General features: G+C 46.0%; 1 protein-coding gene across 1 annotated transcript; it reads left to right on the top strand.

Moving 5' to 3' along the window:
• The first annotated feature begins 238,510 nt into the window (after positions 1–238,510).
• Positions 238,511–516,477, top strand: LOC140733778 (glutathione hydrolase 1 proenzyme-like). Its single transcript, XM_073057535.1, has 10 exons — positions 238,511–238,665; positions 261,401–261,556; positions 410,462–410,595; positions 426,054–426,146; positions 427,171–427,363; positions 436,003–436,163; positions 444,839–444,988; positions 449,637–449,773; positions 500,188–500,375; positions 516,252–516,477. The coding sequence occupies exons 2-10, from the start codon at positions 261,402–261,404 to the stop codon at positions 516,475–516,477; spliced, it is 1,437 nt and encodes a 478-aa protein (XP_072913636.1). The 5' UTR covers positions 238,511–238,665; position 261,401.
• The last annotated feature ends 60,239 nt before the right edge of the window (positions 516,478–576,716 follow it).

The raw sequence follows: 576,716 nt of genomic DNA, 5'->3' as shown, positions 1-576,716 counted from the left end.
CATTACACAGTGTGCAGTGGTTGCATACTGTCGTCATACAGATCTAATCATTTCACAGTGTGCAGTGGTTGCATACTGTCGTCATTCAGAACTAATCATTACACAGTGTGCAGTGGTTGCATACTGTCAACATACAGATCGAATCATTACACAGTGTGCAGTGGTTGCATACTGTCAACATACAGATCGAATCATTACACAGTGTGCAGTGGTTGCATACTGTCGTCATACAGATCGAATCATTACACAGTGTGCAGTGGTTGCATACTGTCGTCATACAGATCGAATCATTACACAGTTTGCAGTGGTTGCATACTGTCGTCATACAGATCGAATCATTACACAGTGTGCAGTCGTTGCATACTGTTGTTATACAGATCTAATCCTTACACAGTGTGCAGTGGTTGCATACTGTCGTCATACAGATCGAATCATTACACAGTGTGCAGTGGTTTCATACTGTCGTCATACAGATCTGATCATTACACAGTGTGCAGTGGTTGCATACTGTCGTCATACAGATCTAATCATTACACAGTGTGCAGTGGTTTCATACTGTCGTCATACAGATCTAATCATTACACAGTGTGCAGTGGTTGCATACTGTCGTCATACAGATCTAATCATTACACAGTGTGCAGTGGTTGCATACTGTCGTCATACAGATCTAATCGTTACACAGTGTGCAGTGGTTTCGTACTGTTGTCATACAGATCTAATCATTACACAGTGTGCAGTGGTTTCATACTGTCGTCATACAGATCTAATCATTTCACAGTGTGCAGTGGTTGCATACTGTCGTCATACAGATCGAATCATTACACAGTGTGCAGTGGTTGCATACTTTCGTCATACAGATCGAATCATTACACAGTGTGCAGTGGTTGCATACTGTCGTCATACAGATCGAATCATTACACAGTTTGCAGTGGTTGCATACTGTCGTCATACAGATCGAATCATTACACAGTGTGCAGTGGTTGCATACTGTCGTTATACAGAATTAATCCTGACACAGTGTGCAGTGGTTGCATACTGTCGTCATACAGATCGAATCATTACACAGTGTGCAGTGGTTTCATACTGTCGTCATACAGTTCTAATCATTATACAGTGTGCAGTGGTTGCATACTGTCGTCATACAGATCTAATCATTACACAGTGTGCAGTGGTTGCATACTGTCGTCATACAGATCTAATCATTACACAGTGTGCAGTGGTTGCATACTGTCGTCATACAGATCTAATCATTACACAGAGTGCAGTGGTTGCATACTGTCGTCATACAGATCTGATCATTACACAGTGTGCAGTGGTTGCATACTGTCGTCATACAGATCTAATCATTACACAGAGTGCAGTGGTTGCATACTGTCGTCATACAGATCTAATCATTTCACAGTGTGCAGTGGTTGCATACTGTCGTCATGCAGATCTAATCATTTCACAGTGTGCAGTGGTTTCATACTGTCGTCATACAGAACTAATCATTACACAGTGTGCAGTGGTTGCATACTGTCGTCATACAGATCTAATCATTACACAGTGTGCAGTGGTTGCATACTGTCGTCATACAGATCTAATCGTTACACAGTGTGCAGTGGTTTCATACTGTCGTTATACAGATTTAATCCTGACACAGTGTGCAGTGGTTGCATACTGTCGTCATACAGATCGAATCATTACACAGAGTGCAGTGGTTTCATACTGTCGTCATACAGTTCTAATCATTATACAGTGTGCAGTGGTTGCATACTGTCGTCATACAGATCTAATCATTACACAGTGTGCAGTGGTTGCATACTGTCGTCATACAGATCTAATCATTACACAGTGTGCAGTGGTTGCATACTGTCGTCATACAGATCTAATCATTTCACAGTGTGCAGTGGTTTCATACTGTCGTCATACAGAACTAATCATTACACAGTGTGCAGTGGTTGCATACTGTCGTCATACAGATCTAATCATTACACAGTGTGCAGTGGTTGCATACTGTCGTCATACAGATCTAATCGTTACACAGTGTGCAGTGGTTTCATACTGTCGTCATACAGATCGAATCATTACACAGTGTGCAGTGCTTGCAAACTGTCGTCATACAGATCTAATCATTACACAGTCTGCAGTGGTTGCATACTGTCGTCATACAGATCTAATCGTTACACAGTGTGCAGTGGTTTCATACTGTCGTCATACAGATCTAATCATTACACAGTGTGCAGTGGTTGCAAACTGTCGTCATACAGATCTAATCATTACACAGTGTGCAGTGGTTGCATACTGTCGTCATACAGATCTAATCATTTCACAGTGTGCAGTGGTTGCATACTGTCGTCATTCAGAACTAATCATTACACAGTGTGCAGTGGTTGCATACTGTCAACATACAGATCGAATCATTACACAGTGTGCAGTGGTTGCATACTGTCAACATACAGATCGAATCATTACACAGTGTGCAGTGGTTGCATACTGTCGTCATACAGATCGAATCATTACACAGTGTGCAGTGGTTGCATACTGTCGTCATACAGATCGAATCATTACACAGTTTGCAGTGGTTGCATACTGTCGTCATACAGATCGAATCATTACACAGTGTGCAGTCGTTGCATACTGTTGTTATACAGATCTAATCCTTACACAGTGTGCAGTGGTTGCATACTGTCGTCATACAGATCGAATCATTACACAGTGTGCAGTGGTTTCATACTGTCGTCATACAGATCTGATCATTACACAGTGTGCAGTGGTTGCATACTGTCGTCATACAGATCTAATCATTACACAGTGTGCAGTGGTTTCATACTGTCGTCATACAGATCTAATCATTACACAGTGTGCAGTGGTTGCATACTGTCGTCATACAGATCTAATCATTACACAGTGTGCAGTGGTTGCATACTGTCGTCATACAGATCTAATCGTTACACAGTGTGCAGTGGTTTCGTACTGTTGTCATACAGATCTAATCATTACACAGTGTGCAGTGGTTTCATACTGTCGTCATACAGATCTAATCATTTCACAGTGTGCAGTGGTTGCATACTGTCGTCATACAGATCGAATCATTACACAGTGTGCAGTGGTTGCATACTTTCGTCATACAGATCGAATCATTACACAGTGTGCAGTGGTTGCATACTGTCGTCATACAGATCGAATCATTACACAGTTTGCAGTGGTTGCATACTGTCGTCATACAGATCGAATCATTACACAGTGTGCAGTGGTTGCATACTGTCGTTATACAGAATTAATCCTGACACAGTGTGCAGTGGTTGCATACTGTCGTCATACAGATCGAATCATTACACAGTGTGCAGTGGTTTCATACTGTCGTCATACAGTTCTAATCATTATACAGTGTGCAGTGGTTGCATACTGTCGTCATACAGATCTAATCATTACACAGTGTGCAGTGGTTGCATACTGTCGTCATACAGATCTAATCATTACACAGTGTGCAGTGGTTGCATACTGTCGTCATACAGATCTAATCATTACACAGAGTGCAGTGGTTGCATACTGTCGTCATACAGATCTGATCATTACACAGTGTGCAGTGGTTGCATACTGTCGTCATACAGATCTAATCATTACACAGAGTGCAGTGGTTGCATACTGTCGTCATACAGATCTAATCATTTCACAGTGTGCAGTGGTTGCATACTGTCGTCATGCAGATCTAATCATTTCACAGTGTGCAGTGGTTTCATACTGTCGTCATACAGAACTAATCATTACACAGTGTGCAGTGGTTGCATACTGTCGTCATACAGATCTAATCATTACACAGTGTGCAGTGGTTGCATACTGTCGTCATACAGATCTAATCGTTACACAGTGTGCAGTGGTTTCATACTGTCGTCATACAGATCGAATCATTACACAGTGTGCAGTGCTTGCAAACTGTCGTCATACAGATCTAATCATTACACAGTCTGCAGTGGTTGCATACTGTCGTCATACAGATCTAATCGTTACACAGTGTGCAGTGGTTTCATACTGTCGTCATACAGATCTAATCATTACACAGTGTGCAGTGGTTGCAAACTGTCGTCATACAGATCTAATCATTACACAGTGTGCAGTGGTTGCATACTGTCGTCATACAGATCTAATCATTTCACAGTGTGCAGTGGTTGCATACTGTCGTCATTCAGAACTAATCATTACACAGTGTGCAGTGGTTGCATACTGTCAACATACAGATCGAATCATTACACAGTGTGCAGTGGTTGCATACTGTCAACATACAGATCGAATCATTACACAGTGTGCAGTGGTTGCATACTGTCGTCATACAGATCGAATCATTACACAGTGTGCAGTGGTTGCATACTGTCGTCATACAGATCGAATCATTACACAGTTTGCAGTGGTTGCATACTGTCGTCATACAGATCGAATCATTACACAGTGTGCAGTCGTTGCATACTGTTGATATACAGATCTAATCCTTACACAGTGTGCAGTGGTTGCATACTGTCGTCATACAGATCGAATCATTACACAGTGTGCAGTGGTTTCATACTGTCGTCATACAGATCTGATCATTACACAGTGTGCAGTGGTTGCATACTGTCGTCATACAGATCTAATCATTACACAGTGTGCAGTGGTTTCATACTGTCGTCATACAGATCTAATCATTACACAGTGTGCAGTGGTTGCATACTGTCGTCATACAGATCTAATCATTACACAGTGTGCAGTGGTTGCATACTGTCGTCATACAGATCTAATCGTTACACAGTGTGCAGTGGTTTCGTACTGTTGTCATACAGATCTAATCATTACACTGTGTGCAGTGGTTTCATACTGTCGTCATACAGATCTAATCATTACACAGTGTGCAGTGGTTTCATACTGTCGTCATACAGATCTAATCATTACACAGTGTGCAGTGGTTGCATACTGTCGTCATACAGATCGAATCATTACACAGTGTGCAGTGGTTGCATACTGTCGTCATACAGATCGAATCATTACACAGTGTGCAGTGGTTGCATACTGTCGTCATACAGATCGAATCATTACACAGTTTGCAGTGGTTGCATACTGTCGTCATACAGATCGAATCATTACACAGTGTGCAGTGGTTGCATACTGTCGTTATACAGATTTAATCCTGACACAGTGTGCAGTGGTTGCATACTGTCGTCATACAGATCGAATCATTACACAGTGTGCAGTGGTTTCATACTGTCGTCATACAGTTCTAATCATTATACAGTGTGCAGTGGTTGCATACTGTCGTCATACAGATCTAATCATTACACAGTGTGCAGTGGTTGCATACTGTCGTCATACAGATCTAATCATTACACAGTGTGCAGTGGTTGCATACTGTCGTCATACAGATCTAATCATTACACAGAGTGCAGTGGTTGCATACTGTCGTCATACAAATCTGATCATTACACAGTGTGCAGTGGTTGCATACTGTCGTCATACAGATCTAATCCTTACACAGTGTGCAGTGGTTGCATACTGTCGTCATACAGATCGAATCATTACACAGTGTGCAGTGGTTTCATACTGTCGTCATACAGATCTGATCATTACACAGTGTGCAGTGGTTGCATACTGTCGTCATACAGATCTAATCATTACACAGTGTGCAGTGGTTTCATACTGTCGTCATACAGATCTAATCATTACACAGTGTGCAGTGGTTGCATACTGTCGTCATACAGATCTAATCATTACACAGTGTGCAGTGGTTGCATACTGTCGTCATACAGATCTAATCGTTACACAGTGTGCAGTGGTTTCGTACTGTTGTCATACAGATCTAATCATTACACTGTGTGCAGTGGTTTCATACTGTCGTCATACAGATCTAATCATTACACAGTGTGCAGTGGTTTCATACTGTCGTCATACAGATCTAATCATTTCACAGTGTGCAGTGGTTGCATACTGTCGTCATACAGATCGAATCATTACACAGTGTGCAGTGGTTGCATACTGTCGTCATACAGATCGAATCATTACACAGTGTGCAGTGGTTGCATACTGTCGTCATACAGATCGAATCATTACACAGTTTGCAGTGGTTGCATACTGTCGTCATACAGATCGAATCATTACACAGTGTGCAGTGGTTGCATACTGTCGTTATACAGATTTAATCCTGACACAGTGTGCAGTGGTTGCATACTGTCGTCATACAGATCGAATCATTACACAGAGTGCAGTGGTTTCATACTGTCGTCATACAGTTCTAATCATTATACAGTGTGCAGTGGTTGCATACTGTCGTCATACAGATCTAATCATTACACAGTGTGCAGTGGTTGCATACTGTCGTCATACAGATCTAATCATTACACAGTGTGCAGTGGTTGCATACTGTCGTCATACAGATCTAATCATTACACAGAGTGCAGTGGTTGCATACTGTCGTCATACAGATCTGATCATTACACAGTGTGCAGTGGTTGCATACTGTCGTCATACAGATCTAATCATTACACAGAGTGCAGTGGTTGCATACTGTCGTCATACAGATCTAATCATTTCACAGTGTGCAGTGTTTGCATACTGTCGTCATGCAGATCTAATCATTTCACAGTGTGCAGTGGTTTCATACTGTCGTCATACAGAACTAATCATTACACAGTGTGCAGTGGTTGCATACTGTCGTCATACAGATCTAATCATTACACAGTGTGCAGTGGTTGCATACTTTCGTCATACAGATCTAATCGTTACACAGTGTGCAGTGGTTTCATACTGTCGTCATACAGATCGAATCATTACACAGTGTGCAGTGCTTGCAAACTGTCGTCATACAGATCTAATCATTACACAGTCTGCAGTGGTTGCATACTGTCGTCATACAGATCTAATCGTTACACAGTGTGCAGTGGTTTCATACTGTCGTCATACAGATCTAATCATTACACAGTGTGCAGTGGTTGCAAACTGTCGTCATACAGATCTAATCATTACACAGTGTGCAGTGGTTGCATACTGTCGTCATACAGATCTAATCATTTCACAGTGTGCAGTGGTTGCATACTGTCGTCATTCAGAACTAATCATTACACAGTGTGCAGTGGTTGCATACTGTCAACATACAGATCGAATCATTACACAGTGTGCAGTGGTTGCATACTGTCGTCATACAGATCGAATCATTACACAGTGTGCAGTGGTTGCATACTGTCGTCATACAGATCGAATCATTACACAGTTTGCAGTGGTTGCATACTGTCGTCATACAGATCGAATCATTACACAGTGTGCAGTCGTTGCATACTGTTGTTATACAGATCTAATCCTTACACAGTGTGCAGTGGTTGCATACTGTCGTCATACAGATCGAATCATTACACAGTGTGCAGTGGTTTCATACTGTCGTCATACAGATCTGATCATTACACAGTGTGCAGTGGTTGCATACTGTCGTCATACAGATCTAATCATTACACAGTGTGCAGTGGTTTCATACTGTCGTCATACAGATCTAATCATTACACAGTGTGCAGTGGTTGCATACTGTCGTCATACAGATCTAATCATTACACAGTGTGCAGTGGTTGCATACTGTCGTCATACAGATCTAATCGTTACACAGTGTGCAGTGGTTTCGTACTGTTGTCATACAGATCTAATCATTACACAGTGTGCAGTGGTTTCATACTGTCGTCATACAGATCTAATCATTTCACAGTGTGCAGTGGTTGCATACTGTCGTCATACAGATCGAATCATTACACAGTGTGCAGTGGTTGCATACTGTCGTCATACAGATCGAATCATTACACAGTGTGCAGTGGTTGCATACTGTCGTCATACAGATCGAATCATTACACAGTTTGCAGTGGTTGCATACTGTCGTCATACAGATCGAATCATTACACAGTGTGCAGTGGTTGCATACTGTCGTTATACAGAATTAATCCTGACACAGTGTGCAGTGGTTGCATACTGTCGTCATACAGATCGAATCATTACACAGTGTGCAGTGGTTTCATACTGTCGTCATACAGTTCTAATCATTATACAGTGTGCAGTGGTTGCATACTCTCGTCATACAGATCTAATCATTACACAGTGTGCAGTGGTTGCATACTGTCGTCATACAGATCTAATCATTACACAGTGTGCAGTGGTTGCATACTGTCGTCATACAGATCTAATCATTACACAGAGTGCAGTGGTTGCATACTGTCTTCATACAGATCTGATCATTACACAGTGTGCAGTGGTTGCATACTGTCGTCATACAGATCTAATCATTACACAGAGTGCAGTGGTTGCATACTGTCGTCATACAGATCTAATCATTTCACAGTGTGCAGTGGTTGCATACTGTCGTCATGCAGATCTAATCATTTCACAGTGTGCAGTGGTTTCATACTGTCGTCATACAGAACTAATCATTACACAGTGTGCAGTGGTTGCATACTGTCGTCATACAGATCTAAACATTACACAGTGTGCAGTGGTTGCATACTGTCGTCATACAGATCTAATCGTTACACAGTGTGCAGTGGTTTCATACTGTCGTCATACAGATCGAATCATTACACAGTGTGCAGTGCTTGCAAACTGTCGTCATACAGATCTAATCATTACACAGTCTGCAGTGGTTGCATACTGTCGTCATACAGATCTAATCGTTACACAGTGTGCAGTGGTTTCATACTGTCGTCATACAGATCTAATCATTACACAGTGTGCAGTGGTTGCAAACTGTCGTCATACAGATCTAATCATTACACAGTGTGCAGTGGTTGCATACTGTCGTCATACAGATCTAATCATTTCACAGTGTGCAGTGGTTGCATACTGTCGTCATTCAGAACTAATCATTACACAGTGTGCAGTGGTTGCATACTGTCGACATACAGATCGAATCATTACACAGTGTGCAGTGGTTGCATACTGTCAACATACAGATCGAATCATTACACAGTGTGCAGTGGTTGCATACTGTCGTCATACAGATCGAATCATTACACAGTGTGCAGTGGTTGCATACTGTCGTCATACAGATCGAATCATTACACAGTTTGCAGTGGTTGCATACTGTCGTCATACAGATCGAATCATTACACAGTGTGCAGTCGTTGCATACTGTTGTTATACAGATCTAATCCTTACACAGTGTGCAGTGGTTGCATACTGTCGTCATACAGATCGAATCATTACACAGTGTGCAGTGGTTTCATACTGTCGTCATACAGATCTGATCATTACACAGTGTGCAGTGGTTGCATACTGTCGTCATACAGATCTAATCGTTACACAGTGTGCAGTGGTTTCGTACTGTTGTCATACAGATCTAATCATTACACAGTGTGCAGTGGTTTCATACTGTCGTCATACAGATCTAATCATTACACAGTGTGCAGTGGTTTCATACTGTCGTCATACAGATCGAATCATTACACAGTGTGCAGTGGTTGCATACTGTCGTCATACAGATCGAATCATTACACAGTTTGCAGTGGTTGCATACTGTCGTCATACAGATCGAATCATTACACAGTGTGCAGTGGTTGCATACTGTCGTTATACAGATTTAATCCTGACACAGTGTGCAGTGGTTGCATACTGTCGTCATACAGATCGAATCATTACACAGTGTGCAGTGGTTTCATACTGTCGTCATACAGTTCTAATCATTATACAGTGTGCAGTGGTTGCATACTGTCGTCATACAGATCTAATCATTACACAGTGTGCAGTGGTTGCATACTGTCGTCATACAGATCTAATCATTACACAGTGTGCAGTGGTTGCATACTGTCGTCATACAGATCTAATCATTACACAGAGTGCAGTGGTTGCATACTGTCGTCATACAAATCTGATCATTACACAGTGTGCAGTGGTTGCATACTGTCGTCATACAGATCTAATCATTACACAGAGTGCAGTGGTTGCATACTGTCGTCATACAGATCTAATCATTTCACAGTGTGCAGTGGTTGCATACTGTCGTCATACGGATCTAATCATTTCACAGTGTGCAGTGGTTTCATACTGTCGTCATACAGATCTAATCGTTACACAGTGTGCAGTGGTTTCATACTGTCGTCATACAGATCGAATCATTACACAGTGTGCAGTGCTTGCAAACTGTCGTCATACAGATCTAATCATTACACAGTGTGCAGTGGTTGCATACTGTCGTCATACAGATCTAATCATTACACAGTGTGCAGTGGTTTCATACTGTCGTCATACAGATCTAATCATTACACAGTGTGCAGTGGTTTCATACTGTCGTCATACAGATCGAATCATTACACAGTGTGCAGTGGTTGCATACTGTCGTCATACAGATCGAATCATTACACAGTGTGCAGTGGTTGCATACTGTCGTCATACAGATCGAATCATTACACAGTTTGCAGTGGTTGCATACTGTCGTCATACAGATCGAATCATTACACAGTGTGCAGTGGTTGGATACTGTCGTTATACAGATCTAATCCTGACACAGTGTGCAGTGGTTGCATACTGTCGTCATACAGATCGAATCATTACACAGTGTGCAGTGGTTTCATACTGTCGTCATACAGTTCTAATCATTACACAGGGTGCAGTGGTTGCATACTGTCGTCATACAGATCTAATCATTACACAGTGTGCAGTGGTTGCATACTGTCGTCATACAGATCTAATCATTACACAGTGTGCAGTGGTTGCATACTGTCGTCATACAGATCTAATCATTACACAGAGTGCAGTGGTTGCATACTGTCGTCATACAGATCTGATCATTACACAGTGTGCAGTGGTTGCATACTGTCGTCATACAGATCTAATCATTACACAGTGTGCAGTGGTTGCATACTGTCGTCATACAGATCTAATCATTTCACAGTGTGCAGTGGTTGCATACTGTCGTCATACAGATCTAATCATTACACAGTGTGCAGTGGTTTCATACTGTCGTCATACAGATCGAATCATTACAGTGTGCAGTGGTTGCATACTGTCGTTATACAGATCTAATCATTACACAGTGTGCAGTGGTTGCATACTGTCGTCATACAGATCTAATCCTTACACAGTGTGCAGTGGTTTCTTACTGTCGTCATACAGATCTAATCATTACACAGTGTACAGAGGTTGCATACTGTCGTTATACAGATCGAATCATTACACTGTGTGCAGTGGTTGCATACTGTCGTCATACAGATCTAATCATTACACTGTGCAGTGGTTGCATACTGTCGTCATACAGATCTAATCATTTCACAGTGTGCAGTGGTTGCATACTGTCATCATACAGATCGAATCATTACACAGTGTGCAGTGGTTGCATACTGTCGTCATACAGATCGAATCATTACACAGTGTGCAGTGGTTGCATACTGTCGTCATACAGATCGAATCATTACACAGTGTGCAGTGGTTGCATACTGTCGTCATACAGATCGAATCATTACACAGTTTGCAGTGGTTGCATACTGTCGTCATACAGATCGAATCATTACACAGTGTGCAGTGGTTGCATACTGTTGTTATACAGATCTAATCCTTACACAGTGTGCAGTGGTTGCATACTGTCGTCATACAGATCAAATCATTACACAGTGTGCAGTGGTTTCATACTGTCGTCATACAGTTCTAATCATTACACAGTGTGCAGTGGTTGCATACTGTCGTCATACAGATCTAATCATTACACAGTGTGCAGTGGTTGCATACTGTCGTCATACAGATCTAATCATTACACAGTGTGCAGTGGTTATATACTGTCGTCATACAGATCTAATCATTACACAGTGTGCAGTGGTTGCATACTGTCGTCATACAGATCTAATCATTTTACAGTGTGCAGTGGTTGCATACTGTCGTCATACAGATCTGATCATTACACAGTGTGCAGTGGTTGCATACTGTCGTCATACAGATCGAATCATTACACAGTGTGCAGTGGTTTCATACTGTCGTCATACAGAACTAATCATTACACAGTGTGCAGTGGTTGCATACAGTCGTCATACAGATCTAATCATTACACAGTGTGCAGTGGTTGCATACTGTCGTCATACAGATCTAATCGTTACACAGTGTGCAGTGGTTTCATACTGTCGTCATACAGATCTAATCATTACACAGTGTGCAGTGGTTGCAAACTGTCGTCATACAGATCTAATCATTACACAGTGTGCAGTGGTTTCATACTGTCGTCATACAGATCGAATCATTACACAGTGTGCAGTGCTTGCAAACTGTCGTCATACAGATCTAATCATTACACAGTGTGCAGTGGTTGCATACTGTCGTCATACAGATCTAATCATTACACAGTGTGCAGTGGTTTCATACTGTCGTCATACAGATCTAATCATTACACAGTGTGCAGTGGTTTCATACTGTCGTCATACAGATCGAATCATTACACAGTGTGCAGTGGTTGCATACTGTCGTCATACAGATCGAATCATTACACAGTGTGCAGTGGTTGCATACTGTCGTCATACAGATCGAATCATTACACAGTTTGCAGTGGTTGCATACTGTCGTCATACAGATCGAATCATTACACAGTGTGCAGTGGTTGGATACTGTCGTTATACAGATCTAATCCTGACACAGTGTGCAGTGGTTGCATACTGTCGTCATACAGATCGAATCATTACACAGTGTGCAGTGGTTTCATACTGTCGTCATACAGTTCTAATCATTACACAGGGTGCAGTGGTTGCATACTGTCGTCATACAGATCTAATCATTACACAGTGTGCAGTGGTTGCATACTGTCGTCATACAGATCTAATCATTACACAGTGTGCAGTGGTTGCATACTGTCGTCATACAGATCTAATCATTACACAGAGTGCAGTGGTTGCATACTGTCGTCATACAGATCTGATCATTACACAGTGTGCAGTGGTTGCATACTGTCGTCATACAGATCTAATCATTACACAGTGTGCAGTGGTTGCATACTGTCGTCATACAGATCTAATCATTTCACAGTGTGCAGTGGTTGCATACTGTCGTCATACAGATCTAATCATTACACAGTGTGCAGTGGTTTCATACTGTCGTCATACAGATCGAATCATTACAGTGTGCAGTGGTTGCATACTGTCGTTATACAGATCTAATCATTACACAGTGTGCAGTGGTTGCATACTGTCGTCATACAGATCTAATCCTTACACAGTGTGCAGTGGTTTCTTACTGTCGTCATACAGATCTAATCATTACACAGTGTACAGAGGTTGCATACTGTCGTTATACAGATCGAATCATTACACTGTGTGCAGTGGTTGCATACTGTCGTCATACAGATCTAATCATTACACAGTGTGCAGTGGTTGCATACTGTCGTCATACAGATCTAATCATTTCACAGTGTGCAGTGGTTGCATACTGTCATCATACAGATCGAATCATTACACAGTGTGCAGTGGTTGCATACTGTCGTCATACAGATCGAATCATTACACAGTGTGCAGTGGTTGCATACTGTCGTCATACAGATCGAATCATTACACAGTGTGCAGTGGTTGCATACTGTCGTCATACAGATCGAATCATTACACAGTTTGCAGTGGTTGCATACTGTCGTCATACAGATCGAATCATTACACAGTGTGCAGTGGTTGCATACTGTTGTTATACAGATCTAATCCTTACACAGTGTGCAGTGGTTGCATACTGTCGTCATACAGATCAAATCATTACACAGTGTGCAGTGGTTTCATACTGTCGTCATACAGTTCTAATCATTACACAGTGTGCAGTGGTTGCATACTGTCGTCATAATGATCTAATCATTACACAGTGTGCAGTGGTTGCATACTGTCGTCATACAGATCTAATCATTACACAGTGTGCAGTGGTTATATACTGTCGTCATACAGATCTAATCATTACACAGTGTGCAGTGGTTGCATACTGTCGTCATACAGATCTAATCATTTTACAGTGTGCAGTGGTTGCATACTGTCGTCATACAGATCTGAACATTACACAGTGTGCAGTGGTTGCATACTGTCGTCATACAGATCGAATCATTACACAGTGTGCAGTGGTTTCATACTGTCGTCATACAGAACTAATCATTACACAGTGTGCAGTGGTTGCATACAGTCGTCATACAGATCTAATCATTACACAGTGTGCAGTGGTTGCATACTGTCGTCATACAGATCTAATCGTTACACAGTGTGCAGTGGTTTCATACTGTCGTCATACAGATCTAATCATTACACAGTGTGCAGTGGTTGCAAACTGTCGTCATACAGATCTAATCATTACACAGTGTGCAGTGGTTGCATACTGTCGTCATACAGATCTAATCATTTCACAGTGTGCAGTGGTTGCATACTGTCGTCATACAGATCTAATCATTACACAGTGTGCAGTGGTTGCATACTGTCAACATACAGATCGAATCATTACACAGTGTGCAGTGGTTGCATACTGTCGTCATACAGATTGAATCATTACACAGTGTGCAGTGGTTGCATACTGTCGTCATACAGATCGAATCATTACACTGTGTGCAGTGGTTGCATACTGTCGTCATACAGATCTAATCATTACACAGTGTGCAGTGGTTGCATACTGTCGTCATACAGATCTAATCATTTCACAGTGTGCAGTGGTTGCATACTGTCATCATACAGATCGAATCATTACACAGTGTGCAGTGGTTGCATACTGTCGTCATACAGATCGAATCATTACACAGTGTGCAGTGGTTGCATACTGTCGTCATACAGATCGAATCATTACACAGTGTGCAGTGGTTGCATACTGTCGTCATACAGATCGAATCATTACACAGTTTGCAGTGGTTGCATACTGTCGTCATACAGATCGAATCATTACACAGTGTGCAGTGGTTGCATACTGTTGTTATACAGATCTAATCCTTACACAGTGTGCAGTGGTTGCATACTGTCGTCATACAGATCAAATAATTACACAGTGTGCAGTGGTTTCATACTGTCGTCATACAGTTCTAATCATTACACAGTGTGCAGTGGTTGCATACTGTCGTCATACAGATCTAATCATTACACAGTGTGCAGTGGTTGCATACTGTCGTCATACAGATCTAATCATTACACAGTGTGCAGTGGTTATATACTGTCGTCATACAGATCTAATCATTACACAGTGTGCAGTGGTTGCATACTGTCGTCATACAGATCTAATCATTTTACAGTGTGCAGTGGTTGCATACTGTCGTCATACAGATCTGATCATTACACAGTGTGCAGTGGTTGCATACTGTCGTCATACAGATCGAATCATTACACAGTGTGCAGTGGTTTCATACTGTCGTCATACAGAACTAATCATTACACAGTGTGCAGTGGTTGCATACTGTCGTCATACAGATCTAATCATTACACAGTGTGCAGTGGTTGCATACTGTCGTCATACAGATCTAATCGTTACACAGTGTGCAGTGGTTTCATACTGTCGTCATACAGATCTAATCATTACACAGTGTGCAGTGGTTGCAAACTGTCGTCATACAGATCTAATCATTACACAGTGTGCAGTGGTTGCATACTGTCGTCATACAGATCTAATCATTTCACAGTGTGCAGTGGTTGCATACTGTCGTCATACAGATCTAATCATTACACAGTGTGCAGTGGTTGCATACTGTCGTCATACAGATCGAATCATTACACAGTGTGCAGTGGTTGCATACTGTCGTCATACAGATCGAATCATTACACAGTTTGCAGTGGTTGCATACTGTCGTCATACAGATCTAATCATTACACAGTGTGCAGTGGTTGCATACTGTTGTTATACAGATCTAATCCTTACACAGTGTGCAGTGGTTGCATACTGTCGTCATACAGATCGAATCATTACACAGTGTGCAGTGGTTTCATACTGTCGTCATACAGTTCTAATCATTACACAGTGTGCAGTGGTTGCATACTGTCGTCATACAGATCTAATCATTACACAGTGTGCAGTGGTTGCATACTGTCGTCATACAGATCTAATCATTACACAGTGTGCAGTGGTTGCATACTGTCGTCATACAGATCTAATCATTACACAGTGTGCAGTGGTTGCATACTGTCGTCATACAGATCTAATCATTTCACAGTGTGCAGTGGTTGCATACTGTCGTCATACAGATCTGATCATTACACAGTGTGCAGTGGTTGCATACTGTCGTCATACAGATCTAATCATTACACAGTGTGCAGTGGTTTCATACTGTCGTCATACAGATCTAATCATTACACAGTGTGCAGTGGTTGCATACTGTCGTCATACAGATCTAATCATTACACAGTGTGCAGTGGTTGCATACTGTCGTCATACAGATCTAATCGTTACACAGTGTGCAGTGGTTTCGTACTGTTGTCATACAGATCTAATCCTTACACAGTGTGCAGTGGTTTCATACTGTCGTCATACAGATCTAATCATTACACAGTGTGCAGTGGTTTCATACTGTCGTCATACAGATCTAATCATTTCACAGTGTGCAGTGGTTGCATACTGTCGTCATACAGATCGAATCATTACACAGTGTGCAGTGGTTGCATACTGTCGTCATACAGATCGAATCATTACACAGTGTGCAGTGGTTGCATACTGTCGTTATACAGATTTAATCCTGACACAGTGTGCAGTGGTTGCATACTGTCGTCATACAGATCGAATCATTACACAGTGTGCAGTGGTTTCATACTGTCGTCATACAGTTCTAATCATTATACAGTGTGCAGTGGTTGCATACTGTCGTCATACAGATCTAATCATTACACAGTGTGCAGTGGTTGCATACTGTCGTCATACAGATCTAATCATTACACAGTGTGCAGTGGTTGCATACTGTCGTCATACAGATCTAATCATTACACAGAGTGCAGTGGTTGCATACTGTCGTCATACAGATCTGATCATTACACAGTGTGCAGTGGTTGCATACTGTCGTCATACAGATCTAATCATTACACAGAGAGCAGTGGTTGCATACTGTCGTCATACAGATCTAATCATTTCACAGTGTGCAGTGGTTGCATACTGTCGTCATACAGATCTAATCATTTCACAGTGTGCAGTGGTTTCATACTGTCGTCATACAGAACTAATCATTACACAGTGTGCAGTGGTTGCATACTGTCGTCATACAGATCTAATCATTACACAGTGTGCAGTGGTTGCATACTGTCGTCATACAGATCTAATCGTTACACAGTGTGCAGTGGTTTCATACTGTCGTCATACAGATCTAATCATTACACAGTGTGCAGTGGTTGCAAACTGTCGTCATACAGATCTAATCATTACACAGTGTGCAGTGGTTGCATACTGTCGTCATACAGATCTAATCATTTCACAGTGTGCAGTGGTTGCATACTGTCGTCATACAGAACTAATCATTACACAGTGTGCAGTGGTTGCATACTGTCAACATACAGATCGAATCATTACACAGTGTGCAGTGGTCGCATACTGTCGTCATACAGATCGAATCATTACAGTGTGCAGTGGTTGCATACTGTCGTCATACTGATCGAATCATTACACAGTTTGCAGTGGTTGCATACTGTCGTCATACAGATCGAATCATTACACAGTGTGCAGTGGTTGCATACTGCTGTTATACAGATCTAATCCTTACACAGTGTGCAGTGGTTGCATACTGTCGTCATACAGATCGAATCATTACACAGTGTGCAGTGGTTTCATACTGTCGTCATACAGATCTGATCATTACACAGTGTGCAGTGGTTGCATACTGTCGTCATACAGATCTAATCATTACACAGTGTGCAGTGGTTTCATACTGTCGTCATACAGATCTAATCATTACACAGTGTGCAGTGGTTGCATACTGTCGTCATACAGATCTAATCATTACACAGTGTGCAGTGGTTGCATACTGTCGTCATACAGATCTAATCGTTACACAGTGTGCAGTGGTTTCGTACTGTTGTCATACAGATCTAATCATTACACAGTGTGCAGTGGTTTCATACTGTCGTCATACAGATCTAATCATTACACAGTGTGCAGTGGTTTCATACTGTCGTCATACAGATCTAATCATTTCACAGTGTGCAGTGGTTGCATACTGTCGTCATACAGATCGAATCATTACACAGTGTGCAGTGGTTGCATACTGTCGTCATACAGATTTAATCCTGACACAGTGTGCAGTGGTTGCATACTGTCGTCATACAGATCGAATCATTACACAGTGTGCAGTGGTTTCATACTGTCGTCATACAGTTCTAATCATTATACAGTGTGCAGTGGTTGCATACTGTCGTCATACAGATCTAATCATTACACAGTGTGCAGTGGTTGCATACTGTCGTCATACAGATCTAATCATTACACAGTGTGCAGTGGTTGCATACTGTCGTCATACAGATCTAATCATTACACAGAGTGCAGTGGTTGCATACTGTCGTCATACAGATCTGATCATTACACAGTGTGCAGTGGTTGCATACTGTCGTCATACAGATCTAATCATTACACAGAGTGCAGTGGTTGCATACTGTCGTCATACAGATCTAATCATTTCACAGTGTGCAGTGGTTGCATACTGTCGTCATACAGATCTAATCATTTCACAGTGTGCAGTGGTTTCATACTGTCGTCATACAGAACTAATCATTACACAGTGTGCAGTGGTTGCGTACTGTCGTCATACAGATCTAATCATTACACAGTGTGCAGTGGTTGCATACTGTCGTCATACAGATCTAATCGTTACACAGTGTGCAGTGGTTTCATACTGTCGTCATACAGATCTAATCATTACACAGTGTGCAGTGGTTGCAAACTGTCGTCATACAGATCTAATCATTACACAGTGTGCAGTGGTTGCATACTGTCGTCATACAGATCTAATCATTTCACAGTGTGCAGTGGTTGCATACTGTCGTCATACAGAACTAATCATTACACAGTGTGCAGTGGTTGCATACTGTCAACATACAGATCGAATCATTACACAGTGTGCAGTGGTTGCATACTGTCGTCATACAGATCGAATCATTACACAGTGTGCAGTGGTTGCATACTGTCGTCATACAGATCGAATCATTACACAGTTTGGAGTGGTTGCATACTGTCGTCATACAGTTCTAATCATTACACAGTGTGCAGTGGTTGCATACTGTCGTCATACAGATCTAATCATTACACAGTGTGCAGTGGTTGCATACTGTCGTCATACAGATCTAATCATTACACAGTGTGCAGTGGTTGCATACTGTCGTCATACAGATCTAATCATTACACAGTGTGCAGTGGTTGCATACTGTCGTCATACAGATCTGATCATTTCACAGTGTGAAGTGGTTGCATACTGTCGTCATACAGATCTGATCATTACACAGTGTGCAGTGGTTGCATACTGTCATCATACAGATCTAATCATTACACAGTGTGCAGTGGTTGCATACTGTCGTCATACAGATCTAATCATTACACAGAGTGCAGTGGTTGCATACTGTCGTCATACAGATCTGATCATTACACAGTGTGCAGTGGTTGCATACTGTCGTCATACAGATCTAATCATTACACAGAGTGCAGTGGTTGCATACTGTCGTCATACAGATCTAATCATTTCACAGTGTGCAGTGGTTGCATACTGTCGTCATACAGATCTAATCATTTCACAGTGTGCAGTGGTTGCATACTGTCGTCATACAGATCTAATCATTACACAGTGTGCAGTGGTTGCATACTGTCGTCATACAGATCTGATCATTACACAGTGTGCAGTGGTTGCATACTGTCGTCATACTGATCTAATCATTACACAGTGTGCAGTGGTTTCATACTGTCGTCATACAGATCTAATCATTACACAGTGTGCAGTGGTTGCATACTGTCGTCATACAGATCTAATCGTTACACAGTGTGCAGTGGTTGCATACTGTCGTCATACAGATCTAATCGTTACACAGTGTGCAGTGGTTTCGTACTGTTGTCATACAGATCTAATCATTACACAGTGTGCAGTGGTTTCATACTGTCGTCATACAGATCTAATCATTACACAGTGTGCAGTGGTTTCATACTGTCGTCATACAGATCTAATCATTTCACAGTGTGCAGTGGTTGCATACTGTCGTCATACAGATCGAATCATTACACAGTGTGCAGTGGTTGCATACTGTCGTCATACAGATCGAATCATTACACAGTGTGCAGTGGTTGCATACTGTCGTCATACAGATCGAATCATTACACAGTTTGCAGTGGTTGCATACTGTCGTCATACAGATCGAATCATTACACAGTGTGCAGTGGTTGCATACTGTCGTTATACAGATCTAATCCTGACACAGTGTGCAGTGGTTGCATACTGTCGTCATACAGATCGAATCATTACACAGTGTGCAGTGGTTTCATACTGTCGTCATACAGTTCTAATCATTACACAGTGTGCAGTGGTTGCATACTGTCGTCATACAGATCTAATCATTACACAGTGTGCAGTGGTTGCATACTGTCGTCATACAGATCTAATCATTACACAGTGTGCAGTGGTTGCATACTGTCGTCATACAGATCTAATCATTACACAGAGTGCAGTGGTTGCATACTGTCGTCATACAGATCTGATCATTACACAGTGTGCAGTGGTTGCATACTGTCGTCATACAGATCTAATCATTACACAGAGTGCAGTGGTTGCATACTGTCGTCATACAGATCTAATCATTTCACAGTGTGCAGTGGTTGCATACTGTCGTCATACAGATCTAATCATTTCACAGTGTGCAGTGGTTGCATACTGTTGTCATACAGATCTGATCATTACACAGTGTGCAGTGGTTGCATACTGTTGTCATACAGATCTAATCGTTACACAGTGTGCAGTGGTTGCATACTGTCGTCATACAGATCTAATCGTTACACAGTGTGCAGTGGTTTCATACTGTCGTCATACAGATCTAATCATTACACAGTGTGCAGTGGTTGCATACTGTCGTCATACAGATCGAATCCTTACACAGTGTGCAGTGGTTGCATACTGTCGTCATACAGATCGAATCATTACACAGTTTGCAGTGGTTGCATACTGTCGTCATACAGATCGAATCATTACACAGTGTGCAGTGGTTGCATACTGTTGTTATACAGATCTAATCCTTACACAGTGTGCAGTGCTTGCATACTGTCGTCATACAGATCGAATCATTACACAGTGTGCAGTGGTTTCATACTGTCGTCATACAGTTCTAATCATTACACAGTGTGCAGTGGTTGCATACTGTCGTCATACAGATCTAATCATTACACAGTGTGCAGTGGTTGCATACTGTCGTCATACAGATCTAATCATTACACAGTGTGCAGTGGTTGCATACTGTCGTCATACAGATCTAATCATTACACAGTGTGCAGTGGTTGCATACTGTCGTCATACAGATCTAATCATTTCACAGTGTGCAGTGGTTGCATACTGTCGTCATACAGATCTGATCATTACACAGTGTGCAGTGGTTGCATACTGTCGTCATACAGATCTAATCATTACACAGTGTGCAGTGGTTTCATACTGTCGTCATACAGATCTAATCATTACACAGTGTGCAGTGGTTGCATACTGTCGTCATACAGATCTAATCATTACACAGTGTGCAGTGGTTGCATACTGTCGTCATACAGATCTAATCATTACACAGTGTGCAGTGGTTGCATACTGTCGTCATACAGATCTAATCATTACACAGAGTGCAGTGGTTGCATCCTGTCGTCATACAGATCTGATCATTACACAGTGTGCAGTGGTTGCATACTGTCGTCATACAGATCTAATCATTACACAGAGTGCAGTGGTTGCATACTGTCGTCATACAGATCTAATCATTTCACAGTGTGCAGTGGTTGCATACTGTCGTCATACAGATCTAATCATTTCACAGTGTGCAGTGGTTGCATACTGTCGTCATACAGATCTAATCATTACACAGTGTGCAGTGGTTGCATACTGTCGTCCTACAGATCTGATCATTACACAGTGTGCAGTGGTTGCATACTGTCGTCATACTGATCTAATCATTACACAGTGTGCAGTGGTTTCATACTGTCATCATACAGATCTAATCATTACACAGTGTGCAGTGGTTGCATACTGTCGTCATACAGATCTAATCGTTACACAGTGTGCAGTGGTTGCATACTGTCGTCATACAGATCTAATCGTTACACAGTGTGCAGTGGTTTCGTACTGTTTTCATACAGATCTAATCATTACACAGTGTGCAGTGGTTTCATACTGTCGTCATACAGATCTAATCATTACACAGTGTGCAGTGGTTTCATACTGTCGTCATACAGATCTAATCATTTCACAGTGTGCAGTGGTTGCATACTGTCGTCATACAGATCGAATCATTACACAGTGTGCAGTGGTTGCATACTGTCGTCATACAGATCGAATCATTACACAGTGTGCAGTGGTTGCATACTGTCGTCATACAGATCGAATCATTACACAGTTTGCAGTGGTTGCATACTGTCGTCATACATATCGAATCATTACACAGTGTGCAGTGGTTGCATACTGTCGTTATACAGATCTAATCCTGACACAGTGTGCAGTGGTTGCATACTGTCGTCATACAGATCGAATCATTACACAGTGTGCAGTGGTTTCATACTGTCGTCATACAGTTCTAATCATTACACAGTGTGCAGTGGTTGCATACTGTCGTCATACAGATCTAATCATTACACAGTGTGCAGTGGTTGCATACTGTCGTCATACAGATCTAATCATTACACAGTGTGCAGTGGTTGCATACTGTCGTCATACAGATCTAATCATTACACAGAGTGCAGTGGTTGCATACTGTCGTCATACAGATCTGATCATTACACAGTGTGCAGTGGTTGCATACTGTCGTCATACAGATCTAATCATTACACAGAGTGCAGTGGTTGCATACTGTCGTCATACAGATCTAATCATTTCACAGTGTGCAGTGGTTGCATACTGTCGTCATACAGATCTAATCATTTCACAGTGTGCAGTGGTTGCATACTGTTGTCATACAGATCTGATCATTACACAGTGTGCAGTGGTTGCATACTGTTGTCATACAGATCTAATCGTTACACAGTGTGCAGTGGTTGCATACTGTCGTCATACAGATCTAATCGTTACACAGTGTGCAGTGGTTTCATACTGTCGTCATACAGATCTAATCATTACACAGTGTGCAGTGGTTGCATACTGTCGTCATACAGATCGAATCCTTACACAGTGTGCAGTGGTTGCATACTGTCGTCATACAGATCGAATCATTACACAGTTTGCAGTGGTTGCATACTGTCGTCATACAGATCGAATCATTACACAGTGTGCAGTGGTTGCATACTGTTGTTATACAGATCTAATCCTTACACAGTGTGCAGTGCTTGCATACTGTCGTCATACAGATCGAATCATTACACAGTGTGCAGTGGTTTCATACTGTCGTCATACAGTTCTAATCATTACACAGTGTGCAGTGGTTGCATACTGTCGTCATACAGATCTAATCATTACACAGTGTGCAGTGGTTGCATACTGTCGTCATACAGATCTAATCATTACACAGTGTGCAGTGGTTGCATACTGTCGTCATACAGATCTATTCATTACACAGTGTGCAGTGGTTGCATACTGTCGTCATACAGATCTAATCATTTCACAGTGTGCAGTGGTTGCATACTGTCGTCATACAGATCTGATCATTACACAGTGTGCAGTGGTTGCATACTGTCGTCATACAGATCTAATCATTACACAGTGTGCAGTGGTTTCATACTGTCGTCATACAGATCTAATCATTACACAGTGTGCAGTGGTTGCATACTGTCGTCATACAGATCTAATCATTACACAGTGTGCAGTGGTTGCATACTGTTGTTATACAGATCTAATCCTTACACAGTGTGCAGTGGTTGCATACTGTCGTCATACAGATCGAATCATTACACAGTGTGCAGTGGTTTCATACTGTCGTCATACAGATCTGATCATTACACAGTGTGCAGTGGTTGCATACTGTCGTCATACAGATCTAATCATTACACAGTGTGCAGTGGTTTCATACTGTCGTCATACAGATCTAATCATTACACAGTGTGCAGTGGTTGCATACTGTCGTCATACAGATCGAATCATTACACAGTGTGCAGTGGTTGCATACTGTCGTCATACAGATCGAATCATTACACAGTTTGCAGTGGTTGCATACTGTCGTCATACAGATCGAATCATTACACAGTGTGCAGTGGTTGCATACTGTCGTCATACAGATCTAATCGTTACACAGTGTGCAGTGGTTTCGTACTGTTGTCATACAGATCTAATCATTACACAGTGTGCAGTGGTTTCATACTGTCGTCATACAGATCTAATCATTACACAGTGTGCAGTGGTTTCATACTGTCGTCATACAGATCTAATCATTTCACAGTGTGCAGTGGTTGCATACTGTCGTCATACAGATCGAATCATTACACAGTGTGCAGTGGTTGCATACTGTCGTCATACAGATTTAATCCTGACACAGTGTGCAGTGGTTGCATACTGTCGTCATACAGATCGAATCATTACACAGTGTGCAGTGGTTTCATACTGTCGTCATACAGTTCTAATCATTATACAGTGTGCAGTGGTTGCATACTGTCGTCATACAGATCTAATCATTACACAGTGTGCAGTGGTTGCATACTGTCGTCATACAGATCTAATCATTACACAGTGTGCAGTGGTTGCATACTGTCGTCATACAGATCTAATCATTACACAGAGTGCAGTGGTTGCATACTGTCGTCATACAGATCTGATCATTACACAGTGTGCAGTGGTTGCATACTGTCGTCATACAGATCTAATCATTACACAGAGTGCAGTGGTTGCATACTGTCGTCATACAGATCTAATCATTTCACAGTGTGCAGTGGTTGCATACTGTCGTCATACAGATCTAATCATTTCACAGTGTGCAGTGGTTTCATACTGTCGTCATACAGAACTAATCATTACACAGTGTGCAGTGGTTGCGTACTGTCGTCATACAGATCTAATCATTACACAGTGTGCAGTGGTTGCATACTGTCGTCATACAGATCTAATCGTTACACAGTGTGCAGTGGTTTCATACTGTCGTCATACAGATCTAATCATTACACAGTGTGCAGTGGTTGCAAACTGTCGTCATACAGATCTAATCATTACACAGTGTGCAGTGGTTGCATACTGTCGTCATACAGATCTAATCATTTCACAGTGTGCAGTGGTTGCATACTGTCGTCATACAGAACTAATCATTACACAGTGTGCAGTGGTTGCATACTGTCAACATACAGATCGAATCATTACACAGTGTGCAGTGGTTGCATACTGTCGTCATACAGATCGAATCATTACACAGTGTGCAGTGGTTGCATACTGTCGTCATACAGATCGAATCATTACACAGTTTGGAGTGGTTGCATACTGTCGTCATACAGTTCTAATCATTACACAGTGTGCAGTGGTTGCATACTGTCGTCATACAGATCTAATCATTACACAGTGTGCAGTGGTTGCATACTGTCGTCATACAGATCTAATCATTACACAGTGTGCAGTGGTTGCATACTGTCGTCATACAGATCTAATCATTACACAGTGTGCAGTGGTTGCATACTGTCGTCATACAGATCTGATCATTTCACAGTGTGAAGTGGTTGCATACTGTCGTCATACAGATCTGATCATTACACAGTGTGCAGTGGTTGCATACTGTCGTCATACAGATCTAATCATTACACAGTGTGCAGTGGTTGCATACTGTCGTCATACAGATCTAATCATTACACAGAGTGCAGTGGTTGCATACTGTCGTCATACAGATCTGATCATTACACAGTGTGCAGTGGTTGCATACTGTCGTCATACAGATCTAATCATTACACAGAGTGCAGTGGTTGCATACTGTCGTCATACAGATCTAATCATTTCACAGTGTGCAGTGGTTGCATACTGTCGTCATACAGATCTAATCATTTCACAGTGTGCAGTGGTTGCATACTGTCGTCATACAGATCTAATCATTACACAGTGTGCAGTGGTTGCATACTGTCGTCATACAGATCTGATCATTACACAGTGTGCAGTGGTTGCATACTGTCGTCATACTGATCTAATCATTACACAGTGTGCAGTGGTTTCATACTGTCGTCATACAGATCTAATCATTACACAGTGTGCAGTGGTTGCATACTGTCGTCATACAGATCTAATCGTTACACAGTGTGCAGTGGTTGCATACTGTCGTCATACAGATCTAATCGTTACACAGTGTGCAGTGGTTTCGTACTGTTGTCATACAGATCTAATCATTACACAGTGTGCAGTGGTTTCATACTGTCGTCATACAGATCTAATCATTACACAGTGTGCAGTGGTTTCATACTGTCGTCATACAGATCTAATCATTTCACAGTGTGCAGTGGTTGCATACTGTCGTCATACAGATCGAATCATTACACAGTGTGCAGTGGTTGCATACTGTCGTCATACAGATCGAATCATTACACAGTGTGCAGTGGTTGCATACTGTCGTCATACAGATCGAATCATTACACAGTTTGCAGTGGTTGCATACTGTCGTCATACAGATCGAATCATTACACAGTGTGCAGTGGTTGCATACTGTCGTTATACAGATCTAATCCTGACACAGTGTGCAGTGGTTGCATACTGTCGTCATACAGATCGAATCATTACACAGTGTGCAGTGGTTTCATACTGTCGTCATACAGTTCTAATCATTACACAGTGTGCAGTGGTTGCATACTGTCGTCATACAGATCTAATCATTACACAGTGTGCAGTGGTTGCATACTGTCGTCATACAGATCTAATCATTACACAGTGTGCAGTGGTTGCATACTGTCGTCATACAGATCTAATCATTACACAGAGTGCAGTGGTTGCATACTGTCGTCATACAGATCTGATCATTACACAGTGTGCAGTGGTTGCATACTGTCGTCATACAGATCTAATCATTACACAGAGTGCAGTGGTTGCATACTGTCGTCATACAGATCTAATCATTTCACAGTGTGCAGTGGTTGCATACTGTCGTCATACAGATCTAATCATTTCACAGTGTGCAGTGGTTGCATACTGTTGTCATACAGATCTGATCATTACACAGTGTGCAGTGGTTGCATACTGTTGTCATACAGATCTAATCGTTACACAGTGTGCAGTGGTTGCATACTGTCGTCATACAGATCTAATCGTTACACAGTGTGCAGTGGTTTCATACTGTCGTCATACAGATCTAATCATTACACAGTGTGCAGTGGTTGCATACTGTCGTCATACAGATCGAATCCTTACACAGTGTGCAGTGGTTGCATACTGTCGTCATACAGATCGAATCATTACACAGTTTGCAGTGGTTGCATACTGTCGTCATACAGATCGAATCATTACACAGTGTGCAGTGGTTGCATACTGTTGTTATACAGATCTAATCCTTACACAGTGTGCAGTGCTTGCATACTGTCGTCATACAGATCGAATCATTACACAGTGTGCAGTGGTTTCATACTGTCGTCATACAGTTCTAATCATTACACAGTGTGCAGTGGTTGCATACTGTCGTCATACAGATCTAATCATTACACAGTGTGCAGTGGTTGCATACTGTCGTCATACAGATCTAATCATTACACAGTGTGCAGTGGTTGCATACTGTCGTCATACAGATCTAATCATTACACAGTGTGCAGTGGTTGCATACTGTCGTCATACAGATCTAATCATTTCACAGTGTGCAGTGGTTGCATACTGTCGTCATACAGATCTGATCATTACACAGTGTGCAGTGGTTGCATACTGTCGTCATACAGATCTAATCATTACACAGTGTGCAGTGGTTTCATACTGTCGTCATACAGATCTAATCATTACACAGTGTGCAGTGGTTGCATACTGTCGTCATACAGATCTAATCATTACACAGTGTGCAGTGGTTGCATACTGTCGTCATACAGATCTAATCATTACACAGTGTGCAGTGGTTGCATACTGTCGTCATACAGATCTAATCATTACACAGAGTGCAGTGGTTGCATCCTGTCGTCATACAGATCTGATCATTACACAGTGTGCAGTGGTTGCATACTGTCGTCATACAGATCTAATCATTACACAGAGTGCAGTGGTTGCATACTGTCGTCATACAGATCTAATCATTTCACAGTGTGCAGTGGTTGCATACTGTCGTCATACAGATCTAATCATTTCACAGTGTGCAGTGGTTGCATACTGTCGTCATACAGATCTAATCATTACACAGTGTGCAGTGGTTGCATACTGTCGTCCTACAGATCTGATCATTACACAGTGTGCAGTGGTTGCATACTGTCGTCATACTGATCTAATCATTACACAGTGTGCAGTGGTTTCATACTGTCATCATACAGATCTAATCATTACACAGTGTGCAGTGGTTGCATACTGTCGTCATACAGATCTAATCGTTACACAGTGTGCAGTGGTTGCATACTGTCGTCATACAGATCTAATCGTTACACAGTGTGCAGTGGTTTCGTACTGTTTTCATACAGATCTAATCATTACACAGTGTGCAGTGGTTTCATACTGTCGTCATACAGATCTAATCATTACACAGTGTGCAGTGGTTTCATACTGTCGTCATACAGATCTAATCATTTCACAGTGTGCAGTGGTTGCATACTGTCGTCATACAGATCGAATCATTACACAGTGTGCAGTGGTTGCATACTGTCGTCATACAGATCGAATCATTACACAGTGTGCAGTGGTTGCATACTGTCGTCATACAGATCGAATCATTACACAGTTTGCAGTGGTTGCATACTGTCGTCATACATATCGAATCATTACACAGTGTGCAGTGGTTGCATACTGTCGTTATACAGATCTAATCCTGACACAGTGTGCAGTGGTTGCATACTGTCGTCATACAGATCGAATCATTACACAGTGTGCAGTGGTTTCATACTGTCGTCATACAGTTCTAATCATTACACAGTGTGCAGTGGTTGCATACTGTCGTCATACAGATCTAATCATTACACAGTGTGCAGTGGTTGCATACTGTCGTCATACAGATCTAATCATTACACAGTGTGCAGTGGTTGCATACTGTCGTCATACAGATCTAATCATTACACAGAGTGCAGTGGTTGCATACTGTCGTCATACAGATCTGATCATTACACAGTGTGCAGTGGTTGCATACTGTCGTCATACAGATCTAATCATTACACAGAGTGCAGTGGTTGCATACTGTCGTCATACAGATCTAATCATTTCACAGTGTGCAGTGGTTGCATACTGTCGTCATACAGATCTAATCATTTCACAGTGTGCAGTGGTTGCATACTGTTGTCATACAGATCTGATCATTACACAGTGTGCAGTGGTTGCATACTGTTGTCATACAGATCTAATCGTTACACAGTGTGCAGTGGTTGCATACTGTCGTCATACAGATCTAATCGTTACACAGTGTGCAGTGGTTTCATACTGTCGTCATACAGATCTAATCATTACACAGTGTGCAGTGGTTGCATACTGTCGTCATACAGATCGAATCCTTACACAGTGTGCAGTGGTTGCATACTGTCGTCATACAGATCGAATCATTACACAGTTTGCAGTGGTTGCATACTGTCGTCATACAGATCGAATCATTACACAGTGTGCAGTGGTTGCATACTGTTGTTATACAGATCTAATCCTTACACAGTGTGCAGTGCTTGCATACTGTCGTCATACAGATCGAATCATTACACAGTGTGCAGTGGTTTCATACTGTCGTCATACAGTTCTAATCATTACACAGTGTGCAGTGGTTGCATACTGTCGTCATACAGATCTAATCATTACACAGTGTGCAGTGGTTGCATACTGTCGTCATACAGATCTAATCATTACACAGTGTGCAGTGGTTGCATACTGTCGTCATACAGATCTATTCATTACACAGTGTGCAGTGGTTGCATACTGTCGTCATACAGATCTAATCATTTCACAGTGTGCAGTGGTTGCATACTGTCGTCATACAGATCTGATCATTACACAGTGTGCAGTGGTTGCATACTGTCGTCATACAGATCTGATCATTACACAGTGTGCAGTGGTTTCATACTGTCGTCATACAGATCTAATCATTACACAGTGTGCAGTGGTTGCATACTGTCGTCATACAGATCTAATCATTACACAGTGTGCAGTGGTTGCATACTGTTGTTATACAGATCTAATCCTTACACAGTGTGCAGTGGTTGCATACTGTCGTCATACAGATCGAATCATTACACAGTGTGCAGTGGTTTCATACTGTCGTCATACAGATCTGATCATTACACAGTGTGCAGTGGTTGCATACTGTCGTCATACAGATCTAATCATTACACAGTGTGCAGTGGTTTCATACTGTCGTCATACAGATCTAATCATTACACAGTGTGCAGTGGTTGCATACTGTCGTCATACAGATCGAATCATTACACAGTGTGCAGTGGTTGCATACTGTCGTCATACAGATCGAATCATTACACAGTTTGCAGTGGTTGCATACTGTCGTCATACAGATCGAATCATTACACAGTGTGCAGTGGTTGCATACTGTCGTTATACAGATTTAATCCTGACACAGTGTGCAGTGGTTGCATACTGTCTTCATACAGATCGAATCATTACACAGTGTGCAGTGGTTTCATACTGTCGTCATACAGTTCTAATCATTATACAGTGTGCAGTGGTTGCATACTGTCGTCATACAGATCTAATCATTACACAGTGTGCAGTGGTTGCATACTGTCGTCATACAGATCTAATCATTACACAGTGTGCAGTGGTTGCATACTGTCGTCATACAGATCTAATCATTACACAGAGTGCAGTGGTTGCATACTGTCGTCATACAGATCTGATCATTACACAGTGTGCAGTGGTTGCATACTGTCGTCATACAGATCTAATCATTACACAGAGTGCAGTGGTTGCATACTGTCGTCATACAGATCTAATCATTTCACAGTGTGCAGTGGTTGCATACTGTCGTCATACAGATCTAATCATTTCACAGTGTGCAGTGGTTTCATACTGTCGTCATACAGAACTAATCATTACACAGTGTGCAGTGGTTGCATACTGTCGTCATACAGATCTAATCATTACACAGTGTGCAGTGGTTGCATACTGTCGTCATACAGATCTAATCGTTACACAGTGTGCAGTGGTTTCATACTGTCGTCATACAGATCTAATCATTACACAGTGTGCAGTGGTTGCAAACTGTCGTCATACAGATCTAATCATTACACAGTGTGCAGTGGTTGCATACTGTCGTCATACAGATCTAATCATTTCACAGTGTGCAGTGGTTGCATACTGTCGTCATACAGAACTAATCATTACACAGTGTGCAGTGGTTGCATACTGTCAACATACAGATCGAATCATTACACAGTGTGCAGTGGTTGCATACTGTCGTCATACAGATCGAATCATTACACAGTGTGCAGTGGTTGCATACTGTCGTCATACAGATCGAATCATTACACAGTTTGGAGTGGTTGCATACTGTCGTCATACAGTTCTAATCATTACACAGTGTGCAGTGGTTGCATACTGTCGTCATACAGATCTAATCATTACACAGTGTGCAGTGGTTGCATACTGTCGTCATACAGATCTAATCATTACACAGTGTGCAGTGGTTGCATACTGTCGTCATACAGATCTAATCATTACACAGTGTGCAGTGGTTGCATACTGTCGTCATACAGATCTGATCATTTCACAGTGTGCAGTGGTTGCATACTGTCGTCATACAGATCTGATCATTACACAGTGTGCAGTGGTTGCATACTGTCGTCATACAGATCTAATCATTACACAGTGTGCAGTGGTTTCATACTGTCGTCATACAGATCTAATCATTACACAGTGTGCAGTGGTTGCATACTGTCGTCATACAGATCTAATCGTTACACAGTGTGCAGTGGTTGCATACTGTCGTCATACAGATCTAATCGTTACACAGTGTGCAGTGGTTTCGTACTGTTGTCATACAGATCTAATCATTACACAGTGTGCAGTGGTTTCATACTGTCGTCATACAGATCTAATCATTACACAGTGTGCAGTGGTTTCATACTGTCGTCATACAGATCTAATCATTTCACAGTGTGCAGTGGTTGCATACTGTCGTCATACAGATCGAATCATTACACAGTGTGCAGTGGTTGCATACTGTCATCATACAGATCGAATCATTACACAGTGTGCAGTGGTTGCATACTGTCGTCATACAGATCGAATCATTACACAGTTTGCAGTGGTTGCATACTGTCGTCATACAGATCGAATCATTACACAGAGTGCAGTGGTTGCATACTGTCGTTATACAGATCTAATCCTGACACAGTGTGCAGTGGTTGCATACCGTCGTCATACAGATCGAATCATTACACAGTGTGCAGTGGTTTCATACTGTCGTCATACAGTTCTAATCATTACACAGTGTGCAGTGGTTGCATACTGTCGTCATACAGATCTAATCATTACACAGTGTGCAGTGGTTGCATACTGTCGTCATACAGATCTAATCATTACACAGTGTGCAGTGGTTGCATACTGTCGTCATACAGATCTAATCATTACACAGAGTGCAGTGGTTGCATACTGTCGTCATACAGATCTGATCATTACACAGTGTGCAGTGGTTGCATACTGTCGTCATACAGATCTAATCATTACACAGAGTGCAGTGGTTGCATACTGTCGTCATACAGATCTAATCATTTCACAGTGTGCAGTGGTTGCATACTGTCGTCATACAGATCTAATCATTTCACAGTGTGCAGTGGTTGCATACTGTTGTCATACAGATCTGATCATTACACAGTGTGCAGTGGTTGCATACTGTTGTCATACAGATCTAATCGTTACACAGTGTGCAGTGGTTTCATACTGTCGTCATACAGATCTAATCGTTACACAGTGTGCAGTGGTTTCATACTGTCGTCATACAGATCTAATCCTTACACAGTGTGCAGTGGTTGCATACTGTCGTCATACAGATCGAATCCTTACACAGTGTGCAGTGGTTGCATACTGTCGTCATACAGATCGAATCATTACACAGTGTGCAGTGGTTGCATACTGTCGTCATACAGATCTAATCGTTACACAGTGTGCAGTGGTTTCGTACTGTTTTCATACAGATCTAATCATTACACAGTGTGCAGTGGTTGCATACTGTCGTCATACAGATCTAATCATTACACAGTGTGCAGTGGTTGCATACTGTCGTCATACAGATCTAATCATTACACAGTGTGCAGTGGTTGCATACTGTCGTCATACAGATCGAATCATTACACAGAGTGCAGTGGTTGCATACTGTCGTCATACAGATCTGATCATTACACAGTGTGCAGTGGTTGCATACTGTCGTCATACAGATCTAATCATTACACAGAGTGCAGTGGTTGCATACTGTCGTCATACAGATCTAATCATTACACAGTGTGCAGTGGTTGCATACTGTCGTCATACAGATCTAATCATTTCACAGTCTGCAGTGGTTTCATACTGTCGTCATACAGAACTAATCATTACACAGTGTGCAGTGGTTGCATACTGTCGTCATACAGATCTAATCATTACACAGTGTGCAGTGGTTGCATACTGTCGTCATACAGATCTAATCGTTACACAGTGTGCAGTGGTTTCATACTGTCGTCATACAGATCTAATCATTACACAGTGTGCAGTGGTTGCAAACTGTCGTCATACAGATCTAATCATTACACAGTGTGCAGTGGTTGCATACTGTCGTCATACAGATCTAATCATTTCACAGTGTGCAGTGGTTGCATACTGTCGTCATACAGAACTAATCATTACACAGTGTGCAGTGGTTGCATACTGTCAACATACAGATCGAATCATTACACAGTGTGCAGTGGTTGCATACTGTCGTCATACAGATCGAATCATTACACAGTGTGCAGTGGTTGCATACTGTCGTCATACAGATCGAATCATTACACAGTTTGGAGTGGTTGCATACTGTCGTCATACAGTTCTAATCATTACACAGTGTGCAGTGGTTGCATACTGTCGTCATACAGATCTAATCATTACACAGTGTGCAGTGGTTGCATACTGTCGTCATACAGATCTAATCATTACACAGTGTGCAGTGGTTGCATACTGTCGTCATACAGATCTAATCATTACACAGTGTGCAGTGGTTGCATACTGTCGTCATACAGATCTGATCATTTCACAGTGTGCAGTGGTTGCATACTGTCGTCATACAGATCTGATCATTACACAGTGTGCAGTGGTTGCATACTGTCGTCATACAGATCTAATCATTACACAGTGTGCAGTGGTTTCATACTGTCGTCATACAGATCTAATCATTACACAGTGTGCAGTGGTTGCATACTGTCGTCATACAGATCTAATCGTTACACAGTGTGCAGTGGTTGCATACTGTCGTCATACAGATCTAATCGTTACACAGTGTGCAGTGGTTTCGTACTGTTGTCATACAGATCTAATCATTACACAGTGTGCAGTGGTTTCATACTGTCGTCATACAGATCTAATCATTACACAGTGTGCAGTGGTTTCATACTGTCGTCATACAGATCTAATCATTTCACAGTGTGCAGTGGTTGCATACTGTCGTCATACAGATCGAATCATTACACAGTGTGCAGTGGTTGCATACTGTCATCATACAGATCGAATCATTACACAGTGTGCAGTGGTTGCATACTGTCGTCATACAGATCGAATCATTACACAGTTTGCAGTGGTTGCATACTGTCGTCATACAGATCGAATCATTACACAGAGTGCAGTGGTTGCATACTGTCGTTATACAGATCTAATCCTGACACAGTGTGCAGTGGTTGCATACCGTCGTCATACAGATCGAATCATTACACAGTGTGCAGTGGTTTCATACTGTCGTCATACAGTTCTAATCATTACACAGTGTGCAGTGGTTGCATACTGTCGTCATACAGATCTAATCATTACACAGTGTGCAGTGGTTGCATACTGTCGTCATACAGATCTAATCATTACACAGTGTGCAGTGGTTGCATACTGTCGTCATACAGATCTAATCATTACACAGAGTGCAGTGGTTGCATACTGTCGTCATACAGATCTGATCATTACACAGTGTGCAGTGGTTGCATACTGTCGTCATACAGATCTAATCATTACACAGAGTGCAGTGGTTGCATACTGTCGTCATACAGATCTAATCATTTCACAGTGTGCAGTGGTTGCATACTGTCGTCATACAGATCTAATCATTTCACAGTGTGCAGTGGTTGCATACTGTTGTCATACAGATCTGATCATTACACAGTGTGCAGTGGTTGCATACTGTTGTCATACAGATCTAATCGTTACACAGTGTGCAGTGGTTGCATACTGTCGTCATACAGATCTAATCGTTACACAGTGTGCAGTGGTTTCATACTGTCGTCATACAGATCTAATCCTTACACAGTGTGCAGTGGTTGCATACTGTCGTCATACAGATCGAATCCTTACACAGTGTGCAGTGGTTGCATACTGTCGTCATACAGATCGAATCATTACACAGTTTGCAGTGGTTGCATACTGTCGTCATACAGATCGAATCATTACACAGTGTGCAGTGGTTGCATACTGTTGTTATACAGATCTAATCCTTACACAGTGTGCAGTGGTTGCATACTGTCGTCATACAGATCGAATCATTACACAGTGTGCAGTGGTTTCATACTGTCGTCATACAGTTCTAATCATTACACAGTGTGCAGTGGTTGCATACTGTCGTCATACAGATCTAATCATTACACAGTGTGCAGTGGTTGCATACTGTCGTCATACAGATCTAATCATTACACAGTGTGCAGTGGTTGCATACTGTCGTCATACAGATCTAATCATTTCACAGTGTGCAGTGGTTGCATACTGTCGTCATACAGATCTGATCATTACACAGTGTGCAGTGGTTGCATACTGTCGTCATACAGATCTAATCATTACACAGTGTGCAGTGGTTTCATACTGTCGTCATACAGATCTAATCATTACACAGTGTGCAGTGGTTGCATACTGTCGTCATACAGATCTAATCATTACACAGTGTGCAGTGGTTGCATACTGTCGTCATACAGATCTAATCGTTACACAGTGTGCAGTGGTTTCGTCCTGTCGTCATACAGATCTAATCATTACACAGTGTGCAGTGGTTTCATACTGTCGTCATACAGATCTAATCATTACACAGTGTGCAGTGGTTTCATACTGTCGTCATACAGATCTAATCATTTCACAGTGTGCAGTGGTTGCATACTGTCGTCATACAGATCGAATCATTACACAGTGTGCAGTGGTTGCATACTGTCGTCATACAGATCGAATCATTACACAGTGTGCAGTGGTTGCATACTGTCGTCATACAGATCGAATCATTACACAGTTTGCAGTGGTTGCATACTGTCGTCATACAGATCGAATCATTACACAGTGTGCAGTGGTTGCATACTGTCGTTATACAGATCTAATCCTGACACAGTGTGCAGTGGTTGCATACTGTGGTCATACACATCGAATCATTACACAGTTTGCAGTGGTTTCATACTGTCGTCATACAGTTCTAATCATTACACAGTGTTCAGTGGTTGCATACTGTCGTCATACAGATCTAATCATTACACAGTGTGCAGTGGTTGCATACTGTCGTCATACAGATCTAATCATTACACAGTGTGCAGTGGTTGCATACTGTCGTCATACAGATCTAATCATTACACAGAGTGCAGTGGTTGCATACTGTCGTCATACAGATCTGATCATTACACAGTGTTCAGTGGTTGCATACTGTCGTCATACAGATCTAATCATTACACAGAGTGCAGTGGTTGCATACTGTCGTCATACAGATCTAATCATTTCACAGTGTGCAGTGGTTGCATACTGTCGTCATACAGATCTAATCATTTCACAGTGTGCAGTGGTTGCATACTGTCGTCATACAGATCTGATCATTACACAGTGTGCAGTGGTTGCATACTGTCGTCATACAGATCTAATCGTTACACAGTGTGCAGTGGTTGCATACTGTCGTCATACAGATCTAATCGTTACACAGTGTGCAGTGGTTTCATACTGTCGTCATAAAGATCTAATCATTACACAGTGTGCAGTGGTTGCATACTGTCGTCATACAGATCTAATCATTAAACAGTGTGCAGTGGTTGCATACTGTCGTCATACAGATTTAATCATTTCACAGTGTGCAGTGGTTGCATACTGTCGTCATACAGATCGAATCATTACACAGTGTGCAGTGGTTGCATACTGTCGTCATACAGATCGAATCATTACACAGTGTGCAGTGGTTGCATACTGTCGTCATACAGATCGAATCATTACACAGTGTGCAGTGGTTGCATACTGTCGTCATAGAGATCGAATCATTACACACTTTGCAGTGGTTGCATACTGTCGTCATACAGATCAAATCATTACACAGTGTGCAGTGGTTGCATACTGTTGTTATACAGATCTAATCCTTACACAGTGTGCAGTGGTTGCATACTGTCGTCATACAGATCTGATCATTACACAGTGTGCAGTGGTTGCATACTGTCGTCATACAGATCTAATCGTTACACAGTGTGCAGTGGTTGCATACTGTCGTCATACAGATCTAATCGTTACACAGTGAGCAGTGGTTTCATACTGTCGTCATACAGATCTAATCATTACACAGTGTGCAGTGGTTGCATACTGTCGTCATACAGATCTAATCATTTCACAGTGTGCAGTGGTTGCATACTGTCGTCATACAGATCTAATCATTACACAGTGTGCAGTGGTTTCATACTGTCGTCATACAGATCAAATCATTACACAGTGTGCAGTGGTTTCATACTGTCGTCATACAGATCTAATCATTACACAGTGTGCAGTGGTTGCATACTGTCGTCATACAGATCTAATCATTACACAGTGTGCAGTGGTTATATACTGTCGTCATACAGATCTAATCATTACACAGTGTGCAGTGGTTGCATACTGTCGTCATACAGATCTAATCATTACACAGTGTGCAGTGGTTGCATACTGTCGTCATACAGATCTAATCATTACAAAGTGTGCAGTGGTTGCATACTGTCGTCATACAGATCTAATCATTTCACAGTGTGCAGTGGTTGCATACTGTCGTCATACAGATCTGATCATTACACAGTGTGCAGTGGTTGCATACTGTCGTCATACAGATCTAATCATTACACAGTGTGCAGTGGTTTCATACTGTCGTCATACAGATCTAATCATTACACAGTGTGCAGTGGTTGCATACTGTCGTCATACAGATCTAATCATTACACAGTGTGCAGTGGTTGCATACTGTCGTCATACAGATCTAATCGTTACACAGTGTGCAGTGGTTTCGTACTGTTGTCATACAGATCTAATCATTACACAGTGTGCAGTGGTTTCATACTGTCGTCATACAGATCTAATCATTACACAGTGTGCAGTGGTTTCATACTGTCGTCATACAGATCTAATCATTTCACAGTGTGCAGTGGTTGCATACTGTCGTCATACAGATCGAATCATTACACAGTGTGCAGTGGTTGCATACTGTTGTCATACAGATCGAATCATTACACAGTGTGCAGTGGTTGCATACTGTCGTCATACAGATCGAATCATTACACAGTTTGCAGTGGTTGCATACTGTCGTCATACAGATCGAATCATTACACAGTGTGCAGTGGTTGCATACTGTCGTTATACAGATCTAATCCTGACACAGTGTGCAGTGGTTGCATACTGTCGTCATACAGATCGAATCATTACACAGTGTGCAGTGGTTTCATACTGTCGTCATACAGTTCTAATCATTACACAGTGTGCAGTGGTTGCATACTGTCGTCATACAGATGGAATCATTACACAGTGTGCAGTGGTTGCATACTGTCGTCATACAGATCTAATCATTACACAGTGTGCAGTGGTTGCATACTGTCGTCATACAGATCTAATCATTACACAGAGTGCAGTGGTTGCATACTGTCGTCATACAGATCTGATCATTACACAGTGTTCAGTGGTTGCATACTGTCGTCATACAGATCTAATCATTACACAGAGTGCAGTGGTTGCATACTGTCGTCATACAGATCTAATCATTTCACAGTGTGCAGTGGTTGCATACTGTCGTCATACAGATCTAATCATTTCACAGTGTGCAGTGGTTGCATACTGTCGTCATACAGATCTGATGATTACACAGTGTGCAGTGGTTGCATACTGTCGTCATACAGATCTAATCGTTACACAGTGTGCAGTGGTTGCATACTGTCGTCATACAGATCTAATCGTTACACAGTGTGCAGTGGTTTCATACTGTCGTCATACAGATCTAATCATTACACAGTGTGCAGTGGTTGCATACTGTCGTCATACAGATCTAATCATTACACAGTGTGCAGTGGTTGCATACTGTCGTCATACAGATCTAATCATTTCACAGTGTGCAGTGGTTGCATACTGTCGTCATACAGATCGAATCATTACACAGTGTGCAGTGGTTGCATACTGTCGTCATACAGATCGAATCATTACACAGCGTGCAGTGGTTGCATACTGTCGTCATACAGATCGAATCATTACACAGTGTGCAGTGGTTGCATACTGTCGTCATACAGATCGAATCATTACACAGTGTGCAGTGGTTGCATACTGTCGTCATACAGATCTAATCATTACACAGTGTGCAGTGGTTATATACTGTCGTCATACAGATCTAATCATTACACAGTGTGCAGTGGTTGCATACTGTCGTCATACAGATCTAATCATTTTACAGTGTGCAGTGGTTGCATACTGTCGTCATACAGATCTGATCATTACACAGTGTGCAGTGGTTGCATACTGTCGTCATACAGATCGAATCATTACACAGTGTGCAGTGGTTTCATACTGTCGTCATACAGAACTAATCATTACACAGTGTGCAGTGGTTGCATACTGTCGTCATACAGATCTAATCGTTACACAGTGTGCAGTGGTTTCATACTGTCGTCATACAGATCTAATCATTACACAGTGTGCAGTGGTTGCAAACTGTCGTCATACAGATCTAATCATTACACAGTGTGCAGTGGTTGCATACTGTCGTCATACAGATCTAATCATTTCACAGTGTGCAGTGGTTGCATACTGTCGTCATACAGATCTAATCATTACACAGTGTGCAGTGGTTGCATACTGTCAACATACAGATCGAATCATTACACAGTGTGCAGTGGTTGCATACTGTCGTCATACAGATCGAATCATTACACAGTGTGCAGTGGTTGCATACTGTCGTCATACAGATCGAATCATTACACAGTTTGCAGTGGTTGCATACTGTCGTCATACAGATCTAATCATTACACAGTGTGCAGTGGTTGCATACTGTTGTTATACAGATCTAATCCTTACACAGTGTGCAGTGGTTGCATACTGTCGTCATACAGATCGAATCATTACACAGTGTGCAGTGGTTTCATACTGTCGTCATACAGTTCTAATCATTACACAGTGTGCAGTGGTTGCATACTGTCGTCATACAGATCTAATCATTACACAGTGTGCAGTGGTTGCATACTGTCGTCATACAGATCTAATCATTACACAGTGTGCAGTGGTTGCATACTGTCGTCATACAGATCTAATCATTACACAGTGTGCAGTGGTTGCATACTGTCGTCATACAGATCTAATCATTTCACAGTGTGCAGTGGTTGCATACTGTCATCATACAGATCTGATCATTACACAGTGTGCAGTGGTTGCATACTGTCGTCATACAGATCTAATCATTACACAGTGTGCAGTGGTTTCATACTGTCGTCATACAGATCTAATCATTACACAGTGTGCAGTGGTTGCATACTGTCGTCATACAGATCTAATCATTACACAGTGTGCAGTGGTTGCATACTGTCGTCATACAGATCTAATCGTTACACAGTGTGCAGTGGTTTCGTACTGTTGTCATACAGATCTAATCATTACACAGTGTGCAGTGGTTTCATACTGTCGTCATACAGATCTAATCATTACACAGTGTGCAGTGGTTTCATACTGTCGTCATACAGATCTAATCATTTCACAGTGTGCAGTGGTTGCATACTGTCGTCATACAGATCGAATCATTACACAGTGTGCAGTGGTTGCATACTGTCGTCATACAGATCGAATCATTACACAGTGTGCAGTGGTTGCATACTGTCGTCATACAGATCGAATCATTACACAGTTTGCAGTGGTTGCATACTGTCGTCATACAGATCGAATCATTACACAGTGTGCAGTGGTTGCATACTGTCGTTATACAGATTTAATCCTGACACAGTGTGCAGTGGTTGCATACTGTCGTCATACAGATCGAATCATTACACAGTGTGCAGTGGTTTCATACTGTCGTCATACAGTTCTAATCATTATACAGTGTGCAGTGGTTGCATACTGTCGTCATACAGATCTAATCATTACACAGTGTGCAGTGGTTGCATACTGTCGTCATACAGATCTAATCATTACACAGTGTGCAGTGGTTGCATACTGTCGTCATACAGATCTGATCATTACACAGTGTGCAGTGGTTGCATACTGTCGTCATACAGATCTAATCATTACACAGAGTGCAGTGGTTGCATACTGTCGTCATACAGATCGAATCATTACACAGTGTGCAGTGGTTGCATACTGTCGTTATACAGATTTAATCCTGACACAGTGTGCAGTGGTTGCATACTGTCGTCATACAGATCGAATCATTACACAGTGTGCAGTGGTTTCATACTGTCGTCATACAGTTCTAATCATTATACAGTGTGCAGTGGTTGCATACTGTCGTCATACAGATCTAATCATTACACAGTGTGCAGTGGTTGCATACTGTCGTCATACAGATCTAATCATTACACAGTGTGCAGTGGTTGCATACTGTCGTCATACAGATCTGATCATTACACAGTGTGCAGTGGTTGCATACTGTCGTCATACAGATCTAATCATTACACAGAGTGCAGTGGTTGCATACTGTCGTCATACAGATCTAATCGTTACACAGTGTGCAGTGGTTGCATACTGTCGTCATACAGATCTAATCGTTACACAGTGTGCAGTGGTTTCATACTGTCGTCATACAGATCTAATCATTACACAGTGTGCAGTGGTTGCATACTGTCGTCATACAGAGCTAATCATTACACAGTGTGCAGTGGTTGCATACTGTCGTCATACAGATCTAATCATTTCACAGTGTGCAGTGGTTGCATACTGTCGTCATACAGATCGAATCATTACACAGTGTGCAGTGGTTGCATACTGTCGTCATACAGATCGAATCATTACACAGCGTGCAGTGGTTGCATACTGTCGTCATACAGATCGAATCATTACACAGTGTGCAGTGGTTGCATACTGTCGTCATACAGATCGAATCATTACACACTTTGCAGTGGTTGCATACTGTCGTCATACAGATCGAATCATTACACAGTGTGCAGTGGTTGCATACTGTTGTTATACAGATCTAATCCTTACACAGTGTGCAGTGGTTGCATACTGTCGTCATACAGATCTGATCATTACACAGTGTGCAGTGGTTGCATACTGTCGTCATACAGATCTAATCGTTACACAGTGTGCAGTGGTTGCATACTGTCGTCATACAGATCTAATCGTTACACAGTGTGCAGTGGTTTCATACTGTCGTCATACAGATCTAATCATTACACAGTGTGCAGTGGTTGCATACTGTCGTCATACAGATCTAATCATTTCACAGTGTGCAGTGGTTGCATACTGTCGTCATACAGATCTAATCATTACACAGTGTGCAGTGGTTTCATACTGTCGTCATACAGATCGAATCATTACAGTGTGCAGTGGTTGCATACTGTCGTTATACAGATCTAATCATTACACAGTGTGCAGTGGTTGCATACTGTTGTTATACAGATCTAATCCTTACACAGTGTGCAGTGGTTGCATACTGTCGTCATACAGATCAAATCATTACACAGTGTGCAGTGGTTTCATACTGTCATCATACAGTTCTAATCATTACACAGTGTGCAGTGGTTGCATACTGTCGTCATACAGATCTAATCATTACACAGTGTGCAGTGGTTGCATACTGTCGTCATACAGATCTAATCATTACACAGTGTGCAGTGGTTATATACTGTCGTCAAACAGATCTAATCATTACACAGTGTGCAGTGGTTGCATACTGTCGTCATACAGATCTAATCATTTTACAGTGTGCAGTGGTTGCATACTGTCGTCATACAGATCTGATCATTACACAGTGTGCAGTGGTTGCATACTGTCGTCATACAGATCGAATCATTACACAGTGTGCAGTGGTTTCATACTGTCGTCATACAGAACTAATCATTACACAGTGTGCAGTGGTTGCATACTGTCGTCATACAGATCTAATCGTTACACAGTGTGCAGTGGTTTCATACTGTCGTCATACAGATCTAATCATTACACAGTGTGCAGTGGTTGCAAACTGTCGTCATACAGATCTAATCATTACACAGTGTGCAGTGGTTGCATACTGTCGTCATACAGATCTAATCATTTCACAGTGTGCAGTGGTTGCATACTGTCGTCATACAGATCTAATCATTACACAGTGTGCAGTGGTTGCATACTGTCAACATACAGATCGAATCATTACACAGTGTGCAGTGGTTGCATACTGTCGTCATACAGATCGAATCATTACACAGTGTGCAGTGGTTGCATACTGTCGTCATACAGATCGAATCATTACACAGTTTGCAGTGGTTGCATACTGTCGTCATACAGATCTAATCATTACACAGTGTGCACTGGTTGGATACTGTTGTTATACAGATCTAATCCTTACACAGTGTGCAGTGGTTGCATACTGTCGTCATACAGATCGAATCATTACACAGTGTGCAGTGGTTTCATACTGTCGTCATACAGTTCTAATCATTACACAGTGTGCAGTGGTTGCATACTGTCGTCATACAGATCTAATCATTACACAGTGTTGAGTGGTTGCATACTTTCGTCATACAGATCTAATCATTACACAGTGTGCAGTGGTTGCATACTGTCGTCATACAGATCTAATCATTACACAGTGTGCAGTGGTTGCATACTGTCGTCATACAGATCTAATCATTTCACAGTGTGCAGTGGTTGCATACTGTCGTCATACAGATCTGATCATTACACAGTGTGCAGTGGTTGCATACTGTCGTCATACAGATCTAATCATTACACAGTGTGCAGTGGTTTCATACTGTCGTCATACAGATCTAATCATTACACAGTGTGCAGTGGTTGCATACTGTCGTCATACAGATCTAATCATTACACAGTGTGCAGTGGTTGCATACTGTCGTCATACAGATCTAATCGTTACACAGTGTGCAGTGGTTTCGTACTGTTGTCATACAGATCTAATCATTACACAGTGTGCAGTGGTTTCATACTGTCGTCATACAGATCTAATCATTACACAGTGTGCAGTGGTTTCATACTGTCGTCATACAGATCTAATCATTTCACAGTGTGCAGTGGTTGCATACTGTCGTCATACAGATCGAATCATTACACAGTGTGCAGTGGTTGCATACTGTCGTCATACAGATCGAATCATTACACAGTGTGCAGTGGTTGCATACTGTCGTCATACAGATCGAATCATTACACAGTTTGCAGTGGTTGCATACTGTCGTCATACAGATCGAATCATTACACAGTGTGCAGTGGTTGCATACTGTCGTTATACAGATTTAATCCTGACACAGTGTGCAGTGGTTGCATACTGTCGTCATACAGATCGAATCATTACACAGTGTGCAGTGGTTTCATACTGTCGTCATACAGTTCTAATCATTATACAGTGTGCAGTGGTTGCATACTGTCGTCATACAGATCTAATCATTACACAGTGTGCAGTGGTTGCATACTGTCGTCATACAGATCTAATCATTACACAGTGTGCAGTGGTTGCATACTGTCGTCATACAGATCTGATCATTACACAGTGTGCAGTGGTTGCATACTGTCGTCATACAGATCTAATCATTACACAGAGTGCAGTGGTTGCATACTGTCATCATACAGATCTAATCATTACACAGAGTGCAGTGGTTGCATACTGTCGTCATACAGATCTGATCATTACACAGTGTGCAGTGGTTGCATACTGTCGTCATACAGATCTAATCATTACACAGAGTGCAGTGGTTGCATACTGTCGTCATACAGATCTAATCATTTCACAGTGTGCAGTGGTTGCATACTGTCGTCATACAGATCTAATCATTTCACAGTGTGCAGTGGTTTCATACTGTCGTCATACAGAACTAATCATTACACAGTTTGCAGTGGTTGCATACTGTCGTCATACAGATCTAATCATTACACAGTGTGCAGTGGTTGCATACTGTCGTCATACAGATCTAATCGTTACACAGTGTGCAGTGGTTTCATACTGTCGTCATACAGATCTAATCTTGACACAGTGTGCAGTGGTTGCAAACTGTCGTCATACAGATCTAATCATTACACAGTGTGCAGTGGTTGCATACTGTCGTCATACAGATCTAATCATTTCACAGTGTGCAGTGGTTGCATACTGTCGTCATACAGAACTAATCATTACACAGTGTGCAGTGGTTGCATACTGTCAACATACAGATCGAATCATTACACAGTGTGCAGTGGTTGCATACTGTCGTCATACAGATCGAATCATTACACAGTGTGCAGTGGTTGCATACTGTCGTCATACAGATCGAATCATTACACAGTTTGCAGTGGTTGCATACTGTCGTCATACAGATCGAATCATTACACAGTGTGCAGTGGTTGCATACTGTTGTTATACAGATCTAATCCTTACACAGTGTGCAGTGGTTGCATACTGTCGTCATACAGATCGAATCATTACACAGTGTGCAGTGGTTTCATACTGTCGTCATACAGTTCTAATCATTACACAGTGTGCAGTGGTTGCATACTGTCGTCATACAGATCTAATCATTACACAGTGTGCAGTGGTTGCATACTGTCGTCATACAGATCTAATCGTTACACAGTGTGCAGTGGTTTCGTACTGTTGTCATACAGATCTAATCATTACACAGTGTGCAGTGGTTTCATACTGTCGTCATACAGATCTAATCATTACACAGTGTGCAGTGGTTTCATACTGTCGTCATACAGATCTAATCATTTCACAGTGTGCAGTGGTTGCATACTGTCGTCATACAGATCGAATCATTACACAGTGTGCAGTGGTTGCATACTGTCGTCATACAGATCGAATCATTACACAGTGTGCAGTGGTTGCATACTGTCGTCATACAGATCGAATCATAACACAGTTTGCAGTGGTTGCATACTGTCGTCATACAGATCGAATCATTACACAGTGTGCAGTGGTTGCATACTGTCGTTATACAGATCTAATCCTGACACAGTGTGCAGTGGTTGCATACTGTCGTCATACAGATCGAATCATTACACAGTGTGCAGTGGTTTCATACTGTCGTCATACAGTTCTAATCATTACACAGTGTGCAGTGGTTGCATACTGTCGTCATACAGATCTAATCATTACACAGTGTGCAGTGGTTGCATACTGTCGTCATACAGATCTAATCATTACACAGTGTGCAGTGGTTGCATACTGTCGTCATACAGATCTAATCATTACACAGAGTGCAGTGGTTGCATACTGTCGTCATACAGATCTGATCATTATACAGTGTGCAGTGGTTGCATACTGTCGTCATACAGATCTAATCATTACACAGAGTGCAGTGGTTGCATACTGTCGTCATACAGATCTAATCATTTCACAGTGTGCAGTGGTTGCATACTGTCGTCATACAGATCTAATCATTTCACAGTGTGCAGTGGTTGCATACTGTCGTCATACAGATCTGATCATTACACAGTGTGCAGTGGTTGCATACTGTCGTCATACAGATCTAATCGTTACACAGTGTGCAGTGGTTGCATACTGTCGTCATACAGATCTAATCGTTACACATTGTGCAGTGGTTTCATACTGTCGTCATACAGATCTAATCATTACACAGTGTGCAGTGGTTGCATACTGTCGTCATACAGATCTAATCATTACACAGTGTGCAGTGGTTGCATACTGTCGTCATACAGATCTAATCATTTCACAGTGTGCAGTGGTTGCATACTGTCGTCATACAGATCGAATCATTACACAGTGTGCAGTGGTTGCATACTGTCGTCATACAGATCGAATCATTACACAGTGTGCAGTGGTTGCATACTGTTGTCATACAGATCGAATCATTACACACTTTGCAGTGGTTGCATACTGTCGTCATACAGATCGAATCATTACACAGTGTGCAGTGGTTGCATACTGTCGTCATACAGATCTAATCGTTACACAGTGTGCAGTGGTTGCATACTGTCGTCATACAGATCTAATCGTTACACAGTGTGCAGTGGTTTCATACTGTCGTCATACAGATCTAATCATTACACAGTGTGCAGTGGTTGCATACTGTCGTCATACAGATCTAATCATTTCACAGTGTGCAGTGGTTGCATACTGTCGTCATACAGATCTAATCATTACACAGTGTGCAGTGGTTTCATACTGTCGTCATACAGATCGAATCATTACAGTGTGCAGTGGTTGCATACTGTCGTTATACAGATCTAATCATTACACAGTGTGCAGTGGTTGCATACTGTCGTCATACAGATCTAATCCTTACACAGTGTGCAGTGGTTTCATACTGTCGTCATACAGATCTAATCATTACACAGTGTGCAGAGGTTGCATACTGTCGTTATACAGATCGAATCATTACACTGTGTGCAGTGGTTGCATACTGTCGTCATACAGATCTAATCATTACACAGTGTGCAGTGTTTGCATACTGTCGTCATACAGATCTAATCATTTCACAGTGTGCAGTGGTTGCATACTGTCGTCATACAGATCGAATCATTACACAGTGTGCAGTGGTTGCATACTGTCGTCATACAGATCGAATCATTACACAGTGTGCAGTGGTTGCACACTGTCGTCATACAGATCGAATCATTACACAGTGTGCAGTGGTTGCATACTGTCGTCATACAGATCGAATCATTACACAGTTTGCAGTGGTTGCATACTGTCGTCATACAGATCGAATCATTACACAGTGTGCAGTGGTTGCATACTGTTGTTATACAGATCTAATCCTTACACAGTGTGCAGTGGTTGCATACTGTCGTCATACAGATCTAATCATTTCACAGTGTGCAGTGGTTGCATACTGTCGTCATACAGATCTGATCATTACACAGTGTGCAGTGGTTGCATACTGTCTTCATACAGATCTAATCATTACACAGTGTGCAGTGGTTGCATACTGTCGTCATACAGATCTAATCATTACACAGTGTGCAGTGGTTGCATACTGTCGTCATACAGATCTAATCATTACACAGAGTGCAGTGGTTGCATACTGTCGTCATACAGATCTGATCATTATACAGTGTGCAGTGGTTGCATACTGTCGTCATACAGATCTAATCATTACACAGAGTGCAGTGGTTGCATACTGTCGTCATACAGATCTAATCATTTCACAGTGTGCAGTGGTTGCATACTGTCGTCATACAGATTTAATCATTTCACAGTGTGCAGTGGTTGCATACTGTCGTCATACAGATCTGATCATTACACAGTGTGCAGTGGTTGCATACTGTCGTCATACAGATCTAATCATTACACAGTGTGCAGTGGTTTCATACTGTCGTCATACAGATCTAATCATTACACAGTGTGCAGTGGTTGCATACTGTCGTCATACAGATCTAATCATTACACAGTGTGCAGTGGTTGCATACTGTCGTCATACAGATCTAATCGTTACAAAGTGTGCAGTGGTTTCGTACTGTTGTCATACAGATCTAATCATTACACAGTGTGCAGTGGTTTCATACTGTCGTCATACAGATCTAATCATTACACAGTGTGCAGTGGTTTCATACTGTCGTCATACAGATCTAATCATTTCACAGTGTGCAGTGGTTGCATACTGTCGTCATACAGATCGAATCATTACACAGTGTGCAGTGGTTGCATACTGTCGTCATACAGATCGAATCATTACACAGTGTGCAGTGGTTGCATACTGTCGTCATACAGATCGAATCATTACACAGTTTGCAGTGGTTGCATACTGTCGTCATACAGATCGAATCATTACACAGTGTGCAGTGGTTGCATACTGTCGTTATACAGATTTAATCCTGACACAGTGTGCAGTGGTTGCATACTGTCGTCATACAGATCGAATCATTACACAGTGTGCAGTGGTTTCATACTGTCGTCATACAGTTCTAATCATTATACAGTGTGCAGTGGTTGCATACTGTCGTCATACAGATCTAATCATTACACAGTGTGCAGTGGTTGCATACTGTCGTCATACAGATCTAATCATTACACAGTGTGCAGTGGTTGCATACTGTCGTCATACAGATCTGATCATTACACAGTGTGCAGTGGTTGCATACTGTCGTCATACAGATCTAATCATTACACAGAGTGCAGTGGTTGCATACTGTCGTCATACAGATCTAATCATTACACAGAGTGCAGTGGTTGCATACTGTCGTCATACAGATCTGATCATTACACAGTGTGCAGTGGTTGCATACTGTCGTCATACAGATCTAATCATTTCACAGTGTGCAGTGGTTGCATACTGTCGTCATACAGTTAGAATCATTTCACAGTGTGCAGTGGTTTCATACTGTCGTCATACAGAACTAATCATTACACAGTTTGCAGTGGTTGCATACTGTCGTCATACAGATCTAATCATTACACAGTGTGCAGTGGTTGCATACTGTCGTCATACAGATCTAATCGTTACACAGTGTGCAGTGGTTTCATACTGTCGTCATACAGATCTAATCTTGACACAGTGTGCAGTGGTTGCAAACTGTCGTCATACAGATCTAATCATTACACAGTGTGCAGTGGTTGCATACTGTCGTCATACAGATCTAATCATTTCACAGTGTGCAGTGGTTGCATACTGTCGTCATACAGAACTAATCATTACACAGTGTGCAGTGGTTGCATACTGTCAACATACAGATCGAATCATTACACAGTGTGCAGTGGTTGCATACTGTCGTCATACAGATCGAATCATTACACAGTGTGCAGTGGTTGCATACTGTCGTCATACAGATCGAATCATTACACAGTTTGCAGTGGTTGCATACTGTCGTCATACAGATCGAATCATTACACAGTGTGCAGTGGTTGCATACTGTTGTTATGCAGATCTAATCCTTACACAGTGTGCAGTGGTTGCATACTGTCGTCATACAGATCGAATCATTACACAGTGTGCAGTGGTTTCATACTGTCGTCATACAGTTCTAATCATTACACAGTGTGCAGTGGTTGCATACTGTCGTCATACAGATCTAATCATTACACAGTGTGCAGTGGTTGCATACTGTCGTCATACAGATCTAATCGTTACACAGTGTGCAGTGGTTTCGTACTGTTGTCATACAGATCTAATCATTACACAGTGTGCAGTGGTTTCATACTGTCGTCATACAGATCTAATCATTACACAGTGTGCAGTGGTTTCATACTGTCGTCATACAGATCTAATCATTTCACAGTGTGCAGTGGTTGCATACTGTCGTCATACAGATCGAATCATTACACAGTGTGCAGTGGTTGCATACTGTCGTCATACAGATCGAATCATTACACAGTGTGCAGTGGTTGCATACTGTCGTCATACAGATCGAATCATTACACAGTTTGCAGTGGTTGCATACTGTCGTCATACAGATCGAATCATTACACAGTGTGCAGTGGTTGCATACTGTCGTTATACAGATCTAATCCTGACACAGTGTGCAGTGGTTGCATACTGTCGTCATACAGATCGAATCATTACACAGTGTGCAGTGGTTTCATACTGTCGTCATACAGTTCTAATCATTACACAGTGTGCAGTGGTTGCATACTGTCGTCATACAGATCTAATCATTACACAGTGTGCAGTGGTTGCATACTGTCGTCATACAGATCTAATCATTACACAGAGTGCAGTGGTTGCATACTGTCGTCATACAGATCTAATCATTTCACAGTGTGCAGTGGTTGCATACTGTCGTCATACAGATCTAATCATTTCACAGTGTGCAGTGGTTGCATACTGTCGTCATACAGATCTGATCATTACACAGTGTGCAGTGGTTGCATACTGTCGTCATACAGATCTAATCGTTACACAGTGTGCAGTGGTTGCATACTGTCGTCATACAGATCTAATCGTTACACATTGTGCAGTGGTTTCATACTGTCGTCATACAGATCTAATCATTACACAGTGTGCAGTGGTTGCATACTGTCGTCATACAGATCTAATCATTACACAGTGTGCAGTGGTTGCATACTGTCGTCATACAGATCTAATCATTTCACAGTGTGCAGTGGTTGCATACTGTCGTCATACAGATCGAATCATTACACAGTGTGCAGTGGTTGCATACTGTCGTCATACAGATCGAATCATTACACAGTGTGCAGTGGTTGCATACTGTCGTCATACAGATCGAATCATTACACAGTGTGCAGTGGTTGCATACTGTTGTCATACAGATCGAATCATTACACACTTAGCAGTGGTTGCATACTGTCGTCATACAGATCGAATCATTACACAGTGTGCAGTGGTTGCATACTGTCGTCATACAGATCTAATCGTTACACAGTGTGCAGTGGTTGCATACTGTCGTCATACAGATCTAATCATTTCACAGTGTGCAGTGGTTGCATACTGTCGTCATACAGATCTAATCATTACACAGTGTGCAGTGGTTTCATACTGTCGTCATACAGATCGAATCATTACAGTGTGCAGTGGTTGCATACTGTCGTTATACAGATCTAATCATTACACAGTGTGCAGTGGTTGCATACTGTCGTCATACAGATCTAATCCTTACACAGTGTGCAGTGGTTTCATACTGTCGTCATACAGATCTAATCATTACACAGTGTGCAGAGGTTGCATACTGTCGTTATACAGATCGAATCATTACACTGTGTGCAGTGGTTGCATACTGTCGTCATACAGATCTAATCGTTACACAGTGTGCAGTGGTTTCATACTGTCGTCATACAGATCTAATCATTACACAGTGTGCAGTGGTTTCATACTGTCGTCATACAGATCTAATCATTACACAGTGTGCAGTGGTTTCATACTGTCGTCTTACAGATCTAATCATTTCACAGTGTGCAGTGGTTGCATACTGTCGTCATACAGATCGAATCATTACACAGTGTGCAGTGGTTGCATACTGTCGTCATACAGATCGAATCATTACACAGTGTGCAGTGGTTGCATACTGTCGTCATACAGATCGAATCATTACACAGTTTGCAGTGGTTGCATACTGTCGTCATACAGATCGAATCATTACACAGTGTGCAGTGGTTTCATACTGTCGTCATACAGTTCTAATCATTACACAGTGTGCAGTGGTTGCATACTGTCGTCATACAGATCTAATCATTACACAGTGTGCAGTGGTTGCATACTGTCGTCATACAGATCTAATCATTACACAGTGTGCAGTGGTTGCATACTGTCGTCATACAGATCTAATCATTACACAGAGTGCAGTGGTTGCATACTGTCGTCATACAGATCTGATCATTACACAGTGTGCAGTGGTTGCATACTGTCGTCATACAGATCTAATCATTAAACAGTGTACAGTGGTTGCATACTGTCGTCATACAGATCTAATGATTACACAGAGTGCAGTGGTTGCATACTGTCGTCATACAGAACTAATCATTTCACAGTGTGCAGTGGTTGCATACTGTCGTCATACAGATCTAATCATTTCACAGTGTGCAGTGGTTGCATACTGTCGTCATACAGATCTAATCATTACACAGTGTGCAGTGGTTGCATACTGTCGTCATACAGATCTAATCGTTACACAGTGTGTTGTGGTTGCATACTGTCGTCATACAGATCTAATCGTTACACAGTGTGCAGTGGTTTCATACTGTCGTCATACAGATCTAATCATTACACAGTGTGCAGTGGTTGCATACTGTCGTCATACAGATCGAATCATTACACAGTGTGCAGTGGTTGCATACTGTCGTCATACAGATCGAATCATTACACAGTGTGCAGTGGTTGCATACTGTCGTCATACAGATCGAATCATTACACAGTGTGCAGTGGTTGCATACTGTCGTCATACAGATCGAATCATTACACAGTTTGCAGTGGTTGCATACTGTCGTTATACAGATCTAATCCTTACACAGTGTGCAGTGGTTGCATACTGTTGTCATACAGATCGAATCATTACACAGTGTGCAGTGGTTTCATACTGTCGTCATACAGTTCTAATCATTACACAGTGTGCAGTGGTTGCATACTGTCGTCATACAGATCTAATCATTACACAGTGTGCAGTGGTTGCATACTGTCGTCATACAGATCTAATCATTACACAGTGTGCAGTGGTTGCATACTGTCGTCATACAGATCTAATCATTACACAGTGTGCAGTGGTTGCATACTGTCGTCATACAGATCGAATCATTTCACAGTGTGCAGTGGTTGCATACTGTCGTCATACAGATCTGATCATTACACAGTGTGCCGTGGTTGCATACTGTCGTCATACAGATCTAATCATTACACAGTGTGCAGTGGTTTCATACTGTCGTCATACAGATCTAATCATTACACAGTGTGCAGTGGTTTCATACTGTCGTCATACAGATCTAATCATTACACAGTGTGCAGTGGTTTCATACTGTCGTCATACAGATCTAATCATTTCACGGTGTGCAGTGGTTGCATACTGTCGTCATACAGATCGAATCATTACACAGTGTGCAGTGGTTGCATACTGTCGTCATACAGATCGAATCATTACACAGTGTGCAGTGGTTGCATACTGTCGTCATACAGATCGAATCATTACACAGTTTGCAGTGGTTGCATACTGTCGTCATACAGATCGAATCATTACACAGTGTGCAGTGGTTGCATACTGTCGTTATACAGATCTAATCCTGACACAGTGTGCAGTGGTTGCATACTGTCGTCATACAGATCGAATCATTACACAGTGTGCAGTGGTTTCATACTGTCGTCATACAGTTCTAATCATTACACAGTGTGCAGTGGTTGCATACTGTCGTCATACAGATCTAATCATTACACAGTGTGCAGTGGTTGCATACTGTCGTCATACAGATCTAATCATTACACAGTGTGCAGTGGTTGCATACTGTCGTCATACAGATCTAATCATTACACAGAGTGCAGTGGTTGCATACTGTCGTCATACAGATCTGATCATTACACAGTGTGCAGTGGTTGCATACTGTCGTCATACAGATCTAATCATTACACAGAGTGCAGTGGTTGCATACTGTCGTCATACAGATCTAATCATTTCACAGTGTGCAGTGGTTGCATACTGTCGTCATACAGATCTGATCATTACACAGTGTGCAGTGGTTGCATACTGTCGTCATACAGATCTAATCATTACACAGTGTGCAGTGGTTTCATACTGTCGTCATACAGATCTAATCATTACACTGTGTGCAGTGGTTGCATACTGTCGTCATACAGATCTAATCATTACACAGTGTGCAGTGGTTGCATACTGTCGTCATACAGATCTAATCGTTACACAGTGTGCAGTGGTTTCATACTGTCGTCATACAGATCTAATCATTACACAGTGTGCAGTGGTTTCATACTGTCGTCATACAGATCTAATCATTACACAGTGTGCAGTGGTTTCATACTGTCGTCATACAGATCTAATCATTTCACAGTGTGCAGTGGTTGCATACTGTCGTCATACAGATTGAATCATTACACAGTGTGCAGTGGTTGCATACTGTTGTCATACAGATCGAATCATTAAACAGTGTGCAGTGGTTGCATACTGTCGTCATACAGATCGAATCATTACACAGTTTGCAGTGGTTGCATACTGTCGTCATACAGATCGAATCATTACACAGTGTGCAGTGGTTGCATACTGTCGTTATACAGATCTAATCCTGACACAGTGTGCAGTGGTTGCATACTGTCGTCATACAGATCGAATCATTACACAGTGTGCAGTGGTTTCATACTGTCGTCATACAGTTCTAATCATTACACAGTGTGCAGTGGTTGCATACTGTCGTCATACAGATCTAATCATTACACAGTGTGCAATGGTTGCATACTGTCGTCATACAGATCTAATCATTACACAGTGTGCAGTGGTTGCATACTGTCGTCATACAGATCTAATCATTACACAGAGTGCAGTGGTTGCATACTGTCGTCATACAGATCTGATCATTACACAGTGTGCAGTGGTTGCATACTGTCGTCATACAGATCTAATCATTACACAGAGTGCAGTGGTTGCATACTGTCGTCATACAGATCTAATCATTTCACAGTGTGCAGTGGTTGCATACTGTCGTCATACAGATCTAATCATTTCACAGTGTGCAGTGGTTGCATACTGTCGTCATACAGATCTGATCATTACACAGTGTGCAGTGGTTGCATACTGTCGTCATACAGATCTAATCATTACACAGTGTGCAGTGGTTTCATACTGTCGTCATACCGATCTAATCATTACACTGTGTGCAGTGGTTGCATACTGTCGTCATACAGATCTAATCATTACACAGAGTGCAGTGGTTGCATACTGTCGTCATACAGATCTAATCATTTCACAGTGTGCAGTGGTTGCATACTGTCGTCATACAGATCTAATCATTTCTCAGTGTGCAGTGGTTGCATACTGTCGTCATACAGATCTGATCATTACACAGTGTGCAGTGGTTGCATACTGTCGTCATACAGATCTAATCGTTACACAGTGTGCAGTGGTTGCATACTGTCGTCATACAGATCTAATCGTTACACAGTGTGCAGTGGTTTCATACTGTCGTCATACAGATCTAATCATTACACAGTGTGCAGTGGTTGCATACTGTCGTCATACAGATCGAATCATTACACAGTGTGCAGTGGTTGCATACTGTCGTCATACAGATCGAATCATTACACAGTGTGCAGTGGTTGCATACTGTCGTCATACAGATCGAATCATTACACAGTGTGCAGTGGTTGCATACTGTCGTCATACAGATCGAATCATTACACAGTTTGCAGTGGTTGCATTCTGTCGTTATACAGATCTAATCCTTACACAGTGTGCAGTGGTTGCATACTGTCGTCATACAGATCGAATCATTACACAGTGTGCAGTGGTTTCATACTGTCGTCATACAGTTCTAATCATTACACAGTGTGCAGTGGTTGCATACTGTCGTCATACAGATCTAATCATTACACAGTGTGCAGTGATTGCATACTGTCGTCATACAGATCTAATCATTACCCAGTGTGCAGTGGTTGCATACTGTCGTCATACAGATCTAATCATTACACAGTGTGCAGTGGTTGCATACTGTCGTCATACAGATCTAATCATTTCACAGTGTGCAGTGGTTGCATACTGTCGTCATACAGATCTGATCATTACACAGTGTGCAGTGGTTGCATACTGTCGTCATACAGATCTAATCATTACACAGTGTGCAGTGGTTTCATACTGTCGTCATACAGATCTAATCATTACACAGTGTGCAGTGGTTGCATACTGTCGTCATACAGATCTAATCATTACACAGTGTGCAGTGGTTGCATACTGTCGTCATACAGATCTAATCGTTACACAGTGTGCAGTGGTTGCATACTGTCGTCATACAGATCTGATCATTACACAGTGTGCATTGGTTGCATACTGTCGTCATACAGATCTAATCATTACACAGTGTGCAGTGGTTTCATACTGTCGTCATACAGATCTAATCATTACACAGTGTGCAGTGGTTTCATACTGTCGTCATACAGATCTAATCATTTCACAGTGTGCAGTGGTTCCATACTGTCGTCATACAGAACGAATCATTACACAGTGTGCAGTGGTTGCATACTGTCGTCATACAGATCGAATCATTACACAGTGTGCAGTGGTTTCATACTGTCGTCATACCGATCTAATCATTACACTGTGTGCAGTGGTTGCATACTGTCGTCATACAGATCTAATCATTACACAGAGTGCAGTGGTTGCATACTGTCGTCATACAGATCTAATCATTTCACAGTGTGCAGTGGTTGCATACTGTCGTCATACAGATCTAATCATTTCTCAGTGTGCAGTGGTTGCATACTGTCGTCATACAGATCTGATCATTACACAGTGTGCAGTGGTTGCATACTGTCGTCATACAGATCTAATCGTTACACAGTGTGCAGTGGTTGCATACTGTCGTCATACAGATCTAATCGTTACACAGTGTGCAGTGGTTTCATACTGTCGTCATACAGATCTAATCATTACACAGTGTGCAGTGGTTGCATACTGTCGTCATACAGATCGAATCATTACACAGTGTGCAGTGGTTGCATACTGTCGTCATACAGATCGAATCATTACACAGTGTGCAGTGGTTGCATACTGTCGTCATACAGATCGAATCATTACACAGTGTGCAGTGGTTGCATACTGTCGTCATACAGATCGAATCATTACACAGTTTGCAGTGGTTGCATTCTGTCGTTATACAGATCTAATCCTTACACAGTGTGCAGTGGTTGCATACTGTCGTCATACAGATCGAATCATTACACAGTGTGCAGTGGTTTCATACTGTCGTCATACAGTTCTAATCATTACACAGTGTGCAGTGGTTGCATACTGTCGTCATACAGATCTAATCATTACACAGTGTGCAGTGGTTGCATACTGTCGTCATACAGATCTAATCATTACCCAGTGTGCAGTGGTTGCATACTGTCGTCATACAGATCTAATCATTACACAGTGTGCAGTGGTTGCATACTGTCGTCATACAGATCTAATCATTTCACAGTGTGCAGTGGTTGCATACTGTCGTCATACAGATCTGATCATTACACAGTGTGCAGTGGTTGCATACTGTCGTCATACAGATCTAATCATTACACAGTGTGCAGTGGTTTCATACTGTCGTCATACAGATCTAATCATTACACAGTGTGCAGTGGTTGCATACTGTCGTCATACAGATCTAATCATTACACAGTGTGCAGTGGTTGCATACTGTCGTCATACAGATCTAATCGTTACACAGTGTGCAGTGGTTGCATACTGTCGTCATACAGATCTGATCATTACACAGTGTGCATTGGTTGCATACTGTCGTCATACAGATCTAATCATTACACAGTGTGCAGTGGTTTCATACTGTCGTCATACAGATCTAATCATTACACAGTGTGCAGTGGTTTCATACTGTCGTCATACAGATCTAATCATTTCACAGTGTGCAGTGGTTCCATACTGTCGTCATACAGAACGAATCATTACACAGTGTGCAGTGGTTGCATACTGTCGTCATACAGATCGAATCATTACACAGTGTGCAGTGGTTGCATACTGTCGTCATACAGATCGAATCATTACACAGTTTGCAGTGGTTGCATACTGTCGTCATACAGATCGAATCATTACACAGTGTGCAGTGGTTGCATACTGTCGTTATACAGATCTAATCCTGACACAGTGTGCAGTGGTTGCATACTGTCGTCATACAGATCGAATCATTACACAGTGTGCAGTGGTTTCATACTGTCGTCATACAGTTCTAATCATTACACAGTGTGCAGTGGTTGCATACTGTCGTCATACAGATCTAATCATTACACAGTGTGCAGTGGTTGCATACTGTCGTCATACAGATCTAATCATTACACAGTGTGCAGTGGTTGCATACTGTCGTCATACAGATCTAATCATTACACAGTGTGCAGTGGTTGCATACTGTCGTCATACAGATCTAATCATTTCACAGTGTGCAGTGGTTGCATACTGTCGTCATACAGATCTGATCATTACACAGTGTGCAGTGGTTGCATACTGTCGTCATACAGATCTAATCATTACACAATGTGCAGTGGTTTCATACTGTCGTCATACAGATCTAATCATTACACAGTGTGCAGTGGTTGCATACTGTCGTCATACAGATCTAATCATTACACAGTGTGCAGTGGTTGCATACTGTCGTCATACAGATCTAATCGTTACACAGTGTGCAGTGGTTTCATACTGTCGTCATACAGATCTAATCATTACACAGTGTGCAGTGGTTTCATACTGTCGTCATACAGATCTAATCATTACACAGTGTGCAGTGGTTGCATACTGTCGTCATACAGATCTAATCATTTCACAGTGTGCAGTGGTTGCATACTGTCGTCATACAGAACTAATCATTACACAGTGTGCAGTGGTTGCATACTGTCATCATACAGATCGAATCATTACACAGTGTGCAGTGGTTGCATACTGTCGTCATACAGATCGAATCATTACACAGTTTGCAGTGGTTGCATACTGTCGTCATACAGATCGAATCATTACACAGTGTGCAGTGGTTGCATACTGTTGTTATACAGATCTAATCCTTACACAGTGTGCAGTGGTTGCATACTGTCGTCATACAGATCGAATCATTACACAGTGTGCAGTGGTTTCATACTGTCGTCATACAGTTCTAATCATTACACAGTGTGCAGTGGTTGCATACTGTCGTCATACAGATCTAATCATTACACAGTGTGCAGTGGTTGCATACTGTCGTCATACAGATCTAATCATTACACAGTGTGCAGTGGTTGCATACTGTCGTCATACAGATCTAATCATTACACAGTGTGCAGTGGTTGCATACTGTCGTCATACAGATCTAATCATTTCACAGTGTGCAGTGGTTGCATACTGTCGTCATACAGATCTGATCATTACACAGTGTGCAGTGGTTGCATACTGTCGTCATACAGATCTAATCATTACACAGTGTGCAGTGGTTTCATACTGTCGTCATACAGATCTAATCATTACACAGTGTGCAGTGGTTGCATAGTGTCGTCATACAGATCGAATCATTACACAGTGTGCAGTGGTTGCATACTGTCGTCATACAGATCTAATCATTACACAGTGTGCAGTGGTTGCATACTGTCGTCATACAGATCTAATCATTACACAGTGTGCAGTGGTTGCATACTGTCGTCATACAGATCTAATCATTACACAGTGTGCAGTGGTTGCATACTGTCGTCATACAGATCTAATCATTTCACAGTGTGCAGTGGTTGCATACTGTCGTCATACAGATCTGATCATTACACAGTGTGCAGTGGTTGCATACTGTCGTCATACAGATCTAATCATTACACAGTGTGCAGTGGTTTCATACTGTCGTCATACAGATCTAATCATTACACAGTGTGCAGTGGTTGCATAGTGTCGTCATACAGATCGAATCATTACACAGTGTGCAGTGGTTGCATACTGTCGTTATACAGATCTAATCCTGACACAGTGTGCAGTGGTTGCATACTGTCGTCATACAGATCGAATCATTACACAGTGTGCAGTGGTTTCATACTGTCGTCATACAGTTCTAATCATTACACAGTGTGCAGTGGTTGCATACTGTCGTCATACAGATCTAATCATTACACAGTGTGCAGTGGTTGCATACTGTCGTCATACAGATCTAATCATTACACAGTGTGCAGTGGTTGCATACTGTCGTCATACAGATCTAATCATTACACAGTGTGCAGTGGTTGCATACTGTCGTCATACAGATCTAATCATTTCACAGTGTGCAGTGGTTGCATACTGTCGTCATACAGATCTGATCATTACACAGTGTGCAGTGGTTGCATACTGTCGTCATACAGATCTAATCATTACACAATGTGCAGTGGTTTCATACTGTCGTCATACAGATCTAATCATTACACAGTGTGCAGTGGTTGCATACTGTCGTCATACAGATCTAATCATTACACAGTGTGCAGTGGTTGCATACTGTCGTCATACAGATCTAATCGTTACACAGTGTGCAGTGGTTTCATACTGTCGTCATACAGATCTAATCATTACACAGTGTGCAGTGGTTTCATACTGTCGTCATACAGATCTAATCATTACACAGTGTGCAGTGGTTGCATACTGTCGTCATACAGATCTAATCATTTCACAGTGTGCAGTGGTTGCATACTGTCGTCATACAGAACTAATCATTACACAGTGTGCAGTGGTTGCATACTGTCATCATACAGATCGAATCATTACACAGTGTGCAGTGGTTGCATACTGTCGTCATACAGAACGAATCATTACACAGTGTGCAGTGGTTGCATACTGTCGTCATACAGATCGAATCATTACACAGTGTGCAGTGGTTGCATACTGTCGTCATACAGATCGAATCATTACACAGTTTGCAGTGGTTGCATACTGTCGTCATACAGATCGAATCATTACACAGTGTGCAGTGGTTGCATACTGTCGTTATACAGATCTAATCCTGACACAGTGTGCAGTGGTTGCATACTGTCGTCATACAGATCGAATCATTACACAGTGTGCAGTGGTTTCATACTGTCGTCATACAGTTCTAATCATTACACAGTGTGCAGTGGTTGCATACTGTCGTCATACAGATCTAATCATTACACAGTGTGCAGTGGTTGCATACTGTCGTCATACAGATCTAATCATTACACAGTGTGCAGTGGTTGCATACTGTCGTCATACAGATCTAATCATTACACAGTGTGCAGTGGTTGCATACTGTCGTCATACAGATCTAATCATTTCACAGTGTGCAGTGGTTGCATACTGTCGTCATACAGATCTGATCATTACACAGTGTGCAGTGGTTGCATACTGTCGTCATACAGATCTAATCATTACACAATGTGCAGTGGTTTCATACTGTCGTCATACAGATCTAATCATTACACAGTGTGCAGTGGTTGCATACTGTCGTCATACAGATCTAATCATTACACAGTGTGCAGTGGTTGCATACTGTCGTCATACAGATCTAATCGTTACACAGTGTGCAGTGGTTTCATACTGTCGTCATACAGATCTAATCATTACACAGTGTGCAGTGGTTTCATATTGTCGTCATACAGATCTAATCATTACACAGTGTGCAGTGGTTGCATACTGTCGTCATACAGATCTAATCATTTCACAGTGTGCAGTGGTTGCATACTGTCGTCATACAGAACTAATCATTACACAGTGTGCAGTGGTTGCATACTGTCATCATACAGATCGAATCATTACACAGTGTGCAGTGGTTGCATACTGTCGTCATACAGATCGAATCATTACACAGTTTGCAGTGGTTGCATACTGTCGTCATACAGATCGAATCATTACAGAGTGTGCAGTGGTTGCATACTGTTGTTATACAGATCTAATCCTTACACAGTGTGCAGTGGTTGCATACTGTCGTCATACAGATCGAATCATTACACAGTGTGCAGTGGTTTCATACTGTCGTCATACAGTTCTAATCATTACACAGTGTGCAGTGGTTGCATACTGTCGTCATACAGATCTAATCATTACACAGTGTGCAGTGGTTGCATACTGTCGTCATACAGATCTAATCATTACACAGTGTGCAGTGGTTGCATACTGTCGTCATACAGATCTAATCATTACACAGTGTGCAGTGGTTGCATACTGTCGTCATACAGATCTAATCATTTCACAGTGTGCAGTGGTTGCATACTGTCGTCATACAGATCTGATCATTACACAGTGTGCAGTGGTTGCATACTGTCGTCATACAGATCTAATCATTACACAGTGTGCAGTGGTTTCATACTGTCGTCATACAGATCTAATCATTACACAGTGTGCAGTGGTTGCATAGTGTCGTCATACAGATCTAATCATTACACAGTGTGCAGTGGTTGCATACTGTCGTCATACAGATCTAATCGTTACACAGTGTGCAGTGGTTTCATACTGTCGTCATACAGATCTAATCGTTACACAGTGTGCAGTGGTTTCATACTGTCGTCATACAGATCTAATCATTACACAGTGTGCAGTGGTTTCATACTGTCGTCATACAGATCTAATCATTTCACAGTGTGCAGTGGTTGCATACTGTCGTCATACAGATCGAATCATTACACAGTGTGCAGTGGTTGCATACTGTCGTCATACAGATCGAATCATTACACAGTGTGCAGTGGTTGCATACTGTCGTCATACAGATCGAATCATTACACAGTTTGCAGTGGTTGCATACTGTCGTCATACAGATCGAATCATTACACAGTGTGCAGTGGTTGCATACTGTCGTTATACAGATCTAATCCTGACACAGTGTGCAGTGGTTGCATACTGTCGTCATACAGATCGAATCATTACACAGTGTGCAGTGGTTTCATACTGTCGTCATACAGTTCTAATCATTACACAGTGTGCAGTGGTTGCATACTGTCGTCATACAGATCTAATCATTACACAGTGTGCAGTGGTTGCATACTGTCGTCATACAGATCTAATCATTACACAGTGTGCAGTGGTTGCATACTGTCGTCATACAGATCTAATCATTACACAGTGTGCAGTGGTTGCATACTGTCGTCATACAGATCTAATCATTTCACAGTGTGCAGTGGTTGCATACTGTCGTCATACAGATCTGATCATTACACAGTGTGCAGTGGTTGCATACTGTCGTCATACAGATCTAATCATTACACAATGTGCAGTGGTTTCATACTGTCGTCATACAGATCTAATCATTACACAGTGTGCAGTGGTTGCATACTGTCGTCATACAGATCTAAACATTACACAGTGTGCAGTGGTTGCATACTGTCGTCATACAGATCTAATCGTTACACAGTGTGCAGTGGTTTCATACTGTCGTCATACAGATCTAATCATTACACAGTGTGCAGTGGTTTCATACTGTCGTCATACAGATCTAATCATTACACAGTGTGCAGTGGTTGCATACTGTCGTCATACAGATCTAATCATTTCACAGTGTGCAGTGGTTGCATACTGTCGTCATACAGAACTAATCATTACACAGTGTGCAGTGGTTGCATACTGTCATCATACAGATCGAATCATTACACAGTGTGCAGTGGTTGCATACTGTCGTCATACAGATCGAATCATTACACAGTTTGCAGTGGTTGCATACTGTCGTCATACAGATCGAATCATTACACAGTGTGCAGTGTTTGCATACTGTTGTTATACAGATCTAATCCTTACACAGTGTGCAGTGGTTGCATACTGTCGTCATACAGATCGAATCATTACACAGTGTGCAGTGGTTTCATACTGTCGTCATACAGTTCTAATCATTACACAGTGTGCAGTGGTTGCATACTGTCGTCATACAGATCTAATCATTACACAGTGTGCAGTGGTTGCATACTGTCGTCATACAGATCTAATCATTACACAGTGTGCAGTGGTTGCATACTGTCGTCATACAGATCTAATCATTACACAGTGTGCAGTGGTTGCATACTGTCGTCATACAGATCTAATCATTTCACAGTGTGCAGTGGTTGCATACTGTCGTCATACAGATCTGATCATTACACAGTGTGCAGTGGTTGCATACTGTCGTCATACAGATCTAATCATTACACAGTGTGCAGTGGTTTCATACTGTCGTCATACAGATCTAATCATTACACAGTGTGCAGTGGTTGCATACTGTCGTCATACAGATCTAATCGTTACACAGTGTGCAGTGGTTGCATACTGTCGTCATACAGATCTAATCGTTACACAGTGTGCAGTGGTTTCATACTGTCGTCATACAGATCTAATCGTTACACAGTGTGCAGTGGTTTCATACTGTCGTCATACAGATCTAATCATTACACAGTGTGCAGTGGTTTCATACTGTCGTCATACAGATCTAATCATTTCACAGTGTGCAGTGGTTGCATACTGTCGTCATACAGATCGAATCATTACACAGTGTGCAGTGGTTGCATACTGTCGTCATACAGATCGAATCATTACACAGTGTGCAGTGGTTGCATACTGTCGTCATACAGATCGAATCATTACACAGTTTGCAGTGGTTGCATACTGTCGTCATACAGATCGAATCATTACACAGTGTGCAGTGGTTGCATACTGTCGTTATACAGATCTAATCCTGACACAGTGTGCAGTGGTTGCATACTGTCGTCATACAGATCGAATCATTACACAGTGTGCAGTGGTTTCATACTGTCGTCATACAGTTCTAATCATTACACAGTGTGCAGTGGTTGCATACTGTCGTCATACAGATCAAATCATTACACAGTGTGCAGTGGTTGCATACTGTCGTCATACAGATCTAATCATTACACAGTGTGCAGTGGTTGCATACTGTCGTCATACAGATCTAATCATTACACAGAGTGCAGTGGTTGCATACTGTCGTCATACAGATCTGATCATTACACAGTGTGCAGTGGTTGCATACTGTCGTCATACAGATCTAATCATTAAACAGTGTACAGTGGTTGCATACTGTCGTCATACAGATCTAATGATTACACAGAGTGCAGTGGTTGCATACTGTCGTCATACAGAACTAATCATTTCACAGTGTGCAGTGGTTGCATACTGTCGTCATACAGATCTAATCATTTCACAGTGTGCAGTGGTTGCATACTGTCGTCATACAGATCTAATCGTTACACAGTGTGTTGTGGTTGCATACTGTCGTCATACAGATCTAATCGTTACACAGTGTGCAGTGGTTTCATACTGTCGTCATACAGATCTAATCATTACACAGTGTGCAGTGGTTGCATACTGTCGTCATACGGATCGAATCATTACACAGTGTGCAGTGGTTGCATACTGTCGTCATACAGATCGAATCATTACACAGTGTGCAGTGGTTGCATACTGTCGTCATACAGATCGAATCATTACACAGTGTGCAGTGGTTGCATACTGTCGTCATACAGATCGAATCATTACACAGTTTGCAGTGGTTGCATACTGTCGTTATACAGATCTAATCCTTACACAGTGTGCAGTGGTTGCATACTGTTGTCATACAGATCGAATCATTACACAGTGTGCAGTGGTTTCATACTGTCGTCATACAGTTCTAATCATTACACAGTGTGCAGTGGTTGCATACTGTCGTCATACAGATCTAATCATTACACAGTGTGCAGTGGTTGCATACTGTCGTCATACAGATCTAATCATTACACAGTGTGCAGTGGTTGCATACTGTCGTCATACAGATCTAATCATTACACAGTGTGCAGTGGTTGCATACTGTCGTCATACAGATCTAATCATTTCACAGTGTGCAGTGGTTGCATACTGTCGTCATACAGATCTGATCATTACACAGTGTGCCGTGGTTGCATACTGTCGTCATACAGATCTAATCATTACACAGTGTGCAGTGGTTTCATACTGTCGTCATACAGATCTAATCATTACACAGTGTGCAGTGGTTTCATACTGTCGTCATACAGATCTAATCATTACACAGTGTGCAGTGGTTTCATACTGTCGTCATACAGATCTAATCATTTCACAGTGTGCAGTGGTTGCATACTGTCGTCATACAGATCGAATCATTACACAGTGTGCAGTGGTTGCATACTGTCGTCATACAGATCGAATCATTACACAGTGTGCAGTGGTTGCATACTGTCGTCATACAGATCGAATCATTACACAGTTTGCAGTGGTTGCATACTGTCGTCATACAGATCGAATCATTACACAGTGTGCAGTGGTTGCATACTGTCGTTATACAGATCTAATCCTGACACAGTGTGCAGTGGTTGCATACTGTCGTCAAACAGATCGAATCATTACACAGTGTGCAGTGGTTTCATACTGTCGTCATACAGTTCTAATCATTACACAGTGTGCAGTGGTTGCATACTGTCTTCATACAGATCTAATCATTACACAGTGTGCAGTGGTTGCATACTGTCGTCATACAGATCTAATCATTACACAGTGTGCAGTGGTTGCATACTGTCGTCATACAGATCTAATCATTACACAGTGTGCAGTGGTTGCATACTGTCGTCATACAGATCTAATCATTACACAGAGTGCAGTGGTTGCATACTGTCGTCATACAGATCTGATCATTACACAGTGTGCAGTGGTTGCATACTGTCGTCATACAGATCTAATCATTACACAGAGTGCAGTGGTTGCATACTGTCGTCATACAGATCTAATCATTTCACAGTGTGCAGTGGTTGCATACTGTCGTCATACAGATCTAATCATTTCACAGTGTGCAGTGGTTGCATACTGTCGTCATACAGATCTGATCATTACACAGTGTGCAGTGGTTGCATACTGTCGTCATACAGATTTAATCATTACACAGTGTGCAGTGGTTTCATACTGTCGTCATACCGATCTAATCATTACACTGTGTGCAGTGGTTGCATACTGTCGTCATACAGATCTAATCATTACACAGAGTGCAGTGGTTGCATACTGTCGTCATACAGATCTAATCATTTCACAGTGTGCAGTGGTTGCATACTGTCGTCATACAGATCTAATCATTTCACAGTGTGCAGTGGTTGCATACTGTCGTCATACAGATCTGATCATTACACAGTGTGCAGTGGTTGCATACTGTCGTCATACAGATCTAATCGTTACACAGTGTGCAGTGGTTGCATACTGTCGTCATACAGATCTAATCGTTACACAGTGTGCAGTGGTTTCATACTGTCGTCATACAGATCTAATCATTACACAGTGTGCAGTGGTTGCATACTGTCGTCATACAGATCGAATCATTACACAGTGTGCAGTGGTTGCATACTGTCGTCATACAGATCGAATCATTACACAGTGTGCAGTGGTTGCATACTGTCGTCATACAGATCGAATCATTACACAGTGTGCAGTGGTTGCATACTGTCGTCATACAGATCGAATCATTACACAGTTTGCAGTGGTTGCATACTGTCGTTATACAGATCTAATCCTTACACAGTGTGCAGTGGTTGCATACTGTCGTCATACAGATCGAATCATTACACGGTGTGCAGTGGTTTCATACTGTCATCATACAGTTCTAATCATTACACAGTGTGCAGTGGTTGCATACTGTCGTCATACAGATCTAATCATTACACAGTGTGCAGTGGTTGCATACTGTCGTCATACAGATCTAATCATTACACAGTGTGCAGTGGTTGCATACTGTCGTCATACAGATCTAATCATTACACAGTGTGCAGTGGTTGCATACTGTCGTCATACAGATCTAATCATTTCACAGTGTGCAGTGGTTGCATACTGTCGTCATACAGATCTGATCATTACACAGTGTGCAGTGGTTGCATACTGTCGTCATACAGATCTAATCATTACACAGTGTGCAGTGGTTTCATACTGTCGTCATACAGATCTAATCATTACACAGTGTGCAGTGGTTGCATACTGTCGTCATACAGATCTAATCATTACACAGTGTGCAGTGGTTGCATACTGTCGTCATACAGATCTAATCGTTACACAGTGTGCAGTGGTTGCATACTGTCGTCATACAGATCTGATCATTACACAGTGTGCAGTGGTTGCATACTGTCGTCATACAGATCTAATCATTACACAGTGTGCAGTGGTTTCATACTGTCGTCATACAGATCTAATCATTACACAGTGTGCAGTGGTTTCATACTGTCGTCATACAGATCTAATCATTACACAGTGTGCAGTGGTTTCATACTGTCGTCATACAGATCTAATCATTTCACAGTGTGCAGTGGTTGCATACTGTCGTCATACAGAACGAATCATTACACAGTGTGCAGTGGTTGCATACTGTCGTCATACAGATCGAATCATTACACAGTGTGCAGTGGTTGCATACTGTCGTCATACAGATCGAATCATTACACAGTTTGCAGTGGTTGCATACTGTCGTCATACAGATCGAATCATTACACAGTGTGCAGTGGTTGCATACTGTCGTTATACAGATCTAATCCTGACACAGTGTGCAGTGGTTGCATACTGTCGTCATACAGATCGAATCATTACACAGTGTGCAGTGGTTTCATACTGTCGTCATACAGTTCTAATCATTAAACAGTGTGCAGTGGTTGCATACTGTCGTCATACAGATCTAATCATTACACAGTGTGCAGTGGTTGCATACTGTCGTCATACAGATCTAATCATTACACAGTGTGCAGTGGTTGCATACTGTCGTCATACAGATCTAATCATTACACAGTGTGCAGTGGTTGCATACTGTCGTCATACAGATCTAATCATTTCACAGTGAGCAGTGGTTGCATACTGTCGTCATACAGATCTGATCATTACACAGTGTGCAGTGGTTGCATACTGTCGTCATACAGATCTAATCATTACACAATGTGCAGTGGTTTCATACTGTCGTCATACAGATCTAATCATTACACAGTGTGCAGTGGTTGCATACTGTCGTCATACAGATCTAATCATTACACAGTGTGCAGTGGTTGCATACTGTCGTCATACAGATCTAATCGTTACACAGTGTGCAGTGGTTTCATACTGTCGTCATACAGATCTAATCATTACACAGTGTGCAGTGGTTTCATACTGTCGTCATACAGATCTAATCATTACACAGTGTGCAGTGGTTTCATACTGTCGTCATACAGATCTAATAATTTCACAGTGTGCAGTGGTTGCATACTGTCGTCATACAGATCGAATCATTACACAGTGTGCAGTGGTTGCATACTGTCGTCATACAGATCGAATCATTACACAGTGTGCAGTGGTTGCATACTGTCGTCATACAGATCGAATCATTACACAGTTTGCAGTGGTTGCATACTGTCGTCATACAGATCGAATCATTACACAGTCTGCAGTGGTTGCATACTGTCATTATACAGATCTAATCCTGACACAGTGTGCAGTGGTTGCATACTGTCGTCATACAGATCGAATCATTACACAGTGTGCAGTGGTTTCATACTGTCGTCATACAGTTCTAATCATTACACAGTGTGCAGTGGTTGCATACTGTCGTCATACAGATCTAATCATTACACAGTGTGCAGTGGTTGCATACTGTCGTCATACAGATCTAATCATTACACAGTGTGCAGTGGTTGCATACTGTCGTCATACAGATCTAATCATTACACAGAGTGCAGTGGTTGCATACTGTCGTCATACAGATCTGATCATTACACAGTGTGCAGTGGTTGCATACTGTCGTCATACAGATCTAATCATTACACAGTGTACAGTGGTTGCATACTGTCGTCATACAGATCTAATCATTACACAGAGTGCAGTGGTTGCATACTGTCGTCATACAGATCTAATCATTTCACAGTGTGCAGTGGTTGCATACTGTCGTCATACAGATCTAATCATTTCACAGTGTGCAGTGGTTGCATACTGTCGTCATACAGATCTGATCATTACACAGTGTGCAGTGGTTGCATACTGTCGTCATACAGATCTAATCGTTACACAGTGTGCAGTGGTTGCATACTGTCGTCATACAGATCTAATCGTTACACAGTGTGCAGTGGTTTCATACTGTCGTCATACAGATCTAATCATTACACAGTGTGCAGTGGTTGCATACTGTCGTCATACAGATCGAATCATTACACAGTGTGCAGTGGTTGCATACTGTCGTCATACAGATCGAATCATTACACAGTGTGCAGTGGTTGCATACTGTCGTCATACAGATCGAATCATTACACAGTGTGCAGTGGTTGCATACTGTCGTCATACAGATCGAATCATTACACAGTTTGCAGTGGTTGCATACTGTCGTTATACAGATCTAATCCTTACACAGTGTGCAGTGGTTGCATACTGTCGTCATACAGATCGAATCATTACACAGTGTGCAGTGGTTTCATACTGTCGTCATACAGTTCTAATCATTAGACAGTGTGCAGTGGTTGCATACTGTCGTCATACAGATCTAATCATTACACAGTGTGCAGTGGTTGCATACTGTCGTCATACAGATCTAATCATTACACAGTGTGCAGTGGTTGCATACTGTCGTCATACAGATCTAATCATTACACAGTGTGCAGTGGTTGCATACTGTCGTCATACAGATCTAATCATTTCACAGTGTGCAGTGGTTGCATACTGTCGTCATACAGATCTGATCATTACACAGTGTGCAGTGGTTGCATACTGTCGTCATACAGATCTAATCATTACACAGTGTGCAGTGGTTTCATACTGTCGTCATACAGATCTAATCATTACACAGTGTGCAGTGGTTTCATACTGTCGTCATACAGATCTAATCATTACACAGTGTGCAGTGGTTTCATACTGTCGTCATACAGATCTAATCATTTCACAGTGTGCAGTGGTTGCATACTGTCGTCATACAGATCGAATCATTACACAGTGTGCAGTGGTTGCATACTGTCGTCATACAGATCGAATCATTACACAGTGTGCAGTGGTTGCATACTGTCGTCATACAGATCGAATCATTACACAGTTTGCAGTGGTTGCATACTGTCGTCATACAGATCGAATCATTACACAGTGTGCAGTGGTTGCATACTGTCGTTATACAGATCTAATCCTGACACAGTGTGCAGTGGTTGCATACTGTCGTCATACAGATCGAATCATTACACAGTGTGCAGTGGTTTCATACTGTCGTCATACAGTTCTAATCATTACACAGTGTGCAGTGGTTGCATACTGTCGTCATACAGATCTAATCATTACACAGTGTGCAGTGGTTGCATACTGTCGTCATACAGATCTAATCATTACACAGTGTGCAGTGGTTGCATACTGTCGTCATACAGATCTAATCATTACACAGAGTGCAGTGGTTGCATACTGTCGTCATACAGATCTGATCATTACACAGTGTGCAGTGGTTGCATACTGTCGTCATACAGATCTAATCATTACACAGAGTGCAGTGGTTGCATACTGTCGTCATACAGATCTAATCATTTCACAGTGTGCAGTGGTTGCATACTGTCGTCATACAGATCTGATCATTACACAGTGTGCAGTGGTTGCATACTGTCGTCATACAGATCTAATCATTACACAGTGTGCAGTGGTTTCATACTGTCGTCATACAGATCTAATCATTACACAGTGTGCAGTGGTTGCATACTGTCGTCATACAGATCTAATCATTACACAGTGTGCAGTGGTTGTATACTGTCGTCATACAGATCTAATCGTTACACAGTGTGCAGTGGTTTCATACTGTCGTCATACAGATCTAATCATTACACAGTGTGCAGTGGTTTCATACTGTCGTCATACAGATCTAATCATTACACAGAGTGCAGTGGTTTCATACTGTCGTCATACAGATCTAATCATTTCACAGTGTGCAGTGGTTGCATACTGTCGTCATACAGATCAAATCATTACACAGTGTGCAGTGGTTGCATACTGTCGTCATACAGATCGAATCATTACACAGTGTGCAGTGGTTGCATACTGTCGTCATACAGATCGAATCATTACACAGTTTGCAGTGGTTGCATACTGTCGTCATACAGATCGAATCATTACACAGTGTGCAGTGGTTGCATACTGTCGTTATACAGATCTAATCCTGACACAGTGTGCAGTGGTTGCATACTGTCGTCATACAGATTGAATCATTACACAGTGTGCAGTGGTTTCATACTGTCGTCATACAGTTCTAATCATTACACAGTGTGCAGTGGTTGCATACTGTCGTCATACAGATCTAATCATTACACAGTGTGCAGTGGTTGCATACTGTCGTCATACAGATCTAATCATTACACAGTGTGCAGTGGTTGCATACTGTCGTCATACAGATCTGATCATTACACAGTGTGCAGTGGTTGCATACTGTCGTCATACAGATCTAATCATTACACAGAGTGCAGTGGTTGCATACTGTCGTCATACAGATCTAATCATTTCACAGTGTGCAGTGGATGCATACTGTCGTCATACAGATCTAATCATTTCACAGTGTGCAGTGGTTGCATACTGTCGTCATACAGATCTGATCATTACACAGTGTGCAGTGGTTGCATACTGTCGTCATACAGATCTAATCATTACACAGTGTGCAGTGGTTTCATACTGTCGTCATACCGATCTAATCGTTACACTGTGTGCAGTGGTTGCATACTGTCGTCATACAGATCTAATCATTACACAGTGTGCAGTGGTTGCATACTGTTGTCATACAGATCTAATCATTACACAGTGTGCAGTGGTTTCATACTGTCGTCATACAGATCTAATCATTACACAGTGTGCAGTGGTTGCATACTGTCGTCATACAGATCGAATCATTTCACAGTGTGCAGTGGTTGCATACTGTCGTCATACAGATCTAATCATTACACAGTGTGCAGTGGTTGCATACTGTCGTCATACGGATCGAATCATTTCACAGTGTGCAGTGGTTGCATACTGTCGTCATACAGATCTAATCATTACACAGTGTGCAGTGGTTGCATACTGTCGTTATACAGATCGAATCATTACACCGTGTTCAGAGGTTTCATACTGTCATAGTTCAGATCAAATCATTACACAGTGTGCAGTGGTTGCATACTGTCGTCATACAGATCGAATCATTTCACAGTGTGCAGTGGTTGCATACTGTCGTCATACAGATCTAATCATTACACAGTGTGCAGTGGTTGCATACTGTCGTTATACAGATCGAATCATTACACCGTGTTCAGAGGTTTCATACTGTCATAGTTCAGATCAAATCATTACACAGCGTACAGAGTTTGCATACTGTTGTTATACAGATCGCATCAGTACACTGTGTGCAGAGGTTGCATACTCTCGTTATACAGATCTAATCCTGACACAGTGTGCAGTGGTTGCATACTGTCGTCATACAGATCGAATCATTACACAGTGTGCAGTGGTTTCATACTGTCGTCATACAGTTCTAATCATTACACAGTGTGCAGTGGTTGCATACTGTCGTCATACAGATCTAATCATTACACAGTGTGCAGTGGTTGCATACTGTCGTCATACAGATCTAATCATTACACAGTGTGCAGTGGTTGCATACTGTCGTCATACAGATCTAATCATTACACAGAGTGCAGTGGTTGCATACTGTCGTCATACAGATCTGATCATTACACAGTGTGCAGTGGTTGCATACTGTCGTCATACAGATCTAATCATTTCACAGTGTGCAGTGGTGGCATACTGTCGTCATACAGATCTGATCATTACACAGTGTGCAGTGGTTGCATACTGTCGTCATACAGATCTAATCATTACACAGTGTGCAGTGGTTTCATACTGTCGTCATACAGATCTAATCATTACACAGTGTGCAGTGGTTGCATACTGTCGTCATACAGATCTAATCATTACACAGTGTGCAGTGGTTGTATACTGTCGTCATACAGATCTAATCGTTACACAGTGTGCAGTGGTTTCATACTGTCGTCATACAGATCTAATCATTACACAGTGTGCAGTGGTTTCATACTGTCGTCATACAGATCTAATCATTACACAGAGTGCAGTGGTTTCATACTGTCGTCATACAGATCTAATCATTTCACAGTGTGCAGTGGTTGCATACTGTCGTCATACAGATCAAATCATTACACAGTGTGCAGTGGTTGCATACTGTCGTCATACAGATCGAATCATTACACAGTGTGCAGTGGTTGCATACTGTCGTCATACAGATCGAATCATTACACAGTTTGCAGTGGTTGCATACTGTCGTCATACAGATCGAATCATTACACAGTGTGCAGTGGTTGCATACTGTCGTTATACAGATCTAATCCTGACACAGTGTGCAGTGGTTGCATACTGTCGTCATACAGATCGAATCATTACACAGTGTGCAGTGGTTTCATACTGTCGTCATACAGTTCTAATCATTACACAGTGTGCAGTGGTTGCATACTGTCGTCATACAGATCTAATCATTACACAGTGTGCAGTGGTTGCATACTGTCGTCATACAGATCTAATCATTACACAGTGTGCAGTGGTTGCATACTGTCGTCATACAGATCTGATCATTACACAGTGTGCAGTGGTTGCATACTGTCGTCATACAGATCTAATCATTACACAGAGTGCAGTGGTTGCATACTGTCGTCATACAGATCTAATCATTTCACAGTGTGCAGTGGATGCATACTGTCGTCATACAGATCTAATCATTTCACAGTGTGCAGTGGTTGCATACTGTCGTCATACAGATCTGATCATTACACAGTGTGCAGTGGTTGCATACTGTCGTCATACAGATCTAATCATTACACAGTGTGCAGTGGTTTCATACTGTCGTCATACCGATCTAATCATTACACTGTGTGCAGTGGTTGCATACTGTCGTCATACAGATCTAATCATTACACAGTGTGCAGTGGTTGCATACTGTTGTCATACAGATCTAATCATTACACAGTGTGCAGTGGTTTCATACTGTCGTCATACAGATCTAATCATTACACAGTGTGCAGTGGTTGCATACTGTCGTCATACAGATCGAATCATTTCACAGTGTGCAGTGGTTGCATACTGTCGTCATACAGATCTAATCATTACACAGTGTGCAGTGGTTGCATACTGTCGTCATACGGATCGAATCATTTCACAGTGTGCAGTGGTTGCATACTGTCGTCATACAGATCTAATCATTACACAGTGTGCAGTGGTTGCATACTGTCGTTATACAGATCGAATCATTACACCGTGTTCAGAGGTTTCATACTGTCATAGTTCAGATCAAATCATTACACAGTGTGCAGTGGTTGCATACTGTCGTCATACAGATCGAATCATTTCACAGTGTGCAGTGGTTGCATACTGTCGTCATACAGATCTAATCATTACACAGTGTGCAGTGGTTGCATACTGTCGTTATACAGATCGAATCATTACACCGTGTTCAGAGGTTTCATACTGTCATAGTTCAGATCAAATCATTACACAGCGTACAGAGTTTGCATACTGTTGTTATACAGATCGCATCAGTACACTGTGTGCAGAGGTTGCATACTCTCGTTATACAGATCTAATCCTGACACAGTGTGCAGTGGTTGCATACTGTCGTCATACAGATCGAATCATTACACAGTGTGCAGTGGTTTCGTACTGTCGTCATACAGTTCTAATCATTACACAGTGTGCAGTGGTTGCATACTGTCGTCATACAGATCTAATCATTACACAGTGTGCAGTGGTTGCATACTGTCGTCATACAGATCTAATCATTACACAGTGTGCAGTGGTTGCATACTGTCGTCATACAGATCTAATCATTACACAGAGTGCAGTGGTTGCATACTGTCGTCATACAGATCTGATCATTACACAGTGTGCAGTGGTTGCATACTGTCGTCATACAGATCTAATCATTACACAGTGTACAGTGGTTGCATACTGTCGTCATACAGATCTAATCATTACACAGAGTGCAGTGGTTGCATACTGTCGTCATACAGATCTAATCATTTCACAGTGTGCAGTGGTTGCATACTGTCGTCATACAGATCTATTCATTTCACAGTGTGCAGTGGTTGCATACTGTCGTCATACAGATCTGATCATTACACAGTGTGCAGTGGTTGCATACTGTCGTCATACAGATCTAATTGTTACACAGTGTGCAGTGGTTGCATACTGTCGTCATACAGATCTAATCGTTACACAGTGTGCAGTGGTTTCATACTGTCGTCATACAGATCTAATCATTACACAGTGTGCAGTGGTTGCATACTGTCGTCATACAGATCGAATCATTACACAGTGTGCAGTGGTTGCATACTGTCGTCATACAGATCGAATCATTACACAGTGTGCAGTGGTTGCATACTGTCGTCATACAGATCGAATCATTACACAGTGTGCAGTGGTTGCATACTGTCGTCATACAGATCGAATCATTACACAGTTTGCAGTGGTTGCATACTGTCGTTATACAGATCTAATCCTTACACAGTGTGCAGTGGTTGCATACTGTCGTCATACAGATCGAATCATTACACAGTGTGCAGTGGTTTCATACTGTCGTCATACAGTTCTAATCATTACACAGTGTGCAGTGGTTGCATACTGTCGTCATACAGATCTAATCATTACACAGTGTGCAGTGGTTGCATACTGTCGTCATACAGATCTAATCATTACACAGTGTGCAGTGGTTGCATACTGTCGTCATACAGATCTAATCATTACACAGTGTGCAGTGGTTGCATACTGTCGTCATACAGATCTAATCATTTCACAGTGTGCAGTGGTTGCATACTTTCGTCATACAGATCTGATCATTACACAGTGTGCAGTGGTTGCATACTGTCGTCATACAGATCTAATCATTACACAGTGTGCAGTGGTTTCATACTGTCGTCATACAGATCTAATCATTACACAGTGAGCAGTGGTTTCATACTGTCGTCATACAGATCTAATCATTACACAGTGTGCAGTGGTTTCATACTGTCGTCATACAGATCTAATCATTTCACAGTGTGCAGTGGTTGCATACTGTCGTCATACAGATCGAATCATTACACAGTGTGCAGTGGTTGCATACTGTCGTCATACAGATCGAATCATTACACAGTGTGCAGTGGTTGCATACTGTCGTCATACAGATCGAATCATTACACAGTTTGCAGTGGTTGCATACTGTCGTCATACAGATCGAATCATTACACAGTGTGCAGTGGTTGCATACTGTCGTTATACAGATCTAATCCTGACACAGTGTGCAGTGGTTGCATACTGTCGTCATACAGATCGAATCATTACACAGTGTGCAGTGGTTTCATACTGTCGTCATACAGTTCTAATCATTACACAGTGTGCAGTGGTTGCATACTGTCGTCATACAGATCTAATCATTACACAGTGTGCAGTGGTTGCATACTGTCGTTATACAGATCGAATCATTACACCGTGTTCAGAGGTTTCATACTGTCATAGTTCAGATCAAATCATTACACAGCGTACAGAGTTTGCATACTGTTGTTATACAGATCGCATCAGTACACTGTGTGCAGACGTTGCATACTCTCGTTATACAGATCTAATCCTGACACAGTGTGCAGTGGTTGCATACTGTCGTCATACAGATCGAATCATTACACAGTGTGCAGTGGTTTCATACTGTCGTCATACAGTTCTAATCATTACACAGTGTGCAGTGGTTGCATACTGTCGTCATACAGATCTAATCATTACACAGTGTGCAGTGGTTGCATACTGTCGTCATACAGATCTAATCATTACACAGTGTGCAGTGGTTGCATACTGTCGTCATACAGATCTAATCATTACACAGAGTGCAGTGGTTGCATACTGTCGTCATACAGATCTGATCATTACACAGTGTGCAGTGGTTGCATACTGTCGTCATACAGATCTAATCATTACACAGTGTACAGTGGTTGCATACTGTCGTCATACAGATCTAATCATTACACAGAGTGCAGTGGTTGCATACTGTCGTCATACAGATCTAATCATTTCACAGTGTGCAGTGGTTGCATACTGTCGTCATACAGATCTAATCATTTCACAGTGTGCAGTGGTTGCATACTGTCGTCATACAGATCTGATCATTACACAGTGTGCAGTGGTTGCATACTGTCGTCATACAGATCTAATTGTTACACAGTGTGCAGTGGTTGCATACTGTCGTCATACAGATCTAATCATTACACAGTGTGCAGTGGTTTCATACTGTCGTCATACAGATCTAATCATTACACAGTGTGCAGTGGTTGCATACTGTCGTCATACAGATCGAATCATTACACAGTGTGCAGTGGTTGCATACTGTCGTCATACAGATCGAATCATTACACAGTGTGCAGTGGTTGCATACTGTCGTCATACAGATCGAATCATTACACAGTGTGCAGTGGTTGCATACTGTCGTCATACAGATCGAATCATTACACAGTTTGCAGTGGTTGCATACTGTCGTTATACAGATCTAATCCTTACACAGTGTGCAGTGGTTGCATACTGTCGTCATACAGATCGAATCATTACACAGTGTGCAGTGGTTTCATACTGTCGTCATACAGTTCTAATCATTACACAGTGTGCAGTGGTTGCATACTGTCGTCATACAGATCTAATCATTACACAGTGTGCAGTGGTTGCATACTGTCGTCATACAGATCTAATCATTACACAGTGTGCAGTGGTTGCATACTGTCGTCATACAGATCTAATCATTACACTGTGTGCAGTGGTTGCATACTGTCGTCATACAGATCTAATCATTTCACAGTGTGCAGTGGTTGCATACTGTCGTCATACAGATCTGATCATTACACAGTGTGCAGTGGTTGCATACTGTCGTCATACAGATCTAATCATTACACAGTGTGCAGTGGTTTCATACTGTCGTCATACAGATCTAATCATTACACAGTGTGCAGTGGTTTCATACTGTCGTCATACAGATCTAATCATTACACAGTGTGCAGTGGTTTCATACTGTCGTCATACAGATCTAATCATTTCACAGTGTGCAGTGGTTGCATACTGTCGTCATACAGATCGAATCATTACACAGTGTGCAGTGGTTGCATACTGTCGTCATACAGATCGAATCATTACACAGTGTGCAGTGGTTGCATACTGTCGTCATACAGATCGAATCATTACACAGTTTGCAGTGGTTGCATACTGTCGTCATACAGATCGAATCATTACACAGTGTGCAGTGGTTGCATACTGTCGTTATACAGATCTAATCCTGACACAGTGTGCAGTGGTTGCATACTGTCGTCATACAGATCGAATCATTACACAGTGTGCAGTGGTTTCATACTGTCGTCATACAGTTCTAATCATTACACAGTGTGCAGTGGTTGCATACTGTCGTCATACAGATCTAATCATTACACAGTGTGCAGTGGTTGCATACTGTCGTCATACAGATCTAATCATTACACAGTGTGCAGTGGTTGCATACTGTCGTCATACAGATCTAATCATTACACAGAGTGCAGTGGTTGCATACTGTCGTCATACAGATCTGATCATTACACAGTGTGCAGTGGTTGCATACTGTCGTCATACAGATCTAATCATTACACAGAGTGCAGTGGTTGCATACTGTCGTCATACAGATCTAATCATTTCACAGTGTGCAGTGGTTGCATACTGTCGTCATACAGATCTGATCATTACACAGTGTGCAGTGGTTGCATACTGTCGTCATACAGATCTAATCATTACACAGTGTGCAGTGGTTTCATACTGTCGTCATACAGATCTAATCATTACACAGTGTGCAGTGGTTGCATACTGTCGTCATACAGATCTAATCATTACACAGTGTGCAGTGGTTGCATACTGTCGTCATACAGATCTAATCGTTACACAGTGTGCAGTGGTTTCATACTGTCGTCATACAGATCTAATCATTACACAGTGTGCAGTGGTTTCATACTGTCGTCATACAGATCTAATCATTACACAGTGTGCAGTGGTTTCATACTGTCGTCATAGAGATCTAATCATTTCACAGTGTGCAGTGGTTGCATACTGTCGTCATACAGATCGAATCATTACACAGTGTGCAGTGGTTGCATACTGTCGTCATACAGATCGAATCATTACACAGTGTGCAGTGGTTGCATACTGTCGTCATACAGATCGAATCATTACACAGTTTGCAGTGGTTGCATACTGTCGTCATACAGATCGAATCATTACACAGTGTGCAGTGGTTGCATACTGTCGTTATACAGATCTAATCCTGACACAGTGTGCAGTGGTTGCATACTGTCGTCATACAGATCGAATCATTACACAGTGTGCAGTGGTTTCATACTGTCGTCATACAGTTCTAATCATTACACAGTGTGCAGTGGTTGCATACTGTCGTCATACAGATCTAATCATTACACAGAGTGCAGTGGTTGCATACTGTCGTCATACAGATCTAATCATTACACAGTGTGCAGTGGTTGCATACTGTCGTCATACAGATCTAATCATTACACAGAGTGCAGTGGTTGCATACTGTCGTCATACAGATCTGATCATTACACAGTGTGCAGTGGTTGCATACTGTCGTCATACAGATCTAATCATTACACAGAGTGCAGTGGTTGCATACTGTCGTCATACAGATCTAATCATTTCACAGTGTGCAGTGGTTGCATACTGTCGTCATACAGATCTAATCATTTCACAGTGTGCAGTGGTTGCATACTGTCGTCATACAGATCTGATCTTTACACAGTGTGCAGTGCTTGCATACTGTCGTCATACAGATCTAATCATTACACAGTGTGCAGTGGTTTCATACTGTCGTCATACCGATCTAATCATTACACTGTGTGCAGTGGTTGCATACTGTCGTCATACAGATCTAATCATTACACAGTGTGCAGTGGTTGCATACTGTCGTCATACAGATCTAATCATTACACAGTGTGCAGTGGTTTCATACTGTCGTCATACAGATCTAATCATTACACAGTGTGCAGTGGTTGCATACTGTCGTCATACAGATCGAATCATTTCACAGTGTGCAGTGGTTGCATACTGTCGTCATACAGATCTAATCATTACACAGTGTGCAGTGGTTGCATACTGTCGTTATACAGATCGAATCATTACACCGTGTTCAGAGGTTTCATACTGTCATAGTTCAGATCAAATCATTACACAGTGTGCAGTGGTTGCATACTGTCGTCATACAGATCGAATCATTTCACAGTGTGCAGTGGTTGCATACTGTCGTCATACAGATCTAATCATTACACAGTGTGCAGTGGTTGCATACTGTCGTTATACAGATCGAATCATTACACCGTGTTCAGAGGTTTCATACTGTCATAGTTCAGATCAAATCATTACACAGCGTACAGAGTTTGCATACTGTTGTTATACAGATCGCATCAGTACACTGTGTGCAGAGGTTGCATACTGTCCTTATACAGATCTAATCATTTCACAGTGTGCAGTGGTTGCATACTGTCGTCATACAGATCGAATCATTACACAGTTTGCAGTGGTTGCATACTGTCGTCATACAGATCGAATCATTACACAGTGTGCAGTGGTTGCATACTGTCGTTATACAGATCTAATCCTGACACAGTGTGCAGTGGTTGCATACTGTCGTCATACAGATCGAATCATTACACAGTGTGCAGTGGTTTCATACTGTCGTCATACAGTTCTAATCATTACACAGTGTGCAGTGGTTGCATACTGTCGTCATACAGATCTAATCATTACACAGTGTTCAGTGGTTGCATACTGTCGTCATACAGATCTAATCATTACACAGTGTGCAGTGGTTGCATACTGTCGTCATACAGATCTAATCATTACACAGAGTGCAGTGGTTGCATACTGTCGTCATACAGATCTAATCATTTCACAGTGTGCAGTGGTTGCATACTGTCGTCATACAGATCTGATCATTACACAGTGTGCAGTGGTTGCATACTGTCGTCATACAGATCTAATCATTACACAGTGTGCAGTGGTTTCATACTGTCGTCATACAGATCTAATCATTACACAGTGTGCAGTGGTTGCATACTGTCGTCATACAGAGCTAATCATTACACAGTGTGCAGTGGTTGCATACTGTCGTCATACAGATCTAATCGTTACACAGTGTGCAGTGGTTTCATACTGTCGTCATACAGATCTAATCATTACACAGTGTGCAGTGGTTTCATACTGTCGTCATACAGATCTAATCATTACACAGTGTGCAGTGGTTTCATACTGTCGTCATACAGATCTAATCATTTCACAGTGTGCAGTGGTTGCATACTGTCGTCATACAGATCGAATCATTACACAGTGTGCAGTGGTTGCATACTGTCGTCATACAGATCGAATCATTACACAGTGTGCAGTGGTTGCATACTGTCGTCATACAGATCGAATCATTACACAGTTTGCAGTGGTTGCATACTGTCGTCATACAGATCAAATCATTACACAGTGTGCAGTGGTTGCATACTGTCGTTATACAGATCTAATCCTGAAACAGTGTGCAGTGGTTGCATACTGTCGTCATACAGATCGAATCATTACACAGTGTGCAGTGGTTTCATACTGTCGTCATACAGTTCTAATCATTACACAGTGTGCAGTGGTTGCATACTGTCGTCATACAGATCTAATCATTACACAGTGTGCAGTGGTTGCATACTGTCGTCATACAGATCTAATCATTACACAGTGTGCAGTGGTTGCATACTGTCGTCATACAGATCTAATCATTACACAGAGTGCAGTGGTTGCATACTGTCGTCATACAGATCTGATCATTACACAGTGTGCAGTGGTTGCATACTGTCGTCATACAGATCTAATCATTACACAGAGTGCAGTGGTTGCATACTGTCGTCATACAGATCTAATCATTACACAGTGTGCAGTGGTTGCATACTGTCGTCATACAGATCTAATCATTACACAGTGTGCAGTGGTTGCATACTGTCGTCATACAGATCTAATCATTTCACAGTGTGCAGTGGTTGCATACTGTCGTCATACAGATCTGATCATTACACAGTGTGCAGTGGTTGCATACTGTCGTCATACAGATCTAATCATTACACAGTGTGCAGTGGTTTCATACTGTCGTCATACAGATCTAATCATTACACAGTGAGCAGTGGTTTCATACTGTCGTCATACAGATCTAATCATTACACAGTGTGCAGTGGTTTCATACTGTCGTCATACAGATCTAATCATTTCACAGTGTGCAGTGGTTGCATACTGTCGTCATACAGATCGAATCATTACACAGTGTGCAGTGGTTGCATACTGTCGTCATACAGATCGAATCATTACACAGTGTGCAGTGGTTGCATACTGTCGTCATACAGATCGAATCATTACACAGTTTGCAGTGGTTGCATACTGTCGTCATACAGATCGAATCATTACACAGTGTGCAGTGGTTGCATACTGTCGTTATACAGATCTAATCCTGACACAGTGTGCAGTGGTTGCATACTGTCGTCATACAGATCGAATCATTACACAGTGTGCAGTGGTTTCATACTGTCGTCATACAGTTCTAATCATTACACAGTGTGCAGTGGTTGCATACTGTCGTCATACAGATCTAATCATTACACAGTGTGCAGTGGTTGCATACTGTCGTTATACAGATCGAATCATTACACCGTGTTCAGAGGTTTCATACTGTCATAGTTCAGATCAAATCATTACACAGCGTACAGAGTTTGCATACTGTTGTTATACAGATCGCATCAGTACACTGTGTGCAGAGGTTGCATACTCTCGTTATACAGATCTAATCCTGACACAGTGTGCAGTGGTTGCATACTGTCGTCATACAGATCGAATCATTACACAGTGTGCAGTGGTTTCATACTGTCGTCATACAGTTCTAATCATTACACAGTGTGCAGTGGTTGCATACTGTCGTCATACAGATCTAATCATTACACAGTGTGCAGTGGTTGCATACTGTCGTCATACAGATCTAATCATTACACAGTGTGCAGTGGTTGCATACTGTCGTCATACAGATCTAATCATTACACAGAGTGCAGTGGTTGCATACTGTCGTCATACAGATCTGATCATTACACAGTGTGCAGTGGTTGCATACTGTCGTCATACAGATCTAATCATTACACAGTGTACAGTGGTTGCATACTGTCGTCATACAGATCTAATCATTACACAGAGTGCAGTGGTTGCATACTGTCGTCATACAGATCTAATCATTTCACAGTGTGCAGTGGTTGCATACTGTCGTCATACAGATCTAATCATTTCACAGTGTGCAGTGGTTGCATACTGTCGTCATACAGATCTGATCATTACACAGTGTGCAGTGGTTGCATACTGTCGTCATACAGATCTAATTGTTACACAGTGTGCAGTGGTTGCATACTGTCGTCATACAGATCTAATCATTACACAGTGTGCAGTGGTTTCATACTGTCGTCATACAGATCTAATCATTACACAGTGTGCAGTGGTTGCATACTGTCGTCATACAGATCGAATCATTACACAGTGTGCAGTGGTTGCATACTGTCGTCATACAGATCGAATCATTACACAGTGTGCAGTGGTTGCATACTGTCGTCATACAGATCGAATCATTACACAGTGTGCAGTGGTTGCATACTGTCGTCATACAGATCGAATCATTACGCAGTTTGCAGTGGTTGCATACTGTCGTTATACAGATCTAATCCTTACACAGTGTGCAGTGGTTGCATACTGTCGTCATACAGATCGAATCATTACACAGTGTGCAGTGGTTTCATACTGTCGTCATACAGTTCTAATCATTACACAGTGTGCAGTGGTTGCATACTGTCGTCATACAGATCTAATCATTACACAGTGTGCAGTGGTTGCATACTGTCGTCATACAGATCTAATCATTACACAGTGTGCAGTGGTTGCATACTGTCGTCATACAGATCTAATCATTACACTGTGTGCAGTGGTTGCATACTGTCGTCATACAGATCTAATCATTTCACAGTGTGCAGTGGTTGCATACTGTCGTCATACAGATCTGATCATTACACAGTGTGCAGTGGTTGCATACTGTCGTCATACAGATCTAATCATTACACAGTGTGCAGTGGTTTCATACTGTCGTCATACAGATCTAATCATTACACAGTGTGCAGTGGTTTCATACTGTCGTCATACAGATCTAATCATTACACAGTGTGCAGTGGTTTCATACTGTCGTCATACAGATCTAATCATTTCACAGTGTGCAGTGGTTGCATACTGTCGTCATACAGATCGAATCATTACACAGTGTGCAGTGGTTGCATACTGTCGTCATACCGATCTAATCATTACACTGTGTGCAGTGGTTGCATACTGTCGTCATACAGATCTAATCATTAAACAGTGTGCAGTGGTTGCATACTGTCGTCATACAGATCTAATCATTACACAGTGTGCAGTGGTTTCATACTGTCGTCATACAGATCTAATCATTACACAGTGTGCAGTGGTTGCATACTGTCGTCATACAGATCGAATCATTTCACAGTGTGCAGTGGTTGCATACTGTCGTCATACAGATCTAATCATTACACAGTGTGCAGTGGTTGCATACTGTCGTTATACAGATCGAATCATTACACCGTGTTCAGAGGTTTCATACTGTCATAGTTCAGATCAAATCATTACACAGTGTGCAGTGGTTGCATACTGTCGTCATACAGATCGAATCATTTCACAGTGTGCAGTGGTTGCATACTGTCGTCATACAGATCTAATCATTACACAGTGTGCAGTGGTTGCATACTGTCGTTATACAGATCGAATCATTACACCGTGTTCAGAGGTTTCATACTGTCATAGTTCAGATCAAATCATTACACAGCGTACAGAGTTTGCATACTGTTGTTATACAGATCGCATCAGTACACTGTGTGCAGAGGTTGCATACTGTCCTTATACAGATCTAATCATTTCACAGTGTGCAGTGGTTGCATACTGTCGTCATACAGATCGAATCATTACACAGTGTGCAGTGGTTGCATACTGTCGTCATACAGATCGAATCATTACACAGTGTGCAGTGGTTGCATACTGTCGTCATACAGATCGAATCATTACACAGTTTGCAGTGGTTGCATACTGTCGTCATACAGATCGAATCATTACACAGTGTGCAGTGGTTGCATACTGTCGTTATACAGATCTAATCCTGACACAGTGTGCAGTGGTTGCATACTGTCGTCATACAGATCGAATCATTACACAGTGTGCAGTGGTTTCATACTGTCGTCATACAGTTCTAATCATTACACAGTGTGCAGTGGTTGCATACTGTCGTCATACAGATCTAATCATTACACAGTGTTCAGTGGTTGCATACTGTCGTCATACAGATCTAATCATTACACAGTGTGCAGTGGTTGCATACTGTCGTCATACAGATCTAATCATTACACAGAGTGCAGTGGTTGCATACTGTCGTCATACAGATCTAATCATTTCACAGTGTGCAGTGGTTGCATACTGTCGTCATACAGATCTGATCATTACACAGTGTGCAGTGGTTGCATACTGTCGTCATACAGATCTAATCATTACACAGTGTGCAGTGGTTTCATACTGTCGTCATACAGATCTAATCATTACACAGTGTGCAGTGGTTGCACACTGTCGTCATACAGAGCTAATCATTACACAGTGTGCAGTGGTTGCATACTGTCGTCATACAGATCTAATCGTTACACAGTGTGCAGTGGTTTCATACTGTCGTCATACAGATCTAATCATTACACAGTGTGCAGTGGTTTCATACTGTCGTCATACAGATCTAATCATTACACAGTGTGCAGTGGTTTCATACTGTCGTCATACAGATCTAATCATTTCACAGTGTGCAGTGGTTGCATACTGTCGTCATACAGATCGAATCATTACACAGTGTGCAGTGGTTGCATACTGTCGTCATACAGATCGAATCATTACACAGTGTGCAGTGGTTGCATACTGTCGTCATACAGATCGAATCATTACACAGTTTGCAGTGGTTGCATACTGTCGTCATACAGATCGAATCATTACACAGTGTGCAGTGGTTGCATACTGTCGTTATACAGATCTAATCCTGAAACAGTGTGCAGTGGTTGCATACTGTCGTCATTCAGATCGAATCATTACACAGTGTGCAGTGGTTTCATACTGTCGTCATACAGTTCTAATCATTACACAGTGTGCAGTGGTTGCATACTGTCGTCATACAGATCTAATCATTACACAGTGTGCAGTGGTTGCATACTGTCGTCATACAGATCTAATCATTACACAGTGTGCAGTGGTTGCATACTGTCGTCATACAGATCTAATCATTACACAGAGTGCAGTGGTTGCATACTGTCGTCATACAGATCTGATCATTACACAGTGTGCAGTGGTTGCATACTGTCGTCATACAGATCTAATCATTACACAGAGTGCAGTGGTTGCATACTGTCGTCATACAGATCTAATCATTTCACAGTGTGCAGTGGTTGCATACTGTCATCATACAGATCTAATCATTTCACAGTGTGCAGTGGTTGCATACTGTCGTCATACAGATCTGATCATTACACAGTGTGCAGTGGTTGCATACTGTCGTCATACAGATCTAATCATTACACAGTGTGCAGTGGTTTCATACTGTCGTCATACCGATCTAATCATTACACTGTGTGCAGTGGTTGCATACTGTCGTCATACAGATCTAATCATTACACAGTGTGCATTGGTTGCATACTGTCGTCATACAGATCTAATCATTACACAGTGTGCAGTGTTTTCATACTGTCGTCATACAGATCTAATCATTACACAGTGTGCAGTGGTTGCATACTGTCGTCATACAGATCGAATCATTTCACAGTGTGCAGTGGTTGCATACTGTCGTCATACAGATCTAATCATTACACAGTGTGCAGTGGTTGCATACTGTCGTCATACGGATCGAATCATTTCACAGTGTGCAGTGGTTGCATACTGTCGTCATACAGATCTAATCATTACACAGTGTGCAGTGGTTGCATACTGTCGTTATACAGATCGAATCATTACACCGTGTTCAGAGGTTTCATACTGTCATAGTTCAGATCAAATCATTACACAGTGTGCAGTGGTTGCATACTGTCGTCATACAGATCGAATCATTTCACAGTGTGCAGTGGTTGCATACTGTCGTCATACAGATCTAATCATTACACAGTGTGCAGTGGTTGCATACTGTCGTTATACAGATCGAATCATTACACCGTGTTCAGAGGTTTCATACTGTCATAGTTCAGATCAAATCATTACACAGCGTACAGAGTTTGCATACTGTTGTTATACAGATCGCATCAGTACACTGTGTGCAGAGGTTGCATACTGTCCTTATACAGATCTAATCATTTCACAGCGTGCAGTGGTTGCATACTGTCGTCATACAGATCGAATCATTACACAGTGTGCAGTGGTTGCATACTGTCGTCATACAGATCGAATCATTACACAGTGTGCATTGGTTGCATACTGTCGTCATACAGATCGAATCATTACACAGTTTGCAGTGGTTGCATACTGTCGTCATACAGATCGAATCATTACACAGTGTGCAGTGGTTGCATACTGTCGTTATACAGATCTAATCCTGACACAGTGTGCAGTGGTTGCATACTGTCGTCATACAGATCGAATCATTACACAGTGTGCAGTGGTTTCATACTGTCGTCATACAGTTCTAATCATTACACAGTGTGCAGTGGTTGCATACTGTCGTCATACAGATCTAATCATTACACAGTGTGCAGTGGTTGCATACTGTCGTCATACAGATCTAATCATTACACAGTGTGCATTGGTTGCATACTGTCGTCATACAGATCTAATCATTACACAGAGTGCAGTGGTTGCATACTGTCGTCATACAGATCTGATCATTACACAGTGTGCAGTGGTTGCATACTGTCGTCATACAGATCTAATCATTACACAGAGTGCAGTGGTTGCATACTGTCGTCATACAGATCTAATCATTTCACAGTGTGCAGTGGTTGCATACTGTCGTCATACAGATCTAATCATTTCACAGTGTGCAGTGGTTGCATACTGTCGTCATACAGATCTGATCATTACACAGTGTGCAGTGCTTGCATACTGTCGTCATACAGATCTAATCGTTACACAGTGTGCAGTGGTTGCATACTGTCGTCATACAGATCTAATCGTTACACAGTGTGCAGTGGTTTCATACTGTCGTCATACAGATCTAATCATTACACAGTGTGCAGTGGTTGCATACTGTCGTCATACAGATCGAATCATTACACAGTGTGCAGTGCTTGCATACTGTCGTCATACAGATCGAATCATTACACAGTGTGCAGTGGTTGCATACTGTCGTCATACAGATCGAATCATTACTCAGTGTGCAGTGGTTGCATACTGTCGTCATACAGATCGAATCATTACACAGTTTGCAGTGGTTGCATACTGTCGTTATACAGATCTAATCCTTACACAGTGTGCAGTGGTTGCATACTGTCGTCATACAGATCGAATCATTACACAGTGTGCAGTGGTTTCATACTGTCGTCATACAGTTCTAATCATTACACAGTGTGCAGTGGTTGCATACTGTCGTCATACAGATCTAATCATTACACAGTGTGCTGTGGTTGCATACTGTCGTCATACAGATCTAATCATTACACAGTGTGCAGTGGTTGCATACTGTCGTCATACAGATCTAATCATTACACAGTGTGCAGTGGTTGCATACTGTCGTCATACAGATCTAATCATTTCACAGTGTGCAGTGGTTGCATACTGTCGTCATACAGATCTGATCATTACACAGTGTGCAGTGGTTGCATACTGTCGTCATACAGATCTAATCATTACACAGTGTGCAGTGGTTTCATACTGTCGTCATACAGATCTAATCATTACACAGTGTGCAGTGGTTGCATACTGTCGTCATACAGATCTAATCATTACACAGTGTGCAGTGGTTGCATACTGTCGTCATACAGATCTAATCGTTACACAGTGTGCAGTGGTTTCATACTGTCGTCATACAGATCTAATCATTACACAGTGTGCAGTGGTTTCATACTGTCGTCATACAGATCTAATCATTACACAGTGTGCAGTGGTTTCATACTGTCGTCATACAGATCTAATCATTTCACAGTGTGCAGTGGTTGCATACTGTTGTCATACAGATCGAATCATTACACAGTGTGCAGTGGTTGCATACTGTCGTCATACAGATCGAATCATTACACAGTGTGCAGTGGTTGCATACTGTCGTCATACAGATCGAATCATTACACAGTTTGCAGTGGTTGCATACTGTCGTCATACAGATCGAATCATTACACAGTGTGCAGTGGTTGCATACTGTCGTTATACAGATCTAATCCTGACACAGTGTGCAGTGGTTGCATACTGTCGTCATACAGATCGAATCATTACACAGTGTGCAGTGGTTTCATACTGTCGTCATACAGTTCTAATCATTACACAGTGTGCAGTGGTTGCATACTGTCGTCATACAGATCTAATCATTACACAGTGTGCAGTGGTTGCATACTGTCGTCATACAGATCTAATCATTACACAGTGTGCAGTGGTTGCATACTGTCGTCATACAGATCTAATCATTACACAGAGTGCAGTGGTTGCATACTGTCGTCATACAGATCTGATCATTACACAGTGTGCAGTGGTTGCATACTGTCGTCATACAGATCTAATCATTACACAGAGTGCAGTGGTTGCATACTGTCGTCATACAGATCTAATCATTTCACAGTGTGCAGTGGTTGCATACTGTCGTCATACAGATCTAATCATTTCACACTGTGCAGTGGTTGCATACTGTCGTCATACAGATCTGATCATTACACAGTGTGCAGTGGTTGCATACTGTCGTCATACAGATCTAATCATTACACAGTGTGCAGTGGTTTCATACTGTCGTCATACCGATCTAATCATTACACTGTGTGCAGTGGTTGCATACTGTCGTCATACAGATCTAATCATTACACAGTGTGCAGTGGTTGCATACTGTCGTCATACAGATCTAATCATTACACAGTGTGCAGTGGTTTCATACTGTCGTCATACAGATCTAATCATTACAAAGTGTGCAGTGGTTGCATACTGTCGTCATACAGATCGAATCATTTCACAGTGTGCAGTGGTTGCATACTGTCGTCATACAGATCTAATCATTACACAGTGTGCAGTGGTTGCATACTGTCGTCATACGGATCGAATCATTTCACAGTGTGCAGTGGTTGCATACTGTCGTCATACAGATCTAATCATTACACAGTGTGCAGTGGTTGCATACTGTCGTTATACAGATCGTATCATTACACCGTGTTCAGAGGTTTCATACTGTCATAGTTCAGATCAAATCATTACACAGTGTGCAGTGGTTGCATACTGTCGTCATACAGATCGAATCATTTCACAGTGTGCAGTGGTTGCATACTGTCGTCATACAGATCTAATCATTACACAGTGTGCAGTGGTTGCATACTGTCGTTATACAGATCGAATCATTACACCGTGTTCAGAGGTTTCATACTGTCATAGTTCAGATCAAATCATTACACAGCGTACAGAGTTTGCATACTGTTGTTATACAGATCGCATCAGTACACTGTGTGCAGAGGTTGCATACTGTCCTTATACAGAACAAATCATTTCACAGTGTAGAGGTTGCATACAATTGTTATACAGATCAAATTATTACACAGTTTGCAGAGGCTGCATACTGTCATTATACAGAATGAATCTTTACACAGTGTGCAGAGGTTATGTACCATCGTTATACTTATCAAATCATTACACAGTGTGTAGTGGTTGCATACTGTCCTTATGCAGAGGACAAATCGTTACACATTTGGCAGTTTCCATACTGTCGTTTTACAGAGATCGAATCATTACACAGTGTGCAGAGGTTGCACACTGTCATTATGCATAGATCGAATCGTTACACTGTTTGCAGACGATTGCCAAAGTTGTTATACAGAGATTGTATCGTTACACAGTGTGAGAAGGTTGCATACCGTGATTATACAGATCGAATTGTCACACAGTGTGCAGAGGTTGTATACTGTCATTATACAGATCGAATTGTCCCACAATATGGAGAGGTTGCATACTGTCATCATACATATCGAATCATTACAGCGTGTGCAGAATTTGCATACTGTTGTTATACAGATAAACTTGTTACACAATGTGTGGAGTTTACATACAGCCGATCAAATCATTGCATAGTGTGCAGAGTCTGTAAACTGTCGCTATACCGATCAAATCATTACACAGTGTGCAGAAGTTGCATATAGTCGTTATACCTATCAAATTATTTTACAGTGTGCAGAAGTTCCATACAGTCATTATACAGATCGAATCATTGCACTGTGTGCAGAGGCTGTAAACTGTCGTTATACAGATAGAATCATTACACACTGTGCAGAGGTTGCATACTGTCATTATGCACAGATTGAATCATAACAGTTTGCAGAGTATTGCTTCAGTCATTATACAGAGATCGATGGGTCTGTTTCTGTGTCGTTTGACTGTCTAATTAAATCGTAAGTCCCGTTTCTTAGCTGTTTGACTGTCTAATTAAATCGTAAGTCCCGTTTCTTAGCTGTTTGACTGTCTGATTCAGTCTAAGGGCCTGTTTTTGTTCTGTTTGACTGTCTAATTGGATTGACGAGCCGGTTTCTGTGCTGCTGTGCTGTTTAGTTGGATCAGAAGGTCAGTTTCTGTGCTGTTAGATTGTCTAATTGGAATGACGGCCCTGTTTCCGTGCTGTTGTAGTGTCTAATTAAGTCTGAGGGCCGGTTTCTGTTCTGTTTGACAGTCTAAGTGGATCGGAGGGCCTGTTTCTGTTCTGTTTGACTGTGTAATTGGATCAAAGTGCTTGTTTCTGTTTTGTTTCACTGTGTAATTGGATCGAAGTGCTTGTTTCTGTTCTGTTTGACTGTGTAATTGGATCGAAGTGCTTGTTTCTGTTTTGTTTCACTGTGTAATTGGATCGAAGTGCTTGTTTCTGTTCTGTTTGACTGTCTAATTCGATCGAAGTGCTTGTTTCTGTTCTGTTTGACTGTGTAATTGGATCGAAGTGCTTGTTTCTGTTCTGTTTGACTGTGTAATTGGATCGATGTGCTTGTTTCTGTTCTGTTTGACTGTGTAATTGGATCGAAGTGCTTGTTTCTGTTCTGTTTGACTGTGTAATTGGATCGAAGTGCTTGTTTCTGTTCTGTTTGACTGTGTAATTGGATCGAAGTGCTTGTTTCTGTTCTGTTTGACTGTCTAACTGGATCGAAGTGCTTGTTTCTGTTCTGTTTGACTGTGTAATTGGATCGAAGTGCTGGTTTCTGTTCTGTTTGACTGTAATTGGATTGAAGTGCTTGTTTCTGTTCTGTTTGACTGTGTAATTGGATCGAAGGGCTTGTTTCTGTTCTGTTTGACTGTGTAATTGGATCGAAGTGCTTGTTTCTGTTTTGTTTGACTGTGTAATTGGATCGAAGTGCTTGTTTCTGTTCTGTTTGACTGTGTAATTGGATCGAAGTGCTTGTTTCTGTTTTGTTTGACTGTGTAATTGGATCGAAGTGCTTGTTTCTGTTCTGTTTGACTGTGTAATTGGATCGAAGTGCTTGTTTCTGTTCTGTTTGACTGTCTAATTGGATCGAAGTGCTTGTTTCTGTTCTGTTTGACTGTGTAATTGGATCGAAGTGCTTGTTTCTGTTCTGTTTGACTGTGTAATTGGATCGAAGTGCTTGTTTCTGTTCTGTTTGACTGTGTAATTGGATCGAAGTGCTTGTTTCTGTTCTGTTTGACTGTGTAATTGGATCGATGTGATTGTTTCTGTTCTGTTTGACTGTGTAATTGGATCGAAGTGCTTGTTTCTGTTCTGTTTGACTGTGTAATTGGATCGAAGTGCTTGTTTCTGTTCTGTTTGACTGTGTAATTGGATCGAAGTGGTTGGTTCTGTTCGGCTTGACTGTCTAATTGGATCAAAGTGCTTGTTTCTGTTCTGTTTGACTGTCTAATTGGATCGAAGTGCTTGTTTCTGTTCTGTTTGACTGTCTAATTGGATCAAAGTGCTTGTTTCTGTTCTGTTTGACTGTCTAATTGGATCGAAGTGCTTGTTTCTTTTCTGTTTGACTGTCTAATTGGATCGAAGTTCTTCTTTCTGTTCTGTTTGACTGTCTAATTGGATCGAAGTGCTTGTTTCTGTTCTGTTTGACTGTGTAATTGCATTGAAGTGCTTGTTTCTGTTCTGTTTGACTGTGTAATTGGATCGAAGTGCTTGTTTCTGTTCTGTTTGACAGTCTAACTGGATCGAAGTGCTTGTTTCTGTTCTGTTTGACTGTGTAATTGGATCGAAGTGCTGGTTTCTGTTCTGTTTGACTGTAATTGGATTGAAGTGCTTGTTTCTGTTCTGTTTGACTGTGTAATTGGATTGAAGTGCTTGTTTCTGTTCTGTTTGACTGTCTAATTGGATCGAAGTGCTTGTTTCTGTTCTGTTTGACTGTGTAATTGGATCGAAGTGCTTGTTTCTGTTCTGTTTGACTGTGTAATTGGATCGAAGTGCTGGTTTCTGTTCTGTTTGACTGTAATTGGATTGAAGTGCTTGTTTCTGTTCTGTTTGACTGTGTAATTGGATTGAAGTGCTGGTTTCTGTTCTGTTTGACTGTCTAATTGGATCGAAGTGCTTGTTTCTGTTCTGTTTGACTGTGTAATTGGATTGGAGGGCCTGTTTCTGTTCTGTTTGACTGTGTAATTGGATCGAAGTGCTTGTTTCTGTTCTGTTTGACTGTGTAATTGGATCGAAGTGCATGTTTCTGTTCTGTTTGACTGTGTAATTGGATCGAAGTGCTTGTTTCTGTTCTGTTTGACTGTGTAATTGGATTGAAGTGCTTGTTTCTGGTCTGCTTGACTGTGTAATTGGATCGAAGGGCCTGCTTCTGTTCTGTTTGACTGTGTAATTGGATCGAAGTGCTTGTTTCTGTTCTGTTTGACTGTGTAATTGGATCAAAGTGCTTGTTTCAGTTCTGTTTGACTGTGTAATTGGATCGAAGTGCTTGTTTCTGTTCTGTTTGACTGTGTAATTGGATCGAAGTGCTTGTTTCTGTTCTGTTTGACTGTGTAATTGGATTGAAGTGCTTGGTTCTGTTCGGCTTGACTGTCTAATTGGATCGAAGTGCTTGTTTCTGTTCTGTTTGACTGTCTAATTGGATCGAAGTGCTTGTTTCTGTTCTGTTTGACTGTCTAATTGGATCGAAGTGCTTGTTTCTGTTCTGTTTGACTGTCTAATTGGATCGAAGTGCTTGTTTCTTTTCTGTTTGACTGTGTAATTGGATCGAAGTGCTTGTTTCTGTTCTGTTTGACTGTCTAATTGATTCGAAGTGCTTGTTTCTGTTCTGTTTGACTGTGTAATTGCATTGAAGTGCTTGTTTCTGTTCTGTTTGACTGTGTAATTGGATCGAAGTGCTTGTTTCTGTTCTGTTTGACTGTCTAACTGGATCGAAGTGCTTGTTTCTGTTCTGTTTGACTGTGTAATTGGATCGAAGTGCTGGTTTCTGTTCTGTTTGACTGTAATTGGATTGAAGTGCTTGTTTCTGTTCTGTTTGACTGTGTAATTGGATCGAAGTGCTTGTTTCTGTTCTGTTTGACTGTGTAATTGGATCGAAGTGCTTGTTTCTGTTCTGTTTGTCTGTCTAATTGGATCGAAGTGCATGTTTCTGTTCTGTTTGACTGTGTAATTGGATCGAAGTGCTTGTTTCTGTTGTGTTTGACTGTCTAATTGGATCGAAGTGCTTGTTTCTGTTGTGTTTGACTGTGTAATTGGATCGAAGTCTTGTTTCTGTTTTGTTTGACTGTGTAATTGGATCGAAGTGCTTGTTTCTGTTCTGTTTGTGTAATTGGATCGAAGTGCTGGTTTCTGTTCTGTTTGACTGTAATTGGATTGAAGTGCTTGTTTCTGTTCTGTTTGACTGTGTAATTGGATCGAAGGGCTTGTTTCTGTTCTGTTTGACTGTCTAATTGGATCGAAGTGCTTGTTTCTGTTCTGTTTGACTATGTAATTGGATCGAAGTGCTTGTTTCTGTTCTGTTTGACTGTGTAATTGGATCGAAGTGCTGGTTTCTGTTCTGTTTGACTGTAATTGGATTGAAGTGCTTGTTTCTGTTCTGTTTGACTGTGTAATTGGATTGAAGTGCTTGTTTCTGTTCTGTTTGACTGTCTAATTGGATCGGAAGGCCTGTTTCTGTTCTGTTTGACTGTGTAATTGGATCGAAGTGCTTGTTTCTGTTCTGTTTGACTGTGTAATTGGATCGAAGTGCTTGTTTCTGTTCTGTTTGACTGTGTAATTGGATCGAAGTGCTTGTTTCAGTTCTGTTTGACTGTGTAATTGGATCGAAGTGCTTGTTTCTGTTCTGTTTGACTGTCTAATTGGATCGAAGTGCTTGTTTCTGTTCTGTATGACTGTGTAATTGGATCGAAGTGCTTGTTTCTGTTCTGTTTGACTGTGTAATTGGATCGAAGTGCTTGTTTCTGTTCTGTTTGACTGTCTAATTGGATCGAAGTGCTTGTTTCTGTTCTGTTTGACTGTGTAATTGGATCGAAGTGCTTGTTTCTGTTCTGTTTGACTGTGTAATTGGATCGATGTGCTTGTTTCTGTTCTGTTTGACTGTGTAATTGGATCGAAGTGCTTGTTTCTGTTCTGATTGACTGTGTAATTGGATCAAAGTGCTTGTTTCTGTTCTGTTTGACTGTGTAATTGGATCGAAGTGCTTGTTTCTGTTCTGTTTGACTGTGTAATTGGATCGAAGTGCTTGGTTCTGTTCGGCTTGACTGTCTAATTGGATCGAAGTGCTTGTTTCTGTTCTGTTTGACTGTCTAATTGGATCGAAGTGCTTGTTTCTGTTCTGTTTGACTGTCTAATTGGATCGAAGTGCTTGTTTCTTTTCTGTTTGACTGTCTAATTGGATTGAAGTGCTTGTTTCTGTTCTGTTTGACTGTCTAATTGGATCGAAGTGCTTGTTTCTGTTCTGTTTGACTGTGTAATTGCATTGAAGTGCTTGTTTCTGTTCTGTTTGACTGTGTAATTGGATCGAAGTGCTTGTTTCTGTTCTGTTTGACTGTCTAACTGGATCGAAGTGCTTGTTTCTGTTCTGTTTGACTGTGTAATTGGATCGAAGTGCTGGTTTCTGTTCTGTTTGACTGTAATTGGTTTGAAGTGCTTGTTTCTGTTCTGTTTGACTGTGTAATTGGATCGAAGTGCTTGTTTCTGTTCAGCTTGACTGTGTAATTGGATCGAAGTGCTTGTTTCTGTTCTGTTTGTCTGTCTAATTGGATCGAAGTGCATGTTTCTGTTCTGTTTGACTGTGTAATTGGATCGAAGTGCTTGTTTCTGTTCTGTTTGACTGTCTAATTGGATCGAAGTGCTTGTTTCTGTTGTGTTTGACTGTGTAATTGGATCGAAGTCTTGTTTCTGTTTTGTTTGACTGTGTAATTGGATCGAAGTGCTTGTTTCTGTTCTGTTTGACTGTGTAATTGGATCGAAGTGCTTGTTTCTGTTCTGTTTGACTGTCTAATTGGATCGAAGTGCTTGTTTCTGTTGTGTTTGACTGTGTAATTGGATCGAAGTGCTTGTTTCTGTTTTGTTTGACTGTGTAATTGGATTGAAGTGCTTGTTTCTGTTCTGTTTGACTGTGTAATTGGATCGAAGTGCTTGTTTCTGTTCTGTTTGACTGTGTAATTGGATCGAAGTGCTTGTTTCTGTTCTGTTTGACTGTGTAATTGGATCGAAGTGCTTGTTTCTGTTCTGTTTGACTGTGTAATTGGATCGAAGTGCTTGTTTCTGTTCTGTATGACTGTGTAATTGGATCGAAGTGCTTGTTTCTGTTCTGTTTGACTGTGTAATTGGATCGAAGTGCTTGTTTCTGTTCTGTTTGACTGTGTAATTGGATCGAAGTGGTTGGTTCTGTTCGGCTTGACTGTCTAATTGGATCGAAGTGCTTGTTTCTGTTCTGTTTGACTGTCTAATTGGATCGAAGTGCTTGTTTCTGTTCTGTTTGACTGTTTAATTGGATCAAAGTGCTTGTTTCTGTTCTGTTTGACTGTCTAATTGGATCGAAGTTCTTGTTTCTTTTCTGTTTGACTGTCTAATTGGATCGAAGTTCTTCTTTCTGTTCTGTTTGACTGTCTAATTGGATCGAAGTGCTTGTTTCTGTTCTGTTTGACTGTGTAATTGCATTGAAGTGCTTGTTTCTGTTCTGTTTAACTGTGTAATTGGATCGAAGTGCTTGTTTCTGTTCTGTTTGACTGTCTAACTGGATCGAAGTGCTTGTTTCTGTTCTGTTTGACTGTGTAATTGGATCGAAGTGCTGGTTTCTGTTCTGTTTGACTGTAATTGGATTGAAGTGCTTGTTTCTGTTCTGTTTGACTGTGTAATTGGATTGAAGTGCTTGTTTCTGTTCTGCTTGACTGTCTAATTGGATCGAAGTGCTTGTTTCTGTTCTGTTTGACTGTGTAATTGGATCGAAGTGCTTGTTTCTGTTCTGTTTGACTGTGTAATTGGATCGAAGTGCTGGTTTCTGTTCTGTTTGACTGTAATTGGATTGAAGTGCTTGTTTCTGTTCTGTTTGACTGTAATTGGATTGAAGTGCTTGTTTCTGTTCTGTTTGACTGTGTAATTGGATTGAAGTGCTTGTTTCTGTTCTGTTTGACTGTGTAATTGGATCGAAGTGCTTGTTTCTGTTCTGTTTGACTGTGTAATTGGATTGGAGGGCCTGTTTCTGTTCTGTTTGACTGTGTAATTGGATCGAAGTGCTTGTTTCTGTTCTGTTTGACTGTGTAATTGGATCGAAGTGCATGTTTCTGTTCTGTTTGACTGTGTAATTGGATCGAAGTGCTTGTTTCTGTTCTGTTTGACTGTGTAATTGGATCAAAGTGCTTGTTTCAGTTCTGTTTGACTGTAATTGGATCGAAGTGCTTGTTTCTGTTCTGTTTGACTGTGTAATTGGATCGAAGTTCATGTTTCTGTTCTGTTTGACTGTGTAATTGGATCGAAGTGCTTGTTTCTGTTCTGTTTGACTGTGTAATTGGATTGAAGTGCTTGTTTCTGTTCTGCTTGACTGTGTAATTGGATCGAAGGGCCTGCTTCTGTTCTGTTTGACTGTGTAATTGGATCGAAGTGCTTGTTTCTGTTCTGTTTGACTGTGTAATTGGATCAAAGTGCTTGTTTCAGTTCTGTTTGACAGTAATTGGATCGAAGTGCTTGTTTCTGTTCTGTTTGACTGTGTAATTGGATCGAACTTCATGTTTCTGTTCTGTTTCACTGTGTAATTGGATCGAAGTGCTTGTTTCTGTTCTGTTTGACTGTGTAATTGGATCGAAGTGCTTGTTTCTGTTCTGTTTGACTGTGTAATTGGATCGAAGTGCTTGTTTCTGTTCTGTTTGACTGTGTAATTGGATCGAAGTGCTTGTTTCTGTTCTGTTTGACTGTGTAATTGGATCGAAGTGCTTGTTTCTGTTCTGTTTGACTGTGTAATTGGATCGAAGTGCTTGTTTCTGTTCTGTTTGACTGTCTAATTGGATCGAAGTGCTTGTTTCTGTTCTGTTTGACTGTGTAATTGGATCGAAGTGCTTGTTTCTGTTCTGTTTGACTGTGTAATTGGATCGATGTGCTTGTTTCTGTTCTGTTTGACTGTGTAATTGGATCGAAGTGCTTGTTTCTGTTCTGTTTGACTGTGTAATTGGATCGAAGTGCTTGTTTCTGTTCTGTTTGACTGTGTAATTGGATCGAAGTGCTTGTTTCTGTTCTGTTTGACTGTGTAATTGGATCGAAGTGCTTGGTTCTGTTCGGCTTGACTGTCTAATTGGATCGAAGTGCTTGTTTCTGTTCTGTTTGACTGTCTAATTGGATCGAAGTGCTTGTTTCTGTTCTGTTTGACTGTCTAATTGGATCGAAGTGCTTGTTTCTGTTCTGTTTGACTGTCTAATTGGATCGAAGTGCTTGTTTCTTTTCTGTTTGACTGTCTAATTGGATTGAAGTGCTTGTTTCTGTTCTGTTTGACTGTCTAATTGGATCGAAGTGCTTGTTTCTGTTCTGTTTGACTGTGTAATTGCATTGAAGTGCTTGTTTCTGTTCTGTTTGACTGTGTAATTGGATCGAAGTGCTTGTTTCTGTTCTGTTTGACTGTCTAACTGGATCGAAGTGCTTGTTTCTGTTCTGTTTGACTGTGTAATTGGATCGAAGTGCTGGTTTCTGTTCTGTTTGACTGTAATTGGATTGAAGTGCTTGTTTCTGTTCTGTTTGACTGTGTAATTGGATCGAAGTGCTTGTTTCTGTTCTGTTTGACTGTGTAATTGGATCGAAGTGCTTGTTTCTGTTCTGTTTGTCTGTCTAATTGGATCGAAGTGCATGTTTCTGTTCTGTTTGACTGTGTAATTGGATCGAAGTGCTTGTTTCTGTTCTGTTTGACTGTCTAATTGGATCGAAGTGCTTGTTTCTGTTGTGTTTGACTGTGTAATTGTATCGAAGTCTTGTTTCTGTTTTGTTTGACTGTGTAATTGGATCGAAGTGCTTGTTTCTGTTCTGTTTGACTGTGTAATTGGATCGAAGTGCTTGTTTCTGTTCTGTTTGACTGTCTAATTGGATCGAAGTGCTTGTTTCTGTTGTGTTTGACTGTGTAATTGGATCGAAGTGCTTGTTTCTGTTTTGTTTGACTGTGTAATTGGATCGAAGTGCTTGATTCTGTTCTGTTTGACTGTGTAATTGGATCGAAGTGCTTGTTTCTGTTCTGTTTGACTGTGTAATTGGATCGAAGTGGTTGGTTCTGTTCGGCTTGACTGTCTAATTGGATCGAAGTGCTTGTTTCTGTTCTGTTTGACTGTCTAATTGGATCGAAGTGCTTGTTTCTGTTCTGTTTGACTGTCTAATTGGATCAAAGTGCTTGTTTCTGTTCTGTTTGACTGTCTAATTGGATCGAAGTTCTTGTTTCTTTTCTGTTTGACTGTCTAATTGGATCGAAGTTCTTCTTTCTGTTCTGTTTGACTGTCTAATTGGATCGAAGTGCTTGTTTCTGTTCTGTTTGACTGTGTAATTGCATTGAAGTGCTTGTTTCTGTTCTGTTTGACTGTCTAATTGGATCGAAGTGCTTGTTTCTGTTCTGTTTGACTGTTTAATTGGATCAAAGTGCTTGTTTCTGTTCTGTTTGACTGTCTAATTGGATCGAAGTTCTTGTTTCTTTTCTGTTTGACTGTCTAATTGGATCGAAGTTCTTCTTTCTGTTCTGTTTGACTGTCTAATTGGATCGAAGTGCTTGTTTCTGTTCTGTTTGACTGTGTAATTGCATTGAAGTGCTTGTTTCTGTTCTGTTTAACTGTGTAATTGGATCGAAGTGCTTGTTTCTGTTCTGTTTGACTGTCTAACTGGATCGAAGTGCTTGTTTCTGTTCTGTTTGACTGTGTAATTGGATCGAAGTGCTGGTTTCTGTTCTGTTTGACTGTAATTGGATTGAAGTGCTTGTTTCTGTTCTGTTTGACTGTGTAATTGGATTGAAGTGCTTGTTTCTGTTCTGCTTGACTGTCTAATTGGATCGAAGTGCTTGTTTCTGTTCTGTTTGACTGTGTAATTGGATCGAAGTGCTTGTTTCTGTTCTGTTTGACTGTGTAATTTCATCGAAGTGCTGGTTTCTGTTCTGTTTGACTGTAATTGGATTGAAGTGCTTGTTTCTGTTCTGTTTGACTGTGTAATTGGATTGAAGTGCTTGTTTCTGTTCTGTTTGACTGTCTAATTGGATCGAAGTGCTTGTTTCTGTTCTGTTTGACTGTGTAATTGGATTGGAGGGCCTGTTTCTGTTCTGTTTGACTGTGTAATTGGATCGAAGTGCTTGTTTCTGTTCTGTTTGACTGTGTAATTGGATCGAAGTGCATGTTTCTGTTCTGTTTGACTGTGTAATTGGATCGAAGTGCTTGTTTCTGTTCTGTTTGACTGTGTAATTGGATCAAAGTGCTTGTTTCAGTTCTGTTTGACTGTAATTGGATCGAAGTGCTTGTTTCTGTTCTGTTTGACTGTGTAATTGGATTGAAGTGCTTGTTTCTGTTCTGCTTGACTGTGTAATTGGATCGAAGGGCCTGCTTCTGTTCTGTTTGACTGTGTAATTGGATCGAAGTGCTTGTTTCTGTTCTGTTTGACTGTGTAATTGGATCAAAGTGCTTGTTTCAGTTCTGTTTGACAGTAATTGGATCGAAGTGCTTGTTTCTGTTCTGTTTGACTGTGTAATTGGATCGAACTTCATGTTTCTGTTCTGTTTCACTGTGTAATTGGATCGAAGTGCTTGTTTCTGTTCTGTTTGACTGTGTAATTGGATCGAAGTGCTTGTTTCTGTTCTGTTTGACTGTGTAATTGGATCGAAGTGCTTGTTTCTGTTCTGTTTGACTGTGTAATTGGATCGAAGTGCTTGTTTCTGTTCTGTTTGACTGTGTAATTGGATCGAAGTGCTTGTTTCTGTTCTGTTTGACTGTGTAATTGGATCGAAGTGCTTGTTTCTGTTCTGTTTGACTGTGTAATTGGATCGAAGTGCTTGTTTCTGTTCTGTTTGACTGTGTAATTGGATCGATGTGCTTGTTTCTGTTCTGTTTGACTGTCTAATTGGATCGAAGTGCTTGTTTCTGTTCTGTTTGACTGTGTAATTGGATCGAAGTGCTTGTTTCTGTTCTGTTTGACTGTGTAATTGGATCGAAGTGCTGGTTTCTGTTCTGTTTGACTGTAATTGGATTGAAGTGCTTGTTTCTGTTCTGTTTGACTGTCTAATTGGATTGAAGTGCTTGTTTCTGTTCTGTTTGACTGTCTAATTGGATCGAAGTGCTTGTTTCTTTTCTGTTTGACTGTCTAATTGGATCGAAGTTCTTCTTTCTGTTCTGTTTGACTGTCTAATTGGATCGAAGTGCTTGTTTCTGTTCTGTTTGACTGTGTAATTGCATTGAAGTGCTTGTTTCTGTTCTGTTTGACTGTCTAATTGGATCGAAGTGCTTGTTTCTGTTCTGTTTGACTGTTTAATTGGATCAAAGTGCTTGTTTCTGTTCTGTTTGACTGTCTAATTGGATCGAAGTTCTTGTTTCTTTTCTGTTTGACTGTCTAATTGGATCGAAGTTCTTCTTTCTGTTCTGTTTGACTGTCTAATTGGATCGAAGTGCTTGTTTCTGTTCTGTTTGACTGTGTAATTGCATTGAAGTGCTTGTTTCTGTTCTGTTTAACTGTGTAATTGGATCGAAGTGCTTGTTTCTGTTCTGTTTGACTGTCTAACTGGATCGAAGTGCTTGTTTCTGTTCTGTTTGACTGTGTAATTGGATCGAAGTGCTGGTTTCTGTTCTGTTTGACTGTAATTGGATTGAAGTGCTTGTTTCTGTTCTGTTTGACTGTGTAATTGGATTGAAGTGCTTGTTTCTGTTCTGCTTGACTGTCTAATTGGATCGAAGTGCTTGTTTCTGTTCTGTTTGACTGTGTAATTGGATCGAAGTGCTTGTTTCTGTTCTGTTTGACTGTGTAATTTAATCGAAGTGCTGGTTTCTGTTCTGTTTGACTGTAATTGGATTGAAGTGCTTGTTTCTGTTCTGTTTGACTGTGTAATTGGATTGAAGTGCTTGTTTCTGTTCTGTTTGACTGTCTAATTGGATCGAAGTGCTTGTTTCTGTTCTGTTTGACTGTGTAATTGGATTGGAGGGCCTTTTTCTGTTCTGTTTGACTGTGTAATTGGATCGAAGTGTTTGTTTCTGTTCTGTTTGACTGTGTAATTGGATCGAAGTGCATGTTTCTGTTCTGTTTGACTGTGTAATTGGATCGAAGTGCTTGTTTCTGTTCTGTTTGACTGTGTAATTGGATCAAAGTGCTTGTTTCAGTTCTGTTTGACTGTAATTGGATCGAAGTGCTTGTTTCTGTTCTGTTTGACTGTGTAATTGGATTGAAGTGCTTGTTTCTGTTCTGCTTGACTGTGTAATTGGATCGAAGGGCCTGCTTCTGTTCTGTTTGACTGTGTAATTGGATCGAAGTGCTTGTTTCTGTTCTGTTTGACTGTGTAATTGGATCAAAGTGCTTGTTTCAGTTCTGTTTGACAGTAATTGGATCGAAGTGCTTGTTTCTGTTCTGTTTGACTGTGTAATTGGATCGAACTTCATGTTTCTGTTCTGTTTCACTGTGTAATTGGATCGAAGTGCTTGTTTCTGTTCTGTTTGACTGTGTAATTGGATCGAAGTGCTTGTTTCTGTTCTGTTTGACTGTGTAATTGGATCGAAGTGCTTGTTTCTGTTCTGTTTGACTGTGTAATTGGATCGAAGTGCTTGTTTCTGTTCTGTTTGACTGTGTAATTGGATCGAAGTGCTTGTTTCTGTTCTGTTTGACTGTGTAATTGGATCGATGTGCTTGTTTCTGTTCTGTTTGACTGTCTAATTGGATCGAAGTGCTTGTTTCTGTTCTGTTTGACTGTGTAATTGGATCGAAGTGCTTGTTTCTGTTCTGTTTGACTGTGTAATTGGATCGAAGTGCTGGTTTCTGTTCTGTTTGACTGTAATTGGATTGAAGTGCTTGTTTCTGTTCTGTTTGACTGTGTAATTGGATTGAAGTGCTTGTTTCTGTTCTGTTTGACTGTCTAATTGGATCGAAGTGCTTGTTTCTGTTCTGTTTGACTGTGTAATTGGATCAAAGTGCTTGTTTCTGTTCTGTTTGACTGTGTAATTGAATCGAAGTGCTTGTTTCTGTTCTGTTTGACTGTGTAATTGGATCAAAGTGCTTGTTTCAGTTCTGTTTGACTGTAATTGGATCGAAGTGCTTGTTTCTGTTCTGTTTGACTGTGTAATTGCATTGAAGTGCTTGTTTCTGTTCTGTTTGACTGTCTAATTGGATCGAAGTGCTTGTTTCTGTTCTGTTTGACTGTTTAATTGGATCAAAGTGCTTGTTTCTGTTCTGTTTGACTGTCTAATTGGATCGAAGTTCTTGTTTCTTTTCTGTTTGACTGTCTAATTGGATCGAAGTTCTTCTTTCTGTTCTGTTTGACTGTCTAATTGGATCGAAGTGCTTGTTTCTGTTCTGTTTGACTGTGTAATTGCATTGAAGTGCTTGTTTCTGTTCTGTTTAACTGTGTAATTGGATCGAAGTGCTTGTTTCTGTTCTGTTTGACTGTCTAACTGGATCGAAGTGCTTGTTTCTGTTCTGTTTGACTGTGTAATTGGATCGAAGTGCTGGTTTCTGTTCTGTTTGACTGTAATTGGATTGAAGTGCTTGTTTCTGTTCTGTTTGACTGTGTAATTGGATTGAAGTGCTTGTTTCTGTTCTGCTTGACTGTCTAATTGGATCGAAGTGCTTGTTTCTGTTCTGTTTGACTGTGTAATTGGATCGAAGTGCTTGTTTCTGTTCTGTTTGACTGTGTAATTGGATCGAAGTGCTGGTTTCTGTTCTGTTTGACTGTAATTGGATTGAAGTGCTTGTTTCTGTTCTGTTTGACTGTGTAATTGGATTGAAGTGCTTGTTTCTGTTCTGTTTGACTGTCTAATTGGATCGAAGTGCTTGTTTCTGTTCTGTTTGACTGTGTAATTGGATTGGAGGGCCTGTTTCTGTTCTGTTTGACTGTGTAATTGGATCGAAGTGCTTGTTTCTGTTCTGTTTGACTGTGTAATTGGATCGAAGTGCATGTTTCTGTTCTGTTTGACTGTGTAATTGGATCGAAGTGCTTGTTTCTGTTCTGTTTGACTGTGTAATTGGATCAAAGTGCTTGTTTCAGTTCTGTTTGACTGTAATTGGATCGAAGTGCTTGTTTCTGTTCTGTTTGACTGTGTAATTGGATTGAAGTGCTTGTTTCTGTTCTGCTTGACTGTGTAATTGGATCGAAGGGCCTGCTTCTGTTCTGTTTGACTGTGTAATTGGATCGAAGTGCTTGTTTCTGTTCTGTTTGACTGTGTAATTGGATCAAAGTGCTTGTTTCAGTTCTGTTTGACAGTAATTGGATCGAAGTGCTTGTTTCTGTTCTGTTTGACTGTGTAATTGGATCGAACTTCATGTTTCTGTTCTGTTTCACTGTGTAATTGGATCGAAGTGCTTGTTTCTGTTCTGTTTGACTGTGTAATTGGATCGAAGTGCTTGTTTCTGTTCTGTTTGACTGTGTAATTGGATCGAAGTGCTTGTTTCTGTTCTGTTTGACTGTGTAATTGGATCGAAGTGCTTGTTTCTGTTCTGTTTGACTGTGTAATTGGATCGAAGTGCTTGTTTCTGTTCTGTTTGACTGTGTAATTGGATCGAAGTGCTTGTTTCTGTTCTGTTTGACTGTCTAATTGGATCGAAGTGCTTGTTTCTGTTCTGTTTGACTGTGTAATTGGATCGAAGTGCTTGTTTCTGTTCTGTTTGACTGTGTAATTGGATCGAAGTGCTGGTTTCTGTTCTGTTTGACTGTAATTGGATTGAAGTGCTTGTTTCTGTTCTGTTTGACTGTGTAATTGGATTGAAGTGCTTGTTTCTGTTCTGTTTGACTGTCTAATTGGATCGAAGTGCTTGTTTCTGTTCTGTTTGACTGTGTAATTGGATCAAAGTGCTTGTTTCAGTTCTGTTTGACAGTAATTGGATCGAAGTGCTTGTTTCTGTTCTGTTTGACTGTGTAATTGGATCGAACTTCATGTTTCTGTTCTGTTTCACTGTGTAATTGGATCGAAGTGCTTGTTTCTGTTCTGTTTGACTGTGTAATTGGATCGAAGTGCTTGTTTCTGTTCTGTTTGACTGTGTAATTGGATCGAAGTGCTTGTTTCTGTTCTGTTTGACTGTGTAATTGGATCGAAGTGCTTGTTTCTGTTCTGTTTGACTGTGTAATTGGATCGAAGTGCTTGTTTCTGTTCTGTTTGACTGTGTAATTGGATCGAAGTGCTTGTTTCTGTTCTGTTTGACTGTCTAATTGGATCGAAGTGCTTGTTTCTGTTCTGTTTGACTGTGTAATTGGATCGAAGTGCTTGTTTCTGTTCTGTTTGACTGTGTAATTGGATCGATGTGCTTGTTTCTGTTCTGTTTGACTGTGTAATTGGATCGAAGTGCTTGTTTCTGTTCTGTTTGACTGTGTAATTGGATCGAAGTGCTTGTTTCTGTTCTGTTTGACTGTGTAATTGGATCGAAGTGCTTGTTTCTGTTCTGTTTGACTGTGTAATTGGATCGAAGTGCTTGGTTCTGTTCGGCTTGACTGTCTAATTGGATCGAAGTGCTTGTTTCTGTTCTGTTTGACTGTCTAATTGGATCGAAGTGCTTGTTTCTGTTCTGTTTGACTGTCTAATTGGATCGAAGTGCTTGTTTCTGTTCTGTTTGACTGTCTAATTGGATCGAAGTGCTTGTTTCTTTTCTGTTTGACTGTCTAATTGAATTGAAGTGCTTGTTTCTGTTCTGTTTGACTGTCTAATTGGATCGAAGTGCTTGTTTCTGTTCTGTTTGACTGTGTAATTGCATTGAAGTGCTTGTTTCTGTTCTGTTTGACTGTGTAATTGGATCGAAGTGCTTGTTTCTGTTCTGTTTGACTGTCTAACTGGATCGAAGTGCTTGTTTCTGTTCTGTTTGACTGTGTAATTGGATCGAAGTGCTGGTTTCTGTTCTGTTTGACTGTAATTGGATTGAAGTGCTTGTTTCTGTTCTGTTTCACTGTGTAATTGGATCGAAGTGCTTGTTTCTGTTCTGTTTGACTGTGTAATTGGATCGAAGTGCTTGTTTCTGTTCTGTTTGTCTGTCTAATTGGATCGAAGTGCATGTTTCTGTTCTGTTTGACTGTGTAATTGGATCGAAGTGCTTGTTTCTGTTCTGTTTGACTGTCTAATTGGATCGAAGTGCTTGTTTCTGTTGTGTTTGACTGTGTAATTGGATCGAAGTCTTGTTTCTGTTTTGTTTGACTGTGTAATTGGATCGAAGTGCTTGTTTCTGTTCTGTTTGACTGTGTAATTGGATCGAAGTGCTTGTTTCTGTTCTGTTTGACTGTCTAATTGGATCGAAGTGCTTGTTTCTGTTCTGTTTGACTGTGTAATTGGATCGAAGTGCTTGTTTCTGTTTTGTTTGACTGTGTAATTGGATCGAAGTGCTTGTTTCTGTTCTGTTTGACTGTGTAATTGGATCGAAGTGTTTGTTTCTGTTCTGTTTGACTGTGTAATTGGATCGAAGTGCTTGTTTCTGTTCTGTTTGACTGTGTAATTGGATCGAAGTGCTTGTTTCTGTTCTGTTTGACTGTGTAATTGGATCGAAGTGCTTGTTTCTGTTCTGTATGACTGTGTAATTGGATCGAAGTGCTTGTTTCTGTTCTGTTTGACTGTGTAATTGGATCGAAGTGCTTGTTTCTGTTCTGTTTGACTGTGTAATTGGATCGAAGTGGTTGGTTCTGTTCGGCTTGACTGTCTAATTGGATCGAAGTGCTTGTTTCTGTTCTGTTTGACTGTCTAATTGGATCGAAGTGCTTGTTTCTGTTCTGTTTGACTGTCTAATTGGATCAAAGTGCTTGTTTCTGTTCTGTTTGACTGTCTAATTGGATCGAAGTTCTTGTTTCTTTTCTGTTTGACTGTCTAATTGGATCGAAGTTCTTCTTTCTGTTCTGTTTGACTGTCTAATTGGATCGAAGTGCTTGTTTCTGTTCTGTTTGACTGTGTAATTGCATTGAAGTGCTTGTTTCTGTTCTGTTTGACTGTGTAATTGGATCGAAGTGCTTGTTTCTGTTCTGTTTGACTGTCTAACTGGATCGAAGTGCTTGTTTCTGTTCTGTTTGACTGTGTAATTGGATCGAAGTGCTTGTTTCTGTTCTGTTTGACTGTGTAATTGGATCGAAGTGCTTGTTTCTGTTCTGTTTGACTATGTAATTGGATCGAAGTGCTTGTTTCTGTTCTGTTTGACTGTGTAATTGGATCGAAGTGCTTGTTTCTGTTCTGTTTGACTGTCTAATTGGATCGAAGTGCTTGTTTCTGTTCTGTTTGACTGTGTAATTGGATCGAAGTGCTTGTTTCTGTTCTGTTTGACTGTGTAATTGGATCGATGTGCTTGTTTCTGTTCTGTTTGACTGTGTAATTGGATCGAAGTGCTTGTTTCTGTTCTGTTTCACTGTGTAATTGGATCGAAGTGATTGTTTCTGTTCTGTTTGACTGTGTAATTGGATCGAAGTGCTTGTTTCTGTTCTGTTTGACTGTGTAATTGGATCGAAGTGCTTGGTTCTGTTCGGCTTGACTGTCTAATTGGATCGAAGTGCTTGTTTCTGTTCTGTTTGACTGTGTAATTGGATCGAAGTGCTTGTTTCTGTTCTGTTTGACTGTCTAATTGGATCGAAGTGCTTGTTTCTGTTCTGTTTGACTGTCTAATTGGATCGAAGTGCTTGTTGCTTTTCTGTTTGACTGTCTAATTGGATCGAAGTGCTTGTTTCTGTTCTGTTTGACTGTCTAATTGGATCGAAGTGCTTGTTTCTGTTCTGTTTGACTGTGTAATTGCATTGAAGTGCTTGATTCTGTTCTGTTTGACTGTGTAATTGGATCGAAGTGCTTGTTTCTGTTCTGTTTGACTGTCTAACTGGATCGAAGTGCTTGTTTCTGTTCTGTTTGACTGTGTAATTGGATCGAAGTGCTGGTTTCTGTTCTGTTTGACTGTAATTGGATTGAAGTGCTTGTTTCTGTTCTGTTTGACTGTGTAATTAAATCGAAGTGCTTGTTTCTGTTCTGTTTGACTGTCTAATTGGATCGAAGTGCTTGTTTCTGTTCTGTTTGACTGTGTAATTGGATCGAAGTGCTTGTTTCTGTTCTGTTTGACTGTGTAATTGGATCGAAGTGTTGTTTCTGTTCTGTTTGACTGTGTAATTGGATCGAAGTGCTTGTTTCTGTTCTGTTTGACTGTGTAATTGGATCGAAGTGCTTGTTTCTGTTCTGTTTGACTGTCTAATTGGATCGAAGTGCTTGTTTCTGTTCTGTTTGACTGTGTAATTGGATCGAAGTGCTTGTTTCTGTTCTGTTTGACTGTGTAATTGGATCGATGTGCTTGTTTCTGTTCTGTTTGACTGTGTAATTGGATCGAAGTGCTTGTTTCTGTTCTGTTTCACTGTGTAATTGGATCGAAGTGATTGTTTCTGTTCTGTTTGACTGTGTAATTGGATCGAAGTGCTTGTTTCTGTTCTGTTTGACTGTGTAATTGGATCGAAGTGCTTGGTTCTGTTCGGCTTGACTGTCTAATTGGATCGAAGTGCTTGTTTCTGTTCTGTTTGACTGTGTAATTGGATCGAAGTGCTTGTTTCTGTTCTGTTTGACTGTCTAATTGGATCGAAGTGCTTGTTTCTGTTCTGTTTGACTGTCTAATTGGATCGAAGTGCTTGTTGCTTTTCTGTTTGACTGTCTAATTGGATCGAAGTGCTTGTTTCTGTTCTGTTTGACTGTCTAATTGGATCGAAGTGCTTGTTTCTGTTCTGTTTGACTGTGTAATTGCATTGAAGTGCTTGATTCTGTTCTGTTTGACTGTGTAATTGGATCGAAGTGCTTGTTTCTGTTCTGTTTGACTGTCTAACTGGATCGAAGTGCTTGTTTCTGTTCTGTTTGACTGTGTAATTGGATCGAAGTGCTGGTTTCTGTTCTGTTTGACTGTAATTGGATTGAAGTGCTTGTTTCTGTTCTGTTTGACTGTGTAATTAAATCGAAGTGCTTGTTTCTGTTCTGTTTGACTGTCTAATTGGATCGAAGTGCTTGTTTCTGTTCTGTTTGACTGTGTAATTGGATCGAAGTGCTTGTTTCTGTTCTGTTTGACTGTGTAATTGGATCGAAGTGCTGGTTTCTGTTCTGTTTGACTGTAATTGGATTGAAGTGCTTGTTTCTGTTCTGTTTGACTGTGTAATTGGATTGAAGTGCTTGTTTCTGTTCTGTTTGACTGTGTAATTGGATCGGAGGGCCTGTTTCTGTTCTGTTTGACTGTGTAATTGCATCGAAGTGCTTGTTTCTGTTCTGTTTGACTGTGTAATTGGATTGAAGTGCATGTTTCTGTTCTGTTTGACTGTGTAATTGGATCGAAGTGCTTGTTTCTGTTCTGTTTGACTGTGTAATTGGATTGAAGTGCTTGTTTCTGTTCTGCTTGTCTGTGTAATTGGATCGAAGGGCCTGCTTCTGTTCTGTTTGACTGTGTAATTGGATCGAAGTGCTTGTTTCTGTTCTGTTTGACTGTGTAATTGGATCAAAGTGCTTGTTTCAGTTCTGTTTGACTGTAATTGGATCGAAGTGCTTGTTTCTGTTCTGTTTGACTGTGTAATTGGATCGAAGTTCATGTTTCTGTTCTGTTTCACTGTGTAATTGGATCGAAGTGCTTGTTTCTGTTCTGTTTGACTGTGTAATTGTATCGAAGTGCTTGTTTCTGTTCTGTTTGACTGTGTAATTGGATCGAAGTGCTTGTTTCTGTTCTGTTTGACTGTGTAATTGGTTCGAAGTGCTTGTTTCTGTTCTGTTTGACTGTGTAATTGGATCGAAGTGCTTGTTTCTGTTCTGTTTGACTGTGTAATTGGATCGAAGTGCTTGTTTCTGTTCTGTTTGACTGTGTAATTGGATCGAAGTGCATGTTTCTGTTCTGTTTGACTGTGTAATTGGATCGAAGTGCTTGTTTCTGTTCTGTTTGACTGTGTAATTGGATCAAAGTGCTTGTTTCTGTTCTGTTTGACTGTGTAATTGGATCGAAGTGCATGTTTCTGTTCTGTTTGACTGTGTAATTGGATCGAAGTGCTTGTTTCTGTTCTGTTTGACTGTGTAATTGGATCGAAGTGCATGTTTCTGTTCTGTTTGACTGTGTAATTGGATCGAAGTGCTTGTTTCTGTTCTGTTTGACTGTGTAATTGGATCGAAGTGCTTGTTTCTGTTCGGCTTGACTGTGTAATTGGATCGAAGTGCTTGTTTCTGTTCTGTTTGACTGTGTAATTGGATCGAAGTGCTTGTTTCTGTTCTGTTTGACTGTCTAATTGGATCGAAGTGCTTGTTTCTGTTCTGTTTGACTGTGTAATTGGATCGAAGTGCTTGTTTCTGTTCTGTTTGACTGTCTAATTGGATCAAAGTGCTTGTTTCTGTTCTGTTTGACTGTCTAATTGGATCGAAGTTCTTGTTTCTTTTCTGTTTGACCGTCTAATTGGATCGAAGTTCTTCTTTCTGTTCTGTTTGACTGTCTAATTGGATCGAAGTGCTTGTTTCTGTTCTGTTTGACTGTGTAATTGCATTGAAGTGCTTGTTTCTGTTCTGTTTGACTGTGTAATTGGATCGAAGTGCTGGTTTCTGTTCTGTTTGACTGTAATTGGATTGAAGTGCGTGTTTCTGTTCTGTTTGACTGTGTAATTGGATTGAAGTGCTTGTTTCTGTTCTGCTTGACTGTCTAATTGGATCGAAGTGCTTGTTTCTGTTCTGTTTGACTGTGTAATTGGATCGAAGTGCTTGTTTCTGTTCTGTTTGACTGTGTAATTGGATCGAAGTGCTGGTTTCTGTTCTGTTTGACTGTAATTGGATTGCAGTGCTTGTTTCTGTTCTGTTTGACTGTGTAATTGGATTGAAGTGCTTGTTTCTGTTCTGTTTGACTGTCTAATTGGATCGAAGTGCTTGTTTCTGTTCTGTTTGACTGTGTAATTGGATTGGAGGGCCTGTTTCTGTTCTGTTTGACTGTGTAATTGGATCGAAGTGCTTGTTTCTGTTCTGTTTGACTGTGTAATTGGATCGAAGTGCATGTTTCTGTTCTGTTTGACTGTGTAATTGAATCGAAGTGCTTGTTTCTGTTCTGTTTGACTGTGTAATTGGATCAAAGTGCTTGTTTCAGTTCTGTTTGACTGTAATTGGATCGAAGTGCTTGTTTCTGTTCTGTTTGACTGTGTAATTGGATCGAAGTGCTTGTTTCTGTTCTGTTTGACTGTCTAATTGGATCGAAGTGCTTGTTTCTGTTGTGTTTGACTGTGTAATTGGATCAAAGTCTTGTTTCTGTTTTGTTTGACTGTGTAATTGGATCGAAGTGCTTGTTTCTGTTCTGTTTGACTGTGTAATTGGATCGAAGTGCTTGTTTCTGTTCTGTTTGACTGTCTAATTGGATCGAAGTGCTTGTTTCTGTTGTGTTTGACTGTGTAATTGGATCGAAGTGCTTGTTTCTGTTTTGTTTGACTGTGTAATTGGATCGAAGTGCTTGTTTCTGTTCTGTTTGACTGTGTAATTGGATCGAAGTGCTTGTTTCTGTTCTGTTTGACTGTGTAATTGGATCGAAGTGCTTGTTTCTGTTCTGTTTGACTGTGTAATTGGATCGAAGTGCTTGTTTCTGTTCTGTTTGACTGTGTAATTGGATCGAAGTGCTTGTTTCTGTTCTGTATGACTGTGTAATTGGATCGAAGTGCTTGTTTCTGTTCTGTTTGACTGTGTAATTGGATCGAAGTGCTTGTTTCTGTTCTGTTTGACTGTCTAATTGGATCGAAGTGCTTGTTTCTGTTCTGTTTGACTGTGTAATTGGATCGAAGTGCTTGTTTCTGTTCTGTTTGACTGTCTAATTGGATCAAAGTGCTTGTTTCTGTTCTGTTTGACTGTCTAATTGGATCGAAGTTCTTGTTTCTTTTCTGTTTGACTGTCTAATTGGATCGAAGTTCTTCTTTCTGTTCTGTTTGACTGTGTAATTGGATCGAAGTGCTTGTTTCTGTTCTGTTTGACTGTGTAATTGGATCGAAGTGCTTGTTTCTGTTCTGTTTGACTGTCTAATTGGATCAAAGTGCTTGTTTCTGTTCTGTTTGACTGTCTAATTGGATCGAAGTTCTTGTTTCTTTTCTGTTTGACTGTCTAATTGGATCGAAGTTCTTCTTTCTGTTCTGTTTGACTGTCTAATTGGATCGAAGTGCTTGTTTCTGTTCTGTTTGACTGTGTAATTGCATTGAAGTGCTTGTTTCTGTTCTGTTTGACTGTGTAATTGGATCGAAGTGCTTGCTTCTGTTCTGTTTGACTGTCTAACTGGATCGAAGTGCTTGTTTCTGTTCTGTTTGACTGTGTAATTGGATCGAAGTGCTGGTTTCTGTTCTGTTTGACTGTAATTGGATTGAAGTGCTTGTTTCTGTTCTGTTTGACTGTGTAATTGGATTGAAGTGCTTGTTTCTGTTCTGCTTGACTGTCTAATTGGATCGAAGTGCTTGTTTCTGTTCTGTTTGACTGTGTAATTGGATCGAAGTGCTTGTTTCTGTTCTGTTTGACTGTGTAATTGGATCGAAGTGCTGGTTTCTGTTCTGTTTGACTGTAATTGGATTGCAGTGCTTGTTTCTGTTCTGTTTGACTGTGTAATTGGATTGAAGTGCTTGTTTCTGTTCTGTTTGACTGTCTAATTGGATCGAAGTGCTTGTTTCTGTTCTGTTTGACTGTGTAATTGGATTGGAGGGCCTGTTTCTGTTCTGTTTGACTGTGTAATTGGATCGAAGTGCTTGTTTCTGTTCTGTTTGACTGTGTAATTGGATCGAAGTGCATGTTTCTGTTCTGTTTGACTGTGTAATTGAATCGAAGTGCTTGTTTCTGTTCTGTTTGACTGTGTAATTGGATCAAAGTGCTTGTTTCAGTTCTGTTTGACTGTAATTGGATCGAAGTGCTTGTTTCTGTTCTGTTTGACTGTGTAATTGGATCGAAGTGCTTGTTTCTGTTCTGTTTGACTGTCTAATTGGATCGAAGTGCTTGTTTCTGTTGTGTTTGACTGTGTAATTGGATCGAAGTCTTGTTTCTGTTTTGTTTGACTGTGTAATTGGATCGAAGTGCTTGTTTCTGTTCTGTTTGACTGTGTAATTGGATCGAAGTGCTTGTTTCTGTTCTGTTTGACTGTCTAATTGGATCGAAGTGCTTGTTTCTGTTGTGTTTGACTGTGTAATTGGATCGAAGTGCTTGTTTCTGTTTTGTTTGACTGTGTAATTGGATCGAAGTGCTTGTTTCTGTTCTGTTTGACTGTGTAATTGGATCGAAGTGCATGTTTCTGTTCTGTTTGACTGTGTAATTGGATCGAAGTGCTTGTTTCTGTTCTGTTTGACTGTGTAATTGGATCGAAGTGCTTGTTTCTGTTCTGTTTGACTGTGTAATTGGATCGAAGTGCTTGTTTCTGTTCTGTATGACTGTGTAATTGGATCGAAGTGCTTGTTTCTGTTCTGTTTGACTGTGTAATTGGATCGAAGTGCTTGTTTCTGTTCTGTTTGACTGTGTAATTGGATCGAAGTGGTTGGTTCTGTTCGGCTTGACTGTCTAATTGGATCGAAGTGCTTGTTTCTGTTCTGTTTGACTGTCTAATTGGATCGAAGTGCTTGTTTCTGTTCTGTTTGACTGTCTAATTGGATCAAAGTGATTGTTTCTGTTCTGTTTGACTGTCTAATTGGATCGAAGTTCTTGTTTCTTTTCTGTTTGACTGTCTAATTGGATCGAAGTTCTTCTTTCTGTTCTGTTTGACTGTCTAATTGGATCGAAGTGCTTGTTTCTGTTCTGTTTGACTGTGTAATTGCATTGAAGTGCTTGTTTCTGTTCTGTTTGACTGTGTAATTGGATCGAAGTGCTTGTTTCTGTTCTGTTTGACTGTCTAACTGGATCGAAGTGCTTGTTTCTGTTCTGTTTGACTGTGTAATTGGATCGAAGTGCTGGTTTCTGTTCTGTTTGACTGTAATTGGATTGAAGTGCTTGTTTCTGTTCTGTTTGACTGTGTAATTGGATTGAAGTGCTTGTTTCTGTTCTGCTTGACTGTCTAATTGGATCGAAGTGCTTGTTTCTGTTCTGTTTGACTGTGTAATTGGATCGAAGTGCTTGTTTCTGTTCTGTTTGACTGTGTAATTGGATCGAAGTGCTGGTTTCTGTTCTGTTTGACTGTAATTGGATTGAAGTGCTTGTTTCTGTTCTGTTTGACTGTGTAATTGGATTGAAGTGCTTGTTTCTGTTCTGTTTGACTGTCTAATTGGATCGAAGTGCTTGTTTCTGTTCTGTTTGACTGTGTAATTGGATTGGAGGGCCTGTTTCTGTTCTGTTTGACTGTGTAATTGGATCGAAGTGCTTGTTTCTGTTCTGTTTGACTGTGTAATTGGATCGAAGTGCATGTTTCTGTTCTGTTTGACTGTGTAATTGGATCGAAGTGCTTGTTTCTGTTCTGTTTGACTGTGTAATTGGATCAAAGTGCTTGTTTCAGTTCTGTTTGACTGTAATTGGATCGAAGTGCTTGTTTCTGTTCTGTTTGACTGTGTAATTGGATCGAAGTGCTGGTTTCTGTTCTGTTTGACTGTAATTGGATTGAAGTGCTTGTTTCTGTTCTGTTTGACTGTGTAATTGGATTGAAGTGCTTGTTTCTGTTCTGCTTGACTGTCTAATTGGATCGAAGTGCTTGTTTCTGTTCTGTTTGACTGTGTAATTGGATCGAAGTGCTTGTTTCTGTTCTGTTTGACTGTGTAATTGGATCGAAGTGCTGGTTTCTGTTCTGTTTGACTGTAATTGGATTGAAGTGCTTGTTTCTGTTCTGTTTGACTGTGTAATTGGATTGAAGTGCTTGTTTCTGTTCTGTTTGACTGTGTAATTGGATTGGAGGGCCTGTTTCTGTTCTGTTTGACTGTGTAATTGGATCGAAGTGCTTGTTTCTGTTCTGTTTGACTGTGTAATTGGATCGAAGTGCATGTTTCTGTTCTGTTTGACTGTGTAATTGGATCGAAGTGCTTGTTTCTGTTCTGTTTGACTGTGTAATTGGATCAAAGTGCTTGTTTCAGTTCTGTTTGACTGTAATTGGATCGAAGTGCTTGTTTCTGTTCTGTTTGACTGTGTAATTGGATCGAAGTTCATGTTTCTGTTCTGTTTCACTGTGTAATTGGATCGAAGTGCTTGTTTCTGTTCTGTTTGACTGTGTAATTGGATCGAAGTGTTGTTTCTGTTCTGTTTGACTGTGTAATTGGATCGAAGTGCTTGTTTCTGTTCTGTTTGACTGTGTAATTGGATCGAAGTGCTTGTTTCTGTTCTGTTTGACTATGTAATTGGATCGAAGTGCTTGTTTCTGTTCTGTTTGACTGTGTAATTGGATCGAAGTGCTTGTTTCTGTTCTGTTTGACTGTCTAATTGGATCGAAGTGCTTGTTTCTGTTCTGTTTGACTGTGTAATTGGATCGAAGTGCTTGTTTCTGTTCTGTTTGACTGTGTAATTGGATCGATGTGCTTGTTTCTGTTCTGTTTGACTGTGTAATTGGATCGAAGTGCTTGTTTCAGTTCTGTTTGACTGTAATTGGATCGAAGTGCTTGTTTCTGTTCTGTTTGACTGTGTAATTGGATCGAAGTTCATGTTTCTGTTCTGTTTCACTGTGTAATTGGATCGAAGTGCTTGTTTCTGTTCTGTTTGACTGTGTAATTGGATCGAAGTGCATGTTTCTGTTCTGTTTGACTGTGTAATTGGATCGAAGTGCTTGTTTCTGTTCTGTTTGACTGTGTAATTGGATCAAAGTGCTTGTTTCTGTTCTGTTTGACTGTGTAATTGGATCGAAGTGCATGTTTCTGTTCTGTTTGACTGTGTAATTGGATCGAAGTGCTTGTTTCTGTTCTGTTTGACTGTGTAATTGGATCGAAGTGCATGTTTCTGTTCTGTTTGACTGTGTAATTGGATCGAAGTGCTTGTTTCTGTTCTGTTTGACTGTGTAATTGGATCGAAGTGCTTGTTTCTGTTCGGCTTGACTGTGTAATTGGATCGAAGTGCTTGTTTCTGTTCTGTTTGACTGTGTAATTGGATCGAAGTGCTTGTTTCTGTTCTGTTTGACTGTCTAATTGGATCGAAGTGCTTGTTTCTGTTCTGTTTGACTGTGTAATTGGATCGAAGTGCTTGTTTCTGTTCTGTTTGACTGTCTAATTGGATCAAAGTGCTTGTTTCTGTTCTGTTTGACTGTCTAATTGGATCGAAGTTCTTGTTTCTTTTCTGTTTGACTGTCTAATTGGATCGAAGTTCTTCTTTCTGTTCTGTTTGACTGTCTAATTGGATCGAAGTGCTTGTTTCTGTTCTGTTTGACTGTGTAATTGCATTGAAGTGCTTGTTTCTGTTCTGTTTGACTGTGTAATTGGATCGAAGTGCTTGTTTCTGTTCTGTTTGACTGTCTAATTGGATTGAAGTGCTTGTTTCTGTTCTGTTTGACTGTGTAATTGGATTGAAGTGCTTGTTTCTGTTCTGTTTGACTGTGTAATTGGATTGGAGGGCCTGTTTCTGTTCTGTTTGACTGTGTAATTGGATCGAAGTGCTTGTTTCTGTTCTGTTTGACTGTGTAATTGGATCGAAGTGCATGTTTCTGTTCTGTTTGACTGTGTAATTGGATCGAAGTGCTTGTTTCTGTTCTGTTTGACTGTGTAATTGGATCGAAGTGCTTGTTTCTGTTCGGCTTGACTGTGTAATTGGATCGAAGTGCTTGTTTCTGTTCTGTTTGACTGTGTAATTGGATCGAAGTGCTTGTTTCTGTTCTGTTTGACTGTCTAATTGGATCGAAGTGCTTGTTTCTGTTCTGTTTGACTGTGTAATTGGATCGAAGTGCTTGTTTCTGTTCTGTTTGACTGTCTAATTGGATCAAAGTGCTTGTTTCTGTTCTGTTTGACTGTCTAATTGGATCGAAGTTCTTGTTTCTTTTCTGTTTGACTGTCTAATTGGATCGAAGTTCTTCTTTCTGTTCTGTTTGACTGTCTAATTGGATCGAAGTGCTTGTTTCTGTTCTGTTTGACTGTGTAATTGCATTGAAGTGCTTGTTTCTGTTCTGTTTGACTGTGTAATTGGATCGAAGTGCTTGTTTCTGTTCTGTTTGACTGTCTAATTGGATTGAAGTGCTTGTTTCTGTTCTGTTTGACTGTGTAATTGGATTGAAGTGCTTGTTTCTGTTCTGTTTGACTGTGTAATTGGATCGAAGTGCATGTTTCTGTTCTGTTTGACTGTGTAATTGGATCGAAGTGCTTGTTTCTGTTCTGTTTGACTGTGTAATTGGATCAAAGTGCTTGTTTCAGTTCTGTTTGACTGTAATTGGATCGAAGTGCTTGTTTCTGTTCTGTTTGACTGTGTAATTGGATCGAAGTGCTGGTTTCTGTTCTGTTTGACTGTAATTGGATTGAAGTGCTTGTTTCTGTTCTGTTTGACTGTGTAATTGGATTGAAGTGCTTGTTTCTGTTCTGCTTGACTGTCTAATTGGATCGAAGTGCTTGTTTCTGTTCTGTTTGACTGTGTAATTGGATCGAAGTGCTTGTTTCTGTTCTGTTGGACTGTGTAATTGGATCGAAGTGCTGGTTTCTGTTCTGTTTGACTGTAATTGGATTGAAGTGCTTGTTTCTGTTCTGTTTGACTGTGTAATTGGATTGAAGTGCTTGTTTCTGTTCTGTTTGACTGTGTAATTGGATTGGAGGGCCTGTTTCTGTTCTGTTTGACTGTGTAATTGGATCGAAGTGCTTGTTTCTGTTCTGTTTGACTGTGTAATTGGATCGAAGTGCATGTTTCTGTTCTGTTTGACTGTGTAATTGGATCGAAGTGCTTGTTTCTGTTCTGTTTGACTGTGTAATTGGATCAAAGTGCTTGTTTCAGTTCTGTTTGACTGTAATTGGATCGAAGTGCTTGTTTCTGTTCTGTTTGACTGTGTAATTGGATCGAAGTTCATGTTTCTGTTCTGTTTCACTGTGTAATTGGATCGAAGTGCTTGTTTCTGTTCTGTTTGACTGTGTAATTGGATCGAAGTGTTGTTTCTGTTCTGTTTGACTGTGTAATTGGATCGAAGTGCTTGTTTCTGTTCTGTTTGACTGTGTAATTGGATCGAAGTGCTTGTTTCTGTTCTGTTTGACTATGTAATTGGATCGAAGTGCTTGTTTCTGTTCTGTTTGACTGTGTAATTGGATCGAAGTGCTTGTTTCTGTTCTGTTTGACTGTCTAATTGGATCGAAGTGCTTGTTTCTGTTCTGTTTGACTGTGTAATTGGATCGAAGTGCTTGTTTCTGTTCTGTTTGACTGTGTAATTGGATCGATGTGCTTGTTTCTGTTCTGTTTGACTGTGTAATTGGATCGAAGTGCTTGTTTCAGTTCTGTTTGACTGTAATTGGATCGAAGTGCTTGTTTCTGTTCTGTTTGACTGTGTAATTGGATCGAAGTGCTGGTTTCTGTTCTGTTTGACTGTAATTGGATTGAAGTGCTTGTTTCTGTTCTGTTTGACTGTGTAATTGGATTGAAGTGCTTGTTTCTGTTCTGCTTGACTGTCTAATTGGATCGAAGTGCTTGTTTCTGTTCTGTTTTGACTGTGTAATTGGATCGAAGTGCTTGTTTCTGTTCTGTTTGACTGTGTAATTGGATCGAAGTGCTGGTTTCTGTTCTGTTTGACTGTAATTGGATTGAAGTGCTTGTTTCTGTTCTGTTTGACTGTGTAATTGGATTGAAGTGCTTGTTTCTGTTCTGTTTGACTGTGTAATTGGATTGGAGGGCCTGTTTCTGTTCTGTTTGACTGTGTAATTGAATTGAAGTGCATGTTTCTGTTCTGTTTGACTGTGTAATTGGATCGAAGTGCTTGTTTCTGTTCTGTTTGACTGTGTAATTGGATCGAAGTGCATGTTTCTGTTCTGTTTGACTGTGTAATTGGATCGAAGTGCTTGTTTCTGTTCTGTTTGACTGTGTAATTGGATCGAAGTGCTTGTTTCTGTTCGGCTTGACTGTGTAATTGGATCGAAGTGCTTGTTTCTGTTCTGTTTGACTGTGTAATTGGATCGAAGTGCTTGTTTCTGTTCTGTTTGACTGTCTAATTGGATCGAAGTGCTTGTTTCTGTTCTGTTTGACTGTTGTAATTGGATCAAAGTGCTTGTTTCTGTTCTGTTTGACTGTCTAATTGGATCAAAGTGCTTGTTTCTGTTCTGTTTGACTGTCTAATTGGATCGAAGTTCTTGTTTCTTTTCTGTTTGACTGTCTAATTGGATCGAAGTTCTTCTTTCTGTTCTGTTTGACTGTCTAATTGGATCGAAGTGCTTGTTTCTGTTCTGTTTGACTGTGTAATTGCATTGAAGTGCTTGTTTCTGTTCTGTTTGACTGTGTAATTGGATCGAAGTGCTTGTTTCTGTTCTGTTTGACTGTCTAACTGGATCGAAGTGCTTGTTTCTGTTCTGTTTGACTGTGTAATTGGATCGAAGTGCTGGTTTCTGTTCTGTTTGACTGTAATTGGATTGAAAGTGCGTGTTTCTGTTCTGTTTGACTGTGTAATTGGATTGAAGTGCTTGTTTCTGTTCTGCTTGACTGTCTAATTGGATCGAAGTGCTTGTTTCTGTTCTGTTTGACTGTGTAATTGGATCGAAGTGCTTGTTTCTGTTCTGTTTGACTGTGTAATTGGATCGAAGTGCTGGTTTCTGTTCTGTTTGACTGTAATTGGATTGCAGTGCTTGTTTCTGTTCTGTTTGACTGTGTAATTGGATCGAAGTGCTTGTTTCTGTTCTGTTTGACTGTGTAATTGGATCGAAGTGCTGGTTTCTGTTCTGTTTGACTGTAATTGGATTGCAGTGCTTGTTTCTGTTCTGTTTGACTGTGTAATTGGATTGGAGGGCCTGTTTCTGTTCTGTTTGACTGTGTAATTGGATCGAAGTGCTTGTTTCTGTTCTGTTTGACTGTGTAATTGAATCGAAGTGCTTGTTTCTGTTCTGTTTGACTGTGTAATTGGATCAAAGTGCTTGTTTCAGTTCTGTTTGACGTAATTGGATCGAAGTGCTTGTTTCTGTTCTGTTTGACTGTGTAATTGGATCGAAGTGCTTGTTTCTGTTCTGTTTGACTGTCTAATTGGATCGAAGTGCTTGTTTCTGTTGTGTTTGACTGTGTAATTGGATCGAAGTCTTGTTTCTGTTTTGTTTGACTGTGTAATTGGAATCGAAGTGCTTGTTTCTGTTGTGTTTGACTGTGTAATTGGATCGAAGTGCTTGTTTCTGTTCTGTTTGACTGTCTAATTGGATCGAAGTGCTTGTTTCTGTTGTGTTTGACTGTGTAATTGGATCGAAGTGCTTGTTTCTGTTTTGTTTGACTGTGTAATTGGATCGAAGTGCTTGTTTCTGTTCTGTTTGACTGTGTAATTGGATCGAAGTGCTTGTTTCTGTTCTGTTTGACTGTGTAATTGGATCGAAGTGCTTGTTTCTGTTCTGTTTGACTGTGTAATTGGATCGAAGTGCTTGTTTCTGTTCTGTTTGACTGTGTAATTGGATCGAAGTGCTTGTTTCTGTTCTGTATGACTGTGTAATTGGATCGAAGTGCTTGTTTCTGTTCTGTTTGACTGTGTAATTGGATCGAGAGTGCTTGTTTCTGTTCTGTTTGACTGTCTAATTGGATCGAAGTGCTTGTTTCTGTTCTGTTTGACTGTGTAATTGGAACGAAGTGCTTGTTTCTGTTCTGTTTGACTGTCTAATTGGATCAAAGTGCTTGTTTCTGTTCTGTTTGACTGTCTAATTGGATCGAAGTTCTTGTTTCTTTTCTGTTTGACTGTCTAATTGGATCGAAGTTCTTCTTTCTGTTCTGTTTGACTGTCTAATTGGATCGAAGTGCTTGTTTCTGTTCTGTTTGACTGTGTAATTGCATTGAAGTGCTTGTTTCTGTTCTGTTTGACTGTGTAATTGGATCGAAGTGCTTGTTTCTGTTCTGTTTGACTGTCTAATTGGATTGAAGTGCTTGTTTCTGTTCTGTTTGACTGTGTAATTGGATTGAAGTGCTTGTTTCTGTTCTGTTTGACTGTGTAATTGGATTGGAGGGCCTGTTTCTGTTCTGTTTGACTGTGTAATTGGATCGAAGTGCTTGTTTCTGTTCTGTTGACTGTGTAATTGGATCGAAGTGCATGTTTCTGTTCTGTTTGACTGTGTAATTGGATCGAAGTGCTTGTTTCTGTTCTGTTTGACTGTGTAATTGGATCGAAGTGCTTGTTTCTGTTCGGCTTGACTGTGTAATTGGATCGAAGTGCTTGTTTCTGTTCTGTTTGACTGTGTAATTGGATCGAAGTGCTTGTTTCTGTTCTGTTTGACTGTCTAATTGGATCGAAGTGCTTGTTTCTGTTCTGTTTGACTGTGTAATTGGATCGAAGTGCTTGTTTCTGTTCTGTTTGACTGTCTAATTGGATCAAAGTGCTTGTTTCTGTTCTGTTTGACTGTCTAATTGGATCGAAGTTCTTGTTTCTTTTCTGTTTGACTGTCTAATTGGATCGAAGTTCTTCTTTCTGTTCTGTTTGACTGTCTAATTGGATCGAAGTGCTTGTTTCTGTTCTGTTTGACTGTGTAATTGCATTGAAGTGCTTGTTTCTGTTCTGTTTGACTGTGTAATTGGATCGAAGTGCTTGTTTCTGTTCTGTTTGACTGTCTAATTGGATTGAAGTGCTTGTTTCTGTTCTGTTTGACTGTGTAATTGGATTGAAGTGCTTGTTTCTGTTCTGTTTGACTGTGTAATTGGATCGAAGTGCATGTTTCTGTTCTGTTTGACTGTGTAATTGGATCGAAGTGCTTGTTTCTGTTCTGTTTGACTGTGTAATTGGATCAAAGTGCTTGTTTCAGTCTGTTTGACTGTAATTGGATCGAAGTGCTTGTTTCTGTTCTGTTTGACTGTGTAATTGGATCGAAGTGCTGGTTTCTGTTCTGTTTGACTGTAATTGGATTGAAGTGCTTGTTTCTGTTCTGTTTGACTGTGTAATTGGATTGAAGTGCTTGTTTCTGTTCTGCTTGACTGTCTAATTGGATCGAAGTGCTTGTTTCTGTTCTGTTTGACTGTGTAATTGGATCGAAGTGCTTGTTTCTGTTCTGTTTGACTGTGTAATTGGATCGAAGTGCTGGTTTCTGTTCTGTTTGACTGTAATTGGATTGAAGTGCTTGTTTCTGTTCTGTTTGACTGTGTAATTGGATTGAAGTGCTTGTTTCTGTTCTGTTTGACTGTGTAATTGGATTGGAGGGCCTGTTTCTGTTCTGTTTGACTGTGTAATTGGATCGAAGTGCTTGTTTCTGTTCTGTTTGACTGTGTAATTGGATCGAAGTGCATGTTTCTGTTCTGTTTGACTGTGTAATTGGATTGAAGTGCTTGTTTCTGTTCTGTTTGACTGTGTAATTGGATCGAAGTGCATGTTTCTGTTCTGTTTGACTGTGTAATTGGATCGAAGTGCTTGTTTCTGTTCTGTTTGACTGTGTAATTGGATCAAAGTGCTTGTTTCAGTTCTGTTTGACTGTAATTGGATCGAAGTGCTTGTTTCTGTTCTGTTTGACTGTGTAATTGGATCGAAGTGCTGGTTTCTGTTCTGTTTGACTGTAATTGGATTGAAGTGCTTGTTTCTGTTCTGTTTGACTGTGTAATTGGATTGAAGTGCTTGTTTCTGTTCTGCTTGACTGTCTAATTGGATCGAAGTGCTTGTTTCTGTTCTGTTTGACTGTGTAATTGGATCGAAGTGCTTGTTTCTGTTCTGTTGGACTGTGTAATTGGATCGAAGTGCTGGTTTCTGTTCTGTTTGACTGTAATTGGATTGCGTTGATGTGCTTGTTTCTGTTCTGTTTGACTGTGTAATTGGATTGAAGTGCTTGTTTCTGTTCTGTTTGACTGTGTAATTGGATTGGAGGGCCTGTTTCTGTTCTGTTTGACTGTGTAATTGGATCGAAGTGCTTGTTTTCTGTTCTGTTTGACTGTGTAATTGGATCGAAGTGCATGTTTCTGTTCTGTTTGACTGTGTAATTGGATCGAAGTGCTTGTTTCTGTTCTGTTTGACTGTGTAATTGGATCAAAGTGCTTGTTTCAGTTCTGTTTGACTGTAATTGGATCGAAGTGCTTGTTTCTGTTCTGTTTGACTGTGTAATTGGATCGAAGTTCATGTTTCTGTTCTGTTTCACTGTGTAATTGGATCGAAGTGCTTGTTTCTGTTCTGTTTGACTGTGTAATTGGATCGAAGTGTTGTTTCTGTTCTGTTTGACTGTGTAATTGGATCGAAGTGCTTGTTTCTGTTCTGTTTGACTGTGTAATTGGATCGAAGTGCTTGTTTCTGTTCTGTTTGACTATGTAATTGGATCGAAGTGCTTGTTTCTGTTCTGTTTGACTGTGTAATTGGATCGAAGTGCTTGTTTCTGTTCTGTTTGACTGTCTAATTGGATCGAAGTGCTTGTTTCTGTTCTGTTGACTGTGTAATTGGATCGAAGTGCTTGTTTCTGTTCTGTTTGACTGTGTAATTGGATCGATGTGCTTGTTTCTGTTCTGTTTGACTGTGTAATTGGATCGAAGTGCTTGTTTCAGTTCTGTTTGACTGTAATTGGATCGAAGTGCTTGTTTCTGTTCTGTTTGACTGTGTAATTGGATCGAAGTGCTGGTTTCTGTTCTGTTTGACTGTAATTGGATTGAAGTGCTTGTTTCTGTTCTGTTTGACTGTGTAATTGGATTGAAGTGCTTGTTTCTGTTCTGCTTGACTGTCTAATTGGATCGAAGTGCTTGTTTCTGTTCTGTTTGACTGTGTAATTGGATCGAAGTGCTTGTTTCTGTTCTGTTTGACTGTGTAATTGGATCGAAGTGCTGGTTTCTGTTCTGTTTGACTGTAATTGGATTGAAGTGCTTGTTTCTGTTCTGTTTGACTGTGTAATTGGATTGAAGTGCTTGTTTCTGTTCTGTTTGACTGTGTAATTGGATTGGAGGGCCTGTTTCTGTTCTGTTTGACTGTGTAATTGAATTGAAGTGCATGTTTCTGTTCTGTTTGACTGTGTAATTGGATCGAAGTGCTTGTTTCTGTTCTGTTTGACTGTGTAATTGGATCGAAGTGCATGTTTCTGTTCTGTTTGACTGTGTAATTGGATCGAAGTGCTTGTTTCTGTTCTGTTTGACTGTGTAATTGGATCGAAGTGCTTGTTTCTGTTCGGCTTGACTGTGTAATTGGATCGAAGTGCTTGTTTCTGTTCTGTTTGACTGTGTAATTGGATCGAAGTGCTTGTTTCTGTTCTGTTTGACTGTCTAATTGGATCGAAGTGCTTGTTTCTGTTCTGTTTGACTGTGTAATTGGATCAAAGTGCTTGTTTCTGTTCTGTTTGACTGTCTAATTGGATCAAAGTGCTTGTTTCTGTTCTGTTTGACTGTCTAATTGGATCGAAGTTCTTGTTTCTTTTCTGTTTGACTGTCTAATTGGATCGAAGTTCTTCTTTCTGTTCTGTTTGACTGTCTAATTGGATCGAAGTGCTTGTTTCTGTTCTGTTTGACTGTGTAATTGCATTGAAGTGCTTGTTTCTGTTCTGTTTGACTGTGTAATTGGATCGAAGTGCTTGTTTCTGTTCTGTTTGACTGTCTAACTGGATCGAAGTGCTTGTTTCTGTTCTGTTTGACTGTGTAATTGGATCGAAGTGCTGGTTTCTGTTCTGTTTGACTGTAATTGGATTGAAGTGCGTGTTTCTGTTCTGTTTGACTGTGTAATTGATTGAAGTGCTTGTTTCTGTTCTGCTTGACTGTCTAATTGGATCGAAGTGCTTGTTTCTGTTCTGTTTGACTGTGTAATTGGATCGAAGTGCTTGTTTCTGTTCTGTTTGACTGTGTAATTGGATCGAAGTGCTGGTTTCTGTTCTGTTTGACTGTAATTGGATTGCAGTGCTTGTTTCTGTTCTGTTTGACTGTGTAATTGGATCGAAGTGCTTGTTTCTGTTCTGTTTGACTGTGTAATTGGATCGAAGTGCTGGTTTCTGTTCTGTTTGACTGTAATTGGATTGCAGTGCTTGTTTCTGTTCTGTTTGACTGTGTAATTGGATTGGGAGGGCCTGTTTCTGTTCTGTTTGACTGTGTAATTGGATCGAAGTGCTTGTTTCTGTTCTGTTTGACTGTGTAATTGAATCGAAGTGCTTGTTTCTGTTCTGTTTGACTGTGTAATTGGATCAAAGTGCTTGTTTCAGTTCTGTTTGACTGTAATTGGATCGAAGTGCTTGTTTCTGTTCTGTTTGACTGTGTAATTGGATCGAAGTGCTTGTTTCTGTTCTGTTTGACTGTCTAATTGGATCGAAGTGCTTGTTTCTGTTGTGTTTGACTGTGTAATTGGATCGAAGTCTTGTTTCTGTTTTGTTTGACTGTGTAATTGGATCGAAGTGCTTGTTTCTGTTGTGTTTGACTGTGTAATTGGATCGAAGTGCTTGTTTCTGTTCTGTTTGACTGTCTAATTGGATCGAAGTGCTTGTTTCTGTTGTGTTTTGACTGTGTAATTGGATCGAAGTGCTTGTTTCTGTTTTGTTTGACTGTGTAATTGGATCGAAGTGCTTGTTTCTGTTCTGTTTGACTGTGTAATTGGATCGAAGTGCTTGTTTCTGTTCTGTTTGACTGTGTAATTGGATCGAAGTGCTTGTTTCTGTTCTGTTTGACTGTGTAATTGGATCGAAGTGCTTGTTTCTGTTCTGTTTGACTGTGTAATTGGATCGAAGTGCTTGTTTCTGTTCTGTATGACTGTGTAATTGGATCGAAGTGCTTGTTTCTGTTCTGTTTGACTGTGTAATTGGATCGAAGTGCTTGTTTCTGTTCTGTTTGACTGTCTAATTGGATCGAAGTGCTTGTTTCTGTTCTGTTTGACTGTGTAATTGGAACGAAGTGCTTGTTTCTGTTCTGTTTGACTGTCTAATTGGATCAAAGTGCTTGTTTCTGTTCTGTTTGACTGTCTAATTGGATCGAAGTTCTTGTTTCTTTTCTGTTTGACTGTCTAATTGGATCGAAGTTCTTCTTTCTGTTCTGTTTGACTGTCTAATTGGATCGAAGTGCTTGTTTCTGTTCTGTTTGACTGTGTAATTGCATTGAAGTGCTTGTTTCTGTTCTGTTTGACTGTGTAATTGGATCGAAGTGCTTGTTTCTGTTCTGTTTGACTGTCTAATTGGATTGAAGTGCTTGTTTCTGTTCTGTTTGACTGTGTAATTGGATTGAAGTGCTTGTTTCTGTTCTGTTTGACTGTGTAATTGGATTGGAGGGCCTGTTTCTGTTCTGTTTGACTGTGTAATTGGATCGAAGTGCTTGTTTCTGTTCTGTTTGACTGTGTAATTGGATCGAAGTGCATGTTTCTGTTCTGTTTGACTGTGTAATTGGATCGAAGTGCTTGTTTCTGTTCTGTTTGACTGTGTAATTGGATCGAAGTGCTTGTTTCTGTTCGGCTTGACTGTGTAATTGGATCGAAGTGCTTGTTTCTGTTCTGTTTGACTGTGTAATTGGATCGAAGTGCTTGTTTCTGTTCTGTTTGACTGTCTAATTGGATCGAAGTGCTTGTTTCTGTTCTGTTTGACTGTGTAATTGGATCGAAGTGCTTGTTTCTGTTCTGTTTGACTGTCTAATTGGATCAAAGTGCTTGTTTCTGTTCTGTTTGACTGTCTAATTGGATCGAAGTTCTTGTTTCTTTTCTGTTTGACTGTCTAATTGGATCGAAGTTCTTCTTCTGTTCTGTTTGACTGTCTAATTGGATCGAAGTGCTTGTTTCTGTTCTGTTTGACTGTGTAATTGCATTGAAGTGCTTGTTTCTGTTCTGTTTGACTGTGTAATTGGATCGAAGTGCTTGTTTCTGTTCTGTTTGACTGTCTAATTGGATTGAAGTGCTTGTTTCTGTTCTGTTTGACTGTGTAATTGGATTGAAGTGCTTGTTTCTGTTCTGTTTGACTGTGTAATTGGATCGAAGTGCATGTTTCTGTTCTGTTTGACTGTGTAATTGGATCGAAGTGCTTGTTTCTGTTCTGTTTGACTGTGTAATTGGATCAAAGTGCTTGTTTCAGTTCTGTTTGACTGTAATTGGATCGAAGTGCTTGTTTCTGTTCTGTTTGACTGTGTAATTGGATCGAAGTGCTGGTTTCTGTTCTGTTTGACTGTAATTGGATTGAAGTGCTTGTTTCTGTTCTGTTTGACTGTGTAATTGGATTGAAGTGCTTGTTTCTGTTCTGCTTGACTGTCTAATTGGATCGAAGTGCTTGTTTCTGTTCTGTTTGACTGTGTAATTGGATCGAAGTGCTTGTTTCTGTTCTGTTTGACTGTGTAATTGGATCGAAGTGCTGGTTTCTGTTCTGTTTGACTGTAATTGGATTGAAGTGCTTGTTTCTGTTCTGTTTGACTGTGTAATTGGATTGAAGTGCTTGTTTCTGTTCTGTTTGACTGTGTAATTGGATTGGAGGGCCTGTTTCTGTTCTGTTTGACTGTGTAATTGGATCGAAGTGCTTGTTTCTGTTCTGTTTGACTGTGTAATTGGATCGAAGTGCATGTTTCTGTTCTGTTTGACTGTGTAATTGGATCGAAGTGCTTGTTTCTGTTCTGTTTGACTGTGTAATTGGATCAAAGTGCTTGTTTCAGTTCTGTTTGACTGTAATTGGATCGAAGTGCTTGTTTCTGTTCTGTTTGACTGTGTAATTGGATCGAAGTTCATGTTTCTGTTCTGTTTCACTGTGTAATTGGATCGAAGTGCTTGTTTCTGTTCTGTTTGACTGTGTAATTGGATCGAAGTGTTGTTTCTGTTCTGTTTGACTGTGTAATTGGATCGAAGTGCTTGTTTCTGTTCTGTTTGACTGTGTAATTGGATCGAAGTGCTTGTTTCTGTTCTGTTTGACTATGTAATTGGATCGAAGTGCTTGTTTCTGTTCTGTTTGACTGTGTAATTGGATCGAAGTGCTTGTTTCTGTTCTGTTTGACTGTCTAATTGGATCGAAGTGCTTGTTTCTGTTCTGTTTGACTGTGTAATTGGATCGAAGTGCTTGTTTCTGTTCTGTTTGACTGTGTAATTGGATCGATGTGCTTGTTTCTGTTCTGTTTGACTGTGTAATTGGATCGAAGTGCTTGTTTCAGTTCTGTTTGACTGTAATTGGATCGAAGTGCTTGTTTCTGTTCTGTTTGACTGTGTAATTGGATCGAAGTGCTGGTTTCTGTTCTGTTTGACTGTAATTGGATTGAAGTGCTTGTTTCTGTTCTGTTTGACTGTGTAATTGGATTGAAGTGCTTGTTTCTGTTCTGCTTGACTGTCTAATTGGATCGAAGTGCTTGTTTCTGTTCTGTTTGACTGTGTAATTGGATCGAAGTGCTTGTTTCTGTTCTGTTTGACTGTGTAATTGGATCGAAGTGCTGGTTTCTGTTCTGTTTGACTGTAATTGGATTGAAGTGCTTGTTTCTGTTCTGTTTGACTGTGTAATTGGATTGAAGTGCTTGTTTCTGTTCTGTTTGACTGTGTAATTGGATTGGAGGGCCTGTTTCTGTTCTGTTTGACTGTGTAATTGGATCGAAGTGCATGTTTCTGTTCTGTTTGACTGTGTAATTGGATCGAAGTGCTTGTTTCTGTTCTGTTTGACTGTGTAATTGGATCGAAGTGCATGTTTCTGTTCTGTTTGACTGTGTAATTGGATCGAAGTGCTTGTTTCTGTTCTGTTTGACTGTGTAATTGGATCGAAGTGCTTGTTTCTGTTCGGCTTGACTGTGTAATTGGATCGAAGTGCTTGTTTCTGTTCTGTTTGACTGTGTAATTGGATCGAAGTGCTTGTTTCTGTTCTGTTTGACTGTCTAATTGGATCGAAGTGCTTGTTTCTGTTCTGTTTGACTGTGTAATTGGATCAAAGTGCTTGTTTCTGTTCTGTTTGACTGTCTAATTGGATCAAAGTGCTTGTTTCTGTTCTGTTTGACTGTCTAATTGGATCGAAGTTCTTGTTTCTTTTCTGTTTGACTGTCTAATTGGATCGAAGTTCTTCTTTCTGTTCTGTTTGACTGTCTAATTGGATCGAAGTGCTTGTTTCTGTTCTGTTTGACTGTGTAATTGCATTGAAGTGCTTGTTTCTGTTCTGTTTGACTGTGTAATTGGATCGAAGTGCTTGTTTCTGTTCTGTTTGACTGTCTAACTGGATCGAAGTGCTTGTTTCTGTTCTGTTTGACTGTGTAATTGGATCGAAGTGCTGGTTTCTGTTCTGTTTGACTGTAATTGGATTGAAGTGCGTGTTTCTGTTCTGTTTGACTGTGTAATTGGATTGAAGTGCTTGTTTCTGTTCTGCTTGACTGTCTAATTGGATCGAAGTGCTTGTTTCTGTTCTGTTTGACTGTGTAATTGGATCGAAGTGCTTGTTTCTGTTCTGTTTGACTGTGTAATTGGATCGAAGTGCTGGTTTCTGTTCTGTTTGACTGTAATTGGATTGCAGTGCTTGTTTCTGTTCTGTTTGACTGTGTAATTGGATCGAAGTGCTTGTTTCTGTTCTGTTTGACTGTGTAATTGGATCGAAGTGCTGGTTTCTGTTCTGTTTGACTGTAATTGGATTGCAGTGCTTGTTTCTGTTCTGTTTGACTGTGTAATTGGATTGGAGGGCCTGTTTCTGTTCTGTTTGACTGTGTAATTGGATCGAAGTGCTTGTTTCTGTTCTTCTGTTTGACTGTGTAATTGAATCGAAGTGCTTGTTTCTGTTCTGTTTGACTGTGTAATTGGATCAAAGTGCTTGTTTCAGTTCTGTTTGACTGTAATTGGATCGAAGTGCTTGTTTCTGTTCTGTTTGACTGTGTAATTGGATCGAAGTGCTTGTTTCTGTTCTGTTTGACTGTCTAATTGGATCGAAGTGCTTGTTTCTGTTGTGTTTGACTGTGTAATTGGATCGAAGTCTTGTTTCTGTTTTGTTTGACTGTGTAATTGGATCGAAGTGCTTGTTTCTGTTCTGTTTGACTGTGTAATTGGATCGAAGTGCTTGTTTCTGTTCTGTTTGACTGTCTAATTGGATCGAAGTGCTTGTTTCTGTTGTGTTTGACTGTGTAATTGGATCGAAGTGCTTGTTTCTGTTTTGTTTGACTGTGTAATTGGATCGAAGTGCTTGTTTCTGTTCTGTTTGACTGTGTAATTGGATCGAAGTGCTTGTTTCTGTTCTGTTTGACTGTGTAATTGGATCGAAGTGCTTGTTTCTGTTCTGTTTGACTGTGTAATTGGATCGAAGTGCTTGTTTCTGTTCTGTTTGACTGTGTAATTGGATCGAAGTGCTTGTTTCTGTTCTGTATGACTGTGTAATTGGATCGAAGTGCTTGTTTCTGTTCTGTTTGACTGTGTAATTGGATCGAAGTGCTTGTTTCTGTTCTGTTTGACTGTCTAATTGGATCGAAGTGCTTGTTTCTGTTCTGTTTGACTGTGTAATTGGAACGAAGTGCTTGTTTCTGTTCTGTTTGACTGTCTAATTGGATCAAAGTGCTTGTTTCTGTTCTGTTTGACTGTCTAATTGGATCGAAGTTCTTGTTTCTTTTCTGTTTGACTGTCTAATTGGATCGAAGTTCTTCTTTCTGTTCTGTTTGACTGTGTAATTGGATCGAAGTGCTTGTTTCTGTTCTGTTTGACTGTCTAATTGGATCGAAGTGCTTGTTTCTGTTCTGTTTGACTGTGTAATTGGATCGAAGTGCTTGTTTCTGTTCTGTTTGACTGTCTAATTGGATCAATGTGCTTGTTTCTGTTCTGTTTGACTGTCTAATTGGATCGAAGTTCTTGTATCTTTTCTGTTTGACTGTCTAATTGGATCGAAGTTCTTCTTTCTGTTCTGTTTGACTGTCTAATTGGATCGAAGTGCTTGTTTCTGTTCTGTTTGACTGTGTAATTGCATTGAAGTGCTTGTTTCTGTTCTGTTTGACTGTGTAATTGGATCGAAGTGCTTGTTTCTGTTCTGTTTGACTGTCTAACTGGATCGAAGTGCTTGTTTCTGTTCTGTTTGACTGTGTAATTGGATCGAAGTGCTGGTTTCTGTTCTGTTTGACTGTAATTGGATTGAAGTGCGTGTTTCTGTTCTGTTTGACTGTGTAATTGGATTGAAGTGCTTGTTTCTGTTCTGCTTGACTGTCTAATTGGATCGAAGTGCTTGTTTCTGTTCTGTTTGACTGTGTAATTGGATCGAAGTGCTTATTTCTGTTCTGTTTGACTGTGTAATTGGATCGAAGTGCTGGTTTCTGTTCTGTTTGACTGTAATTGGATTGCAGTGCTTGTTTCCGTTCTGTTTGACTGTGTAATTGGATTGAAGTGCTTGTTTCTGTTCTGTTTGACTGTCTAATTGGATCGAAGTGCTTGTTTCTGTTCTGTTTGACTGTGTAATTGGATGGGAGGGCCTGTTTCTGTTCTGTTTGACTGTGTAATTGGATCGAAGTGCTTGTTTCTGTTCTGTTTGACTGTGTAATTGGATCGAAGTGCATGTTTCTGTTCTGTTTGACTGTCTAATTGGATCGAAGTGCCTGTTTCTGTTCTGTTTGACTGTGTAATTGGATCGAAGTGCTTGTTTCTGTTCTGTTTGACTGTGTAATTGGATCGAAGTGCATGTTTCTGTTCTGTTTGACTGTGTAATTGGATCGAAGTGCTTGTTTCTGTTCTGTTTGACTGTGTAATTGGATCGAAGTGCTTGTTTCTGTTCGGCTTGACTGTGTAATTGGATCGAAGTGCTTGTTTCTGTTCTGTTTGACTGTGTAATTGGATCGAAGTGCTTGTTTCTGTTCTGTTTGACTGTCTAATTGGATCGAAGTGCTTGTTTCTGTTCTGTTTGACTGTGTAATTGGATCGAAGTGCTTGTTTCTGTTCTGTTTGACTGTCTAATTGGATCAAAGTGCTTGTTTCTGTTCTGTTTGACTGTCTAATTGGATCGAAGTTCTTGTTTCTTTTCTGTTTGACTGTCTAATTGGATCGAAGTTCTTCTTTCTGTTCTGTTTGACTGTCTAATTGGATCGAAGTGCTTGTTTCTGTTCTGTTTGACTGTGTAATTGCATTGAAGTGCTTGTTTCTGTTCTGTTTGACTGTGTAATTGGATCGAAGTGCTTGTTTCTGTTCTGTTTGACTGTCTAATTGGATTGAAGTGCTTGTTTCTGTTCTGTTTGACTGTGTAATTGGATTGAAGTGCTTGTTTCTGTTCTGTTTGACTGTGTAATTGGATCGAAGTGCATGTTTCTGTTCTGTTTGACTGTGTAATTGGATCGAAGTGCTTGTTTCTGTTCTGTTTGACTGTGTAATTGGATCAAAGTGCTTGTTTCAGTTCTGTTTGACTGTAATTGGATCGAAGTGCTTGTTTCTGTTCTGTTTGACTGTGTAATTGGATCGAAGTGCTGGTTTCTGTTCTGTTTGACTGTAATTGGATTGAAGTGCTTGTTTCTGTTCTGTTTGACTGTGTAATTGGATTGAAGTGCTTGTTTCTGTTCTGCTTGACTGTCTAATTGGATCGAAGTGCTTGTTTCTGTTCTGTTTGACTGTGTAATTGGATCGAAGTGCTTGTTTCTGTTCTGTTTGACTGTGTAATTGGATCGAAGTGCTGGTTTCTGTTCTGTTTGACTGTAATTGGATTGAAGTGCTTGTTTCTGTTCTGTTTGACTGTGTAATTGGATTGAAGTGCTTGTTTCTGTTCTGTTTGACTGTGTAATTGGATTGGAGGGCCTGTTTCTGTTCTGTTTGACTGTGTAATTGGATCGAAGTGCTTGTTTCTGTTCTGTTTGACTGTGTAATTGGATCGAAGTGCATGTTTCTGTTCTGTTTGACTGTGTAATTGGATCGAAGTGCTTGTTTCTGTTCTGTTTGACTGTGTAATTGGATCAAAGTGCTTGTTTCAGTTCTGTTTGACTGTAATTGGATCGAAGTGCTTGTTTCTGTTCTGTTTGACTGTGTAATTGGATCGAAGTTCATGTTTCTGTTCTGTTTCACTGTGTAATTGGATCGAAGTGCTTGTTTCTGTTCTGTTTGACTGTGTAATTGGATCGAAGTGTTGTTTCTGTTCTGTTTGACTGTGTAATTGGATCGAAGTGCTTGTTTCTGTTCTGTTTGACTGTGTAATTGGATCGAAGTGCTTGTTTCTGTTCTGTTTGACTATGTAATTGGATCGAAGTGCTTGTTTCTGTTCTGTTTGACTGTGTAATTGGATCGAAGTGCTTGTTTCTGTTCTGTTTGACTGTCTAATTGGATCGAAGTGCTTGTTTCTGTTCTGTTTGACTGTGTAATTGGATCGAAGTGCTTGTTTCTGTTCTGTTTGACTGTGTAATTGGATCGATGTGCTTGTTTCTGTTCTGTTTGACTGTGTAATTGGATCGAAGTGCTTGTTTCAGTTCTGTTTGACTGTAATTGGATCGAAGTGCTTGTTTCTGTTCTGTTTGACTGTGTAATTGGATCGAAGTGCTGGTTTCTGTTCTGTTTGACTGTAATTGGATTGAAGTGCTTGTTTCTGTTCTGTTTGACTGTGTAATTGGATTGAAGTGCTTGTTTCTGTTCTGCTTGACTGTCTAATTGGATCGAAGTGCTTGTTTCTGTTCTGTTTGACTGTGTAATTGGATCGAAGTGCTTGTTTCTGTTCTGTTTGACTGTGTAATTGGATCGAAGTGCTGGTTTCTGTTCTGTTTGACTGTAATTGGATTGAAGTGCTTGTTTCTGTTCTGTTTGACTGTGTAATTGGATTGAAGTGCTTGTTTCAGTTCTGTTTGACTGTGTAATTGGATTGGAGGGCCTGTTTCTGTTCTGTTTGACTGTGTAATTGGATCGAAGTGCATGTTTCTGTTCTGTTTGACTGTGTAATTGGATCGAAGTGCTTGTTTCTGTTCTGTTTGACTGTGTAATTGGATCGAAGTGCATGTTTCTGTTCTGTTTGACTGTGTAATTGGATCGAAGTGCTTGTTTCTGTTCTGTTTGACTGTGTAATTGGATCGAAGTGCTTGTTTCTGTTCGGCTTGACTGTGTAATTGGATCGAAGTGCTTGTTTCTGTTCTGTTTGACTGTGTAATTGGATCGAAGTGCTTGTTTCTGTTCTGTTTGACTGTCTAATTGGATCGAAGTGCTTGTTTCTGTTCTGTTTGACTGTGTAATTGGATCAAAGTGCTTGTTTCTGTTCTGTTTGACTGTCTAATTGGATCAAAGTGCTTGTTTCTGTTCTGTTTGACTGTCTAATTGGATCGAAGTTCTTGTTTCTTTTCTGTTTGACTGTCTAATTGGATCGAAGTTCTTCTTTCTGTTCTGTTTGACTGTCTAATTGGATCGAAGTGCTTGTTTCTGTTCTGTTTGACTGTGTAATTGCATTGAAGTGCTTGTTTCTGTTCTGTTTGACTGTGTAATTGGATCGAAGTGCTTGTTTCTGTTCTGTTTGACTGTCTAACTGGATCGAAGTGCTTGTTTCTGTTCTGTTTGACTGTGTAATTGGATCGAAGTGCTGGTTTCTGTTCTGTTTGACTGTAATTGGATTGAAGTGCGTGTTTCTGTTCTGTTTGACTGTGTAATTGGATTGAAGTGCTTGTTTCTGTTCTGCTTGACTGTCTAATTGGATCGAAGTGCTTGTTTCTGTTCTGTTTGACTGTGTAATTGGATCGAAGTGCTTGTTTCTGTTCTGTTTGACTGTGTAATTGGATCGAAGTGCTGGTTTCTGTTCTGTTTGACTGTAATTGGATTGCAGTGCTTGTTTCTGTTCTGTTTGACTGTGTAATTGGATCGAAGTGCTTGTTTCTGTTCTGTTTGACTGTGTAATTGGATCGAAGTGCTGGTTTCTGTTCTGTTTGACTGTAATTGGATTGCAGTGCTTGTTTCTGTTCTGTTTGACTGTGTAATTGGATTGGAGGGCCTGTTTCTGTTCTGTTTGACTGTGTAATTGGATCGAAGTGCTTGTTTCTGTTCTGTTTGACTGTGTAATTGAATCGAAGTGCTTGTTTCTGTTCTGTTTGACTGTGTAATTGGATCAAAGTGCTTGTTTCAGTTCTGTTTGACTGTAATTGGATCGAAGTGCTTGTTTCTGTTCTGTTTGACTGTGTAATTGGATCGAAGTGCTTGTTTCTGTTCTGTTTGACTGTCTAATTGGATCGAAGTGCTTGTTTCTGTTGTGTTTGACTGTGTAATTGGATCGAAGTCTTGTTTCTGTTTTGTTTGACTGTGTAATTGGATCGAAGTGCTTGTTTCTGTTCTGTTTGACTGTGTAATTGGATCGAAGTGCTTGTTTCTGTTCTGTTTGACTGTCTAATTGGATCGAAGTGCTTGTTTCTGTTGTGTTTGACTGTGTAATTGGATCGAAGTGCTTGTTTCTGTTTTGTTTGACTGTGTAATTGGATCGAAGTGCTTGTTTCTGTTCTGTTTGACTGTGTAATTGGATCGAAGTGCTTGTTTCTGTTCTGTTTGACTGTGTAATTGGATCGAAGTGCTTGTTTCTGTTCTGTTTGACTGTGTAATTGGATCGAAGTGCTTGTTTCTGTTCTGTTTGACTGTGTAATTGGATCGAAGTGCTTGTTTCTGTTCTGTATGACTGTGTAATTGGATCGAAGTGCTTGTTTCTGTTCTGTTTGACTGTGTAATTGGATCGAAGTGCTTGTTTCTGTTCTGTTTGACTGTCTAATTGGATCGAAGTGCTTGTTTCTGTTCTGTTTGACTGTGTAATTGGAACGAAGTGCTTGTTTCTGTTCTGTTTGACTGTCTAATTGGATCAAAGTGCTTGTTTCTGTTCTGTTTGACTGTCTAATTGGATCGAAGTTCTTGTTTCTTTTCTGTTTGACTGTCTAATTGGATCGAAGTTCTTCTTTCTGTTCTGTTTGACTGTGTAATTGGATCGAAGTGCTTGTTTCTGTTCTGTTTGACTGTCTAATTGGATCGAAGTGCTTGTTTCTGTTCTGTTTGACTGTGTAATTGGATCGAAGTGCTTGTTTCTGTTCTGTTTGACTGTCTAATTGGATCAATGTGCTTGTTTCTGTTCTGTTTGACTGTCTAATTGGATCGAAGTTCTTGTATCTTTTCTGTTTGACTGTCTAATTGGATCGAAGTTCTTCTTTCTGTTCTGTTTGACTGTCTAATTGGATCGAAGTGCTTGTTTCTGTTCTGTTTGACTGTGTAATTGCATTGAAGTGCTTGTTTCTGTTCTGTTTGACTGTGTAATTGGATCGAAGTGCTTGTTTCTGTTCTGTTTGACTGTCTAACTGGATCGAAGTGCTTGTTTCTGTTCTGTTTGACTGTGTAATTGGATCGAAGTGCTGGTTTCTGTTCTGTTTGACTGTAATTGGATTGAAGTGCGTGTTTCTGTTCTGTTTGACTGTGTAATTGGATTGAAGTGCTTGTTTCTGTTCTGCTTGACTGTCTAATTGGATCGAAGTGCTTGTTTCTGTTCTGTTTGACTGTGTAATTGGATCGAAGTGCTTATTTCTGTTCTGTTTGACTGTGTAATTGGATCGAAGTGCTGGTTTCTGTTCTGTTTGACTGTAATTGGATTGCAGTGCTTGTTTCCGTTCTGTTTGACTGTGTAATTGGATTGAAGTGCTTGTTTCTGTTCTGTTTGACTGTCTAATTGGATCGAAGTGCTTGTTTCTGTTCTGTTTGACTGTGTAATTGGATGGGAGGGCCTGTTTCTGTTCTGTTTGACTGTGTAATTGGATCGAAGTGCTTGTTTCTGTTCTGTTTGACTGTGTAATTGGATCGAAGTGCATGTTTCTGTTCTGTTTGACTGTGTAATTGAATCGAAGTGCTTGTTTCTGTTCTGTTTGACTGTGTAATTGGATCAAAGTGCTTGTTTCAGTTCTGTTTGACTGTAATTGGATCGAAGTGCTTGTTTCTGTTCTGTTTGACTGTGTAATTGGATCGAAGTGCTTGTTTCTGTTCTGTTTGACTGTCTAATTGGATCAAAGTGCTTGTTTCTGTTCTGTTTGACTGTCTAATTGGATCGAAGTGCTTGTTTCTGTTCTGTTTGACTGTGTAATTGGATCGAAGTGCTTGTTTCTGTTCTGTTTGACTGTGTAATTGGATGGGAGGGCCTGTTTCTGTTCTGTTTGACTGTGTAATTGGATCGAAGTGCTGGTTTCTGTTCTGTTTGACTGTAATTGGATTGCAGTGCTTGTTTCCGTTCTGTTTGACTGTGTAATTGGATTGAAGTGCTTGTTTCTGTTCTGTTTGACTGTCTAATTGGATCGATGTGCTTGTTTCTGTTCTGTTTGACTGTGTAATTGGATCGAAGTGCTGGTTTCTGTTCTGTTTGACTGTAATTGGATTGCAGTGCTTGTTTCCGTTCTGTTTGACTGTGTAATTGGATTGAAGTGCTTGTTTCTGTTCTGTTTGACTGTCTAATTGGATCGATGTGCTTGTTTCTGTTCTGTTTGACTGTGTAATTGGATGGGAGGGCCTGTTTCTGTTCTGTTTGACTGTGTAATTGGATCGAAGTGCTTGTTTCTGTTCTGTTTGACTGTGTAATTGGATCGAAGTGCATGTTTCTGTTCTGTTTGACTGTGTAATTGAATCGAAGTGCTTGTTTCTGTTCTGTTTGACTGTGTAATTGGATCAAAGTGCTTGTTTCAGTTCTGTTTGACTGTAATTGGATCGAAGTGCTTGTTTCTGTTCTGTTTGACTGTGTAATTGGATCGAAGTGCTTGTTTCTGTTCTGTTTGACTGTCTAATTGGATCGAAGTGCTTGTTTCTGTTGTGTTTGACTGTGTAATTGGATCGAAGTCTTGTTTCTGTTTTGTTTGACTGTGTAATTGGATCGAAGTGCTTGTTTCTGTTCTGTTTGACTGTGTAATTGGATCGAAGTGCTTGTTTCTGTTCTGTTTGACTGTCTAATTGGATCGAAGTGCTTGTTTCTGTTGTGTTTGACTGTGTAATTGGATCGAAGTGCTTGTTTCTGTTTTGTTTGACTGTGTAATTGGATCGAAGTGCTTGTTTCTGTTCTGTTTGACTGTGTAATTGGATCGAAGTGCTTGTTTCTGTTCTGTTTGACTGTAATTGGATCGAAGTGCTTGTTTCTGTTCTGTTTGACTGTGTAATTGGATCGAAGTGCTTGTTTCTGTTCTGTTTGACTGTGTAATTGGATCGAAGTGCTTGTTTCTGTTCTGTATGACTGTGTAATTGGATCGAAGTGCTTGTTTCTGTTCTGTTTGACTGTGTAATTGGATCGAAGTGCTTTTTTCTGTTCTGTTTGACTGTGTAATTGGATCGAAGTGGTTGGTTCTGTTCGGCTTGACTGTCTAATTGGATCGAAGTGCTTGTTTCTGTTCTGTTTGACTGTCTAATTGGATCGAAGTGCTTGTTTCTGTTCTGTTTGACTGTCTAATTGGATCAAAGTGCTTGTTTCTGTTCTGTTTGACTGTCTAATTGGATCGAAGTTCTTGTTTCTTTTCTGTTTGACTGTCTAATTGGATCGAAGTTCTTCTTTCTGTTCTGTTTGACTGTCTAATTGGATCGAAGTGCTTGTTTCTGTTCTGTTTGACTGTGTAATTGCATTGAAGTGCTTGTTTCTGTTCTGTTTGACTGTGTAATTGGATCGAAGTGCTTGTTTCTGTTCTGTTTGACTGTCTAACTGGATCGAAGTGCTTGTTTCTGTTCTGTTTGACTGTGTAATTGGATCGAAGTGCTGGTTTCTGTTCTGTTTGACTGTAATTGGATTGAAGTGCTTGTTTCTGTTCTGTTTGACTGTGTAATTGGATTGAAGTGCTTGTTTCTGTTCTGCTTGACTGTCTAATTGGATCGAAGTGCTTGTTTCTGTTCTGTTTGACTGTGTAATTGGATCGAAGTGCTTGTTTCTGTTCTGTTTGACTGGGTAATTGGATCGAAGTGCTGGTTTCTGTTCTGTTTGACTGTAATTGGATTGAAGTGCTTGTTTCTGTTCTGTTTGACTGTGTAATTGGATTGAAGTGCTTGTTTCTGTTCTGTTTGACTGTCTAATTGGATCGAAGTGCTTGTTTCTGTTCTGTTTGACTGTGTAATTGGATTGGAAGGCCTGTTTCTGTTCTGTTTGACTGTGTAATTGGATCGAAGTGCTTGTTTCTGTTCTGTTTGACTGTGTAATTGGATCGAAGTGCATGTTTCTGTTCTGTTTGACTGTGTAATTGGATCGAAGTGCTTGTTTCTGTTCTGTTTGACTGTGTAATTGGATCAAAGTGCTTGTTTCAGTTCTGTTTGACTGTAATTGGATCGAAGTGCTTGTTTCTGTTCTGTTTGACTGTGTAATTGGATCGAAGTTCATGTTTCTGTTCTGTTTCACTGTGTAATTGGATCGAAGTGCTTGTTTCTGTTCTGTTTGACTGTGTAATTGGATCGAAGTGTTGTTTCTGTTCTGTTTGACTGTGTAATTGGATCGAAGTGCTTGTTTCTGTTCTGTTTGACTGTGTAATTGGATCGAAGTGCTTGTTTCTGTTCTGTTTGACTATGTAATTGGATCGAAGTGCTTGTTTCTGTTCTGTTTGACTGTGTAATTGGATCGAAGTGCTTGTTTCTGTTCTGTTTGACTGTCTAATTGGATCGAAGTGCTTGTTTCTGTTCTGTTTGACTGTGTAATTGGATCGAAGTGCTTGTTTCTGTTCTGTTTGACTGTGTAATTGGATCGATGTGCTTGTTTCTGTTCTGTTTGACTGTGTAATTGGATCGAAGTGCTTGTTTCCGTTCTGTTTCACTGTGTAATTGGATCGAAGTGCTTGTTTCTGTTCTGTTTGACTGTGTAATTGGATCGAAGTGCTTGTTTCTGTTCTGTTTGACTGTGTAATTGGATCGAAGTGCTTGGTTCTGTTCGGCTTGACTGTCTAATTGGATCGAAGTGCTTGTTTCTGTTCTGTTTGACTGTCTAATTGGATCGAAGTGCTTGTTTCTGTTCTGTTTGACTGTCTAATTGGATCGAAGTGCTTGTTTCTGTTCTGTTTGACTGTCTAATTGGATCGAAGTGCTTGTTGCTTTTCTGTTTGACTGTCTAATTGGATCGAAGTGCTTGTTTCTGTTCTGTTTGACTGTCTAATGGGATCGAAGTGCTTGTTTCTGTTCTGTTTGACTGTGTAATTGGATCGAAGTGCTTGTTTCTGTTCTGTTTGACTGTCTAATTGGATCGAAGTGCTTGTTTCTGTTCTGTTTGACTGTGTAATTGGATCGAAGTGCTTGTTTCTGTTCTGTTTGACTGTGTAATTGGATCGAAGTGCTGGTTTCTGTTCTGTTTGACTGTAATTGGATTGAAGTGCTTGTTTCTGTTCTGTTTGACTGTGTAATTGGATTGAAGTGCTTGTTTCTGTTCTGTTTGACTGTGTAATTGGATCGGAGGGCCTGTTTCTGTTCTGTTTGACTGTGTAATTGCATCGAAGTGCTTGTTTCTGTTCTGTTTGACTGTGTAATTGGATTGAAGTGCATGTTTCTGTTCTGTTTGACTGTGTAATTGGATCGAAGTGCTTGTTTCTGTTCTGTTTGACTGTGTAATTGGATTGAAGTGCTTGTTTCTGTTCTGCTTGTCTGTGTAATTGGATCGAAGGGCCTGCTTCTGTTCTGTTTGACTGTGTAATTGGATCGAAGTGCTTGTTTCTGTTCTGTTTGACTGTGTAATTGGATCAAAGTGCTTGTTTCAGTTCTGTTTGACTGTAATTGGATCGAAGTGCTTGTTTCTGTTCTGTTTGACTGTGTAATTGGATCGAAGTTCATGTTTCTGTTCTGTTTCACTGTGTAATTGGATAGAAGTGCTTGTTTCTGTTCTGTTTGACTGTGTAATTGTATCGAAGTGCTTGTTTCTGTTCTGTTTGACTGTGTAATTGGATCGAAGTGCTTGTTTCTGTTCTGTTTGACTGTGTAATTGGATCGAAGTGCTTGTTTCTGTTCTGTTTGACTGTGTAATTGGATCGAAGTGCTTGTTTCTGTTCTGTTTGACTGTGTAATTGGATCGAAGTGCTTGTTTCTGTTCTGTTTGACTGTGTAATTGGATCGAAGTGCATGTTTCTGTTCTGTTTGACTGTGTAATTGGATCGAAGTGCTTGTTTCTGTTCTGTTTGACTGTGTAATTGGATCAAAGTGCTTGTTTCTGTTCTGTTTGACTGTGTAATTGGATCGAAGTGCATGTTTCTGTTCTGTTTGACTGTGTAATTGGATCGAAGTGCTTGTTTCTGTTCTGTTTGACTGTGTAATTGGATCGAAGTGCATGTTTCTGTTCTGTTTGACTGTGTAATTGGATCGAAGTGCTTGTTTCTGTTCTGTTTGACTGTGTAATTGGATCGAAGTGCTTGTTTCTGTTCGGCTTGACTGTGTAATTGGATCGAAGTGCTTGTTTCTGTTCTGTTTGACTGTGTAATTGGATCGAAGTGCTTGTTTCTGTTCTGTTTGACTGTCTAATTGGATCGAAGTGCTTGTTTCTGTTCTGTTTGACTGTGTAATTGGATCGAAGTGCTTGTTTCTGTTCTGTTTGACTGTCTAATTGGATCAAAGTGCTTGTTTCTGTTCTGTTTGACTGTCTAATTGGATCGAAGTTCTTGTTTCTTTTCTGTTTGACTGTCTAATTGGATCGAAGTTCTTCTTTCTGTTCTGTTTGACTGTCTAATTGGATCGAAGTGCTTGTTTCTGTTCTGTTTGACTGTGTAATTGCATTGAAGTGCTTGTTTCTGTTCTGTTTGACTGTGTAATTGGATCGAAGTGCTTGTTTCTGTTCTGTTTGACTGTCTAACTGGATCGAAGTGCTTGTTTCTGTTCTGTTTGACTGTGTAATTGGATCGAAGTGCTGGTTTCTGTTCTGTTTGACTGTAATTGGATTGAAGTGCGTGTTTCTGTTCTGTTTGACTGTGTAATTGGATCGAAGTGCATGTTTCTGTTCTGTTTGACTGTGTAATTGGATCGAAGTGCTTGTTTCTGTTCTGTTTGACTGTGTAATTGGATCGAAGTGCATGTTTCTGTTCTGTTTGACTGTGTAATTGGATCGAAGTGCTTGTTTCTGTTCTGTTTGACTGTGTAATTGGATCGAAGTGCTTGTTTCTGTTCGGCTTGACTGTGTAATTGGATCGAAGTGCTTGTTTCTGTTCTGTTTGACTGTGTAATTGGATCGAAGTGCTTGTTTCTGTTCTGTTTGACTGTCTAATTGGATCGAAGTGCTTGTTTCTGTTCTGTTTGACTGTGTAATTGGATCGAAGTGCTTGTTTCTGTTCTGTTTGACTGTCTAATTGGATCAAAGTGCTTGTTTCTGTTCTGTTTGACTGTCTAATTGGATCGAAGTTCTTGTTTCTTTTCTGTTTGACTGTCTAATTGGATCGAAGTTCTTCTTTCTGTTCTGTTTGACTGTCTAATTGGATCGAAGTGCTTGTTTCTGTTCTGTTTGACTGTGTAATTGCATTGAAGTGCTTGTTTCTGTTCTGTTTGACTGTGTAATTGGATCGAAGTGCTTGTTTCTGTTCTGTTTGACTGTCTAACTGGATCGAAGTGCTTGTTTCTGTTCTGTTTGACTGTGTAATTGGATCGAAGTGCTGGTTTCTGTTCTGCTTGACTGTCTAATTGGATCGAAGTGCTTGTTTCTGTTCTGTTTGACTGTGTAATTGGATCGAAGTGCTTGTTTCTGTTCTGTTTGACTGTGTAATTGGATCGAAGTGCTGGTTTCTGTTCTGTTTGACTGTAATTGGATTGCAGTGCTTGTTTCTGTTCTGTTTGACTGTGTAATTGGATTGAAGTGCTTGTTTCTGTTCTGTTTGACTGTCTAATTGGATCGAAGTGCTTGTTTCTGTTCTGTTTGACTGCGTAATTGGATTGGAGGGCCTGTTTCTGTTCTGTTTGACTGTGTAATTGGATCGAAGTGCTTGTTTCTGTTCTGTTTGACTGTGTAATTGGATCGAAGTGCATGTTTCTGTTCTGTTTGACTGTGTAATTGAATCGAAGTGCTTGTTTCTGTTCTGTTTGACTGTGTAATTGGATCAAAGTGCTTGTTTCAGTTCTGTTTGACTGTAATTGGATCGAAGTGCTTGTTTCTGTTCTGTTTGACTGTGTAATTGGATCGAAGATCATGTTTCTGTTCTGTTTCAATGTGTAATTGGATCGAAGTGCTTGTTTCTGTTCTGTTTGACTGTGTAATTGGATCGAAGTGTTGTTTCTGTTCTGTTTGACTGTGTAATTGGATCGAAGTGCTTGTTTCTGTTCTGTTTGACTGTGTAATTGGATCGAAGTGCTTGTTTCTGATCTGTTTGACTGTGTAATTGGATCGAAGTGCTTGTTTCTGTTCTGTTTGACTGTAATTGGATTGAAGTGCGTGTTTCTGTTCTGTTTGACTGAGTAATTGGATTGATGTGCTTGTTTCTGTTCTGCTTGACTGTCTAATTGGATCGAAGTGCTTGTTTCTGTTCTGTTTGACTGTGTAATTGGATCGAAGTGCTTGTTTCTGTTCTGTTTGACTGTGTAATTGGATCGAAGTACTGGTTTCTGTTCTGTTTGACTGTAATTGGATTGCAGTGCTTGTTTCTGTTCTGTTTGACTGTGTAATTGGATTGAAGTGCTTGTTTCTGTTCTGTTTGACTGTCTAATTGGATCGAAGTGCTTGTTTCTGTTCTGTTTGACTGTGTAATTGGATTGGAGGGCCTGTTTCTGTTCTGTTTGACTGTGTAATTGGATCGAAGTGCTTGTTTCTGTTCTGTTTGACTGTGTAATTGGATCGAAGTGCATGTTTCTGTTCTGTTTGACTGTGTAATTGGATCGAAGTGCTTGTTTCTGTTCTGTTTGACTGTGTAATTGGATCAAAGTGCTTGTTTCAGTTCTGTTTGACTGTAATTGGATCGAAGATCATGTTTCTGTTCTGTTTCAATGTGTAATTGGATCGAAGTGCTTGTTTCTGTTCTGTTTGACTGTGTAATTGGATCGAAGTGTTGTTTCTGTTCTGTTTGACTGTGTAATTGGATCGAAGTGCTTGTTTCTGTTCTGTTTGACTGTGTAATTGGATCGAAGTGCTTGTTTCTGTTCTGTTTGACTGTGTAATTGGATCGAAGTGCTTGTTTCTGTTCTGTTTGACTGTGTAATTGGATCGAAGTGCTTGTTTCTGTTCTGTTTGACTGTCTAATTGGATCGAAGTGCTTGTTTCTGTTCTGTTTGACTGTGTAATTGGATCGAAGTGCTTGTTTCAGTTCTGTTTGACTGTGTAATTGGATCGATGTGCTTGTTTCTGTTCTGTTTGACTGTGTAATTGGATCGAAGTGCTTGTTTCTGTTCTGTTTGACTGTGTAATTGGATCGAAGTGCTTGTTTCTGTTCTGTTTGACTGTGTAATTGGATCGAAGTGCTTGTTTCTGTTCTGTTTGACTGTGTAATTGGATCGAAGTGCTTGGTTCTGTTCGGCTTGACTGTCTAATTGGATCGAAGTGCTTGTTTCTGTTCTGTTTGACTGTCTAATTGGATCGAAGTGCTTGTTTCTGTTCTGTTTGACTGTCTAATTGGATCGAAGTGCTTGTTTCTGTTCTGTTTGACTGTCTAATTGGATCGAAGTGCTTGTTGCTTTTCTGTTTGACTGTCTAATTGGATCGAAGTGCTTGTTTCTGTTCTGTTTGACTGTCTAATTGGATCGAAGTGCTTGTTTCTGTTCTGTTTGACTGTGTAATTGCATTGAAGTGCTTGTTTCTGTTCTGTTTGACAGTGTAATTGGATCGAAGTGCTTGTTTCTGTTCTGTTTGACTGTCTAACTGGATCGAAGTGCTTGTTTCTGTTCTGTTTGACTGTGTAATTGGATCGAAGTGCTGGTTTCTGTTCTGTTTGACTGTCTAATTGGATCGAAGTGCTTGTTTCTGTTCTGTTTGACTCTGTAATTGGATCGAAGTGCTTGTTTCTGTTCTGTTTGACTGTGTAATTGGATCGAAGTGCTGGTTTCTGTTCTGTTTGACTGTAATTGGATTGAAGTGCTTGTTTCTGTTCTGTTTGACTGTGTAATTGGATTGAAGTGCTTGTTTCTGTTCTGTTTGACTGTGTAATTGGATCGGAGGGCCTGTTTCTGTTCTGTTTGACTGTGTAATTGCATCGAAGTGCTTGTTTCTGTTCTGTTTGACTGTGTAATTGGATTGAAGTGCATGTTTCTGTTCTGTTTGACTGTGTAATTGGATCGAAGTGCTTGTTTCTGTTCTGTTTGACTGTGTAATTGGATCGAAGTGCTTGTTTCTGTTCTGCTTGTCTGTGTAATTGGATCGAAGGGCCTGCTTCTGTTCTGTTTGACTGTCTAACTGGATCGAAGTGCTTGTTTCTGTTCTGTTTGACTGTGTAATTGGATCGAAGTGCTGGTTTCTGTTCTGTTTGACTGTAATTGGATTGAAGTGCTTGTTTCTGTTCTGTTTGACTGTGTAATTGGATTGAAGTGCTTGTTTCTGTTCTGCTTGACTGTCTAATTGGATCGAAGTGCTTGTTTCTGTTCTGTTTGACTGTGTAATTGGATCGAAGTGCTTGTTTCTGTTCTGTTTGACTGTGTAATTGGATCGAAGTGCTGGTTTCTGTTCTGTTTGACTGTAATTGGATTGAAGTGCTTGTTTCTGTTCTGTTTGACTGTGTAATTGGATTGAAGTGCTTGTTTCTGTTCTGTTTGACTGTCTAATTGGATCGAAGTGCTTGTTTCTGTTCTGTTTGACTGTGTAATTGGATTGGAGGGCCTGTTTCTGTTCTGTTTGACTGTGTAATTGGATCGAAGTGCTTGTTTCTGTTCTGTTTGACTGTGTAATTGGATCGAAGTGCATGTTTCTGTTCTGTTTGACTGTGTAATTGGATCGAAGTGCTTGTTTCTGTTCTGTTTGACTGTGTAATTGGATCAAAGTGCTTGTTTCAGTTCTGTTTGACTGTAATTGGATCGAAGTGCTTGTTTCTGTTCTGTTTGACTGTGTAATTGGATCGAAGTTCATGTTTCTGTTCTGTTTCACTGTGTAATTGGATCGAAGTGCTTGTTTCTGTTCTGTTTGACTGTGTAATTGGATCGAAGTGTTGTTTCTGTTCTGTTTGACTGTGTAATTGGATCGAAGTGCTTGTTTCTGTTCTGTTTGACTGTGTAATTGGATCGAAGTGCTTGTTTCTGTTCTGTTTGACTATGTAATTGGATTGAAGTGCTTGTTTCTGTTCTGTTTGACTGTGTAATTGGATCGAAGTGCTTGTTTCTGTTCTGTTTGACTGTCTAATTGGATCGAAGTGCTTGTTTCTGTTCTGTTTCACTGTGTAATTGGATCGAAGTGCTTGTTTCTGTTCTGTTTGACTGTGTAATTGGATCGAAGTGCTTGTTTCTGTTCTGTTTGACTGTGTAATTGGATCGAAGTGCTTGTTTCTGTTCTGTTTGACTGTGTAATTGGATCGAAGTGCTTGTTTCTGTTCTGTTTGACTGTGTAATTGGATCGAAGTGCATGTTTCTGTTCTGTTTGACTGTGTAATTGGATCGAAGTGCTTGTTTCTGTTCTGTTTGACTGTGTAATTGGATCAAAGTGCTTGTTTCTGTTCTGTTTGACTGTGTAATTGGATCGAAGTGCATGTTTCTGTTCCGTTTGACTGTGTAATTGGATCGAAGTGCTTGTTTCTGTTCTGTTTGACTGTGTAATTGGATCGAAGTGCATGTTTCTGTTCTGTTTGACTGTGTAATTGGATCGAAGTGCTTGTTTCTGTTCTGTTTGACTGTGTAATTGGATCGAAGTGCTTGTTTCTGTTCGGCTTGACTGTAATTGGATCGAAGTGCTTGTTTCTGTTCTGTTTGACTGTGTAATTGGATCGAAGTGCTTGTTTCTGTTCTGTTTGACTGTCTAATTGGATCGAAGTTCTTGTTTCTGTTCTGTTTGACTGTGTAATTGGATCGAAGTGCTTGTTTCTGTTCTGTTTGACTGTGTAATTGGATCAAAGTGCTTGTTTCTGTTCTGTTTGACTGTCTAATTGGATCGAAGTTCTTGTTTCTTTTCTGTTTGACTGTCTAATTGGATCGAAGTTCTTCTTTCTGTTCTGTTTGACTGTCTAATTGGATCGAAGTGCTTGTTTCTGTGCTGTTTGACTGTCTAATTGGATCGAAGTGCTTGTTTCTGTTCTGTTTGACTGTCTAATTGGATCGAAGTGCTTGTTGCTTTTCTGTTTGACTGTCTAATTGGATCGAAGTGCTTGTTTCTGTTCTGTTTGACTGTGTAATTGGATCGAAGTGCTTGTTTCTGTTCTGTTTGACTGTGTAATTGGATCGAAGTGCTGGTTTCTGTTCTGTTTGACTGTGTAATTGGATCGAAGTGCTTGTTTCTGTTCTGTTTGACTGTCTAACTGGATCGAAGTGCTTGTTTCTGTTCTGTTTGACTGTGTAATTGGATTGAAGTGCTTGTTTCTGTTCTGCTTGTCTGTGTAATTGGATCGAAGGGCTTGCTTCTGTTCTGTTTGACTGTGTAATTGGATCGAAGTGCTTGTTTCTGTTCTGTTTGACTGTGTAATTGGATCAAAGTGCTTGTTTCAGTTCTGTTTGACTGTAATTGGATCGAAGTGCTTGTTTCTGTTCTGTTTGACTGTGTAATTGGATCGAAGTTCATGTTTCTGTTCTGTTTCACTGTGTAATTGGATCGAAGTGCTTGTTTCTGTTCTGATGACTGTGTAATTGGATCGGTGCTTGTTTCTGTTCTGTTTGACTGTGTAATTGGATCAAAGTGCTTATTTCTGTTCTGTTTGACTGTGTAATTGGATCGAAGTGCTTGTTTCTGTTCTGTTTGACTGTGTAATTGGATCGAAGTGCTTGTTTCTGTTCTATTTGACTGTGTAATTGGATCGAAGTGCTTGTTTCTGTTCTGTTTGACTGTCTAATTGGATCGAAGTGCTTGTTTCTGTTCTGTTTGACTGTGTAATTGGATCGAAGTGCTTGTTTCTGTTCTGTTTGACTGTGTAATTGGATCGATGTGCTTGTTTCTGTTCTGTTTGACTGTGTAATTGGATCGAAGTGCTTGTTTCTGTTCTGTTTGACTGTGTAATTGGATCGAAGTGCTTGTTTCTGTTCTGTTTGACTGTGTAATTGGATCGAAGTGCTTGTTTCTGTTCTGTTTGACTGTGTAATTGGATCGAAGTGCTTGGTTCTGTTCGGCTTGACTGTGTAATTGGATCGAAGTGCTTGTTTCTGTTCTGTTTGACTGTCTAATTGGATCGAAGTGCTTGTTTCTGTTCTGTTTGACTGTCTAATTGGATCGAAGTGCTTGTTTCTGTTCTGTTTGACTGTCTAATTGGATCGAAGTGCTTGTTGCTTTTCTGTTTGACTGTCTAATTGGATCGAAGTGCTTGTTTCTGTTCTGTTTGACTGTCTAATTGGATCGAAGTGCTTGTTTCTGTTCTGTTTGACTGTGTAATTGCATTGAAGTGCTTGTTTCTGTTCTGTTTGACTGTGTAATTGGATCGAAGTGCTTGTTTCTGTTCTGTTTGACTGTCTAACTGGATCGAAGTGCTTGTTTCTGTTCCGTTTGACTGTGTAATTGGATCGAAGTGCTGGTTTCTGTTCTGTTTGACTGTAATTGGATTGAAGTGCTTGTTTCTGTTCTGTTTGACTGTGTAATTGGATCGAAGTGCTGGTTTCTGTTCTGTTTGACTGTAATTGGATTGAAGTGCTTGTTTCTGTTCTGTTTGACTGTGTAATTGGATTGAAGTGCTTGTTTCTGTTCTGTTTGACTGTGTAATTGGATCGGAGGGCCTGTTTCTGTTCTGTTTGACTGTGTAATTGCATCGAAGTGCTTGTTTCTGTTCTGTTTGACTGTGTAATTGGATTGAAGTGCATGTTTCTGTTCTGTTTGACTGTGTAATTGGATCGAAGTGCTTGTTTCTGTTCTGTTTGACTGTGTAATTGGATTGAAGTGCTTGTTTCTGTTCTGCTTGTCTGTGTAATTGGATCGAAGGGCCTGCTTCTGTTCTGTTTGACTGTGTAATTGGATCGAAGTGCTTGTTTCTGTTCTGTTTGACTGTGTAATTGGATCAAAGTGCTTGTTTCAGTTCTGTTTGACTGTAATTGGATCGAAGTGCTTGTTTCTGTTCTGTTTGACTGTGTAATTGGATCGAAGTTCATGTTTCTGTTCTGTTTCACTGTGTAATTGGATCGAAGTGCTTGTTTCTGTTCTGATGACTGTGTAATTGGATCGAAGTGCTTGTTTCTGTTCTGTTTGACTGTGTAATTGGATCGAAGTGCTTGTTTCTGTTCTGTTTGACTGTGTAATTGGATCGAAGTGCTTGTTTCTGTTCTGTTTGACTGTGAAATTGGATCGAAGTGCTTGTTTCTGTTCTGTTTGACTGTGTAATTGGATCGAAGTGCATGTTTCTGTTCTGTTTGACTGTGTAATTGGATCGAAGTGCTTGTTTCAGTTCTGTTTGACTGTGTAATTGGATTGAAGTGCTTGTTTCTGTTCTGTTTGACTGTGTAATTGGATCGAAGTGCATGTTTCTGTTCTGTTTGACTGTGTAATTGGATCGAAGTGCTTGTTTCTGTTCTGTTTGACTGTGTAATTGGATCGAAGTGCATGTTTCTGTTCTGTTTGACTGTGTAATTGGATCGAAGTGCTTGTTTATGTTCGGCTTGACTGTGTAATTGGATCGAAGTGCTTGTTTCTGTTCTGTTTGACTGTGTAATTGGATCGAAGTGCTTGTTTCTGTTCTGTTTGATTGTCTAATTGGATCGAAGTGCTTGTTTCTGTTCTGTTTGACTGTGTAATTGGATCGAAGTGCTTGTTTCTGTTCTGTTTGACTGTGTAATAGGATTGAAGTGCTTGTTTCTGTTCTGTTTGACTGTGTAATTTCATCGAAGTGCTTGTTTCTGTTCTGTTTGACTGTGTAATTGGATTGAAGTGCATGTTTCTGTTCTTTTTGACTGTGTAATTGGATCGAAGTGCTTGTTTCTGTTCTGTTTGACTGTGTAATTGGATTGAAGTGCTTGTTTCTGTTCTGCTTGTCTGTGTAATTGGATCGAAGGGCCTGCTTCTGTTCTGTTTGACTGTGTAATTGGATCGAAGTGCTTGTTTCTGTTCTGTTTGACTGTGTAATTGGATCAAAGTGCTTGTTTCAGTTCTGTTTGACTGTAATTGGATCGAAGTGCTTGTTTCTATTCTGTTTGACTGTGTAATTGGATCGAAGTTCATGTTTCTGTTCTGTTTCACTGTGTAATTGGATCGAAGTGCTTGTTTCTGTTCTGTTTGACTGTGTAATTGGATCGAAGTGCTTGTTTCTGTTCTGTTTGACTGTGTAATTGGATCGAAGTGCTTGTTTCTGTTCTGTTTGACTGTGTAATTGGATCGAAGTGCTTGTTTCTGTTCTGTTTGACTGTGTAATTGGATCAAAGTGCTTGTTTCTGTTCTGTTTGACTGTGTAATTGGATCGAAGTGCATGTTTCTGTTCTGTTTGACTGTGTAATTGGATCGAAGTGCTTGTTTCTGTTCTGTTTGACTGTGTAATTGGATCGAAGTGCTTGTTTCTGTTCTGTTTGACTGTGTAATTGGATCGAAGTGCTTGTTTCTGTTCTGTTTGACTGTGTAATTGGATCGAAGTGCATGTTTCTGTTCTGTTTGACTGTGTAATTGGATCGAAGTGCTTGTTTCTGTTCTGTTTGACTGTGTAATTGGATTGAAGTGCTTGTTTCTGTTCTGTTTGTCTGTGTAATTGGATTGAAGTGCTTGTTTCTGTTCTGTTTGACTGTCTAATTGGATCGAAGTGCTTGTTTCTGTTCTGTTTGACTGTGTAATTGGATCGAAGTGCTTGTTTCTGTTCTGTTTGACTGTGTAATTGGATCGAAGTGCTTGTTTCTGTTCTGTTTGACTGTGTAATTGGATCGAAGTGCTTGTTTCTGTTCTGTTTGACTGTAATTGGATTGAAGTGCTTGTTTCTGTTCTGTTTGACTGTGTAATTGGATTGAAGTGCTTGTTTCTGTTCTGTTTGACTGTGTAATTGGATCGAAGTGCTTGTTTATGTTCGGCTTGACTGTGTAATTGGATCGAAGTGCTTGTTTCTGTTCTGTTTGACTGTGTAATTGGATCGAAGTGCTTGTTTCTGTTCTGTTTGACTGTGTAATAGGATTGAAGTGCTTGTTTCTGTTCTGTTTGTCTGTGTAATTGGATTGAAGTGCTTGTTTCTGTTCTATTTGACTGTCTAATTGGATCGAAGTGCTTGTTTCTGTTCTGTTTGACTGTGTAATTGGATCGAAGTGCTTGTTTCTGTTCTGTTTGACTGTGTAATTGGATCGAAGTGCTTGTTTCTGTTCTGTTTGACTGTCTAACTGGATCAAAGTGCTTGTTTCTGTTCTGTTTGACTGTGTAATTGGATCGAAGTGCTGGTTTCTTTCTGTTTGACTGTGTAATTGGATTGAAGTGCTTGTTTCTGTTCTGTTTGTCTGTGTAATTGGATTGAAGTGCTTGTTTCTGTTCTGTTTGACTGTCTAATTGGATCGAAGTGCTTGTTTCTGTTCTGTTTGACTGTGTAATTGGATCGAAGTGCTTGTTTCTGTTCTGTTTGACTGTGTAATTGGATCGAAGTGCTTGTTTCTGTTCTGTTTGACTGTGTAATTGGATCGAAGTGCTTGTTTCTGTTCTGTTTGACTGTGTAATTGGATCGAAGTGCTTGTTTCTGTTCTGTTTGACTGTGTAATTGGATCGAAGTGCTTGTTTCTGTTCTGTTTGACTGTGTAATTGGATCGAAGTGCTTGTTTCTGTTCTGTTTGACTGTGAAATTGGATCGAAGTGCTTGGTTCTGTTCTGTTTGTCTGTGTAATTGGATCGAAGTGCTTGTTTCTGTTCTGTTTGACTGTGTAATTGCATCGAAGTGCTTAGTTCTGTTCTGTTTGACTGTGTAATTGGATCGAAGTGCTTGTTTCTGTTCTGTTTGACTGTGAAATTGGATCGAAGTTCTTGTTTCTGTTCTGTTTGACTGTAATTGGATCGAAGTGCTGGTTTCTGTTCTGTTTGACTGTGTAATTGGATTGAAGTGCTTGTTTCTGTTCTGTTTGACTGTGTAATTGGATCAAAGTGCTTGTTTCAGTTCTGTTTGACTGTAATTGGATCAAAGTGCTTGTTTCTGTTCTGTTTGACTGTGTAATTGGATCGAAGTGCTTGTTTCTGTTCTGTTTGACTGTGTAATTGGATCGAAGTGCTTGTTTCTGTTCTGTTTGACTGTGAAATTGGATCGAAGTTCTTGTTTCTGTTCTGTTTGACTGTGTAATTGGATCGAAGTGCTTATTTCTGTTCTGTTTGACTGTGTAATTGGATCGAAGTGCATGTTTCTGTTCTGTTTGACTGTGTAATTGGATCGAAGTGCTTGTTTCTGTTCTGTTTGACTGTGTAATTGGATCAAAGTGCTTGTTTCAGTTCTGTTTGACTGTAATTGGATCGAAGTGCTTGTTTCTGTTCTGTTTGACTGTGTAATTGGATCGAAGTTCATGTTTCTGTTCTGTTTCACTGTGTAATTGGATCGAAGTGCTTGTTTCTGTTCTGTTTGACTGTCTAACTGGATCAAAGTGCTTGTTTCTGTTCTGTTTGACTGTGTAATTGGATCGAAGTGCTGGTTTCTTTCTGTTTGACTGTGTAATTGGATTGAAGTGCTTGTTTCTGTTCTGTTTGACTGTGTAATTGGATTGAAGTGCTTGTTTCTGTTCTGTTTGACTGTCTAATTGGATCGAAGTGCTTGTTTCTGTTCTGTTTGACTGTGTAATTGGATCGAAGTGCATGTTTCTGTTCTGTTTGACTGTGTAATTGGATCGAAGTGCTTGTTTCTGTTCTGTTTGACTGTGTAATTGGATCAAAGTGCTTGTTTCAGTTCTGTTTGACTGTAATTGGATCGAAGTGCTTGTTTCTGTTCTGTTTGACTGTGTAATTGGATCGAAGTTCATGTTTCTGTTCTGTTTCACTGTGTAATTGGATCGAAGTGCTTGTTTCTGTTCTGTTTTGACTGTGTAATTGGATCGAAGTGTTGTTTCTGTTCTGTTTGACTGTGTAATTGGATCGAAGTGCTTGTTTCTGTTCTGTTTGACTGTGTAATTGGATCGAAGTGCTTGTTTCTGTTCTGTTTGACTGTGTAATTGGATCGAAGTGCTTGTTTCTGTTCTGTTTGACTGTGTAATTGGATCGAAGTGCTTGTTCTGTTCTGTTTGACTGTCTAATTGGATCGAAGTGCTTGTTTCTGTTCTGTTTGACTGTGTAATTGGATCGAAGTGCTTGTTTCTGTTCTGTTTGACTGTGTAATTGGATCGATGTGCTTGGTTTCTGTTCTGTTTGACTGTGTAATTGGATCGAAGTGCTTGTTTCTGTTCTGTTTGACTGTGTAATTGGATCGAAGTGCTTGTTTCTGTTCTGTTTGACTGTGTAATTGGATCGAAGTGCTTGTTTCTGTTCTGTTTGACTGTGTAATTGGATCGAAGTGCTTGTTTCTGTTCTGTTTGATTGTCTAATTGGATCGAAGTGCTTGTTCTGTTCTGTTTGACTGTGTAATAGGATTGAAGTGCTTGTTCTCTGTTCTGTTTGTCTGTGTAATTGGATTGAAGTGCTTGTTTCTGTTCTGTTTGACTGTCTAATTGGATCGAAGTGCTTGTTTCTGTTCTGTTTGACTGTGTAATTGGATCGAAGTGCTTGTTTCTGTTCTGTTTGACTGTGTAATTGGATCGAAGTGCTTGTTTCTGTTCTGTTTGACTGTCTAACTGGATCAAAGTGCTTGTTTCTGTTCTGTTTGACTGTGTAATTGGATCGAAGTGCTGGTTTCTTTCTGTTTGACTGTGTAATTGGATTGAAGTGCTTGTTTCTGTTCTGTTTGTCTGTGTAATTGGATTGAAGTGCTTGTTTCTGTTCTGTTTGACTGTCTAATTGGATCGAAGTGCTTGTTTCTGTTCTGTTTGACTGTGTAATTGGATCGAAGTGCTTGTTTCTGTTCTGTTTGACTGTGTAATTGGATCGAAGTGCTTGTTTCTGTTCTGTTTGACTGTGTAATGGATCGAAGTGCTTGTTTCTGTTCTGTTTGACTGTGTAATTGGATCGAAGTGCTTGTTTCTGTTCTGTTTGACTGTGTAATTGGATCGAAGTGCTTATTTCTGTTCTGTTTGACTGTGTAATTGGATCGAAGTGCTTGTTTCTGTTCTGTTTGACTGTGAAATTGGATCGAAGTGCTTGGTTCTGTTCTGTTTGTCTGTGTAATTGGATCGAAGTGCTTGTTTCTGTTCTGTTTGACTGTGTAATTGGATCGAAGTGCTTAGTTCTGTTCTGTTTGACTGTGTAATTGGATCGAAGTGCTTGTTTCTGTTCTGTTTGACTGTGAAATTGGATCGAAGTTCTTGTTTCTGTTCTGTTTGACTGTAATTGGATCGAAGTGCTGGTTTCTGTTCTGTTTGACTGTGTAATTGGATTGAAGTGCTTGTTTCTGTTCTGTTTGACTGTGTAATTGGATCAAAGTGCTTGTTTCAGTTCTGTTTGACTGTAATTGGATCAAAGTGCTTGTTTCTGTTCTGTTTGACTGTGTAATTGGATCGAAGTGCTTGTTTCTGTTCTGTTTGACTGTGTAATTGGATCGAAGTGCTTGTTTCTGTTCTGTTTGACTGTGAAATTGGATCGAAGTTCTTGTTTCTGTTCTGTTTGACTGTGTAATTGGATCGAAGTGCTTATTTCTGTTCTGTTTGACTGTGTAATTGGATCGAAGTGCATGTTTCTGTTCTGTTTGACTGTGTAATTGGATCGAAGTGCTTGTTTCTGTTCTGTTTGACTGTGTAATTGGATCAAAGTGCTTGTTTCAGTTCTGTTTGACTGTAATTGGATCGAAGTGCTTGTTTCTGTTCTGTTTGACTGTGTAATTGGATCGAAGTTCATGTTTCTGTTCTGTTTCACTGTGTAATTGGATCGAAGTGCTTGTTTCTGTTCTGTTTGACTGTCTAACTGGATCAAAGTGCTTGTTTCTGTTCTGTTTGACTGAGTAATTGGATCGAAGTGCTGGTTTCTTTCTGTTTGACTGTGTAATTGGATTGAAGTGCTTGTTTCTGTTCTGTTTGACTGTGTAATTGGATTGAAGTGCTTGTTTCTGTTCTGTTTGACTGTCTAATTGGATCGAAGTGCTTGTTTCTGTTCTGTTTGACTGTGTAATTGGATCGAAGTGCATGTTTCTGTTCTGTTTGACTGTGTAATTGGATCGAAGTGCTTGTTTCTGTTCTGTTTGACTGTGTAATTGGATCAAAGTGCTTGTTTCAGTTCTGTTTGACTGTAATTGGATCGAAGTGCTTGTTTCTGTTCTGTTTGACTGTGTAATTGGATCGAAGTTCATGTTTCTGTTCTGTTTCACTGTGTAATTGGATCGAAGTGCTTGTTTCTGTTCTGTTTGACTGTGTAATTGGATCGAAGTGTTGTTTCTGTTCTGTTTGACTGTGTAATTGGATCGAAGTGCTTATTTCTGTTCTGTTTGACTGTGTAATGGGATCGAAGTGCTTGTTTCTGTTCTGTTTGACTGTGTAATTGGATCGAAGTGCTTGTTTCTGTTCTGTTTGACTGTGTAATTGGATCGAAGTGCTTGTTTCTGTTCTGTTTGACTGTCTAATTGGATCGAAGTGCTTGTTTCTGTTCTGTTTGACTGTGTAATTGGATCGAAGTGCTTGTTTCTGTTCTGTTTGACTGTGTAATTGGATCGATGTGCTTGTTTCTGTTCTGTTTGACTGTGTAATTGGATCGAAGTGCTTGTTTCTGTTCTGTTTGACTGTGTAATTGGATCGAAGTGCTTGTTTCTGTTCTGTTTGACTGTGTAATTGGATCGAAGTGCTTGTTTCTGTTCTGTTTGACTGTGTAATTGGATCGAAGTGCTTGGTTCTGTTCGGCTTGACTGTGTAATTGGATCGAAGTGCTTGTTTCTGTTCTGTTTGACTGTCTAATTGGATCGAAGTGCTTGTTTCTGTTCTGTTTGACTGTCTAATTGGATCGAAGTGCTTGTTTCTGTTCTGTTTGACTGTCTAATTGGATCGAAGTGCTTGTTGCTTTTCTGTTTGACTGTCTAATTGGATCGAAGTGCTTGTTTCTGTTCTGTTTGACTGTCTAATTGGATCGAAGTGCTTGTTTCTGTTCTGTTTGACTGTGTAATTGCATTGAAGTGCTTGTTTCTGTTCTGTTTGACTGTGTAATTGGATCGAAGTGCTTGTTTCTGTTCTGTTTGACTGTGTAATTGGATCGAAGTGCTTGTTTCTGTTCTGTTTGACTGTGTAATTGGATCGAAGTGCTTGGTTCTGTTCGGCTTGACTGTGTAATTGGATCGAAGTGCTTGTTTCTGTTCTGTTTGACTGTCTAATTGGATCGAAGTGCTTGTTTCTGTTCTGTTTGACTGTCTAATTGGATCGAAGTGCTTGTTTCTGTTCTGTTTGACTGTCTAATTGGATCGAAGTGCTTGTTGCTTTTCTGTTTGACTGTCTAATTGGATCGAAGTGCTTGTTTCTGTTCTGTTTGACTGTCTAATTGGATCGAAGTGCTTGTTTCTGTTCTGTTTGACTGTGTAATTGCATTGAAGTGCTTGTTTCTGTTCTGTTTGACTGTGTAATTGGATCGAAGTGCTTGTTTCTGTTCTGTTTGACTGTCTAACTGGATCGAAGTGCTTGTTTCTGTTCTGTTTGACTGTGTAATTGGATCGAAGTGCTGGTTTCTGTTCTGTTTGACTGTAATTGGATTGAAGTGCTTGTTTCTGTTCTGTTTGACTGTGTAATTGGATCGAAGTGCTGGTTTCTGTTCTGTTTGACTGTAATTGGATTGAAGTGCTTGTTTCTGTTCTGTTTGACTGTGTAATTGGATTGAAGTGCTTGTTTCTGTTCTGTTTGACTGTGTAATTGGATCGGAGGGCCTGTTTCTGTTCTGTTTGACTGTGTAATTGCATCGAAGTGCTTGTTTCTGTTCTGTTTGACTGTGTAATTGGATTGAAGTGCATGTTTCTGTTCTGTTTGACTGTGTAATTGGATCGAAGTGCTTGTTTCTGTTCTGTTTGACTGTGTAATTGGATTGAAGTGCTTGTTTCTGTTCTGCTTGTCTGTGTAATTGGATCGAAGGGCCTGCTTCTGTTCTGTTTGACTGTGTAATTGGATTGAAGTGCTTGTTTCTGTTCTGTTTGACTGTGTAATTGGATTGAAGTGCTTGTTTCTGTTCTGTTTGACTGTGTAATTGGATCGAAGTGCTTGTTTCTGTTCTGTTTGACTGTGTAATTGGATCGAAGTTCATGTTTCTGTTCTGTTTCACTGTGTAATTGGATCGAAGTGCTTGTTTCTGTTCTGTTTGACTGTGTAATTGGATCGAAGTGTTGTTTCTGTTCTGTTTGACTGTGTAATTGGATCGAAGTGCTTGTTTCTGTTCTGTTTGACTGTGTAATTGGATCGAAGTGCTTGTTTCTGTTCTGTTTGACTGTGTAATTGGATCGAAGTGCTTGTTTCTGTTCTGTTTGACTGTGTAATTGGATCAAAGTGCTTGTTTCAGTTCTGTTTGACTGTAATTGGATCGAAGTGCTTGTTTCTGTTCTGTTTGACTGTGTAATTGGATCGAAGTGCTTGTTTCTGTTCTGTTTGACTGTCTAATTGGATCGAAGTGCTTGTTTCTGTTCTGTTTGACTGTGTAATTGGATCGAAGTGCTTGTTTCTGTTCTGTTTGACTGTGTAATTGGATCGATGTGCTTGTTTCTGTTCTGTTTGACTGTGTAATTGGATCGAAGTGCTTGTTTCTGTTCTGTTTGACTGTGTAATTGGATCGAAGTGCTTGTTTCTGTTCTGTTTGACTGTGTAATTGGATCGAAGTGCTTGTTTCTGTTCTGTTTGACTGTGTAATTGGATCGAAGTGCTTGTTTCTGTTCTGTTTGATTGTCTAATTGGATCGAAGTGCTTGTTTCTGTTCTGTTTGACTGTGTAATAGGATTGAAGTGCTTGTTTCTGTTCTGTTTGTCTGTGTAATTGGATTGAAGTGCTTGTTTCTGTTCTGTTTGACTGTCTAATTGGATCGAAGTGCTTGTTTCTGTTCTGTTTGACTGTGTAATTGGATCGAAGTGCTTGTTTCTGTTCTGTTTGACTGTGTAATTGGATCGAAGTGCTTGTTTCTGTTCTGTTTGACTGTCTAACTGGATCAAAGTGCTTGTTTCTGTTCTGTTTGACTGTGTAATTGGATCGAAGTGCTGGTTTCTTTCTGTTTGACTGTGTAATTGGATTGAAGTGCTTGTTTCTGTTCTGTTTGTCTGTGTAATTGGATTGAAGTGCTTGTTTCTGTTCTGTTTGACTGTCTAATTGGATCGAAGTGCTTGTTTCTGTTCTGTTTGACTGTGTAATTGGATCGAAGTGCTTGTTTCTGTTCTGTTTGACTGTGTAATTGGATCGAAGTGCTTGTTTCTGTTCTGTTTGACTGTGTAATTGGATCGAAGTGCTTGTTTCTGTTCTGTTTGACTGTGTAATTGGATCGAAGTGCTTGTTTCTGTTCTGTTTGACTGTGTAATTGGATCGAAGTGCTTATTTCTGTTCTGTTTGACTGTGTAATTGGATCGAAGTGCTTGTTTCTGTTCTGTTTGACTGTGAAATTGGATCGAAGTGCTTGGTTCTGTTCTGTTTGTCTGTGTAATTGGATCGAAGTGCTTGTTTCTGTTCTGTTTGACTGTGTAATTGGATCGAAGTGCTTAGTTCTGTTCTGTTTGACTGTGTAATTGGATCGAAGTGCTTGTTTCTGTTCTGTTTGACTGTGAAATTGGATCGAAGTTCTTGTTTCTGTTCTGTTTGACTGTAATTGGATCGAAGTGCTGGTTTCTGTTCTGTTTGACTGTGTAATTGGATTGAAGTGCTTGTTTCTGTTCTGTTTGACTGTGTAATTGGATCAAAGTGCTTGTTTCAGTTCTGTTTGACTGTAATTGGATCAAAGTGCTTGTTTCTGTTCTGTTTGACTGTGTAATTGGATCGAAGTGCTTGTTTCTGTTCTGTTTGACTGTGTAATTGGATCGAAGTGCTTGTTTCTGTTCTGTTTGACTGTGAAATTGGATCGAAGTTCTTGTTTCTGTTCTGTTTGACTGTGTAATTGGATCGAAGTGCTTATTTCTGTTCTGTTTGACTGTGTAATTGGATCGAAGTGCATGTTTCTGTTCTGTTTGACTGTGTAATTGGATCGAAGTGCTTGTTTCTGTTCTGTTTGACTGTGTAATTGGATCAAAGTGCTTGTTTCAGTTCTGTTTGACTGTAATTGGATCGAAGTGCTTGTTTCTGTTCTGTTTGACTGTGTAATTGGATCGAAGTTCATGTTTCTGTTCTGTTTCACTGTGTAATTGGATCGAAGTGCTTGTTTCTGTTCTGTTTGACTGTCTAACTGGATCAAAGTGCTTGTTTCTGTTCTGTTTGACTGAGTAATTGGATCGAAGTGCTGGTTTCTTTCTGTTTGACTGTGTAATTGGATTGAAGTGCTTGTTTCTGTTCTGTTTGACTGTGTAATTGGATTGAAGTGCTTGTTTCTGTTCTGTTTGACTGTCTAATTGGATCGAAGTGCTTGTTTCTGTTCTGTTTGACTGTGTAATTGGATCGAAGTGCATGTTTCTGTTCTGTTTGACTGTGTAATTGGATCGAAGTGCTTGTTTCTGTTCTGTTTGACTGTGTAATTGGATCAAAGTGCTTGTTTCAGTTCTGTTTGACTGTAATTGGATCGAAGTGCTTGTTTCTGTTCTGTTTGACTGTGTAATTGGATCGAAGTTCATGTTTCTGTTCTGTTTCACTGTGTAATTGGATCGAAGTGCTTGTTTCTGTTCTGTTTGACTGTGTAATTGGATCGAAGTGTTGTTTCTGTTCTGTTTGACTGTGTAATTGGATCGAAGTGCTTATTTCTGTTCTGTTTGACTGTGTAATGGGATCGAAGTGCTTGTTTCTGTTCTGTTTGACTGTGTAATTGGATCGAAGTGCTTGTTTCTGTTCTGTTTGACTGTGTAATTGGATCGAAGTGCTTGTTTCTGTTCTGTTTGACTGTCTAATTGGATCGAAGTGCTTGTTTCTGTTCTGTTTGACTGTGTAATTGGATCGAAGTGCTTGTTTCTGTTCTGTTTGACTGTGTAATTGGATCGATGTGCTTGTTTCTGTTCTGTTTGACTGTGTAATTGGATCGAAGTGCTTGTTTCTGTTCTGTTTGACTGTGTAATTGGATCGAAGTGCTTGTTTCTGTTCTGTTTGACTGTGTAATTGGATCGAAGTGCTTGTTTCTGTTCTGTTTGACTGTGTAATTGGATCGAAGTGCTTGGTTCTGTTCGGCTTGACTGTGTAATTGGATCGAAGTGCTTGTTTCTGTTCTGTTTGACTGTCTAATTGGATCGAAGTGCTTGTTTCTGTTCTGTTTGACTGTCTAATTGGATCGAAGTGCTTGTTTCTGTTCTGTTTGACTGTCTAATTGGATCGAAGTGCTTGTTGCTTTTCTGTTTGACTGTCTAATTGGATCGAAGTGCTTGTTTCTGTTCTGTTTGACTGTCTAATTGGATCGAAGTGCTTGTTTCTGTTCTGTTTGACTGTGTAATTGCATTGAAGTGCTTGTTTCTGTTCTGTTTGACTGTGTAATTGGATCGAAGTGCTTGTTTCTGTTCTGTTTGACTGTGTAATTGGATCGAAGTGCTTGTTTCTGTTCTGTTTGACTGTGTAATTGGATCGAAGTGCTTGGTTCTGTTCGGCTTGACTGTGTAATTGGATCGAAGTGCTTGTTTCTGTTCTGTTTGACTGTCTAATTGGATCGAAGTGCTTGTTTCTGTTCTGTTTGACTGTCTAATTGGATCGAAGTGCTTGTTTCTGTTCTGTTTGACTGTCTAATTGGATCGAAGTGCTTGTTGCTTTTCTGTTTGACTGTCTAATTGGATCGAAGTGCTTGTTTCTGTTCTGTTTGACTGTCTAATTGGATCGAAGTGCTTGTTTCTGTTCTGTTTGACTGTGTAATTGCATTGAAGTGCTTGTTTCTGTTCTGTTTGACTGTGTAATTGGATCGAAGTGCTTGTTTCTGTTCTGTTTGACTGTCTAACTGGATCGAAGTGCTTGTTTCTGTTCTGTTTGACTGTGTAATTGGATCGAAGTGCTGGTTTCTGTTCTGTTTGACTGTAATTGGATTGAAGTGCTTGTTTCTGTTCTGTTTGACTGTGTAATTGGATCGAAGTGCTGGTTTCTGTTCTGTTTGACTGTAATTGGATTGAAGTGCTTGTTTCTGTTCTGTTTGACTGTGTAATTGGATTGAAGTGCTTGTTTCTGTTCTGTTTGACTGTGTAATTGGATCGGAGGGCCTGTTTCTGTTCTGTTTGACTGTGTAATTGCATCGAAGTGCTTGTTTCTGTTCTGTTTGACTGTGTAATTGGATTGAAGTGCATGTTTCTGTTCTGTTTGACTGTGTAATTGGATCGAAGTGCTTGTTTCTGTTCTGTTTGACTGTGTAATTGGATTGAAGTGCTTGTTTCTGTTCTGCTTGTCTGTGTAATTGGATCGAAGGGCCTGCTTCTGTTCTGTTTGACTGTGTAATTGGATTGAAGTGCTTGTTTCTGTTCTGTTTGACTGTGTAATTGGATTGAAGTGCTTGTTTCTGTTCTGTTTGACTGTGTAATTGGATCGAAGTGCTTGTTTCTGTTCTGTTTGACTGTGTAATTGGATCGAAGTTCATGTTTCTGTTCTGTTTCACTGTGTAATTGGATCGAAGTGCTTGTTTCTGTTCTGTTTGACTGTGTAATTGGATCGAAGTGTTGTTTCTGTTCTGTTTGACTGTGTAATTGGATCGAAGTGCTTGTTTCTGTTCTGTTTGACTGTGTAATTGGATCGAAGTGCTTGTTTCTGTTCTGTTTGACTGTGTAATTGGATCGAAGTGCTTGTTTCTGTTCTGTTTGACTGTGTAATTGGATCGAAGTGCTTGTTTCTGTTCTGTTTGACTGTCTAATTGGATCGAAGTGCTTGTTTCTGTTCTGTTTGACTGTGTAATTGGATCGAAGTGCTTGTTTCTGTTCTGTTTGACTGTGTAATTGGATCGATGTGCTTGTTTCTGTTCTGTTTGACTGTGTAATTGGATCGAAGTGCTTGTTTCTGTTCTGTTTGACTGTGTAATTGGATCGAAGTGCTTGTTTCTGTTCTGTTTGACTGTGTAATTGGATCGAAGTGCTTGTTTCTGTTCTGTTTGACTGTGTAATTGGATCGAAGTGCTTGTTTCTGTTCTGTTTGATTGTCTAATTGGATCGAAGTGCTTGTTTCTGTTCTGTTTGACTGTGTAATAGGATTGAAGTGCTTGTTTCTGTTCTGTTTGTCTGTGTAATTGGATTGAAGTGCTTGTTTCTGTTCTGTTTGACTGTCTAATTGGATCGAAGTGCTTGTTTCTGTTCTGTTTGACTGTGTAATTGGATCGAAGTGCTTGTTTCTGTTCTGTTTGACTGTGTAATTGGATCGAAGTGCTTGTTTCTGTTCTGTTTGACTGTCTAACTGGATCAAAGTGCTTGTTTCTGTTCTGTTTGACTGTGTAATTGGATCGAAGTGCTGGTTTCTTTCTGTTTGACTGTGTAATTGGATTGAAGTGCTTGTTTCTGTTCTGTTTGTCTGTGTAATTGGATTGAAGTGCTTGTTTCTGTTCTGTTTGACTGTCTAATTGGATCGAAGTGCTTGTTTCTGTTCTGTTTGACTGTGTAATTGGATCGAAGTGCTTGTTTCTGTTCTGTTTGACTGTGTAATTGGATCGAAGTGCTTGTTTCTGTTCTGTTTGACTGTGTAATTGGATCGAAGTGCTTGTTTCTGTTCTGTTTGACTGTGTAATTGGATCGAAGTGCTTGTTTCTGTTCTGTTTGACTGTGTAATTGGATCGAAGTGCTTGTTTCTGTTCTGTTTGACTGTGTAATTGGATCGAAGTGCTTGTTTCTGTTCTGTTTGACTGTGAAATTGGATCGAAGTGCTTGGTTCTGTTCTGTTTGTCTGTGTAATTGGATCGAAGTGCTTGTTTCTGTTCTGTTTGACTGTGTAATTGGATCGAAGTGCTTAGTTCTGTTCTGTTTGACTGTGTAATTGGATCGAAGTGCTTGTTTCTGTTCTGTTTGACTGTGAAATTGGATCGAAGTTCTTGTTTCTGTTCTGTTTGACTGTAATTGGATCGAAGTGCTGGTTTCTGTTCTGTTTGACTGTGTAATTGGATTGAAGTGCTTGTTTCTGTTCTGTTTGACTGTGTAATTGGATCAAAGTGCTTGTTTCAGTTCTGTTTGACTGTAATTGGATCAAAGTGCTTGTTTCTGTTCTGTTTGACTGTGTAATTGGATCGAAGTGCTTGTTTCTGTTCTGTTTGACTGTGTAATTGGATCGAAGTGCTTGTTTCTGTTCTGTTTGACTGTGAAATTGGATCGAAGTTCTTGTTTCTGTTCTGTTTGACTGTGTAATTGGATCGAAGTGCTTATTTCTGTTCTGTTTGACTGTGTAATTGGATCGAAGTGCATGTTTCTGTTCTGTTTGACTGTGTAATTGGATCGAAGTGCTTGTTTCTGTTCTGTTTGACTGTGTAATTGGATCAAAGTGCTTGTTTCAGTTCTGTTTGACTGTAATTGGATCGAAGTGCTTGTTTCTGTTCTGTTTGACTGTGTAATTGGATCGAAGTTCATGTTTCTGTTCTGTTTCACTGTGTAATTGGATCGAAGTGCTTGTTTCTGTTCTGTTTGACTGTCTAACTGGATCAAAGTGCTTGTTTCTGTTCTGTTTGACTGAGTAATTGGATCGAAGTGCTGGTTTCTTTCTGTTTGACTGTGTAATTGGATTGAAGTGCTTGTTTCTGTTCTGTTTGACTGTGTAATTGGATTGAAGTGCTTGTTTCTGTTCTGTTTGACTGTCTAATTGGATCGAAGTGCTTGTTTCTGTTCTGTTTGACTGTGTAATTGGATCGAAGTGCATGTTTCTGTTCTGTTTGACTGTGTAATTGGATCGAAGTGCTTGTTTCTGTTCTGTTTGACTGTGTAATTGGATCAAAGTGCTTGTTTCAGTTCTGTTTGACTGTAATTGGATCGAAGTGCTTGTTTCTGTTCTGTTTGACTGTGTAATTGGATCGAAGTTCATGTTTCTGTTCTGTTTCACTGTGTAATTGGATCGAAGTGCTTGTTTCTGTTCTGTTTGACTGTGTAATTGGATCGAAGTGTTGTTTCTGTTCTGTTTGACTGTGTAATTGGATCGAAGTGCTTATTTCTGTTCTGTTTGACTGTGTAATGGGATCGAAGTGCTTGTTTCTGTTCTGTTTGACTGTGTAATTGGATCGAAGTGCTTGTTTCTGTTCTGTTTGACTGTGTAATTGGATCGAAGTGCTTGTTTCTGTTCTGTTTGACTGTCTAATTGGATCGAAGTGCTTGTTTCTGTTCTGTTTGACTGTGTAATTGGATCGAAGTGCTTGTTTCTGTTCTGTTTGACTGTGTAATTGGATCGATGTGCTTGTTTCTGTTCTGTTTGACTGTGTAATTGGATCGAAGTGCTTGTTTCTGTTCTGTTTGACTGTGTAATTGGATCGAAGTGCTTGTTTCTGTTCTGTTTGACTGTGTAATTGGATCGAAGTGCTTGTTTCTGTTCTGTTTGACTGTGTAATTGGATCGAAGTGCTTGGTTTTGTTCGGCTTGACTGTGTAATTGGATCGAAGTGCTTGTTTCTGTTCTGTTTGACTGTCTAATTGGATCGAAGTGCTTGTTTCTGTTCTGTTTGACTGTCTAATTGGATCGAAGTGCTTGTTTCTGTTCTGTTTGACTGTCTAATTGGATCGAAGTGCTTGTTGCTTTTCTGTTTGACTGTCTAATTGGATCGAAGTGCTTGTTTCTGTTCTGTTTGACTGTCTAATTGGATCGAAGTGCTTGTTTCTGTTCTGTTTGACTGTGTAATTGCATTGAAGTGCTTGTTTCTGTTCTGTTTGACTGTGTAATTGGATCGAAGTGCTTGTTTCTGTTCTGTTTGACTGTGTAATTGGATCGAAGTGCTTGTTTCTGTTCTGTTTGACTGTGTAATTGGATCGAAGTGCTTGGTTCTGTTCGGCTTGACTGTGTAATTGGATCGAAGTGCTTGTTTCTGTTCTGTTTGACTGTCTAATTGGATCGAAGTGCTTGTTTCTGTTCTGTTTGACTGTCTAATTGGATCGAAGTGCTTGTTTCTGTTCTGTTTGACTGTCTAATTGGATCGAAGTGCTTGTTGCTTTTCTGTTTGACTGTCTAATTGGATCGAAGTGCTTGTTTCTGTTCTGTTTGACTGTCTAATTGGATCGAAGTGCTTGTTTCTGTTCTGTTTGACTGTGTAATTGCATTGAAGTGCTTGTTTCTGTTCTGTTTGACTGTGTAATTGGATCGAAGTGCTTGTTTCTGTTCTGTTTGACTGTCTAACTGGATCGAAGTGCTTGTTTCTGTTCTGTTTGACTGTGTAATTGGATCGAAGTGCTGGTTTCTGTTCTGTTTGACTGTAATTGGATTGAAGTGCTTGTTTCTGTTCTGTTTGACTGTGTAATTGGATCGAAGTGCTGGTTTCTGTTCTGTTTGACTGTAATTGGATTGAAGTGCTTGTTTCTGTTCTGTTTGACTGTGTAATTGGATTGAAGTGCTTGTTTCTGTTCTGTTTGACTGTGTAATTGGATCGGAGGGCCTGTTTCTGTTCTGTTTGACTGTGTAATTGCATCGAAGTGCTTGTTTCTGTTCTGTTTGACTGTGTAATTGGATTGAAGTGCATGTTTCTGTTCTGTTTGACTGTGTAATTGGATCGAAGTGCTTGTTTCTGTTCTGTTTGACTGTGTAATTGGATTGAAGTGCTTGTTTCTGTTCTGCTTGTCTGTGTAATTGGATCGAAGGGCCTGCTTCTGTTCTGTTTGACTGTGTAATTGGATCGAAGTGCTTGTTTCTGTTCTGTTTGACTGTGTAATTGGATCAAAGTGCTTGTTTCAGTTCTGTTTGACTGTAATTGGATCGAAGTGCTTGTTTCTGTTCTGTTTGACTGTGTAATTGGATCGAAGTTCATGTTTCTGTTCCGTTTCACTGTGTAATTGGATCGAAGTGCTTGTTTCTGTTCTGTTTGACTGTGTAATTGGATCGAAGTGCTTGTTTCTGTTCTGTTTGACTGTGTAATTGGATCGAAGTGCTTGTTTCTGTTCTGTTTGACTGTGTAATTGGATCGAAGTGCTGGTTTCTGTTCTGTTTGACTGTGTAATTGGATTGAAGTGCTTGTTTCTGTTCTGTTTGACTGTGTAATTGGATCGAAGTGCTGGTTTCTGTTCTGTTTGACTGTCTAATTGGATCGAAGTGCTTGTTTCTGTTCTGTTTGACTGTGTAATTGGATTGGAGGGCCTGTTTCTGTTCTGTTTGACTGTGTAATTGGATCGAAGTGCTTGTTTCTGTTCTGTTTGACTGTGTAATTGGATCGAAGTGCATGTTTCTGTTCTGTTTGACTGTGTAATTGGATCGAAGTGCTTGTTTCTGTTCTGTTTGACTGTGTAATTGGATCAAAGTGCTTGTTTCAGTTCTGTTTGACTGTAATTGGATCAAAGTGCTTGTTTCTGTTCTGTTTGACTGTGTAATTGGATCGAAGTTCATGTTTCTGTTCTGTTTCACTGTGTAATTGGATCGAAGTGCTTGTTTCTGTTCTGTTTGACTGTGTAATTGGATCGAAGTGTTGTTTCTGTTCTGTTTGACTGTGTAATTGGATCGAAGTGCTTGTTTCTGTTCTGTTTGACTGTGTAATTGGATCGAAGTGCTTGTTTCTGTTCTGTTTGACTGTGTAATTGGATCGAAGTGCTTGTTTCTGTTCTGTTTGACTGTGTAATTGGATCGAAGTGCTTGTTTCTGTTCTGTTTGACTGTCTAATTGGATCGAAGTGCTTGTTTCTGTTCTGTTTGACTGTGTAATTGGATCGAAGTGCTTGTTTCTGTTCTGTTTGACTGTGTAATTGGATCGATGTGCTTGTTTCTGTTCTGTTTGACTGTGTAATTGGATCGAAGTGCTTGTTTCTGTTCTGTTTGACTGTGTAATTGGATCGAAGTGCTTGTTTCTGTTCTGTTTGACTGTGTAATTGGATCGAAGTGCTTGTTTCTGTTCTGTTTGACTGTGTAATTGGATCGAAGTGCTTGGTTCTGTTCGGCTTGACTGTGTAATTGGATCGAAGTGCTTGTTTCTGTTCTGTTTGACTGTCTAATTGGATCGAAGTGCTTGTTTCTGTTCTGTTTGACTGTCTAATTGGATCGAAGTGCTTGTTTCTGTTCTGTTTGACTGTCTAATTGGATCGAAGTGCTTGTTGCTTTTCTGTTTGACTGTCTAATTGGATCGAAGTGCTTGTTTCTGTTCTGTTTGACTGTCTAATTGGATCGAAGTGCTTGTTTCTGTTCTGTTTGACTGTGTAATTGCATTGAAGTGCTTGTTTCTGTTCTGTTTGACTGTGTAATTGGATCGAAGTGCTTGTTTCTGTTCTGTTTGACTGTCTAACTGGATCGAAGTGCTTGTTTCTGTTCTGTTTGACTGTGTAATTGGATCGAAGTGCTGGTTTCTGTTCTGTTTGACTGTAATTGGATTGAAGTGCTTGTTTCTGTTCTGTTTGACTGTGTAATTGGATCGAAGTGCTGGTTTCTGTTCTGTTTGACTGTAATTGGATTGAAGTGCTTGTTTCTGTTCTGTTTGACTGTGTAATTGGATTGAAGTGCTTGTTTCTGTTCTGTTTGACTGTGTAATTGGATCGGAGGGCCTGTTTCTGTTCTGTTTGACTGTGTAATTGCATCGAAGTGCTTGTTTCTGTTCTGTTTGACTGTGCAATTGGATTGAAGTGCATGTTTCTGTTCTGTTTGACTGTGTAATTGGATCGAAGTGCTTGTTTCTGTTCTGTTTGACTGTGTAATTGGATTGAAGTGCTTGTTTCTGTTCTGCTTGTCTGTGTAATTGGATCGAAGGGCCTGCTTCTGTTCTGTTTGACTGTGTAATTGGATCGAAGTGCTTGTTTCTGTTCTGTTTGACTGTGTAATTGGATCAAAGTGCTTGTTTCTGTTCTGTTTGACTGTGTAATTGGATCGAAGTGCTTGTTTCTGTTCTGTTTGACTGTCTAATTGGATCGAAGTGCTTGTTTCTGTTCTGTTTGACTGTGTAATTGGATCGAAGTGCTTGTTTCTGTTCTGTTTGACTGTGTAATTGGATCGATGTGCTTGTTTCTGTTCTGTTTGACTGTGTAATTGGATCGAAGTGCTTGTTTCTGTTCTGTTTGACTGTGTAATTGGATCGAAGTGCTTGTTTCTGTTCTGTTTGACTGTGTAATTGGATCGAAGTGCTTGTTTCTGTTCTGTTTGACTGTGTAATTGGATCGAAGTGCTTGGTTCTGTTCGGCTTGACTGTGTAATTGGATCGAAGTGCTTGTTTCTGTTCTGTTTGACTGTCTAATTGGATCGAAGTGCTTGTTTCTGTTCTGTTTGACTGTCTAATTGGATCGAAGTGCTTGTTTCTGTTCTGTTTGACTGTCTAATTGGATCGAAGTGCTTGTTGCTTTTCTGTTTGACTGTCTAATTGGATCGAAGTGCTTGTTTCTGTTCTGTTTGACTGTCTAATTGGATCGAAGTGCTTGTTGCTTTTCTGTTTGACTGTCTAATTGGATCGAAGTGCTTGTTTCTGTTCTGTTTGACTGTCTAATTGGATCGAAGTGCTTGTTTCTGTTCTGTTTGACTGTGTAATTGCATTGAAGTGCTTGTTTCTGTTCTGTTTGACTGTGTAATTGGATCGAAGTGCTTGTTTCTGTTCTGTTTGACTGTCTAACTGGATCGAAGTGCTTGTTTCTGTTCTGTTTGACTGTGTAATTGGATCGAAGTGCTGGTTTCTGTTCTGTTTGACTGTAATTGGATTGAAGTGCTTGTTTCTGTTCTGTTTGACTGTGTAATTGGATCGAAGTGCTGGTTTCTGTTCTGTTTGACTGTAATTGGATTGAAGTGCTTGTTTCTGTTCTGTTTGACTGTGTAATTGGATTGAAGTGCTTGTTTCTGTTCTGTTTGACTGTGTAATTGGATCGGAGGGCCTGTTTCTGTTCTGTTTGACTGTGTAATTGCATCGAAGTGCTTGTTTCTGTTCTGTTTGACTGTGTAATTGGATCGAAGTGCTTGGTTCTGTTCAGCTTGACTGTGTAATTGGATCGAAGTGCTTGTTTCTGTTCTGTTTGACTGTCTAATTGGATCGAAGTGCTTGTTTCTGTTCTGTTTGACTGTCTAACTGGATCGAAGTGCTTGTTTCTGTTCTGTTTGACTGTCTAATTGGATCGAAGTGCTTGTTGCTTTTCTGTTTGACTGTCTAATTGGATCGAAGTGCTTGTTTCTGTTCTGTTTGACTGTCTAATTGGATCGAAGTGCTTGTTTCTGTTCTGTTTGACTGTGTAATTGCATTGAAGTGCTTGTTTCTGTTCTGTTTGACTGTGTAATTGGATCGAAGTGCTTGTTTCTGTTCTGTTTGACTGTCTAACTGGATCGAAGTGCTTGTTTCTGTTCTGTTTGACTGTGTAATTGGATCGAAGTGCTGGTTTCTGTTCTGTTTGACTGTAATTGGATTGAAGTGCTTGTTTCTGTTCTGTTTGACTGTGTAATTGGATCGAAGTGCTGGTTTCTGTTCTGTTTGACTGTAATTGGATTGAAGTGCTTGTTTCTGTTCTGTTTGACTGTGTAATTGGATTGAAGTGCTTGTTTCTGTTCTGTTTGACTGTGTAATTGGATCGGAGGGCCTGTTTCTGTTCTGTTTGACTGTGTAATTGCATCGAAGTGCTTGTTTCTGTTCTGTTTGACTGTGTAATTGGATTGAAGTGCATGTTTCTGTTCTGTTTGACTGTGTAATTGGATCGAAGTGCTTGTTTCTGTTCTGTTTGACTGTGTAATTGGATTGAAGTGCTTGTTTCTGTTCTGCTTGTCTGTGTAATTGGATCGAAGGGCCTGCTTCTGTTCTGTTTGACTGTGTAATTGGATCGAAGTGCTGGTTTCTGTTCTGTTTGACTGTAATTGGATTGAAGTGCTTGTTTCTGTTCTGTTTGACTGTGTAATTGGATCAAAGTGCTTGTTTCAGTTCTGTTTGACTGTAATTGGATCGAAGTGCTTGTTTCTGTTCTGTTTGACTGTGTAATTGGATCGAAGTTCATGTTTCTGTTCTGTTTCACTGTGTAATTGGATCGAAGTGCTTGTTTCTGTTCTGTTTGACTGTGTAATTGGATCGAAGTGTTGTTTCTGTTCTGTTTGACTGTGTAATTGGATCGAAGTGCTTGTTTCTGTTCTGTTTGACTGTGTAATTGGATCGAAGTGCTTGTTTCTGTTCTGTTTGACTGTGTAATTGGATCGAAGTGCTTGTTTCTGTTCTGTTTGACTGTGTAATTGGATCGAAGTGCTTGTTTCTGTTCTGTTTGACTGTCTAATTGGATCGAAGTGCTTGTTTCTGTTCTGTTTGACTGTGTAATTGGATCGAAGTGCTTGTTTCTGTTCTGTTTGACTGTGTAATTGGATCGATGTGCTTGTTTCTGTTCTGTTTGACTGTGTAATTGGATCGAAGTGCTTGTTTCTGTTCTGTTTGACTGTGTAATTGGATCGAAGTGCTTGTTTCTGTTCTGTTTGACTGTGTAATTGGATCGAAGTGCTTGTTTCTGTTCTGTTTGACTGTGTAATTGGATCGAAGTGCTTGTTTCTGTTCTGTTTGATTGTCTAATTGGATCGAAGTGCTTGTTTCTGTTCTGTTTGACTGTGTAATAGGATTGAAGTGCTTGTTTCTGTTCTGTTTGTCTGTGTAATTGGATTGAAGTGCTTGTTTCTGTTCTGTTTGACTGTCTAATTGGATCGAAGTGCTTGTTCTGTTCTGTTTGACTGTGTAATTGGATCGAAGTGCTTGTTTCTGTTCTGTTTGACTGTGTAATTGGATCGAAGTGCTTGTTTCTGTTCTGTTTGACTGTCTAACTGGATCAAAGTGCTTGTTTCTGTTCTGTTTGACTGTGTAATTGGATCGAAGTGCTGGTTTCTTTCTGTTTGACTGTGTAATTGGATTGAAGTGCTTGTTTCTGTTCTGTTTGTCTGTGTAATTGGATTGAAGTGCTTGTTTCTGTTCTGTTTGACTGTCTAATTGGATCGAAGTGCTTGTTTCTGTTCTGTTTGACTGTGTAATTGGATCGAAGTGCTTGTTTCTGTTCTGTTTGACTGTGTAATTGGATCGAAGTGCTTGTTTCTGTTCTGTTTGACTGTGTAATTGGATTGAAGTGCTTGTTTCTGTTCTGTTTGACTGTGTAATTGGATCGAAGTGCTTGTTTCTGTTCTGTTTGACTGTGTAATTGGATCGAAGTGCTTGTTTCTGTTCTGTTTGACTGTGTAATTGGATCGAAGTGCTTGTTTCTGTTCTGTTTGACTGTGAAATTGGATCGAAGTGCTTGGTTCTGTTCTGTTTGTCTGTGTAATTGGATCGAAGTGCTTGTTTCTGTTCTGTTTGACTGTGTAATTGGATCGAAGTGCTTAGTTCTGTTCTGTTTGACTGTGTAATTGGATCGAAGTGCTTGTTTCTGTTCTGTTTGACTGTGAAATTGGATCGAAGTTCTTGTTTCTGTTCTGTTTGACTGTAATTGGATCGAAGTGCTGGTTTCTGTTCTGTTTGACTGTGTAATTGGATTGAAGTGCTTGTTTCTGTTCTGTTTGACTGTGTAATTGGATCAAAGTGCTTGTTTCAGTTCTGTTTGACTGTAATTGGATCAAAGTGCTTGTTTCTGTTCTGTTTGACTGTGTAATTGGATCGAAGTGCTTGTTTCTGTTCTGTTTGACTGTGTAATTGGATCGAAGTGCTTGTTTCTGTTCTGTTTGACTGTGAAATTGGATCGAAGTTCTTGTTTCTGTTCTGTTTGACTGTGTAATTGGATCGAAGTGCTTATTTCTGTTCTGTTTGACTGTGTAATTGGATCGAAGTGCATGTTTCTGTTCTGTTTGACTGTGTAATTGGATCGAAGTGCTTGTTTCTGTTCTGTTTGACTGTGTAATTGGATCAAAGTGCTTGTTTCAGTTCTGTTTGACTGTAATTGGATCGAAGTGCTTGTTTCTGTTCTGTTTGACTGTAATTGGATTGAAGTGCTTGTTTCTGTTCTGTTTGACTGTGTAATTGGATCAAAGTGCTTGTTTCAGTTCTGTTTGACTGTAATTGGATCGAAGTGCTTGTTTCTGTTCTGTTTGACTGTGTAATTGGATCGAAGTTCATGTTTCTGTTCTGTTTCACTGTGTAATTGGATCGAAGTGCTTGTTTCTGTTCTGTTTGACTGTGTAATTGGATCGAAGTGTTGTTTCTGTTCTGTTTGACTGTGTAATTGGATCGAAGTGCTTGTTTCTGTTCTGTTTGACTGTGTAATTGGATCGAAGTGCTTGTTTCTGTTCTGTTTGACTGTGTAATTGGATCGAAGTGCTTGTTTCTGTTCTGTTTGACTGTGTAATTGGATCGAAGTGCTTGTTTCTGTTCTGTTTGACTGTCTAATTGGATCGAAGTGCTTGTTTCTGTTCTGTTTGACTGTGTAATTGGATCGAAGTGCTTGTTTCTGTTCTGTTTGACTGTGTAATTGGATCGATGTGCTTGTTTCTGTTCTGTTTGACTGTGTAATTGGATCGAAGTGCTTGTTTCTGTTCTGTTTGACTGTGTAATTGGATCGAAGTGCTTGTTTCTGTTCTGTTTGACTGTGTAATTGGATCGAAGTGCTTGTTTCTGTTCTGTTTGACTGTGTAATTGGATCGAAGTGCTTGTTTCTGTTCTGTTTGATTGTCTAATTGGATCGAAGTGCTTGTTTCTGTTCTGTTTGACTGTGTAATAGGATTGAAGTGCTTGTTTCTGTTCTGTTTGTCTGTGTAATTGGATTGAAGTGCTTGTTTCTGTTCTGTTTGACTGTCTAATTGGATCGAAGTGCTTGTTCTGTTCTGTTTGACTGTGTAATTGGATCGAAGTGCTTGTTTCTGTTCTGTTTGACTGTGTAATTGGATCGAAGTGCTTGTTTCTGTTCTGTTTGACTGTCTAACTGGATCAAAGTGCTTGTTTCTGTTCTGTTTGACTGTGTAATTGGATCGAAGTGCTGGTTTCTTTCTGTTTGACTGTGTAATTGGATTGAAGTGCTTGTTTCTGTTCTGTTTGTCTGTGTAATTGGATTGAAGTGCTTGTTTCTGTTCTGTTTGACTGTCTAATTGGATCGAAGTGCTTGTTTCTGTTCTGTTTGACTGTGTAATTGGATCGAAGTGCTTGTTTCTGTTCTGTTTGACTGTGTAATTGGATCGAAGTGCTTGTTTCTGTTCTGTTTGACTGTGTAATTGGATCGAAGTGCTTGTTTCTGTTCTGTTTGACTGTGTAATTGGATCGAAGTGCTTGTTTCTGTTCTGTTTGACTGTGTAATTGGATCGAAGTGCTTGTTTCTGTTCTGTTTGACTGTGTAATTGGATCGAAGTGCTTGTTTCTGTTCTGTTTGACTGTGAAATTGGATCGAAGTGCTTGGTTCTGTTCTGTTTGTCTGTGTAATTGGATCGAAGTGCTTGTTTCTGTTCTGTTTGACTGTGTAATTGGATCGAAGTGCTTAGTTCTGTTCTGTTTGACTGTGTAATTGGATCGAAGTGCTTGTTTCTGTTCTGTTTGACTGTGAAATTGGATCGAAGTTCTTGTTTCTGTTCTGTTTGACTGTAATTGGATCGAAGTGCTGGTTTCTGTTCTGTTTGACTGTGTAATTGGATTGAAGTGCTTGTTTCTGTTCTGTTTGACTGTGTAATTGGATCAAAGTGCTTGTTTCAGTTCTGTTTGACTGTAATTGGATCAAAGTGCTTGTTTCTGTTCTGTTTGACTGTGTAATTGGATCGAAGTGCTTGTTTCTGTTCTGTTTGACTGTGTAATTGGATCGAAGTGCTTGTTTCTGTTCTGTTTGACTGTGAAATTGGATCGAAGTTCTTGTTTCTGTTCTGTTTGACTGTGTAATTGGATCGAAGTGCTTATTTCTGTTCTGTTTGACTGTGTAATTGGATCGAAGTGCATGTTTCTGTTCTGTTTGACTGTGTAATTGGATCGAAGTGCTTGTTTCTGTTCTGTTTGACTGTGTAATTGGATCAAAGTGCTTGTTTCAGTTCTGTTTGACTGTAATTGGATCGAAGTGCTTGTTTCTGTTCTGTTTGACTGTGTAATTGGATCGAAGTTCATGTTTCTGTTCTGTTTCACTGTGTAATTGGATCGAAGTGCTTGTTTCTGTTCTGTTTGACTGTCTAACTGGATCAAAGTGCTTGTTTCTGTTCTGTTTGACTGAGTAATTGGATCGAAGTGCTGGTTTCTTTCTGTTTGACTGTGTAATTGGATTGAAGTGCTTGTTTCTGTTCTGTTTGACTGTGTAATTGGATTGAAGTGCTTGTTTCTGTTCTGTTTGACTGTCTAATTGGATCGAAGTGCTTGTTTCTGTTCTGTTTGACTGTGTAATTGGATCGAAGTGCATGTTTCTGTTCTGTTTGACTGTGTAATTGGATCGAAGTGCTTGTTTCTGTTCTGTTTGACTGTGTAATTGGATCAAAGTGCTTGTTTCAGTTCTGTTTGACTGTAATTGGATCGAAGTGCTTGTTTCTGTTCTGTTTGACTGTGTAATTGGATCGAAGTTCATGTTTCTGTTCTGTTTCACTGTGTAATTGGATCGAAGTGCTTGTTTCTGTTCTGTTTGACTGTGTAATTGGATCGAAGTGTTGTTTCTGTTCTGTTTGACTGTGTAATTGGATCGAAGTGCTTATTTCTGTTCTGTTTGACTGTGTAATGGGATCGAAGTGCTTGTTTCTGTTCTGTTTGACTGTGTAATTGGATCGAAGTGCTTGTTTCTGTTCTGTTTGACTGTGTAATTGGATCGAAGTGCTTGTTTCTGTTCTGTTTGACTGTCTAATTGGATCGAAGTGCTTGTTTCTGTTCTGTTTGACTGTGTAATTGGATCGAAGTGCTTGTTTCTGTTCTGTTTGACTGTGTAATTGGATCGATGTGCTTGTTTTTGTTCTGTTTGACTGTGTAATTGGATCGAAGTGCTTGTTTCTGTTCTGTTTGACTGTGTAATTGGATCGAAGTGCTTGTTTCTGTTCTGTTTGACTGTGTAATTGGATCGAAGTGCTTGTTTCTGTTCTGTTTGACTGTGTAATTGGATCGAAGTGCTTGGTTCTGTTCGGCTTGACTGTGTAATTGGATCGAAGTGCTTGTTTCTGTTCTGTTTGACTGTCTAATTGGATCGAAGTGCTTGTTTCTGTTCTGTTTGACTGTCTAATTGGATCGAAGTGCTTGTTTCTGTTCTGTTTGACTGTCTAATTGGATCGAAGTGCTTGTTGCTTTTCTGTTTGACTGTCTAATTGGATCGAAGTGCTTGTTTCTGTTCTGTTTGACTGTCTAATTGGATCGAAGTGCTTGTTTCTGTTCTGTTTGACTGTGTAATTGCATTGAAGTGCTTGTTTCTGTTCTGTTTGACTGTCTAATTGGATCGAAGTGCTTGTTTCTGTTCTGTTTGACTGTGTAATTGGATCGAAGTGCTTGTTTCTGTTCTGTTTGACTGTGTAATTGGATCGAAGTGCTTGGTTCTGTTCGGCTTGACTGTGTAATTGGATCGAAGTGCTTGTTTCTGTTCTGTTTGACTGTCTAATTGGATCGAAGTGCTTGTTTCTGTTCTGTTTGACTGTCTAATTGGATCGAAGTGCTTGTTTCTGTTCTGTTTGACTGTCTAATTGGATCGAAGTGCTTGTTGCTTTTCTGTTTGACTGTCTAATTGGATCGAAGTGCTTGTTTCTGTTCTGTTTGACTGTCTAATTGGATCGAAGTGCTTGTTTCTGTTCTGTTTGACTGTGTAATTGCATTGAAGTGCTTGTTTCTGTTCTGTTTGACTGTGTAATTGGATCGAAGTGCTTGTTTCTGTTCTGTTTGACTGTCTAACTGGATCGAAGTGCTTGTTTCTGTTCTGTTTGACTGTGTAATTGGATCGAAGTGCTGGTTTCTGTTCTGTTTGACTGTAATTGGATTGAAGTGCTTGTTTCTGTTCTGTTTGACTGTGTAATTGGATCGAAGTGCTGGTTTCTGTTCTGTTTGACTGTAATTGGATTGAAGTGCTTGTTTCTGTTCTGTTTGACTGTGTAATTGGATTGAAGTGCTTGTTTCTGTTCTGTTTGACTGTGTAATTGGATCGGAGGGCCTGTTTCTGTTCTGTTTGACTGTGTAATTGCATCGAAGTGCTTGTTTCTGTTCTGTTTGACTGTGTAATTGGATTGAAGTGCATGTTTCTGTTCTGTTTGACTGTGTAATTGGATCGAAGTGCTTGTTTCTGTTCTGTTTGACTGTGTAATTGGATTGAAGTGCTTGTTTCTGTTCTGCTTGTCTGTGTAATTGGATCGAAGGGCCTGCTTCTGTTCTGTTTGACTGTGTAATTGGATCGAAGTGCTTGTTTCTGTTCTGTTTGACTGTGTAATTGGATCAAAGTGCTTGTTTCAGTTCTGTTTGACTGTAATTGGATCGAAGTGCTTGTTTCTGTTCTGTTTGACTGTGTAATTGGATCGAAGTTCATGTTTCTGTTCCGTTTCACTGTGTAATTGGATCGAAGTGCTTGTTTCTGTTCTGTTTGACTGTGTAATTGGATCGAAGTGCTTGTTTCTGTTCTGTTTGACTGTGTAATTGGATCGAAGTGCTTGTTTCTGTTCTGTTTGACTGTGTAATTGGATCGAAGTGCTGGTTTCTGTTCTGTTTGACTGTGTAATTGGATTGAAGTGCTTGTTTCTGTTCTGTTTGACTGTGTAATTGGATCGAAGTGCTGGTTTCTGTTCTGTTTGACTGTCTAATTGGATCGAAGTGCTTGTTTCTGTTCTGTTTGACTGTGTAATTGGATTGGAGGGCCTGTTTCTGTTCTGTTTGACTGTGTAATTGGATCGAAGTGCTTGTTTCTGTTCTGTTTGACTGTGTAATTGGATCGAAGTGCATGTTTCTGTTCTGTTTGACTGTGTAATTGGATCGAAGTGCTTGTTTCTGTTCTGTTTGACTGTGAAATTGGATCGAAGTGCTTGGTTCTGTTCTGTTTGTCTGTGTAATTGGATCGAAGTGCTTGTTTCTGTTCTGTTTGACTGTGTAATTGGATCGAAGTGCTTAGTTCTGTTCTGTTTGACTGTGTAATTGGATCGAAGTGCTTGTTTCTGTTCTGTTTGACTGTGAAATTGGATCGAAGTTCTTGTTTCTGTTCTGTTTGACTGTAATTGGATCGAAGTGCTGGTTTCTGTTCTGTTTGACTGTGTAATTGGATTGAAGTGCTTGTTTCTGTTCTGTTTGACTGTGTAATTGGATCAAAGTGCTTGTTTCAGTTCTGTTTGACTGTAATTGGATCAAAGTGCTTGTTTCTGTTCTGTTTGACTGTGTAATTGGATCGAAGTGCTTGTTTCTGTTCTGTTTGACTGTGTAATTGGATCGAAGTGCTTGTTTCTGTTCTGTTTGACTGTGAAATTGGATCGAAGTTCTTGTTTCTGTTCTGTTTGACTGTGTAATTGGATCGAAGTGCTTATTTCTGTTCTGTTTGACTGTGTAATTGGATCGAAGTGCATGTTTCTGTTCTGTTTGACTGTGTAATTGGATCGAAGTGCTTGTTTCTGTTCTGTTTGACTGTGTAATTGGATCAAAGTGCTTGTTTCAGTTCTGTTTGACTGTAATTGGATCGAAGTGCTTGTTTCTGTTCTGTTTGACTGTGTAATTGGATCGAAGTTCATGTTTCTGTTCTGTTTCACTGTGTAATTGGATCGAAGTGCTTGTTTCTGTTCTGTTTGACTGTCTAACTGGATCAAAGTGCTTGTTTCTGTTCTGTTTGACTGAGTAATTGGATCGAAGTGCTGGTTTCTTTCTGTTTGACTGTGTAATTGGATTGAAGTGCTTGTTTCTGTTCTGTTTGACTGTGTAATTGGATTGAAGTGCTTGTTTCTGTTCTGTTTGACTGTCTAATTGGATCGAAGTGCTTGTTTCTGTTCTGTTTGACTGTGTAATTGGATCGAAGTGCATGTTTCTGTTCTGTTTGACTGTGTAATTGGATCGAAGTGCTTGTTTCTGTTCTGTTTGACTGTGTAATTGGATCAAAGTGCTTGTTTCAGTTCTGTTTGACTGTAATTGGATCGAAGTGCTTGTTTCTGTTCTGTTTGACTGTGTAATTGGATCGAAGTTCATGTTTCTGTTCTGTTTCACTGTGTAATTGGATCGAAGTGCTTGTTTCTGTTCTGTTTGACTGTGTAATTGGATCGAAGTGTTGTTTCTGTTCTGTTTGACTGTGTAATTGGATCGAAGTGCTTATTTCTGTTCTGTTTGACTGTGTAATGGGATCGAAGTGCTTGTTTCTGTTCTGTTTGACTGTGTAATTGGATCGAAGTGCTTGTTTCTGTTCTGTTTGACTGTGTAATTGGATCGAAGTGCTTGTTTCTGTTCTGTTTGACTGTCTAATTGGATCGAAGTGCTTGTTTCTGTTCTGTTTGACTGTGTAATTGGATCGAAGTGCTTGTTTCTGTTCTGTTTGACTGTGTAATTGGATCGATGTGCTTGTTTCTGTTCTGTTTGACTGTGTAATTGGATCGAAGTGCTTGTTTCTGTTCTGTTTGACTGTGTAATTGGATCGAAGTGCTTGTTTCTGTTCTGTTTGACTGTGTAATTGGATCGAAGTGCTTGTTTCTGTTCTGTTTGACTGTGTAATTGGATCGAAGTGCTTGGTTCTGTTCGGCTTGACTGTGTAATTGGATCGAAGTGCTTGTTTCTGTTCTGTTTGACTGTCTAATTGGATCGAAGTGCTTGTTTCTGTTCTGTTTGACTGTCTAATTGGATCGAAGTGCTTGTTTCTGTTCTGTTTGACTGTCTAATTGGATCGAAGTGCTTGTTGCTTTTCTGTTTGACTGTCTAATTGGATCGAAGTGCTTGTTTCTGTTCTGTTTGACTGTCTAATTGGATCGAAGTGCTTGTTTCTGTTCTGTTTGACTGTGTAATTGCATTGAAGTGCTTGTTTCTGTTCTGTTTGACTGTCTAATTGGATCGAAGTGCTTGTTTCTGTTCTGTTTGACTGTGTAATTGGATCGAAGTGCTTGTTTCTGTTCTGTTTGACTGTGTAATTGGATCGAAGTGCTTGGTTCTGTTCGGCTTGACTGTGTAATTGGATCGAAGTGCTTGTTTCTGTTCTGTTTGACTGTCTAATTGGATCGAAGTGCTTGTTTCTGTTCTGTTTGACTGTCTAATTGGATCGAAGTGCTTGTTTCTGTTCTGTTTGACTGTCTAATTGGATCGAAGTGCTTGTTGCTTTTCTGTTTGACTGTCTAATTGGATCGAAGTGCTTGTTTCTGTTCTGTTTGACTGTCTAATTGGATCGAAGTGCTTGTTTCTGTTCTGTTTGACTGTGTAATTGCATTGAAGTGCTTGTTTCTGTTCTGTTTGACTGTGTAATTGGATCGAAGTGCTTGTTTCTGTTCTGTTTGACTGTCTAACTGGATCGAAGTGCTTGTTTCTGTTCTGTTTGACTGTGTAATTGGATCGAAGTGCTGGTTTCTGTTCTGTTTGACTGTAATTGGATTGAAGTGCTTGTTTCTGTTCTGTTTGACTGTGTAATTGGATCGAAGTGCTGGTTTCTGTTCTGTTTGACTGTAATTGGATTGAAGTGCTTGTTTCTGTTCTGTTTGACTGTGTAATTGGATTGAAGTGCTTGTTTCTGTTCTGTTTGACTGTGTAATTGGATCGGAGGGCCTGTTTCTGTTCTGTTTGACTGTGTAATTGCATCGAAGTGCTTGTTTCTGTTCTGTTTGACTGTGTAATTGGATTGAAGTGCATGTTTCTGTTCTGTTTGACTGTGTAATTGGATCGAAGTGCTTGTTTCTGTTCTGTTTGACTGTGTAATTGGATTGAAGTGCTTGTTTCTGTTCTGCTTGTCTGTGTAATTGGATCGAAGGGCCTGCTTCTGTTCTGTTTGACTGTGTAATTGGATCGAAGTGCTTGTTTCTGTTCTGTTTGACTGTGTAATTGGATCAAAGTGCTTGTTTCAGTTCTGTTTGACTGTAATTGGATCGAAGTGCTTGTTTCTGTTCTGTTTGACTGTGTAATTGGATCGAAGTTCATGTTTCTGTTCCGTTTCACTGTGTAATTGGATCGAAGTGCTTGTTTCTGTTCTGTTTGACTGTGTAATTGGATCGAAGTGCTTGTTTCTGTTCTGTTTGACTGTGTAATTGGATCGAAGTGCTTGTTTCTGTTCTGTTTGACTGTGTAATTGGATCGAAGTGCTGGTTTCTGTTCTGTTTGACTGTGTAATTGGATTGAAGTGCTTGTTTCTGTTCTGTTTGACTGTGTAATTGGATCGAAGTGCTGGTTTCTGTTCTGTTTGACTGTCTAATTGGATCGAAGTGCTTGTTTCTGTTCTGTTTGACTGTGTAATTGGATTGGAGGGCCTGTTTCTGTTCTGTTTGACTGTGTAATTGGATCGAAGTGCTTGTTTCTGTTCTGTTTGACTGTGTAATTGGATCGAAGTGCATGTTTCTGTTCTGTTTGACTGTGTAATTGGATCGAAGTGCTTGTTTCTGTTCTGTTTGACTGTGTAATTGGATCAAAGTGCTTGTTTCAGTTCTGTTTGACTGTAATTGGATCAAAGTGCTTGTTTCTGTTCTGTTTGACTGTGTAATTGGATCGAAGTGCTTGTTTCTCTTCTGTTTGACTGTCTAATTGGATCGAAGTGCTTGTTTCTGTTCTGTTTGACTGTCTAATTGGATCGAAGTGCTTGTTGCTTTTCTGTTTGACTGTCTAATTGGATCGAAGTGCTTGTTTCTGTTCTGTTTGACTGTCTAATTGGATCGAAGTGCTTGTTTCTGTTCTGTTTGACTGTGTAATTGCATTGAAGTGCTTGTTTCTGTTCTGTTTGACTGTGTAATTGGATCGAAGTGCTTGTTTCTGTTCTGTTTGACTGTCTAACTGGATCGAAGTGCTTGTTTCTGTTCTGTTTGACTGTGTAATTGGATCGAAGTGCTGGTTTCTGTTCTGTTTGACTGTAATTGGATTGAAGTGCTTGTTTCTGTTCTGTTTGACTGTGTAATTGGATCGAAGTGCTGGTTTCTGTTCTGTTTGACTGTAATTGGATTGAAGTGCTTGTTTCTGTTCTGTTTGACTGTGTAATTGGATTGAAGTGCTTGTTTCTGTTCTGTTTGACTGTGTAATTGGATCGGAGGGCCTGTTTCTGTTCTGTTTGACTGTGTAATTGCATCGAAGTGCTTGTTTCTGTTCTGTTTGACTGTGTAATTGGATTGAAGTGCATGTTTCTGTTCTGTTTGACTGTGTAATTGGATCGAAGTGCTTGTTTCTGTTCTGTTTGACTGTGTAATTGGATTGAAGTGCTTGTTTCTGTTCTGCTTGTCTGTGTAATTGGATCGAAGGGCCTGCTTCTGTTCTGTTTGACTGTGTAATTGGATCGAAGTGCTTGTTTCTGTTCTGTTTGACTGTGTAATTGGATCAAAGTGCTTGTTTCAGTTCTGTTTGACTGTAATTGGATCGAAGTGCTTGTTTCTGTTCTGTTTGACTGTGTAATTGGATCGAAGTTCATGTTTCTGTTCCGTTTCACTGTGTAATTGGATCGAAGTGCTTGTTTCTGTTCTGTTTGACTGTGTAATTGGATCGAAGTGCTTGTTTCTGTTCTGTTTGACTGTGTAATTGGATCGAAGTGCTTGTTTCTGTTCTGTTTGACTGTGTAATTGGATCGAAGTGCTGGTTTCTGTTCTGTTTGACTGTGTAATTGGATTGAAGTGCTTGTTTCTGTTCTGTTTGACTGTGTAATTGGATCGAAGTGCTGGTTTCTGTTCTGTTTGACTGTCTAATTGGATCGAAGTGCTTGTTTCTGTTCTGTTTGACTGTGTAATTGGATTGGAGGGCCTGTTTCTGTTCTGTTTGACTGTGTAATTGGATCGAAGTGCTTGTTTCTGTTCTGTTTGACTGTGTAATTGGATCGAAGTGCATGTTTCTGTTCTGTTTGACTGTGTAATTGGATCGAAGTGCTTGTTTCTGTTCTGTTTGACTGTGTAATTGGATCAAAGTGCTTGTTTCAGTTCTGTTTGACTGTAATTGGATCAAAGTGCTTGTTTCTGTTCTGTTTGACTGTGTAATTGGATCGAAGTTCATGTTTCTGTTCTGTTTCACTGTGTAATTGGATCGAAGTGCTTGTTTCTGTTCTGTTTGACTGTGTAATTGGATCGAAGTGTTGTTTCTGTTCTGTTTGACTGTGTAATTGGATCGAAGTGCTTGTTTCTGTTCTGTTTGACTGTGTAATTGGATCGAAGTGCTTGTTTCTGTTCTGTTTGACTGTGTAATTGGATCGAAGTGCTTGTTTCTGTTCTGTTTGACTGTGTAATTGGATCGAAGTGCTTGTTTCTGTTCTGTTTGACTGTCTAATTGGATCGAAGTGCTTGTTTCTGTTCTGTTTGACTGTGTAATTGGATCGAAGTGCTTGTTTCTGTTCTGTTTGACTGTGTAATTGGATCGATGTGCTTGTTTCTGTTCTGTTTGACTGTGTAATTGGATCGAAGTGCTTGTTTCTGTTCTGTTTGACTGTGTAATTGGATCGAAGTGCTTGTTTCTGTTCTGTTTGACTGTGTAATTGGATCGAAGTGCTTGTTTCTGTTCTGTTTGACTGTGTAATTGGATCGAAGTGCTTGGTTCCGTTCGGCTTGACTGTGTAATTGGATCGAAGTGCTTGTTTCTGTTCTGTTTGACTGTCTAATTGGATCGAAGTGCTTGTTTCTGTTCTGTTTGACTGTCTAATTGGATCGAAGTGCTTGTTTCTGTTCTGTTTGACTGTCTAATTGGATCGAAGTGCTTGTTGCTTTTCTGTTTGACTGTCTAATTGGATCGAAGTGCTTGTTTCTGTTCTGTTTGACTGTCTAATTGGATCGAAGTGCTTGTTTCTGTTCTGTTTGACTGTGTAATTGCATTGAAGTGCTTGTTTCTGTTCTGTTTGACTGTGTAATTGGATCGAAGTGCTTGTTTCTGTTCTGTTTGACTGTCTAACTGGATCGAAGTGCTTGTTTCTGTTCTGTTTGACTGTGTAATTGGATCGAAGTGCTGGTTTCTGTTCTGTTTGACTGTAATTGGATTGAAGTGCTTGTTTCTGTTCTGTTTGACTGTGTAATTGGATCGAAGTGCTGGTTTCTGTTCTGTTTGACTGTAATTGGATTGAAGTGCTTGTTTCTGTTCTGTTTGACTGTGTAATTGGATTGAAGTGCTTGTTTCTGTTCTGTTTGACTGTGTAATTGGATCGGAGGGCCTGTTTCTGTTCTGTTTGACTGTGTAATTGCATCGAAGTGCTTGTTTCTGTTCTGTTTGACTGTGCAATTGGATTGAAGTGCATGTTTCTGTTCTGTTTGACTGTGTAATTGGATCGAAGTGCTTGTTTCTGTTCTGTTTGACTGTGTAATTGGATTGAAGTGCTTGTTTCTGTTCTGCTTGTCTGTGTAATTGGATCGAAGGGCCTGCTTCTGTTCTGTTTGACTGTGTAATTGGATCGAAGTGCTTGTTTCTGTTCTGTTTGACTGTGTAATTGGATCGAAGTGCTTGTTTCTGTTCTGTTTGACTGTGTAATTGGATCGAAGTGCTTGTTTCTGTTCTGTTTGACTGTCTAATTGGATCGAAGTGCTTGTTTCTGTTCTGTTTGACTGTGTAATTGGATCGAAGTGCTTGTTTCTGTTCTGTTTGACTGTGTAATTGGATCGATGTGCTTGTTTCTGTTCTGTTTGACTGTGTAATTGGATCGAAGTGCTTGTTTCTGTTCTGTTTGACTGTGTAATTGGATCGAAGTGCTTGTTTCTGTTCTGTTTGACTGTGTAATTGGATCGAAGTGCTTGTTTCTGTTCTGTTTGACTGTGTAATTGGATCGAAGTGCTTGGTTCTGTTCGGCTTGACTGTGTAATTGGATCGAAGTGCTTGTTTCTGTTCTGTTTGACTGTCTAATTGGATCGAAGTGCTTGTTTCTGTTCTGTTTGACTGTCTAATTGGATCGAAGTGCTTGTTTCTGTTCTGTTTGACTGTCTAATTGGATCGAAGTGCTTGTTGCTTTTCTGTTTGACTGTCTAATTGGATCGAAGTGCTTGTTTCTGTTCTGTTTGACTGTCTAATTGGATCGAAGTGCTTGTTTCTGTTCTGTTTGACTGTGTAATTGCATTGAAGTGCTTGTTTCTGTTCTGTTTGACTGTGTAATTGGATCGAAGTGCTTGTTTCTGTTCTGTTTGACTGTGTAATTGGATCGAAGTGCTTGTTTCTGTTCTGTTTGACTGTGTAATTGGATCGAAGTGCTTGGTTCTGTTCAGCTTGACTGTGTAATTGGATCGAAGTGCTTGTTTCTGTTCTGTTTGACTGTCTAATTGGATCGAAGTGCTTGTTTCTGTTCTGTTTGACTGTCTAACTGGATCGAAGTGCTTGTTTCTGTTCTGTTTGACTGTCTAATTGGATCGAAGTGCTTGTTGCTTTTCTGTTTGACTGTCTAATTGGATCGAAGTGCTTGTTTCTGTTCTGTTTGACTGTCTAATTGGATCGAAGTGCTTGTTTCTGTTCTGTTTGACTGTGTAATTGCATTGAAGTGCTTGTTTCTGTTCTGTTTGACTGTGTAATTGGATCGAAGTGCTTGTTTCTGTTCTGTTTGACTGTCTAACTGGATCGAAGTGCTTGTTTCTGTTCTGTTTGACTGTGTAATTGGATCGAAGTGCTGGTTTCTGTTCTGTTTGACTGTAATTGGATTGAAGTGCTTGTTTCTGTTCTGTTTGACTGTGTAATTGGATCGAAGTGCTGGTTTCTGTTCTGTTTGACTGTAATTGGATTGAAGTGCTTGTTTCTGTTCTGTTTGTCTGTGTAATTGGATTGAAGTGCTTGTTTCTGTTCTGTTTGACTGTGTAATTGGATCGGAGGGCCTGTTTCTGTTCTGTTTGACTGTGTAATTGCATCGAAGTGCTTGTTTCTGTTCTGTTTGACTGTGTAATTGGATTGAAGTGCATGTTTCTGTTCTGTTTGACTGTGTAATTGGATCGAAGTGCTTGTTTCTGTTCTGTTTGACTGTGTAATTGGATTGAAGTGCTTGTTTCTGTTCTGCTTGTCTGTGTAATTGGATCGAAGGGCCTGCTTCTGTTCTGTTTGACTGTGTAATTGGATCGAAGTGCTTGTTTCTGTTCTGTTTGACTGTGTAATTGGATCAAAGTGCTTGTTTCAGTTCTGTTTGACTGTAATTGGATCGAAGTGCTTGTTTCTGTTCTGTTTGACTGTGTAATTGGATCGAAGTTCATGTTTCTGTTCCGTTTCACTGTGTAATTGGATCGAAGTGCTTGTTTCTGTTCTGTTTGACTGTGTAATTGGATCGAAGTGCTTGTTTCTGTTCTGTTTGACTGTGTAATTGGATCGAAGTGCTTGTTTCTGTTCTGTTTGACTGTGTAATTGGATCGAAGTGCTGGTTTCTGTTCTGTTTGACTGTGTAATTGGATTGAAGTGCTTGTTTCTGTTCTGTTTGACTGTGTAATTGGATCGAAGTGCTGGTTTCTGTTCTGTTTGACTGTCTAATTGGATCGAAGTGCTTGTTTCTGTTCTGTTTGACTGTGTAATTGGATTGGAGGGCCTGTTTCTGTTCTGTTTGACTGTGTAATTGGATCGAAGTGCTTGTTTCTGTTCTGTTTGACTGTGTAATTGGATCGAAGTGCATGTTTCTGTTCTGTTTGACTGTGTAATTGGATCGAAGTGCTTGTTTCTGTTCTGTTTGACTGTGTAATTGGATCAAAGTGCTTGTTTCAGTTCTGTTTGACTGTAATTGGATCGAAGTGCTTGTTTCTGTTCTGTTTGACTGTGTAATTGGATCGAAGTTCATGTTTCTGTTCTGTTTCACTGTGTAATTGGATCGAAGTGCTTGTTTCTGTTCTGTTTGACTGTGTAATTGGATCGAAGTGTTGTTTCTGTTCTGTTTGACTGTGTAATTGGATCGAAGTGCTTGTTTCTGTTCTGTTTGACTGTGTAATTGGATCGAAGTGCTTGTTTCTGTTCTGTTTGACTGTGTAATTGGATCGAAGTGCTTGTTTCTGTTCTGTTTGACTGTGTAATTGGATCGAAGTGCTTGTTTCTGTTCTGTTTGACTGTGTAATTGGATCGAAGTGCTTGTTTCTGTTCTGTTTGACTGTGTAATTGGATCGAAGTGCTTGTTTCTGTTCTGTTTGACTGTGTAATTGGATCGATGTGCTTGTTTCTGTTCTGTTTGACTGTGTAATTGGATCGAAGTGCTTGTTTCTGTTCTGTTTGACTGTGTAATTGGATCGAAGTGCTTGTTTCTGTTCTGTTTGACTGTGTAATTGGATCGAAGTGCTTGTTTCTGTTCTGTTTGACTGTGTAATTGGATCGAAGTGCTTGGTTCTGTTCGGCTTGACTGTGTAATTGGATCGAAGTGCTTGTTTCTGTTCTGTTTGACTGTCTAATTGGATCGAAGTGCTTGTTTCTGTTCTGTTTGACTGTCTAATTGGATCGAAGTGCTTGTTTCTGTTCTGTTTGACTGTCTAATTGGATCGAAGTGCTTGTTGCTTTTCTGTTTGACTGTCTAATTGGATCGAAGTGCTTGTTTCTGTTCTGTTTGACTGTCTAATTGGATCGAAGTGCTTGTTTCTGTTCTGTTTGACTGTGTAATTGCATTGAAGTGCTTGTTTCTGTTCTGTTTGACTGTGTAATTGGATCGAAGTGCTTGTTTCTGTTCTGTTTGACTGTCTAACTGGATCGAAGTGCTTGTTTCTGTTCTGTTTGACTGTGTAATTGGATCGAAGTGCTGGTTTCTGTTCTGTTTGACTGTAATTGGATTGAAGTGCTTGTTTCTGTTCTGTTTGACTGTGTAATTGGATCGAAGTGCTGGTTTCTGTTCTGTTTGACTGTAATTGGATTGAAGTGCTTGTTTCTGTTCTGTTTGACTGTGTAATTGGATTGAAGTGCTTGTTTCTGTTCTGTTTGACTGTGTAATTGGATCGGAGGGCCTGTTTCTGTTCTGTTTGACTGTGTAATTGCATCGAAGTGCTTGTTTCTGTTCTGTTTGACTGTGTAATTGGATTGAAGTGCATGTTTCTGTTCTGTTTGACTGTGTAATTGGATCGAAGTGCTTGTTTCTGTTCTGTTTGACTGTGTAATTGGATTGAAGTGCTTGTTTCTGTTCTGCTTGTCTGTGTAATTGGATCGAAGGGCCTGCTTCTCTTCTGTTTGACTGTGTAATTGGATCGATGTGCTTGTTTCTGTTCTGTTTGACTGTGTAATTGGATCAAAGTGCTTGTTTCAGTTCTGTTTGACTGTAATTGGATCGAAGTGCTTGTTTCTGTTCTGTTTGACTGTGTAATTGGATCGAAGTTCATGTTTCTGTTCTGTTTCACTGTGTAATTGGATCGAAGTGCTTGTTTCTGTTCTGTTTGACTGTGTAATTGGATCGAAGTGCTTGTTTCTGTTCTGCTTGTCTGTGTAATTGGATCGAAGGGCCTGCTTCTGTTCTGTTTGACTGTGTAATTGGATCGAAGTGCTTGTTTCTGTTCTGTTTGACTGTGTAATTGGATCAAAGTGCTTGTTTCAGTTCTGTTTGACTGTAATTGGATCGAAGTGCTTGTTTCTGTTCTGTTTGACTGTGTAATTGGATCGAAGTTCATGTTTCTGTTCCGTTTCACTGTGTAATTGGATCGAAGTGCTTGTTTCTGTTCTGTTTGACTGTGTAATTGGATCGAAGTGCTTGTTTCTGTTCTGTTTGACTGTGTAATTGGATCGAAGTGCTTGTTTCTGTTCTGTTTGACTGTGTAATTGGATCGAAGTGCTGGTTTCTGTTCTGTTTGACTGTGTAATTGGATTGAAGTGCTTGTTTCTGTTCTGTTTGACTGTGTAATTGGATCGAAGTGCTGGTTTCTGTTCTGTTTGACTGTCTAATTGGATCGAAGTGCTTGTTTCTGTTCTGTTTGACTGTGTAATTGGATTGGAGGGCCTGTTTCTGTTCTGTTTGACTGTGTAATTGGATCGAAGTGCTTGTTTCTGTTCTGTTTGACTGTGTAATTGGATCGAAGTGCATGTTTCTGTTCTGTTTGACTGTGTAATTGGATCGAAGTGCTTGTTTCTGTTCTGTTTGACTGTGTAATTGGATCAAAGTGCTTGTTTCAGTTCTGTTTGACTGTAATTGGATCAAAGTGCTTGTTTCTGTTCTGTTTGACTGTGTAATTGGATCGAAGTTCATGTTTCTGTTCTGTTTCACTGTGTAATTGGATCGAAGTGCTTGTTTCTGTTCTGTTTGACTGTGTAATTGGATCGAAGTGTTGTTTCTGTTCTGTTTGACTGTGTAATTGGATCGAAGTGCTTGTTTCTGTTCTGTTTGACTGTGTAATTGGATCGAAGTGCTTGTTTCTGTTCTGTTTGACTGTGTAATTGGATCGAAGTGCTTGTTTCTGTTCTGTTTGACTGTGTAATTGGATCGAAGTGCTTGTTTCTGTTCTGTTTGACTGTCTAATTGGATCGAAGTGCTTGTTTCTGTTCTGTTTGACTGTGTAATTGGATCGAAGTGCTTGTTTCTGTTCTGTTTGACTGTGTAATTGGATCGATGTGCTTGTTTCTGTTCTGTTTGACTGTGTAATTGGATCGAAGTGCTTGTTTCTGTTCTGTTTGACTGTGTAATTGGATCGAAGTGCTTGTTTCTGTTCTGTTTGACTGTGTAATTGGATCGAAGTGCTTGTTTCTGTTCTGTTTGACTGTGTAATTGGATCGAAGTGCTTGGTTCCGTTCGGCTTGACTGTGTAATTGGATCGAAGTGCTTGTTTCTGTTCTGTTTGACTGTCTAATTGGATCGAAGTGCTTGTTTCTGTTCTGTTTGACTGTCTAATTGGATCGAAGTGCTTGTTTCTGTTCTGTTTGACTGTCTAATTGGATCGAAGTGCTTGTTGCTTTTCTGTTTGACTGTCTAATTGGATCGAAGTGCTTGTTTCTGTTCTGTTTGACTGTCTAATTGGATCGAAGTGCTTGTTTCTGTTCTGTTTGACTGTGTAATTGCATTGAAGTGCTTGTTTCTGTTCTGTTTGACTGTGTAATTGGATCGAAGTGCTTGTTTCTGTTCTGTTTGACTGTCTAACTGGATCGAAGTGCTTGTTTCTGTTCTGTTTGACTGTGTAATTGGATCGAAGTGCTGGTTTCTGTTCTGTTTGACTGTAATTGGATTGAAGTGCTTGTTTCTGTTCTGTTTGACTGTGTAATTGGATCGAAGTGCTGGTTTCTGTTCTGTTTGACTGTAATTGGATTGAAGTGCTTGTTTCTGTTCTGTTTGACTGTGTAATTGGATTGAAGTGCTTGTTTCTGTTCTGTTTGACTGTGTAATTGGATCGGAGGGCCTGTTTCTGTTCTGTTTGACTGTGTAATTGCATCGAAGTGCTTGTTTCTGTTCTGTTTGACTGTGCAATTGGATTGAAGTGCATGTTTCTGTTCTGTTTGACTGTGTAATTGGATCGAAGTGCTTGTTTCTGTTCTGTTTGACTGTGTAATTGGATTGAAGTGCTTGTTTCTGTTCTGCTTGTCTGTGTAATTGGATCGAAGGGCCTGCTTCTGTTCTGTTTGACTGTGTAATTGGATCGAAGTGCTTGTTTCTGTTCTGTTTGACTGTGTAATTGGATCGAAGTGCTTGTTTCTGTTCTGTTTGACTGTGTAATTGGATCGAAGTGCTTGTTTCTGTTCTGTTTGACTGTCTAATTGGATCGAAGTGCTTGTTTCTGTTCTGTTTGACTGTGTAATTGGATCGAAGTGCTTGTTTCTGTTCTGTTTGACTGTGTAATTGGATCGATGTGCTTGTTTCTGTTCTGTTTGACTGTGTAATTGGATCGAAGTGCTTGTTTCTGTTCTGTTTGACTGTGTAATTGGATCGAAGTGCTTGTTTCTGTTCTGTTTGACTGTGTAATTGGATCGAAGTGCTTGTTTCTGTTCTGTTTGACTGTGTAATTGGATCGAAGTGCTTGGTTCTGTTCGGCTTGACTGTGTAATTGGATCGAAGTGCTTGTTTCTGTTCTGTTTGACTGTCTAATTGGATCGAAGTGCTTGTTTCTGTTCTGTTTGACTGTCTAATTGGATCGAAGTGCTTGTTTCTGTTCTGTTTGACTGTCTAATTGGATCGAAGTGCTTGTTGCTTTTCTGTTTGACTGTCTAATTGGATCGAAGTGCTTGTTTCTGTTCTGTTTGACTGTCTAATTGGATCGAAGTGCTTGTTTCTGTTCTGTTTGACTGTGTAATTGCATTGAAGTGCTTGTTTCTGTTCTGTTTGACTGTGTAATTGGATCGAAGTGCTTGTTTCTGTTCTGTTTGACTGTGTAATTGGATCGAAGTGCTTGTTTCTGTTCTGTTTGACTGTGTAATTGGATCGAAGTGCTTGGTTCTGTTCAGCTTGACTGTGTAATTGGATCGAAGTGCTTGTTTCTGTTCTGTTTGACTGTCTAATTGGATCGAAGTGCTTGTTTCTGTTCTGTTTGACTGTCTAACTGGATCGAAGTGCTTGTTTCTGTTCTGTTTGACTGTCTAATTGGATCGAAGTGCTTGTTGCTTTTCTGTTTGACTGTCTAATTGGATCGAAGTGCTTGTTTCTGTTCTGTTTGACTGTCTAATTGGATCAAAGTGCTTGTTTCTGTTCTGTTTGACTGTGTAATTGCATTGAAGTGCTTGTTTCTGTTCTGTTTGACTGTGTAATTGGATCGAAGTGCTTGTTTCTGTTCTGTTTGACTGTCTAACTGGATCGAAGTGCTTGTTTCTGTTCTGTTTGACTGTGTAATTGGATCGAAGTGCTGGTTTCTGTTCTGTTTGACTGTAATTGGATTGAAGTGCTTGTTTCTGTTCTGTTTGACTGTGTAATTGGATCGAAGTGCTGGTTTCTGTTCTGTTTGACTGTAATTGGATTGAAGTGCTTGTTTCTGTTCTGTTTGACTGTGTAATTGGATTGAAGTGCTTGTTTCTGTTCTGTTTGACTGTGTAATTGGATCGGAGGGCCTGTTTCTGTTCTGTTTGACTGTGTAATTGCATCGAAGTGCTTGTTTCTGTTCTGTTTGACTGTGTAATTGGATTGAAGTGCATGTTTCTGTTCTGTTTGACTGTGTAATTGGATCGAAGTGCTTGTTTCTGTTCTGTTTGACTGTGTAATTGGATTGAAGTGCTTGTTTCTGTTCTGCTTGTCTGTGTAATTGGATCGAAGGGCCTGCTTCTGTTCTGTTTGACTGTGTAATTGGATCGAAGTGCTTGTTTCTGTTCTGTTTGACTGTGTAATTGGATCAAAGTGCTTGTTTCAGTTCTGTTTGACTGTAATTGGATCGAAGTGCTTGTTTCTGTTCTGTTTGACTGTGTAATTGGATCGAAGTTCATGTTTCTGTTCCGTTTCACTGTGTAATTGGATCGAAGTGCTTGTTTCTGTTCTGTTTGACTGTGTAATTGGATCGAAGTGCTTGTTTCTGTTCTGTTTGACTGTGTAATTGGATCGAAGTGCTTGTTTCTGTTCTGTTTGACTGTGTAATTGGATCGAAGTGCTGGTTTCTGTTCTGTTTGACTGTGTAATTGGATTGAAGTGCTTGTTTCTGTTCTGTTTGACTGTGTAATTGGATCCAAGTGCTGGTTTCTGTTCTGTTTGACTGTCTAATTGGATCGAAGTGCTTGTTTCTGTTCTGTTTGACTGTGTAATTGGATTGGAGGGCCTGTTTCTGTTCTGTTTGACTGTGTAATTGGATCGAAGTGCTTGTTTCTGTTCTGTTTGACTGTGTAATTGGATCGAAGTGCATGTTTCTGTTCTGTTTGACTGTGTAATTGGATCGAAGTGCTTGTTTCTGTTCTGTTTGACTGTGTAATTGGATCAAAGTGCTTGTTTCAGTTCTGTTTGACTGTAATTGGATCGAAGTGCTTGTTTCTGTTCTGTTTGACTGTGTAATTGGATCGAAGTTCATGTTTCTGTTCTGTTTCACTGTGTAATTGGATCGAAGTGCTTGTTTCTGTTCTGTTTGACTGTGTAATTGGATCGAAGTGTTGTTTCTGTTCTGTTTGACTGTGTAATTGGATCGAAGTGCTTGTTTCTGTTCTGTTTGACTGTGTAATTGGATCGAAGTGCTTGTTTCTGTTCTGTTTGACTGTGTAATTGGATCGAAGTGCTTGTTTCTGTTCTGTTTGACTGTGTAATTGGATCGAAGTGCTTGTTTCTGTTCTGTTTGACTGTGTAATTGGATCGAAGTGCTTGTTTCTGTTCTGTTTGACTGTGTAATTGGATCGAAGTGCTTGTTTCTGTTCTGTTTGACTGTGTAATTGGATCGATGTGCTTGTTTCTGTTCTGTTTGACTGTGTAATTGGATCGAAGTGCTTGTTTCTGTTCTGTTTGACTGTGTAATTGGATCGAAGTGCTTGTTTCTGTTCTGTTTGACTGTGTAATTGGATCGAAGTGCTTGTTTCTGTTCTGTTTGACTGTGTAATTGGATCGAAGTGCTTGGTTCTGTTCGGCTTGACTGTGTAATTGGATCGAAGTGCTTGTTTCTGTTCTGTTTGACTGTCTAATTGGATCGAAGTGCTTGTTTCTGTTCTGTTTGACTGTCTAATTGGATCGAAGTGCTTGTTTCTGTTCTGTTTGACTGTCTAATTGGATCGAAGTGCTTGTTTCTGTTCTGTTTGACTGTCTAATTGGATCGAAGTGCTTGTTTCTGTTCTGTTTGACTGTGTAATTGCATTGAAGTGCTTGTTTCTGTTCTGTTTGACTGTCTAACTGGATCGAAGTGCTTGTTTCTGTTCTGTTTGACTGTGTAATTGGATCGAAGTGCTGGTTTCTGTTCTGTTTGACTGTAATTGGATTGAAGTGCTTGTTTCTGTTCTGTTTGACTGTGTAATTGGATCGATGTGCTTGTTTCTGTTCTGTTTGACTGTGTAATTGGATCGAAGTGCTTGTTTCTGTTCTGTTTGACTGTGTAATTGGATCGAAGTGCTTGTTTCTGTTCTGTTTGACTGTGTAATTGGATCGAAGTGCTTGGTTCTGTTCGGCTTGACTGTGTAATTGGATCGAAGTGCTTGTTTCTGTTCTGTTTGACTGTCTAATTGGATCGAAGTGCTTGTTTCTGTTCTGTTTGACTGTCTAATTGGATCGAAGTGCTTGTTTCTGTTCTGTTTGACTGTCTAATTGGATCGAAGTGCTTGTTTCTGTTCTGTTTGACTGTCTAATTGGATCGAAGTGCTTGTTTCTGTTCTGTTTGACTGTGTAATTGCATTGAAGTGCTTGTTTCTGTTCTGTTTGACTGTCTAACTGGATCGAAGTGCTTGTTTCTGTTCTGTTTGACTGTGTAATTGGATCGAAGTGCTGGTTTCTGTTCTGTTTGACTGTAATTGGATTGAAGTGCTTGTTTCTGTTCTGTTTGACTGTGTAATTGGATCGAAGTGCTGGTTTCTGTTCTGTTTGACTGCAATTGGATTGAAGTGCTTGTTTCTGTTCTGTTTGACTGTGTAATTGGATTGAAGTGCTTGTTTCTGTTCTGTTTGACTGTGTAATTGGATCGGAGGGCCTGTTTCTGTTCTGTTTGACTGTGTAATTGCATCGAAGTGCTTGTTTCTGTTCTGTTTGACTGTGTAATTGGATTGAAGTGCATGTTTCTGTTCTGTTTGACTGTGTAATTGGATCGAAGTGCTTGTTTCTGTTCTGTTTGACTGTGTAATTGGATTGAAGTGCTTGTTTCTGTTCTGCTTGTCTGTGTAATTGGATCGAAGGGCCTGCTTCTCTTCTGTTTGACTGTGTAATTGGATCGAAGTGCTTGTTTCTGTTCTGTTTGACTGTGTAATTGGATCAAAGTGCTTGTTTCAGTTCTGTTTGACTGTAATTGGATCGAAGTGCTTGTTTCTGTTCTGTTTGACTGTGTAATTGGATCGAAGTTCATGTTTCTGTTCTGTTTCACTGTGTAATTGGATCGAAGTGCTTGTTTCTGTTCTGTTTGACTGTGTAATTGGATCGAAGTGCTTGTTTCTGTTCTGTTTGACTGTGTAATTGGATCGAAGTGCTTGTTTCTGTTCTGTTTGACTGTGTAATTGGATCGAAGTGCTGGTTTCTGTTCTGTTTGACTGTGTAATTGGATTGAAGTGCTTGTTTCTGTTCTGTTTGACTGTGTAATTGGATCGAAGTGCTGGTTTCTGTTCTGTTTGACTGTCTAATTGGATCGAAGTGCTTGTTTCTGTTCTGTTTGACTGTGTAATTGGATTGGAGGGCCTGTTTCTGTTCTGTTTGACTGTGTAATTGGATCGAAGTGCTTGTTTCTGTTCTGTTTGACTGTGTAATTGGATCGAAGTGCATGTTTCTGTTCTGTTTGACTGTGTAATTGGATCGAAGTGCTTGTTTCTGTTCTGTTTGACTGTGTAATTGGATCAAAGTGCTTGTTTCAGTTCTGTTTGACTGTAATTGGATCGAAGTGCTTGTTTCTGTTCTGTTTGACTGTGTAATTGGATCGAAGTTCATGTTTCTGTTCTGTTTCACTGTGTAATTGGATCGAAGTGCTTGTTTCTGTTCTGTTTGACTGTGTAATTGGATCGAAGTGTTGTTTCTGTTCTGTTTGACTGTGTAATTGGATCGAAGTGCTTGTTTCTGTTCTGTTTGACTGTGTAATTCGATCGAAGTGCTTGTTTCTGTTCTGTTTGACTGTGTAATTGGATCGAAGTGCTTGTTTCTGTTCTGTTTGACTGTGTAATTGGATCGAAGTGCTTGTTTCTGTTCTGTTTGACTGTCTAATTGGATCGAAGTGCTTGTTTCTGTTCTGTTTGACTGTGTAATTGGATCGAAGTGCTTGTTTCTGTTCTGTTTGACTGTGTAATTGGATCGATGTGCTTGTTTCTGTTCTGTTTGACTGTGTAATTGGATCGAAGTGCTTGTTTCTGTTCTGTTTGACTGTGTAATTGGATCGAAGTGCTTGTTTCTGTTCTGTTTGACTGTGTAATTGGATCGAAGTGCTTGTTTCTGTTCTGTTTGACTGTGTAATTGGATCGAAGTGCTTGGTTCTGTTCGGCTTGACTGTGTAATTGGATCGAAGTGCTTGTTTCTGTTCTGTTTGACTGTCTAATTGGATCGAAGTGCTTGTTTCTGTTCTGTTTGACTGTCTAATTGGATCGAAGTGCTTGTTTCTGTTCTGTTTGACTGTCTAATTGGATCGAAGTGCTTGTTGCTTTTCTGTTTGACTGTCTAATTGGATCGAAGTGCTTGTTTCTGTTCTGTTTGACTGTCTAATTGGATCGAAGTGCTTGTTTCTGTTCTGTTTGACTGTCTAATTGGATCGAAGTGCTTGTTTCTGTTCTGTTTGACTGTGTAATTGCATTGAAGTGCTTGTTTCTGTTCTGTTTGACTGTGTAATTGGATCGAAGTGCTTGTTTCTGTTCTGTTTGACTGTGTAATTGGATCGAAGTGCTTGGTTCTGTTCGGCTTGACTGTGTAATTGGATCGAAGTGCTTGTTTCTGTTCTGTTTGACTGTCTAATTGGATCGAAGTGCTTGTTTCTGTTCTGTTTGACTGTCTAATTGGATCGAAGTGCTTGTTTCTGTTCTGTTTGACTGTGTAATTGCATTGAAGTGCTTGTTTCTGTTCTGTTTGACTGTGTAATTGGATCGAAGTGCTTGTTTCTGTTCTGTTTGACTGTCTAACTGGATCGAGGTGCTTGTTTCTGTTCTGTTTGACTGTGTAATTGGATCGAAGTGCTGGTTTCTGTTCTGTTTGACTGTAATTGGATTGAAGTGCTTGTTTCTGTTCTGTTTGACTGTGTAATTGGATCGAAGTGCTGGTTTCTGTTCTGTTTGACTGTAAATGGATTGAAGTGCTTGTTTCTGTTCTGTTTGACTGTGTAATTGGATTGAAGTGCTTGTTTCTGTTCTGTTTGACTGTGTAATTGGATCGGAGGGCCTGTTTCTGTTCTGTTTGACTGTGTAATTGCATCGAAGTGCTTGTTTCTGTTCTGTTTGACTGTGTAATTGGATTGAAGTGCATGTTTCTGTTCTGTTTGACTGTGTAATTGGATCGAAGTGCTTGTTTCTGTTCTGTTTGACTGTGTAATTGGATTGAAGTGCTTGTTTCTGTTCTGCTTGTCTGTGTAATTGGATCGAAGGGCCTGCTTCTGTTCTGTTTGACTGTGTAATTGGATCGAAGTGCTTGTTTCTGTTCTGTTTGACTGTGTAATTGGATCAAAGTGCTTGTTTCTGTTCTGTTTGACTGTAATTGGATCGAAGTGCTTGTTTCTGTTCTGTTTGACTGTAATTGGATTGAAGTGCTTGTTTCTGTTCTGTTTGACTGTGTAATTGGATCGAAGTGCTGGTTTCTGTTCTGTTTGACTGTAATTGGATTGAAGTGCTTGTTTCTGTTCTGTTTGACTGTGTAATTGGATTGAAGTGCTTGTTTCTGTTCTGTTTGACTGTGTAATTGGATCGGAGGGCCTGTTTCTGTTCTGTTTGACTGTGTAATTGCATCGAAGTGCTTGTTTCTGTTCTGTTTGACTGTGTAATTGGATTGAAGTGCATGTTTCTGTTCTGTTTGACTGTGTAATTGGATCGAAGTGCTTGTTTCTGTTCTGTTTGACTGTGTAATTGGATTGAAGTGCTTGTTTCTGTTCTGCTTGTCTGTGTAATTGGATCGAAGGGCCTGCTTCTGTTCTGTTTGACTGTGTAATTGGATCGAAGTGCTTGTTTCTGTTCTGTTTGACTGTGTAATTGGATCAAAGTGCTTGTTTCAGTTCTGTTTGACTGTAATTGGATCGAAGTGCTTGTTTCTGTTCTGTTTGACTGTGTAATTGGATCGAAGTTCATGTTTCTGTTCTGTTTCACTGTGTAATTGGATCGAAGTGCTTGTTTCTGTTCTGTTTGACTGTGTAATTGGATCGAAGTGCTTGTTTCTGTTCTGTTTGACTGTGTAATTGGATCGAAGTGCTTGTTTCTGTTCTGTTTGACTGTGTAATTGGATCGAAGTGCTGGTTTCTGTTCTGTTTGACTGTGTAATTGGATTGAAGTGCTTGTTTCTGTTCTGTTTGACTGTGTAATTGGATCGAAGTGCTGGTTTCTGTTCTGTTTGACTGTCTAATTGGATCGAAGTGCTTGTTTCTGTTCTGTTTGACTGTGTAATTGGATTGGAGGGCCTGTTTCTGTTCTGTTTGACTGTGTAATTGGATCGAAGTGCTTGTTTCTGTTCTGTTTGACTGTGTAATTGGATCGAAGTGCATGTTTCTGTTCTGTTTGACTGTGTAATTGGATCGAAGTGCTTGTTTCTGTTCTGTTTGACTGTGTAATTGGATCAAAGTGCTTGTTTCAGTTCTGTTTGACTGTAATTGGATCGAAGTGCTTGTTTCTGTTCTGTTTGACTGTGTAATTGGATCGAAGTTCATGTTTCTGTTCTGTTTCACTGTGTAATTGGATCGAAGTGCTTGTTTCTGTTCTGTTTGACTGTGTAATTGGATCGAAGTGTTGTTTCTGTTCTGTTTGACTGTGTAATTGGATCGAAGTGCTTGTTTCTGTTCTGTTTGACTGTGTAATTGGATCGAAGTGCTTGTTTCTGTTCTGTTTGACTGTGTAATTGGATCGAAGTGCTTGTTTCTGTTCTGTTTGACTGTGTAATTGGATCGAAGTGCTTGTTTCTGTTCTGTTTGACTGTCTAATTGGATCGAAGTGCTTGTTTCTGTTCTGTTTGACTGTGTAATTGGATCGAAGTGCTTGTTTCTGTTCTGTTTGACTGTGTAATTGGATCGATGTGCTTGTTTCTGTTCTGTTTGACTGTGTAATTGGATCGAAGTGCTTGTTTCTGTTCTGTTTGACTGTGTAATTGGATCGAAGTGCTTTTTCTGTTCTGTTTGACTGTGTAATTGGATCGAAGTGCTTGTTTCTGTTCTGTTTGACTGTGTAATTGGATCGAAGTGCTTGGTTCTGTTCGGCTTGACTGTGTAATTGGATCGAAGTGCTTGTTTCTGTTCTGTTTGACTGTCTAATTGGATCGAAGTGCTCGTTTCTGTTCTGTTTGACTGTCTAATTGGATCGAAGTGCTTGTTTCTGTTCTGTTTGACTGTCTAATTGGATCGAAGTGCTTGTTGCTTTTCTGTTTGACTGTCTAATTGGATCGAAGTGCTTGTTTCTGTTCTGTTTGACTGTCTAATTGGATCGAAGTGCTTGTTTCTGTTCTGTTTGACTGTCTAATTGGATCGAAGTGCTTGTTTCTGTTCTGTTTGACTGTGTAATTGCATTGAAGTGCTTGTTTCTGTTCTGTTTGACTGTGTAATTGGATCGAAGTGCTTGTTTCTGTTTTGTTTGACTGTGTAATTGGATCGAAGTGCTTGGTTCTGTTCGGCTTGACTGTGTAATTGGATCGAAGTGCTTGTTTCTGTTCTGTTTGACTGTCTAATTGGATCGAAGTGCTTGTTTCTGTTCTGTTTGACTGTCTAATTGGATCGAAGTGCTTGTTTCTGTTCTGTTTGACTGTCTAATTGGATCGAAGTGCTTGTTGCTTTGCTGTTTGACTGTCTAATTGGATCGAAGTGCTTGTTTCTGTTCTGTTTGACTGTCTAATTGGATCGAAGTGCTTGTTTCTGTTCTGTTTGACTGTGTAATTGCATTGAAGTGCTTGTTTCTGTTCTGTTTGACTGTGTAATTGGATCGAAGTGCTTGTTTCTGTTCTGTTTGACTGTCTAACTGGATCGAAGTGCTTGTTTCTGTTCTGTTTGACTGTGTAATTGGATCGAAGTGCTGGTTTCTGTTCTGTTTGACTGTAATTGGATTGAAGTGCTTGTTTCTGTTCTGTTTGACTGTGTAATTGGATCGAAGTGCTGGTTTCTGTTCTGTTTGACTGTAATTGGATTGAAGTGCTTGTTTCTGTTCTGTTTGACTGTGTAATTGGATTGAAGTGCTTGTTTCTGTTCTGTTTGACTGTGTAATTGGATCGGAGGGCCTGTTTCTGTTCTGTTTGACTGTGTAATTGCATCGAAGTGCTTGTTTCTGTTCTGTTTGACTGTGTAATTGGATTGAAGTGCATGTTTCTGTTCTGTTTGACTGTGTAATTGGATCGAAGTGCTTGTTTCTGTTCTGTTTGACTGTGTAATTGGATTGAAGTGCTTGTTTCTGTTCTGCTTGTCTGTGTAATTGGATCGAAGGGCCTGCTTCTGTTCTGTTTGACTGTGTAATTGGATCGAAGTGCTTGTTTCTGTTCTGTTTGACTGTGTAATTGGATCAAAGTGCTTGTTTCAGTTCTGTTTGACTGTAATTGGATCGAAGTGCTTGTTTCTGTTCTGTTTGACTGTGTAATTGGATCGAAGTTCATGTTTCTGTTCTGTTTCACTGTGTAATTGGATCGAAGTGCTTGTTTCTGTTCTGTTTGACTGTGTAATTGGATCGAAGTGCTTGTTTCTGTTCTGTTTGAGTGTGTAATTGGATCGAAGTGCTTGTTTCTGTTCTGTTTGACTGTGTAATTGGATCGAAGTGCTGGTTTCTGTTCTGTTTGACTGTGTAATTGGATTGAAGTGCTTGTTTCTGTTCTGTTTGACTGTGTAATTGGATCGAAGTGCTGGTTTCTGTTCTGTTTGACTGTCTAATTGGATCGAAGTGCTTGTTTCTGTTCTGTTTGACTGTGTAATTGGATTGGAGGGCCTGTTTCTGTTCTGTTTGACTGTGTAATTGGATCGAAGTGCTTGTTTCTGTTCTGTTTGACTGTGTAATTGGATCGAAGTGCATGTTTCTGTTCTGTTTGACTGTGTAATTGGATCGAAGTGCTTGTTTCTGTTCTGTTTGACTGTGTAATTGGATCAAAGTGCTTGTTTCAGTTCTGTTTGACTGTAATTGGATCGAAGTGCTTGTTTCTGTTCTGTTTGACTGTGTAATTGGATCGAAGTTCATGTTTCTGTTCTGTTTCACTGTGTAATTGGATTGAAGTGCTTGTTTCTGTTCTGTTTGACTGTGTAATTGGATCGAAGTGTTGTTTCTGTTCTGTTTGACTGTGTAATTGGATCGAAGTGCTTGTTTCTGTTCTGTTTGACTGTGTAATTGGATCGAAGTGCTTGTTTCTGTTCTGTTTGACTGTGTAATTGGATCGAAGTGCTTGTTTCTGTTCTGTTTGACTGTGTAATTGGATCGAAGTGCTTGTTTCTGTTCTGTTTGACTGTCTAATTGGATCGAAGTGCTTGTTTCTGTTCTGTTTGACTGTGTAATTGGATCGAAGTGCTTGTTTCTGTTCTGTTTGACTGTGTAATTGGATCGATGTGCTTGTTTCTGTTCTGTTTGACTGTGTAATTGGATCGAAGTGCTTGTTTCTGTTCTGTTTGACTGTGTAATTGGATCGAAGTGCTTGTTTCTGTTCTGTTTGACTGTGTAATTGGATCGAAGTGCTTGTTTCTGTTCTGTTTGACTGTGTAATTGGAACGAATTGCTTGGTTCTGTTCGGCTTGACTGTGTAATTGGATCGAAGTGCTTGTTTCTGTTCTGTTTGACTGTCTAATTGGATCGAAGTGCTTGTTTCTGTTCTGTTTGACTGTCTAATTGGATCGAAGTGCTTGTTTCTGTTCTGTTTGACTGTCTAATTGGATCGAAGTGCTTGTTGCTTTTCTGTTTGACTGTCTAATTGGATCGAAGTGCTTGTTTCTGTTCTGTTTGACTGTCTAATTGGATCGAAGTGCTTGTTTCTGTTCTGTTTGACTGTGTAATTGCATTGAAGTGCTTGTTTCTGTTCTGTTTGACTGTGTAATTGGATCGAAGTGCTTGTTTCTGTTCTGTTTGACTGTCTAACTGGATCGAAGTGCTTGTTTCTGTTCTGTTTGACTGTGTAATTGGATCGAAGTGCTGGTTTCTGTTCTGTTTGACTGTAATTGGATTGAAGTGCTTGTTTCTGTTCTGTTTGACTGTGTAATTGGATCGAAGTGCTGGTTTCTGTTCTGTTTGACTGTAATTGGATTGAAGTGCTTGTTTCTGTTCTGTTTGACTGTGTAATTGGATTGAAGTGCTTGTTTCTGTTCTGTTTGACTGTGTAATTGGATCGGAGGGCCTGTTTCTGTTCTGTTTGACTGTGTAATTGCATCGAAGTGCTTGTTTCTGTTTTGTTTGACTGTGTAATTGGATTGAAGTGCATGTTTCTGTTCTGTTTGACTGTGTAATTGGATCGAAGTGCTTGTTTCTGTTCTGTTTGACTGTGTAATAGGATTGAAGTGCTTGTTTCTGTTCTGTTTGACTGTGTAATTTCATTGAAGTGCTTGTTTCTGTTCTGTTTGACTGTGTAATTGGATTGAAGTGCTTGTTTCTGTTCTGTTTGACTGTATAATTGGATCGAAGTGCTGGTTTCTGTTCTGTTTGACTGTAATTGGATTGAAGTGCTTGTTTCTGTTCTGTTTGACTGTGTAATTGGATTGAAGTGCTTGTTTCTGTTCTGTTTGACTGTGTAATTGGATCGGAGGGCCTGTTTCTGTTCTGTTTGACTGTGTAATTGCATCGAAGTGCTTGTTTCTGTTCTGTTTGACTGTAATTGGATTGAAGTGCTTGTTTCTGTTCTGTTTGACTGTGTAATTGGATCGAAGTGCTGGTTTCTGTTCTGTTTGACTGTAATTGGATTGAAGTGCTTGTTTCTGTTCTGTTTGACTGTGTAATTGGATTGAAGTGCTTGTTTCTGTTCTGTTTGACTGTGTAATTGGATCGGAGGGCCTGTTTCTGTTCTGTTTGACTGTGTAATTGCATCGAAGTGCTTGTTTCTGTTCTGTTTGACTGTGTAATTGGATTGAAGTGCATGTTTCTGTTCTGTTTGACTGTGTAATTGGATCGAAGTGCTTGTTTCTGTTCTGTTTGACTGTGTAATAGGATTGAAGTGCTTGTTTCTGTTCTGTTTGACTGTGTAATTTCATTGAAGTGCTTGTTTCTGTTCTGTTTGACTGTGTAATTGGATTGAAGTACTTGTTACTGTTCTGTTTGACTGTATAATTGGATCGAAGTGCTGGTTTCTGTTCTGTTTGACTGTAATTGGATTGAAGTGCTTGTTTCTGTTCTGTTTGACTGTGTAATTGGATTGAAGTGCTTGTTTCTGTTCTGTTTGACTGTGTAATTGGATCGGAGGGCCTGTTTCTGTTCTGTTTGACTGTGTAATTGCATCGAAGTGCTTGTTTCTGTTCTGTTTGACTGTGTAATTGGATTGAAGTGCATGTTTCTGTTCTGTTTGACTGTGTAATTGGATCAAAGTGCTTGTTTCAGTTCTGTTTGACTGTAATTGGATCGAAGTGCTTGTTTCTGTTCTGTTTGACTGTGTAATTGGATCGAAGTGCTTGTTTCTGTTCTGTTTGACTGTGTAATTGGATCGAAGTGCATGTTTCTGTTCTGTTTGACTGTGTAATTGGATCGAAGTGCTTGTTTCTGTTCTGTTTGACTGTGTAATTGGATCAAAGTGCTTGTTTCAGTTCTGTTTGACTGTAATTGGATCGAAGTGCTTGTTTCTGTTCTGTTTGACTGTGTAATTGGATCGAAGTTCATGTTTCTGTTCTGTTTCACTGTGTAATTGGATCGAAGTGCTTGTTTCTGTTCTGTTTGACTGTGTAATTGGATCGAAGTGTTGTTTCTGTTCTGTTTGACTGTGTAATTGGATCGAAGTGCTTGTTTCTGTTCTGTTTGACTGTGTAATTGGATCGAAGTGCTTGTTTCTGTTCTGTTTGACTGTGTAATTGGATCGAAGTGCTTGTTTCTGTTCTGTTTGACTGTGTAATTGGATCGAAGTGCTTGTTTCTGTTCTGTTTGACTGTCTAATTGGATCGAAGTGCTTGTTTCTGTTCTGTTTGACTGTGTAATTGGATCGAAGTGCTTGTTTCTGTTCTGTTTGACTGTGTAATTGGATCGATGTGCTTGTTTCTGTTCTGTTTGACTGTGTAATTGGATCGAAGTGCTTGTTTCTGTTCTGTTTGACTGTGTAATTGGATCGAAGTGCTTGTTTCTGTTCTGTTTGACTGTGTAATTGGATCGAAGTGCTTGTTTCTGTTCTGTTTGACTGTGTAATTGGATCGAAGTGCTTGGTTCTGTTCGGCTTGACTGTGTAATTGGATCGAAGTGCTTGTTTCTGTTCTGTTTGACTGTCTAATTGGATCGAAGTGCTTGTTTCTGTTCTGTTTGACTGTCTAATTGGATCGAAGTGCTTGTTTCTGTTCTGTTTGACTGTCTAATTGGATCGAAGTGCTTGTTTCTGTTCTGTTTGACTGTCTAATTGGATCGAAGTGCTTGTTTCTGTTCTGTTTGACTGTGTAATTGCATTGAAGTGCTTGTTTCTGTTCTGTTTGACTGTGTAATTGGATCGAAGTGCTTGTTTCTGTTCTGTTTGACTGTCTAACTGGATCGAAGTGCTTGTTTCTGTTCTGTTTGACTGTGTAATTGGATCGAAGTGCTGGTTTCTGTTCTGTTTGACTGTAATTGGATTGAAGTGCTTGTTTCTGTTCTGTTTGACTGTGTAATTGGATCGAAGTGCTGGTTTCTGTTCTGTTTGACTGTAATTGGATTGAAGTGCTTGTTTCTGTTCTGTTTGACTGTGTAATTGGATTGAAGTGCTTGTTTCTGTTCTGTTTGACTGTGTAATTGGATCGGATGGCCTGTTTCTGTTCTGTTTGACTGTGTAATTGCATCGAAGTGCTTGTTTCTGTTCTGTTTGACTGTGTAATTGGATTGAAGTGCATGTTTCTGTTCTGTTTGACTGTGTAATTGGATCGAAGTGCTTGTTTCTGTTCTGTTTGACTGTGTAATAGGATTGAAGTGCTTGTTTCTGTTCTGTTTGACTGTGTAATTTCATTGAAGTGCTTGTTTCTGTTCTGTTTGACTGTGTAATTGGATTGAAGTGCTTGTTTCTGTTCTGTTTGACTGTATAATTGGATCGAAGTGCTGGTTTCTGTTCTGTTTGACTGTAATTGGATTGAAGTGCTTGTTTCTGTTCTGTTTGACTGTGTAATTGGATTGAAGTGCTTGTTTCTGTTCTGTTTGACTGTGTAATTGGATCGGAGGGCCTGTTTCTGTTCTGTTTGACTGTGTAATTGCATCGAAGTGCTTGTTTCTGTTCTGTTTGACTGTGTAATTGGATTGAAGTGCATGTTTCTGTTCTGTTTGACTGTGTAATTGGATCGAAGTGCTTGTTTCTGTTCTGTTTGACTGTGTAATTGGATTGAAGTGCTTGTTTCTGTTCTGCTTGTCTGTGTAATTGGATCGAAGGGCCTGCTTCTGTTCTGTTTGACTGTGTAATTGGATCGAAGTGCTTGTTTCTGTTCTGTTTGACTGTGTAATTGGATCAAAGTGCTTGTTTCAGTTCTGTTTGACTGTAATTGGATCGAAGTGCTTGTTTCTGTTCTGTTTGACTGTGTAATTGGATCGAAGTTCATGTTTCTGTTCTGTTTCACTGTGTAATTGGATCGAAGTGCTTGTTTCTGTTCTGTTTGACTGTGTAATTGGATCGAAGTGCTTGTTTCTGTTCTGTTTGACTGTGTAATTGGATCGAAGTGCTTGTTTCTGTTCTGTTTGACTGTGTAATTGGATCGAAGTGCTTGTTTCTGTTCTGTTTGACTGTGTAATTGGATCGAAGTTCTTGTTTCTGTTCTGTTTGACTGTGTAATTGGATCGAAGTGCATGTTTCTGTTCTGTTTGACTGTGTAATTGGATCGAAGTGCTTGTTTCTGTTCTGTTTGACTGTGTAATTGGATCGAAGTGCTTGTTTCTGTTCTGTTTGACTGTGTAATTGGATCGAAGTGCATGTTTCTGTTCTGTTTGACTGTGTAATTGGATCGAAGTGCTTGTTTCTGTTCTGTTTGACTGTGTAATTGGATCGAAGTGCATGTTTCTGTTCTGTTTGTCTGTGTAATTGGATCGAAGTGCTTGTTTCTGTTCTGTTTGACTGTGTAATTGGATCGAAGTGCTTGTTTATGTTCGGCTTGACTGTGTAATTGGATCGAAGTGCTTGTTTCTGTTCTGTTTGACTGTGTAATTGGATCGAAGTGCTTGTTTCTGTTCTGTTTGATTGTCTAATTGGATCGAAGTGCTTGTTTCTGTTCTGTTTGACTGTGTAATTGGATCGAAGTGCTTGTTTCTGTTCTGTTTGACTGTGTAATTGGATCGAAGTGCTGGTTTCTGTTCTGTTTGACTGTGTAATTGGATTGAAGTGCTTGTTTCTGTTCTGTTTGACTGTGTAATTGGATCGAAGTGCTTGGTTCTGTTCTGTTTGTCTGTGTACTTGGATCGAAGTGCTTGTTTCTGTTCTGTTTGACTGTGTAATTGGATCGAAGTGCTTAGTTCTGTTCTGTTTGACTGTGTAATTGGATCGAAGTGCTTGTTTCTGTTCTGTTTGACTGTGTAATTGGATCGAAGTGCTTGTTTCTGTTCTGTTTGACTGTGTAATTGGATCGAAGTGCTGGTTTCTGTTCTGTTTGACTGTGTAATTGGATTGAAGTGCTTGTTTCTGTTCTGTTTGACTGTGTAATTGGATCAAAGTGCTTGTTTCAGTTCTGTTTGACTGTAATTGGATCAAAGTGCTTGTTTCTGTTCTGTTTGACTGTGTAATTGGATCGAAGTGCTTGTTTCTGTTCTGTTTGACTGTGTAATTGGATCGAAGTGCTTGTTTCTGTTCTGTTTGACTGTGAAATTGGATTGAAGTTCTTGTTTCTGTTCTGTTTGACTGTGTAATTGGATCGAAGTGCTTGTTTCTGTTCTGTTTGACTGTGTAATTGGATCGAAGTGCTTGTTTCTGTTCTGTTTGACTGTGTAATTGGATCGAAGTGCTTGTTTCTGTTCTGTTTGACTGTGTAATTGGATCGAAGTGCTTGTTTCTGTTCTGTTTGTCTGTCTAATTGGATCGAAGTGCTTGTTTCTGTTCTGTTTGACTGTGTAATTGGATCGAAGTGCTGGTTTCTGTTCTGTTTGACTGTGTAATTGGATTGAAGTGCTTGTTTCTGTTCTGTTTGACTGTGTAATTGGATCGAAGTGCTTGTTTCTGTTCTGTTTGACTGTGTAATTGGATCGAAGTGCTTGTTTCTGTTCTGTTTGACTGTGTAATTGGATCGAAGTGCTTTTTCTGTTCTGTTTGACTGTGTAATTGGATTGGAGGGCCTGTTTCTGTTCTGTTTGACTGTCTAATTGGATCGATTTAAGGCAGAGATTCATAGGTATCTGAGTAGCCAGGGCATCAGAGGTTATGGTGAGAAGGTGGGGGAGTGGGACTAAATGGGGGAATGGATCAGCTCATGATAAAATGGCGGAGCAGACTCGATAGGCCAAGTGGCGGACTTCTGCTCCTTTGTCTTATGGTCTAATTCAAGAGTTCAAATGTCTGTATGTGTAAATGTATGTGTTTTTTTGTTTTTCTGTATGTGTGTCGTGCACTCAACACAGCAGTAATATTTCTTACTCCTTTTCCTGGTATAATTGACATGTACTATATATGGAACAGACGAGCACTCAGAATATCTTTCATATAAAAGTCACGAGCTGGAGTGTTCGGGGACTAAAGAAGTTAACCAAACTGAAACAGGTTATAAATAGGATCAAACAGTCCAAAATAATTTTTCTTCAAGGAACCCATCTGACAGTTTCAGATATTAAACTGGAACGGAATAGGTGGCCTGGCCAAGTAATACATGCAACATACAACAACTATGCTAGAGGTGTACTTATCCATAGAACGATACCGTTTCAAACTATGAAAACAATCCAAGCCTCAGCCGGAAGGTATGTTATTGTGCGAGGTAATATCCTCTCTTTCACATTAAACCTCGTCAGTATATGTGGCCCAAATGAGGACAGTCCTAGATTATATGAAGATTTCTTCCTAACTTTGTCCACTGTACAAGGCTTTTATATCATTGCAGGAGAGTTTAATTGTACCCAGTAATGGATGGCTCTACAGGCTGTGATACCTGTAAGGCACAAACTACAAAATTACTAAAACAATACATTGTGGATATAAATTTGGTTGAAGTATGGAGAGAACAAAATCCTGGCAGAATACTCTTGTCATTCAAGTATATGTAAATCTCATTCTCGTATTGATTACATTCTTGTCTCAAGAAAGCTCTTATCAAAGATTAAAAGTTGCCGGTATGATAGCATAGTAATAAGCGACCACACTGGCATTTCATTAAGTATTCATATAGAGAAATTTATTCACAGTTCCCCTAACTGGCGATTTCAGCTGCGATGGCTACAAAACCCAGACTTTGTTAAATCTGTGGGAACTAAGATAGGTAGTTATTTTGAGATAAATACAGATCAGACTAGTGCTAGCACGAGATGGGAGGTGTTCAAGGCATATATTTGTCAGGGACGGGGACAGGATTGGACACAAATGCAGGACGCGGGCACTGAAGTACTAGCTGTAGGACAGGATGGGGATTCCATGGCATGCAAGGGGTAATGCAGGCGGGGCTGGATCTACATTCAACACATAATCCTGCGTGACATCTGCCATCTCAACAGGGTTCCAGTCACCAAAGGTGCTTTTACCTCTCTCAGCTTTCCGCAGGGTTCGTTCCCTCTGCCAGTCCCCTGTTCATTTGACCTTCCCTCCCAGCCCTTTTACCTGCAAGCAGCTAAGGTGGTATATTTTCCCATTCACCTCCTTCTCTCCTCCGTTCATCAACCCTGGTAGTCTCTCCAGGTCAGGCAAACAGCTGTGAGTTTGCTGGGTCATCTGTGATGCCCAGTGATTTCAGGCAGTTTGCTCGACATTGGTAAGACCCGTTGTAAGTATGGAGTCTGTTTTATTGAGTAGCTCCGCTCCAGAGCAATTGGCTTCCCAGCTGAACATTTTAATTCTGATTCCCATTCCGACAATTTGGTACATGGCTTCCTCTTGTGCCAAGATGAGCCCACCCTTAGGGTGGGGGAGTGACACCTGTATTCCCCTGGGTAGCCTCCAACCTGATGGCACGAATATCGATTTCTCCCTCCCACTACCCTCTTCTATTCCCGAGTCTGACCTCTGACCTCTTCTCACCTATCTCCTCCCCTGTGTCGCCTCCTCGTTCCCGTTCCCCTATGGTCCACTCTCCCCCCCGTCAGATGACTCCCACTCCAGCCTTTACCTTTCCCTCTCACCTGGCTTCATCTATCACATCCCCCATCCTTTCCAGTCCTGACGAAGGGTCTCAGCCTGAAATATCGACTGTTTATTCATTTCCGCAGGTGCTGAGTGCCTCCAGTATTGAGTGTGTGTTGCTGTGGTGTGCTCGCTCTGTGGGACTGTGTACGCCTCTCCGGCGGAGAGATTCCTTACCGGCCAGGCTGGAGCTACACCAGGAGGTAAATGGTCACCCACCAGTTTCCGCTGGTGTGCAGCTGACCGTTGGGGTCTGGCTCCAGTTTCGCTGTTACTGGCCAGAGCAATGTGCTGAAGTCTCGGAGAAGGGGGCCCTGCCTCTGAATAAAGGAATGCCCCTTTGCATATGAGGTGAGGAGAAATCTCCTCAACGACAGGGCGGTGGATCTGTGGAACTTGTTTTTTTTTTATTAAACAAAATATACTTTATTCAAAAAATAAAATTCGGTACAATAAGCCATTCAATGACTCTCAGTCCTTTACAACTGTTTCCATTGCTGTCTTTACATTCCCACACTTTTGCCACCCAGGTAACACTCTGTTACTTCATATTTACATACCCTTGTTGAGGGGTATACACCCCGCCACCCACCCCTCAACTCCCACGGGAGAAGGACCCTAGACTGTGGTCCTTCCCCACCGGGCCCTTGCGGTGGCTGCACCGAGTTTGAGTGCGTCCCTCAGCACGTACTCCTGCAGCCGAGAATGTGCCAGTCGGCAGCGTTCCCCCACGGACATGTCCGTGTACTGGTACACCATCACGTTTCGGGCCGACCAAAGAGCGTCTTTCACCGAGTGGATGATCTGCCAGCAGCACCGGATGTTGGTCTCGGTGTGCGTCCCCGGGAACAGCCCATAGATCAGAGAGTCCTCTGTCACGCAGCTGCTGGGGATGAACCTCGACACTGTCCCTTCCATCCTCCTCCACACCTTCTCCGCGAACCCACAGTGTGCAAAGAGGTGGGTCACCGACTCCTCCTCTCCGCAGTCCTCCCGTGGGCAGAGGAGTGTGGAGACGACATTCCGGGCGTACAGGAGGGATCGGACTGGGAGGGCCCCTCTCACCGACAGCCAGGGGAGGTCTTGGTGCCTGTTGGTGAGATCTGGTGATGAGGCATTTTGCCAGATGAACTGGACGGTCTGCTCAGGGAACCACCCCACTGTGTCCATCTCGTCCTTCTCCTGCAGTGCCTGCAGGACCTTACGTGCTGACCACTGCCTGATGGCCCTGTGGTCAAAGGCGTTGACCTGAAAGAACTTCTCTACGAAGGACAGGTATGGCGGCAACGACCAGCTGACAGGGGTGTTGCGTGGGAAAGGGGCCAGACCCATCCCTCGTAGCCAGGGCGACAGGTAGAACCTGGGCACGTAGTGGTACTTGGTGCCCACATACCTGGGATCCACACACAACCTGATGCAGCCACACACGAAGCTGGCCATCAGGGTGAGGGCGACATTGGGGATGTTTTTGCCCCCGTTGTCCAGGGACTTGTGCATGGTGGTCAGTCTGACCCGCTCCATCTTGGATCCCCAGACGAATCTGAAGACGGCTCGGGTGATTTCCGAGCTGAAGGAGCGGGGGACTGGCCATGCCTGCGCCAAGTACAGCAGCCCTGAGAGCACCTCACACCTGATGACCAGGTTCTTGCCCGCTATCGATAGGGAGCGCCCTCCCCACAGCCCCGGTTTCTGTTTGACCTTGGCAGTCCGCTCCCGCCAGTTCCTGTTGCACGCCTCGGCCCCTCCGAACCAGATCCCCAACGCCTTCACGTGATCAGACCTGATGGTGAAGGGGACGCTGGATCGGATGGGCCAGTTGCCGAAGAGCGTGGCTTCGCTCTTCGTGCGGTTGACCCTGGCCCCCGACGCCTGCTCGAACCGTTTGTAGGTGCTGATCAGCCTGCGAACTGACCTCGGATCAGAGCAGAAGACGGTGACGTCGTCCATGTACAGGGAGGTTTTGACTTGGGTCCCTCCGCTGCCTGGCAGAGTCAGCCCTCTTATGCCCCCATCCCTCTTGATGCCCCCATCCCCCCTGATGGCTTCGGCAAAGGGTTCTATGCAGCACACGAACAAGACAGGGGAGAGAGGGCAGCCCTGCCTGACTCCAGACCTGATGGGGAAGCTGTCTGTTTCCCACCCGTTGACCTGGACTGCGCTACAGTTGTCCGTGTAGAGCAGTTTGATCCAATTCCGGATTCCCTCCCCAAATCCCCTTTTAGAGAGTACATCCGCCATGTACGTGTGCGATAACCTGTCGAAGGCTTTCTCCTGGTCCAAGCTGACCAGGCAGGCGTCCACCCCCCTGTCCTGCACGTAGGCGATGGTGTCCCTCAGCAGTGCGAGGCTGTCTGAGATCTTCCTGCCCGGTACAGCACAGGTTTGGTCCGGGTGGATCCAGTGCAGACTTGACCCTGTTGGCGATAGCCTTGGACAGGATCTTGTAGTCCACATTCAGGAGTGAGATGGGCCTCTAATTTCTAAGGTCTTCCCTCTCCCCCTTCTGCTTGTAGATGAGGGTGAAGATGCCCTTCCGCATGGATTCTGACATGCTGCCTGCCAGCAGCGTAGCGTTGTACACTTCTAGCAGGTCGGGGCCCATCCGGTTCCACAGAGCCGAATACAACCCGACCGGTAAGCCGTCGCTTCCGGGAGTCTTACCCGACTCAAAGGAACGGACGGAGCCAGTCAGCTCGTCCAGGGTCAGTGGCTGCTCCAGACTCTCCCGCTTGCCGTCGTCTAAGACCTGCGTGATAGACGACAGGAAGCTGCGGGAGGCTGTGGAGTCTGTGGCCTTTTCTCCGTACAGACCGGCATAGAAGGACCTGCAGATCCTCAGTATGTCTGTCTGCGAGGACGTGACTGAGCCGTCCTCTTCCTTAAGGTTGTGGATCACAGAGCTCCCTCTGTGCACCTTTTGGACGAAGAATCGTGAGCACGTCTCGTCCTGCTCCACGGTTTGGACCCTCGATCGGAAGATGATCTTGGAGGATTCGGCGGCAAAGTGCTGGGCCTGTCGGCCCTTCACCTCCCGCAGTTCCTCCCTGACATCCACACCCCGCAGTTCCTCCCTGACGTCCACCCCCCTCGACTGCAGAAGAAGGGGTTGCTTCAACTCTGTCTGGAGTTTACGCAGTTCCCTCTGCCCCTGCCTTGCTCTCTGGATGCCCTTGCGGATGAAGAACCTCTTGATGTTCTCCTTGGTGGCTTCCCACCAGTGAACCGGGGAATCAAAGAAGGCTTTCAGGGTTCTCCAACCCGTGTACTCCTTCTCTAGTTCCTCCATGTTCTCTGGGGTCAGCAGCTTGACGTTCAGCTTCCACGTCCTCCTCCCTGCCTCCCGGTCCTCCCGCAGGAGGCAGTGGTCAGAGAGGAATACGGGCTTGACATCGGTGGTTCTGACCGTGAGGGGCTCTGACAGGAAGAGGAAGTCGATCCGGGAGCGGGCTGAGCCGTCCGGTCGTGTCCAGGTGACTTGCGGCTGAGCTCCACCTGTGGGGTCGCCAAAGGCGTCGCGCAGCTTGTCTGTCTTTACCGTTTCCATCAGGAGTCTGGAGGTACCGTCCAGCCTGCCGTTGGCGGACCGGGACCGGGACGTGACGGTGGGAGCCGCTCGAGGACGGACCGGCCGGGACGTGACGGTGGGAGCCGCTCGAGGACGGACCGGGACGTGACGGTGGGAGCCACTCGAGGAGGAACCGGGACATGACGGTGGGACACGCTCGAGGACGGACCGGCCGGGACGTGACGGTGGGAGCCGCTCGAGGACGGACCGGGACGGGACGGGACGGTGGGAGCCGCTCGAGGACGGACCGGGACGTGACGGTGGGAGCCTCTTGAGGACGGACCGGGACATGACAGTGGGACACGCTCGAGGACGGACCGGGACGTGACGGTGGGAGCCACTCGAGGACGGACCGGAACGTGACGTGACGGTGGGAGCCTTTCGAGGACGGACCGGGATGGGACGAGATGGTGGGACACGCTCGAGGACGGACCGGGACAGGACGTGACGGTGGGAGCCGCTCAAGGACGGACCGGGACGTGACATTGGGAGCCGCTCGAGGACGGACAGGGACGTGACGTGACGGTGGGAGCCGCTCGAGGACGGCCCGTCCAGGACGTGACGGTGGGACACGCTCGAGGACGGACCGGCTGGGACGTGACGGTGGGAGCCGCTCGAGGACGGACCGGCCGGGACGGTGGGAGCCGCTCGAGGACGGACCGGCTGGGACGTGACGGTGGGAGCCGCTCGAGGACGGACCGGCCGGGATGGTGGGAGCCGCTCGAGGACGGACCGGGACGGGACAGTGCCCCGGTATTTGACGTCTCCTACCAGGAAGTGCCCGGCAACCACGTCTTTGGTTTGGGGGATTGAGAAGTTGCCTCAACGCAGCAGAATCCCGAGGCCGGAAGCGCGACAGTCATTGCCCCCCGACCACACCGACAAACACCGGGTCCACCAACGTGACCACCACAGAAGCATGTGGAAGCCAAAGTACTCGGTGTGCTTATGGTGGAGGTCGATAGGTTATTCATTGGACAAGGTACTCGGTATGCTTATGGTGGAGGTCGATAGGTTATTCATTGGACAAGGTACTCGGTGTGCTTATGGTGGAGGTCGATAGGTTATTCATTGGACAAGGTACTCGGTGTGCTTATGACGGAGGTTGATAGGTTATTCATTGGACAAGGTACTCGGTGTGCTTATGGTGGATGTCGATAGGTTATTCATTGGACAAGGTACTCGGTGTGCTTATGGTGGAGGTTGATAGGTTATTCATTGGACAAGGTACTCGGTGTGCTTATGGTGGAGGTCGATAGGTTATTCATTGGACAAGGTACTCGGTATGCTTATGGTGGAGGTCGATAGGTTATTCATTGGACAAGGTACTCGGTGTGCTTATGGTGGAGGTTGATAGGTTATTCATTGGACAAGGTACTCGGTGTGCTTATGGTGGAGGTCGATAGGTTATTCATTGGACAAGGTACTCGGTGTGCTTATGGTGGAGGTCGATAGGTTATTCATTGGACAAGGTACTCGGTGTGCTTATGGTGGAGGTCGATAGGTTATTCATTGGACAAGGTACTCGGTGTGCTTATGGTGGAGGTCGATAGGTTATTCATTGGACAAGGTACTCGGTATGCTTATGGTGGAGGTCGATAGGTTATTCATTGGACAAGGTACTCGGTGTGCTTATGGTGGAGGTCGATAGGTTATTCATTGGACAAGGTACTCGGTATGCTTATGGTGGAGGTCGATAGGTTATTCATTGGACAAGGTACTCGGTGTGCTTATGGTGGAGGTCGATAGGTTATTCATTGGACAAGGTACTCGGTGTGCTTATGACGGAGGTCGATAGGTTATTCATTGGACAAGGCACTCGGTGTGCTTATGACGGAGGTCGATAGGTTATTTATTGGACAAGGCACTCGGTGTGCTTATGACGGAGGTCGATAGGTTATTCATTGGACAAGGCACTCGGTGTGCTTATGACGGAGGTCGATAGGTTATTTATTGGACAAGGCACTCGGTGTGCTTATGACGCAGGTCGATAGGTTATTCATTGGACAAGGTACTCGGTGTCCTTATGGTGGAGGTCGATAGGTTATTCATTGGACAAGGTACTCGGTCTGCTTATGGTGGAGGTTGATAGTTTATTCATTGGACAAGGTACTCGGTGTCCTTATGGTGGAGGTCGATAGGTTATTCATTGGACAAGGTACTCGGTGTGCTTATGGTGGATGTCGATAGGTTATTCATTGGACAAGGTACTCGGTATGCTTATGACGGAGGTCGATAGGTTATTCATTGGACAAGGTACTCGGTGTGCTTATGGTGTAGGTCGATAGGTTATTCATTGGACAAGGTACTCGGTGTGCTTATGGTGTAGGTCGATAGGTTATTCATTGGACAAGGTACTCGGTGTGCTTATGGTGGAGGTCGATAGGTTATTCATTGGACAAGGTACTCGGTGTGCTTATGACGGAGGTCGATAGGTTATTCATTGGACAAGGTACTCGGTGTGCTTATAACGGAGGTCGATAGGTTATTCATTGGACAAGGTACTTGGTGTGCTTATGGTGGAGGTCGATAGGTTATTCATTGGAAAAGGTACTCGGTGTGCTTATGGTGGAGGTTGATAGGTTATTCATTGGACAAGGTACTTGGTGTGCTTATGGTGGAGGTCGATAGGTTATTCATTGGAAAAGGTACTCGGTGTGCTTATGGTGGAGGTTGATAGGTTATTCATTGGACAAGGTACTCGGTCTGCTTATGACGGAGGTCGATAGGTTATTCATTGGAAAAGGTACTCGGTGTGCTTATGGTGGAGGTTGATAGGTTATTCATTGGACAAGGTACTCGGTCTGCTTATGACGGAGGTCGATAGGTTATTCATTGGACAAGATACTCGGTGTGCTTATGGTGGAGGTCGATAGGTTATTCATTGGACAAGGTACTCGGTCTGCTTATGACGGAGGTCGATAGGTTATTCATTGGACAAGGTACTCGGCGTGCTGATGACGGAGGTCGATAGGTTATTTATTGGGCAAGGCACTCGGTGTGCTTATGGTGGAAGTCGATAGGTTATTCATTGGACAAGGTACTCGGTGTGCTTATGGTGGAGGTCGATAGGTTATTCATTGGACAAGGTACTCGGTGTATTTATGGTGGAGGTCGATAGGTTATTCACTGGACAAGATACTCGGTGTGCTTATGACGCAGGTCGGTAGGTTATTCATTGGACAAGGTACTCGGTGTGCTTATGACGGAGGTCGATAGGTTATTCATTGGACAAGGTACTCGGCGTGCTGATGACGGAGGTCGATAGGTTATTCATTGGACAAGGTACTCGGTGTGCTTATGGTGGAGGTCGATAGGTTATTCATTGGACAAGGTACTCGGTCTGCTTATGACGGAGGTCGATAGGTTATTCATTGGAAAAGGTACTCGGTGTGCTTATGGTGGAGGTTGATAGGTTATTCATTGGACAAGGTACTCGGTCTGCTTATGACGGAGGTCGATAGGTTATTCATTGGACAAGATACTCGGTGTGCTTATGGTGGAGGTCGATAGGTTATTCATTGGACAAGGTACTCGGTCTGCTTATGACGGAGGTCGATAGGTTATTCATTGGACAAGGTACTCGGCGTGCTGATGACGGAGGTTGATAGGTTATTTATTGGGCAAGGCACTCGGTGTGCTTATGGTGGAAGTCGATAGGTTATTCATTGGACAAGGTACTCGGTGTGCTTATGGTGGAGGTCGATAGGTTATTCATTGGACAAGGTACTCGGTGTATTTATGGTGGAGGTCGATAGGTTATTCATTGGACAAGGTACTCGGTGTGCTTATGACGCAGGTCGATAGGTTATTCATTGGACAAGGTAGTCGGTGTGCTTATGACGGAGGTCGATAGGTTATTCATTGGACAAGGTACTCGGTGTGCTTATGGTGGAGGTCGATAGGTTATTCATTGGACAAGGTACTCGGCGTGCTGATGACGGAGGTCGATAGGTTATTCATTGGACAAGGTACTCGGTGTGCTTATGGTGGAGGTCGATAGGTTATTCATTGGACAAGGTACTCGGTCTGCTTATGACGGAGGTCGATAGGTTATTCATTGGACAAGATACTCGGTGTGCTTATGACGCAGGTCGATAGGTTATTCATTGGACAAGGTACTCGGTGTGCTTATGACGGAGGTCGATAGGTTATTCATTGGACAAGGTACTCGGCGTGCTGATGACGGAGGTCGATAGGTTATTTATTGGGCAAGGCACTCGGTGTGCTTATGGTGGAGGTCGATAGGTTATTCATTGAACAAGGTACTCGGTGTGCTTATGGTGGAGGTCGATAGGTTATTCATTGGACAGGGTATTCGGCGTGCTTATGGTGTAGGTCGATAGGTTATTCATTGGACAAGGTACTCGGTATGCTTATGGTGGAGGTCGATAGGTTATTCATTGGACAAGGTACTCGGTATGCTTATGGTGGAGGTCGATAGGTTATTCATTGGACAAAGTACTCGGTGTGCTTATGGTGGAGGTCGATAGGTTATTCATTGGACAAGGTACTCGGTATGCTTATGGTGGAGGTCGATAGGTTATTCATTGGACAAGGAACTCGGTGTGCTTATGGTGGAGGTCGATAGGTAATTCATTGGACAAGGTACTCGGTGTGCTTATGACGGAGGTCGATAGGTTATTCATTGGACAAGGCACTCGGTGTGCTTATGACGGAGGTCGATAGGTTATTTATTGGACAAGGCACTCGGTGTGCTTATGACGGAGGTCGATAGGTTATTCATTGGACAAGGTACTCGGTCTGCTTATGGTGGAGGTTGATAGTTTATTCATTGGACAAGGTACTCGGTGTCCTTATGGTGGAGGTCGATAGGTTATTCATTGGACAAGGTACTCGGTGTGCTTATGGTGGATGTCGATAGGTTATTCATTGGACAAGGTACTCGGTATGCTTATGACGGAGGTCGATAGGTTATTCATTGGACAAGGTACTCGGTGTGCTTATGGTGTAGGTCGATAGGTTATTCATTGGACAAGGTACTCGGTGTGCTTATGGTGTAGGTCGATAGGTTATTCATTGGACAAGGTACTCGGTATGCTTATGACGGAGGTCGATAGGTTATTCATTGGACAAGGTACTCGGTGTGCTTATAACGGAGGTCGATAGGTTATTCATTGGACAAGGTACTTGGTGTGCTTATGGTGGAGGTCGATAGGTTATTCATTGGAAAAGGTACTCGGTATGCTTATGGTGGAGGTTGATAGGTTATTCATTGGACAAGGTACTTGGTGTGCTTATGGTGGAGGTCGATAGGTTATTCATTGGAAAAGGTACTCGGTGTGCTTATGGTGGAGGTTGATAGGTTATTCATTGGACAAGGTACTTGGTGTGCTTATGGTGGAGGTCGATAGGTTATTCATTGGAAAAGGTACTCGGTGTGCTTATGGTGGAGGTTGATAGGTTATTCATTGGACAAGGTACTCGGTCTGCTTATGACGGAGGTCGATAGGTTATTCATTGGAAAAGGTACTCCGTGTGCTTATGGTGGAGGTCGATAGGTTATTCATTGGAAAAGGTACTCGGTGTGCTTATGGTGGAGGTTGATAGGTTATTCATTGGACAAGGTACTCGGTCTGCTTATGACGGAGGTCGATAGGTTATTCATTGGACAAGGTACTCGGTGTGCTTATGGTGGAGGTCGATAGGTTATTCATTGGAAAAGGTACTCGGTGTGCTTATGGTGGAGGTTGATAGGTTATTCATTGGACAAGGTACTTGGTGTGCTTATGGTGGAGGTCGATAGGTTATTCATTGGAAAAGGTACTCGGTGTGCTTATGGTGGAGGTTGATAGGTTATTCATTGGACAAGGTACTCGGTCTGCTTATGACGGAGGTCGATAGGTTATTCATTGGAAAAGGTACTCCGTGTGCTTATGGTGGAGGTTGATAGGTTATTCATTGGACAAGGTACTCGGTCTGCTTATGACGGAGGTCGATAGGTTATTCATTGGACAAGATACTCGGTGTGCTTATGGTGGAGGTCGATAGGTTATTCATTGGACAAGGTACTCGGTCTGCTTATGACGGAGGTCGATAGGTTATTCATTGGACAAGATACTCGGTGTGCTTATGACGCAGGTCGATAGGTTATTCATTGGACAAGGTACTCGGTGTGCTTATGACGGAGGTCGATAGGTTATTCATTGGACAAGGTACTCGGCGTGCTGATGACGGAGGTCGATAGGTTATTTATTGGGCAAGGCACTCGGTGTGCTTATGGTGGAGGTCGATAGGTTATTCATTGGACAAGGTACTCGGTGTGCTTATGGTGGAGGTCGATAGGTTATTCATTGGACAGGGTACTCGGCGTGCTTATGGTGTAGGTCGATAGGTTATTCATTGGACAATGTACTCGGTATGCTTATAACGGAGGTCGATAGGTTATTCATTGGACAGGGTACTCGGCGTGCTTATGGTGTAGGTCGATAGGTTATTCATTGGACAATGTACTCGGTATGCTTATAACGGAGGTCGATAGGTTATTCATTGGACAAGGTACTCGGTGTGCTTATGGTGGAGGTCGATAGGTTATTCATTGGACAAGGTACTCGGTATGCTTATAACGGAGGTCGATAGGTTATTCATTGGACAAGGTACTCGGTGTGCTTATGGTGGAGGTCGATAGGTTATTTATTGGACAAGGTACTCGGTGTGCTTATGGTGGAGGTCGATAGGTTATTCATTGGACAAGGTACTCGGTATGCTTATAACGGAGGTCGATAGGTTATTCATTGGACAAGGTACTCGGTGTGCTTATGGTGGAGGTCGATAGGTTATTTATTGGACAAGGTACTCGGTGTGCTTATGGTGGAGGTCGATAGGTTATTTATTGGACAAGGTACTCGGTGTGCTAATGGTGGAGGTCGATAGGTTATTCATTGGACAGGGTACTCGGTGTGCTTATGGTGGAGGTCGATAGGTTATTTATTGGGCAAGGCACTCGGTGTGCTTATGGTGGAGGTCGATAGGTTATTCATTGGACAAGGTACTCGGTGTGCTTATGGTGGAGGTCGATAGGTTATTCATTGGACAGGGTACTCGGTGTGCTTATGGTGGAGGTCGATAGGTTATTCATTGGACAAGGTACTCGGTGTGCTTATGGTGGAGGTCGATAGGTTATTCATTGGACAAGGTACTCGGTGTGCTTATGACGGAGGTCGATAGGTTATTCATTGGACAGGGTACTCGGTGTGCTTATGGTGGAGGTCGATAGGTTATTCATTGGACAAGGTACTCGGTGTGCTTATGGTGGAGGTCAATAGGTTATTTATTGGACAGGGTACTCGGTGTGCTTATGGTGGAGGTCGATATGTTATTTATTGGACAAGCCACTCGGTGTGCTTATGACGGAGGTCGATAGGTTATTCATTGGACAAGGTACTCGTTGTGCTTATGCTGGAGGTCAATAGGTTATTTATTGGACAAGGCACTCGGTGTGCTTATGACGGAGGTCGATAGGTTATTCATTGGACAAGGTACTCGGTGTGCTTATGACGGAGGTCGATATGTTATTCATTGGACAAGGTACTCGGTCTGCTTATGGTGGAGGTCGATAGGTAATTCATTGGACAGGGTACTCGGTGTGCTTATGGTGGAGGTCGATAGGTTATTCATTGGACAAGGTACTCGGTGTGCTTATGGTGGAGGTCGATAGGTAATTCATTGGACAGGGTACTCGGTGTGCTTATGGTGGAGGTCGATAGGATATTCATTGGACAGGGTACTCGGTGTGCTTATGGTGGAGGTCGATAGGTTATTCATTGGACAAGGTCCTCGGTGTGCTTATGACGGAGGTCGATAGGTTATTCATTGGACAAGGTACTCGTTGTGCTTATGGTGGAGGTCAATAGGTTATTTATTGGACAGGGTACTCGGTGTGCTTATGGTGGAGGTCGATATGTTATTTATTGGACAAGGCACTCGGTGTGCTTATGACGGAGGTCGATAGGTTATTCATTGGACAAGGTACTCGTTGTGCTTATGGTGGAGGTCAATAGGTTATTTATTGGACAAGGCACTCGGTGTGCTTATGACGGAGGTCGATAGGTTATTCATTGGACAAGGTACTCGGTGTGCTTATGACGGAGGTCGATATGTTATTCATTGGACAAGGTACTCGGTGTGCTTATGGTGGAGGTCGATAGGTTATTTATTGGACAAGGTACTCGGTGTGCTAATGGTGGAGGTCGATAGGTTATTCATTGGACAGGGTACTCGGTGTGCTTATGGTGGAGGTCGATAGGTTATTTATTGGGCAAGGCACTCGGTGTGCTTATGGTGGAGGTCGATAGGTTATTCATTGGACAAGGTACTCGGTGTGCTTATGGTGGAGGTCGATAGGTTATTCATTGGACAGGGTACTCGGTGTGCTTATGGTGGAGGTCGATAGGTTATTCATTGGACAAGGTACTCGGTGTGCTTATGGTGGAGGTCGATAGGTTATTCATTGGACAAGGTACTCGGTGTGCTTATGACGGAGGTCGATAGGTTATTCATTGGACAGGGTACTCGGTGTGCTTATGGTGGAGGTCGATAGGTTATTCATTGGACAAGGTACTCGGTGTGCTTATGGTGGAGGTCGATAGGTTATTCATTGGACAAGGTACTCGTTGTGCTTATGGTAGTGGTCAATAGGTTATTTATTGGACAAGGTCCTCGGTGTGCTTATGACGGAGGTCGATAGGTTATTCATTGGACAAGGTACTCGTTGTGCTTATGGTGGAGGTCAATAGGTTATTTATTGGACAGGGTACTCGGTGTGCTTATGGTGGAGGTCGATATGTTTTTTATTGGACAAGGCACTCGGTGTGCTTATGACGGAGGTCGATAGGTTATTCATTGGACAAGGTACTCGTTGTGCTTATGATGGAGGTCGATAGGTTATTCATTGGACAAGGTACTCAGGATGCTTATGGTGGAGGTCGATAGGTTATTCATTGGACAAGGTACTCGGTGTGCTTATGACGGAGGTCGATAGGTTATTCATTGGACAAGGTACTCGATGTGCTTGTGGTGGAGGTGGATAGGTTATTCTTTGGACAAGGTGCTCGGTGTGCATATGACGGAGGTCGATAGGTTATTCATTGGACAAGGTACTCGGGGTGCTTATGACGGAGGTCGATAGGTTATTCATTGGACAAGGTACTCGGTGTGTTTATGACGGTGGTCGATAGGTTATTCATTGTACAAGGTACTCGGTGTGCTTATGGTGGAGGTCGATAGGTTATTTATTGGACAAGGTACTCGGTGTGCTTATGACGGTGGTCGATAGGTTATTCATTGGACAAGGTACTCGGTATGCTTATGGTGGAGGTCGATATGTTATGCATTGGACAAGGTACTCGGTTTGCTTATGGTGGAGGTCGATAGGTTATTCATTGGACAAGGTACTCGGTATGCTTATGGTGGAGGTCGATAGGTTATTCATTGGACAAGGTACTCGGTATGCTTATGGTGGAGGTCGATAGGTTATTCATTGGACAAGGTACTCGGTATGCTTATGACGGAGGTCAATAGGTTATTTATTGGACAAAGCACTCGGTGTGCTTATGACGGAGATCGATAGGTTATTTATTGGACAAAGCACTCGGTGTGCTTATGACGGAGGTCGATAGGTTATTCATTGGACAAGGTACTCGGTATGCTTATGGTGGAGGTCGATAGGTTATTCATTGGACAAGGTACTCGGTGTGCTTATGGTGGAGGTCGATAGGTTATTCATTGGACAAGGTACTCGGTATGCTTATGGTGGAGGTCGATAGGTTATTCATTGGACAAGGTACTCGGTATGCTTATGGTGGAGGTCGATAGGTTATTCATTGGACAAGGTACTCGGTGTGCTTATGGTGGAGGTCGATAGGTTATTCATTGGACAAGGCACTCGGTGTGCTTATGACGGAGGTCGATAGGTTATTTATTGGACAAGGTACTCGGTGTGCTTATGACGGAGGTCGATAGGTTATTCATTGGACAAGGCACTCGGTGTGCTTATGACGGAGGTCGATAGGTTATTCATTGGACAAGGTACTCGGTGTGCTTATGACGGAGGTCGATAGGTTATTTATTGGACAAGGCACTCGGTGTGCTTATGACGGAGGTCGATAGGTTATTCATTGGACAAGGTACTCGGTGTGCTTATGACGGAGGTCGATAGGTTATTTATTGGACAAGGCACTCCGTGTGCTTATGACGGAGGTCGATAGGTTATTCATTGGACAAGGTACTCGGTGTGCTTATGGTGGAGGTCGATAGGTTATTCATTGGACAAGGTACTCGGTATGCTTATGACGGAGGTCGATAGGTTATTCATTGGACAAGGTACTCGGTGTGCTTATGGTGTAGGTCGATAGGTTATTCATTGGACAACGTACTCGGTGTGCTTATGGTGTAGGTCGATAGGTTATTCATTGGACAAGGTACTCGGTATGCTTATGACGGAGGTCGATAGGTTATTCATTGGACAAGGTACTCGGTGTGCTTATGGTGGAGGTCGATAGGTTATTCATTGGAAAAGGTACTCGGTGTGCTTATGGTGGAGGTTGATAGGTTATTCATTGGACAAGGTACTCGGTCTGCTTATGACGGAGGTCGATAGGTTATTCATTGGACAAGATACTCGGTGTGCTTATGGTGGAGGTCGATAGGTTATTCATTGGACAAGGTACTCGGTCTGCTTATGACGGAGGTCGATAGGTTATTCATTGGACAAGATACTCGGTGTGCTTATGACGCAGGTCGATAGGTTATTCATTGGACAAGGTACTCGGTGTGCTTATGACGGAGGTCGATAGGTTATTCATTGGACAAGGTACTCGGCGTGCTGATGACGGAGGTCGATAGGTTATTTATTGGGCAAGGCACTCGGTTTGCTTATGGTGGAGGTCGATAGGTTATTCATTGGACAAGGTACTCGGTGTGCTTATGGTGGAGGTCGATAGGTTATTCATTGGACAGGGTACTCGGCGTGCTTATGGTGTAGGTCGATAGGTTATTTATTGGACAAGGTACTCGGTATGCTTATAACGGAGGTCGATAGGTTATTCATTGGACAAGGTACTCGGTGTGCTTATGGTGGAGGTCGATAGGTTATTCATTGGACAAGGTACTCGGTGTGCTTATGGTGGAGGTCGATAGGTTATTCATTGGACAAGGTACTCGTTGTGCTTATGGTGGAGGTCGATAGGTTATTTATTGGACAAGGTACTCGGTGTGCTTATGACGGAGGTCGATAGGTTATTCATTGGACAAGGTACTCGTTGTGCTTATGGTGAAGGTCAATAGGTTATTTATTGGACAGGGTACTCGGTGTGCTTATGGTGGAGGTCGATATGTTATTTATTGGACAAGGCACTCGGTGTGCTTATGACGGAGGTCGATAGGTTATTCATTGGACAAGGTACTCGTTGTGCTTATGGTGGAGGTCAATAGGTTATTTATTGGACAAGGCACTCGGTGTGCTTATGACGGAGGTCGATAGGTTATTCATTGGACAAGGTACTCGGTGTGCTTATGACGGAGGTCGATAGGTTATTCATTGGACAAGGTACTCGGTGTGCTTATGGTGGAGGTCGATAGGTAATTCATTGGACAGGGTACTCGGTGTGCTTATGGTGGAGGTCGACAGGTTATTCATTGGACAAGGTACTCGGTGTGCTTATGGTGGAGGTCGATAGGTAATTCATTGGACAGGGTACTCGGTGTGCTTATGGTGGAGGTCGATAGGTTATTCATTGGACAGGGTACTCGGTGTGCTTATGACGGAGGTCGATAGGTTATTCATTGGACAAGGTACTCGGTGTGCTTATGACGGAGGTCAATAGGATATTCATTGGACAAGGTACTCGGTGTGCTTATGGTGGAGGTCGATAGGTTATTCATTGGACAAGTTACTCGGTGTGCTTATGATGCAGGTCGATAGGTTATTCATTGGACAAGGTACTCGGTCTGCTTATGGTGGAGGTCGATAGGTTATTCATTGGACAAGGTATTCGGTGTGCTTATGGTGGAGGTCGATAGGTTATTCATTGGACAAGGTACTCGGTGTGCTTATGGTGGAGGTCGATAGGATATTCATTGTACAAGGTACTCGGTCTGCTTATGGTGGAGGTCGATAGGTTATTCATTGGACAAGGTACTCGGTGTGCTTATGGTGGAGGTCGATAGGTTATTCATTGGACAAGGTACTCGGTATGCTTATGACGGAGGTCGATAGGTTATTCATTGGACAAGGTACTCGGTGTGCTTATGGTGTAGGTCGATAGGTTATTCATTGGACAACGTACTCGGTGTGCTTATGGTGTAGGTCGATAGGTTATTCATTGGACAAGGTACTCGGTATGCTTATGACGGAGGTCGATAGGTTATTCATTGGACAAGGTACTCGGTGTGCTTATGGTGGAGGTCGATAGGTTATTCATTGGAAAAGGTACTCGGTGTGCTTATGGTGGAGGTTGATAGGTTATTCATTGGACAAGGTACTCGGTCTGCTTATGACGGAGGTCGATAGGTTATTCATTGGACAAGATACTCGGTGTGCTTATGGTGGAGGTCGATAGGTTATTCATTGGACAAGGTACTCGGTCTGCTTATGACGGAGGTCGATAGGTTATTCATTGGACAAGATACTCGGTGTGCTTATGACGCAGGTCGATAGGTTATTCATTGGACAAGGTACTCGGTGTGCTTATGACGGAGGTCGATAGGTTATTCATTGGACAAGGTACTCGGCGTGCTGATGACGGAGGTCGATAGGTTATTTATTGGGCAAGGCACTCGGTTTGCTTATGGTGGAGGTCGATAGGTTATTCATTGGACAAGGTACTCGGTGTGCTTATGGTGGAGGTCGATAGGTTATTCATTGGACAGGGTACTCGGCGTGCTTATGGTGTAGGTCGATAGGTTATTTATTGGACAAGGTACTCGGTATGCTTATAACGGAGGTCGATAGGTTATTCATTGGACAAGGTACTCGGTGTGCTTATGGTGGAGGTCGATAGGTTATTCATTGGACAAGGTACTCGGTGTGCTTATGGTGGAGGTCGATAGGTTATTCATTGGACAAGGTACTCGTTGTGCTTATGGTGGAGGTCGATAGGTTATTTATTGGACAAGGTACTCGGTGTGCTTATGACGGAGGTCGATAGGTTATTCATTCGACAAGGTACTCGTTGTGCTTATGGTGAAGGTCAATAGGTTATTTATTGGACAGGGTACTCGGTGTGCTTATGGTGGAGGTCGATATGTTATTTATTGGACAAGGCACTCGGTGTGCTTATGACGGAGGTCGATAGGTTATTCATTGGACAAGGTACTCGTTGTGCTTATGGTGGAGGTCAATAGGTTATTTATTGGACAAGGCACTCGGTGTGCTTATGACGGAGGTCGATAGGTTATTCATTGGACAAGGTACTCGGTGTGCTTATGACGGAGGTCGATAGGTTATTCATTGGACAAGGTACTCGGTGTGCTTATGGTGGAGGTCGATAGGTAATTCATTGGACAGGGTACTCGGTGTGCTTATGGTGGAGGTCGATAGGTTATTCATTGGACAAGGTACTCGGTGTGCTTATGGTGGAGGTCGATAGGTAATTCATTGGACAGGGTACTTGGTGTGCTTATGGTGGAGGTCGATAGGTTATTCATTGGACAGGGTACTCGGTGTGCTTATGACGGAGGTCGATAGGTTATTCATTGGACAAGGTACTCGGTGTGCTTATGACGGAGGTCAATAGGTTATTCATTGGACAAGGTACTCGGTGTGCTTATGACGGAGGTTGATAGGTTATTCATTGGACAAGGTACTCGGTGTGCTTATGGTGGAGGTCGATAGGTTATTCATTGGACAAGGTACTCGGTGTGCTTATGATGCAGGTCGATAGGTTATTCATTGGACAAGGTACTCGGTCTGCTTATGGTGGAGGTCGATAGGTTATTCATTGGACAAGGTATTCGGTGTGCTTATGGTGGAGGTCGATAGGTTATTCATTGGACAAGGTACTCGGTGTGCTTATGGTGGAGGTCGATAGGATATTCATTGTACAAGGTACTCGGTCTGCTTATGGTGGAGGTCGATAGGTTATTCATTGGACAAGGTACTCGGTGTGCTTATGGTGGAGGTCGATATGTTATTCATTGGACAAGGTACTCGGTGTGTTTATGACGTTGGTCGATAGGTTATTCATTGGATATGGTACTTCGTGTGCCTGTAGTGGAGGTCGATAGGTTATTCATTGGACAAGGTACTCGGTATGCTTATGGTGGAGGTCGATAGGTTATTCTTTGGACAAGGTAGTCGGCGTGCTTATGACGGAGGTCGATAGGTTATTCATTGGACAAGGTACTCGGTGTGCTTATGATGGAGGTCGATAGGTTATTCATTGGACAAGGTACTCAGGATGCTTATGGTGGAGTTCGATAGGTTATTCATTGGACAAGGTACTCGGTGTGCTTATGACGGAGGTCGATAGGTTATTCATTGGACAAGGTACTCGATGTGCTTGTGGTGGAGGTGGATAGGTTATTCTTTGGACAAGGTGCTCGGTGTGCATATGACGGAGGTCGATAGGTTATTCATTGGACAAGGTACTCGGTGTGCTTATGGTGGAGGTCGATAGGATATTCATTGTACAAGGTACTCGGTCTGCTTATGGTGGAGGTCGATAGGTTATTCATTGGACAAGGTACTCGGTGTGCTTATGGTGGAGGTCGATAGGTTATTCATTGGACAAGGTACTCGGTCTGCTTATGGTGGAGGTCGATAGGTTATTCATTGGACAAGGTACTCGGTGTGCTTATGACGGAGGTCAATAGGATATTCATTGGACAAGGTACTCGGTCTGCTTATGGTGGAGGTCGATAGGTTATTCATTGGACAAGGTATTCGGTGTGCTTATGGTGGAGGTCGATAGGTTATTCATTGGACAAGGTACTCGGTGTGCTTATGGTGGAGGTCGATAGGATATTCATTGTACAAGGTACTCGGTCTGCTTATGGTGGAGGTCGATAGGTTATTCATTGGACAAGGTACTCGGTGTGCTTATGGTGGAGGTCGATATGTTATTCATTGGACAAGGTACTCGGTGTGTTTATGACGGTGGTCGATAGGTTATTCATTGGATATGGTACTCGGTGTGCTTATGGTGGAGGTCGATAGGTTATTCTTTGGACAAGGTAGTCGGCGTGCTTATGACGGAGGTCGATAGGTTATTCATTGGACAAGGTACTCGGTGTGCTTATGATGGAGGTCGATAGGTTATTCATTGGACAAGGTACTCAGGATGCTTATGGTGGAGTTCGATAGGTTATTCATTGGACAAGGTACTCGGTGTGCTTATGACGGAGGTCGATAGGTTATTCATTGGACAAGGTACTCGATGTGCTTGTGGTGGAGGTGGATAGGTTATTCTTTGGACAAGGTGCTCAGTGTGCATATGACGGAGGTCGATAGGTTATTCATTGGACAAGGTACTCGGGGTGCTTATGACGGAGGTCGATAGGTTATTCATTGGACAAGGTACTCGGTGTGTTTATGACGGTGGTCGATAGGTTATTCATTGTACAAGGTACTCGGTGTGCTTATGGTGGAGGTCGATAGGTTATTTATTGGACAAGGTACTCGGTGTGCTTATGACGGTGGTCGATAGGTTATTCATTGGACAAGGTACTCGGTATGCTTATGGTGGAGGTCGATATGTTATGCATTGGACAAGGTACTCGGTTTGCTTATGGTGGAGGTCGATAGGTTATTCATTGGACAAGGTACTCGGTATGCTTATGGTGGAGGTCGATAGGTTATTCATTGGACAAGGTACTCGGTATGCTTATGGTGGAGGTCGATAGGTTATTCATTGGACAAGGTACTCGGTGTGCTTATGGTGGAGGTCGATAGGTTATTCATTGGACAAGGTACTCGTTAGGCTTATGGTGGAGGTCGATAGGTTATTCATTGGACAAGGTACTCGGTGTGCTTATGGTGGAGGTCGATAGGTTATTCATTGGACAAGGTACTCGGTATGCTTATGACGGAGGTCAATAGGTTATTTATTGGACAAAGCACTCGGTGTGCTTATGACGGAGGTCGATAGGTTATTTATTGGACAAAGCACTCGGTGTGCTTATGACGGAGGTCGATCGGTTATTCATTGGACAAGGTACTCGGTATGCTTATGGTGGAGGTCGATAGGTTATTCATTGGACAAGGTACTCGGTGTGCTTATGGTGGAGGTCGATAGGTTATTCATTGGACAAGGTACTCGGTATGCTTATGGTGGAGGTCGATAGGTTATTCATTGGACAAGGTACTCGGTATGCTTATGGTGGAGGTCGATAGGTTATTCATTGGACAAGGTACTCGGTGTGCTTATGGTGGAGGTCGATAGGTTATTCATTGGACAAGGTACTCGGTATGCTTATGGTGGAGGTCGATAGGTTATTCATTGGACAAGGTACTCGGTGTGCTTATGGTGGAGGTCGATAGGTTATTCATTGGACAAGGTACTCGGTATGCTTATGACGGAGGTCAATAGGTTATTTATTGGACAAAGCACTCGGTGTGCTTATGACGGAGGTCGATAGGTTATTCATTGGACAAGGCACTCGGTGTGCTTATGACGGAGGTCGATAGGTTATTTATTGGACAAGGTACTCGGTGTGCTTATGACGGAGGTCGATAGGTTATTCATTGGACAAGGCACTCGGTGTGCTTATGACGGAGGTCGATAGGTTATTCATTGGACAAGGTACTCGGTGTGCTTATGGTGGAGGTCGATAGGTTATTTATTGGAAAAGGTACTCGGTGTGCTTATGGTGGAGGTTGATAGGTTATTCATTGGACAAGGTACTCGGTCTGCTTATGACGGAGGTCGATAGGTTATTCATTGGACAAGATACTCGGTGTGCTTATGGTGGAGGTCGATAGGTTATTCATTGGACAAGGTACTCGGTCTGCTTATGACGGAGGTCGATAGGTTATTCATTGGACAAGATACTCGGTGTGCTTATGACGCAGGTCGATAGGTTATTCATTGGACAAGGTACTCGGTGTGCTTATGACGGAGGTCGATAGGTTATTCATTGGACAAGGTACTCGGCGTGCTGATGACGGAGGTCGATAGGTTATTTATTGGGCAAGGCACTCGGTGTGCTTATGGTGGAGGTCGATAGGTTATTCATTGGACAAGGTACTCGGTGTGCTTATGGTGGAGGTCGATAGGTTATTCATTGGACAGGGTACTCGGCGTGCTTATGGTGTAGGTCGATAGGTTATTCATTGGACAAGGTACTCGGTATGCTTATAACGGAGGTCGATAGGTTATTCATTGGACAAGGTACTCGGTGTGCTTATGGTGGAGGTCGATAGGGTATTCATTGGACAAGGTACTCGGTGTGCTTATGGTGGAGGTCGATAGGTTATTTATTGGACAAGGTACTCGGTGTGCTTATGGTGGAGGTCGATAGGTTATTTATTGGACAAGGTACTCGGTGTGCTTATGACGGTGGTCGATAGGTTATTCATTGGACAAGGTACTCGGTATGCTTATGGTGGAGGTCGATATGTTATGCATTGGACAAGGTACTCGGTTTGCTTATGGTGGAGGTCGATAGGTTATTCATTGGACAAGGTACTCGGTATGCTTATGGTGGAGGTCGATAGGTTATTCATTGGACAAGGTACTCGGTATGCTTATGGTGGAGGTCGATAGGTTATTCATTGGACAAGGTACTCGGTGTGCTTATTGTGGAGGTCGATAGGTTATTCATTGGACAAGGTACTCGGTAGGCTTATGGTGGAGGTCGATAGGTTATTCATTGGACAAGGTACTCGGTGTGCTTATGGTGGAGGTCGATAGGTTATTCATTGGACAAGGTACTCGGTATGCTTATGACGGAGGTCAATAGGTTATTTATTGGACAAAGCATTCGGTGTGCTTATGACGGAGGTCGATAGGTTATTTATTGGACAAAGCACTCGGTGTGCTTATGACGGAGGTCGATAGGTTATTCATTGGACAAGGTACTCGGTATGCTTATGGTGGAGGTCGATAGGTTATTCATTGGACAAGGTACTCGGTGTGCTTATGGTGGAGGTCGATAGGTTATTCATTGGACAAGGTACTCGGTATGCTTATGGTGGAGGTCGATAGGTTATTCATTGGACAAGGTACACGGTATGCTTATGGTGGAGGTCGATAGGTTATTCATTGGACAAGGTACTCGGTGTGCTTATGGTGGAGGTCGATAGGTTATTCATTGGACAAGGTACTCGGTATGCTTATGGTGGAGGTCGATAGGTTATTCATTGGACAAGGTACTCGGTGTGCTTATGGTGGAGGTCGATAGGTTATTCATTGGACAAGGTACTCGGTATGCTTATGACGGAGGTCAATAGGTTATTTATTGGACAAAGCACTCGGTGTGCTTATGACGGAGGTCGATAGGTTATTCATTGGACAAGGTACTCGGTGTGCTTATGACGGAGGTCGATAGGTTATTCATTGGACAAGGCACTCGGTGTGCTTATGACGGAGGTCGATAGGTTATTCATTGGACAAGGTACTCGGTGTGCTTATGGTGGAGGTCGATAGGTTATTCATTGGACAAGATACTCGGTGTGCTTATGACGCAGGTCGATAGGTTATTCATTGGACAAGGTACTCGGTGTGCTTATGACGGAGGTCGATAGGTTATTCATTGGACAAGGTACTCGGCGTGCTGATGACGGAGGTCGATAGGTTATTTATTGGGCAAGGCACTCGGTGTGCTTATGGTGGAGGTCGATAGGTTATTCATTGGACAAGGTACTCGGTGTGCTTATGGTGGAGGTCGATAGGTTATTCATTGGACAGGGTACTCGGCGTGCTTATGGTGTAGGTCGATAGGTTATTCATTGGACAAGGTACTCGGTATGCTTATAACGGAGGTCGATAGGTTATTCATTGGACAAGGTACTCGGTGTGCTTATGGTGGAGGTCGATAGGTTATTCATTGGACAAGGTACTCGGTGTGCTTATGGTGGAGGTCGATAGGTTATTTATTGGACAAGGTACTCGGTGTGCTTATGGTGGAGGTCGATAGGTTATTTATTGGACAAGGTACTCGGTGTGCTAATGGTGGAGGTCGATAGGTTTTTCATTGGACAGGGTACTCGGTGTGCTTATGGTGGAGGTCGATAGGTTATTTATTGGGCAAGGTACTCGGTGTGCTTATGGTGGAGGTCGATAGGTTATTCATTGGACAAGGTACTCGGTGTGCTTATGGTGGAGGTCGATAGGTTATTCATTGGACAGGGTACTCGGTGTGCTTATGGTGGAGGTCGATAGGTTATTCATTGGACAAGGTACTCGGTGTGCTTATGGTGGAGGTCGATAGGTTATTCATTGGACAAGGTACTCGTTGTGCTTATGGTGGAGGTCAATAGGTTATTTATTGGACAAGGTACTCGGTGTGCTTATGGTGGAGGTCGATATGTTATTTATTGGGCAAGGCACTCGGTGTGCTTATGACGGAGGTCGATAGGTTATTCATTGGACAAGGTACTCGTTGTGCTTATGGTGGAGGTCAATAGGTTATTTATTGGACAGGGTACTCGGTGTGCTTATGGTGGAGGTCGATATGTTATTTATTGGACAAGGCACTCGGTGTGCTTATGACGGAGGTTGATAGGTTATTCATTGGACAAGGTACTCGGTGTGCTTATGACGGAGGTTGATAGGTTATTCATTGGACAAGGTACTCGGTGTGCTTATGGTGGAGGTCGATAGGTTATTCATTGGACAAGGTACTCGGTGTGCTTATGGTGGAGGTCGATAGGTTATTCATTGGACAAGGCACTCGGTGTGCTTATGACGGAGGTTGATAGGTTATTCATTGGACAAGGTACTCGGTGTGCTTATGGTGGAGGTCGATAGGTTATTCATTGGACAAGGTACTCGGTGTGCTTATGACGGAGGTTGATAGGTTATTCATTGGACAAGGTACTCGGTGTGCTTATGACGGAGGTCGATAGGTTATTCATTGGACAAGGTACTCGGTGTGCTTATGACGGAGGTCGATAGGTTATTCATTGGACAAGGTACTCGGTGTGCTTATGACGGAGATTGATAGGTTATTCATTGGACAAGGTACTCGGTGTGCTTATGGTGGAGGTCGATAGGTTATTCATTGGACAAGGTACTCGGTGTGCTTATGACGGAGGTTGATAGGTTATTCATTGGACAAGGTACTCGGTGTGCTTATGACGGAGGTCGATAGGTTATTCATTGGACAAGGTACTCAGTGTGCTTATGGTGGAGGTCGATAGGTTATTCATTGGACAAGGTACTCGGCGTGCTTATGACGGAGGTCAATAGGTTATTCATTGGACAAGGTACTCGGTCTGCTTATGGTGGAGGTCGATAGGTTATTCATTGGACAAGGTATTCGGTGTGCTTATGGTGGAGGTTGATAGGTTATTCATTGGACAAGGTACTCGGTGTGCTTATGGTGGAGGTCGAAAGGATATTCTTTGTACAAGGTACTCGGTCTGCTTATGGTGGAGGTCGATAGGTTATTCATTGGACAAGGTACTCGGTGTGCTTATGGTGGAGGTCGATAGGTTATTCATTGGACAAGGTACTCGGTCTGCTTATGGTGGAGGTCGATAGGTTATTCATTGGACAAGGTACTCGGTGTGCTTATGACGGAGGTCAATAGGATATTCATTGGACAAGGTACTCGGTCTGCTTATGGTGGAGGTCGATAGGTTATTCATTGGACAAGGTATTCGGTGTGCTTATGGTGGAGGTCGATAGGTTATTCATTGGACAAGGTACTCGGTGTGCTTATGGTGGAGGTCGATAGGATATTCATTGTACAAGGTACTCGGTCTGCTTATGGTGGAGGTCGATATGTTATTCATTGGACAAGGTACTCGGTGTGTTTATGACGGTGGTCGATAGGTTATTCATTGGATATGGTACTTCGTGTGCCTGTAGTGGAGGTCGATAGGTTATTCATTGGACAAGGTACTCGGTATGCTTATGGTGGAGGTCGATAGGTTATTCTTTGGACAAGGTAGTCGGCGTGCTTATGACGGAGGTCGATAGGTTATTCATTGGACAAGGTACTCGGTGTGCTTATGACGGAGGTCGATAGGTTATTCATTGGACAAGGTACTCGGTGTGCTTATGACGGAGGTCGATAGGTTATTCATTGGACAAGGTACTCGGTGTGCTTATGACGGAGATTGATAGGTTATTCATTGGACAAGGTACTCGGTGTGCTTATGGTGGAGGTCGATAGGTTATTCATTGGACAAGGTACTCGGTGTGCTTATGACGGAGGTTGATAGGTTATTCATTGGACAAGGTACTCGGTGTGCTTATGACGGAGGTCGATAGGTTATTCATTGGACAAGGTACTCAGTGTGCTTATGGTGGAGGTCGATAGGTTATTCATTGGACAAGGTACTTGGCGTGCTTATGACGGAGGTCAATAGGTTATTCATTGGACAAGGTACTCGGTCTGCTTATGGTGGAGGTCGATAGGTTATTCATTGGACAAGGTATTCGGTGTGCTTATGGTGGAGGTTGATAGGTTATTCATTGGACAAGGTACTCGGTGTGCTTATGGTGGAGGTCGAAAGGATATTCTTTGTACAAGGTACTCGGTCTGCTTATGGTGGAGGTCGATAGGTTATTCATTGGACAAGGTACTCGGTGTGCTTATGGTGGAGGTCGATAGGTTATTCATTGGACAAGGTACTCGGTCTGCTTATGGTGGAGGTCGATAGGTTATTCATTGGACAAGGTACTCGGTGTGCTTATGACGGAGGTCAATAGGATATTCATTGGACAAGGTACTCGGTCTGCTTATGGTGGAGGTCGATAGGTTATTCATTGGACAAGGTATTCGGTGTGCTTATGGTGGAGGTCGATAGGTTATTCATTGGACAAGGTACTCGGTGTGCTTATGGTGGAGGTCGATAGGATATTCATTGTACAAGGTACTGGGTCTGCTTATGGTGGAGGTCGATATGTTATTCATTGGACAAGGTACTCGGTGTGTTTATGACGGTGGTCGATAGGTTATTCATTGGATATGGTACTTCGTGTGCCTGTAGTGGAGGTCGATAGGTTATTCATTGGACAAGGTACTCGGTATGCTTATGGTGGAGGTCGATAGGTTATTCTTTGGACAAGGTAGTCGGCGTGCTTATGACGGAGGTCGATAGGTTATTCATTGGACAAGGTACTCGGTGTGCTTATGATGGAGGTCGATAGGTTATTCATTGGACAAGGTACTCGATGTGCTTGTGGTGGAGGTGGATAGGTTATTCATTGGACAAGGTACTCGATGTGCTTGTGGTGGAGGTCGATAGGTTATTCATTGGACAAGGTACTCAGGATGCTTATGGTGGAGGTCGATAGGTTATTCATTGGACAAGGTACTCGGTGTGCTTATGACGGAGGTCGATAGGTTATTCATTGGACAAGGTACTCGATGTGCCTGTGGTGGAGGTGGATAGGTTATTCTTTGGACAAGGTGCTCGGTGTGCATATGACGGAGGTCGATAGGTTATTCATTGGACAAGGTACTCGGGGTGCTTATGACGGAGGTCGATAGGTTATTCATTGGACAAGGTACTCGGTATGCTTATGGTGGAGGTCGATATGTTATGCATTGGACAAGGTACTCGGTTTGCTTATGGTGGAAGTCGATAGGTTATTCATTGGACAAGGTACTCGGTGTGTTTATGACGGTGGTCGATAGGTTATTCATTGGACAAGGTACTCGGTATGCTTATGGTGGAGGTCGATATGTTATGCATTGGACAAGGTACTCGGTTTGCTTATGGTGGAAGTCGATAGGTTATTCATTGGTCTGGGTGTCAAAGGTTACGGGGGGAAGGCAGGAAAAGTTGGTCGAGAGCGATAGTAAATCAGCCGTGATGGAATGGGTAATCATACTGAATGGGTCAAATGTCCTAATTGTGCTCCTATGCCTATGGACTTGTTACACGGAAGCCTAAGGATCTGAGTGAGGGATTACCGTCTAAAGCTGGCTCTGTCCCTGAGAGAACCACTCGTTTGTGTGTGTGTCGAGGGTTCATCTGCCCACTGTGCTTCCTCAGTTTCAGGTGTGAAACGAGAGAGCGCCAGACACCGTCAGCCCCGGGGAAGCCCAGACACCGTCAGCCCCAGGGAAGCCCAGACAGTGTCGGCCCCGGGGAAGCCCAGACAGTGTCGGCCCCGGGGAAGCCCAGACACCGTCAGCCCCAGGGAAGCCCAGACACCGTCAACCCCGGGGAAGCCCAGACAGTGTCGGCCCCGGCGAAGCCCAGACACCGTCAGCCCCAGGGAAGTCCAGACAGTGTTGGCCCCGGGGAAGCCCAGACAGTGTTGGCCCCGGGGAAGTCCAGACACCGTCAGCCCCGGGGAAGCCCAGACACCGTCAGCCCTGGGGAAGCACAGACAGTGTCGGCCCCAGGGAAGCCCAGACACCGTCAGCTCCGGGGAAGACCAGACAGTGTCGGCCCCCGGGGAAGCCCAGACAGTGTCGGCCCCGGGGAAGCCCAGACACCGTCAGCCCCGGAGAAGCCCAGACACCGTCAGCTCCGGGGAAGCCCAGACACCGTCAGCTCCGGGGAAGCCCAAACAGTGTCGGCCCCCAGGGAAGCCCATACTGTGTCAGCCCCGGTGAAGCCCATACACTGTCAGCCCCGGGGAAGCCCAGACAGTATCGGCCCCGGGGAAGCCCAGACAGTGTCGGCCCCGGGGAAGCCCAGACAGTGTCGGCCCCGGGGAATCCCAGACAGTGTCGGCCCCGGGGAAGCCCAGACACAGTCAGTCCCGGGGAAGCCCAGACACCGTCAGCCCCGGGGAAGCCCAGACACCGTCAGCCCCGGGGAAGCCCAGACAGTGCCGGCCCCGGGGAAGCCCAGACAGTGTCAGCCCCGGGGAAGCCCAGACAGTGTCAGCCCCGGGGAAGCCCAGACAGTGTCGGCCCCGGCGAAGCCCAGACAGTGTCGGTCCCGGGGAAGCCCAGACAGTGTCGTCCCCGGGGAAGCCCAGACACCGTCAGCCCCGGGGAAGCTCAGACAGTGTCGGCCCCGGGGAAGCCCAGACAGTGTCGGCCCCGGGGAAGCCCAGACAGTGTCGGCCCCGGGGAAGCCCAGACACCGTCAGCCCCGGGGAAGCTCAGACACCGTCAGCCCTGGGGAAGCCCAGACACCGTCAGCCCCGGGGAAGCTCAGACAGTGTCAGCCCCGGGGAAGCCCAGACAGTGTCGGCCCCGGGGAAGCCCAGACAGTGTCGGCCCCGGGGAAGCCCAGACACCGTCAGCCCCGGGGAAGCTCAGACACCGTCAGCCCCGGGGAAGCCCAGACAGTGTCGGCCCCGAGGAAGCCCAGACAGTGTCGGCCCCGGGGAATCCCAGACAGTGTCGGCCCAGTCAGGTCGGCCAGGCAGACCCGGAGTTACCGTGCTTCGCAACTGACAGACAAACAAGGTGGTGTGGATGGTGAGCGTTCAGTCAAACACCAGGCACTGCGTGACAGAGTGGCAGCAGTCTGTATTCGGGCCGGAGGGGCGTGCTATTGGGGAAAACCGCGGAGAGGGGTGTGGGACCGGGGAAGCTGTGGTTTCGTTTTTTTAAAAAATTTTAACCAAAGGAAACTGCTGCTCTACATGCAGTGGGTAGCTGTATCAGCAATACACACAATTTCAAGCTCAGTAACAACTGCACTAAGGCGTGGTTTCAACCCTCTTCACAATCTGCAGCAGTAATCAAGGAACTGTTGCTTATTTTTCTCTGCTTGACTGCAGGTTGTTTATCATTCTCACGTCTGGTCAGGACATCGGGCTTGAACAGCCGTACTTTCATTTTCAGAGGGATAGCTGAGTGTTCTGGAAGTCTGAGGTGAGTAAGTCCACAATTGTGGTCCCACAGGTCTGTGTATTCATCAATATGTACTGTGTTGGCTTATGTATAATCAACAGGTACAGCCCTGGCCTGTGTATGAGACTAGTCTGTGCTCTATCAGCGAGGGTAGCTGTAACGGTTGGACAATGATCAATGATGTGTTGGCAGGAGTGCCTGTTCCTGTGTTGTACGAAGACTAGAGACAGATTACTCTGGATGGAACCTTGGGGAGGCTGTGCCACACCATTGTAGATGATGTGCTTAGGACCGTAGATCCATCACCGTCGTGGCACAAGTTAACCACAACGTTCCCCTGCTCTCTGCAGTTTCAGTGAGTGAGGGGTGGCTATTACGAAATAAGGGCAATTGTTAGAGTGAACACAAGCAGGACTTTTCCCCGTCAAGTTGGGTGAGACTGGAACTAGGTTTAGAGTGAAAGGTGAAATATTTAAGGAGAATCTGAAATGAATTATGCCGCTCGGAGAGGGTGCGAATGTGGGACGAGTTCCTGGTGGAAGTGGTCGGTGCAGGTTCAATTGTAACACTGGATAGGATAGGATAGGATAGGATAGGGACATTGATGGGAGGGATATTGTCCAGGTGCCGGTACATGGGACTAGACAGAAGATGAAGCCAGCATGGACTAGATGGACTGAAGGGCCTGTTTCTGTGCTGTAGGGCTCTATGACTTTGTACTTTCTTCAGTCAGATTTGAGAGACAGGACCTTACCCACACAAAGCCAAACCGACTGGCCATGCTTTTCCTGAATCAGGATCATCAGCATAGAATTTGTTGTGCTCATAACTCCTGCCCCTAAGAATCTTTTCCAGTAGTGTCTCTTCCACTGACAGAAGATTCAACACAGCCCTCCCTGATCTCATGTCTTCCCCTTGCTGATGCAAACTGATTGGATACAGAATTGGGTGGTGGTAGTAGATAGTTGGTCTTCAGATTGAGAGGGCATGTGACCAATGGATTCAGGGGACATAATTTCTAAAACTGGAGACTGGTGAAGATGGAATTGACACACTGGCCTTCAGTTGGACACAGAGTACAGGAGCTGGCTGTACATCACTTTATAGCTGTACAAGACATCAGTGAGACCACATGTAGAGTATTGTGTGCTGTTCTGCTTGTTCAGCTGTAGGGAAGATATCATTAAGCTCGAGAGGATGCAGATTCAGAAGGATTTTGCCGGGACTGAAGGGCTTCAGTTATGAAGGAAACTGGACAGACTGTGACTGTTTTCCCTCGAGGCAGAAGGGTGACTTTACAGAGGTATATAGAATCATAAGGTGCGTGTTCACAGACTTCTCAGGGTAGGGGAGTCTCACACTAGAGGGCACAGCTGTCCCGTGGGGCGTGCCTTATTCTGATTGTCCGGAGTCACTTCCATCGTGACTGGTGAGTTCAGGAGCTGCTGCTTCTTTTCCCATTGGATAGTTGCCTGCTGTCCAGTTTCAAACATCCTGGGTATATAAAGTTACACGTGGAAAGGGCTTACTCTCTTCCTCCTTTGTTTAAGGCAAGGATGCACATGACCATTAGGAAGGTATGCTCTGTAAACTTTCAACAGAGTATGCTTGTTGAATGTGTGTATGTCTGTTGAATATTCTGCTTTGTACTGTCTGTAACCCGGGGAACATGAATATTTGGCTGAATTTTTACTGTTTGTAAATAAATGATCAATATACCTGTTCAAAGTCAGTGCATTTCCTGTCTCACTTGCCAAACCCCTGAACCTGATTCAACATTACATTTGGCACTGCGAGCAGGGTCTGGCTTTTTGAGCAGAAATGCATTTCTTTAAGAGGTTATTTAAAAGAGAGGACTCTCGGTATGAGAGATGGATAATAGTGCAGGCTTTGGAAGTCTCGCTAACTTGCTGACGGGTTACGGGATACCGGTGGATTGGTCAGACCGGTTAGATGTTGCTGGGGTTGAAATGGGACATCACATGGTTTCTATGCTTAAATGGTTGGGTTTTCCCAGGAGGAGCCTGCAGAATGTTTCCTGCCTGTTTGCAGCAATTGTAAGGTGTCAGTGTAAAATAATAGGGGGGCATCGGCCTGCAGCTTCTTCCTGTCAGGAGGGAGGTGGGGACGAGGCTCAGGAATGTGCAGGAGATGGTGTATTGGAGACAGCAGAGCTCAGATTCTCCACGAAGGAACTAGCAAGTTTAGGGAATAGGTAAAGCAAAAAAGGCTGGTGAGTCTTTGGCTGCGTGGTTATTGAGGTTATGGGATGTTGGGGTACTAGAGAGAGCCTATCTAACAGGGGTAGGGTCCTTAGGGAGCCCTTCATCCCAACACATGATCAATAATGCCCTGGGATCACTGCTTGCTTCCCCCGAGCATCATGCATAGCTATGGGTTCGAGTAATGGCCGCAGTTAAAGCCTTGGCATTCATTTTGGGGGAGCTGGGAGGGGATAGTCTGTTCCCAGAGTATGCCTACTGCCTTAAGGGGCTTAAGCCCCTGTGGAGTGAATGCTTTAAGGGCTGGTATCTCCCTCGTACCCTTTGGAGAATTGGAATGCCCTGACTTTGTGATTTTGCCACCTGACCGAGTGTTGGTGTGTGGTAGGTTGAGTCAGGGCGGGTACAGGGTGCAAGGTCGATAGCAAGTAGGAGCAGGCGTGGTATCCTGGGACGGCAGTGTCTGTACCAAAGGGTGTTGTGAAGCTGGGCACTTGTTGGCAGCTGAATGGCACTTACGGATATGCAGTATCCTAGCCTACCCATGATTCCCACAGGGTGGCACGGTTGAAATGTGGTGCTGTATGAATGCCACCCCAGTGGGTTACTGGGTGAGCACCATGCCCATGCTGGTTGGCAAGAAGGCTGTTACACAGGAAGGAAGGACAGACTGTGCCAGGAAAGGATGCCTTGGACTATCTGTTCACAAGGAAGGTGCCACTTGTATGATTATTGGTTAAGGAGGCTGCACCTACATTCCTGATGGCTGGGGTAACATCTCTCATTCCTCAGGTCATTGCCCTTGCCCTTACCCTCTTGATATCGGTGATTCTCCTTAATCTTGCCTCCCCAGAGCACCTCACAGAAGATCGGAGATTGCAACAGGGTGCAAGCCCTTTAGCACACGATGTTGTGCCAAACCTCGTAGCCCTTTTTAATGTTCTGAATTTCCTTTTCCTTTCTGCTTCCTTGACATCTGTCAAGTCTTCGTCTCATTTCTCTTTCCAGGTGCTTTTTTTTCCTGACTGAACTTACACCATCTCTTGTCATCCAGGGCTGCTGGACCCAGCTCCCCTCACCATTTACACCAACGTACTGGTCATTAACTCTACTCAACTGGCCTTTCATTGACTTCACATCTCAGACGTGGATCCAGCACCAAGGAGTCTCGAACCTAAATCCTCTAATCACAGTCAGAATCAGAATCAGGTTTATTATCACCAGCATGTGAGGTGAAATTTGTTAACTTAGCAGCAGCAGTTCAATGCAATATCTAAGATCAAAAGAAAAAAAATCAATCAATTACTGTAATTGTGTGTGTATATGTCTGTGTATTGTTACGGATTCAGCAACAATAAATATACGACTGAGGCAGGGGTTTTTATAACAAATAACACGTTTATTAAACACTGAAAAACAAACCCCCAAAAGTAAACAAACCACTCACGTAACCGGAAATCAGCTGCTGTGCGGCAGCTTAAACAGTTCTTAAAGCGATGTTGCAAAAACAGTTCTTCAAAGTAGTATTGCAAAAGTTCAAAATGCTTACAGTCCATTTAAGGGAGAGACTTTTTAAGACGATTTAAATTCTCTTTCATGTCATCTTGCTGTGATTCCCAGTCGAACTGTACTTTTCCCACGGAGAATTTACGAAGATGAAATGTAACGGCTTAAAGGCACTGACCTTTCCTTTACAAAACTGTTCCCAATCCTTTCTGCTATTCACAGGGATTAGCACGGGGACAGTTAACGAATTCCTTCCGAATGAGGATCAAACAAGGTCGAACCTGTTTCACCATTGAAATCGACTTTCCTCGATCTTTTAACTCCCGAACTCCGATCTTCACTCTCCACTGATTCTCAACTAGCAGTATTATAAAGAAACTGCTGGCAATGACCTTTTAAACTTTAGGCATTAAATAAAATTCCATCTTTCAACTAAACTGCGTCATAACATTAAATCACGCAGTGGCATGAAGTCAACATGGCAAATCCAGCCACGAACTGCCCCTCCTCACAGGGAGGGGTCCTCCTTTTATACCCTGTAAAAAAAAACCTGTCACATGACCTCTACCGGCGGGAAAATGACATCACTCCACCATCACAAGACCATTACCTCAAGTCCACACCACTGTCACGTGTCACAGGTACGTAACAGTATATATATTAGATTAAAATAGTGCAAAAACATAAATAATATACATTTAAAAAGTGAGGTGGTGTTCATGGGCTCAATGTCCATTTAGGAATGGGATGGCAGAGGGGAAGAAGCTGTTCCTGAATCGCTGAGTGTGTGCCTTTAGGTAACAATGAGAAGAGGGCATGTCCTGGGTGATGGGGGTCCTTGATAACTGATTCTGAGGCATCGTTCCTCAAAGATGTCTTGGATGCTGTGGAGGCTAGTACCCAAGATGGAGCTGACTAGTTTTATAACTTTCTGTAACTTCTTTCAGTCCTGTGCAGTAGCAATCCCTCCCTCCCCAACCTCCATACCAGACGATGACGCAGCCTGTCAAAATGCTCTCCATGGTACATCTCCAGAAGTTTTCAAGTGTTTAGGTGACAAACTATATCTCCTCAAACTCCTAATGAAATATAGTCGCTATCTTTCCTTCTTTATATCTGCGTCGTCCTCAGAGATCTTGACACCCAGGCACTTGAAGCTGCTCACTCTCTCCACTTCTGATCCCTCTATGAGGATTGGTATGTGTTCCTTCATCTTGCCCTTCCTGAAGTCCACAGTCAGCTCTTTGCTGACGTTGAGTGCCAGGTTGTTGCTGTGACACCACTCCTCTAGTTGGTACATTGGGTGGAGCTCCTGTACACCCTCTCATCTCCATCTGACATTCTACCAACAATGGTTGTATCACCTGCAAATTTATAGGTGGTACGTGAACAGTACCTAGCCACCTAGTCATGTGTCTATAGAGAGTAGAGCAGTGGGCTAAGCACACTCCCCTGAGGTGTACCAGTGTCGACCGTCAGCAAGGAGGACATGCTGTCACCAATCTGCACAGTTTGTGGGCTACCAGTTAGGAAGTCGAGGATCCAATTGCAGAGGGAGGTGCAGAGGCCTAAGTTCTGTAGCTTATCGATCAGGACTGTGGAAATGATGGTGCTGAAGGCCAAGTTAACGAACAGCATTCTGACGTGCGTGTGCAGAGTCCAGGTGATCTAAGGCTGAAATAGGAGGCCGGAACTGGGAAGATTAAATGGTTTAACACGTGGCTAAGGAGTTGGTGTAGGAGGAAGGGAGAAGATGTTTACATCATTAAGCTCTCTTCCTGGGAAGGTGGTACCTGTACAGAAGGTACAGATTGGAGCTGATCTGGAGGGGGAACTAATATCCTAGTTGGAAGGTTTGTTAATGCTGCACAGTAGGGTTTTAGACTAGAGTTGCAGGGGGATGGGAACGAGAGTGCCAGAACAGTTTGTGGAGACAATTGTTGATAAGACCTCAGACAAAATCAGGGATCGACACGTTGAGCACGGTGCGACCAATGTCCTGAGCTGTGTATATTTCAATGCAAGAAGTATCGTAGGAAAGACAGATGAGCTCTGGGCGTGGATCAACACTTGGAATTCTAATATTTTAACCATTAGTAAGACTTGTTTGCAGGAAGGGCAGGACTGGCAGTTCAATATTCCGGGGTTCCGTTGTTTTAGACACAACAGAGCTGAAGGGATTAAAAGAGAAGGGGTGATGTTACAAGTCAGGGAAAATGTCACAGCAGTGGTTGGTCAGGACTAGAGAACTGGTCTAGTGAGGCTTTGAGTGGAACTGAGAAATAAGGAAGGTCTAACCAATTGATAGGGCTGTATTACACACCACCCAATAGTCTGAGGGATTTAGAGCAACACGTTCGTAGAGAGATCGCAGACTGTTGCAAGAAACATAAGGTGGTTATAGTAGTAACTTTCCACATAATGACTGGGACTCCCATACTGTAAAAGGACTGGATGAGAGAGAGTTTGTCAAATGTGTTCAGGAAAGTTTGCTTCATCAGTACGTGGAAGTCCCAATGAGAGAGCGTGTGATAATGGATCTGCTGGTAGGGAATGAGTCAGGGCGTATTCTCATCGGAGTTAAGAGGGCCGGAACTGCGCAGGCGTGTGAAGGCGGGCAGTGAAGTGGGGGAGATTTAAAAAGGACACAACTTTAAACAGCAGGCAGCGTCGTTTTGTGGGCAGCGGCGTGAGCCGGGAGCAGAGTGAAGGCTTAAGGGCTTGGGCTCAACGGGCTTAAGTGGAAACGGGCGAGGCAAGGTAGGTTTAGGTTTCAGTTTTTCCTGTTATTTGAGGAAAGGGGAGGTATGAGTGAGAGGGCAGCTTGTTGTTCTTGGTGTCGGATGTGGGAGGTCTGGAGTCTCCTAGCCTCCCGGATGTCCATGTCTGCACCAGGTGCGCCGAGCTGCAGCTCCTAAGGGACCGTGTTAGGGAACTGGAGCTGCAGCTCGATCACCTTCATCTGGTCAGGGAGAGTGAGGAGTTGATAGAGAGGAGTTACAGGCAGGTGGTCACACCAGGACCACGGGAGGCAGACAGGTGGGTCACGGTTAGGAGGAGGAAGGGGAAGAGTAAGGTCCTAGAGAGTACCCCAGTGGCTGTACCCCTTGACAATAAGTACTCCTGTTTGAGTACTGCTGAGGGGGACAGCCTACCTGGGGGAAGCAACAGTGGCTGTGCCTCTGGCACAGAGTCCGGCCCTGTGGCTCAGAAGGGTAGGGAAAGGAAGAGGAAGACTGTAGTAATAGGGGACTTGATAGTTAGGGGTCAGATATGTGATTCTGTGGACGCGATCAGGAGACCCAGATGGTAGTTTGCCTCCCTGGTGCCAGGGTTTGGGATGTTACTGATCGTGTCCAATATATCCTGAAGTGGGAGGGTGAGGAGCCAGAGGTCGTGGTACATACAGGTACCAATGACATAGGTAGGAAAAGGGAAGAGGTCCTGAAAGGAGAATATAGGGAGTTAGGAAGACAGTTGAGAAGAAGGACTGCAAAGGTAGTAATCTCGGGATTACTGCCTGTACCACGCGACAGTGAGAGTAGGAATGGAATGAGGTGGAGGATAAATGCGTGGCTGAGTAATTGGAGCAGGGAGCAGGGATTCAAGTTTCTGGATCATTGGGACCTCTTTTGGGGCAGGTGTGACCTGTACAAAAAGGACGGATTACACTTGAATCCTTGGGGGACCAATATCCTGGCAGGGAGATTTGCTAAGGCTACTGGGGAGACTTTAAACTAGAATGGTTGGGGGGTGGGAATCAATTTGAAGAGACTAGTGGAGAGGAGGTTAGTACACAAATAGAGAAAGCTAGTAGACAGTGTGTGAGGGAGGATAGGCAGGTGATAGAGAAGGGGAGCGCTCAGACCAAAGATGTCGGGGAGATGGAAGGAAAAGATAATAAAGTTGATCGCATTGTTAGGGATAAACAGAGAGGAAGAGGTGGAGAGATTCTTAAATGCATCTATTTTAATGCTAGGAGCATTGTAAGAAAGGTGGATGGGCTTAGAGCATGGATTGATACCTGGAAATATGATGTTGTAGCTATTAGTGAAACATGGTTGCAAGAGGGGTGTGATTGGCAACTAAATATTCCTGGATTTTGTTGCTTCAGGTGTGATAGAATTGGAGGGACAAGAGGAGGAAGTGTTACATTGTTTGTCCGAGAAAATATTACAGCAGTGCTTTGGCAGGATAGATTAGAGGACTCATCTAGGGAGACTACTTGGGTGGAATTGAGGAATGGGAAAGGTGTAGTAACACTTACAGGGGTGTATTATAGACCACCTAACGGGGAACGAGAATTGGAGATCATAGATATTTGTATTGTTACGGATTCAGCAACAATAAATATATGACTGAGGCAGGGGTTTTTATAACAAATAGAACATTTATTAAACACTGAAAAACAAACCCCCAAAAGTAAACAAACCACTCACGTAACCGGAAATCAGCTGCTGTGCGGCAGCTTAAACAGTTCTTAAAGCGATGTTGCAAAAACAGTTCTTCAAAGTAGTATTGCAAAAGTTCAAAATGCTTACAGTCCATTTAAGGGAGAGACTTTTTAAGATGATTTAAATTCTCTTTCACGTCGTCTCATCGCGATTCCAAATCGAACTTTTCCCACGAAGAATTTTACGAAGATGAAATGAAATGGCTTAAAGACACTGACCTTTCCTTTACAAAACTGTTCCCAATCCTTTCTGCTATTCACAGGGATTAACACGGGCACAGTCAACGAATTCCTTCCGAATGAGGATCAAACAAGGTCGAACCTGTTTCACCGTCAAAATCGACTTTCCACAATCTTTTAACTCCCGAACTCCGATCTTCACTCCCCACTGATTCTCAACTAGCAGTATTATAAAGAAACTGCTGGCAATGACCTTTTAAACTTTAGGCATTAAATAAAACTCCATTTTTCAACCAAACTGCGTCATAACCTTAAATCACGCAGTGGCATGAAGTCAACATGGCAAATCCAGCCACGAACTGCCCCTCCTCACAGGGAGGGGTCCTCCTTTTATACCCTGTAAAAAAACCCTGTCACATGACCTCTACTGGCGGGAAAATGATGTCACTCCACCATCACAAGACCATTACCTCAAGTCCAGTATAGCTTCAACACCTGTCATGTGACAAGTACACCACTATCACGTGTCAAGGGTACGTAACAGTAGTAAGCACAAGGTTGTGATTGTGGGAGATTTTAATTTTCCACACATAGACTGGGAAGCCCATACTGTAAAAGGGATGGATGGTTTGGAGTTTGTAAAATGTGTGCAGGATAGTTTTTTGCAGCAATACATAGAGGTACCAACTAGAGAAGGGGCAGTGTTGGATATCCTTTTAGGGAATGACATAGGTCAGGTGACGGACGTATGTGTTGTGGAGCACTTCGGGTCTAGTGATCACAATGTCATTAGTTTCAACATAATTATGGAGAAGGATAGGACTGGACCCAGGGTTGAGATTTTTGATTGGAGAAAGGCTAACTTTGAGGAGATGTGAAAGGACTTAGAAGGAGTGGATTGGGACAATTTGTTTTATAGGAAGGATGTAATAGAGAAATGGAGGTCATATAAAGATGAAATTTTGAGGGTACAGAATCTTTATGTTCCTGTTAGGTTGAAAGGAAAGGTTAAAAGTTTGAGAGAGCCATGGTTTTCAAGGGATATTGGAAACTTAGTTCGGAAAAAGAGAGAGATCTACAATAAATATAGGCAGCATGGAGTAAATGAGGTGCTCAAGGAATATAAAGAATGTAAAAAGAATCTTAAGAAAGACATTAGAAAAGCTAAAAGAAGATACGAGTTTGCTTTGGCAAGTAAGGTGAAAATAAATCCGAAGGGTTTCTGCAGTTATATTAATAGCAAAAGGATAGTGAGGGATAAAATTGGTCCCTTAGAGAATCAGAGTGGACAGCTATGTGTGGAGCCAAAAGAAATGGGGGAGATTTTGAACAATTTCTTTTCTTCGGTATTCACTAAAGAGAAGAATATTGAATTGTGTAAGTTAAGGGAAACAATTAGGGAAGTTATCGAAACTATGACAATTAAAGCAGAGGAAGTACTGGCACTGTTAAGGAAAATGAAAGTGGATAAATCTCCGGATCCTGACAGGTTAATCCCTAGGACCTTGAGGGAAGTTGGTGTAGAAATAGTAGGGGCTCTGACAGAAATATTTCAAATGTCATTAGAAACGGGGATGGTGCTGGAAGATTGGCGTATTGCTCATGTGGTTCCATTGTTTAAAAAGGGTTCTAAGAGTAAACCTAGCAATTATAGGTCTGTCAGTTTGACGTCAGTGGTGGGTAAATTAATGGAAAGTATTCTTAGAGATGGTATATATAATTATCTGGATAGACAGGGTCTGATTAGGAATAGTCAGCATGGATTTGTGCATGGAAGGTCATGATTGACAAATCTTATTGAATTTTTTGAAGAGGTTGTGAGGAAAGTTGACGAGGGTAAAACAGTGGCTATTGTCTATATGGACTTCAGTAAGGCCTTTGACAAGGTTCCGCACGGAAGGTTAGTTAGGAAGGTTCAATCGTTAGGTGTTAATATTGAAGTAGTAAAATGGATTCAACAGTGTCTAGATGGGAGATGTCAGAGAGTAGTGGTGGATAACTGTTTGTGAGGTTGGAGGCCGGTGACTAGTGGTGTGCCTCAGGGATCTGTACTGGGTCCAATGTTGTTTGTCATATGCATTAATGATCTGGATGATGGGGTGGTAAATTGGATTAGTAAGTATGCAGTTGATACTAAGGTAGGCAGTGTTGTGGAAAATGAAGTAGGTTTTCAAAGCTTGCAGAGAGATTTAGGCCAGTTAGCAGAGTGGGCTGACCGATGGCAGATGGAGTTTAATGCTGATAAATGTGAGGTGCTACATTTTGGTAGGAATAATCCAAATAGGACATACATGGTGAATGGTAGGGCGTTGAAGAATGCAGTAGAACAGAGTGATCTAGGAATAATGGTGCATAGTTCCTTGAAGGTGGAATCTCATGTGGATAGGGTGGTGAAGAAAGCTTTTGGTATGCTGGCCTTTATAAATCAGAGCATTGAGTACTGGAGTTGGGATGTAATATTAAAATTGTACAAGGGATTGCTGAGGCCGAATTTGGAGTATTGTGTGCAGTTCTGGTCACCAAATTATAGGAAAGATATCAACAAAATAGAGAGAGTACAGAGAAGATTTACTAGAATGTTACCTGGGTTTCAGCACCTTAGTTACAAGGAAAGGCTGAACAAGTCAGGTCTTTATTCTTTGGAACGTAGAAGGTTGAGGGGGGACTGGATAGAGGTATTTAAAATAATGAGGGGGATAGATCAAGTTGACGTGGATAGGCTTTTTCCATTGAGAGTAGGGGAGATTCAAACAAGAGGACATGAGTTGAGAGTTAAGGGGCAAAAGTTTTGAGGGTAGCACGAAGGGGAATTTCTTTACTCAGCTGTGTGGAATGAGCTTCCAGTAGAAGTGATAGAGGCAGGTTCGGTATTGTCATTTAAAGTAAAATTGGATAGGTATATGGACAGGAAAGGAACGGAGGGTTATGGGCTGAGTGCGGGCCACTGGGACTAGGTGAGTGTAAGCGTCGGCACGGACTAGAAGGACCGAGATGGCCTGTCTCTGTGCTGTAATTGTTATATGGTTATATGGCAGGTGGCAGAAGTTTGTGTAGGAGAACAATTTGCATGTAGTGACCACAATGCCATGACTTTCAAAGTAAATATGCAAAAAGATAGATTAGGTCTGCAGGTTGAGATTCTAAATTGGAGAAAGGCCACTTTTGATGGTATCTGAAATGATCTGGCAAGTGTGGATTGGGACAGGCTGTTTCCTGGCAAAGGTGTATTTGATAAGTGGCAGGTCTTCAAATGTGAAATGTTGAGGGTGCAAACCTTGTATGTGCCTGTTGGAATAAAAGGTAAACACAACGAGTGTGAGGAACCTTTGGTTTTCAAAAGACTTTGAGGCCTGGTTAAAAGATAAAAGGAGGTGTGTCGCAGGTAGGAACAACTGAGGTGCTTATCAAATACAAGAGAACACTTAAGAAATTGAGAGGCTAAGAGAAGGCATGAGGTTGCTCTAGCAGACAAGGTGAAGGATTTCTACAGATATGTTAAGACCATAAGACAGAAGCAGAATTGGCCATTTGGCCCATTGTCTGCTCCCTCATTTCATCATGGCTGATCCAATTTTCCTCTCAACCCCAGTCTCCTGCCTTCACCCCCCCCATATATGTCATGCCCTGACCAATCAAGAATCTATCAACCCCGCCTTAAATATACATAAAGACTTGGCCTCCACAGCTGCCTATGGTTAAGAATTCCACAGATTCACCACTCTCTGACAAAAGAAATTCCTCTACCCCTCCATTCTAAAAAGACTCCCTCCATTCTGAGGTGGCGTCCTCTGGTCTTAGACTCTCTCATCATAGGAAACGTCCTCTGCACATCCGCACTATCAAGCCCTTTCTCCATTCAATAATCGAGGTCATCCCTCAATCTAGTTAATACAGGCCTAGAGCCATCAGACTCTCTTCATATGACAAGCCATTCAATCCTGTTACCATTTTCATGAACCTCCTTTCAACCCTGTCCAGTTTCAGCACGTACTTTCTAAGATAATGGGCCCAAAGCTGCTCACAATACTCCAAGTGAAGGCGCGCCAGGGTTTTATAAAGTCCCCACATTACATCCTTGCTTTTATATCTAGTCATCTTCAATCAATGCCACCATCGCATTTGCCTTCCTCACCACAGATTCAACCTGTAATTTAATCTTTAGGGAATCCCACACAATGACTCCCAAGATTTTTGTATTTTCTCTCCATTTAGGTAATAGTCGACCCTTTCATTTCTTCCACCAAAGTTCATGAACAAACACCTCTTGACACTGTTTTCCATCTGTCCTTCTGAAGCCTATCTACTTCCTCAAAACTACCTGGCCCTCCACCTATCTTCATATCATCTGCAACCTTTGCAACAAAGCCATCAATTCCATCATCCAAATCATTGATTTATAACACAAAAAGAATCGGTCCCAACACAGAATTGAATTGACTTTATTATTTACATCCTTCATATATTAAATGTCATGGCTAAATGTGCAATGTGCAATTTATAGTAATTTGTAATAAATAGTATGTATAATAGTCTATATAACAGAGAAATACAATTGTGTCAGTGTGAGTTAATCAGTCTGATGGCCTGGTGGAAGAAGCTGTCCTGGAGCCTGTTGGTCCTGGCTTTTATGCTGCGGTACCGCTTCCCGGATGGTAGCAAATGGAACAGTTTGTGGTTGGGGTGTATCCAGGAAGTTGTCTTAAATCAATGTGTAGACAGTCCAATGAGAGGAGGGGCTGTATTGGACTTGATGTTGGGTAATGAGCCTGACCTTCTAATGTGAGGGAACAATAACCACAACTCCTGAACTTTCAGGATAGCTACAGATAAGGATAGGTGTGGTCCTTGCGGGGGAGTTTTAAATTGGAGTAGGGCAAACTACGAGGGCGTTAGGCAGGAACTGAGAAGCATTAATTGGGAAGAGCTTGTCTCTGGCAAGTTCAGGAAGGACAGGGATGGAAAGATAAGAGAACCTTGCACGTCTGGAGAGATGATGAATTTAGTCAAGAAGGAAAAGGAAAACTCTGTAAAGTTCTGGAAGTTCAGATCAAATGGAGCACATGAGGAGTTTAGAGAAGCCAGAACAGAACTAAAGAAGGGAATTAGGAAAGCCAGGAGCGGCCAAGAAAAGTCCTCGGCAAGTCGGATTAGAATCCCAAGAGATTCTAATCAAGAACAAGAGAATAACAAGGGAGAGGGTGGGACTACTCACGGATAAAAGGGCTGGGCGACATTTACTTGGATTCAGAGAATGTGAGTGAGGTACTTAATGAGAACCTTGTTTCAGTATTTACCAGGGAAAAGGATATGGAGGACCAGGAGATCAGTGCTGATGGTATAAATACATTTAGAGGTCAAGGAGGAGGAAGTGTTGAGCCTTCTATGGATTATTAGGGAGAATAAGCCCCCAGGGCCTGATGGGATTTACCCCAAGTTATTGAAGCGGGCAAGAGACAAGATTGCTGGGCCCTTGGTCAGTATCTTGGTGTCCTCTCTAGCCATAGTCGAGGTCCCAGAAGAGTGGTGAGTGGTTAAAGTTGTACCTCTATTTTAGAACGGGACAAGGAAAAATCCTGGGAATCGTAGACCTGTGAGTTTCATGTCAGTTGTAAGGAAATGGCTGAAGAAACATCTTAGGGAGAGAATATATGAGCATTTGGAAACCCATGGCTTAATTAGAGAGAGACGGCATGGCTTTGTGCAGGGCAGGTTGTGCCATACCAACTTTATTTGAGGTTTTGACAAGAGGTGACGAGAGCGCGAGGAGGGTAGGGCAGTGGATGTAGCCGACATGTATTTTAAAAAGGCGTTTGACATGGGAGTCGAATCCAGAATGCATGGGGTTCTCAGAGAATTGGCCACTCGGATTCAGAACTGGCTTGCACATAAGAGGACGGAGGGCAGTGGTTGAAAGGACTTGCAGTATTGGAGCTGGAGGTCTGTAATTAGTGATGGGACCTCTGCTGTCTGTGATGATATCAAAACGGGGGGAGTTGTGGATAGTGAGGAAGACCGGCAAAGAACACAGCGTGATATAGGCCAGTTGCAGGTATGGGCAGAGAAATGGCAGATGGACTTTCATCCAGGTAAATCCAGTGTTGCACCTCGGTAGGGCAAATGCAAGGAGACGGTACACTGTTAAGGGAAAGATCCTTAAAAGTGTTGCTGAGCAGAGAGATCTTGGGACCCTGGTTCATAGCTCCCCGAACGGTCGATAAGAAGGCTTACGGGATGTTTGCTTTAGGAAGGGTGTCGAGGCTTTGGAGAGATTCACCAGGATGCTGCCTGGTTCAGAGGGCGTGCGCGATCACTGGATAAACTGGGGTGGTTTTCTCTGGAGCGTCAGAGGCTGAGGGGAGATCTGATAGAGGTTTACAAGACTATGTGAGGCATAAATAGAATGAACAGAGAGCACCTGTTTCCCAGGGTTGAAATGCCTAATACCAGAGGACATGCATTGAAGGTGAGAGGGTGTAGGTTCAAGGGGGATGTGAGGGGTAAGTTTTTTTCTCAGCGTTGTGGATGCCTGGAATGTGCTGCCTGGTGTGGAGGTAGAGGCAAATGCATTAGAGGCCTTTAAGAGACATTTGGATCGGCACATGGATGTGAGGAAGATGGAGGGATATGGACACGGTGTAGGTAGGAGGGATTCGTGTTTCGTTGTTTTGGATTTGCTTTTTAGCTGTTTCAGCACCATGTTGTGGGCCAAATGGCCTGTTTCTGTGCCATACTCTTCTGTTTCTATGTAGATGGGCTGGAAGGCCAGTTTCTCTGCTCTACTTGTCTATGACTCTATGCACTGATTGTGGAGGAGGTGTTGTTGCCAATGGGAAGTGACTGGGGTCTGCAAGTGAGGAAAACCAGGATCAAATTGCACAAGAATGTATTCAGACCCAGGCCTTGGAGTTTATTGTTTAGTTTTAAGGGGATGATGATATTGAATGCTGAGGTGTAATCGATAAAGAACATCCTGATGTATGCATCTTTGCTGTCCAGATTTTCCTGGGTTGAGTGAAGAGCCAATGAAATGGCATCTGCTGTGGACCTGTTCCTCTTGTCCTGACCATTCCTCCTGCCATGAGGAACAGGCGAAGCAGGAGGAACAGGCAGGGCTGAGCGGGATAGAAAGGGAAAAAGAAACAGATGAGCAGGGGATTGTTGACCATTCGTCAACGGAACTATGTTTCAAAATTTACTACACAGCTTTTAATTAATCAAAGCTCGCTCTTAATCATTTCTGCACAAACAGCAACGTAACTATATTGACTCCAGGCCAACAACTAAGAACATGATTTCTAATTTCAGCCATGAAGATGGTAGAGTTTGTCATCGAAACGTCGGTTAAATTCGATACCCGTACCCAGCCAGAACCCCGAGAAGAGTTTATTCTCAGATACACCGGGAAAGCTCTAGATCCTTTTTCATGAATTCTCTTTGTAGCACTACTCACTCAGACCACTTTTCCAATTTATTACATCGAAATAGGGGTTCTCCATTGGCCAGACAATCAATCCTTTCTTCTTCCAGACCCTGGCCTGGGGGCTCGTCCTCATGACAGTGAATCTTCAAAGTTATTGCTGCTTTGCACATGGAGCTCCAGTTTTTATACTCATTCAAATGTTGCATTTCAGTGTAATCTATGGGTCTATGGGTCATCTGACTGACCATTGGATGTGGTCCAATCTATGGGTCTTTGGGTCATCTGACTGACCATTGGATGTAGTCCAATCTATGGGTCTTTGGGTCATCTGACTGACCATTGGATGTAGTCCAATCTATGGGTCTTTGGGTCATCTGACTGACCATTGGATGTGGTCCAATCTATGGGTCTATGGGTCATCTGACTGACCATTGGATGTGGTCCAATCTATGGGTCTATGGGTCATCTGACTGACCATTGGATGTAGTGCAGTCTATGGGTCATCTGACTGACCATTGGATGTGGTCCAATCTATCGGTCATCTGACTGACCATTGGATGTGGTCCAATCTATGGGTCTATGGGTCATCTGACTGACCATTGGATGTGGTCCAATCTATGGGTCTATGGGTCATCTGACTGACCATTGGATGTGGTCCAATCTATGGGTCTATGGGTCATCTGACTGACCATTGGATGTGGTCCAATCTATGGGTCTATGGGTCATCTGACTGACCATTGGATGTAGTGCAGTCTATGGGTCACCTGACTGACCATTGGATGTGGTCCAATCTATCGGTCATCTGACTGACCATTGGACGTGGTCCAATCTATGGGTCTATGGGTCATCTGACTGACCATTGGATGTGGTCCAATCTATGGGTCTATGGGTCATCTGACTGACCATTGGATGTGGTCCAATCTATGGGTCTATCGGTCATCTGACTGACCATTGGATGTGGTCCAGTCTATGGGTCTATGGGTCATCTGACTGACCATTGGACGTGGTCCAATCTATGGGTCTATGGGTCATCTGACTGACCATTGGACGTGGTCCAATCTATGGGTCTATGGGTCATCTGACTGACCACTGGATGTGGTCCAATCTATGGGTCTATCGGTCATCTGACTGAACATTGGACGTGGTCCAATCTATGGGTCTATGGGTCATCTGACTGACCATTGGACGTGGTCCAATCTATGGGTCTATGGGTCATCTGACTGACCATTGGATGTGGTCCAATCTATGGGTCTATCGGTCATCTGACTGACCATTGGACGTGGTCCAATCTATGGGTCTATGGGTCATCTGACTGACCATTGGACGTGGTCCAAGGGCTGCACAACTTTATGCCTCAGGAAACTTCTTCTGTTCCCTTTGATTGTGGTTCAAACCAGTTCACTCAGACACTAGGCTGAGATAATGAGATTACTTCTTTAAACCTGCATTGTACACAATACACAGCTTATCTGTAAATTATCTCAGATTCAATAAAAATTCCTTGTGTCCATATTCCGTTGCTCTGATTAGATTATCCCAGAAGAAGGATCAATTCATCAACCGGTCCACAAGATGGAGGTTACAGAGCAGCATCACAAAATGGCAGTCTCCATATCCTTCGAGAGCATGGCAAGAGCAAAGACAATCAGTTTGTCTGCTTCCACTGACCTTGAAACTCTTGAGTTTGACATTTTCTTCCATAATTTAATTCCTCCATGGCCAACGAGAACAGGCGGACAGGATAATTTTGCCAGTCTGAGGGACAGGAAGAGAGCTGCCTCGTGTCAGGGACCTGGTTGTTAAATCCTTGTGACAAACAGTGCCCAAGGAAGGGGACATCAGTAGCTTGTGGAAAACCAGGCCAGGACACCGGGACAGAGGGAGGAACCCAGCCCCAGCATCACCACTGGGAATCCAGACTCACTGTGTGTCACTGAGACTGATCTGTGCAGGCCAGGCTGTGACCTTGAGCAAGAGTGGCTGAGAAAATATCCCCGGTGAATTACAGGAGAGATACCAACCGGCTGGGAAATGATCCCCGGTGAATTACGGGAGAGATACTAACCGGCTGGGAAATGATCCCCGGTGAATTACGGGAGAGATACCAACCGGCTGGGAAATTATCCCCGGTGAATTACGGGAGAGATACCAACCGGCTGGGAAATGATCCCCGGTGAATTACAGGAGAGATACCAACCGGCTGGGAAGCGATCCCCGGTGAATTACGGGAGAGATACCAACCGGCTGGGAAATGATCCCCGGTGAATTACAGGGGAGATACCAACCGGCTGGGAAATGATCCCCGGTGAATTACAGGAGAGATACCAACCGGCTGGGAAATGATCCCCGGTGAATTACGGGAGAGATACCAACCGGCTGGGAAACGATCCCCGGTGAATTACGGGAGAGATACCAACCGGCTGGGAAATGATCCCCGGTGAATTACGGGAGAGATACCAACCGGCTGGGAAATGATCCCCGGTGAATTACGGGAGAGATACCAACCGGCTGGGAAATGATCCCCGGTGAATTACGGGAGAGATATCAACCGGCTGGGAAATGATCCCCGGTGAATTACGGGAGAGATACCAACCGGCTGGGAAATGATCCCCGGTGAATTACGGGAGAGATACCAACCGGCTGGGAAATGATCCCCGGTGAATTACGGGAGAGATACCAACCGGCTGGGAAATGATCCCCGGTGAATTACGGGAGAGATACCAACCGGCTGGGAAATGATCCCCGGTGAATTACGGGAGAGATACCAACCGGCTGGGAAATGATCCCCGGTGAATTACGGGAGAGATACCAACCGGCTGGGAAATGATCCCCGGTGAATTACGGGAGAGATACGAACCGGCTGGGAAATGATCCCCCGTGAATTACGGGAGAGATACCAACCGGCTGGGAAATGATCCCCGGTGAATTACGGGAGAGATACGAACCGGCTGGGAAATGATCCCCGGTGAATTACGGGAGAGATACCAACCGGCTGGGAAATGATCCCCGGTGAATTACGGGAGAGATACCAACCGGCTGGGAAATGATCCCCGGTGAATTATGGGAGAGATACCAACCGGCTGGGAAATGATCCCCAGTGAATTACGGGAGAGATATACCTGGTACAAGGTCAGAACAAGATAGATTATGAGATTGTGGTGGTGAAAATTCTGCATTTGCCGCTCCTCTTAGATGTCTGCTAAAAGCCCTTTGTAGCACTTGACTTCCTGTCAAGTCTGTTAACACTTCACGTCTGTAGAGCAATGTTCTTATAGGAACGGCAATTAGATTAGTTTTCAACCGCAGCCTAGAGCTTCTGCTTCAAGGCTAGGCGTCGCCTGTTCAGTTAAAACCACAGACTTGACATAACATAAGATATAATCACCTCTCTGCATGACAAGCTATCTGTCTCTCCATCGTGAGGGTTGGCTTTCCGTGATCATCACCACAATAAAGGTTCCTGCTGCGAACTGAGCACAGGGAGTCTCTGTGTCTTTATTTCAAGTAAAGTGTTAACTCTGCTACAACAGAGATCAAGAGTCCATTTTTCCATACAAGGGAACCAGTCTACAGCCTACACAAAGTACACAGCTTTTGTATGTATTGATCAATCTGCAGCCTGGTAGAACATACTTTCGGGCATTTTTAACCTGCACAGTGGGAGGGGAGAGAAGAGATATTCCTCAGTGGGTGGGGTTTTTGGTTACACTGGCTGCATTACTGAGACAGGGACAAGTGTGGACAGAGAGGCTGGCTTCTGTAACGTACTGAGTTGTAAGCAGATGAGGTTTACCCGGGAGCTGCCTGGATTAGAGGGTATGAGCTGTGTTGACCTGTGTTGTATGCTCTCGAGAGTCAGAGGCTGAGGGGAGTTCTGATAGGGGAATAGGTGGGATATTTTCCCCATGGCAAAGATGTCAAAGACTAGTGTAAAATCCTCTACTTGCCCCTCACATTGCCTCTAAACCCCCCCTCTAACCGTAGCATGCTTTTAAGCCTGGGGGGCAGTTTAAAGGCAATATAAAGGGCAAGCACACGATTTTATGGAGAGGGTGCAGAGGAGATGGAGAGCTATGGAAAGGGTGCAGAGGAGATGGAGAGCTATGGAAAGGGTGCAGAGGAGATTTACTAGGATGTTGCCTGGTTTGGAGAACAAGTCATATGAAGCAAGGATAACAGAGCTGGGACTTTTCTCTTTGGAGCATAGAAGAATGAGAGGAGACTTGATAGAGGTCTACAAGATTGTCAGAGGCATGGATAAAGTGAATAGTCAGTACCTGTTTCCCAGGGCACCAATAGCAAACACCAGAGGGCATATGTACAAAATTAAGGGAGGGAAGTTTAGGGGAGACCTCAGGGGTAAGTTTTTTACACAGAGGGTTGTGAGTGCCTGGAATGACTTGCCAGGGATGGTGGTGGAGGCTAAAACATTAGGAGTATTTAAGAGCCTCTTGGACAGGCACATGGATGAAAGAAAAATAGAGGGTTATGGGGTAGTGTGGGTTTAGTACTTTTTTTAAGGATTATATGGGTCAGCACAACATGGAGGGCTGAAGGGCCTGTACTGTGCCGTAGTGTTCTATGGTTCTATGGTTCAATGGTTTACACAGATTTGTAGGTGCCTGGGATGGGTTACCGGGGGCAGGCAGTCTGATGGAGTTCAAGGGGCTTTTAATTGGAGGGACTGGAGGGATTATGGATCATTCACCTTTAGTACAAGATCAACGCAATGCTGTGAGCCAAATGACCAGTCCAGTGCCGTCCTGTTCTATGTTCTGTGTCAGGGGTGTCAAACTCAAATACACAGTGTGCCAAAATTTAAAAATCGGTACAAGTCGAGGGCCGGACTGGCTCAGCGTTTATTGCAAAACTTATTGAAATGAATTTATTACACATATTAACCTGGAACTAACAAAGCTTAGGTTATTGCCTACAAAAACAACATTGAACATTAAATAAATAAAAAATCAGTTGCATTTATTTCTTATGGCTTTATCTGCAGCTTTTCCGGAGTAATTTCTAATGAAAACATTTTTCCACAGGCCACTACTGTGGAAATCACTACTGTGATTCACACTAGTCTAAGCCAGATACTTGGCATCTCATCTTGGATGCAAGTTCATCAATGTTTGGAGTCAGGCTCTGAGCTGAGGAAATCCTCAGAATTGAGTGAAGGTGTTCATCAGAAAGACGACTCCTGTGTGATGTTTTGTTTATCTTCATCAAAGAGAACAGTTGGTCACACAGATATGTGCTGCCAAACATAGAGAGCATTTGAGCAGCTTGGGTACGCAGCTGGGGCATTGTGTCGGGAATGAAACGTAGAAACTGTGCAGCGCCCATCGAGTCATACTTTGCCTCGAGTGTGTCACTACATTGGAGTTCAGTCAGCTCCATTTGTATGTTGGTTGGTGCGCTTTCCACGTCAGCTGCAAATGGATTACTGAGCAGTTCAAACCTGCTTTTTTGGGCTTCAAAGTCGGCAAATCGCCGTGTGAAGTGGGCACCAAGTATGCTAAGTTTTTCAGCAAACTTTGCACGTGGGAACACTGCGGTAGAAACCTGCTCTTTCATAGTTTGGCAACACGGAAAATGGCTCAAGTTTTCTTGCTGCATCTGCGTCTCCCACAGGCGCAGCTTGGTTTTAAAAGCCCTCACTGCAGCGTACATGTCTGTGATCACATGACCCCGCCCCTGAAGCTGCAGGTTGAGCGCATTGAGATGGCTCGAGATGTCACACAGAAACGCCATTTCACAAAGCAACTTTTTATCCCGGAGCTCTGTTGTGTCTTTCCCTTTGCTTTCCATGAACTGACAGATCTCCTCACGCAACTCGAAACATCTTTTCAGCACTTTTCCTTGGCTTAACCATCGCACCTCTGTGTGATAGGGCAAATCATTATATTCTGAGCCCAACTCCTCCAGAAACGACTTGAACTCGCGGTGATTCAAACCTTTGGCTCTTATGAAGTTAACTGCTCGTGTTATGGTGCTCATTATATGTTCCATTTTCAAGGCTTTGCCACACAACGATTCCTGGTGTATGATGCAGTGATAAGTTGTCAGCTCACCTGCGCCATTTTCCTCCCGCATCTTCATAGGCGCATCGATTACTGGGGCCAGCTTTAATAGTAATTAGATATTATCTCGCGGGCCAAAGATAATTCCACCGCGGGCCGGATTTGGCCCGCGGGCCTTGAGTTTGACACATATGTTCTGTGTGATGGATGGTGCTCCAGGACTTGTTCAAGGCGTTACCACGGAAACAGGAGTAGGCCGTTCGGCCCCTCCAGGCTGTCCCACCACGGCTAATCTTCCCCTGGACTCGCCTCATCCTCTGTGCCAGTTGCCCCAAGCCCTCAGTTCAGAGTATTATCAGAATTCATGCATGTCTCCACATACAACCCTGAGATTCCTTTTCCTGCAGGCAGACTTAGCAAATCTATAGAACAGTAACTGTAAACAGGATCAATGAACAACAGACTGTGGAAATGTAAATATAAACAAATAGCAATAAATAACGAGTGTGAAATAACCTGACATGAAAGCGTAACCAGTTAAAGAGTCCTTGAAGTGAGACCATCGGTGTGGGAACACCAGAAGTAGAATGGGTGTAATTTTCTGCTTTGTTTAAGAGCCTGGTGGTTGAGGGGTAGTAACTGTTCTTGGACCTGGTGGTGCGAGTCCTGAGGCTCTTGTACCTTCTTCCTGATGGCAGCAGTGAGAAGAGAGCACGGCCTGGGTGGTGAGGATCTCTGATGATGGATACTGCTTTTCTATGGATTTTGCTTCTCAAACCCATTCTTCCTCTCCTCCTCATTAACTCTGACACCCTTTCTAATCGACTCTGCTTTAAACAGACCCAATGACTTGGCCTCCACAACCACCTCTGGCAATTCTTGCCAACAGTAAAGTCCCTCACAGGAGGTTTCAGCTTCATACTCAGCTCTGACCTTCCCTTCTTACTTCCTGCAGCATGAAACGTGGAAAGATTGGAATCGCAGTAGTGCTGCTGCTTCTCGTACTGTCACTAGGCCTGTACTTCGGCCTGAGGAAAAAGAAGCCATCGGTCCACTCCTATCGGAGAGTAGCTGTCGCCGCAGATGCAGCAAAATGCTCGGAGATTGGCAGGTGAGTCTCCACCAGAGCCTGTTGTGATTCTAACATCTGACGTTTCTAGATAATATCATGGGAGCAGAGCGATACAACCCGGACACACGTCACTGATTATATAATGGGAGTAGGGAACACAATTCGGCCACATGTCACTGATTATATGATGGGAGTAGGGAACACAATCCGGCCACACGTCACTGATTATATGATGGGAGTAGGGAACACAATCCGGCCACACGTCACGGATTATATAATGGGAGTAGGGAACACAATCCAGCCTAACGTCACTGATTATATAATGGGAGTAGGGAACACAATCCAGCCTAACGTCACTGATTATATAATGGGAGTAGGGAACACAATCCGGTCACACGTCACTGATTATATAATGGGAGTAGGGAACACAATCTTGCCACACGTCACTGATTATATAATGGCAGTAGGGAACACAATCCGGCCACACGTCACTGATTATATAATGGGAGTAGGGAACACAATCCGGCCTAACGTCACTGATTATATAATGGGAGTAGGGAACACAATCCAGCCTAACGTCACTGATTATATAATGGGAGTAGGGAACACAATCCGGCCACACGTCACTGATTATATAATGGGAGTAGGGAACACAATCCGGTCACACTTCACTGATTATATAATGGGAGAAGGGAACACAATCCAGCCTAACGTCACTGATTATATAATGGGAGTAGGGAACACAATCCGGCCTAACGTCACTGATTATATAATGGGAGTAGGGAATACAATCCAGCCTAACGTCACTGATTATATAATGGGAGTAGGGAACACAATCCAGCCTAACGTCACTGATTATATAATGGGAGTAGGGAACACAATCCAGCCTAACGTCGCTGATTATATAATGGGAGTAGGGAACACAATCCGGCCACACGTCACTGATTATATAATGGGAGTCGGGAACACAATCCGGCCACACGTCACTGATTATATAATGGGAGTAGGGAACACAATCCGGTCACACGTCACTGATTATATAATCGGAGTACGGAACACAATCCGGCCACACGTCACTGATTATATAATGGGAGTAGGGAACACAATCCGGCCACACGTCACTGATTATATAATGGGAGTCGGGAACACAATCCGGCCACACGTCACTGATTATATAATGGGAGTAGGGAACACAATCCGGTCACACGTCACTGATTATATAATGGGAGTAGGGAACACAATCCGGCCACACGTCACGGATTATATAATGGGCGTAGGGAACACAATCCGGCCACATGTCACAGATTATATAATGGGAGTAGGGAACACAATCCAGCCTAACGTCACTGATTATATAATGGGAGTCGGGAACACAATCCGGCCACACGTCACTGATTATATAATGGGAGTAGGGAACACAATCCGTCCACACGTCACTGATTATATAATGGGAGTAAGGAACACAATCCAGCCACACGTCACTGATTATATAATGGGAGTAGGGAACACAATCTTGCCACACGTCACTGATTATATAATGGGAGTAGGGAACACAATCCCGCCACACGTCACTGATTATGTAATGGGAGTAGGGAACACAATCCGGTCACACGTCACGGATTATATAATGGGAGTAGGGAACACAATCCCGCCACACGTCACTGATTATATAATGGGAGTAGGGAACACAATCCGGCCACACGTCACGGATTATATAATGGGAGTAGGGAACAGAATCCGGCCACACGTCACTGATTATATAATGGGAGTAGGGAACACAATCAGGCCACACGTCACTGATTATATAATGGGAGTCGGGAACACAATCCCGCCACACGTCACTGATTATGTAATGGGAGTAGGGAACACAATCTTGCCACACGTCACTGATTATATAATGGGAGTAGGGAACGCAATCCAGCCACACGTCACTGATTATATAATGGGAGTAGGGAACACAATCTTGCCACACGTCACTGATTATATAATGGGAGTAGGGAACACAATCCCGCCACACGTCACTGATTATGTAATGGGAGTAGGGAACACAATCCGGTCACACGTCACGGATTATATAATGGGAGTAGGGAACACAATCCCGCCACACGTCACTGATTATATAATGGGAGTAGGGAACACAATCCGGTCACACTTCACTGATTATATAATGGGAGTAGGGAACACAATCCAGCCTAAAGTCACTGATTATATAATGGGAGTAGGGAACACAATCCGGCCTAACGTCACTGATTATATAATGGGAGTAGGGAATACAATCCAGCCTAACGTCACTGATTATATAATGGGAGTAGGGAACACAATCCAGCCTAACGTCACTGATTATATAATGGGAGTAGGGAACACAATCCAGCCTAACGTCGCTGATTATATAATGGGAGTAGGGAACACAATCCGGCCACACGTCACTGATTATATAATGGGAGTCGGGAACACAATCCGGCCACACGTCACTGATTATATAATGGGAGTAGGGAACACAATCCGGTCACACGTCACTGATTATATAATCGGAGTAGGGAACACAATCCGGCCACACGTCACTGATTATATAATGGGAGTAGGGAACACAATCCGGCCACACGTCACTGATTATATAATGGGAGTCGGGAACACAATCCCGCCACACGTCACTGATTATATAATGGGAGTAGGGAACACAATCCGGTCACACGTCACTGATTATATAATGGGAGTAGGGAACACAATCCGGCCACACGTCACGGATTATATAATGGGCGTAGGGAACACAATCCGGCCACATGTCACAGATTATATAATGGGAGTAGGGAACACAATCCAGCCTAACGTCACTGATTATATAATGGGAGTCGGGAACACAATCCGGCCACACGTCACTGATTATATAATGGGAGTAGGGAACACAATCCGTCCACACGTCACTGATTATATAATGGGAGTAGGGAACACAATCCAGCCACACGTCACTGATTATATAATGGGAGTAGGGAACACAATCTTGCCACACGTCACTGATTATATAATGGGAGTAGGGAACACAATCCCGCCACACGTCACTGATTATGTAATGGGAGTAGGGAACACAATCCGGTCACACGTCACGGATTATATAATGGGAGTAGGGAACAGAATCCGGCCACACGTCACTGATTATATAATGGGAGTAGGGAACACAATCCGGCCACACGTCACTGATTATATAATGGGAGTCGGGAACACAATCCCGCCACACATCACTGATTATGTAATGGGAGTAGGGAACACAATCTTGCCATACGTCACTGATTATATAATGGGAGTAGGGAACGCAATCCAGCCACACGTCACTGATTATATAATGGGAGTAGGGAACACAATCTTGCCACACGTCACTGATTATATAATGGGAGTAGGGAACACAATCCCGCCACACGTCACTGATTATGTAATGGGAGTAGGGAACACAATCCGGTCACACGTCACGGATTATATAATGGGAGTAGGGAACACAATCCCGCCACATGTCACTGATTATATAATGGGAGTAGGGAACACAATCCGGCCACACGTCACTGATTATATAATGGGAGTAGGGAACACAATCCGGCCACACGTCACGGATTATATAATGGGAGTAGGGAACACAATCCGGTCACACGTCACGGATTATATAATGTGAGTCGGGAACACAATCCGGTCACACGTCACGGATTATATAATGTGAGTAGGGAACACAATCCCGCCACACGTCACTGATTATATAATGGGAGTAGGGAACACAATCCGGCCTAACGTCACTGATTATATAATGGGAGTAGGGAATACAATCCAGCCTAACGTCACTGATTATATAATGGGAGTAGGGAACACAATCCAGCCTAACGTCACTGATTATATAATGGGAGTAGGGAACACAATCCAGCCTAACGTCGCTGATTATATAATGGGAGTAGGGAACACAATCCGGCCACACGTCACTGATTATATAATGGGAGTCGGGAACACAATCCGGCCACACGTCACTGATTATATAATGGGAGTAGGGAACACAATCCGGTCACACGTCATTGATTATATAATCGGAGTAGGGAACACAATCCGGCCACACGTCACTGATTATATAATGGGAGTAGGGAACACAATCCGGCCACACGTCACTGATTATATAATGGGAGTCGGGAACACAATTCGGCCACACGTCACGGATTATATAATGGGAGTAGGGAACACAATCCCGCCACACGTCACTGATTATATAATGGGAGTAGGGAACACAATCCGGCCACACGTCACTGATTATATAATGGGAGTAGGGAACACAATCCGGCCACACGTCACGGATTATATAATGGGAGTAGGGAACACAATCCGGTCACACGTCACGGATTATATAATGTGAGTCGGGAACACAATCCGGTCACACGTCACGGATTATATAATGTGAGTAGGGAACACAATCCCGCCACACGTCACTGATTATATAATGGGAGTAGGGAACACAATCCGGCCTAACGTCACTGATTATATAATGGGAGTAGGGAATACAATCCAGCCTAACGTCACTGATTATATAATGGGAGTAGGGAACACAATCCAGCCTAACGTCACTGATTATATAATGGGAGTAGGGAACACAATCCAGCCTAACGTCGCTGATTATATAATGGGAGTAGGGAACACAATCCGGCCACACGTCACTGATTATATAATGGGAGTCGGGAACACAATCCGGCCACATGTCACTGATTATATAATGGGAGTAGGGAACACAATCCGGTCACACGTCATTGATTATATAATCGGAGTAGGGAACACAATCCGGCCACACGTCACTGATTATATAATGGGAGTAGGGAACACAATCCGGCCACACGTCACTGAATATATAATGGGAGTCGGGAACACAATTCGGCCACACGTCACTGATTATATAATGGGAGTAGGGAACACAATCCGGTCACACGTCACTGATTATATAATGGGAGTAGGGAACACAATCCGGCCACACGTCACGGATTATATAATGGGCGTAGGGAACACAATCCGGCCACATGTCACAGATTATATAATGTGAGTCGGGAACGCAATCCGGTCACACGTCACGGATTATATAATGGGAGTAGGGAACACAATCCAGCCTAACGTCACTGATTATATAATGGGAGTAGGGAACACAATCCAGCCACACGTCACTGATTATATAATGGGAGTAGGGAACACAATCTTGCCACACGTCACTGATTATATAATGGGAGTAGGGAACACAATCCCGCCACACGTCACTGATTATGTAATGGGAGTAGGGAACACAATCCGGTCACACGTCACGGATTATATAATGGGAGTAGGGAACACAATCCCGCCACACGTCACTGATTATATAATGGGAGAAGGGAACACAATCCGGCCACACGTCACGGATTATATAATGGGAGTAGGGAACACAATCCGGCCACACGTCACTGATTATATAATGGGAGTAGGGAACACAATCCGGCCACACGTCACTGATTATATAATGGGAGTCGGGAACACAATCCCGCCACACGTCACTGATAATGTAATGGGAGTAGGGAACACAATCTTGCCACACGTCACTGATTATATAATGGGAGTAGGGAACGCAATCCAGCCACACGTCACTGATTATATAATGGGAGTAGGGAACACAATCTTGCCACACGTCACTGATTATATAATGGGAGTAGGGAACACAATCCCGCCACAAGTCACTGATTATGTAATGGGAGTAGGGAACACAATCCGGTCACACGTCACGGATTATATAATGGGAGTAGGGAACACAATCCCGCCACACGTCACTGATTATATAATGTGAGTCGGGAACGCAATCCGGTCACACGTCACGGATTATATAATGGGAGTAGGGAACACAATCCAGCCTAACGTCACTGATTATATAATGGGAGTAGGGAACACAATCCAGCCACACGTCACTGATTATATAATGGGAGTAGGGAACACAATCTTGCCACACGTCACTGATTATATAATGGGAGTAGGGAACACAATCCCGCCACACGTCACTGATTATGTAATGGGAGTAGGGAACACAATCCGGTCACACGTCACGGATTATATAATGGGAGTAGGGAACACAATCCCGCCACACGTCACTGATTATATAATGGGAGTAGGGAACACAATCCGGCCACCCGTCACGGATTATATAATGGGAGTAGGGAACAGAATCCGGCCACACGTCACTGATTATATAATGGGAGTAGGGAACACAATCCGGCCACACGTCACTGATTATATAATGGGAGTCGGGAACACAATCCCGCCACACGTCACTGATTATGTAATGGGAGTAGGGAACACAATCTTGCCACACGTCACTGATTATATAATGGGAGTAGGGAACGCAATCCAGCGACACGTCACTGATTATATAATGGGAGTAGGGAACACAATCTTGCCACACGTCACTGATTATATAATGGGAGTAGGGAACACAATCCCGCCACAAGTCACTGATTATGTAATGGGAGTAGGGAACACAATCCGGTCACACGTCACGGATTATATAATGGGAGTAGGGAACACAATCCCGCCACACGTCACTGATTATATAATGGGAGTAGGGAACACAATCCAGCCACACGTCACTGATTATATAATGGGAGTAGGGAACACAATCTTGCCACACGTCACTGATTATATAATGGGAGTAGGGAACACAATCCCGCCACACGTCACTGATTATGTAATGGGAGTAGGGAACACAATCCGGCCACACGTCACGGATTATATAATGGGCGTAGGGAACACAATCCGGCCACATGTCACAGATTATATAATGGGAGTAGGGAACACAATCCAGCCTAACGTCACTGATTATATAATGGGAGTCGGGAACACAATCCGGCCACACGTCACTGATTATATAATGGGAGTAGGGAACACAATCCGTCCACACGTCACTGATTATATAATGGGAGTAGGGAACACAATCCAGCCACACGTCACTGATTATATAATGGGAGTAGGGAACACAATCTTGCCACACGTCACTGATTATATAATGGGAGTAGGGAACACAATCCCGCCACACGTCACTGATTATGTAATGGGAGTAGGGAACACAATCCGGTCACACGTCACGGATTATATAATGGGAGTAGGGAACAGAATCCGGCCACACGTCACTGATTATATAATGGGAGTAGGGAACACAATCCGGCCACACGTCACTGATTATATAATGGGAGTCGGGAACACAATCCCGCCACACATCACTGATTATGTAATGGGAGTAGGGAACACAATCTTGCCATACGTCACTGATTATATAATGGGAGTAGGGAACGCAATCCAGCCACACGTCACTGATTATATAATGGGAGTAGGGAACACAATCTTGCCACACGTCACTGATTATATAATGGGAGTAGGGAACACAATCCCGCCACACGTCACTGATTATGTAATGGGAGTAGGGAACACAATCCGGTCACACGTCACGGATTATATAATGGGAGTAGGGAACACAATCCCGCCACACGTCACTGATTATATATTGGGAGTAGGGAACACAATCCGGCCACACGTCACTGATTATATAATGGGAGTAGGGAACACAATCCGGCCACACGTCACGGATTATATAATGGGAGTAGGGAACACAATCCGGTCACACGTCACGGATTATATAATGTGAGTCGGGAACACAATCCGGTCACACGTCACGGATTATATAATGTGAGTAGGGAACACAATCCCGCCACACGTCACTGATTATATAATGGGAGTAGGGAACACAATCCGGCCTAACGTCACTGATTATATAATGGGAGTAGGGAATACAATCCAGCCTAACGTCACTGATTATATAATGGGAGTAGGGAACACAATCCAGCCTAACGTCACTGATTATATAATGGGAGTAGGGAACACAATCCAGCCTAACGTCGCTGATTATATAATGGGAGTAGGGAACACAATCCGGCCACACGTCACTGATTATATAATGGGAGTCGGGAACACAATCCGGCCACACGTCACTGATTATATAATGGGAGTAGGGAACACAATCCGGTCACACGTCATTGATTATATAATCGGAGTAGGGAACACAATCCGGCCACACGTCACTGATTATATAATGGGAGTAGGGAACACAATCCGGCCACACGTCACTGATTATATAATGGGAGTCGGGAACACAATTCGGCCACACGTCACTGATTATATAATGGGAGTAGGGAACACAATCCGGTCACACGTCACTGATTATATAATGGGAGTAGGGAACACAATCCGGCCACACGTCACGGATTATATAATGGGCGTAGGGAACACAATCCGGCCACATGTCACAGATTATATAATGTGAGTCGGGAACGCAATCCGGTCACACGTCACGGATTATATAATGGGAGTAGGGAACACAATCCAGCCTAACGTCACTGATTATATAATGGGAGTAGGGAACACAATCCAGCCACACGTCACTGATTATATAATGGGAGTAGGGAACACAATCTTGCCACACGTCACTGATTATATAATGGGAGTAGGGAACACAATCCCGCCACACGTCACTGATTATGTAATGGGAGTAGGGAACACAATCCGGTCACACGTCACGGATTATATAATGGGAGTAGGGAACACAATCCCGCCACACGTCACTGATTATATAATGGGAGTAGGGAACACAATCCGGCCACACGTCACGGATTATATAATGGGAGTAGGGAACACAATCCGGCCACACGTCACTGATTATATAATGGGAGTAGGGAACACAATCCGGCCACACGTCACTGATTATATAATGGGAGTCGGGAACACAATCCCGCCACACGTCACTGATAATGTAATGGGAGTAGGGAACACAATCTTGCCACACGTCACTGATTATATAATGGGAGTAGGGAACGCAATCCAGCCACACGTCACTGATTATATAATGGGAGTAGGGAACACAATCTTGCCACACGTCACTGATTATATAATGGGAGTAGGGAACACAATCCCGCCACAAGTCACTGATTATGTAATGGGAGTAGGGAACACAATCCGGTCACACGTCACGGATTATATAATGGGAGTAGGGAACACAATCCCGCCACACGTCACTGATTATATAATGTGAGTCGGGAACGCAATCCGGTCACACGTCACGGATTATATAATGGGAGTAGGGAACACAATCCAGCCTAACGTCACTGATTATATAATGGGAGTAGGGAACACAATCCAGCCACACGTCACTGATTATATAATGGGAGTAGGGAACACAATCTTGCCACACGTCACTGATTATATAATGGGAGTAGGGAACACAATCCCGCCACACGTCACTGATTATGTAATGGGAGTAGGGAACACAATCCGGTCACACGTCACGGATTATATAATGGGAGTAGGGAACACAATCCCGCCACACGTCACTGATTATATAATGGGAGTAGGGAACACAATCCGGCCACACGTCACGGATTATATAATGGGAGTAGGGAACAGAATCCGGCCACACGTCACTGATTATATAATGGGAGTAGGGAACACAATCCGGCCACACGTCACTGATTATATAATGGGAGTCGGGAACACAATCCCGCCACACGTCACTGATTATGTAATGGGAGTAGGGAACACAATCTTGCCACACGTCACTGATTATATAATGGGAGTAGGGAACGCAATCCAGCGACACGTCACTGATTATATAATGGGAGTAGGGAACACAATCTTGCCACACGTCACTGATTATATAATGGGAGTAGGGAACACAATCCCGCCACAAGTCACTGATTATGTAATGGGAGTAGGGAACACAATCCGGTCACACGTCACGGATTATATAATGGGAGTAGGGAACACAATCCCGCCACACGTCACTGATTATATAATGGGAGTAGGGAACACAATCCAGCCACACGTCACTGATTATATAATGGGAGTAGGGAACACAATCTTGCCACACGTCACTGATTATATAATGGGAGTAGGGAACACAATCCCGCCACACGTCACTGATTATGTAATGGGAGTAGGGAACACAATCCGGTCACACGTCACGGATTATATAATGGGAGTAGGGAACACAATCCCGCCACACGTCACTGATTATATAATGGGAGTAGGGAACACAATCCGGCCACACGTCACGGATTATATAATGGGAGTAGGGAACAGAATCCGGCCACACGTCACTGATTATATAATGGGAGTAGGGAACACAATCCGGCCACACGTCACGGATTATATAATGTGAGTAGGGAACACAATCCCGCCACACGTCACTGATTATATAATGGGAGTAGGGTACACAATCCGGCCTAACGTCACTGATTATATAATGGGAGTAGGGAATACAATCCAGCCTAACGTCACTGATTATATAATGGGAGTAGGGAACACAATCCAGCCTAACGTCACTGATTATATAATGGGAGTAGGGAACACAATCCAGCCTAACGTCGCTGATTATATAATGGGAGTAGGGAACACAATCCGGCCACACGTCACTGATTATATAATGGGAGTCGGGAACACAATCCGGCCACACGTCACTGATTATATAATGGGAGTAGGGAACACAATCCGGTCACACGTCATTGATTATATAATCGGAGTAGGGAACACAATCCGGCCACACGTCACTGATTATATAATGGGAGTAGGGAACACAATCCGGCCACACGTCATTGATTATATAATCGGAGTAGGGAACACAATCCGGCCACACGTCACTGATTATATAATGGGAGTAGGGAACACAATCCGGCCACACGTCACTGATTATATAATGGGAGTCGGGAACACAATTCGGCCACACGTCACTGATTATATAATGGGAGTAGGGAACACAATCCGGTCACACGTCACTGATTATATAATGGGAGTAGGGAACACAATCCGGCCACACGTCACGGATTATATAATGGGCGTAGGGAACACAATCCGGCCACATGTCACAGATTATATAATGTGAGTCGGGAACGCAATCCGGTCACACGTCACGGATTATATAATGGGAGTAGGGAACACAATCCAGCCTAACGTCACTGATTATATAATGGGAGTAGGGAACACAATCCAGCCACACGTCACTGATTATATAATGGGAGTAGGGAACACAATCTTGCCACACGTCACTGATTATATAATGGGAGTAGGGAACACAATCCCGCCACACGTCACTGATTATGTAATGGGAGTAGGGAACACAATCCGGTCACACGTCACGGATTATATAATGGGAGTAGGGAACACAATCCCGCCACACGTCACTGATTATATAATGGGAGTAGGGAACACAATCCGGCCACACGTCACGGATTATATAATGGGAGTAGGGAACACAATCCGGCCACACGTCACTGATTATATAATGGGAGTAGGGAACACAATCCGGCCACACGTCACTGATTATATAATGGGAGTCGGGAACACAATCCCGCCACACGTCACTGATAATGTAATGGGAGTAGGGAACACAATCTTGCCACACGTCACTGATTATATAATGGGAGTAGGGAACGCAATCCAGCCACACGTCACTGATTATATAATGGGAGTAGGGAACACAATCTTGCCACACGTCACTGATTATATAATGGGAGTAGGGAACACAATCCCGCCACAAGTCACTGATTATGTAATGGGAGTAGGGAACACAATCCGGTCACACGTCACGGATTATATAATGGGAGTAGGGAACACAATCCCGCCACACGTCACTGATTATATAATGTGAGTCGGGAACGCAATCCGGTCACACGTCACGGATTATATAATGAGAGTAGGGAACACAATCCAGCCTAACGTCACTGATTATATAATGGGAGTAGGGAACACAATCCAGCCACACGTCACTGATTATATAATGGGAGTAGGGAACACAATCTTGCCACACGTCACTGATTATATAATGGGAGTAGGGAACACAATCCCGCCACACGTCACTGATTATGTAATGGGAGTAGGGAACACAATCCGGTCACACGTCACGGATTATATAATGGGAGTAGGGAACACAATCCCGCCACACGTCACTGATTATATAATGGGAGTAGGGAACACAATCCGGCCACACGTCACGGATTATATAATGGGAGTAGGGAACAGAATCCGGCCACACGTCACTGATTATATAATGGGAGTAGGGAACACAATCCGGCCACACGTCACTGATTATATAATGGGAGTCGGGAACACAATCCCGCCACACGTCACTGATTATGTAATGGGAGTAGGGAACACAATCTTGCCACACGTCACTGATTATATAATGGGAGTAGGGAACGCAATCCAGCGACACGTCACTGATTATATAATGGGAGTAGGGAACACAATCTTGCCACACGTCACTGATTATATAATGGGAGTAGGGAACACAATCCCGCCACAAGTCACTGATTATGTAATGGGAGTAGGGAACACAATCCGGTCACACGTCACGGATTATATAATGGGAGTAGGGAACACAATCCCGCCACACGTCACTGATTATATAATGGGAGTAGGGAACACAATCCAGCCACACGTCACTGATTATATAATGGGAGTAGGGAACACAATCTTGCCACACGTCACTGATTATATAATGGGAGTAGGGAACACAATCCCGCCACACGTCACTGATTATGTAATGGGAGTAGGGAACACAATCCGGTCACACGTCACGGATTATATAATGGGAGTAGGGAACACAATCCCGCCACACGTCACTGATTATATAATGGGAGTAGGGAACACAATCCGGCCACACGTCACGGATTATATAATGGGAGTAGGGAACAGAATCCGGCCACACGTCACTGATTATATAATGGGAGTAGGGAACACAATCCGGCCACACGTCACGGATTATATAATGTGAGTAGGGAACACAATCCCGCCACACGTCACTGATTATATAATGGGAGTAGGGTACACAATCCGGCCTAACGTCACTGATTATATAATGGGAGTAGGGAATACAATCCAGCCTAACGTCACTGATTATATAATGGGAGTAGGGAACACAATCCAGCCTAACGTCACTGATTATATAATGGGAGTAGGGAACACAATCCAGCCTAACGTCGCTGATTATATAATGGGAGTAGGGAACACAATCCGGCCACACGTCACTGATTATATAATGGGAGTCGGGAACACAATCCGGCCACACGTCACTGATTATATAATGGGAGTAGGGAACACAATCCGGTCACACGTCATTGATTATATAATCGGAGTAGGGAACACAATCCGGCCACACGTCACTGATTATATAATGGGAGTAGGGAACACAATCCGGCCACACGTCACTGATTATATAATGGGAGTCGGGAACACAATTCGGCCACACGTCACGGATTATATAATGGGAGTAGGGAACACAATCCCGCCACACGTCACTGATTATATAATGGGAGTAGGGAACACAATCCGGCCACACGTCACTGATTATATAATGGGAGTAGGGAACACAATCCGGCCACACGTCACGGATTATATAATGGGAGTAGGGAACACAATCCGGTCACACGTCACGGATTATATAATGTGAGTCGGGAACACAATCCGGTCACACGTCACGGATTATATAATGTGAGTAGGGAACACAATCCCGCCACACGTCACTGATTATATAATGGGAGTAGGGAACACAATCCGGCCTAACGTCACTGATTATATAATGGGAGTAGGGAATACAATCCAGCCTAACGTCACTGATTATATAATGGGAGTAGGGAACACAATCCAGCCTAACGTCACTGATTATATAATGGGAGTAGGGAACACAATCCAGCCTAACGTCGCTGATTATATAATGGGAGTAGGGAACACAATCCGGCCACACGTCACTGATTATATAATGGGAGTCGGGAACACAATCCGGCCACACGTCACTGATTATATAATGGGAGTAGGGAACACAATCCGGTCACACGTCATTGATTATATAATCGGAGTAGGGAACACAATCCGGCCACACGTCACTGATTATATAATGGGAGTAGGGAACACAATCCGGCCACACGTCACTGATTATATAATGGGAGTCGGGAACACAATTCGGCCACACGTCACTGATTATATAATGGGAGTAGGGAACACAATCCGGTCACACGTCACTGATTATATAATGGGAGTAGGGAACACAATCCGGCCACACGTCACGGATTATATAATGGGCGTAGGGAACACAATCCGGCCACATGTCACAGATTATATAATGTGAGTCGGGAACGCAATCCGGTCACACGTCACGGATTATATAATGGGAGTAGGGAACACAATCCAGCCTAACGTCACTGATTATATAATGGGAGTAGGGAACACAATCCAGCCACACGTCACTGATTATATAATGGGAGTAGGGAACACAATCTTGCCACACGTCACTGATTATATAATGGGAGTAGGGAACACAATCCCGCCACACGTCACTGATTATGTAATGGGAGTAGGGAACACAATCCGGTCACACGTCACGGATTATATAATGGGAGTAGGGAACACAATCCCGCCACACGTCACTGATTATATAATGGGAGTAGGGAACACAATCCGGCCACACGTCACGGATTATATAATGGGAGTAGGGAACACAATCCGGCCACACGTCACTGATTATATAATGGGAGTAGGGAACACAATCCGGCCACACGTCACTGATTATATAATGGGAGTCGGGAACACAATCCCGCCACACGTCACTGATAATGTAATGGGAGTAGGGAACACAATCTTGCCACACGTCACTGATTATATAATGGGAGTAGGGAACGCAATCCAGCCACACGTCACTGATTATATAATGGGAGTAGGGAACACAATCTTGCCACACGTCACTGATTATATAATGGGAGTAGGGAACACAATCCCGCCACAAGTCACTGATTATGTAATGGGAGTAGGGAACACAATCCGGTCACACGTCACGGATTATATAATGGGAGTAGGGAACACAATCCCGCCACACGTCACTGATTATATAATGTGAGTCGGGAACGCAATCCGGTCACACGTCACGGATTATATAATGGGAGTAGGGAACACAATCCAGCCTAACGTCACTGATTATATAATGGGAGTAGGGAACACAATCCAGCCACACGTCACTGATTATATAATGGGAGTAGGGAACACAATCTTGCCACACGTCACTGATTATATAATGGGAGTAGGGAACACAATCCCGCCACACGTCACTGATTATGTAATGGGAGTAGGGAACACAATCCGGTCACACGTCACGGATTATATAATGGGAGTAGGGAACACAATCCCGCCACACGTCACTGATTATATAATGGGAGTAGGGAACACAATCCGGCCACACGTCACGGATTATATAATGGGAGTAGGGAACAGAATCCGGCCACACGTCACTGATTATATAATGGGAGTAGGGAACACAATCCGGCCACACGTCACTGATTATATAATGGGAGTCGGGAACACAATCCCGCCACACGTCACTGATTATGTAATGGGAGTAGGGAACACAATCTTGCCACACGTCACTGATTATATAATGGGAGTAGGGAACGCAATCCAGCGACACGTCACTGATTATATAATGGGAGTAGGGAACACAATCTTGCCACACGTCACTGATTATATAATGGGAGTAGGGAACACAATCCCGCCACAAGTCACTGATTATGTAATGGGAGTAGGGAACACAATCCGGTCACACGTCACGGATTATATAATGGGAGTAGGGAACACAATCCCGCCACACGTCACTGATTATATAATGGGAGTAGGGAACACAATCCAGCCACACGTCACTGATTATATAATGGGAGTAGGGAACACAATCTTGCCACACGTCACTGATTATATAATGGGAGTAGGGAACACAATCCCGCCACACGTCACTGATTATGTAATGGGAGTTGGGAACACAATCCGGCCACACGTCACGGATTATATAATGGGCGTAGGGAACACAATCCGGCCACATGTCACAGATTATATAATGGGAGTAGGGAACACAATCCAGCCTAACGTCACTGATTATATAATGGGAGTCGGGAACACAATCCGGCCACACGTCACTGATTATATAATGGGAGTAGGGAACACAATCCGTCCACACGTCACTGATTATATAATGGGAGTAGGGAACACAATCCAGCCACACGTCACTGATTATATAATGGGAGTAGGGAACACAATCTTGCCACACGTCACTGATTATATAATGGGAGTAGGGAACACAATCCCGCCACACGTCACTGATTATGTAATGGGAGTAGGGAACACAATCCGGTCACACGTCACGGATTATATAATGGGAGTAGGGAACAGAATCCGGCCACACGTCACTGATTATATAATGGGAGTAGGGAACACAATCCGGCCACACGTCACTGATTATATAATGGGAGTCGGGAACACAATCCCGCCACACATCACTGATTATGTAATGGGAGTAGGGAACACAATCTTGCCATACGTCACTGATTATATAATGGGAGTAGGGAACGCAATCCAGCCACACGTCACTGATTATATAATGGGAGTAGGGAACACAATCTTGCCACACGTCACTGATTATATAATGGGAGTAGGGAACACAATCCCGCCACACGTCACTGATTATGTAATGGGAGTAGGGAACACAATCCGGTCACACGTCACGGATTATATAATGGGAGTAGGGAACACAATCCCGCCACACGTCACTGATTATATATTGGGAGTAGGGAACACAATCCGGCCACACGTCACTGATTATATAATGGGAGTAGGGAACACAATCCGGCCACACGTCACGGATTATATAATGGGAGTAGGGAACACAATCCGGTCACACGTCACGGATTATATAATGTGAGTCGGGAACACAATCCGGTCACACGTCACGGATTATATAATGTGAGTAGGGAACACAATCCCGCCACACGTCACTGATTATATAATGGGAGTAGGGAACACAATCCGGCCTAACGTCACTGATTATATAATGGGAGTAGGGAATACAATCCAGCCTAACGTCACTGATTATATAATGGGAGTAGGGAACACAATCCAGCCTAACGTCACTGATTATATAATGGGAGTAGGGAACACAATCCAGCCTAACGTCGCTGATTATATAATGGGAGTAGGGAACACAATCCGGCCACACGTCACTGATTATATAATGGGAGTCGGGAACACAATCCGGCCACACGTCACTGATTATATAATGGGAGTAGGGAACACAATCCGGTCACACGTCATTGATTATATAATCGGAGTAGGGAACACAATCCGGCCACACGTCACTGATTATATAATGGGAGTAGGGAACACAATCCGGCCACACGTCACTGATTATATAATGGGAGTCGGGAACACAATTCGGCCACACGTCACTGATTATATAATGGGAGTAGGGAACACAATCCGGTCACACGTCACTGATTATATAATGGGAGTAGGGAACACAATCCGGCCACACGTCACGGATTATATAATGGGCGTAGGGAACACAATCCGGCCACATGTCACAGATTATATAATGTGAGTCGGGAACGCAATCCGGTCACACGTCACGGATTATATAATGGGAGTAGGGAACACAATCCAGCCTAACGTCACTGATTATATAATGGGAGTAGGGAACACAATCCAGCCACACGTCACTGATTATATAATGGGAGTAGGGAACACAATCTTGCCACACGTCACTGATTATATAATGGGAGTAGGGAACACAATCCCGCCACACGTCACTGATTATGTAATGGGAGTAGGGAACACAATCCGGTCACACGTCACGGATTATATAATGGGAGTAGGGAACACAATCCCGCCACACGTCACTGATTATATAATGGGAGTAGGGAACACAATCCGGCCACACGTCACGGATTATATAATGGGAGTAGGGAACACAATCCGGCCACACGTCACTGATTATATAATGGGAGTAGGGAACACAATCCGGCCACACGTCACTGATTATATAATGGGAGTCGGGAACACAATCCCGCCACACGTCACTGATAATGTAATGGGAGTAGGGAACACAATCTTGCCACACGTCACTGATTATATAATGGGAGTAGGGAACGCAATCCAGCCACACGTCACTGATTATATAATGGGAGTAGGGAACACAATCTTGCCACACGTCACTGATTATATAATGGGAGTAGGGAACACAATCCCGCCACAAGTCACTGATTATGTAATGGGAGTAGGGAACACAATCCGGTCACACGTCACGGATTATATAATGGGAGTAGGGAACACAATCCCGCCACACGTCACTGATTATATAATGTGAGTCGGGAACGCAATCCGGTCACACGTCACGGATTATATAATGGGAGTAGGGAACACAATCCAGCCTAACGTCACTGATTATATAATGGGAGTAGGGAACACAATCCAGCCACACGTCACTGATTATATAATGGGAGTAGGGAACACAATCTTGCCACACGTCACTGATTATATAATGGGAGTAGGGAACACAATCCCGCCACACGTCACTGATTATGTAATGGGAGTAGGGAACACAATCCGGTCACACGTCACGGATTATATAATGGGAGTAGGGAACACAATCCCGCCACACGTCACTGATTATATAATGGGAGTAGGGAACACAATCCGGCCACACGTCACGGATTATATAATGGGAGTAGGGAACAGAATCCGGCCACACGTCACTGATTATATAATGGGAGTAGGGAACACAATCCGGCCACACGTCACTGATTATATAATGGGAGTCGGGAACACAATCCCGCCACACGTCACTGATTATGTAATGGGAGTAGGGAACACAATCTTGCCACACGTCACTGATTATATAATGGGAGTAGGGAACGCAATCCAGCGACACGTCACTGATTATATAATGGGAGTAGGGAACACAATCTTGCCACACGTCACTGATTATATAATGGGAGTAGGGAACACAATCCCGCCACAAGTCACTGATTATGTAATGGGAGTAGGGAACACAATCCGGTCACACGTCACGGATTATATAATGGGAGTAGGGAACACAATCCCGCCACACGTCACTGATTATATAATGGGAGTAGGGAACACAATCCAGCCACACGTCACTGATTATATAATGGGAGTAGGGAACACAATCTTGCCACACGTCACTGATTATATAATGGGAGTAGGGAACACAATCCCGCCACACGTCACTGATTATGTAATGGGAGTAGGGAACACAATCCAGCCACACGTCACTGATTATATAATGGGAGTAGGGAACACAATCTTGCCACACGTCACTGATTATATAATGGGAGTAGGGAACACAATCCCGCCACACGTCACTGATTATGTAATGGGAGTAGGGAACACAATCCGGTCACACGTCACGGATTATATAATGGGAGTAGGGAACACAATCCCGCCACACGTCACTGATTATATAATGGGAGTAGGGAACACAATCCGGCCACACGTCACGGATTATATAATGGGAGTAGGGAACACAATCCGGCCACACGTCACTGATTATATAATGGGAGTAGGGAACACAATCCGGCCACACGTCACTGATTATATAATGGGAGTCGGGAACACAATCCCGCCACACGTCACTGATAATGTAATGGGAGTAGGGAACACAATCTTGCCACACGTCACTGATTATATAATGGGAGTAGGGAACGCAATCCAGCCACACGTCACTGATTATATAATGGGAGTAGGGAACACAATCTTGCCACACGTCACTGATTATATAATGGGAGTAGGGAACACAATCCCGCCACAAGTCACTGATTATGTAATGGGAGTAGGGAACACAATCCGGTCACACGTCACGGATTATATAATGGGAGTAGGGAACACAATCCCGCCACACGTCACTGATTATATAATGTGAGTCGGGAACGCAATCCGGTCACACGTCACGGATTATATAATGGGAGTAGGGAACACAATCCAGCCTAACGTCACTGATTATATAATGGGAGTAGGGAACACAATCCAGCCACACGTCACTGATTATATAATGGGAGTAGGGAACACAATCTTGCCACACGTCACTGATTATATAATGGGAGTAGGGAACACAATCCCGCCACACGTCACTGATTATGTAATGGGAGTAGGGAACACAATCCGGTCACACGTCACGGATTATATAATGGGAGTAGGGAACACAATCCCGCCACACGTCACTGATTATATAATGGGAGTAGGGAACACAATCCGGCCACACGTCACGGATTATATAATGGGAGTAGGGAACAGAATCCGGCCACACGTCACTGATTATATAATGGGAGTAGGGAACACAATCCGGCCACACGTCACTGATTATATAATGGGAGTCGGGAACACAATCCCGCCACACGTCACTGATTATGTAATGGGAGTAGGGAACACAATCTTGCCACACGTCACTGATTATATAATGGGAGTAGGGAACGCAATCCAGCGACACGTCACTGATTATATAATGGGAGTAGGGAACACAATCTTGCCACACGTCACTGATTATATAATGGGAGTAGGGAACACAATCCCGCCACAAGTCACTGATTATGTAATGGGAGTAGGGAACACAATCCGGTCACACGTCACGGATTATATAATGGGAGTAGGGAACACAATCCCGCCACACGTCACTGATTATATAATGGGAGTAGGGAACACAATCCAGCCACACGTCACTGATTATATAATGGGAGTAGGGAACACAATCTTGCCACACGTCACTGATTATATAATGGGAGTAGGGAACACAATCCCGCCACACGTCACTGATTATGTAATGGGAGTAGGGAACACAATCCGGTCACACGTCACGGATTATATAATGGGAGTAGGGAACACAATCCCGCCACACGTCACTGATTATATAATGGGAGTAGGGAACACAATCCGGCCACACGTCACGGATTATATAATGGGAGTAGGGAACAGAATCCGGCCACACGTCACTGATTATATAATGGGAGTAGGGAACACAATCCGGCCACACGTCACTGATTATATAATGGGAGTCGGGAACACAATCCCGCCACACATCACTGATTATGTAATGGGAGTAGGGAACACAATCTTGCCACACGTCACTGATTATATAATGGGAGTAGGGAACGCAATCCAGCCACACGTCACTGATTATATAATGGGAGTAGGGAACACAATCTTGCCACACGTCACTGATTATATAATGGGAGTAGGGAACACAATCCCGCCACACGTCACTGATTATGTAATGGGAGTAGGGAACACAATCCGGTCACACGTCACGGATTATATAATGGGAGTAGGGAACACAATCCCGCCACACGTCACTGATTATATAATGGGAGTAGGGAACACAATCCGGCCACACGTCACTGATTATATAATGGGAGTAGGGAACACAATCCGGCCACACGTCACGGATTATATAATGGGAGTAGGGAACACAATCCGGTCACACGTCACGGATTATATAATGTGAGGCGGGAACACAATCCGGTCACACGTCACGGATTATATAATGTGAGTAGGGAACACAATCCCGCCACACGTCACTGATTATATAATGGGAGTAGGGAACACAATCCGGTCACACTTCACTGATTATATAATGGGAGTAGGGAACACAATCCAGCCTAACGTCACTGATTATATAATGGGAGTAGGGAACACAATCCGGCCTAACGTCACTGATTATATAATGGGAGTAGGGAATACAATCCAGCCTAACGTCACTGATTATATAATGGGAGTAGGGAACACAATCCAGCCTAACGTCACTGATTATATAATGGGAGTAGGGAACACAATCCAGCCTAACGTCGCTGATTATATAATGGGAGTAGGGAACACAATCCGGCCACACGTCACTGATTATATAATGGGAGTCGGGAACACAATCCGGCCACACGTCACTGATTATATAATGGGAGTAGGGAACACAATCCGGTCACACGTCATTGATTATATAATCGGAGTAGGGAACACAATCCGGCCACACGTCACTGATTATATAATGGGAGTAGGGAACACAATCCGGCCACACGTCACTGATTATATAATGGGAGTCGGGAACACAATTCGGCCACACGTCACTGATTATATAATGGGAGTAGGGAACACAATCCGGTCACACGTCACTGATTATATAATGGGAGTAGGGAACACAATCCGGCCACACGTCACGGATTATATAATGGGCGTAGGGAACACAATCCGGCCACATGTCACAGATTATATAATGTGAGTCGGGAACGCAATCCGGTCACACGTCACGGATTATATAATGGGAGTAGGGAACACAATCCAGCCTAACGTCACTGATTATATAATGGGAGTAGGGAACACAATCCAGCCACACGTCACTGATTATATAATGGGAGTAGGGAACACAATCTTGCCACACGTCACTGATTATATAATGGGAGTAGGGAACACAATCCCGCCACACGTCACTGATTATGTAATGGGAGTAGGGAACACAATCCGGTCACACGTCACGGATTATATAATGGGAGTAGGGAACACAATCCCGCCACACGTCACTGATTATATAATGGGAGTAGGGAACACAATCCGGCCACACGTCACGGATTATATAATGGGAGTAGGGAACAGAATCCGGCCACACGTCACTGATTATATAATGGGAGTAGGGAACACAATCCGGCCACACGTCACTGATTATATAATGGGAGTCGGGAACACAATCCCGCCACACGTCACTGATTATGTAATGGGAGTAGGGAACACAATCTTGCCACACGTCACTGATTATATAATGGGAGTAGGGAACGCAATCCAGCCACACGTCACTGATTATATAATGGGAGTAGGGAACACAATCTTGCCACACGTCACTGATTATATAATGGGAGTAGGGAACACAATCCCGCCACAAGTCACTGATTATGTAATGGGAGTAGGGAACACAATCCGGTCACACGTCACGGATTATATAATGGGAGTAGGGAACACAATCCCGCCACACGTCACTGATTATATAATGTGAGTCGGGAACGCAATCCGGTCACACGTCACGGATTATATAATGGGAGTAGGGAACACAATCCAGCCTAACGTCACTGATTATATAATGGGAGTAGGGAACACAATCCAGCCACACGTCACTGATTATATAATGGGAGTAGGGAACACAATCTTGCCACACGTCACTGATTATATAATGGGAGTAGGGAACACAATCCCGCCACACGTCACTGATTATGTAATGGGAGTAGGGAACACAATCCGGTCACACGTCACGGATTATATAATGGGAGTAGGGAACACAATCCCGCCACACGTCACTGATTATATAATGGGAGTAGGGAACACAATCCGGCCACACGTCACGGATTATATAATGGGAGTAGGGAACAGAATCCGGCCACACGTCACTGATTATATAATGGGAGTAGGGAACACAATCCGGCCACACGTCACTGATTATATAATGGGAGTCGGGAACGCAATCCCGCCACACGTCACTGATTATGTAATGGGAGTAGGGAACACAATCCCGCCACACGTCACTGATTATATATTGGGAGTAGGGAACACAATCCAGCCACACGTCACTGATTATATAATGGGAGTAGGGAACACAATCTTGCCACACGTCACTGATTATATAATGGGAGTAGGGAACACAATCCCGCCACACGTCACTGATTATGTAATGGGAGTAGGGAACACAATCCGGTCACACGTCACGGATTATATAATGGGAGTAGGGAACACAATCCCGCCACACGTCACTGATTATATAATGGGAGTAGGGAACACAATCCGGCCACACGTCACGGATTATATAATGGGAGTAGGGAACACAATCCGGCCACACGTCACTGATTATATAATGGGAGTAGGGAACACAATCCGGCCACACGTCACTGATTATATAATGGGAGTCGGGAACACAATCCCGCCACACGTCACTGATTATGTAATGGGAGTAGGGAACACAATCTTGCCACACGTCACTGATTATATAATGGGAGTAGGGAACGCAATCCAGCCACACGTCACTGATTATATAATGGGAGTAGGGAACACAATCTTGCCACACGTCACTGATTATATAATGGGAGTAGGGAACACAATCCCGCCACAAGTCACTGATTATGTAATGGGAGTAGGGAACACAATCCGGTCACACGTCACGGATTATATAATGGGAGTAGGGAACACAATCCCGCCACACGTCACTGATTATATAATGTGAGTCGGGAACGCAATCCGGTCACACGTCACGGATTATATAATGGGAGTAGGGAACACAATCCAGCCTAACGTCACTGATTATATAATGGGAGTAGGGAACACAATCCAGCCACACGTCACTGATTATATAATGGGAGTAGGGAACACAATCTTGCCACACGTCACTGATTATATAATGGGAGTAGGGAACACAATCCCGCCACACGTCACTGATTATGTAATGGGAGTAGGGAACACAATCCGGTCACACGTCACGGATTATATAATGGGAGTAGGGAACACAATCCCGCCACACGTCACTGATTATATAATGGGAGTAGGGAACACAATCCGGCCACACGTCACGGATTATATAATGGGAGTAGGGAACAGAATCCGGCCACACGTCACTGATTATATAATGGGAGTAGGGAACACAATCCGGCCACACGTCACTGATTATATAATGGGAGTCGGGAACACAATCCCGCCACACGTCACTGATTATATAATGGGCGTAGGGAACACAATCCGGCCACATGTCACAGATTATATAATGTGAGTCGGGAACGCAATCCGGTCACACGTCACGGATTATATAATGGGAGTAGGGAACACAATCCAGCCTAACGTCACTGATTATATAATGGGAGTAGGGAACACAATCCAGCCACACGTCACTGATTATATAATGGGAGTAGGGAACACAATCTTGCCACACGTCACTGATTATATAATGGGAGTAGGGAACACAATCCCGCCACACGTCACTGATTATGTAATGGGAGTAGGGAACACAATCCGGTCACACGTCACGGATTATATAATGGGAGTAGGGAACACAATCCCGCCACACGTCACTGATTATATAATGGGAGTAGGGAACACAATCCGGCCACACGTCACGGATTATATAATGGGAGTAGGGAACAGAATCCGGTCACACGTCACGGATTATATAATGGGAGTAGGGAACACAATCCCGCCACACGTCACTGATTATATAATGGGAGTAGGGAACACAATCCGGCCACACGTCACTGATTATATAATGGGAGTAGGGAACACAATCCGGCCACACGTCACGGATTATATAATGGGAGTAGGGAACACAATCCGGTCACACGTCACGGATTATATAATGTGAGGCGGGAACACAATCCGGTCACACGTCACGGATTATATAATGTGAGTAGGGAACACAATCCCGCCACACGTCACTGATTATATAATGGGAGTAGGGAACACAATCCGGTCACACTTCACTGATTATATAATGGGAGTAGGGAACACAATCCAGCCTAACGTCACTGATTATATAATGGGAGTAGGGAACACAATCCGGCCTAACGTCACTGATTATATAATGGGAGTAGGGAATACAATCCAGCCTAACGTCACTGATTATATAATGGGAGTAGGGAACACAATCCAGCCTAACGTCACTGATTATATAATGGGAGTAGGGAACACAATCCAGCCTAACGTCGCTGATTATATAATGGGAGTAGGGAACACAATCCGGCCACACGTCACTGATTATATAATGGGAGTCGGGAACACAATCCGGCCACACGTCACTGATTATATAATGGGAGCAGGGAACACAATCCGGTCACACGTCATTGATTATATAATCGGAGTAGGGAACACAATCCGGCCACACGTCACTGATTATATAATGGGAGTAGGGAACACAATCCGGCCACACGTCACTGATTATATAATGGGAGTCGGGAACACAATCCGGTCACACGTCACTGATTATATAATGGGAGTAGGGAACACAATCCGGCCACACGTCACGGATTATATAATGGGCGTAGGGAACACAATCCGGCCACATGTCACAGATTATATAATGTGAGTCGGGAACGCAATCCGGTCACACGTCACGGATTATATAATGGGAGTAGGGAACACAATCCAGCCTAACGTCACTGATTATATAATGGGAGTAGGGAACACAATCCAGCCACACGTCACTGATTATATAATGGGAGTAGGGAACACAATCTTGCCACACATCACTGATTATATAATGGGAGTAGGGAACACAATCCCGCCACACGTCACTGATTATGTAATGGGAGTAGGGAACACAATCCGGTCACACGTCACGGATTATATAATGGGAGTAGGGAACACAATCCCGCCACACGTCACTGATTATATAATGGGAGTAGGGAACACAATCCGGCCACACGTCACGGATTATATAATGGGAGTAGGGAACAGAATCCGGCCACACGTCACTGATTATATAATGGGAGTAGGGAACACAATCCGGCCACACGTCACTGATTATATAATGGGAGTCGGGAACACAATCCCGCCACACGTCACTGATTATGTAATGGGAGTAGGGAACACAATCTTGCCACACGTCACTGATTATATAATGGGAGTAGGGAACGCAATCCAGCCACACGTCACTGATTATATAATGGGAGTAGGGAACACAATCTTGCCACACGTCACTGATTATATAATGGGAGTAGGGAACTCAATCCCGCCACAAGTCACTGATTATGTAATGGGAGTAGGGAACACAATCCGGTCACACGTCACGGATTATATAATGGGAGTAGGGAACACAATCCCGCCACACGTCACTGATTATATAATGTGAGTCGGGAACGCAATCCGGTCACACGTCACGGATTATATAATGGGAGTAGGGAACACAATCCAGCCTAACGTCACTGATTATATAATGGGAGTAGGGAACACAATCCAGCCACACGTCACTGATTATATAATGGGAGTAGGGAACACAATCTTGCCACACGTCACTGATTATATAATGGGAGTAGGGAACACAATCCCGCCACACGTCACTGATTATGTAATGGGAGTAGGGAACACAATCCGGTCACACGTCACGGATTATATAATGGGAGTAGGGAACACAATCCCGCCACACGTCACTGATTATATAATGGGAGTAGGGAACACAATCCGGCCACACGTCACGGATTATATAATGGGAGTAGGGAACAGAATCCGGCCACACGTCACTGATTATATAATGGGAGTAGGGAACACAATCCGGCCACACGTCACTGATTATATAATGGGAGTCGGGAACGCAATCCCGCCACACGTCACTGATTATGTAATGGGAGTAGGGAACACAATCCCGCCACACGTCACTGATTATATATTGGGAGTAGGGAACACAATCCAGCCACACGTCACTGATTATATAATGGGAGTAGGGAACACAATCTTGCCACACGTCACTGATTATATAATGGGAGTAGGGAACACAATCCCGCCACACGTCACTGATTATGTAATGGGAGTAGGGAACACAATCCGGTCACACGTCACGGATTATATAATGGGAGTAGGGAACACAATCCCGCCACACGTCACTGATTATATAATGGGAGTAGGGAACACAATCCGGCCACACGTCACGGATTATATAATGGGAGTAGGGAACACAATCCGGCCACACGTCACTGATTATATAATGGGAGTAGGGAACACAATCCGGCCACACGTCACTGATTATATAATGGGAGTCGGGAACACAATCCCGCCACACGTCACTGATTATGTAATGGGAGTAGGGAACACAATCTTGCCACACGTCACTGATTATATAATGGGAGTAGGGAACGCAATCCAGCCACACGTCACTGATTATATAATGGGAGTAGGGAACACAATCTTGCCACACGTCACTGATTATATAATGGGAGTAGGGAACACAATCCCGCCACAAGTCACTGATTATGTAATGGGAGTAGGGAACACAATCCGGTCACACGTCACGGATTATATAATGGGAGTAGGGAACACAATCCCGCCACACGTCACTGATTATATAATGGGAGTAGGGAACACAATCCAGCCACACGTCACTGATTATATAATGGGAGTAGGGAACACAATCTTGCCACACGTCACTGATTATATAATGGGAGTAGGGAACACAATCCCGCCACACGTCACTGATTATGTAATGGGAGTAGGGAACACAATCCGGTCACACGTCACGGATTATATAATGGGAGTAGGGAACACAATCCTGCCACACGTCACTGATTATATAATGGGAGTAGGGAACACAATCCGGCCACACGTCACGGATTATATAATGGGAGTAGGGAACAGAATCCGGCCACACGTCACTGATTATATAATGGGAGTAGGGAACACAATCCGGCCACACGTCACTGATTATATAATGGGAGTCGGGAACACAATCCCGCCACACATCACTGATTATGTAATGGGATTAGGGAACACAATCTTGCCACACGTCACTGATTATATAATGGGAGTAGGGAACGCAATCCAGCCACACGTCACTGATTATATAATGGGAGTAGGGAACACAATCTTGCCACACGTCACTGATTATATAATAGGAGTAGGGAACACAATCCCGCCACACGTCACTGATTATGTAATGGGAGTAGGGAACACAATCCGGTCACACGTCACGGATTATATAATGGGAGTAGGGAACACAATCCCGCCACACGTCACTGATTATATAATGGGAGTAGGGAACACAATCCGGCCACACGTCACTGATTATATAATGGGAGTAGGGAACACAATCCGGCCACACGTCACGGATTATATAATGGGAGTAGGGAACACAATCCGGTCACACGTCACGGATTATATAATGTGAGGCGGGAACACAATCCGGTCACACGTCACGGATTATATAATGTGAGTAGGGAACACAATCCCGCCACACGTCACTGATTATATAATGGGAGTAGGGAACACAATCCGGTCACACTTCACTGATTATATAATGGGAGTAGGGAACACAATCCAGCCTAACGTCACTGATTATATAATGGGAGTAGGGAACACAATCCGGCCTAACGTCACTGATTATATAATGGGAGTAGGGAATACAATCCAGCCTAACGTCACTGATTATATAATGGGAGTAGGGAACACAATCCAGCCTAACGTCACTGATTATATAATGGGAGTAGGGAACACAATCCAGCCTAACGTCGCTGATTATATAATGGGAGTAGGGAACACAATCCGGCCACACGTCACTGATTATATAATGGGAGTCGGGAACACAATCCGGCCACACGTCACTGATTATATAATGGGAGTAGGGAACACAATCCGGTCACACGTCATTGATTATATAATCGGAGTAGGGAACACAATCCGGCCACACGTCACTGATTATATAATGGGAGTAGGGAACACAATCCGGCCACACGTCACTGATTATATAATGGGAGTCGGGAACACAATTCGGCCACACGTCACTGATTATATAATGGGAGTAGGGAACACAATCCGGTCACACGTCACTGATTATATAATGGGAGTAGGGAACACAATCCGGCCACACGTCACGGATTATATAATGGGCGTAGGGAACACAATCCGGCCACATGTCACAGATTATATAATGTGAGTCGGGAACGCAATCCGGTCACACGTCACGGATTATATAATGGGAGTAGGGAACACAATCCAGCCTAACGTCACTGATTATATAATGGGAGTAGGGAACACAATCCAGCCACACGTCACTGATTATATAATGGGAGTAGGGAACACAATCTTGCCACACGTCACTGATTATATAATGGGAGTAGGGAACACAATCCCGCCACACGTCACTGATTATATAATGGGAGTAGGGAACACAATCCGGTCACACGTCACGGATTATATAATGGGAGTAGGGAACACAATCCCGCCACACGTCACTGATTATATAATGGGAGTAGGGAACACAATCCGGCCACACGTCACGGATTATATAATGGGAGTAGGGAACAGAATCCGGCCACACGTCACTGATTATATAATGGGAGTAGGGAACACAATCCGGCCACACGTCACTGATTATATAATGGGAGTCGGGAACACAATCCCGCCACACGTCACTGATTATGTAATGGGAGTAGGGAACACAATCTTGCCACACGTCACTGATTATATAATGGGAGTAGGGAACGCAATCCAGCGACACGTCACTGATTATATAATGGGAGTAGGGAACACAATCTTGCCACACGTCACTGATTATATAATGGGAGTAGGGAACACAATCCCGCCACAAGTCACTGATTATGTAATGGGAGTAGGGAACACAATCCGGTCACACGTCACGGATTATATAATGGGAGTAGGGAACACAATCCCGCCACACGTCACTGATTATATAATGTGAGTCGGGAACGCAATCCGGTCACACGTCACGGATTATATAATGGGAGTAGGGAACACAATCCAGCCTAACGTCACTGATTATATAATGGGAGTAGGGAACACAATCCAGCCACACGTCACTGATTATATAATGGGAGTAGGGAACACAATCTTGCCACACGTCACTGATTATATAATGGGAGTAGGGAACACAATCCAGCCACACGTCACTGATTATGTAATGGGAGTAGGGAACACAATCCGGTCACACGTCACGGATTATATAATGGGAGTAGGGAACACAATCCCGCCACACGTCACTGATTATATAATGGGAGTAGGGAACACAATCCGGCCACACGTCACGGATTATATAATGGGAGTAGGGAACAGAATCCGGCCACACGTCACTGATTATATAATGGGAGTAGGGAACACAATCCGGCCACACGTCACTGATTATATAATGGGAGTCGGGAACGCAATCCCGCCACACGTCACTGATTATGTAATGGGAGTAGGGAACACAATCCCGCCACACGTCACTGATTATATATTGGGAGTAGGGAACACAATCCAGCCACACGTCACTGATTATATAATGGGAGTAGGGAACACAATCTTGCCACACGTCACTGATTATATAATGGGAGTAGGGAACACAATCCCGCCACACGTCACTGATTATGTAATGGGAGTAGGGAACACAATCCGGTCACACGTCACGGATTATATAATGGGAGTAGGGAACACAATCCCGCCACACGTCACTGATTATATAATGGGAGTAGGGAACACAATCCGGCCACACGTCACGGATTATATAATGGGAGTAGGGAACAGAATCCGGCCACACGTCACTGATTATATAATGGGAGTAGGGAACACAATCCGGCCACACGTCACTGATTATATAATGGGAGTCGGGAACACAATCCCGCCACACATCACTGATTATGTAATGGGAGTAGGGAACACAATCTTGCCACACGTCACTGATTATATAATGGGAGTAGGGAACGCAATCCAGCCACACGTCACTGATTATATAATGGGAGTAGGGAACACAATCTTGCCACACGTCACTGATTATATAATGGGAGTAGGGAACACAATCCCGCCACACGTCACTGATTATGTAATGGGAGTAGGGAACACAATCCGGTCACACGTCACGGATTATATAATGGGAGTAGGGAACACAATCCCGCCACACGTCACTGATTATATAATGGGAGTAGGGAACACAATCCGGCCACACGTCACTGATTATATAATGGGAGTAGGGAACACAATCCGGCCACACGTCACGGATTATATAATGGGAGTAGGGAACACAATCCGGTCACACGTCACGGATTATATAATGTGAGTCGGGAACACAATCCGGTCACACGTCACGGATTATATAATGTGAGTAGGGAACACAATCCCGCCACACGTCACTGATTATATAATGGGAGTAGGGAACACAATCCGGTCACACTTCACTGATTATATAATGGGAGTAGGGAACACAATCCAGCCTAACGTCACTGATTATATAATGGGAGTAGGGAACACAATCCGGCCTAACGTCACTGATTATATAATGGGAGTAGGGAATACAATCCAGCCTAACGTCACTGATTATATAATGGGAGTTGGGAACACAATCCAGCCTAACGTCACTGATTATATAATGGGTGTAGGGAACACAATCCAGCCTAACGTCGCTGATTATATAATGGGAGTAGGGAACACAATCCGGCCACACGTCACTGATTATATAATGGGAGTCGGGAACACAATCCGGCCACACGTCACTGATTATATAATGGGAGTAGGGAACACAATCCGGTCACACGTCATTGATTATATAATCGGAGTAGGGAACACAATCCGGCCACACGTCACTGATTATATAATGGGAGTAGGGAACACAATCCGGCCACACGTCACTGATTATATAATGGGAGTCGGGAACACAATTCGGCCACACGTCACTGATTATATAATGGGAGTAGGGAACACAATCCGGTCACACGTCACTGATTATATAATGGGAGTAGGGAACACAATCCGGCCACACGTCACGGATTATATAATGGGCGTAGGGAACACAATCCGGCCACATGTCACAGATTATATAATGTGAGTCGGGAACGCAATCCGGTCACACGTCACGGATTATATAATGGGAGTAGGGAACACAATCCAGCCTAACGTCACTGATTATATAATGGGAGTAGGGAACACAATCCAGCCACACGTCACTGATTATATAATGGGAGTAGGGAACACAATCTTGCCACACGTCACTGATTATATAATGGGAGTAGGGAACACAATCCCGCCACACGTCACTGATTATGTAATGGGAGTAGGGAACACAATCCGGTCACACGTCACGGATTATATAATGGGAGTAGGGAACACAATCCCGCCACACGTCACTGATTATATAATGGGAGTAGGGAACACAATCCGGCCACACGTCACGGATTATATAATGGGAGTAGGGAACAGAATCCGGCCACACGTCACTGATTATATAATGGGAGTAGGGAACACAATCCGGCCACACGTCACTGATTATATAATGGGAGTCGGGAACACAATCCCGCCACACGTCACTGATTATGTAATGGGAGTAGGGAACACAATCTTGCCACACGTCACTGATTATATAATGGGAGTAGGGAACGCAATCCAGCCACACGTCACTGATTATATAATGGGAGTATGGAACACAATCTTGCCACACGTCACTGATTATATAATGGGAGTAGGGAACACAATCCCGCCACAAGTCACTGATTATGTAATGGGAGTAGGGAACACAATCCGGTCACACGTCACGGATTATATAATGGGAGTAGGGAACACAATCCCGCCACACGTCACTGATTATATAATGTGAGTCGGGAACGCAATCCGGTCACACGTCACGGATTATATAATGGGAGTAGGGAACACAATCCAGCCTAACGTCACTGATTATATAATGGGAGTAGGGAACACAATCCAGCCACACGTCACTGATTATATAATGGGAGTAGGGAACACAATCTTGCCACACGTCACTGATTATATAATGGGAGTAGGGAACACAATCCCGCCACACGTCACTGATTATGTAATGGGAGTAGGGAACACAATCCGGTCACACGTCACGGATTATATAATGGGAGTAGGGAACACAATCCCGCCACACGTCACTGATTATATAATGGGAGTAGGGAACACAATCCGGCCACACGTCACGGATTATATAATGGGAGTAGGGAACAGAATCCGGCCACACGTCACTGATTATATAATGGGAGTAGGGAACACAATCCGGCCACACGTCACTGATTATATAATGGGAGTCGGGAACGCAATCCCGCCACACGTCACTGATTATGTAATGGGAGTAGGGAACACAATCCCGCCACACGTCACTGATTATATAATGGGAGTAGGGAACACAATCTTGCCACACGTCACTGATTATATAATGGGAGTAGGGAACACAATCCCGCCACACGTCACTGATTATGTAATGGGAGTAGGGAACACAATCCGGTCACACGTCACGGATTATATAATGGGAGTAGGGAACACAATCCCGCCACACGTCACTGATTATATAATGGGAGTAGGGAACACAATCCGGCCACACGTCACGGATTATATAATGGGAGTAGGGAACAGAATCCGGCCACACGTCACTGATTATATAATGGGAGTAGGGAACACAATCCGGCCACACGTCACTGATTATATAATGGGAGTCGGGAACACAATCCCGCCACACATCACTGATTATGTAATGGGAGTAGGGAACACAATCTTGCCACACGTCACTGATTATATAATGGGTGTAGGGAACGCAATCCAGCCACACGTCACTGATTATATAATGGGAGTAGGGAACACAATCTTGCCACACGTCACGGATTATATAATGGGAGCAGGGAACACAATCCCGCCACACGTCACTGATTATGTAATGGGAGTAGGGAACACAATCCGGTCACACGTCACGGATTATATAATGGGAGTAGGGAACACAATCCCGCCACACGTCACTGATTATATAATGGGAGTAGGGAACACAATCCGGCCACACGTCACTGATTATATAATGGGAGTAGGGAACACAATCCGGCCACACGTCACGGATTATATAATGGGAGTAGGGAACACAATCCGGTCACACGTCACGGATTATATAATGTGAGTCGGGAACACAATCCGGTCACACGTCACGGATTATATAATGTGAGTAGGGAACACAATCCCGCCACACGTCACTGATTATATAATGGGAGTAGGGAACACAATCCGGTCACACTTCACTGATTATATAATGGGAGTAGGGAACACAATCCAGCCTAACGTCACTGATTATATAATGGGAGTAGGGAACACAATCCAGCCTAACGTCACTGATTATATAATGGGAGTAGGGAACACAATCCAGCCTAACGTCACTGATTATATAATGGGAGTAGGGAACACAATCCAGCCTAACGTCGCTGATTATATAATGGGAGTAGGGAACACAATCCGGCCACACGTCACTGATTATATAATGGGAGTCGGGAACACAATCCGGCCACACGTCACTGATTATATAATGGGAGTAGGGAACACAATCCGGTCACACGTCACGGATTATATAATGGGAGTAGGGAACACAATCCCGCCACACGTCACTGATTATATAATGTGAGTCGGGAACGCAATCCGGTCACACGTCACGGATTATATAATGGGAGTAGGGAACACAATCCAGCCTAACGTCACTGATTATATAATGGGAGTAGGGAACACAATCCAGCCACACGTCACTGATTATATAATGGGAGTAGGGAACACAATCCGGCCACACGTCACGGATTATATAATGGGAGTAGGGAACAGAATCCGGCCACACGTCACTGATTATATAATGGGAGTAGGGAACACAATCCGGCCACACGTCACTGATTATATAATGGGAGTCGGGAACACAATCCCGCCACACGTCACTGATTATGTAATGGGAGTAGGGAACACAATCTTGCCACACGTCACTGATTATATAATGGGAGTAGGGAACGCAATCCAGCCACACGTCACTGATTATGTAATGGGAGTAGGGAACACAATCTTGCCACACGTCACTGATTATATAATGGGAGTAGGGAACGCAATCTTGCCACACGTCACTGATTATATAATGGGAGTAGGGAACACAATCCCGCCACAAGTCACTGATTATGTAATGGGAGTAGGGAACACAATCCGGTCACACGTCACGGATTATATAATGGGAGTAGGGAACACAATCCCGCCACACGTCACTGATTATATAATGGGAGTAGGGAACACAATCCCGCCACACGTCACTGATTATGTAATGGGAGTAGGGAACACAATCCGGTCACACGTCACGGATTATATAATGGGAGTAGGGAACACAATCCCGCCACACGTCACTGATTATATAATGGGAGTAGGGAACACAATCCGGCCACACGTCACGGATTATATAATGGGAGTAGGGAACACAATCCGGCCACACGTCACTGATTATATAATGGGAGTAGGGAACACAATCCGGCCACACGTCACTGATTATATAATGGGAGTCGGGAACACAATCCCGCCACACATCCCTGATTATGTAATGGGAGTAGGGAACACAATCTTGCCACACGTCACTGATTATATAATGGGAGTAGGGAACGCAATCCAGCCACACGTCACTGATTATATAATGGGAGTAGGGAACACAATCTTGCCACACGTCACTGATTATATAATGGGAGTAGGGAACACAATCCCGCCACACGTCACTGATTATGTAATGGGAGTAGGGAACACAATCCGGTCACACGTCACGGATTATATAATGGGAGTAGGGAACACAATCCCGCCACACGTCACTGATTATATAATGGGAGTAGGGAACACAATCCGGCCACACGTCACTGATTATATAATGGGAGTAGGGAACACAATCCGGCCACACGTCACGGATTATATAATGGGAGTAGGGAACACAATCCGGTCACACGTCACGGATTATATAATGTGAGTCGGGAACACAATCCGGTCACACGTCACGGATTATATAATGTGAGTAGGGAACACAATCCCGCCACACGTCACTGATTATATAATGGGAGTAGGGAACACAATCCGGTCACACTTCACTGATTATATAATGGGAGTAGGGAACACAATCCAGCCTAACGTCACTGATTATATAATGGGAGTAGGGAATACAATCCAGCCTAACGTCACTGATTATATAATGGGAGTAGGGAACACAATCCAGCCTAACGTCACTGATTATATAATGGGAGTAGGGAACACAATCCCGCCACAAGTCACTGATTATGTAATGGGAGTAGGGAACACAATCCGGTCACACGTCACGGATTATATAATGGGAGTAGGGAACACAATCCCGCCACACGTCACTGATTATATAATGTGAGTCGGGAACGCAATCCGGTCACACGTCACGGATTATATAATGGGAGTAGGGAACACAATCCAGCCTAACGTCACTGATTATATAATGGGAGTAGGGAACACAATCCAGCCACACGTCACTGATTATATAATGGGAGTAGGGAACACAATCTTGCCACACGTCACTGATTATATAATGGGAGTAGGGAACACAATCCCGCCACACGTCACTGATTATGTAATGGGAGTAGGGAACACAATCCGGTCACACGTCACGGATTATATAATGGGAGTAGGGAACACAATCCCGCCACACGTCACTGATTATATAATGGGAGTAGGGAACACAATCCGGCCACACGTCACGGATTATATAATGGGAGTAGGGAACAGAATCCGGCCACACGTCACTGATTATATAATGGGAGTAGGGAACACAATCCGGCCACACGTCACTGATTATATAATGGGAGTCGGGAACGCAATCCCGCCACACGTCACTGATTATGTAATGGGAGTAGGGAACACAATCCCGCCACACGTCACTGATTATATATTGGGAGTAGGGAACACAATCCAGCCACACGTCACTGATTATATAATGGGAGTAGGGAACACAATCTTGCCACACGTCACTGATTATATAATGGGAGTAGGGAACACAATCCCGCCACACGTCACTGATTATGTAATGGGAGTAGGGAACACAATCCGGTCACACGTCACGGATTATATAATGGGAGTAGGGAACACAATCCCGCCACACGTCACTGATTATATAATGGGAGTAGGGAACACAATCCGGCCACACGTCACGGATTATATAATGGGAGTAGGGAACACAATCCGGCCACACGTCACTGATTATATAATGGGAGTAGGGAACACAATCCGGCCACACGTCACTGATTATATAATGGGAGTCGGGAACACAATCCCGCCACACGTCACTGATTATGTAATGGGAGTAGGGAACACAATCTTGCCACACGTCACTGATTATATAATGGGAGTAGGGAACGCAATCCAGCCACACGTCACTGATTATATAATGGGAGTAGGGAACACAATCTTGCCACACGTCACTGATTATATAATGGGAGTAGGGAACACAATCCCGCCACAAGTCACTGATTATGTAATGGGAGTAGGGAACACAATCCGGTCACACGTCACGGATTATATAATGGGAGTAGGGAACACAATCCCGCCACACGTCACTGATTATATAATGTGAGTCGGGAACGCAATCCGGTCACACGTCACGGATTATATAATGGGAGTAGGGAACACAATCCAGCCTAACGTCACTGATTATATAATGGGAGTAGGGAACACAATCCAGCCACACGTCACTGATTATATAATGGGAGTAGGGAACACAATCTTGCCACACGTCACTGATTATATAATGGGAGTAGGGAACACAATCCCGCCACACGTCACTGATTATGTAATGGGAGTAGGGAACACAATCCGGTCACACGTCACGGATTATATAATGGGAGTAGGGAAAACAATCCCGCCACACGTCACTGATTATATAATGGGAGTAGGGAACACAATCCGGCCACACGTCACGGATTATATAATGGGAGTAGGGAACAGAATCCGGCCACACGTCACTGATTATATAATGGGAGTAGGGAACACAATCCGGCCACACGTCACTGATTATATAATGGGAGTCGGGAACACAATCCCGCCACACGTCACTGATTATGTAATGGGAGTAGGGAACACAATCTTGCCACACGTCACTGATTATATAATGGGAGTAGGGAACGCAATCCAGCGACACGTCACTGATTATATAATGGGAGTAGGGAACACAATCTTGCCACACGTCACTGATTATATAATGGGAGTAGGGAACACAATCCCGCCACAAGTCACTGATTATGTAATGGGAGTAGGGAACACAATCCGGTCACACGTCACGGATTATATAATGGGAGTAGGGAACACAATCCCGCCACACGTCACTGATTATATAATGGGAGTAGGGAACACAATCCAGCCACACGTCACTGATTATATAATGGGAGTAGGGAACACAATCTTGCCACACGTCACTGATTATATAATGGGAGTAGGGAACACAATCCCGCCACACGTCACTGATTATGTAATGGGAGTAGGGAACACAATCCGGTCACACGTCACGGATTATATAATGGGAGTAGGGAACACAATCCCGCCACACGTCACTGATTATATAATGGGAGTAGGGAACACAATCCGGCCACACGTCACGGATTATATAATGGGAGTAGGGAACAGAATCCGGCCACACGTCACTGATTATATAATGGGAGTAGGGAACACAATCCGGCCACACGTCACTGATTATATAATGGGAGTCGGGAACACAATCCCGCCACACATCGCTGATTATGTAATGGGAGTAGGGAACACAATCTTGCCACACGTCACTGATTATATAATGGGAGTAGGGAACGCAATCCAGCCACACGTCACTGATTATATAATGGGAGTAGGGAACACAATCTTGCCACACGTCACTGATTATATAATGGGAGTAGGGAACACAATCCCGCCACACGTCACTGATTATGTAATGGGAGTAGGGAACACAATCCGGTCACACGTCACGGATTATATAATGGGAGTAGGGAACACAATCCCGCCACACGTCACTGATTATATAATGGGAGTAGGGAACACAATCCGGCCACACGTCACTGATTATATAATGGGAGTAGGGAACACAATCCGGCCACACGTCACGGATTATATAATGGGAGTAGGGAACACAATCCGGTCACACGTCACGGATTATATAATGTGAGGCGGGAACACAATCCGGTCACACGTCACGGATTATATAATGTGAGTAGGGAACACAATCCCGCCACACGTCACTGATTATATAATGGGAGTAGGGAACACAATCCGGTCACACTTCACTGATTATATAATGGGAGTAGGGAACACAATCCAGCCTAACGTCACTGATTATATAATGGGAGTAGGGAACACAGTCCGGCCTAACGTCACTGATTATATAATGGGAGTAGGGAATACAATCCAGCCTAACGTCACTGATTATATAATGGGAGTAGGGAACACAATCCAGCCTAACGTCACTGATTATATAATGGGAGTAGGGAACACAATCCAGCCTAACATCGCTGATTATATAATGGGAGTAGGGAACACAATCCGGCCACACGTCACTGATTATATAATGGGAGTCGGGAACACAATCCGGCCACACGTCACTGATTATATAATGGGAGTAGGGAACACAATCCGGTCACACGTCATTGATTATATAATCGGAGTAGGGAACACAATCCGGCCACACGTCACTGATTATATAATGGGAGTAGGGAACACAATCCGGCCACACGTCACTGATTATATAATGGGAGTCGGGAACACAATTCGGCCACACGTCACTGATTATATAATGGGAGTAGGGAACACAATCCGGTCACACGTCACTGATTATATAATGGGAGTAGGGAACACAATCCGGCCACACGTCACGGATTATATAATGGGCGTAGGGAACACAATCCGGCCACATGTCACAGATTATATAATGTGAGTCGGGAACGCAATCCGGTCACACGTCACGGATTATATAATGGGAGTAGGGAACACAATCCAGCCTAACGTCACTGATTATATAATGGGAGTAGGGAACACAATCCAGCCACACGTCACTGATTATATAATGGGAGTAGGGAACACAATCTTGCCACACGTCACTGATTATATAATGGGAGTAGGGAACACAATCCCGCCACACGTCACTGATTATGTAATGGGAGTAGGGAACACAATCCGGTCACACGTCACGGATTATATAATGGGAGTAGGGAACACAATCCCGCCACACGTCACTGATTATATAATGGGAGTAGGGAACACAATCCGGCCACACGTCACGGATTATATAATGGGAGTAGGGAACAGAATCCGGCCACACGTCACTGATTATATAATGGGAGTAGGGAACACAATCCGGCCACACGTCACTGATTATATAATGGGAGTCGGGAACACAATCCCGCCACACGTCACTGATTATGTAATGGGAGTAGGGAACACAATCTTGCCACACGTCACTGATTATATAATGGGAGTAGGGAACGCAATCCAGCCACACGTCACTGATTATATAATGGGAGTAGGGAACACAATCTTGCCACACGTCACTGATTATATAATGGGAGTAGGGAACACAATCCCGCCACAAGTCACTGATTATGTAATGGGAGTAGGGAACACAATCCGGTCACACGTCACGGATTATATAATGGGAGTAGGGAACACAATCCCGCCACACGTCACTGATTATATAATGGGAGTAGGGAACACAATCCGGCCACACGTCACGGATTATATAATGGGAGTAGGGAACTGAATCCGGCCACACGTCACTGATTATATAATGGGAGTAGGGAACACAATCCGGCCACACGTCACTGATTATATAATGGGAGTCGGGAACGCAATCCCGCCACACGTCACTGATTATGTAATGGGAGTAGGGAACACAATCCCGCCACACGTCACTGATTATATATTGGGAGTAGGGAACACAATCCAGCCACACGTCACTGATTATATAATGGGAGTAGGGTACACAATCTTGCCACACGTCACTGATTATATAATGGGAGTAGGGAACACAATCCCGCCACACGTCACTGATTATGTAATGGGAGTAGGGAACACAATCCGGTCACACGTCACGGATTATATAATGGGAGTAGGGAACACAATCCCGCCACACGTCACTGATTATATAATGGGAGTAGGGAACACAATCCGGCCACACGTCACGGATTATATAATGGGAGTAGGGAACAGAATCCGGCCACACGTCACTGATTATATAATGGGAGTAGGGAACACAATCCGGCCACACGTCACTGATTATATAATGGGAGTCGGGAACACAATCCCGCCACACATCACTGATTATGTAATGGGAGTAGGGAACACAATCTTGCCACACGTCACTGATTATATAATGGGAGTAGGGAACGCAATCCAGCCACACGTCACTGATTATATAATGGGAGTAGGGAACACAATCTTGCCACACGTCACTGATTATATAATGGGAGTAGGGAACACAATCCCGCCACACGTCACTGATTATGTAATGGGAGTAGGGAACACAATCCGGTCACACGTCACGGATTATATAATGGGAGTAGGGAACACAATCCCGCCACACGTCACTGATTATATAATGGGAGTAGGGAACACAATCCGGCCACACGTCACTGATTATATAATGGGAGTAGGGAACACAATCCGGCCACACGTCACGGATTATATAATGGGAGTAGGGAACACAATCCGGTCACACGTCACGGATTATATAATGTGAGTCGGGAACACAATCCGGTCACACGTCACGGATTATATAATGTGAGTAGGGAACACAATCCCGCCACACGTCACTGATTATATAATGGGAGTAGGGAACACAATCCGGTCACACTTCACTGATTATATAATGGGAGTAGGGAACACAATCCAGCCTAACGTCACTGATTATATAATGGGAGTAGGGAACACAATCCGGCCTAACGTCACTGATTATATAATGGGAGTAGGGAATACAATCCAGCCTAACGTCACTGATTATATAATGGGAGTAGGGAACACAATCCAGCCTAACGTCACTGATTATATAATGGGAGTAGGGAACACAATCCAGCCTAACGTCGCTGATTATATAATGGGAGTAGGGAACACAATCCGGCCACACGTCACTGATTATATAATGGGAGTCGGGAACACAATCCGGCCACACGTCACTGATTATATAATGGGAGTAGGGAACACAATCCGGTCACACGTCATTGATTATATAATCGGAGTAGGGAACACAATCCGGCCACACGTCACTGATTATATAATGGGAGTAGGGAACACAATCCGGCCACACGTCACTGATTATATAATGGGAGTCGGGAACACAATTCGGCCACACGTCACTGATTATATAATGGGAGTAGGGAACACAATCCGGTCACACGTCACTGATTATATAATGGGAGTAGGGAACACAATCCGGCCACACGTCACGGATTATATAATGGGCGTAGGGAACACAATCCGGCCACATGTCACAGATTATATAATGTGAGTCGGGAACGCAATCCGGTCACACGTCACGGATTATATAATGGGAGTAGGGAACACAATCCAGCCTAACGTCACTGATTATATAATGGGAGTAGGGAACACAATCCAGCCACACGTCACTGATTATATAATGGGAGTAGGGAACACAATCTTGCCACACGTCACTGATTATATAATGGGAGTAGGGAACACAATCCCGCCACACGTCACTGATTATGTAATGGGAGTAGGGAACACAATCCGGTCACACGTCACGGATTATATAATGGGAGTAGGGAACACAATCCCGCCACACGTCACTGATTATATAATGGGAGTAGGGAACACAATCCGGCCACACGTCACGGATTATATAATGGGAGTAGGGAACAGAATCCGGCCACACGTCACTGATTATATAATGGGAGTAGGGAACACAATCCGGCCACACGTCACTGATTATATAATGGGAGTCGGGAACACAATCCCGCCACACGTCACTGATTATGTAATGGGAGTAGGGAACACAATCTTGCCACACGTCACTGATTATATAATGGGAGTAGGGAACGCAATCCAGCCACACGTCACTGATTATATAATGGGAGTAGGGAACACAATCTTGCCACACGTCACTGATTATATAATGGGAGTAGGGAACACAATCCCGCCACAAGTCACTGATTATGTAATGGGAGTAGGGAACACAATCCGGTCACACGTCACGGATTATATAATGGGAGTAGGGAACACAATCCCGCCACACGTCACTGATTATATAATGTGAGTCGGGAACGCAATCCGGTCACACGTCACGGATTATATAATGGGAGTAGGGAACACAATCCAGCCTAACGTCACTGATTATATAATGGGAGTAGGGAACACAATCCAGCCACACGTCACTGATTATATAATGGGAGTAGGGAACACAATCTTGCCACACGTCACTGATTATATAATGGGAGTAGGGAACACAATCCCGCCACACGTCACTGATTATGTAATGGGAGTAGGGAACACAATCCGGTCACACGTCACGGATTATATAATGGGAGTAGGGAACACAATCCCGCCACACGTCACTGATTATATAATGGGAGTAGGGAACACAATCCGGCCACACGTCACGGATTATATAATGGGAGTAGGGAACAGAATCCGGCCACACGTCACTGATTATATAATGGGAGTAGGGAACACAATCCGGCCACACGTCACTGATTATATAATGGGAGTCGGGAACGCAATCCCGCCACACGTCACTGATTATGTAATGGGAGTAGGGAACACAATCCCGCCACACGTCACTGATTATATATTGGGAGTAGGGAACACAATCCAGCCACACGTCACTGATTATATAATGGGAGTAGGGAACACAATCTTGCCACACGTCACTGATTATATAATGGGAGTAGGGAACACAATCCCGCCACACGTCACTGATTATGTAATGGGAGTAGGGAACACAATCCGGTCACACGTCACGGATTATATAATGGGAGTAGGGAACACAATCCCGCCACACGTCACTGATTATATAATGGGAGTAGGGAACACAATCCGGCCACACGTCACGGATTATATAATGGGAGTAGGGAACAGAATCCGGCCACACGTCACTGATTATATAATGGGAGTAGGGAACACAATCCGGCCACACGTCACTGATTATATAATGGGAGTCGGGAACACAATCCCGCCACACATCACTGATTATGTAATGGGAGTAGGGAACACAATCTTGCCACACGTCACTGATTATATAATGGGAGTAGGGAACGCAATCCAGCCACACGTCACTGATTATATAATGGGAGTAGGGAACACAATCTTGCCACACGTCACGGATTATATAATGGGAGCAGGGAACACAATCCCGCCACACGTCACTGATTATGTAATGGGAGTAGGGAACACAATCCGGTCACACGTCACGGATTATATAATGGGAGTAGGGAACACAATCCCGCCACACGTCACTGATTATATAATGGGAGTAGGGAACACAATCCGGCCACACGTCACTGATTATATAATGGGAGTAGGGAACACAATCCGGCCACACGTCACGGATTATATAATGGGAGTAGGGAACACAATCCGGTCACACGTCACGGATTATATAATGTGAGTCGGGAACACAATCCGGTCACACGTCACGGATTATATAATGTGAGTAGGGAACACAATCCCGCCACACGTCACTGATTATATAATGGGAGTAGGGAACACAATCCGGTCACACTTCACTGATTATATAATGGGAGTAGGGAACACAATCCAGCCTAACGTCACTGATTATATAATGGGAGTAGGGAACACAATCCAGCCTAACGTCACTGATTATATAATGGGAGTAGGGAACACAATCCAGCCTAACGTCACTGATTATATAATGGGAGTAGGGAACACAATCCAGCCTAACGTCGCTGATTATATAATGGGAGTAGGGAACACAATCCGGCCACACGTCACTGATTATATAATGGGAGTCGGGAACACAATCCGGCCACACGTCACTGATTATATAATGGGAGTAGGGAACACAATCCGGTCACACGTCACGGATTATATAATGGGAGTAGGGAACACAATCCCGCCACACGTCACTGATTATATAATGTGAGTCGGGAACGCAATCCGGTCACACGTCACGGATTATATAATGGGAGTAGGGAACACAATCCAGCCTAACGTCACTGATTATATAATGGGAGTAGGGAACACAATCCAGCCACACGTCACTGATTATATAATGGGAGTAGGGAACACAATCTTGCCACACGTCACTGATTATATAATGGGAGTAGGGAACACAATCCCGCCACACGTCACTGATTATGTAATGGGAGTAGGGAACACAATCCGGTCACACGTCACGGATTATATAATGGGAGTAGGGAACACAATCCCGCCACACGTCACTGATTATATAATGGGAGTAGGGAACACAATCCGGCCACACGTCACGGATTATATAATGGGAGTAGGGAACAGAATCCGGCCACACGTCACTGATTATATAATGGGAGTAGGGAACACAATCCGGCCACACGTCACTGATTATATAATGGGAGTCGGGAACACAAACCCGCCACACGTCACTGATTATGTAATGGGAGTAGGGAACACAATCTTGCCACACGTCACTGATTATATAATGGGAGTAGGGAACGCAATCCAGCCACACGTCACTGATTATGTAATGGGAGTAGGGAACACAATCTTGCCACACGTCGCTGATTATATAATGGGAGTAGGGAACGCAATCCAGCCACACGTCACTGATTATATAATGGGAGTAGGGAACTCAATCTTGCCACACGTCACTGATTATATAATGGGAGTAGGGAACACAATCCCGCCACAAGTCACTGATTATGTAATGGGAGTAGGGAACACAATCCGGTCACACGTCACGGATTATATAATGGGAGTAGGGAACACAATCCCGCCACACGTCACTGATTATATAATGGGAGTAGGGAACACAATCCCGCCACACGTCACTGATTATGTAATGGGAGTAGGGAACACAATCCGGTCACACGTCACGGATTATATAATGGGAGTAGGGAACACAATCCCGCCACACGTCACTGATTATATAATGGGAGTAGGGAACACAATCCGGCCACACGTCACGGATTATATAATGGGAGTAGGGAACAGAATCCGGCCACACGTCACTGATTATATAATGGGAGTAGGGAACACAATCCGGCCACACGTCACTGATTATATAATGGGAGTCGGGAACACAATCCCGCCACACATCCCTGATTATGTAATGGGAGTAGGGAACACAATCTTGCCACACGTCACTGATTATATAATGGGAGTAGGGAACGCAATCCAGCCACACGTCACTGATTATATAATGTGAGTAGGGAACACAATCTTGCCACACGTCACTGATTATATAATGGGAGTAGGGAACACAATCCCGCCACACGTCACTGATTATGTAATGGGAGTAGGGAACACAATCCGGTCACACGTCACGGATTATATAATGGGAGTAGGGAACACAATCCCGCCACACGTCACTGATTATATAATGGGAGTAGGGAACACAATCCGGCCACACGTCACTGATTATATAATGGGAGTAGGGAACACAATCCGGCCACACGTCACGGATTATATAATGGGAGTAGGGAACACAATCCGGCCACACGTCACTGATTATATAATGGGAGTCGGGAACACAATTCGGCCACACGTCACTGATTATATAATGGGAGTAGGGAACACAATCCGGTCACACGTCACTGATTATATAATGGGAGTAGGGAACACAATCCGGCCACACGTCACGGATTATATAATGGGCGTAGGGAACACAATCCGGCCACATGTCACAGATTATATAATGTGAGTCGGGAACGCAATCCGGTCACACGTCACGGATTATATAATGGGAGTAGGGAACACAATCCAGCCTAACGTCACTGATTATATAATGGGAGTAGGGAACACAATCCAGCCACACGTCACTGATTATATAATGGGAGTAGGGAACACAATCTTGCCACACGTCACTGATTATATAATGGGAGTAGGGAACACAATCCCGCCACACGTCACTGATTATGTAATGGGAGTAGGGAACACAATCCGGTCACACGTCACGGATTATATAATGGGAGTAGGGAACACAATCCCGCCACACGTCACTGATTATATAATGGGAGTAGGGAACACAATCCGGCCACACGTCACGGATTATATAATGGGAGTAGGGAACAGAATCCGGCCACACGTCACTGATTATATAATGGGAGTAGGGAACACAATCCGGCCACACGTCACTGATTATATAATGGGAGTCGGGAACACAATCCCGCCACACGTCACTGATTATGTAATGGGAGTAGGGAACACAATCTTGCCACACGTCACTGATTATATAATGGGAGTAGGGAACGCAATCCAGCCACACGTCACTGATTATATAATGGGAGTAGGGAACACAATCTTGCCACACGTCACTGATTATATAATGGGAGTAGGGAACACAATCCCGCCACAAGTCACTGATTATGTAATGGGAGTAGGGAACACAATCCGGTCACACGTCACGGATTATATAATGGGAGTAGGGAACACAATCCCGCCACACGTCACTGATTATATAATGTGAGTCGGGAACGCAATCCGGTCACACGTCACGGATTATATAATGGGAGTAGGGAACACAATCCAGCCTAACGTCACTGATTATATAATGGGAGTAGGGAACACAATCCAGCCACACGTCACTGATTATATAATGGGAGTAGGGAACACAATCTTGCCACACGTCACTGATTATATAATGGGAGTAGGGAACACAATCCCGCCACACGTCACTGATTATGTAATGGGAGTAGGGAACACAATCCGGTCACACGTCACGGATTATATAATGGGAGTAGGGAACACAATCCCGCCACACGTCACTGATTATATAATGGGAGTAGGGAACACAATCCGGCCACACGTCACGGATTATATAATGGGAGTAGGGAACAGAATCCGGCCACACGTCACTGATTATATAATGGGAGTAGGGAACACAATCCGGCCACACGTCACTGATTATATAATGGGAGTCGGGAACGCAATCCCGCCACACGTCACTGATTATGTAATGGGAGTAGGGAACACAATCCCGCCACACGTCACTGATTATATATTGGGAGTAGGGAACACAATCCAGCCACACGTCACTGATTATATAATGGGAGTAGGGAACACAATCTTGCCACACGTCACTGATTATATAATGGGAGTAGGGAACACAATCCCGCCACACGTCACTGATTATGTAATGGGAGTAGGGAACACAATCCGGTCACACGTCACGGATTATATAATGGGAGTAGGGAACACAATCCCGCCACACGTCACTGATTATATAATGGGAGTAGGGAACACAATCCGGCCACACGTCACGGATTATATAATGGGAGTAGGGAACAGAATCCGGCCACACGTCACTGATTATATAATGGGAGTAGGGAACACAATCCGGCCACACGTCACTGATTATATAATGGGAGTCGGGAACACAATCCCGCCACACATCACTGATTATGTAATGGGAGTAGGGAACACAATCTTGCCACACGTCACTGATTATATAATGGGAGTAGGGAACGCAATCCAGCCACACGTCACTGATTATATAATGGGAGTAGGGAACACAATCTTGCCACACGTCACGGATTATATAATGGGAGCAGGGAACACAATCCCGCCACACGTCACTGATTATGTAATGGGAGTAGGGAACACAATCCGGTCACACGTCACGGATTATATAATGGGAGTAGGGAACACAATCCCGCCACACGTCACTGATTATATAATGGGAGTAGGGAACACAATCCGGCCACACGTCACTGATTATATAATGGGAGTAGGGAACACAATCCGGCCACACGTCACGGATTATATAATGGGAGTAGGGAACACAATCCGGTCACACGTCACGGATTATATAATGTGAGTCGGGAACACAATCCGGTCACACGTCACGGATTATATAATGTGAGTAGGGAACACAATCCCGCCACACGTCACTGATTATATAATGGGAGTAGGGAACACAATCCGGTCACACTTCACTGATTATATAATGGGAGTAGGGAACACAATCCAGCCTAACGTCACTGATTATATAATGGGAGTAGGGAACACAATCCAGCCTAACGTCACTGATTATATAATGGGAGTAGGGAACACAATCCAGCCTAACGTCACTGATTATATAATGGGAGTAGGGAACACAATCCAGCCTAACGTCGCTGATTATATAATGGGAGTAGGGAACACAATCCGGCCACACGTCACTGATTATATAATGGGAGTCGGGAACACAATCCGGCCACACGTCACTGATTATATAATGGGAGTAGGGAACACAATCCGGTCACACGTCACGGATTATATAATGGGAGTAGGGAACACAATCCCGCCACACGTCACTGATTATATAATGTGAGTCGGGAACGCAATCCGGTCACACGTCACGGATTATATAATGGGAGTAGGGAACACAATCCAGCCTAACGTCACTGATTATATAATGGGAGTAGGGAACACAATCCAGCCACACGTCACTGATTATATAATGGGAGTAGGGAACACAATCTTGCCACACGTCACTGATTATATAATGGGAGTAGGGAACACAATCCCGCCACACGTCACTGATTATGTAATGGGAGTAGGGAACACAATCCGGTCACACGTCACGGATTATATAATGGGAGTAGGGAACACAATCCCGCCACACGTCACTGATTATATAATGGGAGTAGGGAACACAATCCGGCCACACGTCACGGATTATATAATGGGAGTAGGGAACAGAATCCGGCCACACGTCACTGATTATATAATGGGAGTAGGGAACACAATCCGGCCACACGTCACTGATTATATAATGGGAGTCGGGAACACAAACCCGCCACACGTCACTGATTATGTAATGGGAGTAGGGAACACAATCTTGCCACACGTCACTGATTATATAATGGGAGTAGGGAACGCAATCCAGCCACACGTCACTGATTATGTAATGGGAGTAGGGAACACAATCTTGCCACACGTCGCTGATTATATAATGGGAGTAGGGAACGCAATCCAGCCACACGTCACTGATTATATAATGGGAGTAGGGAACACAATCTTGCCACACGTCACTGATTATATAATGGGAGTAGGGAACACAATCCCGCCACAAGTCACTGATTATGTAATGGGAGTAGGGAACACAATCCGGTCACACGTCACGGATTATATAATGGGAGTAGGGAACACAATCCCGCCACACGTCACTGATTATATAATGGGAGTAGGGAACACAATCCCGCCACACGTCACTGATTATGTAATGGGAGTAGGGAACACAATCCGGTCACACGTCACGGATTATATAATGGGAGTAGGGAACACAATCCCGCCACACGTCACTGATTATATAATGGGAGTAGGGAACACAATCCGGCCACACGTCACGGATTATATAATGGGAGTAGGGAACAGAATCCGGCCACACGTCACTGATTATATAATGGGAGTAGGGAACACAATCCGGCCACACGTCACTGATTATATAATGGGAGTCGGGAACACAATCCCGCCACACATCCCTGATTATGTAATGGGAGTAGGGAACACAATCTTGCCACACGTCACTGATTATATAATGGGAGTAGGGAACGCAATCCAGCCACACGTCACTGATTATATAATGTGAGTAGGGAACACAATCTTGCCACACGTCACTGATTATATAATGGGAGTAGGGAACACAATCCCGCCACACGTCACTGATTATGTAATGGGAGTAGGGAACACAATCCGGTCACACGTCACGGATTATATAATGGGAGTAGGGAACACAATCCCGCCACACGTCACTGATTATATAATGGGAGTAGGGAACACAATCCGGCCACACGTCACTGATTATATAATGGGAGTAGGGAACACAATCCGGCCACACGTCACGGATTATATAATGGGAGTAGGGAACACAATCCGGTCACACGTCACGGATTATATAATGTGAGTCGGGAACACAATCCGGTCACACGTCACGGATTATATAATGTGAGTAGGGAACACAATCCCGCCAAACGTCACTGATTATATAATGGGAGTAGGGAACACAATCCGGTCACACTTCACTGATTATATAATGGGAGTAGGGAACACAATCCAGCCTAACGTCACTGATTATATAATGGGAGTAGGGAACACAATCCGGCCTAACGTCACTGATTATATAATGGGAGTAGGGAACACAATCCGGCCACACGTCACTGATTATATAATGGGAGTAGGGAACACAATCCGGCCACACGTCACTGATTATATAATGGGAGTCGGGAACACAATTCGGCCACACGTCACTGATTATATAATGGGAGTAGGGAACACAATCCGGTCACACGTCACTGATTATATAATGGGAGTAGGGAACACAATCCGGCCACACGTCACGGATTATATAATGGGCGTAGGGAACACAATCCGGCCACATGTCACAGATTATATAATGTGAGTCGGGAACGCAATCCGGTCACACGTCACGGATTATATAATGGGAGTAGGGAACACAATCCAGCCTAACGTCACTGATTATATAATGGGAGTAGGGAACACAATCCAGCCACACGTCACTGATTATATAATGGGAGTAGGGAACACAATCTTGCCACACGTCACTGATTATATAATGGGAGTAGGGAACACAATCCCGCCACACGTCACTGATTATGTAATGGGAGTAGGGAACACAATCCGGTCACACGTCACGGATTATATAATGGGAGTAGGGAACACAATCCCGCCACACGTCACTGATTATATAATGGGAGTAGGGAACACAATCCGGCCACACGTCACGGATTATATAATGGGAGTAGGGAACAGAATCCGGCCACACGTCACTGATTATATAATGGGAGTAGGGAACACAATCCGGCCACACGTCACTGATTATGTAATGGGAGTAGGGAACACAATCTTGCCACACGTCACTGATTATATAATGGGAGTAGGGAACGCAATCCAGCCACACGTCACTGATTATATAATGGGAGTAGGGAACACAATCTTGCCACACGTCACTGATTATATAATGGGAGTAGGGAACACAATCCCGCCACAAGTCACTGATTATGTAATGGGAGTAGGGAACACATTCCGGTCACACGTCACGGATTATATAATGGGAGTAGGGAACACAATCCCGCCACACGTCACTGATTATATAATGTGAGTCGGGAACGCAATCCGGTCACACGTCACGGATTATATAATGGGAGTAGGGAACACAATCCAGCCTAACGTCACTGATTATATAATGGGAGTAGGGAACACAATCCAGCCACACGTCACTGATTATATAATGGGAGTAGGGAACACAATCTTGCCACACGTCACTGATTATATAATGGGAGTAGGGAACACAATCCCGCCACACGTCACTGATTATGTAATGGGAGTAGGGAACACAATCCGGTCACACGTCACGGATTATATAATGGGAGTAGGGAACACAATCCCGCCACACGTCACTGATTATATAATGGGAGTAGGGAACACAATCCGGCCACACGTCACGGATTATATAATGGGAGTAGGGAACAGAATCCGGCCACACGTCACTGATTATATAATGGGAGTAGGGAACACAATCCGGCCACACGTCACTGATTATATAATGGGAGTCGGGAACACAATCCCGCCACACGTCACTGATTATGTAATGGGAGTAGGGAACACAATCCCGCCACACGTCACTGATTATATAATGGGAGTAGGGAACACAATCCAGCCACACGTCACTGATTATATAATGGGAGTAGGGAACACAATCTTGCCACACGTCACTGATTATATAATGGGAGTAGGGAACACAATCCCGCCACACGTCACTGATTATGTAATGGGAGTAGGGAACACAATCCGGTCACACGTCACGGATTATATAATGGGAGTAGGGAACACAATCCCGCCACACGTCACTGATTATATAATGGGAGTAGGGAACACAATCCGGCCACACGTCACGGATTATATAATGGGAGTAGGGAACAGAATCCGGCCACACGTCACTGATTATATAATGGGAGTAGGGAACACAATCCGGCCACACGTCACTGATTATATAATGGGAGTCGGGAACACAATCCCGCCACACATCACTGATTATGTAATGGGAGTAGGTAACACAATCTTGCCACACGTCACTGATTATATAATGGGAGTAGGGAACGCAATCCAGCCACACGTCACTGATTATATAATGGGAGTAGGGAACACAATCTTGCCACACGTCACGGATTATATAATGGGAGTAGGGAACACAATCCCGCCACACGTCACTGATTATGTAATGGGAGTAGGGAACACAATCCGGTCACACGTCACGGATTATATAATGGGAGTAGGGAACACAATCCCGCCACACGTCACTGATTATATAATGGGAGTAGGGAACACAATCCGGCCACACGTCACTGATTATATAATGGGAGTAGGGAACACAATCCGGCCACACGTCACGGATTATATAATGGGAGTAGGGAACACAATCCGGTCACACGTCACGGATTATATAATGTGAGTCGGGAACACAATCCGGTCACACGTCACGGATTATATAATGTGAGTAGGGAACACAATCCCGCCACACGTCACTGATTATATAATGGGAGTAGGGAACACAATCCGGTCACACTTCACTGATTATATAATGGGAGTAGGGAACACAATCCAGCCTAACGTCACTGATTATATAATGGGAGTAGGGAACACAATCCGGCCTAACGTCACTGATTATATAATGGGAGTAGGGAATACAATCCAGCCTAACGTCACTGATTATATAATGGGAGTAGGGAACACAATCCAGCCTAACGTCACTGATTATATAATGGGAGTAGGGAACACAATCCAGCCTAACGTCGCTGATTATATAATGGGAGTAGGGAACACAATCCGGCCACACGTCACTGATTATATAATGGGAGTCGGGAAAACAATCCGGCCACACGTCACTGATTATATAATGGGAGTAGGGAACACAATCCGGTCACACGTCACTGATTATATAATCGGAGTAGGGAACACAATCCGGCCACACGTCACTGATTATATAATGGGAGTAGGGAACACAATCCGGCCACACGTCACTGATTATATAATGGGAGTCGGGAACACAATCCGGCCACACGTCACTGATTATATAATGGGAGTAGGGAACACAATCCGGTCACACGTCACTGATTATATAATGGGAGTAGGGAACACAATCCGGCCACACGTCACGGATTATATAATGGGCGTAGGGAACACAATCCGGCCACACGTCACAGATTATATAATGTGAGTCGGGAACGCAATCCGGCCACACATCACGGATTATATAATGGGAGTAGGGAACACAATCCAGCCTAACGTCACTGATTATACAATGGGAGTCGGGAACACAATCCGGCCACACGTCACTGATTATATAATGGGAGTAGGGAACACAATCCGTCCACACGTCACTGATTATATAATGGGAGTAGGGAACACAATCCAGCCACACGTCACTGATTATATAATGGGAGTAGGGAACACAATCTTGCCACACGTCACTGATTATATAATGGGAGTAGGGAACACAATCCCGCCACACGTCACTGATTATGTAATGGGAGTAGGGAACACAATCCGGTCACACGTCACGGATTATATAATGGGAGTAGGGAACACAATCCCGCCACACGTCACTGATTATATAATGGGAGTAGGGAACACAATCCGGCCACACATCACAGATTATATAATGGGAGTAGGGAACAGAATCCGGCCACACGTCACTGATTATATAATGTGAGTAGGGAACACAATCCGGCCACACGTCACTGATTATATAATGGGAGTCGGGAACACAATCCCGCCACACGTCACTGATTATGTAATGGGAGTAGGGAACACAATCTTGCCACACGTCACTGATTATATAATGGGAGTAGGGAACGCAATCCAGCCACACGTCACTGATTATATAATGGGAGTAGGGAACACAATCTTGCCACACGTCACTGATTATATAATGGGAGTAGGGAACACAGTCCCGCCACACGTCACTGATTATGTAATGGGAGTAGGGAACACAATCCGGTCACACGTCACGGATTATATAATGGGAGTAGGGAACACAATCCCGCCACACGTCACTGATTATATAATGGGAGTAGGGAACACAATCCGGCCACACGTCACTGATTATATAATGGGAGTAGGGAACACAATCCGGCCACACGTCACGGATTATATAATGGGAGTAGGGAACACAATCCGGTCACACGTCACGGATTATATAATGTGAGTCGGGAACACAATCCGGTCACACGTCATGGATTATATAATGTGAGTCGGGAACACAATCCCGCCACACGTCACTGATTATATAATGGGAGTAGGGAACACAATCCGGCCACACGTCACGGATTATATAATGTGAGTCGGGAACACAATCCGGCCACACGTCACTGATTATATAATGGGAGTAGGGAACACAATCCGGTCACACGTCACTGATTATATAATGTGAGTCGGGAACACAATCCGGCCACACGTCACTGATTATATAATGGGAGTAGGGAACACAATCCAGCCACACGTCACTGATTATATAATGGGAGTAGGGAACACAATCCGGTCACACGTCACGGATTATATAATGTGAGACGGGAACACAATCCCGCCACACGTCACTGATTATATAATGGGAGTAGGGAACAAAATCCGGCCACACGTCACGGATTATATAATGTGAGTCGGGAACACAATCCCGCCACACGTCACTGATTATATAATGGGAGTAGGGAACACAATCCGGCCACACGTCACTGATTATATAATGGGAGTAGGGAACACAAACCATCCTAACGTCACTGATTATATAATGGGAGTAGGGAACACAATCCGGCCACACGTCACGGATTATATAATGTGAGTCGGGAACACAATGCGGCCACACGTCACTGATTATATAATGGGAGTAGGGAACACAATCCCGCCACACGTCACGGATTATGTAATGGGAGTAGGGAACACAATCCGGTCACATGTCACGGATTATATAATGGGAGTAGGGAACACAATCCGGTCACACGTCACAGATTATATAATGGGAGTAGGGAACACAATCCGGCCACACGTCACGGATTATATAATGTGAGTCGGGAACACAATCCGGCCACACGTCACTGATTATATAATGGGAGTAGGGAACACAATCCGGTCACACGTCACTGATTATATAATGTGAGTAGGGAACACAATCCGGCCACACGTCACGGATTATATAATGTGAGTCGGGAACACAATCCGGCCACACGTCACTGATTATATAATGGTTGTAGGGAACACAATCCGGTCACACGTCACTGATTATATAATGTGAGTCGGGAACACAATCCGGCCACACGTCACTGATTATATAATGGGAGTAGGGAACACAATCCAGCCACACGTCACTGATTATATAATGGGAGTAGGGAACACAATCCGGTCACACGTCACGGATTATATAATGTGAGACGGGAACACAATCCCGCCACACGTCACTGATTATATAATGGGAGTAGGGAACACAATCCGGCCACACGTCACGGATTATATAATGTGAGTCGGGAACACAATCCCGCCACACGTCACTGATTATATAATGGGAGTAGGGAACACAATCCGGCCACACGTCACTGATTATATAATGGGAGTAGGGAACACAAACCATCCTAACGTCACTGATTATATAATGGGAGTAGGGAACACAATCCGGCCACACGTCACGGATTATATAATGTGAGTCGGGAACACAATGCGGCCACACGTCACTGATTATATAATGGGAGTAGGGAACACAATCCCGCCACACGTCACGGATTATGTAATGGGAGTAGGGAACACAATCCGGTCACATGTCACGGATTATATAATGGGAGTAGGGAACACAATCCGGCCACACGTCACGGATTATATAATGTGAGTCGGGAACACAATCCGGCCACACGTCACGGATTATATAATGTGAGTCGGGAACACAATGCGGCCACACGTCACTGATTATATAATGGGAGTAGGGAACACAATCCCGCCACACGTCACTGATTATATAATGGGAGTAGGGAACACAATCCGGTCACACGTCACGGATTATATAATGTGAGTCGGGAACACAATCCCGCCACACGTCACTGATTATATAATGGGAGTAGGGAACACAATCCGGCCACACGTCACGGATTATATAATGGGAGTAGGGAACACAATCCGGCAACACCTCACTGATTATATAATGGGAGTAGGGAACACAATCCCGCCACATGTCACTGATTATATAATGGGAGTAGGGAACACAATCCGGCCACACGTCACGGATTATATAATGTGAGTCGGGAACACAATCCGGCCAGACGTCACTGATTATATAATGGGAGTAGGGAACACAATCCGGCCACACGTCACGGATTATATAATGTGAGTCGGGAACACAATCCCGCCACACGTCACGGATTATATAATGGGAGTAGGGAACACAATCCGGCCACAGGTCACTGATTATATAATGTGAGTCAGGAACACAATCCCGCCACACGTCACTGATTATATAATGGGAGTAGGGAACACAATCCGGCCACACGTCACTGATTATATAATGGGAGTAGGGAACACAATCTTGCCACACGTCACTGATTATATAATGGGAGTAGGGAACACAATCCCGCCACACGTCACTGATTATATAACGGGAGTAGGGAACACAATCTTGCCACACGTCACTGATTATATAATGGGAGTAGGGAACACAATCCCGCCACACGTCACTGATTATGTAATGGAAGTAGGGAACACAATCCGGTCACACGTCACGGATTATATAATGGGAGTAGGGAACACAATCCCGCCACACGTCACTGATTATATAATGGGAGTAGGGAACACAATCCGGCCACACATCACGGATTATATAATGGGAGTAGGGTACAGAATCCGGCCACACGTCACTGATTATATAATGTGAGTAGGGAACACAATCCGGCCACACGTCACTGATTATATAATGGGAGTCGGGAACACAATCCCGCCACACGTCACTGATTATGTAATGGGAGTAGGGAACACAATCTTGCCACACGTCACTGATTATATAATGGGAGTAGGGAACGCAATCCAGCCACACGTCACTGATTATATAATGGGAGTAGGGAACACAATCTTGCCACACGTCACTGATTATATAATGGGAGTAGGGAACACAGTCCCGCCACACGTCACTGATTATGTAATGTGAGTAGGGAACACAATCCGGTCACACGTCACGGATTATATAATGGGAGTAGGGAACACAATCCCGCCACACGTCACTGATTATATAATGGGAGTAGGGAACACAATCCGGCCACACGTCACTGATTATATAATGGGAGTAGGGAACACAATCCGGCCACACGTCACGGATTATATAATGGGAGTAGGGAACACAATCCGGTCACACGTCACGGATTATATAATGTGAGTCGGGAACACAATCCGGTCACACGTCACGGATTATATAATGTGAGTCGGGAACACAATCCCGCCACACGTCACTGATTATATAATGGGAGTAGGGAACACAATCCGGCCACACGTCACGGATTATATAATGTGAGTCGGGAACACAATCCGGCCACACGTCACTGATTATATAATGGGAGTAGGGAACACAATCCGGTCACACGTCACTGATTATATAATGTGAGTCGGGAACACAATCCGGCCACACGTCACTGATTATATAATGGGAGTAGGGAACACAATCCAGCCACACGTCACTGATTATATAATGGGAGTAGGGAACACAATCCGGTCACACGTCACGGATTATATAATGTGAGACGGGAACACAATCCCGCCACACGTCACTGATTATATAATGGGAGTAGGGAACAAAATCCGGCCACACGTCACGGATTATATAATGTGAGTCGGGAACACAATCCCGCCACACGTCACTGATTATATAATGGGAGTAGGGAACACAATCCGGCCACACGTCACTGATTATATAATGGGAGTAGGGAACACAAACCATCCTAACGTCACTGATTATATAATGGGAGTAGGGAACACAATCCGGCCACACGTCACGGATTATATAATGTGAGTCGGGAACACAATGCGGCCACACGTCACTGATTATATAATGGGAGTAGGGAACACAATCCCGCCACACGTCACGGATTATGTAATGGGAGTAGGGAACACAATCCGGTCACATGTCACGGATTATATAATGGGAGTAGGGAACACAATCCGGTCACACGTCACAGATTATATAATGGGAGTAGGGAACACAATCCGGCCACACGTCACGGATTATATAATGTGAGTCGGGAACACAATCCGGCCACACGTCACTGATTATATAATGGGAGTAGGGAACACAATCCGGTCACACGTCACAGATTATATAATGTGAGTAGGGAACACAATCCGGCCACACGTCACGGATTATATAATGTGAGTCGGGAACACAATCCGGCCACACGTCACTGATTATATAATGGGAGTAGGGAACACAATCCGGTCACACGTCACTGATTATATAATGTGAGTCGGGAACACAATCCGGCCACACGTCACTGATTATATAATGGGAGTAGGGAACACAATCCAGCCACACGTCACTGATTATATAATGGGAGTAGGGAACACAATCCGGTCACACGTCACGGATTATATAATGTGAGACGGGAACACAATCCCGCCACACGTCACTGATTATATAATGGGAGTAGGGAACACAATCCGGCCACACGTCACGGATTATATAATGTGAGTCGGGAACACAATCCCGCCACACGTCACTGATTATATAATGGGAGTAGGGAACACAATCCGGCCACACGTCACTGATTATATAATGGGAGTAGGGAACACAAACCATCCTAACGTCACTGATTATATAATGGGAGTAGGGAACACAATCCGGCCACACGTCACGGATTATATAATGTGAGTCGGGAACACAATGCGGCCACACGTCACTGATTATATAATGGGAGTAGGGAACCCAATCCCGCCACACGTCACGGATTATGTAATGGGAGTAGGGAACACAATCCGGTCACATGTCACGGATTATATAATGGGAGTAGGGAACACAATCCGGCCACACGTCACGGATTATATAATGTGAGTCGGGAACACAATCCGGCCACACGTCACGGATTATATAATGTGAGTCGGGAACACAATGCGGCCACACGTCACTGATTATATAATGGGAGTAGGGAACACAATCCCGCCACACGTCACTGATTATATAATGGGAGTAGGGAACACAATCCGGTCACACGTCACGGATTATATAATGTGAGTCGGGAACACAATCCCGCCACACGTCACTGATTATATAATGGGAGTAGGGAACACAATCCCGCCACACGTCACTGATTATGTAATGGGAGTAGGGAACACAATCCGGTCACACGTCATGGATTATATAATGGGAGTAGGGAACACAATCCCGCCACACGTCACTGATTATATAATGGGAGTAGGGAACACAATCCGGCCACACGTCACGGATTATATAATGGGAGTAGGGAACAGAATCCGGCCACACGTCACTGATTATATAATGGGAGTAGGGAACACAATCCGGCCACACGTCACTGATTATATAATGGGAGTCGGGAACACAATCCCGCCACACGTCACTGATTATGTAATGGGAGTAGGGAACACAATCTTGCCACACGTCACTGATTATACAATGGGAGTAGGGAACGCAATCCAGCCACACGTCACTGATTATATAATGGGAGTAGAGAACACAATCTTGCCACACGTCACTGATTATATAATGGGAGTAGGGAACACAGTCCCGCCACACGTCACTGATTATGTAATGGGAGTAGGGAACACAATCCGGTCACACGTCACGGATTATATAATGGGAGAAGGGAACACAATCCCGCCACACGTCACTGATTATATAATGGGAGTAGGGAACACAATCCGGCCACACGTCACTGATTATATAATGGGAGTAGGGAACACAATCCGGCCACACGTCACGGATTATATAAAGGGAGTAGGGAACACAATCCGGTCACACGTCACGGATTATATAATGTGAGTCGGGAACACAATCCAGTCACACGTCACGGATTATATAATGTGAGTCGGGAACACAATCCCGCCACACGTCACTGATTATATAATGGGAGTAGGGAACACAATCCGGCCACACGTCACGGATTATATAATGTGAGTCGGGAACACAATCCGGCCACACGTCACTGATTATATAATGGGAGTAGGGAACACAATCCGGTCACACGTCACTGATTATATAATGTGAGTCGGGAACACAATCCGGCCACACGTCACTGATTATATAATGGGAGTAGGGAACACAATCCAGCCACACGTCACTGATTATATAATGGGAGTAGGGAACACAATCCGGTCACACGTCACGGATTATATAATGTGAGACGGGAACACAATCCCGCCACACGTCACTGATTATATAATGGGAGTAGGGAACACAATCCGGCCACACGTCACGGATTATATAATGTGAGTCGGGAACACAATCCCGCCACACGTCACTGATTATATAATGGGAGTAGGGAACACAATCCGGCCACACGTCACTGATTATATAATGGGAGTAGGGAACACAAACCATCCTAACGTCACTGATTATATAATGGGAGTAGGGAACACAATCCGGCCACACGTCACGGATTATATAATGTGAGTCGGGAACACAATGCGGCCACACGTCACTGATTATATAATGGGAGTAGGGAACACAATCCCGCCACACGTCACGGATTATGTAATGGGAGTAGGGAACACAATCCGGTCACATGTCACGGATTATATAATGGGAGTAGGGAACACAATCCGGTCACACGTCACAGATTATATAATGGGAGTAGGGAACACAATCCGGCCACACGTCACGGATTATATAATGTGAGTCGGGAACACAATCCGGCCACACGTCACGGATTATATAATGTGAGTCGGGAACACAATGCGGCCACACGTCACTGATTATATAATGGGAGTAGGGAACACAATCCCGCCACACGTTACTGATTATATAATGGGAGTAGGGAACACAATCCGGTCACACGTCACGGATTATATAATGTGAGTCGGGAACACAATCCCGCCACACGTCACTGACTATATAATGGGAGTAGGGAACACAATCCGGCCACACGTCACGGATTATATAATGGGAGTAGGGAACACAATCCGGCAACACCTCACTGATTATATAATGGGAGTAGGGAACACAATCCCGCCACATGTCACTGATTATATAATGGGAGTAGGGAACACAATCCGGCCACACGTCACGGATTATATAATGTGAGTCGGGAACACAATCCGGCCAGACGTCACTGATTATATAATGGGAGTAGGGAACACAATCCGGCCACACGTCACGGATTATATAATGTGAGTCGGGAACACAATCCCGCCACACGTCACGGAATATATAATGGGAGTAGGGAACACAATCCGGCCACAGGTCACTGATTATATAATGTGAGTCAGGAACACAATCCCGCCACACGTCACTGATTATATAATGGGAGTAGGGAACACAATCCGGCCACACGTCACTGATTATATAATGGGAGTAGGGAACACAATCCCGCCACACGTCACTGATTATATAATGGGAGTAGGGAACACAATCCGGCCACACGTCACTGATTATATAATGGGAGTAGGGAACTCAATCCGGTCACACGTCACTGATTATATAATGGGAGTAGGGAACACAATCCCGCCACACGTCACTGATTATATAATGGGAGTAGGGAACACAATCCCGCCACACGTCACTGATTATATAATGGGAGTAGGGAACACAATCCCGCCACACGTCACTGATTATATAATGGGAGTAGGGAACACAATCCGGTCACACGTCACTGATTATATAATGGGAGTAGGGAACACAATCCCGCCACACGTCACTGATTATATAATGGGAGTAGGGAACACAATCCCGCCACACGTCACTGATTATATAATGGGAGTAGGGAACACAATCCGGCCACACGTCACGGATTATATAATGGGAGTAGGGAACACAATCCGGTCACACGTCACGGATTATATAATGTGAGTCGGGAACACAATCCCGCCACACGTCACTGATTATATAATGGGAGTAGGGAACACAATCCGGCCACACGTCACGGATTATATAATGGGAGTAGGGAACACAATCCGGCAACACCTCACTGATTATATAATGGGAGTAGGGAACACAATCCTGCCACATGTCACTGATTATATAATGGGAGTAGGGAACACAATCCGGCCACACGTCACGGATTATATAATGTGAGTCGGGAACACAATCCGGCCAGACGTCACTGATTATATAATGGGAGTAGGGAACACAATCCGGCCACACGTCACGGATTATATAATGTGAGTCGGGAACACAATCCCGCCAGACGTCACGGATTATATAATGGGAGTAGGGAACACAATCCGGCCACAGGTCACTGATTATATAATGTGAGTCAGGAACACAATCCCGCCACACGTCACTGATTATATAATGGGAGTAGGGAACACAATCCGGCCACACGTCACTGATTATATAACGGGAGTAGGGAACACAATCTTGCCACACGTCACTGATTATATAATGGGAGTAGGGAACACAATCCCGCCACACGTCACTGATTATGTAATGGGAGTAGGGAACACAATCCGGTCACACGTCACGGATTATATAATGGGAGTAAGGAACACAATCCCGCCACACGTCACTGATTATATAATGGGAGTAGGGAACACAATCCGGCCACACGTCACGGATTATATAATGGGAGTAGGGAACAGAATCCGGCCACACGTCACTGATTATATAATGGGAGTAGGGAACACAATCCGGCCACACGTCACTGATTATATAATGGGAGTCGGGAACACAATCCCGCCACACGTCACTGATTATGTAATGGGAGTAGGGAACACAATCTTGCCACACGTCACTGATTATATAATGGGAGTAGGGAACGCAATCCAGCCACACGTCACTGATTATATAATGGGAGTAGAGAACACAATCTTGCCACACGTCACTGATTATATAATGGGAGTAGGGAACACAGTCCCGCCACACGTCACTGATTATGTAATGGGAGTAGGGAACACAATCCGGTCACACGTCACGGATTATATAATGGGAGTAGGGAACACAATCCCGCCACACGTCACTGATTATATAATGGGAGTAGGGAACACAATCCGGCCACACGTCACTGATTATATAATGGGAGTAGGGAACACAATCCGGCCACACGTCACGGATTATATAATGGGAGTAGGGAACACAATCCGGTCACACGTCACGGATTATATAATGTGAGTCGGGAACACAATCCGGTCACACGTCACGGATTATATAATGTGAGTCGGGAACACAATCCCGCCACACGTCACTGATTATATAATGGGAGTAGGGAACACAATCCGGCCACACGTCACGGATTATATAATGTGAGTCGGGAACACAATCCGGCCACACGTCACTGATTATATAATGGGAGTAGGGAACACAATCCGGTCACACGTCACTGATTATATAATGTGAGTCGGGAACACAATCCGGCCACACGTCACTGATTATATAATGGGAGTAGGGAACACAATCCAGCCACACGTCACTGATTATATAATGGCAGTAGGGAACACAATCCGGTCACACGTCACGGATTATATAATGTGAGACGGGAACACAATCCCGCCACACGTCACTGATTATATAATGGGAGTAGGGAACACAATCCGGCCACACGTCACGGATTATATAATGTGAGTCGGGAACACAATCCCGCCACACGTCACTGATTATATAATGGGAGTAGGGAACACAATCCGGCCACACGTCACTGATTATATAATGGGAGTAGGGAACACAAACCATCCTAACGTCACTGATTATATAATGGGAGTAGGGAACACAATCCCGCCACACGTCACTGATTATATAATGGGAGTAGGGAACACAATCCGGCCACACGTCACGGATTATATAATGGGAGTAGGGAACACAATCCGGTCACACGTCACGGATTATATAATGTGAGTCGGGAACACAATCCCGCCACACGTCACTGATTATATAATGGGAGTAGGGAACACAATCCGGCCACACGTCACGGATTATATAATGGGAGTAGGGAACACAATCCGGCAACACCTCACTGATTATATAATGGGAGTAGGGAACACAATCCTGCCACATGTCACTGATTATATAATGGGAGTAGGGAACACAATCCGGCCACACGTCACGGATTATATAATGTGAGTCGGGAACACAATCCGGCCAGACGTCACTGATTATATAATGGGAGTAGGGAACACAATCCGGCCACACGTCACGGATTATATAATGTGAGTCGGGAACACAATCCCGCCAGACGTCACGGATTATATAATGGGAGTAGGGAACACAATCCGGCCACAGGTCACTGATTATATAATGTGAGTCAGGAACACAATCCCGCCACACGTCACTGATTATATAATGGGAGTAGGGAACACAATCCGGCCACACGTCACTGATTATATAACGGGAGTAGGGAACACAATCTTGCCACACGTCACTGATTATATAATGGGAGTAGGGAACACAATCCCGCCACACGTCACTGATTATGTAATGGGAGTAGGGAACACAATCCGGTCACACGTCACGGATTATATAATGGGAGTAGGGAACACAATCCCGCCACACGTCACTGATTATATAATGGGAGTAGGGAACACAATCCGGCCACACGTCACGGATTATATAATGGGAGTAGGGAACAGAATCCGGCCACACGTCACTGATTATATAATGGGAGTAGGGAACACAATCCGGCCACACGTCACTGATTATATAATGGGAGTCGGGAACACAATCCCGCCACACGTCACTGATTATGTAATGGGAGTAGGGAACACAATCTTGCCACACGTCACTGATTATATAATGGGAGTAGGGAACGCAATCCAGCCACACGTCACTGATTATATAATGGGAGTAGAGAACACAATCTTGCCACACGTCACTGATTATATAATGGGAGTAGGGAACACAGTCCCGCCACACGTCACTGATTATGTAATGGGAGTAGGGAACACAATCCGGTCACACGTCACGGATTATATAATGGGAGTAGGGAACACAATCCCGCCACACGTCACTGATTATATAATGGGAGTAGGGAACACAATCCGGCCACACGTCACTGATTATATAATGGGAGTAGGGAACACAATCCGGCCACACGTCACGGATTATATAATGGGAGTAGGGAACACAATCCGGTCACACGTCACGGATTATATAATGTGAGTCGGGAACACAATCCGGTCACACGTCACGGATTATATAATGTGAGTCGGGAACACAATCCCGCCACACGTCACTGATTATATAATGGGAGTAGGGAACACAATCCGGCCACACGTCACGGATTATATAATGTGAGTCGGGAACACAATCCGGTCACACGTCACTGATTATATAATGTGAGTCGGGAACACAATCCGGCCACACGTCACTGATTATATAATGGGAGTAGGGAACACAATCCAGCCACACGTCACTGATTATATAATGGCAGTAGGGAACACAATCCGGTCACACGTCACGGATTATATAATGTGAGACGGGAACACAATCCCGCCACACGTCACTGATTATATAATGGGAGTAGGGAACACAATCCGGCCACACGTCACGGATTATATAATGTGAGTCGGGAACACAATCCCGCCACACGTCACTGATTATATAATGGGAGTAGGGAACACAATCCGGCCACACGTCACTGATTATATAATGGGAGTAGGGAACACAAACCATCCTAACGTCACTGATTATATAATGGGAGTAGGGAACACAATCCGGCCACACGTCACGGATTATATAATGTGAGTCGGGAACACAATGCGGCCACACGTCACTGATTATATAATGGGAGTAGGGAACACAATCCCGCCACACGTCACGGATTATGTAATGGGAGTAGGGAACACAATCCGGTCACATGTCACGGATTATATAATGGGAGTTGGGAACACAATCCGGTTACACGTCACAGATTATATAATGGGAGTAGGGAACACAATCCGGCCACACGTCACGGATTATATAATGTGAGTCGGGAACACAATCCGGCCACACGTCACGGATTATATAATGTGAGTCGGGAACACAATGCGGCCACACGTCACTGATTATATAATGGGAGTAGGGAACACAATCCCGCCACACGTTACTGATTATATAATGGGAGTAGGGAACACAATCCGGTCACACGTCACGGATTATATAATGTGAGTCGGGAACACAATCCCGCCACACGTCACTGATTATATAATGGGAGTAGGGAACACAATCCGGCCACACGTCACGGATTATATAATGGGAGTAGGGAACACAATCCGGCAACACCTCACTGATTATATAATGGGAGTAGGGAACACAATCCCGCCACATGTCACTGATTATATAATGGGAGTAGGGAACACAATCCGGCCACACGTCACGGATTATATAATGTGAGTCGGGAACACAATCCGGCCAGACGTCACTGATTATATAATGGGAGTAGGGAACACAATCCGGCCACACGTCACGGATTATATAATGTGAGTTGGGAACACAATCCCGCCACACATCACGGAATATATAATGGGAGTAGGGAACACAATCCGGCCACAGGTCACTGATTATATAATGTGAGTCAGGAACACAATCCCGCCACACGTCACTGATTATATAATGGGAGTAGGGAACACAATCCCGCCACACGTCACGGATTATGTAATGGGAGTAGGGAGCACAATCCGGTCACATGTCACGGATTATATAATGGGAGTAGGGAACACAATCCGGTCACACGTCACAGATTATATAATGGGAGTAGGGAACACAATCCGGCCACACGTCACGGATTATATAATGTGAGTCGGGAACACAATCCGGCCACACGTCACGGATTATATAATGTGAGTCGGGAACACAATGCGGCCACACGTCACTGATTATATAATGGGAGTAGGGAACACAATCCCGCCACACGTCACTGATTATATAATGGGAGTAGGGAACACAATCCGGTCACACGTCACGGATTATATAATGTGAGTCGGGAACACAATCCCGCCACACGTCACTGATTATATAATGGGAGTAGGGAACACAATCCGGCCACACGTCACGGATTATATAATGGGAGTAGGGAACACAATCCGGCAACACCTCACTGATAATATAATGGGAGTAGGGAACACAATCCCGCCACATGTCACTGATTATATAATGGGAGTAGGGAACACAATCCGGCCACACGTCACGGATTATATAATGTGAGTCGGGAACACAATCTGGCCAGACGTCACTGATTATATAATGGGAGTAGGGAACACAATCCGGCCACACGTCACGGATTATATAATGTGAGTCGGGAACACAATCCCGCCACACGTCACGGATTATATAATGGGAGTAGGGAACACAATCCGGCCACACGTCACTGATTATATAATGTGAGTCGGGAACACAATCCCGCCACACGTCACTGATTATATAATGGGAGTAGGGAACACAATCCGGCCACACGTCACTGATTATATAATGGGAGTAGGGAACACAATCCCGCCACACGTCACTGATTATATAATGGGAGTAGGGAACACAATCCGGCCACACGTCATTGATTATATAATGGGAGTAGGGAACTCAATCCGGTCACACGTCACTGATTATATAATGGGAGTAGGGAACACAATCCCGCCACACGTCACTGATTATATAATGGGAGTAGGGAACACAATCCCGCCACACGTCACTGATTATATAATGGGAGTAGGGAACACAATCCCGCCACACGTCACTGATTATATAATGGGAGTAGGGAACACAATCCGGTCACACGTCACTGATTATATAATGGGAGTAGGGAACACAATCCCGCCACACGTCACTGATTATATAATGGGAGTAGGGAACACAATCCCGCCACACGTCACTGATTATATAATGGGAGTAGGGAACACAATCCGGCCACACGTCACGGATTATATAATGTGAGTCGGGAACACAATCCCGCCACACGTCACTGATTATATAATGTGAGTCGGGAGCACAATCCCGCCACACGTCACTGATTATATAATGGGAGTAGGGAACACAATCCGGCCAAACGTCACGGATTATATCATGTGAGTCGGGAACACAATCCCGCCACACGTCACTGATTTTTTAATGGGAGTAGGGAACACAATCCGGTAACACGTCACTGATTATATAATGGGAGTAGGGAACACAATCCCGCCACACGTCACTGATTATATAATGGGAGTAGGGAACACAATCCCGCCACACGTCACTGATTATATAATGGGAGTAGGGAACACAATCCGGCCACACGTCACTGATTATATAATGTGAGTCGGGAAAACAATCCCGCCACACGTCACTGATTATATAATGGGAGTAGGGAACACAATCCGGCCACACGTCACGGATTATATAATGTGAGTCGGGAACACAATCCCGCCACACGTCACGGATTATATAATGGGAGTAGGGAACACCATCCGGCCACACGTCACGGATTATATAATGGGAGTAGGGAACACAATCCGGCCACACGTCACGGATTATATAATGGGAGTAGGGAACACAATCCGGCCACACGTCACGGATTATATAATGGGAGTAGGGAACACAGTCCGGCCACACGTCACGGATTATATAATGGGAGTAGGGAACACAGTCCGGCCACACGTCACGGATTATATAATGGGAGTATGGAACACAATCCGGCCACACGTCACGGATTATATAATGGGAGTAGGGAACACAATCCGGCCACACGTCACGGATTATATAATGGGAGTAGGGAACACAATCCGGCCACACGTCACGGATTATATAATGGGAGTAGGGAACACAATCCGGCCACACGTCACGGATTATATAATGGGAGTAGGGAACACAATCCGGCCACACGTCACGGATTATATAATGGGAGTAGGGAACACAATCCGGCCACACGTCACGGATTATATAATGGGAGTAGGGAACACAATCCGGCCACACGTCACGGATTATATAATGGGAGTAGGGAACACAATCCGGCCACACGTCACGGATTATATAATGGGAGTAGGGAACACAATCCGGCCACACGTCACGGATTATATAATGGGAGTAGGGAACACAATCCGGCCACACGTCACGGATTATATAATGTGAGTCGGGAACACAATCCGGCCAGACGTCACTGATTATATAATGGGAGTAGGGAACACAATCCGGCCACACGTCACGGATTATATAATGTGAGTCGGGAACACAAACCCGCCACACGTCACGGAATATATAATGGGAGTAGGGAACACAATCCGGCCACAGGTCACTGATTATATAATGTGAGTCAGGAACACAATCCCGCCACACGTCACTGATTATATAATGGGAGTAGGGAACACAATCCGGCCACACGTCACTGATTATATAATGGGAGTAGGGAACACAATCCCGCCACACGTCACTGATTATATAATGGGAGTAGGGAACACAATCCGGCCACACGTCACTGATTATATAATGGGAGTAGGGAACTCAATCCGGTCACACGTCACTGATTATATAATGGGAGTAGGGAACACAATCCCGCCACACGTCACTGATTATATAATGGGAGTAGGGAACACAATCCCGCCACACGTCACTGATTATATAATGGGAGTAGGGAACACAATCCCGCCACACGTCACTGATTATATAATGGGAGTAGGGAACACAATCCGGTCACACGTCACTGATTATATAATGGGAGTAGGGAACACAATCCCGCCACACGTCACTGATTATATAATGGGAGTAGGGAACACAATCCCGCCACACGTCACTGATTATATAATGGGAGTAGGGAACACAATCCGGCCACACGTCACGGATTATATAATGGGAGTAGGGAACACAATCCGGTCACACGTCACGGATTATATAATGTGAGTCGGGAACACAATCCCGCCACACGTCACTGATTATATAATGGGAGTAGGGAACTCAATCCGGCCACACGTCACGGATTATATAATGGGAGTAGGGAACACAATCCGGCAACACCTCTCTGATTATATAATGGGAGTAGGGAACACAATCCCGCCACATGTCACTGATTATATAATGGGAGTAGGGAACACAATCCGGCCACACGTCACGGATTATATAATGTGAGTCGGGAACACAATCCGGCCAGACGTCACTGATTATATAATGGGAGTAGGGAACACAATCCGGCCACACGTCACGGATTATATAATGTGAGTCGGGAACACAATCCCGCCAGACGTCACGGATTATATAATGGGAGTAGGGAACACAATCCGGCCACAGGTCACTGATTATATAATGTGAGTCAGGAACACAATCCCGCCACACGTCACTGATTATATAATGGGAGTAGGGAACACAATCCGGCCACACGTCACTGATTATATAATGGGAGTAGGGAACACAATCTTGCCACACGTCACTGATTATATAATGGGAGTAGGGAACACAATCCCGCCACACGTCACTGATTATGTAATGGGAGTAGGGAACACAATCCGGTCACACGTCACGGATTATATAATGGGAGTAGGGAACACAATCCCGCCACACGTCACTGATTATATAATGGGAGTAGGGAACACAATCCGGCCACACGTCACGGATTATATAATGGGAGTAGGGAACAGAATCCGGCCACACGTCACTGATTATATAATGGGAGTAGGGAACACAATCCGGCCACACGTCACTGATTATATAATGGGAGTCGGGAACACAATCCCGCCACACGTCACTGATTATGTAATGGGAGTAGGGAACACAATCTTGCCACACGTCACTGATTATATAATGGGAGTAGGGAACGCAATCCAGCCACACGTCACTGATTATATAATGGGAGTAGAGAACACAATCTTGCCACACGTCACTGATTATATAATGGGAGTAGGGAACACAGTCCCGCCACACGTCACTGATTATGTAATGGGAGTAGGGAACACAATCCGGTCACACGTCACGGATTATATAATGGGAGTAGGGAACACAATCCCGCCACACGTCACTGATTATATAATGGGAGTAGGGAACACAATCCGGCCACACGTCACTGATTATATAATGGGAGTAGGGAACACAATCCGGCCACACGTCACGGATTATATAATGGGAGTAGGGAACACAATCCGGTCACACGTCACGGATTATATAATGTGAGTCGGGAACACAATCCGGTCACACGTCACGGATTATATAATGTGAGTCGGGAACACAATCCCGCCACACGTCACTGATTATATAATGGGAGTAGGGAACACAATCCGGCCACACGTCACGGATTATATAATGTGAGTCGGGAACACAATCCGGCCACACGTCACTGATTATATAATGGGAGTAGGGAACACAATCCGGTCACACGTCACGGATTATATAATGTGAGTCGGGAACACAATCCGGCCACACGTCACTGATTATATAATGGGAGTAGGGAACACAATCCAGCCACACGTCACTGATTATATAATGGCAGTAGGGAACACAATCCGGTCACACGTCACGGATTATATAATGTGAGACGGGAACACAATCCCGCCACACGTCACTGATTATATAATGGGAGTAGGGAACACAATCCGGCCACACGTCACGGATTATATAATGTGAGTCGGGAACACAATCCCGCCACACGTCACTGATTATATAATGGGAGTAGGGAACACAATCCGGCCACACGTCACTGATTATATAATGGGAGTAGGGAACACAAACCATCCTAACGTCACTGATTATATAATGGGAGTAGGGAACACAATCCGGCCACACGTCAGGGATTATATAATGTGAGTCGGGAACACAATGCGGCCACACGTCACTGATTATATAATGGGAGTAGGGAACACAATCCCGCCACACGTCACGGATTATGTAATGGGAGTAGGGAACACAATCCGGTCACATGTCACGGATTATATAATGGGAGTAGGGAACACAATCCGGTTACACGTCACAGATTATATAATGGGAGTAGGGAACACAATCCGGCCACACGTCACGGATTATATAATGTGAGTCGGGAACACAATCCGGCCAGACGTCACTGATTATATAATGGGAGTAGGGAACACAATCCGGCCACACGTCACGGATTATATAATGTGAGTCGGGAACACAATCCCGCCAGACGTCACGGATTATATAATGGGAGTAGGGAACACAATCCGGCCACAGGTCACTGATTATATAATGTGAGTCAGGAACACAATCCCGCCACACGTCACTGATTATATAATGGGAGTAGGGAACACAATCCGGCCACACGTCACTGATTATATAACGGGAGTAGGGAACACAATCTTGCCACACGTCACTGATTATATAATGGGAGTAGGGAACACAATCCCGCCACACGTCACTGATTATGTAATGGGAGTAGGGAACACAATCCGGTCACACGTCACGGATTATATAATGGGAGTAGGGAACACAATCCCGCCACACGTCACTGATTATATAATGGGAGTAGGGAACACAATCCGGCCACACGTCACGGATTATATAATGGGAGTAGGGAACAGAATCCGGCCACACGTCACTGATTATATAATGGGAGTAGGGAACACAATCCGGCCACACGTCACTGATTATATAATGGGAGTCGGGAACACAATCCCGCCACACGTCACTGATTATGTAATGGGAGTAGGGAACACAATCTTGCCACACGTCACTGATTATATAATGGGAGTAGGGAACGCAATCCAGCCACACGTCACTGATTATATAATGGGAGTAGAGAACACAATCTTGCCACACGTCACTGATTATATAATGGGAGTAGGGAACACAGTCCCGCCACACGTCACTGATTATGTAATGGGAGTAGGGAACACAATCCGGTCACACGTCACGGATTATATAATGGGAGTAGGGAACACAATCCCGCCACACGTCACTGATTATATAATGGGAGTAGGGAACACAATCCGGCCACACGTCACTGATTATATAATGGGAGTAGGGAACACAATCCGGCCACACGTCACGGATTATATAATGGGAGTAGGGAACACAATCCGGTCTCACGTCACGGATTATATAATGTGAGTCGGGAACACAATCCGGTCACACGTCACGGATTATATAATGTGAGTCGGGAACACAATCCCGCCACACGTCACTGATTATATAATGGGAGTAGGGAACACAATCCGGCCACACGTCACGGATTATATAATGTGAGTCGGGAACACAATCCGGCCACACGTCACTGATTATATAATGGGAGTAGGGAACACAATCCGGTCACACGTCACTGATTATATAATGTGAGTCGGGAACACAATCCGGCCACACGTCACTGATTATATAATGGGAGTAGGGAACACAATCCAGCCACACGTCACTGATTATATAATGGCAGTAGGGAACACAATCCGGTCACACGTCACGGATTATATAATGTGAGACGGGAACACAATCCCGCCACACGTCACTGATTATATAATGGGAGTAGGGAACACAATCCGGCCACACGTCACGGATTATATAATGTGAGTCGGGAACACAATCCCGCCACACGTCACTGATTATATAATGGGAGTAGGGAACACAATCCGGCCACACGTCACTGATTATATAATGGGAGTAGGGAACACAAACCATCCTAACGTCACTGATTATATAATGGGAGTAGGGAACACAATCCGGCCACACGTCACGGATTATATAATGTGAGTCGGGAACACAATGCGGCCACACGTCACTGATTATATAATGGGAGTAGGGAACACAATCCCGCCACACGTCACGGATTATGTAATGGGAGTAGGGAACACAATCCGGTCACATGTCACGGATTATATAATGGGAGTAGGGAACACAATCCGGTTACACGTCACAGATTATATAATGGGAGTAGGGAACACAATCCGGCCACACGTCACGGATTATATAATGTGAGTCGGGAACACAATCCGGCCACACGTCACGGATTATATAATGTGAGTCGGGAACACAATGCGGCCACACGTCACTGATTATATAATGGGAGTAGGGAACACAATCCCGCCACACGTTACTGATTATATAATGGGAGTAGGGAACACAATCCGGTCACACGTCACGGATTATATAATGTGAGTCGGGAACACAATCCCGCCACACGTCACTGATTATATAATGGGAGTAGGGAACACAATCCGGCCACACGTCACGGATTATATAATGGGAGTAGGGAACACAATCCGGCAACACCTCACTGATTATATAATGGGAGTAGGGAACACAATCCCGCCACATGTCACTGATTATATAATGGGAGTAGGGAACACAATCCGGCCACACGTCACGGATTATATCATGTGAGTCGGGAACACAATCCCGCCACACGTCACTGATTTTTTAATGGGAGTAGGGAACACAATCCGGTAACACGTCACTGATTATATAATGGGAGTAGGGAACACAATCCCGCCACACGTCACTGATTATATAATGGGAGTAGGGAACACAATCCCGCCACACGTCACTGATTATATAATGGGAGTAGGGAACACAATCCGGCCACACGTCACTGATTATATAATGTGAGTCGGGAAAACAATCCCGCCACACGTCACTGATTATATAATGGGAGTAGGGAACACAATCCGGCCACACGTCACGGATTATATAATGTGAGTCGGGAACACAATCCCGCCACACGTCACGGATTATATAATGGGAGTAGGGAACACCATCCGGCCACACGTCACGGATTATATAATGGGAGTAGGGAACACAATCCGGCCACACGTCACGGATTATATAATGGGAGTAGGGAACACAATCCGGCCACACGTCACGGATTATATAATGGGAGTAGGGAACACAGTCCGGCCACACGTCACGGATTATATAATGGGAGTAGGGAACACAGTCCGGCCACACGTCACGGATTATATAATGGGAGTATGGAACACAATCCGGCCACACGTCACGGATTATATAATGGGAGTAGGGAACACAATCCGGCCACACGTCACGGATTATATAATGGGAGTAGGGAACACAATCCGGCCACACGTCACGGATTATATAATGGGAGTAGGGAACACAATCCGGCCACACGTCACGGATTATATAATGGGAGTAGGGAACACAATCCGGCCACACGTCACGGATTATATAATGGGAGTAGGGAACACAATCCGGCCACACGTCACGGATTATATAATGGGAGTAGGGAACACAATCCGGCCACACGTCACGGATTATATAATGGGAGTAGGGAACACAATCCGGCCACACGTCACGGATTATATAATGGGAGTAGGGAACACAATCCGGCCACACGTCACGGATTATATAATGGGAGTAGGGAACACAATCCGGCCACACGTCACGGATTATATAATGTGAGTCGGGAACACAATCCGGCCAGACGTCACTGATTATATAATGGGAGTAGGGAACACAATCCGGCCACACGTCACGGATTATATAATGTGAGTCGGGAACACAAACCCGCCACACGTCACGGAATATATAATGGGAGTAGGGAACACAATCCGGCCACAGGTCACTGATTATATAATGTGAGTCAGGAACACAATCCCGCCACACGTCACTGATTATATAATGGGAGTAGGGAACACAATCCGGCCACACGTCACTGATTATATAATGGGAGTAGGGAACACAATCCCGCCACACGTCACTGATTATATAATGGGAGTAGGGAACACAATCCGGCCACACGTCACTGATTATATAATGGGAGTAGGGAACTCAATCCGGTCACACGTCACTGATTATATAATGGGAGTAGGGAACACAATCCCGCCACACGTCACTGATTATATAATGGGAGTAGGGAACACAATCCCGCCACACGTCACTGATTATATAATGGGAGTAGGGAACACAATCCCGCCACACGTCACTGATTATATAATGGGAGTAGGGAACACAATCCGGTCACACGTCACTGATTATATAATGGGAGTAGGGAACACAATCCCGCCACACGTCACTGATTATATAATGGGAGTAGGGAACACAATCCCGCCACACGTCACTGATTATATAATGGGAGTAGGGAACACAATCCGGCCACACGTCACGGATTATATAATGGGAGTAGGGAACACAATCCGGTCACACGTCACGGATTATATAATGTGAGTCGGGAACACAATCCCGCCACACGTCACTGATTATATAATGGGAGTAGGGAACTCAATCCGGCCACACGTCACGGATTATATAATGGGAGTAGGGAACACAATCCGGCAACACCTCTCTGATTATATAATGGGAGTAGGGAACACAATCCCGCCACATGTCACTGATTATATAATGGGAGTAGGGAACACAATCCGGCCACACGTCACGGATTATATAATGTGAGTCGGGAACACAATCCGGCCAGACGTCACTGATTATATAATGGGAGTAGGGAACACAATCCGGCCACACGTCACGGATTATATAATGTGAGTCGGGAACACAATCCCGCCAGACGTCACGGATTATATAATGGGAGTAGGGAACACAATCCGGCCACAGGTCACTGATTATATAATGTGAGTCAGGAACACAATCCCGCCACACGTCACTGATTATATAATGGGAGTAGGGAACACAATCCGGCCACACGTCACTGATTATATAATGGGAGTAGGGAACACAATCTTGCCACACGTCACTGATTATATAATGGGAGTAGGGAACACAATCCCGCCACACGTCACTGATTATGTAATGGGAGTAGGGAACACAATCCGGTCACACGTCACGGATTATATAATGGGAGTAGGGAACACAATCCCGCCACACGTCACTGATTATATAATGGGAGTAGGGAACACAATCCGGCCACACGTCACGGATTATATAATGGGAGTAGGGAACAGAATCCGGCCACACGTCACTGATTATATAATGGGAGTAGGGAACACAATCCGGCCACACGTCACTGATTATATAATGGGAGTCGGGAACACAATCCCGCCACACGTCACTGATTATGTAATGGGAGTAGGGAACACAATCTTGCCACACGTCACTGATTATATAATGGGAGTAGGGAACGCAATCCAGCCACACGTCACTGATTATATAATGGGAGTAGAGAACACAATCTTGCCACACGTCACTGATTATATAATGGGAGTAGGGAACACAGTCCCGCCACACGTCACTGATTATGTAATGGGAGTAGGGAACACAATCCGGTCACACGTCACGGATTATATAATGGGAGTAGGGAACACAATCCCGCCACACGTCACTGATTATATAATGGGAGTAGGGAACACAATCCGGCCACACGTCACTGATTATATAATGGGAGTAGGGAACACAATCCGGCCACACGTCACGGATTATATAATGGGAGTAGGGAACACAATCCGGTCACACGTCACGGATTATATAATGTGAGTCGGGAACACAATCCGGTCACACGTCACGGATTATATAATGTGAGTCGGGAACACAATCCCGCCACACGTCACTGATTATATAATGGGAGTAGGGAACACAATCCGGCCACACGTCACGGATTATATAATGTGAGTCGGGAACACAATCCGGCCACACGTCACTGATTATATAATGGGAGTAGGGAACACAATCCGGTCACACGTCACGGATTATATAATGTGAGTCGGGAACACAATCCGGCCACACGTCACTGATTATATAATGGGAGTAGGGAACACAATCCAGCCACACGTCACTGATTATATAATGGCAGTAGGGAACACAATCCGGTCACACGTCACGGATTATATAATGTGAGACGGGAACACAATCCCGCCACACGTCACTGATTATATAATGGGAGTAGGGAACACAATCCGGCCACACGTCACGGATTATATAATGTGAGTCGGGAACACAATCCCGCCACACGTCACTGATTATATAATGGGAGTAGGGAACACAATCCGGCCACACGTCACTGATTATATAATGGGAGTAGGGAACACAAACCATCCTAACGTCACTGATTATATAATGGGAGTAGGGAACACAATCCGGCCACACGTCAGGGATTATATAATGTGAGTCGGGAACACAATGCGGCCACACGTCACTGATTATATAATGGGAGTAGGGAACACAATCCCGCCACACGTCACGGATTATGTAATGGGAGTAGGGAACACAATCCGGTCACATGTCACGGATTATATAATGGGAGTAGGGAACACAATCCGGTTACACGTCACAGATTATATAATGGGAGTAGGGAACACAATCCGGCCACACGTCACGGATTATATAATGTGAGTCGGGAACACAATCCGGCCAGACGTCACTGATTATATAATGGGAGTAGGGAACACAATCCGGCCACACGTCACGGATTATATAATGTGAGTCGGGAACACAATCCCGCCAGACGTCACGGATTATATAATGGGAGTAGGGAACACAATCCGGCCACAGGTCACTGATTATATAATGTGAGTCAGGAACACAATCCCGCCACACGTCACTGATTATATAATGGGAGTAGGGAACACAATCCGGCCACACGTCACTGATTATATAACGGGAGTAGGGAACACAATCTTGCCACACGTCACTGATTATATAATGGGAGTAGGGAACACAATCCCGCCACACGTCACTGATTATGTAATGGGAGTAGGGAACACAATCCGGTCACACGTCACGGATTATATAATGGGAGTAGGGAACACAATCCCGCCACACGTCACTGATTATATAATGGGAGTAGGGAACACAATCCGGCCACACGTCACGGATTATATAATGGGAGTAGGGAACAGAATCCGGCCACACGTCACTGATTATATAATGGGAGTAGGGAACACAATCCGGCCACACGTCACTGATTATATAATGGGAGTCGGGAACACAATCCCGCCACACGTCACTGATTATGTAATGGGAGTAGGGAACACAATCTTGCCACACGTCACTGATTATATAATGGGAGTAGGGAACGCAATCCAGCCACACGTCACTGATTATATAATGGGAGTAGAGAACACAATCTTGCCACACGTCACTGATTATATAATGGGAGTAGGGAACACAGTCCCGCCACACGTCACTGATTATGTAATGGGAGTAGGGAACACAATCCGGTCACACGTCACGGATTATATAATGGGAGTAGGGAACACAATCCCGCCACACGTCACTGATTATATAATGGGAGTAGGGAACACAATCCGGCCACACGTCACTGATTATATAATGGGAGTAGGGAACACAATCCGGCCACACGTCACGGATTATATAATGGGAGTAGGGAACACAATCCGGTCTCACGTCACGGATTATATAATGTGAGTCGGGAACACAATCCGGTCACACGTCACGGATTATATAATGTGAGTCGGGAACACAATCCCGCCACACGTCACTGATTATATAATGGGAGTAGGGAACACAATCCGGCCACACGTCACGGATTATATAATGTGAGTCGGGAACACAATCCGGCCACACGTCACTGATTATATAATGGGAGTAGGGAACACAATCCGGTCACACGTCACTGATTATATAATGTGAGTCGGGAACACAATCCGGCCACACGTCACTGATTATATAATGGGAGTAGGGAACACAATCCAGCCACACGTCACTGATTATATAATGGCAGTAGGGAACACAATCCGGTCACACGTCACGGATTATATAATGTGAGACGGGAACACAATCCCGCCACACGTCACTGATTATATAATGGGAGTAGGGAACACAATCCGGCCACACGTCACGGATTATATAATGTGAGTCGGGAACACAATCCCGCCACACGTCACTGATTATATAATGGGAGTAGGGAACACAATCCGGCCACACGTCACTGATTATATAATGGGAGTAGGGAACACAAACCATCCTAACGTCACTGATTATATAATGGGAGTAGGGAACACAATCCGGCCACACGTCACGGATTATATAATGTGAGTCGGGAACACAATGCGGCCACACGTCACTGATTATATAATGGGAGTAGGGAACACAATCCCGCCACACGTCACGGATTATGTAATGGGAGTAGGGAACACAATCCGGTCACATGTCACGGATTATATAATGGGAGTAGGGAACACAATCCGGTTACACGTCACAGATTATATAATGGGAGTAGGGAACACAATCCGGCCACACGTCACGGATTATATAATGTGAGTCGGGAACACAATCCGGCCACACGTCACGGATTATATAATGTGAGTCGGGAACACAATGCGGCCACACGTCACTGATTATATAATGGGAGTAGGGAACACAATCCCGCCACACGTTACTGATTATATAATGGGAGTAGGGAACACAATCCGGTCACACGTCACGGATTATATAATGTGAGTCGGGAACACAATCCCGCCACACGTCACTGATTATATAATGGGAGTAGGGAACACAATCCGGCCACACGTCACGGATTATATAATGGGAGTAGGGAACACAATCCGGCAACACCTCACTGATTATATAATGGGAGTAGGGAACACAATCCCGCCACATGTCACTGATTATATAATGGGAGTAGGGAACACAATCCGGCCACACGTCACGGATTATATAATGTGAGTCGGGAACACAATCCGGCCAGACGTCACTGATTATATAATGGGAGTAGGGAACACAATCCGGCCACACGTCACGGATTATATAATGTGAGTTGGGAACACAATCCCGCCACACATCACGGAATATATAATGGGAGTAGGGAACACAATCCGGCCACAGGTCACTGATTATATAATGTGAGTCAGGAACACAATCCCGCCACACGTCACTGATTATATAATGGGAGTAGGGAACACAATCCCGCCACACGTCACGGATTATGTAATGGGAGTAGGGAGCACAATCCGGTCACATGTCACGGATTATATAATGGGAGTAGGGAACACAATCCGGTCACACGTCACAGATTATATAATGGGAGTAGGGAACACAATCCGGCCACACGTCACGGATTATATAATGTGAGTCGGGAACACAATCCGGCCACACGTCACGGATTATATAATGTGAGTCGGGAACACAATGCGGCCACACGTCACTGATTATATAATGGGAGTAGGGAACACAATCCCGCCACACGTCACTGATTATATAATGGGAGTAGGGAACACAATCCGGTCACACGTCACGGATTATATAATGTGAGTCGGGAACACAATCCCGCCACACGTCACTGATTATATAATGGGAGTAGGGAACACAATCCGGCCACACGTCACGGATTATATAATGGGAGTAGGGAACACAATCCGGCAACACCTCACTGATAATATAATGGGAGTAGGGAACACAATCCCGCCACATGTCACTGATTATATAATGGGAGTAGGGAACACAATCCGGCCACACGTCACGGATTATATAATGTGAGTCGGGAACACAATCTGGCCAGACGTCACTGATTATATAATGGGAGTAGGGAACACAATCCGGCCACACGTCACGGATTATATAATGTGAGTCGGGAACACAATCCCGCCACACGTCACGGATTATATAATGGGAGTAGGGAACACAATCCGGCCACACGTCACTGATTATATAATGTGAGTCGGGAACACAATCCCGCCACACGTCACTGATTATATAATGGGAGTAGGGAACACAATCCGGCCACACGTCACTGATTATATAATGGGAGTAGGGAACACAATCCCGCCACACGTCACTGATTATATAATGGGAGTAGGGAACACAATCCGGCCACACGTCATTGATTATATAATGGGAGTAGGGAACTCAATCCGGTCACACGTCACTGATTATATAATGGGAGTAGGGAACACAATCCCGCCACACGTCACTGATTATATAATGGGAGTAGGGAACACAATCCCGCCACACGTCACTGATTATATAATGGGAGTAGGGAACACAATCCCGCCACACGTCACTGATTATATAATGGGAGTAGGGAACACAATCCGGTCACACGTCACTGATTATATAATGGGAGTAGGGAACACAATCCCGCCACACGTCACTGATTATATAATGGGAGTAGGGAACACAATCCCGCCACACGTCACTGATTATATAATGGGAGTAGGGAACACAATCCGGCCACACGTCACGGATTATATAATGTGAGTCGGGAACACAATCCCGCCACACGTCACTGATTATATAATGTGAGTCGGGAGCACAATCCCGCCACACGTCACTGATTATATAATGGGAGTAGGGAACACAATCCGGCCAAACGTCACGGATTATATCATGTGAGTCGGGAACACAATCCCGCCACACGTCACTGATTTTTTAATGGGAGTAGGGAACACAATCCGGTCACACGTCACTGATTATATAATGGGAGTAGGGAACACAATCCCGCCACACGTCACTGATTATATAATGGGAGTAGGGAACACAATCCCGCCACACGTCACTGATTATATAATGGGAGTAGGGAACACAATCCGGCCACACGTCACTGATTATATAATGTGAGTCGGGAACACAATCCCGCCACACGTCACTGATTATATAATGGGAGTAGGGAACACAATCCGGCCACACGTCACTGATTATATAATGGGAGTAGGGAACACAATCCCGCCACACGTCACTGATTATATAATGGGAGTAGGGAACACAATCCGGCCACACGTCATTGATTATATAATGGGAGTAGGGAACTCAATCCGGTCACACGTCACTGATTATATAATGGGAGTAGGGAACACAATCCCGCCACACGTCACTGATTATATAATGGGAGTAGGGAACACAATCCCGCCACACGTCACTGATTATATAATGGGAGTAGGGAACACAATCCCGCCACACGTCACTGATTATATAATGGGAGTAGGGAACACAATCCGGTCACACGTCACTGATTATATAATGGGAGTAGGGAACACAATCCCGCCACACGTCACTGATTATATAATGGGAGTAGGGAACACAATCCCGCCACACGTCACTGATTATATAATGGGAGTAGGGAACACAATCCGGCCACACGTCACGGATTATATAATGTGAGTCGGGAACACAATCCCGCCACACGTCACTGATTATATAATGTGAGTCGGGAGCACAATCCCGCCACACGTCACTGATTATATAATGGGAGTAGGGAACACAATCCGGCCAAATGTCACGGATTATATCATGTGAGTCGGGAACACAATCCCGCCACACGTCACTGATTTTTTAATGGGAGTAGGGAACACAATCCGGTCACACGTCACTGATTATATAATGGGAGTAGGGAACACAATCCCGCTACACGTCACTGATTATATAATGAGAGTAGGGAACACAATCCCGCCACACGTCACTGATTATATAATGGGAGTAGGGAACACAATCCGGCCACACGTCACTGATTATATAATGTGAGTCGGGAAAACAATCCCGCCACACGTCACTGATTATATAATGGGAGTAGGGAACACAATCCGGCCACACGTCATGGATTATATAATGTGAGTCGGGAACACAATCCCGCCACACGTCACGGATTATATAATGGGAGTAGGGAACACCATCCGGCCACACGTCACGGATTATATAATGGGAGTAGGGAACACAATCCGGCCACACGTCACGGATTATATAATGGGAGTAGGGAACACAATCCGGCCACACGTCACGGATTATATAATGGGAGTAGGGAACACAGTCCGGCCACACGTCACGGATTATATAATGGGAGTAGGGAACACAGTCCGGCCACACGTCACGGATTATATAATGGGAGTATGGAACACAATCCGGCCACACGTCACGGATTATATAATGGGAGTAGGGAACACAATCCGGCCACACGTCACGGATTATATAATGGGAGTAGGGAACACAATCCGGCCACACGTCACGGATTATATAATGGGAGTAGGGAACACAATCCGGCCACACGTCACGGATTATATAATGGGAGTAGGGAACACAATCCGGCCACACGTCACGGATTATATAATGGGAGTAGGGAACACAATCCGGCCACACGTCACGGATTATATAATGGGAGTAGGGAACACAATCCGGCCACACGTCACGGATTATATAATGGGAGTAGGGAACACAATCCGGCCACACGTCACGGATTATATAATGGGAGTAGGGAACACAATCCGGCCACACGTCACGGATTATATAATGGGAGTAGGGAACACAATCCGGCCACACGTCACGGATTATATAATGTGAGTCGGGAACACAATCCGGCCAGACGTCACTGATTATATAATGGGAGTAGGGAACACAATCCGGCCACACGTCACGGATTATATAATGTGAGTCGGGAACACAATCCCGCCACACGTCACGGAATATATAATGGGAGTAGGGAACACAATCCGGCCACAGGTCACTGATTATATAATGTGAGTCAGGAACACAATCCCGCCACACGGCACTGATTATATAATGGGAGTAGGGAACACAATCCGGCCACACGTCACTGATTATATAATGGGAGTAGGGAACACAATCCCGCCACACGTCACTGATTATATAATGGGAGTAGGGAACACAATCCGGCCACACGTCACTGATTATATAATGGGAGTAGGGAACTCAATCCGGTCACACGTCACTGATTATATAATGGGAGTAGGGAACACAATCCCGCCACACGTCACTGATTATATAATGGGAGTAGGGAACACAATCCCGCCACACGTCACTGATTATATAATGGGAGTAGGGAACACAATCCCGCCACACGTCACTGATTATATAATGGGAGTAGGGAACACAATCCGGTCACACGTCACTGATTATATAATGGGAGTAGGGAACACAATCCCGCCACACGTCACTGATTATATAATGGGAGTAGGGAACACAATCCCGCCACACGTCACTGATTATATAATGGGAGTAGGGAACACAATCCGGCCACACGTCACGGATTATATAATGGGAGTAGGGAACACAATCCGGTCACACGTCACGGATTATATAATGTGAGTCGGGAACACAATCCCGCCACACGTCACTGATTATATAATGGGAGTAGGGAACTCAATCCGGCCACACGTCACGGATTATATAATGGGAGTAGGGAACACAATCCGGCAACACCTCTCTGATTATATAATGGGAGTAGGGAACACAATCCCGCCACATGTCACTGATTATATAATGGGAGTAGGGAACACAATCCGGCCACATGTCACGGATTATATAATGTGAGTCGGGAACACAATCCGGCCAGACGTCACTGATTATATAATGGGAGTAGGGAACACAATCCGGCCACACGTCACGGATTATATAATGTGAGTCGGGAACACAATCCCGCCAGACGTCACGGATTATATAATGGGAGTAGGGAACACAATCCGGCCACAGGTCACTGATTATATAATGTGAGTCAGGAACACAATCCCGCCACACGTCACTGATTATATAATGGGAGTAGGGAACACAATCCGGCCACACGTCACTGATTATATAATGGGAGTAGGGAACACAATCTTGCCACACGTCACTGATTATATAATGGGAGTAGGGAACACAATCCCGCCACACGTCACTGATTATGTAATGGGAGTAGGGAACACAATCCGGTCACACGTCACGGATTATATAATGGGAGTAGGGAACACAATCCCGCCACACGTCACTGATTATATAATGGGAGTAGGGAACACAATCCGGCCACACGTCACGGATTATATAATGGGAGTAGGGAACAGAATCCGGCCACACGTCACTGATTATATAATGGGAGTAGGGAACACAATCCGGCCACACGTCACTGATTATATAATGGGAGTCGGGAACACAATCCCGCCACACGTCACTGATTATGTAATGGGAGTAGGGAACACAATCTTGCCACACGTCACTGATTATATAATGGGAGTAGGGAACGCAATCCAGCCACACGTCACTGATTATATAATGGGAGTAGAGAACACAATCTTGCCACACGTCACTGATTATATAATGGGAGTAGGGAACACAGTCCCGCCACACGTCACTGATTATGTAATGGGAGTAGGGAACACAATCCGGTCACACGTCACGGATTATATAATGGGAGTAGGGAACACAATCCCGCCACACGTCACTGATTATATAATGGGAGTAGGGAACACAATCCGGCCACACGTCACTGATTATATAATGGGAGTAGGGAACACAATCCGGCCACACGTCACGGATTATATAATGGGAGTAGGGAACACAATCCGGTCACACGTCACGGATTATATAATGTGAGTCGGGAACACAATCCGGTCACACGTCACGGATTATATAATGTGAGTCGGGAACACAATCCCGCCACACGTCACTGATTATATAATGGGAGTAGGGAACACAATCCGGCCACACGTCACGGATTATATAATGTGAGTCGGGAACACAATCCGGCCACACGTCACTGATTATATAATGGGAGTAGGGAACACAATCCGGTCACACGTCACTGATTATATAATGTGAGTCGGGAACACAATCCGGCCACACGTCACTGATTATATAATGGGAGTAGGGAACACAATCCAGCCACACGTCACTGATTATATAATGGCAGTAGGGAACACAATCCGGTCACACGTCACGGATTATATAATGTGAGACGGGAACACAATCCCGCCACACGTCACTGATTATATAATGGGAGTAGGGAACACAATCCGGCCACACGTCACGGATTATATAATGTGAGTCGGGAACACAATCCCGCCACACGTCACTGATTATATAATGGGAGTAGGGAACACAATCCGGCCACACGTCACTGATTATATAATGGGAGTAGGGAACACAAACCATCCTAACGTCACTGATTATATAATGGGAGTAGGGAACACAATCCGGCCACACGTCAGGGATTATATAATGTGAGTCGGGAACACAATGCGGCCACACGTCACTGATTATATAATGGGAGTAGGGAACACAATCCCGCCACACGTCACGGATTATGTAATGGGAGTAGGGAACACAATCCGGTCACATGTCACGGATTATATAATGGGAGTAGGGAACACAATCCGGTTACACGTCACAGATTATATAATGGGAGTAGGGAACACAATCCGGCCACACGTCACGGATTATATAATGTGAGTCGGGAACACAATCCGGCCACACGTCACGGATTATATAATGTGAGTCGGGAACACAATGCGGCCACACGTCACTGATTATATAATGGGAGTAGGGAACACAATCCCGCCACACGTTACTGATTATATAATGGGAGTAGGGAACACAATCCGGTCACACGTCACGGATTATATAATGTGAGTCGGGAACACAATCCCGCCACACGTCACTGATTATATAATGGGAGTAGGGAACACAATCCGGCCACACGTCACGGATTATATAATGGGAGTAGGGAACACAATCCGGCAACACCTCACTGATTATATAATGGGAGTAGGGAACACAATCCCGCCACATGTCACTGATTATATAATGGGAGTAGGGAACACAATCCGGCCACACGTCACGGATTATATAATGTGAGTCGGGAACACAATCCGGCCAGACGTCACTGATTATATAATGGGAGTAGGGAACACAATCCGGCCACACGTCACGGATTATATAATGTGAGTTGGGAACACAATCCCGCCACACATCACGGAATATATAATGGGAGTAGGGAACACAATCCGGCCACAGGTCACTGATTATATAATGTGAGTCAGGAACACAATCCCGCCACACGTCACTGATTATATAATGGGAGTAGGGAACACAATCCGGCCACACGTCACTGATTATATAATGGGAGTAGGGAACACAATCCCGCCACACGTCACTGATTATATAATGGGAGTAGGGAACACAATCCGGCCACACGTCACTGATTATATAATGGGAGTAGGGAACTCAATCCGGTCACACGTCACTGATTATATAATGGGAGTAGGGAACACAATCCCGCCACACGTCACTGATTATATAATGGGAGTAGGGAACACAATCCCGCCACACGTCACTGATTATATAATGGGAGTAGGGAACACAATCCCGCCACACGTCACTGATTATATAATGGGAGTAGGGAACACAATCCGGTCACACGTCACTGATTATATAATGGGAGTAGGGAACACAATCCCGCCACACGTCACTGATTATATAATGGGAGTAGGGAACACAATCCCGCCACACGTCACTGATTATATAATGGGAGTAGGGAACACAATCCGGCCACACGTCACGGATTATATAATGTGAGTCGGGAACACAATCGCGCCACACGTCACTGATTATATAATGTGAGTCGGGAACACAATCCCGCCACACGTCACTGATTATATAATGGCAGTAGGGAACACAATCCGGCCACACGTCACGGATTATATAATGTGAGTCGGGAACACAATCCCGCCACACGTCACTGATTATATAATGGGAGTAGGGAACACAATCCGGTCACACGTCACTGATTATATAATGGGAGTAGGGAACACAATCCCGCCACACGTCACTGATTCTATAATGGGAGTAGGGAACACAATCCATCCTAACGTCACTGATTATATAATGGGAGTAGGGAACACAATCCGGCCACACGTCACGGATTATATAATGTGAGTCGGGAACACAATGCGGCCACACGTCACTGATTATATAATGGGAGTAGGGAACACAATCCCGCCACACGTCACGGATTATGTAATGGGAGTAGGGAACACAATCCGGTCACATGTCACGGATTATATAATGGGAGTAGGGAACACAATCCGGTCACACGTCACAGATTATATAATGGGAGTAGGGAACACAATCCGGCCACACGTCACGGATTATATAATGTGAGTCGGGAACACAATCCGGCCACACGTCACGGATTATATAATGTGAGTCGGGAACACAATGCGGCCACACGTCACTGATTATATAATGGGAGTAGGGAACACAATCCCGCCACACGTCACTGATTATATAATGGGAGTAGGGAACACAATCCGGTCACACGTCACGGATTATATAATGTGAGTCGGGAACACAATCCCGCCACACGTCACTGATTATATAATGGGAGTAGGGAACACAATCCGGCCACACGTCACTGATTATATAATGGGAGTAGGGAACACAAACCATCCTAACGTCACTGATTATATAATGGGAGTAGGGAACACAATCCGGCCACACGTCAGGGATTATATAATGTGAGTCGGGAACACAATGCGGCCACACGTCACTGATTATATAATGGGAGTAGGGAACACAATCCCGCCACACGTCACGGATTATGTAATGGGAGTAGGGAACACAATCCGGTCACATGTCACGGATTATATAATGGGAGTAGGGAACACAATCCGGTTACACGTCACAGATTATATAATGGGAGTAGGGAACACAATCCGGCCACACGTCACGGATTATATAATGTGAGTCGGGAACACAATCCGGCCACACGTCACGGATTATATAATGTGAGTCGGGAACACAATGCGGCCACACGTCACTGATTATATAATGGGAGTAGGGAACACAATCCCGCCACACGTTACTGATTATATAATGGGAGTAGGGAACACAATCCGGTCACACGTCACGGATTATATAATGTGAGTCGGGAACACAATCCCGCCACACGTCACTGATTATATAATGGGAGTAGGGAACACAATCCGGCCACACGTCACGGATTATATAATGGGAGTAGGGAACACAATCCGGCAACACCTCACTGATTATATAATGGGAGTAGGGAACACAATCCCGCCACATGTCACTGATTATATAATGGGAGTAGGGAACACAATCCGGCCACACGTCACGGATTATATAATGTGAGTCGGGAACACAATCCGGCCAGACGTCACTGATTATATAATGGGAGTAGGGAACACAATCCGGCCACACGTCACGGATTATATAATGTGAGTTGGGAACACAATCCCGCCACACATCACGGAATATATAATGGGAGTAGGGAACACAATCCGGCCACAGGTCACTGATTATATAATGTGAGTCAGGAACACAATCCCGCCACACGTCACTGATTATATAATGGGAGTAGGGAACACAATCCGGCCACACGTCACTGATTATATAATGGGAGTAGGGAACACAATCCCGCCACACGTCACTGATTATATAATGGGAGTAGGGAACACAATCCGGCCACACGTCACTGATTATATAATGGGAGTAGGGAACTCAATCCGGTCACACGTCACTGATTATATAATGGGAGTAGGGAACACAATCCCGCCACACGTCACTGATTATATAATGGGAGTAGGGAACACAATCCCGCCACACGTCACTGATTATATAATGGGAGTAGGGAACACAATCCCGCCACACGTCACTGATTATATAATGGGAGTAGGGAACACAATCCGGTCACACGTCACTGATTATATAATGGGAGTAGGGAACACAATCCCGCCACACGTCACTGATTATATAATGGGAGTAGGGAACACAATCCCGCCACACGTCACTGATTATATAATGGGAGTAGGGAACACAATCCGGCCACACGTCACGGATTATATAATGTGAGTCGGGAACACAATCGCGCCACACGTCACTGATTATATAATGTGAGTCGGGAACACAATCCCGCCACACGTCACTGATTATATAATGGCAGTAGGGAACACAATCCGGCCACACGTCACGGATTATATAATGTGAGTCGGGAACACAATCCCGCCACACGTCACTGATTATATAATGGGAGTAGGGAACACAATCCGGTCACACGTCACTGATTATATAATGGGAGTAGGGAACACAATCCCGCCACACGTCACTGATTCTATAATGGGAGTAGGGAACACAATCCATCCTAACGTCACTGATTATATAATGGGAGTAGGGAACACAATCCGGCCACACGTCACGGATTATATAATGTGAGTCGGGAACACAATGCGGCCACACGTCACTGATTATATAATGGGAGTAGGGAACACAATCCCGCCACACGTCACGGATTATGTAATGGGAGTAGGGAACACAATCCGGTCACATGTCACGGATTATATAATGGGAGTAGGGAACACAATCCGGTCACACGTCACAGATTATATAATGGGAGTAGGGAACACAATCCGGCCACACGTCACGGATTATATAATGTGAGTCGGGAACACAATCCGGCCACACGTCACGGATTATATAATGTGAGTCGGGAACACAATGCGGCCACACGTCACTGATTATATAATGGGAGTAGGGAACACAATCCCGCCACACGTCACTGATTATATAATGGGAGTAGGGAACACAATCCGGTCACACGTCACGGATTATATAATGTGAGTCGGGAACACAATCCCGCCACACGTCACTGATTATATAATGGGAGTAGGGAACACAATCCGGCCACACGTCACGGATTATATAATGGGAGTAGGGAACACAATCCGGCAACACCTCACTGATTATATAATGGGAGTAGGGAACACAATCCCGCCACATGTCACTGATTATATAATGGGAGTAGGGAACACAATCCGGCCACACGTCACGGATTATATAATGTGAGTCGGGAACACAATCTGGCCAGACGTCACTGATTATATAATGGGAGTAGGGAACACAATCCGGCCACACGTCACGGATTATATAATGTGAGTCGGGAACACAATCCCGCCACACGTCACGGATTATATAATGGGAGTAGGGAACACAATCCGGCCACACGTCACTGATTATATAATGTGAGTCGGGAACACAATCCCGCCACACGTCACTGATTATATAATGGGAGTAGGGAACACAATCCGGCCACACGTCACTGATTATATAATGGGAGTAGGGAACACAATCCCGCCACACGTCACTGATTATATAATGGGAGTAGGGAACACAATCCGGCCACACGTCACTGATTATATAATGGGAGTAGGGAACTCAATCCGGTCACACGTCACTGATTATATAATGGGAGTAGGGAACACAATCCCGCCACACGTCACTGATTATATAATGGGAGTAGGGAACACAATCCCGCCACACGTCACTGATTATATAATGGGAGTAGGGAACTCAATCCGGTCACACGTCACTGATTATATAATCGGAGTAGGGAACACAATCCCGCCACACGTCACTGATTATATAATGGGAGTAGGGAACACAATCCCGCCACACGTCACTGATTATATAATGGGAGTAGGGAACACAATCCGGCCACACGTCACGGATTATATAATGTGAGTCGGGAACACAATCCCGCCACACGTCACTGTTTATATAATGTGAGTCGGGAGCACAATCCCGCCACACGTCACTGATTATATAATGGGAGTAGGGAACACAATCCGGCCACACGTCACGGATTATATCATGTGAGTCGGGAACACAATCCCGCCACACGTCACTGATTTTTTAATGGGAGTAGGGAACACAATCCGGTCACACGTCACTGATTATATAATGGGAGTAGGGAACACAATCCCGCCACACGTCACTGATTATATAATGGGAGTAGGGAACACAATCCCGCCACACGTCACTGATAATATAATGGGAGTAGGGAACACAATCCGGCCACACGTCACTGATTATATAATGTGAGTCGGGAACACAATCCCGCCACACGTCACTGATTATATAATGGGAGTAGGGAACACAATCCGGCCACACGTCACGGATTATATAATGTGAGTCGGGAACACAATCCCGCCACACGTCACGGATTATATAATGGGAGTAGGGAACACAATCCGGCCACACGTCACGGATTATATAATGGGAGTAGGGAACACAATCCGGCCACACGTCACGGATTATATAATGGGAGTAGGGAACACAGTCCGGCCACACGTCACGGATTATATAATGGGAGTAGGGAACACAGTCCGGCCACACGTCACGGATTATATAATGGGAGTAGGGAACACAGTCCGGCCACACGTCACGGATTATATAATGGGAGTATGGAAAACAATCCGGCCACACGTCACGGATTATATAATGGGAGTAGGGAACACAATCCGGCCACACGTCACGGATTATATAATGGGAGTAGGGAACACAATCCGGCCACACGTCACGGATTATATAATGGGAGTAGGGAACACAATCCGGCCACACGTCACGGATTATATAATGGGAGTAGGGAACACAATCCGGCCACACGTCACGGATTATATAATGGGAGTAGGGAACACAATCCGGCCACACGTCACGGATTATATAATGGGAGTAGGGAACACAATCCGGCCACACGTCACGGATTATATAATGGGAGTAGGGAACACAATCCGGCCACACGTCACGGATTATATAATGGGAGTAGGGAACACAATCCGGCCACACGTCACGGATTATATAATGGGAGTAGGGAACACAATCCGGCCACACGTCACGGATTATATAATGTGAGTCGGGAACACAATCCGGCCAGACGTCACTGATTATATAATGGGAGTAGGGAACACAATCCGGCCACACGTCACGGATTATATAATGTGAGTCGGGAACACAATCCCGCCACACGTCACGGAATATATAATGGGAGTAGGGAACACAATCCGGCCACAGGTCACTGATTATATAATGTGAGTCAGGAACACAATCCCGCCACACGTCACTGATTATATAATGGGAGTAGGGAACACAATCCCGCCACACGTCACTGATTATATAATGGGAGTAGGGAACACAATCCGGCCACACGTCACTGATTATATAATGGGAGTAGGGAACTCAATCCGGTCACACGTCACTGATTATATAATGGGAGTAGGGAACACAATCCCGCCACACGTCACTGATTATATAATGGGAGTAGGGAACACAATCCCGCCACACGTCACTGATTATATAATGGGAGTAGGGAACACAATCCCGCCACACGTCACTGATTATATAATGGGAGTAGGGAACACAATCCGGTCACACGTCACTGATTATTTTATGGGAGTAGGGAACACAATCCCGCCACACGTCACTGATTATATATATTGGGAGTAGGGAACACAATCCCGCCACACGTCACTGATTATATAATGGGAGTAGGGAACACAATCCGGCCACACGTCACGGATTATATAATGGGAGTAGGGAACACAATCCGGTCACACGTCACGGATTATATAATGTGAGTCGGGAACACAATCCCGCCACACGTCACTGATTATATAATGGGAGTAGGGAACTCAATCCGGCCACACGTCACGGATTATATAATGGGAGTAGGGAACACAATCCGGCAACACCTCACTGATTATATAATGGGAGTAGGGAACACAATCCCGCCACATGTCACTGATTATATAATGGGAGTAGGGAACACAATCCGGCCACACGTCACGGATTATATAATGTGAGTCGGGAACACAATCCGGCCAGACGTCACTGATTATATAATGGGAGTAGGGAACACAATCCGGCCACACGTCACGGATTATATAATGTGAGTCGGGAACACAATCCGGTCACACGTCACGGATTATATAATGTGAGTCGGGAACACAATCCCGCCACACGTCACTGATTATATAATGGGAGTAGGGAACACAATCCGGCCACACGTCACGGATTATATAATGTGAGTCGGGAACACAATCCGGCCACACGTCACTGATTATATAATGGGAGTAGGGAACACAATCCGGTCACACGTCACTGATTATATAATGTGAGTCGGGAACACAATCCGGCCACACGTCACTGATTATATAATGGGAGTAGGGAACACAATCCAGCCACACGTCACTGATTATATAATGGCAGTAGGGAACACAATCCGGTCACACGTCACGGATTATATAATGTGAGACGGGAACACAATCCCGCCACACGTCACTGATTATATAATGGGAGTAGGGAACACAATCCGGCCACACGTCACGGATTATATAATGTGAGTCGGGAACACAATCCCGCCACACGTCACTGATTATATAATTTGAGTAGGGAACACAATCCGGCCACACGTCACTGATTATATAATGGGAGTAGGGAACACAAACCATCCTAACGTCACTGATTATATAATGGGAGTAGGGAACACAATCCCGCCACACGTCACTGATTATATAATGGGAGTAGGGAACTCAATCCGGCCACACGTCACGGATTATATAATGGGAGTAGGGAACACAATCCGGCAACACCTCACTGATTATATAATGGGAGTAGGGAACACAATCCCGCCACATGTCACTGATTATATAATGGGAGTAGGGAACACAATCCGGCCACACGTCACGGATTATATAATGTGAGTCGGGAACACAATCCGGCCAGACGTCACTGATTATATAATGGGAGTAGGGAACACAATCCGGCCACACGTCACGGATTATATAATGTGAGTCGGGAACACAATCCGGTCACACGTCACGGATTATATAATGTGAGTCGGGAACACAATCCCGCCACACGTCACTGATTATATAATGGGAGTAGGGAACACAATCCGGCCACACGTCACGGATTATATAATGTGAGTCGGGAACACAATCCGGCCACACGTCACTGATTATATAATGGGAGTAGGGAACACAATCCGGTCACACGTCACTGATTATATAATGTGAGTCGGGAACACAATCCGGCCACACGTCACTGATTATATAATGGGAGTAGGGAACACAATCCAGCCACACGTCACTGATTATATAATGGCAGTAGGGAACACAATCCGGTCACACGTCACGGATTATATAATGTGAGACGGGAACACAATCCCGCCACACGTCACTGATTATATAATGGGAGTAGGGAACACAATCCGGCCACACGTCACGGATTATATAATGTGAGTCGGGAACACAATCCCGCCACACGTCACTGATTATATAATGGGAGTAGGGAACACAATCCGGCCACACGTCACTGATTATATAATGGGAGTAGGGAACACAAACCATCCTAACGTCACTGATTATATAATGGGAGTAGGGAACACAATCCGGCCACACGTCACGGATTATATAATGTGAGTCGGGAACACAATGCGGCCACACGTCACTGATTATATAATGGGAGTAGGGAACACAATCCCGCCACACGTTACTGATTATATAATGGGAGTAGGGAACACAATCCGGTCACACGTCACGGATTATATAATGTGAGTCGGGAACACAATCCCGCCACACGTCACTGATTATATAATGGGAGTAGGGAACACAATCCGGCCACACGTCACGGATTATATAATGGGAGTAGGGAACACAATCCGGCAACACCTCACTGATTATATAATGGGAGTAGGGAACACAATCCCGCCACATGTCACTGATTATATAATGGGAGTAGGGAACACAATCCGGCCACACGTCACGGATTATATAATGTGAGTCGGGAACACAATCCGGCCAGACGTCACTGATTATATAATGGGAGTAGGGAACACAATCCGGCCACACGTCACGGATTATATAATGTGAGTTGGGAACACAATCCCGCCACACATCACGGAATATATAATGGGAGTAGGGAACACAATCCGGCCACAGGTCACTGATTATATAATGTGAGTCAGGAACACAATCCCGCCACACGTCACTGATTATATAATGGGAGTAGGGAACACAATCCGGCCACACGTCACTGATTATATAATGGGAGTAGGGAACACAATCCCGCCACACGTCACTGATTATATAATGGGAGTAGGGAACACAATCCGGCCACACGTCACTGATTATATAATGGGAGTAGGGAACTCAATCCGGTCACACGTCACTGATTATATAATGGGAGTAGGGAACACAATCCCGCCACACGTCACTGATTATATAATGGGAGTAGGGAACACAATCCCGCCACACGTCACTGATTATATAATGGGAGTAGGGAACACAATCCCGCCACACGTCACTGATTATATAATGGGAGTAGGGAACACAATCCGGTCACACGTCACTGATTATATAATGGGAGTAGGGAACACAATCCCGCCACACGTCACTGATTATATAATGGGAGTAGGGAACACAATCCCGCCACACGTCACTGATTATATAATGGGAGTAGGGAACACAATCCGGCCACACGTCACGGATTATATAATGTGAGTCGGGAACACAATCGCGCCACACGTCACTGATTATATAATGTGAGTCGGGAACACAATCCCGCCACACGTCACTGATTATATAATGGCAGTAGGGAACACAATCCGGCCACACGTCACGGATTATATAATGTGAGTCGGGAACACAATCCCGCCACACGTCACTGATTATATAATGGGAGTAGGGAACACAATCCGGTCACACGTCACTGATTATATAATGGGAGTAGGGAACACAATCCCGCCACACGTCACTGATTCTATAATGGGAGTAGGGAACACAATCCATCCTAACGTCACTGATTATATAATGGGAGTAGGGAACACAATCCGGCCACACGTCACTGATTATATAATGTGAGTCGGGAACACAATGCGGCCACACGTCACTGATTATATAATGGGAGTAGGGAACACAATCCCGCCACACGTCACGGATTATGTAATGGGAGTAGGGAACACAATCCGGTCACATGTCACGGATTATATAATGGGAGTAGGGAACACAATCCGGTCACACGTCACAGATTATATAATGGGAGTAGGGAACACAATCCGGCCACACGTCACGGATTATATAATGTGAGTCGGGAACACAATCCGGCCACACGTCACGGATTATATAATGTGAGTCGGGAACACAATGCGGCCACACGTCACTGATTATATAATGGGAGTAGGGAACACAATCCCGCCACACGTCACTGATTATATAATGGGAGTAGGGAACACAATCCGGTCACACGTCACGGATTATATAATGTGAGTCGGGAACACAATCCCGCCACACGTCACTGATTATATAATGGGAGTAGGGAACACAATCCGGCCACACGTCACGGATTATATAATGGGAGTAGGGAACACAATCCGGCAACACCTCACTGATTATATAATGGGAGTAGGGAACACAATCCCGCCACATGTCACTGATTATATAATGGGAGTAGGGAACACAATCCGGCCACACGTCACGGATTATATAATGTGAGTCGGGAACACAATCTGGCCAGACGTCACTGATTATATAATGGGAGTAGGGAACACAATCCGGCCACACGTCACGGATTATATAATGTGAGTCGGGAACACAATCCCGCCACACGTCACGGATTATATAATGGGAGTAGGGAACACAATCCGGCCACACGTCACTGATTATATAATGTGAGTCGGGAACACAATCCCGCCACACGTCACTGATTATATAATGGGAGTAGGGAACACAATCCGGCCACACGTCACTGATTATATAATGGGAGTAGGGAACACAATCCCGCCACACGTCACTGATTATATAATGGGAGTAGGGAACACAATCCGGCCACACGTCACTGATTATATAATGGGAGTAGGGAACTCAATCCGGTCACACGTCACTGATTATATAATGGGAGTAGGGAACACAATCCCGCCACACGTCACTGATTATATAATGGGAGTAGGGAACACAATCCCGCCACACGTCACTGATTATATAATGGGAGTAGGGAACTCAATCCGGTCACACGTCACTGATTATATAATCGGAGTAGGGAACACAATCCCGCCACACGTCACTGATTATATAATGGGAGTAGGGAACACAATCCCGCCACACGTCACTGATTATATAATGGGAGTAGGGAACACAATCCGGCCACACGTCACGGATTATATAATGTGAGTCGGGAACACAATCCCGCCACACGTCACTGTTTATATAATGTGAGTCGGGAGCACAATCCCGCCACACGTCACTGATTATATAATGGGAGTAGGGAACACAATCCGGCCACACGTCACGGATTATATCATGTGAGTCGGGAACACAATCCCGCCACACGTCACTGATTTTTTAATGGGAGTAGGGAACACAATCCGGTCACACGTCACTGATTATATAATGGGAGTAGGGAACACAATCCCGCCACACGTCACTGATTATATAATGGGAGTAGGGAACACAATCCCGCCACACGTCACTGATAATATAATGGGAGTAGGGAACACAATCCGGCCACACGTCACTGATTATATAATGTGAGTCGGGAACACAATCCCGCCACACGTCACTGATTATATAATGGGAGTAGGGAACACAATCCGGCCACACGTCACGGATTATATAATGTGAGTCGGGAACACAATCCCGCCACACGTCACGGATTATATAATGGGAGTAGGGAACACAATCCGGCCACACGTCACGGATTATATAATGGGAGTAGGGAACACAATCCGGCCACACGTCACGGATTATATAATGGGAGTAGGGAACACAGTCCGGCCACACGTCACGGATTATATAATGGGAGTAGGGAACACAGTCCGGCCACACGTCACGGATTATATAATGGGAGTAGGGAACACAGTCCGGCCACACGTCACGGATTATATAATGGGAGTATGGAAAACAATCCGGCCACACGTCACGGATTATATAATGGGAGTAGGGAACACAATCCGGCCACACGTCACGGATTATATAATGGGAGTAGGGAACACAATCCGGCCACACGTCACGGATTATATAATGGGAGTAGGGAACACAATCCGGCCACACGTCACGGATTATATAATGGGAGTAGGGAACACAATCCGGCCACACGTCACGGATTATATAATGGGAGTAGGGAACACAATCCGGCCACACGTCACGGATTATATAATGGGAGTAGGGAACACAATCCGGCCACACGTCACGGATTATATAATGGGAGTAGGGAACACAATCCGGCCACACGTCACGGATTATATAATGGGAGTAGGGAACACAATCCGGCCACACGTCACGGATTATATAATGGGAGTAGGGAACACAATCCGGCCACACGTCACGGATTATATAATGTGAGTCGGGAACACAATCCGGCCAGACGTCACTGATTATATAATGGGAGTAGGGAACACAATCCGGCCACACGTCACGGATTATATAATGTGAGTCGGGAACACAATCCCGCCACACGTCACGGAATATATAATGGGAGTAGGGAACACAATCCGGCCACAGGTCACTGATTATATAATGTGAGTCAGGAACACAATCCCGCCACACGTCACTGATTATATAATGGGAGTAGGGAACACAATCCCGCCACACGTCACTGATTATATAATGGGAGTAGGGAACACAATCCGGCCACACGTCACTGATTATATAATGGGAGTAGGGAACTCAATCCGGTCACACGTCACTGATTATATAATGGGAGTAGGGAACACAATCCCGCCACACGTCACTGATTATATAATGGGAGTAGGGAACACAATCCCGCCACACGTCACTGATTATATAATGGGAGTAGGGAACACAATCCCGCCACACGTCACTGATTATATAATGGGAGTAGGGAACACAATCCGGTCACACGTCACTGATTATTTTATGGGAGTAGGGAACACAATCCCGCCACACGTCACTGATTATATATATTGGGAGTAGGGAACACAATCCCGCCACACGTCACTGATTATATAATGGGAGTAGGGAACACAATCCGGCCACACGTCACGGATTATATAATGGGAGTAGGGAACACAATCCGGTCACACGTCACGGATTATATAATGTGAGTCGGGAACACAATCCCGCCACACGTCACTGATTATATAATGGGAGTAGGGAACTCAATCCGGCCACACGTCACGGATTATATAATGGGAGTACGGAACACAATCCGGCAACACCTCACTGATTATATAATGGGAGTAGGGAACACAATCCCGCCACATGTCACTGATTATATAATGGGAGTAGGGAACACAATCCGGCCACACGTCACGGATTATATAATGTGAGTCGGGAACACAATCCGGCCAGACGTCACTGATTATATAATGGGAGTAGGGAACACAATCCGGCCACACGTCACGGATTATATAATGTGAGTCGGGAACACAATCCGGTCACACGTCACGGATTATATAATGTGTGTCGGGAACACAATCCCGCCACACGTCACTGATTATATAATGGGAGTAGGGAACACAATCCGGCCACACGTCACGGATTATATAATGTGAGTCGGGAACACAATCCGGCCACACGTCACTGATTATATAATGGGAGTAGGGAACACAATCCGGTCACACGTCACTGATTATATAATGTGAGTCGGGAACACAATCCGGCCACACGTCACTGATTATATAATGGGAGTAGGGAACACAATCCAGCCACACGTCACTGATTATATAATGGCAGTAGGGAACACAATCCGGTCACACGTCACGGATTATATAATGTGAGACGGGAACACAATCCCGCCACACGTCACTGATTATATAATGGGAGTAGGGAACACAATCCGGCCACACGTCACGGATTATATAATGTGAGTCGGGAACACAATCCCGCCACACGTCACTGATTATATAATGGGAGTAGGGAACACAATCCGGCCACACGTCACTGATTATATAATGGGAGTAGGGAACACAAACCATCCTAACGTCACTGATTATATAATGGGAGTAGGGAACACAATCCGGCCACACGTCACGGATTATATAATGTGAGTCGGGAACACAATGCGGCCACACGTCACTGATTATATAATGGGAGTAGGGAACACAATCCCGCCACACGTCACGGATTATGTAATGGGAGTAGGGAACACAATCCGGTCACATGTCACGGATTATATAATGGGAGTAGGGAACACAATCCGGTTACACGTCACAGATTATATAATGGGAGTAGGGAACACAATCCGGCCACACGTCACGGATTATATAATGTGAGTCGGGAACACAATGCGGCCACACGTCACGGATTATATAATGTGAGTCGGGAACACAATGCGGCCACACGTCACTGATTATATAATGGGAGTAGGGAACACAATCCCGCCACACGTTACTGATTATATAATGGGAGTAGGGAACACAATCCGGTCACACGTCACGGATTATATAATGTGAGTCGGGAACACAATCCCGCCACACGTCACTGATTATATAATGGGAGTAGGGAACACAATCCGGCCACACGTCACGGATTATATAATGGGAGTAGGGAACACAATCCGGCAACACCTCACTGATTATATAATGGGAGTAGGGAACACAATCCCGCCGCATGTCACTGATTATATAATGGGAGTAGGGAACACAATCCGGCCACACGTCACGGATTATATAATGTGAGTCGGGAACACAATCCGGCCAGACGTCACTGATTATATAATGGGAGTAGGGAACACAATCCTGCCACACGTCACGGATTATATAATGTGAGTTGGGAACACAATCCCGCCACACATCACGGAATATATAATGGGAGTAGGGAACACAATCCGGCCACAGGTCACTGATTATATAATGTGAGTCAGGAACACAATCCCGCCACACGTCACTGATTATATAATGGGAGAAGGGAACACAATCCGGCCACACGTCACTGATTATATAATGGGAGTAGGGAACACAATCCCGCCACACGTCACTGATTATATAATGGGAGTAGGGAACACAATCCGGCCACACGTCACTGATTATATAATGGGAGTAGGGAACTCAATCCGGTCACACGTCACTGATTATATAATGGGAGTAGGGAACACAATCCCGCCACACGTCACTGATTATATAATGGGAGTAGGGAACACAATCCCGCCACACGTCACTGATTATATAATGGGAGTAGGGAACACAATCACGCCACACGTCACTGATTATATAATGGGAGTAGGGAACACAATCCGGTCACACGTCACTGATTATATAATGGGAGTAGGGAACACAATCCCGCCACACGTCACTGATTATATAATGGGAGTAGGGAACACAATCCCGCCACACGTCACTGATTATATAATGGGAGTAGGGAACACAATCCGGCCACACGTCACGGATTATATAATGTGAGTCGGGAACACAATCGCGCCACACGTCACTGATTATATAATGTGAGTCGGGAACACAATCCCGCCACACGTCACTGATTATATAATGGGAGTAGGGAACACAATCCGGCCACACGTCACGGATTATATAATGTGAGTCGGGAACACAATCCCGCCACACGTCACTGATTATATAATGGGAGTAGGGAACACAATCCGGTCACACGTCACTGATTATATAATGGGAGTAGGGAACACAATCCCGCCACACGTCACTGATTCTATAATGGGAGTAGGGAACACAATCCATCCTAACGTCACTGATTATATAATGGGAGTAGGGAACACAATCCGGCCACACGTCACGGATTATATAATGTGAGTCGGGAACACAATGCGGCCACACGTCACTGATTATATAATGGGAGTAGGGAACACAATCCCGCCACACGTCACGGATTATGTAATGGGAGTAGGGAACACAATCCGGTCACATGTCACGGATTATATAATGGGAGTAGGGAACACAATCCGGTCACACGTCACAGATTATATAATGGGAGTAGGGAACACAATCCGGCCACACGTCACGGATTATATAATGTGAGTCGGGAACACAATCCGGCCACACGTCACGGATTATATAATGTGAGTCGGGAACACAATGCGGCCACACGTCACTGATTATATAATGGGAGTAGGGAACACAATCCCGCCACACGTCACTGATTATATAATGGGAGTAGGGAACACAATCCGGTCACACGTCACGGATTATATAATGTGAGTCGGGAACACAATCCCGCCACACGTCACTGATTATATAATGGGAGTAGGGAACACAATCCGGCCACACGTCACGGATTATATAATGGGAGTAGGGAACACAATCCGGCAACACCTCACTGATTATATAATGGGAGTAGGGAACACAATCCCGCCACATGTCACTGATTATATAATGGGAGTAGGGAACACAATCCGGCCACACGTCACGGATTATATAATGTGAGTCGGGAACACAATCTGGCCAGACGTCACTGATTATATAATGGGAGTAGGGAACACAATCCGGCCACACGTCACGGATTATATAATGTGAGTCGGGAACACAATCCCGCCACACGTCACGGATTATATAATGGGAGTAGGGAACACAATCCGGCCACACGTCACTGATTATATAATGTGAGTCGGGAACACAATCCCGCCACACGTCACTGATTATATAATGGGAGTAGGGAACACAATCCGGCCACACGTCACTGATTATATAATGGGAGTAGGGAACACAATCCCGCCACACGTCACTGATTATATAATGGGAGTAGGGAACACAATCCGGCCACACGTCACTGATTATATAATGGGAGTAGGGAACTCAATCCGGTCACACGTCACTGATTATATAATGGGAGTAGGGAACACAATCCCGCCACACGTCACTGATTATATAATGGGAGTAGGGAACACAATCCCGCCACACGTCACTGATTATATAATGGGAGTAGGGAACACAATCCCGCCACACGTCACTGATTATATAATGGGAGTAGGGAACACAATCCGGTCACACGTCACTGATTATATAATGGGAGTAGGGAACACAATCCCGCCACACGTCACTGATTATATAATGGGAGTAGGGAACACAATCCCGCCACACGTCACTGATTATATAATGGGAGTAGGGAACACAATCCGGCCACACGTCACGGATTATATAATGTGAGTCGGGAACACAATCCCGCCACACGTCACTGATTATATAATGTGAGTCGGGAGCACAATCCCGCCACACGTCACTGATTATATAATGGGAGTAGGGAACACAATCCGGCCACACGTCACGGATTATATCATGTGAGTCGGGAACACAATCCCGCCACACGTCACTGATTTTTTAATGGGAGTAGGGAACACAATCCGGTCACACGTCACTGATTATATAATGGGAGTAGGGAACACAATCCCGCCACACGTCACTGATTATATAATGGGAGTAGGGAACACAATCCCGCCACACGTCACTGATTATATAATGGGAGTAGGGAACACAATCCGGCCACACGTCACTGATTATATAATGTGAGTCGGGAACACAATCCCGCCACACGTCACTGATTATATATTGGGAGTAGGGAACACAATCCGGCCACACGTCACGGATTATATAATGTGAGTCGGGAACACAATCCCGCCACACGTCACGGATTATATAATGGGAGTAGGGAACACAATCCGGCCACACGTCACGGATTATATAATGGGAGAAGGGAACACAATCCGGCCACACGTCACGGATTATATAATGGGAGTAGGGAACACAGTCCGGCCACACGTCACGGATTATATAATGGGAGTAGGGAACACAGTCCGGCCACACGTCACGGATTATATAATGGGAGTAGGGAACACAGTCCGGCCGCACGTCACGGATTATATAATGGGAGTATGGAACACAATCCGGCCACACGTCACGGATTATATAATGGGAGTAGGGAACACAATCCGGCCACACGTCACGGATTATATAATGGGAGTAGGGAACACAATCCGGCCACACGTCACGGATTATATAATGGGAGTAGGGAACACAATCCGGCCACACGTCACGGATTATATAATGGGAGTAGGGAACACAATCCGGCCACACGTCACGGATTATATAATGGGAGTAGGGAACACAATCCGGCCACACGTCACGGATTATATAATGGGAGTAGGGAACACAATCCGGCCACACGTCACGGATTATATAATGGGAGTAGGGAACACAATCCGGCCACACGTCACGGATTATATAATGGGAGTAGGGAACACAATCCGGCCACACGTCACGGATTATATAATGGGAGTAGGGAACACAATCCGGCCACACGTCACGGATTATATAATGTGAGTCGGGAACACAATCCGGCCAGACGTCACTGATTATATAATGGGAGTAGGGAACACAATCCGGCCACACGTCACGGATTATATAATGTGAGTCGGGAACACAATCCCGCCACACGTCACGGAATATATAATGGGAGTAGGGAACACAATCCGGCCACAGGTCACTGATTATATAATGCGAGTCAGGAACACAATCCCGCCACACGTCACTGATTATATAATGGGAGTAGGGAACACAATCCGGCCACACGTCACTGATTATATAATGGGAGTAGGGAACACAATCCCGCCACACGTCACTGATTATATAATGGGAGTAGGGAACACAATCCGGCCACACGTCACTGATTATATAATGGGAGTAGGGAACTCAATCCGGTCACACGTCACTGATTATATAATGGGAGTAGGGAACACAATCCCGCCACACGTCACTGATTATATAATGGGAGTAGGGAACACAATCCCGCCACACGTCACTGATTATATAATGGGAGTAGGGAACACAATCCCGCCACACGTCACTGATTATATAATGGGAGTAGGGAACACAATCCGGTCACACGTCACTGATTATTTTATGGGAGTAGGGAACACAATCCCGCCACACGTCACTGATTATATAATGGGAGTAGGGAACACAATCCCGCCACACGTCACTGATTATATAATGGGAGTAGGGAACACAATCCGGCCACACGTCACGGATTATATAATGGGAGTAGGGAACACAATCCGGTCACACGTCACGGATTATATAATGTGAGTCGGGAACACAATCCCGCCACACGTCACTGATTATATAATGGGAGTAGGGAACTCAATCCGGCCACACGTCACGGATTATATAATGGGAGTAGGGAACACAATCCGGCAACACCTCACTGATTATATAATGGGAGTAGGGAACACAATCCCGCCACATGTCACTGATTATATAATGGGAGTAGGGAACACAATCCGGCCACACGTCACGGATTATATAATGTGAGTCGGGAACACAATCCGGCCAGACGTCACTGATTATATAATGGGAGTAGGGAACACAATCCGGCCACACGTCACGGATTATATAATGTGAGTCGGGAACACAATCCCGCCACACGTCACGGATTATATAATGGGAGTAGGGAACACAATCCGGCCACACGTCACTGATTATATAATGTGAGTCGGGAACACAATCCCGCCACACGTCACTGATTATATAATGGGAGTAGGGAACACAATCCGGCCACACGTCACTGATTATATAATGGGAGTAGGGAACACAATCCCGCCACACGTCACTGATTATATAATGGGAGTAGGGAACACAATCCGGCCACACGTCACTGATTATATAATGGGAGTAGGGAACTCAATCCGGTCACACGTCACTGATTATATAATGGGAGTAGGGAACACAATCCCGCCACACGTCACTGATTATATAATGGGAGTAGGGAACACAATCCCGCCACACGTCACTGATTATATAATGGGAGTAGGGAACACAATCCCGCCACACGTCACTGATTATATAATGGGAGTAGGGAACACAATCCGGTCACACGTCACTGATTATATAATGGGAGTAGGGAACACAATCCCGCCACACGTCACTGATTATATAATGGGAGTAGGGAACACAATCCCGCCACACGTCACTGATTATATAATGGGAGTAGGGAACACAATCCGGCCACACGTCACGGATTATATAATGTGAGTCGGGAACACAATCCCGCCACACGTCACTGATTATATAATGTGAGTCGGGAGCACAATCCCGCCACACGTCACTGATTATATAATGGGAGTAGGGAACACAATCCGGCCACACGTCACGGATTATATCATGTGAGTCGGGAACACAATCCCGCCACACGTCACTGATTTTTTAATGGGAGTAGGGAACACAATCCGGTCACACGTCACTGATTATATAATGGGAGTAGGGAACACAATCCCGCCACACGTCACTGATTATATAATGGGAGTAGGGAACACAATCCCGCCACACGTCACTGATTATATAATGGGAGTAGGGAACACAATCCGGCCACACGTCACTGATTATATAATGTGAGTCGGGAACACAATCCCGCCACACGTCACTGATTATATATTGGGAGTAGGGAACACAATCCGGCCACACGTCACGGATTATATAATGTGAGTCGGGAACACAATCCCGCCACACGTCACGGATTATATAATGGGAGTAGGGAACACAATCCGGCCACACGTCACGGATTATATAATGGGAGAAGGGAACACAATCCGGCCACACGTCACGGATTATATAATGGGAGTAGGGAACACAGTCCGGCCACACGTCACGGATTATATAATGGGAGTAGGGAACACAGTCCGGCCACACGTCACGGATTATATAATGGGAGTAGGGAACACAGTCCGGCCGCACGTCACGGATTATATAATGGGAGTATGGAACACAATCCGGCCACACGTCACGGATTATATAATGGGAGTAGGGAACACAATCCGGCCACACGTCACGGATTATATAATGGGAGTAGGGAACACAATCCGGCCACACGTCACGGATTATATAATGGGAGTAGGGAACACAATCCGGCCACACGTCACGGATTATATAATGGGAGTAGGGAACACAATCCGGCCACACGTCACGGATTATATAATGGGAGTAGGGAACACAATCCGGCCACACGTCACGGATTATATAATGGGAGTAGGGAACACAATCCGGCCACACGTCACGGATTATATAATGGGAGTAGGGAACACAATCCGGCCACACGTCACGGATTATATAATGGGAGTAGGGAACACAATCCGGCCACACGTCACGGATTATATAATGGGAGTAGGGAACACAATCCGGCCACACGTCACGGATTATATAATGTGAGTCGGGAACACAATCCGGCCAGACGTCACTGATTATATAATGGGAGTAGGGAACACAATCCGGCCACACGTCACGGATTATATAATGTGAGTCGGGAACACAATCCCGCCACACGTCACGGAATATATAATGGGAGTAGGGAACACAATCCGGCCACAGGTCACTGATTATATAATGCGAGTCAGGAACACAATCCCGCCACACGTCACTGATTATATAATGGGAGTAGGGAACACAATCCGGCCACACGTCACTGATTATATAATGGGAGTAGGGAACACAATCCCGCCACACGTCACTGATTATATAATGGGAGTAGGGAACACAATCCGGCCACACGTCACTGATTATATAATGGGAGTAGGGAACTCAATCCGGTCACACGTCACTGATTATATAATGGGAGTAGGGAACACAATCCCGCCACACGTCACTGATTATATAATGGGAGTAGGGAACACAATCCCGCCACACGTCACTGATTATATAATGGGAGTAGGGAACACAATCCCGCCACACGTCACTGATTATATAATGGGAGTAGGGAACACAATCCGGTCACACGTCACTGATTATTTTATGGGAGTAGGGAACACAATCCCGCCACACGTCACTGATTATATAATGGGAGTAGGGAACACAATCCCGCCACACGTCACTGATTATATAATGGGAGTAGGGAACACAATCCGGCCACACGTCACGGATTATATAATGGGAGTAGGGAACACAATCCGGTCACACGTCACGGATTATATAATGTGAGTCGGGAACACAATCCCGCCACACGTCACTGATTATATAATGGGAGTAGGGAACTCAATCCGGCCACACGTCACGGATTATATAATGGGAGTAGGGAACACAATCCGGCAACACCTCACTGATTATATAATGGGAGTAGGGAACACAATCCCGCCACATGTCACTGATTATATAATGGGAGTAGGGAACACAATCCGGCCACACGTCACGGATTATATAATGTGAGTCGGGAACACAATCCGGCCAGACGTCACTGATTATATAATGGGAGTAGGGAACACAATCCGGCCACACGTCACGGATTATATAATGTGAGTCGGGAACACAATCCCGCCAGACGTCACGGATTATATAATGGGAGTAGGGAACACAATCCGGCCACAGGTCACTGATTATATAATGTGAGTCAGGAACACAATCCCGCCACACGTCACTGATTATATAATGGGAGTAGGGAACACAATCCGGCCACACGTCACTGATTATATAATGGGAGTAGGGAACACAATCTTGCCACACGTCACTGATTATATAATGGGAGTAGGGAACACAATCCCGCCACACGTCACTGATTATGTAATGGGAGTAGGGAACACAATCCGGTCACACGTCACGGATTATATAATGGGAGTAGGGAACACAATCCCGCCACACGTCACTGATTATATAATGGGAGTAGGGAACACAATCCGGCCACACGTCACGGATTATATAATGGGAGTAGGGAACAGAATCCGGCCACACGTCACTGATTATATAATGGGAGTAGGGAACACAATCCGGCCACACGTCACTGATTATATAATGGGAGTCGGGAACACAATCCCGCCACACGTCACTGATTATGTAATGGGAGTAGGGAACACAATCTTGCCACACGTCACTGATTATATAATGGGAGTAGGGAACGCAATCCAGCCACACGTCACTGATTATATAATGGGAGTAGAGAACACAATCTTGCCACACGTCACTGATTATATAATGGGAGTAGGGAACACAGTCCCGCCACACGTCACTGATTATGTAATGGGAGTAGGGAACACAATCCGGTCACACGTCACGGATTATATAATGGGAGTAGGGAACACAATCCCGCCACACGTCACTGATTATATAATGGGAGTAGGGAACACAATCCGGCCACACGTCACTGATTATATAATGGGAGTAGGGAACACAATCCGGCCACACGTCACGGATTATATAATGGGAGTAGGGAACACAATCCGGTCACACGTCACGGATTATATAATGTGAGTCGGGAACACAATCCGGTCACACGTCACGGATTATATAATGTGAGTCGGGAACACAATCCCGCCACACGTCACTGATTATATAATGGGAGTAGGGAACACAATCCGGCCACACGTCACGGATTATATAATGTGAGTCGGGAACACAATCCGGCCACACGTCACTGATTATATAATGAGAGTAGGGAACACAATCCGGTCACACGTCACTGATTATATAATGTGAGTCGGGAACACAATCCGGCCACACGTCACTGATTATATAATGGGAGTAGGGAACACAATCCAGCCACACGTCACTGATTATATAATGGGAGTAGGGAACACAATCCGGTCACACGTCACGGATTATATAATGTGAGACGGGAACACAATCCCGCCACACGTCACTGATTATATAATGGGAGTAGGGAACACAATCCGGCCACACGTCACGGATTATATAATGTGAGTCGGGAACACAATCCCGCCACACGTCACTGATTATATAATGGGAGTAGGGAACACAATCCGGCCACACGTCACTGATTATATAATGGGAGTAGGGAACACAAACCATCCTAACGTCACTGATTATATAATGGGAGTAGGGAACACAATCCGGCCACACGTCACGGATTATATAATGTGAGTCGGGAACACAATGCGGCCACACGTCACTGATTATATAATGGGAGTAGGGAACACAATCCCGCCACACGTCACGGATTATGTAATGGGAGTAGGGAACACAATCCGGTCACATGTCACGGATTATATAATGGGAGTAGGGAACACAATCCGGCCACACGTCACGGATTATATAATGGGAGTAGGGAACACAATCCGGCACACGTCACGGATTATATAATGGGAGTAGGGAACACAATCCGGCCACACGTCACGGATTATATAATGGGAGTAGGGAACACAATCCGGCCACACGTCACGGATTATATAATGTGAGTCGGGAACACAATCCGGCCAGACGTCACTGATTATATAATGGGAGTAGGGAACACAATCCGGCCACACGTCACGGATTATATAATGTGAGTCGGGAACACAATCCCGCCACACGTCACGGAATATATAATGGGAGTAGGGAACACAATCCGGCCACAGGTCACTGATTATATAATGTGAGTCAGGAACACAATCCCGCCACACGTCACTGATTATATAATGGGAGTAGGGAACACAATCCGGCCACACGTCACTGATTATATAATGGGAGTAGGGAACACAATCCCGCCACACGTCACTGATTATATAATGGGAGTAGGGAACACAATCCGGCCACACGTCACTGATTATATAATGGGAGTAGGGAACTCAATCCGGTCACACGTCACTGATTATATAATGGGAGTAGGGAACACAATCCCGCCACACGTCACTGATTATATAATGGGAGTAGGGAACACAATCCCGCCACACGTCACTGATTATATAATGGGAGTAGGGAACACAATCCCGCCACACGTCACTGATTATATAATGGGAGTAGGGAACACAATCCGGTCACACGTCACTGATTATTTTATGGGAGTAGGGAACACAATCCCGCCACACGTCACTGATTATATAATGGGAGTAGGGAACACAATCCCGCCACACGTCACTGATTATATAATGGGAGTAGGGAACACAATCCGGCCACACGTCACGGATTATATAATGGGAGTAGGGAACACAATCCGGTCACACGTCACGGATTATATAATGTGAGTCGGGAACACAATCCCGCCACACGTCACTGATTATATAATGGGAGTAGGGAACTCAATCCGGCCACACGTCACGGATTATATAATGGGAGTAGGGAACACAATCCGGCAACACCTCACTGATTATATAATGGGAGTAGGGAACACAATCCCGCCACATGTCACTGATTATATAATGGGAGTAGGGAACACAATCCGGCCACACGTCACGGATTATATAATGTGAGTCGGGAACACAATCCGGCCAGACGTCACTGATTATATAATGGGAGTAGGGAACACAATCCGGCCACACGTCACAGATTATATAATGTGAGTCGGGAACACAATCCCGCCAGACGTCACGGATTATATAATGGGAGTAGGGAACACAATCCGTCCACAGGTCACTGATTATATAATGTGAGTCAGGAACACAATCCCGCCACACGTCACTGATTATATAATGGGAGTAGGGAACACAATCCGGCCACACGTCACTGATTATATAATGGGAGTAGGGAACACAATCTTGCCACACGTCACTGATTATATAATGGGAGTAGGGAACACAATCCCGCCACACGTCACTGATTATGTAATGGGAGTAGGGAACACAATCCGGTCACACGTCACGGATTATATAATGGGAGTAGGGAACACAATCCCGCCACACGTCACTGATTATATAATGGGAGTAGGGAACACAATCCGGCCACACGTCACGGATTATATAATGGGAGTAGGGAACAGAATCCGGCCACACGTCACTGATTATATAATGGGAGTAGGGAACACAATCCGGCCACACGTCACTGATTATATAATGGGAGTCGGGAACACAATCCCGCCACACGTCACTGATTATGTAATGGGAGTAGGGAACACAATCTTGCCACACGTCACTGATTATATAATGGGAGTAGGGAACGCAATCCAGCCACACGTCACTGATTATATAATGGGAGTAGAGAACACAATCTTGCCACACGTCACTGATTATATAATGGGAGTAGGGAACACAGTCCCGCCACACGTCACTGATTATGTAATGGGAGTAGGGAACACAATCCGGTCACACGTCACGGATTATATAATGGGAGTAGGGAACACAATCCCGCCACACGTCACTGATTATATAATGGGAGTAGGGAACACAATCCGGCCACACGTCACTGATTATATAATGGGAGTAGGGAACACAATCCGGCCACACGTCACGGATTATATAATGGGAGTAGGGAACACAATCCGGTCACACGTCACGGATTATATAATGTGAGTCGGGAACACAATCCGGTCACACGTCACGGATTATATAATGTGAGTCGGGAACACAATCCCGCCACACGTCACTGATTATATAATGGGAGTAGGGAACACAATCCGGCCACACGTCACGGATTATATAATGTGAGTCGGGAACACAATCCGGCCACACGTCACTGATTATATAATGAGAGTAGGGAACACAATCCGGTCACACGTCACTGATTATATAATGTGAGTCGGGAACACAATCCGGCCACACGTCACTGATTATATAATGGGAGTAGGGAACACAATCCAGCCACACGTCACTGATTATATAATGGGAGTAGGGAACACAATCCGGTCACACGTCACGGATTATATAATGTGAGACGGGAACACAATCCCGCCACACGTCACTGATTATATAATGGGAGTAGGGAACACAATCCGGCCACACGTCACGGATTATATAATGTGAGTCGGGAACACAATCCCGCCACACGTCACTGATTATATAATGGGAGTAGGGAACACAATCCGGCCACACGTCACTGATTATATAATGGGAGTAGGGAACACAAACCATCCTAACGTCACTGATTATATAATGGGAGTAGGGAACACAATCCGGCCACACGTCACGGATTATATAATGTGAGTAGGGAACACAATCCGGTCACATGTCACGGATTATATAATGGGAGTAGGGAACACAATCCGGTTACACGTCACAGATTATATAATGGGAGTAGGGAACACAATCCGGCCACACGTCACGGATTATATAATGTGAGTCGGGAACACAATCCGGCCACACGTCACGGATTATATAATGTGAGTCGGGAACACAATGCGGCCACACGTCACTGATTATATAATGGGAGTAGGGAACACAATCCCGCCACACGTTACTGATTATATAATGGGAGTAGGGAACACAATCCGGTCACACGTCACGGATTATATAATGTGAGTCGGGAACACAATCCCGCCACACGTCACTGATTATATAATGGGAGTAGGGAACACAATCCGGCCACACGTCACGGATTATATAATGGGAGTAGGGAACACAATCCGGCAACACCTCACTGATTATATAATGGGAGTAGGGAACACAATCCGGCCACACGTCACGGATTATATAATGTGAGTCGGGAACACAATGCGGCCACACGTCACTGATTATATAATGGGAGTAGGGAACACAATCCCGCCACACGTTACTGATTATATAATGGGAGTAGGGAACACAATCCGGTCACACGTCACGGATTATATAATGTGAGTCGGGAACACAATCCCGCCACACGTCACTGATTATATAATGGGAGTTGGGAACACAATCCGGCCACACGTCACGGATTATATAATGGGAGTAGGGAACACAATCCGGCAACACCTCACTGATTATATAATGGGAGTAGGGAACACAATCCCGCCGCATGTCACTGATTATATAATGGGAGTAGGGAACACAATCCGGCCACACGTCACGGATTATATAATGTGAGTCGGGAACACAATCCGGCCAGACGTCACTGATTATATAATGGGAGTAGGGAACACAATCCGGCCACACGTCACGGATTATATAATGTGAGTTGGGAACACAATCCCGCCACACATCACGGAATATATAATGGGAGTAGGGAACACAATCCGGCCACAGGTCACTGATTATATAATGTGAGTCAGGAACACAATCCCGCCACACGTCACTGATTATATAATGGGAGTAGGGAACACAATCCGGCCACACGTCACTGATTATATAATGGGAGTAGGGAACACAATCCCGCCACACGTCACTGATTATATAATGGGAGTAGGGAACACAATCCGGCCACACGTCACTGATTATATAATGGGAGTAGGGAACTCAATCCGGTCACACGTCACTGATTATATAATGGGAGTAGGGAACACAATCCCGCCACACGTCACTGATTATATAATGGGAGTAGGGAACACAATCCCGCCACACGTCACTGATTATATAATGGGAGTAGGGAACACAATCCCGCCACACGTCACTGATTATATAATGGGAGTAGGGAACACAATCCGGTCACACGTCACTGATTATATAATGGGAGTAGGGAACACAATCCCGCCACACGTCACTGATTATATAATGGGAGTAGGGAACACAATCCCGCCACACGTCACTGATTATATAATGGGAGTAGGGAACACAATCCGGCCACACGTCACGGATTATATAATGTGAGTCGGGAACACAATCGCGCCACACGTCACTGATTATATAATGTGAGTCGGGAACACAATCCCGCCACACGTCACTGATTATATAATGGGAGTAGGGAACACAATCCGGCCACACGTCACGGATTATATAATGTGAGTCGGGAACACAATCCCGCCACACGTCACTGATTATATAATGGGAGTAGGGAACACAATCCGGTCACACGTCACTGATTATATAATGGGAGTAGGGAACACAATCCCGCCACACGTCACTGATTCTATAATGGGAGTAGGGAACACAATCCATCCTAACGTCACTGATTATATAATGGGAGTAGGGAACACAATCCGGCCACACGTCACGGATTATATAATGTGAGTCGGGAACACAATGCGGCCACACGTCACTGATTATATAATGGGAGTAGGGAACACAATCCCGCCACACGTCACGGATTATGTAATGGGAGTAGGGAACACAATCCGGTCACATGTCACGGATTATATAATGGGAGTAGGGAACACAATCCGGTCACACGTCACAGATTATATAATGGGAGTAGGGAACACAATCCGGCCACACGTCACGGATTATATAATGTGAGTCGGGAACACAATCCGGCCACACGTCACGGATTATATAATGTGAGTCGGGAACACAATGCGGCCACACGTCACTGATTATATAATGGGAGTAGGGAACACAATCCCGCCACACGTCACTGATTATATAATGGGAGTAGGGAACACAATCCGGTCACACGTCACGGATTATATAATGTGAGTCGGGAACACAATCCCGCCACACGTCACTGATTATATAATGGGAGTAGGGAACACAATCCGGCCACACGTCACGGATTATATAATGGGAGTAGGGAACACAATCCGGCAACACCTCACTGATTATATAATGGGAGTAGGGAACACAATCCCGCCACATGTCACTGATTATATAATGGGAGTAGGGAACACAATCCGGCCACACGTCACGGATTATATAATGTGAGTCGGGAACACAATCTGGCCAGACGTCACTGATTATATAATGGGAGTAGGGAACACAATCCGGCCACACGTCACGGATTATATAATGTGAGTCGGGAACACAATCCCGCCACACGTCACGGATTATATAATGGGAGTAGGGAACACAATCCGGCCACACGTCACTGATTATATAATGTGAGTCGGGAACACAATCCCGCCACACGTCACTGATTATATAATGGGAGTAGGGAACACAATCCGGCCACACGTCACTGATTATATAATGGGAGTAGGGAACACAATCCCGCCACACGTCACTGATTATATAATGGGAGTAGGGAACACAATCCGGCCACACGTCACTGATTATATAATGGGAGTAGGGAACTCAATCCGGTCACACGTCACTGATTATATAATGGGAGTAGGGAACACAATCCCGCCACACGTCACTGATTATATAATGGGAGTAGGGAACACAATCCCGCCACACGTCACTGATTATATAATGGGAGTAGGGAACACAATCCCGCCACACGTCACTGATTATATAATGGGAGTAGGGAACACAATCCGGTCACACGTCACTGATTATATAATGGGAGTAGGGAACACAATCCCGCCACACGTCTCTGATTATATAATGGGAGTAGGGAACACAATCCCGCCACACGTCACTGATTATATAATGGGAGTAGGGAACACAATCCGGCCACACGTCACGGATTATATAATGTGAGTCGGGAACACAATCCCGCCACACGTCACTGATTATATAATGTGAGTCGGGAGCACAATCCCGCCACACGTCACTGATTATATAATGGGAGTAGGGAACACAATCCGGCCACACGTCACGGATTATATCATGTGAGTCGGGAACACAATCCCGCCACACGTCACTGATTTTTTAATGGGAGTAGGGAACACAATCCGGTCACACGTCACTGATTATATAATGGGAGTAGGGAACACAATCCCGCCACACGTCACTGATTATATAATGGGAGTAGGGAACACAATCCCGCCACACGTCACTGATTATATAATGGGAGTAGGGAACACAATCCGGCCACACGTCACTGATTATATAATGTGAGTCGGGAACACAATCCCGCCACACGTCACTGATTATATAATGGGAGTAGGGAACACAATCCGGCCACACGTCACGGATTATATAATGTGAGTCGGGAACACAATCCCGCCACACGTCACGGATTATATAATGGGAGTAGGGAACACAATCCGGCCACACGTCACGGATTATATAATGGGAGTAGGGAACACAATCCGGCCACACGTCACGGATTATATAATGGGAGTAGGGAACACAGTCCGGCCACACGTCACGGATTATATAATGGGAGTAGGGAACACAGTCCGGCCACACGTCACGGATTATATAATGGGAGTAGGGAACACAGTCCGGCCACACGTCACGGATTATATAATGGGAGTATGGAACACAATCCGGCCACACGTCACGGATTATATAATGGGAGTAGGGAACACAATCCGGCCACACGTCACGGATTATATAATGGGAGTAGGGAACACAATCCGGCCACACGTCACGGATTATATAATGGGAGTAGGGAACACAATCCGGCCACACGTCACGGATTATATAATGGGAGTAGGGAACACAATCCGGCCACACGTCACGGATTATATAATGGGAGTAGGGAACACAATCCGGCCACACGTCACGGATTATATAATGGGAGTAGGGAACACAATCCGGCCACACGTCACGGATTATATAATGGGAGTAGGGAACACAATCCGGCCACACGTCACGGATTATATAATGGGAGTAGGGAACACAATCCGGCCACACGTCACGGATTATATAATGGGAGTAGGGAACACAATCCGGCCACACGTCACGGATTATATAATGTGAGTCGGGAACACAATCCGGCCAGACGTCACTGATTATATAATGGGAGTAGGGAACACAATCCGGCCACACGTCACGGATTATATAATGTGAGTCGGGAACACAATCCCGCCACACGTCACGGAATATATAATGGGAGTAGGGAACACAATCCGGCCACAGGTCACTGATTATATAATGTGAGTCAGGAACACAATCCCGCCACACGTCACTGATTATATAATGGGAGTAGGGAACACATTCCGGCCACACGTCACTGATTATATAATGGGAGTAGGGAACACAATCCCGCCACACGTCACTGATTATATAATGGGAGTAGGGAACACAATCCGGCCACACGTCACTGATTATATAATGGGAGTAGGGAACTCAATCCGGTCACACGTCACTGATTATATAATGGGAGTAGGGAACACAATCCCGCCACACGTCACTGATTATATAATGGGAGTAGGGAACACAATCCCGCCACACGTCACTGATTATATAATGGGAGTAGGGAACACAATCCCGCCACACGTCACTGATTATATAATGGGAGTAGGGAACACAATCCGGTCACACGTCACTGATTATTTTATGGGAGTAGGGAACACAATCCCGCCACACGTCACTGATTATATAATGGGAGTAGGGAACACAATCCCGCCACACGTCACTGATTATATAATGGGAGTAGGGAACACAATCCGGCCACACGTCACGGATTATATAATGGGAGTAGGGAACACAATCCGGTCACACGTCACGGATTATATAATGTGAGTCGGGAACACAATCCCGCCACACGTCACTGATTATATAATGGGAGTAGGGAACTCAATCCGGCCACACGTCACGGATTATATAATGGGAGTAGGGAACACAATCCGGCAACACCTCACTGATTATATAATGGGAGTAGGGAACACAATCCCGCCACATGTCACTGATTATATAATGGGAGTAGGGAACACAATCCGGCCACACGTCACGGATTATATAATGTGAGTCGGGAACACAATCCGGCCAGACGTCACTGATTATATAATGGGAGTAGGGAACACAATCCGGCCACACGTCACGGATTATATAATGTGAGTCGGGAACACAATCCCGCCAGACGTCACGGATTATATAATGGGAGTAGGGAACACAATCCGGCCACAGGTCACTGATTATATAATGTGAGTCAGGAACACAATCCCGCCACACGTCACTGATTATATAATGGGAGTAGGGAACACAATCCGGCCACACGTCACTGATTATATAATGGGAGTAGGGAACACAATCTTGCCACACGTCACTGATTATATAATGGGAGTAGGGAACACAATCCCGCCACACGTCACTGATTATGTAATGGGAGTAGGGAACACAATCCGGTCACACGTCACGGATTATATAATGGGAGTAGGGAACACAATCCCGCCACACGTCACTGATTATATAATGGGAGTAGGGAACACAATCCGGCCACACGTCACGGATTATATAATGGGAGTAGGGAACAGAATCCGGCCACACGTCACTGATTATATAATGGGAGTAGGGAACACAATCCGGCCACACGTCACTGATTATATAATGGGAGTCGGGAACACAATCCCGCCACACGTCACTGATTATGTAATGGGAGTAGGGAACACAATCTTGCCACACGTCACTGATTATATAATGGGAGTAGGGAACGCAATCCAGCCACACGTCACTGATTATATAATGGGAGTAGAGAACACAATCTTGCCACACGTCACTGATTATATAATGGGAGTAGGGAACACAGTCCCGCCACACGTCACTGATTATGTAATGGGAGTAGGGAACACAATCCGGTCACACGTCACGGATTATATAATGGGAGTAGGGAACACAATCCCGCCACACGTCACTGATTATATAATGGGAGTAGGGAACACAATCCGGCCACACGTCACTGATTATATAATGGGAGTAGGGAACACAATCCGGCCACACGTCACGGATTATATAATGGGAGTAGGGAACACAATCCGGTCACACGTCACGGATTATATAATGTGAGTCGGGAACACAATCCGGTCACACGTCACGGATTATATAATGTGAGTCGGGAACACAATCCCGCCACACGTCACTGATTATATAATGGGAGTAGGGAACACAATCCGGCCACACGTCACGGATTATATAATGGGAGTAGGGAACACAATCCGGCCACACGTCACGGATTATATAATGGGAGTAGGGAACACAATCCGGCCACACGTCACGGATTATATAATGGGAGTAGGGAACACAATCCGGCCACACGTCACGGATTATATAATGGGAGTAGGGAACACAATCCGGCCACACGTCACGGATTATATAATGGGAGTAGGGAACACAATCCGGCCACACGTCACGGATTATATAATGGGAGTAGGGAACACAATCCGGCCACACGTCACGGATTATATAATGTGAGTCGGGAACACAATCCGGCCAGACGTCACTGATTATATAATGGGAGTAGGGAACACAATCCGGCCACACGTCACGGATTATATAATGTGAGTCGGGAACACAATCCCGCCACACGTCACGGAATATATAATGGGAGTAGGGAACACAATCCGGCCACAGGTCACTGATTATATAATGTGAGTCAGGAACACAATCCCGCCACACGTCACTGATTATATAATGGGAGTAGGGAACACATTCCGGCCACACGTCACTGATTATATAATGGGAGTAGGGAACACAATCCCGCCACACGTCACTGATTATATAATGGGAGTAGGGAACACAATCCGGCCACACGTCACTGATTATATAATGGGAGTAGGGAACTCAATCCGGTCACACGTCACTGATTATATAATGGGAGTAGGGAACACAATCCCGCCACACGTCACTGATTATATAATGGGAGTAGGGAACACAATCCCGCCACACGTCACTGATTATATAATGGGAGTAGGGAACACAATCCCGCCACACGTCACTGATTATATAATGGGAGTAGGGAACACAATCCGGTCACACGTCACTGATTATTTTATGGGAGTAGGGAACACAATCCCGCCACACGTCACTGATTATATAATGGGAGTAGGGAACACAATCCCGCCACACGTCACTGATTATATAATGGGAGTAGGGAACACAATCCGGCCACACGTCACGGATTATATAATGGGAGTAGGGAACACAATCCGGTCACACGTCACGGATTATATAATGTGAGTCGGGAACACAATCCCGCCACACGTCACTGATTATATAATGGGAGTAGGGAACTCAATCCGGCCACACGTCACGGATTATATAATGGGAGTAGGGAACACAATCCGGCAACACCTCACTGATTATATAATGGGAGTAGGGAACACAATCCCGCCACATGTCACTGATTATATAATGGGAGTAGGGAACACAATCCGGCCACACGTCACGGATTATATAATGTGAGTCGGGAACACAATCCGGCCAGACGTCACTGATTATATAATGGGAGTAGGGAACACAATCCGGCCACACGTCACTGATTATATAATGGGAGTAGGGAACACAATCCGGCCACACGTCACTGATTATATAATGGGAGTAGGGAACACAATCTTGCCACACGTCACTGATTATATAATGGGAGTAGGGAACACAATCCCGCCACACGTCACTGATTATGTAATGGGAGTAGGGAACACAATCCGGTCACACGTCACGGATTATATAATGGGAGTAGGGAACACAATCCCGCCACACGTCACTGATTATATAATGGGAGTAGGGAACACAATCCGGCCACACGTCACGGATTATATAATGGGAGTAGGGAACAGAATCCGGCCACACGTCACTGATTATATAATGGGAGTAGGGAACACAATCCGGCCACACGTCACTGATTATATAATGGGAGTCGGGAACACAATCCCGCCACACGTCACTGATTATGTAATGGGAGTAGGGAACACAATCTTGCCACACGTCACTGATTATATAATGGGAGTAGGGAACGCAATCCAGCCACACGTCACTGATTATATAATGGGAGTAGAGAACACAATCTTGCCACACGTCACTGATTATATAATGGGAGTAGGGAACACAGTCCCGCCACACGTCACTGATTATGTAATGGGAGTAGGGAACACAATCCGGTCACACGTCACGGATTATATAATGGGAGTAGGGAACACAATCCCGCCACACGTCACTGATTATATAATGGGAGTAGGGAACACAATCCGGCCACACGTCACTGATTATATAATGGGAGTAGGGAACACAATCCGGCCACACGTCACGGATTATATAATGGGAGTAGGGAACACAATCCGGTCACACGTCACGGATTATATAATGTGAGTCGGGAACACAATCCGGTCACACGTCACGGATTATATAATGTGAGTCGGGAACACAATCCCGCCACACGTCACTGATTATATAATGGGAGTAGGGAACACAATCCGGCCACACGTCACGGATTATATAATGTGAGTCGGGAACACAATCCGGCCACACGTCACTGATTATATAATGAGAGTAGGGAACACAATCCGGTCACACGTCACTGATTATATAATGTGAGTCGGGAACACAATCCGGCCACACGTCACTGATTATATAATGGGAGTAGGGAACACAATCCAGCCACACGTCACTGATTATATAATGGGAGTAGGGAACACAATCCGGTCACACGTCACGGATTATATAATGTGAGACGGGAACACAATCCCGCCACACGTCACTGATTATATAATGGGAGTAGGGAACACAATCCGGCCACACGTCACGGATTATATAATGTGAGTCGGGAACACAATCCCGCCACACGTCACTGATTATATAATGGGAGTAGGGAACACAATCCGGCCACACGTCACTGATTATATAATGGGAGTAGGGAACACAAACCATCCTAACGTCACTGATTATATAATGGGAGTAGGGAACACAATCCGGCCACACGTCACGGATTATATAATGTGAGTCGGGAACACAATGCGGCCACACGTCACTGATTATATAATGGGAGTAGGGAACACAATCCCGCCACACGTCACGGATTATGTAATGGGAGTAGGGAACACAATCCGGTCACATGTCACGGATTATATAATGGGAGTAGGGAACACAATCCGGTTACACGTCACAGATTATATAATGGGAGTAGGGAACACAATCCGGCCACACGTCACGGATTATATAATGTGAGTCGGGAACACAATCCGGCCACACGTCACGGATTATATAATGTGAGTCGGGAACACAATGCGGCCACACGTCACTGATTATATAATGGGAGTAGGGAACACAATCCCGCCACACGTTACTGATTATATAATGGGAGTAGGGAACACAATCCGGTCACACGTCACGGATTATATAATGTGAGTCGGGAACACAATCCCGCCACACGTCACTGATTATATAATGGGAGTAGGGAACACAATCCGGCCACACGTCACGGATTATATAATGGGAGTAGGGAACACAATCCGGCAACACCTCACTGATTATATAATGGGAGTAGGGAACACAATCCCGCCACATGTCACTGATTATATAATGGGAGTAGGGAACACAATCCGGCCACACGTCACGGATTATATAATGTGAGTCGAGAACACAATCCGGCCAGACGTCACTGATTATATAATGGGAGTAGGGAACACAATCCGGCCACACGTCACGGATTATATAATGTGAGTCGGGAACACAATCCCGCCACACGTCACGGAATATATAATGGGAGTAGGGAACACAATCCGGCCACAGGTCACTGATTGTATAATGTGAGTCAGGAACACAATCCCGCCACACGTCACTGATTATATAATGGGAGTAGGGAACACAATCCGGCCACACGTCACTGATTATATAATGGGAGTAGGGAACACAATCCCGCCACACGTCACTGATTATATAATGGGAGTAGGGAACACAATCCGGCCACACGTCACTGATTATATAATGGGAGTAGGGAACTCAATCCGGTCACACGTCATTGATTATATAATGGGAGTAGGGAACACAATCCCGCCACACGTCACTGATTATATAATGGGAGTAGGGAACACAATCCCGCCACACGTCACTGATTATATAATGGGAGTAGGGAACACAATCCCGCCACACGTCACTGATTATATAATGGGAGTAGGGAACACAATCCGGTCACACGTCACTGATTATATAATGGGAGTAGGGAACACAATCCCGCCACACGTCACTGATTATATAATGGGAGTAGGGAACACAATCCCGCCACACGTCACTGATTATATAATGGGAGTAGGGAACACAATCCGGCCACACGTCACGGATTATATAATGTGAGTCGGGAACACAATCGCGCCACACGTCACTGATTATATAATGTGAGTCGGGAACACAATCCCGCCACACGTCACTGATTATATAATGGGAGTAGGGAACACAATCCGGCCACACGTCACGGATTATATAATGTGAGTCGGGAACACAATCCCGCCACACGTCACTGATTATATAATGGGAGTAGGGAACACAATCCGGTCACACGTCACTGATTATATAATGGGAGTAGGGAACACAATCCCGCCACACGTCACTGATTCTATAATGGGAGTAGGGAACACAATCCATCCTAACGTCACTGATTATATAATGGGAGTAGGGAACACAATCCGGCCACACGTCACGGATTATATAATGTGAGTCGGGAACACAATGCGGCCACACGTCACTGATTATATAATGGGAGTAGGGAACACAATCCCGCCACACGTCACGGATTATGTAATGGGAGTAGGGAACACAATCCGGTCACATGTCACGGATTATATAATGGGAGTAGGGAACACAATCCGGTCACACGTCACAGATTATATAATGGGAGTAGGGAACACAATCCGGCCACACGTCACGGATTATATAATGTGAGTCGGGAACACAATCCGGCCACACGTCACGGATTATATAATGTGAGTCGGGAACACAATGCGGCCACACGTCACTGATTATATAATGGGAGTAGGGAACACAATCCCGCCACACGTCACTGATTATATAATGGGAGTAGGGAACACAATCCGGTCACACGTCACGGATTATATAATGTGAGTCGGGAACACAATCCCGCCACACGTCACTGATTATATAATGGGAGTAGGGAACACAATCCGGCCACACGTCACGGATTATATAATGGGAGTAGGGAACACAATCCGGCAACACCCCACTGATTATATAATGGGAGTAGGGAACACAATCCCGCCACATGTCACTGATTATATAATGGGAGTAGGGAACACAATCCGGCCACACGTCACGGATTATATAATGTGAGTCGGGAACACAATCCGGCCAGACGTCACTGATTATATAATGGGAGTAGGGAACACAATCCGGCCACACGTCACGGATTATATAATGTGAGTCGGGAACACAATCCCGCCACACGTCACGGATTATATAATGGGAGTAGGGAACACAATCCGGCCACACGTCACTGATTATATAATGTGAGTCGGGAACACAATCCCGCCACACGTCACTGATTATATAATGGGAGTAGGGAACACAATCCGGCCACACGTCACTGATTATATAATGGGAGTAGGGAACACAATCCCGCCACACGTCACTGATTATATAATGGGAGTAGGGAACACAATCCGGCCACACGTCACTGATTATATAATGAGAGTAGGGAACTCAATCCGGTCACACGTCACTGATTATATAATGGGAGTAGGGAACACAATCCCGCCACACGTCACTGATTATATAATGGGAGTAGGGAACACAATCCCGCCACACGTCACTGATTATATAATGGGAGTAGGGAACACAATCCCGCCACACGTCACTGATTATATAATGGGAGTAGGGAACACAATCCGGTCACACGTCACTGATTATATAATGGGAGTAGGGAACACAATCCCGCCACACGTCACTGATTATATAATGGGAGTAGGGAACACAATCCCGCCACACGTCACTGATTATATAATGGGAGTAGGGAACACAATCCGGCCACACGTCACGGATTATATAATGTGAGTCGGGAACACAATCCCGCCACACGTCACTGATTATATAATTTGAGTCGGGAGCACAATCCCGCCACACGTCACTGATTATATAATGGGAGTAGGGAACACAATCCGGCCACACGTCACGGATTATATCATGTGAGTCGGGAACACAATCCCGCCACACGTCACTGATTTTTTAATGGGAGTAGGGAACACAATCCGGTCACACGTCACTGATTATATAATGGGAGTAGGGAACACAATCCCGCCACACGTCACTGATTATATAATGGGAGTAGGGAACACAATCCCGCCACACGTCACTGATTATATAATGGGAGTAGGGAACACAATCCGGCCACACGTCACTGATTATATAATGTGAGTCGGGAACACAATCCCGCCACACGTCACTGATTATATAATGGGAGTAGGGAACACAATCCGGCCACACGTCACGGATTATATAATGTGAGTCGGGAACACAGTCCCGCCACACGTCACGGATTATATAATGGGAGTAGGGAACACAATCCGGCCACACGTCACGGATTATATAATGGGAGTAGGGAACACAATCCGGCCACACGTCACGGATTATATAATGGGAGTAGGGAACACAATCCGGCCACACGTCACGGATTATATAATGGGTGTAGGGAACACAGTCCGGCCACACGTCACGGATTATATAATGGGAGTAGGGAACACAATCCGGCCACACGTCACGGATTATATAATGGGAGTATGGAACACAATCCGGCCACACGTCACGGATTATATAATGGGAGTAGGGAACACAATCCGGCCACACGTCACGGATTATATAATGGGAGTAGGGAACACAATCCGGCCACACGTCACGGATTATATAATGTGAGTAGGGAACACAATCCGGCCACACGTCACGGATTATATAATGGGAGTAGGGAACACAATCCGGCCACACGTCACGGATTATATAATGGGAGTAGGGAACACAATCCGGCCACACGTCACGGATTATATAATGGGAGTAGGGAACACAATCCGGCCACACGTCACGGATTATATAATGGGAGTAGGGAACACAATCCGGCCACACGTCACGGATTATATAATGGGAGTAGGGAACACAATCCGGCCACACGTCACGGATTATATAATGGGAGTAGGGAACACATTCCGGCCACACGTCACGGATTATATAATGGGAGTAGGGAACACAATCCGGCCACACGTCACGGATTATATAATGGGAGTAGGGAACACAATCCCGCCACACGTCACTGATTATATAATGGGAGTCGGGAACACAATCCCGCCACACGTCACTGATTATATAATGGGAGTAGGGAACACAATCCGGTCACAGGTCACTGATTATATAATGGGAGTAGGGAACACAATCCCGCCACACGTCACTGATTATATAATGGGAGTAGGGAACACAATCCGGTCACACGTCACTGATTATATAATGGGAGTAGGGAACACAATCCAGCCTAATGTCACTGATTATATAATGGGAGGAGGTTACACAATCCGGTCACACGTCACTGATTATATAATGGGAGTAGGGAACACAATCCCGCCACACGTCACTGATTATATAATGGGAGTAGGGAACACAATCCGGTCACACGTCACTGATTATATAATGGGAGTAGGGAACACAATCCCGCCACACGTCACTGATTATATAATGGGAGTAGGGAACACAATCCGGCCACACGTCACTGATTATATAATGTGAGTCGGGAACACAATCCGGCCACACGTCACTGATTATATAATGTGAGTCGGGAACACAATCCCGCCACACGTCACTGATTATATAATGGGAGTAGGGAACACAATCCCGCCACACGTCACTGATTATATAATGGGAGTAGGGAACACAATCCGGTCACACGTCACTGATTATATAATGGGAGTAGGGAACACAATCCGGTCACACTTCACTGATTATATAATGGGAGTAGGGAACACAATCCGGCCACACGTCACTGATTATATAATGGGAGTAGGGAACACAATCCCGCCACACGTCACGGATTATATAATGAGAGTAGGGAACACAATCCCGCCACACGTCACTGATTGTATAATGGGAGTAGGGAACACAATCCGGCCACACGTCACTGATTATATAATGGGAGTAGGGAACACAATCACGCCACACGTCACTGATTATGTAATGGGAGTAGGGAACACAATCCGGTCACACGTCACTGATTATATAATGGGAGTAGGGAACACAATCCCGCCACACTTCACTGATTATGTAATGGGAGTAGGGAACACAATCCGGTCACACGTCACTGATTATATAATGGGAGTAGGGAACACAATCCGGTCACACGTCACTGATTATATAATGGGAGTAGGGAACACAATCCGGCCACACGTCACTGATTATATAATGAGAGTAGGGAACACAATCCGGCCACACGTCAATGATGATATAATGGGAGTAGGGAACACAATCCGGCCACACGTCACTGATTATATAATGGGTGTAGGGAACACAATCCGGTCACACGTCACTGATCATATAATGGGAGTAGGGGACACAATCCGGCCACACGTCACTGATTATATAATGGGAGTAGGGAACACAATCCGGCCACACGTCACTGATCATATAATGGGAGTAGGGAACACAATCCGGCCACACGTCACTGATCATATAATGGGAGTAGGGAACACAATCCGGCCACACGTCACTGATCATATAATGGGAGTAGGGAACACAATCCGGCCACACGTCACTGATTATATAATGGGAGTAGGGAACACAATCCGGTCACACGTCACTGATCATATAATGGGAGTAGGGAACACAATCCGGCCACACGTCACTGATTATATAATGGGAGTAGGGAAAACAATCCGGCCACACGTCACTGATCATATAATGGGAGTAGGGAACACAATCCGGCCACACGTCACTGATCATATAATGGGAGTAGGGAACACAATCCGGCCACAAGTCACTGATTAAATAATGGGAGTAGGGAACACAAACCCGCCACACGTCACTGATTATATAATGGGAGTAGGGAACACAATCCGGCCACACGTCACTGATTATATAATGGGAGTAGGGAACTCAATCCGGTCACACGTCACTGATTATATAATGGGAGTAGGGAACACAATCCCGCCACACGTCACTGATTATATAATGGGAGTAGGGAACACAATCCCGCCACACGTCACTGATTATATAATGGGAGTAGGGAACACAATCCCGCCACACGTCACTGATTATATAATGGGAGTAGGGAACACAATCCAGTTACACGTCACTGATTATATAATGGGAGTAGGGAACACAATCCCGCCACACGTCACTGATTATATAATGGGAGTAGGGAACACAATCCCTCCACACGTCACTGATTATATAATGGGAGTAGGGAACACAATCCGGCCACACGTCACGGATTATATAATGTGAGTCGGGAACACAATCGCGCCACACGTCACTGATTATATAATGTGAGTCGGGAACACAATCCCGCCACACGTCACTGATTATATAATGGGAGTAGGGAACACAATCCGGCCACACGTCACGGATTATATAATGTGAGTCGGGAACACAATCCCGCCACACGTCACTGATTATATAATGGGAGTAGGGAACACAATCCGGTCACACGTCACTGATTATATAATGGGAGTAGGGAACACAATCCGGCCACACGTCACGGATTATATAATGTGAGTCGGGAACACAATGCGGCCACACGTCACTGATTATATAATGGGAGTAGGGAACACAATCCCGCCACACGTCACGGATTATGTAATGGGAGTAGGGAACACAATCCGGTCACATGTCACGGATTATATAATGGGAGTAGGGAACACAATCCGGTCACACGTCACAGATTATATAATGGGAGTAGGGAACACAATCCGGCCACACGTCACGGATTATATAATGTGAGTCGGGAACACAATCCGGCCACACGTCACGGATTATATAATGTGAGTCGGGAACACAATGCGGCCACACGTCACTGATTATATAATGGGAGTAGGGAACACAATCCCGCCACACGTCACTGATTATATAATGGGAGTAGGGAACACAATCCGGTCACACGTCACGGATTATATAATGTGAGTCGGGAACACAATCCCGCCACACGTCACTGATTATATAATGGGAGTAGGGAACACAATCCGGCCACACGTCACGGATTATATAATGGGAGTAGGGAACACAATCCGGCAACACCTCACTGATTATATAATGGGAGTAGGGAACACAATCCCGCCACATGTCACTGATTATATAATGGGAGTAGGGAACACAATCCGGCCACACGTCACGGATTATATAATGTGAGTCGGGAACACAATCCGGCCAGACGTCACTGATTATATAATGGGAGTAGGGAACACAATCCGGCCACACGTCACGGATTATATAATGTGAGTCGGGAACACAATCCCGCCACACGTCACGGATTATATAATGGGAGTAGGGAACACAATCTGGCCACACGTCACTGATTATATAATGTGAGTCGGGAACACAATCCCGCCACACGTCACTGATTATATAATGAGAGTAGGGAACACAATTCGGCCACACGTCACTGATTATATAATGGGAGTAGGGAACACAATCCCGCCACACGTCACTGATTATATAATGGGAGTAGGGAACACAATCCGGCCACACGTCACTGATTATATAATGGGAGTAGGGAACTCAATCCGGTCACACGTCACTGATTATATAATGGGAGTAGGGAACACAATCCCGCCACACGTCACTGATTATATAATGGGAGTAGGGAACACAATCCCGCCACACGTCACTGATTATATAATGGGAGTAGGGAACACAATCCCGCCACACGTCACTGATTATATAATGGGAGTAGGGAACACAATCCGGTCACACGTCACTGATTATATAATGGGAGTAGGGAACACAATCCCGCCACACGTCACTGATTATATAATGGGAGTAGGGAACACAATCCCGCCACACGTCACTGATTATATAATGGGAGTAGGGAACACAATCCGGCCACACGTCACGGATTATATAATGTGAGTCGGGAACACAATCCCGCCACACGTCACTGATTATATAATGTGAGTCGGGAGCACAATCCCGCCACACGTCACTGATTATATAATGGGAGTAGGGAACACAATCCGTCCACACGTCACGGATTATATAATGTGAGTCGGGAACACTATCCCGCCACACGTCACTGATTATATAATGGGTGTAGGGAACACAATCCGGTCACACGTCACTGATTATATAATGGGAGTAGGGAACACAATCCCGCCACACGTCACTGATTATATAATGGGAGTAGGGAACACAATCCCGCCACACGTCACTGATTATATAATGGGAGTAGGGAACACAATCCGGCCACACGTCACTGATTATATAATGTGAGTCGGGAACACAATCCCGCCACACGTCACTGATTATATAATGGGAGTAGGGAACACAATCCGGCCACACGTCACGGATTATATAATGTGAGTCGGGAACACAATCCCGCCACACGTCACGGATTATATAATGGGAGTAGGGAACACAATCCGGCCACACGTCACGGATTATATAATGGGAGTAGGGAACACAATCCGGCCACACGTCACGGATTATATAATGGGAGTAGGGAACACAATCCGGCCACACGTCACGGATTATATAATGGGAGTAGGGAACACAATCCGGCCACACGTCACGGATTATATAATGGGAGTAGGGAACACAATCCGGCCACACGTCACAGATTATATAATGGGAGTAGGGAACACAATCCGGCCACACGTCACGGATTATATAATGGGAGTAGGGAACACAATCCGGCCACACGTCACGGATTATATAATGGGAGTAGGGAACACAATCCGGCCACACGTCACGGATTATATAATGGGAGTAGGGAACACAATCCGGCAACACCTCACTGATTATATAATGGGAGTAGGGAACACAATCCCGCCACATGTCACTGATTATATAATGGGAGTAGGGAACACAATCCGGCCACACGTCACGGATTATATAATGTGAGTCGGGAACACAATCCGGCCAGACGTCACTGATTATATAATGGGAGTAGGGAACACAATCCGGCCACACGTCACGGATTATATAATGTGAGTCGGGAACACAATCCCGCCACACGTCACGGATTATATAATGGGAGTAGGGAACACAATCTGGCCACACGTCACTGATTATATAATGTGAGTCGGGAACACAATCCCGCCACACGTCACTGATTATATAATGAGAGTAGGGAACACAATCCGGCCACACGTCACTGATTATATAATGGGAGTAGGGAACACAATCCCGCCACACGTCACTGATTATATAATGGGAGTAGGGAACACAATCCGGCCACACGTCACTGATTATATAATGGGAGTAGGGAACTCAATCCGGTCACACGTCACTGATTATATAATGGGAGTAGGGAACACAATCCCGCCACACGTCACTGATTATATAATGGGAGTAGGGAACACAATCCCGCCACACGTCACTGATTATATAATGGGAGTAGGGAACACAATCCCGCCACACGTCACTGATTATATAATGGGAGTAGGGAACACAATCCGGTCACACGTCACTGATTATATAATGGGAGTAGGGAACACAATCCCGCCACACGTCACTGATTATATAATGGGAGTAGGGAACACAATCCCGCCACACGTCACTGATTATATAATGGGAGTAGGGAACACAATCCGGCCACACGTCACGGATTATATAATGTGAGTCGGGAACACAATCCCGCCACACGTCACTGATTATATAATGTGAGTCGGGAGCACAATCCCGCCACACGTCACTGATTATATAATGGGAGTAGGGAACACAATCCGTCCACACGTCACGGATTATATAATGTGAGTCGGGAACACTATCCCGCCACACGTCACTGATTATATAATGGGTGTAGGGAACACAATCCGGTCACACGTCACTGATTATATAATGGGAGTAGGGAACACAATCCCGCCACACGTCACTGATTATATAATGGGAGTAGGGAACACAATCCCGCCACACGTCACTGATTATATAATGGGAGTAGGGAACACAATCCGGCCACACGTCACTGATTATATAATGTGAGTCGGGAACACAATCCCGCCACACGTCACTGATTATATAATGGGAGTAGGGAACACAATCCGGCCACACGTCACGGATTATATAATGTGAGTCGGGAACACAATCCCGCCACACGTCACGGATTATATAATGGGAGTAGGGAACACAATCCGGCCACACGTCACGGATTATATAATGGGAGTAGGGAACACAATCCGGCCACACGTCACGGATTATATAATGGGAGTAGGGAACACAATCCGGCCACACGTCACGGATTATATAATGGGAGTAGGGAACACAATCCGGCCACACGTCACGGATTATATAATGGGAGTAGGGAACACAATCCGGCCACACGTCACAGATTATATAATGGGAGTAGGGAACACAATCCGGCCACACGTCACGGATTATATAATGGGAGTAGGGAACACAATCCGGCCACACGTCACGGATTATATAATGGGAGTAGGGAACACAATCCGGCCACACGTCACGGATTATATAATGGGAGTAGGGAACACAATCCGGCCACACGTCACGGATTATATAATGGGAGTAGGGAACACAATCCGGCCACACGTCACGGATTATATAATGGGAGTAGGGAACACAATCCGGCCACACGTCACGGATTATATAATGGGAGTAGGGAACACAATCCGGCCACACGTCACGGATTATATAATGGGAGTAGGGAACACAATCCGGCCACACGTCACGGATTATATAATGGGAGTAGGGAACACAATCCGGCCACACGTCACGAATTATATAATGGGAGTAGGGAACACAATCCGGCCACACGTCACGGATTATATAATGGGAGTAGGGAACACAATCCGGTCACACGTCACGGATTATATAATGGGAGTAGGGAACACAATCCCGCCACACGTCACTGATTATATAATGGGAGTCGGGAACACAATCCCGCCACACGTCACTGATTATATAATGGGAGTAGGGAACACAATCCGGTCACAGGTCACTGATTATATAATGGGAGTAGGGAACACAATCCCGCCACACGTCACTGATTATATAATGGGAGTAGGGAACACAATCCGGTCACACGTCACTGATTATATAAAGGGAGTAGGGAACACAATCCAGCCTAATGTCACTGATTATATAATGGGAGGAGGTTACACAATCCGGTCACACGTCACTGATTATATAATGGGAGTAGGGAACACAATCCGGTCACACGTCACTGATTATATAATGGGAGTAGGGAACACAATCCCGCCACACGTCACTGATTATATAATGGGAGTAGGGAACACAATCCGGCCACACGTCACTGATTATATAATGTGAGTCGGGAACACAATCCGGCCACACGTCACTGATTATATAATGTGAGTCGGGAACACAATCCCGCCACACGTCACTGATTATATAATGGGAGTAGGGAACACAATCCCGCCACACGTCACTGATTATATAATGGGAGTAGGGAACACAATCCGGCCACACGTCACGGATTATATAATGGGAGTAGGGAACACAATCCGGCCACACGTCACGGATTATATAATGGGAGTAGGGAACACAATCCGGCCACACGTCACGGATTATATAATGGGAGTAGGGAACACAATCCCGCCACACGTCACTGATTATATAATGGGAGTCGGGAACACAATCCCGCCACACGTCACTGATTATATAATGGGAGTAGGGAACTCAATCCGGTCACAGGTCACTGATTATATAATGGGAGTAGGGAACACAATCCCGCCACACGTCACTGATTATATAATGGGAGTAGGGAACACAATCCGGTCACACGTCACTGATTATATAATGGGAGTAGGGAACACAATCCAGCCTAATGTCACTGATTATATAATGGGAGGAGGTTACACAATCCGGTCACACGTCACTGATTATATAATGGGAGTAGGGAACACAATCCCGCCACACGTCACTGATTATATAATGGGAGTAGGGAACACAATCCGGTCACACGTCACTGATTATATAATGGGAGTAGGGAACACAATCCCGCCACACGTCACTGATTATATAATGGGAGTAGGGAACACAATCCGGCCACACGTCACTGATTATATAATGTGAGTCGGGAACACAATCCGGCCACACGTCACTGATTATATAATGTGAGTCGGGAACACAATCCCGCCACACGTCACTGATTATATAATGGGAGTAGGGAACACAATCCCGCCACACGTCACTGATTATATAATGGGAGTAGGGAACACAATCCGGTCACACGTCACTGATTATATAATGGGAGTAGGGAACACAATCCGGTCACACTTCACTGATTATATAATGGGAGTAGGGAACACAATCCGGCCACACGTCACTGATTATATAATGGGAGTAGGGAACACAATCCCGCCACACGTCACGGATTATATAATGAGAGTAGGGAACACAATCCCGCCACACGTCACTGATTGTATAATGGGAGTAGGGAACACAATCCGGCCACACGTCACTGATTATATAATGGGAGTAGGGAACACAATCACGCCACACGTCACTGATTATGTAATGGGAGTAGGGAACACAATCCGGTCACACGTCACTGATTATATAATGGGAGTAGGGAACACAATCCCGCCACACGTCACTGATTATGTAATGGGAGTAGGGAACACAATCCGGTCACACGTCACTGATTATATAATGGGAGTAGGGAACACAATCCCGCCACACGTCACTGAATATGTAATGGGAGTAGGGAACACAATCCGGTCACACGTCACTGATTATATAATGGGAGTAGGGAACACAATCCGGTCACACGTCACTGATTATATAATGGGAGTAGGGAACACAATCCGGCCACACGTCACTGATTATATAATGAGAGTAGGGAACACAATCCGGCCACACGTCAATGATGATATAATGGGAGTAGGGAACACAATCCGGCCACACGTCACTGATTATATAATGGGTGTAGGGAACACAATCCGGCCACACGTCACGGATTATATAATGGGAGTAGGGAACACAATCCGGCCACACGTCACGGATTATATAATGGGAGTAGGGAACACAATCCGGCCACACGTCACGGATTATATAATGGGAGTAGGGAACACAATCCGGCCACACGTCACGGATTATATAATGGGAGTAGGGAACACAATCCGGCCACACGTCACAGATTATATAATGGGAGTAGGGAACACAATCCGGCCACACGTCACGGATTATATAATGGGAGTAGGGAACACAATCCGGCCACACGTCACGGATTATATAATGGGAGTAGGGAACACAATCCGGCCACACGTCACGGATTATATAATGGGAGTAGGGAACACAATCCGGCAACACCTCACTGATTATATAATGGGAGTAGGGAACACAATCCCGGCACATGTCACTGATTATATAATGGGAGTAGGGAACACAATCCGGCCACACGTCACGGATTATATAATGTGAGTCGGGAACACAATCCGGCCAGACGTCACTGATTATATAATGGGAGTAGGGAACACAATCCGGCCACACGTCACGGATTATATAATGTGAGTCGGGAACACAATCCCGCCACACGTCACGGATTATATAATGGGAGTAGGGAACACAATCTGGCCACACGTCACTGATTATATAATGTGAGTCGGGAACACAATCCCGCCACACGTCACTGATTATATAATGAGAGTAGGGAACACAATCCGGCCACACGTCACTGATTATATAATGGGAGTAGGGAACACAATCCCGCCACACGTCACTGATTATATAATGGGAGTAGGGAACACAATCCGGCCACACGTCACTGATTATATAATGGGAGTAGGGAACTCAATCCGGTCACACGTCACTGATTATATAATGGGAGTAGGGAACACAATCCCGCCACACGTCACTGATTATATAATGGGAGTAGGGAACACAATCCCGCCACACGTCACTGATTATATAATGGGAGTAGGGAACACAATCCCGCCACACGTCACTGATTATATAATGGGAGTAGGGAACACAATCCGGTCACACGTCACTGATTATATAATGGGAGTAGGGAACACAATCCCGCCACACGTCACTGATTATATAATGGGAGTAGGGAACACAATCCCGCCACACGTCACTGATTATATAATGGGAGTAGGGAACACAATCCGGCCACACGTCACGGATTATATAATGTGAGTCGGGAACACAATCCCGCCACACGTCACTGATTATATAATGTGAGTCGGGAGCACAATCCCGCCACACGTCACTGATTATATAATGGGAGTAGGGAACACAATCCGTCCACACGTCACGGATTATATAATGTGAGTCGGGAACACTATCCCGCCACACGTCACTGATTATATAATGGGTGTAGGGAACACAATCCGGTCACACGTCACTGATTATATAATGGGAGTAGGGAACACAATCCCGCCACACGTCACTGATTATATAATGGGAGTAGGGAACACAATCCCGCCACACGTCACTGATTATATAATGGGAGTAGGGAACACAATCCGGCCACACGTCACTGATTATATAATGTGAGTCGGGAACACAATCCCGCCACACGTCACTGATTATATAATGGGAGTAGGGAACACAATCCGGCCACACGTCACGGATTATATAATGTGAGTCGGGAACACAATCCCGCCACACGTCACGGATTATATAATGGGAGTAGGGAACACAATCCGGCCACACGTCACGGATTATATAATGGGAGTAGGGAACACAATCCGGCGACACGTCACGGATTATATAATGGGAGTAGGGAACACAATCCGGCCACACGTCACGGATTATATAATGGGAGTAGGGAACACAATCCGGCCACACGTCACGGATTATATAATGGGAGTAGGGAACACAATCCGGCCACACGTCACAGATTATATAATGGGAGTAGGGAACACAATCCGGCCACACGTCACGGATTATATAATGGGAGTAGGGAACACAATCCGGCCACACGTCACGGATTATATAATGGGAGTAGGGAACACAATCCGGCCACACGTCACGGATTATATAATGGGAGTAGGGAACACAATCCGGCCACACGTCACGGATTATATAATGGGAGTAGGGAACACAATCCGGCCACACGTCACGGATTATATAATGGGAGTAGGGAACACAATCCGGCCACACGTCACGGATTATATAATGGGAGTAGGGAACACAATCCGGCCACACGTCACGGATTATATAATGGGAGTAGGGAACACAATCCGGCCACACGTCACGGATTATATAATGGGAGTAGGGAACACAATCCGGCCACACGTCACGAATTATATAATGGGAGTAGGGAACACAATCCGGCCACACGTCACGGATTATATAATGGGAGTAGGGAACACAATCCGGTCACACGTCACGGATTATATAATGGGAGTAGGGAACACAATCCCGCCACACGTCACTGATTATATAATGGGAGTCGGGAACACAATCCCGCCACACGTCACTGATTATATAATGGGAGTAGGGAACACAATCCGGTCACAGGTCACTGATTATATAATGGGAGTAGGGAACACAATCCCGCCACACGTCACTGATTATATAATGGGAGTAGGGAACACAATCCGGTCACACGTCACTGATTATATAAAGGGAGTAGGGAACACAATCCAGCCTAATGTCACTGATTATATAATGGGAGGAGGTTACACAATCCGGTCACACGTCACTGATTATATAATGGGAGTAGGGAACACAATCCGGTCACACGTCACTGATTATATAATGGGAGTAGGGAACACAATCCCGCCACACGTCACTGATTATATAATGGGAGTAGGGAACACAATCCGGCCACACGTCACTGATTATATAATGTGAGTCGGGAACACAATCCGGCCACACGTCACTGATTATATAATGTGAGTCGGGAACACAATCCCGCCACACGTCACTGATTATATAATGGGAGTAGGGAACACAATCCCGCCACACGTCACTGATTATATAATGGGAGTAGGGAACACAATCCGGCCACACGTCACGGATTATATAATGGGAGTAGGGAACACAATCCGGCCACACGTCACGGATTATATAATGGGAGTAGGGAACACAATCCGGCCACACGTCACGGATTATATAATGGGAGTAGGGAACACAATCCCGCCACACGTCACTGATTATATAATGGGAGTCGGGAACACAATCCCGCCACACGTCACTGATTATATAATGGGAGTAGGGAACACAATCCGGTCACAGGTCACTGATTATATAATGGGAGTAGGGAACACAATCCCGCCACACGTCACTGATTATATAATGGGAGTAGGGAACACAATCCGGTCACACGTCACTGATTATATAATGGGAGTAGGGAACACAATCCAGCCTAATGTCACTGATTATATAATGTGAGGAGGTTACACAATCCGGTCACACGTCACTGATTATATAATGGGAGTAGGGAACACAATCCCGCCACACGTCACTGATTATATAATGGGAGTAGGGAACACAATCCGGTCACACGTCACTGATTATATAATGGGAGTAGGGAACACAATCCCGCCACACGTCACTGATTATATAATGGGAGTAGGGAACACAATCCGGCCACACGTCACTGATTATATAATGTGAGTCGGGAACACAATCCGGCCACACGTCACTGATTATATAATGTGAGTCGGGAACACAATCCCGCCACACGTCACTGATTATATAATGGGAGTAGGGAACACAATCCCGCCACACGTCACTGATTATATAATGGGAGTAGGGAACACAATCCGGTCACACGTCACTGATTATATAATGGGAGTAGGGAACACAATCCGGTCACACTTCACTGATTATATAATGGGAGTAGGGAACACAATCCGGCCACACGTCACTGATTATATAATGGGAGTAGGGAACACAATCCCGCCACACGTCACGGATTATATAATGAGAGTAGGGAACACAATCCCGCCACACGTCACTGATTGTATAATGGGAGTAGGGAACACAATCCGGCCACACGTCACTGATTATATAATGGGAGTAGGGAACACAATCACGCCACACGTCACTGATTATGTAATGGGAGTAGGGAACACAATCCGGTCACACGTCACTGATTATATAATGGGAGTAGGGAACACAATCCCGCCACACGTCACTGATTATGTAATGGGAGTAGGGAACACAATCCGGTCACACGTCACTGATTATATAATGGGAGTAGGGAACACAATCCCGCCACACGTCACTGAATATGTAATGGGAGTAGGGAACACAATCCGGTCACACGTCACTGATTATATAATGGGAGTAGGGAACACAATCCGGTCACACGTCACTGATTATATAATGGGAGTAGGGAACACAATCCGGCCACACGTCACTGATTATATAATGAGAGTAGGGAACACAATCCGGCCACACGTCAATGATGATATAATGGGAGTAGGGAACACAATCCGGCCACACGTCACTGATTATATAATGGGTGTAGGGAACACAATCCGGTCACACGTCACTGATCATATAATGGGAGTAGGGGACACAATCCGGCCACACGTCACTGATTATATAATGGGAGTAGGGAACACAATCCGGCCACACGTCACTGATCATATAATGGGAGTAGGGAACACAATCCGGCCACACGTCACTGATCATATAATGGGAGTAGGGAACACAATCCGGCCACACGTCACTGATCATATAATGGGAGTAGGGAACACAATCCGGCCACACGTCACTGATTATATAATGGGAGTAGGGAACACAATCCGGTCACACGTCACTGATCATATAATGGGAGTAGGGAACACAATCCGGCCACACGTCACTGATTATATAATGGGAGTAGGGAAAACAATCCGGCCACACGTCACTGATCATATAATGGGAGTAGGGAACACAATCCGGCCACACGTCACTGATCATATAATGGGAGTAGGGAACACAATCCGGCCACAAGTCACTGATTATATAATGGGAGTAGGGAACACAATCCCGCCACACGTCACTGATTATATAATGGGAGTAGGGAACACAATCCGGCCACACGTCACTGATTATATAATGGGAGTAGGGAACTCAATCCGGTCACACGTCACTGATTATATAATGGGAGTAGGGAACACAATCCCGCCACACGTCACTGATTATATAATGGGAGTAGGGAACACAATCCCGCCACACGTCACTGATTATATAATGGGAGTAGGGAACACAATCCCGCCACACGTCACTGATTATATAATGGGAGTAGGGAACACAATCCGGTTACACGTCACTGATTATATAATGGGAGTAGGGAACACAATCCCGCCACACGTCACTGATTATATAATGGGAGTAGGGAACACAATCCCGCCACACGTCACTGATTATATAATGGGAGTAGGGAACACAATCCGGCCACACGTCACGGATTATATAATGTGAGTCGGGAACACAATCGCGCCACACGTCACTGATTATATAATGTGAGTCGGGAACACAATCCCGCCACACGTCACTGATTATATAATGGGAGTAGGGAACACAATCCGGCCACACGTCACGGATTATATAATGTGAGTCGGGAACACAATCCCGCCACACGTCACTGATTATATAATGGGAGTAGGGAACACAATCCGGTCACACGTCACTGATTATATAATGGGAGTAGGGAACACAATCCGGCCACACGTCACGGATTATATAATGTGAGTCGGGAACACAATGCGGCCACACGTCACTGATTATATAATGGGAGTAGGGAACACAATCCCGCCACACGTCACGGATTATGTAATGGGAGTAGGGAACACAATCCGGTCACATGTCACGGATTATATAATGGGAGTAGGGAACACAATCCGGTCACACGTCACAGATTATATAATGGGAGTAGGGAACACAATCCGGCCACACGTCACGGATTATATAATGTGAGTTGGGAACACAATCCGGCCACACGTCACGGATTATATAATGTGAGTCGGGAACACAATGCGGCCACACGTCACTGATTATATAATGGGAGTAGGGAACACAATCCCGCCACACGTCACTGATTATATAATGGGAGTAGGGAACACAATCCGGTCACACGTCACGGATTATATAATGTGAGTCGGGAACACAATCCCGCCACACGTCACTGATTATATAATGGGAGTAGGGAACACAATCCGGCCACACGTCACGGATTATATAATGGGAGTAGGGAACACAATCCGGCAACACCTCACTGATTATATAATGGGAGTAGGGAACACAATCCCGCCACATGTCACTGATTATATAATGGGAGTAGGGAACACAATCCGGCCACACGTCACGGATTATATAATGTGAGTCGGGAACACAATCCGGCCAGACGTCACTGATTATATAATGGGAGTAGGGAACACAATCCGGCCACACGTCACGGATTATATAATGTGAGTCGGGAACACAATCCCGCCACACGTCACGGATTATATAATGGGAGTAGGGAACACAATCCGGCCACACGTCACTGATTATATAATGTGAGTCGGGAACACAATCCCGCCACACGTCACTGATTATATAATGGGAGTAGGGAACACAATCCGGCCACACGTCACTGATTATATAATGGGAGTAGGGAACACAATCCCGCCACACGTCACTGATTATATAATGGGAGTAGGGAACACAATCCGGCCACACGTCACTGATTATATAATGGGAGTAGGGAACTCAATCCGGTCACACGTCACTGATTATATAATGGGAGTAGGGAACACAATCCCGCCACACGTCACTGATTATATAATGGGAGTAGGGAACACAATCCCGCCACACGTCACTGATTATATAATGGGAGTAGGGAACACAATCCCGCCACACGTCACTGATTATATAATGGGAGTAGGGAACACAATCCGGTCACACGTCACTGATTATATAATGGGAGTAGGGAACACAATCCCGCCACACGTCACTGATTATATAATGGGAGTAGGGAACACAATCCCGCCACACGTCACTGATTATATAATGGGAGTAGGGAACACAATCCGGCCACACGTCACGGATTATATAATGTGAGTTGGGAACACAATCCGGCCACACGTCACGGATTATATAATGTGAGTCGGGAACACAATGCGGCCACACGTCACTGATTATATAATGGGAGTAGGGAACACAATCCCGCCACACGTCACTGATTATATAATGGGAGTAGGGAACACAATCCGGTCACACGTCACGGATTATATAATGTGAGTCGGGAACACAATCCCGCCACACGTCACTGATTATATAATGGGAGTAGGGAACACAATCCGGCCACACGTCACGGATTATATAATGGGAGTAGGGAACACAATCCGGCAACACCTCACTGATTATATAATGGGAGTAGGGAACACAATCCCGCCACATGTCACTGATTATATAATGGGAGTAGGGAACACAATCCGGCCACACGTCACGGATTATATAATGTGAGTCGGGAACACAATCCGGCCAGACGTCACTGATTATATAATGGGAGTAGGGAACACAATCCGGCCACACGTCACGGATTATATAATGTGAGTCGGGAACACAATCCCGCCACACGTCACGGATTATATAATGGGAGTAGGGAACACAATCCGGCCACACGTCACTGATTATATAATGTGAGTCGGGAACACAATCCCGCCACACGTCACTGATTATATAATGGGAGTAGGGAACACAATCCGGCCACACGTCACTGATTATATAATGGGAGTAGGGAACACAATCCCGCCACACGTCACTGATTATATAATGGGAGTAGGGAACACAATCCGGCCACACGTCACTGATTATATAATGGGAGTAGGGAACTCAATCCGGTCACACGTCACTGATTATATAATGGGAGTAGGGAACACAATCCCGCCACACGTCACTGATTATATAATGGGAGTAGGGAACACAATCCCGCCACACGTCACTGATTATATAATGGGAGTAGGGAACACAATCCCGCCACACGTCACTGATTATATAATGGGAGTAGGGAACACAATCCGGTCACACGTCACTGATTATATAATGGGAGTAGGGAACACAATCCCGCCACACGTCACTGATTATATAATGGGAGTAGGGAACACAATCCGGCCACACGTCACGGATTATATAATGTGAGTCGGGAACACAATCCCGCCACACGTCACTGATTATATAATGTGAGTCGGGAGCACAATCCCGCCACACGTCACTGATTATATAATGGGAGTAGGGAACACAATCCGTCCACACGTCACGGATTATATAATGGGAGTATGGAACACAATCCGGTCACACGTCACTGATTATATAATGGGAGCTGGGAACACAATCCGGCCAGACGTCACTGATTATATAATGGGAGTAGGGAACACAATCCGGTCACACGTCACTGATTATATAATGGGAGCTGGGAATACAATCCGGCCAGACGTCACTGATTATATAATGAGAGTAGGGAACACAATCCGGCCACATGTCACTGATTATATAATGGGAGTAGGGAACACAATCCGGCCACACGTCACTGATTATATAATGGGAGTAGGGAACACAATCCAGCCACACGTCACTGAATATATAATGGGAGTATGGAACACAATCCGGTCACACGTCACTGATTATATAATGGGAGCTGGGAACACAATCCGGCCAGACGTCACTGATTATATAATGGGAGTAGGGAACACAATCCGGTCACACGTCACAGATTATATAATGAGAGTAGGGAACACAATCCAGCCACACGTCACTGATTATATAATGGGAGTAGGGAACACAATCCGGCCACATGTCACTGATTATATAATGGGAGTAGGGAACACAATCCGGCCACACGTCATGGATTATATAATGGGAGTAGGGAACACAAAGCGGCCACACATCACTGATTATATAATGGGAGTATGGAACACAATCCGGTCACACGTCACTGATTATACAATGGGAGTAGGGAACACAATCCAGCCACACGTCACTGATTATATAATGGGAGTAGGGAACACAATCCGGCCACACGTCATGGATTATATAATGGGAGTAGGGAACACAAACCGGCCACACATCACTGATTATATAATGGGAGTATGGAACACAATCCAGCCACACGTCACTGATTATATAATGGGAGTAGGGAACACAATCCGGTCACACGTCACTGATTATATAATGTGAGTAGGGAACACAATCCGGCCACACGTCACTGATTATATAATGGGAGTAGGGAACACAATCCGGCCACATTCACGGATTATATAATGGGAGTAGGGAACACAATCCGGCCACACGTCACGGATTATATAATGGGAGTAGGGAACACAATCCGGCCACACGTCACTGATTATATAATGGGTGTACGGAACACAATCCGGTCACACGTCACTGATTATATAATGGGAGTAGGGAACACAATCCAGTCACACGTCACTGATTATATAATGGGAGTAGGGAACACAATTCGGCCACACGTCACTGATTATATAATGGGAGTATGGAACACAATCCGGCCACACGTCACTGATTATATAATGGGAGTAGGGAACACAATCCAGCCTAACGTCACTGATTATATAATGGGAGTAGGGAACACAATCCAGCCTAATGTCACTGATTATATAATGGGAGTAGGGAACACAATCCGGTCACACGTCACGAATTATATAATGGGAGTAGGTAACACAATCCGGTCCCACGTCCCTGATTATATAATGGGAGCAGGGAACACAATCCGGCCAGACATCACTGATTATATAATGGGAGTAGGGAACACAATCCGGCCACATGTCATTGATTATATAATGGGAGTAGGGAACACAATCCAGCCACACGTCACTGATTATATAATGGGAGTAGGGAACACAATCCGGCCAGACATCACTGATTATATAATGGGAGTAGGGAACACAATCCGGCCACATGTCATTGATTATATAATGGGAGTAGGGAACACAATCCGGTCACACGTCACTGATTATATAATGGGAGCAGGGCTGTACGACTCGGTCACACATCACGGATTAGGTTTATTTCAGATTTAGCAATCTAATATACTACAACAAAACAGACAATAACAGTAAATTTAAACATTTCCATCTGCATCTGGCTGACATTTTTCCCTGCGCAATGGTCCTGGATCACCTCCACGGTATCTCTGGTCACAGCAAATTCTTTCTCCATGGTTACCGGCCACAGACATACTCCCTGAACATTGCCAGGCAACCTGCCTGTGTGCACCCCTCCGCTGCTGCATCCAGGACCCATCTCTGTAGCCCCGGAAGCAAATTTACTGAGACACCCTTCTCTCCTTATTTTGAAATGTAACCAGAGAGTGAGAAGCTTGCCTGTGGCTATGCGAATCAGCGTGTAGCCTCACACATTGACGGCCACCATGTTGGATTATCATCTCACCTCACCCTCTATAAACATGTTGGATTAATGCCGGCTTCTGCAAATCCAGTCACCTTATTTTAAAACAAACTATTAATATCTCCGTTCTGGGCTCCTCTTTCCCCTCTTTATTCCCTCTGCACTCTCAGACAGGATGCAGGGCTTCGACCCGAAGCTCAACCGTCCCCCAGATGCTGCGTGACCTGTGGAGTTTCTCCAGTAAACGTCTGTGGCTCCGGGTCCCAATGTCCGCATTCTCCTGCATCACCTGTCCCTCTGACACAGCACCAGCCCAGTGGTCAATTTGTCGCAGACTAACCCTCTCTCTCTTTCTTTCACAGGGACATTCTCTGTCTGAAGGACGGGTCAGCTGTCGATGCGGCCATTGCCAGCTTGCTCTGTGACGGGCTGCACAACGCACAGAGCATGGGGATTGGAGGAGGCTTCTATATGACCATTTACGACGCACAGACAGGTGGGTGCTCTATCAACTGGCCTACTACCTTCACCCACAACTTTCTGCATTCAACACCTACTGGGAGGGGTATCTGAGGGTCCCCAGCCACTTCCTGCAGACACTCTCTCCCAAACCTTCAGGCTGTTCCGCTCCTTGTTGCTGGGCCGTGGGAGAAAGCAGGATCATCCCAGATTTGAAACAGGCAACTGCGTCTGGAGGAGGCATTTACATTCATGGTGTAGAGGAACTGTTGTCTTTCGGGGTCAGGAGGTGTAGATGGAGAGGAACTATTGTCATTGGGGGGTCAGGAGGTGTAGATGGAGAGGAACTGTTGTCATTGGGGGGGCAAGGAGGTGTAGATGGAGAGGAACTGTTGTCATTGGGGGGTCAGAAGGTGTAGATGGAGAGGAACTGTTGTCATTGGGGGTTTCAGGAGGTGTAGATGGAGAGGAACTGTTGTCATTGGGGGTCAGGAGGTGTAGATGGAGAGGAACTGTTGTCATTGGGGGGTCAGAAGGTGTAGATGGAGAAGAACTGTTGTCATTGGGGTGTCAGGAGGTGTAGATGGAGAGGAACTGTTGTCATTGGGGGGTCAGGAGGTGTAGGTGGAGAGGAACTGTTGTCATTGGGGGTCAGGAGGTGTAGATGGAGAGGAACTGTTGTCATTGGGGGTCAGGAGGTGTAGATGGAGGGGAGCTGTTCTCATGGGGGTTCAGGAGGTGTAGATGGAGAGGAACTGTTGTCATTGGGGGTTTCAGGAGGTGTAGATGGAGAGGAACTGTTGTCATTGGGGGGTCAGGAAGTGTAGATGGAGAGGAACTGTTGTCATTGGGGGGGTCAGAAGGTGTAGATGGAGAGGAACTGTTGTCATTGGGGGGTCAGAAGGTGTAGATGGAGAGGAACTGTTGTCATTGGGGGGGTCAGGATCTGTAGATGGAGAGGAACTGTTGTCATTGGGGGGTCAGGAGGTGTAGATGGAGAGGAACTGTTGTCATTGGGGGGTCAGGAGGTGTAGATGGAGAGGAACTGTTGTCATTGGGGGTCAGGAGGTGTAGATGGAGAGGAACTGTTGTCATTGGGGGGTCAGAAGGTGTAGATGGAGAGGAAATGTTGTCATTGGGTGGTTGTCAGGAGGTGTAGATGGAGAGGAACTGTTGTAATTGGGGGTCAGGAGGTGTAGATGGAGAGGAACTGTTGTCATTGGGTGGTTGTCAGGAGGAGTAGATGGAGAGGAACTGTTGTAATTGGGGGTCAGGAGGTGTAGATGGAGAGGAACTGTTGTCATTGGGTGGTTGTCAGGAGGTGTAGATGGAGAGGAACTGTTGTCATTGGGGGGTCAGGAGGTGTAGATGGAGAGGAACTGTTGTCATTGGGTGGTTGTCAGGAGGTGTAGATGGAGAGGAACTGTTGTAATTGGGGGTCAGGAGGTGTAGATGGAGAGGAACTGTTGTAATTGGGGGTCAGGAGGTGTAGATGGAGAGGAACTGTTGTCATTGGGTGGTTGTCAGGAGGTGTAGATGGAGAGGAACTGTTGTCATTGGGGGGTCAGGAGGTGTAGATGGAGAGGAACTGTTGTCATTGGGGGTGTCAGGAGGTGTAGATTGAGAGGAACTGATGTCATTGGGGGTGTCAGGAGGTGTAGATAGAGAGGAACTGTTGTCATGGGGGGGTCAGGAGGTGTAGGTGTAGAGGAACTGTTGTCATTGGGGGAAGGGGTCAGGAGGTGTAGATGTAGAGGAACTGTTTCATTGGTGTGCCAGGAGGTGTAGATGGAGAGGAACTGTTGTCATGGGGGGGTCAGGAGGTGTAGGTGTAGAGGAACTGTTGTCATTGGGGAGGTCAGGAAGTGTAGATGGAGAGGAACTGTTGTCATTGGGGGTGTCAGGAGGTGTAGATGGAGAGGAACTGTTGTCATTGGGGTGGGTCAGGAGGTGTAGATGGAGAGGAACTGTTGTCATTGGGGGTGTCAGGAGGTGTAGATGGAGAGGAACTGTTGTCATTGGGGTGGGTCAGGAGGTGTAGATGGAGAGGAACTGTTGTCATTGGGGTGGGTCAGGAGGTGTAGATGGAGAGGAACTGTTGTCATTGGGGGTCAGGAGGTGTAAATGGAGTGGAACTGTTGTCATTGGGGGTCAGGAGGTGTAGATGGAGAGGAACTGTTGTCATTGGGGGGTCAGAAGGTGTAGATGGAGAGGAAATGTTGTCATTGGGTGGTTGTCAGGAGGTGTAGATGGAGAGGAACTGTTGTAATTGGGGGTCAGGAGGTGTAGATGGAGAGGAACTGTTGTCATTGGGTGGTTGTCAGGAGGTGTAGATGGAGAGGAACTGTTGTAATTGGGGGTCAGGAGGTGTAGATGGAGAGGAACTGTTGTCATTGGGTGGTTGTCAGGAGGTGTAGATGGAGAGGAACTGTTGTCATTGGGGGGTCAGGAGGTGTAGATGGAGAGGAACTGTTGTCATTGGGTGGTTGTCAGGAGGTGTAGATGGAGAGGAACTGTTGTAATTGGGGGTCAGGAGGTGTAGATGGAGAGGAACTGTTGTCATTGGGTGGTTGTCAGGAGGTGTAGATGGAGAGGAACTGTTGTCATTGGGGGGTCAGGAGGTGTAGATGGAGAGGAACTGTTGTCATTGGGGGTGTCAGGAGGTGTAGATTGAGAGGAACTGATGTCATTGGGGGTGTCAGGAGGTGTAGATAGAGAGGAACTGTTGTCATGGGGGGGTCAGGAGGTGTAGGTGTAGAGGAACTGTTGTCATTGGGGGAAGGGGTCAGGAGGTGTAGATGTAGAGGAACTGTTTCATTGGTGTGCCAGGAGGTGTAGATGGAGAGGAACTGTTGTCATGGGGGGGTCAGGAGGTGTAGGTGTAGAGGAACTGTTGTCATTGGGGAGGTCAGGAAGTGTAGATGGAGAGGAACTGTTGTCATTGGGGGTGTCAGGAGGTGTAGATGGAGAGGAACTGTTGTCATTGGGGTGGGTCAGGAGGTGTAGATGGAGAGGAACTGTTGTCATTGGGGTGGGTCAGGAGGTGTAGATGGAGAGGAACTGTTGTCATTGGGGGTCAGGAGGTGTAGATGGAGAGGAATTGTTGTCATTGGGGGTTTCAGGAGGTGTAGATGGAGAGGAACTGTTGTCATTGGGTTGGGTCAGGAGGTGTAGATGGAGGGGCACTGTTGTCATTGGGGGGAAGGGGTCAGGAGGTGTAGATGGAGAGGAACTGTTGTCATTGGGGTGGGTCAGGAGGTGTAGATGGAGAGGAACTGTTGTCATTGGGGGTCAGGAGGTGTAAATGGAGAGGAACTGTTGTCATTGGGGGTCAGGAGGTGTAGATGGAGAGGAATTGTTGTCATTGGGGGTTTCAGGAGGTGTAGATAGAGAGGAACTGTTGTCATGGGGGGTTTCAGGAGGTGTAGATGGAGAGGAACTGTTGTCATTGGGGTGGTCAGGAGGTGTAGATGGAGAGGAACTGTTGTCATTGGGGGTTTCAGGAGGTGTAGATAGAGAGGAACTGTTGTCATGGGGGGTTTCAGGAGGTGTAGATGGAGAGGAACTGTTGTCATTGGGGTGGGTCAGGAGGTGTAGGTGGAGAGGAACTGTTGTCATTGGGGGTTTCAGGAGGTGTAGATGGAGAGGAACTGTTGTCAGCAAGACTGAGCCCTGACCTCTATAAGACATAGGAGCAGATTTAGTGCTTTCGGCCCATCGAGTCTGCCTTAGGGTTTCAACATGGCTGATTTATTACCCTCTCATCGCACCCTCCTGCTTTCTCCCAGTAGCATTTGATGCCCTGATTAATCGCAAACCTATCCAGCTCCGTTCTGAACACATGAAATGAGGAATTGGATCCAGAGCATGCACTCCTGCTTGTAAACTATCGTCAGATGGACCAGATGTTAAATCCCCAACAGGGCCCTTTAATAGAGAACAGTTTCTCTTATTCTTGGGAAAATGGGCTTTGGAAAACAAGTATAAAGAAGATTTGCGCCTTTCACTGGAGAGAAAGTACAGTGCACAACTTGAGTTTATAGGCTTTCGCATGTTTGCATCTTTGAAGGAATTAATGAATGATGCGTTATAAAGGAGTTGCCAGTTTTTAACTCTTTTCAATCTTGTGCTTGTAAATTAAGCAGAGACACATGAGCAAGCTCAAGAATTTTACTTAATCTGATTAAAATATTCAAACCCTCCCTTGTGAGATTTAAAAGTTTGGATGTTAAGTTTCAACATATTAAGAAACTAAAAATCTTGTCCAATATTTTTGCTTTACAATATTGTTCAAATTGAAATCTGGAAGAATTCAATCCTTAAGACTTACTGTTCACTTTAGATGGATTTTAAATGGTGAGCAGTAGGCATTTGTATTTTATAAAGACAAAAAAGGAACCTGAAAAAGGAGCGTGATATTTTGGTGGGAATTGTGTAGTTCCTGTTGCGAATAAAATGTAATTATTGTGGAAAACACAGACTTCTGTCGTATCCAAATGAGAGGCTTTTGCTACGTTTCTGTCTCTCATCAGGCATGCTACTTACAGTGTTGTAATGGAGGAAACCGGATAATGGGCTTGATTTCTGTTGGCAGCAATTTGGGGTTTTGTTAACTTTTGGGTGAGTTTGTGTAGAAGCAGCACTAAGCAGAGACTGTCACAGATGCTTAGTGCTAATGAGAAGGTGTTTGAGAAGGGTGTTGGTGAACTGAAAGGCTCGAAGGCCGGAATTGAACTGAGTGAAGCAGCAACATCAAGATTCAATAAAATCTGTCCAGCGCCTTACGCACTACGTTCTGAAGTGGATGAAGATTCAATAAAATCTGTCCAGCGCCTTACGCACTACGTTCTGAAGTGGATGAAGATTCAATAAAATCTGTCCAGCGCCTTACGCACTACGTTCTGAAGTGGATGAAGATTCAATAAAATCTGTCCAGCGCCTTACGCACTACGTTCTGAAGTGGATGAAGATTCAATAAAATCTGTCCAGCGCCTTACGCACTACGTTCTGAAGTGGATGAAGATTCAATAAAATCTGTCCAGCGCCTTACGCACTACGTTCTGAAGTGGATGAAGATTCAATAAAATCTGTCCAGCGCCTTACGCACTACGTTCTGAAGTGGATGAAGATTCCATAAAATCTGTCCAGCGCCTTACGCACTACGTTCTGAAGTGGATGAAGATTCAATAAAATCTGTCCAGCGCCTTACGCACTACGTTCTGAAGTGGATGAAGATTCAATAAAATCTGTCCAGCGCCTTACGCACTACGTTCTGAAGTGGATGAAGATTCCATAAAATCTGTCCAGCGCCTTACGCACTACGTTCTGAAGTGGATGAAGATTCAATAAAATCTGTCCAGCGCCTTACGCACTACGTTCTGAAGTGGATGAAGATTCAATAAAATCTGTCCAGCGCCTTACGCACTACGTTCTGAAGTGGATGAAGATTCCATAAAATCTGTCCAGCGCCTTACGCACTACGTTCTGAAGTGGATGAAGATTCCATAAAATCTGTCCAGCGCCTTACGCACTACGTTCTGAAGTGGATGAAGATTCAATAAAATCTGTCCAGCGCCTTACGCACTACGTTCTGAAGTGGATGAAGATTCAATAAAATCTGTCCAGCGCCTTACGCACTACGTTCTGAAGTGGATGAAGATTCAATAAAATCTGTCCAGCGCCTTACGCACTACGTTCTGAAGTGGATGAAGATTCCATAAAATCTGTCCAGCGCCTTACGCACTACGTTCTGAAGTGGATGAAGATTCCATAAAATCTGTCCAGCGCCTTACGCACTACGTTCTGAAGTGGATGCCAAACTGAAGAGCTTGCAGGCATCTGAAATTCTCTCCAAGGCTGAGTGGAGTGGCTGAGCCACGGCCATTGTCCCGGTGATCAAGAAAGGGAAGGCTGGATCCGTTTGCATATGTGGGGATCTCAAGGTGAGCATCAACCCCGTGCTGTGAACTGTGCAGTGTCCCCTGCCGTGAACAGAAGACAGTTTGGCATCTTCGGCAGGCGGGGAGAAGTTTTCAAAGATTGATTTGTCACAAGCCTATCTGCAAATGCAGATTGAGTGGTCAAGCAGGAAATCCCTCATGATCCACACTCACAAGGGACTGTTCCAGTATAATCATCCGGTCTTTGGTGTCGTATCAGCTACAGCAATTTGCAAAGTGCTCCAAGATATCCCGGGAGTACAATGTTACCTTGATGACATCAGCGTGAATGGCAAGAATGATGAAGAGCACCTCCAGATCCTTGGTAAAATGCTTACCAGGCTGAGCGTGTATGGTCTGTGCACAGAGAGAGACAGATGTGAGTTTTCAAGAATTAAATCTGATATTGTGGACATGTCACTGACAAGCATGGTTGACATAAGACACAAGAGAAGATTGAAGCAGTGCCACAGGCAGCCAAACTGGAAAATGTATCAGGTCACACTTGGGCCTTGTAGTAATAACATCGGATGAACTGCTCACCCATTATGACCCATCACTGCCGTGCCATGCCTCCCCTTATGGCATTGGAGCTGTTTTGTCACAAATTATGAAAGATGGATCTGAATGCCGATTGTGTTTGCTTCAAGATCGCTGATGAGGACAGAGGAACCAAGAGGCCCTTAGTCTAGTCTGGGGAATACAGAAGTTCCATCTCTACTTCTACAGATAAAAGTTTACAGTAGTGACAGATCCCCAGCCCCTTGTGTCCATATTTAATCCCAGGAAGGAAATTCCAGTGATGTCTGCTACCCGGTTACAACGTTGGGCACTTTTCCGAGGAACCCACTCCTATCCCATGGTGTTCAAGGCTACCAAACAACGCAGCAATGCTGATGGCTTGTCGCCTCTTCCACTACTGGCAAGAGAAGAGAAGTCTTCATACTGTGTGTGACCCAGCAACAGTGTTCCCCACCGCACTGGTGGACCAGCTGCCGGTAACAAATTCTGAAATGCAAAGGGAAACAAGAATGACTCGACATTGTCAAAAGTCTATGAAATCGTCATGAAAGGGTGGCCAGCTCATGGTTTCCAGAGTTCTCACTGAGACTGGACCAACTGTTGGTATGTCAAAGAAAGCTGACGTGTGGATCTCGTGTTGTGGTTCCCTCTAAACTGCACGCCAGGGTGACAGAAAATCTGCGTGAAGGACACCTGGGTACAGTCAAATGAAGAGTCACGTCCGGAACTACGTGTGGTGGCCGGGGTTAGATAAACATTGAAAACTTGGCCAAAAGCTATTTGGGATGCTAAAAAGATCAAAATGCACCCTCACCGGCACTGTTACACCCATGGGAGTGGCTGTCATCACCATGGCAAAAATTACATATTGACTTTGCTGGGCCATTCATGGACTCCATGTTCCTGATTACTGTGGATGTTCATTCGATGTGGCCAGAGGTTATACCAATGAAGTCAACCACCTCAGCAAAGACTGTCTCCATTCTGGGGACTTCCTTCACTTGAAATGGCTTATCAGAACAAATAGTGATAGCAGAGCACAATACACATCAGACAAATTCTGACTGCTCATGAAAAAAAATGGCATCAGACATTTCAAGTCAGCTCAATGCTCTTCATGAGCAGGAATCTGGGATGTCGTGTAGACCTCCTGAAACCAGATCTACAGAGGGAAGTGCAGAATGAACGGTTCAGCCAGTCGCTAAATGATGAGGCAAGGAGCATTGAGGTTGGACAGGAAGTCCTTGTGCCTGATTACCGAGAAGACAGGTGGACATCTGGTAGGATAGCGACAAGAAGTGGACCACTGATGTACTCAGTGGATGTTCTAGATCAGACATGGAGATGTCATGTGGACCAGATACTGGATACTCAACCACAGAACACACCCGAGTCGATTGTATCCAACAAACCAGACACATTACAGACACCGGACTTGCCTCTCAGTGATGATCATGTCACTAACAGATGTGATACAGGCAACTGAGAACGCTGTCTTAGGACGAGACACCTACCAAACGTGTTGCCACTCCACAGGGCAGGGGTGCTATGAGGATGAGAACGTTATCGCTGACGAGACACTTGCCAAACGTGATGCCACTCCACAGGGCAGGGGTGCTATGAGGATGAGAACGTTATCGCTGACGAGACACTTACCAAACGTGATGCCACTCCACAGGCCAGGGGTGCTATGAGGATGAGAACGTTATCGCTGACGAGACACTTACCAAACGTGATGCCACTCCACAGGCCAGGGGTGCTATGAGGATGAGAACGTTATCGCTGACGAGACACTTGCCAAACGTGATGCCACTCCACAGGCCAGGGGTGCTATGAGGATGAGAACGTTATCGCTGACGAGACACCGACCAAACGTGATGCCACTCCACAGGCCAGGGGTGCTATGAGGATGAGAACGTTATCGCTGACGAGACACTTGCCAAACGTGATGCCACTCCACAGGCCAGGGGTGCTATGAGGATGAGAACGTTATCACTGACGAGACACTTTCCAAACGTGATGCCACTCCACAGGCCAGGGGTGCTATGAGGATGAGAACGTTATCGCTGACGAGACACCGACCAAACGTGATGCCACTCCACAGGCCAGGGGTGCTATGAGGATGAGAACGTTATCGCTGACGAGACACTTGCCAAACGTGATGCCACTCCACAGGCCAGGGGTGCTATGAGGATGAGAACGTTATCGCTGACGAGACACTTGCCAAACGTGATGCCACTCCACAGGCCAGGGGTGCTATGAGGATGAGAACGTTATCGCTGACAAGACACTTCCCAAACGTGATGCCACTCCACAGGGCAGGGGTGCTATGAGGATGAGAACGTTATCGCTGACAAGACACTTGCCAAACGTGATGCCACTCCACAGGCCAGGGGTGCTATGAGGATGAGAACGTTATCGCTGACAAGACACTTGCCAAACGTGATGCCACTCCACAGGCCAGGGGTGCTATGAGGATGAGAACGTTATCGCTGACGAGACACTTGCCAAACGTGATGCCACTCCACAGGCCAGGGGTGCTATGAGGATGAGAACGTTATCGCTGACGAGACACCGACCAAACGTGATGCCACTCCACAGGCCAGGGGTGCTATGAGGATGAGAACGTTATCGCTGACAAGACACTTGCCAAACGTGATGCCACTCCACAGGGCAGGGGTGCTATGAGGATGAGAACGTTATCGCTGACGAGACACCGACCAAACGTGATGCCACTCCACAGGCCAGGGGTGCTATGAGGATGAGAACGTTATCGCTGACGAGACACTTGCCAAACGTGATGCCACTCCACTGGGCAGGGGTGCTATGAGGATGAGAACGTTATCGCTGACGAGACACTTGCCAAACGTGATGCCACTCCACTGGGCAGGGGTGCTATGAGGATGAGAACGTTATCGCTGACAAGACACTTGCCAAACGTGATGCCACTCCACTGGGCAGGGGTGCTATGAGGATGAGAACGTTATCGCTGACGAGACACTTGCCAAACGTGATGCCACTCCACAGGCCAGGGGTGCTATGAGGATGAGAACGTTATCGCTGACGAGACACCGACCAAACGTGATGCCACTCCACAGGCCAGGGGTGCTATGAGGATGAGAACGTTATCGCTGACGAGACACTTGCCAAACGTGATGCCACTCCACAGGGCAGGGGTGCTATGAGGATGAGAACGTTATCGCTGACGAGACACTTGCCAAACGTGATGCCACTCCACTGGGCAGGGGTGCTATGAGGATGAGAACGTTATCGCTGACGAGACACTTGCCAAACGTGATGCCACTCCACAGGCCAGGGGTGCTATGAGGATGAGAACGTTATCGCTGACGAGACACCGACCAAACGTGATGCCACTCCACAGGCCAGGGGTGCTATGAGGATGAGAACGTTATCGCTGACGAGACACTTACCAAACGTGATGCCACTCCACAGGCCAGGGGTGCTATGAGGATGAGAACGTTATCACTGACGAGACACTTACCAAACGTGATGCCACTCCACAGGGCAGGGGTGCTATGAGGATGAGAACGTTATCGCTGATGAGACACTTGCCAAACGTGATGCCACTCCACAGGCCAGGGGTGCTATGAGGATGAGAACGTTATCGCTGACGAGACACCGACCAAACGTGATGCCACTCCACAGGCCAGGGGTGCTATGAGGATGAGAACGTTATCGCTGATGAGACACTTGCCAAACGTGATGCCACTCCACAGGCCAGGGGTGCTATGAGGATGAGAACGTTATCGCTGACGAGACACCGACCAAACGTGATGCCACTCCACAGGCCAGGGGTGCTATGAGGATGAGAACGTTATCGCTGACGAGACACTTGCCAAACGTGATGCCACTCCACAGGCCAGGGGTGCTATGAGGATGAGAACGTTATCGCTGACAAGACACTTACCAAACGTGATGCCACTCCACAGGCCAGGGGTACTATGAGGATGAGAACGTTATCGCTGACAAGACACTTACCAAACGTGATGCCACTCCACAGGCCAGGGGTGCTATGAGGATGAGAACGTTATCGCTGACGAGACACTTGCCAAACGTGATGCCACTCCACAGGCCAGGGGTGCTATGAGGATGAGAACGTTATCGCTGACAAGACACTTGCCAAACGTGATGCCACTCCACAGGCCAGGGGTGCTATGAGGATGAGAACGTTATCGCTGACAAGACACTTGCCAAACGTGATGCCACTCCACAGGCCAGGGGTGCTATGAGGATGAGAACGTTATCGCTGACGAGACACTTGCCAAACGTGATGCCACTCCACAGGCCAGGGGTGCTATGAGGATGAGAACGTTATCGCTGACAAGACACTTGCCAAACGTGATGCCACTCCACAGGCCAGGGGTGCTATGAGGATGAGAACGTTATCGCTGACGAGACACTTGCCAAACGTGATGCCACTCCACAGGCCAGGGGTGCTATGAGGATGAGAACGTTATCGCTGACGAGACACTTGCCAAACGTGATGCCACTCCACAGGCCAGGGGTGCTATGAGGATGAGAACGTTATCGCTGACAAGACACTTGCCAAACGTGATGCCACTCCACAGGGCAGAGACACTATCCTGAAAGAAACAGAGCACCACCCAAAAGAATGAACCTTTAGAACTGTGAAGTTAGATATGGACCGTTATTGTGAAAGCACGTTTGTTTGGAATGTGGGTGTATGAAAGGGAAATTGAATGTTTTGTACATATGCAGTTTTATGTTGCATTTATCTAAAGGACGACAAAGTGTAATGTATGGATTATTTCTCTTAGAGAAATGCCTTTCCTTAGCGCTACTTATGGATTGTTATCTGTGCCTGTGTATTGACCTGTCTCTCCCTTTCACTGTGATGTGAATATACCAATTAACGCTACTTCCCACATGTGTGTTTTTATTTAAATGATATGTAGTTGCAAAGAGACAACACTAAGCTCATCTCCCTGACCCGTAATATTCCTAGTGTTACGTATTCAGGCAACAATAAATATATATGAGTTAGGCAAGGGTTTTTATAACAAATAACACATTTATTAAACACTGAAAACAAACAAATAATATGTAGCTGCAGAAAGACTAAGCTCATCTCCCTGACCCGTAATATTCCTAGCATTAAAATAAACACATTGAACCTGTCTGTCTGCCTTGCCTATTTTGCAAGCACCTGGTTTACTGGTCATGATATTTACCTTTCTGTCAATGTCTCAGTCCAATTGTTGGGCGAAGGTGATGTTGCAATGTCCCTGGGATGAGTGCTTGGGCTCCAGCTGATCACAGTCCCTCCCAATGAGGGAGTCGGTACAATAATGATAAATGAGAACTGAATTGACAAATTTTAGAAAACACAATGTACACTCAAGCACACTTCAATTGGCACTACCTAGAACAACTTCTCAGGATTTATTTCCATTAATGAAAGCAGGATTCAACACGCTGCATGAGCATAAGTGGTCCTGATAAGTACGCACCACTAAACTTAAATGAAAGCACAACCTAGAAAAATGAAGAAATTATCACTTTGGACAAAAAAGTTAACCAATGGAAGAGCGGGACTCCATGGAAGACATCCCCATGATCTGAACAGGCGAGATGTCAACAAGGAATACTTAATTAAATACCATCAAGACAGTAAGTGCAGAAAATGCCGAGAGAAACCAGAAACAATCTGACACATTACAGGATCCTGTATATGTTTAACTCAATCTGATTACATACGCGGCCACAATCAAATGCCAAACATCATTCACCAAAATCTTGCTTTACAAGCTCGTACAACTCATATTGATACAAGATAATTCCAGTTTTAGAGTCAGAGCCTACAGATATATTATTACAGATAGGACAATTCATTATAACAGTCTGAATATACAATACAAGGTAAACAAGCACGAATAACTTGCTTATAGACAGAGGCATTCCAAGCATCATAACACAGAAATCAATAAATGAAAAAACATCAGAAATATGCTGAATTGTAAGAGGAAATTGGAAGGCTATGGAACATGAACAGAGTATACATTGTCCTGATAATGATATCTACAACTGGTGTCATCCCAAAGTCATGACCCAAGAGCATTAAATTAGGGATACATACCAATATTTATGTAAATCTCTAGAAAGCCACAATATTAAATGCCACTGGAATAGTCTGAAAGTTCCTAGCGATTGAGCGTGCTTGGCTATGCCTGTACCTCAGGTTTTACCAGTCTGAGCTGAGAAAATACAAAAAATGCAAGCATGAAAATAATATTACAAAGTTGGATGCAGGGTGGGCTGGGAGGAGGGTACAGAGGGACTTCAGAATCGGAATCAAGTTTATTATCACTGGCATGTGACGTGAAATTTGTTAACTTAGGGTTAGGGTTCTGCAGTAGTTCAATGCAATATATAATCTAGCAAAGAAAAAATAATAAATAACATAAAAATAATAATAATAAACAACTAAGTCAATTATATACATTGAATATATTTTTTTTAAAAACATGCAAAAACAGAAATACTGTATATTAAAACAAGTGAGGTAGTGTCCAAAGATTCAAAGTCTATTTAGGAATCAGATGGCAGAGGGGAAGAAGCTGATCCTGAATCACTGAGTGTGTGCCTTCAGGCTTCAGTACCTCCTACCTAATGGTAACAGTGAGAAAAGGGCATGCCCTGGGTGCTGGAGGACCTTAATAATGGACGCTGCCTTTCTGAGACACCACTCCCTGAAGATGAGCTGGGTACTTTGTAGACTAGTGCCCAAGATGGAGCTGACTAGATTTACAACCTTCTGCAGCTTCTTTTGGTCCTGTGCAGGAGCCCCTCCATACCAGACAGTGATGCAGCCTGTCAGAATGCTCTCCACGGTACAACTGTACAAGTGTTTTGAGTGTATTTGTTGACCTGCCAAGTCTCTTCAAACTCCTAATGAAGTATAGCTGCTGTCTTGCTTTCTTTATAACTACATCGATATGTTGGGACTAGGTTAGATACTCAGAGAATTTGACACCCAAGAAATTGAAGCTGCTCACTCTCTCCACTTCTGATCCCTCTATGAGGATTGGTATGTGTTCCTTCATCTTACCCTTCCTGAAATCCACAATCAGCTCTTTCATCTTACTGACGTTGAGTGCCAGGTTGTTGCTGTGACACCACTCCACTAGTTGGCATATCTCACTCCTGTACGCCCTCTCGTCACCACCTGAGATTCTACCAACAATGGTTGTATCATCAGCAAATTTCAGTCACGTGTATACAGAAAGTAGAGCAGTGGGCTAAGCACACACCCCGGAGGTGCGCCCATGTTGATCGTCAGTGAGGAGGAGATGTTATCACCAATCCGCACAGACTGTGGTCTTCCAGTTAGGAAGTTGAGGATCCAATTGCAGAGGGAGGTACAGAGGCCCAGGTTCTGTAACTTCTCAATCAGGATTGTGGGAATGATGATATTAAATGCTGAGCTATAGTCGATGAACAGCATCCTGATGTAGGTGTTTGTGTTGTCCAGGTGGTCTAAAGCCGTGTGGAGAGCCATTGAGACTGCATCTGCCATTGACCTATTGTGGTGATAGGAAAATAGCAATGGATCCAGGTCCTTGCTGAGGCAGGAGTTCAGTCTCGTCGTGACCAACCTCTCAAAGCATTTCATCACTGTCGATGTGAGTGCTACTGAGCGATAGTCATTAAGGCAGCTCGCATTCTTCTTAGGCACTGGTATAATTGTTGCCTTTTTGAAACAAGTGGGAACTTCTGCCCGTAGCAGTGAGAGGTTGAAAATGTCCTTGAATACTCCCGCTAGCTGGTTGGCACAGGTTTTCAGAGCCTTACCAGGTACTCCATTGGGACCCTGTGAGGGTTCACTCTCTTTAAAGACAGCCTAACATTGGCCTCTGAGATGGAGATCACAGGGACATCAGGTGCAGCAGGGATCTTCACAGCTGTAGTTGTGTTCTCCCTTTCAAAGCGTGCATAGGAGGCGTTGTGTTCATCTGGTAGTGAAACATCACAGCCATTCATGTTATTGGGATTCACTTTGTAGGAAGTAATGTCTTGCAGACCCTGCCAGAGTTGCCATGCGTTAGGGTTAGGCTCAGGGTAAATGCATGGGGGATATGGACAGGCTGAGTGATCGGGCATGGCTTATAGAAAATAACCCAGTCATCTACCACTGACTTAGTTGACGTGATACCTGTTAACTGGCAGCAGTACAGTGAAATTACTTTACATGACAAAATAAATAAATAGTGTAAAAGAAGGAATAATGAGATGCTGTTCATGGACCATTGGGGAATCTAACGGCAGAGGGGAAGAAGCTGTTCTCAAAGCACTGGGTGAGGGTCTTCAGACTCCGATAGCTCCTCCCTCACGGTAGTAAACTGAAAGAGTGTATGTCGGGATGGTGAGGGCCCTTAGTGATGGATGCCGCACTTTTGAGGCACCACCTCCTACATGACGAGGGCAGCTGTGTCCTATGATAGAGCTGCCTAAATTTCCTACCCTCCGCAGCCTCAGTAGTTTTTAAATAGTGAGAGCTTGAGAGGTGTTAGTGATTGGTGACCTGGTTATCACACGGTTCAGTAGATGATTGGGAGCTTGGACAAGAAAATGCTGAGGTGAAGGATCTTTCTGAGTGGGGAATAGGTGTGTAGGAATGAACGTCGTTATGTGTGAAACACCACGATCACGTAGCACTTGGTGAGGTTCCACAGAGACCAGCATGACTGTGCTCCGGTACCACTGGAGTTGGCCGAAGGGAGATTGGTAGCGAGGCTGCCCCCAGGCCCATATCCCCTGATTCCTGTTTTGTCTCTGATGCTGCAGGGGGAGTGGACAAACTGCACACTGGAATGAGTGGAGGAGGATGTCACTTGGCGAGAACCACAGGTCCGTGTCTGTGGTCAGCTTGGGGGTAACCCACCTCCTGTGTTCCCGAAAGGTCAGGTTCTATCTCACCCCAGGTTCCAGCTCCTGCTGGGTGTGGTTACATGACCCATGCTACTTCAAACATTATTTAATTCTTCTTTGACAGGAACAGTCGATGTAATTGATTCTAGAGAAGTGGCTCCAGGAAGTGCATCACGAGATATGTTTGTCAATGACAAAAGTGGCCTGTCTCGTAAAGGTAAGGACAGAGACATCGATTCCAGTGTTCTTTGGCACCAGGGTCTGAATGAATTCCAAAGTTTGCACCGAGCCCAGTTACCCCACAATTGCTTCCAATTGCTTCTTCTTCCCGTTGTTTGTAAGCCCTGATTCCAAGGGTTAAGTTCAGCAGGAGGTTTCTGCCAGTGTGTCGAAGAGTGTGGTTGTGTTTAGGAGTCAGTACATACCGTTTATGTATTCACTTCAAATAAATGTCACATGTACAGTAAATTACCATTTCAATCACATTAAATTGTCTGTGGTCATCCATCTAATGTGGCATCTAGTTTAGCAATTCGTTTACACCCAAAGCAGCCTCCCCAGGAATAAATCAATAAAGTTGTGCAAATGCCTCTAAGGCCATCGGATTGATACTAGGAATGCAATCAGATGCAGTGATCAGGCATTTCAGTATAAACAGCACACCTCTCCATTTACACAAAGCCTCTAGTTATGTCAGTCCTCTTGGTATATATATCGTGCTTGATCTACACATCTCCCTCCCCATCGATACACTGTTGGCCGTCCTTTTCAACATCTCCTTCCATTTATTCCCAGCAGAAAAAGAATTAGGGAATGGTCAGAGGGAGGCCCCACCAAACTGGGAATTAGTAAACGGCACATACAGGCATCTGTGGGGCAAATGGGGGGTTTCCAGGAATGGTGGAATCATTAGGAGCTCAAGTGTGTTGTAGGTATTGATAATCACATTTTAATTTGAAACTGTAAACGGTTTATGAATGCCGGAGCATTGTAGTGTTGTTATAGTCATTGAATAAAAAGAGGGTCTGCTGGAAGGAAGGCCATGTTGATTCACCTAGTTTGTCTGAAGCACAACGGATGATTCAAAACTGGCAGGATCCCTAATCCATCTAAGCACTGGAGGTGTCTCACCTGTAACTGTTGCACCCTTACCAAGAGGCAAGCTACATCTGCAATTGTGTCCACTCAAATGGTTTTCATTTTAGAAGCTTCTGATTGGTTATTTCTGTTCCTGCCTACAGGAGGATTGGCCATAGCCATCCCTGGTGAAATCAGAGGATACCAACTCGCTCACCAACGGCATGGAAAGTTAAAATGGAAAGAGTTATTTGAGCCAAGTATCAAACTTGCCAAAGAAGGATTTCCCATTGGCCGAGCTCTTGCAGCAGCTATACAGAAAAATAAGGAGACCATTGAGAAAGACCAGTCCTTATGGTGAGTCCATCACCACACTGACAGAGCTGGGAATTAGACACTGGGCTCTCAGTGACAACAATTCAAGTCAGCAGCTCTCACCCCTCAGAGACTGTAAGGCATTCTATATCTGTAGGTAGATGACATTCCAAATCTTTCAGCAGAGATTGACCAACAAAAAGATCAGCCCCTTCAGCTGGCAGTATATACAATTTACATTTGTATATGTTAGTTTTTGCATTACAGAGGGATTTCATTCGCAGAAACCAGTGACTGTAGGGAAATGTGAAAGGGGCTTCACAGGTACTGATTTCTGCATTACTTCCAGTGCCACGTGCTGAGAGGGAAAACACAGAAAGAGATCAGATGAACGTGTGATTGAGAAACGGACGCAGGGGGCAGGGTTTCAGATTCTTGAATCATTGGGTCCTCTTCTGTGGTGGTGCGACCTGTACAAAAGGGACGGTTTCAAGATTCGGGATAGGTTAGTGTCATTTCCAGTACAAAAGTGAGAACAGAATAATTGTTACTCCACATCCGATGCAGCACAAAGAAAAACGTAATAAGATAAAGAGCACAGTTAGCCTGAACAGTTAACACCACAGTTAATGGTATTGAAAGCCCTACATAAGATAAGGAGCACAGTAATAATAAAACACAATAAATATAAAAACATAAGATAGCTTCTATACATAGATTGTTTGGTCGTATATCTATAGGTGATGCATAGGAGTGTCTGTACATAAGGTGACTCTGACAGGAAATGATAAAGTACTGGGGGTTAGGGGTGTGGAGAGGTGGGTTAGTGGGTGGAGGTGTTGATCAGCCTTACTGTTTGGGGAAGTAACTGTTTTTGAGTCTGGCATGGATGTCGTGTAGCCACTTCCCTGAGCAGGATGGGTGAGATCCTTCATAATGTTACGGCCCTTTTCCAGCAGTGCATTCATCTTTCTGAATAATGTCCTTGCTGGCCGGTAGGCAGGTGTGGGGGATGTGTTGGGCAGCTTTGACTACCTGTTGTAGGCCCCACCACTGTGCAGTTTCCGAACCGTGCAGAGATACAGCATGTTAGGATGCTCTCTACTGTGCATCGGTAGAAGGACGTGAGTACAGATGTGCATCGTCCAGCCTCCTCAGAAGGTAGAGTCGTTGGTGAGTTTTCCTGATTGTGCATAGTGTGTTCTGGGGCCATGAGTTGAAGTGCAAGCTGTGCACTCCCAGGAGTTTGAAACTGCTGTGCCAGAGCGTTGTGAGTTCTCCTGAAGTCAATAACCATCACCTTTGTCTTATCGGCATTGAGGACACCAGGCCTCTCTGTAGGCCATCTCTTTGTTGTTCGTGATGAGCCCTTAACTGGATGGGAACCAATATACAGGCCAGACAGTTCACAGGTGCTACTCCAGAGAATTCAGCAAATCATAAATACCAGGAATTCTGCAGATGCTGGAAATCCAGAGGAGCACACACAAAATTCTGGAGGAACTCAGCAAATCAGGCAACATCTATTGAGGGAGCATTTCAGGCAGAGACCCTTCATCAGGGATTCCTGAGGAACAGATATACAGGCAGGTTAGGGAAAGGTGTGAAAACCCTTCAATTTGCCAAACATGGACTGGGATCTCCTTAGTGAAAGAGGGTTTAGATGGTCCAATGAGAGGCAAGTCCACAATGATCCTGGTGTTGGGGAATAACACAAGGCCAGGTGACTGGCCTCGCCCCAGGGGAATAGTGGGAGAACAGTTAGGAAATAGTGAGCACAAATCCTTAAGTTTTAAGACTTAGCTATAATTAACTACAGATTTTGTGTGAGGGAATTAAATTGGAACAGAACAAGTAATGAGAGTATTGGGCAGGAACTAGGGAGAGTTAATTGGAAATGGCTGTTTTTGGTCAAGTCCCCATCTGACATGTGGAGGGTGTGGAAGGAATAACTGCAGAGTACAGGACAGGTAGGTTCCAGTAGAAGGAAGGAGAAGGATTCTAAGATAAGGGAGCTTTGCATGTTGAGAGAGGTGGTGAATTTAGTCAATAAGGACAATGAACCGTACGCAAGGTTTAGGAAGCCCGTATCAAGCCCAGGTGAAGAATATAAAGGTGACAGAAAAGAAATCAAGTAGGAGAGCCAGGAGGGGCCATGAAAAACTCCTGAATTAGAGAGATTCCCAATGCATTCTATACATACATTAAGAGGATAACTACGAGAGGGTAGGACCACATGAGGATAATGTGGGGAATGTGCTTGGAAGGAGTGGATGTGGGTAAAGACCTAAATGAGTACTTTAGAGCATTGATCAGTGTGGAGTGTGCTTGTAAGACAGGGCATTTTGAGTTAAAATCCCTTGAAGAATGTTAAGATGGATGTTCCCAAGGCTTGATGGGATATATCCCAGGTGACTGAGGGAGGCGTGAGATGAGATTGCTGGGGTTACGATCAAGATCTTTGTATGGACTGGCAATAGACAATAGGTGCAGGAGTAAGCCATTCGGCCCTTCGAGGCAGCACCACCATTCAATGTGATCATGGCTGATCATCCACAATCAGTACCCCGTTCCTGCCTTCTCCCCATATCCCTTGACTCCGCTATCTTTAAGAGCTCTACCTAACTCTTTCTTGAAAGCATCCAGAGACTTGGCCTCCACTGCCTTCTGAGACAGAGCATTCCACAGATCCACAACTCTCTGGGTGAAAAAGTTTTGCCTCAGCTCCGTTCTAAATGGCCTACCCCTTATTCTTAAACTGTGGCCTCTGGTTCTGGACTCCCCCAACATCGGGAACATGTTTCCTGTCTCTAGTGTGTCCAATCCCTTAATAATCTTATATGTTTTAATCAGATCCCCTCTCATCTTTCTAAATTCCAGTGTATACAAGCCCAGTCACTCCAATCTTTCAATAGACAATAGACAATAGGTGCAGAAGTAGACCATTCGGCCCTTCGAGCCTGCACCGCCATTCTGAGATCATGGCTGATCATCTACTATCATCTACTTTCAACATATGACAGTCCCGCCATCCCGGGAATTAACCTCATGAACCTACGCGGCACTCCCTCAATAGCAAGAATATCCTTCCTCAAATTTAGAGACCAAAACTGAACACAATACTCCAGGTGTGGTCTCACCAGGGCCCTGTACAACTGCAGAAGGACCTCTTTGCTCCTATACTCAACTCCCCTTGTTATGAAGGCCAACATGCCATTAGCTTTCTTCACTGCCTGCTGTACCTGCATGCTTACTTTCAGTGACTGACGAACAAGGACACCTAGATCTCGTTGTACTGCCCCTTTTCCTAACTTGACACCATACAGATAGTAATCTGCCTTCCTGTTCTTGTCATCAAAGTAGATAACTGTAGCTACAGGCGCTGTCTGGAGGGGGACTGGTGAGCAGCTAATGTTGTTCTGTTGTTGCAGAAGGGAATTAGGGATAATCCGAGAAATTGTAGACCAGTGAGTCTCACATCAATAGTAGGAATACAAGTTCGGAGGATTCTAAGGAACAGGAAAAGTCTTAATTAGAGAGAGTCAGTATGGCTTTCTGCTTGGCAAATCGTGTCTTACTGTTGTGACTGAGTTTTGTGAGGTGATGAAAGTGATTAATGACAGGAGATTTGTGGAAGTTGTTTACTTTCAATTCTGGTCATCCCAGTACAGCAATGATGGGAAGGCTTTGGAGTAAGTGTGGAAGAGGTTTACCGGGATGCTCCCTGGATTAGAGGGTGTGTTGTAGCATAGTCAATATTTGAGTAATAGTGTAAAGATAATGTTTGATTAAACATTCTTTGTGAATTATACGCAAGAAGTACGTGAATGCATACCTCATTACACCACCGTGTCATATGCGAGCATAAGTGTACACGAGTTTTCCCAGCTCCTGTGGTTTTCGTTTAATTAGTTTCTGCAGCTGCAATACAGAACAGTGGTGATGAGGAAGGTTTAACAAGAACCCACGATGTCTACCTACCTGTTGAAGTGCAGCATGTTTATAATTTGGAAGGGAAGAGAGACTTCCAAGGTAAAAAAAAAGCACAGCACGATTTTTCTTCAGAAAGGGAGAGAGATGATGGAGTTATTTTTAAAAAAAGGCAGAAAATAGATGAAATTAACAAGCAGCAAGTATGGCCACAGGTTCTATAACAGTGAGTACCATGTGATAATAAACAGAATTTTTTTTGAAAGGCAGAAATGGCTGGCTATATTTGAAAGATAGATGTGTTCGATTTACACAACAGGCAAAATCACATGATGTATACTGAACAAATTGAACAGTATTTTGAAGCAAATTAAGTAGCCAATGGAAAGCCAGTTTCAGGGTTACTGGAAGCAACAGGTGGAAAAGCAGGCAATTTGCTTAGCAGGAGTTTAACTGCTCCAACCAAACCAGCTGAAATGAGCTTTACTGATATCATGAATGTAATGCAAGAACATTTAGAGCCAAAACCATTGTTATTCCTGAATGCTTTAGGTTTCATAAGTGGAATCAAAAGGAAGGGGAGTCTTTTCCAACATATGTAACTGAATGGAAGAAATTATTTGAGCATCGTCAGTTCAACGATGGGCTAAATGACGCACTGAGAGATCATTTAGTTTGTGGAATCTTACAAGAAATCATTGCAAATGAATTCTAACTGAAGTGTAACTCACTTTTAAAAGAACAGTTGAAATCACATACACAACTGAGTTGCAGTCAGGAATGAAACAAAATTGCAATGTCTAAACAGAACTGTACTGCATAGTATTCTGAGTACAGTCTGGCTGAAGTACACACAATGCTCCAACTGCAGTCTGACTGAACTGCACACAGTACTCCAAGTGCAGTGTGAAGTGCACACAATACCTCCAGTGAAGTCTTACTGAAGTGCAAACAGATCTGCAAGTGCCATCTGACTGTAGTGCACAGTATTCCAAGTACAGTCCGACTGAAGTGCACACAGTGCTCCAATTGCAGTCAGACTGAACTACACACAGTACTCCAAGTACAGTCTGATTGAACTACGCACAGTATTCCAAGTGCAGTCTGACTGAAGTTCACACTGTATTCCAAGTGAAGTCTAAAGTGCACACTGTACATCATGTGCTGTCTGATTGAAGTGCACACAGTTCTGTAAGGACAGAGTGACTGTAGTGCACACAGTATTACAAGTGCAGACTGATTGAAGTGCCACAGTACTCTAAGTGCATTCTGACTGAACTGAAGTGCCCAGAGTACTCCAAGTGTAGTCTAACTGAACTGCACACAGTGTTCCAAGTAGTCTGACTGAATAGCACACAGTACTCCACATTTAGTCTGACTGGACTGTGCACAGTGTTCCAAGTGCAGTCTGACAGAAGTGCACGAAGTATTCCAAGTACAGTCTGACTGAACTGAACTGCACACAGTACTCCAAGTTCAGTCTGACTGAAGTGCACACGGTATTCCTGGTACAGCCTGACAGAAGTGCACACAGTATTTCAAGAACAGCCTGATTAAAGTGCACACAATATTCCCAGTACAGTATGACTAAAATGCACACAGTATTCCAAGTACAGTCTGACTGAACTGCACACAGTATTCCAAGTACAGTCTGAGTGAAGTGCACAGTACTCCACGTTTAGTCTGACTGAAATGCACACAGTATTTCAAGAACAGCCTGATTAAAGTGCACACAATATTCCCAGTACAGTATGACTAAAATGCACACAGTATTCCAAGTACAGTCTGAGTGAAGTGCACAGTACTCCACGTTTAGTCTGACTGAAGTGCGCACAGTATTCCAAGTGCTGTCATATTGAAATTCACACTGTATTCTAAGTACAGTCTGACTGAACTCAACACAGTATTCCAAGGGTAGACTGACTGAGGTGCACAGAGTAATTCAAGTGCAGTTCAACTGAAGTGCACACAATACTCCAAGTACAGTCTGACTGAAGTGCAACAGTACTGCAAGAGTAGTCAGACTGAACTGCACACAGTATTCCAAGTACAGTCAGACTGAACTGCACACAGTATTCCAAGTACAGTCTGACTGAACTGCACACAGTATTCCAAGTACAGTCTGAGTGAAGTGCACAGTACTCCACGTTTAGTCTGACTGAAATGCACACAGTATTTCAAGAACAGCCTGATTAAAGTGCACACAATATTCCCAGTACAGTATGACTAAAATGCACACAGTATTCCAAGTACAGTCTGAGTGAAGTGCACAGTACTCCACGTTTAGTCTGACTGAAGTGCGCACAGTATTCCAAGTGCTGTCGTATTGAAATTCACACTGTATTCTAAGTACAGTCTGACTGAACTCAACACAGTATTCCAAGGGTAGTCTGACTGAAGTGCACACAATATTCCAAGTGCAATCGGACTGAACCGAAGTGGGCACAGTTCTGTGGTGAGGAAGGCAAATGCAATGTTAAACATTCATTTCAAGAGGACAAGAATACAAAATAAGGATGTAATGGTAAGGTTTTATAAAGCACTGGTGAGGCCTCACTTGGAGTATTGTGAGCAGTTTTGGCCCCTTATCTGAGAGGATGAGCTGAAAGTGGAGAGGGTTCAAAGGAGGTTCACAAAAATGATTCATGATTGAATGCCTTGTCATATCAAGAATGTTTAATGTATTCACTGGAATTCAGAAGAATGAGGGGTTACCTCAATGAAACCTATTGGATGGTAAAAGGCCTTAACAGAGTGGATGTGGAGAGGATGCTTCCTATGGTGGGAGAGTCTAGGACCAGAGAGCACCACAGAATAGAGGGGGATCCATTTAGAGGTGACCTGACAGAGGTGTATAAGATGATGAGAGGCATTGATCGTGTGGATAGTCAGAGGCTTTTTCCCAGGACTGAAATGGTTGCTACAAGAGGATATATGTTTAAAGTGCTTGGGAGCAGGTACAGAGGAGATGTCAGGGGGAAGTTTTTTACTCAGGAGTGGTAAGTGTGTGGATTGGGCTCCTGGCAACGGTGGTGGAGGTGGATGTGATAGGGTCTTATCCACCCTATCTATCCATAGATTTAAGGATAGGTGAATGGAGCTTAGAAAAATAGAGGGCTATGGTAAGCTGTGTAATTTCTAAAGTAAGGGCATGTTCAGCACAACTTTGTGGGCCGAAGGGCCTGTATTGTGCTGTAGGTTTTCTATGTTTTTCAATGTTTCTTAGAATGGAAATATGGAGGAATTTCTTTAGTCAGAGGGTGGTTAATCTGTGGAATTCTTTGCCACAGGCAGCTGTGGAGGCAAAGTCTTCATGTATATTTAAGGCAGAGGTTGAAAGATTCTTGATTGGTCAGGGATACAGGAAGGAAGGAGATTGGAGCTGAGAGGAAAATTGGATCAGATATGATGAATTGACAGAGCAGATTTGTTGGGCCAAATGGCTTAATTCTGTTCTTGTATCGTATGGTCTTATGGTCTTTATCAAATGTCTTAGTAAAGTCCATGTAGATAACATCAGCTGCCTTGTCTCATCAAACACCTTTGTCACCTCCTCAAAAACTTGTAAGTTATGACCTTCCCCACACAAAGCCAGGCTGATTGTCCCTCGGAAGGCAATGCCTTTCCAAATGTGCATAGATCCAATCTGGATTATCCAGGTATCAGTATCCTCTGATAACTTTCCTGCCACTGATGTGAGGCTCTCTGGTCTATAATGGCTCACTGGTCCTGGTGAGAGGAGTTGGCCCAGAACATCGACACTTTATTCCTCCCCATAGATGCTGCCAAATCTAGTCAGCTCCATCTTCGGCACTAGCCAACAAAATATCCAGGACATCTTTAGGGAGCGGTGTCTCAGAAAGGCAGCATCCATTATTAAGTACCTCCAGCACCCAGGGCATGCCCTTTTCTCACTGTTACCATCAGGAAGGAGGTACTGAAGCCTGAAGGTACACACTCAGTGATTCAGTAACAGCTTCTTCCCCTCTGCCATCCGATTCCTAAATGGGCATTGAAGTTTTGGACACCACCTCACTTTTTTTGATATACAGTATTTCTGTTTTTTGCACATTTAAAAAAATCTATTCAATATGTGTAATTGATTTACTTGTTTATTTATTATTATTATTATTGTTTTTCTCTCTCTGCTAGATTATCTATTGCATTGAACTGCTGCTGCTAAGTTAACAAATTTCACGTCACATGCCAGTGATAATAAACCTGATTCTGATTCTGACCCACAAAGGGTTTGTTGTTCTGGCCAATAAGTATCTGCATTATCCTCCGTTCACTTCTTGAACAAAGGCACAACATTGTCACTCTCTGGGACTTTGCCTGTTGCTAGTGAGGACATCAAGATCTTTGTCAAACCCAAAGTACTAACAATCTCCTCACTTGCTTCTTTCAATATTCTATGATGCATGCCATCAGAACCTAAGGACTTGTCGCACCTTAGTGCCTCACAGAAGAGCCAGCACCACCTCCTCCCTAATCTCAAAATGTCCCAGCACATTAACTCACTTCACTCTGCTTCACCACCCTCCAAGCCGTGCTCGTCAGTCAGTACTGAGACACTGACTGCTTACGTATTGACCATTGGTAAAGGCTGAAGCCAGAAAGCAGGGGAGGAGTGTTTGTGTAGGGAGTCAGTGGGGAAAACAGCCTGCAGTCTTGTACACATTTGCTGTGAGCGGTTCACAATCTGTTGCATTGCAGCCAGAGCCACCTGACTCTTTGCTTCCTCTCCACAGTGAGGTGTTCTGTAAAAAGGATGGTACCATTCTCCAGGAAGGCGAAATCATCAGATTCCCAAAACTGGCTGCAACCTATCAGGTGCTGGCAGATGAAGGTGCTGATGCATTTTACAATGGATCCCTGTCCCAGCAGATTGTGGCTGACATCAGGAATGCAGGTGGGTAGCGGCCTTCTCCATTGGGATTATAGCAGTGACCAGGATCCTTGTCTCCTGATCTCATCCGTTCCACTGGTATCCTATGCCCTCACAGCTGAGAAACAGGTCATCTGGCCCACTCTATCTGCGTCCATCCCGATACTAATGGTGTTCATTTTAACTTGGACTGGGAAAGATTTTATGTGTAATGTGAACGTTTACTAGTCTCTCAAACCCAGAGATCACCGGGCTTTGACCTTCAAATGGTGAAGAGAGCACAAGATATAAGAGCAGAATTAGTCCATTAAGACTATCAAATCATCTTCACCATTCATCTAATCTTCTTTCAACCCCGCTTTCCTGCTACGTTAACCTTTAACCCTCTTACTCATCGAGACGTATCCATCTCAGCCTTAAAGCAGTTGTCTGTGGCAATGAATTCCACAGATTCATCACCCCATGGCTGAAGAAATTCCTCCTCTTTCCATTGCAAAGGGATGTCCCTGTACCCTGAGGCTGCACAAATGGATATCTGACTCCGCTACTGATGAGAATATCCTCTACCCTGGCCTTTCAGTATTCATTAGTTCTCCATTCATCCTTCAGGACTTAAAACAAGTTGAAATAGCATGGACAACACACACAAAATGCTGGTAGAACACAGCAGGCCAGGCAGCATCTATAAGGAGAAGCACTGTCGACGTTTTGGGCCGAGACCCTTCGTCAGGACTCATAAATAGCATGGATTGCGCTAAAGTCCTTGTATCATCCAGCATGAAAACAGGCCATTCAGCCCATCTGATCTGAGATTGCCATCGATAAGAGACCATAAGCAATGGGGACAGAATTAGCCTATTTGGCCCATCGAGTCTGCTCTGCCATTTCATCATGGCTGGTCTATTTTCCCTCTCAATATTCTCCTGCCTTCTCTCTGTAACCTGTCCTGCCCTGACGAATCAACCTCCGCCTTAAATACACCCAATGACCTGGCCTCCACAGCCACCTGTGGCAACAATTTCCACAGATTCACCTCCATCTGGCTAAATAAATTCTTCATTTCCATTTTAAATTGATGTCCCTCCATTCTGAGGCTGTGACCTCTGGTTCTAGACTCTCCAACTGTGGGAAACATCCTCTCCACATTCTCTGTCTAGGCCTTTCAACATTCGATAGGTTTCAATGAGATTCCCCCCCCCCCCCGCCCCCATTCGTCCAAATTCCAGCGAGTATAGGCCCAGAGCCATCAAAAGCCCCTTGTGCGATATTCTCTCATTCCTGGAATCATTTTCGTGAACCTGCTCTTAACCCTCTCCAATGTCAGCACATCCTTTCTTAGATAAGGGCCAAGACTGCTCACAATACTCCAAGTGAGGCCTCACCAGTGCCCTATACAGCCTCAGAATTACATCCTTGCTTTTATATTCTAGCCCTCTCGAAATGAATGCTAACATTGCATTTGCCTTCCTCACCACCGACTCAACAAGAGTCCGACTCAACACCGACTTCAGGATCGAAGGACGTCCATTTGGAACAGAGATGCGGAGAAATTACACCTCTTTCTGAGGATCTGATTTCATTTTTTACCAACAGAGCCATCCCACCCCCTCTGTCTACCTGCCTGTCCTTTCAAAACCAGGTGTATCCGTAGATGTTAAGCTTCCAATTATGATCTTCTTTCAGCCATGACTCAGTGATGCCCACAATATCATACCTGCCAATCTATAACTGTGCTACAAGATCATCTACCTTATTTACATGCTGTGTGTGTTCAAACATAACACCTCCAGTCCTGTATTCATCACCTGTAATGTTCAGTCAGAATCGTGGGTCTGGCAAATGAGACAGAAGGCGCTCTCGAAGAACAGATATATTGATCATCTATTAACAAACGGTAAAAATTCAATTCAACCAAGCATTCATGTTCCCTAAGTTGCAGGCACTACAAAGCCAAATATTCAACTTCCGGTAAGATGGCGATTGTTTAGCTGCTCCGAACTTTTGTTCCGTTACTGTCGCTACCTTTGCACTAAATGTCTCCATTTTTTTAAACCTTAGTTAGGAATTATTTCGGTATCTCTTACTTGCCTGTGAATATATCTAACTTACAATGTCTAGCAAGAGTTCTAAATCCGGGAGAAAAGAAGCTATGACCCCGTCGGACGAGACGATGGTGGCGCTTGGAAAGCTCCGAGACTAAATCTTAAAGGAATTTAAAACCGCTTTCAAACAGTTAGAAGACAAACTGGATCGGATCAACGATAAAGTGGACAAACATGCTGAACACTTATCTCGCATCGATTCGACTTCTGAAGCTTTAGAAAGTCGGGTTCGATACTTGGAGACTCTCTGTTCCAGCTTAGAGGAAAAATGTAACAAACTCCTTTCCAAAATGGTGGATCTCGAAAATCGCAGCAGACGCTGCAATCTTAGAATTCTTGGATTGCCAGAGGCGACTGAAAAGGGATCAACCATGAAGTTTTTCGCCGAGTTTCTCTGTGAGTTACTCGGGAAAGATTTGCTTCCGAAGCCACCCGAGCTCGAACGGGTACACAGAGTTTACATTCCCCCCGGAATTCTGGGCTCCCGTCCGCGACCAGTAATCTTGTGTTTCCATCAATACCAGGTAAAACACAATCTGATCGTAGAGGCGCGTCGCAGGGGGTCGCTTCCTTTCAAGGATACAACCATTCGCTTTGTGGAAGATTTTGCACCCCAGACCTTAAAGATGCGCGCTGTTTAAAGGCATAATGAAAGTGCTTTTTGATTATGGTTTCAAACCTTCCCTTCGTAACCCTGCTGATCTACGAATCAAGCTTAATACCAGGAAATTCAAGTGGTTCAAATCAGCAAAGGAAGCTGAAGCGTTTGTGGCAAGTCTTCCGGCTATCCAGTCATCTTCGGAATCTGATCGGACCTCCTAAAATGGTGGATAAGTACTCCTCGTAGTAAAATTACTTTCTCTGGACTCGGAATTCACTTGAATCACTCAGACATTATTCATTGAAACTTTAAGGGCTGTTGACAATCTCTCCCAGGATTTGGTGTGTGTGTAATCTATTTTTATTCTTGTATAACTTTACCTACAGAGTTCTACAACTAACTCTAACTTGTTTTGGAGGTTCGAAGTCTTTAGTGAAGGCCTCCCTGTTTGTCGGTTCACAGTTCAACTGCTGATTTATTTTTCCTTTGTTTTAAATATTTATTTATTTTATCTTTTTCTTTTCTTCACCCCTTTTTTCTAATCTCTGAATTTTTTTCTCCCTTCTCTGTAAACGGTTGATAAATACTCGTCTTGAATTTATAATTTTCCCCTTCCTCTTCTTTTTTTCTTTTTCCTTCTTACCTTTCTTTTTCCCTTTCTCTTACTTTATTCTTCTATAATTTTTCGCGGGTAGGTTAGTTTTGGTTTCCTTCCGATTTTCTCTGTATTAAATTTTATATTTCTGCAGAAGGTGTTCTAATCTGTAGTTATGTTTTCTAGTGCATAAACTAGTTATTATTTGCTATAGTATTTATACAGAACTGTTGTTAATGACACAGATCTGGAAGTTGTATTTGGGTTAATTTTTTTGGTAGAGCTAGCTACTTGTTTTGGTAGCCGTCTAGTTTTGGGTTGTGCGGATGGAGTGGATTTTCCAGTTCCAACATTTCTTTATTGTTTAGGACATGTTTATATTTTGACCTTACGAATCTATGTTTACATCTCTGCTCCCAGACTGCTATTGTACTGCTTGACTTTTTATATGCCTGCTGCCTTTTATGCATTAGTAATTGATAATGGCTAGTGCACTTAAATTCGTGAGCTGGAATGTAAAGGGACTGAACCACCCTGTTAAAAGGAGGAAGGTATTCTCACATATTAAACAACTCAAAGCTGACATTGCTTTCCTCCAAGAATCATAGAGCCCATATGTCTAAATCTAAACTATCTCGATTCTACCCTGGCATTAGTCCGCTCTGTGATAAATGCAAGAGGGGCGTGGCCTCTCTCATCCATATGTACTGGCTCTGTCCTAGCTTGGAGAAATTCTGGAAAGATGTCTTCACTACATTATCGGGTATTCTGAATCAGCATCTAGAACCTAACCCCTTAATTGCTCTGTTCGGTTTTTGGGGCGAGACAGATTTATGTCTGGGTCCGACCAAATGCCGAATACAATCCTTTGCCTCTCTCCTGGCGAGACGCTTGATCCTCCTTAGATGGAGAGATGTTGCCCCGCCCACTCATGCGCAATGGCTTAACGACATTATGGCCTGCTTGGACCTCGAAAAAATTCATTATTCAGTTCTTAATTCGGATCTAAAGTTCCATAAGGTCTGGGGACCTTTTATCGAGTACTTTCATAACCTTCCTCTTGACTAGGGTTTTTTTTTTCTTTTTTTTTCTTCTTTTCGGTCCCTTGCTTTCAGCTCTTTTTTTCTGGTAGTAGGCATTATTATCCTCTGTTGCTAAGTGTATTCACAGTCTGGGAGTTTGACTGTCCGGACTTATACTCTTTATACTGTGTGGTGGTTGGTCTGGAGTTGTTTTTTTTTCTTGTGTTGTGGGGCTTGGGGAGGACACTAAGCTCACTTGTCTTTAATTTAGGTGCTTTTTTGTTAAATTCTTTTCCTCTGTAGCATATTGTTATTGTATGCTTAACCTTGCTCTGTATTAATGCTCCTCATTGGGATTTGGGGTTTTTAATTTTGTAAAATGTTTTGAAAAACTAATTAAAAAAATTTTAAAAAAAGAATAGGTATATTGATCATCTATTAACAAACGGTAAAAATTCAATTTAACCAAGCATTCATGTTCCCTAAGTTGCAGGCACTGCAAAGCCAAATATTCAATAAATCCACGTACAGTCAAACATACTCTGATGAAAGTTTACAGAGCATACCTTCCCAATGGTCATGTACATCCTTGCCTTAAACAAAGGAGGAAGAGAGTAAGCCCTTTCCACGTGTAATTTTATATACCCAGGATGTTTGAAACCGGACAGCAGTCAGCTATCCAATGGTAACCGGAGGTGCAGCTCCTAGACTAACCGGTCATGACGGAAGTGACTTTCAATCAGAATAAGACACGGCCCACAGGACAGCATCCTTTTCCATTTTGTTTTCATGTAGCACTGCAAATCATCTCTCTGGCAGCAATTTTGCCCTTTCATCTGCCTGTCCTTCCTGACAGTCTTACAGCACATTGCATCTGGCTGTATATGAACTGTCCCATCCTCAGCCCTATCACTCCAATTCCCACTCCCCTGCCAAATCAGTTTAAACCCTCCCCAACAGCTCTAGCAAACCTACCCTCAGGATATTGGTCTCCCTTGAGCCAGGTGTAACTCGTCCTTTTTGTACAGGTCACACCTTCCCCAGAAAAGATCCCAGTGATCCAAATTTCTGAAGCCCAGCACCAGTTCCTCAGCCACACAGTGATGTGCCAATCATGCCATACTTGCCCTCACTGGGGCATGGCACAGACACAATCCAGGGACCGCTACCCTGGAGGTCTTGCTTCTCAGCTTTCTATCTAGCACCCTGAATTCTCTTTCAGAACATATGCACAGATATCAGTAAGGAGGACTTTGCCAATGTCGTTCCCAATGCCTCGGTCAATGCGGGGTTATCCATCCCGGTTCATCCCTGATTGTTTTGGTTCAATGGTTGGATACAACGGAATGCTTGCTCAGCAACCAGATTGCTGTGCACTCAGAATCTCATCTATCCAGACCAGGCAGGGCTCCAGGATTCCTCCCCTAAAGGACATGAGTGAACCAGACGGGGTTTTAACACAATCGACATGGTTTCATGGTCTTCAGACATTTTTATTGAATTCAAAGTCACCACCTGCCATGGTGGGATTCAAAATCATGCCCTGGCATGTCATTGGGTCTCTGGATTACTGATCCAGTGGTAATTACCACTGTGCCAAATGTTAATATAATAATAAATATACCTCAACTTTTACTGTGAAACATTTTAGAGCTTGAAAGTATTTAAATTGTCAGTGTTTCAAATTAATTCTAAATATTCATAATGTGAATATTACAAAAAACATTGATTGTGCAACAGAGCTCTCATGCCAAGCAGGCATTGTGATACTCAGCACTCAGACCGTGTGGACATTGTGATACTCAGCTCTCATACCGTGTGGACATTGTGATACTCAGCTCTCATACCGTGTGGACACTGTGATACTCAGCTCTCAGACCGTGTGGACATTGTGATACTCAGCTCTCAGGCCGTGTGGACATTGTGATACTCAGCACTCAGACCGTGTGGACATTGTGATACTCAGCTCTCAGACCGTGTGGACATTGTGATACTCAGCTCTCAGACCGTGTGGTCATTGTGATACTCAGCTCTCATGCTGTGTGGACATTGTGATACTCAGCTCTCAGACCGTGTGGACATTGTGATACTCAGCTCTCAGACCGTCTGGACATTGTGATACTCAGCTCTCAGACCGTGTGGACATTGTGATACTCAGCTCTCAGACCGTGTGGACATTGTGATACTCAGCTCTCAGACCGTCTGGACATTGTGATACTCAGCTCTCAGACCGTGTGGACATTGTGATACTCAGCACTCAGACTGTGTGGACATTGTGATACTCAGCTCTCAGACCGTGTGGACATTGTGATACTCAGCTCTCAGACCGTGTGGACATTGTGATACTCAGCTCTCATACCGTGTGGACATTGTGATACTCATCTCTCAGACCGTGTGGACAATGTGATACTCAGCTCTCATACCGTGTGGACATTGTGATACTCAGCTCTCAGACCGTGTGGACATTGTGATACTCAGCTCTCAGACCGTGTGGACATTGTGATACTCAGCTCTCAGACCGTCTGGACATTGTGATACTCAGCTCTCAGACCGTGTGGACATTGTGATACTCAGCTCTCAGACCGTGTGGACATTGTGATACTCAGCTCTCAGACCGTGTGGACATTGTGATACTCAGCTCTCATACCGTGTGGACATTGTGATACTCAGCTCTCAGACCGTCTGGACATTGTGATACTCAGCTCTCAGACCGTGTGGACATTGTGATATTCAGCTCTCAGACCGTCTGGACATTGTGATACTCAGCTCTCAGACCGTGTGGACATTGTGATACTCAGCTCTCATACCGTGTGGACAATGTGATACTCAGCTCTCAGACCGTGTGGACATTGTGATACTCAGCTCTCAGACCGTGTGGACATTGTGACATTTTGCCATACGGATCTCATGCCGTGTAGACACTTCCGTCTCAGAGCCACTGTTAACGAAATCTGAGGGAACCTCGGGCCCTGACTGTCCATTTTCTGCTGACAAGTGGTTCACTCGCTAGGCATTTGCAATCTTCCAGTCCTCCGGGACCATGTCAGAATCAAGTGATTCAAGAAGGATCATGACCAATGCATCCGTTATCTCTTTAGCAACCTCTCTCCGGATCTGGGATGTCGTCCATCTGGTCCGGGTGACTTATCCACCGTGAGACCTTTCAGTCTGCCTGGTACTTTTTCCCTTGTAATAGCAATGTCATTCACTCCTGCTCCCTGACACTCACAGACCTCTGGCACACTGCTGGTGTCTTCCACAGTGAAGACTGATGTAAAGTACTCATTATCTTCATCTGTCATTTCTTCATCCCCCATTACAACCTCACCAGCATCATTTTCCAGTGGTCCGATATCAACTCTCACCCCCCTTTTACTCTTTATATAACTGAAAAAACCTTTAGTATTCTGCTTTATATTACCGGCCAGTTTGCCCTCGTATTTCATCTTTTTCCCTTCTTATAGCTTTTTTAGTTGCCTTTTGTTGGTATTTAACAGTTTCCCAATCACTCAACTTCCCACTCACTTTTGCTGCCTTAGATGCCCTTTCCGTGGCTTTTTATGCAGTCCTTAACTTCCCTCCTCAGCCACAGTTGCCTACTCCTGCCATTTGAGAACACTGCTTCTGTGGGACATATCTATCCTGCGCCTTGTGAACTATTCCCAGAAACTTCAGCCATCTCTGTTCTGCCATCATCCACGTGGGCAAGCTCCTCTCTCGTGCCTCTGTAATTCCCTGCTGACAAGTGGTTCACTCGCCAGAGCATAAAGCACGGAACACCGCAACAAACATTAACAGCAAACGACGTTTGTGAACTGTGTCCTTTACACAGGACTGCTTTGCTAAAAGTCTTGCCTGTGGAACAACCTGCCCATTCCTGCCCTGTACGGTGTGATTTCTCCTTCTCTCCTTATCCATTCGCCTTCCCCACAGTTTTATTTCGTCACCTCCTGCGATGAACCTTAAATCCATCATCACTCAGCACTAACCCCTCACAAACACAAAAACCCTCTTTCTTCCTGCGGTACCCATGGACACTGCTTGCTTCTTCTCCAAGGACACAGCCATCGCGCTGGAACACTGCCCAGCTGGGCCCGTCTGCTGCTCGCTTGCAGGACAAATGGATGGCTCTCTTTGCCAGCCCCACAAGCAAGTTTACTACGCATCCTCCTCCCTCCTTGCCCCCACTCTCCTCCTCAGAGACGCAGACTGCTTGCTGTTTCCCAGGGAGATGGGTAAACTTACCATGTTAAGCGGGACCAGGGTGGTAACCAAGTTTACCAGCGCCAAGCAAAGCTCGACAAAGCAAATGGAAACCCTGCTCCTGTGCTGACAAAATTACTTTGCACAATGACACTAGATCCATTTTCTTCCCACAGGTGGCATTATCACTCTGGACGATCTGAAGTCCTACACTCCTCGGTTAATGAAAAACCCGGTGAAGCTGGAACTCGGAGACTACACGCTGCTCACGCCCAGCGTGCCCGCTGGCGGCCCGGTGCTGGCATTGATTCTGAACATTCTGAAGGGTGAGAAATGTAGACACCCTCCCTCCTCCAGTGGCGGGGAAGGGGTCTGCCGATATCCTCTCCATGCTCCTCGTCCTGCCGTGAGGACAGTCTCACTCCCAGGCTGTCTGCCTGGGTCCCGGACACGGCACTGACACAACTGGCCCGCTTTCTTCACTTAATTTCAGTTCATTGATATAGACATTTCTATTTTTATATATTTGAACTAATGAGAGATAAATAGACGTTTTCCCAGATCTGAAATACCAAATACTGAAAGACATAGTTTTAAAGAGAGAGGGGTATGTGGTGACGTGGACGGGGCTGTGGAAGGAGGTGTTGGTGGGACGAAGCTGAACAGGGCACTCAGCAGGACAGAGGGTGGGGACGGTGAATGTCCAAAGTTTCCTCCTGTTGTGCAAAGTTCTGCCCAGTGACAACGACATGTGCGCACTGTATTGCATTTATAAAGGTATTCATTTTAACTGTCATCAAAACAGGGGCAGTAATTATTTTGATCTCTTCTGGGTTTATAGAAACATAGAAACCCTACAGCACAATACAGGCCCTTCGGCCCACAAAGTTGTGCCGAACATGTCCCTACCTTAGAAATTACTAGGCTTCCCCATAGCCCTCTATTTTTCTAAGCTCCTTGTACCTATCCAAAAGTCTCTTAAAAGACCCTATCGTATCCACCTCCACCACCGTTGCCAGCAGCCCATTCCACACACTCACCACTTTCTGCATAAAAAACTTAACCCTGACATCTCCTCTGTACCTACTCCCTAGCACCTTAAACCTGTGTCCTCTTGTGGCAACCATTTCAGCCCTGGGAAAAAGCCTCTAACTATCCACACGATCAATGCCTCTCATCATCTTGTACACCTCTATCAGGTCACCTCTCATCCTCTGTCGCTCCAAGGAGAAAAGGCCAAGTTCACTCAACCTATTCCCATAAACCATGCTCCCCAATCCAGGCAACATCCTTGTAAATGTCCTCTGCACCCTTTCTATGGTTTCTACGTCTGGTGAGGCGACCAGAACTGAGCACAGTACTCCAAGTGCACTCTGACCAGAGTCCTATAAAGCTGTAACATTACCTCTCGACTCCCAAATTCAATCCCACGATTGATGAAGGCTGATACACCGTATGCCTTTTTAACCACAGAGTCAACCTACACAGCTGCTTTGAGTGTCCTATGGACTCGGACCCCAAGATCCCTCTGAACCTCTACACTGCCAAGAGTCTTACCATTAATTCTATATTCTGCCATCATATTTGAAATACCAGAATGAACCACTTCACACTTATCTGGGTTGAACTCCATGTGCCAGTTTTGCATCCAATCAATGCCCCACTGTAAACTCTGACAACCCTCCGCACTACCCACAACACCTCCAACCTTTGTGTCATCAGCAAATTTATTAACCCATTCCTGCACTTCCTTATCCAGGTCATTTATAAAAATCATGAAGAGTAAGGGTCCCAATACAGATCCCTGAGGTACCCCACTGGTCACCGACCTCCATGCAGAATGTGACCCGTCTACAACCACTCTTTGCCTTCTGTGGGCAAGTCAGCTCTGAATCCACAAAGCAATGTCCCCATGGATCCCCTGCCTCCTTACTTTCTCAGTAAGCCTTGCATGGGGTAACTTATCAAATGCCTTGCTGAAATCCATATACACTACATCTACTGATCTTCCTTCATCAATGTGTTTAGTCACATCCTCCAAAAATTCAATCAGGCTCATAAGGCACAACCTGCCTTTGACAAAGCCATGCTGACTATTCCTAATCATATTATGCCTCTCAGGATCTTCTCCATCAACTTACTGAAGTAAGAACTTACTCCATCACTGAAGTAAGACTCACTGGTCTATAATTTCCTGGGCTATCTCTACTCCCTTTCTTGAATAAAGGAACAACATCTGCAACCCTCCAAACCTCCGAAACTGCTCCCATCCCCATTGATGATGCAAAGATCATCACCAGAGGCTCAGCTATCTCTACCCTCACCTCCCACAGTAGCCTGGGGTATATCTCTTCCAGTCCTGGAGACTTATCCAACGTTATGCTTTCCTAGACAGGTATATGGAGGAATTTAAGGTGGGGGGTTATATGGGAGGCAGGGTTTGAGGGTCGGCACAACATTGTGGGCCGAAGGGCCTGTAATGTGCTGTACTATTCTATGTTCTATGTCCAAAAGCTCCAGCACATCCTATTTCTTAATATCTACATGCAAAAGCTTTTCAGTCTGCTGAAAGTCATCACCAAGATCCTTTTCCATAGTGAGTACTGAAGTAAAGTATTCATTAAGAACCTCTGCTATTTCCTCCGGTTCCATACACATTTCCCACTGTCACACTTGATAGGTCCTATTCTTTCACCTCTTATCCTCTTGTTCTCCACATACTTGTAGAATGCCTTGGGGTTTTCCTTAATCCTGCCCACCAAGGCCTTCTCATGGCCCCTTCTGGCTCTCCTAATTTCCTTCTTAACTCCTTCTTATTAGCCTTATGATCTTCTAGATCTCTAATATGACCTAGCTCTCTGAACCTTTTGTAGGCTTTTCTTTTCTTCTTGACTATATTTATTACAGCCTTTGTACACCACAGTTCCTGTACCCTACCATAACTTCCCTCTCTCATTGGAATGTACCTATGCAGAACTCCACACAAATATCACCTGAACATTTGCCACATTTCTTCCGTACTTTTCCCTGAGGACATCTGTTCCCAATTTAAGCTTCCAGTTTCCTGCCTGATAGCCTCATAATTCCCCTTACTCCAATTAAACACTTTTCTAACTTGTCTGTTCCTATCTCTCTCCAATGCTATTGTAAAGGAGATAGAATTATGATCACTATCTCCAATATGCTCTCCCACTGAGACATCTGACGCCTGACCAGGTTCATTTCCCAATACCAGATCAAGTACAGCCTCTCCTCTTGTAGGCTTATCTACACACTGTGTCAAGAAACCTTCCTGAACACACCTAACAAACTCCACCCCATCTAAACCCCTTGCTCTAGGGAGATGCCACTTGATATTTGGGAAATTAAAATCTCCCATCCCATCAGTTTCTGTAAATATTTCTCGTAGCTGCACGTTCCAGACCTCATGAGCTTTTGATGTCGCGGTTTCTGCTTCATTCAGCCGTTCCACTTTAAATGAACCAGCAGTTCTTTTACACTTCACACCCTTCACTTCTTTGGAGTTTGACAGAGTGGATCAATAATTTCTTCAATAAAAACAGTGTCAATGAGCCCGTTCTAAAATCTGCAGACAAAGCATCATAAACTCCACGTTGTCAACACCGTCCATATCAGAAACATTTAAAGGAAATGTGATTGTGTGCGATCGTAAAATATACTGAACATGCCAACAAGGGAGGTGACAACCTTCAGTGTGCAGTTTAAATTCCTTCGTGCACTCGTGGAAAAGATGTGTGTGCACGCACCTTAGAGGGAACATTGTCCACGCCAATGTTCTCCCATTTGGGGCAAATGAGAGACTTAATGGTCTTCCTGGTCCTGCATTCAGCTGGAGCCCTGGAGACTGTCTCTCAGCCTCTGGTAGCTTTTAGCACTGTTCCTATCCTAGACCTGGCTCCATTCCCGTCAGAGACCAGACCCCTGTCCCTGTCACCCTTCCAGTCACAAACAGAGGCTCCCTAGACCTCGCGCTCCAGTCACACTCCACCTTCCCCTCACCAAAGCCAACGGCATTCCACATTCGTTCAGCCTGGGCTGTCCCAAGTCAGTTACTGGGGGCTTCCAGTTTGTGTGGGCTCCATGTCTCTGTGGACATGGGAGACACAGAGCCTGCTGGAGGAGCTCAGCGAATCGAGCAGCATCTGTGTGGATTGGGGCTAAGAGTGGCCAGTACAAAGGGGAGAAGGGGGAATGGTGGGACAGGTGATCGGCAGAAGGAGCAGAGGTGAAGGATACTGGGTGGATGGGACACTGTTTAGGAGGCTCCACAAGCTCAAAGTGCTTCACAGCAGCAAGCGCCCATTTCCTCAGACCGTGGATGGCCCCAACTCCAACCCTCTCTCCCCCACTTCCAACACCTGTCTGAACCGAGACAGGTTGTGATGACAGACAGCCCTCAGGCAGTGTTGGTACAGTGGGCTGACCCCTACAACAGCCAGACTTGTGTATCTGACGGGACCTCTCCCTTAGTTCTCAGCTCTGGGGGGTGTATCCTGGAGCCCCGGAATCAATACCAGGTGACAAATCGTCTGAGGTATCAGTGAGCTGCCTGAAGGGGGATTACCTGTGTTTCCGAGGACAGGGTGAAAGGTCACAGGCTGCCCACATGATGTGTCTGGGTACAGACCATTCTGGATTGCCATCAGCTGGGGTGGGGCTCCTGCCTCTGTCCCACCATCCTTTCCTGGTGCTCCGGCACCACTGACCTTCCTCGGACACTGGTTCTGGAAAAGGTCTTTGTCCAAGGTCCCAGACGTGGAGCATCTCTCTGTCTCTGTCCATTACCCTGCCCTGCCTGTCCCACCAGGAAAGCCATAGCTGAGTTGAGCAGCAGAATGAATTAGAGGGCCTGAACGGCCTTCTGCTGTCCGTTAACTGCCCTGTAGCAGCCAGTGAAACAGAATTAGCCCCTGTCTCTTCAGCACTAACTCACAGCACGTCCTCTGTTGACAGGTTATAACTTCAGCTCGGACAGCGTTTCCACGTCGGCACAGAAAGCTTTGACCTATCATCGGATTACTGAAGCCTTTAAGTTTGCATTCGCACAGAGGAGTAAGCTAGGAGATCCCCGATTCATCAACATCACTGGGGTAAGGTGCCCGTTCTGTTGTCCCGCTATCCCCACACGACCTACCTGCACAGGGCACGGGAAGGGGTCTGGGACCCACGGTGACCCCACACGGAGCCTGTCAGGGCTGCACTCAGCTCACCGTCCCGGGGGCACGGAATGAGCAGACCGCTCGTAACCGCTGGTGACTGTTTCCAGTGAAGGGTGTCCAGAGCTGGGACCAACCTCCAGTGAGGAGGTGGTGGCGCTTGGAATCAAAGTCCCAGCCCCAGCATGAAGACCAGGAAGGTTTGAAAAGTACCTGCCCATGGTCTCCTTGGCGGCCAAGTTGAAGCTAGACACAGATCAGAGGAACAGCACCACATACTTTATCACGCTCGTCTCCAACCTGACTGCACCTACACCAATTTCTCTCTCTGTTTCCCACCACCCCCCTCCTTCTCTTTACCCTCCCCCAGCAAAGCCTGCACCTTCCTCCTTCCGGGTCTCCACATCCTTTCCTTTATTCCATAGTGCACTGTCCTCTCCTTCGACGAGAACCACCTATCACCTCCCAGCTTCCCACAGCATTCCCGCTCTATGCTTCCTGTCCCTTCCGACCTTCCTTCTCTCACCAGGTCTCACCGAACAGCTTGTGCTCCTTCTCCTCCACCAACCCATTTATTCTGGCTCCTTTCCGGTCCTGATGAAAGGTCACAGTCCAGACCAGTGAATGTTTATCCCCTCCACGGATGCTGCCTGACCAGTGTTGCTCCCAGTGTTGCTCTGGAAACCCCGGGGAAGCTGGGACCATTGACTTTGTGAGGAATTAGGGAAGGTCTTTTGAAGAGTGAGTGAGGAGGGAACATTTCCCCTCGGAGGAAATGCCGAACAGACATACTCCAGGCATAGAACACTACGGCACAGAAACAGGCCATTTGGCCCATCTAGTCCAGGCCAAATGATTAATCTGCCTACCCAACAACCTGTATTCAGAGCACCGCCCCCCATATCCCTGCCATCCATGTACCCCACACTCACCACTCGCACTAGCAGCTCGTCCCGCACTCTCACCACCCTCCAAGCGAAGACATTTCCTCTCATCTTCCTCTAAAACATTTCACCTTTCACCCTTAACCTATTGTTGCAGTCCCACCCAATCTCAATGGAAAAAGCCTGCTTGCATTTGCCCTATCTATACCCCTCTGTCAAATCCCCCTTATTCTCTGTGCTCCAGGAAATAAATTACTAATATATTTAACCTTTCCCTGAAATGCAGATCCTCAAATCCTGGCAATATCCTCATAAGTTTTCTCTGCATTCTTTCAATCTTATTGAAATCTTTCCTGTAGACAGGTGACCAAAACTGTACACAATATTCCAAATTAGGCCTCACCAATGTCTTATACAACCTCAACCTAACATCCCAACTCCTTCACTCAGTGCTTATTTATGAAGGCCAATGTGCCAGTGATTTTCTTTACAACTCTGTCTACCTGTAATGCCAGTGTGAAGGAATCATGGACCCGTACTCCCAGATCACTCTGCTACAGCACACTCATTGCCCTGCGGCTCACCAGGAAGCCCTAACCTGGTTGCCCTCTGCTTCCACTCTCTGGCTTCTCCTGTGCAGCCAAAGCCTAATCCAATTTATTACCTCATCTTGAATGCCAAGTGACTGAACTTTCTTGACCAACCTCCCACCTGGAACTTTGTCAAAGGCCTTGCTGATAACATCCATGGCCTTGCCTTCATCAACTTCCCCGGTACTCCCCCAAGAAACTCTAAGACTGCTTAGACGTGACCCACTGTGTTGATCGAATCAGACCCTGTCTATTGAAATACTTATACTATGGATTCCAGTTAATTGGGACAATCGGGACCAGGTCATTTCAGCCCAATTAAGGAGTTGCTCCACTTCACTGAAACTTCATTGAAATAGCCAAAGAGATATAAAAAGACAAACTGCTGCTTAACTGACTGAAAATGGATGTATTTAAATGAAATACAAACAAAGTCGAACACTACCAATACCTCTACAATACGATAAAACTGTGTGTTAGTTCCCAATAGTTATCGACAGAGGAATTCTTCCAGTGCACGCTGCCGTGGCCTGATGATTGAACATTAATGAACGAAATCTGTGCAGAGACCTAGTGGCTTCATAGAATCCTTTCGATGATTGCATCCTCCAAATCTTGCAACATTCCAGATGATTGTTGATACCTTCAAATCCGTCATAGTCCCTAAATTGTTGAAGCAGTGAAATAATTTCATTTTCACTCCCAGCTGTTTCTGGCATTTCCAAGCCTGAATGCTTGAAACCACAGTGAGCAAAACAGTTCTGAATTGTCTTACTGCTTATTTCTTGCCAGCCATTAGTGACAAAAATACTGCTTTTTGACCACAGCCACATGCAACTGAGGCTATTTAAAAATTGTTTGCTGGAAATATGGAGTAATGGCATGCAGCTGATGCTAATTAGAACCTGTTCAGCAACAGGCTCCTGCCCCAATTAAGCAGCACAGTGCCCCAAATAAATGGTAACCTCATTTTCTCCACTGCATATCCAGCCACTTAGGGTTCCTTCCAGTAACTTCCCCACGACTGATTTCAGGCTCACCGGTCTATAATTTATGGCTTATTCTTAGAGACTTTCTTAAACAATGGAACAACATTGGCTATCCACCAATCATCCGGCACCTCACCCGTGGCTAAGGACATTTTAAATATCTCTGCTAGGACCCCACAAATTTCTGGGCTAACATCCCACAGGGTCCAAGGGAACACCTTGTCAGGTCCTGGGGATTTATCCACCCTAATTTGCCCCAGGACAACAAATACCTCCTCCTGTAATCTGTATGCAGTCCGTGACCTCACTGCCACTTTGCTTCACTTCTATAAACTGTGTCCGACTCCCAAGTAAATCCAGATGCAAAGAATCCATTTAAGATCTCCCCCATCCCTTTCAGCTCCATGCATAGATCATCACTCTGATCTTCCAGTGGACCAATTTTGTCTCTTGCTTTTGATGTTTCTGTGGAATCACTTGGGCTTCTCCTTTACCTTGTCTGCGACAGCAAACTCATCCTTTTATTTAGCCTTCCTGATTTCCTTCTTAACTCCATAAGCACCTTCTTTGCTCCTTCCTGGCTATACCTGTTACGCACCTTCTCTTAACCAGGACCTCGATATCTCTCAAAAACCAAGGTTCCTAAACCTGTTATCGTTGTCTTCTATTCTGACAGGAAAATACAAACTCTATACTCTCAAATTTCACTTTTGAAGGCCTCCCACTTACAAGTGCACCTTTGCCAGAAAACATAATCCACTCTTGCCAGATTCTTTCTCATACAGTATCATCAAAACTTGTCTTTCTGCAATTCAGAATCTCAGCCCAAGGACCTGATCTATCCTTCTCCAAAATTATCTTGAAACTAATGGCATTGTGGTCACAACATGCAAAGTGTTCCCCCACACAGACTTCTGCCACCTGCCCTGTCTCATTCCCTACCAGCAGATCAAGTATCACACGCTCTCTCATTGGGACTTCTTTGTATTGATGAAGGAAACTTTCCTGAACACATTTGACAAACTCTATCCCATCCAGTCCTTCGACAGTATGGGAGTCCCAGTCAGTGTGTGGAAAGTTAAAATCACCTGCTGTCACAACCTGATGTTTTTTTCAACCGTTTGCGATCTCGCTGCAAATTTGTTCCTCTAAATCACTCGGCTGCTGGGTGGTCTGTAATATGGCCCCATTAATGAGTCATACCTTTCTTATTCCTCAGTACCACCCGCATAGCTTCAGTGGACCAGCTCTCCAGTCTGTTGTCTGACATTTTCCCTGACTGGAAAGTTTTCCAGGCCACCCCTCCCCCTTTAATCCCGCCCACTTCAAAGAACAATACAGCACAGTACAGGCCATTCGGCCCACAATGTTGTGCCGACCCTTAAACCCTGCCTCCCATATAACCCTCCACCTTAAATTCCTCCATATACCTGTCTAGTAGTCTCTTAAATTTCACTAGTGTATCTGCCTCCACCACTGACTCGGGCAGTGCATTCCACGCACCAACCACTCTCTGAGTGAAAAACCTTCCTCTAATATCCCCCTTGAACTTCCCTCCTTAAAGCCATGTCCTCTTGTACTGAGCAGTGGTGCCCTGGGGAAGAGGCGCTGGCTGTCCACTCTATCTATTCCTCTTAATATCTTGTATACCTCTATCATGTCTCCTCTCATCCTCCTTCTCTCCAGAGAGTAAAGCCCTTAATCTCTGATCATAATGTATACTCTCTAAACCAGGCAGCATCCTGGTAAATCTCCTCTGTACCCTTTCCAATGCTTCCTCACCCTTCCTATAGTGAGGTGACTAGAACTGGACACAATATTCCAAGTGTGGCCTAACTAGAGTTTTATAGAGCTGCATCATTACCCCACAACTCTTAAACTCTGTCCCTCGACTTATGAAAGTTAACACCGCATAAGCTTTCTTAACTACCCTATCTACCTGTGAGGCAACTTTCAGGGATCTGTGGACATATACCCCCAGATCCCTCTGCTCCTCCACACTACCAAGTATCCTGCTATTTACTTTGTACTTAGCCTTGGAGTTTGTCCTTCCAAAGTGTACCACCTCACACTTCTCCAGTTTGAACTCCATCTGCCACTTCTCAGCCCACTTCTGCATCCTATCAATGTCTCTCTGCAATCTTCGACAATCCTCAACACTATCCACAACACCACCAACCTTTGTGTCGTCTGCAAACTTGCCAACCCAACCTTCTACCCCTACATCCAGGTCGTTAATAAAAATCACAAGTAGAGGTCCCAGAACAGATCCTTGTGGGACACCACTAGTCACAACCCTCCAATCCGAATGTACTCCCTCCACCACGATCCTCTGCCTTCTGCAGGCAAGCCAATTCTGAATCCACCTGGCCAAACTTCCCTGGATCCCATGCATTCTGACTTTCTGAATAAGCTTACCGTATGGTACCTTGTCAAATGCCTTACAAAAATCCATGTAGATCACATCCACTGCACTACCCTCATCTATATACCTGGTCACCTCCTCAAAGAACTCTATCAGGCTTGTTAAACACGATCTGCCCTTCACAAAGCCATGCTGACTGTCCCTGATCAGACCATGGTTCTCTAAATGCCCATAGATTCTATCTCTAAGAATCTTTTCCAACAGCTTTCCCACCACAGACGTAAGGCTCACTGGTCTATAATTACCCGGACTATCCCAACTACCTTTTTTGAACAAGGGGACAACATTCGCCTCCCTCCAATCCTCCGGTACCATTCCCGTGGACAACAAGGACATAAAGATCCTAGCCAGAGGTTCAGCAATCTCTTCCCTTGCCTCGTGGAGCAGCTTGGGGAATATTCTGTCGGGCCCCGGGGACTTATCCATCCTAATGTATTTTAACAAGTCCCTTAATATCAACATGCTCCAGAACATCAACCTCACTCATATTGTCCTCACCATCATCAAGTTCCCTCTCATTGGTGAATACCGAAGAGAAGTATTCATTGAGGACCTCGCTCACTTCCACAGCCTCCAGGCACATCTTCCCACCTTTTCAGTCTTATCTTCACTCCTGTCATCCTTTTGTTCTTCACATAATTGAAGAATGCCTTGGGGTTTTCCCTTACCCTACTCGCCAAGGCCTTCTCATGCCCCCTTCTTGCTCTCCTCAGCCCCTTCTTAAGTTCCTTTCTTGCTACCCTATATTCCTCAATAGACTCATCTGATCCTTGCTTCCTAAACCTCACGTATGCTGCTTTCTACCATCTGTTTGGATTCTCCACTTCACTTGTCACCCATGGTTCCTTCACCCTACCATTCTTTATCTTCCTCACTGGGACAAATTTATCCCTAACATCCTGCAAGAGATCCCTAAACAGTGACCACATGTCCATAGCACATTTCCCTGCAAAAACATCATCCCAATTCTCACCCACAAGTTCTAGCCTTATAGCCTCATAATTTGCCCTTCCCCAATTAAAAATTTTCCTGTCCTCACTGATTCTATCCTTTTCCATGATAATGCTAAAGGCCAGGGAGTGGTGGTCACTGTCCCCCAGATGCTCACCCACTGAGAGATCTGTGACCTGACCCGGTTCGTTACCTAATACTAGATCTAGTATGGCAATGCTGTTTGTCATATACATTAATGATCTGGATGATGGGGCGGTAAATTGGATTAGTAAGTATGCAGATAATACTAAGATAGGTGGCATTGTGGATAATGAAGTAGGTTTTCAAAGCTTGCAGAGAGATTTAGGCCAGTTAGAAGAGTGGGCTGAAAGATGGCAGATGGAGTTTAATGCTGATAAGTGTGAGGTGCTACATTTTGGTAGGACTAATCAAAATAGGACATACATGGTAAATGGTAGGGCATTGAAGAATGGAGTAGAACAGAGTGATCTAGGAATAATGGTGCATAGTTCCCTGAAGGTGAAATCTCATGTGGAAAGGGTGGTGAAGAAAGCTTTTGGTATGCTGGCCTTTATAAATCAGAGCATTGAGTATAGGAGTTGGGATGTAACGTTAAAACTGTACAAGGTGTTGGTGAGGCCAAATTTGGAATATTGTGTACAGCTCTGGTCACCGAATTATAGGACAGATGTCAACAAAGTAGAGAGAGTACAGAGAAGATTTACTAGAATGTTACCTGGGTTTCAGCACCTAAGTTACAGGGAAAGGTTAAACAAGTTAGGTCTTTATTCTTTGGAGTGTAGAAGGTTGAGGGGGGACTTGATAGAGGTATTTAAAATTATGAAGGGGATAGATAGAGTTGACGTGGATAGTATGGGAGATTCAAACAAGAGGACATGAGTTGAGAGTTAAGGGGCAAAAGTTTAGGGGTAACACGAGAGGGTACTTCTTTACTCAGAGAGTGGTACCTCTGTGGAACGAGCTTCCAGTAGAAGTGGTAGAGGCAGGTTCGATATTGTCATTTTAAAAAATTGGATAGGTATATGGACAGGAAAGGAATGGAGGGTTATGGGCTGAGTGCAGGTCGGTGGGACTAGGTGAGAGTAAGCGTTCGGCACAGACTAGAAGGGCCGAGATTGCCTGTTTCCGTGCTGTAATTGTTATATGGTTATATGGTTATATTCCCCCAGGTCGGCCTGTCAACATACCGTGACAGGAATCCATCCTGGGTGCACTTGACAAACTCTGCCCCGTCTAAACCATTGGAACTAATCAGGTGCCAATCAATATTAGGGAAGTTAAAGTCACCCATCATAACAACCCTATTATTTTTGCACCTTAACAAAATCTGCCTCCCAATCTGCTCCTTGGTATCTCTGCTGCTACCAGGGGGCCTATAGAATACCCCCAGTAGAGTAACTGCTCCCTTCTTGTTCTTGACTTCCACCCATACTGACTCAAAAGAGAATACTGCTACATTACCCACCCTTTCTGTAGCTGTTAATAGTATCCCCGACCAGTAATGCCACCCCTCCTCCCCTTTTCCCCCCTCTCTATCCCTTCTAAAGCACTGAAATCCAGGAATATTGAGAATCCATTCCTGCCCTGGTGCCAGCCAAGTCTCTGCAATGGCCACTACATCATCATTCCATGTATGTATCCAAGCTCTCAGTTCATCACCTTTGTTCCTGATGCTTCTTGCATTGAAGTACACGTACCTTAGCCCTTCTACCTTAATACCTTTACACCCTTTATTCTGCTGCTCTTTCCTCAAAGCCTCTTTATATGTTAGATCTGGCTTTACTCCATGCACTATACTTGCAGCTCTCGCATGACCTTTATCCTCCTCCACCTCACTATCTGCTCTAACACTCTGGTTCCCCTCCCCCTGCAAATCTAGTTTAAACCCCCTGGAGCAGCACTAGCAAACCTTCCCACAAGGATGTTAGTACCCCTCCAGTTCAGGTGCAAACTGTCCCGTCGGAACAGGTCCCACCTTCCCTGGAGCAAGGCCCAATTGTCCAGAAACATGAAGCCCTCCCTCCTGCACCAACTCCTTAGCCACATATTCAGCTGCATTATCTTCCTAATTCTGTCCACACTAGCACGTGGCACAGGTAGCAACCCTGGAGGTCCTGTCCACCGGTAACTCCTGTTTATTATTGCCTCTGCCTCGCAAATGATCCGAAGTTCATCCATCTCCAGTTCCCTAACTTGGTTTGGCAGGAGCTGCAGCTGACAGACAGACAGACATACTTTATTGATCCCGAGGGAAATTGGGTTTTGTTACAGCCGCACCAAGAATAGCGAAGAAATATAGCAACATAAAACCATAAATAATAATAAGTTAATCATGTCAAGCGGAAAAATAAGTCCAGGACCAGCCTATTGGCACAGGGTGTCTGACACTCCGAGGGAGGAGTTGGAAAGTTTGAGGGCCACAGGTAGGAATGACTTCCTATGATGCTCAGTGTTACATCTCGGTGGAATGAGTCTCTGGCTGAATGGCTGAGACTCGGTGGAATGAGTCTCTGGCTGAATGCCTAACCAGTACGTTATGGAGTGGATGGGAGACATTGTCCAAGATAGCATGCAACTTGGACAGCATCCTCTTTTCAGACACCACCGTCAGAGAGTCCAGTTCCACCCCCACAACATCACTGGCCTTACGAATCAGTTTGTTGATTCTGTTGGTGTCTGCTACCCTCAGCCTGCTGCCCCAGCACACAACAGCAAACATGATAGCACTTTTGCAGGTGTAGTCATCAGGGACAACAGTGCTCGCCCTGACTTCCCACATATTGCAAACTGAGCACTCGACTACCCTAACTGTTGCCTCCATTACCTCCTCCTCATTAACCTACTTCATCGCATCTAAAACCATCGACATCAGGACATTGAACTTCCAGTCCTACCCCTCCCGCAACCAAGTATCTCTAATGGCTACAATCTCTTAATTTCACTTGCTGATCCATACACAGAGCCTAACTCCTTTTCACCTACTGATCCCAGAGCCCATCTCCTCCACCTACTGATCGAGAGCCCATCAGCCCTTCACCTACTGATCCCAGAGCCCATCTCCCCTTCACCTACTGATCCCAGAGCCCATCTCCCCTTCACCTACTGACCCCAGAGCCCATCTCCCCTTCACCTACTGATCCCAGAGCCCATCTCCCCTTCACCTACTGAACCCAGAGCCCATCAGCCCTTCACCTACTGATCCCAGAGCCCATCAGCAATTCACCTACTGATCCCAGAGCCCATCAGCCCTTCACCTACTGATCCCAGAGCCCATCTCCCCTTCACCTACTGATCCCAGAGTCCATCAGCCCTTCACCTACTGATCCCAGAGCCCATCAGCCCTTCACCTACTGATCCAAGAGCCCATCTCCCCTTCACCTACTGATCCCAGAGCCCATCAGCCCTTCACCTACTGATCCCAGAGCCCATCAGCCCTTCCCCTACTGATCCCAGAGACCATCAGCCCTTCACCAACTGATCCCAGAGCCCCTCCACTTCACCTACTGATCCCAGAGCCCATCTCCCCTTCATCTAATGATCCCAGAGCCCATCAGCCCTTCAACTACTGATCCCAGAGACCAACTCCCCTTCACCTACTGATCCCAGAGACAATCTCCCCTTCACCTACTGATCCCAGAGCCCACCAGCCCTTCAACTACTGATCCCAGAGCAGATCTCCCCTTCACCTACTGATCCCAGAGCCCATCTCCCCTTCACCTACTGATCCCAGAGCCCATCAGCTCTTCACCTACTGATCCCAGAGCCCATCAGCCCTTCAGCTACTGATCCCAGAGCCCATCTCCCCTTCACCTACTGATCCCAGAGCCCATCAGCCCTTCAACTACTGATCCCAGAGCAGATCTCCCCTTCACCTACTGATCCCAGAGCCCATCTCCCCTTCAGCTACTGATCCCAGAGCCCATCAGCCCTTCACCTACTGATCCCAGAGCCCATCAGCCCTTCACCTACTGATCCCAGAGCCCATCAGCCCTTCAGCTACTGATCCCAGAGCCCATCTCCCCTTCACCTACTGATCCCAGAGCCCATCAGCCCTTCACCTACTGATCCCAGAGCCCATCAGCCATTCAGCTACTGATCCCAGAGCCCATCTCCCCTTCACCTACTGATCCCAGAGCCCATCAGCCCTTCAGCTACTGATCCCAGAGCCCATCTCCCCTTCACCTACTGATCCCAGAGCCCATCTCCCCTTCACCTACTGATCCCAGAGCCCATCAGCCCTTCACCTACTGATCCCAGAGCCCATCAGCCCTTCACCTACTGATCCCAGAGCCCATCAGCCCTTCATCTAATGATCCCAGAGCCCATCAGCCCTTCACCCACTGATCCCAGAGCCCATCAGCCCTTTACCTTCTGATCCCAGAGCCCATCTCCCCTTCATCTAATGATCCCAGAGCCCATCTCCCTTTCACCTGCTGATCCCAGAACCCATCTCCCCTTCACCTACTGATCCCAGAGCCCATCAGCCCTTTACCTTCAGATCCCAGAGCCCATCTCCCCTTCACCTACTGATCCCAGAGCCCATCTCCCCTTCACCTACTGATCCCAAGAGCCCATCTCCCCTTCAACCACTGATCCCAGAGCCCATCAGCCCTTCACCTACTGATCCCAGAGCCCATCTCCCCTTCACCTACTGATCCCAGAGCCCATCTCCCCTTCACCTACTGATCCCAAGAGCCCATCTCCCCTTCAACCACTGATCCCAGAGCCCATCAGCCCTTCACCTATTGATCCCAGAGCCCATCTCCCCTTCACCTACTGATCCCAGAGCCCATCAGCCCTTCAACCACTGATCCCAGAGCCCATCAGCCCTTCACCTACTGATCCCAGAGCCCATCTCCCCTTCACCTACTGATCCCAGAGCCCATCTCCCCTTCACCTACTGATCCCAAGAGCCCATCTCCCCTTCAACCACTGATCCCAGAGCCCATCAGCCCTTCACCTATTGATCCCAGAGCCCATCTCCCCTTCAACCACTGATCCCAGAGCCCATCAGCCCTTCACCTATTGATCCCAGAGCCCATCTCCCCTTCACCTACTGATCCCAGAGCCCATCTCCCCTTCACCTACTGATCCCAAGAGCCCATCTCCCCTTCAACCACTGATCCCAGAGCCCATCAGCCCTTCACCTACTGATCCCAGAGCCCATCTCCCCTTCACCTACTGCTCCCAGAGCCCATCTCCCCTTCACCTACTGATCCCAGAGCCCATCTCCCCTTCACCTACTGATCCCAGAGCCCATCTCCCCTTCACCTACTGATCCCAGAGACCAACTCCCCTTCACCTACTGATCCCAGAGACAATCTCCCCTTCACCTACTGATCCCAGAGCCCACCAGCCCTTCAACTACTGATCCCAGAGCAGATCTCCCCTTCAGCTACTGATCCCAGAGCCCATCTCCCCTTCACCTACTGATCCCAGAGCCCATCTCCCCTTCACCTACTGATCCCAGTGCCCATCAGCCCTTCAACTACTGATCCCAGAGACCAACTCCCCTTCACCTACTGATCCCAGAGACAATCTCCCCATCACCTACTGATCCCAGAGCCCACCAGCCCTTCAACTACTGATCCCAGAGCAGATCTCCCCTTCACCTACTGATCCCAGAGCCCATCTCCCCTTCACCTACTGATCCCAGAGCCCATCAGCTCTTCACCTACTGATCCCAGAGCCCATCAGCCCTTCAGCTACTGATCCCAGAGCCCATCTCCCCTTCACCTACTGATCCCAGAGCCCATCAGCCCTTCAACTACTGATCCCAGAGCAGATCTCCCCTTCACCTACTGATCCCAGAGCCCATCTCCCCTTCACCTACTGATCCCAGAGCCCATCAGCCCTTCACCTACTGATCCCAGAGCCCATCAGCCCTTCACCTACTGATCCCAGAGCCCATCAGCCCTTCAGCTACTGATCCCAGAGCCCATCTCCCCTTCACCTACTGATCCCAGAGCCCATCAGCCCTTCACCTACTGATCCCAGAGCCCATCAGCCATTCAGCTACTGATCCCAGAGCCCATCTCCCCTTCACCTACTGATCCCAGAGCCCATCAGCCCTTCAGCTACTGATCCCAGAGCCCATCTCCCCTTCACCTACTGATCCCAGAGCCCATCAGCCATTCAGCTACTGATCCCAGAGCCCATCTCCCCTTCACCTACTGATCCCAGAGCCCATCAGCCCTTCACCTACTGATCCCAGAGCCCATCAGCCCTTCACCCACTGATCCCAGAGCCCATCAGCCCTTTACCTTCTGATCCCAGAGCCCATCTCCCCTTCAGCTACTGATCCCAGAGCCCATCAGCCCTTCACCTACTGATCCCAGAGCCCATCAGCCCTTCACCTACTGATCCCAGAGCCCATCAGCCCTTCACCTACTGATCCCAGAGCCCATCAGCCCTTCAGCTACTGATCCCAGAGCCCATCTCCCCTTCACCTACTGATCCCAGAGCCCATCAGCCCTTCACCTACTGATCCCAGAGCCCATCAGCCATTCAGCTACTGATCCCAGAGCCCATCTCCCCTTCACCTACTGATCCCAGAGCCCATCAGCCCTTCAGCTACTGATCCCAGAGCCCATCTCCCCTTCACCTACTGATCCCAGAGCCCATCAGCCCTTCAACTACTGATCCCACAGCAGATCTCCCCTTCACCTACTGATCCCAGAGACCATCTCCCCTTCACCTACTGATCCCAGAGCCCATCAGCCCTTCACCTACTGATCCCAGAGCCCATCAGCCCTTCACCTACTGAACCTAGAGCCCATCAGCCCTTCAGCTACTGATCCCAGAGCCCATCAGCCCTTCACCTACTGATCCCAGAGCCCATCAGCCCTTCACCAACTGATCCCAGAGCCCCTCCACTTCACCTACTGATCCAAGAGCCCATCTCCCCTTCACCAACTGATCCCAGAGCCCATCAGCCCTTCACCTACTGATCCCAGAGCCCATCAGCCCTTCATCTAATGATCCCAGAGCCCATCAGCCCTTCACCCACTGATCCCAGAGCCCATCAGCCCTTTACCTTCTGATCCCAGAGCCCATCTCCCCTTCACCTGCTGATCCCAGAGCCCATCTCCCCTTCACCTACTGATCCCAGAGCCCATCTCCCCTTCACCTACTGATCCCAGAGCCCATCTCCCCTTCACCTACTGATCCCAGAGCCCATCTCCCCTTCACCTACTGATCCCAGAGCCCATCTCCCCTTCACCTACTGATCCCAGAGCCCATCTCCCCTCCACCTACTGATCCCAAGAGCCCATCTCCCCTTCACCTACTGATCCCAGAGCCCATCAGCCCTTCACCTACTGATCCCAGAGCCCATCTCCCCTTCACCTACTGATCCCAGAGCCCATCAGCCCTTCACCTACTGATCCCAGAGCCCATCTCCCCTCCACCTACTGATCCCAAGAGCCCATCTCCCCTTCACCTACTGATCCCAGAGCCCATCTCCCCTTCACCTACTGATCCCAGAGCCCATCTACCCTTTTCCTACTGATCCCTGAGCCCATCTATCCTTCACCTACTGATCCCAGAGCCCATCAGCCTTTCACCTACTGATCCCAGAGCCCATCTCCCCTTCACCTACTGCTCCCAGAGCCCATCTCCCCTTCACCTACTGATCCCAGAGCCCATCTCCCCTTCACCTACTGATCCCAGAGCACATCAGCCCTTCACCTACTGATCCCAGAGCCCATCTCCCTTTCACCTACTGATCCCAGAGCCCATCTCCCCTTCACCTACTGATCCCAGAGCCCATCTCCCCTTCACCTGCTGATCCCAGAGCCCATCTCCCCTTCACCTGCTGATCCCAGAGCCCATCAGCCCTTCACCTACTGATCCCAGAGCCCATCAGCCCTTCACCTACTGATCCCAGAGCCCATCTCCCCTTCACCTACTGATCCCAGAGCCCATCAGCCCTTCACCTACTGATCCCAGAGCCCATCTCCCCTTCACCTACTGATCCCAGAGCCCATCTCCCCTTCACCTACTGATCCCAGAGCCCATCTCCCCTTCACCTACTGATCCCAGAGCCCATCAGCCCTTCACCTACTGATCCCAGAGCCCATCTCCCCTTCACCTACTGATCCCAGAGCCCATCAGCCCTTCAGCTACTGATCTCAGAGCCCATCAGCCCTTCACCTACTGATCCCAGAGCCCATCACCCCTTCACCTACTGATCCCAGAGCCCATCAGCCCTTCACCTACTGATCCCAGAGCCCATCTCCCCTTCACCTACTGATCCCAGAGCCCATCAGCCCTTCACCTACTGATCCCAGAGACCATCAGCCCTTCACCAACTGATACCAGAGCCCATCTCCCCTTCACCTACTGATCCCAGAGCCCATCTCCCCTTCACCTACTGATCCCAGAGCCCATCAGCCCTTCACCTACTGATCGCCAGAGCCCATCTCCCTTTCACCTACTGATCCCAGAGCCCATCTCCCCTTCACCCACTGATCCCAGAGCCCATCTCCCCTTCACCTACTGATCCCAGAGCCCATCTCCCCTTCACCCACTGATCCCAGAGCCCATCTCCCCTTCACCTACTGATCCCAGAGCCCATCTCCCCTTCACCTACTGATCCCAAGAGCCCATCTCCCTTTCACCTACTGATCCCAGAGCCCATCTGCCCTTCACCTACTGATCCCAGAGCCCATCTCCCCTTCACCTACTGATCCCAGAGCCCATCTCCCCTTCACCTACTGATCCCAGAGCCCATCTCCCCTTCACCTACTGATCCCAAGAGCCCATCTCCCCTTCACCTACTGATCCCAGAGCCCATCAGTCCTTCACCTACTGATCCCAGAGCCCATCTCCCCTGCACCTACTGATCCCAGAGCCCATCAGCCCTTCACCTACTGATCCCAGAGCCCATCAGCCCTTAACCTACTGATCCCAGAGCCCATCAGCCCTTCACCTACTGATCCCAGAGCCCATATCCCCTTCACCTACTAATCCCAGAGCCCATCTCCCCTTCACCTACTGATCCCAGAGCCCATCAGCCCTTCACCTACTGACCCCAGAGCCCATCTCCCCTTCACCTACTGATCCCAGAGCCCATCTCCCCTTCAGCTACTGATCCCAGAGCCCATCTCCCCTTCACCCACTGATCCTTGAGCCCATCAGCCCTTCACCTACTGATCCCAGAGCCCATCAGCCCTTCACCTACTGATCCCAGAGCAGATCTCCCCTTCACCTACTGATCCCAGAGCCCATCTCCCCTTCACCTACTGATCCCAGAGCCCATCAGCCCTTCACCTACTGATCCCAGAGCAGATCTCCCCTTCACCTACTGATCCCAGAGCCTATCTCCCCTTCACCTACTGATCCCAGAGCCCATCTCCCCTTCACCTACTGATCCCAGAGCCGATCTCCCCTTCACCTACTGATCCCAGAGCCCATCAGCCCTTCACCTACTGATCCCAGAGACCATCAGCCCTTCACCAACTGATCCCAGAGCCCATCTCCCCTTCACCTACTGATCCCAGAGCCCATCTCCCCTTCACCTACTGATCCCAGAGCACATCAGCCCTTCACCTACTGATCCCAGAGCCCATCTCCCTTTCACCTACTGATCCCAGAGCCCATCTCCCCTTCACCTACTGATCCCAGAGCCCATCTCCCCTTCACCTGCTGATCCCAGAGCCCATCTCCCCTTCACCTGCTGATCCCAGAGCCCATCAGCCCTTCACCGACTGATCCCAGAGCCCATCTCCCCTTCACCTACTGATCCCAGAGCCCATCTCCCCTTCACCTACTGATCCCAGAGCCCATCTCCCCTTCACCTACTGATCCCAGAGCCCATCAGCCCTTCACCTACTGATCCCAGAGCCCATCTCCCCTTCACCTACTGATCCCAGAGCCCATCAGCCCTTCAGCTACTGATCTCAGAGCCCATCAGCCCTTCACCTACTGATCCCAGAGCCCATCACCCCTTCACCTACTGATCCCAGAGCCCATCAGCCCTTCACCTACTGATCCCAGAGCCCATCTCCCCTTCACCTACTGATCCCAGAGCCGATCTCCCCTTCACCTACTGATCCCAGAGCCCATCAGCCCTTCACCTACTGATCCCAGAGACCATCAGCCCTTCACCAACTGATACCAGAGCCCATCTCCCCTTCACCTACTGATCCCAGAGCCCATCTCCCCTTCACCTACTGATCCCAGAGCCCATCAGCCCTTCACCTACTGATCGCCAGAGCCCATCTCCCTTTCACCTACTGATCCCAGAGCCCATCTCCCCTTCACCTACTGATCCCAGAGCCCATCTCCCCTTCACCCACTGATCCCAGAGCCCATCTCCCCTTCACCTACTGATCCCAGAGCCCATCTCCCCTTCACCTACTGATCCCAAGAGCCCATCTCCCTTTCACCTACTGATCCCAGAGCCCATCTCCCCTTCACCTACTGATCCCAGAGCCCATCTCCCCTTCACCTACTGATCCCAGAGCCCATCTCCCCTTCACCTACTGATCCCAGAGCCCATCTCCCCTTCACCTACTGATCCCAAGAGCCCATCTCCCCTTCACCTACTGATCCCAGAGCCCATCAGACCTTCACCTACTGATCCCAGAGCCCATCTCCCCTGCACCTACTGATCCCAGAGCCCATCAGCCCTTCACCTACTGATCCCAGAGCCCATCAGCCCTTAACCTACTGATCCCAGAGCCCATCAGCCCTTCACCTACTGATCCCAGAGCCCATATCCCCTTCACCTACTAATCCCAGAGCCCATCTCCCCTTCACCTACTGATCCCAGAGCCCATCAGCCCTTCACCTACTGACCCCAGAGCCCATCTCCCCTTCACCTACTGATCCCAGAGCCCATCTCCCCTTCAGCTACTGATCCCAGAGCCCATCTCCCCTTCACCCACTGATCCTTGAGCCCATCAGCCCTTCACCTACTGATCCCAGAGCCCATCTCCCCTTCACCTACTGATCTGAGAGCCCATCAGCCCTTCACCTATTGATCCCAGAGCCCATCTCCCCTTCACCTACTGATCCGAGAGCCCATCTCCCCTTCACCTACTGATCCCAGAGCCCATCTCCCCTGCACCTACTGATCCCAGAGCCCATCAGCCCTTCACCTACTGATCCCAGAGCAGATCTCCCCTTCACCTACTGATCCCAGAGCCCATCAGCCCTTCATCTAATGATCCCAGAGCCCATCAGCCCTTCACCCACTGATCCCAGAGCCCATCAGCCCTTTACCTTCTGATCCCAGAGCCCATCTCCCCTTCACCTGCTGATCCCAGAGCCCATCTCCCCTTCACCTACTGATCCCAGAGCCCATCTCCCCTTCACCTACTGATCCCAGAGCCCATCTCCCCTTCACCTACTGATCCCAGAGCCCATCTCCCCTTCACCTACTGATCCCAGAGCCCATCTCCCCTTCACCTACTGATCCCAGAGCCCATCTCCCCTCCACCTACTGATCCCAAGAGCCCATCTCCCCTTCACCTACTGATCCCAGAGCCCATCAGCCCTTCACCTACTGATCCCAGAGCCCATCTCCCCTTCACCTACTGATCCCAGAGCCCATCAGCCCTTCACCTACTGATCCCAGAGCCCATCTCCCCTCCACCTACTGATCCCAAGAGCCCATCTCCCCTTCACCTACTGATCCCAGAGCCCATCTCCCCTTCACCTACTGATCCCAGAGCCCATCTACCCTTTTCCTACTGATCCCTGAGCCCATCTATCCTTCACCTACTGATCCCAGAGCCCATCAGCCTTTCACCTACTGATCCCAGAGCCCATCTCCCCTTCACCTACTGCTCCCAGAGCCCATCTCCCCTTCACCTACTGATCCCAGAGCCCATCTCCCCTTCACCTACTGATCCCAGAGCACATCAGCCCTTCACCTACTGATCCCAGAGCCCATCTCCCTTTCACCTACTGATCCCAGAGCCCATCTCCCCTTCACCTACTGATCCCAGAGCCCATCTCCCCTTCACCTGCTGATCCCAGAGCCCATCTCCCCTTCACCTGCTGATCCCAGAGCCCATCAGCCCTTCACCTACTGATCCCAGAGCCCATCAGCCCTTCACCTACTGATCCCAGAGCCCATCTCCCCTTCACCTACTGATCCCAGAGCCCATCAGCCCTTCACCTACTGATCCCAGAGCCCATCTCCCCTTCACCTACTGATCCCAGAGCCCATCAGCCCTTCACCTACTGATCCCAGAGCCCATCTCCCCTTCACCTACTGATCCCAGAGCCCATCAGCCCTTCACCTACTGATCCCAGAGCCCATCTCCCCTTCACCTACTGATCCCAGAGCCCATCAGCCCTTCAGCTACTGATCTCAGAGCCCATCAGCCCTTCACCTACTGATCCCAGAGCCCATCACCCCTTCACCTACTGATCCCAGAGCCCATCAGCCCTTCACCTACTGATCCCAGAGCCCATCTCCCCTTCACCTACTGATCCCAGAGCCCATCAGCCCTTCACCTACTGATCCCAGAGACCATCAGCCCTTCACCAACTGATACCAGAGCCCATCTCCCCTTCACCTACTGATCCCAGAGCCCATCTCCCCTTCACCTACTGATCCCAGAGCCCATCAGCCCTTCACCTACTGATCGCCAGAGCCCATCTCCCTTTCACCTACTGATCCCAGAGCCCATCTCCCCTTCACCCATTGATCCCAGAGCCCATCTCCCCTTCACCTACTGATCCCAGAGCCCATCTCCCCTTCACCCACTGATCCCAGAGCCCATCTCCCCTTCACCTACTGATCCCAGAGCCCATCTCCCCTTCACCTACTGATCCCAAGAGCCCATCTCCCTTTCACCTACTGATCCCAGAGCCCATCTGCCCTTCACCTACTGATCCCAGAGCCCATCTCCCCTTCACCTACTGATCCCAGAGCCCATCTCCCCTTCACCTACTGATCCCAGAGCCCATCTCCCCTTCACCTACTGATCCCAAGAGCCCATCTCCCCTTCACCTACTGATCCCAGAGCCCATCAGACCTTCACCTACTGATCCCAGAGCCCATCTCCCCTGCACCTACTGATCCCAGAGCCCATCAGCCCTTCACCTACTGATCCCAGAGCCCATCAGCCCTTAACCTACTGATCCCAGAGCCCATCAGCCCTTCACCTACTGATCCCAGAGCCCATATCCCCTTCACCTACTAATCCCAGAGCCCATCTCCCCTTCACCTACTGATCCCAGAGCCCATCAGCCCTTCACCTACTGACCCCAGAGCCCATCTCCCCTTCACCTACTGATCCCAGAGCCCATCTCCCCTTCACCTACTGATCCCAGAGCCCATCAGCCCTTCACCTACTGATCCCAGAGCAGATCTCCCCTTCACCTACTGATCCCAGAGCCCATCTCCCCTTCACCTACTGATCCCAGAGCCCATCAGCCCTTCACCTACTGATCCCAGAGCAGATCTCCCCTTCACCTACTGATCCCAGAGCCTATCTCCCCTTCACCTACTGATCCCAGAGCCCATCTCCCCTTCACCTACTGATCCCAGAGCCGATCTCCCCTTCACCTACTGATCCCAGAGCCCATCAGCCCTTCACCTACTGATCCCAGAGACCATCAGCCCTTCACCAACTGATCCCAGAGCCCATCTCCCCTTCACCTACTGATCCCAGAGCCCATCTCCCCTTCACCTACTGATCCCAGAGCACATCAGCCCTTCACCTACTGATCCCAGAGCCCATCTCCCTTTCACCTACTGATCCCAGAGCCCATCTCCCCTTCACCTACTGATCCCAGAGCCCATCTCCCCTTCACCTGCTGATCCCAGAGCCCATCTCCCCTTCACCTGCTGATCCCAGAGCCCATCAGCCCTTCACCGACTGATCCCAGAGCCCATCTCCCCTTCACCTACTGATCCCAGAGCCCATCTCCCCTTCACCTACTGATCCCAGAGCCCATCTCCCCTTCACCTACTGATCCCAGAGCCCATCAGCCCTTCACCTACTGATCCCAGAGCCCATCTCCCCTTCACCTACTGATCCCAGAGCCCATCAGCCCTTCAGCTACTGATCTCAGAGCCCATCAGCCCTTCACCTACTGATCCCAGAGCCCATCACCCCTTCACCTACTGATCCCAGAGCCCATCAGCCCTTCACCTACTGATCCCAGAGCCCATCTCCCCTTCACCTACTGATCCCAGAGCCGATCTCCCCTTCACCTACTGATCCCAGAGCCCATCAGCCCTTCACCTACTGATCCCAGAGACCATCAGCCCTTCACCAACTGATACCAGAGCCCATCTCCCCTTCACCTACTGATCCCAGAGCCCATCTCCCCTTCACCTACTGATCCCAGAGCCCATCAGCCCTTCACCTACTGATCGCCAGAGCCCATCTCCCTTTCACCTACTGATCCCAGAGCCCATCTCCCCTTCACCTACTGATCCCAGAGCCCATCTCCCCTTCACCCACTGATCCCAGAGCCCATCTCCCCTTCACCTACTGATCCCAGAGCCCATCTCCCCTTCACCTACTGATCCCAAGAGCCCATCTCCCTTTCACCTACTGATCCCAGAGCCCATCTCCCCTTCACCTACTGATCCCAGAGCCCATCTCCCCTTCACCTACTGATCCCAGAGCCCATCTCCCCTTCACCTACTGATCCCAGAGCCCATCTCCCCTTCACCTACTGATCCCAAGAGCCCATCTCCCCTTCACCTACTGATCCCAGAGCCCATCAGACCTTCACCTACTGATCCCAGAGCCCATCTCCCCTGCACCTATTGATCCCAGAGCCCATCAGCCCTTCACCTACTGATCCCAGAGCCCATCAGCCCTTAACCTACTGATCCCAGAGCCCATCAGCCCTTCACCTACTGATCCCAGAGCCCATATCCCCTTCACCTACTAATCCCAGAGCCCATCTCCCCTTCACCTACTGATCCCAGAGCCCATCAGCCCTTCACCTACTGACCCCAGAGCCCATCTCCCCTTCACCTACTGATCCCAGAGCCCATCTCCCCTTCAGCTACTGATCCCAGAGCCCATCTCCCCTTCACCCACTGATCCTTGAGCCCATCAGCCCTTCACCTACTGATCCCAGAGCCCATCTCCCCTTCACCTACTGATCTGAGAGCCCATCAGCCCTTCACCTATTGATCCCAGAGCCCATCTCCCCTTCACCTACTGATCCGAGAGCCCATCTCCCCTTCACCTACTGATCCCAGAGCCCATCTCCCCTGCACCTACTGATCCCAGAGCCCATCAGCCCTTCACCTACTGATCCCAGAGCAGATCTCCCCTTCACCTACTGATCCCAGAGCCCATCTCCCCTTCACCTACTGATCCCAGAGCCCATCTCCCCTTCACCTACAGATCCCAGAGCCAATCAACCCTTCACCTACAGATCCCAGAGCCCATCTCCCCTTCACCTACTGATCCCAGAGCCCATCTCCCCTTCACCTACTGATCCCAGAGCCCATCTCCCCTTCACCTACCGATCCCAGAGCCCATCTCCCCTTCACCTGCTGATCCCAGAGCCCATCAGCCATTCACCTACTGATCCCAGAGCCCATATCCCCTTCACCTACTAATCCCAGAGCCCATCTCCCCTTCACCTGCTGATCCCAGAGCCCATCAGCCCTTCACCTACTGACCCCAGAGCCCATCTCCCCTTCACCTACTGATCCCAGAGCCCATCTCCCCTTCAGCTACTGATCCCAGAGCCCATCTCCCCTTCACCCACTGATCCTTGAGCCCATCAGCCCTTCACCTACTGATCCCAGAGCCCATCTCCCCTTCACCTACTGATCTGAGAGCCCATCAGCCCTTCACCTATTGATCCCAGAGCCCATCTCCCCTTCACCTACTGATCCGAGAGCCCATCTCCCCTTCACCTACTGATCCCAGAGCCCATCTCCCCTTCACCTACTGATCCCAGAGCCCATCAGCACTTCACCTACTGATCCCAGAGCAGATCTCCCCTTCACCTACTGATCCCAGAGCCCATCTCCCCTTCACCTACTGATCCCAGAGCCCATCTCCCCTTCACCTACTGATCCCAGAGCCGATCTCCCCTTCACCTACTGATCCCAGAGCCCATCAGCCCTTCACCTACTGATCCCAGAGACCATCAGCCCTTCACCAACTGATCCCAGAGCCCATCTCCCCTTCACCTGCTGATCCCAGAGCCCATCTCCCCTTCACCTGCTGATCCCAGAGCCCATCAGCCCTTCACCTACTGATCCCAGAGCCCATCAGCCCTTCACCTACTGATCCCAGAGCCCATCTCCCCTTCACCTACTGATCCCAGAGCCCATCAGCCCTTCACCTACTGATCCCAGAGCCCATCAGCCCTTCACCTACTGATCCCAGAGCCCATCTCCCCTTCACCTACTGATCCCAGAGCCCATCAGCCCTTCACCTACTGATCCCAGAGCCCATCTCCCCTTCACCTACTGATCCCAGAGCCAATCAGCCCTTCAGCTACTGATCTCAGAGCCCATCAGCCCTTCACCTACTGATCCCAGAGCCCATCACCCCTTCACCTACTGCACCCAGAGCCCATCAGCCCTTCACCTACTGATCCCAGAGCCCATCTCCCCTTCACCTACTGATCCCAGAGCCGATCTCCCCTTCACCTACTGATCCCAGAGCCCATCAGCCCTTCACCTACTGATCCCAGAGACCATCAGCCCTTCACCAACTGATACCAGAGCCCATCTTCCCTTCACCTACTGATCCCAGAGCCCATCTCCCCTTCACCTACTGATCCCAGAGCCCATCAGCCCTTCACCTACTGATCGCCAGAGCCCATCTCCCTTTCACCTACTGATCCCAGAGCCCATCTCCCCTTCACCTACTGATCCCAGAGCCCATCTCCCCTTCACCTACTGATCCCAGAGCCCATCTCCCCTTCACCTACTGATCCCAGAGCCCATCTCCCCTTCACCTACTGATCCCAAGAGCCCATCTCCCTTTCACCTACTGATCCCAGAGCCCATCTCCCCTTCACCTACTGATCCCAGAGCCCATCTCCCCTTCACCTACTGATCCCAGAGCCCATCTCCCCTTCACCTACTGATCCCAGAGCCCATCTCCCCTTCACCTACTGATCCCAAGAGCCCATCTCCCCTTCACCTACTGATCCCAGAGCCCATCAGACCTTCACCTACTGATCCCAGAGCCCATCTCCCCTTCACCTACTGATCCCAGAGCCCATCAGCCCTTCACCTACTGATCCCAGAGCCCATCAGCCCTTAACCTACTGATCCCAGAGCCCATCAGCCCTTCACCTACTGATCCCAGAGCCCATCAGCCCTTCACCTACTAATCCCAGAGCCCATCTCCCCTTCACCTACTGATCCCAGAGCCCATCAGCCCTTCACCTACTGATCCCAGAGCCCATCAGCCCTTCACCTACTGACCCCAGAGCCCATCTCCCCTTCACCTACTGATCCCAGAGCCCATCTCCCCTTCAGCTACTGATCCCAGAGCCCATCTCCCCTTCACCCACTGATCCTTGAGCCCATCAGCCCTTCACCTACTGATCCCAGAGCCCATCTCCCCTTCACCTACTGATCTGAGAGCCCATCAGCCCTTCACCTATTGATCCCAGAGCCCATCTCCCCTTCACCTACTGATCCGAGAGCCCATCTCCCCTTCACCTACTGATCCCAGAGCCCATCTCCCCTTCACCTACTGATCCCAGAGCCGATCTCCCCTTCACCTACTGATCCCAGAGCCCATCAGCCCTTCACCTACTGATCCCAGAGACCATCAGCCCTTCACCAACTGATCCCAGAGCCCATCTCCCCTTCACCTACTGATCTCAGAGCCCATCTCCCCTTCACCTACTGATCCCAGAGCACATCAGCCCTTCACCTACTGATCCCAGAGCCCATCTCCCTTTCACCTACTGATCCCAGAGCCCATCTCCCCTTCACCTACTGATCCCAGAGCCCATCTCCCCTTCACCTGCTGATCCCAGAGCCCATCTCCCCTTCACCTGCTGATCCCAGAGCCCATCAGCCCTTCACCTACTGATCCCAGAGCCCATCAGCCCTTCACCTACTGATCCCAGAGCCCATCTCCCCTTCACCTACTGATCCCAGAGCCCATCAGCCCTTCACCGACTGATCCCAGAGCCCATCTCCCCTTCACCTACTGATCCCAGAGCCCATCTCCCCTTCACCTACTGATCCCAGAGCCCATCAGCCCTTCACCTACTGATCCCAGAGCCCATCTCCCCTTCACCTACTGATCCCAGAGCCCATCAGCCCTTCACCTACTGATCCCAGAGCCCATCTCCCCTTCACCTACTGATCCCAGAGCCCATCAGCCCTTCAGCTACTGATCTCAGAGCCCATCAGCCCTTCACCTACTGATCCCAGAGCCCATCACCCCTTCACCTACTGCTCCCAGAGCCCATCAGCCCTTCACCTACTGATCCCAGAGCCCATCTCCCCTTCACCTACTGATCCCAGAGCCGATCTCCCCTTCACCTACTGATCCCAGAGCCCATCAGCCCTTCACCTACTGATCCCAGAGACCATCAGCCCTTCACCAACTGATACCAGAGCCCATCTTCCCTTCACCTACTGATCCCAGAGCCCATCTCCCCTTCACCTACTGATCCCAGAGCCCATCAGCCCTTCACCTACTGATCGCCAGAGCCCATCTCCCTTTCACCTACTGATCCCAGAGCCCATCTCCCCTTCACCTACTGATCCCAGAGCCCATCTCCCCTTCACCTACTGATCCCAGAGCCCATCTCCCCTTCACCTACTGATCCCAGAGCCCATCTCCCCTTCACCTACTGATCCCAAGAGCCCATCTCCCTTTCACCTACTGATCCCAGAGCCCATCTCCCCTTCACCTACTGATCCCAGAGCCCATCTCCCCTTCACCTACTGATCCCAGAGCCCATCTCCCCTTCACCTACTGATCCCAGAGCCCATCTCCCCTTCACCTACTGATCCCAAGAGCCCATCTCCCCTTCACCTACTGATCCCAGAGCCCATCAGACCTTCACCTACTGATCCCAGAGCCCATCTCCCCTTCACCTACTGATCCCAGAGCCCATCAGCCCTTCACCTACTGATCCCAGAGCCCATCAGCCCTTAACCTACTGATCCCAGAGCCCATCAGCCCTTCACCTACTGATCCCAGAGCCCATATCCCCTTCACCTACTAATCCCAGAGCCCATCTCCCCTTCACCTACTGATCCCAGAGCCCATCAGCCCTTCACCTACTGATCCCAGAGCCCATCAGCCCTTCACCTACTGACCCCAGAGCCCATCTCCCCTTCACCTACTGATCCCAGAGCCCATCTCCCCTTCAGCTACTGATCCCAGAGCCCATCTCCCCTTCACCCACTGATCCTTGAGCCCATCAGCCCTTCACCTACTGATCCCAGAGCCCATCTCCCCTTCACCTACTGATCTGAGAGCCCATCAGCCCTTCACCTATTGATCCCAGAGCCCATCTCCCCTTCACCTACTGATCCGAGAGCCCATCTCCCCTTCACCTACTGATCCCAGAGCCCATCTCCCCTTCACCTACTGATCCCAGAGCCCATCTCCCCTTCACCTACAGATCCCAGAGCCAATCTACCCTTCACCTACAGATCCCAGAGCCCATCTCCCCTTCACCTACTGATCCCAGAGCCCATCTCCCCTTCACCTACTGATCCCAGAGCCCATCTCCCCTTCACCTACTGATCCCAGAGCCCATCTCCCCTTCACCTGCTGATCCCAGAGCCCATCAGCCCTTCACCTACTGATCCCAGAGCCCATCAGCCCTTCACCTACTGATCCCAGAGCCCATCTCCCCTTCACCTACTGATCCCAGAGCCCATCAGCCCTTCACCTACTGATCCCAGAGCCCATCTCCCCTTCACCTACTGATCCCAGAGCCCATCTCCCCTTCACCTACTGATCCCAGAGCCCATCAGCCCTTCACCTACTGATCCCAGAGCCCATCTCCCCTTCACCTACTGATCCCAGAGCCCATCAGCCCTTCACCTACTGATCCCAAAGCCCATCTCCCCTTCACCTACTGATCCCAGAGCCCATCAGCCCTTCAGCTACTGATCTCAGAGCCCATCAGCCCTTCACCTATTGATCCCAGAGCCCATCTCCCCTTCACCTACTGATCCCAGAGCCCATCTCCCCTTCACCTACTGATCCCAGAGCCCATCTCCCCTTCACCTACTGATCCCAGAGCCCATCTCCCCTTCACCTACTGATCCCAGAGCCCATCTCCCCTTCACCTACTGATCCCAAGAGCCCATCTCCCCTTCACCTACTGATCCCAGAGCCCATCAGCCCTTCACCTACTGATCCCAGAGCCCATCTCCCCTTCACCTACTGATCCCAGAGCCCATCAGCCCTTCACCTACTGATCCCAGAGCCCATCAGCCCTTAACCTACTGATCCCAGAGCCCATCAGCCCTTCACCTACTGATCCCAGAGCCCATATCCCCTTCACCTACTAATCCCAGAGCCCATCTCCCCTTCACCTACTGATCCCAGAGCCCATCAGCCCTTCACCTACTGACCCCAGAGCCCATCTCCCCTTCACCTACTGATCCCAGAGCCCATCTCCGCTTCAGCTACTGATAACAGAGCCCATCTCCCCTTCACCCACTGATCCTTGAGCCCTTCAGCCCTTCACCTACTGATCCCAGAGCCCATCTCCCCTTCACCTACTGATCTGAGAGCCCATCAGCCCTTCACCTATTGATCCCAGAGCCCATCAGCCCTTCAGCTACTGATCTCACAGCCCATCAGCCCTTCACCTATTGATCCCAGAGCCCATCTCCCCTTCACCTACTGATCCCAGAGCCCATCTCCCCTTCACCTACTGATCCCAGAGCCCATCAGCTCTTCACCTACTGATCCGAGAGCCCATCTCCCCTTCACCTACTGATCCCAGAGCCCATCTCCCCTTCACCTACTGATCCCAGAGCCCATCTCCCCTTCACCTACTGATCCCAAGAGCCCATCTCCCCTTCACCTACTGATCCCAGAGCCCATCAGACCTTCACCTACTGATCCCAGAGCCCATCTCCCCTTTACCTACTGAACCCAGTGCCCATCAGCCCTTCACCTACTGATCCCAGAGCCCATCAGCCCTTAACCTACTGATCCCAGAGCCCATCAGCGCTTCACCTACTGATCCCAGAGCCCATATCCCCTTCACCTACTAATCCCAGAGCCCATCTCCCCTTCACCTACTGATCCCAGAGCCCATCAGCCCTTCACCTAATGACCCCAGAGCCCATCTCCCCTTCACCTACTGATCCCAGAGCCCATCTCCCCTTCAGCTACTGATCCCAGAGCCCATCTCCCCTTCACCCACTGATCCTTCAGCCCATCAGCCCTTCACCTACTGATCCCAGAGCCCATCTCCCCTTCACCTACTGATCTGAGAGCCCATCAGCCCTTCACCTATTGATCCCAGAGCCCATCTCCCCTTCACCTACTGATCCGAGAGCCCATCTCCCCTTCACCTACTGATCCCAGAGCCCATCTCCCCTTCACCTACTGATCCCAGAGCCCATCAGCCCTTCACCTACTGATCCCAGAGCAGATCTCCCCTTCACCTACTGATCCCAGAGCCCATCTCCCCTTCACCTACTGATCCCAGAGCCCATCTCCCCTTCACCTACAGATCCCAGAGCCAATCTACCCTTCACCTACAGATCCCAGAGCCCATCTCCCCTTCACCTACTGATCCCAGAGCCCATCAGCCCTTCACCTACTGATCCCAGATCCCATCTCCCCTTCACCTACTGATCCCAGAGCCCATCAGCCCTTCACCTACTGATCCCAGAGCCCATCTCCCCTTCACCTACTGATCCCAGAGCCCATCTCCCCTTCAGCTACTGATCCCAGAGCCCATCAGCCCTTCACCTACTGATCCCAGAGCCCATCTCCCCTTCACCTACTGATCCCAGAGCCCATCAGCCCTTCACCTACTGATCCCAGAGCCCATCTCCCCTTCACCTACTGATCCCAGAGCCCATCAGCCCTTCAGCTACTGATCTCAGAGCCCATCAGCCCTTCACCTATTGATCCCAGAGCCCATCTCCCCTTCACCTACTGATCCCAGAGCCCATTTCCCCTTCACCTACTGATCCCAGAGCCCATCTCCCCTTAACCTACTGATCCCAAGAGCCCATCTCCCTTTCACCTACTGATCCCAGAGCCCATCAGCTCTTCACCTACTGATCCCAGAGCCCATCTCCCCTTCACCTACTGATCCCAGAGCCCATCTCCCCTTCACCTACTGATCCCAGAGCCCATCTCCCCTTCACCTACTGATCCCAAGAGCCCATCTCCCCTTCACCTACGGATCCCAGAGCCCATCAGCCCTTCACCTACTGATCCCAGAGCCCATCTCCCCTTCACCTACTGATCCCAGAGCCCATCAGCCCTTCACCTACTGATCCCAGAGCCCATCAGCCCTTAACCTACTGATCCCAGAGCCCATCAGCCCTTCACCTACTGATCCCAGAGCCCATATCCCCTTCACCTACTAATCCCAGAGCCCATCTCCCCTTCACCTACTGATCCCAGAGCCCATCAGCCCTTCACCTACTGACCCCAGAGCCCATCTCCCCTTCACCTACTGATCTGAGAGCCCATCAGCCCTTCACCTATTGATCCCAGAGCCCATCTCCCCTTCACCTACTGATCCGAGAGCCCATCTCCCCTTCACCTACTGATCCCAGAGCCCATCTCCCCTTCACCTACTGATCCCAGAGCCCATCAGCCCTTCACCTACTGATCCCAGAGCAGATCTCCCCTTCACCTACTGATCCCAGAGCCCATCTCCCCTTCACCTACTGATCCCAGAGCCCATCTCCCCTTCACCTACTGATCCCAGAGCCGATCTCCCCTTCACCTACTGATCCCAGAGCCCATCAGCCCTTCACCTACTGATCCCAGAGACCATCAGCCCTTCACCAACTGATCCCAGAGCCCATCTCCCCTTCACCTACTGATCCCAGAGCCCATCTCCCCTTCACCTACTGATCCCAGAGCACATCAGCCCTTCACCTACTGATCCCAGAGCCCATCTCCCTTTCACCTACTGATCCCAGAGCCCATCTCCCCTTCACCTACTGATCCCAGAGCCCATCTCCCCTTCACCTGCTGATCCCAGAGCCCATCTCCCCTTCACCTGCTGATCCCAGAGCCCATCAGCCCTTCACCTACTGATCCCAGAGCCCATCAGCCCTTCACCTACTGATCCCAGAGCCCATCTCCCATTCACCTACTGATCCCAGAGCCCATCAGCCCTTCACCGACTGATCCCAGAGCCCATCTCCCCTTCACCTACTGATCCCAGAGCCCATCTCCCCTTCACCTACTGATCCCAGAGCCCATCAGCCCTTCATCTACTGATCCCAGAGCCCATCTCCCCTTCACCTACTGATCCCAGAGCCCATCAGCCCTTCACCTACTGATCCCAGAGCCCATCTCCCCTTCACCTACTGATACCAGAGCCCATCAGCCCTTCAGCTACTGATCTCAGAGCCCATCAGCCCTTCACCTACTGATCCCAGAGCCCATCACCCCTTCACCTACTAATCCCAGAGCCCATCAGCCCTTCTCCTACTGATCCCAGAGCCCATCTCCCCTTCACCTACTGATCCCAGAGCCCATCAGCCCTTCACCTACTGATCCCAGAGCCCATCTCCCCTTCACCTACTGATCCCAGAGCCCATCTCCCCTTCACCTACTGATCCCAGAGCCCATCAGCCCTTCACCTACTGATCCCAGAGCCCATCTCCCCTTCACCTACTGATCCCAGAGCCCATCAGCCCTTCACCTACTGATCCCAGAGCCCATCTCCCCTTCACCTACTGATCCCAGAGCCCATCAGCCCTTCAGCTACTGATCTCAGAGCCCATCAGCCCTTCACCTATTGATCCCAGAGCCCATCTCTCCTTCACCTACTGATCCCAGAGCCCATCTCCCCTTCACCTACTGATCCCAGAGCCCATCTCCCCTTCACCTACTGATCCCAAGAGCCCATCTCCCTTTCACCTACTGATCCCAGAGCCCATCAGCTCTTCACCTACTGATCCCAGAGCCCATCTCCCCTTCACCTACTGATCCCAGAGCCCATCTCCCCTTCACCTACTGATCCCAGAGCCCATCTCCCCTTCACCTACTGATCCCAAGAGCCCATCTCCCCTTCACCTACTGATCCCAGAGACCATCAGCCCTTCACCAACTGATACCAGAGCCCATCTCCCCTTCACCTACTGATCCCAGAGCCCATCTCCCCTTCACCTACTGATCCCAGAGCCCATCAGCCCTTCACCTACTGATCGCCAGAGCCCATCTCCCTTTCACCTACTGATCCCAGAGCCCATCTCCCCTTCACCTACTGATCCCAGAGCCCATCTCCCCTTCACCTGCTGATCCCAGAGCCCATCTCCCCTTCACCTGCTGATCCCAGAGCCCATCTCCCCTTCACCTACTGATCCCAGAGCCCATCTCCCCTTCACCTGCTGATCCCAGAGCCCATCTCCCCTTCACCTGCTGATCCCAGAGCCCATCAGCCCTTCACCTACTGATCCCAGAGCCCATCAGCCCTTCACCTACTGATCCCAGAGCCAATCTCCCCTTCACCTACTGATCCCAGAGCCCATCAGCCCTTCACCGACTGATCCCAGAGCCCATCTCCCCTTCACCTACTGATCCCAGAGCCCATCTCCCCTTCACCTACTGATCCCAGAGCCCATCAGCCCTTCACCTACTGATCCCAGAGCCGATCTCCCCTTCACCTACTGATCCCAGAGCCCATCAGCCCTTCACCTACTGATCCCAGAGACCATCAGCCCTTCACCAACTGATCCCAGAGTCCATCTCCCCTTCACCTACTGATCCCAGAGCCCAACTCCCCTTCACCTACTGATCCCAGAGCACATCAGCCCTTCACCTACTGATCCCAGAGCCCATCTCCCTTTCACCTACTGATCCCAGAGCCCATCTCCCCTTCACCTACTGATCCCAGAGCCCATCTCCCCTTCACCTGCTGATCCCAGAGCCCATCTCCCCTTCACCTGCTGATCCCAGAGCCCATCAGCCCTTCACCTACTGATCCCAGAGCCCATCAGCCCTTCACCTACTGATCCCAGAGCCCATCTCCCCTTCACCTACTGATCCCAGAGCCCATCAGCCCTTCACCGACTGATCCCAGAGCCCATCTCCCCTTCACCTACTGATCCCAGAGCCCATCTCCCCTTCACCTACTGATCCCAGAGCCCATCAGCCCTTCACCTACTGATCCCAGAGCCCATCTCCCCTTCACCTACTGATCCCAGAGCCCATCAGCCCTTCACCTACTGATCCCAGAGCCCATCTCCCCTTCACCTACTGATCCCAGAGCCCATCAGCCCTTCAGCTACTGATCTCAGAGCCCATCAGCCCTTCACCTACTGATCCCAGAGCCCATCACCCCTTCACCTACTGATCCCAGAGCCCATCAGCCCTTCACCTACTGATCCCAGAGCCCATCAGCCCTTCACCTACTGATCCCAGAGCCCATCTCCCCTTCACCTACTGATCCCAGAGCCCATCTCCCCTTCACCTACTGATCCCAGAGCCCATCAGCCCTTCACCTACTGATCCCAGAGCCCATCTCCCCTTCACCTACTGATCCCAAGAGCCCATCTCCCCTTCACCTACTGATCCCAGAGCCCATCAGACCTTCACCTACTGATCCCAGAGCCCATCTCCCCTTCACCTACTGAACCCAGTGCCCATCAGCCCTTCACCTACTGATCCCAGAGCCCATCAGCCCTTAACCTACTGATCCCAGAGCCCATCAGCGCTTCACCTACTGATCCCAGAGCCCATATCCCCTTCACCTACTAATCCCAGAGCCCATCTCCCCTTCACCTACTGATCCCAGAGCCCATCAGCCCTTCACCTAATGACCCCAGAGCCCATCTCCCCTTCACCTACTGATCCCAGAGCCCATCTCCCCTTCAGCTACTGATCCCAGAGCCCATCTCCCCTTCACCCACTGATCCTTGAGCCCATCAGCCCTTCACCTACTGATCCCAGAGCCCATCTCCCCTTCACCTACTGATCTGAGAGCACATCAGCCCTTCACCTATTGATCCCAGAGCCCATCTCCCCTTCACCTACTGATCCGAGAGCCCATCTCCCCTTCACCTACTGATCCCAGAGCCCATCTCCCCTTCACCTACTGATCCCAGAGCCCATCAGCCCTTCACCTACTGATCCCAGAGCAGATCTCCCCTTCACCTACTGATCCCAGAGCCCATCTCCCCTTCAGCTACTGATCCCAGAGCCCATCTCCCCTTCACCTACAGATCCCAGAGCCAATCTACCCTTCACCTACAGATCCCAGAGCCCATCTCCCCTTCACCTACTGATCCCAGAGCCCATCTCCCCTTCACCTATTGATCCCAGAGCCCATCTCCCCTTCACCTACTGATCCGAGAGCCCATCTCCCCTTCACCTGCTGATCCCAGAGCCCATCTCCCCTTCACCTACTGATCCCAGAGCCCATCAGCCCTTCACCTACTGATCCCAGATCCCATCTCCCCTTCACCTACTGATCCCAGAGCCCATCAGCCCTTCACCTACTGATCCCAGAGCCCATCTCCCCTTCACCTACTGATCCCAGAGCCCATCTCCCCTTCAGCTACTGATCCCAGAGCCCATCAGCCCTTCACCTACTGATCCCAGAGCCCATCTCCCCTTCACCTACTGATCCCAGAGCCCATCAGCCCTTCACCTACTGATCCCAGAGCCCATCTCCCCTTCACCTACTGATCCCAGAGCCCATCAGCCCTTCAGCTACTGATCTCAGAGCCCATCAGCCCTTCACCTATTGATCCCAGAGCCCATCTCCCCTTCACCTACTGATCCCAGAGCCCATTTCCCCTACACCTACTGATCCCAGAGCCCATCTCCCCTTAACCTACTGATCCCAAGAGCCCATCTCCCTTTCACCTACTGATCCCAGAGCCCATCAGCTCTTCACCTACTGATCCCAGAGCCCATCTCCCCTTCACCTACTGATCCCAGAGCCCATCTCCCCTTCACCTACTGATCCCAGAGCCCATCTCCCCTTCACCTACTGATCCCAAGAGCCCATCTCCCCTTCACCTACTGATCCCAGAGCCCATCAGCCCTTCACCTACTGATCCCAGAGCCCATCTCCCCTTCACCTACTGATCCCAGAGCCCATCAGCCCTTCACCTACTGATCCCAGAGCCCATCAGCCCTTAACCTACTGATCCCAGAGCCCATCAGCCCTTCACCTACTGATCCCAGAGCCCATATCCCCTTCACCTACTAATCCCAGAGCCCATCTCCCCTTCACCTACTGATCCCAGAGCCCATCAGCCCTTCACCTACTGACCCCAGAGCCCATCTCCCCTTCACCTACTGATCTGAGAGCCCATCAGCCTTCACCTATTGATCCCAGAGCCCATCTCCCCTTCACCTACTGATCCGAGAGCCCATCTCCCCTTCACCTACTGATCCCAGAGCCCATCTCCCCTTCACCTACTGATCCCAGAGCCCATCAGCCCTTCACCTACTGATCCCAGAGCAGATCTCCCCTTCACCTACTGATCCCAGAGCCCATCTCCCCTTCACCTACTGATCCCAGAGCCCATCTCCCCTTCACCTACTGATCCCAGAGCCGATCTCCCCTTCACCTACTGATCCCAGAGCCCATCAGCCCTTCACCTACTGATCCCAGAGACCATCAGCCCTTCACCAACTGATCCCAGAGCCCATCTCCCCTTCACCTACTGATCCCAGAGCCCATCTCCCCTTCACCTACTGATCCCAGAGCACATCAGCCCTTCACCTACTGATCCCAGAGCCCATCTCCCTTTCACCTACTGATCCCAGAGCCCATCTCCCCTTCACCTACTGATCCCAGAGCCCATCTCCCCTTCACCTGCTGATCCCAGAGCCCATCTCCCCTTCACCTGCTGATCCCAGAGCCCATCAGCCCTTCACCTACTGATCCCAGAGCCCATCAGCCCTTCACCTACTGATCCCAGAGCCCATCTCCCATTCACCTACTGATCCCAGAGCCCATCAGCCCTTCACCGACTGATCCCAGAGCCCATCTCCCCTTCACCTACTGATCCCAGAGCCCATCTCCCCTTCACCTACTGATCCCAGAGCCCATCAGCCCTTCATCTACTGATCCCAGAGCCCATCTCCCCTTCACCTACTGATCCCAGAGCCCATCAGCCCTTCACCTACTGATCCCAGAGCCCATCTCCCCTTCACCTACTGATCCCAGAGCCCATCAGCCCTTCAGCTACTGATCTCAGAGCCCATCAGCCCTTCAACTACTGATCCCAGAGCCTATCACCCCTTCACCTACTGATCCCAGAGCCCATCAGCCCTTCTCCTACTGATCCCAGAGCCCATCTCCCCTTCACCTACTGATCCCAGAGCCCATCAGCCCTTCACCTACTGATCCCAGAGCCCATCTCCCCTTCACCTACTGATCCCAGAGCCCATCTCCCCTTCACCTACTGATCCCAGAGCCCATCAGCCCTTCACCTACTGATCCCAGAGCCCATCTCCCCTTCACCTACTGATCCCAGAGCCCATCAGCCCTTCACCTACTGATCCCAGAGCCCATCTCCCCTTCACCTACTGATCCCAGAGCCCATCAGCCCTTCAGCTACTGATCTCAGAGCCCATCAGCCCTTCACCTATTGATCCCAGAGCCCATCTCTCCTTCACCTACTGATCCCAGAGCCCATCTCCCCTTCACCTACTGATCCCAGAGCCCATCTCCCCTTCACCTACTGATCCCAAGAGCCCATCTCCCTTTCACCTACTGATCCCAGAGCCCATCAGCTCTTCACCTACTGATCCCAGAGCCCATCTCCCCTTCACCTACTGATCCCAGAGCCCATCTCCCCTTCACCTACTGATCCCAGAGCCCATCTCCCCTTCACCTACTGATCCCAAGAGCCCATCTCCCCTTCACCTACTGATCCCAGAGACCATCAGCCCTTCACCAACTGATACCAGAGCCCATCTCCCCTTCACCTACTGATCCCAGAGCCCATCTCCCCTTCACCTACTGATCCCAGAGCCCATCAGCCCTTCACCTACTGATCGCCAGAGCCCATCTCCCTTTCACCTACTGATCCCAGAGCCCATCTCCCCTTCACCTACTGATCCCAGAGCCCATCTCCCCTTCACCTGCTGATCCCAGAGCCCATCTCCCCTTCACCTGCTGATCCCAGAGCCCATCTCCCCTTCACCTACTGATCCCAGAGCCCATCTCCCCTTCACCTGCTGATCCCAGAGCCCATCTCCCCTTCACCTGCTGATCCAGAGCCCATCAGCCCTTCACCTACTGATCCCAGAGCCCATCAGCCCTTCACCTACTGATCCCAGAGCCCATCTCCCCTTCAACTACTGATCCCAGAGCCCATCAGCCCTTCACCGACTGATCCCAGAGCCCATCTCCCCTTCACCTACTGATCCCAGAGCCCATCTCCCCTTCACCTACTGATCCCAGAGCCCATCAGCCCTTCACCTACTGATCCCAGAGCCGATCTCCCCTTCACCTACTGATCCCAGAGCCCATCAGCCCTTCACCTACTGATCCCAGAGACCATCAGCCCTTCACCAACTGATCCCAGAGTCCATCTCCCCTTCACCTACTGATCCCAGAGCCCAACTCCCCTTCACCTACTGATCCCAGAGCACATCAGCCCTTCACCTACTGATCCCAGAGCCCATCTCCCTTTCACCTACTGATCCCAGAGCCCATCTCCCCTTCACCTACTGATCCCAGAGCCCATCTCCCCTTCACCTGCTGATCCCAGAGCCCATCTCCCCTTCACCTGCTGATCCCAGAGCCCATCAGCCCTTCACCTACTGATCCCAGAGCCCATCAGCCCTTCACCTACTGATCCCAGAGCCCATCTCCCCTTCACCTACTGATCCCAGAGCCCATCAGCCCTTCACCGACTGATCCCAGAGCCCATCTCCCCTTCACCTACTGATCCCAGAGCCCATCTCCCCTTCACCTACTGATCCCAGAGCCCATCAGCCCTTCACCTACTGATCCCAGAGCCCATCTCCCCTTCACCTACTGATCCCAGAGCCCATCAGCCCTTCACCTACTGATCCCAGAGCCCATCTCCCCTTCACCTACTGATCCCAGAGCCCATCAGCCCTTCAGCTACTGATCTCAGAGCCCATCAGCCCTTCACCTACTGATCCCAGAGCCCATCACCCCTTCACCTACTGATCCCAGAGCCCATCAGCCCTTCACCTACTGATCCCAGAGCCCATCAGCCCTTCACCTACTGATCCCAGAGCCCATCTCCCCTTCACCTACTGATCCCAGAGCCCATCTCCCCTTCACCTACTGATCCCAGAGCCCATCAGCCCTTCACCTACTGATCCCAGAGCCCATCTCCCCTTCACCTACTGATCCCAGAGCCCATCAGCCCTTCACCTACTGATCCCAGAGCCCATCTCCCCTTCACCTACTGATCCCAGAGCCCATCAGCCCTTCACCTACTGATCTCAGAGCCCATCAGCCCTTCACCTACTGATCCCAGAGCCCATCAGCCCTTCACCTACTGATCCCAGAGCCCATCAGCCCTTCACCTACTGATCCCAGAGCCCATCTCCCCTTCACCTACTGATCCCAGAGCCCATCTCCCCTTCACCTACTGATCCCAGAGCCCATCAGCCCTTCACCTACAGATCCCAGAGCCCATCTCCCCTTCACCTACTGATCCCAGAGCCCATCAGCCCTTCACCTACTGATCCCAGAGCCCATCTCCCCTTCACCTACTGATCCCAGAGCCCATCTCCCCTTCACCTACTGATCCCAGAGCCCATCAGCCCTTCACCTACTGATCCCAGAGCCCATCTCCCCTTCACCTACTGATCCCAAGAGCCCATCTCCCCTTCACCTACTGATCCCAGAGCCCATCTCCCCTTCACCTACTGATCCCAGAGCCCATCTCCCCTTCACCTACTGATCCCAGAGCCCATCAGCCCTTCACCTACTGATCCCAGAGCCCATCTCCCCTTCACCTACTGATCCCAGAGCCCATCTCCCCTTCACCTACTGATCCCAGAGCCCATCAGCTCTTCACCTACTGATCCCAGAGCCCATCTCCCCTTCACCTACTGATCCCAGAGCCCATCTCCCCTTCACCTACTGATCCCAGAGCCCATCTCCCCTTCACCTACTGATCGCCAGAGCCCATCTCCCTTTCACCTACTGATCCCAGAGCCCATCTCCCCTTCACCTACTGATCCCAGAGCCCATCTCCCCTTCACCTGCTGATCCCAGAGCCCATCTCCCCTTCAGCTGCTGATCCCATAGCCCATCAGCCCTTCACCTACTGATCCCAGAGCCCATCAGCCCTTCACCTACTGATCCCAGAGCCCATCTCCCCTTCACCTACTGATCCCAGAGCCCATCAGCCCTTCACCTACTGATCCCAGAGCCCATCTCCCCTTCACCTACTGATCCCAGAGCCCATCTCCCCTTCACCTACTGATCCCAGAGCCCATCAGCCCTTCACCTACTGATCCCAGAGCCCATCTCCCCTTCACCTACTGATCCCAGAGCCCATCTCCCCTTCACCTACTGATCCCAGAGCCCATCAGCCCTTCACCTACTGATCCCAGAGCCCATCTCCCCTTCACCTACTGATCCCAAGAGCCCATCTCCCTTTCACCTACTGATCCCAGAGCCCATCAGCTCTTCACCTACTGATCCCAGAGCCCATCTCCCCTTCACCTACTGATCCCAGAGCCCATCTCCCCTTCACCTACTGATCCCAGAGCCCATCTCCCCTTCACCTACTGATCCCAAGAGCCCATCTCCCCTTCACCTACTGATCCCAGAGACCATCAGCCCTTCACCAACTGATACCAGAGCCCATCTCCCCTTCACCTACTGATCCCAGAGCCCATCTCCCCTTCAGCTGCTGATCCCAGAGCCCATCAGCCCTTCACCTACTGATCCCAGAGCCCATCTCCCCTTCACCTACTGATCCCAGAGCCCATCAGCCCTTCACCTACTGATCCCAGCGCCCATCACCCCTTCACCTACTGATCCCAGAGCCCATCAGCCCTTCACCTACTGATCCCAGAGCCCATCTCCCCTTCACCTACTGATCCCAGAGCCGATCTCCCCTTCACCTACTGATCCCAGAGCCCATCAGCCTTTCACCTACTGATCCCAGAGACCATCAGCCCTTCACCAACTGATACCAGAGCCCATCTCCCCTTCACCTACTGATCCCAGAGCCCATCTCCCCTTCACCTACTGATCCCAGAGCCCATCAGCCCTTCACCTACTGATCGCCAGAGCCCATCTCCCTTTCACCTACTGATCCCAGAGCCCATCTCCCCTTCACCTACTGATCCCAGAGCCCATCTCCCCTTCACCTGCTGATCCCAGAGCCCATCTCCCCTTCAGCTGCTGATCCCAGAGCCCATCAGCCCTTCACCTACTGATCCCAGAGCCCATCAGCCCTTCACCTACTGATCCCAGAGCCCATCTCCCCTTCACCTACTGATCCCAGAGCCCATCAGCCCTTCACCTACTGATCCCAGAGCCCATCTCCCCTTCACCTACTGATCCCAGAGCCCATCTCCCCTTCACCTACTGATCCCAGAGCCCATCAGCCCTTCACCTACTGATCCCAGAGCCCATCTCCCCTTCACCTACTGATCCCAGAGCCCATCAGCCCTTCACCTACTGATCCCAGAGCCCATCTCCCCTTCACCTACTGATCCCAGAGCCCATCAGCCCTTCAGCTACTGATCTCAGAGCCCATCAGCCCTTCACCTATTGATCCCAGCCCATCTCCCCTTCACCTACTGATCCCAGAGCCCATCTCCCCTTCACCTACTGATCCCAGAGCCCATCTCCCCTTCACCTACTGATCCCAAGAGCCCATCTCCCTTTCACCTACTGATCCCAGAGCCCATCAGCTCTTCACCTACTGATCCCAGAGCCCATCTCCCCTTCACCTACTGATCCCAGAGCCCATCTCCCCTTCACCTACTGATCCCAGAGCCCATCTCCCCTTCACCTACTGATCCCAAGAGCCCATCTCCCCTTCACCTACTGATCCCAGAGCCCATCAGACCTTCACCTACTGATCCCAGAGCCCATCTCCCCTTCACCTACTGATCCCAGAGCCCATCAGCCCTTCACCTACTGATCCCAGAGCCCATCAACCCTTAACCTACTGATCCCAGAGCCCATCAGCCCTTCACCTACTGATCCCAGAGCCCATATCCCCTTCACCTACTAATCCCAGAGCCCATCTCCCCTTCACCTACTGATCCCAGAGCCCATCAGCCCTTCACCTACTGACCCCAGAGCCCATCTCCCCTTCACCTACTGATCCCAGAGCCCATCTCCCCTTCAGCTACTGATCCCAGAGCCCATCTCCCCTTCACCCACTGATCCTTGAGCCCATCAGCCCTTCACCTACTGATCCCAGAGCCCATCTCCCCTTCACCTACTGATCTGAGAGCCCATCAGCCCTTCACCTATTGATCCCAGAGCCCATCTCCCCTTCACCTACTGATCCGAGAGCCCATCTCCCCTTCACCTACTGATCCCAGAGCCCATCTCCCCTTCACCTACTGATCCCAGAGCCCATCAGCCCTTCACCTACTGATCCCAGAGCAGATCTCCCCTTCACCTACTGATCCCAGAGCCCATCTCCCCTTCACCTACTGATCCCAGAGCCCATCTGCCCTTCACCTACAGATCCCAGAGCCAATCTACCCTTCACCTACAGATCCCAGAGCCCATCTCCCCTTCACCTACTGATCCCAGAGCCCATCTCCCCTTCACCTACTGATCCCAGAGCCAATCTACCCTTCACCTACAGATCCCAGAGCCCATCTCCCCTTCACCTACAGATCCCAGAGCCAATCTACCCTTCACCTACAGATCCCAGAGCCCATCTCCCCTTCACCTACTGATCCCAGAGCCCATCTCCCCTTCACCTACTGATCCCAGAGCCCATCTCCCCTTCACCTACAGATCCCAGAGCCCATCTCCCCTTCACCTACTGATCCCAGAGCCCATCTCCCCTTCACCTACTGATCCCAGAGCCCATCTCCCCTTCACCTACTGATCCCAGAGCCCATCTCCCCTTCACCTACTGATCCCAGTGCCCATCTCCCCTTCACCTACTGATCCCAGAGCCCATCTCCCCTTCACCTACTGATCCCAGAGCCCATCTCCCCTTCACCTACTGTTCCCAGAGCCCATCTCCCCTTCACCTACTGATCCCAGAGCCCATCTCCCCTTCACCTACTGATCCCAGAGCCCATCTCCCCTTCACCTACTGATCCCAGAGCCCATCTCCCCTTCACCTACTGATCCCAGAGCCCATCTCCCCTTCACCTACTGATCCCAGAGCCCATCAGCCCTTCACCTACTGATCCCAGAGCCCATCTCCCCTTCACCTACTGATCCCAGAGCCCATCAGCCCTTCAGCTACTGATCTCAGAGCCCATCAGCCTTTCACCTACTGATCCCAGAGCCCATCACCCCTTCACCTACTGATCCCAGAGCCCATCAGCCCTTCACCTACTGATCCCAGAGCCCATCTCCCCTTCACCTACTGATCCCAGAGCCCATCTCCCCTTCACCTACTGATCCCAAGAGCCCATCTCCCCTTCACCTACTGATCCCAGAGCCCATCTCCCCTTCAGCTGCTGATCCCAGAGCCCATCAGCCCTTCACCTACTGATCCCAGAGCCCATCTCCCCTTCACCTACTGATCCCAGAGCCCATCAGCCCTTCACCTACTGATCCCAGCGCCCATCACCCCTTCACCTACTGATCCCAGAGCCCATCAGCCCTTCACCTACTGATCCCAGAGCCCATCTCCCCTTCACCTACTGATCCCAGAGCCGATCTCCCCTTCACCTACTGATCCCAGAGCCCATCAGCCTTTCACCTACTGATCCCAGAGACCATCAGCCCTTCACCAACTGATACCAGAGCCCATCTCCCCTTCACCTACTGATCCCAGAGCCCATCTCCCCTTCACCTACTGATCCCAGAGCCCATCAGCCCTTCACCTACTGATCGCCAGAGCCCATCTCCCTTTCACCTACTGATCCCAGAGCCCATCTCCCCTTCACCTACTGATCCCAGAGCCCATCTCCCCTTCACCTGCTGATCCCAGAGCCCATCTCCCCTTCAGCTGCTGATCCCAGAGCCCATCAGCCCTTCACCTACTGATCCCAGAGCCCATCAGCCCTTCACCTACTGATCCCAGAGCCCATCTCCCCTTCACCTACTGATCCCAGAGCCCATCAGCCCTTCACCTACTGATCCCAGAGCCCATCTCCCCTTCACCTACTGATCCCAGAGCCCATCTCCCCTTCACCTACTGATCCCAGAGCCCATCAGCCCTTCACCTACTGATCCCAGAGCCCATCTCCCCTTCACCTACTGATCCCAGAGCCCATCAGCCCTTCACCTACTGATCCCAGAGCCCATCTCCCCTTCACCTACTGATCCCAGAGCCCATCAGCCCTTCAGCTACTGATCTCAGAGCCCATCAGCCCTTCACCTATTGATCCCAGCCCATCTCCCCTTCACCTACTGATCCCAGAGCCCATCTCCCCTTCACCTACTGATCCCAGAGCCCATCTCCCCTTCACCTACTGATCCCAAGAGCCCATCTCCCTTTCACCTACTGATCCCAGAGCCCATCAGCTCTTCACCTACTGATCCCAGAGCCCATCTCCCCTTCACCTACTGATCCCAGAGCCCATCTCCCCTTCACCTACTGATCCCAGAGCCCATCTCCCCTTCACCTACTGATCCCAAGAGCCCATCTCCCCTTCACCTACTGATCCCAGAGCCCATCAGACCTTCACCTACTGATCCCAGAGCCCATCTCCCCTTCACCTACTGATCCCAGAGCCCATCAGCCCTTCACCTACTGATCCCAGAGCCCATCAACCCTTAACCTACTGATCCCAGAGCCCATCAGCCCTTCACCTACTGATCCCAGAGCCCATATCCCCTTCACCTACTAATCCCAGAGCCCATCTCCCCTTCACCTACTGATCCCAGAGCCCATCAGCCCTTCACCTACTGACCCCAGAGCCCATCTCCCCTTCACCTACTGATCCCAGAGCCCATCTCCCCTTCAGCTACTGATCCCAGAGCCCATCTCCCCTTCACCCACTGATCCTTGAGCCCATCAGCCCTTCACCTACTGATCCCAGAGCCCATCTCCCCTTCACCTACTGATCTGAGAGCCCATCAGCCCTTCACCTATTGATCCCAGAGCCCATCTCCCCTTCACCTACTGATCCGAGAGCCCATCTCCCCTTCACCTACTGATCCCAGAGCCCATCTCCCCTTCACCTACTGATCCCAGAGCCCATCAGCCCTTCACCTACTGATCCCAGAGCAGATCTCCCCTTCACCTACTGATCCCAGAGCCCATCTCCCCTTCACCTACTGATCCCAGAGCCCATCTGCCCTTCACCTACAGATCCCAGAGCCAATCTACCCTTCACCTACAGATCCCAGAGCCCATCTCCCCTTCACCTACTGATCCCAGAGCCCATCTCCCCTTCACCTACTGATCCCAGAGCCAATCTACCCTTCACCTACAGATCCCAGAGCCCATCTCCCCTTCACCTACAGATCCCAGAGCCAATCTACCCTTCACCTACAGATCCCAGAGCCCATCTCCCCTTCACGTACTGATCCCAGAGCCCATCTCCCCTTCACCTACTGATCCCAGAGCCCATCTCCCCTTCACCTACAGATCCCAGAGCCCATCTCCCCTTCACCTACTGATCCCAGAGCCCATCTCCCCTTCACCTACTGATCCCAGAGCCCATCTCCCCTTCACCTACTGATCCCAGAGCCCATCTCCCCTTCACCTACTGATCCCAGTGCCCATCTCCCCTTCACCTACTGATCCCAGAGCCCATCTCCCCTTCACCTACTGATCCCAGAGCCCATCTCCCCTTCACCTACTGTTCCCAGAGCCCATCTCCCCTTCACCTACTGATCCCAGAGCCCATCTCCCCTTCACCTACTGATCCCAGAGCCCATCTCCCCTTCACCTACTGATCCCAGAGCCCATCTCCCCTTCACCTACTGATCCCAGAGCCCATCTCCCCTTCACCTACTGATCCCAGAGCCCAACAGCCCTTCACCTACTGATCCCAGAGCCCATCTCCCCTTCACCTACTGATCCCAGAGCCCATCAGCCCTTCAGCTACTGATCTCAGAGCCCATCAGCCTTTCACCTACTGATCCCAGAGCCCATCACCCCTTCACCTACTGATCCCAGAGCCCATCAGCCCTTCACCTACTGATCCCAGAGCCCATCTCCCCTTCACCTACTGATCCCAGAGCCGATCTCCCCTTCACCTACTGATCCCAGAGCCCATCAGCCCTTCACCTACTGATCCCAGAGACCATCAGCCCTTCACCAACTGATCCCAGAGCCCATCTCCCCTTCACCTACTGATCCCAGAGCCCATCTCCCCTTCACCTACTGATCCCAGAGACCATCAGCCCTTCACCTACTGATCCCAGAGCCCATCTCCCTTTCACCTACTGATCCCAGAGCCCATCTCCCCTTCACCTGCTGATCCCAGAGCCCATCAGCCCTTCACCTACTGATCCCAGAGCCCATCAGCCCTTCACCTACTGATCCCAGAGCCCATCTCCCCTTCACCTACTGATCCCAGAGCCCATCAGCCCTTCACCTACTGATCCCAGAGCCCATCTCCCCTTCACCTACTGATCCCAGAGCCCATCAGCCCTTCACCTACTGATCCCAGAGCCCCTCCCCTTCACCTACTGATCCCAGAGCCCATCAGCCCTTCACCTACTGATCCCAGAGCCCATCTCCCCTTCACCTACTGATCCCAGAGCCCATCAGCCCTTCAGCTACTGATCTCAGAGCCCATCAGCCCTTCACCTACTGATCCCAGAGCCCATCTCCCCTTCACCTACTGATCCCAGAGCCCATCTCCCCTTCACCTACTGATCCCAGAGCCCATCTCCCCTTCACCTACTGATCCCAAGAGCCCATCTCCCCTTCACCTACTGATCCCAGAGCCCATCAGCCCTTCACCTACTGATCCCAGAGCCCATCTCCCCTTCACGTACTGATCCCAGAGCCCATCTCCCCTTCACCTACTGATCCCAGAGCCCATCTCCCCTTCACCTACTGATCCCAGAGCCCATCAGACCTTCACCTACTGATCCCAGAGCCCATCTCCCCTTCACCTACTGATCCCAGAGCCCATCAGCCCTTCACCTACTGATCCCAGAGCCCATCAGCCCTTAACCTACTGATCCCAGAGCCCATCAGCCCTTCACCTACTGATCCCAGAGCCCATATCCCCTTCACCTACTAATCCCAGAGCCCATCTCCCCTTCACCTCCTGATCCCAGAGCCCATCAGCCCTTCACCTACTGATCCCAGAGCCCGTCAGCCCTTCACCTACTGATCCCAGAGCCCATCAGCCCTTAACCTACTGATCCCAGAGCCCATCAGCCCTTCACCTACTGATCCCAGAGCCCATATCCCCTTCACCTACTAATCCCAGAGCCCATCTCCCCTTCACCCACTGATCCTTGAGCCCATCAGCACTTCACCTACTGATCCCAGAGCCCATCTCCCCTTCACCTACTGATCCCAGAGCCCATCTCCCCTTCGCCTACTGATCCCAGAGCCCATCAGCCCTTCAGCTACTGATCCCAGAGCAGATCTCCCCTTCACCTACTGATCCCAGAGCCCATCTCCCCTTCACCTACTGATCCCAGAGCCCATCTCCCCTTCACCTACTGATCCCAGAGCCCATCAGCCCTTCACCTACTGATCCCAGAGCCCATCTCCCTTTCACCTACTGATCCCAGAGCCCATCTCCCCTTCACCTACTGATCCCAGAGCCCATCTCCCCTTCACCTACTGATCCCAGAGCCCATCAGCCCTTCACCTACTGATCCCAGAGCCCATCTCCCCTTCACCTACTGATCCCAGAGCCCATCAGCCCTTCACCTACTGATCCCAGAGCCCATCTCCCCTTCACCTACTGATCCCAGAGCCCATCAGCCTTTCACCTACTGATCCAGAGCCCATCTCCCCTTCACCTACTGATCCCAGAGCCCATCTCCCCTTCACCTACTGATCCCAGAGCCCATCTACCCTTCACCTACTGATCCCAGAGCCCATCAGCCTTTCACCTACTGATCCCAGAGCCCATCTCCCCTTCACCTACTGATCCCAGGGCCCATCTCCCCTTCAACTACTGATCCCAGAGCCCATCTCCCCTTCACCTACTGATCCCAGAGCCCATCTCCCCTTCACCTACTGATCCCAGAGCCCATCTCCCCTTCACCTACTGATCCCAGAGCCCATCAGCCCTTCACCTACTGATCCCAGAGCCCATCTCCCCTTCACCTACTGATCCCAGAGCTCATCAGCCCTTCACCTACTGATCCCAGAGCCCATCTCACCTTCACCTACTGATCCCAGAGCCCATCAGCCCTTCACCTACTGATCCCAGAGCCCTTCAGCCCTTCACCTACTGATCCCAGAGCCCATCAGCCCTTCACCTACTGATCCCAGAGCCCATCAGCCCTTCACCTACTGATCCCTGAGCCCATCTCCCCTTCACCTACTGATCCCAGAGCCCATCTCCCCTTCACCTGCTGATCCCAGAGCCCATCTCCCCTTCACCTGCTGATCCCAGAGCCCATCAGCCCTTCACCTACTGATCCCAGAGCCCATCTCCCTTTCACCTACTGATCCCAGAGCCCATCTCCCCTTCACCTGCTGATCCCATAGCCCATCAGCCCTTCACCTACTGATGCCAGAGCCCATCTCCCCTTCAACTACTGATCCCAGAGCCCATGTCCCCTTCACCTACTGATCCCAGAGCCCATCTCCCCTTCACCTACTGATCCCAGAGCCCATCTCCCCTTCACCTACTGATCCCAAGAGCCCATCTCCCCTTCACCTACTGATCCCAGAGCCCATCAGCCCTTCACCTACTGATCCCAGAGCCCATCAGCCCTTCACCTACTGATCCCAGAGCCCATCTCCCCTTCACCTACTGATCCCAGAGCCCATCTCCCCTTCACCTTCTGATCCCAGAGCCCAAGCTGTCCATGTAACCTCAGCCCCTCAATGGGACCCAACCTGTCCATGGGACTCCAGCTCATCTTTGGACCCAGTTTTGGACCTGTACTCACTGGAATTTAGAAAAATGCAGGGGATCTCATTGAAACCGACCAAATTTTGAAAGGACCAGATATTAAAATTGAGGGGCCACCTTTGAAATCAGAGATTAGGAGGAATTTTTTTAGCGAGTGATTAGTGAATCTGTGGAATGCTCTCCCACAGAGTCTGGTAGAGGTCAAGTCTGAGACTGTATTTAAGGGAGAATTTGATCACTTCCTGTCTGTTTTAATGCACGGAGTGTTGTGAACAAAGCGGATGAGCTTAGTACATGGATCAGTACTTGGAGCTATGATGTGGTGGCCATTACAGTGACTTGGATGTCTCAGGGACAGGAATGGTTACTTCGAGTGCCAGGCTTTAGATGTTACAGAAAGGACCAGGAGGGAGGCAAAAGAGGTGGGTGCATGGCACAGTTGATGAGAGATAGTGTCACGGCTGCAGAAAAGGTGGACGTGTTGGAGGTTAGGAACAGGAAGGGGTCCATGAACTGGGTGTTTTATTTAGGCCACTGAATAGTAACAGGAATATCGAGGAGCAGATAGGGAAACTGATCCTGGAAAGGTGTAATAATAAGAGTTGTTGTGATGGGAGATTTTAATTTCCCAAATATCGATTGGCATCTCTCTAGATCGAGGGGTTTAGATGGGGTGGAGTTTGTTAGGTGTGTTCAGGAAGGTTTCTTGACACAATATGTAGATAAACCTACAAGATGAGAGCTGTACTTGATTTGGTATTGGGAAATGAACCTGGTCAGGTGTCAGATCTCTCAGTGGGAGAAAATTTTGGAGATAGTGATCACAACTCCATCTCCTTTACAATAGCATTGGAGAGAGATAGGAACAGGCAAGTTAGAAAAGCGTTTAAAAACACAAAATGCCGGCAGAACTCAGCAGGCCAGACAGCATCTATGGGAGGAGGTAGTGACGGCGTTTTGGGCCGAAACCCTTCATCAGGAGTGAAGTAACATGGGATGGTCGAGGGGGGATAAGAAGTGGGGAGAGGGATGAAGTAGAGAGCTGGGAAGTGATAGGCTGGAGGGAAATGGGCTAGGGAGAAGGTAAAGAATGTTGGGAAATAAAAGAGAAAGAAAGGTAGGGCTGGGGGGAGATTGTAGTGAGGGGGGAAAAAAGAGAAAGAGAACCAGACTAAAATTATAGATAGGGATGGGGTAAGGAGGGGGCAGGGGTATTAATGGAGGTCAGTGAGTTGGATGTTCATGCCGGCAGGAACGAGGCTACCTAGGCGGGAGATAAGGTATTGCTCCATCGACCTGCGTGTGGCCTCATCTTGACGGTAGAGGAGGCCATGGTCAGACATATCGGAGTGGGAGTGGTCTGTGGAATTGAAGTGTGTGGCCACAGGGAGATCCCGCCACTGCTGGAGGACTGAGAAAGCGTTTAATCGGAGTAAGGGGAATTTTGAGGCTGTCAGGCAGGAAATTGGAGGCTTAAATTGGAAACAGTTGTTCTCAGGGAAAAGTACGGAAGAAATGTGGCAAATATTCAGGGGATATTTGTGTAGAGCCCTGTATAGGTACATTCCAATGAGAGAGGGAAGTTATGGTAGGGTACAGGAACCGTGGTGTACAAAGGCTGTAATAAATATAATCACGAAGAAAAGAAAAGCTTACAAAAGGTTCAGAGAGCTAGGTTAGAGAACTAGATTATACAGTGAATGGGAAGGAGCTTAAGAAGGAAATTAGGAGAGCCAGAAGGGGCCATGAGAAGGCCTTGGTGGGCAGGATTAAGAAAAATGCCAAGGCATTCTACAAGTATGTGAAGAGCAAGAGGATAAGACATGAAAGAATATCAAGTGTGCCAGTGGGGAAGTGTGTATGGAACCGGAGGAAATAGCAGAGGTACTTAATGAATACTTTACTTCAGTATTCACTGTGGAAAAGGATCTTGGTGATTGGAGTGATGACTTTCAGTAGTCTGAAAAGCTTGGAAAAGTAGATATTAAGGAAGAGAATGTGCTGGAGCTTTTGGAAAGCATCAAGTTGGATAAGTCGCCAGGACCAAACGAAATGTACCCCAGACTACTGTGGGAGGCAAGGGAGGAGATTGCTGAGCCTCTGGCAACGATCTTTGCATCATCAATGGGGATGGGAGAGGTTCCGGAGGATTGGAGGGTTGCAGATGTTGTTCCTTTATTCAAGAAAGGGGGTAGAGATAGCCAAGGAAATTATAGACCAGTGAGTCTTACCTCAGTGGTTGGTAAACTGATGGAGAAGATCCTGAGAGGGAGGATTTATGAACATTTGGAGAAGTATAATATGATCAGGAGTAGTCAGCATGGCTTTGTCAAAGGCAGGTCGTGCCTTATGAGCCTGATAGAATTTTTTGAGGATGTGACTAAATACATTGATGAAGGAAGATCAGTAGATGTAGTGTATATGGATTTCAGCAAGGCATTTGATAAGGTACTCCATACAAGGCTTACTGAGAAAGTAAGGAGGCATGGGATCCACAGGGACATTGCTTTGTGGATTCAGAGCTGACTTGCCCACAGAAGGCAAAGAGTGGTTGTGGATGGGTCATATTCTACATGGAGGTCGGTGACCAGTGGAGTGACTCAGGGATCTGTTCTGAGACCCTTACTGTTCGTGATTTTTATAAATGACCTGGATGAGGAAGTGGAAGGATGAGTTAGTAAATTTGCTGATGACACAAGGTTGGTGCTGTTGTGGATAGTGTGGAGGGCTGTCAGAGGTTACAGCAGGACATTGATAGGATGCAAAAATTGGCTGAGAAGTGGCAGATGGAGTTCAACCCAAATAAGTGTGAAGTGGTTCTTTTTGGTATGTCAAATATGATGGCAGAATATAATATTAATGGTAAGACTCTTGGCAGAGTGGAGGATCAGAGGGATCTTGGGTCCGAGTCCGCAGGATGCTCAAAGCATCTGCGCAGTTTGACAAGTATGTGAAGGTTAAGAAGGCTTACAGTGTATTGGCATTCATCAATCATGGAATTGAATTTAGGAGCTGAGAGGTAATGTTGCAGCTATATAGGACCCTGGTCAGACCCCACTTGGAGTACTGTGCTCAGTTCTGTTCACCTCACTACAGGTAGGATGTGGAAGCCATAGAAAGGGTGCAGAGGAGATTTACAAGGATGGTGCCTGGATTGGGGAGCATGGCTTATGAGAATAGGTTGAGTGAACTCGGCCTTTTCTCCTTGGAGCGACAGAGGATGAGAGGTGACCTGATAGAGGTGTACAAGATGATGAGAGGCATTGATCGTGTGGATAATCAGAGGCTTTTTCCCAGGGCTGAAATGGTTGCCAAAGAGGACACAGGTTTAAGGTGCTGGGGAGTAGGTACAGAGGAGATGTCAGGGGTAAGTCTTTTACTCAGAGAGTGGTGAGTGTGTGGAATGGGCTGCCAGCAATGCTGGTGGAGGCAGATACGATAGGGTCTATTAAGAGACTTTTACATAGGTACATGGAGCTTAGTAAAATAGAAGGCTATAGGTAAGCCTAGTAATTTCTAAGGTAGGGACATGTTCGGCACAACTTTGTGGGCCAAAGGTCCTGTATTGTGCTGTAGGTTTTCTATGTTTCCATGATCAGTCAGGGCATCAAAGGATATGGCAAGAAGGTATGTGTATGAGGTTGGGTGGAATGCAGGAACAGCATAATGGAATGGCGGAGCAGACTCGATGGGGTGAATGGCCTAATTTTGCTTCTACGTCTTGTGGTCTTATAGTGTAAGGTTACAATTCAACTTTAAACTATCAATCTACTCACATTCTGTCAGCCAGTCTCCAGACACTGTTTCTGCAATTTACTCAACATTAGCACCTATACAACAACACTCAGAGTACCAAATAATTGGTTAATTGGGTTTCCTCTCAGACAATTAATATTTACACAACCGATTGGTTAATCGGGATGCCTCTCAGACAATCAATATCTACACAACTGATCAGTTAATCGGGATGCCTCTCAGACAATCAATATCTACACAACTGATCAGTTAATCGGGTTGCCTGTCAGACAATCAATACCTACAAAACTGATCAGTTAATTGGGTTGCCTGTCAGATGATCAATACCTACACAACAGATTGGTTAATTGGGTTGCCTCTCAGACAATCAATACCTACACAATCGGTTCCGTATTAATGAGACGGTCTGTTGTTAGTACAAGTAAGACGGACCCATTGTGCTTTCCCTCACACAATCCCCATGCTCTGCCAACCCCCAGACCTTCTGCTCTTCTCCTGAACAGGTCATCTCCAACATGACCTCCGACTACTTTGCAGCGAGACTCTGGGCGAAGATCACAGACAACACCACGCATGGTATCAAGTACTATGAACCAGAGTCACACACCAGTGAATCCCACGGCACCGCACACATCTCGTTGGTTGCTGAGGACGGCAGTGCTGTGTCGGTGACCAGCTCCATCAACACGTAGTAAGGCACTGGCCCCTCCTAGAACCTGGTGCTTCTGTAGTGGGTGGAGGGTGGATCTGGGTGTGGGGAGAAGAGATGGACAGATGGGGAGATATGTCTGTGTGGGAGGGAGTGGGGGGAGGGGTGGAATTGGGGGAAGGATGGTGCTGAGGGTCACTGGGGGGATAAGATGACTAGGGTTGAGTGCACAGGGTGGGTGGGAGGGTCTGTGGGAAAGGACTCCCAGCCAATGGGCATCTGGAACTCAACAATCTCACCAGTAATGTCCACTGCAGCGTGGACCATCCCTGAACTGCCAGCCCAGCCTTTGTCTCCAGTGGCAACTACAGGACCAGCCATTTCCCAGTCCATAATACGTTTCAGTGCCGCCGAAGGGTTTCGGCCCAAAACATCAACTGTCCTCTCTTCCACGGATGCTGCCTGGCCTGCTGAGTTCCTCCAGCATTTTGTGCGTGTTGCTTGGATTTCCAGCATCTTCGGATTTTCTCTTGTCCATAATACGCTTCAATGGGATCATCTCTCATTGTTCTGAACCAGTGAGTACTGGACATTCAAAACCAAATCATACGTTAACCTTTTCACTCCCGGGATCTTTCTCATGAACCTCATCTGGACCCCCTCCAATCCTTTCTTAAATAAGGGGTGCAACATTCCTCACGATACTCCAAGGATTATAAAGCCTTATCACTACATCCTTGCTGAGTGCTCTCAAAATGAATGCTGACATTGCATTTGCCTTCCTCATCATCACATCAGTCTGCAAGTTAACCACTGTTCTCCATAGGGACATGGAAATCTGCAGCACGTCACCCACAATGTTGGGCGGACCAGGTCGCCTACTCTAGAACCTGCCTAGAATGTCCCCAGTGCATAGCTCTCTAGTTTTCTAAGCTCCATGTACCGTGTTCTCTCGAAACTGCAGAGGTGCTCAGTAACTGAAATAATGCCGTACAGTGTTTGCTGCTGTACAGTTGCAGTTTTCATTTACACTCTATAACGTTTTATTAAAGCGCCACGTCGTTCTCAGGCTGCTTTACCGTTTCCTGCTCAAAGGAACGGTTTGTTGACACAGCTGTGAAAATCGATGGGAAGGAACGTTGAAGTTAACCTTTAGGGAATCCTGCGTGAGGACTCCCAAGTCACTTTGCATCTCTTAATTCTGGATTTTCTCCCTATTAATGCCCCCTTATTTCTTCTATCAAAGTGTAAGTTTGACCTTACACTTCCCTACACTGTATTCCATCTGCCTCTTTCTTTGTCCTTTCTCCTAATCTGCCTAAATCCTTCTGCAGACTCCCTGTTTCCTCAACACTACCTGCCCTTCCACCTGTCTCTGTATCATCTGCAAATTGGCCACAGACCAAAAGACCGTAAGACATAGGAGCAGAATCAGGCCATTCAGCCCATCGAGTCTGTCCCATCATTCCACCATGGCTGATCCCAGATCCCACTCAACCCCATACACCTGCCTTCATATCATATCCATTAATGCCCTGACGGATCAGGGAACCGTCAATTTCAACTTTAAATATACTCATAGACTTGTCCTCACCACAGTCTGTGGCAGAGCATTCCACAGATTCACTACTCTCTGGCTGAAAACATTCCTCTTTACCTCTGTTCTAAAGGGTTGCCCCTCAATTCTGAGGCTGTGTCCTCTAGTTCTGGATATCCCCTCCACAGGAAACATCTTCTCCACATCCACATTATCTAGTCCTTTTAATATTCGGTCAATTTCAATGAGGTCCGCCCGCATTCTTCTAAATCCCAGTGGGTACAGGCCCAAAGCTGCCAAACATTAATCAAACTGCCGGATAGTTTACATCTGAACTGGAGGGGGACAAATATTCTCGCAGGTAGGTTTGCTAGAGAGGCTCCAGTGGATTTAAACTAGATACAAGGGGGGAGGGGAACCAGTGTAGGAACAGATGTATGGGAGAAGGAAGAAAAAGAAGACAGTAAAGTTCTTTGTACTGTTAGAGATAAACAGAGAGGAAGAGGTGGAGAATTTCTTAAATGCATTTATTTTAATGCTAGGAGCATTGTAAGAAAGGTGGATGAGCTTAGAGCATGGATTGATACTTGGAAATATGATGTTGTAGCTATTAGTGAAACATGGTTGCAGGAGGGGTGTGATTAGCAACTAAATATTCTGGGATTTCATTGCTTCAGGTGTGATAGAATCGGAGAGACAAGAGGGGGAGGTGTAGCATTGCTTGTCAGAGAAAATATTACAGTGGTGCTCTGGCAGGATAGATTAGAGAGCTTGTCTAGGGAGGCTATTTGGGTGGAATTGAGGAATGGGAAAGGTGTAGTAACACTTATAGAGGTGTATTATAGACCACCTAATGGGGAGCGAGAATTGGAGGAACAAATTTGTAAGGAGATAGCAGATATTTGTAGTAAGCACAGGGTTGTGATTGTGGGAGATTTTAATTTTCCACACATAGACTGGGAAGCCCATACTGTAAAAGGGATGGATGGTTTGGAGTTTGTAAAATGTGTGCAGGATAGTTTTTTGCAGCAATACATAGAGGTACCAACTAGAGAAGGGGCAGTGTTGGATCTCCTGTTAGGTAATGAGATAGGTCAGGTGACGGAGGTATGTGTTGGGGAGCACTTCGGGTCCAGTGATCACAATGCCATTAGTTTCAATGTAATTATGGAGAAGGATAGGACAGGATCCAGGGTTGAGATTTTTGATTGGAGAAAGGCTAACTTTGAAGAGATGCAAAAGGATTTAGAAGGAGTAGATTGGGACAATTTGTTCTATGGGAAGGATGTAATAGAGAAATGGAGGTCATTTAAAGGTGAAATTTTGAGGGTACAGAATCTTTATGTTGCTATTATGTTGAAAGGAAAGGTTAAAAGTTTGAGAGAGCCATGGTTTTCAAGGGATTTTGGAAACTTGGTTCCGAAAAAGAGAGAGATCTACAATAAATATAGGCAGCGTGGAGTAAATGAGGTGCTCAAGGAATATAAAGAATGTAAAAAGAATCTTAAGAAAGAAATTAGAAAAGCTGAAAGAAGATACGAGGTTGCTTTGGCAAGTAAGCTGAAAATAAATCCAAGGTGTTTCTACAGTTATATTAATGGCAAAAGGATAGTGAGGGATAAAATTGGTCCCTTAAAGAATCAGAGTGGACAGCTATGTGTGGAGCTGAAAGAGATGGGGGAGATTTTGAACAATTTCTTTTCTTCGGTATTCACTAAGGAGAAGGATATTGAATTGTGTAAGGTAAGGGAAACAAGTAGGGAAGTTATGGAAACTATGATGATTAAAGAGGAGGAAATACTGGCGCTTTTAAGGAATATAAAAGTGGATAAGTCTCTGGGTCCTGACAGGATATTCCGTAGGACCTTGAGGGAAGTTAGTGTAGAAATATCAGGGGCTCTGACAGAAATATTTCAAATGTCATTAGAAACGGGGATGGTGTCGGAGGATTGGCGTATTGCTCATGTTGTTCCATTGTTTAAAAAGGGTTCTAAGAGTAAACCTAGCAATTATAGGCCTGTCAGTTTGACGTCAGTGGTGGGTAAATTAATGGAAAGTATTCTTAGAGATGGGTATATATAATCTGGATAGACAGGGTCTGATTAGGAACAGTCAACATGGATTTATGCGTGGAAGGTCATGTTTGACAAATCTTATTGAATTTTTTGAAGAGGTTGCTAAGAAAGTTGACAAGGGTAAAACAGTGGATGTTGTCTATATGGACTTTAGTAAGACCTTTGACAAGGTTCCACATGGAAGGTTAGTTAGGAAGGTTCAATCGTTAGGTGTTAATATTGAAGTAGTAAAATGGATTCAACAGTGGCTGAATGGGAGATGCCAGAGAATAGTGGTGGATAACTGTTTGTCAGATTGGAGGCCGGTGACTAGTGGTGTGCCTCAGGGATCTGTACTGGGTCCAATGTTGTTTGTCATATACATTAATGATCTGGATGATGGGGTGGTAAATTGGATTAGTAAGTATGCAGATGATACTAAGATAAGTGGCATTGTGGATAATGAAGTAGGTTTTCAAAGCTTGCAGAGAGATTTAGGCCAGTTAGAAGAGTGGGCTGAAAGATGGCAGATGGAGTTTAATGCTGATAAGTGTGAGGTGCTACATTTTGGTAGGAATAATCTAAATAGGACATACATGGTAAATGGTAGGGCATTGAAGAATGCGGTAGAACAGAGTGATCTAGGAATAATGGTGCATAGTTCCCTGAAGGTGGAATCTCATGTGGATAGGGTGGTGAAGAAAGCTTTTGGTATGCTGGCCTTTATAAATCAGAGCATTGAGTATAGGAGTTGGGATGTAATGTTAAAATTGTACAAGGCATTGGTAAATAAGACCAAATTTGGAGTATTGTGTACAGTAGTGGTCACTGAATTATAGGAAAGATGTCAACAAAATAGAGAGAGTACAGAGAAGATTTACTAGAAGTTACCTAGGACAGAGAAAGGTTGAACAATTTAGGTCTTTATTCTTTGGAGCACAGAAGGTTGAGGGGGGATTTGATAGAGGTATTTAAAATTATGAGGGGGATAGATAGAGTTGACATGGATAGGCTTTTTCCATTGAGAGTAGGGGAGATTCAAACAAGAGGACATAAGTTGAGAGTTAGGTGGCAAAAGTTTAGGGGTAACACAGGGGGGTATTTCTTTACTCAGAGAGTGGTAGCTGTGTGGAATGAGCTTCCTGTAGAAGTAGTAGAGGCCAGTTCAGTTGTGTCATTTAAGGTAAAATTGGATAGGTATATGGACAGGAAAGGAGTGGAGGGTTATGGGCTGAGTGCGGGTAGGTGGGACTAGGTGAGATTAAGAGTTCGGCACGGACTAGGAGGGCCGGAATGGCCTGTTTCCGTGCTGTGATTGTTATATGGTTATATGGTTATATGAGTGCAGGTCGGTGGGACTAGGTGAGAGTAAGCGTTCAGCACAGACTAGAAGAGCCGAGATTGCCTGTTTCTGTGCTGTAATTATTATATGGTTATGTGGTTATGTTAGCCCCTCCTTTCGTGGAATCATCCTTGTGAACCTCCTCTGGACTCTCTCCAATGACAACACAATCTTTCTGAGATTCGGGGCCCAGAACTGTTGACAATCCTCCAAGTGCAGCCTGACAAGCCTCAGCATTATCTCCTTGCTTTTATATTCTCTCCCCTTTGAAATGAATGCCAACATTTCATTTGCCTTCTTTACCACAGACTCAACCTGTCAATTAACCTTCTGGGAGTCTTGCCTGAGGACTCCTAAGTCCCTTTGCATGTCTAATGTTTGAATTTTCTTCCCATGTAGATAATAGTCCACACTATTGTTCCTTTTACCAAAATGCATTGTCATACATTTCCCAGCACTGTATTCCATCTGCCACTTTTTTGCCCATTCCTCCAATTTATTTAAGTCCTGTTGCAATTACATTACTTCCTCAGCACTACCTACCCCTCCCTTATCTTTGTATCATCCTCAAACTTTGCCACAAAGACATCAATTCCATTATCCAAATCATTGACAAACAATATGAAAACCAGTGGTCCCAATACTGACCCCTGAGGAACACCTCTAGTCACTAGCAGTAACTGGAAAAGGCCCCCTTTATTCCCACTCTCTGCCTCCTGCCTGTCAGACATCCCTTTATCCATGCAGTATCTTTCCTGTAATGCCATAGGATTTTATCTTGTTAAGCAGCCTCGTGTGTGTCACCTGATCAAATGTCTTCCGAAAATCCAAGTAAATAACATCCACTGCCTCTCCTTTGTCCTTGTCTCCCTGCTTTTTACTACCACAAAGAACTCTAACAGATTTGTCAGGCAAGGTTTCCCTTCATAGAAACCATGCTGACTTTGACTTACTTTATCATTAATCCCCAAGTTCTCCTCATCCTTAATAATAGACCCCAACACTTTCCCAACCTCTGAGGTTAGGCTAACTGACCTATAATTTCCTTTATTTTGCCTTCCTCCCTTCTTAAAAAGTGAAGTGACATTTACGATCTTCCAGTCCTCCGGGACCATGCCAGAATCACGTGATTCAAGAAGGATCATGACCAATGCATCCGTTATCTCCCAGGTGACTTATCCACCGTAAGACCTTTCAGTTTGCCCAGCACCTTTACCTTTGTAATAGCAATGGCACGCATTCACGCTCCCTGACACTCACAGACCTCTGGCACACTGCTAGTGTCTTCCACAGTGAAGACAGATGTAAAGTACTCATTATCTTCATCTGTCATTTCTTCATCCCCCAGTACTACCTCACCAGCATCATTGTCCAGTGGTCCGATATCAACTCTCACCTCCCTTTTACTCTTTATATAACTGAAAAACCTTTAGTATTCTGCTTTATATTACCGGCCAGTTTGCCCTCATATTTAATACCCTCGGCAGAGGATGGTATTGGGGATGGACTCAGAGAGGCTGTGCCGGAGGGGATGGTCGTCGGCTCGGAGGTTTGACGGACTCGGAGTCTGCTGTGGTCAGGTCACTTTCACTGTGTGCTGCGTCTGCGAGGCTGGGTTCGACGGAGCTTTCATTGTGTGCTGCGTCTGCGAGGCTGGGTTCGACGGAGCTTTCATTGTGTGCTGTGTCTGCGAGGCTGGGTTCGACGGAGCTTTCACTGTGTGCTGCGTCTGCGAGGCTGGGTTCGACGGAGCTTTCACTGTGTGCTGCGTCTGCGAGGCTGGGTTCGACGCTTTCATTGTGTGCTGCGTCTGCGAGGCTGGGTCCGACGGAGCTTTCATTGTGTGCTGTGTCTGCGAGGCCGGGTTCGACGGAGCTTTCATTGTGTGCTGCGTCTGCGAGGCTGGGTTCGACGGAGCTTTCATTGTGTGCTGTGTCTGCGAGGCTGGGTTCGACGGAGCTTTCACTGTGTGCTGCGTCTGCGAGGCTGGGTTCGACGCTTTCACTGTGTGCTGTGTCTGCGAGGCCGGGTTCGACGGAGCTTTCATTGTGTGCTGCGTCTGCGAGGCTGGGTTCGACGCTTTCACTGTGTGCTGTGTCTGCGAGGCCGGGTTCGACGGAGCTTTCATTGTGTGCTGTGTCTGCGAGGCTGGGTTCGACGGAGCTTTCACTGTGTGCTGCGTCTGCGAGGCTGGGTTCGACGCTTTCACTGTGTGCTGTGTCTGCGAGGCCGGGTTCGACGGAGCTTTCATTGTGTGCTGTGTCTGCGAGGCTGGGTTCGACGGAGCTTTCATTGTGTGCTGTGTCTGCGAGGCTGGGTTCGACGGAGCTTTCATTGTGTGCTGTGTCTGCGAGGCCGGGTTCGACGGAGCTTTCATTGTGTGCTGTGTCTGCGAGGCTGGGTTCGACGGAGCTTTCATTGTGTGCTGTGTCTGCGAGGCCGGGTTCGACGGAGCTTTCACTGTGTGCTGCGTCTGCGAGGCTGGGTTCGACGGAGCTTTCACTGTGTGCTGTGTCTGCGAGGCTGGGTTCGACGGAGCTTTCACTGTGTGCTGTGTCTGCGAGGCCGGGTTCGACGGAGCTTTCATTGTGTGCTGTGTCTGCGAGGCTGGGTTCGACGGAGCTTTCACTGTGTGCTGCGTCTGCGAGGCTGGGTTCGACGGAGCTTTCACTGTGTGCTGCGTCTGCGAGGCTGGGTTCGACGCTTTCACTGTGTGCTGTGTCTGCGAGGCCGGGTTCGACGGAGCTTTCATTGTGTGCTGTGTCTGCGAGGCCGGGTTCGACGGAGCTTTCACTCTGTGCTGCGTCTGCGAGGCTGGGTTCGACGGAGCTTTCACTGTGTGCTGTGTCTGCGAGGCTGGGTTCGACGGAGCTTTCACTGTGTGCTGCGTCTGCGAGGCTGGGTTCGACGGAGCTTTCACTGTGTGCTGTGTCTGCGAGGCCGGGTTCGACGGAGCTTTCACTGTGTGCTGTGTCTGCGAGGCTGGGTTCGACGGAGCTTTCACTGTGTGCTGTGTCTGCGAGGCCGGGTTCGACGGAGCTTTCATTGTGTGCTGTGTCTGCGAGGCTGGGTTCGACGGAGCTTTCACTGTGTGCTGCGTCTGCGAGGCTGGGTTCGACGGAGCTTTCACTGTGTGCTGCGTCTGCGAGGCTGGGTTCGACGCTTTCACTGTGTGCTGTGTCTGCGAGGCCGGGTTCGACGGAGCTTTCATTGTGTGCTGCGTCTGCGAGGCTGGGTTCGACGCTTTCACTGTGTGCTGTGTCTGCGAGGCCGGGTTCGACGGAGCTTTCATTGTGTGCTGTGTCTGCGAGGCTGGGTTCGACGGAGCTTTCATTGTGTGCTGCGTCTGCGAGGCTGGGTTCGACGGAGCTTTCATTGTGTGCTGTGTCTGCGAGGCTGGGTTCGACGCTTTCACTGTGTGCTGTGTCTGCGAGGCTGGGTTCGACGGAGCTTTCACTGTGTGCTGCGTCTGCGAGGCTGGGTTCGACGGAGCTTTCACTGTGTGCTGCGTCTGCGAGGCTGGGTTCGATGGAGCTTTCATTGTGTGCTGCGTCTGCGAGGCTGGGTTCGACGGAGCTTTCATTGTGTGCTGTGTCTGCGAGGCTGGGTTCGACGGAGCTTTCACTGTGTGCTGTGTCTGCGAGGCTGGGTTCGACGGAGCTTTCATTGTGTGCTGCGTCTGCGAGGCTGGGTTCGACGGAGCTTTCACTGTGTGCTGCGTCTGCGAGGCTGGGTTCGACGGAGCTTTCATTGTGTGCTGTGTCTGCGAGGCTGGGTTCGACGGAGCTTTCACTGTGTGCTGTGTCTGCGAGGCTGGGTTCGACGGAGCTTTCATTGTGTGCTGCGTCTGCGAGGCTGGGTTCGACGGAGCTTTCACTGTGTGCTGCGTCTGCGAGGATGGGTTCGACTGAGCTTTCATTGTGTGCTGCGTCTGCGAGGCTGGGTTCGACGGAGCTTTCACTGTGTGCTGCGTCTGCGAGGCTGGGTTCGACGGAGCTTTCACTGTGTGCTGCGTCTGCGAGGATGGGTTCGACTGAGCTTTCACTGTGTGCTGTGTCTGCGAGGCTGGGTTCGATGGAGCTTTCACTGTGTGCTGTGTCTGCGAGGCTGGGTTCGACGGAGCTTTCATTGTGTGCTGCGTCTGCGAGGCTGGGTTCGACGGAGCTTTCACTGTGTGCTGCGTCTGCGAGGCTGGGTTCGATGGAGCTTTCACTGTGTGCTGTGTCTGCGAGGCTGGGTTCGACGGAGCTTTCACTGTGTGCTGCGTCTGCGAGGCTGGGTTCGACGGAGCTTTCATTGTGTGCTGCGTCTGCGAGGCTGGGTTCGACGGAGCTTTCATTGTGTGCTGCGTCTGCGAGGCTGGGTTCGACGGAGCTTTCACTGTGTGCTGCGTCTGCGAGGCTGGGTTCGACGGAGCTTTCACTGTGTGCTGCGTCTGCGAGGCTGGGTTCGACGGAGCTTTCATTGTGTGCTGTGTCTGCGAGGCTGGGTTCGACGGAGCTTTCATTGTGTGCTGCGTCTGCGAGGCTGGGTCCGACGGAGCTTTCACTGTGTGCTGTGTCTGCGAGGCTGGGTTCGACGCTTTCATTGTGTGCTGCGTCTGCGAGGCTGGGTTCGACGGAGCTTTCATTGTGTGCTGCGTCTGCGAGGCTGGGTTCGACGGAGCTTTCACTGTGTGCTGCGTCTGCGAGGCTGGGTTCGACGCTTTCACTGTGTACTGTGTCTGCGAGGCTGGGTTCGACGCTTTCACTGTGTGCTGTGTCTGCGAGGCTGGGTTCGACGCTTTCACTGTGTGCTGTGTCTGCGAGGCCGGGTTCGACGGAGCTTTCATTGTGTGCTGTGTCTGCGAGGCTGGGTTCGACGGAGCTTTCATTGTGTGCTGCGTCTGCGAGGCTGGGTTCGACGGAGCTTTCACTGTGTGCTGCGTCTGCGAGGCTGGGTTCGATGGAGCTTTCATTGTGTGCTGTGTCTGCGAGGCTGGGTTCGACGGAGCTTTCACTGTGTGCTGCGTCTGCGAGGCTGGGTTCGACGGAGCTTTCACTGTGTGTGCTGTGTCTGCGAGGCTGGGTTCGACGGAGCTTTCATTGTGTGCTGCGTCTGCGAGGATGGGTTCGACTGAGCTTTCATTGTGTGCTGCGTCTGCGAGGATGGGTTCGACTGAGCTTTCATTGTGTGCTGCGTCTGCGAGGCTGAGTCGGGCGGCACCGTGGAAGTCCATAGCGGGGGTATTCCCTTCTGCCGCCGGTGTGGGATGGCGAGTCTGTCGGGACCCTGAGGACTTGTGGAAACTGTGTGGTGGTTTCTTTCGAACTTACAGTCTTTTAACAATTTTGGACTATTTTTACTGTGCCCATGGTCTGTTTTTTATCAAATGATGGTATTGTTTGCACTGTTGTAACTATATGTTGTAACTGTGTGGTTTTGTGCAGGTCTTGTAGCTTTAGTTTTTGGTCTTGTTTGTCTAGTGGATTTGGAGCTTCTTTCCTGGGAACGCGCTAAGATGGTAGCACGATATTAATATGCAGCAGCCTCTCCGAACTCTGGATTGGGGATTGCCAATCGTTATGTGAATCTTCTGGTGTAGTCTATTTTGTCGTGTGGTTTGTTGATATCATTCTGGAGGAACGTTGTCTCATTTTTTAACTGCATTGCATTTGTGGCTTTTAAATGACAATAATCTGAATCTGAATATTTCATCTTTTTCCCTTCTTATAGCTTTTTTAGTTGCCTCTTGTTGGTATTTGACAGTTTCCCAATCACTCAACTTCCCACTCACTTTTGCTGCCTTAGATGCCCTTTCCGTGGCTTTTTATGCAGTCCTTAACTTCCCTCCTCAGCCACAGTTGCCTACTCCTGCCATTTGAGAACACTGCTTCTGTGGGACATATCTATCCTGCACCTTGTGAACTATTCCCAGAAACTTCAGCCATCTCTGCTCTGTCGTCATCCCCACCTGTATCCTCCTCCGACCCACCTGGGCAAGCTCCTCTCTCGTGCCTCTGTAATTCCCTTTATTCCATTGCGATACTGATACACCTGACTTATGCTTCTCCCTCTCAAACTGCGTTATGAATTCAATCATATTATCATCACTGCCTCCTCAGGGTTCTTTTATGTTAAATTCCCCACTAAGATCTGGCTTATTCCACAACATCCAATTTAAGATGTCCTTTCCCCGAGTAGGCTCAAGCACAAGCTGCTCTAAAAAGCCGTCTCGTAGGCATCAACAAATACCCTCTCTCGTGACAGGACACCAACCTGACTTACCCAAATCCCTTTGCAAAATGAAGTCCCAATTACAACTGTGTCATTACCTTCATTACATGCCTTTCCTAGCTACAACACCGACCTCTGCGGGCCGCCAACAGTCAGCTGACCAGAAAGTCTCCCATTTTTCCCACTCTGCTTCCTGTCAGTCAGACAATCTTCCATCCCCTCGTACCGTTCCTGTAATACCATGGGTTCTTATCTTGTACAGCAGGCTTATCTACAGCATCTTGTCAAAGGCCTTCTGAAAATCCAGTTTAGCATCCTCCACTGACTCTCCTTTGTCTTGTCAAAGAACTCCAACAGATTTATCAGGCAAGATTTCCCCTTAAGGAAAATATGCTGAGTTTGGCCTATCTTATCAATGTGTCACCAATTACCCTGAAACCTCATCCTTAATAATGAACTCCAACATTTTCCCAACCATTTGAGTTCGGTTAACTGGCCATAATTTCTATTCTCTTGCCTCCCTCCCTTAAAAAGTGCAGGGACATTTACAATTTTCCTGTACTCCGGAATCACTGAGGAATCCAGTGGTTTTTGAACTATCATTACTAAAGCCACCACAATCTCCTCAGCTACTTCTTTCAGAACTCTGGGGTGTAGTTCATCTGGTCCATTTACATTTCTCACCTTCTCCTTAGTAATAGCAACAACACTCCGACTCCCTGACGTTCTCAAATTACTGGTATTCTATCTGTATCTTCCACAGTAAAGACTGACACAAAATATTTATTGAGTTCATCCACCATTTTGTCTGCCTCCCATTGCTACCCCTTCAGCATAACTTTCCAGCAGTGTGATATCCACTCTTGCCTCTCTTTTACTCTCAATATATTTATATATTTGGAAAAATAAAACCCTTTTTCATGATTTGCTGGCCTGACATATTTCGTCTTTCCTCTCCTTTCTGCTTCTTTAGTTGCCTTCTATTGGTTTTTAAAAGCTTCCCAATCCTACAACTTCCCACTAATGTTTGCTTTGTTGTATGCCCTATCTTTTGCTTTGAAAAACTTGGTTTTCAGGGCAGGATTAGCACCGACTATTGGCAACTTCAAATACCTGGGGAGTACCATCTCCAGCGACGGTGCCCTTGATAAAGAAATCACGTCTAGGATCCAGAAAGCAAGCCAGGCACTCGGAAGGCTCCGGGTCAAAGTTCTGCAGCACAAAGACATTCACCTCTCCACTAATCTGAAGATTTCGGCCCGAAACATCGTCACTACCTCCTCCCATAGGTGCTGTCTGGCCTGCTGAGTTCTGCCAGCATTTTGTGTTTTTATTTATTTCCAGCATATGCAGATTCAGTTGTGTTTACAATGCTGTTGTGGTCTCATCACTTCTATATGGCTGTGAAACCTGGACACTGCATCGCAGACATGTCAAAGAGCTTGAACAATTCCACAATCGCGCTCTGCGATCAATCATGTAAATCCGCTGGCAAGACCGTATCTCCAAGCTGACAGTCCTGGACGGAGCCAATTCCACAATCGCGCTCTGCAATCAATAATGTAAATCCGCTGGCAAGACCGTATCTCCAACCTGACAGTCCTGGACCGAGGCAGTTCCACAATCGCGCTCTGCAATCAATCATGTAAATCCGCTGGCAAGACCGTATCTCCAACCTGACAGTCCTGGACCGAGGCAGTTCCACAATCGTGCTCTGCAATCAATCATGTAAATCCGCTGGCAAGACCGTATCTCCAACCTGACAGTCCTGGACCGAGCCAATTCCACAATCGCGCTCTGCGATCAATCATGTAAATCCGCTGGCAAGACCATATCTCCAAGCTGACAGTCCTGGACCGAGGCAATTCCACAATCGCGCTCTGCAATCAATCATGTAAATCCGCTGGCAAGACCGTATCTCCAAGCTGACAGTCCTGGACGGAGCCAATTCCACAATCGCGCTCTGCGATCAATCATGTAAATCCGCTGGCAAGATCGTATCTCCAAGCTGACAGTCCTGGACCGAGGCAATTCCACAATCGCGCTCTGCAATCAATCATGTAAATCCACTAGCAAGACCGTATCTCAACCTGACAGTCCTGGACCGAGCCAATTCCACAATCGCGCTCTGCTATCAATCATGTAAATCCGCTGGCAAGACCGTATCTCCAAGCTGACAGTCCTGGACCGAGCCAATTCCACAATCGCGCTCTGCGATCAATCATGTAAATCCGCTGGCAAGACCGTATCTCCAAGCTGACAGTCCTGGACCGAGCCAATTCCACAATCGCGCTCTGCGATCAATCATGAAAATCCACTGGCAAGACCGTATCTCAACCTGACAGTCCTGGACCGAGCCAATTCCACAATCGCGCTCTGCGATCAATCATGTAAATCCGCTGGCAAGACCGTATCTCAACCTGACAGTCCTGGACCGAGCCAATTCCACAATCGCGCTCTGCGATCAATCATGTAAATCCACTGGCAAGACCGTATCTCCAAGCTGACAGTCCTGGACCGAGCCAATTCCACAATCGCGCTCTGCAATCAATCATGTAAATCCGCTGGCAAGACCGTATCTCCAACCTGACAGTCCTGGACCGAGCCAATTCCACAATCGCGCTCTGCGATCAATCATGTAAATCCGCTGGCAAGACCGTATCTCCAAGCTGACAGTACTGGACCGAGCCAATTCCACAATCGCGCTCTGCAATCAATCATGTAAATCCGCTGGGAAGACCATATCTCCAAGCTGACAGTCCTGGACCGAGCCAATTCCACAATCGCGCTCTGCGATCAATCATGTAAATCCACTGGCAAGACCGTATCTCCAAGCTGACAGTCCTGGACCGAGGCAGTTCCACAATCGCGCTCTGCGATCAATCATGTAAATCCGCTGGCAAGACCGTATCTCCAAGCTGACAGTCCTGGACCGAGCCAATTCCACAATCGCGCTCTGCGATCAATCATGTAAATCCGCTGGCAAGACCGTATCTCCGACCTGACAGTCCTGGACCGAGCCAATTCCACAATCGCGCTCTGCGATCAATCATGTAAATACACTGGCAAGACCGTATCTCCAACCTGACAGTCCAGGACCGAGCCAATTCCACAATCGCGCTCTGCGATCAATCATGTAAATCCGCTGGCAAGACCGTATCTCAACCTGACAGTCCAGGACCGAGCCAATTCCACAATCGCGCTCTGCGATCAATCATGTAAATCCGCTGGCAAGACGGTATCTCCAAGCTGACAGTCCTGGACCGAGCCAATTCCACAATCGCGCTCTGCGATCAATCATGTAAATCCGCTGGCAAGACCGTATCTCCAACCTGACAGTCCTGGACCGAGCCAGTTCCACAATCGCGCTCTGCGATCAATCATGTAAATCCGCTGGCAAGACCGTATCTCCAAGCTGACAGTCCTGGACCGAGCCAATTCCACAATCGCGCTCTGCGATCAATCATGTAAATCCGCTGGCAAGACCGTATCTCAACCTGTCAGTCCTGGACCGAGGCAGTTCCACAGGCATTGAAGCCAACGTTTTGAAGGCTCAGCTCAGATGGACCGGCCGTCTGATCCGCATGGATGAGTCCAGAATGCCGCGCCAGTTGTTCTACGGAGAACTGGAGCAGGGCAACCGTGCCCAAGGTCGCCCAAGGAAGAGGTACAAGGACAACCTCAAGTCAAACCTTAAGTGGGCCAAACTCCAGCCCCGCGATCTCGAACACACTGCTGCTGACCGGTCCAAGTGGCGCAATCTATGCTCCAAGGCAGCAAACAACTTCCAAGCCAACTGGCACATGCAGCGCCTCAGGACGAGTCAAGAGAGACACAGGAAGGCTTCCGCTCCTGCCCCAACAGGCGTCCGCTCCTGCCCCAACAGGCGTCCGCTCCTGCCCCAACAGGCGGAGCTCCTGCCCCAACAGGCGTCCGCTCCTGCCCCAACAGGCGTCCGCTCCTGCCCCAACAGGCGTCCGCTCCTGCCCCAACAGGCGGAGCTCCTGCCCCAACAGGCGTCCGCTCCTGCCCCAACAGGCGTCCGCTCCTGCCCCAACGGGTGGAGCTCCTTGCCCCATCTGCGCTTCGGATTCGCCCTCAGAAGTCATATGCGTCCCCACAGACATTGACCGCGCAACACACTCGTCTTCCTCGGACGTCGAGAGACTACTTCTCATTGATTCATCCAGCCTTTCAGCACTGTGGTCCATATTCCAGGGAAGTGTTATCCGAAGTGCAGATGAAAGGGCTCAGCTTGAAACTCCGACTGTCCGTTGGTGTTGCCTGACCTGCGGACCTCCTCCAGCAGTCGGTGTGTGTCGCTGAAATCCTGGAGGAGTCGATCATCCTTAGAACGAGAGTGAGATCCTATCACTGCACCCAACATTCCCTCCCACTTACAAAGATGACTTTGTGAAGTTCACTTTTGTTTGACGTCTCTGTCACCTAAATTTGTTTTGCTAATGGGAGGTCCAGTGATGCAGTCCACTGTCTCCCAGTTCCAGAGACCCGGGCTCGGTCCTGACCTTGGGTGCTGTCTGTGTGGTGTTTCTGATTTGCTCCTCATCACGTGGGTTAGTAGGTTAATTGGCCAAGGTAAGTTCCGTCAGTGTATATCTGTATATGGTAGAATCAGAGCAATGATGGGGATGTGGGGAGAATGAAGGATTAGTGAAACTGGGTGGTTGGTGCTCAGCATGGACTAGGTGGGATGAAGGGCCTCTCTCTGTGCTTTATCTCCATGACAATATCACTCCTTCCTGTTGCAGTTTTGGATCCAAAGTGAGGTCTAACACCAGTGGCATCATCTTCAACAGTCAAATGGATGACTTCTCCACTCCGCACCAGAAAAATTATTATGATGTTCAACCTTCGGTTCCCAACTTCATCGAACCAGGTCAGCTGGTGTCTGCAGGGCTGTGCCTGTGGAGTGGCATGATCAGGGCTGTGCCCGTGGACTGGAATGAACAGGGCTGTGCCCGAGGAGTGGCATGATCAGGGTTGTGCCCGAGGAGTGGCATGATCAGGGCTGTGCCCATGGAGTAGCATGATCAGGGCTGTGCCCATAGAGTGGCACGATCAGGGCCGTGCCCATGGAGTGGCACGATCAGGGCCGTGCCCGTAGAGTGGCACGATCAGGGCCGTGCCCGTGCAGTGGCACGATCAGGGCCGTGCCCGTGCAGTGGCACGATCAGGGCCGTGCCCGTGCAGTGGCACGATCAGGGCCGTGCCCGTGCAGTGGCACGATCAGGGCCGTGCCCGTGCAGTGGCACGATCAGGGCCGTGCCCTTGCAGTGGCACGATCAGGGCCGTGCCCGTAGAGTGGCACGATCAGGGCCGTGCCCGTGCAGTGGCACGATCAGGGCCGTGCCCGTGCAGTGACACGATCAGGGCCGTGCCCGTAGAGTGGCACGATCAGGGCCGTGCCCGTGCAGTGGCACGATCAGGGCCGTGCCCGTGCAGTGGCACGATCAGGGCCGTGTCAGTGGAATGCATGATCAGGACTGTGTCAGTGGAGTGGCATGATCAGGACTGTGTCCGTGGACTGGCATGATCAGGACTGTGTCAGTGGAGTGGCATGATCAGGACTGTGTCTGTGGAGTGGCATGATCAGGACTGTGTCCGTGGAGTTCCATGATCAGGACTGTGTCCGTGGAGTGGCATGATCAGGACTGTGTCAGTGGAATGGCATGATCAGGGCTGTGTCAGTGGAGTGGCATGATCAGGGCTGTGTCAGTGGAATGGCATGATCAGGGCTGTGTCAGTGGAGTGGCATGATCAGGGCTGTGTCAGTGGAATGGCATGATCAGGGCTGTGTCAGTGAAATGGCATGATCAGGGCTGTGTCAGTGGAATGGCATGATCAGGACTGTGTCCGTGGAGTGGCATGATCAGGACTGTGTCAGTGGAGTGGCATGATCAGGGCTGTGTCAGTGGAATGGCATGATCAGGGCTGTGTCAGTGGAGTGGCATGATCAGGACTGTGTCTGTGGAGTGGCATGATCAGGGCTGTGTCAGTGGAGTGGCATGATCAGGGCTGTGCCCGTGGAGTGGCATGATCAGGGCTGTGCCCGTGGAGTGGCATGATCAGGGCTGAGTCCGTGGAGTGGCATGATCAGGGCTGTGCTTGTGGTGTGGCATGATCAGGGCTGTGCCTGTGGTGTGGCATGATCAGGGCAGTGCCCGTGGAGTGGCATGATCAGGACTGTGCCTGTGGTGTGGCATGATCAGGGCAGTGCCCGTGGAGTGGCATGATCAGGGCTGTGCCTGTGGAGTGGCATGATCAGGGCTGTGTCAGTGGAGTGGCATGATCAGGGCTGTGTCCGTGGAGTGGCATGATCAGGACTGAGTCCGTGGAGTGGCATGATCAGGACTGAGTCCGTGGAGTGGCATGATCAGGGCTGTGTCCGTGGAGTGGCATGATCAGGACTGTGTCAGTGGAGTGGCATGATCAGGGCTGTGTCAGTAGAGTGGCATGATCAGGGCTGTGTCCGTGGAGTGGCATGATCAGGGCTGTGTCCGTGGAGTGGCATGATCAGGACTGTGTGCGTGGAGTGGCATGATCAGGACTGTGTCAGTGGAGTGGCATGATCAGGGCTGTGTCAGTGGAGTGGCATGATCAGGGCTGTGTCAGTGGAGTGGCATGATCAGGACTGTATCAGTGGAGTGGCATGATCAGGACTGTGTGCGTGGAGTGGCATGATCAGGACTGTGTCAGTGGAGTGGCATGATCAGGACTGTGTCAGTGGAGTGGCATGATCAGGGCTGTGTCAGTGGAGTGGCATGATCAGGGCTGTGTCAGTGGAGTGGCATGATCAGGGCTGTGTCCGTGGAGTGGCATGATCAGGACTGTGCCTGTGGTGTGGCATGATCAGGGCAGTGCCCGTGGAGTGGCATGATCAGGGCTGTGCCTGTGGAGTGGCATGATCAGGGCTGTGTCCGTGGAGTGGCATGATCAGGACTGAGTCCGTGGAGTGGCATGATCAAGACTGTGTCAGTGGAGTGGCATGATCAGGGCTGTGTCCCTGGAGTGGCATGATCAGGACTGTGTCAGTGGAGTGGCATGATCAGGGCTGTGTCAGTGGAGTGGCATGATCAGGGCTGTGTCAGTGGAGTGGCATGATCAGGACTGTGTCAGTGGAGTGGCATGATCAGGGCTGTGTCCGTGGAGTGGCATGATCAGGACTGTGCCCGTGGAATGGCATGATCAGGACTGTGTGCGTGGAGTGGCATGATCAGGGCTGTGTCCGTGGAGTGGCATGATCAGGACTGTGCCCGTGGAGTGGCATGATCAGGGCTGTGTCCGCCGAGTTCCATGATCAGGCCTGTGTCCGTCGAGTTCCATGATCAGGGCTGTGTCCGTGGACTGGCATGATCAGGGCTGTGTCAGTGGAGTGGCATGATCAGGACTGTGTCCCCGAAATGGCGTGATCAGGACTGTGTCAGTGGAGTGGCATGATCAGGGCTGTGCCAGTGGAGTGGCATGATCAGGGCTGTGTCAGTGGAGTGGCATGATCAGGGCTGTGTCAGTGGAATGGCATGATCAGGACTGTGTCCGTGGACTGGCATGATCAGGACTGTGTCAGTGGAATGGCATGATCAGGGCTGTGTCAGTGGAGTGGCATGATCAGGACTGTGTCAGTGGAATGGCATGATCAGGACTGTGTCCGTGGAGTGGCATGATCAGGGCTGTGTCAGTGGAATGGCATGATCAGGGCAGTGCCCGTGGAGTTCCATGATCAGGGCTGTGTCAGTGGAGTGGCATGATCAGGGCTGTGTCAGTGGAATGGCATGATCAGGGCTGTGTCCGTGGAGTGGCATGATCAGGGCTGTGTCAGTGGAATGGCACGATCAAGGCTGAGTCCGTGGAATGGCACGATCAGGGCTGAGTCCGTGGAATGGCGCGATCAGTGCTGAGTCCGTGGAATGGCACGATCAGGGCTGTGTCCGTGGAGTGGCAGGATCAGGGCTGAGTCCGTGGAGTGGCATGATCAGGGCTGTGCCTGTGGTGTGGCATGATCAGGGCTGTGCCTGTGGTGTGGCATGATCAGGGCAGTGCCCGTGGAGTGGCATGATCAGGGCTGAGTCCGTGGAGTGGCATGATCAGGGCTGTGTCAGTGGAGTGGCATGATCAGGGCTGTGCCTGTGGTGTGGCATGATCAGGGCTGTGCCTGTGGTGTGGCATGATCAGGGCAGTGCCCGTGGAGTGGCATGATCAGGGCTGAGTCCGTGGAGTGGCATGATCAGGGCTGTGTCAGTGGAGTGGCATGATCAGGACTGTGTCAGTGGAGTGGCATGATCAGGACTGTGTCAGTGGAGTGGCATGATCAGGGCTGTGTCCGTGGAGTGGCATGATCAGGACTGAGTCCGTGGAGTGGCATGATCAGGACTGTGTCAGTGGAGTGGCATGATCAGGGCTGTGTCCGTGGAGTGGCATGATCAGGACTGTGTCAGTGGAGTGGCATGATCAGGGCTGTGTCAGTGGAGTGGCATGATCAGGGCTGTGTCCGTGGAGTGGCATGATCAGGACTGTGTCAGTGGAGTGGCATGATCAGGGCTGTGTCAGTGGAGTGGCATGATCAGGGCTGTGTCCGTGGAGTGGCATGATCAGGACTGTGCCCGTGGAGTGGCATGATCAGGACTGTGCGCGTGGAGTGGCATGATCAGGGCTGTGTCAGTGGAGTGTCATGATCAGGTCTGTGTCAGTGGAGTGGCACGATCAGGACTGTGTCAGTGGAGTGGCATGATCTGGGCTGTGTCCGTGGAGTGGCATGATCAGGACTGTGCCCGTGGAGTGGCATGATCAGGACTGTGCCCGTGGAGTGGCATGATCAGGACTGTGCGCGTGGAGTGGCATGATCTGGACTGTGTCAGTGGAGTGGCATGATCAGGGCTGTGTCCGCCGAGTTCCATGATCAGGCCTGTGTCCGTCGAGTTCCATGATCAGGGCTGTGTCCGTGGACTGGCATGATCAGGGCTGTGTCAGTGGAGTGGCATGATCAGGACTGTGTCCCCGAAATGGCGTGATCAGGACTGTGTCAGTGGAGTGGCATGATCAGGGCTGTGCCAGTGGAGTGGCATGATCAGGGCTGTGTCAGTGGAGTGGCATGATCAGGGCTGTGTCAGTGGAGTGGCATGATCAGGACTGTGTCAGGGGAATGGCATGATCAGGGCTGTGTCAGTGGAGTGGCATGATCAGGACTGTGTCAGTGGAATGGCATGATCAGGGCTGTGTCAGTGGAGTGGCATGATCAGGACTGTGTCCCCGAAATGGCGTGATCAGGACTGTGTCCGTGGAGTGGCATGATCAGGGGCAGTGCCCGTGGAGTTCCATGATCAGGGTTGTGTCAGTGGAGTGGCATGATCAGGGCTGTGTCAGTGGAATGGCATGATCAGGGCTGTGTCCGTGGAGTGGCACGATCAGGACTGTGTCAGTGGAATGGCACGATCAAGGCTGAGTCCGTGGAATGGCACGATCAGGGCTGAGTCCGTGGAATGGCACGATCAGGACTGTGTCCGTGGAGTGGCATGATCAGGGCTGAGTCCGTGGAATGGCATGATCAGGGCTGAGTCCGTGGAATGGCATGATCAGGACTGTGTCAGTGGAGTGGCAGGATCAGGACTGTGTCCGTGTAGTGGCACCATCAGGTCTGTGCCCGTCGAGTGGCATGATCAGGACTGTGTCAGTGGAGTGGCATGATCAGGACTGTGTCAGTGGAGTGGCATGATCATGGCTGTGTCAGTGGAATGGCACGATCAGGACTGTCTCCATGGAGTGGCATGATCAGGACTGTGTCAGTGGAGTGGCATGATCAGGACTGTGTCAGTGGAGTGGCATGATCAGGGCTGTGTCAGTGGAGTGGCATGATTAGGACTGTTTCCCCGAAATGGCGTGATCAGGACTGTGTCAGTGGAGTTGCATGATCAGGACTGTGTCAGTGGAGTGGCATGATCAGGACTGTGTCAGTGGAGTGGCATGATCAGGGCTGTGTCCGTGGAGTGCGATGATCAGGACTGTGTCAGGGGAGTAGCATGATCAGGACTGTGTCAGTGGAATGGCATGATCAGGACTGTGTCCGTGGAGTGGCATGATCAGGACTGTGTCAGTGGAGTGGCATGATCAGGACTGTGTCAGTGGAGTGGCATGATCAGGGCTGTGTCAGTGGAATGGCATGATCAGGACTGTGTCTGTGGAGTGGCATGATCAGGACTGTGTCAGCGGAATGGCATGATCAGGACTGTGTCAGTGGAATGGCATGATCAGGGCTGTGTCAGTGGAGTGGCATGATTAGGACTGTTTCCCCAAAATGGCGTGATCAGGACTGTGTCAGTGGAGTGGCATGATCAGGGCTGTGTCAGTGGAATGGCATGATCAGGACTGTGTCTGTGGAGTGGCATGATCAGGACTGTGTCAGTGGAATGGCATGATCAGGGCTGTGTCAGTGCAGTGGCATGATCAGGACTGCGTCAGTGGAGTGGCATGATCAGGGCTGTGTCAGTGGAATGGCATGATCAGGACTGTGTCTGTGGAGTGTCATGATCAGGGCTGGGTCAGTGGAATGGCATGATCAGGACTGTGTCCGTGGAGTGGCATGATCAGGACTGTGTCAGTGGAATGGCATGATCAGGGATGTGTCAGTGGAGTTGCATGATCAGGGCTGTGCCCGTGGAGTGGCATGATCTGGACTGTGCCCGTGGAGTGGCATGATCAGGGCTGTGTCTGTGGAGTGGCATGATCAGGACTGTGTCAGGGGAATGGCATGATCAGGACTGTGTCAGTGGAATGGCATGATCAGGACTGTGTGAGTGGAATGGCATGATCAGGGCTGTGTCAGTGGAGTGGCATGATCAGGACTGTGTCAGTGGATTGGCATGATCAGGACTGTGTCGGTGGATTGGCATGATCAGGACTGTGTCGGTGGAGTGGCATGATCAGGGCTGTGCCTGTGGAGTGGCATGATCAGGGCTGTGTCAGTGGAGTGGCATGATCAGGGCTGTGTCCGTGGAGTGGCATGATCAGGACTGAGTCCGTGGAGTGGCATGATCAGGACTGTGTCAGTGGAGTGGCATGATCAGGACTGTGTCCGTGGAGTGGCATGATCAGGACTGAGTCCGTGGAGTGGCATGATCAGGGCTGTGTCAGTGGAGTGTCATGATCAGGTCTGTGTCAGTGGAGTGGCACGATCAGGACTGTTTCCGTGGAGTGGCATGATCAGGACTGTGTCAGTGGAATGGCATGATCAGGCCTGTGTCCGTCGAGTTCCATGATCAGGGCTGTGTCCGTGGACTGGCATGATCAGGGCTGTGTCAGTGGAGTGGCATGATCAGGACTGTGTCCCCGAAATGGCGTGATCAGGACTGTGTCAGTGGAATGGCATGATCAGGACTGTGTCAGTGGAGTGGCATGATCAGGACTGTGTCAGTGGAGTGGCATGATCAGGGCTGTGTCAGTGGAGTGGCATGATCAGGGCTGTGTCAGTGGAGTGGCATGATCAGGGCTGTGCCAGTGGAGTGGCATGATCAGGGCTGTGTCAGTGGAGTGGCATGATGAGGGCTGTGTCCGTGGAGTGGCATGATCAGGACTGTGCCCGTGGAGTGGCATGATCAGGACTGTGTCAGTGGAGTGGCATGATCAGGGCTGTGTCCGTGGAGTGGCATGATCAGGACTGTGCCCGTGGAGTGGCATGATCAGGACTGTGCGCGTGGAGTGGCATGATCTGGACTGTGTCAGTGGAGCGGCATGATCAGGGCTGTGTCCGTGGAGTGGCATGATCAGGACTGTGTCCGCCGAGTTCCATGATCAGGCCTGTGTCCGTCGAGTTCCATGATCAGGCCTGTGTCCGTCGAGTTCCATGATCAGGGCTGTGTCAGTGGAGTGGCATGATCAGGGCTGTGTCAGTGGAGTGTCATGATCAGGGCTGTGTCAGTGGTGTGGCATGATCAGGGCTGTGTCAGTGGAGTGGCATGATCAGGGCTGTGTCAGTGGAGTGGCATGATCAGGGCTGTGTCAGTGGAGTGGCATGATCAGGACTGTGTCAGGGGAATGGCATGATCAGGGCTGTGTCAGTGGAGTGGCGTGATCAGGGCTGTGTCAGTGGAGTGGCGTGATCAGGGCTGTGTCAGTGGAGTGGCATGATCAGGGCTGTGTCAGTGGAGTGGCATGATCAGGACTGTGTCAGGGGAATGGCATGATCAGGGCTGTGTCAGTGGAGTGGCATGATCAGGACTGTGTCAGTGGAATGGCATGATCAGGGCTGTGTCAGTGGAGTGGCATGATCAGGACTGTGTCCCCAAAATGGCGTGATCAGGACTGTGTCCGTGGAGTGGCATGATCAGGGGCAGTGCCCGTGGAGTTCCATGATCAGGGTTGTGTCAGTGGAGTGGCATGATCAGGGCTGTGTCAGTGGAATGGCATGATCAGGGCTGTGTCCGTGGAGTGGCATGATCAGGACTGTGTCAGTGGAATGGCACGATCAGGGCTGAGTCCGTGGAATGGCACGATCAGGACTGTGTCCGTGGAATGGCACGATCAGGACTGTGTCCGTGGAGTGGCATGATCAGGGCTGAGTCCGTGGAATGGCATGATCAGGGCTGAGTCCGTGGAATGGCATGATCAGGACTGTGTCAGTGGAGTGGCAGGATCAGGAGTGTGTCCGTGTAGTGGCACCATCAGGTCTGTGCCCGTCGAGTGGCACGATCAGGGCTGAGTCCGTGGAATGGCACGATCAGGGCTGAGTCCGTGGAGTGGCATGATCAGGACTGTGTCAGTGGAGTGGCATGATCATGGCTGTGTCAGTGGAATGGCATGATCATGGCTGTGTCAGTGGAATGGCATGATCAGGACTGTGTCAGTGGAATGGCACGATCAGGACTGTCTCCATGGAGTGGCATGATCAGGACTGTGTCAGTGGAGTGGCATGATCAGGGCTGTGTCAGTGGAGTGGCATGATCAGGACTGTGTCAGTGGGGTGGCATGATCAGGACTGTGTCAGTGGAGTGGCATGATCAGGACTGTGTCAGTGGAATGGCATGATCAGGACTGTGTCCGTGGAGTGGCATGATCAGGACTGTGTCAGTGGAGTGGCATGATCAGGACTGTGTCAGTGGAATGGCATGATCAGGACTGTGTCAGTGGAGTGGCATGATCAGGACTGTGTCAGTGGGGTGGCATGATCAGGACTGTGTCAGTGGAATGGCATGATCAGGACTGTGTCAGTGGAGTGGCATGATTAGGACTGTTTCCCCGAAATGGCGTGATCAGGACTGTGTCAGTGGAGTGGCATGATCAGGGCTGTGTCAGTGGAATGGCATGATCAGGACTGTGTCTGTGGAGTGGCATGATCAGGACTGTGTCAGTGGAATGGCATGATCAGGACTGTGTCAGTGGAGTGGCATGATCAGGGCTGTGTCAGTGGAATGGCATGATCAGGGCTGTGTCAGTGGAGTGGCATGATCAGGACTCTGTCAGTGGAATGGCATGATCAGGACTGTGTCAGTGCAGTGGCATGATCAGGACTGTGTCAGTGGAGTTGCATGATCATGGCTGTGTCAGTGGAGTGGCATGATCAGGACTGTGTCAGTGGGGTGGCATGATCAGGACTGTGTCAGTGGAGTGGCATGATCAGGACTGTGTCAGTGGAATGGCATGATCAGGACTGTGTCCGTGGAGTGGCATGATCAGGACTGTGTCAGTGGAGTGGCATGATCAGGACTGTGTCAGTGGAATGGCATGATCAGGACTGTGTCAGTGGAGTGGCATGATCAGGACTGTGTCAGTGGGGTGGCATGATCAGGACTGTGTCAGTGGAATGGCATGATCAGGACTGTGTCAGTGGAGTGGCATGATTAGGACTGTTTCCCCGAAATGGCGTGATCAGGACTGTGTCAGTGGAGTGGCATGATCAGGGCTGTGTCAGTGGAATGGCATGATCAGGACTGTGTCTGTGGAGTGGCATGATCAGGACTGTGTCTGTGGAGTGGCATGATCAGGACTGTGTCAGTGGAGTTGCATGATCAGGACTGTGTCAGTGGAGTGGCATGATCAGGACTGTGCCCGTGGAGTGGCATGATCAGGACTGTGTCCGTGGAGTGGCATGATCAGGACTGTGTCAGTGGAATGGCATGATCAGGACTGTGTCTGTGGAGTGGCATGATCAGGACTGTGTCAGTGGAGTTGCATGATCAGGACTGTGTCAGTGGAGTGGCATGATCAGGACTGTGTCAGTGGAGTGGCATGATCAGGGCTGTGTCAGTGGAGTGGCATGATCAAGACTGTGTCAGGGGAATGGCATGATCAGGACTGTGTCAGTGGAGTGGCATGATCAGGACTGTGTCAGTGGAGTGGCATGATCAGGGCTGTGTCAGTGGAATGGCATGATCAGGACTGTGTCTGTGGAGTGGCATGATCAGGACTGTGTCAGTGGAATGGCATGATCAGGGCTGTGTCAGTGGAGTGGCATGATTAGGACTGTTTCCCCGAAATGGCGTGATCAGGACTGTGTCAGTGGAGTGGCATGATCAGGGCTGTGTCAGTGGAATGGCATGATCAGGACTGTGTCTGTGGAGTGGCATGATCAGGACTGTGTCAGTGGAATGGCATGATCAGGGCTGTGTCAGTGGAGTGGCATGATTAGGACTGTTTCCCCGAAATGGCGTGATCAGGACTGTGTCAGTGGAATGGCATGATCAGGGATGTGTCAGTGGAGTTGCATGATCAGGACTGTGTCAGTGGAATGGCATGATCAGGACTGTGTCAGTGGAGTGGCATGATCAGGACTGTGTCAGTGGAGTGGCATGATCAGGGCTGTGTCAGTGGAGTGTCATGATCAGGGCTGTGTCAGTGGAATGGCATGATCAGGGCTGTGTCAGTGGAATGGCATGATCAGGACTGTGTCAGTGGAGTGGCATGATCAGGACTGTGTCAGTGGAATGGCATGATCAGGACTGTGTCAGTGGAGTTGCATGATCAGGGCTGTGTCAGTGCAGTGGCATGATCAGGACTGTGTCAGTGGAATGGCATGATCAGGGCTGTGTCAGTGGAATGGCATGATCAGGACTGTGTCAGTGGAGTGGCATGATCAGGGCTGTGTCAGTGCAGTGGCATGATCAGGACTGTGTCAGTGGAATGGCATGATCAGGACTGTGTCAGTGGAGTGGCATGATCAGGACTGTGTCAGTGGAGTTGCATGATCAGGACTGTGTCAGTGGAGTGGCATGATCAGGACTGTGTCAGTGGAGTGGCATGATCAGGACTGTGTCAGTGGAATGGCATGATCAGGGATGTGTCAGTGGAGTTGCATGATCAGGACTGTGTCAGTGGAGTGGCATGATCAGGACTGTGTCAGTGGAATGGCATGATCAGGACTGTGTCAGTGGAGTGGCATGATCAGGACTGTCTCCATGGAGTGGCATGATCAGGACTGTGTCAGTGGAATGGCATGATCAGGACTGTGTCAGTGGAATGGCATGATCAGGGATGTGTCAGTGGTGTGGCATGATCAGGGCTGTGCCCGTGGAGTGGCATGATCAGGGCTGTGTCAGTGCAGTGGCATGATCAGGACTGTGTCAGTGGAATGGCATGATCAGGACTGTGTCCGTGGAGTGGCATGATCAGGGCTGTGTCAGTGGAGTGGCATGATCAGGGATGTGTCAGTGGAGTTGCATGATCAGGGCTGTGCCCGTGGAGTGGCATGATCTGGACTGTGCCCGTGGAGTGGCATGATCAGGGCTGTGTCAGTGGAGTGGCATGATCAGGACTGTGTCAGGGGAATGGCATGATCAGGACTGTGTCAGTGGAGTGGCATGATCAGGACTGTGTCAGGGGAATGGCATGATCAGGACTGTGTCAGTGGAGTGGCATGATCTGGACTGTGTCAGTGGAGTGGCATGATCAGGGATGTGTCAGTGGAGTTGCATGATCAGGGCTGTGCCCGTGGAGTGGCATGATCTGGACTGTGCCCGTGGAGTGGCATGATCAGGGCTGTGTCAGTGGAGTGGCATGATCAGGACTGTGTCAGGGGAATGGCATGATCAGGACTGTGTCAGTGGAGTGGCATGATCAGGACTGTGTCAGTGGAATGGCATGATCAGGGCTGTGTCAGTGGAGTGGCATGATCAGGACTGTGTCCGTGGATTGGCATGATCAGGACTGTGTCGGTGGATTGGCATGATCAGGGCTGTGCCTGTGGAGTGGCATGATCAGGGCTGTGTCAGTGGAGTGGCATGATCAGGGCTGTGTCCGTGGAGTGGCATGATCAGGACTGAGTCCGTGGAGTGGCATGATCAGGACTGTGTCAGTGGAGTGGCATGATCAGGGCTGTGTCAGTGGAGTGGCATGATCAGGGCTGTGTCCGTGGAGTGGCATGATCAGGGCTGTGCCCGTGGAGTGGCATGATCAGGACTGTGCCCGTGGAGTGGCATGATCAGGACTGTGCGCGTGGAGTGGCATGATCAGGGCTGTGTCAGTGGAGTGTCATGATCAGGTCTGTGTCAGTGGAGTGGCACGATCAGGACTGTTTCCGTGGAGTGGCATGATCAGGGCTGTGTCCGCCGAGTTCCATGATCAGGCCTGTGTCCGTCGAGTTCCATGATCAGGGCTGTGTCCGTGGACTGGCATGATCAGGGCTGTGTCAGTGGAGTGGCATGATCAGGACTGTGTCCCCGAAATGGCGTGATCAGGATTGTGTCAGTGGAGTGGCATGATCAGGGCTGTGTCAGTGGAGTGGCATGATCAGGGCTGTGTCAGTGGAGTGGCATGATCAGGACTGTGTCCCCGAAATGGCGTGATCAGGACTGTGTCCGTGGAGTGGCATGATCAGGACTGTGTCAGTGGAGTGGCATGATCAGGACTGTGTCAGTGGAGTGGTATGATCAGGGCTGTGTCAGTGGAGTGGCATGATCAGGACTGTGTCCGTGGAGTGGCATGATCAGGGCTGTGTCAGTGGAGTGGCATGATCAGGACTGTGTCAGTGGAGTGGCATGATCAGGGCTGTGTCAGTGGAGTGGCATGATCAGGACTGTGTCAGTGGAGTAGCATCATCAGGACTGTGTCAGTGGAATGGCATGATCAGGACTGTGTCAGTGGAGTGGCATGATCAGGACTGTGTCAGTGGAGTGGCATGATCAGGACTGTGTCAGTGGAGTAGCATCATCAGGACTGTGTCAGTGGAATGGCATGATCAGGACTGTGTCAGTGGAGTGGCATGATCAGGACTGTGTCAGTGGAGTGGCATGATCAGGGCTGTGTCAGTGGAGTGGCATGATCAGGACTGTGTCAGGGGAATGGCATGATCAGGGCTGTGTCAGTGGAGTGGCATGATCAGGGATGTGCCAGTGGAGTGGCATGATCAGGGCTGTGTCAGTGGAGTGGCATGATCAGGACTGTGTCAGTGGAGTGGCATGATCAGGCCTGTGTCCATGGAGTTCCATGATCAGGACTGTGTCAGTGGAGTGGCATGATCAGGACTGTGTCAGGGGAATGGCATGATCAGGGCTGTGTCAGTGGAGTGGCATGATCAGGACTGTGTCAGTGGAATGGCATGATCAGGGCTGTGTCAGTGGAATGGCATGATCAGGGCTGTGTGCGTGGAGTGGCATGATCAGGCCTGTGTCCGTGGAGTGGCATGATCAGGCCTGTGTCAGTGGAATGGCATGATCAGGACTGTGTCAGTGGAGTGGCATGATCAGGGCTGTGTCCGTGGAATGGCATGATCAGGACTGTGTCAGTGGAATGGCATGATCAGGACTGTGTCAGTGGAATGGCATGATCAGGGCTGTGTCAGTGGAGTGGCATGATCAGGACTGTGTCAGTGGAATGGCATGATCAGGGCTGTGTCAGTGGAATGGCATGATCAGGGCTGTGTGCGTGGAGTGGCATGATCAGGCCTGTGTCCGTGGAGTGGCATGATCAGGCCTGTGTCAGTGGAATGGCATGATCAGGACTGTGTCAGTGGAATGGCATGATCAGGACTGTGTCAGTGGAATGGCATGATCAGGACTGTGTCAGTGGAGTGGCATGATCAGGGCTGTGTCCGTGGAGTGGCATGATCAGGACTGTGTCAGTGGAGTGGCATGATCAGGGCTGTGTCAGTGGAGTGGCATGATCAGGACTGTGTCAGTGGAGTGGCATGATCAGGCCTGTGTCCATGGAGTTCCATGATCAGGACTGTGTCAGTGGAGTGGCATGATCAGGACTGTGTCAGGGGAATGGCATGATCAGGGCTGTGTCAGTGGAGTGGCATGATCAGGACTGTGTCAGTGGAATGGCATGATCAGGGCTGTGTCAGTGGAATGGCATGATCAGGGCTGTGTGCGTGGAGTGGCACGATCAGGACTGTGTCAGTGGAGTGGCATGATCAGGACTGTGTCAGTGGAGTGGCATGATCAGGGCTGTGTCCGTGGAGTGGCATGATCAGGACTGTGTCAGTGGAGTGGCATGATCAGGGCTGTGTCCGTGGAGTGGCATGATCAGGACTGTGTCAGTGGAGTGGCATGATCAGGACTGTGTCAGTGGAATGGCATGATCAGGACTGTGTCAGTGGAGTGGCATGATCAGGGCTGTGTCCGTGGAGTGGCATGATCAGGACTGTGTCAGTGGAGTGGCATGATCAGGACTGTGTCAGTGGAATGGCATGATCAGGACTGTGTCAGTGGAGTGGCATGATCAGGGCTGTGTCAGTGGAGTGGCATGATCAGGGCTGTGTCAGTGGAGTGGCATGATCAGGGCTGTGTCAGTGGAGTGGCATGATCAGGACTGTGTCAGTGGAGTGGCATGATCAGGACTGCGTCAGTGGAGTGGCATGATCAGGACTGTGTCAGTGGAGTGGCATGATCAGGGCTGTGTCAGTGGAGTGGCATGATCAGGGCAGTGTCAGTGGAGTGGCATGATCAGGGCTGTCAGTGGAGTGGCATGATCAGGGCTGTGTCAGTGGAGTGGCATGATCAGGACTGTGTCAGTGGAGTGGCATGATCAGGGCTGTGTCAGTGGAGTGGCATGATCAGGACTGTGTCAGTGGAATGGCATGATCAGGACTGTGTCAGTGGAGTGGCATGATCAGGACTGTGTCAGTGGAGTGGCATGATCAGGGCTGTGTCAGTGGAGTGGCGTGATCAGGACTGTGCCCGTGGCGTGGCATGATCAGGACTGTGTCAGTGGAGTGTCATGATCAGGGCTGTGTCAGTGGAGTGGCATGATCAGTACTGTGTCAGTGGAGTGGCATGATCAGGGCTGTGTCAGTGGAGGGGCAGGATCAGGACTGTGTCAGTGGAGTCGCATGATCAGGACTGTGTCAGTGGAGTGGCATGATCAGGGCTGTGTCAGTGGAGTGGCATGATCAGGGCTGTGTCAGTGGACTGGCAGGATCAGGACTGTGTCAGTGGAGTGGCATGATCAGGGCTGTGTCAGTGGAGTGGCATGATCAGGGCTGTGTCAGTGGAATGGCATGATCAGGGCTGTGTCAGTGGACTGGCAGGATCAGGACTGTGTCAGTGGAGTGGCATGATCAGGGCTGTGTCAGTGGAATGGCATGATCAGGGCTGTGTCAGTGGAGTGGCAGGATCAGGACTGTGTCCGTGGAGTGGCACCATCAGGTCTGTGCCCGTCGAGTGGCACGATCAGGGCTGAGTCCGTGGAATGGCATGATCAGGGCTGAGTCCGTGGAATGGCATGATCAGGACTGTGTCAGTGGAGTGGCATGATCATGGCTGTGTCAGTGGAATGGCATGATCATGGCTGTGTCAGTGGAGTGGCATGATCAGGACTGTATCGGTGGAGTGGTATGATCAGGACTGTGTCAGTGGAATGGCACGATCAGGACTGTCTCCATGGAGTGGCATGATCAGGACTGTGTCAGTGGAATGGCATGATCAGGACTGTGTCAGAGGAGTGGCATGATCAGGACTGTATCGGTGGAGTGGTATGATCAGGACTGTGTCGGTGGAATGGCACGATCAGGACTGTCTCCATGGAGTGGCATGATCAGGACTGTGTCAGTGGAGTGGCATGATCAGGACTGTGTCAGTGGAATGGCATGATCAGGTCTGTGTCAGTGGAATGGCACGATCAAGGCTGAGTCCGTGGAATGGCACGATCAGGGCTGAGTCCGTGGAATGGCGCGATCAGTGCTGTGTCCGTGGAGTGGCATGATCAGGACTGAGTCCGTGGAGTGGCATGATCAGGACTGTGTCAGTGGAGTGGCATGATCAGGGCTGTGTCCGTGGAGTGGCATGATCAGGACTGTGTCAGTGGAGTGGCATGATCAGGGCTGTGTCAGTGGAGTGGCATGATCAGGGCTGTGTCAGTGGAGTGGCATGATCAGGGCAGTGTCAGTGGAATGGCATGATCAGGGCTGTGTCAGTGGAGTGGCATGATCAGGGCTGTGTCAGTGGAGTGGCATGATCAGGACTGTGTCAGTGGAATAGCATGATCAGTACTGTGTCAGTGGAGTGGCAGCATCAGGACTGTGTCAGTGGAGTGGCATGATCCGGACTGTGTCAGTGGAATGGCATGATCAGGACTGTGTCAGTGGAGTGGCATGATCAGGACTGTGTCAGTGGAGTGGCATGATCAGGACTGTGTCAGTGGAGTGGCATGATCAGGGCTGTGTCAGTGGAGTGGCAGGATCAGGACTGTGTCAGTGGAGTGGCATGATCAGGGCTGTGTCAGTGGAATGGCATGATCAGGGCTGTGTCAGTGGAGTGGCAGGATCAGGACTGTGTCCGTGGAGTGGCACCATCAGGTCTGTGCCCGTCGAGTGGCACGATCAGGGCTGAGTCCGTGGAATGGCATGATCAGGGCTGAGTCCGTGGAATGGCATGATCAGGACTGTGTCAGTGGAGTGGCATGATCATGGCTGTGTCAGTGGAATGGCATGATCATGGCTGTGTCAGAGGAGTGGCATGATCAGGACTGTATCGGTGGAGTGGTATGATCAGGACTGTGTCAGTGGAATGGCACGATCAGGACTGTCTCCATGGAGTGGCATGATCAGGACTGTGTCAGTGGAGTGGCATGATCAGGACTGTGTCTGTGGAATGGCATGATCAGGGCTGTGTCAGTGGAATGGCATGATCAGGACTGTGTCAGTGGAATGGCATGATCAGGACTGTGTCAGTGGAATGGCATGATCAGGACTGGGTCAGTGGAGTGGCATGATCAAGACTGTGTCAGTGGAATGGCATGATCAGCGATGTGTCAGTGGAATGGCATGATCAGGACTGTGTCAGTGGAGTGGCATGATCAGGGCTGTGTCAGTGGAGTGGCATGATCAGGACTGTGTCAGTGGAGTGGCATGATCAGGACTGTGTCAGTGGAGTGGCATGATCAGGACTGTGTCAGTGGAATGGCATGATCAGCGATGTGTCAGTGGAATGGCATGATCTGGACTGTGCCCGTGGAGTGGCATGATCAGGGCTGTGTCAGTGGAGTGGCATGATCAGGACTGTGTCAGTGGAGTGGCATGATCAGGACTGTGTCAGGGGAATGGCATGATCAGGACTGTGTCAGTGGAATGGCATGATCAGGACTGTGTCCGTGGAATGGCATGATCAGGACTGTGTCAGTGGAGTGGCATGATCAGGACTGTGTCAGTGGAATGCATGATCAGGGCTGTGTCAGTGGAGTGGCATGATCAGGGCTGTGTCAGTGGAGTGGCATGATCAGGACTGTGTCTGTGGAGTGGCATGATCAGGACTGTGTCAGTGGAGTGGCATGATCAGGACTGTGTCTGTGGAATGGCATGTTCAGGGCTGTGTCAGTGGAGTGGCATGATCAGGACTGTGTCAGTGGAGTGGCATGATCAGGACTGTGTCAGTGGAATGGCATGATCAGGACTGGGTCAGTGGAGTGGCATGATCAAGACTGTGTCAGTGGAATGGCATGATCAGCGATGTGTCAGTGGAATGGCATGATCAGGACTGTGTCAGTGGAGTGGCATGATCAGGGCTGTGTCAGTGGAGTGGCATGATCTGGACTGTGCCCGTGGAGTGGCATGATCAGGGCTGTGTCAGTGGAGTGGGATGATCAGGACTGTGTCCGTGGAGTGGCATGATCAGGACTGTGTCAGTGGAGTGGCATGATCAGGACTGTGTCAGTGGAGTGGCATGATCTGGACTGTGTCAGTGGAATGGCATGATCAGGGCTGTGTCAGGGGAATGGCATGATCAGGACTGTGTCAGTGGAATGGCATGATCAGGGCTGTGTCAGTGGAATGGCATGATCAGGACTGTGTCAGTGGAGTGGCATGATCAGGACTGTGTCCGTGGAGTGGCATGATCAGGACTGTGTCAGGGGAATGGCATGATCAGGACTGTGTCGGTGGAATGGCATGATCAGGACTGTGTGAGTGGAATGGCATGATCAGGGCTGTGTCAGTGGAGTGGCATGATCAGGACTGTGTCGGTGGATTGGCATGATCAGGACTGTGTCGGTGGATTGGCATGATCAGGACTGTGTCGGTGGAGTGGCATGATCAGGGCTGTGCCTGTGGAGTGGCATGATCAGGGCTGTGTCAGTGGAGTGGCATGATCAGGGCTGTGTCCGTGGAGTGGCATGATCAGGACTGAGTCCGTGGAGTGGCATGATCAGGACTGTGTCAGTGGAGTGGCATGATCAGGACTGTGTCCGTGGAGTGGCATGATCAGGACTGAGTCCGTGGAGTGGCATGATCAGGGCTGTGTCAGTGGAGTGTCATGATCAGGTCTGTGTCAGTGGAGTTCCATGATCAGGACTGTGTCAGTGGAGTGGCATGATCAGGGCTGTGTCCGTCGAGTTCCATGATCAGGGCTGTGTCCGTGGACTGGCATGATCAGGGCTGTGTCAGTGGAATGGCATGATCAGGGCTGTGTCAGTGGAGTGGCATGATCAGGACTGTGTCAGTGGAGTGGCATGATCAGGGCTGTGTCAGTGGAGTGGCATGATCAGGGCTGTGCCAGTGGAGTGGCATGATCAGGGCTGTGTCAGTGGAGTGGCATGATCAGGGCTGTGTCCGTGGAGTGGCATGATCAGGACTGTGCCCGTGGAGTGGCATGATCAGGACTGTGTCAGTGGAGTGGCATGATCAGGGCTGTGTCCGTGGAGTGGCATGATCAGGACTGTGCCCGTGGAGTGGCATGATCAGGACTGTGCGCGTGGAGTGGCATGATCTGGACTGTGTCAGTGGAGCGGCATGATCAGGGCTGTGTCCGTGGAGTGGCATGATCAGGACTGTGTCCGCCGAGTTCCATGATCAGGCCTGTGTCCGTCGAGTTCCATGATCAGGGCTGTGTCCGTGGAGTGGCATGATCAGGACTGTGTCCGCCGAGTTCCATGATCAGGACTGTGTCCGTCGAGTTCCATGATCAGGGCTGTGTCAGTGGAGTGGCATGATCAGGGCTGTGTCAGTGGAGTGTCATGATCAGGGCTGTGTCAGTGGTGTGGCATGATCAGGGCTGTGTCAGTGGAGTGGCATGATCAGGGCTGTGTCAGTGGAGTGGCATGATCAGGGCTGTGTCAGTGGAGTGGCATGATCAGGGCTGTGTCAGTGGAGTGGCATGATCAGGACTGTGTCAGGGGAATGGCATGATCAGGGCTGTGTCAGTGGAGTGGCGTGATCAGGGCTGTGTCAGTGGAGTGGCATGATCAGGGCTGTGTCAGTGGAGTGGCATGATCAGGGCTGTGTCAGTGGAGTGGCATGATCAGGACTGTGTCAGGGGAATGGCATGATCAGGGCTGTGTCAGTGGAGTGGCATGATCAGGACTGTGTCAGTGGAATGGCATGATCAGGGCTGTGTCAGTGGAGTGGCATGATCAGGACTGTGTCCCCAAAATGGCGTGATCAGGACTGTGTCCGTGGAGTGGCATGATCAGGGGCAGTGCCCGTGGAGTTCCATGATCAGGGTTGTGTCAGTGGAGTGGCATGATCAGGGCTGTGTCCGTGGAGTGGCATGATCAGGACTGTGTCAGTGGAATGGCACGATCAGGGCTGAGTCCGTGGAATGGCACGATCAGGACTGTGTCCGTGGAATGGCACGATCAGGACTGTGTCCGTGGAGTGGCATGATCAGGGCTGAGTCCGTGGAATGGCATGATCAGGGCTGAGTCCGTGGAATGGCATGATCAGGACTGTGTCAGTGGAGTGGCAGGATCAGGACTGTGTCCGTGTAGTGGCACCATCAGGTCTGTGCCCGTCGAGTGGCACGATCAGGGCTGAGTCCGTGGAATGGCACGATCAGGGCTGAGTCCGTGGAGTGGCATGATCAGGACTGTGTCAGTGGAGTGGCATGATCATGGCTGTGTCAGTGGAATGGCATGATCAGGACTGTGTCAGTGGAATGGCACGATCAGGACTGTCTCCATGGAGTGGCATGATCAGGACTGTGTCAGTGGAGTGGCATGATCAGGACTGTGTCAGTGGGGTGGCATGATCAGGACTGTGTCAGTGGAGTGGCATGATCAGGACTGTGTCAGTGGAGTGGCATGATCAGGGCTGTGTCAGTGGAGTGGCATGATCAGGACTGTGTCAGTGGAGTGGCATGATCAGGACTGTGTCAGTGGAGTGGCATGATCAGGGCTGTGTCAGTGGAGTGGCATGATCAGGACTGTGTCAGTGGGGTGGCATGATCAGGACTGTGTCAGTGGAGTGGCATGATCAGGACTGTGTCAGTGGAATGGCATGATCAGGACTGTGTCCGTGGAGTGGCATGATCAGGACTGTGTCAGTGGAGTGGCATGATCAGGACTGTGTCAGTGGAATGGCATGATCAGGACTGTGTCAGTGGAGTGGCATGATCAGGACTGTGTCAGTGGGGTGGCATGATCAGGACTGTGTCAGTGGAATGGCATGATCAGGACTGTGTCAGTGGAGTGGCATGATTAGGACTGTTTCCCCGAAATGGCGTGATCAGGACTGTGTCAGTGGAGTGGCATGATCAGGGCTGTGTCAGTGGAATGGCATGATCAGGACTGTGTCTGTGGAGTGGCATGATCAGGGCTGTGTCCGTGGAGTTGCATGATCAGGACTGTGTCAGTGGAGTGGCATGATCAGGACTGTGTCAGTGGAATGGAATGATCAGGGCTGTGTCAGTGGAGTGGAATGATCAGGGCTGTGTCAGTGGAGTGGCATGATCAGGACTGTGTCAGTGGAATGGCATGATCAGGACTGTGTCTGTGGAGTGGCATGATCAGGACTGTGTCAGTGGAGTGGCATGATTAGGACTGTTTCCCCGAAATGGCGTGATCAGGACTGTGTCAGTGGAGTTGCATGATCAGGACTGTGTCAGTGGAGTGGCATGATCAGGACTGTGTCAGTGGAGTGGCATGATCAGGGCTGTGGCAGTGGAGTGGCATGATCAGGACTGTGTCAGGGGAATGGCATGATCAGGACTGTGTCAGTGGAGTGGCATGATCAGGACTGTGTCAGTGGAGTGGCATGATCAGGGCTGTGTCAGTGGAATGGCATGATCAGGACTGTGTCTGTGGAGTGGCATGATCAGGACTGTGTCAGTGGAATGGCATGATCAGGACTGTGTCAGTGGAATGGCATGATCAGGGCTGTTTCAGTGGAGTGGCATGATTAGGACTGTTTCCCCGAAATGGCGTGATCAGGACTGTGTCAGTGGAGTGGCATGATCAGGGCTGTGTCAGTGGAATGGCATGATCAGGACTGTGTCTGTGGAGTGGCATGATCAGGACTGTGTCAGTGGAGTGGCATGATCAGGACTGTGTCTGTGGAGTGGCATGATCAGGACTGTGTCAGTGGAGTGGCATGATCAGGACTGTGTCAGTGGAGTGGCATGATCAGGACTGTGTCAGTGGAGTGGCATGATCAGGGCTGTGTCAGTGCAGTGGCATGATCAGGGCTGTGTCAGTGGAGTGGCATGATCAGGACTGTGTCAGTGGAGTGGCATGATCAGGGCTGTGTCAGTGCAGTGGCATGATCAGGACTGTGTCAGTGGAATGGCATGATCAGGGATGTGTCAGTGGAGTTGCATGATCAGGACTGTGTCCGTGGAGTGGCATGATCAGGACTGTGTCCGTGGAGTGGCATGATCAGGACTGTGTCAGTGGAGTGGCATGATCAGGACTGTGTCAGTGCAGTGGCATGATCAGGACTGTGTCAGTGGAATGGCATGATCAGGACTGTGTCAGTGGAATGGCATGATCAGGGATGTGTCAGTGGAGTGGCATGATCAGGGCTGTGCCCGTGGAGTGGCATGATCAGGGCTGTGTCAGTGGAATGGCATGATCAGGACTGTGTCAGTGGAGTGGCATGATCAGGACTGTGTCAGTGGAGTGGCATGATCAGGACTGTGTCAGTGGAATGGCATGATCAGAACTGTGTCAGTGGAGTGGCATGATCAGGGCTGTGTCAGTGGAATGGCATGATCAGGGATGTGTCAGTGGAGTTGCATGATCAGGGCTGTGCCCGTGGAGTGGCATGATCTGGACTGTGCCCGTGGAGTGGCATGATCAGGGCTGTGTCAGTGGAGTGGCATGATCAGGACTGTGTCAGGGGAATGGCATGATCAGGACTGTGTCAGTGGAGTGGCATGATCAGGACTGTGTCAGGGGAATGGCATGATCAGGACTGTGTCAGTGGAGTGGCATGATCAGGACTGTGTCAGTGGAGTGGCATGATCAGGGATGTGTCAGTGGAGTTGCATGATCAGGGCTGTGCCCGTGGAGTGGCATGATCTGGACTGTGCCCGTGGAGTGGCATGATCAGGGCTGTGTCAGTGGAGTGGCATGATCAGGACTGTGTCAGGGGAATGGCATGATCAGGACTGTGTCAGTGGAGTGGCATGATCAGGACTGTGTCAGTGGAATGGCATGATCAGGGCTGTGTCAGTGGAGTGGCATGATCAGGACTGAGTCCGTGGAGTGGCATGATCAGGACTGTGTCAGTGGAGTGGCATGATCAGGGCTGTGTCAGTGGAGTGGCATGATCAGGGCTGTGTCCGTGGAGTGGCATGATCAGGGCTGTGCCCGTGGAGTGGCATGATCAGGACTGTGCCCGTGGAGTGGCATGATCAGGACTGTGCGCGTGGAGTGGCATGATCAGGGCTGTGTCAGTGGAGTGTCATGATCAGGTCTGTGTCAGTGGAGTGGCACGATCAGGACTGTTTCCGTGGAGTGGCATGATCAGGGCTGTGTCCGCCGAGTTCCATGATCAGGCCTGTGTCCGTCGAGTTCCATGATCAGGGCTGTGTCCGTGGACTGGCATGATCAGGGCTGTGTCAGTGGAGTGGCATGATCAGGACTGTGTCCCCGAAATGGCGTGATCAGGATTGTGTCAGTGGAGTGGCATGATCAGGGCTGTGTCAGTGGAGTGGCATGATCAGGGCTGTGTCAGTGGAGTGGCATGATCAGGACTGTGTCCCCGAAATGGCGTGATCAGGACTGTGTCCGTGGAGTGGCATGATCAGGACTGTGTCAGTGGAGTGGTATGATCAGGGCTGTGTCAGTGGAGTGGCATGATCAGGACTGTGTCCGTGGAGTGGCATGATCAGGGCTGTGTCAGTGGAGTGGCATGATCAGGACTGTGTCAGTGGAGTGGCATGATCAGGGCTGTGTCAGTGGAGTGGCATGATCAGGACTGTGTCAGTGGAGTAGCATCATCAGGACTGTGTCAGTGGAATGGCATGATCAGGACTGTGTCAGTGGAGTGGCATGATCAGGACTGTGTCAGTGGAGTGGCATGATCAGGACTGTGTCAGTGGAGTAGCATGATCAGGGCTGTGTCAGTGCAGTGGCATGATCAGGACTGTGTCAGTGGAATGGCATGATCAGGGATGTGTCAGTGGAGTTGCATGATCAGGACTGTGTCCGTGGAGTGGCATGATCAGGGCTGTGTCAGTGCAGTGGCATGATCAGGACTGTGTCAGTGGAATGGCATGATCAGGACTGTGTCAGTGGAATGGCATGATCAGGGATGTGTCAGTGGAGTGGCATGATCAGGGCTGTGCCCGTGGAGTGGCATGATCAGGGCTGTGTCAGTGGAATGGCATGATCAGGACTGTGTCAGTGGAGTGGCATGATCAGGACTGTGTCAGTGGAGTGGCATGATCAGGACTGTGTCAGTGGAATGGCATGATCAGAACTGTGTCAGTGGAGTGGCATGATCAGGGCTGTGTCAGTGGAATGGCATGATCAGGGATGTGTCAGTGGAGTTGCATGATCAGGGCTGTGCCCGTGGAGTGGCATGATCTGGACTGTGCCCGTGGAGTGGCATGATCAGGGCTGTGTCAGTGGAGTGGCATGATCAGGACTGTGTCAGGGGAATGGCATGATCAGGACTGTGTCAGTGGAGTGGCATGATCAGGACTGTGTCAGGGGAATGGCATGATCAGGACTGTGTCAGTGGAGTGGCATGATCAGGACTGTGTCAGTGGAGTGGCATGATCAGGGATGTGTCAGTGGAGTTGCATGATCAGGGCTGTGCCCGTGGAGTGGCATGATCTGGACTGTGCCCGTGGAGTGGCATGATCAGGGCTGTGTCAGTGGAGTGGCATGATCAGGACTGTGTCAGGGGAATGGCATGATCAGGACTGTGTCAGTGGAGTGGCATGATCAGGACTGTGTCAGTGGAATGGCATGATCAGGGCTGTGTCAGTGGAGTGGCATGATCAGGACTGAGTCCGTGGAGTGGCATGATCAGGACTGTGTCAGTGGAGTGGCATGATCAGGGCTGTGTCAGTGGAGTGGCATGATCAGGGCTGTGTCCGTGGAGTGGCATGATCAGGGCTGTGCCCGTGGAGTGGCATGATCAGGACTGTGCCCGTGGAGTGGCATGATCAGGACTGTGCGCGTGGAGTGGCATGATCAGGGCTGTGTCAGTGGAGTGTCATGATCAGGTCTGTGTCAGTGGAGTGGCACGATCAGGACTGTTTCCGTGGAGTGGCATGATCAGGGCTGTGTCCGCCGAGTTCCATGATCAGGCCTGTGTCCGTCGAGTTCCATGATCAGGGCTGTGTCCGTGGACTGGCATGATCAGGGCTGTGTCAGTGGAGTGGCATGATCAGGACTGTGTCCCCGAAATGGCGTGATCAGGATTGTGTCAGTGGAGTGGCATGATCAGGGCTGTGTCAGTGGAGTGGCATGATCAGGGCTGTGTCAGTGGAGTGGCATGATCAGGACTGTGTCCCCGAAATGGCGTGATCAGGACTGTGTCCGTGGAGTGGCATGATCAGGACTGTGTCAGTGGAGTGGTATGATCAGGGCTGTGTCAGTGGAGTGGCATGATCAGGACTGTGTCCGTGGAGTGGCATGATCAGGGCTGTGTCAGTGGAGTGGCATGATCAGGACTGTGTCAGTGGAGTGGCATGATCAGGGCTGTGTCAGTGGAGTGGCATGATCAGGACTGTGTCAGTGGAGTAGCATCATCAGGACTGTGTCAGTGGAATGGCATGATCAGGACTGTGTCAGTGGAGTGGCATGATCAGGACTGTGTCAGTGGAGTGGCATGATCAGGACTGTGTCAGTGGAGTAGCATCATCAGGACTGTGTCAGTGGAATGGCATGATCAGGACTGTGTCAGTGGAGTGGCATGATCAGGACTGTGTCTGTGGAGTGGCATGATCAGGGCTGTGTCAGTGGAGTGGCATGATCAGGACTGTGTCAGGGGAATGGCATGATCAGGGCTGTGTCAGTGGAGTGGCATGATCAGGGCTGTGCCAGTGGAGTGGCATGATCAGGGCTGTGTCAGTGGAGTGGCATGATCAGGACTGTCTCAGTGGAGTGGCATGATCAGGGCTGTGTCCATGGAGTTCCATGATCAGGACTGTGTCAGTGGAGTGGCATGATCAGGACTGTGTCAGGGGAGTGGCATGATCAGGGCTGTGTCAGTGGAATGGCATGATCAGGACTGTGTCAGTGGAGTGGCATGATCAGGACTGTGCCCGTGGCGTGGCATGATCAGGACTGTGTCAGTGGAATGGCATGATCAGGACTGTGTCCGTGGAGTGGCATGATCAGGGCTGAGTCCGTGGAATGGCATGATCAGGACTGTGTCAGTGGAGTGGCATGATCATGGCTGTGTCAGTGGAATGGCATGATCATGGCTGTGTCAGTGGAGTGGCATGATCAGGACTGTATCGGTGGAATGGTATGATCAGGACTGTGTCAGTGGAATGGCACGATCAGGACTGTCTCCATGGAGTGGCATGATCAGGACTGTGTCAGTGGAATGGCATGATCAGGGCTGTGTCAGTGGAATGGCATGATCAGGACTGTATCGGTGGAGTGGTATGATCAGGACTGTGTCAGTGGAATGGCATGATCAGGACTGTGTCAGTGGAGTGGCATGATCAGGACTGTGTCAGTGGAGTGGCATGATCAGGGCTGTGTCAGTGGAATGGCATGATCAGGACTGTGTCAGTGGAGTGGCATGATCAGGACTGTGTCAGTGGAGTGGCATGATCAGGGCTGTGTCAGTGGAGTGGCGTGATCAGGACTGTGCCCGTGGCGTGGCATGATCAGGACTGTGTCAGTGGAATGGCATGATCAGGACTGTGTCAGTGGAGTGGCATGATCAGGACTGTGTCAGTGGGGTGGCATGATCAGGACTGTGTCAGTGGAATGGCATGATCAGGACTGTGTCAGTGGAGTGGCATGATTAGGACTGTTTCCCCGAAATGGCGTGATCAGGACTGTGTCAGTGGAGTGGCATGATCAGGGCTGTGTCAGTGGAATGGCATGATCAGGACTGTGTCTGTGGAGTGGCATGATCAGGGCTGTGTCCGTGGAGTTGCATGATCAGGACTGTGTCAGTGGAGTGGCATGATCAGGACTGTGTCAGTGGAATGGAATGATCAGGGCTGTGTCAGTGGAGTGGAATGATCAGGGCTGTGTCAGTGGAGTGGCATGATCAGGACTGTGTCAGTGGAATGGCATGATCAGGACTGTGTCTGTGGAGTGGCATGATCAGGACTGTGTCAGTGGAGTGGCATGATTAGGACTGTTTCCCCGAAATGGCGTGATCAGGACTGTGTCAGTGGAGTTGCATGATCAGGACTGTGTCAGTGGAGTGGCATGATCAGGACTGTGTCAGTGGAGTGGCATGATCAGGGCTGTGGCAGTGGAGTGGCATGATCAGGACTGTGTCAGGGGAATGGCATGATCAGGACTGTGTCAGTGGAGTGGCATGATCAGGACTGTGTCAGTGGAGTGGCATGATCAGGGCTGTGTCAGTGGAATGGCATGATCAGGACTGTGTCTGTGGAGTGGCATGATCAGGACTGTGTCAGTGGAATGGCATGATCAGGACTGTGTCAGTGGAATGGCATGATCAGGGCTGTTTCAGTGGAGTGGCATGATTAGGACTGTTTCCCCGAAATGGCGTGATCAGGACTGTGTCAGTGGAGTGGCATGATCAGGGCTGTGTCAGTGGAATGGCATGATCAGGACTGTGTCTGTGGAGTGGCATGATCAGGACTGTGTCAGTGGAGTGGCATGATCAGGACTGTGTCTGTGGAGTGGCATGATCAGGACTGTGTCAGTGGAGTGGCATGATCAGGACTGTGTCAGTGGAGTGGCATGATCAGGACTGTGTCAGTGGAGTGGCATGATCAGGGCTGTGTCAGTGCAGTGGCATGATCAGGGCTGTGTCAGTGGAGTGGCATGATCAGGACTGTGTCAGTGGAATGGCATGATCAGGGATGTGTCAGTGGAGTTGCATGATCAGGACTGTGTCAGTGGAGTGGCATGATCAGGGCTGTGTCAGTGCAGTGGCATGATCAGGACTGTGTCAGTGGAATGGCATGATCAGGGATGTGTCAGTGGAGTTGCATGATCAGGACTGTGTCCGTGGAGTGGCATGATCAGGGCTGTGTCAGTGCAGTGGCATGATCAGGACTGTGTCAGTGGAATGGCATGATCAGGACTGTGTCAGTGGAATGGCATGATCAGGGATGTGTCAGTGGAGTGGCATGATCAGGGCTGTGCCCGTGGAGTGGCATGATCAGGGCTGTGTCAGTGGAATGGCATGATCAGGACTGTGTCAGTGGAGTGGCATGATCAGGACTGTGTCAGTGGAGTGGCATGATCAGGACTGTGTCAGTGGAATGGCATGATCAGAACTGTGTCAGTGGAGTGGCATGATCAGGGCTGTGTCAGTGGAATGGCATGATCAGGGATGTGTCAGTGGAGTTGCATGATCAGGGCTGTGCCCGTGGAGTGGCATGATCTGGACTGTGCCCGTGGAGTGGCATGATCAGGGCTGTGTCAGTGGAGTGGCATGATCAGGACTGTGTCAGGGGAATGGCATGATCAGGACTGTGTCAGTGGAGTGGCATGATCAGGACTGTGTCAGGGGAATGGCATGATCAGGACTGTGTCAGTGGAGTGGCATGATCAGGACTGTGTCAGTGGAGTGGCATGATCAGGGATGTGTCAGTGGAGTTGCATGATCAGGGCTGTGCCCGTGGAGTGGCATGATCTGGACTGTGCCCGTGGAGTGGCATGATCAGGGCTGTGTCAGTGGAGTGGCATGATCAGGACTGTGTCAGGGGAATGGCATGATCAGGACTGTGTCAGTGGAGTGGCATGATCAGGACTGTGTCAGTGGAATGGCATGATCAGGGCTGTGTCAGTGGAGTGGCATGATCAGGACTGAGTCCGTGGAGTGGCATGATCAGGACTGTGTCAGTGGAGTGGCATGATCAGGGCTGTGTCAGTGGAGTGGCATGATCAGGGCTGTGTCCGTGGAGTGGCATGATCAGGGCTGTGCCCGTGGAGTGGCATGATCAGGACTGTGCCCGTGGAGTGGCATGATCAGGACTGTGCGCGTGGAGTGGCATGATCAGGGCTGTGTCAGTGGAGTGTCATGATCAGGTCTGTGTCAGTGGAGTGGCACGATCAGGACTGTTTCCGTGGAGTGGCATGATCAGGGCTGTGTCCGCCGAGTTCCATGATCAGGCCTGTGTCCGTCGAGTTCCATGATCAGGGCTGTGTCCGTGGACTGGCATGATCAGGGCTGTGTCAGTGGAGTGGCATGATCAGGACTGTGTCCCCGAAATGGCGTGATCAGGATTGTGTCAGTGGAGTGGCATGATCAGGGCTGTGTCAGTGGAGTGGCATGATCAGGGCTGTGTCAGTGGAGTGGCATGATCAGGACTGTGTCCCCGAAATGGCGTGATCAGGACTGTGTCCGTGGAGTGGCATGATCAGGACTGTGTCAGTGGAGTGGTATGATCAGGGCTGTGTCAGTGGAGTGGCATGATCAGGACTGTGTCCGTGGAGTGGCATGATCAGGGCTGTGTCAGTGGAGTGGCATGATCAGGACTGTGTCAGTGGAGTGGCATGATCAGGGCTGTGTCAGTGGAGTGGCATGATCAGGACTGTGTCAGTGGAGTAGCATCATCAGGACTGTGTCAGTGGAATGGCATGATCAGGACTGTGTCAGTGGAGTGGCATGATCAGGACTGTGTCAGTGGAGTGGCATGATCAGGACTGTGTCAGTGGAGTAGCATGATCAGGGCTGTGTCAGTGCAGTGGCATGATCAGGACTGTGTCAGTGGAATGGCATGATCAGGGATGTGTCAGTGGAGTTGCATGATCAGGACTGTGTCCGTGGAGTGGCATGATCAGGGCTGTGTCAGTGCAGTGGCATGATCAGGACTGTGTCAGTGGAATGGCATGATCAGGACTGTGTCAGTGGAATGGCATGATCAGGGATGTGTCAGTGGAGTGGCATGATCAGGGCTGTGCCCGTGGAGTGGCATGATCAGGGCTGTGTCAGTGGAATGGCATGATCAGGACTGTGTCAGTGGAGTGGCATGATCAGGACTGTGTCAGTGGAGTGGCATGATCAGGACTGTGTCAGTGGAATGGCATGATCAGAACTGTGTCAGTGGAGTGGCATGATCAGGGCTGTGTCAGTGGAATGGCATGATCAGGGATGTGTCAGTGGAGTTGCATGATCAGGGCTGTGCCCGTGGAGTGGCATGATCTGGACTGTGCCCGTGGAGTGGCATGATCAGGGCTGTGTCAGTGGAGTGGCATGATCAGGACTGTGTCAGGGGAATGGCATGATCAGGACTGTGTCAGTGGAGTGGCATGATCAGGACTGTGTCAGGGGAATGGCATGATCAGGACTGTGTCAGTGGAGTGGCATGATCAGGACTGTGTCAGTGGAGTGGCATGATCAGGGATGTGTCAGTGGAGTTGCATGATCAGGGCTGTGCCCGTGGAGTGGCATGATCTGGACTGTGCCCGTGGAGTGGCATGATCAGGGCTGTGTCAGTGGAGTGGCATGATCAGGACTGTGTCAGGGGAATGGCATGATCAGGACTGTGTCAGTGGAGTGGCATGATCAGGACTGTGTCAGTGGAATGGCATGATCAGGGCTGTGTCAGTGGAGTGGCATGATCAGGACTGAGTCCGTGGAGTGGCATGATCAGGACTGTGTCAGTGGAGTGGCATGATCAGGGCTGTGTCAGTGGAGTGGCATGATCAGGGCTGTGTCCGTGGAGTGGCATGATCAGGGCTGTGCCCGTGGAGTGGCATGATCAGGACTGTGCCCGTGGAGTGGCATGATCAGGACTGTGCGCGTGGAGTGGCATGATCAGGGCTGTGTCAGTGGAGTGTCATGATCAGGTCTGTGTCAGTGGAGTGGCACGATCAGGACTGTTTCCGTGGAGTGGCATGATCAGGGCTGTGTCCGCCGAGTTCCATGATCAGGCCTGTGTCCGTCGAGTTCCATGATCAGGGCTGTGTCCGTGGACTGGCATGATCAGGGCTGTGTCAGTGGAGTGGCATGATCAGGACTGTGTCCCCGAAATGGCGTGATCAGGATTGTGTCAGTGGAGTGGCATGATCAGGGCTGTGTCAGTGGAGTGGCATGATCAGGGCTGTGTCAGTGGAGTGGCATGATCAGGACTGTGTCCCCGAAATGGCGTGATCAGGACTGTGTCCGTGGAGTGGCATGATCAGGACTGTGTCAGTGGAGTGGTATGATCAGGGCTGTGTCAGTGGAGTGGCATGATCAGGACTGTGTCCGTGGAGTGGCATGATCAGGGCTGTGTCAGTGGAGTGGCATGATCAGGACTGTGTCAGTGGAGTGGCATGATCAGGGCTGTGTCAGTGGAGTGGCATGATCAGGACTGTGTCAGTGGAGTAGCATCATCAGGACTGTGTCAGTGGAATGGCATGATCAGGACTGTGTCAGTGGAGTGGCATGATCAGGACTGTGTCAGTGGAGTGGCATGATCAGGACTGTGTCAGTGGAGTAGCATCATCAGGACTGTGTCAGTGGAATGGCATGATCAGGACTGTGTCAGTGGAGTGGCATGATCAGGACTGTGTCTGTGGAGTGGCATGATCAGGGCTGTGTCAGTGGAGTGGCATGATCAGGACTGTGTCAGGGGAATGGCATGATCAGGGCTGTGTCAGTGGAGTGGCATGATCAGGGCTGTGCCAGTGGAGTGGCATGATCAGGGCTGTGTCAGTGGAGTGGCATGATCAGGACTGTCTCAGTGGAGTGGCATGATCAGGGCTGTGTCCATGGAGTTCCATGATCAGGACTGTGTCAGTGGAGTGGCATGATCAGGACTGTGTCAGGGGAGTGGCATGATCAGGGCTGTGTCAGTGGAATGGCATGATCAGGACTGTGTCAGTGGAGTGGCATGATCAGGACTGTGCCCGTGGCGTGGCATGATCAGGACTGTGTCAGTGGAATGGCATGATCAGGACTGTGTCCGTGGAGTGGCATGATCAGGGCTGAGTCCGTGGAATGGCATGATCAGGACTGTGTCAGTGGAGTGGCATGATCATGGCTGTGTCAGTGGAATGGCATGATCATGGCTGTGTCAGTGGAGTGGCATGATCAGGACTGTATCGGTGGAATGGTATGATCAGGACTGTGTCAGTGGAATGGCACGATCAGGACTGTCTCCATGGAGTGGCATGATCAGGACTGTGTCAGTGGAATGGCATGATCAGGGCTGTGTCAGTGGAATGGCATGATCAGGACTGTATCGGTGGAGTGGTATGATCAGGACTGTGTCAGTGGAATGGCATGATCAGGACTGTGTCAGTGGAGTGGCATGATCAGGACTGTGTCAGTGGAGTGGCATGATCAGGGCTGTGTCAGTGGAATGGCATGATCAGGACTGTGTCAGTGGAGTGGCATGATCAGGACTGTGTCAGTGGAGTGGCATGATCAGGGCTGTGTCAGTGGAGTGGCGTGATCAGGACTGTGCCCGTGGCGTGGCATGATCAGGACTGTGTCAGTGGAATGGCATGATCAGGACTGTGTCCGTGGAGTGGCATGATCAGGGCTGAGTCCGTGGAGTGGCATGATCAGGACTGTGTCAGTGGAGTGGCATGATCATGGCTGTGTCAGTGGAATGGCATGATCATGGCTGTGTCAGTGGAGTGGCATGATCAGGACTGTATCGGTGGAGTGGTATGATCAGGACTGTGTCAGTGGAATGGCACGATCAGGACTGTCTCCATGGAGTGGCATGATCAGGACTGTGTCAGTGGAATGGCATGATCAGGACTGTGTCAGAGGAGTGGCATGATCAGGACTGTATCGGTGGAGTGGTATGATCAGGACTGTGTCAGTGGAATGGCACGATCAGGACTGTCTCCATGGAGTGGCATGATCAGGACTGTGTCAGTGGAGTGGCATGATCAGGACTGTGTCAGTGGAATGGCATGATCAGGTCTGTGTCAGTGGAATGGCATGATCAGGGCTGTGTCAGTGGAATGGCACGATCAAGGCTGAGTCCGTGGAATGGCACGATCAGGGCTGAGTCCGTGGAATGGCGCGATCAGTGCTGTGTCCGTGGAGTGGCATGATCAGGACTGAGTCCGTGGAGTGGCATGATCAGGACTGTGTCAGTGGAGTGGCATGATCAGGGCTGTGTCCGTGGAGTGGCATGATCAGGACTATGTCAGTGGAGTGGCATGATCAGGTCTGTGTCAGTGGAGTGGCATGATCAGGGCTGTGTCAGTGGAGTGGCATGATCAGGGCAGTGTCAGTGGAATGGCATGATCAGGGCTGTGTCAGTGGAGTGGCATGATCAGGGCTGTGTCAGTGGAGTGGCATGATCAGGACTGTGTCAGTGGAATAGCATGATCAGTACTGTGTCAGTGGAGTGGCAGGATCAGGACTGTGTCAGTGGAGTGGCATGATCCGGACTGTGTCAGTGGAATGGCATGATCAGGACTGTGTCAGTGGAGTGGCTTGATCAGGACTGTGTCAGTGGAGTGGCATGATCAGGACTGTGTCAGTGGAGTGGCATGATCAGGGCTGTGTCAGTGGAGTGGCATGATCAGGGCTGTGTCAGTGGAGTGGCAGGATCAGGACTGTGTCAGTGGAGTGGCATGATCAGGACTGTGTCAGTGGAGTGGCATGATCAGGGCTGTGTCAGTGGAGTGGCAGGATCAGGACTGTGTCAGTGGAGTGGCATGATCAGGACTGTGTCAGTGGAGTGGCATGATCAGGGCTGTGTCAGTGGAGTGGCAGGATCAGGACTGTGTCAGTGGAGTGGCATGATCAGGGCTGTGTCAGTGGAATGGCATGATCAGGGCTGTGTCAGTGGAGTGGCAGGATCAGGACTGTGTCCGTGGAGTGGCACCATCAGGTCTGTGCCCGTCGAGTGGCACGATCAGGGCTGTGTCCGTGGAATGGCATGATCAGGGCTGAGTCCGTGGAATGGCATGATCAGGACTGTGTCAGTGGAGTGGCATGATCATGGCTGTGTCAGTGGAATGGCATGATCATGGCTGTGTCAGAGGAGTGGCATGATCAGGACTGTATCGGTGGAGTGGTATGATCAGGGCTGTGTCAGTGGAATGGCACGATCAAGGCTGAGTCCGTGGAATGGCACGATCAGGGCTGAGTCCGTGGAATGGCGCGATCAGTGCTGTGTCCGTGGAGTGGCATGATCAGGACTGAGTCCGTGGAGTGGCATGATCAGGACTGTGTCAGTGGAGTGGCATGATCATGGCTGTGTCAGTGGAATGGCATGATCATGGCTGTGTCAGAGGAGTGGCATGATCAGGACTGTATCGGTGGAGTGGTATGATCAGGGCTGTGTCAGTGGAATGGCACGATCAAGGCTGAGTCCGTGGAATGGCACGATCAGGGCTGAGTCCGTGGAATGGCGCGATCAGTGCTGTGTCCGTGGAGTGGCATGATCAGGACTGAGTCCGTGGAGTGGCATGATCAGGACTGTGTCAGTGGAGTGGCATGATCAGGGCTGTGTCCGTGGAGTGGCATGATCAGGACTATGTCAGTGGAATGGCATGATCAGGGCTGTGTCCGTGGAGTGGCATGATCAGGGCTGTGTCAGTGGAATGGCATGATCAGGACTGTGTCAGTGGAATGGCATGATCAGGGCTGTGTCCGTGGAGTGGCATGATCAGGGCTGTGTCAGTGGAGTGGCATGATCAGGGCTGTGTGCATGGAGTGGCATGATCAGGGCTGTGTCCGTGGAGTGGCATGATCAGGACTGTGTCGGTGGAATGGCATGATCAGGACTGTGTCGGTGGAGTGGCATGATCAGGACTGTGTCAGTGGAATGGCATGATCAGGGCTGTGTCCGTGGAGTGGCATGATCAGGGCTGTGTCAGTGGAATGGCATGATCAGGACTGTGTCAGTGGAATGGCATGATCAGGACTGTGTCAGTGGAATGGCATGATCAGGGCTGTGTCCGTGGAGTGGCATGATCAGGGCTGTGTCAGTGGAATGGCATGATCAGGACTGTGTCAGTGGAATGGCATGATCAGGACTGTGTCAGTGGAGTTGCATGATCAGGGCTGTGTCAGTGGAATGGCATCATCAGGGCTGTGTCAGTGGAATGGCATGATCAGGTCTGTGTCTGTGGAGTGGCATGATCAGGGCTGTGTCAGTGGAGTGGCATGATCAGGACTGTGTCAGTGGAGTGGCATGATCAGGACTGTGTCAGTGGAGTGGCATGATCAGGACTGTGTCAGTGGAGTGGCATGATCAGGGCTGTGTCAGTGGAGTGGCGTGATCAGGACTGTGCCCGTGGCGTGGCATGATCAGGACTGTGTCAGTGGAATGGCATGATCAGGACTGTGTCCGTGGAGTGGCATGATCAGGGCTGAGTCCGTGGAATGGCATGATCAGGACTGTGTCAGTGGAGTGGCATGATCATGGCTGTGTCAGTGGAATGGCATGATCATGGCTGTGTCAGTGGAGTGGCATGATCAGGACTGTATCGGTGGAGTGGTATGATCAGGACTGTGTCAGTGGAATGGCACGATCAGGACTGTCTCCATGGAGTGGCATGATCAGGACTGTGTCAGTGGAATGGCATGATCAGGACTGTGTCAGAGGAGTGGCATGATCAGGACTGTATCGGTGGAGTGGTATGATCAGGACTGTGTCAGTGGAATGGCATGATCAGGACTGTGTCAGTGGAGTTCCATGATCAAGACTGTGTCCGTGGAGTGGCATGATCAGGACTGTGTCCGTGGACTTCCATGATCAGGACCGTGTCCGTGGAGTGGCATGATCAGGACCGTGCCCGTGGAGTGGCATGATCAGGACCGTGCCCTTGGAGTGGCATGATCCGGACTGTGCCCGTGGAGTGGCATGATCAGGACTGTGTCAGTGGAGTTCCATGATCAGGGTTGTGTCAGTGGAGTGGCAGGATCAGGACTGTGTCCCCGAAATGGCGTGATCAGGGCTGTGTCAGTGGAGTGGCATGATCAGGGCTGTGTCCGTGGAGTGGCATGATCAGGGCTGTGTGCATGGAGTGGCATGATAAGGGCTGTGTCCGTGGAGTGGCATGATCAGGACTGTGTCGGTGGAATGGCATGATCAGGACTGTGTCGGTGGAGTGGCATGATCAGGACTGTGTCAGTGGAATGGCATGATCAGGGCTGTGTCCGTGGAGTGGCATGATCAGGGCTGTGTCAGTGGAATGGCATGATCAGGACTGTGTCAGTGGAATGGCATGATCAGGACTGTGTCAGTGGAATGGCATGATCAGGGCTGTGTCCGTGGAGTGGCATGATCAGGGCTGTGTCAGTGGAGTGGCATGATCAGGACTGTGTCAGTGGAATGGCATGATCAGGACTGTGTCAGTGGAGTTGCATGATCAGGGCTGTGTCAGTGGAATGGCATGATCAGGGCTGTGTCAGTGGAATGGCATGATCAGGTCTGTGTCTGTGGAGTGGCATGATCAGGGCTGTGTCAGTGGAGTGGCATGATCAGGGCTGTGTCCGTGGAGTGGCATGATCAGGGCTGTGTCAGTGGAGTGGCATGATCAGGACTGTGTCAGTGGAGTGGCATGATCAGGACAGTGTCAGGGGAATGGCATGATCAGGACTGTGTCAGTGGAATGGCATGATCAGGACTGTGTCCGTGGAATGGCATGATCAGGACTGTGTCAGTGGAGTTGCATGATCAGGGCTGTGTCAGTGGAGTGGCATGATCAGGACTGTGTCAGTGGAATGGCATGATCAGGGCTGTGTCAGTGGAGTGGCATGATCAGGACTGTGTCAGTGGAGTGGCATGATCAGGACTGTGTCCGTGGAGTGGCATGATCAGGGCTGTGTCAGTGGAGTGGCATGATCAGGTCTGTGTCAGTGGAGTGGCATGATCAGGACTGTGTCAGTGGAGTGGCATGATCAGGACTGTGTCAGTGGAGCAGCATCATCAGGTCTGTGTCAGTGGAGTGGCATGATCAGGACTGTGTCCCCGAAATGGCGTGATCAGGGCTGTGTCAGTGGAGTGGCATGATCAGGGCTGTGTCAGTGGAGTGGCATGATCAGGGCTGTGTCAGTGGAGTGGCATGATCAGGACTGAGTCCGTGGAGTGGCATGATCAGGACTGTGTCAGTGGAGTGGCATGATCAGGACTGTGTCCGTGGAGTGGCATGATCAGGACTGTGTCAGTGGAGTGGCATGATCAGGACTGTGTCAGTGGAGTGGCATGATCAGGGCTGTGTCAGTGGAGTGGCATGATCAGGGCTGTGTCAGTGGAGTGGCATGATCAGGGATGTGTCAGTGGAGTGGCATGATCAGGGCTGTGTCAGTGGAGTGGCATGATCAGGGCTGTGTCAGTGGAATGGCATGATCAGGGCTGTGCCAGTGGAGTGGCATGATCAGGACTGTGTCCGTGGAGTGGCATGATCAGGACTGTGTCAGTGGAGTGGCATGATCAGGACTGTGTCAGTGGAGTTCCATGATCAAGACTGTGTCCGTGGAGTGGCATGATCAGGACTGTGTCCGTGGACTTCCATGATCAGGACCGTGTCCGTGGAGTGGCATGATCAGGACCGTGCCCGTGGAGTGGCATGATCAGGACCGTGCCCTTGGAGTGGCATGATCCGGACTGTGCCCGTGGAGTGGCATGATCAGGACTGTGTCAGTGGAGTTCCATGATCAGGGTTGTGTCAGTGGAGTGGCAGGATCAGGACTGTGTCCCCGAAATGGCGTGATCAGGGCTGTGTCAGTGGAGTGGCATGATCAGGGCTGTGTCCGTGGAGTGGCATGATCAGGGCTGTGTGCATGGAGTGGCATGATCAGGGCTGTGTCCGTGGAGTGGCATGATCAGGACTGTGTCGGTGGAATGGCATGATCAGGACTGTGTCGGTGGAGTGGCATGATCAGGACTGTGTCAGTGGAATGGCATGATCAGGGCTGTGTCCGTGGAGTGGCATGATCAGGGCTGTGTCAGTGGAATGGCATGATCAGGACTGTGTCAGTGGAATGGCATGATCAGGACTGTGTCAGTGGAATGGCATGATCAGGGCTGTGTCCGTGGAGTGGCATGATCAGGGCTGTGTCAGTGGAGTGGCATGATCAGGACTGTGTCAGTGGAATGGCATGATCAGGACTGTGTCAGTGGAGTTGCATGATCAGGGCTGTGTCAGTGGAATGGCATGATCAGGGCTGTGTCAGTGGAATGGCATGATCAGCTCTGTGTCTGTGGAGTGGCATGATCAGGGCTGTGTCAGTGGAGTGGCATGATCAGGGCTGTGTCCGTGGAGTGGCATGATCAGGGCTGTGTCAGTGGAGTGGCATGATCAGGACTGTGTCAGTGGAGTGGCATGATCAGGACTGTGTCAGGGGAATGGCATGATCAGGACTGTGTCAGTGGAATGGCATGATCAGGACTGTGTCCGTGGAATGGCATGATCAGGACTGTGTCAGTGGAGTGGCATGATCAGGACTGTGTCAGTGGAATGCATGATCAGGGCTGTGTCAGTGGAGTGGCATGATCAGGGCTGTGTCAGTGGAGTGGCATGATCAGGACTGTGTCAGTGGAGTGGCATGATCAGGACTGTGTCTGTGGAGTGGCATGATCAGGACTGTGTCAGTGGAGTGGCATGATCAGGACTGTGTATGTGGAATGGCATGATCTGGACTGTGTCAGTGGAGTGGCATGATCAGGACTGTGTCAGTGGAATGGCATGATCAGGGCTGTGTCAGTGGAGTGGCATGATCAGGACTGTGTCAGTGGAGTGGCATGATCAGGACTGTGTCTGTGGAATGGCATGATCAGGGCTGTGTCAGTGGAGTGGCATGATCAGGACTGTGTCAGTGGAGTGGCATGATCAGGACTGTGTCAGTGGAATGGCATGATCAGGACTGGGTCAGTGGAGTGGCATGATCAAGACTGTGTCAGTGGAATGGCATGATCAGCGATGTGTCAGTGGAATGGCATGATCAGGACTGTGTCAGTGGAGTGGCATGATCAGGGCTGTGTCAGTGGAGTGGCATGATCTGGACTGTGCCCGTGGAGTGGCATGATCAGGGCTGTGTCAGTGGAGTGGCATGATCAGGGCTGTGTCAGTGGAATGGCATGATCAGGACTGTGTCGGTGGAATGGCATGATCAGGACTGCGTCAGTGGAGTGGCATGATCAGGGCTGTGTCAGTGGAGTGGCATGATCTGGACTGTGCCCGTGGAGTGGCATGATCAGGGCTGTGTGCATGGAGTGGCATGATCAGGGCTGTGTCCGTGGAGTGGCATGATCAGGACTGTGTCGGTGGAATGGCATGATCAGGACTGTGTCGGTGGAGTGACATGATCAGGGCTGTGTCAGTGGAGTGGCATGATCAGGACTGTGTCCGTGGAGTGGCATGATCAGGACTGTGCCCGTGGAGTGGCATGATCAGGACTGTGTCAGTGGAATGGCATGATCAGGGCTGTGTCCGTGGAGTGGCATGATCAGGGCTGTGTCAGTGGAATGGCATGATCAGGACTGTGTCAGTGGAATGGCATGATCAGGACTGTGTCAGTGGAATGGCATGATCAGGGCTGTGTCCGTGGAGTGGCATGATCAGGGCTGTGTCAGTGGAGTGGCATGATCAGGACTGTGTCAGTGGAATGGCATGATCAGGACTGTGTCAGTGGAGTTGCATGATCAGGGCTGTGTCAGTGGAATGGCATGATCAGGGCTGTGTCAGTGGAATGGCATGATCAGGTCTGTGTCTGTGGAGTGGCATGATCAGGGCTGTGTCAGTGGAGTGGCATGATCAGGGCTGTGTCCGTGGAGTGGCATGATCAGGGCTGTGTCAGTGGAGTGGCATGATCAGGGCTGTGTCCGTGGAGTGCGATGATCAGGACTGTGTCAGTGGAGTGGCATGATCAGGGCTGTGTCAGTGGAGTGGCATGATCAGGTCTGTGTCAGTGGAGTGGCATGATCAGGACTGTGTCAGTGGAGTGGCATGATCAGGACTGTGTCAGTGGAGCAGCATCATCAGGTCTGTGTCAGTGGAGTGGCATGATCAGGACTGTGTCCCCGAAATGGCGTGATCAGGGCTGTGTCAGTGGAGTGGCATGATCAGGGCTGTGTCAGTGGAGTGGCATGATCAGGGCTGTGTCAGTGGAGTGGCATGATCAGGACTGAGTCCGTGGAGTGGCATGATCAGGACTGTGTCAGTGGAGTGGCATGATCAGGACTGTGTCCGTGGAGTGGCATGATCAGGACTGTGTCAGTGGAGTGGCATGATCAGGACTGTGTCAGTGGAGTGGCATGATCAGGGCTGTGTCAGTGGAGTGGCATGATCAGGCCTGTGTCAGTGGAGTGGCATGATCAGGGATGTGTCAGTGGAGTGGCATGATCAGGGCTGTGTCAGTGGAGTGGCATGATCAGGGCTGTGTCAGTGGAATGGCATGATCAGGGCTGTGCCAGTGGAGTGGCATGATCAGGACTGTGTCCGTGGAGTGGCATGATCAGGACTGTGTCAGTGGAGTGGCATGATCAGGACTGTGTCAGTGGAGTTCCATGATCAAGACTGTGTCCGTGGAGTGGCATGATCAGGACTGTGTCCGTGGACTTCCATGATCAGGACCGTGTCCGTGGAGTGGCATGATCAGGACCGTGCCCGTGGAGTGGCATGATCAGGACCGTGCCCTTGGAGTGGCATGATCCGGACTGTGCCCGTGGAGTGGCATGATCAGGACTGTGTCAGTGGAGTTCCATGATCAGGGTTGTGTCAGTGGAGTGGCAGGATCAGGACTGTGTCCCCGAAATGGCGTGATCAGGGCTGTGTCAGTGGAGTGGCATGATCAGGGCTTGTCCGTGGAGTGGCATGATCAGGGCTGTGTGCATGGAGTGGCATGATCAGGGCTGTGTCCGTGGAGTGGCATGATCAGGACTGTGTCGGTGGAATGGCATGATCAGGACTGTGTCGGTGGAGTGGCATGATCAGGACTGTGTCAGTGGAATGGCATGATCAGGGCTGTGTCCGTGGAGTGGCATGATCAGGGCTGTGTCCGTGGAGTGGCATGATCAGGGCTGTGTCAGTGGAATGGCATGATCAGGACTGTGTCAGTGGAATGGCATGATCAGGACTGTGTCAGTGGAATGGCATGATCAGGGCTGTGTCCATGGAGTGGCATGATCAGGGCTGTGTCAGTGGAGTGGCATGATCAGGACTGTGTCAGTGGAATGGCATGATCAGGACTGTGTCAGTGGAGTTGCATGATCAGGGCTGTGTCAGTGGAATGGCATGATCAGGGCTGTGTCAGTGGAATGGCATGATCAGGTCTGTGTCTGTGGAGTGGCATGATCAGGGCTGTGTCAGTGGAGTGGCATGATCAGGGCTGTGTCCGTGGAGTGGCATGATCAGGGCTGTGTCAGTGGAGTGGCATGATCAGGGCTGTGTCCGTGGAGTGCGATGATCAGGACTGTGTCAGTGGAGTGGCATGATCAGGGCTGTGTCCGTGGAGTGGCATGATCAGGACTGTGTCAGTGGAGTTGCATGATCAGGGCTGTGTCAGTGGAGTGGCATGATCAGGACTGTGTCAGTGGAATGGCATGATCAGGGCTGTGTCAGTGGAGTGGCATGATCAGGACTGTGTCCGTGGAGTGGCATGATCAGGGCTGTGTCAGTGGAGTGGCATGATCAGGTCTGTGTCAGTGGAGTGGCATGATCAGGACTGTGTCAGTGGAGCGGCATGATCAGGACTGTGTCAGTGGAGCAGCATCATCAGGTCTGTGTCAGTGGAGTGGCATGATCAGGACTGTGTCCCCGAAATGGCGTGATCAGGGCTGTGTCAGTGGAGTGGCATGATCAGGGCTGTGTCAGTGGAGTGGCATGATCAGGACTGTGTCAGTGGAGTGGCATGATCAGGACTGAGTCCGTGGAGTGGCATGATCAGGACTGTGTCAGTGGAGTGGCATGATCAGGACTGTGTCCGTGGAGTGGCATGATCAGGACTGTGTCAGTGGAGTGGCATGATCAGGACTGTGTCAGTGGAGTGGCATGATCAGGGCTGTGTCATTGGAGTGGCATGATCAGGCCTGTGTCAGTGGAGTGGCATGATCAGGGATGTGTCAGTGGAGTGGCATGATCAGGGCTGTGTCAGTGGAGTGGCATGATCAGGGCTGTGTCAGTGGAATGGCATGATCAGGGCTGTGCCAGTGGAGTGGCATGATCAGGACTGTGTCCGTGGAGTGGCATGATCAGGACTGTGTCAGTGGAATGGCATGATCAGGGCTGTGCCAGTGGAGTGGCATGATCAGGACCGTGTCCGTGGAGTGGCATGATCAGGACCGTGCCCTTGGAGTGGCATGATCCGGACTGTGCCCGTGGAGTGGCATGATCAGGACTGTGTCAGTGGAGTTCCATGATCAGGGTTGTGTCAGTGGAGTGGCAGGATCAGGACTGTGTCCCCGAAATGGCGTGATCAGGGCTGTGTCAGTGGAGTGGCATGATCAGGGCTGTGTCCGTGGAGTGGCATGATCAGGACTGTGTCAGTGGAGTGGCATGATCAGGGCTGTGTCAGTGGAATGGCATGATCAGGACAGTGTCAGTGGAGTGGCATGATCAGGGCTGTGTCAGTGGAGTGGCATGATCAGGGCTGTGTCAGTGGAATGGCATGATCAGGACTGTGTCAGTGGAGTGGCATGATCAGGACTGGGTCAGTGGAATGGCATGATCAGGACTGTGTCGGTGGATTGGCATGATCAGGACTGTGTCGGTGGATTGGCATGATCAGGACTGTGTCGGTGGAGTGGCATGATCAGGACTGTGTCGGTGGAGTGGCATGATCAGGACTGTGTCCGTGGAGTGGCATGATCAGGGCTGTGCCTGTGGAGTGGCATGATCAGGGCTGTGTCAGTGGAGTGGCATGATCAGGGCTGTGTCCGTGGAGTGGCATGATCAGGACTGAGTCCGTGGAGTGGCATGATCAGGACTGAGTCCGTGGAGTGGCATGATCAGGGCTGTGTCCGTGGAGTGGCATGATCAGGACTGAGTCCGTGGAGTGGCATGATCAGGACTGTGTCAGTGGAGTGGCATGATCAGGGCTGTGTCCGTGGAGTGGCATGATCAGGGCTGTGTCCGTGGAGTGGCATGATCAGGGCTGTGTCCGTGTAGTGGCATGATCAGGACTGAGTCCGTGGAGTGGCATGATCAGGACTGTGTCAGTGGAGTGGCATGATCAGGGCTGTGTCCGTGGAGTGGCATGATCAGGACTGAGTCCGTGGAGTGGCATGATCAGGTCTGAGTCCGTGGAGTGGCATGATCAGGACTGTGTCAGTGGAGTGGCATGATCAGGGCTGTGTCAGTGGAGTGGCATGATCAGGGCTGTGTCCGTGGAGTGGCATGATCAGGACTGTGTCAGTGGAGTGGCATGATCATGGCTGTGTCCGTGGAGTGGCATGATCAGGGCTGTGTCTGTGGAATGGCATGATCAGGACTGTGTCAGTGGAGTGGCATGATCAGGGCTGTGTCAGTGGAGTGGCATGATCAGGACTGTGCCCGTGGAGTGGCATGATCAGGACTGTGCGCGTGGAGTGGCATGATCAGGGCTGAGTCAGTGGAGTGTCACGATCAGGTCTGTGTCAGTGGAGTGGCACGATCAGGACTGTTTCCGTGGAGTGGCATGATCAGGGCTGTGTCCGCCGAGTTCCATGATCAGGCCTGTGTCCGTCGAGTTCCATGATCAGGGCTGTGTCCGTGGACTGGCATGATCAGGGCTGTGTCAGTGGAGTGGCATGATCAGGACTGTGTCCCCGAAATGGCGTGATCAGGATTGTGTCAGTGGAGTGGCATGATCAGGGCTGTGTCAGTGGAGTGGCATGATCTGGACTGTGCCCGTGGAGTGGCATGATCAGGGCTGTGTCAGTGGAGTGGCATGATCAGGACTGTGTCAGTGGAGTGGCATGATCAGGGCTGTGTCAGTGGAGTGGCATGATCTGGACTGTGTCAGTGGAGTGGCATGATCAGGGCTGTGTCAGTGGAATGGCATGATCAGGACTGTGTCAGTGGAGTGGCATGATCAGGACTGTGTCCGTGGAATGGCATGATCAGGACTGTGTCAGTGGAGTGGCATGATCAGGACTGTGTCAGTGGAATGCATGATCAGGACTGTGTCAGTGGAGTGGCATGATCAGGACTGTGTCAGTGGAATGGCATGATCAGGACTGTGTCAGTGGAGTGGCATGATCAGGACTGTGTCGGTGGACTGGCATGATCAGGGCTGTGTCAGTGGAGTGGCATGATCAGGACTGTGTCCCCGAAATGGCGTGATCAGGACTGTGTCCCCGAAATGGCGTGATCAGGACTGTGTCAGTGGAATGGCATGATCAGGACTGTGTCAGTGGAATGGCATGATCAGGACTGTGTCAGTGGAATGGCATGATCAGGGCTGTGTCAGTGGAGTGGCATGATCAGGGCTGTGGCAGTGGAGTGGCATGATCAGGGCTGTGTCAGTGGAGTGGCATGATCAGGACTGTGTCAGTGGAGTGGCATGATCAGGGCTGTGTCAGTGGAGTGGCATGATCAGGACTGTGTCAGTGGAATGGCATGATCAGGACTGTGTCAGTGGAATGGCATGATCAGGACTGTGTCAGTGGAGTGGCATGATCAGGGCTGTGTCAGTGGAGTGGCAGGATCAGGACTGTGTCAGTGGAGTGGCATGATCAGGACTGTGTCAGTGGAGTGGCATGATCAGCGCTGTGTCAGTGGAGTGGCATGATCAGGGCTGTGTCAGTGGAGTGGCAGGATCAGGACTGTGTCAGTGGAGTGGCATGATCAGGGCTGTGTCAGTGGAATGGCATGATCAGGGCTGTGTCAGTGGAGTGGCAGGATCAGGACTGTGTCCGTGGAGTGGCACCATCAGGTCTGTGCCGTCGAGTGGCACGATCAGGGCTGAGTCCGTGGAATGGCATGATCAGGGCTGAGTCCGTGGAATGGCATGATCAGGACTGTGTCAGTGGAGTGGCATGATCATGGCTGTGTCAGTGGAATGGCATGATCATGGCTGTGTCAGAGGAGTGGCATGATCAGGACTGTGTCCGTGGAGTGGCATGATCATGGCTGTGTCAGTGGAATGGCATGATCATGGCTGTGTCAGAGGAGTGGCATGATCAGGACTGTATCGGTGGAGTGGTATGATCAGGACTGTGTCAGTGGAATGGCACGATCAGGACTGTCTCCATGGAGTGGCATGATCAGGACTGTGTCAGTGGAGTGGCATGATCAGGACTGTGTCTGTGGAATGGCATGATCAGGGCTGTGTCAGTGGAGTGGCATGATCAGGACTGTGTCAGTGGAATGGCATGATCAGGACTGTGTCAGTGGAATGGCATGATCAGGACTGTGTCAGTGGAGTGGCATGATCAGGGCTGTGTCAGTGGAATGGCATGATCAGGACTGTGTCAGTGGAGTGGCATGATCAGGGCTGTGCCCGTGGAGTGGCATGATCAGGGCTGTGTCAGTGCAGTGGCATGATCAGGGATGTGTCAGTGGAGTTGCATGATCAGGGCTGTGCCCGTGGAGTGGCATGATCTGGACTGTGCCCGTGGAGTGGCATGATCAGGGCTGTGTCAGTGGAGTGGCATGATCAGGACTGTGTCAGGGGAATGGCATGATCAGGACTGTGTCAGTGGAGTGGCATGATCAGGACTGTGTCAGTGGAATGGCATGATCAGGGCTGTGTCAGTGGAGTGGCATGATCAGGGCTGTGTCAGTGGAATGGCATGATCAGGACTGTGTCAGTGGAGTGGCATGATCAGGGCTGTGTCAGTGGAATGGCATGATCAGGACTGTGTCAGTGGAGTGGCATGATCAGGACTGGGTCAGTGGAATGGCATGATCAGGACTGTGTCAGTGATTGGCATGATCAGGACTGTGTCGGTGGATTGGCATGATCAGGACTGTGTCAGCGGAGTGGCATGATCAGGACTGTGTCGGTGGAGTGGCATGATCAGGACTGTGTCGGTGGAGTGGCATGATCAGGACTGTGTCCGTGGAGTGGCATGATCAGGGCTGTGCCTGTGGAGTGGCATGATCAGGACTGTGTCAGTGGAGTGGCATGATCAGGGCTGTGTCAGTGGAGTGGCATGATCAGGGCTGTGTCCGTGGAGTGGCATGATCAGGGCTGTGCCTGTGGAGTGGCATGATCAGGACTGTGTCAGTGGAGTGGCATGATCAGGACTGTGTCAGTGGAGTGGCATGATCAGGACTGTGTCAGTGGAGTGGCATGATCAGGGCTGTGTCAGTGGAGTGGCATGATCAGGGCTGTGTCCGTGGAGTGGCATGATCAGGACTGAGTCCGTGGAGTGGCATGATCAGGACTGAGTCCGTGGAGTGGCATGATCAGGGCTGTGTCCGTGGAGTTGCATGATCAGGACTGTGTCAGTGGAGTGGCATGATCAGGGCTGTGTCAGTGGAGTGGCATGATCAGGGCTGTGTCCGTGGAGTGGCATGATCAGGGCTGTGTCCGTGGAGTGGCATGATCAGGGCTGTGTCCGTGGAGTGGCATGATCAGGACTGAGTCCGTGGAGTGGCATGATCAGGACTGTGTCAGTGGAGTGGCATGATCAGGGCTGTGTCCGTGGAGTGGCATGATCAGGACTGAGTCCGTGGAGTGGCATGATCAGGACTGAGTCCGTGGAGTGGCATGATCAGGACTGTGTCAGTGGAGTGGCATGATCAGGGCTGTGTCAGTGGAGTGGCATGATCAGGGCTGTGTCCGTGGAGAGGCATGATCAGGACTGTGTCAGTGGAGTGGCATGATCATGGCTGTGTCCGTGGAGTGGCATGATCAGGGCTGTGTCAGTGGAATGGCATGATCAGGACTGTGTCAGTGGAGTGGCATGATCAGGGCTGTGTCAGTGGAGTGGCATGATCAGGACTGTGCCCGTGGAGTGGCATGATCAGGACTGTGCGCGTGGAGTGGCATGATCAGGGCTGTGTCAGTGGAGTGTCACGATCAGGTCTGTGTCAGTGGAGTGGCACGATCAGGACTGTTTCCGTGGAGTGGCATGATCAGGGCTGTGTCCGCCGAGTTCCATGATCAGGCCTGTGTCCGTCGAGTTCCATGATCAGGGCTGTGTCCGTGGACTGGCATGATCAGGGCTGTGTCAGTGGAGTGGCATGATCAGGACTGTGTCCCCGAAATGGCGTGATCAGGATTGTGTCAGTGGAGTGGCATGATCAGGGCTGTGTCAGTGGAGTGGCATGATCTGGACTGTGCCCGTGGAGTGGCATGATCAGGGCTGTGTCAGTGGAGTGGCATGATCAGGACTGTGTCAGTGGAGTGGCATGATCAGGGCTGTGTCAGTGGAGTGGCATGATCTGGACTGTGTCAGTGGAGTGGCATGATCAGGGCTGTGTCAGTGGAATGGCATGATCAGGACTGTGTCAGTGGAGTGGCATGATCAGGACTGTGTCCGTGGAATGGCATGATCAGGACTGTGTCAGTGGAGTGGCATGATCAGGACTGTGTCAGTGGAATGCATGATCAGGACTGTGTCAGTGGAGTGGCATGATCAGGACTGTGTCAGTGGAGTGGCATGATCAGGGCTGTGTCCGTGGAGTGGCATGATCAGGGCTGTGTCAGTGGAGTGGCATGATCAGGGCAGTGTCAGTGGAATGGCATGATCAGGGCTGTGTCAGTGGAGTGGCATGATCAGGGCTGTGTCAGTGGAGTGGCATGATCAGGACTGTGTCAGTGGAATAGCATGATCAGTACTGTGTCAGTGGAGTGGCAGGATCAGGACTGTGTCAGTGGAGTGGCATGATCCGGACTGTGTCAGTGGAATGGCATGATCAGGACTGTGTCAGTGGAGTGGCATGATCAGGACTGTGTCAGTGGATTGGCATGATCAGGACTGTGTCAGTGGAGTGGCATGATCAGGGCTGTGTCAGTGGAGTGGCATGATCAGGGCTGTGTCAGTGGAGTGGCATGATCAGGGCTGTGTCAGTGGAGTGGCAGGATCAGGACTGTGTCAGTGGAGTGGCATGATCAGGGCTGTGTCAGTGGAATGGCATGATCAGGGCTGTGTCAGTGGAGTGGCAGGATCAGGACTGTGTCCGTGGAGTGGCACCATCAGGTCTGTGCCCGTCGAGTGGCACGATCAGGGCTGAGTCCGTGGAATGGCATGATCAGGGCTGAGTCCGTGGAATGGCATGATCAGGACTGTGTCAGTGGAGTGGCATGATCATGGCTGTGTCAGTGGAATGGCATGATCATGGCTGTGTCAGAGGAGTGGCATGATCAGGACTGTATCGGTGGAGTGGTATGATCAGGACTGTGTCAGTGGAATGGCACGATCAGGACTGTCTCCATGGAGTGGCATGATCAGGACTGTGTCAGTGGAGTGGCATGATCAGGACTGTGTCTGTGGAATGGCATGATCAGGGCTGTGTCAGTGGAGTGGCATGATCAGGACTGTGTCAGTGGAATGGCATGATCAGGACTGTGTCAGTGGAATGGCATGATCAGGACTGTGTCAGTGGAGTGGCATGATCAGGGCTGTGTCAGTGGAATGGCATGATCAGGACTGTGTCAGTGGAGTGGCATGATCAGGGCTGTGCCCGTGGAGTGGCATGATCAGGGCTGTGTCAGTGCAGTGGCATGATCAGGACTGTGTCAGTGGAATGGCATGATCAGGACTGTGTCAGTGGAATGGCATGATCAGGGATGTGTCAGTGGAGTTGCATGATCAGGGCTGTGCCCGTGGAGTGGCATGATCTGGACTGTGCCCGTGGAGTGGCATGATCAGGGCTGTGTCAGTGGAGTGGCATGATCAGGACTGTGTCAGGGGAATGGCATGATCAGGACTGTGTCAGTGGAGTGGCATGATCAGGACTGTGTCAGTGGAATGGCATGATCAGGGCTGTGTCAGTGGAGTGGCATGATCAGGGCTGTGTCAGTGGAATGGCATGATCAGGACTGTGTCAGTGGAGTGGCATGATCAGGGCTGTGTCAGTGGAATGGCATGATCAGGACTGTGTCAGTGGAGTGGCATGATCAGGACTGGGTCAGTGGAATGGCATGATCAGGACTGTGTCAGTGATTGGCATGATCAGGACTGTGTCGGTGGATTGGCATGATCAGGACTGTGTCAGCGGAGTGGCATGATCAGGACTGTGTCGGTGGAGTGGCATGATCAGGACTGTGTCGGTGGAGTGGCATGATCAGGACTGTGTCCGTGGAGTGGCATGATCAGGGCTGTGCCTGTGGAGTGGCATGATCAGGACTGTGTCAGTGGAGTGGCATGATCAGGGCTGTGTCAGTGGAGTGGCATGATCAGGGCTGTGTCCGTGGAGTGGCATGATCAGGGCTGTGCCTGTGGAGTGGCATGATCAGGACTGTGTCAGTGGAGTGGCATGATCAGGACTGTGTCAGTGGAGTGGCATGATCAGGACTGTGTCAGTGGAGTGGCATGATCAGGGCTGTGTCAGTGGAGTGGCATGATCAGGGCTGAGTCCGTGGAGTGGCATGATCAGGACTGAGTCCGTGGAGTGGCATGATCAGGACTGAGTCCGTGGAGTGGCATGATCAGGGCTGTGTCCGTGGAGTTGCATGATCAGGACTGTGTCAGTGGAGTGGCATGATCAGGGCTGTGTCAGTGGAGTGGCATGATCAGGGCTGTGTCCGTGGAGTGGCATGATCAGGGCTGTGTCCGTGGAGTGGCATGATCAGGGCTGTGTCCGTGGAGTGGCATGATCAGGACTGAGTCCGTGGAGTGGCATGATCAGGACTGTGTCAGTGGAGTGGCATGATCAGGGCTGTGTCCGTGGAGTGGCATGATCAGGACTGAGTCCGTGGAGTGGCATGATCAGGACTGAGTCCGTGGAGTGGCATGATCAGGACTGTGTCAGTGGAGTGGCATGATCAGGGCTGTGTCAGTGGAGTGGCATGATCAGGGCTGTGTCCGTGGAGTGGCATGATCAGGACTGTGTCAGTGGAGTGGCATGATCATGGCTGTGTCCGTGGAGTGGCATGATCAGGGCTGTGTCAGTGGAATGGCATGATCAGGACTGTGTCAGTGGAGTGGCATGATCAGGGCTGTGTCAGTGGAGTGGCATGATCAGGACTGTGCCCGTGGAGTGGCATGATCAGGACTGTGCGCGTGGAGTGGCATGATCAGGGCTGTGTCAGTGGAGTGTCACGATCAGGTCTGTGTCAGTGGAGTGGCACGATCAGGACTGTTTCCGTGGAGTGGCATGATCAGGGCAGTGTCCGCCGAGTTCCATGATCAGGCCTGTGTCCGTCGAGTTCCATGATCAGGGCTGTGTCCGTGGACTGGCATGATCAGGGCTGTGTCAGTGGAGTGGCATGATCAGGACTGTGTCCCCGAAATGGCGTGATCAGGATTGTGTCAGTGGAGTGGCATGATCAGGGCTGTGTCAGTGGAGTGGCATGATCTGGACTGTGCCCGTGGAGTGGCATGATCAGGGCTGTGTCAGTGGAGTGGCATGATCAGGACTGTGTCAGTGGAGTGGCATGATCAGGGCTGTGTCAGTGGAGTGGCATGATCTGGACTGTGTCAGTGGAGTGGCATGATCAGGGCTGTGTCAGTGGAATGGCATGATCAGGACTGTGTCAGTGGAGTGGCATGATCAGGACTGTGTCCGTGGAATGGCATGATCAGGACTGTGTCAGTGGAGTGGCATGATCAGGACTGTGTCAGTGGAATGCATGATCAGGACTGTGTCAGTGGAGTGGCATGATCAGGACTGTGTCAGTGGAATGGCATGATCAGGACTGTGTCAGTGGAGTGGCATGATCAGGACTGTGTCGGTGGACTGGCATGATCAGGGCTGTGTCAGTGGAGTGGCATGATCAGGACTGTGTCCCCGAAATGGCGTGATCAGGACTGTGTCAGTGGAATGGCATGATCAGGACTGTGTCAGTGGAATGGCATGATCAGGACTGTGTCAGTGGAATGGCATGATCAGGGCTGTGTCAGTGGAGTGGCATGATCAGGGCTGTGTCAGTGGAGTGGCATGATCAGGGCTGTGTCAGTGGAGTGGCATGATCAGGACTGTGTCAGTGGAGTGGCATGATCAGGACTGTGTCAGTGGAGTGGCATGATCAGGGCTGTGTCAGTGGAGTGGCATGATCAGGGCTGTGCCAGTGGAGTGGCATGATCAGGGCTGTGTCAGTGGAGTGGCATGATCAGGGCTGTGTCCGTGGAGTGGCATGATCAGGACTGTGCCCGTGGAGTGGCATGATCAGGACTGTGCCCGTGGAGTGGCATGATCAGGACTGTGCGCGTGGAGTGGCATGATCTGGACTGTGTCAGTGGAGCGGCATGATCAGGGCTGTGTCAGTGGAGTGGCATGATCAGGACTGTGCGCGTGGAGTGGCATGATCTGGACTGTGTCAGTGGAGCGGCATGATCAGGGCTGTGTCAGTGGAATGGCATGATCAGGACTGTGCCCGTGGAGTGGCATGATCAGGACTGTGCCCGTGGAGTGGCATGATCAGGACTGTGCGCGTGGAGTGGCATGATCTGGACTGTGTCAGTGGAGCGGCATGATCAGGGCTGTGTCAGTGGAGTGGCATGATCAGGGCTGTGTCCGCCGAGTTCCATGATCAGGCCTGTGTCCGTCGAGTTCCATGATCAGGGCTGTGTCCGTGGAGTGGCATGATCAGGGCTGTGTCAGTGGAGTGTCATGATCAGGGCTGTGTCAGTGGTGTGGCATGATCAGGGCTGTGTCAGTGGAGTGGCATGATCAGGGCTGTGTCAGTGGAGTGGCATGATCAGGGCTGTGTCAGTGGAGTGGCATGATCAGGACTGTGTCAGTGGAGTGGCATGATCAGGGCTGTGTCAGTGGAGTGGCGTGATCAGGGCTGTGTCAGTGGAGTGGCGTGATCAGGGCTGTGTCAGTGGAGTGGCGTGATCAGGGCTGTGTCAGTGGAGTGGCATGATCAGGACTGTGTCAGGGGAATGGCATGATCAGGGCTGTGTCAGTGGAGTGGCATGATCAGGACTGTGTCAGTGGAATGGCATGATCAGGGCTGTGTCAGTGGAGTGGCATGATCAGGACTGTGTCCCCAAAATGGCGTGATCAGGACTGTGTCCGTGGAGTGGCATGATCAGGGGCAGTGCCTGTGGAGTTCCATGATCAGGGTTGTGTCAGTGGAGTGGCATGATCAGGGCTGTGTCAGTGGAATGGCATGATCAGGGCTGTGTCCGTGGAGTGGCATGATCAGGACTGTGTCAGTGGAATGGCACGATCAGGGCTGAGTCCGTGGAATGGCACGATCAGGACTGTGTCCGTGGAATGGCACGATCAGGACTGTGTCCGTGGAGTGACATGATCAGGGCTGAGTCCGTGGAATGGCATGATCAGGGCTGAGTCCGTGGAATGGCATGATCAGGACTGTGTCAGTGGAGTGGCAGGATCAGGACTGTGTCCGTGTAGTGGCACCATCAGGTCTGTGCCCGTCGATGGGCACGATCAGTGCTGAGTCCGTGGAATGGCACGATCAGGGCTGAGTCCGTGGAGTGGCATGATCAGGACTGTGTCAGTGGAGTGGCATGATCATGGCTGTGTCAGTGGAATGGCATGATCATGGCTGTGTCAGTGGAATGGCATGATCAGGACTGTGTCAGTGGAATGGCACGATCAGGACTGTCTCCATGGAGTGGCATGATCAGGACTGTGTCAGTGGAGTGGCATGATCAGGACTGTGTCAGTGGAGTGGCATGATCAGGACTGTGTCAGTGGGGTGGCATGATCAGGACTGTGTCAGTGGAATGGCATGATCAGGACTGTGTCAGTGGAGTGGCATGATTAGGACTGTTTCCCCGAAATGGCGTGATCAGGACTGTGTCAGTGGAGTGGCATGATCAGGGCTGTGTCAGTGGAATGGCATGATCAGGACTGTGTCTGTGGAGTGGCATGATCAGGACTGTGTCAGTGGAATGGCATGATCAGGACTGTGTCTGTGGAGTGGCATGATCAGGACTGTGTCAGTGGAGTGGCATGATTAGGACTGTTTCCCCGAAATGGCGTGATCAGGACTGTGTCAGTGGAGTTGCATGATCAGGACTGTGTCAGTGGAGTGGCATGATCAGGACTGTGTCAGTGGAGTGGCATGATCAGGGCTGTGTCAGTGGAGTGGCATGATCAGGACTGTGTCAGGGGAATGGCATGATCAGGACTGTGTCAGTGGAGTGGCATGATCAGGACTGTGTCAGTGGAATGCATGATCAGGACTGTGTCAGTGGAGTGGCATGATCAGGACTGTGTCAGTGGAATGGCATGATCAGGACTGTGTCAGTGGAGTGGCATGATCAGGACTGTGTCAGTGGATTGGCATGATCAGGACTGTGTCGGTGGAGTGACATGATCAGGACTGTGTCAGTGGAATGGCATGATCAGGGCTGTGTCAGTGGAATGGCATGATCAGGGCTGTGTCAGTGGAGTGGCATGATCAGGACTGTGTCAGTGGAGTGGCATGATCAGGACTGTGTCAGTGGAGTGGCATGATCAGGGCTGTGTGCATGGAGTGGCATGATCAGGGCTGTGTGCATGGAGTGGCATGATCAGGGCTGTGTCCGTGGAGTGGCATGATCAGGACTGTGTCGGTGGAATGGCATGATCAGGACTGTGTCGGTGGAGTGGCATGATCAGGACTGTGTCAGTGGAATGGCATGATCAGGGCTGTGTCCGTGGAGTGGCATGATCAGGGCTGTGTCAGTGGAATGGCATGATCAGGACTGTGTCAGTGGAATGGCATGATCAGGACTGTGTCAGTGGAATGGCATGATCAGGGCTGTGTCCGTGGAGTGGCATGATCAGGGCTGTGTCAGTGGAGTGGCATGATCAGGACTGTGTCAGTGGAATGTCATGATCAGGACTGTGTCAGTGGAGTTGCATGATCAGGGCTGTGTCAGTGGAATGGCATGATCAGGGCTGTGTCAGTGGAATGGCATGATCAGGTCTGTGTCTGTGGAGTGGCATGATCAGGGCTGTGTCAGTGGAGTGGCATGATCAGGGCTGTGTCCGTGGAGTGGCATCATCAGGGCTGTGTCAGTGGAGTGGCATGATCAGGGCTGTGTCCGTGGAGTGCGATGATCAGGACTGTGTCAGTGGAGTGGCATGATCAGGGCTGTGTCCGTGGAGTGGCATGATCAGGACTGTGTCAGTGGAATGGCATGATCAGGACTGTGTCCGTGGAGTGGCATGATCAGGGCTGTGTCAGTGGAGTGGCATGATCAGGTCTGTGTCAGTGGAGTGGCATGATCAGGACTGTGTCAGTGGAGTGGCATGATCAGGACTGTGTCAGTGGAGCAGCATCATCAGGTCTGTGTCAGTGGAGTGGCATGATCAGGACTGTGTCCCCGAAATGGCGTGATCAGGGCTGTGTCAGTGGAGTGGCATGATCAGGGCTGTGTCAGTGGAGTGGCATGATCAGGGCTGTGTCAGTGGAGTGGCATGATCAGGACTGAGTCCGTGGAGTGGCATGATCAGGACTGTGTCAGTGGAGTGGCATGATCAGGACTGTGTCCGTGGAGTGGCATGATCAGGACTGTGTCAGTGGAGTGGCATGATCAGGACTGTGTCAGTGGAGTGGCATGATCAGGGCTGTGTCAGTGGAGTGGCATGATCAGGCCTGTGTCAGTGGAGTGGCATGATCAGGGATGTGTCAGTGGAGTGGCATGATCAGGGCTGTGTCAGTGGAGTGGCATGATCAGGGCTGTGTCAGTGGAATGGCATGATCAGGGCTGTGCCAGTGGAGTGGCATGATCAGGACTGTGTCCGTGGAGTGGCATGATCAGGACTGTGTCAGTGGAGTGGCATGATCAGGACTGTGTCAGTGGAGTTCCATGATCAAGACTGTGTCCGTGGAGTGGCATGATCAAGACTGTGTCCGTGGACTTCCATGATCAGGACCGTGTCCGTGGAGTGGCATGATCAGGACCGTGCCCGTGGAGTGGCATGATCAGGACCGTGCCCTTGGAGTGGCATGATCCGGACTGTGCCCGTGGAGTGGCATGATCAGGACTGTGTCAGTGGAGTTCCATGATCAGGGTTGTGTCAGTGGAGTGGCAGGATCAGGACTGTGTCCCCGAAATGGCGTGATCAGGGCTGTGTCAGTGGAGTGGCATGATCAGGGCTGTGTCCGTGGAGTGGCATGATCAGGACAGTGTCAGTGGAGTGGCATGATCAGGACTGTGTCAGTGGAGTTCCATGATCAAGACTGTGTCCGTGGAGTGGCATGATCAGGACTGTGTCCGTGGACTTCCATGATCAGGACCGTGTCCGTGGAGTGGCATGATCAGGACCGAGCCCGTGGAGTGGCATGATCAGGACCGTGCCCTTGGAGTGGCATGATCCGGACTGTGCCCGTGGAGTGGCATGATCAGGACTGTGTCAGTGGAGTTCCATGATCAGGGTTGTGTCAGTGGAGTGGCAGGATCAGGGCTGTGTCCGTGGAGTGGCATGATCAGGACTGAGTCCGTGGAGTGGCATGATCAGGACTGTGTCCGTGGAGTGGCATGATCAGGGCTGTGTCCGTGGAGTGGCATGATCAGGACTGTGTCCGTGGAGTGGCATGATCAGGACTGTGTCAGTGGAGTGGCATGATCAGGACTGTGTCAGTGGAATAGCATGATCAGTACTGTGTCAGTGGAGTGGCAGGATCAGGACTGTGTCAGTGGAGTGGCATGATCCGGACTGTGTCAGTGGAATGGCATGATCAGGACTGTGTCAGTGGAGTGGCATGATCAGGACTGTGTCAGTGGAGTGGCATGATCAGGACTGTGTCAGTGGAGTGGCATGATCAGGGCTGTGTCAGTGGAGTGGCAGGATCAGGACTGTGTCAGTGGAGTGGCATGATCAGGACTGTGTCAGTGGAGTGGCATGATCAGGGCTGTGTCAGTGGAGTGGCATGATCAGGGCTGTGTCAGTGGAGTGGCAGGATCAGGACTGTGTCAGTGGAGTGGCATGATCAGGGCTGTGTCAGTGGAATGGCATGATCAGGGCTGTGTCAGTGGAGTGGCAGGATCAGGACTGTGTCCGTGGAGTGGCACCATCAGGTCTGTGCCCGTCGAGTGGCACGATCAGGGCTGAGTCCGTGGAATGGCATGATCAGGGCTGAGTCCGTGGAATGGCATGATCAGGACTGTGTCAGTGGAGTGGCATGATCATGGCTGTGTCAGTGGAATGGCATGATCATGGCTGTGTCAGAGGAGTGGCATGATCAGGACTGTGTCCGTGGAGTGGCATGATCATGGCTGTGTCAGTGGAATGGCATGATCATGGCTGTGTCAGAGGAGTGGCATGATCAGGGCTGTGTCAGTGGAGTGGCATGATCAGGGCTGTGTCAGTGGAATGGCACGATCAAGGCTGAGTCCGTGGAATGGCACGATCAGGGCTGAGTCCGTGGAATGGCATGATCAGTGCTGTGTCCGTGGAGTGGCATGATCAGGACTGAGTCCGTGGAGTGGCATGATCAGGACTGTGTCAGTGGAGTGGCATGATCAGGGCTGTGTCCGTGGAGTGGCATGATCAGGGCTGTGTCAGTGGAGTGGCATGATCAGGGCAGTGTCAGTGGAATGGCATGATCAGGGCTGTGTCAGTGGAGTGGCATGATCAGGGCTGTGTCAGTGGAGTGGCATGATCAGGACTGTGTCAGTGGAATAGCATGATCAGTACTGTGTCAGTGGAGTGGCAGGATCAGGACTGTGTCAGTGGAGTGGCATGATCCGGACTGTGTCAGTGGAATGGCATGATCAGGACTGTGTCAGTGGAGTGGCATGATCAGGACTGTGTCAGTGGAGTGGCATGATCAGGACTGTGTCAGTGGAGTGGCATGATCAGGGCTGTGTCAGTGGAGTGGCATGATCAGGGCTGTGTCAGTGGAGTGGCATGATCAGGGCTGTGTCAGTGGAGTGGCAGGATCAGGACTGTGTCAGTGGAGTGGCATGATCAGGGCTGTGTCAGTGGAATGGCATGATCAGGGCTGTGTCAGTGGAGTGGCAGGATCAGGACTGTGTCCGTGGAGTGGCACCATCAGGTCTGTGCCCGTCGAGTGGCACGATCAGGGCTGAGTCCGTGGAATGGCATGATCAGGGCTGAGTCCGTGGAATGGCATGATCAGGACTGTGTCAGTGGAGTGGCATGATCATGGCTGTGTCAGTGGAATGGCATGATCATGGCTGTGTCAGAGGAGTGGCATGATCAGGACTGTGTCAGTGGAGTGGTATGATCAGGACTGTGTCAGTGGAATGGCACGATCAGGACTGTCTCCATGGAGTGGCATGATCAGGACTGTGTCAGTGGAGTGGCATGATCAGGACTGTGTCTGTGGAATGGCATGATCAGGGCTGTGTCAGTGGAGTGGCATGATCAGGACTGTGTCAGTGGAATGGCATGATCAGGACTGTGTCAGTGGAATGGCATGATCAGGACTGTGTCAGTGGAGTGGCATGATCAGGGCTGTGTCAGTGGAATGGCATGATCAGGACTGTGTCAGTGGAGTGGCATGATCAGGGCTGTGCCCGTGGAGTGGCATGATCAGGGCTGTGTCAGTGCAGTGGCATGATCAGGACTGTGTCAGTGGAATGGCATGATCAGGACTGTGTCAGTGGAATGGCATGATCAGGGATGTGTCAGTGGAGTTGCATGATCAGGGCTGTGCCCGTGGAGTGGCATGATCTGGACTGTGCCCGTGGAGTGGCATGATCAGGACTGTGTCAGTGGAATGGCATGATCAGGACTGTGTCAGGGGAATGGCATGATCAGGACTGTGTCAGTGGAGTGGCATGATCAGGACTGTGTCAGTGGAATGGCATGATCAGGGCTGTGTCAGTGGAGTGGCATGATCAGGACTGTGTCAGTGGATTGGCATGATCAGGACTGTGTCGGTGGATTGGCATGATCAGGACTGTGTCGGTGGAGTGGCATGATCAGGACTGTGTCAGTGGAGTGGCATGATCAGGACTGTGTCCGTGGAGTGGCATGATCAGGGCTGTGCCTGTGGAGTGGCATGATCAGGGCTGTGTCAGTGGAGTGGCATGATCAGGGCTGTGTCCGTGGAGTGGCATGATCAGGACTGAGTCCGTGGAGTGGCATGATCAGGACTGAGTCCGTGGAGTGGCATGATCAGGGCTGTGTCCGTGGAGTGGCATGATCAGGACTGAGTCCGTGGAGTGGCATGATCAGGACTGTGTCAGTGGAGTGGCATGATCAGGGCTGTGTCCGTGGAGTGGCATGATCAGGGCTGTGTCCGTGGAGTGGCATGATCAGGACTGAGTCCGTGGAGTGGCATGATCAGGACTGTGTCAGTGGAGTGGCATGATCAGGGCTGTGTCCGTGGAGTGGCATGATCAGGACTGAGTCCGTGGAGTGGCATGATCAGGACTGTGTCAGTGGAGTGGCATGATCAGGGCTGTGTCAGTGGAGTGGCATGATCAGGGCTGTGTCCGTGGAGTGGCATGATCAGGACTGTGTCAGTGGAGTGGCATGATCATGGCTGTGTCCGTGGAGTGGCATGATCAGGGCTGTGTCAGTGGAATGGCATGATCAGGACTGTGTCAGTGGAGTGGCATGATCAGGGCTGTGTCAGTGGAGTGGCATGATCAGGACTGTGCCCGTGGAGTGGCATGATCAGGACTGTGCGCGTGGAGTGGCATGATCAGGGCTGTGTCAGTGGAGTGTCATGATCAGGTCTGTGTCAGTGGAGTGGCACGATCAGGACTGTTTCCGTGGAGTGGCATGATCAGGGCTGTGTCCGCCGAGTTCCATGATCAGGCCTGTGTCCGTCGAGTTCCATGATCAGGGCTGTGTCCGTGGACTGGCATGATCAGGGCTGTGTCAGTGGAGTGGCATGATCAGGACTGTGTCCCCGAAATGGCGTGATCAGGATTGTGTCAGTGGAGTGGCATGATCAGGGCTGTGTCAGTGGAGTGGCATGATCTGGACTGTGCCCGTGGAGTGGCATGATCAGGGCTGTGTCAGTGGAGTGGCATGATCAGGACTGTGTCAGTGGAGTGGCATGATCAGGGCTGTGTCAGTGGAGTGGCATGATCTGGACTGTGTCAGTGGAGTGGCATGATCAGGGCTGTGTCAGTGGAATGGCATGATCAGGACTGTGTCAGTGGAGTGGCATGATCAGGACTGTGTCCGTGGAATGGCATGATCAGGACTGTGTCAGTGGAGTGGCATGATCAGGACTGTGTCAGTGGAATGCATGATCAGGACTGTGTCAGTGGAGTGGCATGATCAGGACTGTGTCAGTGGAATGGCATGATCAGGACTGTGTCAGTGGAGTGGCATGATCAGGACTGTGTCGGTGGATTGGCATGATCAGGACTGTGTCAGTGGAGTGACATGATCAGGACTGTGTCAGTGGAATGGCATGATCAGGACTGTGTCAGTGGAGTGGCATGATCAGGACTGTGTCAGTGGAATGGCATGATCAGGACTGTGTCAGTGGAATGGCATGATCAGGACTGTGTCAGTGGAATGGCATGATCAGGACTGTGTCAGTGGAATGGCATGATCAGGGCAGTGTCAGTGGAGTGGCATGATCAGGACTGTGTCAGTGGAGTGGCATGATCAGGGCTGTGTGCATGGAGTGGCATGATCAGGGCTGTGTCCGTGGAGTGGCATGATCAGGGCTGTGTCAGTGGAGTGGCATGATCAGGGCTGTGCGCGTGGAATGGCATGATCAGGACTGTGTCAGTGGAGTGGCATGATCAGGACTGTGTCAGTGGAGTGGCATGATCAGGGCTGTGTCAGTGGAGTGGCATGATCAGGACTGTGTCAGTGGAGTGGCATGATCAGGACTGTGTCCGTGGAGTGGCATGATCAGGACTGTGTCAGTGGAGTGGCATGATCAGGACTGTGTCAGTGGAGTGGCATGATCAGGGCTGTGTCAGTGGAGTGGCATGATCAGGCCTGTGTCAGTGGAGTGGCATGATCAGGGATGTGTCAGTGGAGTGGCATGATCAGGGCTGTGTCAGTGGAGTGGCATGATCAGGGCTGTGTCAGTGGAATGGCATGATCAGGGCTGTGCCAGTGGAGTGGCATGATCAGGACTGTGTCCGTGGAGTGGCATGATCAGGACTGTGTCAGTGGAGTGGCATGATCAGGACTGTGTCAGTGGAGTTCCATGATCAAGACTGTGTCCGTGGAGTGGCATGATCAGGACTGTGTCCGTGGACTTCCATGATCAGGACCGTGTCCGTGGAGTGGCATGATCAGGACCGTGCCCGTGGAGTGGCATGATCAGGACCGTGCCCTTGGAGTGGCATGATCCGGACTGTGCCCGTGGAGTGGCATGATCAGGACTGTGTCAGTGGAGTTCCATGATCAGGGTTGTGTCAGTGGAGTGGCAGGATCAGGACTGTGTCCCCGAAATGGCGTGATCAGGGCTGTGTCAGTGGAGTGGCATGATCAGGGCTGTGTCCGTGGAGTGGCATGATCAGGACTGTGTCAGTGGAGTGGCATGATCAGGACTGTGTCAGTGGAGTTCCATGATCAAGACTGTGTCCGTGGAGTGGCATGATCAGGACTGTGTCCGTGGACTTCCATGATCAGGACCGTGTCCGTGGAGTGGCATGATCAGGACCGTGCCCGTGGAGTGGCATGATCAGGACCGTGCCCTTGGAGTGGCATGATCCGGACTGTGCCCGTGGAGTGGCATGATCAGGACTGTGTCAGTGGAGTTCCATGATCAGGGTTGTGTCAGTGGAGTGGCAGGATCAGGGCTGTGTCCGTGGAGTGGCATGATCAGGACTGAGTCCGTGGAGTGGCATGATCAGGACTGTGTCCGTGGAGTGGCATGATCAGGGCTGTGTCCGTGGAGTGGCATGATCAGGACTGTGTCCGTGGAGTGGCATGATCAGGACTGTGTCAGTGGAGTGGCATGATCAGGGCTGTGTCAGTGGAGTGGCATGATCAGGGCTGTGTCAGTGGAGTGGCATGATCAGGGCTCTGTCAGTGGAGTGGCATGATCAGGGCTGTGTCAGTGGAGTGGCATGATCAGGACTGTGTCAGTGGAATGGCATGATCAGTACTGTGACAGTGGAGTGGCAGGATCAGGACTGTGTCAGTGGAGTGGCATGATCAGGGCTGTGTCAGTGGAGTGGCATGATCAGGACTGTGTCAGTGGAATGGCATGATCAGGACTGTGTCTGTGGAATGGCATGATCAGGGCTGTGTCAGTGGAGTGGCATGATCAGGGCTGTGTCAGTGGAGTGGCATGATCAGGGCTGTGTCAGTGGAATGGCACGATCAGGGCTGAGTCCGTGGAATGGCACGATCAGGGCTGAGTCCGTGGAATGGCACGATCAGGGCTGAGTCCGTGGAATGGCACGATCATTGCTGTGTCCGTGGAGTGGCATGATCAGTTCTGAGTCCGTGGAGTGGCATGATCAGGACTGTGTCAGTGGAGTGGCATGATCAGGGCTGTGTCCGTGGAGTGGCATGATCAGGGCTGTGTCAGTGGAGTGGCATGATCAGGGCTGTGTCAGTGGAGTGGCATGATCAGGGCTGTGTCAGTGGAATGGCACGATCAAGGCTGAGTCCGTGGAATGGCACGATCAGGGCTGAGTCCGTGGAAT

This window comes from Hemitrygon akajei, chromosome 9, assembly GCF_048418815.1.
Source record: "Hemitrygon akajei chromosome 9, sHemAka1.3, whole genome shotgun sequence".
Taxonomy (NCBI): domain Eukaryota; kingdom Metazoa; phylum Chordata; class Chondrichthyes; order Myliobatiformes; family Dasyatidae; genus Hemitrygon; species Hemitrygon akajei.
The sequence above is the reverse complement of the archived record's forward strand: the minus strand, read 5'-3'. Positions and strand labels throughout refer to the sequence as shown.

What these genes read in the sequence shown, in the direction of transcription:
- LOC140733778 (XM_073057535.1), top strand. Translation starts at nt 261,402, where the DNA reads ATGAAACGTGGAAAGATTGGAATCGCAGTAGTGCTGCTGCTTCTCGTA. An exon ending in AAGTGGCCTGTCTCGTAAAG is followed by an intron (nt 426,147 to 427,170) that starts GTAAGGACAGAG and finishes TCCTGCCTACAG; the next exon opens with GAGGATTGGCCATAGCCATC. An exon ending in GGCTGACATCAGGAATGCAG is followed by an intron (nt 436,164 to 444,838) that starts GTGGGTAGCGGC and finishes TTCTTCCCACAG; the next exon opens with GTGGCATTATCACTCTGGAC.